Below are 484,866 nucleotides of genomic sequence, written 5' to 3'. Positions count from 1 at the left end.
GGGCAGGCCCTGATCCGCTCCGCCCTTCTGCCGGCCCCCGGCTTAGGAAGCAGAGCCAGTGCCCGCACAGGCACAGGGAAGGGTTGGAGCGAGCGAGCAAGCTGACCAGGAGTCAGAAAACCTGCGCCACTTCTAGTCGCTGCAAAGCCACCTACATCTCCCAGTAGCTGTGCGACCTTGGGGGAATCACGTCACCTCTCTGGGCCCCAGTTGGTAAAAGCATCCCTCTTCCTCCTTGTGGGAGGGACCCTAGAGCCAAAGGAAGATCCTTTGTAAACTCTCAAGTCTAGGACAAGAGTAAGGCACTGATGTTGATTCGGAGCCGCAATTTCCTAGCTCATAATGTCTGGACTGTCATGAGTTAAGTGAATTAATACTTCTAAAGTGCTTAGAACAGTGCCTGGCACATTTGGAGTGATCACTAGCCATTCACATTCATGATGGCAAGGGACCAGGTGGCATTGTGTGAGTGGCAGGTGACTCAGAGCTCCCTCTGGATAAGTCGCTCCCACCCTTGCTTTGAGGGACGAGAGGAAGGGGCTGAGGGGAGTCAGACTAAAGGGCTAGTCTGGCCTTTTCCACTCTACCGCCAGGGAAATACTCCCTGTCCTGTCTTCCTGGGCCAAATTTCCAGAAAAGGCCCTACCCGCCACCTTTGTTTCCAGAACTGGGGGACCTTGGCATCTGCCATGAAGGCCTTGGGGAAGGTCCCAGGAACTCCTTGGTCACAAGGGCACCCTGCCTTCTCTCTATGGGCCCCCCCTTTTTTTTTCTGCCCTCCCATGCCAAGGGTTAACTGGACTTGAGTGTCAGTGAATGTGATAGTTAAGGTGTGTGTCAACTTGGCTGGGCCATGATTCTCAGTGGTTTGGCAGTTATGTAATGATGTAGTCATCCTCCATGATGTGATCTGCCAATCAGTTGTAAGGGGAGTTTGGGGGTGTGGCCTGCATCCAATATATTTATGGACTATCTGGCAAAGCTTGATGGCTTGCTCTGGATCCTGCATCCGGCTTGTTATCATCTGATCACTGCTCTTGGTACTTAAGCCATCAGTCTGCTGTATTGCCTGCCATTCTTGGGATTCGTTAGCCTCCACAGCCTGTGAGCCAACAGCCTGCCCTCTGACTTGCCGGTTTTGGGTTTGTTAGCCCCTGCAGCTATGTGAGTCAGGAGAAGCCTCCAGCCTGATGCCTGACCCACAGACTTTGGACTTGTCAGCCTCTACAACCATGTGAACCATTTCCTTGAGGTAAATCTCTGTCTGTCTGTCTCTCTATATATTTATATGTATATATACTTCACTAGTTTTGCTTTTTTAGAGAACCCACCCTAAGACAGTGGATAAAAGCTTTAGCTGCCCCTGACAGATCCTAAGCCTCAAAGAGTTGAAGGACTGACTCTCTAAGGTCGCTTGACAGGCAGTGGGACTCGTATTTTGTCCAAAGGCTGCTCAAATCCCACCTTGTCGAAACTCCAGCTTGTAGCTGTAGCCATGGGTAGCCACTCTTCGTGCCGTCTGAGTAAACTCTTGAGAGAGGGCCACAAAGGCCAGCCCCATCTGCTTCCTAGTTCCTTGCTGTGCCTCCTAGAGAACCGTGTTCCTGGGCTGTGCGTCCCCCTGGCCCTGTGTGTGTCTCCAGGAGGAGTAGGAGTTCTGATGAACCCTCTACATCTCCTCAACTTCATGGGATATCTGTAAGAAGGATGTATGTTTTGTATCCTCAAAAGACTAGTGGTATGAGGGAGCCCGAGACCTGGTTTCCGATTCTAGCTCTGTCACTTACTAGTTGGGTGATTCTGGCCACTACCACCCATCTGTCACTTTGTTATACTGTGACGGTTTGTGTGTTGATATGATACTGGAAGCTATGTCACTGGTATTTCGAATACCAGCAGAATCACCCATGGTGGATAGGTTTCAGTGGAGCTTCCAGACTAAGTCAGACTAGGAAGGAAGGCCTACTGTTCTACTTTCAAAAATTCACAATGACAACACTGTGGATCACAGCAGAGTAGTGTCTGAGGTAGTCCTGGAAGATAAGACCTCTAGGTTGGAAGGCAGTCAAAATACACAGTGGCCACAGCAATAGATTTAAGCATGCCAGTAATTGTGAAAATGGCACAGGACTAGGCAACATTTCTTTCTGTTGTACATGGAGTCATCATGAACTGGAACTGGTTCGATGGTAACCAACAATAGCAATTCTGGGAAAGTCTTCACCTCTCTGAACTCCAGTTGTTCCTAGGTAGAATGGGAGGAATACCATCTCCTCTGCCAACAGGATCACTGTGAAGGTTTCATCAGGTCAGTGCGAAGGGGTTTTGTAAAGTGTGTGGGGATGGGATTGTTATGACCAAGCCCCAAATGTTTTTCTCCTTGATGTGCATCAGAACGGACACTAGGACTGTGGCTTTTCACCAGCTGCAGAAGACTGTTCCCTATGTCTGTCTGATGTGTAGCCTTGACTGTTTTCGTGGGCTGCAGCCTTTCTGCATAAAGCACTTGATCCTGCACTGGACCAAGCTCTTGGCTGGGCATGAAAGGCTGAAGGCAGCCCTCAGGAAGCTTGCAACGTATTTGACTGGAAAAATATTCACATGTGAAACAACAAATCCATGTGCAAAGCACCCAAGGGACAGCTGAAAGCGACTGAGCCAGCAGAGCTGAAAAATCACTGTGTGGTGTGTAGCAAGGTGTACATAAGTTTTTGTGTGAGAGACTGACTTGATTTGTAAGCTTTCACTTAAAGCACAATAAAAAAAAAAATCACTGCGTGAAGGCACAGCTAGGGCCTACACTCAGGTTCCGGGGTGTTGGGGGGTGCCTCCTTGAAGGAGGTTTAGTGATCGGTCAATCAACATGCAGAGTAATATGGAGCAAAGCTGACTGCACAGGACCGTATCTGGGGTTGTGGGGAGACACAGAGACATTAGGAAATGCAATATTGGAGATAATGTTGATACTAATAATTAGCATTTATTAAACACTTTCTTTTTTTTTTTATTGTGCCTTAGATGAAAGTTTACAGCTCAAGTTAATTTCTCATACAAAAATTTATACACATAATGTTATGTGACACTAGTTGTAATCCTGATGATGTGACAGCGTACTCTCCCTTTCCACCCCTGGATTCCAGTGTTCATCCAGCTAGCTTCTGTCCCTTTCAGCCTCCTCGTTGTGCCTCTGGACAGGAGCCACCCATCTGGTATCATGTATCTGCTTGAATGAAGAAACATGCTCTTCAAGAGTTTTTTTTTTTTTTTTTTTTAATGTTTTATAGTCCAGTCTAACCTTTGTCTGAAGAGTGGGTTTCAGGAATGGTTTTAGTTCTGGGTTAACAGAGTGTCCAGGGGCCATGGCTTCGAGGGTTCCTCCAGCCTCAGTCAGATCATTAAGTCTGACTTTATACATGAATTTGAGTTCTGCACCCTACTTTTCTCCTGCTCCATCAGGGACTCTCTGCTGTGTTCCCTGTCAGGGAAGTCATTGTTGGTAGCTGGGCACCATCTAGTTCTTCCAGTCTCAGGCTGATGGAGCCTCTGGCTTATGTGGCCCTTTCTGTCTCTTGCGCTCTTATTTTTCTTGTGTGTTTGGCGTTCTTCATTCTCCTTTGCTCCGAGTGGATTGGGACCAATTGATACATCTTGGATGGCCGTTCACAAGCTTTTAAGACCCCAGATGCCACTCACCAAAGTAGGTTGCAGAAGATTTTCTTAAATTTTGTTATGCCATTTGACCTAGATGTCCCCTGAAACCGTGGTCTCCAGTCCCCTGCCCCTGCTACACTGTCACTTGAAGTGTTTGGATGTTTTCAGAAAACTTCTTAGCTTTTGGTTTAGTCCAGCTGTGCTGACCTCCCCTGTATTGGGTGTTGTCATTCCCTTCACCTAGGATGATTCTTGTCTATTATCTGGTTAGTGAATTCCCCTCTCCCTCCCTCCCCACCCTTCTAACCATCAAAGAATGTTTTCTTCTGTGTTTAAACCTTTTCTTGAGTTGTTATAATTGTGGTCTCATTCAATATTTGTCCTTTTGTGACTGACTAATTTCACTCAGCATAATGCCTTTCAGATTCATCCATGTTGTGAGATGTTCTGAGGATTCATCATTGTTCTTATTAACACTCACTATGTGCCACACAGAGTCCTTGGGTGGTGCAAATGGTTAAGGACTTGACTACGAGCTGAAAGGTTGGTGGTTGGAACCCACTCAGAAGCACCTCAGAAGAAAAGCCTGGAGATCTGCTCTGAAAGGTCACAGCCTTGAAAACCCTATGGAGTGCAGTTCTACTCTGCACACATGGGGTCGTCGTGAGTAGGAACTGACTTAATTGCAACTAGTTTGTTTTTTTTATGCACGAGGCAGTATGCTAAATGCTCGTTAAAAAATCTTTTCTATTTTCAAAATTAAACTTGTAACAAAATGAAAAAAAAAACTATAGTCTACAAAAAGTGTATGCCTTTCCTAAGAAGTAGCCATCATTTTGAGCTAAGAACTTTACGCACATAATCTCATTTAAACTTCAGAAAAACTCTATTGTAAAAGTTTATCCCTGTTTTGCAGGTGGAGAAAATGAGGCTCAAGAGAGGTTAAACTTAACACCATACAGTTTGTAAGTAGTGGAGCCAGGGCTCAAACCCCAGCCCAGGCATGGCTACAGATAAGTTTATAATCAGAGTGCCATTAGGCCTCCTGATGAGGCGATGAATTCAGTTGCAGTAAAATGTGCTGTCATGGATTGAATTATGTCCCCCCAAAAATGTGTGTATCAGTTTGGCTGGGCCATGATTCCCAGTATTGTGTGGTTGTCCTCCACCTTGTGATTGTAATTTTGTGTTAAAGAGGATTAGGGTGGGGTTGTAACACCCTTACCCAAGTCACATCCCTGATCCAATGTAAAGAGAGCTTCCCTGGTGTGTGGCTTGCACTGTCTTTCATCTCTCAAGAGATAAAAAGGAAATGGAAGCAAGCAGACAGTGGGGACCTCATACCACCAAGATAGGAGCACCGGGAGCAGAGTGTATCCTTTGGTCCCGGGGTTCCTGCAAGTAGAAGCTCCTAGTCCAGGGGAAGATTGATGAGGAGGACCTTCCTCCCGAGCCAACAGAGAGAGAAAGCCTTCCCCTGGAGCTGATGCCCTAAATTTGGACTTCTAGCCTACTAGACTGTGAGAAAATAAGTTTCTCTTTGTTGAAACCATCCACTTGTGGTATTTCTGTTACAGCAGCACTAGATGACTAAGGCAGGTGCCCACAGTGGTCACGGGCTTTATAGCTGACAGGGAAAGTAAGAGCCAAAGAGTGCAGGGCCTCGAATGCCAGTTAGGACAACGAGGTCTTGATGGCAGAGAAGGCCTAGAGGTTTCCTCTATCTGTCTCTTTATGACAGCTAGGAATTCTGTTTGGGTAACAGCTCTGTATCAGTCAGCGTCCTGGCAGGGAGCAGATGGCACATTGAAAATGGATAATTTGCTGAGAGTTAAGGGACTATTTGGAGTTCCTGGTGCAAATGAATAATATGCTCAGCTGCTAACTGGAAGGTTGCCAGCTTGAGTCCACCCAGAGATGCCTCAGAAGAAAGTCTTGGCAATCCACTTTCAAAAAATCAACCATTGATCATAAAATAAATAATATCACCATGAGAACTGTGGAGTAGTATTTAAATAATCATCTGAATGAAACCAAAGGGTAAACATTTTCCCTAGACCAAAGATGAGAAGATAAGGGGGGACAGGGAAGCTAGATTAAGGGAAACAGAATAACCAGAATGGAAATAATGAGAATACTGGTTTAATGTGAAAATGTAACCAATGTTACTCAACAATATGTATAGAATTGTTAAATAAGAACCTAATTTCCTGTGTAAACTTTTACCCAAAACAATAAAATATTAAAAAATAAATAAACAAAAATAATTGCAAAACTAAAAACAAAACAGCCACTGAAAATCCTATGGAGCACAGTTCTACTCTGACACGCATGGTATTGCCATGAGTTAAAGTCAAGTTGGCAGCAACTGATTGGCTAAGGGACTATTTGCAAAGACGAGGGCAGAGTTTAAGGGCAAGGAATAGGACAGCAGCCTGGGCAAGTAAGGAGGCAGAACCATTACCGTCCCTAAACCTGAAGGGACAAGAAAAGGGGGCACTTACGGGAACTTGAAAAGGACCCCTGTGGGGAGAGGGTTGCCTGGCAGGAGCTATGGCCTTCCTTAAAGGGATGTAAGGGACCCACGGTGACCTGGTGGGGAGAGAGTTAAGGAGTAAACGCCCCATTCTCACTCTCCTGTCTACTGATCCCCTGCTGGTGTCTTCTCCAGCCAATCCCAATCTGAAGCCAGGAGATAAAGGAGTCCATTGATGTTGCCTGTACAGGTGGGCTTTTAAGGACACAGGCAGGGCTGACAGGGTCGGAAGGTCCTGGAGGGATGAGATACCTGGCACATCCTTCCTTACCAGCTAGGGCCGCATTTGCTGTTCTCTGCTGAACTGCTGCCCATTGTGGTGCTCCAGCACTGGGGGGGTGGGTGCCACAACTCCCTCTCCAGCCAGTGGAGGAGATGGAGGCAGGTGACAGGTTACAGGAGTCACCTTCTTCTTCCGCATCCTGACCATATTGTCCTGGCTTCCTCCGTTCAACTTGGGGCCCAAAAGACAACCGAATCTATGTCATTTGGGAGTCTGTGCCCAGAAGGATAGTGTGATAGGAAGTGCTGGGGGTAGAAAGCCAAGCCAGGGGCTCCTGTGGACAAGCCTCTCACCCAGGTCGCTTTTGGAATGAAAGGTTAAAGAGCAAGACTGCATGCTCCAAGGATGTAAAGTGCCTGCGTTGGACAAAATGGTCCCTAAAATCCTAAACCATTAGCATGGCAACAGGAAATAAGTGTGTGCATGCGTGGTGTGTGTCTGTGTGTGCATGTGAGTACACGTGCATATTGTTGTTAGTAGCTGTCATGGATTGAATTGTGTCCCCCCCAAAGTATGTGTCAACTTGGTTAGGCCATGATTCCCAGGATTGTGTGGTTGTCCTCCATTTGGTGAATGATATAATTTTCCTGTGTGTTTTAAATCCTAATCTCTGCCTGTGGTTAATGAGGTAAGATTAGATTATGTTAAAGAGGATGAGGGTGGGATGTAACACCCTTACTAAGGTCACATCCCTGATTCACCATAAAGGAAGTTTCCTGGGGTGTGGCCTGCACCACCTTTTGTCTTACAAGAGATAAAAGGAAAGGGAAGCAAGCAGAGAGTGGGGGATTTCATAGCAGCAAGAAAGCAGCGCTGGGAGCAGAGCCAGTCCTTTGGACCCAGAGTTCCTTCACAGAGAAGCTCCTAGTCCAGGGGAAGATTGATGACAAGGACCTTCCTCCAGAGCCAACAGAGAATGAAAGGCTTCCCATGGAGCTGACACCCTGAATCTGGACTTGTAACCTACTAGATTGTGAGAGAATAAATTTCCCTTTGTTAAAGCCATCCACTTGTGGTATTTCTGTTATAGCAGCACTAGATGACTAAGATACTAGCCACTGAGTCAACTAGCCTCATGGCGACCTTATGTATAACGGAAGGAAATGTTGCTGGGTCCTGCAAGTATCTTAATATGTGTGTGTGTACTAGGCTACTACGATTTGGCCTCAGGGATATTCTCTCTGCCTCAACCTTGCCCACATATTCCTCCATCTAGGGCAGAGAGTTCACTTGGCAGACATCATTTAAAGGATACTGAGGGGTTCCACCGCCTCTTGTTGTTCTTAGTTGCCATTGAGTTGGCTCTGACTTAAGTTGTCTTGCCCTGTGCCAGCTTTATGATTGTTGGTATGTCCATTGTTACAGTGCCTTAAATCCTTCCATTTCAGATCAGTTTCCATGACCTTCAGCAATTGGCTCCAAAAATCTTTGGTGATCTGCTGTAACAGTAGGCCCCCCCCCCTTTTTTGTACAATTTTTCCACAATTCCTGCAACATCTTAAAGATGACTGGCCGTTTGTGTTAGTTTTGTCTTTTATTTGTTGGAAATTCAACATTATTTTTAAAAATTATTTAAAAAATTTCTAATAACAAATAGAGTTCATAATCTCACCATCAAGACCACACAGAATTGTACACATATTATCCTGATAGAGAACCAAAACACCAAACCCTATAGGATACAGTAGAACTGCCCCATAGGGTTTCCAAGGAGCAACTGGTAGATTTGAACTGCTGACCTTTTGGTTAACAGCCTACGCTCTTAATCACTGTGCCACCATGGCTCCTATTATCCTGATAACAACAATAACAACAAAAAAAACCAAACCTGTTGCTGTTACCAGGGCCATGTTGTCCTAATAGTTTTTATGAAATACTTACAAAATATGCTCATTCTTAATAGAGTAAAAGCTTTCTAATCCTCCATCCTCAATTCCTCTCCCTAAATTCTTGTCTTTCCTTCCAGAGGAGACACACACACACACACACACACACACACACACATACACACACACACATCCCTAAAGAAATTAACATCATATACTACCATACCCTGTTCTGCCCTGTGCTTTTTCCCCTTCTATCTTGGAGATCTCCTAAAGATTTTTAAACGTTTTCTTTCACTAATAAATGCGTATGCATTTAAATTTTTAATTTTTTTCCCTCATTAGTCACTAGGAAATTTAGGAATTCTAGATAAGCAAAGATATGAAAATAAAATCACCCCCAATTCTACCCCCTGGTCATAACAACTCTTAACGTTTGGTGTATCTTTTTTTTTTCTTTTTGGTCTTTTCTTTGCATGTGTAAACATTATACATGATTTTAGCATCCTGTTTCGTAGCCTGCTTTTTCACTCAGCAATATAGTGTGAACATTTTTCTCCTGTAACTAGACATTTCTCTGCTGCAGGGTGTTGTTCCACTGTACCAATGAATTGCAGTTTACTGTATCTATCCATTTTCTTACCGTTTGATAATTGGGTTGTTTCTACTGTTTTACGTTATAAACAATGATGTGATGAACATTTTGGTAGTCATTTAAAAAATGACTTGTATATTTTCTTCTTGTGCATAAATATTTATTTAGAAAAATTAGAATATATGAATAAGAAAAAGAATAAAATAAAAATCACCGTAACTTCACCAACCCAGATATAAGTCACTTAAAAAAAAAAATGTCCTGGTCATTCTTCTAGATTTTTATACAAATGTGTATTAACATACTAGTTCTATTTGGTAGTCCTTAGGTGGTGCAAAGAGTTAACATACTTGACTGCTAACTGAAAGGTTGGAGGTTCAAGTTCACCCAGAGATGCCTTGTCAGAAAGCCCTAGTGATCTGCTTCTGAAAAATCAGTCGTTGAAAACTCTATGAATGGTACAGCCACTGTGGAAAAGTTTAGCGGTTCCTCCAAAAGTTGAGCATAGAATTACCATATGACCCAGCCATCCCAATCCTAGGTATACACCCAGGAGAAGTGAAGGCAGGAAAGCAAACAGAATGCTGTACACCAAGTTCATTGCAGCACTTTTCACAATAGCCAAAAGCGGAAAAAAACAAAATGTCCAGCAACAGATGAGTGGATAAACAAAATGTGGTATATACACACAATGGAATATTATGCAGTCATAAAGAGAAATGAAGTTCTGAATGCATGCCACAACATAGGTGAACTTTGAAAACACTATGCTGAGTGAAATAAGCCAGTCACAAAAGGACATATACTATATGATCTCATGAAATAAGCAAATATATAGAAACCAAGGATTATTAATGGCTACCAGGGTTGGGAGAGAGAGCGGAAGGGGGAGTGTTTGTTTGGCAAGCATTGAGTTTACCTTAATGGTGGTTTTGGGGAAGGCGCGCAATATGAAAATGCAATCAATGTCATTGAATTGTAAATGTGAAAGTCCTGTTGATTTGGTGTGTATATTTTCACCACAATAGAAAAAAGAGAAAAAAAATGTATGGATTGAATTATGTCCCCCCCAAAAATGTGTGTATTAACTTGGTTAGGCCATGATTTCCAGTATTCTGTGGTTGTCCTCCATTTTGTGATTGTAATTTTATGTTGAGAGGATTAGGGTGGGATTGTAATGTCATCCTTACTCAGGTCACCTCCCTGATCCAAGATAAAGGGAGTTTCCCCAGGGTGTGGCCTGTATCACCTTTTAGAGATAAAAGGAAAGGGAAGCAAGCAGAGAGTGGGGGACCTCATACCACCCAGAAAGCAGCACTGGGAGCAGAGTGCATCCTTTGGACTTGGGGTCCCTGTGCCTGAGAAGCTTCTCAACCAGGGGAAGACTGACGACAAGGAATCTTCCTCCAGAGCCGACAGAGGGAGAAAGCTGTCCCCTGGAGATGACACCCTGAATTTGGGCTTGTAACCTACTAGACTGAGAGAAAACAAATTTCTCTTTGTTAAAGCCATCCACTTGGGGTATTTCTGTTATAGCAGCACTAGATGACAGAGACAAAAAATAATAAGGAGAGAGGAAACCTAAGGAGCAGAGTTTTCTGAGACAATTAGGTCACCATGAGTTGGAATGGACTCAACAGCAACTGGTTGGTTCTATACAGTAACTTTTGTTTGTTCATTTGTTTCAAAATATATCTTGATTTTTTTGATACCTATAAAAGTCTTCCTTCAAAAATGAAATCTGTTGCCATCCAGTTGATTCCGAATCATAGCAACCCTATAGGACAGAGTAGAACTGCCCCATAGGGTTTCCAAGGAGCAGCTGGTGGATTCGAACTGTTGACCTTTTGGTTAGCACACATATGCTTAACCACTGCGCCACCAGGGCTCCAAAAATCTTCCTTAGCAGCTGCGTAATACTCCATGGTATGGACATGCTTTTTTACTTAACTAGTCCCCTGCTGTACTTTTCTTCCCAATTTTACCGTCTTATAAATACTCTGGCAATGGCCATTCTTCTACAGGCACATTTTTTCACATTTCTGATTATCTTCTTAGGATGAATTTCAAAAGTGAAATTACTGAGTTAAAAGACAAGCACATTTGATAATACAATCAAATTACCATCTGCAGTGGTTGGATCAATCTGTCCCCCTGCCAGCAATGATTGCACATTTCCCTCCTCCATACCGACCTTGAGTGAGATAATTAAAAATGATTACCGACTTTTACAGATTTGACAAGTAAAAAAATCATATCACATTTAAACTTTCAAGCAGTTGATTTCCAGTAGGATTAAACTTTTAAAATGTGAATATTATGTCTGGGGTCTTAAAAGTTAGCAAGTGCCCATCTAAGATGCATCAATTTGTCTCAACCCACCTGGAGCAAAGGAGAATGAAGAACACCAAAGACACAAGGAAAATAAGAGCCTAAGAGACAGAAAGGGCCACATAAACCAGAGACTCCATCAGCCTGAGACCAGAAGAACTAGACGGTGCCCGGCTACCAACAATGACTGCCCTGACAGGGAACACAACAGAGAATCCCAGATGGAGCAGGAGAAAAGTGGGATGCAGAACTCCAATTCTACTAAAAAGACCAGACTTAATTGTCTGAGACTGGAGGAACCCCGGAGGACATGGCCCCTGGACTCTCTGTTAGCCCAAAACTAAAACCATTCCAGAAGCCAACTTTTCAGACAAAGATTAGGCGGGACTGTAAGACATAAAATGATACTGGTGAGGAGTGTGCTTTTTAGCTCAAGTAGACACATGAGACTGTGTGGGCAGCTCCTGTCTGGAGGCAAGATGAGAAGGCAGAGGGGGACAGGAGCTGGTGGTTGAATGGACACAGGAAATAGGGTGGAGAGGAGGAGTGTGCTGTCACATTATAGAGAGAGCAACTACGGTCACCTAACAATGTATGTATAAGTTTTTATATGAGAAACTGACTTGAACTGTGACTTTCACTTAAAGCACAATAAAAAAAAGAGAAAAAATGCAAATATTAGCCATTTATATTTCATTTGTGAATTGTTTCTTCATGTCCTATTTTTCTACTGGAGTGTTCACCATTTCTTGTTACTTTGTAAGAACTTTTACCATGTTAAGGATGTAAAACCTTTGGCACGTCTTTTTTTTTTTTTTTATTTAACCAGTTGGACATTTGTTTTTTAATCTTGCTTATGGTGTTTTGTGTGTGTGCAGAAGTTAAAAAATTTTATTAAAACATTTATTTTACTGACAGACTAGAGGAATCCCGGCGGTCACGGTGCCCAAACCTTCTGTTGGCCCAGGACAGGAACCATTCCCGAAGACTACTTGTGAGACATGGAAGGGACTGGACAATGGCTAGGAGAGAGATGCTGATGAAGAGTGAGCTACTTGTATCATGTGGACGATTGAGACTGTGTTGGCATCTCCGGTCTGGAGGGGAGATGGGAGGGTTAGAGAGGGTTAGAAACTGGCAAAATTGTCACGAAAGGAGGGACTGGAAGAGCTGACTCATTAGGGGGAGAGTAAGTGGGAGTATGGAGTAAGGTGTGTATAAGCTTATATGTGACAGACTGACTTGATTTGTAAACGCTCACTTAAAGCTCAATAAAAATTATTAAAAAAATTTATTTTAGTCAAACCCATTAGCTTCATCCTTTATAGCTTCTGCCATTGGTGTCATCCTTAAAAAAAAATCTGTCCCTGCTTTATATAATAACAATATTTATCTGTGTATTTTCTAGTCCTTTGTATATATATTTTATACACTTACATTTATAATCCATTTGAAATTTATTTATTTATGTGAAATAGAGGCCTTGCTTCATTTTTCCCCTCCCGTATGGTTAACTAATTGCCCCATCACCATTTCCCAGTAATTTGTTGTTAGCTGCTGTTGAGTTAGCTCTGACTCATGGTGACCCCATGAGCGACAGAATGAAATGTTTCCTAGCCCTGCACTATCTTCAAGATTGCTGGCATACTTGAATCCATTGTTGCCTTCCAATCTAGGGGGCTCATTTTCCAGCACTATATCGGACAATATTCTGTTGTGATCCATAAGATTTTCATTGACTAATTTTCAGAAGTAGATCACAAGCCTTTCTTCCTAGTTCATTTTAGTCTGGGAAGCTCTGCTGAAACCTGTCCGCCATGGGTGAACCTACTGGTATTTGAAATACCGGAGGCATAGCTTCCAGCATCACAACAACATGCAAGCCACCACATTACGGCAAAATGACAAGTGGGTAACCAACAACAACAACAAAAAAAACAAAACAAAACCCACTGCTGTCAAGTCGATTCCAGCTCGTAGTAACCCTACAGGACAGAGTAGAACTGCCCTGTAGAGTTTCCAAGGAGCACCTGGTGGATTCAAACTGCCAATCTTGTGGTTAGCAGCCTTAGCACTTAACCACTATGCTACCAGGGTTTCTGACAGGTGGGTGGTGGCCACTAATTTGAAATGTATATATTACACACACACACCCCCACACACACACACCCTTGGGCTTGGGGATCTTTCCATACCTTCTGTTCTACTTCCTTGGTCTCCACGTTAATTCTGGTGGAAAAGCTTAAAGAAAAGATGTTCGAAGGGAATTACCAGATTCATGCTAGACACTTCAGTTAAGGGTCAGAGGCCATCCTACCTTGTCTGTATTTCCTTCTCCTTTTGCATGTTGCTTTTGTGTTGGTTACATTCTTCATCTCCTGTTGCTTTCTGTCCCTTGTTTAGTTGGGACATAGTGAAAAGCCCAGGTGGAGATTCTTAGGGTTTATGTAATCTTAGTTTTTGTTAAGCCTTGAAGGGGCACCTATCAGAAGCCTATGGATTCCCCTGGAAACTTTTCCAGTGCTCCTGGGCATAAGCCATAGTCATCAAGAGCACTCCAAACTCCTAGGATCTTCACGCTGGGAGCCAGGTTTGCTTTGCTCTCTTCCTAAGTTTCCCCCTGCTTATTAAAGGGTGTGGGTTGTCATGGTTATGGGAGGCAGCTGAATTGGGAGGGCACGGTGCAGTGTGCAGACAATCTCTATATTTATATACAAACATCTCCAAAATTCAGCTCCTTCAGACAGGCTTGGTTTGCAAGGCTGCTCCCATGATGCTGTGGGCCAGATTGGTCTCTGCCGGTTCTGCCCAACTGCAGGCATTACAGATTCTGGGGTGGAACTTCCGAAGGTAGGTCAAAAGCCTGGGTGGGGTTGCTCCTAGGGCTGGGCAGTGTGGTGGGCAATGCCATACTGTTTCATTATTGTCACTTCAAAATATTTTAATAATTTGTAGGGCACATCAATTTTTATCTTAGGCATTTAGAGTAGGTTTTTTTTTTTTAATGCTTAACTTTCAGGGCAGATAGAACAGGTGTTACAAGGGTGTAAGACGCAGAAGGGTGAAGTGCTCGCCAGGTTTCCCCTCACAGTAGAACTTGGACGGCCTGACTCCCCGCCCAGTGCTCCAAAAGACACCCAGTTCTTCTGCGCGGCCCTGCCGGCCGGCGGGGGAGAAGGAGGTGAAGGGGACAGGGTGCCTTTTCGCTCGCTGCGGAGGAGCGCGGAGACCCAGCCCTAGACCGCTCCAGGGGCGGGGCCGGTGGCGGTAGCCGGGGATGCGCGCGGCACCACCCGCACCGCCTGGGCTCGGGCCTGAGTCGCCTCGCCCGCGCCCCGCCCGCTGGGCCCCGCGCCCCACCCCGCGAGCGACGAGCACGCCCTCGGCACTAGCCCTGCAGCAGCCGGAGCCACCTTCCGCCGTGCGGCTCGCGGCGGGCAGGGAGCGGCCGGGCGAGGCATGGCTGGCCGCCGGGCGCCGGGGGAGAAGCGCTGGCAGCTGGTGCGCTGGTGAGTGGGCGCCTGGGGGCTGCGGGGTCTGCGGCCGGGCGCGAACCGCGCGCGCTGTGGTGCCTTGCGCCCGGAGACTCGGCCGCGCGCGGGAAGGAGCCGGGGCCCGGGTCCAAAGTTTCTTCCCGAGCTGAGGTTGTGGGGCCGGGTTTGCAGAGAGGCACTGGGCCGCCCCCGCGCTTGGTCTCTGCGACTCTGCGGCGAGGTTGGCGCTCTGACCCGGGACCCTGCCTGTGACGTCAAGCTTTAGGGGGACCCAGTCCTCCTTCCACGAGCTCGGGTTCTCTCTCCTCCCACCCTGCACCTCAGCTTTACCATTTGTGAATGGGAGTCCCCCGCCCGTCTCCATTCCTTCTGCTGCTCAGGGCCCGGCCACGGACTTGAGCCCTTAGGGGGCACAACCTACAGCTCTCAACTCCCAGGTTCAAGGAGATGCCCCCACCGCAGTCCCTCCTAGCCTGGGAATCGGAGCCTGCCGGTGTCAGGTTACCAGACTGCAGGCTGAGAGGGTTTCCGACGCATCCAGCAGAGTCACCTGGGCAGGGCCGGTGGAGCTCATGTCTCCAATGTTGGAATGTTCGGGGCTGCTTCGGCCAGTTGCCCGACCTTCTGTGCTTGGCGGGACTAGGATGCAGGGCAGCCAACTCAGCCCACACCTGCCCTAGGAGAGAAAACCCAAAAAACTCGTTGCTGTCCAGTCGGACTCATAGCGACCCTATAGGATAGAGTAGAACTGCCCCACAGGGCTTCCGAAGAGTGGCTGGTGGATTCGAACTGCCTTTTGGTTAGCATTCAAACGCCTAACCACTGTGGCACCAGGGCCCCACACTTGCCTTAGGAGGACCCCAAAATTAACAGGACAATGGCAGCGTGCGACCCCACCCCATCCCAAGTCACCCCGCCCACACCAGGGCCAGGGGGCGTCTCTGAAGTAGCATTCCCCCCACATCCACCGTGCACGTTCTGTAACTTGAATACCTATGACAACAATATTATCAATAATAGCAACGGGGACCTCCTGAGCACTTCCTACTGGCTCCTGGTAATCCAGGTCCAGGCACTGACCATGTTACTCTTCATGGCCCTACTCAGAGGAAGGCATTAGTACGCCCATTGTAAAGATGAGGAAACTGAGGCTTGGAAAGGGAAATTGATTAGTCAAGGTCACCCAGTACGCAAATAGAGTCAGGTTTGAACCTAGGTCTTGCTGATGGACTTAACTGCTCTTCTCTTTTGCATCTTGTTTCCTGGATGGCCACACCCAAACTGCCACACATTCAAGCCACATTGTCAGAAAATCCCAGAATGTCAGAATAGGAGGGGTCAATGTGTTTCCAACTTTCTTATTATTTAATAGTGGAGTCACCCTTCAAATGAAACCCCAATCTATAATTCAGATAAAAGCAAAGTTAATCTGTATGAAGAGCTGACAGGAGCAGGCAGCTACTCAGTGCCCTCTTCCTTGAAATGAGGCATCAAACCAGGACCCCAGAGCCTCCCAGAGCAGTTTTCTTTAGTTTAATTCCTTCCCTCACTTCACGCAAGAGGAAACTGGATTCCTGCTCTGACTCTGTTTCTCTTGTGACCTCCGCACCACCTGGCTGGTTTGGATCTTGGACTGGACCTGATGCAACATGAAACATTGTTAGTACTCGAAGTTTTGGGTCCCCCATAGCCCCTAAGTACAAGCTCATCTCTCTGAGAGGGTCCTGAGGAAGTGACTTGAATGGCTGAGCAGCCTGGCAGGACGTGTTCCTGAGGGCAGGACACCCTCTGAGTCCCATGGCACACTCAGAACAAGTCAGTTGGCTTTTCCTTTGGCTGAGTCAAGATTCTTTCCCTTGTAGGTTTTAGAAACCAACTCAAACTTCCTCAAGAGAAAAAGGGAATTTATTGGCCTACAGAACTGAAAACTCCAGGAACTCGTCTGGTTTCAGACATGACTGGATTCAGGTGTCCAAATAATGTCACCAAATAACTCCCTGTTCTGTTTGTCCCTCTGTATTCCTCTGTATTGGCTTATGGAGGCAAGGTGTTCATTAGCAGCTGCAGGAAGCCCTCCTGAGAGCTTCCCTATCTCAGGGGATCCAATCAGAGGCTCAGGATGTCATCTCATGGGTCTGACTTTGCTCACATGCCCATCCCTGAGCTAATCACTGTGGTCAGATTGGTGGGGCTGGGTCGTGTGCCGACCCCTGGAGCTCTGGGCTGGGGTCAGCTCCATTCAAAACAGAACTCTGAGAGAGGGGAAGGGTGGTGACTGGTCATTGGGCAATAAAAACAGCTGATGTTCACTTACCCTTTTGGAACAATCTGCTTCCTTTGAACCCTCCTTCCCCATACATACTCTCTGCAAAGTCTCCAAAACTAAATCAGAACCTGGAATGGAATCATCAGTTAACTTATTAAATTTGTATGATTTTGGTACTGCTATTATGTGTCAGGCCTGTGCCGGGGCCCGTGGATGACAGAGATGGACCCGGTTTTCGGGTTTCTGACAGTGGGGTTGGGAGTCTGAGAGAGGGAGCTGACAACTGGATCTGAGGCTAGACGCTAAGGCTATGTGAATGGTTGAAACGGGTGCAGAGTACTCTGGCCCTGTTTTATTTATTTATTTTATTTTTTATTGGTGGCAGAGAGATCCATCACAAGTTTGAATCATGATTTATTCACCAATTTAACTGGCCTCCCTCTATGGATAATCTTTTGTTGTGCTTTGACTATTTTCCTAACAACAAACTTCACTGCAGTGAACATTCTTGAACCTATATCCATGCACATGTGTGCAAAGATAATGGCTGGATAAATTCTTCACTGTGACGTTAAGGGTAAACGCACATGCACGTTGTGAAAGGCAATGCCAACCTGGCCTCCAAAGACATTGTGCCATTTTATATTATCTCCGATATTGTGTGAAAGACCAATTTCCCCACAACGTTGCTCATACTGGGAATTATCAAACTTTAAACCTTTGACAGTCTCACTGGTGAAAAACAGTCTATCACTGTTGTTTAAGTTTTTATTTATTTGCTTATAAGATAAATTGAGCATTTTGTCATGTTTATTGTTTAGGTCTTTTTTTAATAAACTGATTCATTTCCTTTGCTCTTTTTTTGTTATCATTAGTTCATTATCTATTTTTGCATATTGTTTTGTAGAAGCTCTTTGTTTGTCAAGGGAATTAGTTTTCTTTTTAAGTAAACTTTGTATTTTAGAACAGCTTCAGATTTACAGAAAAATTGAGAAGATAGTACAGAGAGTTCCCATATATTCCTCACCCTTATTAACATCTTACATTAGTATAGTACATTTGTTGTAATGAATGAATGAATATTGATACATTATTATTCATTAAAGTCCATACTTTATTCAGATTTCCTTACTTTTTACCTAATGTTCTTTTTCTGTTCCAGGACCCATCCATTTAGTTGCCGTATCTCCTAGGGTGCTTCTTGGCTGTGACTATTTCTCAGACTTCATTTTTTATGACCTTGACAGTCATAAGTAGTAGTACTGGTGGTATTTTGAACAGTGTCCCTCAGTTTGGATTTGTCTGATGTTTTTCTCATGGTTGGACCAGGGTCATGGGTTTTTGGGTGGAAGACCACAGAGGTATAAAGTGTCATTTTTATGACATCCTGTCAAGGGTACATACTATTCACATGACTTATCACTGTTGATATTGACCTTGGTCACCTAGGCGAGGTAGTGTTTGTCAGGCTTCTCCACTGTAAAGTCACTCCCCTTCTTCCCGCCCCCAGACTGTACTCTTTGGAAGGAAGTCACTATGTATAGCCCACACTTAAGGAGTAGGGAGTTATGGTCTACCTCCATGAGGGCAGAGAATTTACACACATTTTGGAATTCTTTGGCACAGGAGATTTGTCTCTTCTCCATTTATTTACTTATTCAATCATTTATGTAAGTATGGACTCATGGATATTTATGTTTTGCTAACATCGTTATTGAAATAGAATTCAAATACCATACTTTCACCCATTCAAAGTGTAAAATTCAATGGTTTTTAGCATAATCATAGAGTTGTGCAACCATACACCGCAGTCAATTTTAGAACATTGTCATCACCCCAAAAGAAAACACTGTGCTCATTAACAGTCACCTCCCCCACTCCCCTTCCCTCAGCCCCTGACAACTGCTAATCTCCTTTCTGTCTCTATGGATTTGCCTATTCAGTACATTTCGTATAAATGGAATCATACAATACGTGGTCTTTTATGACTAGCTTCTTTCACTTAGCATAATGTTTTCAAGGTTCATGTTATAGCACTTACCAGTATTTCATTTCTTTTTACTGCTGAATAATATACTATTGTATTGATATATCACATTTTGTTTATTCATTCATCTGTTCATGGACATTTCAGTTGTTTCCGCTTTTTGGCTATTATGAATAATGACTAATGCTGCTATGCATTTGTGTAAATGTTATTGTGTGGATGTGTGTTTTAATTTGTCTTGGGTATATCCCAAGGGTGGAATTGCTAGGTCATGTGGTAACTCTATGTTTAACCTTTTGAGGAACTGCCAGATTGTTTTCCAAAGTGATTATACCATTTTATACTCCCACCAACAGTGTATGAGGGTCTGATTTCTCCACATCCTCACTAACCCTTGTTATCTTTCTTTTTGATTATAGCCATGCTAGTGAGCACGAAGTGGTATCTCATTGGGGTTTTGATTTGCATTTCCCTGATGACTAATGATGTTGAACATCTTTTTCATGTGCTTATTGACCATTTGTATATCCTCTTTGTCTACTCAGATCTTCTAGACATTTTAAAATTTGATTATTATTTTTTATTATAGAATTGTAAGAGTTGATATGTCATTTTGAGAACGAAAGTGTACTGTCCCAAGCTGTGGTATTTTCAATTGCCTCATATGCGTGTGAGAGTTGGACAATGAATAAGGAAGACAGAAGAGGAAATGATGTGTTTGAATTATGGTTTTGGAGAAGAATATTGAATATATCATGGACTGCCAGAAGAACAAACAAATATGTCTTGCAAGAAGTACAGCCAGAATGTTCCTTAGAAGCAAGGATGGCAAGATTTCCTCTCATGTATTTTGGACATGTTATCAGGAGGGACCAGTCCCTGGAGAATGACATTATACTCGGTAAAGTAGAGGGTCAGTGAAAAAGAGGAAGACTCTCAAGGAGATGGATTGACACAGCGACTGCAACAATGGGCTCAAAAACGACAATGATTGTGAGGATGGTGCAGGACCAGGCAGTCTTCTGTTCTGTTGTACATAGGGTTACTATGAGTGGGAACTGACTGGACAGCACCTAACAACAACAACAACAAGATACAAGATCCAAGTCCTTTGTCAGATATATGATTAGCAAAAAGTTCTCCCATTCTGTGAGCTATCTTTTTACCCTTGATGATATACTTTGCTGCGTGACAGTTTTTAGTTTTGATGAAGTCCAACATATCTTTTATTATTATTTTTTTTGGTTGCCTGTGCTTTTAGTGTCACATCTAAGAAACCATAACTAACCCAAGGTCATGATAATGTTTTCTACTAAGAGTTTTATAGTTTTAGCTCTTAAGTTTAGGTCTTTAATCCATTTTGAGTTAAATTTTTTTATATGGCGTGAGGTAGGGGTTCAACTTCGTTCTTTTGCATGTGGCTATCCAGTAGTCCCAGAACCATTTGTTGAAAGAATTATTTTTTCCTCACGGAATTGTCTTGGCAGCTTTGTTGAAAATAAGTTGACTGTAAATGTTAGGGTTTATTTCTGGATTCTCAATTCTTTTCACTGATGTATATGTCTCTCCTTGTACCTGTACCACAGTGTCTTGATTATTGTAGCTTTGTAGTAAGTTTTGAAATCAGGAAGTTTGAGTTCTCCAACTTTGTTCTCCTTATGAATGGATATTCATTTTATACTTTGGGTTATAATCCAATACTACTTTATTTCGTTGCTCAAATTGTTCCAGCTTTGCTCATTGGCAGCTCTTTCAGTTGGCTCCTGTGTCTCTTTGACATACCACCATCATTGTGGCTTTTTTCTTTTTAGCACTTCCTTACTTTCTGGCATTATAAGATGCTCCAGGTTCATCTTATATACTTCCTGCCCCAGTCCTGAAATCAGCCATTTTCTCAATGAACCTCAGTTTCTTTTATTGGAGAATGGCATTAGAAACCAAAATCTAGGTGCTAGGTATGCTTAGTCCTTTATTTTTTAGTTGCAAATATTTTCTCCAAATTTTTCGATTGCTTTTACATACGGGATTTATATATTTTGAATATTCAGTTGTGTTTAAATGTCTTCTGGAAAGATAGTATTTTGGCAGGCAAAGATAGGGTTGTTGTTGTTAATTGCTGTGAGTTGGCTCTGACTCATGTCAGCCCCATGTACAACAGAATAAAACCTTGCCTGGTCCTGTACTATCTAGAGATAGGGTAGGAGGGGACATTCCAAAGTACAGAAGACACATGGAAGCTGGAAAGCACAGAATGTTTGGAACAATACAAGTTGATGGGATTAACTGGGAAATTGGACCTATGTATAAGAGGAATATGAAATAGGCTCAAGAGAAATTAGAACCAGGTAGCAATAGAGCCCACCATGTGTCTGTCAGTTTGTCACACTATCGTCCTTCAAATTTATGCATCAACCACTAAGGCCAAAGATGAAGAAATTGAAGATTTTTGCCAACTTCTGCAGTCTGAAATTGATCAACCATGTAATGAAAATGCATTGATAATTACTGGGCTTGGAATGCAAGGGTTGTAAACAAAGAAGGATTTGTAGTTGAAAAATATGGCCTTGGTGACAGAAACCATGCTAGAGATCCCAAGATAGTGTTTTGCAAGACCAACAACTTCTTCATTGAAAATATCTTTTTTCAACAACATAAATGGCGACTATACACATAGACCTTGCAGGATGAAATATACAGGAATCAAATCGACTATGTCTGTGGAAAGAGACAATGGAAAAGCTCATTATCATCAGTCAGGGCAAGACCAGGGGCTGACTGTGGAACAGACCATCAATTACTCATATGCAAGTTCAAGTTGAAGTTGAAAAAAATTAGAACAAGTCCGTGAGAGCCAAAGTACTACCTTGAGTATATCCCACCTGAATTTAGAGATCATCTCAAGAATAGATTTGATGCATTGAACACTAATGAACAAAGACCAGAAGAGTTGTAGAATTACATCAAGGACATCATACATAAAGAGAGCAAGAGGTCATTGAAGACAGCAAAAAAAGAAAAGACCAAAATGGATGTCAAAATAGACACTGAAACTTGCTCTCGAATGTAGAGTAGCTAAAATGAAAGGAATAATGAAGTAAAAGAGCTGAATAGAAGATTTAAAAAAAAAATTTTTTTTTCAGTGAACTTTAGATGAAAGTTTACAGAACAAACTACTTTCTCATCAAACAATTGCTGTATAACGTTGGTTAACAACACCATGGCATGTCGACACTTTCCCTTCTCAACTCTGGGTTCCCTATTATCAGCTTTCCTGTTCGCTCCTGCTTTCCAGTCCCTGCCCCAGGGCTGTTGTGACCCTTTAGTCTTATTTTGTTCCATGGGTCTGTTCAATCTTTGGCTGAAGCGTGAACCTCAGAAGTGGCCTCATTACTGAGCTGAAAGGGTGTCTGGGGGCCGTAGTCTCCGGGTTTCTCCAGTCTCTGTCAGGACAGCAAGTCTGGTCTTTCTTTTTGAGTTAGAGTTTTGTTCTACATTTTTCTTCAGCTCTGTCCTGGACTGTCTATTGTGATCCCTGTCAGAGCAGTCAGTGGTGGTAGCCGGGCACCATCTCATTGTACTAGACTCAGTCCGGTGGAGGCCGTGGTAGATGTGGTCCATTAGTCCTTTGGACTAATATTTTCCTTGTGTCTTTAGTTTTCTTCATTCTTCCTTGCTTCCAAATGGGTGAGACCAGTGGAGTATCCTAGATGGCCACTCACAGGCTTTTAAGACCCCAGATGCTACTCACCAAAGTAGAGTGTAGAACATTTTCTTTATAAACTCTGTTACGCCAATTGAGCTAGATGTTCCCTGAAACCATGGTCCCCACAGCCCTCAGCCCAGCAGTTCAGTCCCTCAGGGAGTTTGGATGTGTCTATGAAGCTACCATGGTCTTGCCTTGTACAGGTTGTGCTGGTTTCCCCGGTATTGTGTACTGTCTTACCCTTCACCAAAGTTACCTCTTATCTTTTGTCTGTTAAGTGTTGTTCCAACCCCATCCCTCCCCTCCCTCATAACTATCAAATAGTTTCTTTTTGTGTGTAAACCTTTTCATGAGTTTTTACGGTAGTAGTCTCATACAATATTTGTCTTTTTGTGATTGCCTTATTTCACTCAGCATAAGGTCCTGTGCTGAGGTCCTTTTGTTTGTGGATTTCTTTTTCATTTCTTTTGTTTTTGTAGATTTTGTTTTTATTGAGACTTTATGTTTCTCTTCTTTATTTTGATGAGTAGGTTTGTTAACTTTTTTTGTGTTTACCTTGAAATTTACCCTTATCTTCCTAAGTTTGAACCAGTCTATTATTACTTGGTATCACCTTGCCTTCCTCTCCATTAGAGAGTTCTATACCTATACCATTTATTTCCTCTTTTATTGTTCTGACATTGTTGTCATTTACAGATTAACTTCTCTGTTTTCCTGTTGCAATTGTTTTGGTTTTGGATACTCCTTGAGAGTTCATTTCCTAGGTTGGTATCTGGCTGGTACAGTCTTGCATCCTAGATTCAGGCTGTGGTCTGATGTTTGTTTTCAGGCCAAAGGACTCCCTTCAATAATTCTTTTAAGTCTGGTTTGGTTTAATTTCTGTTTATCTGGAAATGTCCTAATTTCACCATCATATATGAATGAAAGTTTTTCAGGATATATTATTCTTGGTTGGCAGTTTTTTTTCTTTCAAGGTTTTATGTATGTCATCCCGTTGCCTTCTTGCCTGCATGGTTTCTGCTGAATATTAGTCTTATTGTTTCTCCTCTGTATGTGACTTTTTGTTTTCTCGAGCTACTCTCAGGATTTTTTCTTTGTCTTTGGTTTTAGTGGGTGTGATTATGATATGCCTTGGTGTTTTTCTTTTGGGGTCTATCCTATATGGGGTTCATTGAGCTTCTTGGATGGTCAGCTTTTCATCATTCATGATATTAGGGAAGCTTTCTGTCAGCAGTTCTTCAATGACCCTGTCTGTGTTTTCCGTTTTCTCTCCTTGTTCTGGAACTCCCACCACTTGCAAATTTTTGCTTTTGATGGTATCTCATGTAATTCTCAGGGTTTCTTCATTTTTCTTTGTTCTTTTTTTCTGAGTTTTCCTCAGACAGAGTTCTATCCAAGTGTTTGTCTTCAATTTTGCTGATTCTGTCTTCCAGTGTTTCAAACCTGCTCCTTAGCCCCTCTATTGACACTGTCCATTTCTGAAATATTGTTGCTTATCTTTTGGATTTCTAATTGTTGTTTTGTATGATTTCTAGTTATGAATTTATTTTGGCATTTTGTTCCTGTATTACTTTCCTGAATTGTTCCTTTTTTTGTCTGTATTTTTCAAGAATTTGTCTGCCTTTTCCAAAAATTTGCCTATTTTTTCCTCAATTTTGTCTGCTTTTTGCTTCAACTCTTGGTTTGCTCTGAATATTAGAGATTTGAAATCCCTGTCGGGTAGTTCTAGTACCTTTTCTTCTACTGGAAAGTCATCTGGTGTTTTATTTTGAATGCCTCCTGGACCCAACCTGTCCTGTTTTTTTTTTTTTTTTTGTATGTTTTGATATTGCCTGGTGTCTTTGAGACATTCAGTAGCTATTTTCTTAATTTCTTGATTGTAGATTTGTTTTGTCCTGCTTTTTTTTGTCTTATTTGGTTATGTCTGAGCAGGCAGGCTGTGAGTTCTTTGTTGTTTGCTTGTCTGTAGTCACAGTACTTTTCACCTCCTTGACCAATGGGCAGGGCCAATCGTTCAGCTATGGTGCAGCAGGGCAGGTCCAGCTCAAGGGGAGAGGCTGGGATGGTTGTTTGTGGCATGTACTAGGGCCAACAGGGCAGGCCGGGAATTAGTGCTGGGCAGATTCCAATAGGCCATGACCATGCTGCTCGGGGGTGTGATGTTCAGGGCAAGGTGCAGGTAGGCAGGAAAGAGGGGAGAGGTTGTGATGTGTAGAGCTAATAGGGGTGTGGGAAAGAGGAGCGAGAGGAGAGAAAAACAAGAGCCAAAAACAAACAAGCAAAGTAAGAGAAAAAAAAAGAGTGTTAAGGGAGCTTGCTGTTGGAGTGGAGAGATGAGAAACCAAGAAATGGAGAAAAGCAAAAAGGAAAAAAAATAGAAAAGAAAAAGGAAAAAAGGAAGAAAAAAAAAACTAGATAAAAATTCGGAAAAGAAAAGCCCCTAGGAGTCCCAGAGTCCCACCAGTGGGGCTGTTAAGACTGGGAAAGTGGCTCCCAGGCTGCGCAGTATAGCCTGGCTAGAGGGGGTATAGATGTCACACAGCACCAGGTATTCAGGAGAATTCTTTTCCTAAAGAAGATAAGTGTAGAGAGATGAGAACTGAGAAATGACTACAGACAGAAAGGGAAAAAGAGAGAGGAAAGAAAGAAAGAAAAAAATGCCCCCAGGGATGCCATCTATGTGGCTGCACAGATGTGGCGTGGCTCCTAAGCTGTGTAGTGCAGCCCAGCTAGAAGGGGCTTCTAAGGTGGGAAAAGAAAAAGAAAACAAACAAAACAAGACAGAACAAAGCAAAACAAGGGAAAAAAAAGCCCCAGGGATCCCACCAGTGTGGTGTCACAGGCTGGGGGAGTGGTTCCCCAGTTGAGTGTGGCTTCACAGCCTTTCAAGAAGAAGGAAAAATGGTACACAGAGCCAGGTGTTCCAGAGAAAGGAGGGGGAGATGGTAGGAGGCACAGAAGAAACCAAAAGAGACGGAAAGAACCAACACCAGCTCTGGGGCCTGGCCAGCGTGGGCAGGGTGAATTAAGCAGCCTGAGGCCAAAGCAGTTGCCTCCCAACCAAGAGACTGGAGCTGGTGGGAAGCAGAGGAGGCTGAAGGGGGGGGGGTGCTAGGAAAGCATATATTGGTTGTTACCAGGTGCTCTGTCTCCTGCTGGGAACTTCGTGAAGCTGCCTTCCTGTACCCCCTGTCCGCTGATCTCAGACGTGGGTGGGGAGAATCCAAGCGGCCAAGCCACCGCACCTAGCCAGGAAGCTTGGAGGTAGAGCAGCAGGGAGAGAATGGGGGTGGGAAAGTGTGAATCAGGTACTGTGTCTATGCTGGGAGTTCCATGAAGCTGCTTTCCTGTGCTCCCCGTCTGCCGGTCTGCCGATCCCCGATTGGAGGCCTAGATGGTGAATCCATGCTGCCTTAGCTGATGGGGTCGTCTGCACGTATCTCTCCTCACTCTCCATCCTCTATCAGTTTCTTATTCCATTTGGTGCTTGGCTGAGTTCTCTATCTCTTCATTTGGCACTTCAGGTTCCAGGAATGATGTTTGTCTCTGTTTTACTTAGTTTTTTTTGGTCTTTGCTGTGGAGCGATGGTGCTTCTGTCTGTGGCATCATGTTGGCCGGAAGTCCTGAACAGAAGATTTCAAAGGGCAGCTCAAGAAGACAAAGTAAAGTATTATAGTGAAATGTGCAAAGACCTGGAGATAGAAAACCAAAAGGGAAGGACACGCTCGGCATTTCTCAAGCTGAAAGAACCAAAGAAAACATTCAAGCCTCGAGTTGCAATATTGAAGGATTCTACGGGGAAAGTATTAAACAACGCAGGAAGCATCAAAAGAAGATGGAAGGAATATACAGAGTCACTGTGCCAAAAAGAATTAGTTGATGTTCAACCATTTCAGGAGGAGGCATATGATCAAGAACCAATGGTACTGAAGGAAGAGGTCCAAGCTGCACTGAAGGCATCGGTGAAAAACAAGGCTCCAGGAATTGACAGAGTATCAACCGAGATGTTTCAGCAAACAGATGCAGTGCTGGAGGTGCTCACTTGTTTATGACAAGAAATTTGGAAGACAGCTATCTGGCCAACTGACTGAAAGAGACCCATGTTTGTACCCATTCCAAAGAAAGGTGATCCAACAGAATGTGGCAATTATCAAACAATATCATTAATATCACACACAAGTAAAATTTTGCTGAAGATCATTCAAAAGTGGTTGCAGCAGTACATCAACAGGGAACTGCCAGAAATTCAAGCCGGATTCAGAACAGGATATGGAACAAGGCATATTATTGCTGATGTCAGATGGATCATGGCTGAAAGCAGAGAATACCAGAAGGATGTTTGCCTGTGTTTTATTGACTATGCAAAGGCATTCTCCTGTGTGGATCATAACAAATTATGGATAACATTGTGAAGAATGGGAATTCCAGAACACTGAAGTGTATTCATGAGGAACCTGTACAAAGACCAGGAGGCAGTTGTTTGAACAGAACAAGGGGATACCACATGGTTTAAAGTCAAGGAAGGTATACATCAGGGCTTAATCTTTATTCAAGCTGTATGCTGAACAAATAATCTGAGAAATTGGATTATATGAAGAAGAATGGGTTATGAAGACTCGTTAACAACCTGTGATATGCAGATGACACAACTTTGCTTGCTGAACGTGAAGAGGACTTGAAGCACTCACTAATGAAGATCAAAGACCACAGACATCGGTATGGATTACACCTCAACATAAAGAAAACAAAAATCCTCACAACTGGACCAATAAGCAACATCATGATAAATGGAGAAACGATTGAAGTTGTTAAAGATTTCATTTTACTTGGATCCACAATCAACACCCATGGAAGCAGCAGTCAAGAAATCAAAGGATGCATTGCATTGGGCAAATCTGCTGTAAAAAGCCTCTTTAATGTGTTAAAAAGCAAAAGTGTTACTTTAAGGACTAAGGTGCACCTGACCCAGGGTATGGTGTTTTCAATCACATCACATGCATGTGAAAGCTGGGCAGTGAACAAGGAAGGCAGAAGGAGAATTGATGCCTTTGAATCATGGTGTTGGTGAAGAATATTGAATATACCATGGCCTGCCAGAAGAACGAACAAATCTGTCTTGGAAGAAGTACAGCCAGAAAGCTCCTTAAAAGCAAGGATGGTAAGACTTCATTTCACTTAATTTGAACATATTATCAGGAGGGACCAGTCCTTGGAGAAGGACATCATGCTTGGTAAGGTAGAGGATCAGTGAAAAAGAGGAAGACCCTTACAACAACGGGATCCAGCGTAACGACGACTGTGAGAATGGTGCAGGACCAGGCAGTGTTGTCTTCTGTTGAACTTACAGTCACTATGAGTCAGAACCAAATGGAGGGCACCTAACAACATAACAACAGCAACAGGGCTTGAATGCTAAGCCAAAGAGTTTGAGTTTAATTTGGTGAACAATGGGAGTCACTGAATGTTCCTGAACAGGGAGGAACGCTCAGCAATATGGTTTGTGGGAACTTCCATTAGGCAACTGGCTCTCCTATTTGAAAGCAATATTGGCCTCAAGCATACTGGGTAAGTTGGAATTCTTTCATTTACGGATGAAAGAAAATCAAACCCAAACTGCTAAAGCAAGACAAACCAAAAAACAAACAAAAAGGGAATTTATTGGTTCATTTTACTGAGCTGCCCTGGGGTGATTGTCTCAGGCATGGTTCCATCCGGAGGTCAAGGAATTATTTTCTAAGCTCTGCCTCTTTTGTATTGTTTCCATCTTCTAGCTGTCTCTTCAGGGAAATAAAATAGTGTTAGCCATCTCAAACCTTATACGGTTTATCTACCTTCCAGTTCAGTGAAAAAAGATCTGAGTCCCAACTTTTCTGTCACAAATTCTGAATGTCACTCTGATTGGCCTAACTTAAGTCATGTGTCTGTCCCTGAACCAACCATTGTGGCCAATGGAAGAAGTTATTTTGCTTTATGTTTGGAGCCAGGAGTTGGGGTCTATATCACTCAAACCACAAGGCTGAGATTGGGGTGAGGCTGGTTCTAAAATACATCCAGGGTATTGGTGCCAGAAAGAGGGGAACTGGGTTCTGGGCAGCTAATGGCAATGCCCACTACATATGTATCACTGCATCCGCCCTTCAAATGTGGGGCATGAAGCCTGGTCTTGGGAAGTGAGGGGCAGAGGAGACTGGGCAGGGACCAGCAGGAGGTGAGGGGTTCAGGGAAATTCTGCTAAGGACTGTTGGCAACCTAGGCTGTCTGCTGCTTTTATTGTGCGCCACCTGTATAAGTCTCTCCTTTGGGAGATCTTTCCTCCAAACCTGCCCTTCTTCCGCGTGAAGGATGCCATAGCCACCCACCTGCACAAACCAGAAACTCAGGAACAACCTCACTGCCTGTCTCCCCCTCACCCATATCCAACACGTCACCAAGTCCTGCCAACACTACCTCCTTAATTCGTTTAAGGAAACGGAGTCTCCCCATTTCTCTCCATCTCCAGCACTACCCCTCCATCCAGGCCGTCACTGTCTCCCACCTGGACCCCTGCAAGAGGTTCATTTTACTCTCTGGAAAGAGTACTGGATTGGAATAAGAGTCCTGACTCTATCACTTAGGGGTTCTGTAATCTGAGCCAATCACTTCCCTACTTTGGGGCAGTCTCAGTTTTCTCATCTGTTAGATGGGAGAATTATGCTTGCCTGAACTCCCCCAGTGTTGTTGGAAGGACCAATTGAACAAATAGGTACAACCTGTAAACTGCCTGACCCTTCTCTCTTTTGTTGATGGGATATAACCTCCTAGAGGTGCCACCCCACCCCCACGACCTGAGGCCTGTTTCTATGAGCATCTTCAATCCCTCCTCTTCTCATTCTTTCAACTTTCCCTGCCTGCCTAGTTCTCTTGACTTCTACTCCTCCAGGAATAACTTGAGAAATTAGTTCTTGCTAAAGTGTTAATGGAGCCCTGTTAGCGCAGCGGTTAAGAGCTCGGTTGCTAATCAAAAGGCCAGCAGTTCGAATCTACCAGCTGCTCACTCCTTGGAAACGCTATGAAGCAGTTCTACTCTGTCCTATAGGGTCACTATGAGTCGAAATCGACTCCCTGGCAACAGGTTTTAAAGCGTTAACGGCTGATAATGTCTTAAAAGGTTGGCGTTCCGCAGTATTTAGTTTCCTTCAGTTCAATGGAATTTCAGGTGCATGGCTGGCTAATAGGGAAGGTATTTGGGGATGAGTGGCCTTCTGTTTTTTCTTATATTCAGTGCAGTCCAGTTCAGCAAAAACACTTCTTTAGTTAGTAAACGGGATTCATTAATGGAGATAATCCGTGCCACAGCATTCCGTGGAAGAAGCGTCCCAAAGATGTAATGAGTCAGTCGCTGCTGTGATTTTATGGCGGGCTGGCTCAGTCAACGCGAGGCTGTATGAGGACATTGCAGGGTTTCAGAGACGCATCAGACACAGTCTTCACACTCTAGTGAGGAGACAGACAGGCACATAAATAACCCACATACAGGCAGGCGGAGAGTTGCTCTGTGATCAAGGTTAAGCAAAGCATCCTGGGAACCTTGGGGCCGACTTGGATTTTGGCTGATGGATTGGGGACAGATTTATAGAAACTGTGGTTTGAGCAGTTGGGGCGGGATGGGGAGGTTTGGAGTACGCATGGAGGGAGGGCGGTTCAGCTAAGACCACGGAGCAAAGAAAGGCTCAGAGGCAAGAAAAAGCAGGGCATCTTTGGGAAGGACGAACAGGTCAGGAGTCTATATATGTGGGGTGGGGGTGGTGGATGGGGTGGGGGTGGGGACAACAGGTAAAGGTGGGCAAGTCTGGAATGGGAACGAAGTGAGGCAGGATTTCACTTCTAAGATGAGCAGTTTGGATGATATTTGAGATGCAGTGGGAAATGTCTAACCTTTTTTTCTTTTCTTTTGTAATTTTTATTGTGCTTTAAGTGAAAGTTTACAAATCAAGTCAGTCTCTCATACAAAAACTTATATACATTTTGCTACATACTCCCAATAGCTCTCCCCCTAATGAGACAGCCCGCTCCCTCCTTCCACTTTCTCTTGTCATGTCTACTTCTCCAGCTTCTAACCCCCTCTACCCTCCCATTTCCCCTCCAGGGAGGAGATGCCAGCATAGTCTCAAGCGTCCACCTGATCCAAGAAGCTCACTCCTCACCAGCATCCCTCTCCATCCCATTGTCCAGTCCAATCCCTGTCTGAAGAGCTGGCTTTGGGAATGGTTCCTGTCCAGGGCCAACAGAAGGTCTGGGGACCATGACCACCGGGGTCCTTCTAGTCTCAGTCAGACCATTAAGTCTGGTCTTTTTATGAGAATACGGGGTCTGCATCCCACTGTTCTCCTGCTACCTCGGGGGTTCTCTGTTGTGTTCCCTGTCGGGGCAGTCATCGGTTGTAGCCGGGCACCACCTAGTTCTTCTGGTCTCCGGCTGATGTAGTCTCTGGTTTATGTGGCCCTTTCTGTCTCTTGGGCTTCTTTTATTTTTTACTGTGGTAAAATAGTATCATGGATTGAATTGTGTCCCCCTAAAATATGTGTTGTAAACCCTAATGCATATGTGGTTAGATTGGTAGTTCGAACCTACCTGCTGCTTCCATAAAGATTGGAAACCCTCTGGGGCAGTTCTACTCGTGCTATAGGATTGTTATAAATCGGAACTGACTCTGACAGCAAGGGGTTTGGTTGTGGTTTTAATCTGGTTTGGGAATAGGTTTTATTTATGTTAATGAGGCAGTATTAGTGTAGGATGTGTCTTAGTCAATCTTTTTTGAGATATAAAAGAGCAGATTAAGCAAAGTTTCAAAAAAGCAGAGGAGGAGGAAGATAGATGCAGTGCCACATGAAGGTCACCAAGGAGCCAAAGAATGGAAGCTGAAGAGACAAGGACCTTCCGCCAGGGCTGACACAGAGAAAACCTTCCCCTAGAGCCAGCACCCTGGATGCGGATTTCTAGCCTCCTAGGGTTTCAGTGGGTAGCTATGAGAAAACAAACTTCTGTGGTTTAAAGCCACCCACTTGTGGTATTTCTGTAATGGCAGCACTAGATAACTGAGACACAGAGAAATAACATAAAATTTGTGATTTTAACCATTTTTAAGTGTTTTTTTTTTTTTAATTCAGTACATACCCATTGCTGTAGAGTTGATTCCGACTCATATGGACCCTATAGGACACAGCAGAACTGCCGCATAGGGTTTCCAAGGAGCATCTGGTGGACTCAAACTGCTGATCTTTTGGATAGCAGCCAAGCTGTTAACCACTAGGAGTGGCATTCATTAAACTCATAATGTTGTGCAACCGTCATGGCTATTCGTTTCCAAAACTTTTTCATCACCTCAAACAGAAACTCTGTTTCCCTTAAGCATTAACTTCCCATTCCTCCTTCCCGCCCCAGCCCATGATAACCACTAATCTACTTTCTGTCTCTATGCATTTACCTAGTCTGGATATTTCATATACGATCTTTCAAAATTTGTCCATTTGTATCTGACTTATTTCACTCAGCATAATGCCTATTGTTTTCAAGGTTCATCCATGCATGTATCAGAACTTCATTCCTTTTTATGACTGAATAATATTCCATTGTATTTATGTACCACATTTTGTTTCTCCATTCAGGTACTGATGGACGTTTGGGTTGTTTCCACATTTTGGCTGTTGTGAATAATGCTGCAATGAACACTGGTGTACAAGTGTCTGTTTGAGTTCCTGCTTTCAGTTCTTTTGGGTGTATACCTAGGATTGGAATTGCTGGATCTTACGGTAATTTTTTCATTTTTTGAGGAACCACAAACTGTTGTCCAGAGTGGCTGCACCATTTTACATTTCCACCAGCAATGGATGAGGGTTCCAGTTTCTCCAGATCCTTGCCAACACTTGTTATTATCTTTTTTTTTTTTTTATAATAGCCATCATAATGGGTGTGAAGAACCCTTAACCTTTTTGGACAGGGGAGGAGCTGAGAAGATCTGTGTTGGGAAATGGGGGCTGGCATGGAGACAGAAGATATGTTTGTGGTGGGAAATGGTTAGGAGGAAACTGGGTGCTGGGGCTGAAGGTGCAAGGAAGCTTGGCCTCTGCATCTTCCTGCATGGGGACCTTGAAAAAGTACACTTCTCATCCTGAGTCTCTTCTTCCTCATCTCTAAAATGAGATCAACCAGTTCCACGACATTTGATGGGAGGCTTCGTGGAGATAATGCAGGGGATGGGGTTGACCTTGGTGAAGCTTGTCAGCCTGATGATGCCACTTGTGGAGGCCAATGAGGATTGTGGGAAGGGATGGCAATAATGATGACCTTGTGGAAAGTGCTTCACATGCATTATCTCATTTAATCCTCACAACACCCCTTCAAAGTGGGTATTATCACTACTCCCATTTCGCAGTTGAGGAAACTGGGGCTCATAGTGGAATCCAGGTCAGTGTGCCTGCAAAAAGGAGCCCTGGTGGTTAAGTGCTAGGCTGCTAACTGAAAGGTCGGTGGTTGGAACCTACCAGCCACACCGGGGGAGAAAGATGTGCCAGTCTGCTTCTATAAAGATGACAACTTATGGGGCAGCTCCACCCTGTCCTATAGGGTCTCTGTGGGTCGGAATCAACTTGACCACAGTGGGTTTTGTTTTTTTTTGGTGCCTGCAAAGCCAGTGTGTAACCACTTTGCTGAGTGGAGAGCAGTCCCTTCTGCTTGCCTTTGGGAAATGAGGGTGGGAGAGAGGGGACGAGGGGAGGACTGGCTGGGTTTTTGTTGGGCAAGGAGGTGGAGGTGTGCTTGTGGCTGGGGTTGTTTGTATTTCACATAGTGGCAGGGGCGAGTTGTGGGGGAGGAGAGGAGTTGGAGTAGGGGGTGGTTCCAGGAGCAGGTCTATTCCTCCTTCAGTCTGGGGGCTTGTGTGTGCCTGGTGGGGTGAAGGCCAGTCCTGCTTGTGGTCTATCAGCTTGGTAGTCGGAGACATCACCACCAGGCCTGGCTCTGCCAGCAACTTTGGGCAAGCCTTGTGCCCTCTCTGGGCCTCATGTCCTCCTCCGTAAAATAAAGCTGTTGGACCAGATGAACGACCTCTTGGGATTTTTCTGGCCCTAACAACCTATGGGAGTCCTTGAGGAGTGCAAATGGTTAATGCGCTCGGTGGCTAACTGAAAGGTTAGGCTCGAGTCCAACCAGAGATGCCTCAGAAGAGAGGCCTGGTGACCTCCTTCCGAGAAATCATTGAACACCCTATGGAGCCCAGTTCTACTCCGACACACAGGGAGCCTCCGTGACTTGGAATCAACTCGACAGTGACAGAAAAAAACTAACCCAGGATTTCATGATCAGTGCCAAAAAACCCCATGGCTGTTGAGTTGATTCTGACTCATGGCAACCTCATGTGTTACAGAGTAGAACTGCTCCACAGGATTTCCTTGGCTGTAATCTTTATGGAAGCAGATCACCAGGTCTTTCTTCCGTGGTGCCGCGGAGTGAGTTTGAATCAGCAACCTTTAGGTTAGTAGCCGAGTGCAAACCGTTTATGCCACCCAGGGACCTTTCATGATCAGTACCAAACCTGCGGACGTCGAGTCAATTCTGACTCATACCAACCCTATAGAACTGCCCCGTAGAGTTTCCAAGAAGTGGCTGGTGGCTTTTGGTTAGTAGCTGAGTTCTTAACCTCTGTACCACCAGGGTTCTACCTGATGAGTAGAGATCCTAGTGAGTCCTCCTCACCCTCTAGAGCTCAGCTCAAATGACACCTCCCCAGGGAGGACTTCTGGGAAATTCCCTCCCGTCGCAAATGGCCTGTGCCTGTTAGGTAATATCAGAACAGCTGCACAATTTGTTTTGTAGCACTTTATGCAGTTTGTAATCACACACACACGCACAAATCAAACATTCGGAGTAGATAATTCCTTTCCTGTATAAAAAAAATATTGTTAAAAGGTCACCCACCCACCAAGTTTTCTCTTCTCTCACCCAGGTAATTACTTCTATTAGTTTTTATGTCTTCAAAAGGTTTTTTTTTTTAAAATGTTACCATTTTTGGTGAAGATACATACAGCATACATACATACATACAGCAGGACGTACGGCGATTCGACAATCTCTGTGTGTACAATTCAGTGGCGCTGGTTACGTTCGTCAAGTCGTGCCACTTTTCTCGATATCCTTTTCTGACTATTTCACCATCATCGACACAAACTCACTGCATGTCTCCAGAGTTTTTATGTGTAAAGATAAGTGAATATGAATCTATGCTTTATTTCCTTGTCCCCTTTTAACATAAATTTCTCCTACTGCTCTGCACTTGAAATTTTCTCTTAACACTGTGTCTTGGAGATCTTTGTATGAGTTAGTGAGTAGATAGACTCATGATTCTGCAGAAGGGGGTGGCCAGAGTGGGAGAGAGACCACCTTCCCTTTGAGCTCCCCTTGCTCAGCCCCGCTTCCCTGATCTCTGCTCTGGGCTGACTGCCCATCCTGAGGGCAGCTGGAACTTTGTGTGCAGAGAGCACCCTCGGTTGAAAACTTTTTCTGTGGCTGCACCCTGTTTTACTCTATGGATATACCCATAATTCATTTAGCTAGTCCCCTGTTGGTAGGTGCTTGAGGGGTTTCCAGTCTTTTGCTATAAGCAAATGCCACAAATAACGTTGACACCATGAGAGAATCTGTAGGTAACTTTTCTAAAGTGGGATTGTTGGGCTAGAGGAGAAAGGCATTTGTAATTTTGGCAGATATTGTCAGATTGTCTTCCAGAGGGATTGCACCAATGGACACGGTAGTGTATGAGCAGGCCTGTGTGCAGTGGTGTAATTATTCATATGACTATTTGATGGTTTCTTTCCCCATAGGACTGTAAGCACCAAAAGGGCAGGGGCCGTGTCTGTTTTGCTCATCATCATAGGCGCTTGATCAGTGTTGAATGAATGAATGGATTCATGGTTCTGCTAGGAAGGGGTGGCCAGAGTGGGAGGGAGACTACCTTCCTTTTGTGCTCCCCTTGTTCAGCCCACCTTCCCCGATCTCTACTCAGGGCTGACTGTCCATCTGGAGGACAGCCAGAACCATGTGAGAGAGCCGTGAGATCTTGGAAGACCTAATCCTGACCTCTGACTCCCACTTTGAAGCAGCCCTTCTCCTGCTGTGAAATCAATTAGCATCTCAGCCCTGTAAAGGGGCTTGAAGGATGGACTCTTGTCTGCTGCTTGAATCCCTGGCCCAGCCTCTGCTTACATACCTCCAGTGACAGGGAACTCGCCACTGTCCGAGTGACTCCTTTCATCTCAGACAATTAGCTTTTAGAAAGCTTTTCCATCTGTTAGATTGAGACCTGCTACCCTGTGGCTGCCTCCTCTTCAGGGAATTCTAATTGCCTCCCTCTGGAAGCAGGACTCTCTGAAAGATGAGCAGGAGGGATATTTGGGGACAGGTGTGCCTTTATCTTCTTCTGGCAAGGGGGACCAACTCCCCAAAGGAGCTCTGCAGATCCCTCCCCCTCCTCACCCTGTCTTGTCCTGCCCACAGGTACGTGCAGGAAGGGCGGTTCCGAATTGAGGAGAGGACGCTGACGGCCTTCCAGTGGCTATACACCCCACAGCAGCATCGCATCCTGAGCCGTGCTGACCTCGAGTCTCCCTCCAGGTACGGGGACCTGCTCACTGCCTTTAGCCCCAGTCTTGGGCCAGAGTTCAGGAAGTGGTGTCTTTCCCAGGTGATACTTAAGCAGCTAGCCCCACACTGGTCCATAAACCCACAGTGGGGAACCATTGCCCTTAGGGTTCTGCAAAGAGTTTGTCAGCCTGGTTGTTTGTCCAGGCTAGAATGCACTGAGTAATTTGTGGCAACTCACTTTACCCACTTTCTCTTCTGTAAAATGGGTATGATCATATTTCCCTGCCTTCTAATCAGGAAGACTGTGAGTCTCAAGTGAGATGATGCCTGCAGAGATTTCAGAGGCATGGAGATCAGCTGGTACCTCTCCAAGAGGGAGAGTGCTGGGACATGAGCTGGGCAGTTCCGGCTCTGACCTGGCTGGAGCTGGCCCTGCCCTCCCGTCTCCCTCTCCCATGGCAGAGAATTCAGTTGGGATCCTGGGTCTGAGCTGGGGCTGGGAGAAGACTTTTCCTGACCCAGATTCCTGCCCCTGCCGGCTCCTCCTCCATCACTGTGGACAGGTGTGACCAACATTAGCAACCTTGGCAGAGATACTCTGGGCAACCCTGCCACTGCCACACCCTCCCCCAAGGTCTCTGCCAGGCCTGACCCTGGACTTTCCTTCCCACCACCCCCCATCAAAATGTCTTTGCACCAGCTTCTACATTGGCAGGACCCTAGCAGCCAAGAATGAACAGGTCTCTCCTCACGGGTGTTTTCATGAAAGAGGAATGGAAGTGATGTCACTTGGCAAGTACCTCATGGGCTTGCCTGCAAGAGAACAGGGATAATACTCTTCCTGCAACTCCCCCAACTGGCCCCAGGGAAAAAGCTTACAGGTGATGGGAGACACCCCCCGGCCAGACATCTGCCAGGAGTCCTGCTTAGCTGAAAGCAGAGCATCTGCTGCATTCCGGTCTCATTGGCAATTTCAGAAGGTACAGGAAGCAGCGAGGTGGACAGCTACCCTGCCCCCAGTTCTGACCAGTGAGGAAGAATTAATTAGATGATGAGGTGGAAGTGACAGGAACCCTGGGAGAGGTGACTCGGGCCACCTAGGAGCTCCTGATAGTCAGGGAATGGATGGTCACACAGGTGCCCTGGACTCCAGAGACTAGATTTCAAGTAATGAGAGTAAAAACAAGGAGTCTTGCTGGCACAGTGGTTAAGCACTCTGTTGCTAACCGAAAGGTTGATGGTTCGAACACACCCAATGGCTCTGTGGGAGAAAGTCCTGGCAATCTGCTTCCGTACAGATTACAGCTTAGAAAACTCTATAGGGGCAGTTCTACTCTGTCACGTGGGGTTGCTGTGAGCTGAAAATTGACTTGACAGCACTTAACAACAACACAGAGAAAAGACAGAAGAGCCCCCAGAGCTCCAGGCAAGAGCATTGAGAAGTGTGCAGAAATGAAATTCTAAGCGTGCAGCTGTGAATGCTCACGGGGGAGAAAAGAGGCTGTTTTGGCTCTCCTGGGGTCCCTCTAGTGAGACTTGGCACCCACAGAGGACACGTGGTCTGACTCAGTTTCAGGTAACATTCAAAGCCCGACTGCCTGTCAAGTGCTACCTGACATAAATAGCTTCCCCCACACCTTCTTTCCTTTTTCAAGCTCTCATCACCTGACATTGTCTCTTCTATTTGTTCCTTGTCCTTGTCCCCCGCTGGAATGCAAGTCTGTGGGGGCTGTCCCCAGGGCTTAGCACAGTGCCTTGCCCAAGGAGGAGCACATTTACAGGCACCGAAGAAATGAATGACCAATTAGCATAAACGCAGGCTCAAGCCTGTAGGAAGGCTGACAGGGAGGTGAGCCCCAAGACTGAGGGGCCCAGATAAGACTACCCAAGACGATGGAAGAAAGGAGGAGGAGGAGGAGGAAGGTGAAGCCTGTTGCCCATGTAGGTTGCCTGAGGCTGATGGAACTGCTCCCATATTCTGAGCCAAAGAGCAAGAGTGCTCTTCCCGGTTACAGGGGCAGAGCTGAGTCCTCAAAGGAGGAAAGCAATTATAAGAGAGGGTGGAACCATTCAAATTAACTGTAGATTTCATACTTGGGAAGGCTACATCCCAGGGGAGCTGAAGGGAAGCCGCCATAGCTCCGTGACTGTGCTAACTGCGGTGATAGAATATTAATAGTTAATGTCTTGAGTGTGTATTACATGCCAGATGCTGTTGTAAATGCTTTGCCACATAATGTAAAACAATGCTATGATCTAAGTGGTATTGTTCTCCCCACTTTTCAGATGAGGAAACTGAGGCACAAAGGTTCAGTAATAGCTAGTAACTGTTAGGAGTCCCTGGGTGGTGAAAGTGCTCAGTTGCTAACCAAATGGTTGGAAATTCAAGTCCACTCAGAGGCACCTTGGAAGGAAAATCTGGAGATCTACTTCCAAAAAATCAGCTAGTGAAAACTGTATGGAGCACAGTTCTGCTCTGACACGCATGAGGTTCCCAAGTCGGAGTCGACTTGATGGCAACTTGTTTAGAAACCATCAGGGCTTGCCACCGTGATCCACACTGCCTCTGAGAGGCAGGTACCCAAAGATGTGGGACAGGGAAGGTAGTTTCTATCTTTACAAAGAGGAAGAAAGTGGCACCCAGAAGCATAGGTAGGTGGACTTGGCATCAATCCTGGTCACATTTCAGAGTCTGTTATTAAAGAGATGGCTTGGCGGAGCACTTAGAACAGGAAGAGTTGGATGGTGAGCAGTAGCGAGTAAATTCCCAAAGAGCCCAACCTGCTGGGGAGCTTATTTGCTTTTCTGATGAGTTTTCAAGACTAGAAAGTAGATGGGTGACGGTGGAGCTGGAGACAGTGTTTCTGAGTTTCAGCAAGAAATTATTCTTTTCTTCCCATCAAAGCCTTGCAGGAGACAAGAGAAATGTGGTCTGGGGGATGGCACAGCTGAGGAGGCTGATGAGTGAGGGACAGGGACAGGGGCCATTATTGTCTGAGTCCAGCTCAGTGACTTGGGTTTTTATCAGTGACTTGGGTGAGGAAGGATGTGGACAGCATGCTGGTGACCTTGCTATGGCAGGAAGCTGGGTACCATCCCAGCAGATAAGATGGCAGAGTCAGGACCCCAAATTCCCTGGAGACTGGATTCCAGGACCAAGCCTGATGTTGTTGGGCACCATTGAGTCGATTCCAACTCATACTGACCCCATGTATCCATCTTTTGCTCCTCTACCACTTGCATAGAGTTGACTCCTCATGGCGACCCCATGTGCATCAGAGTAGGACTGTGCTCCATGTGGTTTTCAGTGGCTGATTTTTCAGAAGTAGATCACCAAGCCTTTCTTCTGAGGCATCTCTGGATGGACTCCAATCTCCAACATTTTGATAGCAGCTGAGTGCTTAACTGTTGTGCCACTAGGGCTTTCTTTTAACGGGATTAAGGAGAAATCTCCTATTTTGTCCCGCAAACTTGTCTTCATCTGGGCAGCAGGGGAAAGGGAATCAGAGCTGTCTGAGAGGTTTTCATTGACTAGAAGCTTGGTTTTGGCTCCATGTTTTAGGTGTTTACCAAAGAAAACACTTGCATCTTGGGGCTGCAGGAGCTCAGGACAGAGTCCAGAGCAAGGGATGCCCTTCTGAGTTTCCAGCTCTAAGAGGAATGACTGTTTGTTTATTTGTTCATTCATTTGATGGACATTTGTGCAGCTTTCCTCTGTTAGACACGGTGCCAGATGTCACCCTTAAATGGCTGAATAGGCTGCACTGCAGGGCAATGGACCAGGCTGCTGAAAGGACTCAGACTGCAGACTGCTCACTCCTGCCTCCCTTTTTTTTACCCATAACTATCCATGATAAAAGGAGCCCTGGTGGTACAATGGTTAATGGCTCAGCTGCTAACTGGGAGATTGGTGGTTTGAACCCACCCCGTGGCTCTGCATGAGAAAGACCTGGCAATCTGCTTCTGTAAAGACTATAGCCATGAAAACCCTATGGGGCAGTTCTACCCTGTCCCATGGTGTCGCTATGAGTTGGAATCGACTTGAACGGTACCCAACAACAACATCCATGATAAATGGAGAAAAGAATTGAAGCTGTCAAGGATGTCATTGTACTTGGATCAACAGTCAATGTCCAAAGAAGCAGGAGTCAAGAAATCAAATGAAGTGTTGCACTGGGCAGATGTGCAGCAAAAGACTTCTTTAAAGTTTTAAAGAGCAAAGATGTCACTTTGAAGGCTAAGGGGCACCTGACCCAAGCCACGGGCTTTTCAATTGCCTCATATGCATGTGAAAGCTGGACAGTGAAAAAGCAAGACAGAAGAAGAATTGATACATTCAAACTATGGTGCTGGTGAATAATATTGAATATGCCGTGGACTGCCAAGAGAATAAATTGGTCTTAGAAGAAATACAGCCAGAATGTTCCTTAGAACGAAGGATGGTGAGACTTCAGCTTGCTTACTTTGGACACATCAGGAAAGACCAATTGGTAGAAAAGAACATCATGGTTGGTAAAGTGGAGGGTCAGTCGGTGAAGGCAAGGAAGGCCCTTGGTGAGATGGATTGACACAAAGGCTGGAACAATGGACTCAAACAGAGCAATGATGGCACAGGACTGGGCAATGTTTTGTTCTGATATACATAAGGTTGCTATGAGTGGGTGCCAGCTCCATGGTACCTAACAACAACAACAACCACCTGTTGAGAACTTGCTCGGGGTCAGGCCATGGGGTTACAGTGATGATCAAAGCAGACAATGGTCCTGCCTCTAGGGGGCACACATCTAATGGGAGAGAGAAAATAAAGGTAAACAAATAACCAAAAGCCCCGTTGCTGTGCAGTTGATTCCAACTCATAGCGACCCTATAAGATAGCGTAGAACTACCCTATAGGGTTTCCATTCCAAGGCTGTAATCTTTGAGGAGGCGGACTGCCACATCCTTCTCCCAAGGAGTGGCTGGTGGGTTTGAAACCACTGACCTTTTGATAAGCAGTTGAACACTTAACCACTGTGCCAACAGGGTTTCTTATGTAAACAAATAGAAGACTTTCCTGAGATGATCAGAGGGCTGAAGAAGCTAAAACAGGGTATCGAGATAAAGAGTGACTGGTGGGTTGTGGGAATTTTGGAAGAGGTAAGGAGAAAGCCATTGTGACCAGAGTAGAGTGAGGCCATGGCCAACAGATGGAAGTAAGGAGATTTTGGTACAATTAAGGGAAGGACTTTTTAGCACTTAGAGTCCTCAGAAGATGGCCTGGGCTGCCCTGGGGGAATGAGCATCATGTCACGGGAGGTGTGCAAGCCACATTCAGGGTCCACCTGCTGAAGAAGAGATTCAAGCATCCCAAGGCTGGCTAAAGGAGCCTTCTTCCCTTCAACCATTCAAGTTCAGGAGCATCCTTAGTTGGCAGAAGCTGTTGAGAGACAGACTCAAAGCTCCAGGCCGCCAGACCATGGCAGGGGGGCAGCTTCAGGGGCTCTGGCAGCCCTCGATGCTCCCCACTTCCAAGTACAGACAACACTGTATCTCCTCCCCGACCCCACTCCAGGCATAACTGATGAGGGCCCCAGCGCGTCTCCCTCATTAGACCAGGAAGGAATCCACGGATCTTTCCGCAACCCCGTTCCCGGTTCCCCACGGCTCCGGGGCCCTATCCTCCAGGAACCTCAGGTGAACTGTTCCATCACTCCATCCCCGGGGTCCCTTGGGCGCGCCTGCCCCGCCCCGCGCCTTTGTTCCAGAGGAGCCGCCTCGGGCAGTCCCCTGGTGGCAGCGACAGGAGCGTCCCCGCGGAGGGCGCAGTGCTCGGGACCCCCTGTACCCCAACCCCCACTGCCCTTCTCCGCCCCCACTGCTCGCCCCCGCCTTCCCGGTCCTCCCTCCAGCAGCTGCGCGGCGGCTGCGCTTGGCGAGCCGGGGTGGGCACAGCCAGGACCAGGACGCGGATCGGGCGGCAGCGTGGCTGGCGGCGGAGAGCGAGGTAGGCGCGGCCAAGAGCTGGAGCTGCGGGAGGACCCCCGGCCCCGCGCCAGTCTGGGCTTTCCGGTTGCGTTGTGCACGGCTCCGGCGGCTGGGGGCGCGCCCGCCAGGTGTGCGAGCAGCGCGGGCGGGCGGAGGGCACAGCTTTGTGCGTCCCCAGCCGCGGAGCCGGGTGTGCGCGTGTGCGCGTGTGCGCGTGTGCGCGCAGCGGTGACGGGGCACGCGACTGGGCGGGCTGCGAGGGAGTCCACCGCCCAGGAGGAGGGGGCTTGGGTCCGGATGGAGTAGGGTGGACGCCGCCGATCCGAGCGCACTGGCAGGGTGAGCTGTTGGGACTGACTGCTGTCGTTCCGTCGCCGTCGGAGAGTGAGCCTTCCGCGTCAGGCGTCACGGAAGGTCAGTGAGTCCAGCCTGAGCTGGGTTGTAATTCCGTAGCTAGCCTGGATCAGGACGTGAGTCCTGGGTGTGACTGAACGTGGAATTGGGCTGTATGTTGTGAGCGTGAGTGTGTGTGTTCGCAAAGAGAAACCCAGCCTGTATGGACGTGTGTGAGGGATCGGAGCTGCGATTTCGCAGAGCAGTTCAGCGTAGTGAGCTGTTTGGAAGGTGGGGTGACTGTCCTCAGAAACCCATGCAGGGTGGGGCGTTGCACACACACGTCCATGATAGGGGTGCGTGTGTGTGAGATGTTGTTCAGCCCCCGTCAAAGTCTCTGGAAAGAGAAGCTGACCGAGGTGGAGGTTCGAGGTGGGGTGTTTACAGGTGGTGGTAGAAGGAAAAAGCCAGGAACCCCAGGAGAACCCTGAAGCTAGCCTGCCGTTAGTTTATTTCTGAAGGGGTGTAAACTCCACCCCATCTTCACCCCATCCTTTGCGTTTTGCAGGGAGGGGCGCTAGGATGGTGGGTTGCTGGCTGAGAGGCCTTCAGGGACCTTTGGGGTAGGACCAGACTCCAGCCTGATGCTCATTTCTGGAGGCCCTGGATAAGTGATCTTGAGGGTGCCAGTCCTGGGTGGGGGTCTAGGGCAGGTGTGTGTTCAGGGGACCCCGCTACCAGGTGCTGTGAGTCTGGTCTTGGAAGCTGGTTGGGGAGATAGCCTTTCCACTCCTCTCTGTTTTATAGCTCCCCCACACCCTTTTTAACAAATCCAAAGGGCATTTACATGCAAGTGGGGTTCAGGGTCTGAATGCCAGGTTCTAAATGCTGGGATCTGCCTCTGTTGAGTGGCCCCCATCAGAGCAGCCTGATAGAGAATAACGGCGCTGGTCTGGGCTGGGTGCCAGGGCTCTCAAGTTTTTTTTTTATGCTTTGTGACCCTGGGACCATCCCCAAGTCCCCCGGGCCTCAGTTTCCCATGGAAAGGGGAGAAGGCCCTCTCCCCTCCCCCTTTTTTCCTGCTGCAGAGTGAGGAGTAAACAGCAAGCTAGCACAGCTGTCTGGGCCTGAGAGGCCGAGAGTGACTCAGGGCCAGTGAGGTCCTGAGCGGTGATTTCCCGCAGGAAAGTCCCAGCACAGCTTTGTGACTTGGGCAGGAGTTGGGGGGGCTTGCTCTCACCCCAAGCAGGTGTGCTGGATTTTCTGAGTCCCTGGGGAGGGAGATGTCTGTGCTAGATCTGGCTGCTCAGGCTTCAAGAAGCTGCCTAAGGCCCCCCTCCGTCTTGAGTTGTTGAGGAGTGGGGGTGAGGTGGGGCTTGGGGAATGGAGAGAAGGGGTGCGATGGGGGACTGGAGGTGAAGAGCCATAGTAGCAACTCTCAGGCCCCTGTTGTTGAAGTTTCTGGGCAGAGGCAGATGCTAAATCTGGGTAGGTCAGGGCATATTGAGCTGGGCCTTCTGGGCCTTCAGCCAGGGGTGTTGAGATGATTTGGTGAGATGATGAGCCTTCTTCTGCAGCAACCTCACAACCCTCCTCTCCTCATCTCCATGAATCTGCCACAGTGGTTCGGAATGACATGGGCCTTGAGGGAAAGAGACCCTGGAATGGGTGGTGGTGGTGGCAGTGTAGCACAGTGGTCAAGCATGAAGGCTGTCTTGTCACTCAGACCCGAGTTTGATCTCAGGTCCACCACCCGCTTGCTGTAACTCCTTCTGCATCCCCCAAAGCAGAGTCTGAGATAAAGGCTTGGACCCTGGTGGCTTATTCGGAAGTGATCTCAGGAACAGGAATGGGGGCAGGAGTATGAAGGAGAGGAAGGGAAAGCAGCACGAAGATGCATTATTTTTTACCGTTACCACCACTCTATTCGGGTGGTTAATGTGCTCAGCTGCTAACTGAAAGGTTGGAGTCCACTCAGGTGCCTCGGAAGAAGGGCCTGGTGATCTACTTCCCCCAAACACCGGCCATTGAAAACCCTGTGGAGCCCAGTTCTACCCTGTTACACATGGGCTCTCCATGAATTGGAATTGACTTGATGGCGACTGAGTTTACCTGGGTGGTCTTCTGAGGAGCCGCGTGGAACGCATTTCAGAACTGCCCACTTAGGGAAGAAACGGGAAGCGTTCATCCTTTGGCTCCCGTCCTCTGGCTCTGTGAGTGTTGACGCCTGTGCACTTCCGTGTGTGTGAGGGCCTAGTGAATGTCTGTGGGCATCCCCCCTGCAGCTGCAGAGAAGACCTGGGGCGGCCCCAGGTGAGGCACTGGCTTGTCGCACCTGTGAGATGCTGCTGAGGTCTTGCAGGACACTGGCCCCTGCAGAAGTGGCTGGAGTAAGAGGTGGCGCTGAGAGGGTTTGAAGTGACACACTCAGGTGTCCAACACTGAGTGACCTTGGGCAAATTACCTAAATTCCTTAAGCCTCAGTTCCCTTATCTGGGTGTTTATGGGATTCTTGGACAAAGCGCTGGGTCCATAGCAAGGGCTTCATGAATCAATTATTTCTGTAGAGTCAGGGAAACAGCACTTTCTGGGTAGTTTGGATATTCATTCCTCAAGGAGGGGGAGGCTGGATAAGAAGACCTCTAAAGACCCTCTCCTGGTTGTGGATTCTGGGGCTCGAGGACTAGACTTGTGACCTGGTCAACGCCTCTGGGGGCCAGGAGCTAGTTTCCCAGACTCCCGGAATGTTCTGTGCATCGGAGCCAGGAACGCCCTGCCCCTGGCTGGCTGCTCAGATGTGCCTGCCTGTCTCTGGGCTCAGCTCCGGGAAAATCTTGGGCCCAACAATCGGCAGAGGAGGACATGGGGAGCATGCAGCTTGGAAGCAGGTGCTTGAAGGAGGAGCGGAGGGAGGGAGGGTTTGGAGCCGGCAGATGGTCGTGGGCACTGGCCTGGGCCACAGTTGGTGGGGAGGGCAGGGCAGGAATAGAGGGAACAGAGAGCAGGATGCAGAGGAGAGTGGGCTGCCAGAAGGTGGCCAGGAAGGGTGGAGGAACCAGGGCTCTGGGGTAAGTTGTCAGGAATTAGGGGTATATGGGGTGATGGAAGCCCTGGTGGCGTTGTGGTTAAGTGCTACAGCTGCTAACCAAAAGCTTGACAGTTTGAATCTACCAGGCGCTCCTTGGATCCTCTATGGGGCAGTTTTACTCTATTCTATAGGGCCACTATGAGTCGGAATTGACTTGATGGCAACGGGTTTTTTTCAGTGGTGGTGGTGATGGAGTGGGCAGGCTTGGGCCTGAGGAGGGCAGTAGGGCAGCATGAGAAAAGGGAGGTAATGGCTGAGGATGAGTTGGGGGCCTGGGGCATAAGCCAGGGCAGGCTTCATATTTCAGTGTACAGCACCCCAGCCCTCCTCATTCTTTTTTTTCTCATCTGTCTACCTGCTCCTTTGACCGGGGAGGTGCTATCTGCAGGCACTTTTAAGTCCTGCCATGAGCTGGCGATTGGAGGAGTTACGGAAGTGCTTCTGCCAAGCCCTGTTGCCATGGTGCCAGGGTGGCCCTTGGTCGCTCCCCTCTGCCATCTCTGAGCAACGGGCCACCACCTCAGGGAGAGGTCCCAGCGGGGAAGGTGCCCAGCTGCCTGTTGCTCACACACAGGCTGCTCAGACTGGAGCTCCAAAGGTCACTGTGTCCATCCCTCTACCTGTGGGCAAGGTCACATGCAGCTGCCACTCTGTCTTCATTTAATTAGCTGTTTAAAGACTACTCTGACCTCTGATATTTGGGGTTTCTTTTGTTTTTAGTGGAGCCCCTGTTAAGTGAAAGGTTGGAGGTTCTAGTCTACCCAGAGGTACCCCAGAAGAGAGGCCTGGTGATCTGCTTCTGAAAATTCAGCCATGGAAAACCTTGTAGAGCACAGTTCTACTCTGACACACATGAAATTGCCGTGAGTCAGAATTGACTTGACAGCAACTATTAAAAAATAAAAAAAGAAGTTTAGTAAAAAAAAAAATAGTACCACCAGCCTATTCTTCTACTCCCCTTTTAAATAGGGCATCTTTTTATGGAGCCAGATAACACGTTCTTCTTGCCCACACCTCTTTCAGTGCTTTGATGCTTCTTTAGCTGGAAGTCCTACCTTTTATCTCATCTCAACCTGCCATATTGCACTTTTTTTTTCCTCTTTCTTTTTTTTTTTTTTGCTGTGTTTGCCGCCACCCTTCAGGGCTTCCAGATGGCTATAAGGGGATTCCGCTCTACTCACTCACGCTGTGAAGCAGCTGTAGGGGCTTCTGAGGCACGTGGGATGGCAAGGCAGTGATTATGCTTTGGGGGACCTGGCTCTGCTGAGCCTCTAGCCCTGCCTGTGCTCTGGTTCTGGCTCGCAGCTTGCGCTCAGGGCCAGGTTATGTCCCCCGCAACCCTAGTTCAGATCCACGGTTATCAGTCTCTTCCCTGGATCACCCTGGTCTTGCTGGCTGGGCCTGGCCAGGTCCAGGTCAGCAGATGGCAGCAAGGGCGAGCACCTGGGGGACCTGGGCACAAGCCAGGGCTCTGCCAATTAGATGCTGGTAAGAGCAGCAGATGAGTGACAGGCACAGATGGACACGGTGAGGTGTGCCTGACATGTGCCCACAAGTGTGCTTGGTGTGGCGTGTGTCCCTGCAGGGCCTGTCCCTGACTTTGTGTGTCTGCGTCTCTGTGTGGGCAGTTGTGGTCCCTCTGAGCATGTCTGTATGCACTGTTGTCTGTCTGGTTTGCTCCTGGGTACTTTTCTTTGGGCATTCATGTGTTGGCCACCTGCTGGTGCCCTCCAGAGTCCTTGGGGATATGCCCGTCCTGATGGCAGGTGATACTTTACCCCAGCAGGATTTCCTGGCCCCCTGGGGCTCTCTGAGTCTTCTGTCTGCCCAGCTTTCCTTCTCTCCAGGCTCCCCTTCCCTGGCTCTCCCTCTGCCTTGAGGAAGCTGCTTCTCCCCCACTGGCTGTGTGGGTGGCTGTTGCCTTTGGGTGGAGTCTGGGGAGAGACAACCAGTCCAATCTCCAGACCTATCCTCCTGAGCCCTGAGCTGAGGGTGACTGGTGGGTGAGCCCTGGGTTGGGGATGAGTCAGGGATGGCTGCAGAGGGTGGGCGGAAGCTGGGCTGTGTCTCTGCGTGCTCCAGGGAAGTGAGTGCTCTCCCTATGTTACGCCTCTCAGTGGTTTGGGCACCAAGGCAGCAGTGGCAAGGCCTCCTCTCGTCTGACTAGCCACACTCTTTTGCCTGGTATCCTTGACTGGCACAGCTTCTAGTGGGGAGCAGAGTGGTCTCTGGGGCTCTGAGCATCGTGCTGGGGACCCTGGTCTCAGCATGATTCATGTCCTGACAGTCATTTCTATGTATGGAGTTCTTCCTGTGCTGGGCCCTGGACCACACACTTTACACGTGTTAACTCACTTACTCCTCAGAACAAGCCTGTGAGGTAGGTTCTGAAAACATTCCTGTTGTATGAGAAAATGGAGGCTCAGAGAGGTTGGGTCGCTTCCACAAGGTCACACAGCTAGTAAGTGGTGGAGCTGGGATGTGAGCCCAGGTTTGTTCTGGACATTTGCTGCCTTTCCCTGCACTCTTCACAAACTTGGATCCATCTCATCCTCCCAGCCTCACCCCCTCAGAGAGGCCATCCCAGATCACCTCCTCTAAATAGGGCTTCCCACCCAACCCAGTCCCCTTAAGGTCACATCACCCTATTTTAAATGCCTGTATGAACGTACCCTCTTTTATCCCCCATGTCCTTACCCTCCACCCACGGCAGGGATCTTGTCTGTCTCGTTCACTGAATATCCTTAGCACTAGCAGAGAGCCTGGAGCACAGTAGAGATGCAATAAACATTTGATAAATGAATAAATGAATGAGTGAATACATGCAGATATGGCTGACTCCAAACCCTGGCTCATAATCCCTGCTCTGTCCCTCACATGACAGGGATCATTGAAGAGTGGCTAGGAACACAGGCTTAGGAGCCAGCCTGCTTGGTTCAAATCCTGACTCTGCCACTCTTCCGGTTATCTCATGTGCATAAAAAGCCACCCAAAGGCTTCTGGCTTGAAACAATGATGACATTTATTTTGCTCTGGAATCTGCAATTTGGGCAGGGCACGGAGGGGATGGATGGCGTGCATCTGCTCTACTCAGAGGCATTCGAGGTGGCTTAAAGCCTAGGAGCTGGAATCCTCCAAAGGCTCTCTCGCTCACACGCCTGACATTTGATGCTGGCTGTTGGCTTGGGGTCTCAGTTCCTGTCCACACGGGCCTCTCCATGCGCTGTCTCTTGGGCTTCCTTGAAGAGTGGTGGCTGGGTTAAGGGGCAAGTGTCCCAAGAAAGAGAGCCAGGCAGAAGCTATATCACCTTTCCTTGCCTAGCCTTGGAAGTTACATAGCATCCTTCTGCCATCGTCACAGACCTGCACAGATTCAAGGGGAAGGATCAGAGACCCACCTCTCAGTGGAGGGGACTCAGTGTTATATGGTAAGAAAAGCATGTGAGGTCAGAGGTCTAGTGGCATGGCCATCTTTGGAAAATACAACCTGCCACAGCCACTTACTAGGAGTGTAAGCTGGAGCAAATCAGTCTCTCTGGGCCCCACCCAAAATGGGGACACCATCAGTATGTACCTCATCGGGGTTACTTTTTTAGCAACGACTAGACTCTCACTCATGGATCCCCCTGGCCACAGATTGGTCCAGGTTCTCACCTCGTTGCAGGGTCCGGCCCCAATCCCTGACCACCGCCAGGTAGTATAGGAGACACCTTGCCATGCAGAGCCTTCTTGAGGGCAGGGCTGGTAATGGGAAGTGAGGGGAGGGGGGCGGGACTTTGAGTGCAAAAGGCCTTTTCTGTCTTAGTTTATTACATCGTTCCAAGTCAGCTCTGCCCCCTTCAAAGGGGCAAAAGAACGTGTTTCTGATGGATACCACGAGGCTGGAACCCAGCAGGACCTGGCCCGGGGGTGAGGCAGACCCTGCTAGGACCCCCCATCTTTATCCAGTGACATCAGGGTAAATGAGTCACGAACATGCTGTGTTTGAGCCACAGGCTTTTTTGTAAGTCCTCAGGGAGGCCCTCCCTTCCCCTGTCTCCCCTGCCTGCTTCCACCTGAGTCACTGTTCACCTGCTGGCACTGTGATACCGCAGCCCCCCTCCACACACACCCCAGCTCACTAGGCCTTGGGGAGGAATCTCAGGGTTTGCTCCTCCCAGCCGAGGTTGGCGCTACTTATCACCTGGGCATTGACGGGGAGCCCAGAAAGAATCTTGGGGTTTCCTCAAGCCCAGCCTGGCAGCGTCTCTATTTGGTGCCTCCCTCATTTGAGGTCTGTTCCCTATAGGAGCGGCACATGGTGAAAAGCAGGGGCTCTGGGCTTGAATTCTGCTGCTGTCCTACCAGCTGTGTGACCTTAGGCAAGTCCCTTAACCTCTCTGAGTCTCCCGTTAGGAATCAGCAGGAAAGTGGACACAGTTGTGGTAAGGATTGAATAAGACAAACCAAATGGCATATCTGGTTCATGGTACAGTCTCAAAAAATGACGGTAGTTATTAAAAAACCGAGGCAGAGGGAGTTTAAGTGGTTCCCCACAGGGACATTTAACGGCAGAATCAGGGTGAAAACCCTCACCTTCTAACACCAGGTGGTTGTTGCTCATCCTCTGTAACTCAGAGAGATTCCCCATCTCTTAATCCCTTTTGCCAGAGGTCAATGTGGCCGCAGCCCTGAAAATACAAACAAGACCCTCTTCTCATTGTACCACCAAAGCTTGCCTATAGAGGGTGCTGCTGTCCATCTTCTGGCCCATCCTGATGCAGGGAAGTAACCTGGTGAGCCTCTGCTGTGGGCAAATGACCGATCTCCTTGAGGGTCAGCAGATGCAGGGAGGGACGAGAGCTGGCTGCTTGATCTCCTTTGGCGATTTCCTTCAGAAAGCCACTAGTGCTCAACTCTTCCTCGGGCTACCGATGTGGATATTGTAGTGGATTTCTTTCCAGTGTTTCCCACACTATCAGAATCATGTGGGGAGTTGATTAAAGATGCAGATTCCCTGGCCCCACCCCAGAATGATAGAATTTCAGCAGCCGCACTAGCTAGCACTTCTATAGCTCTGTGCCAGGCACTGCTCTGAATGCTCAATGTGAATTAACTTTTTCACCCTTGTCAGCAACCCTGTGAGGAAGTACTATTATTATCCCCATTTTATAGATGGAGAGTCTGAGGCACAGAGAGGTTAGGTGACTTGTTCAAGGTCACACAGCCGGCAAGCAGCGAGGCTGAGGTCAAACCCATGCTTTTCAAGCCCCAGTTGGTTTCCTTTCTTGTCTCCTTTTGCTTCCTTTTATTTGTCATTATTTTAAACATTGTTTATTGTGTCTTTCTGTTTATAAAATAAGGTATGCATGTTTCAGGAAATTCAGAAAAACACAAAGAAGAAAATAATGATCTATTATCTCACCTCCTGAACAATATGACCCATAGCATATTGTTTAGCCTTCTTTTTTCCACTCAGAAATTTACTGTAACTGTTTTTGCATATCATTACAATACCATCTTCTCCTTTTTTTTTTTTTTAAAGCCAACCCATCTTATTTTGTCTGGTATGAAAAAAAATTTTTTTTAAATAATTTTTATTGTGCTTTAATTGAAAATTTACAAATCAAGTCAGTCTCTCATATAAAAACTTATATATACCTTACTACATACTCCCAATTACTCTCCCCCCAATGAGACAGCCCACTCCCTCCTTCCAGTCTCTCTTTTCGTGACCATTTTGCCAGCTTCTAACCTCCTCTACCCTCCCATCTCCCCTCCAGGCAGGAGATGCCAACATAGTCTCAAGTGTCCACCTGATCCAAGTAGCTCACTCCTCATCAGCATCTCTCTCCAACCCATTGTCCAGTCCAATCCATGTCTGCTGAGTTGGCTTCTGGAATGGTTCCTCTCCTGGGCCAGCAGAAGGCTTGGGGGGCCATGACCACCGGGGTCCTTCTAGTCTCAGTCAGACCATTAAGTCTGTTCTTTTTATGAGAATTTGGGGTCTGCATCCCACTGTTCTCCTGCTCCCTCAGGGGTTCTCTGTTGTGTTCCCTGTCAGGGCAATCATCTGTTGTGGCTGGGCACCATCTGGTTCTTCTGGTCTCAGGATGATGTAGTCTCTGGTTCATGTAGCCCTTTCTGTCTCTTGGGCTTGTAATTGCCTTGTGTCCTTGGTGTTCTTCATTCTCCTTTGATCCAGGTAGGTTGAGACTCATCGATGCATCTTAGATAGCCTCTTGCTAGCGTTTAAGACCCCAGATGCCACTCTTCAAAGTGGGATGGATGCAGAATGATTTCTTAATAGATTTTATTATGCCATTTGGCTTAGATGTCCCCTGAAGCCATGGTCCCCTGCTTTGCTGACCTTCGAAGCATTCAGTTTATTCAGGAAACTTCTTTGCTTTTGGTTTAGTCCAGTTATGCTGACCTCCCCTGTATTGAGTGTTGTCTTTCCCTTCACCTAAAGTAGTTCTTATCTACTATCTAGTTAGTAAATACCCCTCTCCCACCCTCCCTCCTTCCCCGCTCTTGTAACCACAAAAGAATGTGTTCTTCTCAGTTTAAACTATTTCTCAAGCTCTACCACCTTCTTTACATTGACTACAATGTACTTTATTGTTGGGAGATGCCCTATTTCTTTAGCCTACCTCTATTATTGGATGGAATCCCTGAGTGGTGCAAACAGTTAATGTACTCAGTTGCTAATCGAAAGATTGGAAGTTCCAGTTCATCGAAAGGTGCCTCAGAAGAAAGACCTGGCAATCTACTTCTGAAAGATCAGCCACTGGAAACTCTGTGTGGCATAGTTCTACTCTAAAACACGTAGAGTTGCCATGGGTTGGCATCGGCTTGACGGCAACTGGTTATTATTGGGTATTTAGGTTTTTCTGGAGTTTCCTGGTTCTGAGCAACAGTGTGACGGAGACACTTGAAAGTGCAACTTTGTACCCAGCTCTCATTATTTCCCTTGGGATAAAGTGGAATTTGAAATGCAATTGCTCAGTCAAAAGCTGTGCATATTTAAGTGGTGTCCGGGGTCTTAAACACTAGCAAGCGGCCATCTAAGGTGCATCAATTAGTCTCAACCCACCTGGAGCAAAGGAGAATGAAGAACATCAAAGACACAGGTAACTACGAGCCCAAGAGACAGGGCTACATGAACCAGAGACTACATCATTCTGAGACCAGAAGAACTAGATGGTGCCCGGCCACAACAGATGACTTCCCTGACAGGGAACACAACAGAGAACCCCTGAGGGAGCAGGAGAACAGTGGGATGCAGACCCCAAATTCTCATAAAAAGACCAGACTTAATGGTCTGACTGAGACTAGAAGGACCCTAGTGCTCATGGATCCCAGACTTTCTGTTAGCCCAATACAGGAACCATTCCCAAAGCCAACTCTTCAGACAGAGATTGGACTGGACTATGGGATAGAAAATGATATTGGTGAAGAGTGAGCTTCTTAGATCAAGTAGATATGTGAGACTGTGTTGACATATCCTGTCTAGATGGAAGGGTGGAGGGGGTAAGAAGCTGGCTGAATGGACATGAAAAGAGAGAGTGGAGGGAAGGAGCATGCTGTCTCATTAGGGGGAGAGCAATTAGGAGTATATAGCAAGGTGTGTATAAATTTTTGTATGAGAGACTGACTTGATTTGTAAACTTTCACTTAAAGCACAATAAAAATTAAACAAACAAAAAAAGCTGTGCATATTTTAAAAAAACTTATTATCAAAGCAGAGTATATGTACAGGGAAGTGCACGTATTTTTAGTGTACAGGTTGGTGACTTTCCACAACTTGACACACCTATGTGAAACCAACATCACGATCCCAATACAGATGAGGACCTGGGCTAAAGAAGCCCTCTTGGCGTGCACATTTTAAGAATTCTGATTCGTATTGACAGATTCTCTCTAACAATCTTGTGTTTTGGTCTTCCTGAAATTCTCTTATTTAGGATTGAAGCACAAACTCTTTGCTTACAAGCAGAGTGGATGGAAGAACCATCTGGAGGGTTAAGACAGACTTCTCTCCAGGCAGAAGGGATGGTTCCAGGCCTGGAATCCATGGTCAGTTTGAGCTCTAAATAGTTCTAAGAAGACTTTAAAGGAATGAACTTTCATAGCTTCTTTAGTCCACAGCCACATATTGCCAGCAGCTCTCTTGGTAGACAGGGATTACTGAACAGATAAGAATGAACTGTGCAGTCACTGTGCGCCTGGGTCCTGCTTTTGGAACCAGTTTTTACAAGCACTCTTCTTGCAATTTTTGGGGGGTCATCATCTTGCTTTTTAGAATTTGTGCCATGGAAAATTCAATCTAGCCCTTGAGGTGATCTGTGGTCTGCAAGTCACTCTACAAGCTTCAGATGTCATTTTCTTTTGTTCCCAAGGCATGGATTCTTAACTGATGTGGGGCTGCTGGCTCTCAATGCCACTGCATCCTGTTTTCCTGGAGATCAGAGAGTATTTCTCTGCCATCTTCCTTTATCCTCACCAGGTTTGAAAAGGACCTTTTGATGAGATGTGAACTGAAGTTCCCAAAGTCTAGGTGGTCTGCTCAAAGTGACTCAGTGGCTGAGCTAGGAAGAGAGCAGTGCTCCAAAGGGCCGAAGCTGGTGCCAGCTGAGGCCATCTGGGGTGGGGAGGATCCAGGCCGAGCAATCCAGTGCTGGGCTCTCTAGGGGCATCTGTTTTCTGAATTTCCTGTAACTGCCTCATCCCCATGCCTGGGAAAGGAGCTTGTCTCATCTTCTGCTCTTACTCATGACCGCGAGAACAGAGCTGCCCAAGCAAAGGAAAACACACTTCTCTTCTTGCCCTCCTGCCCTTGAGAGCCTGGGGACCTGATGGAGGGACTGCTGTTGGCAGGGCCTTCTCTGATCCCAGCCAGCTTTCCTGGCTCCATGTACATCTATAGCCCATAGAAGCTGGGTGGGTTTTCTGGTGCTCTGCACTGGTTTGGGAGCTCTGGCTGAGACTTGCTCCCTCGGCTGTTCCTCTGGGAACATCCACAGGTCTCTCACCAGGAAGTTAGGGCCTCATGACTTGGTGACCCCAAGTAAGGTCTGTGGGAGGGATGAGGAGCAACCCTGAGAGAGAAGCCCACGTGGCCAGTCATTGGGAGGATGGGGCCATGGAGACTTGGGCACTTGCTCTTTCCATTTCATCATTGTTCTTTCCCAGCTACTGAGCTGAGCTTTGCTTTCAGGGCCTTAGTTTCCCCATCTGTAAAATGGGCACGGTGTGCATGAATCTCTGAGTAGCGTATTTCTGCAGCTTGAATCTGGTGACTGGTACCTACTGACTCCGATTGCAATACAGAGCAGTGGTTAAGAGCTTGGGTTCGGCAGTCAGACCCCACTCTGGTGCCGTGAGCTGGGTGAATTTCATCAAGTGCCTTAAACTCTCAAGCCTCAGTGTCCTTATCTGTAAAATGGGGATAACCCTGGTACCATCTCAGAGGTGGTTGTAAGGTCGAAATGAGCTAAGTGGTTAGGACAGCACTGGCCTATAGTAAACTCAGAGATGCGGGCTCTGGCCCTGGCTCCCCTGTCCCTGTAGCTTGTCCTTGTCCCCGCTGTGACTCCTAGGCGTGCCAAGTCAGCCAACGTCTGAGCGGAAGCTTGGCTGTGCTTGGTGGGGGGGAGGGGGTGTGGGCCTGACTCACAGAGGGCTTCCCTTTTCTCTTGACGCATGATCCTTCCCAGGGAGCCCATGCCTCCCTTTGCGCCCAGCTCTACACAGAAGAGGAACTGAGGGGTCAGAGCAGATGGGACAGGAAGCTGAGTAGGACTGAGGGAGAGCATAATCATAATTGATATAATAGCTCCCATAATGGTGTTGGAGCCCTGTGCTAAGTGTTTGTTGTTGTTAGCTGCCGTTGACTTGACCCCTCACCGACTAACAGCTCGTCATGCGCGATGGAACAAAATGCCGCCCGGTCCGGCGTCATCCCCGTGATCTGTTGTGCGTTGGACTTTTGTGATCCATAGTGTTTTCGTCAGCTGATATTTGGAAGCAGATCACCAGGTCTTTCTTCCTAGTTGTCCTAAATCTGGAAGCGCCACTGAAACTTATTCAACATCATAGCAACAGGCAAGCCTCCACTGACAGATGGGTGGTGGCTATGCACAAGGTGCATTGGCCAGGAATCGAACCTGGGTTTCCAACATGGAGGGTGAGAATTCCACCACTGAATCACCACTGCTGTCATGCTAAGTGTACAACACAAGAGCAGTGATGGTTCCTTTATAATCTTATGAGATTGGTGGCAGCTGCCCTGTTATAGAGGAGAAAACTGAGTGCCAGAGAGGTTAAGTAACTTGCTTGAGGTCACACAGCTAGGAAGGCTGGCACCAGCCCCAAACTAGGTGTGCCTGATTCCAAAGTGTGGGAGACTGAGAGCTGAGGAGGGAAGCATGGAGGGGGCTCTAGAGTGGCTCTCACCCCTTCCAGGGCTCAGATTCAAAGCCATCTAAGAGCTTCCCTTCTCTCTCTCCAGCTCCTCACTCTGGGTCCTTCTGGCTTCTCCAAGGTTCCTGGATCTGGGTGGCATCAAGGAAGCCCAACATGCCGTGAGTTTTGTGCCTCTCCCTGCTAATGCAGAGATGAGGAATGGCCCTGTGGCCAGGTTTGTGACTCTCATGAGTGTCTTTGGTGGCTGCCAGGGCAAGGGGCCAGAGTCCCAGGGGTGTGGCAACAGCTGAGGCTTTGAAATGCACCTCCTTGCCTGGCCCCTAGGCGGGCCTGCTCACCTTCAAATGCATGGGCTTGGGCCCAACTCCTTCCTGGCTATGGAACACTCTGTCCAGGTGGCCTCCCACCTGGTGTCACCATACGGTGGGGTCCTGTCTAAGAGCATCTCCCAGCTTTTTCTTCCCTACAGTCCATGTGGTGGACAGCACTCACACATGCTCAGGTGGGGTGCAGATAAGAATAGATAAGGTGGGTGGTGGGTGTGCCCAAGCCTGGTGGGCTGGGACCCCACCTCTTTGTCTCACACTTGAAAGCACATCACAATCCATGATGGGCTTGCCATGAACTCCTCTAAGTAATGTGCAAATGGAATTTTGTTCCTAGTTACCAACCGACACCCACTCCAGCAGTTCCTGAGCCAAGGCCAGGAGTTGTGTCTGGCTCACCCTGGTATCCTCTTCACCCAGCACCTTGCTTGACACAGAGGGTGTTGGTGTGTCTGCTGAAGGAGCCGGCAGAGGGTCAGACAGGCTGTTTGTCGTGCTTTCATTCCTTCGCTGGTTAGTTTAGCTGCTGTGGAGTCAGCCCCTGACTCATGGTGACCCCATGCACCACGGAACAAAATGCTGCCTGGCCCTGTGCCATCCCCACGATCGGTTGTGGATCAGACCATTGTGATTCATAGGGTTTTCATTGATTGATTTTTTTTTTTTAGCAATTTTTATTGTGCTTTAAGTGAAAGTTTACAAATCAAGTCAGTCTCTCACACAAAAACCCATATACACCTTGCTGCATACTCCCAATTACTCTCCCCCTAATGAGACAGCCCGCTCCCTCCCTCCACTCTCTCTTTTCGTGTCCATTTTGCCAGCTTCTAACGCCCTCAACCCTCTCATCTCCCCTCCAGGCAGGAGATGCCAACATAGTCTCAAGTGTCCACCTGATCTGAGAAGCTCACTCCTCACCAGCATCCCTCTCCAACCCACTGTCCAGTCCAATCTCTCTCTGAAGAGTTGGCTTTGGGAATGGTTCCTGTCCTGGGCCAACAGAAGGTCTGGGGGCCATGACCACCGGGGTCCTTTTAGTCTCAGTCAGACCATTAAGTCTGGTCTTTTTATGAGAATTTGGGGTCTGCATCCCACTGCTCTCTTGCTCCTTCAGGGGTTCTCCGTTGTGTTCCCTGTCGGGGCAGTCATCGGTTGTAGCCGGGCACCATCTAGTTCTTCTGGTCTCAGAATGATGTAGTCTCTGGTTCACGTGGCCCTTTCTGTCTCTTGGGCTCGTAATACCTTGTGTCCTTAGTGTTCTTCATTCTCCTTTGATCCATCATTGATTTTTGAAAGTAGATTGCCAACCATTTTTTCCTAGTCTGGAAGCTCCGCTGAAACCTGTTCAGCATCTTTCGCTCATTAAGCCCTTTATCTTAGTTGGGACTTTTTCAGTTGAGAGAGAGAGAAACCCAACTCAAAGAGGCTTTAGGAATAAAGGGATATATCGGCTCTTCAAGCAGTTTGCAATTGGCTGCTAACTGAATGGTTGACCATTTGAACCTGTTGAACCCACCCAGTGGCACCTTGAATGAAAGGCCTGGCAATCTGCTTCTGTAAAGGTTACAGGCAAGAACACCCTATGGAGCAGCTCTACTCTGTCACACATGGGGCCACCACGAGCCGGTGGGGGAGGGTGGGCAACTAACAACAACAACAATATACCCAAGGGCTCCTGCTGCTTTGGAGGAAGGGAGCCTGCACTGGCCTGCTCCAGCCCTGCTGCATGAGTCCCCTGTAGCTTCCCTGCTGGGGAGGAGTCAAGAAGAGAGAAATCCATGTGCCCTTTGTCTGTGACTTGGGGGTGGCCTGTAGCACCTCAGTTTGGAGCTTATGAGCCCCCAGAGTGGTAGTGGGGGCCTCAAACCAGAAACTGTGGGAAGGGTCGGCAGGAGAGTGAGACCCTGTGGTGGCAACTAGTGGCTTGGTTTCCCTTTCTCCACTGCTTGAGGGCAGGGCCGGGGATCTGGCACCTCGCTGCGCCCCCACCCATATCTGTTGTACTGGGGTGGACGTGCTGTGCCCCACCCAGGGGCACACTGAATGGCAGTCATCAGTGACGCCTACTGTGTATCTGGCAGTCAGCACTGCTGCAGGCAAAAATAAGAAGTAGCCCCGTGGGAACATCAAGCTCAATTGGCATGACAGAGTTTATAAAGAAAATGTTCTACATTCTACTTTGGTGAGTAGCAATCTGGGCTCATAAAAGCCTGTGAGTGGCCATCTAGGATACTGCACTGGTCTCAAACCCCGCCTAGAACAAGGGAGAATGAAGATAACCAAAGACACACGGAAAAGATTAATCCAGAGGACTAATGGACCACAACTACCACGGCCTCCACCGGACTTGAGTCCAGAACAACCAGATGGTGCCCAGCTGCCACCACCAACTGCTCTGACAGGAATCACAAAAGAGGGTCCCGGACAGAGCTGGAAAAAATGTAGAACAAAATTCTAACTCACAAAAACAAACAAACAAACAAACAAACCAGACTTACTCGTCTGACAGACTGGAGAAACCTGGAGAATATGGCCCCCAGACCCCCTTTTAACTCAGTACTGAAGTTACTCCTGATGGTCACACTTCAGCCAAAGTTTAGACGGGCCTCTAAAATAAAACAGGATTAAAGGGGCACACCACCCCACGGGAAAGGAGGAGAAGGCAGGAGGGGACGGAAGAGCTGCTAATAGGGAACCCAAGGTCGAAAAGAGGAGAGCGTTCACATGTCGTGGGGTTTGCAACCCATGTCACAAAATAATATATGTATTAAGTGTTTAATGAGAAACTAGTTTGCTCTGCAAACCTTCACCTAAAGTACAATTAAAAAAAAAAAGAAAAAGAAGTATCCCTGTGGTTCTACTTGGAAAGACAAACACACCTTGCACAGAACTGCGGCCCCCTCCCCACCACTGCCCTTGTGAGAGCGTGGCACAGAGCTTCTTCCCTGAAGCCTGTCATGGGTTACCTGGGCACATCACCTCTGTCCAGACGCTTGAGGGAGTCTGAGCAGCGCAGATCTGAGCCATGTATGTGTGTTGTACATGTGATGCATCCTATGGGTGTGTGTCTAATCTGGGTGTGTGCCTGGGTGTGTACACATGTACGCTGATGCATGTGAACGTAGGTGTGTGCATATGTCTGTCTGGGTATTTGCATGTATATGAGATGTGTGTGCACATGTCTATCAGTTTTGTGTACCTGCATATGAGCACTCATTGTGTGTACGTCAGTGTGCATATACTGGTACATGACACGTGTGATCACGCATGCGCCCATGTGATGTATTCTGTGCACATATACGTATGTGTGTGCCTGTGTGTCCCTGTGCCCATGTGTGCATGTATACTTGTGTCCGGGTGTATGCACAGTTGCGATTCTGTATCGTGTGGTGGTTTGTCTGGTATGTGCTTGAGCTTTTGTGGAGTGGGAAGGCAAAAGTCCGGTCTTGGGCAGCCCCGGGGACTGGGTATGGGGACCCTCAATCCCAGGGCTCCCAGGGGACTCCTGACAGGTCTGTTCCTCCCTCCCAGGCCTGGTTATGAGGCTCCTCAGCCTCCTTTGGCTCTGGAAAGCTGGGGCTGTGTGGGGCTGAGCTGCCAACTTGGGCTATGGCGCAATCTGCCAGCCAAGCCCCTTCCGGAGCTGTGGGTTCCTCTGAGTGTGGGGAAGCTGCCCTCTTCAAAGCCCCCGCCCCCCTGTCTTGATGCCTCCCTGCAGGCGTGCAGGACCCACCTCCCAGCCCTGCAGCCTCGCCCACAGGAAGTGCTGGGGTGTGGGCGGGCGAGGGGGTGCCTCACTAGGCACCCCGCCCTATGCCGGTGGCCCACACACCCCACTGCACTACGGCTCTCTTACTAACAGCCCTGGGGACATCGCTGGGACCCGGGGCCCTGAGGCCACAACCATGTTTCACAGGAAGCGCAGCGTCTCCTTTGGGGGCTTCGGATGGTGGGTGACCAACGGGAGGGTGGCTGAGCAATGCGAGCGGACCCAGATGTGAAGTCTGGTTGAGTGCGGGGGCTGCCTGTGGGAACAGAGGGTTCAGGCACGGCCTGTCTGTCTGAGGGACCCTGGGCTGTGTAGAGATGTCAGTTCCTGGTGGAGGGCAGCAGAGACCAAGCTTTTCCTCTCTGCCCTGTGGACACAATCTTCTAGGGGTCTAGGAACTTGGAGCGGAGTGCCAGTGTGTGTGTGACTGCCGTTCAGTGTGAGTCTGTGTCTGTGTCAGCGTGTTCCTGTGTCTGTCTGTGTGTGCACGTCTGTGTCTGTGATTATTTCTGAGTGTGCGAATGCATGACCGTATGTGCATGCGTGACTGTGTGCAAATGTATGTGTACACCTGTGGTTATTTCTGAGTGTGTGTGCATGCGTGTGCAGATGTGCATGTCTGTGATTATTTCTGTGTGAGTATGCGTGACTGTGTAAGTATGTGTGTGGGCACGTCTGTGATTATCTGTGAGTGTATGTGTGTGCATGTGGAAGACTGTATGTGCAAGCGTGTGTGCATTCGTGCGTGTCGGTGATTGTGACTGCCAGTCTGTGTGACCCTGTGTAAAGGCTGTGCGGGAGGCGTGTGCCTGGCTGGGTGGGTGTGCCTGTGTGTGTCATCACGTGTGCAACTTTATGTTTCTGAGGAGGTGCTGCCTGCATCTCTGCTCCCTGGGTCTGTGTGTGCTCATGTCTGTGCGCGTGTGTCACGCTCCTGTCTGTGTCATTCTTGTGACCTTGTGGCAGGGAAATCTATGGCCTGCTGGAACTTTGGGCTGCCTCCTCTCTGAGGGGGTGAATTGTGAGAGGAGGGACAGCCTGTCTCCAGGCCTCCCCACCCCCGCCAGGCAGCCAGTCCTCCTCTGTCTGAGCAGGGTCTTCTATCAGCTTCTTGCCTGGCTCTCTGGGTCGCCTTTTGCCGCTAAGTTTCCCTTTAGGGCAGGGGAGAGGCTCTTTCCTCCCCGGTGGGCCAGGAAGTGGGGGAAACTGAGGGCAGAGGCTTGTCTCTGGTTCCCAGCGGCTGGCAGCTTCTGCTCAGCTAGGGAAAAGAGCCTAGTGGTTCTCATTATCGGTTTCCTTCCAGCTCCTCTGGGTGTTGTCAAAGAGAAGGTTACTGCTGCTGGGGAGGGTGTCCTGGTGTGGAAGCAGGTGGGCTCATGGGGGACGCAGGGGCGAGGGAGCAAGGGAGGGAGGACAGAAGGGCAGGGAAGAGACAGGCTCTGTTCCTATGGTTGATTACTTGCTTCCATGTGTGTGTAGCTTTTTCTTTCCATTTTTCCATCTGTGAGAGCACATTGCTATCCATCCTCTGGCTGGGAGGCGTTGTAGGGGGGCTTTGTGTTTGGCAGAGGGTGGGGATGGATTACCCAACAAGCAAGGTATGCACAGGCTTAATTGTGCTTACTTACTAATCTGTAGTGAACAATATCATCTGGTTTTCATCACATCTGATGTTTTGCACATGGCAGGCATTTGGTTGGGGACCGTGGAATTTAAGGGGACAGCAGGGCCTTCTGGGGGACTTGGAGGGTTAGGGCATCCAGAGAGAGGGTTAGACTGGAGATGTGAGTTTGGGCATCATCTGGGTATAGCTCTCAGCTGGGGCGGGGGATATCCAAGTAGGCTGGCAACTAAAATGCAGATTCCTGGAGTCCTGGCCCACTCCAGACAAGACCTCTGGTGGTGGTATTTAAAAAGTGCCATTGGCTGCCAGTATGGATAACCACTGGCATCAGGGGTAGGTAGTTGATGAAGGTGAGTGGGTGGGGGAGGAGAGGAGGAGAGAAGGCTCCAGGGAGAACCCGAGACTCTGGTTTCCTGAAAGGGAAAAGCCCAGCCTTGTGGCCCCATTTCAAGTCTGCCACAGACCCTGCTCTTCCGGGGCCACACCCAGCGTGGGAACCCTGTGGGCAGGCCACAGGATAGGTGTGGGGCTTAGGGAGCAAGGGTGCTGTCGGGCACTTCCTGCCCCGGAATCAGCCTCGCACGGGGCTCTTGCGAGGATGTACCAGGCACTGGGCAGCTGGATGTGGCAGGGGGCTAGGGGCCACTGTGACTCAGAGTCCTGGCAGGCGGCGTGGTGGTCAGAGCTGTCCACATAGAGATCCAGAGGTCCTCAAGTACTAATATTGGCTTCACTGGGGAACTTGGATGAGGCACTTCTCTCTGGATTTCCCTTTCCCCATGAGTAAAGGAGATTTTCTGCTCTACCCACAACACAGGGACCCTGTAAGGATTACAAGAGATGCCTTGAGAAAATGTAAAATGTAAGGGCTTATTATTAGGGGTTACAATTGGATTGAGGAACTCTAGTGGCACAGTGGTTAAGTGCTGGGCTACTAATCAAAAGGCCAGAAGTTTGAACCCAGCAGCTACTCCGTGGGAGAAAGATGTGGCAGCCTACTTCCGTAAAGATTTACAGTCTTGGAAACCTTATGGGGAAGTTCTACTCTTTCCGACAGGGTTGCTGTGAGTCAGAATCAACTCCATGGCAGTGGGTTTGGTTGGTTTTGACAACTGGATTGCTCTGGGCTAAAAATATTACCGTAGAAGGTGGGGATCTGACTCCCCATCTGGGGAGGGGGGTTGAACAGGAGAGGAGGGTTTACATCCCATAGGGGATGGGGGGCCCACAGTGAGACCCTAGGGGACCAGTAGTGGAAGCCCCAAGGAAGGGGTCCAGGGAAGAGTGTGGGGAAGAAGCTAGGAGGGACCTAAAATGGAACCCCAGGTGGGGCTTGTTCTGCTGTTGGGAACTGAGATCCGAAGGTGCTGGGAGCTAACACAGAGTGAAAGGCTGCACGCCCCAGTCCAGGGCTTGGTGTTGACTGTGCCGTCAACACTGACACTTTGTGATTGCTGGGGCAGCCCTGTGTCTTCAACACGTGGCCCTTGACGCCTCTTCCCTACCCACACTGGCCCATTAGTCACGTGTATAGCAGAGCCGAGCTGCCTAGACAGGGGGGCCTGAAAGAACCTTCCAGGGTTTCAAGCATCCTGGAGCTGGGATGATAGACACTGGTGGTGGTGGTGACGCCAGTGGTGGTGTGACACTGGTGGTAATGGTGACACTGGTGGTAATGGTGACACTGGTGGTGGTGGTGACACCGGTGGTGGTGGGACACTGGTGGTAATGGTGACACTGGTGGTAATGGTGACACTGGTGGTGGTGGTGACACTGGTGGTGGTGTGACACCGGTGGTGGTGGTGACACTGGTGGTAATGGTGACACTGGTGGTGGTGGTGACACTGGTGGTAATGGTGACACCGGTGGTGGTGGTGACACTGGTGGTAATGGTGACACTGGTGGTGGTGACACCGGTGGTGGTGGTGACACCGGTGGTGGTGGTGACACCGGTGGTGGTGGGACACCGGTGGTAATGGTGACACTGGTGGTGGTGGTGACACCGGTGGTAATGGTGACACTGGTGGTGGTGGTGACACCGGTGGTAATGGTGACACTGGTGGTGGTGGTGACACCGGTGGTGGTGGTGACACTGGTGGTGATGATAACACTGGGGGTGGCGGTGACACTGGTGGTGGTGACACCAGTGGTGGTGTGACACTGGTGGTGGTGTGACACCGGTGGTGGTGTGACACCGGTGGTGGTGGTGACACTGGTGGTGATGATAACACTGGGGGTGGCGGTGACACTGGTGGTGGTGACACCAGTGGTGGTGTGACACAGGTGGTGGTGTGACACCGGTGGTGGTATGACACCGGTGGTGGTGTGACACCGGTGGTGGTGGTGACACTGGTGGTGATGATAACACTGGGGGTGGCGGTGACACTGGTGGTGGTGACACCGGTGGTGGTGTGACACTGGTGGTGGTGTGACACCAGTGGTGGTGGTAACACTGGTAGTAATGGTGACACTGGTGGTGATGGTGACACTGGTGGTGATGATAACACTGGGGGTGGCGGTGACACTGGTGGTGGTGACACCGGTGGTGGTGTGACACTGGTGGTGGTGTGACACCAGTGGTGGTGGTAACACTGGTAGTAATGGTGACACTGGTGGTGATGGTGACACTGGTGGTGATGATAACACTGGGATGGTGGTGACACTGGTGGTGGTGTGACACTGGGGGTGGTGGTGACACTGGTGGTGGTGACACCAGTGGTGGTGTGACACTGGTGGTGGTGTGACACCAGTGGTGGTGGTAACACTGGTAGTAATGGTGACACTGGTGGTGATGGTGACACTGGTGGTGATGATAACACTGGGGGTGGCGGTGACACTGGTGGTGGTGACACCGGTGGTGGTGTGACACCAGTGGTGGTGGTAACACTGGTAGTAATGGTGACACTGGTGGTGATGGTGACACTGGTGGTGATGATAACACTGGGATGGTGGTGACACTGGTGGTGGTGTGACACTGGGGGTGGTGGTGACACTGGTGGTGGTGGTGACACTGGGGGTGGTGACTTCTAAACAAGAGTAGACACAAACAGTGGGTCGAAGGCCCAGAGTTCTGTCTCTGAAGAGGGACAGGGCCTCTTTTTAGCCACCATAAGGCTGGCATATGCAGGGGGTAAAAATAGAAGCTTAGAAGTGCTGCCTTGCCTCCCAGGAGGGTGGGCACAGGCTGGGGGCGGAGGAGTGGCTGCCAGGACAGTCTGCAGCAAACGTGATCTTCCCTGCTCTGAAACTCTGCCTGATGGAGCCCACCTGCCGGTTTACCCTGGCACCTGTTGTCAGGTTCTGTCTCCTTGCATGAACTGGCAGCAGCCCCCTGAGCAGGAGAATCCCTGGTGGAGGCGGTGCTTGCATCTTCCCAAAGCAGAAACCCAGGAAATATTGATGTGTCGATTGTCCAGCTGCTAGTGGCTAATGGAGCTGGGCTGTAGAGTCTTCTCGTGGGAATGGAGATAATAAAGGGAGAGGCCACATAAAGAGTGCCTAAGACCCTGGGTCTGGAGTCAGATACCTGGATTCAGACTGGGCAAGTGATTGTACCCCTTACAAGCCTCAGTTTCCTCATCTTTAAAATGGGGAGAATAATGGTACTTGTGTCATAGGGTTCTGTGTGTCCCCAGCCCTCCCAGAGCTCATAGTCCTCCCCTTCCTTCCCCCTACAGCAGCTGTCTCCTACTGACCCTGGCAGTCTGGTGGTCTCGCTGGCCCCGCGACCCCTCCCCTGCAGGTGCCAGGTGGGAGGGAGCTTCCAGCCCCAGCACTGACTGAAGCCTCTGCTTTTCTCTTGGCAGGATCGACAAGACCATGCTGGCGAGTCTGAAGGTCAAGTAAGTAGCCACTTCCTGTTCTGTAAACGCAGAGGCCACGGCAGACTGTGTGCCTCTGGGGCCTCATTTCCCCTCACGCTGTGGGAACATGAGTGGGGCTGTCGCGCTTGTCATGTTCTCCATCTGAGCCTGGGTGGCTTCCGGGTTGGAGAAGGCTGGAGCAGGCTGTCGATTTCTGGGTGTCCAGAAGAGGCAGAGGCAGCAATGGAAGCAGCAGGCACTGGGGTGGTGAGAATGTGTGTGTGTGTATGGGGGGGGGTGTGACTTTCAGGCCATAAACTCAGGGATATAAGAAAGGTAACTGTATTTCCTATCACCTTAGTTTCTATTGGAAGTCTCAATCCTACCTACCTGAAAAATTGTGGCACGTAGTTCTAAAAAAAAAAAAGTTCTAGAACCCCACAAAATGCCCTGGCATCAGGGTGTGTGTGTGGTCAGCTGGTCACTGAGTTACCAGACATATGTCATGCTGGCCAGTGTGGCCCTGGGGCTCTCTGAGGCCTCCATGCCAGATTCAGCATCTGGGAATTGTTCAGGGAGAGAGCTGCCATGATTTTTTCTGCCTCAGTTTACTGTGTGCCTGCTGTTCTGAGCAGGCGTGCCTCTCTCCTAGAACCCTGGACCTCTCTTACTTCACTGCCTTTGTTCCTTTTCCCTCCACGTTTCTGTCCAAGCCATTTTGTCTGCATCCTGATCCTGTTCCCCCTTAGAGGCTTAACAGAAGTCTATCCTACTTCTGCCTGCCTCTCCCTCTTGGGGCAGGGGTACACCTGCTAACCACTTGCTCCAACCGAGTGAATCGAAAGGGAGGGAAATTCAAGGAGGGAAAAATAGCATCGATCACTGGCTCAAAATATTATCCTGCCAAGTGTGAATTAGCTCTGCGTGAAAAATCCCTCCATTAAGTTGTCTTCCTTCAGAGGCAGCATCTCCAGTCATAACTCCCCCATCTCAGGTTGTCCAGGCCAGCCTCACTCTGTCAATGCCATTCAGTTGCCAGTACTGACTGTGTCTCCTCTGGGTACAGGTTCTGGGGTACAGGTCACTGGGCAAGGCACAGCCAGCCTTGAGGATTGACATGGAACCCAAACCCCAGAGAGGGGTCAAAATGAGAGAAGTCCCACTCTGGTTTGTTCTGCTCAGATGGGTGTGAGTGGGTGGTTAGCAGGGCTGGGATGAAGAAAACTGTCCCTGCCCTCTGAGAACTTTTGGCCTCTCTGCCAGGGGTGCAGTGATAGCAGTCCCAGAAGACTGCCAGGAAGAGGTGGCTCTAAAGCAGTTCTTGAAGATGGGAACAGTTGGCTCACCAGCCTGTGCTGGACTGGCATGGGGTATGTGTCAGTGGAGCCTACCGTTCAGGGCAAGTCATTCTCGGGCAAGACACTTCACTTCCCTGGGCCTCAGTTTCTGTAGCTTTTGTCCAGTGGGCACAGTGATGCCTGACTTTCCCAGAGCTCCCCAGAGCTTCTCTGAATATTGAATGAGATACCAGGCTTGAAGGCTGAGTTCCTAAGGTGTGTAGGGTAGTTGTAATGTTTCTTTTGGTGCTCTCATGGGACATTTAGTTCAATTTCACCGGCATTTATTGAGGGCCTGTTTTATGCTTGAACTAGTAAAGATGACATTTATAACCTGGAAGGGGACTAGTCACAGGGTGGGGGCATGGGCTTCTTTTGGGAATGGGGCCCTAGTGGGGTTTCTGGGTATCCAAGAGGCAGCCTAGGAGCTCAGGCACTGGGGAGGGGGTATTGAGATGGTGGTTTGGGGTAATGTGTAGGACTGTGTTCCTGTTTGTACTTGGTTAAGGTTCTTTGGGTTGCAAGAAACAGAAAGCCAGTGTAGCTGGTTAAGCAAAAGATTAAATTTATGGAAAAGGTCTCAGGAGGCCTTAGGGAACCTAGGGGGATGGAGTGGAGATAGAGCTTAAGAGGGCTTGAACCAGGAACTGGAAACCTTTAGGGCTCACTTGTGCTCAGTCTGTATTTGCTGAATTAATCAATTATGGCCCATCACGCGCAGGTGGAGGGATGGAGAGAAAAAGGAAGGGACCAGCCTGTTCTGGGGGCTGGCTTGAGTCAGGGTCCCCATCTGCAGTAGTTGAGCCATAGATGGACTGGATCTGCCCAGAGAGGTGAGTGCAGGGAGTCAGGGTTTGCTCCTGGAGGTTCCTGGAGCAGTACTCAGAGGGTGAGGGCCTGAGCTGGGAGCCTCAGGTCCTTTCCTTCACCCATTTTCACTGCCTCCTGCCCTCCCTCCCCAGAGATCTCTGCCTCTTTGCTAAAGAAAGAAGGGTGTGTGTGCTGTATGGGCTGGTAGGCCCTGATCTGGGTTCAGCCACAGAGACGACCGTTGTACACAAAGACTGGCCATTGAGCGACTGAAAGTGCAGCCTGCCTCCACTGCTGGAGGCGCAATGTCAGGTATACCTGTTGATGATGGAGAAATCTAGAATCGTTGCCTTATAGGAGAAGTGATCCAGCTTTTAAATTGGATGGTCCCAAGAAATGGCAGCTCTGAATAGGGAGGAGGCACGCGAGGAGACATGGGGTGGTGGTGCCCTCTTACTTCTACAGGAGAAAGAGGGAGAGGGCCTGGGGGAGTTGTCTCCAACCACCTGGGTGGGAGCAGCACTTTAGCTGTATTATGGTTTGGCCAGAAGACACCACACACAACTGCCTTTACTCTAAATCCAGGATTCAAAATCCAATTAGAAATGAGGTGGCCAGTGAGGGCAGGAGCAGACAGTGTATCTTCCCTTGGCCCCTGGGGTCCCTGGTGGCAGCTGCTGGAGACCTTGTCCATGTGGAACGGGGGCTTGCCAGATTTAGAAAGCTCAATTTCTTACTATGCCGCAGCCCTTTTAAACATGGGACTTCCATCCCTAGTCTGTAAGAATTATCTGAAATTTAGATGATTGCCTTTATAAACATCTGCCTCTCCTGGTTTTGTTGGTGTTAGCAAGACCACATTCTCATCTTGGGGGAAGAAAGCAGAGTCAGAGCTCAGATGTCCCTGAACCAAATCTCTACCTCCAGATTTCTAGCTTACCTTCTGGAAAACCCATTTCTTTACAGTCCAGCCCTTGATGGCTTTTTCATGCATGATTTAGATACTGAGTTGGGTTGAGGACCATGACCACAATTCATTACTCCACCTTTGGTCACCATGTCTTTGTTTACTGTGGGTTTCCAGAGTCCTCAAGATGTTCCAGAGCCATCTGGGGCTGACCTATCTCAGTCAGCTCCTCGCCTACATACCTACGGTATCTGCTGAGAGTTTGCTGGGGTTGTCAAGGACAGGACGACCTTGATGTTTTGGGGGTAAATGGCTGAATCAGTTCGACAGACATTTACTGGACATCTTATATTCTAAGCCCAGTCCTGGGCCCAGGGGTTGGTGGAAGAACAAAGACGAAAAAGACCCAGTCTGTGCTCTTTAAAGCTTACAGCCTCGCGGTAAGACGGACGCACAGACAGACCGTGGCAATTGAATGTGACAAGTGCTAACAGAGATGCCCTCAGAGAGGATGGAGGAGGGCTTCCTGGGCTGAGTCTCCGAGGATGAATACGGTCAGCCTGGAGAAAAGGGCAGACACTCCAGGCAGCAGCAACAGCATGTACCAAGGCAGTGAGGCATGAAACAGCTCCGTGTGCTAGGAACTCCTGAGCGGTTATGATTACCAGATAGAAAATAGGGGCGAGGGTGCTGGACAGGCTGGGCCATGCCTAGGAGGGCTCCGTGGCTTGGTTTTCTAGGTGATGGGGAGCCATCCAAGGGCTTTAGCAAGAGTCGTAGTGCGGTCAGATTTGAGTTTGAGGAACCTCTCTGGAGCCACACTGGCCGGCTGACTGGGAGGCTGGGTAGGACAGTAGGGTTGGGAAGAGTGGACAGGACTTGGAGAGCTACCGAGGAGTGGACTTGCCAGCTTGGAGCTGGTTTGAATATGGGGGTGAGGGTGAAGGAGGGGTCAAGGTGGCAATTCTCAGGTTTCCGAGTAAGCCCCTGGGTGGTTCAGGCAGTTTGGGGGAAGGGTGGAGGAAAGACTCTGCGTATAGAATCCACCTCCCTCTTTCCACTCTTACCTTCCGTGTGGTTGGCTTAAATCTTCACCCTGATACTTACTGCCCTGCAGAGGGACACAGAGGAGAGGAACAGTGGCTTGAGGGGTATGACAGCTGGCTGCAGGCAGAGCTGGCAGTGGTCCTGGGCTTGGGCCCCGACCTTGCTCGGCTCCTGTAGTACTTTTGGCAGGTGAGGTCCAAGCGGACACGGCTGATGTCATCAGGAATGGCTTACCCAATAAGCAAGGTATGCATTCGCTTCCTTGTGCTTACTCACTAATCTCCGGTGCACAATTTCACCTGTTTTTCACCACATAATGTGGTGAAACCCGTGTGAAATTATGCACTACAGACTGGTAAGTAAGCACAAGTAAGCCCATGCTTACCTTGCTTACTGTAAGCCTCTGAATACCTTGCATACTGGTATTTGCTCCTGGGTGTCACTAACGGCCGGCCGGCCTGGGCACGCAGGGAATCCCTTTTCAGGCACCACCAGGTGGGCCTGAGGGAGAGTCCTTGTTTCTGTCCCGAGTGTCAGGCCCTGACTCAGTGATTTCTCCTGGATGGGCCCCGAGTTGGTGGGTGTGTGCGTGTGTAGGTGTGTATGTGTGTAGGCATGTGTATATACTTACTCGTGCAGTGGATGAGAGCTCTGAGGGCCCATGTTCGTGTCTGTATGGTGCCTTTTTTTGCTTTAGCGGGTTCCTATGGTAACCACGAACATGTCTGTTTTAGGATCTGGATTTGCAGGCGTGAGTGGCTACAGGGAGAAGCAGGGCGGGCGGTCGCTTAGCTGGCAGTTGGGCTGTGGCCTGATTTCATTGCCAGGCACGGGGGATGCACCGGGAGGTGCCATTTGCCAGACAACCAGGTCTGAAAACTCCAGGGACCCGAGTGTTCCTGGCCCTCACCTGGCCAGTTCCCGCCATGCCCAGGAAGCTCTGGTGAGTCCCTGCTCTGATTTCTTGGTGGCCTTGACTCCCCAGGCCTGGTAGGTATCTGGTGGCTGACGGGCAGGCAGGGAGCCAGGTGGGCAGCCCTGGCCAGCAGGTGCTGGAGATGGGGCTCCTCTGAGGTGGGCGTGGGTCAGTGGCAGGAGGGGCTTTGCTATTTCTGCAGTCCTGTGAGGGTGTTTCCACGTGACCAGTGGAGATGAGTGGTCCTGGCTGATCCCAGGGAATGGGGAAACTGTTAGTGTGGAGGACAAGGGCCGGGATGCAGGAGAGGAGAAGGCAGATGGGTAGCCTGTAGCCCACCAACCCAGCCCCAGCCATCCCTGGGGGCGTCCCCCACCCCAGCTGACTCCCTGAGGATTCCTTATGGACCCGAGGTCTCTGGCCATGCACTTGGCCTTCCTCACAGGTCTCCCCAAGACCAGGAGCTCGCTTGGCCTGGATGGAAAGGCTCATGTCCCATGGAAGAGGAGGCTGGAGGACACTGTCTGGCTCACTAGGGACCTGGAGCTGGGGAGGAATTGCTCCCGCTGGGCTTTGGGGCAAAGGTTCTTGGCTGCCCAGATTGTACTGACCTGTGCTTCTTGTCCACGTAGTGTGGACCCCTGGATGTGTCCTGATGGACAGACAGGGGGTCAGGCAGCACTCAGGCCACAGAGGCTGGTGTTGGTGTCTGGGAGTAGGCAGGTGCTTTCTTCTCCTGTTGGCTTCTCCGGAGCTGGTAGCAGCGGGTAGGGGTTGGGAGTGTCAGGAGGATGTCAAGAGCCCCTCGGGCCTGTTCCAGGAGCCCCCCTACCTATGCGCTCCCTCTGCGTCTGTGGGAGGCCTGGGTGAGGCTATGTTGGGGATGATGCGGCAGGGGTTGTTGGTCTGGCTTTGGCTCTAGGCTTCCAAGGAAGGGAAAGGGGAACAAAGAAGTGAATGTTCTGTACTTTCTCCTGACCTTCTAAGCTTTTCCTCTCTGGGAGGCAGAGTCCAGAGCTTGCGTAAGGAGAGGGGAGCCTTCAGGAGAGACCCCCAGCTCTCTGGAGTCCTTGAATCTTAGGGCTTGATGTCAAGAAGTTGAATTAGCCACTGCGTGAACTCCCTGTGCCTCTAAAACTGGTCACTTAGCTTGAGCTTGGTCACTGCTAGTGATGGGGAGCCCATTGTCTGCTAAGGATGCCTATTCTATTGAAATACAGCTCTGGTTGTTCGATGCTGACCTTCTGTTTCACCTGGAATCTCTGTAATAGCCATTGCGTGGTCCAGCCCTATCTCCTGGCACCCTTCCCCATCCCTCCCCCTAAACAAGGCTATTCCCCTTTTCTCCTGAGAGCCCTTTGGACGTTGGAGGTGGCTCTTGTGCCCTGAGTCTTCTTTTCCCCTGGTTGATCATCCCAACCCCTTTGCCTGTTTTGGGGATTCCTCACTGTGTGGGCTGGTCTTCATTGGAAGAGTTCCATCTCAAAGCTGGGCCGGAGGGACTGGCCTGGCAGCCTGCGGGAGCTCCATGACCATGGTGATGGATCCCAGAGGTCATGGCTTTCAACCTCCTTATTTTTCAGGTGAGTAAACTGAGGTCCCAAAAGGGGACGTTTCTTACTTGATCTAGCATGGCAACAAGATGGTGGGTGCAGGATCAGGGTGTGGAGAGGCCTGTTCTAGGTCTCTCGTCTTGCTTCTCCATCATCTCCTCCATCTTTACTACTTTCTGACCTAACACCTCCTCTCTTCTTCTTTTTTTTTTTTAAATAATTTTTATTGTGCTTTAAGTGAAAGTTTATAAATCCAGTCAATCTCTCACACAAAAACCCATATACACCTTCCTACACACTCCCAATTACTCTCCTCCTAATGAGACAGCCCGCCCTCTTCCTCCACTCTCTCTTTTCGTGTCCATTTTGCCAGCTTCTAACCCCCTCAACCCTCTCATCTTCCCTCCAGGCAGGAGATGCCAACATAGTCTCAAGTGTCCACCTGATCCAAGAAGCTCACTCCTCACCAGCATCCCTCTCCAACCCATTGTCCAGTCCAATCTCTGTCTGAAGAGTTGGCTTTGGGAATAGTTCCTGTCCTGGGCCAACAGAAGGTCTGGGGCCATGACCACTGGGGTCCTTCCAGTCTCAGTCAGACCATTAAGTCTGGTCTTTTTATGAGAATTTGGGGTCTGCATCCCACTGCTCTCCTGCTCCCTCAGGGATTCTCTGTTGTGTTCCCTGTCAGGGCAGTCATCGGTTGTAGCCAGGCACCATCTAGTTCTTGTGGTCTCAGGATGATGTAGTTGCTGGTTCATGTGGCCCTTTCTGTCTCTTGGGCTTGTAATTGCCTTGTGTCCGTGGTGTTCTTCATTCTCCTTTGCTCCAGGTGGGTTGTGACCAATTGATGCATCTTAGATGGCTGCTTGGTAGCGTTTAAGACCCCAGATGCCACTCTTCAAAGTGGGATGCAGAGTGTTTTCTTAATAGATTTTTTTATGCCAATTGACTTAAATGTCCCCTGAAACCATGGTCTGCAGACCCCTGCCCCTGCTACGCTGGCCTTGGAAGCATTCAGTTTATTCAGGAAACTTCTTTGCTTTTGGTTTAGTCCAATTGTGCTGACCTCCCTGTATTGTGTGCTGTCTTTCCCGTCACCTAAAGTAGTTCTTATCTGCTATCTAATTAGTGAATGCCCCTTTCCTACTCTCCCTTCCTCCCCTTCTCGTAACCACAAAAGACCTCCTCTCTTCTTTCTGAAGACATACCCAGGTGCGACCCTGGGGAACAGGGTCTGGGGGTGCTGGCAGGTTCACACCCTGCCTAGAAGGGCTGGCAGCCCCTGGTCAGCTCCAGCCCTTGGCACTGTGCAGGAATGCTGGGCCCATTTCACAAGCTTCGCTTTCCAAGAGAGGCTGGAAGTCTGGATTTTTAGGCAAAAATCTTACAATGAACTAAAAAATTTAAGAACAGAGCCTAAAAAACAAAAAACTACCCTGCAGTCTAAGTTCAGCCCATGGAGCCCCTGTGCGCCACTTCTGCTCTGGGCGGGTGCTCCCTCCGAGGTATCAGCTCCCCGGGGCTGATTCCCAAACCCCTTTCCCCAGGTCCCCCTTCTGGGAGGTCTCACCCCCCACCATCAGCTGCTGCCTGGTCATTTCCAGCTCTGTCCCCACAGTGGACTCACTCGCAATTAACCTTTCTTCCTTCCAAATCCAGCTCTTTCTCTGTCATCCGGGTTGAGAAGCCTCTTAGTCACAGGTTTGGTCCTCTCCCGCCCTCCTCCCTGCTCCTCCACCTCCTGGTTCAAGCCCATTATCTCCTGCCCAGACGGTGACAAAGGCCCCTAATTAACCTCCTCCTCCGTGCCCCACCAGCTCTGACTAATTCATTATCTGTGAAGCCGGCTCCAGTCCTGCATCCCTGCTCCGAAGGGGCCCGTCCTCAGTGCTGACGGCGGACCTCATTAATGCTGAGCCCACGCAGGCACCTCCCCAGAACCATGGCTAGCCATGGGCCCCCACACCCTGGCTAGGGGGGTGCTGGCCAGGCGGTTGGTTGTGTTTTCTCTAAAGTGACTGCTCTGTCTGGCGTTAACATCCATTAAACTGTCTTTAGATCCACAGTAGATAATTTGAGGTTCCTCCTTCCCTCCCCAAGGCAGTGGTTCCCACACTTTGCTGCACAGTACAATCACCTGGGGGGGCTTAAAAATTTTTGATAACCATGTTGCACCCTACACCAATTAGAATGTTCAAACGTGGGAGCCAGGCATTTGTACTTTTTAAACATTCCCAGGTTGTTCCAACGTGCAGCAAAATTTGGGGAGCACTATCCTTAGGGAAGGGTCCCTAGGTGGCTCAAATGATTTGCTCTTGACTACTAACCTAAAGGTTGGCAATTCGATCTCACCGGTGCCACAGAAGAACGGCCTGGCAATCTGCTTCTGTAAAGATTACAGCCAAGTAAACCCTATGAAGCTCATTTCTATTCTGTAACAACATGGGTTCGCCATGGGTTGACTCAGTGGCAACTTGTTTGGTTTTGGTTGGCCCCAAAGGATAACAAGGGAGATTATTGTCAATAGTTCAGGTTGGGCTGGGTGTTAAAATGGGCTCCAGGTGGGTGTGAGCCACCCTGGGCCAGGGTTTCTCAATCTCAGCACAACTGGCAATTTGGGCTCCATAATTCTCTGTTGTGGGGGCTGTCCTGGGCTTTGTAGAATGTTTAGCAGAGTCTGTAGCCTCAATCTGCTAGATGTCAACAACCCATTCCCCCAGATGTGACAATCAAAAATGTCTCTAGGCATTGTCGAATTTCCTGGGGCAGGGGTATATGATCCCCCTCCTCACCCATTGAGAAGGACTCCTCTAGGCCTAGCCAGGTTCACCTTTATAGCATTCTAAAATAGGCAGAGAAGACAAGGATACCGACTGGCAAACCCCATCTTAGTGGTTAGTTCCTGGACTCAGGCAGCCTGTGCTTGAATCCTGACTTCATCACCTACTAGATGGGTGGCCTTGGGCAAGTTATTTAACCTCTCTGTGTCTCAGTAAATGTCCAGCTTTTTTTTTTTTTTCCTTACAACCCTTAGCTCCCGATGGTGTTACCTGCCATTGACTGACGCTTTTCAGCTCAGACGCCTTTGCTTATGCTGCTTTCCCTGCAGGAAGGGCCTTTACCTCTCCCCCGTCAGTATCACCTGTTGACATCCCACCATCCTTCCAGGACCACCTTAGATGCTCCTTCCTCTGTGGTCCACTCCACCCGCCATCAGAATGAAGTGCTCCCTCATTTGCTCCTGGAGCAACTAGGGTCCCATTTAGCTTCCCCTGCCCTGGATGGTGCAAATGATTTGCATTCGTATACTAACCTAATGGTAGGCAGTTCGAACCCGCCCAGTGGTGCTGCAGAAGAAAGACCTGGCTAACTGCTTCCCTAAAGATTGTTGTTTGTTGCAGTCCAGTCAATTTCAACTCATGGTGAATCATGGTGCGTCAGAGTAGGACTATTTTCTGTAGGATTTTCAAGGCTGTGGCTTTTTGGAAGCAGCCAAGAGAACCTGATGGAGGAGTTCTACTCTGTAACACGTGGGGTTGCTGTGAGTTGGAATCGACTCAGTGGCAACGGCTTTGGGTTTTCATTTTATTTTGCCCTGTAGTGCAGTGGCTTCTGTCTGTGCCCATCTCCTCTGAGGTCTGAGACTGGGGTAGGGGGGGTCCTCTCCTTTGCTCAGTCTGGTACCGGAGGTTGGGTTCCGTGGTTGTTTGTTGCCCAGGTGAAGTGGCTGACCCCTCCCTGCCTCAGCTGAACTGTGAATCAGCAGGTGACCGCAGCGTTTCCACCTCCCCACCCAGCTCATCCTGAGAGGGTGGGGTGGGCGGAAATCTGTGCCCCGCAGGCCACAAAGCCACATAACTGACTTCTGGAGCCTTCCTTGGGTGTGTGTGTGACGACAGGCAGCCACCACCCCTTTCTTGGTTGTCTTGCCACTAGCACTTTCTGGAATTGGGAAATTTTGGGCTACTTTCCCAGGCCTGTTTCTGGGCTAGGAACAGGACTCCAACGGACAGGCCCTGTTCCCACCCTGTCACACCCTTGCACCAGCTGAGCCTGGCTGGACCACTGGTCGCCCTCTGTGGCTGCAGTGCCCACTCATCTAGGGGACCCTGTTAAAGCACAGCTTCCGGGGCCCCACCCTTGGAGACCCTGCTTGACCAAGCCTGGGTGGGGCCCAGGAAGCCTGTGTGTTATCAAGTGCCAGAGGTGGTGTGTGTGATGCAGCTGGTTCTTGCAGCTATCTGGGAACTTGCCATTTAAAGCTCTCTTCCCCAAAATGCAGATTCAGTGGTTAGGCTCGTGTGCCTTGGAGCCAGGCAGTCTGGGTGACCTTGGGCAAGTTATACAACCTCCCTGTGCGTCAGTTTTTTTTTTTTTAATCTGTAAATGGGGATAATAATAGTACCTACATAGGGTTGCTGTGAGGTTTAAATGAAATAATCCAGGTGAAGCCTGGAGCATAGTACCTGGTACATGGCTAAAAGAAACGAGTTGCTGTTGAGTCGATTCTGACTCACGGCGACCCCATGTGTGTCAGAGTAGAAATGCACGCCAGAGGGTTTTCAGTGGCTAATTTCTCTGAAGTAGATCTCCGGTCCTTTCTTCCAAGGTGGCTCTGGGTGGACTTGACCTACCAACGTTTTGGTTAGCTGTCCAGTGCTTCAACCATTTGTACCACCCAGGTACGTGTTTAGTGCTGAATAGGTGTTACTTGCCTTAGTGTTTCTGATAGTATTAACGATAGTCCTGGGCTGTATGGACACAAATGTAGCCGTGTGACGTGCCCACATACATGCAAACATCCCCAATGGGATGTATACCCAGCCCTAGGCCTCCTGCCGAAGACAGATGGGTGCACATGGTGGCATTGCTGCAGACACACGCGTGAGCACGCGGACACTCAGATAACTGTGGTCAGTAGGGCACCTGGCGTATACAAGCCCCAGATGACCAGGGCTTTTTTTATTATTCACACCCTGACATTATTCCTGGAGTTAGCAGCACCTGGGCTCAGCTCTGGGAACCCAAGGTGCCCCTTGTTTCCATAGCAACCACAATGCAGTAAAAATAGGAGGAGGAGGGAAGAGATGGAAACAAAAGGCTTGAGCCAGCTGCGAGGGGCATCCTGCCTGCGTTGGGCCTGGTTCCACATTCTCGGCCACACAGAGGACAATGACATGGCAAGCCTGTGTGCTCATGACCCAGAATTGACAGTTGTTAACGTCTTGTTGCATTTTTTGGGGGGGATTTAATACTTTTTTTTTGTTTCTTTTATTGCTTTAATTTTTTGCACTTTACTTGCAATTTAATTTTTTTTTGGTCTAAGTAATAGATAAACATAGCTTAAAAAGTCACATAGTATTATTAGGCTTGTAATGACGGTCCATTGTTGAACCTTCCCATGTCTCCTATTTCTATTCTTTATAGACAATAACTTTACAAACTTTTAGTTATTTTATCTTTTTTATTTTGTTACGTTTTCATCAAGCTTCTTTCTTAATTAAAGAAATAAAACATCACAGATAAACCTACATCCCTGGAATCGCTCCTTCTGGCCCCATTTCCTGTCCGCCCCATCCGTGGAAGCAACCACTGTCGGGAATTTGGTGTGTTTTCTTTCAGTCCACTTAAAAAAAAAAAAAAAAATTTATTGTGGTAAAATGTACACAACATAAAATTTGCCTTTTTAACCCCATTTTCAAGTGTATGTCCCTGCGGCATTAATCACACTCAAAATGTTGGGCAGCCAGCACCATTATTTGTTTTTAAACCTTTTTTTTAAATTGTGCTTTAGATGAAGGTTTACGGGTACAAACTGGTATCTCATTAAATAGTTAGTACACATATTTTTTTCTTTTTTCTTTTTTTAATTGTATTTTATTTATTTTTTTATTATACTTTATATGAAGGTTTACAGAACAAACTAGATTCTTATCAAACAGTACACATATTGTTCTATGACGTTGGTTAACAAACTCACATGTCGTCACTCTCCTTCTCAACCCTGGGTTTCCTATTACCAGCTTTCCTGTTCCCTCCTGCCTTCCAGTCCCTGCCCCAGGGCTGGTGTACCCCTTTTGTCTTGTTTTGTTCCACCGGCCTGTTCAATCTTTGGCTAAAGGGTGAACCTCAGGAGTGACCTCATTACTGAGCTGAAAGGGTGTCCGGGGGCCACACTCTCAAGGTTTCTCCATTCTCTGTCAGGACAGCAAGTCTGGTCTTTCTTTTCAAGTTAGAATTTTGCTCTGTATTTTTCTCCACCTCTGTCCAGGACCCTCTATTGTGATCCCTGTCAGAGCAGTCAGTGGTGGTAGCCGGGTACCATCTAGTTGTACTGGACTCAATCTGGTGGAGGCTGTGGTAGATGTGTTCCATTAGTCCTTTGGACTAACCTTTCCCCTGTGTCTTTAGTTTTTCTCACTCTTCCTTTCTCGCAAAGGGGTGAGACCTAGTACACATATTTTTTTATGGCATTATTTAACAACCCCACAACACATCAACACTCCCCCTTCTCATCTTTGGATTCCCTCTTACCAGCTTTCCTGTCCCATCCTGCCTTCGAGTCCTTGCCCCTGGGTCGGTGTGCCCCTTTAGTCTCATTTTATTTTATGGGCCTGTCTAATCTTTGGCTGAAGGGTGAACCTCGGGAGTGACTTCATTACTGAGCTAAAAGGGTGCCGGGGGGCCATACTCTCAGGGTTTCTCTAGTCTCTGTCAGGCCAGTAAGTCTGGTCTTTTTTTTGTGAGTTAAAATTTTGTTCTACACTTTTCTCCAGCTCTGTCCAGGACCCTCTATTGTGATCCCTGTCAGAGCAGTCAGTGGTGGTAAAAAAAAAAAAAAAATTTTGGGGGGGTAGCCGGGCTAAAAATTTTTCATCATCCCAAACAGAAACTCTGTACCCATTAAGCAATGACTCCGCATTCTCCCCTCCTCCTAGCCCTTGGTTAACCTCTGATCTACTTCCTGTCTGTCTGCATTTGCCTGTTCTAGATGTTTCGTGTAAGTGGAATCATATAATATTTGTCCTTTTGTGTCTGGCTTATTTCACTCAGTGTAATGTTTTCAAGGTTCATCCACGTTGTAGCATGTATTAGGACTTCATTTCTCTTTACCGCTGAGTAGTCCATTGTATGTATGTACCACATTTTGCTTAGCCTTTCATTTGTTGATGGACACTTGAGTTGTTTCCATCTTTTGGCTCTTGTGAATAATGTTGCAGTGAACATAGGTGTACAAGTATCTGAGTTCCCGCTTTCAAGTCTTTTGGGTATATAGCTAGGAGAGGAATTGCTGGATCACATGGCAGTTTTATGTTTAACTTTTTGAAGAACCACCAAACTGTTGTTGATAGTGGCTGTACCATTTTACATTCCTCCCAGCATGCATGGGGGTTCAGTTTCTTCACATCCTTGCCAACACTTGTTTCCTATTTCAGTCCACGTTTTTAATACTTTCACATCCACAGAAAGGTCTCTAGAAACAACATATAGCCCTTTTGAATGTACGTAAGTACCATGTGGTGTAATGGTCAAGAATACAGATTCTGGTGCCAGATTGCCTGGGTTTATATCTTGGCTCTGCCACTTATCAGCTGTGAGACCTCTAGTGACTTAGTCTATCTGCGCCTCAGTTTCCTCATCTGTAAGATGGGAGTAATAGTAAAACCTAAAAACTACTTGTAGGTGTAGAGTTTTTTGGGGGGGGGGCGAGGGGATTAAGTAGGCTTATAAGGAGCCGTGGTGGTACAATGGTTAAGTGCTCAGCTGCTAGCCAACAGGTTGGTGGTTTGAACCCACCCAGCAGCTCTGTGGGGGAAAAAGACCTGGAGATTGCTCCCATAAAGATTATAGCCTAGGAAACCCTATGTAGCAGTTCAGTTCTGTCTTATAGGGTCGCTGTGAGTCGGAATTGCCTCGATGGCACACGACATCAAGTAAACTTATCTTTGTCAAATGCTTCGGACACTGCCGAGACTTGATGTACGCTGGATGTGTTGTTGCCGTTATTGTGCTCTACATCTGCCCCTCTACATGGCCTTTGGAGCCCTGGTGACGCAGCGGTTAAGAGCTAGGCTGCTAACCAAAAGGTCGGCAGTTTGAATCCACTAGCTGCTCCTTGGAAACCCTATGGGGCAGTTCTACTCTGTCCTATAGGGTCGCTATGAGTCAGAATCAACTTGAAGGCAGTGGGTTTGGTTTTTTATGGGTTTACATGGCTTTTGGGGTCTATTCATGTTGTCAGACATAGATCCTTCCTTTCAACTGCCATATGGTATTTATCTGTACAAGTATATCACATTTTGTATCCCCTACTGATGGAGTCCCTGGGTGGTACAAATGGTTAACACACTAGGCTTCTAACAGAAAGGTTGGGGGTTCAGGTCCACCCAGAGGCACCTTGGGAGAAAGTAGTGATGATCTCCTTCTAAAAAATCACCACCAAAAACCTTATGGAGCCCAGTTCTGCTCTGACACACATGGGGTCGCCATGAGTGAGAAGCCACTGGTTTACTGACGGAAACGTAGGTTGTTTCCATTTTCTGGCTTTGCAAACCATGTTGCAGTGACCATCCCCTCATTTGACCCTCTGTGCACTTGTGTGAAAGGTCACCAGAGGAGGGACCTGTTGCGTTGTAGCTTTACTTACTACATGTTCCAAGTTTGCCCTCAAGAGTGGTTTTACCAGTTCATATTCCAACCACGGTGTATGAGAACTCTCTCAGATTTCTACCACACTTCCTCTCCTCACTGATTTTTCATTTGTATGTCGATTTGATTGACAAGAGCATGTTCCATTTTATTCTTGTTTTAAATACGAACTTTAATGTAACTCTGAATAAAAGAACGAAAACCCCCATGGCCCAACCATCTGAGCAAAATGTCTGTGTCTGGTTCGAGTCCCTATCTGCAGGCTGGGGTGGATGCGCTTGTGTGACCCTTGTTTCTATATTGTATCACAAGCATTTCCCCATGTTGGCACAGGCCTTTTTCCCCTTTTAAAGATAGCATTTCTTCCTGCTTATAAAAATAGTACATGCTCACTGTAGAAGACTTGGAAAGTACAAATATAAAGATGAAAAACTGAAAGAATACACAGCTCACCACCCAGAGATAACTAATGTTTTGATATTTCATTACAGTCTTTTTTTTTTAGCTTCCTTTTTAAACCTTAAAATTTATGTAGCAATTTTTTCCACATTAAGTATTCTTTAAAAACATGGTTTAAAATGTTGCACGCTATCCTGTCACTGTGATATTCCCTAGTTTATTTAAGTATTGCTTTATTTTTTAGGCATAAAGGTTGTTTTCAGTTTTTAACTCTTAACAAATGATGCTGCAAAAATATCCTGGTATATAAAACTTTATAAGTATGTCTGAAGGAGCCCTGGTGGCACAGTGGTTAAGTGCTAACCTGCTAACTGTAAGGAAAATATTAGTCCAAAGGACTAATGGACCACATGAACCACAGCCTCCACAAGCCTGATCCTGGAAGAACTAGATGGTGCCTGGCTACCACCACTCTGACGGGAATCCCAATAGAGAGTTCTGGGCAGAGCAGGAGAAAAATGTAGAACAAAATTCAAATTCACAGAAAAAGACCTTATTTACTGGTCTGACAGAGATTGGAGGAATCCCTGAGACTATAGCCCCTGGACACTCTGCTAACTCATAACTGAAGCCACTCCCAAAGTCAATATTGGGGTGTATGACATCCCAGAAAAATGGCACACTTCCCGGTACCCAATAGTAACATTAGTGCCCTGGTCCCTCTTGTCACTCAGTAGCAAGTGTCCGTTGCTTCCTACTGCCTTCTCTTTGTGTATTGTATTTATATGCCTATCGGTCAGTTAGTCACCATCTGATTCGTGGCCAGAACCCATTTCAAATGAGCCCAAGAAGAAAGGGTTGAATTGGTTCCTATAACTGGGAGGTCAAGGGGGTCTGTCTGGCTTGAGGCCAGGGCTTTGAACCGGTTCGTTCCCTTTCAAACCCCTGCTGAGAATTTGCATTTCCACCCCATATATACTGAACCAGAATTTACATTTTTATAAGACCCCCTGGTGATTCTTATGTATAATAAAATTTGAGAACCACTACTTTACTGGTGGTTCTTAGAACTGGACCCTAACCAGCAGCATTAGCATCGCCTGGAAACTTGTCAGAAACAGGTTCAAAGCTCTACTTGAGGCACAGTTGGTCTCCAGGGGTAGCTTACCCAGTAAGCAAGTTAAGCATGGGTTTACTTGTGCTTTCTCACTAATCTATTACCAAAAAACAAAAAAAACCAAACCTAGTGCCGTCGAGTCGATTCCGACCCATAGCGACCCTATAGGACAGAGTAGAACTGCCCCACAGAGTTTCCAAGGAGTGCCTGGCGGATTTGAACTGCCGACCCTTTGGTTAGCAGCCGTAGCTCTTAACCACTAATCTGTTACAGGGACTGTAAATTTGAAAAAGAGGCTCTGAGTCTGTAGCAAGGTGCTGTGGGGTTGGGAGATGGACAGGTGCCAGCCATATCTGGAAGCAGGATTTTTGATATAGTGAAAAAATGTGAAATTGTTCATTACTGATGATCAGGTAAGCAAGGTAAGCACCGTGCTTACTTTGATTATTGGATAATCTTCCCTGGCTGGTCCCAGGGCTCAGTCCTCCAGATCTGCTCTGTCCAGGACAGCAGCCACTAGCCATGTATGGCAATTTAAATTAATTATAATTAAAAATTCCATTTTTCAATCGCACTAGCCACATTTCAGGTGCTCAATAGTCACATGTTGCCAGTGGCTACCATATTGGACAGTGCAGATACAGAACGTTTCCATCATTGCAGAAAGTTCTGTTGGATGGTTCTTGTCTAGATTGAAGGCCAGACTCTGGAGGATTTCCGAGGGTCAGACAAGCCTGGAAATTCTACCCAGTCTGTGACTTGTCCCGTGTTGCAGAGATGCTCCGGGACCCCCAGGCCAGGAGGGATCTGAGCGGCACAAATCACGTGCCACTAGGTGGTGCCATGGAGGCGGCCACAGCTGTTCTCTTTGGCTGTTGGACGCTCAGAGACAGCTTCTGCCTTGTTAGGCTTCGGGGCAGCAGAGAACTGCCACCTCAGTAAGTTCCTAGTCCTGTGGTCAACATCCAGTTCAAGTGTAAGAAGTTGTGGGGCCTGGCTTCTCCTGCATCCACACTCACATATACACACACAGGTACATGCATTCAGATAAAACCACACATACTGTCCCTTGGGGTCACACACACACAGCCACATCCACTCTCAGAAACACACGGTCCCAAAAAAGGCACAAACAAGGCCAATGGCATTAAAAATATTATTATAACAGCCAAAAGCTATTATTTTTATTGTGCTTTAGGTGAAATTTTATAGAGCAAGTTAGCATCCCATTCAATAGTTTGTACATAAAGTGTTTCACGACCTTAGCTTTGTTCCCCACGATACGTCAGCACTCTACCCATTTCTGCCCTGGGTTCCCTATTTTTTTTCCTCCTGATTTTCTACCCATTTCTGCCTTCTTATCTTTGCTTTTGGGCAGATAATGCCCTTTTGATCTCATATAATTGATTGTCCTAAGGAGTAGTTTCCTTTCAGCTGTTGTTTATCTTATGTGATTGCCTGTTGTTTGACTGGGAGGTGGTCTCTGGGAACCGCTTCAGTTCCAGGTCAGAAGGGTGTCTAGGGCCATAGTCTTGGAGGTTCCTCTAGCCTCTGTCAGACCAGCAAGCCTGATCTTTTTTGTGAACTTGATTTTTTGTTCTACGTTTTTTCTGGCTCTGTCCAGGACCCTCTGTTGTGATGCCAGTCAGCGGAGTTGGTAGTGGTGGCTGGGCACCATCTAGTTCTTCTGGTCTCGGGGTCATGTAGGCTGTAGTTCATGTGGTCCATTAGCCCTTTGGACTAATTGCTACTTTGAGACTTTGGTCTCCTTCACTCTTCCTTGCTCCAGACAGGAAGAGACCAATAGTTGTATCTTAGATGGCCGCTCGCAAGCTTTTAAGATCCCAGATGCTACTCAGTAAAGTAGGATGCAAAACATTGTCTTTGTGTACTACGTTGTGCCAATTGACATAGATGTCCCCTGAGTCTATGGTCCTTTGCCTTCTAGCCCAGGAACTTCACCCTGCGAGGTGTTGGTTATATCTAAGAGGTTTCCCTGGCTGTACCGCTTGTGCACTGTATATGAGCCACATGTACAGTCGTGTATGTAGAAATATCCACCACGAAACCTATATTTGCCGGTGGGTATGTTCCCATACATCCTCGTACATTTCTTGGCCTATCTGTCTACTTGTCTGTCCATTTGTAAATTGTTGTTTTTTAATACTATTGCTGCAGGATTGTCTATGCTATAGTATGCCATAGTAGTTACCGTAGCTGCTCTTTAGTCTTGCGTTCCTCTCAGTGTCCCTCTTTTCTTGGTCATGTGGTGGTGACTTCCCCCATATTATGTATTACCTTTCCCTTCACCAGTATTAACTCATGTCTTCTCTCTAATTGGTATTTTTTCCTCCCTCCGCTTCCTGTCTCTGGTAACTGTCTTCTTTTCCTGTGCATAAATCTTTTGTTGTTACTTTAGTGGTCTCATACAATATTCGTCCTTTTGTGATTGACTTATTTCAATGTTATTATCTTATAACAGCAACAAAAATAGCTGCCAATTCCTGAGCACTTGCTCTGTTATCTCATCCGACACTCACAGCTGTTCTGTGAGGTGGGTCTAGTTCTATTCATTCTAAAATGGAAGAAAGCAAGACTCAGGTGGTTAAGTAACTTGCCCCTGTCACACACTGGTACGAGATGGAGCTGAGATTCAAGCTGGGGGGGGGGTCTGACTCCAAATGCTTTGCCATTCTGTTGTCGTCTTCCTCGTACCTGACTCTGCGCCTAGGCACACAGACCCAGGCCCACACGCAGACCATTGTGATCACACGCAGACACATGATTGCAGGCGTGGAAGGCCGGGTTGTGCTCTACACCCTCAGAGACATACATTGATGCCGCTGATCCCACTGAAGCTTGATGCTGGTGCTGGCCCGAGAGGCCCGTGGAGTAATGTTGGAGTCAATGAAGGGATGATGATTGCTGCCTCCCAGGGGTGTGAGGCACACATGGGTGGAAAATCCCTTGGTCAAATGTAAAGTGCTGTAAATGGGGGTGTGCCTGGATCCAGAGTATTTAGGGGTTATGGAGATGGAGTGGGGGTGGGGCTGGCTTCCTGATATCTGACTTCTGGCATTCTCTCTGTTTACACTTGAACCCAAGACTTCCAGGTGCGGTTGTTGAAGCCCTATCAGCCAGGGAGTTGGAAGGACCTCACTTTCCCTTGAGCCCATGTTTGTTTCCGGGTCATGTGAGACTGGGAGGGCTGTGTTCAGAGAGGACATGTCCCTGTGTGTTATGTGGTTTTGGCCCTCCACCCCAGGCCCAAGTTCCTTGGAGGGAACTGGGACCCAGGCTTTGTCAGGGGAACCCCAGCAACACCTGCCTGCTCAGCCCTCCAGATGGTGTGGGTTCAGGAGTTTGTGTCAGAAAGGAAAACTTAATTAGGATTTAGTTAAGTAAAAAAATCATTTTTGCCGTGATTTTTTCTTGGTGTCTCTCAATCTGTTCTTAGTCAACCACAAGTGTTGAGTATCTACCGTGTGTTTCCTGGGGAGGCGCCTCGAGGCCCACAGAACGAGCATGGGCTGTCTGCGTCCCCTCCAGGAGCTGTGAGCCTCACATTTCTCTCTGGACTAGCTGTCCAGGACTTACAGCTCACATGTCCATCAAATCAAGGTCAAACATGCGGTCATGTTCCTGAGGGGTCATGTAACCAAAGACCATGTGACAAAGAGTACAAAACAATACTGGGGCAATTACTGATTAAATAGAATGGGAAACAGCATTGGGTAAGAGACAGTTTGTTGTTGTTAGTTCCCATCGAATCAGCCTCCTACTCATGGTGACCCCACGCACAACAAAACAAAATGCTGCCTGGTCCTGTAATTGGTTGCAGATTGGGCCATTGTGATCCATAGGGTTTTATTTTCTTTTTTTAAATTTTATTTATTTTGTTGTTGCTGTTGAGAATATAAATAGCAAAACATACACCAATTCAACAGTTTCTGAATGTACAATTCAGCGACATTGATTAAATTCTTTGAGTTGTGCCCATAGGGTTTTCGTTGGCTGATTTTTGGAAGTAGATTGCCAGGCTTTTCTTCCAAGGCACCTTTGGGGGGACTTGACCCTCCAACCTTTCAGTTACCAGTGGAGTGTGTTAAAAGAGATTATTTACTTGTCGTGAATTCTGTGGACTGAACAAAAGTAAGGAGGCTTGACCAGAGAAGAGGAAGAAAAGGCACGTGGCAAAACCTGTGGTGTTTCTGAAGGAAACACCTGGAATCTTTGAGCGATGCCTCTGCCCAGTGTCTAATTTCACCTAAAAACTTACAATTCCCCTTTACACATAGGCTCATCACGAGCATTTCTTTCATCTGTCACCACAGGGTCATTTTGGACAGGAGGAGGGAGAGGAAGAGAGGAGGAGAAACTTTGCTGGTGTAACTGGGTCGGAATCAGAAGAGAGAAGGCGAGAACATATGATGTTCATACCCTTCTCTGAGGTGTGAACACACCAAGGTCAGATGCAGGAGAAGTGAAGCTGGTCATTTAGCTAATGAATATTCATTGAGCCTCTACCCTGTGCCAGGCGCTGTTTTAGGTGCTGGGGATCCCTTGGTGGACCCTGGCTCTGCCACTCACTAGTGAGGTTCTCTTAGGCAAACCCCTTCACCTCTCTGAGTCTCTTTTCCCCATCCAGAAAGCGAGGCTGGTGAGAGTCTCTCCCTCTTATCATCTGGTCCTTGGCACAGTTAGTGCCCATGACTGCCCTGTTTAATTAAAGACAGAGAGTGGTTAAGTGTGACTAGAGCCTACTCTAGTCTGAGGAACTCACGGTCCATGAGGAACTCACGCCTGAGGAACTCACGGTCCATGAGGGAAACGTATTTAACAGCCAGCCGCCAAGCAGGAGGCAGTGTGCACTCTTCCTAGTGAAATCGGGGGAGACTTCATGAAGGAGGTGGCATATGAAGGTTGAAGCAGAACCCCAAGGAGGATAGACTTGTGGGGGCATTTCAGATTGAGGGAGTGGCACACCTGTTGCCATCAAGTCAATTCTGACTCTTAACGACCCTATAGACAGAGTAGGAATTGCTCCATAGGGCTTCCAAGGAGTGCCTCGTGGATTCAAACTGCTGACCTTTATGGTTAGCAGCCGAACTCTTAACCACTACGCCACCAGGGTTTCTGAGTGAATGGCAAGGGATAGGAAAGTGTATGGGGCTGTTTGAGAAGCTGAATCGGGCTCCAGAAATGGATGGAGGGATGTGGCAAGTGTGGGGTGTCTGCTTAGGAAGGGTCTTGGATGTGGTGCTGAGGAGGTGAGGGGTGCCCCGGAAGAGTGAGATGGGGTGGGCTTTCTCCTTGGTGATTTGGGAAGGTAGCTTTGGAAGTCCTGAGGGATGGATTAGGGAGTTGATGCTGCTGTGCTCCTGCGGAGAGTTGGGGGCCTGAACCTTAGAGGTGGCTGGGGCTGGAGAGGAGGGGCCTGGTTAGGGCCACGTGGGTGTGGAAACCTCAGACAGGTGTCTGCTCCATGTGAGGAGTGGGAAAGGAGGGATCCCATAGAAGCTGGGGTTTCCTGCTTGGGGGATTTGTAATCTTGTGGATCACCCACCGGGGAATGTGGGAAGGAAATCCTGTCTGCAGGGGAAGATAATAACTTTGCTCTTGAACATGGTGAGTCTGAGGTACTTGTATGTCATTCCTGTGGAGTGTGAAGTTGGGTCCTTGAGCTCAGGAGAGTTCAGCTGAGTGACTGGAATCATTCATTCAACAATGAAACAAAACAAACCCATTGCTGTTGGGTCGATTTTGACTCATGGTGACTCCAGGTGTTACAGGCTAGAACTGCTCCATACGGTTTCCTTGGCGGAAATCTTTACAGAAGTAGTTTGCCAGGCCTTTCTTCCACGGTGCTACTGGGTGGGTTTGCTGATTCCCGAGGCATGAGTAGGCTCTCTGCTGCTCGCTCTCTCTAGCTGTGGAAAATGCATCCTGAATGCTACTGTCAGCTCTGCTGTGGTCTCACCAGGGGATGGGGGCTGAGGGGCGCTGGTTCCTGCTGAGTCAGGTCCGGCAACTCCTCGCCGCTTCAGAACTGTCTCTCCTTTCCACTGCTCAGTCCGATTTCTTAACTTTGCCTTTGATGTTCAGGGCTCCTAGCTTGTCATATATGTAATTGATATACTTGTTTTTTCTTTGTTGTGAGAGGGACCACCGGAAGCACCTGACTACTCTGCCATCTTGGCCCGGCCCTCTCTACTGGGTGTGTTTGGACCACCAAACTTTAGGTTAGTAGTTAAGTGCAAAATGCTTGTGCCACCCAGGGATCTCATTCCACAATACTCAGCGACAATTGTTAAGACCTGTTCTGGGTGCAAGTCATGCAAAAGTGAACACTTCAGACCCTGTTGGGCCTCGTGGTACCTTCTAGTTGGGGGGAGACAGACAGTAAACAGAATAAAGAAACCAGATGGTTCCAGATAATGTTCAGTCCTATGAAAGAAATGGAACGGTGAGGTGATGGGGTGAGGGGTGCAGGAACTGCCTCTCTATAGAAGGGACACTTGAGCTGAGGCTGGGAGGAAGAGGAGCCAGTCATGAGGATATCTGGGGGAAGGGCCTCCCAAGCACTGGGAACAACATGTGCAAAGGCCTTGAGGCAGGAAAAGTCCTGGCAGGTTTAAAGATGAGGAAGAAACCTGCTGAAAGCTGAGAGGAAGAGGGAAGGGCGGCGGGTGGGGAGTGGAGAGGTGGTGAGGTCTATCACCAGGTGGTGGGTAAGATAGGAATACCAGACTGTACTCCCACCACCAGCAGGTGGCACTGTTAGCCCCAAACCCATTGCAGTTGATTCGGACTCATAGTGACCGTATAGGACAGAGTTGAACTGCCCCACAGAGTTTCAGAGTGCCTGGTGCTCTTAACCACTACGCCACTGGGGGGCGGGGGGACTGTTAGCCCAAGACTACCTATTTTTGGAAGTCTCAGGGTGGTGCAAAAAGTTAACCAAACTTTTGGCTAACCAAAAGTTTGAAGGTTCAAATCCACCAAGAGATGCCTTAGAAGAAAGCCCTGGCAATCTGCTTCCAAAAAATCAGCCATTGAAAATCCTATGGAGCACAGTTCTACTCTGACACACATGGAGTCGCCATGAGTTGGAACTGAACTGGTTTGCCTATTTTGGGGCATAGCCAGGAGGGTGAGTGGGCAAGCAGATGCCTTGACCTCAGGTTTGTGACTCCGATTGGGCTCATCTTAGGACCCTGGCTCCCACCATCATTCAGAGGAGGTGAGGCTGACACATGCGAAAGCCCTGGCTGGAGGCAGAAGAGCATGTAACGGTACCCGACTGCTCTGCTACCCCTCTGTGGCTCTGGCTTCTTGGCAGTGTTCCTTTGCTCCTCCCCTCCTGTTTCTGGATCTCTGTGTCTTTCCCCCTCTCTGCTTCCCTGTCTTTTCTCCTCCCCTCTCCCAGTGCTCCCTGGTGCAGCTTGTTTGTGTCCTAAAGATAATTACTTGCTCTCCTGATGAGGAGGCGAGTTAGGGTTGGGTTGATACTGTGTCTTATCTCAGTGCCACCCCCCTTCCTATGGCTTCAGCTTTCCATGAAAGACAGGGGCCGGGGTAATGACTCCGTCATCAGAGAATGGCCCTCAGTCCAGGACCCCTTGGGCCCGGCTCCCACTGCCACACCCAGCTCGCCCTCAGCGCCTCCAGCAAACAGCCCTGGCTTCACGTGATCGCTGAGAGTGGGGACCAGGGCTTGGACTGAGCGGGGAGAACTGGGCAGTGAAACAGACCACATAAAACAGCGGCAAGAGTTCAGTGTTGGCACTGTTACCAATGGGTCATTTTAGTCTACAACGACAAAGCTTTTATCCTACCTGCAGGCTGAACCAGTTGCCATCTAGTTGATTCCGACTCATGTGACCCCATGTGAATTGCAGTAGTAGTGGTTAGCAGCGTCAGAACTTGTCTAGATTCCTCAGGGGTGACAAACAAGATCGGTCCAGAGCTGACTCCTGTGAGATAGAGGTCAGACATACCTCCGCTCTCCAACTTCTTTACCATTTCTGACACCAGCTGTCCCCTGGGACTTTCTGTTTCTATGCTGGGTTCAGTAATCCATTGCAATGGCCACACAGAACTCGCAGGCCATACTTAACACTTAAGTGGTTTTTTAAGAAGTGCAATGCAATGAATTGCTATTATATGTCCCTTCTAGCCATGGTCTTGTAACTCCCACAAAATGATTGGGTGGGACTATGCAAATAAGATGTTTGTGGCCCACCAAGGGGGATTGGACAGCCTACTAATACAAATAAAGTACCTGGAACCCTGGCATGGGTGGGGCTATGCAAATAAGGTGCATGGTACCCTTGTAGGGGATTGGTCAGTTTTGCTATCCCGCTAAGCTCAAAGGGAGCCAATCCCAGAAGTTGGGGGTAGGAACCTCACTACCGTCAAGAAGACGAGCCAGGAGCAGAGTACATCCTTTGGAGCTGGGATCCCTGCACTGAGAGCCTCCTACACTCAGGAGACAGAGTGAATTGTAACACTGGAGACAGCGTGAGATGGTGAGAAGTGGTGGCCAAAAGTGGCAGCAAGCAAGGAATAGTCCAACGGCAGCAGAACCAGGATACTGGCACAAGACAGTGCAGTGGACTTTCTAGCCCATGGAGCAAGAGAGCTGAGAGCCTATGGGCAGGAAGCTTGTTGGCAGAGTGGGGTGCCTCCAGGCACTTATTGGCAGAGTTAAAGAGCTTTGTAACATTTGCCTGAGCAGGCAGAGGCTGAGAACAAGGGCCCAGGCTGAGAGCGTGGGCCTGGCAGCAGCAGTCGAGAAGAAGCTGGCCTGCCTGAAGAACCATATCCCGAGTTGTTCCTGCTACTTCCCAGTTAATTCTGATCTTAAATTGTAACCTGTAACTTACCTAATTAACCCCATAATCGTTAGTATGGTCTGTGAGTTCTGTGTGGCCATTGCAATGAATTATCGAACCCAGCAGAGAAGTAGAAAGTGCTATGGGAGGGACAGCTGGTGTCAGAACTGGTAAAAAGGTTGGAGAGTGGAGGCATGTCTGGCTTTCATCTCATAGGGGTCAGCTTTGGGCTAATGCTGATGGTGAATCTCTCTCCTGCTCCTGAAGATAGAGGACCTCTGATGCCATGACATTTTTATAGGAAGTAAGGGTACAACTTGGCATCAGGATCAAGAAGCATGTAGGCAAAGCCTGGAACGCTCCCCCTGAAGTGGGGAGCACGTCTCTCCCTTCTTCAAGTGCAGGACAGCCCTCTCAGTTCCTCTTGGCAAGCAGGCAGGCCCTTCTCTCTGCCATGCACACCCGCTCTCCGCCATGCAGCCCTCTCTGCTGTTGGCCTCCCTGTTGTAGGCCTCTCCATTGCTAAGTGACCCAGCTCATAGCCAGTGTAGCAGCTTTGTTTAGCTCCCTTAGCTGCATTCCTAGGAGCAGGTTTCTGCTGCCACCACCGACTCTGCTGCAGGGACCCTTCCAGGCCTCTTGCCACCAATTCTGCTATAGGGCCTCTTCTGGGCCTCTGTCTTCAGTGTTACAGCCCTTGACTTGTTACAGCTCTTTTAGGAGGTTCCTTGCCTCTTTTCTCTCTTCCTGCCTCTCTTGCCTTTTCTCCTTTCCTTCTTTCTGAAACCTCTGTGGGGTTGGCTGCACATATAAGCAAACTTTTTGTCAATTTCAAGGCTTGGCCCTCCCAGCAGGGCCATGAACTGACCAACCACCTCGGTGGACCATAGTCACTGGTGCCATTTATTTATTTACTGCACCACCAGGGCTCCTATTTATTTGTAGTTTATTGAATTTTTGAATAGGAGATGTATTCAAATAGTTCAAGAACCAAAATGATATAAAAACATATATAGTGAGAAGATTCTTTCTTCCACCCTGACCCTACCTTCATAAACCCATTTTTGAGTTTCTTATGTAACTCGCCAATGCTTCTTTATTCATGCAATAATATGAATATGTATTCTTCTTATTTCCCTTTCTTATCTAAAAGGGGATATCTTATACAACATTTTTACTTCTTGCTTTTTTTTGCTGGAAAATGTAATTCACAGATCTGTCTACTGAAATTTTTTTCCTCCTTTTTTTTTTTAATAACTCTGTGGAGGTACCTTCCGAAAATTGATGATACTTTTAAGAAATTTAATTTTATATTACACACGTAATATCCCCTAGGCACAGTTACCATCGAGTTGACTCCAGCTCATGATGACTCCATGTGTTTCACAGTAGAACTGAGCTCCTTAGGGTTTTCAGTGGCTAATTTTTCAGAAGCAAATCTTCAGGCCTTTTTTCCAAGCCACCTCCGGGAGGACTTGAATCTCCAACCTTTCAGTTAGTAATACCAGCAGTCACTGGTTTATGCATGTCTGACTTAACATACAACCTGTAGTTATGAATCAATCCCCGTAAAACCTATTATATTAAAAACTTGAAGTACATACAGTGGTTCATAATAACAAACAGGTGCTACCTTGTGATGCCCATGAAAACATTACCATTATTATTACTGTACTGTTATGTTAAGGATGTTTTAGTGTATCTGAAAGTGTTTCTCTAATGCTTTTATGCATAGAAAGGCACATTATATACTATATACTAAGACACACATTTGACTAAGTGACATTAGATATGAACCATACCTAACTGTTCCGACTTACGTACAAGTTCAACTTACAGACAGTTAGGAACAGAACTCATTTGTAACACGGGGACTGCCAGTATAAGGATCCATTTTTCCTTTTTAAAAAAATCAGAGGATTAAAGATAAAGTCCCTGTTGGCCACTAATGCTAGTTCCCGTCACTCTTCAGAGTAGCCACTGTATAGTTTCGTACATATTCTTCTAGATGTTTAAAAAAAAAAAAAAAAAACTTTTACATGCATCTTAAGAAATCATAGCCAATCTATAGTATTACTTTGTGTGAATTTTAAAAACGCAAATAGTATATGGTTGATATGGTTCTGCACCTTAATTTTTTTTTTTTTTTTTTGGAAGTCTCGATATTCCTTTTTTTTCTTTTAATTTTTATTGTGCTTTAAGTGAAAGTTTAAAAATCAAGTCAGGTTTCTGCTTGTGGACGCCGCTGAAGAAACATCGTTAAGTAACCTCTTCTCACTACCATCATGTCTAAGTCAGAGTCTCCTAAAGAGCCCGAACAGCTGCGGAAACTCTTCATCGGAGCTTTGAGCTTTGAAACAACGGATGAGAGTTTGAGGAGCCATTTTGAGCAATGGGGGACGCTCACGGACTGTGTGGTAATGAGAGAACCAAACACCAAGTGCTCTAGAGGCTTTGGGTTTGTTACTTACTCTACTGTGGAGGAGGTGGATGCAGCCATGAATGCAAGGCCACACAAAGTAGATGGAAGAGTTGTGGAACCAAAGAGGGCTGTCTCACGAGACGACTCTCAAAGACCAGGTGCCCACTTAACTGTGAAAAAGATCTTTGTTGGTGGCATTAAAGAAGACACTGAAGAACATCATCTAAGAGATTATTTTGAGCAGTATGGGAAAATTGAAGTGATTGAAATCATGACGGACCGAGGCAGTGGCAAGAAGAGGGGCTTTGCTTTTGTTACTTTTGATGACCACGACTCCGTAGATAAGATTGTCATTCAGAAATACCATACTGTGAATGGACACACTGTGAAGTAAGGAAAGCCCTGTCAAAGCAAGAGATGGCCAGTGCTTCATCCAGCCAAAGAGGTCGAAGTGGTTCTGGAAACTGGTGGCAGCCGTGGAGGTGGTTTTGGTGGGAATGTCAACTTTGGTCGTGGAGGAAACTTCAGTGGGCGTGGTGGCTTTGGTGGCAGCTGCGGTGGTGGTGGATATGGAGGCAGTGGGGACGGTTATAACGGATTTGGTAATGATGGAAGCAGTTTTGGAGGTGGCGGAAACTACAATGATTTTGGCAGTTACAACAATCAGTCTTCAAATTTTGGACCCATGAAGGGAGGAAACTTTGGAGGCAGAAGCTCTGGCCCTTATGGTGGTGGCGGTCAATACTTTGCCAAACCACGAAACCAAGGTGGCTATGGCGGTTCAGGCAGCAGTAGTAGCTATGGCAGTGGCAGAAGGTTTTAATGACTGCCAGGAAACAAAGCTTAGCAGGAGAGGAGAGCCAGAGAAGTGACAGGGAAGCTACAGGTTACAACAGATTTGTGAACTCAGCCAAGCACAGTGGTGGCAGGGCCTAGCTGCTACAAAGAAGACATGTTTTAGACAATACTCATGTGTATGGGCAAAAAACTCGAGGACTGTATTTGTGACTAATTGTCTAAGAGGTTATTTTAGTTTCTGTTCTGTGGAACGTGTAAAGCATTCCAACAAAGAGTTTTAATGTAGATTTTTGTTTTTCACCCATGCTGTTGATTGCTAAATGTAATAGTCTGATCATGACGCTGAATAAATGTGTCCTTTTTTTAAAAAAAAAAAAATCAAGTCAGTCTCTCACACAAAAACTTATATACACCTTGCTAAAAAACTTATATACACCTTGCTACATACTCCCAATTGCTCTCCCCTGAATGAGCCAGCCCGCTCTCTCCCTCCACTCTCTCTTTTTGTGTCCATTTTGCCAGCTTCTAACTCCCTCCATCCTCTCATCTCCCCTCCAGGCAGGAGATGCCAACATAGTCTCAAGTGTCCACCTGATCCAAGAAGCTCACTCCTCACCAGCATCCCTCTCCAGCCCATTGTCCAGTCCAATCCCTGTCTGAAGAGTTGGCTTTGGGAATAGTTCCTGTCCTGGGCCAACAGAAGGTCTGGGGGTCCTTCCACTCTCAGTCTGACCATTAAGTCTGGTCTTTTTACAAGAATTTGGGGTCTGCATCCCACTGCTGTCCTGCTCCCTCAGGGGTTCTCTGTTGTGTTCCTTTCAGGACAGTCATCGGTTGTAGCCGGGCACCATCTAGTTCTTCTGGTCTCAGGATGATGTAGTCTCTGGTTTATGTGGCCCCTTCTGTCTCTTGGGCTCATAATGACCTTGTGTCCTTGGTGTTCTTCATTCTCCTTTGATCCAGGTGGGTTGAGACCAATTGATACATCTTAGATGGCTGCTTGCTAGTGTTTAAGACCCCAGATGCCTCTCTCCAAGGTGGGATGCAAAATGTTTTCTTAATAGATTTTATTATGCCAGTTGATTTAGATGTCCCCTGAAATCATGGCCCCCAGACCCCCACCCCTGCTACACTGGCCTTTGAACCATTCAGTTTATTCCGGAAACTTCTTTGCTTTTCGTTTAGTCCCGTTATGCTGACCTTGCCTGTATTGTGTGTTATCTTTCCCAGCACCTAAAGTAGTTCTTATCTACTATCTAATTAGTGAATACCCCCCTCCCACCCTCCCTCCCTCCTCATAACCATCAAAGAATATTTTCTTCTCTGTTTAAACCATTCCTTGAGTTCTTATAATAGTGGTCTTATACAATATTTGTCCTTTTGCAACTGAAAAATTTCACTCAGCATAATGCCTTCCAGATTCGTCCATGTTATGAAATGTTTCACAGATTCATCACTGTTCTTTATCAATGCGTAGTATTCCATTGTGTGAATATACCATAATTTATTTATCCATTCTTCCGTTGATGGGCACTTTGGTTGCTTCCATCTTTTTGCTATTGTAAACAGTGCTGCAATGAACATGAGTGTGCATATATCTGTTTGTGTAAAGGCTCTTATTTCCCTAGGATGTATTCCAAGGAGTGGGATTGGTGGGTCATATGGTAGTTCTATTTCTAGCTCTTTAAGGAAGTGTCAAATCGATTTCCAAAGTGGTTGTACCATTTTACATTCCCACCAGCAGTGTATAAGTGTTCCAATCTCTCCACAGCCTCTCCAACATTTATTGTTTTGTATTTTTTGGATTAATGCCAGCCTTGTTGAAGTGAGATGAAATCTCATTGTAGTTTCGATTTGCATTTCTCTAATGGTTAATGATCATGAACATTTCCTCATGTATCTGTTAGCTACTTGAATGTCTTCTTTAGTGAAGTGTCTGTTCATATCTTTTGCCCATTTTTTAATTGGGTTATTTGTCTTTTTGTAGTTGAGTTTTTGCAGTATCATGTAGATTTTAGAGATCAGACGCTGATCGGAAATGTCATAGCTAAAAACTTTTTCCCAGTCTGTAGGTAGTCTTTTTACTCTTGGTGAAGTCTTTGGATGAGCATAGGTGGTTGATTTTTTAGGAGCTCCCAGTTATCTAGTTTTTCTTCTGCATTGTTAGTAATGTTTTGTATACTGTTTATGCCATGCATTAGGGCTCCTAACATTGTCCCTATTTTTTCTTCCATGATCTTTATCGTTTTAGATTTTATATTTAGGTCTTTGATCCATTTTGAGCTCATTTTTGTGCATGGTGTGAGATATGGGTCTTGTTTCATTTTTTTTTTTTGCAGATGGATATCCAGTGATGCCAGCACCATTTGTTAAAAAGATTGTCCTTTCCCCATTTAACTGTTTTGGGGCCTTTGTCAAATATCAACTGCTCATATGTAGATGGATTTATGTCTGGATTCTCATTTCTGTTCCATTGGTCTATCTGCACCTTACTGTTTTCACTTACTGTTTTGGGATCCCTCATGTTGCTACATATAGGCTTCTGTTATTCCTTCTAACCACTGCAGAGTGTCCAGTTTATGCATATACCACGTTCTACCTGTCCATTTCCCCTCTAAATGGTTATTTCTGTATTTTTTTACTCTGTGCTCTGGTGAACATCCTTGTGCTTGTCTCTGTACACATGTGTCTCTCCCTAGAGGACTACATCTTAGGAGTGATAGGGTAGATGACATTTTAGTGTTATAATACTGCTAAATTGCTCTCCAATTTCAACGCCCACCACTAGTAGGCGTGTACATTTTGCCAGTCTGGTGGGTGAAACATCCTATCTGCTTGTCATAGTGGCACTTCCCTGATTTCTCATCCTCTGTGTTTCTCTGGCTGTGTGTTGCCTGCCATACCCTCTACCTAGACAAGCACGGTCCCTCGTTAGCCAGGTGGACGCTTGCCCTCTGCAGTTCTGGCATCTGCCTGGGGCCTCCGCGGTGTGGCCATTTGCTGAGAGTCTCCTGGTTTTCCTTTCTTCAGAAGCCCTGGGAATCCAGAGGGCTTTACTGACCAGAGAGGTGGCCTGGGAGTTGACACGGGACTGAATGCATTCACTTCCCTAGCTGCGTTCTGAGGGGCTGGCCTTGGCTTTTCACCCTTATCACAGTTATTAAGATATAGGTTGTGCCCCGAGGGCACCTTGGGGAAGTCACAGCTTTGCTGGTTGAAATGAGCTGTCCAATTCTCATGGCATTAGTCCTGAGATGTTACCTGCCATCTTAACCCCAGGGTCTGGTTGTAAGAACTGGGTCCCCTGAGAGGCCTGGAATTGGGTGGTTGGGTGAGAAGGAGGAGTGACCTTGGACAGTTTCTGCCACCTATACCCACCTCCTGAGAGAGGACCTTAAGATGGAAGGACCATCTCAAAAAGGGCTTGGCTTCAGATCTGAACCCCTTCACGATGCTACTCCACCCACCCAAATCCTTACATAGCATCTTGTGAGTGCTTACAGAAGCTTTGTCCCTCACTTTACGGCTGAGAAAAGAGACCTAGGAAAGGGACATCCACGTAGTGAGAGGACAGATCTGGTCCAGAAGCTTGTTCTGCTGACTTCTGGCCCAGAGTCCTTTCCACACTAGTCTGTGGCGTTGCAGAATGTGTTTACATGCATGGTGTTGCATGTGTGCACATATGTGTGTGCAGATTTGAGGGCAAGTATAGGCAAGGGAACCTGGTTGTGCAATGGTTAAGCGCCTGGCTGCTTACTGAAAGGTTGGTGGTTCGAACCCACCAGCGGCTCTGCAGGAGAAAAGACCTGAGGATCTGCTTGCGTAAAGATTACAGCCTAGGAAACTCTATGGGGCAGTTCTGCTCTGTCCAGTAGGGTTGCTATGAGTCAGAATTCACTCAACGGCAATGGGTTTGGTTTTGGTTTTTATAGTACAAGGCAAGGAGCCCTGGTGGCATAGTGGTTATGTGCTCAGCTGCTAACTGATAGGTCAGCAGTTCAAATCCACCAGCTGCTCCATGGGAAAAAGATTTGGCAGTCTGTTTCCATAAAAGATTACAATCCTATGGGGCAGTTCTCCTCTGTCCTATAGGGTCGCTGTGAGTCGGAATGCACTTGACAGCACACAACAACATAGGCAAGGGTGATGCAGCCTTCCTCCGCACTCTGATTTTTCGTTTTCAAAATTATCAACCTACCCAAAAATTAGAAGAATAATACAAGAATACTTACATTCACCTAGATTCACCACTGAACATTTTGCCACAGTAGTTCTTTCTCTCTCTTTCTCTGTATAATGGTAGATAAATTAAGTTGCAGGCATCACGACACCTCACACTTAAATACTTAAGCAGGTGTCTCCCAAAAATGTCATTGTCTGACATATAAGCACAATACCATTATTAGACATAGGAATACTGAGATTAATTTAATAATCTAATCTAATATCAGTCTGTGTTGACATGTTCCTAGTTGTCTCCACATTTGAATATGGACTGTATGCTGGATTATTTTGTTAACAGTGTTGATCGTCACTCATTGCATTGGGTTGTCACGTCCCTTTCATCTCTTCAAATATAGAACAGCTGTGCCCTCCCACACCTTTTTCATGCTGACTCTTTTGAAGAGAGCTGGCAAGTTGTTTTGTAGAATGTCCCACATTTTGGATTCGTCTGAATGTACCTTTTTTCCCAGCATTTTTCTTGAATAGTCCTTGGTTTTCCTGAAGAAAGAGGGAGTGAGTGACCTGAATGACCAGAATGCAGAGAAAGGGAAAATCCCTTGTCTTATCATCAGGGACAGTTTGTGCCTTCCCCTTGGGCAGGGTCAAGAGGGTGGTCCACAGACTGTCCCCAAGCCTGTCACTTATGGGGCAGGTTAGTGCATCTGGGTGTGCTTGGCTTTGGGGAAGTAGCTCCAGGGGCTCCTCCTGGGAAGGCTTCCTCATGGCCCCTTCAGAGTGGCATGGCCTTTGCCCTTACTTGCTGCCTCCTTCTTACTTGTCTACAGCTGTTATTTTGCATCCTCATGTGTTTCTTTGCCCTTTGAGTAGAGATCTGCTATGTCAATTAACTAAGTTCCTAGTGATAGAAACCTAACTCAAGCTGGCTTAAGCAAAAAGGAGCCAAAAACAAAACCCAAGATAGCTCTTGTAACTGATAAGTTTAAGAAAAACTGGCTTCAGGAATGGCAGGATCCAGGTGGTCAGACAAGATCACTGGACCATCCTTTGGTCCTTATCTCTCGGCTCTACTTTCATGTGCATTCACTTCATTCACAGGCAACCCTCTTCTCATGTTACAAGACAGCCACCAGCAGCTCCAGGCTGAGATCCCCCCACTTTGGAAACCCCAGCGGGTAGTGAGCTTTTCCTTCCTAAAGGTACCAGCAAAAGTTCAGGTGTTCACTCTGTTTGGATCAACTTGGTTTACAACCCCATCCCTGAAGCAATCACTGTGGACTGGTGCATGGAATACCTGGATTGGCCAGGTCTGGGCCATGTGCCTAGCCTAACCCAGAGCTCGGAGTGGGTGGGTTGAAAGAGGGACAGCCTCACTTGAACCACAAAAACCTATAGTGGTATCAGAGTAGTCCCCAAGGGAGAGTCAAGGTATTGTCAACCAGAAGAAGGGCTATGGGTGGTGAGCAGCAGAAAAGCAGGCTTTTCTGGTGACAAACATAATGAGCATCTGATTGACTGAGCCCGTGTCCAGTCTCTGGGAGTCTCCAGTCTTCTGGATTTTGTGGAAGTCAGCATCTACAGAAATATTTGTGTCTGGGTCCCAGCTCTGCTTCTTAGTAACTGTGTGATCCTGGACAGAAGTGTTAACCTCTCCGGATCTCAGTTTATTCATCTAGCAAATGGGGATGTTAGTTATATTCCTTCCTTACAGAGCTGTGAATTTCAAATGGAATAATAGGTATGAAAGTACTTGCATGCTGTAAAATACTATACCAAGGTGGGGGGAGTGTTTATTACCCTCCAAGTTGATTCTCCTGCTTGAGGGTGAGCAGGGCTGGCTCACACAGCTGAGGCAGGGGCCACTCGGCTGGTGATGTCCACCTCATGGAGCCAGCTCCATACAGGCATCTTTTTAAATGTCTCTCGCTATGAGTCGGAATTGACTGGATGGCACTGGGGATTTGGGTTTTACTGTTATTGTAAGGAGCCTGTGTGGTGCAAGCGGCTTATGATTGGCTGCTAACCTAAAGGTTGGTGGTTTGAACCCCCCCAGTGGCACCACAGAAGAAAGGGCTGGTGAACTGCTTCCATAAAAATTATAGCCAAGAAAACCCTATGGAGCAGTTCTACATGGGGTCGCTATGAATCGGAATCAACCCAAAGACTTTTTTTTAAACTGATATTGTAGATCTGTCTATTTCTCCCTTCAGTTTTGTCAGTGTTTGCTTGGTAAATTTGGGGGCTCTGAGGTTAGGTGCATAAATATTTATAATTGTTACATCTTCTTGATGAATTGACCCTTTTATCATTCTGTGGTGTCCTTTTTTGCCTCTTATGACAGATTCTGACTTACAGCCTAGTTTGTCTGTTATTAAGATTACCAAGTAGCAGGCATCCTTTTAGACACCTCCTGGGAGAAGATGGAGGATGGGTCTCCATCCCTGGGACCATGCTGCTGCCCTGTCCTCCCGTCCCCTCGGCTAGTCCAATTCTTCAAGTCAGAAGCCTAAGACATTTTTTTCAGGGGCAAAGGAGGCTTGGACTCTGGGACGTAATCCTCCTGGGGCGGCGGAGGTAGGCAGTAAAACCAAAAACCAAACCCATTGCCATCGAGTCAATTCTGACTCATAGTGATCCTATAGGACAGAGTAGAACTGCCCCATCAGGTTTCCAAGACTGTAATCTTTACTGAAGCAGACTGCCACATCTTTCTTCTGCAGAGCTGCTGGTGGGTTCAAGCCGCTAACCTTTCAGTTAACAGCCGACCACATAACCATTGAGCCACCAGGGCTCCTTTCAGGAGGGAGGATACCCTCCCTCATTTTTTTTTTTCTTCTCTTCCTCTTTTTTGCCCATCTTCTTTCCCTCTCGGTGATATTTATTGAGGATTAGATGGTCTCTGGGTGGCACAACCAGGTTGCTCTTGGCTACTAAACTAAAAGTTGGTGGTTTGAACCCACCTTGTGGTGCTGTGTAAGAAAAGCCTTACCAGTCAAGAAAACCCTATGGCACAGTTGTACTCTATAATACATGGAGTTGCCATGAGTCAGAATTAAACTCAGTGATAATGGATTTGGATTTTTTTCTTCTTTTTTAAAGAATGGTCAGGTACCATCCTAGGCATGCAGTGGGGTGGGGGGTGGTTAGGGAGAAGATACTGATCAATAAGAGACACACAGTCCTGGCCCCCATGGAGCTTACATTACACTAGGGGAAACAGACCCAAACCAAGCAAACAGATAAATCAATTAAAAGAAAGAATAACCCTGGAAGCTAGAATGACTGCTTGCAGAAAACAAACCAGAGGTGCAGAATAACCTAGCCGGGGTGTGCTCTAGGTGAGTGGTCAGGGAAGGCCGCCCTGGGGAAGTGACATTGATTTAGGACGGCTCTGCAGCTGAAAAGCCAGCTCAGTAGCTGAAAAGCCAGCTCAGTGGATTTCCGCATTGGAGCGTTTGGTGGCATTACACTCACAATAAACTGTTTACACGTATCCTGCGCTTCCCACTGCCTTGGGGGGCGGGGCTGCACTGAGACTCCGCCCACCCCAGGTTCTCCAAGGAAGGACAGTCTCTCACTTTCCCCAGCCCTTGAAGAGAGCGAATCTAATAAGGGACACGAGGCCACACAAAGGTCACTGCTGACGTTGCCTTGAGACCGTATCGTGGAACACGCTTCCCCATGTCTCCCGCGCTGTGACAGAGAGATGATGGATGGTGTCCACGCAATAGCACGCTCCAGAGCCCAGCTCCCCGAGTGAGGGGAATGTTTCAGAACGTTGAAACTGCTCTGATGTATTAAAAAAGAAGGAAATGATTTGCAAACTATGGTACTTTGGTTATTAGCTGTAACACATTATTTGTGACCCATGGCACCCCCATCCTGGTTTTTGTCTGTTCAGAGAGTCAGGGAGGCTGGAGCAGGGGGGAGGTGGAGAGAAGCAGACTTCTGAGTCGCTGCGGGGTGAAAAGAAACAACCAATGCAGTTTCTGAACTTACCTTGGGACTTGGGGAAGGTCTAGGACAGTGGGAACTGGATGCAGTTTTTCCTAAGGGTGGGAGAGTTGCTTAGGAAAAGAGAGCTTAGATTACAACAGGAGTAATGCAGGCTAGACAGCTGGAAGAACTTTCCTGAGGGACATAGCTGAAAGGCCCGGAAAGCAGGTCTGGTACAAGGCTTGCAAATTTTAGGAACAGCTGCTGAGCAGGAGACACAGAACTCAGTTCTGGGCGGGGCCAAGTCTGGAAGAAGCTTGGGAGTCTGTGTCAATATGGAAGATAAGCTTTGTGTTTGTCTTTAAGGCTAAAAGGACTTAATGTCAGGGTGCGTGCGAGAAAGAGCCATTAACATATCAAAGTGTTGGAGTCCAGCGTCTTTTATGTGGGGAACTGTGTTGCCAGCTAAGTAGAAAGGTTTTGATTATTATGCTAACCAATAAGGGTAATTTCCCTCTGCAAAAGAGTATCCAACCCATAGTTCTTCAGGTGCATGTAGAGGCAAAGGATTAATTCAAATAAGAAACAAACAAACAAATGAAAAACAACTTCACCAGGTAGATAGAGCCCCAACCTATGAATTTTCTGGTTGACCACGAATAAACTAGGAATCCAGGGCAGTCTGCAATCCACATGGTGACCTGTGTGTTGCTGAATCAAAGGAGAAGTGCTGTGTCCCTGTGCTCCTGCCCCATCACCTCCTGGCCTGAACCCTCTGCACCGTGTCCCCATCCCTGAGCATGCACGTGTGCACACATGCGTATACCCCAGTGGAGTGCGAAGAGAATGCAGACAGGCCACAATGGCCACCTAAGTCCTAGATTGGACCACAAGGGTCTATATTTAAATAAATACTCAACCACATACAGCAGTGCCTTAGCAGTGTTTTTGAGATTCATCTTTGTTGTTGCATGTATTGGTATTTTGTTCCTTTTTACTTCTGAGTGGTATTCCACTGTATGGATATACCACAGTTTGTTGATGGGCACCTGGGCCATTTTCAAACTTTGGCTATTTTGAATAAAGCTGCTATGAACACTCTTATACAAGTCTTTATAAGGACCGTACATGTAATCCTTTTAATCCTTGCAGTAACCTTAGTGGGTTATTGGCGCATTGTTATAACTATTGTTATCCCCATTTTACAGATGAAGAAAGTGAGGCTCAGAGAGGTTAAATTTCCTGTCCCAAGGCCACATAGGTAGTAAAAGCTGGAGGCGTAATTCTAACCCAGGGTTGTCTGACTGCAGGGTCTGTGTTTTACTCTCACTACAGAGAATTGACTCGACAGCACTGGGTTTGGTTTTTTACAGTGTCTTTGGAAACCCTGGTGGCGTAGTGGTTAAGAGCTACATCCGCTAACCAAAAGGTTGACAGTTTGAATCCACCTTGGAATCCACTTTGCGCTCCTTGGAAACTCTATAGGGCAGCTCTACTCTGTCCTATAGGGTCACTATGAGTTGGAATCAACTCAACAGCAACAGTTTTTTTTTTAATGGTAGTGTCTTTGCAGCACAGCTGTTTGGGGCCATTAAGTGTAGGGACAAAGGGGCCAGTGATCTCAATGGCCTGTCTGTTCATACCTGCATTTTAGCTCAGTATAGTAGCTGGTATTCACAACAATGGCCCTGACTCATCAAGAAAAAAGTTACATAAAAACGATCTTTAAAAAGGACAAAAGTATGTAAGACATTTTAGAGAAATTTCTAGCCAAAGTCATTACAAGAAAAACAAGCAAGCACACAGATGTGCTACTCAAAGCTCTAGTTGGCTGAAAAGCTCACTCAGGGGTAATAGGTTCTCTCCCGAGAAGGCCCAGCACAGAAGGCATCGCCGATGATATAAAATAGTATATAAATACTGCACATATAAGAAAGCAACTATTCTTTGTAGAGCCAAACAGAATAGGTTTTTGGAGAGTCTGCTGGCTCTTGCTTTGAGAGATGTTGCTAAGCAATATTGCTAATGTTATGGAAAGACAGCTTCCCTCCTGACTTTTCCACTCAGCCCCAGAAACCTCCAAGTTGGAAGTGGCTTCTGTGGTAGCAGCAGCTGGGGGAGGCTTGGTAATTAGTGAGGTGGGGGCTGGAGACCCTGGGTGTGATGGGAACCCTGTTGCAGGCCACCTGGCCCCAGGCCTCATGGTCTCCTGACTCTCCGTCTGGCCCCTTTGCAGCCTCTGTGCTAAATTCTCTTCGTGTTCACGAGAAATTTCAACTCACAGTGAATGCTTCCGCTGTGGGAAAAATTAGAGTCACGAAGCTTAGCAAAAACTCAAAAATCCACAAATGATCAAAATATATTTTAAATATCTTCAGCAACCCAAACGCTAGATGAACTCCTTTGTTTTCTTCCAGGCTGCCTCGCTTTTGTAATCTCTGAGCAGGTAATCAGCAAAGGTTCTGGTTGGCATCGTGCCTTGCGGGCTCCCCCTTGATGGCGTTGGGTACCAAATTATGTACAGTCCAAGGGCTGAATCCCCCTTCTGAGTGGGGTCTGTGGGCTTCTTCAGGTGTGGTTTCTTTTCCCTGACGCTCAGAAATGCTGCACCAGTCACCAAGATTCATTTCCAAAGCCTGAGCCAGTTTCTCACCAAATCCTTTGCTTTATATGCCATGGGTGGGTCTAGGAAAGTCGGAGTGAGCTGCAGTTCCCAAGGCCGGTTACCCTTGCTGAAAGATTCTGTCGTGGTGGAATGGAGCCTCCAGGACTGGTCCCGGCACTGGGAGGGGAAGAGTCAGCGTGTTGGCAGACAGTCCTGTCTCTCTCTCCTAAAGATAGAGACAGTCCCCCTACCTCAAATGACCTTTCAATCTCTCTCTCTCTGTCTCGTCTCCCTTTCCTCCGGACTTGGTCCTCTCCTTCTGTCTCTTCTCTTTCCTTCGTACGGTAGTATCTCAGAGCAGCAATTGTGCTGTGCCCAGCAGGGGGCGCTGCTGTACCTGCCAAGAACCAATGTCAGGTGTGAGTGCTCAGCGGAAGTGAGGCGTACACAGGGCTACTGAGTGACTTCCCCGACGGGGTATGTGCCCCCCATCCCGCCCCAGGCAAAAGTGTGGGGGTGCTGGCCTGTCCTGGGCACGTCTGAGGTTGTACGTTAAAAAAAAAAAAACATAGAAGAATTGCTTCAGGGGTTGTGTGACCCATGGAATGGCTGGGGCCCCTCTCCCCTGCAAAAGGGGAGGGGCTGGACATCTGAGGATATCTGGTTTTCAAAAAGAGCCCACCTTCCTTGCTCTCTGTCTCTTTTCTCCCATGTTGTTGTTGCTTGAGGGTGTTGTCGAGTTGACTTCAACTCATAGTTACCCCATGTGACAGAATAGAACTGCCCCGCAGGGTTTTCTAGGCTCTAATCTTTACGGAAGGAGCCCTGGTGGCACGATGGTTAACTGCTCTACCGCTAACGGAAAGGTCGGTGGTTTGAACCCACCCAGCGACTATCTGGGAGAAAAGAAATGGCTATGTGCTCTCCTAAAGGTTACAGGCCAGGAAACCCTATGGGGCAGTTCTACTCTGTCCTATAGGGTCACTATGAGTCAGAATTGACTCCAAGCACACAACAACGATCTTTACCGAAGTAGATCCCCAAACCTTTCTGCTGTTGAGTGGCCGGGTGGGTTCAACCTCCAACCTTTGGTTGGCAGCTGAGCGCTTAGCTATTGGGCCACCAGGGCTCCGAGAATGGTTGCAGCCATTTTGCAGAGTGGCAGAGCCACTGGAAGTTGGAGGTGGGGTGGGGTGGGGAGGCAGCCCTCAGCCCCAGACAGCTCTGGGTTCTCTGAGACCCAGGGGTGCTGGCAGCCAAGCCCATTCCCGGTTTCACATGGATGTGCCTCCCAGAGTGGGTTCCCAGGCACAGAAGGCCCTTTTCTTCCAGACCATGCATGCGTATCTGCCTGTCTCAACCCACTGGCCCTTAGGAAGGAGCAGTGCAGCTGCCTACCCTCTGTTCATGATTAACTTCCTGTCCCCTCCCCCATCTCTGCTCCCACCCAGGCCACCTCTGCCTTTGGGTTTCTCCTGGATTGGGGCAGAGACCCAGGCTGGCAGCTGCCTAATACTTTGTTCTCAGGGACTCTGGGCTCTGGGGGCGGGGGGGGGGAGGGGAAGTGGGGGGCTGGAACAGGCCTTTGAGGTCTTGTGAGCTGGGGGTTGCCTTTAGGCGGGAGCCCCTGCCAACCTGCTTAGACAGTGAGGCCATCCAATGCAGCATTCCAGCCTGTGAGCGCTGGTGCCGGGTGGGGGCACTGGTGGGGGTCCGCTGCTGGGTGGGACGGGCTCTGGGCAAAGACCCCTTCTTTAACTACTGCAGTCCTTCCTGATGTGGCTCCTGTGGTCTGAATTCAGTGTCCAGCTGTCTCTGTCCACCCCAAGGTGGCCCATGGATGTGGCCTTAGAAGACCCTCGAGTGACCAGTGTGAATTGTTCCCTTCTCAGTTCTCTCTCAAACTTTGTGATTTCTTCCAGGACAGTGACTTAGTTTGGTACAAGTGTGTCCTTAATACCTAACGATTTATTTTTCTTTTCGTCAGAGGTGCTTCAGCCCCGGAGCCTTCTTCAGGCAACAGTATTGAGCTAGAATTTAGTACGTTTCCTATTTGTTTACATGGTATTAATGGCAAGTAATAATGGTATTTCATTTAGGGTGGTAATGTTTTCTTTTAAAATTAATGAAGTAAAAAAGTGAGTTGACTTAATTAAGGCAAAATCGTAAGTAAATAATCAAGTAGTGTGATGTTAAGACAAAAAATTGTAAAGGCAGTAAGTGAATGGCCTAATTTTGAGAAACTTTGGCTGGGTCACAGTGCACAAGGCAGCCCAGAACAGTGTTCCATGTTTGTTAGCCCTGCTTGTTCTGGGCAAGGATTATGTCTTCATTTCTCTCTCAGCCTAGTCTTTTGCACAAATCTGGATGCACAATAAGTGTCTAATAAAAGTTGGTGGAATGGGCAAGTCTAGCATTAAAAAAAGATTGCCATCCAGTCAATTCTGACTCCTGGCAACCCCATGTGTCACAGAGTACAACTCTACTCCATAGTGTTTTCTTGGCAATAATCTTCCCAAAAGCAAATCATCAGGCCCTTCTTCTGAGGCACCTCAGGGTGGACTCAAACCTCCAACCTTTTGGTTAGCAGCTGAGTGTGGTAACTGTTTTCACCACCTGGGGACTCCAAAGTCTAGCATAAATTAAATTCCACAGATGGGTTTTCTTAAGTTTTGGTGTTTCCTGTGTGGGGTGTGGGTGAGGTGGGAGCTGACACAGGGGTTAAGCAGAGGACTTTGAGTGGCCCTGTCTGTACCCCAAGGATGGAAGTCTTGTGGGGACAGGAGCAGAAGGAAGGGCCTCCTCTTCCAGGAAACATCTGTCTCTTAGGGTCCCAGGAATCAGAATCCGAGAGGTCCATGGTCTTTTGGAGACAGCCTTGTGTTTTCAGCCACTTTGGGGCTAGAAACATTGAGGTTGCATAGTGACTGAGAGGTCCTGGAACCCAGGAACAAAAATGAATAAAGAAACCTGCTTGGCAGGAAGATTTTGCGTCTTCACCCCAATGCCCTGTTGCCCACTGATGCACTTGACCTGAGCTATCTCTCAGGCAGTGAGTGTGGGTAGGCAGTGTCAGGGGCTACCCACACTCCAGCCCATGGGGGATGGTTAGGCCTTCCACAGAAACGCAGCCTTCTCCGTGTGGATGAAATACATGCCATGCTAAGTAGACCTATGGCCAGAGCCACATCACCCTCCCTGCTTCTAGCTGAAGTAGTCCGTCAGCTTGGTCCTATGTGGTACAGCTGGCAGGGGAAGCCTGGGCTGCACCAGGGCTCTGTCTGCTCTGGTCCCACTGAGGACACTAATCCCCCCAGTTCTTCCCGGCCCATTCTCAGGTCACTACTGGTATACTCCTTGCAGGCAGCCTCATTGCCAGCCCCAGGGGTGGGGCCTGGGTCACTGGCATCTGTGGCTATAAATAGATGTCCGGTGCTATATCTGTGATCCCCCACCACCCAGGCAGGCCCAGGGGGCACCAGGCCACTGCTAATGGATGCTTCATAAATAAACCAGAGCATTTTGGAACCACCCTGGTGCTCGCTCCTCTCCACTCCAACTCCAATGCCAGGAAGGAGCTGGGCTGGCTAGAGAGGCCGGGCTGAGGCCTCTCGCTCCTTAAATTCATTTGCAGCCCCATCCACTCTCCAGCAGGGTCCCCTTCCCTGCCTGGATTTGTGTGCTTGCTGCGTTGGACATCATCAGACTGTATAAAAAACAAGGCAAATTGCCTCAGGGACCTCTTTTGGCCGTAACGGGGCTGTTTCCAAAGATGGACTAATTGGCTCGTTTTAATTCCCTCCAGCCCCTGGCCCGCTGCTCTTCCCCTAGAGGAATGGAAGGAGAAGCAAAGCTAGTAGTTCTGCGTGGGGGGCAGGGGGGGCTGCTAGACAGGGCAGCAATGAGATTGGGTGAGGGGAGCGTAAGCGAGGCCCCGCCCGGATAGCAGGGACAGCTTAGCGGCCTTTTCCCCAGGAGCAGGCGTGATCTTCCGTCCTCCCGTTCCCAAGTGAAGGTGAAGCTTGCACACGGAGTGCGGGAGGAGGGAAGACCGCTTGCGGAGTGTGTGCGTTGGCCAGCGCTGGGGCCCTGGGCGCTGGCGGGGTGGAGGGGGGCGCTCCACCTGCATCTCCCTGGCAACCTGGGCGGCTACGCAGAGGTGTAGCCGCTGTGAAGTTGATCATTGACTCTATGTAATGTCACACTCCCAGAGTCAGGAAAACAATTGTTCACCGGGAGCTGACCCCGGCCCACGTAGGAGCCAGCACAGGGGTAGACCCCTCCACCCCCGCTCGACAATCCTCCCTCGGACTCGGAGGGTGGTGGAAGCTAGCATCCAGCTGAGTCTAAACGTTCCCCAGCTGCACGGCCAGTCCAAGAGCCTTGGGTTGCGGAGGGCAAGTGCCCGGCGCTTGGGTGGACCCTCTGTCCGCCTTGCAGCCTTGTCCTGCCGGGGGTGACGGGGCTGAGGAAGCCCGCGGCGGTGGCCGTTGTGCGAAGGCAGTTTCGCTTGGATTGAGGACGCGCGTTTCCTCTCGGTGCATGTTTTTTCTCCCTCTGTTTTAAACACTGACAGCATCGGAGAAGTATCCCGGCGGGCCGGACTGGGAGAGCGCGTCAGTCGCCTCTGCCTGGGGAGAGAGCCCGGGGCTCGGCCGGCGGGCACGCGGGGTGGCGGCCGGGGAGTGCTGCGCAGAGGACGGAGAGAGGACGCGAAAGGGTGGGAGATATCAGCCAGTCCGGCCGGTCCGAGGGTGGAAGCCCGGGCACTGGGAGAGGGCGAGGGGAGCGCCTCTCTCCCTCTCGCCCAGCGGGTCTGGCCCACCGAACCGCCTGCGCCCGGGGCCAGCTGGGGTACCCGGGGCCGGGGCGCGGGAGGCGGGGCCAGGGCGAGGTGCCGGCACGGCGGCGCGTCTGAGTGAGAGCCCAGGAGCCGCCCGCCCCGGCCGCGCCCGGAGCGAGCCTCCGAAATGCCTGCCCCGGTGGAGCGGGCGCCGGCCGCCCCGCGGGCCCGGAGGAGATGGTGAAGGTCGCTGGGAAGTGAGCGCCCAGTCACCTGACCCCCGGGGCGCACCTAGGCGGGGCGGAGCCCATGCGCGGCGGGCGGCCGGGGGCCGGGGCGCGGGCGCTGGGGCCGGGCGCGGGCAGAGCAGAGCGCGAGGAGCCGGGCTGCGGGGGCGCGCGGAGGGCGGGCGGGCGAGCGAGGGCGCGGCCGGGGACCGCCGGCGGCCTCGCCATGTCCCAGCCGGCCGGTAGGATGCATTGCCGAAAGGCGGGGATCCGCGCCGCCGTGGTGCTCATCGGACTCCTGCACAAATCCCGAAAACAGAATAAAGAGAAAAGGTAAAGACTGGCCGCGCCGCCTACCCTTTCCTCCCTTTCCGGGCCAAATCCTGTTTTCTTTGGGGTGGACTTTTCAAAGGCGTTTGGGTCCGTGTTTGATAGCAAAAAGACTGCACCCCTGGTGCTGAGGTGGAGAGCGATTGCGGAGCTTCGCCCCAGATACTGGCTGGTAGGAGGCAGCCCAGGCAGGACATCGGCTGGGTCGGAGGGCGGCAGAGAGGACCCATCAGGGTTCATCCTTGGCTGAAGGACCCCAAGACTTTAACCTCCACTTCCTGCATTTGCCGATTCGGGTGCCCTTCCCGAGTCCTGCGGCGCAGGTAGCGTTGATACAGCCCGGCGACAGTCCCTGACTCAGGCCGAGTGGCCCAGTGCGCCGGTGATGCCATTTGCTTCTCTGCAACTTGGCTGAGCCCGCGAGCTGCCCGCCGGGCCGAAATCTGCTTGCCCTGCGCACGGCGCGCCGGCAGCCACGGAGCAAGTTTGGAGATTGTTTTCTTCCTGGCTGGGTCTCTGCTTTTGGATTTTTCTGCTTTCGATCCTTGGCCTTGGTCGGGTTTACTCTTCTGACTGGTGCTGTTTGCTCCTGGGTGTTGAACATCCTTCTCTTGGGCTATTTCAGAGACACGGCGGACGACCTATGGGGTGAGAGGTGTGGGGCTTGGGGTGGAGGAAGGTGGTTCTGGGACAGCTTCCTGGGCTCCCACGGAGCTGCCCACACACGTTACTGGCGCACATCTCCCTTCTCCACTAGGGTGCCTGGATCCAAAGCTTCCTGGCAAATGGGGGTCATTGGAGCTGACTGCACAGAGAGATGTCTTGGGAATTAGGGGTAACCTGTGGTGGCCCTGCTAGATCCTAATTTCCAGGGGAGTTTTGGAGTGATTTGTGCTGTGCTCTGCATAAGCCAACAGCTAAGATAAGGTCATCAGGGCCAGGGACGCCTGGGTGATGACTGGAGGCCCCTGAGCTTGTCCAGAAGCTGAGTGTCCCCGGAGGACGTGGTGGTCAACTGAACAGGAAGCCTTTGAGAAGCTGGCATGGGTAGCTCCTGTAATGGGGTTGCCTCCCATCCCACGTGTCCCCTGTTTCCATAATGTAGTCTTTTGTGATGTTTCCCACAGTGTAGGATGAATCTCCAATAAAATGACTTAAGGTGGTTAAGCATGAAATAACATTGAGTCACCTAGTGAGAAAGTTCTTCCCTTTTCAGTTCTCTATTATCCTTGTGATTTCTTCAAGGGGAAAGGTTCAGGCTGATGCTAGTCTGGCTTTAACACCATTTTAACACTTACCGATCTTCCTTTTTATGACAGAGAGAGGACTTCTGGCTCAGGGCCTTTAATGGAGAGCACTGCCTGCCTGGAACTTAGGTGGTTTTGTTTTGTATTCCGAATTTTTAAGAGTTCTCTCCTATTTATGGCTGGTGATACAGATTTTCCATTTGTGGTAGTCATGTAAAGCATCATTTTAAATTAAATGTGTTAAGTCACGAGAATGAGTCAGTTTAAGTGAAATAGCGGTGGTGATACAAATGGTATGGAAGATGGCAGCAATCCTCCAGGTGGTCTAGGAATGACTGAGGTGGGGAACACACTGTCTAGTAGAAAAAGCTGCCAGTAGACCTCAGGAGCCCAGCGCTTCAGCTCTGTGCCCCATTCTTCCCTGGACTTTGATTCTCTTTTGTTCTCTGACGTCCAGCGTTGTATCTGTAGGGCGGGATGAACAAGCCAGCTCACTGAAGTTAGGATGTGAGGGATGGGTGTTCTAAGACAACCTGGGTCTGTTTTGAGGAATGAGAAGGAAAAAGTACTGGTTAGAAAGGCAGATGCCTGGGGCCAGCTCCTGATCCTGAGGATAGAATGTGGAGTGGTGTGGGAAAGTCCCTGCGAGGGGAGCTGCACCTTCTAGCTCTGGCTCGGCCCTTGACCATGGTGTGATCTGATGTGATCCAGTGGCTGTCGAGTTGACTCCGACTCATGGCAACCGGTGTGTGTCGGAGTGGAACCGTGCTGCACAGGGTTTGTGTTGGCTGATTTTTCAGAAGTTGGTCCCCAGAACTTTCTTTCAGTTAGTAGCCGGGCTCGTTAGCTGTTTGTACCACCTATGCATTTAATCTCCCTGAGCCTCAGTTTCTGCCTCCGCCTAAAGGGATTGTGAGGCTTCTGTGAGATAACCTGGGTGAAGATGCTTCTGAAAGGCGTAAAGTGCTGCATGAGGGTGAGGAGGGTTTGGTCAGAACCGTTCTCTCTCTCCTCCTGCAGCACCTGGGCCCCTGATGACGGAAGTAAGATGTCTGATGACGGAAGTAAGATGTCTGGTGGTGGTGATCTCACTAGTAGCCAAGATCAGCCATGCACAGGTGGAGGAAGTAGCCAAGTGGGCATGGACCTGGGCAGACATAGCTTGGGGGGATACAGTGAGTCACAGCAGAGGACCTGGCCAGAGGATTAGGAGGGGTAGGCCAGGGTCAGGATGCCCCAGGCCCATAGCATCTTTCCTTCCTCCCAGATGCACCGTGCTCTTCCCTCCAATGCAGGCTGACCTATTGGTGGTCCTCCCAGCCCCTGGCTTCATTGCATTTGGCTGCTGCTCCTGCCATCTTGATGACTTTGGCCATGTACTTAACCTCATCCTAGGAGAGAGAAGAATTGATTTCATCTTGGTGCTAAATGACCTTTGCTTCCCTTGTTGTAACCTGGAGTTTCTTTGTCTTTAAGCTTCTGAAATCAATGCAATGCACATTATTGACCTTTGCTCTGTGGGGCATTGGCCATGGGGTGCCTGGAGAGGCTGCAGCTGGCAGTCCTTCTTAAGCACTCCCTAAACTCAATGCTAGGTGTTAAATTTGCCAAGTTCCTCCTTCCTCCCTTCTCTCCTCACAGGCTCAGGCCAAACTCGGCCCCTCCTTCATCCTTCTGAGAAGTCTTGATCTATCCATCGATCTTTCCAGCACCTCTAATTGACAGGCCTGTGCAGATAACACTTTTAGCCCTTGGCCTTAAGGGATGAAATTGTTGTATGTAGCTTGCAGTGATGGCCCGGTGGTCTTTGTCATCCTTCTGCTCTTCCCAGGCTACTTGGAAACCTTACGTATGGGTGGGGGTAGGTCGGTGTGGCGTGGGGGATGATAATGAGACAGACAGGTAACCTTGTGGGCTCACAACCAGGAGACAGCATTTTCTGCCAGACACTCTTAGGAGATCCTGAGGCCTGTGCTCCAGGCTCCAGCCTCGCTTTGCCTCCTGGAGAAATGGATGTGGTGGTCATCAATCTTTGCTTAACGGCTCTCTAAGTGAGTTGTGGAATGAGTTGAAGGTTCTGACTCTTTCTGACCATCTTCCAGGAAGACAGTCCAGTGGGTCCTGCGAGAATGATGGTGTGTTTGAGAGGGGATTGGATTTGAGTACTGTTCCAAGGGGCATTTGGACAAAGCCTTCTTTGGAAACTGCAGTTCGAAATCCACTGTCATGGACAGTTCCCAGTTCTCTGAAGTGCTTTGATTTTCAGAGTCTGCTTTCTGAAAGACAGGGAAGATCAAGGTAAGCTCCAGAGTAGCAGTGCTGTAATGATCGAAGTGCATGTAGGGCTGGGGGAGTGCAGCCCTCTAAGGTGGAAAAGGCATTTTTGGTGGGAAGGATAGAGGCAGAGGAACAAAACCAAAGTATGTAAATTCTGAAAGATGTGGATAAAATCAGTGTGGCCTTGGGTGTGACATTGTGAATTATGACAGAGGTCAATTAGCATACATGAAAAAAATTCTTGCAGGGAGTTGTTATTTTGGGGCAGCTTCCACCATGGCCTTTATGAGGAGGAAAATATGAGTTCATTCAGCAGCTTCACCATTTTACATTCCCACTAGTAATGCATGAGGGTTCGAATTTCTCCACCTCCTTGACAGTATTTATTAATATCTGTCTTGTTTATTATGGCCACCTGAATTGGTCATTTTTATATCTTCTTTGGAGAAATGTCTATTCAGATCCTTTGCCTGTTTTTAAATAGGGCTGTCTTTTTATTATTGAGTTGTAAGAGTTCTTTATATGTTCTAGATAAGAGGCCCTTATCAGATACATGATTTTCAAATGTTTTATCCTGTTCTATGTGTTGTCTCTTTACTTTCTTGATGGTATCTTTTGAAGCATCCCTAGCTTTAAAAAAAGCAAAAAACAGAAAGAATACAAAACCCAAAAAACAGTATTTTATTATGGAAAATTTCAAACATACAGAAAAGTCAAGAGAATAGTATAATAGAATACCCACCTTGAACCATTATCAATTCATGGATAATCTTATTTCCTTTATTTCTCAACTCACTCCCTCACAAGGAGATTTTGAAGTAAATTCCAGACATTCTGTCATTTCATTCTTAAATATTTCAGAGTTGTATTTTAAAAATAAAAACAGTTTTAAAAAATGTAACAACACTACCATCATCATATCCTTCAGAAACTAACAATAATGTCTTAACGTTATATTCAGTCAGTATTCATGTTTCCATGATTATCTCATAAAATTTTTTCAAAAGTTTTTTTGAGTCGAAATTCAAACAGTTCAGTGTGTGATACGTCTCTTAATCTGTAAGTTTTCTCCTCCAACTCTTTTTTTTTCTTCTTACAATTTATTTATTGAAAAAACTGGATAGTTTGTTTTACGCAGTTTTCCACAGTTAGGATCTTGTGGATTCTATCTCCCTGGTGTCATTTACAATGTTCTGCTGTCCCTTGTCTTTCCTGTAAATTGGTATTTCGTTCTCGAGCTTCCATCATATTTGGATTTGATTCTTCTTTTTTTTCAAGACCATATTGGAGGTTGTCTGGTTGTTTGTTTCTGTGATGTTGGCAGCTATTGATTGATCTGTCCCTGGGGTTTTAGGGCTGGTGTTGTGGAGGACACTGTGTATCCTCCATTAGATAGCCAGAGACAGCCCTTAGAGCTGGCTGGACATAGGGTCTGAGCCTGTGGAGTGTCTAGAAGTTCTGGCCTTGAAGTCACAGTCATAGAGCTGGCAGGGGCATGATGCGGGAACTCCAGAACAGATGGCTGCTTGTTCTCGTCTTAGGAGGTTGCTGGGTCCTGCCCTTTCTGGAGAGGTCTGTCTTCATCCTCTCTTGTCTGATGTTTGAATGCCACCCAGCTGGCTGTTGTTGCTTTAAAGAACAAACATCTCGCTTTAACTAGCTTCCTGTTTTTTAACCTCACTGAGCTTCTGAGAAGTTAGACCCTTAGAGTTTAAAGCACAAGATTTGAGGCATAAATGAGTTCATTTGATTCCTTGTGAGCCACTATTTTAATTTCTTATTTTGTCCATGCTGCCATCTCCTTAATCTATAGTTCTTACAGTGGCCAGAGTGAACTTTATAAAATTCCAATAAAATTTGGACTTTCTTCTGTGGAAAGCTCCCCTTAGGCTTTCCATTATATTTTAAATGAAATCTAGCCCCTCTCTAGCTCTCTGGCCTCACCTCCTACCCTTTGTCCCTCACTCATCTTGATCACTGTGCTTCTGTTGCAGAGGCTTTCTTTCTGTACCTGGAACCTGCCAGGCTTGTTCTTGCCCAGGACCTTTGTACCTGCTGCTCACTGTGACTTAATTGTTTGGTATTTCTTCCTCACTAGGCTCTCATCAAGTGTCATCTCCTCCAAAAGGACTTCCCTGACCCTCCAATCTAAGCAGCCTATTCCAGTCATTATTGCATTGCCCTGATTTATTTCCTCCATGGCATCTAGGATTAACTGACATTATCTAGTATATTTAGGAGCCCTGGTGGCTCAGTGGTTAAGAGGTACAGCTGCTAATCAAAAGGTCAGCAGTTCAAATCCACCTGTTGCTCCTGAAGCCCTATGGGGCAGTTCTACTCTGTCTTGTAGGGTTGTTATGAGTCGGAATCAACTCAACCACAACAGGTTTAGTTTTTGGTTTTATCTACTATATTTAATAAACAGTTTATCGATTGTCCCCCCGCCCCAGAATGTGAACCCTTCTGAGAGGAGAGACTTTGCCTTTTTCACCGCTGGGTCTCTATTGCCTAGAATGGGAGGTACTTAGTACATATTTGCTGAATGAATGAATGAATGCTCAAGAAATTCACTGGCTCTCCAGGCGAAACGTGCCGTTGCCTGATACCCTGAGGTCCTAATGCTGTAATGCCCTCTGACATGACTTTTCTTGTCTGGGATTGGGGAATTTTCCCCATCCCTCTCCTTTCTGTCCTTCCAGAAGAGATTTTGGAGAGAAATACAAACGATCACTTTGTTGTTGTTGTTACTGGCTGCTGTCGAGTTGGCTCTGACTCATGGTGTCCTTATGTGTAACAGAACAAAACGTTGCCCAGCCCTGTACCATCTCTGTGATTGTTCATATGTCTGAGCTCATTGTTTCAGCTACCGTGTCAATCCATCTCATGGAGGGTTTCCCTCATTTTCTCTGACCCTCTACTAAACATGTCCTTTTATAGCGATGGTCTTTCCTGATGATATGTCCAAACTAAGCAAGAGAAAGCCTCACCATCCTTGCTTCTAAGGAGCATTCTGATTGTACTTCCTCCAAAACTGATTTGTTTGTCCTATAAAAAAAAAAAAAAAAATTTTTTTTTTTGTCCTGTTTGTCCTATAGTCCATGGTATATTCAGTATTCTTTGTCAACACCATATTTGCATATATGTAATTCCACCATTTCTCCTCTGACCCCTTCTCTGCCTTTGTGTGGTTTTGATACCCGTAGAAATGAGGGGCCAGGCTCAACCCTGACCACCCTGAAGTTGGGTTCCTGATTCTGGGTTCCTAGATCTTGGGTCCTGATTGGCAGAGGCAAGCTCCCTTCGTTTATCTCAAAGAGGGGCCAGTGGGCGTCTGAATTAATGAACAGTCGCCATTAGCGAATTTATGTTTTTTCTAAATGCAGCTTTATCTCTTTGGAGCCCGCATGGTGTACAGATGGATGGTTACCAGGATGTTGCCAAATAGAGGGCTTGCCAGGCCTGCTCAGTTAAACCAGCGAAAATCACGGAGCAAACGGGGGCTGCTGGAGGGCTCAGGAAGTTTCTTTTAAGCAGATGAGCACCCTTCCCCCCAACTGAGTGTCTTTGCCTACCAAGCACATAAAAAGCAAATGAGGTAGCCAAGTTGATTTCAGGTGGACAAGTGCTTTTTATTTTAATAGCTGTTTAAAAAAGTGAATTCTGGCAAGTGATACTGGTGTTCCACGTATGATAGTTATATAACATTTTAAAAAAGTGAATTTGTTTAAGTAAAAAATTGTGAGTCAATTTAAAGAAAAGTGCTAAGTAAGTCAGGTGGTACATGGATTTGGCAAAAACTGGGAATGTGGTATGGAAATGCCTGAGGTTTAGGGAGCAACGTTTGTGGTGGGGCACACGTTCCCATATGTTAAAATGGACCTTACAGCACCTATATCCCAGGGTCATTGAGGGCTGAATGACTGTAACAAGGCATTAGTTGAAGCTTAATGTTTGCTAAGGAAACCCTGGTGGTGTAGTGGTTAAGAGCTAACCAGTAGTGGTTGGCTGCTAACCAAAAGGTCGGCAGTGTGAATCTAACAGGTACTCCTTGGAAACCCTATGGGGCAGTTCTCCTCTGTCCTACAGGGTCACTGTGAGTTGGAATCAACTCAATGGCAACTGGTTTTGATTTTAATATTAGCTGCTGGCACAATTGGTTAAGCGCTGGCTGCTAACTGAAAGGTTGGCGGTTTGAACCTACCCAGTGGTTCCAAGGAGAAAGACCTGGCCATCTGCTTCCTGAAAGATTGTTGTTGTTAGGTGCTGTTGAGGCTGTTCTAACTTATAGCTACCCTGTGCACAACAGAACGAAACACTGCCCAGTCCTGCGCCATCCTAACAATTGTTGCTATGTTTGAGCCCATTGTTGCAGCCACTCTGTCAGTCCATCTGGTTGAGGGTCTCCCTCTGTTTTGCTGACCCTCTACTTTACCAAGCATGATGTCCTTCTCCAGGGGCTGGTCCCTCCCGATAACATGTCCAAAGTAAGTGAGATGAAGTCTTACAATCTTTGCTTCTAAGGAGCATTCTGGCTGTACTTCCTCCAAGACAGATTATAGCCAAGAAAACCCTAGAGGGCAGTTCTACTCTGTCACATGGGGTCACTATGAGTCAAAATTGACTTGACAGCACCTGACAGAAACAACAATGTTTGCTAGGCTCTGTGCCAAGGGTTTGCACGTGTTATCTGTTTAATTGTACCAGTTATTATCTCTGTTTTCCAGCTGAGGGACTGAGGCTCAGAGGTTGAGGAGCATGCTGGGGGCAGAGTTAGGAGGTGGTGGAGGAGCAGGATTTTATCCCAGGTCTGTTGAGGTCTGGGGGCATTGGTAGTTCAGTGGTAGAATTCTTGCCTTCCATGTGAGAGACCCAGTTTCAGTTCCCAGCCAATGTACCTCATGTGCAGCCACCACCTGTCTTTTAGTAGTTTGTATGTTGCTATGATGCTGAAAAGGAGACTTGGTGGTGCAATGGTTAAGTGTTTGGCCACTGACTAAAAGGTCAGCAGTTTGAACCCACCAGTGTCTGTGGGAGAGAAAAAACCTGGCCATTTGCTCCTATAAGGATCGTAGCCTAGGAAACTCTATGGGGGAAATTCTCCTCTGTCCTGTAGGTTTCCTGTAGGTCACTATGAGTCGGAATCAACTTGACGGCACACAGCAACAGCATGATACTGAACGGGTTTCACCGGAGCTTCCAGACTAAGATAGACTAGGAAGAAAGGCCTGGTGATCTACTTCCAAAAGTCAGCCAGTGAAAACCCTATGGATCACAATGGTCTGATTTGTAATGGATCATGGGGGTAGCTCAGGACAGGGCAGTGTTTCATTCCGTTGTGCATGGGGTCATTAAGAATTGGGGACCAACTCGATGGCAGCTTATAACAGCTATTGAGGTCCAGTGGTCATGCTCTTAACTGTCATACCATTCAGAATCCAGGATAAGCTCTTGGTTGGTGCAGTGCCTGGCTTGTAAGTGTTTAATACATGCTTCTGTTATGATTATTATCATAAATATTGATATATAACATGCATATGGTAAGTGCACAAATCTTAAAGCCAGAGCTCAATGAATTTTCACCTATGTATCCATCTGTGTAGGTCCCACCCAGATCAAGATATAGAATTTACCAGGATCCCAGCAGGACCCCCCATGCCCCTTCACAGTCAATACCCTGTCCCCCCACCCCCCTGCTAGTTATTATAATTAATGTGATGTCAGGTCCATCACCTTGCTTCTGGGTGATGCTGAGCTCATTCAGTGACTGGATCAGAAGAAAGGTTACTGGGAAGACTTTTCCACTAATGACAACAGAAAAAGAGTGTCTGGTATCCCATGGATTTCTGAGTGGAGAGGCCTGGTTCAAGCCTGAAGTTATGTTAGGTGCCGTTGGGTCGGTTCCGACTCATAGCAACCCTGTGTACAACAGAATGAAACATTGCCCAGTCCTGTGCCATTCTCATGATTGTTGTTATGCTTGAGTGCATTGTTGCAGCCACTGTGTCAATCCATCTTGTTGAGGGTCTTCCTCTTTTTCGGTGACCTTCTGCTTTACCAAGCATGATGCCCTTCTCTAGGGACCAGTCCCTCCTGATAACATGTCCAAAGCAAGTGAGACAAAGTCTCACCATCCTTGCTTCTAAGGGACATTCTGGCTGCACTTCTTCCAAGACAGATTTGTTCGTTTTTTGGGAGTCCATGGTGTATTCAATATTCTTCACCAACACCATAACTCAAGGGCATCAATTCTTCAGCACTGAAGAGGAAGATGTAAAAGAACCCAAACCAATTTCTAGAGGCAAGTGAGCATGGTTTAACCTTCCCTTCTCCTTCCAGACATGCTCAGTGGGAATCTGAAGCCAACACTATTTATTCACTGCCCTTGAAACAAGGGTGGGTTGAAAAATTGTCACTTGCTTTTAAGCTTATCAGTTGTGAACACTCTGTTTCATGAAGGCTGGAGTTCTTGCCAAGTCCTTCCCAGAACCCTCCAGGGGTGGGGAGGCGTGGGGCAGGGCTTGGGACCCATCTCTGTAGGCATACTCGGCCCCATGTGTGTCCTGAGACAGCTGATCTGCCAGGCCTCATGCAGCCCTTTCCTTGTAGGCAGGAGGGAGAAGAAGGCCCATTGAGTAGAACAGCCCTCTCCCCTGTCCTTCCCTCCTCTTTTTCTGCTTCCTTCTTGTAAAGGTCTTCACCAGCTGCACTGAATACTGTGTGGTGGAATCAGGGCACCGGGGTGATTGATGCCTCTCGTTGTAAGCACCTACTCTTGGGGCTGCTAAGCCCTATACTCACATTCTCCCTCTTTTTTTAAAAAAATTGTTTTTTGTTGTAAAAAATGTATATAACACAACATTTGCCAATTTAACGTTTTTTATTGTGATGAAAATATACACAAGAAAACACATGCCAATTCATCAATTTCTACATGTATAATTCAGTGACAATGATTACATTCTTCAAGTTGTGCAACCATTTTCCCTATTCTTTTCTGAATCATTCCACTACCATTCATGCAAACTCAATGCCCCCTAAGCAAAAGCTCCCCCTCTCCTCCCTCCTACCCCTGCTAAACCTAAACCCGTTGCCATCGAGTCGATTCCGACTCATAGCGACCCTATAGGACAGAATAGAATTGTCCCATAGGGTTTCTGAGGAGCAGCTAACTGGTGGATTCAAACTGCCAAACTTTTGGTTAGCAGCTGAGCTCTTAACCACTGTGCCACCAGGGCTCTCCTACCCTTGGTAACCATTAATAATCTTTAGTTTCTATATATTTGCTATTTTCATACAAGTGAGATCAGTTAGTATTTGTCCTTTTGTGTCTGGCTTATTTCACTCAGCTTGATGTTTTCTAGGTCCACCCATGTCGTAGCATGCATCAGAACTTCATTTTTCTTTATGGCTGAATTTTTAGTATACCATTGTGTGTATATACCACATTTTGTTCATCCATTCATCTGTTGATGGACATTTTGGTTATTTCCACCTTTTGAAAAGTGCTACAGTGAACATGGGTGTACTAGTATCTGTTTGCTTTCCTGCTTTCACTTCCTCTGGGTATATACCTAGGATTGGGATTGTTGTTGTTAGGTGCCGTTGAGTTGGTTCCAACTCATAGCGACCCTATGTACACAGAATGAAACACTGCCCGGTTCTGTGCCATACTCGCAATGGTTATGCTTGAGCCCATTGTTGCAGCCACTGTGTCAATCCAGCTCATTGAGGGTCTTGTTCTTTTCCGCTGACCCTGTACTTTACTAAGCATGATGTCCTTCTCCAGGGACTGATCCCTCCTGACAACATGTCCAAAGTATGTAAGACGCAGTCTCGCCATCCTTGCCTCTTAAGGAGCATTCTGGCCGCACTTCCTCCAAGACAGATTTGTTCGTTCTTTTGGTGGTCCATGGTGTAGTCAATATTCTTCGCCAACACCAAAATTCAAAGGCGTCAGCTCTTCTTCGGTCTTCCTTATTCATTGTCCAGCTTTCACATGCATATGATGTGGTTGAAAATACCGTGGCTTGGATCAGGTGCACCTTAGTCTTCAAGGTGACATCTTTGCTCTTCAACACTTTAAAGAGGTCCTTTGCAGCAGATTTGTCCAGTGCAATGCATCTTTTGATTTCTTGACTGCTGCTTCAAGATTGTGGATCCAAGTGAAATGAAATCCTTGGCAACTTCAATCTTTTTTCCATTTATCACGACGTTGCTCATTGGTCCAGTTATGAGGATTTTTGTTTTCTTTATGTTGAGGCGTAATCCATACTGAAGGCTGTGGTCTTTGATCTTCATCAGTAAGTGCTTCAAGTCCTCTTCACTTTCACCAAGCAAGGTTGTGTCATGTGCATAACACAAGTTGTTAATGAGTCTTCCTCCAATCCTGATGCCCTGTTCTTTTTCATATAGTTCAGCTTCTTGAATCATTTGCTCAGCATACAGATTGAATAAGTATGGTGAAACGATACAACCCTGGCACTCACCTTTCCAGACTTTAAACCACGCAATATCCCCTTATTCTGTTTGAACAACTGTCTCTTGCTCTAAGTACAGGTTCCTCCCGAGAACAATTAAGTATTCTGAAATTCCCATTCTTCACAATTTTATCCATAATTTGTTATCATCCACACAGTTGAATACCTTTGCATAGTCAATAAAACACAGGTAAACATCCTTCTGGTATTCTCTGTTTTCAGCCAGGATCCTTCTGACATCAGCAATGATATCCCTGGTTCCATGTCCTCTTCTGAATCTGGCCTGGATTTCTGACAGGTCTCTGTAGATATACTGCTGCAGCCACTTTTGAATGATTTTCAGCAAAATTTTACTTGCATATGATATTAATGATATTTGCTGGGTCATAATTTAACATTTTTCACATGTACAATTCAGTGCTGGTTATCTTTTTTAAAACTCGTAACAGCCCCACAAGGAAGGCACGTCTCTCTTCCCTGTTTTTTCAGCCTGGGCCCCAAGTCACAGAGTCTAGTAAAAGCAGAGGCAGCTTGCCACTCATTTTTCACTGTCTTGTCCTAAAGTTCCATGCTGTCCTGTCCCCAGAGAGCAGGTGGGCAGCACCCCGGCCACTAGGAGTTTGCAGTTGGAGACAGAAGTTGGAACCTGGCCACTGCAGATCCCTTAACTCTTTATGAAGCCTTGACTCTGTGCCGGACACTGTTCTAGGTGCTGGGGATAGGGCCGTGAGCAACACAGAAAAAAAGCCACGTCCTTTTTTTGTTGTTGTTGCTTGAGTTGATGCTTTAAATTTGGAAAGTTCCATTTTACAAATTTCAACCTTGTCTTGAAAAATCAGAAGCTCTGGCAATATTGGCTTAGAGTCTGTCTTCCTGCATCGCACCTTACTGCCTGCTCAGTATAGGGCTGGTGCCCTCCTCACCACAGCCCTCCACCCCTGAGGGATTTGGTGTGCTGTCTGGGAGGCCCAGATTGGGGAGCTCTAGGTGTAACTTGGAGTCCCTGGCTGGTGCAAATAGTTAATGTGCTCAGCTGCTAACTGAAAAGTTGAAAGTAGCGATCTACTTTCCCTAAAAAATCAACCACTGAAAACTCTATGAAGAACAGTTCTACTCTGACACACATGGGGCTGCCATGAGTTGGAATTGACTCAATGGGAGCTGATTGGTTAGGTGTAATGCACAAATTTTGGAGGCTAGGGGTTGGGTCCCAACCCTGCATACCCACCAGGCTTTTCGTGGTTTGGGGCAGGTCCTCTGTGATTGGAAATGAGGTGTCCTGGCAGCCTAGGCAGGCTGTCTGCAGGGAGCTGGGCTGAAGAATAACCTCTTTTGATTTGCCTTCAGATTTTCCTCCTCCCTAAAATGACACAAAACCAGCCCACTGCTGTTGTCAAATCAACTCCAACTCGTAGCGACCGTATAGGACAGAGTAGACCTGCCCCCACAGTGTTTCCAAGGCTGTAAATCTTTACGGAAGTAAACTGCCACATCTTTCTCCTGCAGAATCGCTGGTGGGTTTGAACTGCTGACCTTTTCGTTGGCAGCCATGAGCTTAACCACTGCTACACCATGGCTCCTTCCTGTTCCTTAATTACTCCCAAATGACATGACAGTAATTATGGGAGTCTGTGTGTTACAGTACAGAAAACTCCGGAATAACAAGAGAGAGGAAAGAGGTAGGGATACACTTCGAGCCCCACTCTGGGCATGGCACTGGGCTGGCACTTATACCGCACTTGACTCACTTCGTTCCCTGCCCTACAGTTACTGTCGTCATCTCCGTTTTTCACAGAGCAGAGAGCTGAAGTTCAAAAGGGGTGACCTATCCAGTGTCACCCAGCTTGCTTAGCAGCGCTGGAATTCAAACCCAAATCTGTCCAATGCCAAGAGCTGTGCCTTTTCTCCCATTGCTGATTATGTGGTGATCCTGACCAAGTTACTTAACCTCTCTGTGCTTGACATTTGCCCCCTGTGAAGTGGGTAGTGTGGCACAGAGGAGACCAGCCAAAGCCCCCTCTGTCGAATTGATTCCAACTCATAGCTGCCCTATAAGACAGAGTAGAACTGCCCCACAGGGTTTCCAAGGCTGTAAATCTTTTTTTTTTTTTTTTAATTGTACTTTAGATGAAGGTTTATAGAACAAACTAGTTTCTCATCAAACAGTACACACATTGTTATATGACATTGGTTAACAACCCCATGACATGTCACTACTCTCCGTTCTCAACCCTGGGTTCCTTCTTACCAGCTTTCCTGTTCCCTCCTGCCTTCCAGTCCCTGCCCCAGGGCTGGTACTCCCCTTTAGTCTTGTTTTGTTCCATGGGTCTTTTCAATCTTTGGCTGAAGGGTGAACCTCAGGAGTGCCCTCATTACTGAGCGGAAGGGGTGTCTGGGGGCCATACTCTCAAGGTTTCTCCAGTCTCTGTCAGGCCAGTAAGTCTGGTCTCTCTTCTTTTCCTTTCTTAAAAAGTTAGAATTTTGTTCTACATTTTTCTCTACCTCTGTCTAGGACTCTCTATTGTGATCCCTGTTAGAGCAATCAGTGGTGGTAGCTGGGCACTATCTAATTGGAGGCCGTTGCAGATGTGGTCCATTAGTCCTTTGGACTAATCTTTCCAAGGCTGTAAATCTTTATGGAAGCTGATTGCCACATCTTTCTCCTGTGAAGCGGCTGGTTGGTTTGCACCTACGACCTTCTGGTTAGCAGCTGAGCGCTTTAACCATTGCTACACGAGGGGTCCTGTCAGAGGAGACCAGGTGTATGAAAATGCCTCAAAACATTAAAGACAGTGGGAATTTATCAGGTTCTAGTTATTTTTTTCAGGAAGGGATTGGATGGGTCTCTGGGGCAGCTGGGCTTGTTTTGAATATGTGACCTGAGCTGGTGCGGGGGGGAGGGGAGGGGGGAGGGTGGTTTGAGAGGCCCTGGAGTCTGGAGTGGGGGAAGGGTCTGTCCTGTCAGGCTTCTGATAAGCTGAAAGGTCTTCTGGCTGCTGTCCTCACTAATTAGAAGAGAAATTCCTGGTTCTCTTTGTGAACTGGCAGGTCCCTGCTGCAGTCTGAGCTCATCCAGGCCATCTGTATTTTAATAGTACATTTATTTTAATAAGATGTTTAACCCAAGATGCAAAGGCAGAAGCCGTGTGTAAATCAAGAGGTAACTGAAACAGGCTGTCTGAAAACCAGATCTGCAAACGTGCCAGGAAGGGCTTTTGAGTGTGACATCAACAAAGACCAGTTAGCGATAGCTGAGAAGGTTCTCCAAGGGCACAGCCACGTGGAGGCAGGACACAGGCTGTGGTGCAAGTGATGGGAATGGGGAGAGTTGGCTTCCAAGTCTCAGGTCTGTGCTGCCTTCCCGCTTCTGGAAAGTGCATTTACCCTCTCTTTCCCCTCCATAAATGTAAACACAGGCAGCGCCCTGCCTACAAATGGGTTGTGTGCCAAACATTCATTTGTGCTGTGGTTCAGCTCACTTCCGTCAATATTTGTGGAGTGCCAGGTGTGTACCAAGCCCTGGAAAACGGCGTCTAAGAGAATAAGACACGCACTGCCCTCAAGCAGCCCACACTCCAGGAGAGACCAGACAGGTAATGGGAACCCACAACAGAAGAGGGCATGTGCTGGAGAAGGGATGCAAGGTGCCCTGGAGGTCAGAACCCTTTGTGGTGCAGTCGCTTCTGACTCGGAGAGACCCTGTAGGACACAGTAGAACTGCTGCATAGGGTTTCCAAGGAATGCCTGGTGGATTCGAACAGCTGGGTTTTTGGTTGGCAACCGTAGCTCTTAACCGCTATGCCACCAAGGTTTCTGGAGGTCAGAAGAAAGGCAGGATTATCCAAGGAAGGCTTTGTGGAGTTGGTGGCATTTGAGGTGAGCCAAGGAGACTGGATAAGATTTCTGAAGGAAGAAATGGACTGGAGAAGTACATTGTAGGTAAATGAGACAGTGTAAGCAAAGGAATGAGGACCTTGGTCATTCAGTGGCAGGATTCCCACCTTCCATGCAGGAGACGCATGTTCAGTTCTCGGCCAGTGCACCTCATGCAGAGCCCTCACTTGACTGTCTGGAGGCTTGTGTGTTGCTATGATGCTTAACAGATTTCAGTAGAGCTTCCAGACTAAGATGGACTAGAAAGAAAGGCCTGGTGATCTACCGCAAATCAGCCAATGAAAACCCCAGGGATCACAATGGTCTGATCTGCAACTGGTCATGGGAATGGCACAGGACTGGGCAGCATTTCATTCTATTGTGTGTGGTGTTGTCATGAGTCAGGGTCGACTGGGTGGCAACTAACAGTAAGAGAAGCTTAGAGCTAGGGAGTCTTTGTGTTGGAGGGATGGTCAGTGGTACCCCCAAAATGATCCTTCTAATTGGCAGTTTAGCGGAATTAGTCAGGAATCTTTTGGTTGAAAATTAGAGGAACTGTAGAGTTCAAGGGGAGGATTCAGGCATGGCTTGATCCAAGGCTCCCATGGCGTCGCTGCACACTGGCTCTCTCCCCCCATCTTTAGGCCCTGCTTTACTTTGGGTTATCTTCATCCTCAGACTGGTTATCCACAAAGATGTCTGATGGCTGCTCCAGGCTTACATTCTACCTGTTTAGCAGGAAGGGCATACCTCTTTCCCACCAGTTTCAGCAGAAATTCCTGGGATGACTTACATTGGACAGCGTGGGCCGCCTGCCCATTCCTGAGCAGAGGGATGAGATACACTGGTTAGCTAAGCCTGGATCTTGTCTCCACTCCTGGTTCCAGGGATGGAGCCTCTTGGACTGAGCCTGTAGAAGGGATGGGTCACCTAAGGAAATTTGGTGAACTGCTGTCGGAAGAGCAAGGCATGGGAGCTGCATCAGGGAAGAATAGAGAACATCTTGCCCAGCAGAAGTGGCAGGAGGTACTCCTACCTTTGGGAGAGTACCAGCAATCTTGTCACCTTGTAGGGATACCTCCTGTTGCCTCTGCTGGGTGAAGTGTTCTTCTCTCATCTTCCCTCATGCAGCATGTTAAGTCTCCCCCCGCACCCCTTCCTGGACATTTAGACAGTCAGACATGTGGCTGCGTGAGATGTCCCTGGGGCACACAGGCTGCTGCTGAACCCCCTCTGGGAGGACAGCCTGGCCTTGTCCAGGATTAGCTGTCAACTGTGGGGTTGGGTAATGCTTCCCCAAATTCCTCTGCTAATGCTCTGTGGGGCCCAATTACCCTTCAGCCCAGAAAGTATGAATTCTTTGAATATAGATTGCTGCTCCCTCCAGCCATCTGGGTAATGGGTACTTTTGGTCACAAGGTCTTGGTGAGAGTATGGCTGGAGTTCTGTGGTCCATCCCTCTGCTGGAGGCCCAGGCCCAAGCACTGGTCTCAGGGGTATGAGAGGTAGGGACCCCTAGATATCTAGAAGAACTCAGGGGAGGCAGCACCACGTATGATCTTGAACATACGTATATGGTGTTCAAACTGCAGCCCTCATTTTCCCCATCCGTGAAATGGGACTAGGACTAGTTAATGATTTTTAGTCATTCTTTAGTAGAGTGATTTGTGTAAGTAAAAATACACAGAGCCCTAATACGCACAACAGATAAAAGAGGGTGTTTCTCTGGTTGTTGATGAGGTGGGTGGGCAGGGGTGGCTGCAGCCTGGTCGCCGTGAAAACTGAGATGCGTTTGGAACCAGAGTGCCTTGGGGACTCCAGGGAAGTGACAGCCCTCCCTTCCCTAACAGTCCGTGTTTTGCAGTTGAAGGTCCTCGAGCTCTGTCCGGGCCAAGCTTCTATCCCTCACCAGTTACCAGTTCTTGCTAGGGGAAGGTCAGGCCCAGAAAGCAGGTGCTGGAGGAGCTGGACCACCTTCTGCGAGTTCTCCTTTCATCCCTCTTCATGGGTGACATTTCCCTTTGGCTCATGGACAGGCACTTGCCAGGGCCCTAATGGGGCTCTCCTAGAAGGCTGATGTGGTCGGTGCGGATTTCTAGGGGGTCAGCATGGGGTCTAGGAGGAGTGTGGGCAGAAGACTCTGGGCTTTGGGGCTGGCCTTTGGGCGTAGTCTCAAGCCTGTGGGGCCACACAGATAGAAGGCTTGGGTTTAGTGACCGCAGCGTGGATACTCTGCAGTGGCCTGCCAGCCAGCTTTGGGATGGGCAGCAGCCCCCCTTTAGGGTACACTGCTTGTGCAGAGCAGGAGCGGGTGCCTCTGCTTCCTGTGACCACGGTCCAGGCTCTGAAGTTTCCGCTGAGGGCTGGCCAGCTGCTTATTTCCGATCTGATTTCTTAAAGAAATGTTTATTATATTTTAAAATCCATGTTCCTCACAGAAAATTTGGAAAACACGGAACAGTACAAAGACTAAAATAAAACTCATCTGCAGCCCCAGACGGGCCATTGCAGAGATAACCACTATTAACGTTTAATATATTTTCTTCTGGCCCTCTTTTCTATCCGAATACCTACCCTCCCACAGGCTATATTTATATCTGTATCTACATCCGTTTCTCTGTGTTATAACACAATTGGGATTATACTTCATATATAGTGTATTAGTCAGGATTCTTGGTGGCAAGTGACAGAAGCCCAACTTGAATTAGTCAAACAAAATAGGGGAATGTTGTGGCTGGCATAACCCATCTGGAGGAGCTCTGGTGGTGCATTGGTTAAGTGCTCAGCTGCTAACCGAGACATTGGCAGTTTGAACCCACCAGCTGCACCAAGGAAGAAGATGTGGCTTTCTGCTTCTGTAAAGATTACAGCCTGGAAACCCTATGGGGCATTCTGTTCTGTCCTGTAGGGTCGCTATGAGTTGGAATTGACTTGATGGCAGTGGGTTTGGTTTTATGGGATAACCCATCTGTGGAAAGGGCTGGGTGGTAGGAGTAGCTAGATCCAGAACCATCGGAGCCTCCTTCTCAACCTCTTGTCTCTGTATCTCTTTGTGTTGGCTTCATTCTCTTGTACCTTCTGTCCCCATGGTGCTGGAACCATGACTGCAGGCCACTCTGGTCTTAACTTTTTACCCTTTCTCTCCCAGCTGGTTCCTTTTCACCAGCTCCAGTTAGACAAATCCTAGGGAGGCATTCTGATTGGCCTGGCTTGGATCATGTGTCCATCTCTGAACCAATCACTGTATTCAGGGGGGTTGGGAACAGTGATTGGCCCAGCCTGAGGTACAGGCTCATTCCTGAGGTCAGGATGTGGGGACTATGATTACATGTGAACTTTCCAGCAGGGGAGGGATAGTTCTCTAAAATAAAGGTGGGAGTTTTATTACCAAAAGTGGGTTGGGCAGACAAAAACTGCTTTGGCATTGGTTCCAGCCATGAGGGCAAGCACAGTGTGTTGGTTAAGCACATGGGCCCTCCCTCTCACACCAGTTTAACCAGTTGCTGTCAAGTGGACTCTGACTCATGGTGACCGCGTGTGTGTGTGTGCCATAGGGTTTTCAATGGCTGATTTTTTGAAAGTAGATTGCCAAGTGTTTATTCCAAGGTGCCTCTGGGTAGACTTGAACTTCCAGCCTTTCGGTCAGCTGCTGAGCGCGTTAACTGTTTGCACCACCCAGGGACTCCTATACCAATTTAACAGGAATTAAATTGGTACAGTGCCACACGCAATACAATTTGGCAGCATCTGTCACCATTATATATGTCTATTCCCTTTGACCCAGTGAAGCACCTTTGGGAATTTGTCTGATGTGTGTATTTCCATACACGTGGAATGAGGTAGAACAAGGTCACTTGCTGCAATATTACTTGCAATAACGAAACATTAGAAAAGACCAAGTGCCTATCAATAGGGAACTGGTTACTTAAATTATTTCACATGTATGCCGTGGACTACTACGTAATTTAAAAAAGAATGGTGAAGCTGTCTATGTTTTGATAGGAATTTCTCCCAGACATTTTAAGTGAAGAATACAGGGTATAGAATGGAATACATAATATGCTACCTTTTGTGGTAAAAAAAGGGGAACATAGGTTTCCATGGATGTATCGACTTGTATTTGCATAAAGAAACTGCCGAAAGATATGTACAAATCATCACATAAGCTGGGTGAGAACTGGACAGACTGAGACAAGGATAAGACAAAGAAAGGCTTTTCACTGTATAAACCGATTGCTATTGAGTTGACTCCTACTCATGGTGACCCCGTGTGTGTGAGTAGAGTCGTGCTCCATGGGGCTTTCACTGGCTGATTTTTTGGAAGTAGATCTCCAGGCCTTTCTTCCCAGGTGCCTCCTGGTGGACTTGAACCTCTAACCTTTTGGTTAGCAGCCGCTTGTCAACTGTTTACACCACCCAGGGACACCTTTCACTGTATGCCTTCTAATAATTTTTGGTTTTTGCATCCCACCAGTGTGTTACTCATTCAAAAATCAACGGACTGATTTCCTTTTTGGGCGATGAAAAAGTCTTGAAAGTAGATAGTAATGATGATCGCTTGACATTGTTAGTGTATGTAATGCCACTGAATTCTACGCTTTAAAAATGGTTAAAATGGTAAATTTTATGATGTGTATATTTTACCACAATAAAAAATGTGAAAAAAACCCCAACAACAACAGTAACAAAACAAAACAAAAAAAGGAGGCGGAGAAAGGAGAAGAGGAGGGGGCTTCAGCCCCAGTCAGCCTAATCTGCTGTCTTCAACTCAATTCTGATTCTTAGCGACCTATAGGACAGAGTAGAACTGCCCCACAGGGTTTCCAAGGAGTGCCTGGTGGGTTTGAACTGCCGACCTTTTGGTTAGCAGCCATAGCTCTTAACCACTATGCCACCAGAGTCAGCCTGCCTGGGTTCAAATCCTCGCTTTGCCACCTTTTAGCTACTACGGTCCTGGGCAAGTTGACCTCATTTCTCTGAGAATCAGTTTACTCATTTGTAAAATGTGGGTAAAAAAAAGATCTGTGTTTTGAGAGGTTAAGGTTTTAGCTCCCTGCCTGGGGGGAATAGTCAGGCTCCCCACATTTGCATTTTAATGGAGACTCTTGAGGACTAAAAACATTCAAGACTCAAAGGAAGGAATGGTTGGAATTTCAGAGAAATTCACAGCTTGTATCAGGGGAAAAAGGTCTTTTCCCTTGAGAGGCGGGTTAAGCTCTTATTGTCCTCACCTGTGTCCCCATGTGGACGTGTTGGAGCAGGTGAAACCAGAGGCCAGGGTGTCCTATCTACAAAGGGCCTTCCTTGCACTCATATTTTGAGAAACTATATTCAATGTAGTAAAAATCTGCTGCAAAAGACTTCTTTAAAGTGTTAAAAAGCAAAGATGTCAGCTTAAGGTGTGCCTGATCTAAGCCGTGGTGTTTCAGTCTCCTCATATGCATGCGGGTGTTTCAGTCTCCTCATATGCATGCGGGAGCTGGACAGTGAATAGGGAAGATTGAAGAAGAATTGATGCCTTCAAATGATGGTGTTGGTGAAGAATATTGAATATACCATGGACTGCCAGAAGAACGAACAAGTCTGTCTTTGAAGAAGTCCAGCCAGAATGCTCCTTAGAAGCGAGGATACCAAGATTTCATCTCACATTGGACATGTTATCAGTAGGAACCAATTTCTGGGGAGGGACATCTTGCTTGGTGAAGTAGAGGGTCAGTGAAAAAAAAGAAGACCCTCAATAAGATGCATTGACACAGTGGCTGCAACAATGGACTGAAACACAGCAATGAATGTGAGGATGGCACAGGACCGGGTGGTGTTTCATCTTGTTGTACATAGAGTTGCTGTGAGCCAGAACCAACTCATTGGCACCTAAGGACAACAACATTCATTGTATGTGTATGAGAATGACCCTGCTGATAGGAAGAGGGGAAGAGGAGGACTAAGGGGAAGGGAGGAAGGAGAGGAGAGGATCTGAACAGAAAATGGTCCAATCCTTCCTCTGGGGAAATGAGCTCATGAGAGCTGGCATCACCCATTTAAAACAAAGGACCAACCAACCAAGAAAAAAGCCCCAAACTCCACTCTGCCCCATAGCCATGCTATATCTCTCTATTTACTCTCTTTTGTAGCAAAACCTCTTGAAAGGCTGCCCTCCAGCTTTGCTCCCCACTACTACAGGGAAACTGCTCTTGTTGAGGTCACCAGTGAACTGCTATGGAATCCAGTGGTTTTCAGCCCTCATCTTAGCAGCATTGAGACAGCTTGGTACTTCCTCTTTCTTGAAACACTTTCTTCATTTTGTTTGTGACAACTCCCACTCCTGGTTTCCCTCCATCTGGCTGGCCAGTGTGTCCCATCCCCACCCACTTCTGTTTTACTTGAAATGCTGCTGTGCCTGGGCCCTTTCCTTTTCTCTGTCTCTAGGTGAGCTCCACTTGGATGTCTAATGGGGCATCCCAAACTTCATGTGTCCCAAGTGGAATTCCTGATCCCCACCCTTCCCTCCAGAAACCTCACCCTCCTGTAGTCTTCCCCATCTCAGCTGCTGCGTTCGTTTCATAGGGCTGCCATAAGGAAGTACCACAAAGTGGTAACTTTAAACTGCAGAAGTTCATTGTCTGAAAATTCTGGAGGCTAGGTGGTGTGGTAGTTAAGAGCTCGGCTGATAACCAAAAGGTCAGGCATTCGAATCCACCAACTGCTCCTTGGAAACACTATGGGGCAGTTCTACTCTGTCCTAGAGGGTCGTTATGAGTTGGAATCGACTTGATGGCATTGAGTTTAGAAGTCCAAATCAGGGTATCAGCCTTTTTGATTCTTTCTGTGGGCTCTGAAAGAGGAGCTGTTCCAAGACTCTCTCCCAGCTTCTCGTGGCTGCCGGCAATCCTTGGCATTCTTTGCTGCTTGTAGGTGGACCTTCACGCGATGGCTACTGCTGTGTGTGACTCTGTGTCCATTCTCCCCTTTTATAAGGCACCCCTCAGGAGGGATTAGGACCCACTCTATTTCTGTATGACCTCATTGACTGAACTGATAGCATCTTCAAAGAAAGACCCTATATCAAACCAGGTCACACTCACAGGTACAGGGGTTAGGACTTTAACATACGTTTTGGGGGACAAATTTAAATCCATAACAGCTATTGCTTAGGACACGCAGCAGGGCCTATTTGGTGCTCAACGCCAGCCTAAGTGGGAAAATGAACAGGAGCCTTTCCCCTGAAGGAGGGGCTGGCCTGGGTAGGGGCCTACCTGTGGTAGGCCAGACAACAGCTGGACAACCCCGGGTTCTGAAGGAGGAGGTACCTGGGTGATAAAATTCAGGGACAGTCCTTGGTTGTGGTACAGCCGTCCCGAGGGGCCGTCCAGGAGCATTTGGGAAACCCTGCAGATCCCACTTTTCTACTTGGTAGCTGGGCGACCTTGGGTAAGGTGTTTCACCTTTTTGGACTTCAGTTTTCTCATCTGTGAATTGGGGTAATAATAGTGCCCTCTTTTTTTTTTTTTTTCCTGTGTACAATTTTGTGATCAATTACATTAAACATGTTGTGCAGCCATCACCCCAATCGTTGTCAAATTTCCCATTACCATAAACAGAAATTTACTGCTTCCTAAATAATGGCTCCCCCTTTCCTTCTCCCTCCTACCCCTTCCATTAAGGTGCCCTCTTCTGTGTGGTGTTTGTGAGGGTCAGTGAGATGGTGTGTGCGCCACGCTGAGTTTAGGGCCTGGCATTGGGCAGCGCTCAGTGGGTTATAATTATAATTCGAGGTGGGTGTGGCTGTTGGCCTTGCCTACTCCCTCCCTTCCCTACGCCTGCTTGCACTGGGCTTGGCCCCACCTCCAAACCCTTTCTCTTATCAAAGGCCTCTGCTTCCTCCTTGGTCCCTCTCCTTGGCTTGACTCTCCTATTTCTCAGATCAGCCTGCAGTGATTGCTCTGGCTTCTGAATCCCACTGCGTTCTAGGCATTCAAGCTTGCCTCTTGTCCATTCATTTTCCCCCAGTGGATTGCGTAATTGACCATCTGTTAGTGTCCCTTGTTGGACTAAGAGGCTGTTGAAGCTGGGGTAGGAGCTGAGGATACATGGGGAACGAGGCGGGCCTATCCCTGCTTTCTTGGAGCTCACAGTCCGAGGAAGATGGACACTGAAAAGGACATTACAATTGAGGGTCTAGAGGCTAAGATGGGGGTGAATAGGGTGTGGGGGGTGTGGCAGGTAGCACAAGTGGCCCTATGTAGAATGGGCACCAGGACATGGCGTCTCGGGGAAGGAACATTTAAGCAGAGACCTAGAGGATGGATAAGGCACAGGTAGACGAGATCTGGAGTGGGGTAGGTGTGTCAGTGAGAAAGGGGGTCTAGGTGGAGCGAATGGTGGGCACTGAGGCTCTGATGTGAGTGAGAGGTGGCTCACTGGAGGAACTCATGAAAGTTTTGGAGAGTGGTGGGGCAGGTGAGGAGAGGAAGCAGGCAGGAGAGAGAGATGAGGCTGACTGGGCCCATCTGGACAACAGGGGCCTGTGATTAGAGTTGAGTTTGATCCCAAAGGTAGTGGGAAGCTGTTGAAAGGAGAGTGACATGACCAGCTTTGCATATTTTTTCTGACCTTCATTTTTTAGGAAATTGTGGTAGCATACAGATAGCCTAAAACTTGCCCCTTTAACAATTTAGCTAGTTCAGTGGCACGAGGTAGTTTCACAGTGTTGTACAGCTAGCATCACTATTGAGTTCCAGAACTTTCGTATCATCCCAAAAGGAACGCATGTATCCATTCAGCAGTCACTTGACCTACCCCAGCCCCTGATAGCCATTAATTTGCTTTTTGTCTCCATGAATGTGCCTATTCTGAAGAATCAGAGCCTCACACCCGCTATTCCTTCCATCTAGGCCTCCCTTTTTGCTCACACATTGGGTTGCGGGGGTGTTAGGATGGAGGATGAGTGGTAATTTCAAAGCACCGTCTCATCTTCTCTTTATTTCAAGGTGTCCAGCCCTAAGAGACCGTGTGGGTGGGGCTGGAAAGCTGGAGAGAATGGGTTTTTGGGTGGAGTCTGCATTAGTGGGGGGCAGTTGAGGGCCAGACTGGCAGTATGAGGGGCAGTGAAACCTTCTCTGGGGTCCCCCAAAGCTGGCCAGGGTGCCTGGGGTTGCCACCTGCAGCCCCCTAGGCTCTTGGAGGGGGAGCCCAGGGAACTCCGCCCAGCCCTTCTTGGTTCCCATTAATGTTCCTGCCACTGGCCCCTCTGCTCAGTGTGCCAGTCCCACCTGCTGCGGTTTCTCCTGCCTGGCGGGCTTTCGACTGATGGATTCTGGCCCTGATGGGCATGGAAGTGTCTTCAGTCTAAAAGCATCCAAAAGCTTCCGCTGTTTCCGCTTCCTCTTTCCACCTCGTCTCTCTTTCCTCTCTCCTCTGCCCCTCTGCGCCCCACCCCCCCATCTGTAAACCTGTAAAACAAACACATTTAAAAAAAACCTCATGCTACTGTTCGGTGCAGAATAAAGCTGCTGCCCTCTTTGGAGTTGATTTTTAAACTCTGAGCATTCCTCATCTCTGCTCCCGACAGCCACAGGCTATCTGAGTAGAATCCCGGGGTGCCTGGCCATCTGAGTAGAATCCTGGGGTGCCTGGCCATGGGGTGGCCTGGTACCTCATCAGCCAGGCTTCAGTCTCTGACCTGGATAGGAGGTGGGTAGCCCTTTCTCCACTCCCTGCTCACCTTCTGATTCAGATAAAACCACAAAACCAGTTGCCATCAAGTCAGCTCTGACTCATGGCAACCCCACGTGTGTCAGAGTAGAACTGCGCTCCACAGGGTTCTCAATGGCTGTGATCGCTCCACAGGGTTCTCAGTGGCTGTGATCACTCCACAGGGCTCTCGATGGCTGTGATCGCTCCACAGGGTTCTCGATGGCTGTGATCGCTCCACAGGGCTCTCGATGGCTGTGATCGCTCCACCGGGCTCTCAGTGGCTGTGATCGCTCCACAGGGCTCTCAGTGGCTGTGATCGCTCCACAGGGCTCTCAGTGGCTGTGACCGCTCCACAGGGCTCTCGATGGCTGTGACCGCTCCACAGGGCTCTCGATGGCTGTGACCGCTCCACAGGGCTCTCGATGGCTGTGACCGCTCCACAGGGCTCTCGATGGCTGTGACCGCTCCACAGGGCTCTCGATGGCTGTGATCGCTCCACAGGGCTCTCGATGGCTGTGATCACTCACGAGTAGATCGCCTGGCCTTCCTTTTAAGATGCTTCTGGATGGATTTGAACTGCCAACCATTTGCACTAACCAGGAACTTCATTCAGAGAGAGATCTAGAAGGACCAAGCAGGGGCCCCGGTGACTTCAGGCAGCCTTGGAGCTGCAGTGACAACAAGACGTCCACTGTAGCCACTCCCTGGTCAGTGTGGGCAGCAGGCTCCCACCTCTGCCTGATCTCTCTCCAGGGAGAGTCCTGGGCATTCGATGGAGGACTTGCTGGAGGCCACCTCAACTCCATTATGTTTCTTTCTGGCCTAAGCAGACCCAGGCAACTCATGCAGCCACCCCAAGTGCTACACCAGCAAGGACATGGATGTGTCCTTTGCTTGACCAGTCAGGAATTCTTTGCTCAGCGCTGTTGGAGGTGTGGGGGATGCAAGGAGCACGGGGTATGATCCTTGGAAACGTCTTTTTTTGTTGTTGTGGTAAAAATAGATATAACACAATGTTTGCCAGTTCAAGACTTTTTGTATGTGTAATTCAGTGACACCGATTAGGTTAATCACGCTGTGTGACCCCCACGAGTATCCACAGCCATATTCCATCACCATTAACCGACACTCAGTACCTCCTAAACAGTGACTTCCCTTTTCCCCCTCACTCCCTCCCTGGTAAACCAAACCCCACTGCCATAGAGTTGATTCTTGACTCACAGTGACCATATAGGACAGAGTAGAACTATCCCATAGGGTTTCCAAGGCTGTACATCTTTACAGAAGCAGACTGCCACATCTTTCTTCCTGGTGGGTTTGAACTGGTGACCTTTTGTTTAGCAGCCGAGCACTTTTACCACTGTGCCACCAGAGCTCCCTTCCCCTGGTACCCAAACCAAATCATTAGCCACCGAGTCGATTTTGGCTCACGGTGCCTCCATGTGTTAGAGTAGAACTGGTCCATAGGGTTTTCTTGGCAGTCATCTTTGGAAAGCAGATTGCCAGACATAAACTTTTGTCTCTAAACATTTGCCTATTCTAGATATTTCATATAAGTTCTCACTTCTAATATTTGTCTGGAAACATCTGTTTTACATGGTGAGTGAGAAACACATGGAGAGTGATACCCTCATGGAGCTGGAGAAACGAAGCATAATGAATTAGGTGCTTTGTTACGGGCTGAGAGGGTTAAGTGCTGTGGGTATGCAGAGGTGGGGGAGGTCAGAGAGGGCTGCACCTCATTTCATTCATTTTCTCATGTGTTCATCCACTCATTCACTCCAATAGTAAATGCAATAGTGTGGACCGTAGACCCTGGAGTCAGAATTCTAGAGCTTAAGTTCCTCCACTACCTAGCCATGTTTCCTTTAGCAAATGCTTCAGCCCTTTCCAAACCTCAGTTGACTCATCTATAAGATGAAAACATCACTCCTTGCCCTGAGCATCTTCCCAAAACGTTGTCACTCAAATCGTTATGCAAATATAAGGTCTGAGTATTAACAGACATTTTTGGAGGGCCACAGTATATTGAGGAGTCCCTGGGTAGTACAAACGGTCAATACACACTCAGCTGCCGACCAAAAGGTTGGAGGTTTGAGTCCACTTAGAGGTGCCTTGGAAGAAAGGCCTGGCAACCTACTTCTGAAAAACCAGCCATTGAAAGTACTATGGAGCACAGTTCAACTCTGAGACACATGGAGTTGCCATGAGTTAGAGTTGACTTGATGGCAACCGGCAGCTGATTTTAAGTATACGGAATGCTGCCCTGGGCCCTGTGGGCTCTACTAAGATATGCGAGACAGCCCTTGCCCTCAAAGAGCTTAGTCTGGTGTGCAAAAAGACACACCTCCTAGTTTGCTAGTGCCTCTGTAACAGAAATACCACAAGTGGGTGGCTTTAAAGAGCAGAAATTAATTTCCTCACAGTTCTAGAGGCCGAAGTCCAAATTGGGGTCTTGGCTGTGTTGATTCCTTCTTTTTCAGTAGCCCCATGTGTTCCTTGGTTTCTTGTTGATCCTCACATGGCATCTGTCTTCCCTGTGTGTGTCTATTCTGATCTTCTTATAATTCGGAAGTAATTAGGTTTAGGACCCACGATATACTGGTATGACCTCATTCACACAACAGAAGAAAAACCCTATTTCCAAATAGCATTCCATTCATAGGTATGAGGGCCAGGAATTCAACATATTTTTTGGGGACCCAGTTCTATGACAACACATTTCTTGGAGGATCTGGCTGGAAGGTTCCTAGGCTTTCTCATGGCACACTGACTCAACATAGCCCCCAAGCCCTTCAGTTGATTCAACAAAGAGTTATTGAATGTCCACAAGAGCCAGGTACCATGCAGGGGACTGGACCAGTGGGTGGAATACACTGGAGGCCAGCAAAGGGGCCAGGTTCTCATTGAGGTTTTTTTTTTTTTTTTGGTGTTCTTTTTTAAAGTTCTATTGTGCTTTAGACGAAAGCTTACAGTGCAAATTAGTTTTTCTTCAAAAATTTGTATACACATTGTTTTGTGACATTGGTTGCAATCCCTGCCATGTGTCAGCACTCTCCCCCTTCCCACCCTAGGTTCCCCGTGTCCGTTCATCTAGTTTTTCTGTCACTTCCTGCCTTTTCTTATTGCTTTTAGGCAGGAGTTGCCCATTTGGTCTCATATATTTGACTGAACTTAGAAACACATTCCCTCGCCTGTGTTATTGTGTTTTATAGGCCTGTCTAATTTCTGGCTTAAAAGATGGACTTTGGGAATGGCTTCAGTTTTGAACTAGTGGGGTGTCTGGAGGGCCACAATCTTGGGGGTTCCCCCAGTCTCTGTCAGACCAGTAAGTCTGGGCTTTTTTTTTGTGAATTTGAATTTTGTTCTACATTTTTTGTCTACTCTGTCGGGGACCCTCCTCTGTTGTGATCCCTGCCAGGGCGGACGGTGATGGTAGCTGGGCACCATCTAGTTCTTCTGGGCTCCCATCGAGTTCTGAAGCTGTGGCTGGGTTCTTGTAGGCAGAGGCTCTGTGTTGTCTCCCTTTGGTTGCTCTTCCCTTTTCACTGCATGAACTAAGTTCTGAGTCCAGGGGCTCAAGTAATGTCTGTTTCCGTGGATGGTGGCTGGCCTAGAAATGTCCTCTTCCTATCCACCCTTTGGTCTAGCAAACTGGGGCAGGAAGTAGGTCTGGGAGGGAAAGACAGAGGCCCTGGGTGGGGACTCTAATTCTCAGTGGTCCCAGCTGCCTGTGAAGGCGGACTTGGTCCGTCCTGGGGAGAATGATGCTGTGTCCACGGACAGACCCTTCCAGTGTTATTGATGGTGATGTATCATCTTGTCACTTAAGTGGCCAGGGCAGCTGGAAATGATTCAGCAGGAAGGCCGCAACACCAGCCTTTTCTCAGCCCTGATTCCCTGTGGCAGGTGCCTAGTCTGCTCCCAGGGGCCCAGGCGCTTGGTTTGACATGTCACATCAGAAGAGCAGAAAGCAGATGTGGCAGCACCCCCTCCCTGTCCCACTTCATTATATGCCCCTGGATGCTCTGAATTTTTTTTCCCAAAGAGTATGTGTTAATATTTACAATAAAAATTTAAAAACCAGAAATAGAATAATAAGGTTTCTCACTCAAAGGTATGCCCTTTGAAACAATCAGAGATTGAGTTATGTATTTGAAAAGAAATTTTTGTAGGCATTTAGCAAATTAAAAAATAATTTTCTCTTAAAAAATGTGCTTCTCAGGTCTTTTCCCAAGCAGCATTGCTTTTGGATCTCAGCTTGGTCTAGGAGGGGGCTCCCAAGGGTCTTTTCCCAATGATTGAACCCAATGCTTCAGCTGTTGGCTTTCAGACACCAGGGCTGTTGGGGTGGGGAGGGGACCAAATGCTGAGGCCTCCAGAGCAGGAGGGTGGCAGACGGAAGCCATCAGGGTCACTTAGAATCCCAGCTCTGCTGTAAGACCTTCCAGAAGTCACTGACCCTCTCCGAGTTTCAGTTTCTTCAACTGTAAAATGGGGAGAATAATACTGTACAACCGCAGGGTTGTTGAAAAGATTAAATCTTTATACCAAGCATATAAAGAACGCAGCACAGTGCTAGGTAAATTATTTATTGAATAGACCGTGGCCTGCCAGAAGAGTGAACAAGTCTATCTTGGAAGAAGTACAGCCAGAATGCTCCTAGAAGTGAGGATGGTAAGACTGTCTCAAGTACTGTGGACATGTTATCAGGAGGGACCGGTCCCTGGAGGAGGACACCAGGCTTGGTAAAGTAGAAGGCCAGTGAAAAAGAGGAAAATCTACTGCGAGATGGCTTGACACAGTGGCTGCAACGATGGGCTCAAACATACCAACAGTTGTGAGGATGGTGTAGGACCGGGCAGTGTTTAGTTCAGTGGTACATGGGGTTGCTGTGAGTTAGAACTGACTCAACAGCACCTAACAGCAACATCAACAACATCATGATGACGATGATGGTAAGAATACTTTTATTATTTCTATTATCAATCTCCAGAGGAAGAATTCAAGGTCAGGAGCCGAATCAGTTACCAGGGAAGGACATGAGCTTAGTAACAAATCAAACCAGTGGGGGAAGGGGTTAACTCCGTCTCAGACTCCTGAGTTGGGAGGTGAGATCAGCCAAAGCAGCCATAATTGTAGTGGAGGTAAGGACCAATTTAGCCCCTAGCTCTTAGGGTCCACAGTTTCCTGTTTGTGTATTCATTCCTGACTTCATTCAATGCTAGGCATAGTGCAGGGGTTGAGCCAATGGACAAAGTCCATGGTAGAGGCCAGCAAAGGGGTCGAGGGTGGTTCATGACGGCCCTTTCTTCTCACTGACTCAGGAGGTAGACGTGGCCAGGAAAGTGGGTTTTGCTCATTGTTTGGAGATCTTGGTGCTCCAGGCTGTTGAGCCACTTTTCAGAACCTTCTGGCTGTAGAGTACTTGAGAGTCATGCCCAGATTCTGGTATGTCCCTGGGGACTCTCACGGTCGTCTTATCCTTCCTTTCCTAATGTCCCCAAGAAAGAGGCCAGTGCTGGGAGGAGGCAAGAGGTTTGGAATCCCTGGGTGGGTTTGTTCATCTCTGGTGGGCTTTGTAGATTGGGTTAGGGCATGTTGTTGGTAAGATGAGATTGCAGGCCTGGTTCCTGTGGGCAAAGTCAGTTCTGCTTGGTTGCTTGGCCACAGGTAGAACCCCCTGTCCTTGACATTCATTTCCTGATGATGTATCATGGTCACAAGAAAGAAAGGGCAAAAATTGAGGGCAGGCCATGTACCCAGTTCTCAGAACTGGGAAACAGCTACAAGCATTTGTCTTCCTAATGAGTGAAACTTTCATAGACAATAAAATTGTTAACTGAAAAACAATGATAAAAAAGTCAAACCAGTCAGTCCTGACTCATGGTGACCCCGTGTGTGTCAGAGTAGAGCTGCACTCCATAGGGTTTTCAGTGGCTAGTTTTTCGAAAGTAGATTGCCAGGCCTTTCTTCTGAGGAACCTCTAGGTGTAGTTGAACCTCCAACCTTTCTGTTAGCAGCCCAGTGGATTAAACGTTTGTCCACCCAGGGACTCTATTAATGGAAAAGACCAAACATATTTACTCCGAAATGGTATAGACTGTCGTCACTGAAAGGAGCCCTGGTGGCACAGAGGTTAAGTGCTCAGCTGCTAACAGAAGTTCGAACCCATCAGCAGTTCCTCGGGAGAAAGATGTGGCATTCTTCTTCCATAAGGATTACAGCCTTGGAAACTCAAGGGGCAGTTCTGCTCTGTCCTGTAGGGTTGCTATCAGTTGAAATTGATTTGATGGCAACAGGTTTGGTCTGATCCTTACTGAAACTGTCATTTAGTTTGAACCAATGATGAAAACCTCTGTTGGGTGTATCACCAAATGATAGCTTATTCGGAAGAGTTAAATGTTAAAGAGAGACAGAGTGTGTGTGTGTATGTGTGGGTGATGGCTGGAGCGATGCCTTAGCTGGGAAACTGGCTGTCTCTGTGATAACAGTGGTGACTTCCAATGCCCACAGACTCTTATGTGGCTTCTTAGCATGAATGGTTTTATACGCTTCTGTGCTGGTTACTCTGAGGTGGGGGACCTCTGCTCTTCTAGACCTTACCAGTGAATTCAGTCAAGACACAAAACTGCTAAGCAGTGTATCCTCCCAGTAGCACCATTTTGGTTCAGCTCAGTAGTCACTGCTTACTATGACTGTGTAAATATTGCTTATTGTTGAGACAAGGAGGGCGCTGTGATTATGCTTCCTTTCTTGTATAACTTTTTATTTTTCCTGGAGTTAATGATTAACTCATGTTTCCACGATTAGCATAGTGTTCTTTGTTGTTGTTACTTGCTGTCGAGTTGGCTCTGACTCATGGCAACCTTATATATAACAGAATGAAATGTTCCCCAGTCCTGCGCCCTCTTCACAATCGTTTGATAGGTTGGAGCCCGTTGCTGTGGCTATTGTTTCAGTCTCCTCCATTGAGTTTTCAATGTATTTAGCTTTATTTTTCTCTTTTTATTTATTCTACCTTAATTCTTTTAACAGTCCCCCCTCCCCCGCCAAAGCATGCACACATTAGATATCTTATCAGTTCCATTCTTGTCACCAGGAGACCTTGCTTCCAGAGCTCTCTGTCCCCTAATCTGGACAGTTACATTTCAACAGTTGCCTCCAAAGAAGCAAAATTATTTTTAGGTCAAAAATAATTTTCCTTTAGAATTTTGTATATGGTTTTTGTGTTTACATCTTGTCTCTAGAGTCATTGAGGATTTTTCATTTAGCCAGGTGTTTTGACATTTTCTGACAATGTGTGAGGTGGATCTTTTGTCATTCATTGTGCTGGGTGTTCATTGGACCCAGAAACTTAGGACCTTTTGTTCTGGGAAATGTTTTGTACCATTCCTTTGATAATTTATCCTGTTGTGGATATCTGTTGCTATGTAACAGACCACTCTAAAACTTAATGATGTAGAATGACAACCATTTTATTATGCTCACAATTCTGTGGGTTAGGAATTTAGGTAAGACACATTAGGGATGGCTTGTCTTTGCTTCACAATGTCTGGGACCTTGTTTGGGATGGCTTGAATGGCTAGAGATGGCTGGGATTGCTCAACTGAGGCCATATGTCTATGGCCTTGGCTCTTTTGGTTCCTAAGTTCTTTTCCTCATGGCATGTCCAAGACCATTTCTTCACTCGCGTGTCTGGGACTTAGACTGGGACGGCCGGACCATCTGGAAGTTGGCTGAAGATCTCTCTCCATGCAGCCTCTCCATGTGGCTAGCTTGGGCTTCCTTACAGTATGGCAATCTCGGGGAAGTCAAACTTCTTACATGATGGCTGCCTTTCCCTAAAGCAAACTTTCCAAGAGATCCATGGAAGCTGCGAGGTTTCCAGTGACTCAACCTTAGAAGTTAAGCAGTGTTACTTCTGTCACATTTCAATTGGTTACAACTGAGTCATGGAGCCCAGATTCAAGGGAAGGGGACTACACTACCTAAGAGCATCAATACCAAGAAATATGGTTCACCGGGAGGCCAGCTTTGGAGACTAGCTACCTCAACGCCTCTCGTCTTTCTCTGTTACCCCTTTTTGGAATCTTTATTGATTGGATATCGGATCCTCTGATGTTCTTATCTTTTTTTTTTCATTTTTCATGTCTTTGACTTTTTTTTTGGATAGAATTAACAAAATTTTTTTATTGTGCTTAAGGTGAAAGTTTACAGTGTAAATTAGTTTCTCATTCAAAAATCTATACACAAATTGTTTTGTGACGTTGGTTGCGGTCCCTGCAATGTGTCAGCACTCTCCCCCTTTCCCTTTATACCTCTGGTTTTCCGTGTCCATTCATCCAATTTTCCTGTCCCTTCCTGACTTCTCATCTTTGCTTTTGGGCAAGTGTTGCCGGTTATGTACTTGACTGAACTAAGAAGCACATTCTTCATGTGTGTTATTGTTTGTTTTATAGGTCTGTCTAATCTTTGGCTTGAAAGGTGGACTTCGGGAGTGGCTTCAGTTCTAAGTTAGCAGGGTGTTCGGGGGCCATAGTCACGGGGGTTTCTCCAGTCTCTGTCAGACCAGTAAGTTTGGTCTTTTTTTGTGAATTTGAATTTTGTTCTACAGTTTTCCCCTGCTTCATCTGGGACCCTCTGTTGTAATCCTTATCAGAGCCATTGGTGGTGGTAGCCGGGGACCATGTTGTTCTTCTGGGCTCAGGCTGGTGGAGGCTGTGTTTCTGTGGTCCATTGGTTCTTTGGACTAATGTTTTCCTTGTGTCTCTGATTTTCTTCATTCTCCCTTGCTCCAGACAGCATTGAACCAACTGATGTATCTTGGATGGCCACACAGAAGCTTTTAAGACCCCAGATACTATTCACCAAAGTAGGATGTAGAACATTTTTATGAACTATGTTATGCCAGTTGACCTAGATGTCCCCTGAGACTGTGGTCCCCAGCCCTCAGCCCCAGTAACACAGTCCTTCAAGGTGCTTGGATGTGTCTAAGAAGCTTCTATGACTTTTCCTTGGTCAAGTTATACTGACTTTTGTTCTGTTTTCTGGGAGACTTCCTCAACTTAGTTTTCCAATCATATTTCTAATTTTAAGATCCCTTTCTTGTACCCTGATCATTTCGTTTTAATAGCATTCTCTCCTTGTGTCATGGATACAGTGTCTTGTCTTATCTCTCTGAAGATAATAATTTATAGTAAGTTTTGAAGTTTTCTTTGGTTCCTTGTCTGTTTCCTTTAGGTTTCTCTCTTTTATTATTTTGGCGTCTCTTGATCATGTTGGAAGCTTTCCTCAAATGTCTGGTCATCCTTGGTTTTCTCTGTACCCAAGAGTGAGGCACCAGCAAGTGGGTTGGAAGCTGTTCATGAATGGGCTGGCTTGCTACCTGGGGGCTTCCGTGCAGGGGACTTCCTGAATCAGATAGCAAACTGCCCTTCCTATTGGAGAAGCCCAGATGTTATCTTTTCCCAGAGATTGTTCAGTTTCTCTCAATAAGCCAAGTCCTGATCACCTGTAGTTCAGTTTCTTCGGAGGATAAGTGTCTGGTCTCCCATTGTGCTAAGGGTAGGGAGAATCATCCGGTGGGTGCGGCAGTGACCTGGGGTGGGGTGGAGTGTCCAAAGGCTCAGTGCCTCAACTATCGAGCACTATTCTCAGTCCTGCATCTCAGGTGCAGATGCCTGGAGCCTTCTTGGGTTCTATGGGACGCTGCCAAGGCAGTTACCATCCTGCATCATGTCCATCTTCCAGACACCGACAATTTCTTGTATGCTGAATTTCCCCCTCCCGTTATATTTGCCTTGTCAGTTCACACTTTTTCCCCCTTTAAAAAAAAACAAAAACAAAAACTTATTTTAAGGGCCAGATCAGCCTGACATGTTCATCCTGGAAGTCCTGATAAGCCTAATAATATCTCTCTCTCTAGCTCGGAAACCAGTTGCCCTCACGTCGACTCTGACTCCTAGTGAGTGTCAGAGTAGAACTGTGTTCCATAGGGTTTTCAGTGGCTGATTTTTTGGAAATAGATCACCAGGCCTTTCTTCAGAGGCTCCTCTGGGTAGACTCAAACCTCCGACTTATTGGTTAGCAGCTGAGCGTTTGTTTGCACCACCGAGGGACTCATCTCTATCTCTGTGTCATCTCCTACAGGAAGTGAGAGAACATATTTGTCACTACTTAAAATTATTTTTTATTGTATTTTATGTCATATGCACAAACCAAATGGATAATAACAGCCTTCATGTACTCACCATCCAGGTTAAGAAATACGAATAGGCTGTTAAAGTGCTAGTATTCTAAGACTTGGTGACGCCATGGTTTTGTGATTTTGCTTCTGAAGCTTTCTGAAGCTGTGACCTTGTGAGCTGGCCGCCTTTGATCTGACTGTGATGTGGCTCCCTCATCTAAGGCCAGGTAGTGCCGAGCAGAACCGCTGACCACGTGAGAGAAGCCGCTTAGTCTGCAGTTTGCAAATGATGCAGAGCCTTTTAAGGGCTGGATGATGGCAGCTCATAGGGATTGTGATTTCTTCGGTGCTTGGGAAATGGAGCCTCTTGTGTAATGAGTTGACTGGACCACTGCTGTCTTCTGGACCCACCCCGCCTCAGCTTCCAAACTCCATCCATTCCTGCTCAGCTCCTCTCCCCTCACCTCTCCTTTCTTGCTCCACTGGAAGGCTCCTGTTCCTTTTTGGTTTTTAGCTCTACATATTCTCCCTGGGGAATCCCTGGGGGATACAATTGAAAGGTTGGAGGTTCAAGTCCAGAGATACCTCGGAAGGAAGGCCTGGGGATCTACTTCTGAAAAAGCATTCACTGAAAACCCTATGTGGCACAGTTCTACTCTGACACACGTGGGGTCACTGTGAGTCAGAGTCAACCCCGTGGTAACTGGTGTTCTCCTTGGGGCCTCCTCCACTACCGTGGCCTCCACCTCCACCTCCATTCTCGTTACACCTGTCTCTGTACTTAGGCTTCAGTCTTTTCTTGTCTCACCTGGGTGTCGCCAGGGCACCTGACTCACGCCTGTCCAGAATGAACGCTATCATCAGCCTCTTGCAAACCCCGTTTTCCTCCTCAGCCTGTGTCATGGTTGAAGCATCAGTCAGTCTGTTCTCTTCGCTGAAGCCTGAGTCTTTTTGAGGTTTTGAGCTCCCTCTTCTTCCCTGATTTACCCTTAGTCACTGAGTGCTGTTAATTTTGCCTCAGAGATGTGTTTCGAATCCGACCCCTTTGTTTAATTTCTGTGGCGACGATTACAGCCGAGCCCCTCCCGCTCCACTGCTCCCTCTGCCTCCTCCCAGTCCAGTCACTCCAGTCTCTGCTCTGCTGCCACCGGAGTCCTCCCACAAAGCTCTGCAGAGCTCTGGTGTTCTGGCCTCCGGACCTGCCACTCCCCTTTGCCAGTGAGACAGAGTTCAGATTTCTCAGTGCTTTTTCCAAACTTCAGCCGTCCTCAAACCACTTTCACTCTTTCTGTGTGCTACCTGTATTAGTAACTTAGTATTTTCTGTTAACTGGCTCAGTTTTTAAAAATTTAGTAAACTTATTTTTAGAAGGCAACTCCCGCAAAACAATGATAAAAGAAAAACCAGGTGGCCTGCCGCCAATAAACTAAACCGAAACCAAATCAGCTGCTGTGGAGTAGATCTGACTCGTGACGACCCCATGTGTGTCAGAGTAGAACTGTGCTCTGTAGGGTTTTCAAGGGCTGATTTTTCGGAAGCAGATTGCCAGGACTTTCCTCTTAGGTGCCTCTGGGTGGACCCGAACCTCCAACCTTTTGGTTATGCCACCCAGGGACTCCTGTAACAAATAGAAGGTAACTCTAAAAGATCAATGAATAACTATTACAGTGATGATCACTGTAGATCATCTCGGTGTCACAGCGATAAAGGTGCTCCACTTTGGCAAGCAGCCCTAGTGTGACGTAGAAGCTCGTCATGAGCTGGCTGCTTTATGCCTCAGAGGCAGTGCAGTAAAGTGGTTAAGATCATGGACTCTCTCTGGAACCAGTCTGCCTGGAGCTAAGCCTTGCTCTGCTACTTTCCTGCTGTGTAACCTTGGGCAAGTTCCTTAACCTCTCTGAGAGTAAATTTCTCCATCTGTAAAGTGAGGTTAATAATATTTACTTCCAAGTGTTGTTGTATTAAATGAGATGCTATATGTGAATCACTTCAAAGAATACCTAGTACGCGATGAGCCCTTGATGGCTCTAGTATTTGCCTTTCTTTTCTGAGGACCTGCTGTGTGCTAGGGAAGTGTTTCCGTTTCACCAGGGACACTTGATGGTCTACCCATAGTGCTGTTCACTTTTGCTTCTGTGCCTTCCCCTCCCATTTTCTCTCCCAGGTAAATGCCAGCCTTTCCCTCTTGACCCAGATCAGCCATCACCTCCTGTGTGAAACCTTAGCTGATGTCCCCAGAGACTTGGGCCTCTCTTCCCTGTGTCTCCGTGGCCCTTTATTCTGAATCTCTGTTTTAAACCCATAACCTACAATTACTGTTTGGCAAATGGGCCTTTCATGTGGGTGTGTGTTGGCCTTAAGATGATTTTTGCATTTTTACTTCTCCTGCTTGGATCATATTCTCAGGCGCTTGTAAATAATACCGAGGTCACAGCCCATGCTAAGATGCACAGCCCACCATTGGTCTCCAGTGAACTCAGGCTTTAAGGACATGAGAAGATGCTGGCCACTGTCCTTTCTGCATGTCCTGCTGTGGGCCTCAGGCCAGGCGGAGCTGGCTTTCTCATTGGGACGGGAAAGAGCAATGGGATTGGAAAGAGCAATGGGATCAGAGTCAGAGATCTTGGTTTGAGGCCCAACTCATGCATTTTCTGGCCCTGGGATCTCAGGCCCACACCAGACCCCTTGGAGCCTCTATTTGCTTGTGCGTGTAAACTGAAAAGCATTAGTCAGTTCTAAAAGTGGCTGGTTCAATCAGGCTTATTTTCCCAGGCTTATTTGCTCACGTGGGTAGGCTGGTCCATCAATTCTGAGATGTAATACAGTGGGGTACTCATCACCCCATCCAGGAAGCCCTTCAGCCACTGCTGGTTCTCCCTGTCATGACCTGCTCCTCTTGGCTCCTGCCCTTTCTCCTCGCACCTGGTCCAGTTTAAGGATTTAGAGTCTTTCTTTTTTTTTTTTTAAGGAAGGATAGTGCCATCCTCAGCCAACATACCCAGAGAGAAACCAGTATCCTTTTTTTTTTTTTTTAATTGTGGTACACGTAACAAAACATTTGCCATTTCAACCTTTTTTACGCATACCATTCAGTGACATTATTTCCACTCACCATGCTATACAACCATTGCTACTTTCCATTTCCAGTCTTTTTCATCACCGTTAACAGAGACTCAGAGACCTGGCGGCGCAGTGATTAAGATCTTGGCTGCTAACCAAAAGGTCAGCAGTTCGAATCTACCAGCCACTTCTTGGAAACCCTGTAGGGCAGTCCTACTCTGTGCTTATAGGGTCTCTATGAGTTGAAATTGACTCGACCGCAGAGGGTTTGGGTTTTGGTTTTAACAGAGACCCAGTGCCACTAAGCAATAATTCCCTCTTTCCCCCGCCATCAGCTCCTCATAACCACTTATAAACTTTGACCTCCATTCATTTGTCCATTCCAGATATTTCATAGAAGTGGCATCATAAAATATTTGTGCTTTTGTGTCTGATTTATTTCACTCAGCATAATGCTTTCAAGGTTCATCCATGTCATAGCATATGTCAGAATTTCATTTTTCTTTACTACTGGATAATATTCCACTGAATGTATGGACACATTTTGTTTTCCACTCATCTGTTGATGGGCACCTTTTGGCTATCAGAGTGTCCTTAGAAGCTGCAGTCTTCATATGCAGCCCATCACATAGCTCAGGGCTCAGCCTTTGGCAGAGCCCACACCTGGCCTACCGCCTGCTCATCCTCCAGTCTCTGGCTCTCCCAGCCTGGGCCGCTGCCGTCAGTCCACTCTCTAAGGGGACATATAAACCTCTTTAGGTTCCTGGGTGGCGCAAATGGTTTGTGCATGACTACTAAGCTCAAGGTTGACGTTTTGAACCCACCCAGCAGCACCGCAGAAGAAAGACCTGGTGACCTGCCTCCTTAAAGATCACAGACAAAAAAACCCTATGGAGCAGTTCTAACCTGTAACACATGGGGTAATGATGAGTCAGAATTGACTCAATGGCAATGGGTTTGTTTTTTTGTTTATAGACCCTTTGGCCCCCAACCCCGCCATTCCCCTCATACAAGGGCCCTGGCACTCAGTAGGTGCTTTATAAATGTTTGTCAGTTAGCCAGATGTGCTTCCTGACCGGCTTTTCCTAGAGATGTGGCTTGCTGCCTTCAAGCAGACTCATGCTGAGGTTATTTGGAAGCTGTGCCTCTTCTCTGGAGAGGAAGACAGAAGAGGTGTGCTGTGGGATTTGGGCACCTCTGCCTCTCTGGCCTCAGTGTTCTTGTCTGTATAATTAGGCTGTTAGATGGCATGTACCATAATGGTTTCTCCCAGGGCTGCTGGTCTATATGAGGCCATGAACCCTAGGATTGAACGGTGTGTGTGTGTGTATATGTGGGTTGGCATTTACATTCCCTGGGGAATGCAAAAGGAATCCTTGAAGGTTCAGAGTTATGCTCTAAGTCTCCAAGATCCTCCTAGAGTGTGCACTGGGATGGGATGTGACCCCAAGGTCAACACTGGCAGGTGCTAACGAGTGAACACCACCCTCTTTACTCCACCTGTCAAAGCCTCTGGTACCTGAATGCAGTGGCCCCCCCAACACCTCTGCTGGGGTCTCCTTCTCCCCGACACTTGGGCCCAGCACAGACAATGCGGACATTAACACCCCCACCTCCATATCTGTCCCCTTGGGGCTTGGAGTTAAGCCACGTGCACATACCTAGGACCTAGTGGCTCCCACACAGCAGCACGACTCTCCTGTCCCTGCCCTCTAGGCTTCGGGTCCAAAGTACTTGGGGCATCTGAGCTACCCCAGGTTCAAGGACATCCCTGTCTCCCCTCTGCCTTCTGATTGGCTTTCTGTGATGGCCCCTTCTTGTCACACCTACTCCTTATTCCAGTTCATTTGGCCAGAGCCTTGGTAACAGCAGTGGTTACCACGTGTTGAGTTCTGGCTGTACACCAGGCATGGTGCTAAATGCTTTACAGGCCTTTTTGAAAGCATCCAGTGCAGTAGGTATTCTGAGGCCATTTTACAGATGAGGAAGCTGAGGCTCAGAGAGCTGACATAACCGGACCAGGATCATATGGCTACTCAGGGGTGGAGCTGGAATTCAAATCCAGGCCTGGTGGACTCTTAACACTGTCCACACTGCCCTCCTGCACCTTGCAAACCTTGAGGTCAGAGCTGGCCCTCCTGCTGCTCTAGTCCACTGCTGGGCTGCCCTGCCACGCATGGATGGATCTTCTCAAGCACTATTTCCCACCCACAGGGATGACCAGCACTGCTGGCTTCTAGAGTGAGGGCTGTGTGCTTTTGCCACTGGGCCTGAATCTCTGTAGATGGCCAGTGGGCTCCTCCAGGCATGTACTCTTGGTTGGTGCCCAGCCCAGTCCCTGCTCATCCCCTCCTCTGGCCCAACTGGCCCAGTGACTGCAGAACTCTCTGCCACTGTAAAACTTTCCAGGACTCTAGTCATATTGAAGCAGTAAGCACAACTCTCTAAGGCCTGTATGGCTTCCAGGGAACAGGAGTTGGGAGTTAGCCTGACCATTTTGCAGAGGGGAAAGTAGAGATACTTTGAGGATCCAGCTTGTCAGGGCTAGAGCTAATCCTGGCTTCTAGCTGACCTTTCTTCCCATTGTGTTGATTTCCTAGGATGATTTCTCTCAAAGCTTTTTATTTTTTAGCCTATAACGAATGGTCTAAAAAAGTGAGTAAAAAAAAAAAAGACACAAAAAACCCATTGCTGTGGAGTCAATTCTGACTCATAGTGACCCTGTAGGACAGAGAACTGCCCCATAGGATTATCCAGGGAGCCCCTGGTAGATTCGAACTGCTGACATTTTGGTTAGCAGCTGTAGCTTTTAACCACTACACCACCAGGGTTTCCAGGGGCATGGAAATGTGAAAAGTTAGAACTCTAAAAATCTCTACAAATGAATGACTACGTTGCATCTGCTTAAGACTGCTGGGAGTTGGGAGGAAAGGCGGGTTCTCAACTGGTGAGGATGGTAAGGGAGCTCCATTCAGCATCCTAAACATTCATCGTTGTTGCCACAAACCGCAAACAAACACACAAGCTCAGGGCCCTGGGGCAGCAGCAGGCAGCTTCCTCTTACCGTTCTTCACTTGAGATTAAGACGTAATTCACATACCATAAAATGCACCCCACTGAAGTGTGTCTCAGTGATTTTTAGTACATTCCCAAAACTGTGCAACCATCACCACTGTCTACTTCCAGAACATTCTCATCACCCCTAAAAGAAACCCTGTACCCGTTATCAATCACTCTCCTTTTTCCCTCCTCCACCCCCTGGCAGCCACCAATCTATTTCCTGTCTCTGGCCTTGTCTATTCTGGGCATTTCACATAAATGGAGTCATACAATATGTGGTTTTTGTGATTGGCCTCTTAACACAGTGTTTTCAAAGTTCATCCACGTTATAGCACCTATTAGTACTTCATTTCTTTTTTTATGGTTGAATGATGGTCCATTTTTTTGATATATACCACATATTGTTTCTCCATGTATCCATTGATGGCGTTTGGGTTATTTCCACTTTTGGCAATTAGGAATACAGTTTGGTTTTCTGGAGAAGCTTTTTACAACGGCCTGCTATCTGTCGCTCTAGCCTGGCTGTTTGGAAGGCAAGGGAGAAAGTAGAGCTGAGCCTAGTGTGGGGAGGTGTAGAAAAGAGACGTTTGGGAGACCTCAAACCTGACCCCAGGGCCATCTGCTGATTAAAGAAAACAAAACCAAACCCATTGCTGTCAGGTCGATTCTGACTCATAGTGACCCGATAGGTCAGAGTAGAACTAACCCACACGGTTTCTAAGGAATGGCTCTTGGATTCGAACTGCTGACCTTTTGGTTAACAGCCAAGCTCTTAACCACTGTGCCCCTAGGGCTCTAGTGCTTATTTGAGTTGCTAGAAATGTTTTCAAAGACACTGACACAGCCCTAGACCCTTGCTTCTCTCTCCCCACTTGGAGACCAGATCACCATTTTATAATAGTTGTAATAATAATGATGATAATAATAATGGTCTACACTTGTGTGAGACTTGATGTTTACTTCCCAGCCGTTACTTTTAATTCCTCAGAATGTGACTGCCTCCATCTTTGGAGAAGGAACTAAGACACAGAGAGATGAGGTAACTTAACCAAGGTCATACAGCCAGGTAGCAGGCAGAGTCAAGCTGGAATCCAGGAATCTCCTGATTCCTAGTGTAGGGCACTTTCCATAGCAATGTTGGAGAGATGGTGGCTGAATATGACCTCAGAAGGTCTGGAGTGGAGCCATCTCGGGTGGAGGTGAGGACGCTGGGGGCCTGGGTACTATAATAGGGGCCTTCCCCAGGGTCTGTCCAGTTCCCTGTGAACAGATTTCCCTGTGGACAGCCCCATCTGGGTGAGCCATCCCCTTTGGTTTCACAGCTTCCACTCCTGGTCCCTTTGATGCTTTCCTCCTGAGATTTGCATCTCCATAAAGCCAACTAGAACCTCTCTTGACCTCCCTGAACCCTCTCTTGTGCCCCAGGATCTCCCATACTTCTGAGAGTAGAAAACCAGCATGGGCCCTGGGGCTGAGAGGAACTCCTAGGGCAACAGAGATGCTGATTGGCAGCCTCCATGACTCCCCTCAGGCCTGGAGGAAGCTCTGCTCACCTGACCATTCACACCTGGTCTGGTCACCCGTCTCTCTCTCATTTTAATTGTAGTAACACAGGGGATCACCAGGAGTCAGGATGGACTAGAGGCAACCAGCAATAACTAACAACAACAACCGGAAGCCAGAACCATTGCTGTCCAGTTGACCCCGACTCATGGCGACCCCATGTGTGTCAGAGTAGAACTGCCCCATAGGGTTTTCAGTGGCTGATTTTTTGGAAGTAAATCATCAGGCCTTTCTTCTAAGGCACTTCTGGGTAGACTCGAGCCTCCAACCTCTTAGTTAGCAGGCGAGCACTTAATTGTGCCACAAGTATCCATATAACAAAACATTTGCCATTTCCACATTTTTTACGTGTACAATTCAGTGACATTAATTCCATTCATCATATTGTGTAGCCTTCACCACCTTCAATTTGCAAATTTTTCCATCACCATTAACTGAGCTTCCTAGTTTGATCTCTATACACTGGCTTATTCTAGATATGTCATGTAAGTGGCCACTCTTCTCATTTAGCTGAATTGTAATCTTCCTCTCCCCTCCTGTACCTTCTCTCCCTCTCCCTCTTCCTCCCTTCCCTCCTTTCCTTGCAGCCTCCATCACCATCGCCTCCTCTTCTGGGTTTCTGTGTATCCCTGTGTGGGTCTGGGGTCCTGTGTCCTTAGAATATTTGACTGGCTTCTTTGGAGGACCGGTTTTCAGTCTCTGTGCTGTGACACATGTGGAGGTCATTGGGGGTTACAAGAAACTTGTTACAAATGGTAATAAAGGTGTCAACTTTCGTTAATAATTTACCATTTGCTTATAATAAATGAGAGCAGATTCAAGGTTATCTCTTGATATGATCGCGTTACTTTCATCTATTCATGTTTGATATGCTTGCTGAGTGAGAGAGAGAGGGGCAGAATCACATGAGTACTGCAGCTCTGACTCTGTCTTATCTCAGCACCAGCTGGTGGCTGGCCCGACTGGGGCCTGGCCGTCCTTGGGAGTGTGGCTCATGTGCATATGTCATTGGTGGTGAGGGCTGGGGCAGGACAAGGTTGAGCACAGCTGATCCGAGCAGGGTTGGTGAGGCAGAAGCAGTTGCTTTGATCCTCCTTGTTTTGTTCTTTCAATTACAAGGTCAAGGCTAGAACCTGGGACTTGGGCAGTTAGCTCTTAAATATGTGCCGTTGGCTCCTAGGAGGGAGGGCTGGAGTCTAGAGCGGGAATGGTGCAGTGTGGCCCATTCCCCGCCACCCCTGCTTCCTGGAGGTGCCACTCGGGTCGTCTGGATGCCAGGGCAGGGTAAATTTCAGTTTGTGACAAAGGGTCTGTTCTGCCTTGGGTTCTGATCTTTTTGAGTGCAGCAATGATGCCCTCTGCACACTCTGGTGTCCCCTCCCCTGAGTCTTAGACGGAGACTTGGAGTTAGCATAAGGACAATAAGCCACTGATGCTCATTCCTGTTCTGGCACCTTCCAGGCTCCCAAACATCACTCCCCAATTCCTGCTGGCGGGAAGATCCCCTGAGCTCCCACTTGATAGTCCTCACTACTCCCTGGGAGACTGGTTCCAGGAGCTTATTCCAGCTTCCAGTAGAAACAGACTGGCCCAGGGGAGAGGGGCTTAGCTGGGGCAGGGTTGGGTGCTGGGGCCCTTTGCCGGGGGCTCAGGGGCCTTGGACAATAATTATATCTGCTCTGGTCCCAGGGTCCCAGGGAAGTGGATATCTTGCCTCTGGTGGAGAGAACTGGACAGCGTGGCTGTGTCTATGGAGTGCACCTTGGCCAGTGATACTAAAATCTGCCAGCACTGTCCTCCTCTAGGGCTTGTGTTCCTGGAGAGCCAGGGCTTCTATTGTCATCTTCAGGGCACAAGGCCAGAGGTCCTCAGCTAACCCCAAAGCAGTCCTAGAGACTTCGGGTGGGGGCGAGCTTGCCTTCCATCCTCTCCCTGCTTACTTTTCCCTACTGGGCCCTGAGCCCCACAGTTGAGCTGTCCTCATCCTCATCTGAGGGCGAAGCTCCCCATCATTTATCACCTTCCTCCTTCTCTCTCTCCCATCAATGGCCCTAAGGACTCAAGCCCAACGAGAGGGAACAGTGGCTGCCCAAGAGAGGGCAGAGAGGCGGGAGGGGCAGAGCAGCCGTACTGGACTCCATGACAGTAATGTCCAAGGCCATAAATGGAAGGGGGAGGCTGGGGGTTCCAGCTGAGAGGTGGCAGGAGCCAGGTCCATTCCTCTGCATGTGAGTGTGGGTGTGTGCATGCATGCACGTGCTGCTGAGCCCTGGCCCTGCTGGTTCTTGCTCCGGTTACACTCTGGGTCAAGAGGGAGGGGCCCTCTCTAGCCATCACAGAGAGACCAAGTCCCAGAAAAAGAAAGTGGAAGGGAGATGGAGGAGCAGACAGGGGAGACTGGCAGGTTGGGGTTCATGGGTTGTATGGCTTCTCTGCCAAGGCAGATGTTCAGGCGGCCTCATTATCTGGCTGCTTAGAGGACAACGAGGTACAGCAGGCTGCAGGGGCACACAAGTGATTGAGCCAGGGTAGAAGGGGCCTCTGCAGGGCCCTGGCCTGGTTTCTTAGGCCTTCCAGGTGCCAGAGGCCATATAAGGAGGCTGCCTGAACATGTGGCTTGGCTGAGGAGCCATATGACCCCATCAACCTCAACCCTGCCAATCTCTCCTGTCTGTGTCTCCACCTCCCTTCCACATTTTTCTTCCTGGATCTTGTTCTCTCTGAGATGGCTGGAAAGGGGCTGATGCCCTGTGGGCTGAGGGGAGCAGGACTAGATGGAGTCTGGGCACCAGGGCCAGGGCACCCCTCTGGAACCTGGAGGTCTGGGCGCTGCAGGGAGGGGTGGGCTTCTCCTATGAAGAAGGCTTAGGATTGGAGCTGTTGCCCCAGTTGGCAGGACATGAACTGGACAGGGGTACAAAACCATTCTCTCAGGTGGCAGTGGGATCCTTTATCATTTAAATGGGGACCCAGGTGTAGGTCTGACTTTCTTGGCTGCTTCATGGGGGAGCTCTGGAAAAGGAGAGAGCTACAAAGCTGGGGGGTTCAATGGCCCAGATCTCTCTTCTTAGCCTCTTAATATCATTATCCTTGCCTCACCTTCACCCCTGGAATATAGCCAGGGCAAGGCCAGGATGCCAGAGTCCCTTGTCCAGGGATTCCCCCAGGTTCTGCCCAGCTGGCCCTGTTGCGTAACCATTGCCGAGAAGACTTATCTCACCCCAAACATTCTGCCTGGTAATGAGAATGCAAACAGCCTGGTCACCAGCACGGGCCAGATGGAAAGTGGGGCGTGTGTGAGAGCAGCGAACTTGTCGCAATGGTGTTGTCATGGTGACACAACTCTGTTTAGCTGCCTCGCCACTGTCCTAGCTGGCAATAGCCTAAAATAAGTTTTACCTGCAGCTTACACAGCAGGCAGTCTCATCCTCCCAAGGGCCGCTCTCTGGCCAGGGCCTTGGTGTATGTTCTTGTATGCGTACATATGTGTGTGTGTGTATAGGGACAAAGGGGCTCGAGGGAGGATGGATCCCCAGTAATGACCCCTTCTCCCCTTCTTCTCCTACCCCAGTCTCAGTCCCGTGACCTGTATCTGTTTTCATCAGTGGTTCTCAACCTTACGCATGCATCAGAATTACCTGAAGAATTTGCTAAGACACAGATGCGTGGACCCCCTTGCCGGAGGTCCTTGTATGCACCTGAGAATTTGCATTTCTAGCATTTCCCAGGTGATGCTGACGCTGACAACCCAGGGCCTGCACTTGGAATAGCACTGCTTTAGATTTTAGAATATCCCAGCAAAGAAAATACCCTCAACTCCTTGTTCTCTGCATTGTGTGTTAGACTGTGGCCCTGAACTCAGCGCTCTTGTAGGAGGGGGGAGGAAGGTGGTGGGCAGGTCCTCACTCACCAATTCTGTGTTCTTTGGCCCCTTCAAGGAAGCAGGAGCTGGCCAACAGCTCGGACGTGACCCTTCCAGACCGGCCGCTGTCCCCTCCTCTCACTGCGCCTCCCACCATGAAGGTAAGAGCTTAGAGTTGGTAAGTGTGGAGGGGAAGCATGTGGGAAAAGTATGGAGGCCTTGATGTCACTTTGGCTGCAGACTCAGCTGTTCTCATCTCAGTGGGGTCCATGAAGTGCCCGATACCTCTGGAGACAGCATCTGGTTATGCTGCACCGGTGTGGGAGGAGGGTGGGGCTGCGAGACTTTGGTGTGGCTGTGTCAGGGGATGGCAAGGAGATGGACTGGTGCCGAAACGGCATTGGCAGGGCTCTGGGTCATTAGCTAGAGGCCTTATGGGGCCAAGGGGCTCAGGAGCAAGGAGCCTAGGCGGGAGGAAGTGGGCTGGACTTTGCGTGCAGCGGTGCCCTAGGAGGCAGCCACCCAAAAGGACTGGCTGGGTCTGGGGGTGGGGAGGGGGCGTCCTGTGTGATGCAACCCTCAGGGGACTTGGATGGCACTCCCATGCTGATCTCCCTGCCTCTGACTGTCCCTCTGGGATGGCCCTGGGCCCTGTCACTGCTACCCTGTCCCTGTGGGAAAGTTGACTTGGAGGTTGGGTGGGAGGGCATTAGCTCTTTTCCCACTAGTGCTTCATTCATAAGTCTGTTCCCGGGGAGACCACTCCCAGGACCCCAGACCCAGGACACTCTTGTTCCTGGAAAGGAGCAGGGGACATTACTCTTCTCCCTCCCTCTTTTGTCCACTTTCCAATCCACCCAGAAGGATGGCCCCACAGGCCCGAGCTGGCCTGCAGGGGGACTTTGGGCTCAGCTGGTGTCCTGCCTAGGCAGTGAAGCACTTCCCTCTCTCACACTTTGCCGGGTGAGGAAGAGCTCTGAAGAAGTCACTTGCTTCCTGAATCATCTGAGGGGACATCTAGGCTAGTGTCCATCTCTGTCCTGTGGTGTGACTCACAGGGAAATAATTAGGCATCTCTTCCCTGCTGCTTCCTGTTGCACCCCACTTCCCTGACCTAACCTGTTGCAAGGTGATACCCCCAGAGAATGCAGGTAAAACCTATCCATCTTCCCACTCTCCTCCCATACTGAATGTCCTCCAGGAGCAGGGCCATGTGGTATGAGAATGGCATCCAGAGCCGGCCCTGGTTGGATTAGGAGTTCAGCAGTGAATGGGTTTAGGGCTGACTGCTGACTGAGGACCTCCTGGTGGGGTCCCCAGGGGGCATTGAAAATCAGACCAGCTTCACCAGCCTGGCCCCATTGTTGGTATCTGAGCCGGGTGCTGGGGTTGGCTTGTTTGCACAGAGTAATGCTGAGAAGCATGTCACCATTCTGAGTTTCAGCCCTGTGGTTTGCAAAGTTGGGTCTGGGATGCTTGTCTCTGGGCTCATGGATAATGTGTGTTTGCAGGGAGAGCTCCAAAAGTCTTCTAGGAGGAGTTACTGAGTTCTCTTGGTAGACTTTACTTATTTACTCACTCGCTCATTTAATTCACTCAATGCCCAATATTTATTTGAATGTCGTAGTAGTCAGGACTCTTGGTTGCAAGTGACAGAAACATAATTCAGTTTGGCTTAAGAATAAAAGGAAATTTATTGTCTTTGTAGTGGCAAGTTTAGACCCCAGGCATGGTTGCATCCATGAAATCTCTCTCTTTCCATCTCCCTTCTGTGTTAGTTTCATTCTTTGTCAAGCTCTGTCCCTGTGTTGGCAGGATGGTGACAGCAACTCCTACCTACTAAAAGTAACCCTGGTGGAAAGAAGAGTATCTTTTTTGCAGTAGTTCTAACAAAGATCCCAGGGATGAAGCTCATTGGCCTGGCTTAGGTCACGTGTCTATCCCTGAACCAATCACTGTGACCAGAGAGATAGAAGGCATTGACTGACGAGCTTTAAGTCTCATGCTCACTCACCTAAGCCATAAGAGCTGAGAGTGGGGAAGGTGTGGTTCCTCAAAGGAAAATTGAGGTGTTGCTATGAATAGAAGGGGAAATGAGCGGGGTGGGCAAGACCACAAGTGCTGACGAGGTGCCAGGCCCTGTGCTGGATGCTGGGGATCTAGTATTGAACAAGACAGTTTTGATTCCTGCTCTCCTGGAGCTCGTACTCTAGCTAGGGAGAGAAAAAGTGGAAAAAATAATTTCAAGAATGAGGGACAGACAGGTGTGATGACTATTCTGAAGAAGAAGCAAGGGTAGCTCAGGAGAATATAACAGAAATTAGGGGTACCTAACTTAGTCTTCAGGAAACCCTGGTGGCATAGTGGTTAAAGTGCTCTGGCTGTTAACCAAGAGGCCGGTAGTTCAAATCCACCAGGTGCTCCTTGGAAACTCTATGGGGCAGTTCTAGTCTGTCCTATAGGGTTGCTACGAGTCGGAATCGACTTGACGGCAGTGGGTTTTCTGGTTTAACCTAGTCCTGGGGAGGGTCAGGTAGGGCTTCTTTGAGGAAAAGGTGTTTAAGCTGAACCCTGAGAGTTGAGTGGGAATTAGTGAGGCGAAGGTGGAGTTAGGGTAAGAATGTTCTAGATCCTTGTAACTCAAAGTGAGGCTAAGGCACCAACACTGGCATCTTTTGGCTCATCCTTGGCACCATTTGGAGCATTCTAGAAATGCAAAATCTCAGGCCCTATCCCAGACTTCCTGAATCAGAATCTGCATTTTACCAAGATGTCCAATTTATGAATTTGCACATTAAGCTTGAGAAGCACTGCTCTGGGCATGTACAAATGGCCCGAGGCAGGAAAGAGAAGCATACAATAGAGGACATGGAAGAAGACCAGAATGGCTAGAGCATCCAGGGTTAGGGACAGAGAGGCTGGGCATATAGGCAGAGACCAGAACAAGCAGACAATGCCATGTTTTGCCAAAAGATTTTGGTGTTTATCCTAACAAAGCACACTGAAGTCACTGATTTTCATCAGAGGAGTCAGAGGATGAGGTTTTTGAAGATCACCTGGCGGTTGTGTAGAGAATGCTTGAGATGGAGCGGAGTGGAGATTGGGAGATGAATTGGGAGGCTGCCATGGTAATCCAGGTGGGAGAGGATGGTGGCCTGACTCGCACCTCAGATTTCAAGGAGGTAGACTGAGGAGATTTGAGGATTGGGGGAGAGGGAGGAGCAAAGAATGGCTTCCAGGTTTAGAGCAACTGGATATATGGTATATGTAGCCTTTTGCTGAGGTTGGGGCGACTTGGGGTGTGGGGGGTGGGGAGGTAAGAGGCTAAATTCTCAATGTGCTGAGTTTGAAGTGCCTGAGGCACGAGTGGGATGTCCATGAGCAGCTGGGCATTTGGGGCCAGGCTCAGAAGATGGGTCTGGGCTGGAGGCCCAAATCTGGAAGCATTCTCTCAGTGATCAGCTGGCAGTGGTGAGCTCTCCAGGCCGAGGGTAGAGTGAGAAGAAAGGGACTCCCGTGTGCAGCTGGTCCTGGGTCTCTGCCCAGGAGGCTGGACCTGGACATGGAGGGAAGGGATATTGCACAAAGTGTCACATGCTGCAGAGAGGCCAAGTGCTGTGGCAGTGCACCGTGGCCGCTGGCTGTAGTGGCCTGGCGGTGCTGCTGACGTAGATGAGCACAGCTCAGGGGAGGGCTGGGAGGTGGACAGCAGACTGTAGTGCCCTGTGGAGTGAGTGGAGATGGCGAAAGTCAGGTGTAGGTGTTGCTTTTGAGCTGGGGAGATGCAAGTGCATGGAAGAGCTGGAAGGAAGGAGTCAGTGGGGCATGAGGAGAAGCTGGAGAGAGTGGAGATCAGGAAACCCAGGCCACAGTGAGGGATTGTGAGTTAACATATTTATTCATTCAAAAATATTTATAGACATCCTTTGAGTGCTTGACCCTGCTTTGTTCTGGGGGGTCACAGGGTCCAGAGCGCTGTCAGAGGCTCAGGCTGGCCTGGGCGGAGTCCCAGGCAGGCCCAGAGCAGAGCAACCTCATTGACCCACTATGGACTCTCCCCGTCCATCCCTCAAACACTGTGTCCTGCTGTTTGGACTCAGCTCAGGAACGTCCAAGCCAGTGACTTTACTGCCCAGAGCCCCAAGATGTGGGGGTTACCCTAGGGATTTAGAGATTGCGGTTGGGCCCTTCTGTGGTTGGTGTTGGGACCAGTGTGTGTGGGATGCCTAGACTTCGGGTCTCTTTGTAACTGTGATTTGGGCTTATTCTATGGCTAAGACTCAGCCTGTGGCTGTGGTTAGGAGTTTGTGGCCAGGACATTTGTTCTCTTTGTGCAGAGCTAACTGACCCGTGTGGGATTTCACACCACAGTCCTCACTCCACACCAGCCTGCCCCAGCCCCAGAGTGAGCATTCCTGTTGTGATTGCACTTAACCAAATTCTATCACAGTTCCTGTTGCTGAGAAGTTCCAGCCCTTCCCCTAGACTGAGTTCCTTGAGGGCAGTGACTGTGTCCTGGCTTGGGGTGGGTGTCTGATAGATGGTTATAGTGTGTTGACTGCATGGGAAATTCAGACCCATGGAGGCAGGGACTCTGAGCTTGCTCAGGCCTTGATCCTTCACCTCCCTGGCTTTGTTTGAATCTTATATTCTAGCAGGCTCTCTGCCACCGGGTGATGTTTTTCTAAATTAAGGCCCTAGACATGTGTTCTTTAAGCTGTGGACCAAAGACCCCTCCTTTCCCATCAGTCTCCCCTGGGGGTCTTGCTAACTCTGCAGATCTGGGCTCCCACCTGCATGTCAGCCTCTACTTTGTTGATACTTCCTACCTCTCTGAGTTATTCTTGCAAGCTGAGGTCTGAAATGCCCTGGGGTGAAGGCTGAACCCTTTCTGAGGGTCTCTGGGGGTCTCCACAGGCCTCCTGATAAATCTGCTCTCTACCCTCTGACCATCTGGGCAGTTGGGGTGCCTGACCTGGTTCCCTTGGTAATGCAGACATGGGGTGGGATGCCCCTTTGACTGATTAGCTTGGCAGTCATGGAATGCCAGGCATGGACAATCCATTTCCTTTATAGGTTAACTGAAGGTCCAGAGACAGGAAATGACCCGCTCAAGGTCCCAGGCAAGATAGTTGTGTTCCTCCTGTGGAATAAGTTCAATTCTAAGACCCTCTTCATCCCACCCCACATGCCCAGACACAGACCCCCCCTCTTGTTGCTCCTTCCACTGCCCCCTGTAGGGACTGCTGGAATAGAAGTTGGTGCCCAACCGGGAACCTCTCGTGCCCCCACTTGCCTGCTGCACCTGGTTCTTTGCTCCCCCACCTCTGTTGCTTGTGTTTTTCAAGGGAATTAAAAAAAATTTTTTTTTTCTAATATGAAGCTGAGAAAAAGCAACCCAAGGAGATGGTAGCAGATGGGCTGAGTGAGAGCCCAGCTCCCAGCCAGAATGCACACTGGATGGTGCCAGGGTGGGCTGGGAGCGGGCCTGGGGCTGCCTCCTTTGGAATGCTGTGGGTTGTTTTCAGGGCCGCCTTTTTCATGATCTGGTCTTCATGCCCAAATGGATCAACAGACATTTAGGGAGGGGCTACTGTGTGCCCAGCATTGTGTCAGGCCCTGTGGGGTCATACCGAGGCCACAGTCCCTGACCCTCAAAGAACCCGTTCTCTACAGGGGCCTTAACCAAGCAGAAGACACCATATGGCTCAGCATGTGACAAAGTTCAGTACTACTGCAGCTTCTCCTCGAGTAGAAGGGAGTGGGAAGGCTTCGTGGGGAGGAAGGGTGAGGGGTTGGAAGGGCTCTAATGGCAAGCAGAGGGGACCTTAGACCCACTGGGACCTTAGACTATAAGCTCTCTGGGCTTCCTGAAATGAAAGGGCCGGAGCTGATCTTCCTGGTTCCCTTCCAGCTCACAGTAGGTACATGGGGCATTTCACTGAAGTTGAATGTGTTTGGACTTGATCTGAGCAACCTTGTCTCTGAATCCCCACCAGGCCCTGGGCTGGGCTGGCCAGCTGAGAGGTGACCTTCCTCAGCCTTCTCCTTTCCTCTTCATATAAGTCTGAGACCTCTTTATCAGAAGAGGATAATGGACCCCCAAGAGCTAGTGTTGTTCCTGTGTAGCTCCTTTGGTGCTTTGCTCTCCATACCTCATTAATGCCCCCAGAGACCCTCCCAGGTGGGCTAGGCAGGTACATATGACTTCCCATATTAGGGAAGAACACATCCATCAGAGGGCCTTCTCGTCTTCATACTTTTGGGCATGCCCTTTGGGCAGAGCTGTGCTGTGTCTTCCTCACCTCCCTTCCAGGCTCCTGGTTGCCCACAGGCCACTCTCCCTCCCTGGGGGTTGGGTTTCTTTTCCAGTTCATAAAATTGCCCCAGGCCTGATTCCATCTCTACTTTCCCCATGGTTACCACCTCCTCTCTTCTGTTCTGGGCCTGAGGAAAGAAACTGCCCACCTCTGTCAGGGTTGAGCGAGGATATATCACCCCTATCAGATCTATCAATTTTGTATGGATGAGGTGAGGAAGCATTTGTGGAAGGATGTTGGGAGCCTTCCTGGGTGGTGCAGGGAGGACTCAAGGACATCAGCAAGGAAGTTTGGGTGCTTCCCTTTTCACAGAAGCCCTAGAGGTGGATGTGAGAGTTAGGGCAAATATTTGTTCCTCCCTTTTATTATCCAGTGGAAACCCTGGTGGCGTAGTGTTTAAGTGCTACGGCTGCTAACCAAGAGGTCGGCAGTTTGAATCTACCAGGTGCACCTTGGAAACTCTGTGGGGCAGTTCTACTCTGTCACTATGAGTCAGAATCGACTCGATGGCAGTGGGTTTTTTTTTTTTTTAATCCACTGGAGTCCCTGGGTGGTGCAAACCATCAGCATGTTTGGCTGCTAGCTTAAAGGTTGGAAGTTTCCGTCCACCCAGAGGTACCTTGGAGGAAAGGCCTGGTGGTCTCCCTTCAAAAAATCAGCCATTGGAAACCCTATGAAGCATACTTCTACTCTGACACATGTGGGGTCACCATGAGTCAGAATTGACTCAATGGTAACTGTTTTTTTCTTTTTATCACATCAGCTGGTTCTCTTGTTGAGGCTCTGTGTGCACTGGGTGAATCATCTGTGGTCTCTGCACAGGCCCCATTTATGTCACCTATATCCAAAAAAAAAAAAAAAAAAAAAAAATTTTTTTTTTATATCCACAGACTTAGCTGTGACAGATGCCATCTCCTCAGGAGCCATTCTTCCCAGCAGCCCTTTGATTTATATAGACCTTTTTTTTATGGACAGGGGCTTAAGTGCTATGACTGCTAACCAGAAGGTCGGCAGTTCAAATCCACCAGGTGCTCCTTGGAAACTCAATGGGGCAGTTCTACTCTGTCCTGTAGGGTCACTATGAAGCAGAATCGACTCGATGGCAATGGGCTTGGTTTTTGGTTTTATATGGTCATGGGAGCCTAAGGCAGAGCATGTTGGATTTAAGTCAGACACAAGAAAGGACTTATTTGGATACTGAGGGTGAGAATGCTCCTTTAAGGCTCCAAGAACATAGATGCGTTCACATGTGCACCTGCTTGTGTGAACCCACCTCACGTGTACACATCTGCACATAGGTATTTTTTTCCTGATTTTGTTTGGAGGCCAACTAGTTTACAGTTCTTGCAAGTTATTTTGGGTGTAACTGGATTAAAAAAAAATTTTGCATGCATTGAAATACATTAATCACAGCTATATACTTTTGCTCAGGGATACACTTGTATGACCAGTACCCTTATGAAGATATGGGACACTTCTACCACCCCACGAAATTCCTTTGTGTTCCTTCCTAGTCCATCTCAACCACTCGCTCCAAATTTTTGTCTTCCATAAATGCTTCCTCACCTCATCCATAAATACCTAAAGGTGGAATTGTTAGGTCAAAGGGGAGGTGAATGTTTAATATTATTTGAAGCTGCCAAACTCTTTGCCTTTTAAATTTTACTCAGTCTCATGGGTGTGTCATGGTATCTCATTATGGTTTTAATTTGCATATTTCTGATGACCGATGATGTTGAACCCTTTTCTTATGCTTATTGACCATTCTTATAACTCCCTTTTACCCTTCCCCCTTTTTACAAACTGGATTGTTTGCCTTCTTATAGTTATCTTTTATATATTCTGGATAGAAGTTTATTCCTTTTCTTAGGTGTCTTTGATGAACAGAAGTTTTAATTTTGATGAATTCTAATTTATGGGTTTTTCTCTTCTGTGTTTATAGCTTTCTGTGTCCTAGGAAGTCACAAAGATTTTCTTCTAGAAGCTTTAAAACTATAGCTTCTAAAAACCTATGGTTTTAGCTACAGGTCTAAGTTCCATCTCGATTTATTTTTTGTGTATGGTGTGATGTAGACGTTTATGTTCATTTACTCTCATGTTCCAGCACCTTTTGTTGAAAGGATCCTCCTTTCCCCAAAGGAAAATAAACTGGCCTTTTGGAAAGAGATATTGGTGATGGTTGCATAATACAGTGAATGTAATTAATGTCACTGAATTGTACACTTAAAAATGGTAAAATGGCAAATTTTATGTTATATATGTTTTACCACATATGCAAATCAGTTGACTGTGTAAGTACACCACATATTTGTATAGTTGTCTCTACAAGTCATGATGCTTTGCTAGATCAGGGATGGCAAATACGTGACATTTGTGCTATCAGTCTACCCTCTGCCCCCATGGATGTGATTAGTAATTGATCATGGCCCTCATTCCCGTGAGCTGAGACATGGGCTCAGACTCCTCGCCAGCAAATCGCAATGGGCTACCACTGCCAATCATTTGGAGTTGACATTTGAGATGAATCACTCTGGCATCTCTGATTGAAATTGTCAGAACTTATTTGCTCAAGGCCCACAGCTGGTTAGTGGCAAAGCCAGGATTTGGATTCGAGAGTGTCCGTGTGGTTCTGAAGCCTGTGCTGTCTTAACAACTGCTCCAAACTGCTTTGTGTAATTCATTTCAGCGAGTTACTGGATCTCCCTGACTTTTCATTTCTTCACCTGTATAATAGGGATAACGGAGGAGTGGATATGAGGAGGAGGAGGAGGAGTGGATATGAGGAGTAATGAGGTAATCTGTAAAGCAGCTAATGGAGTCCCCAACACATAGTATAAACCAAAAAGCCAAACCCACTGCTGTCGCGTTGATTCCGACTCACAGCAACCCTATAGGACAGAATAGAACTGCACCATAGAGTTTCCAAGGAGCGCACCATAGAGTTTCCAAGGAGCGCCTGGTGGATTATAGGTGCTCAATAATTGGTTATGATAATCATCATTAACGTTATTGATTATAATATTAATATAATTAATAATTATATCAATTAAAATGAATTATAATGATAAATAATATTATCAATGATAATATTATCATTAGGATGCAGTCTCGCCCTTGAGAAGCATACAGACAGGGCTTTTCTCTAGGGCCATGGGAGCCACCAACACGTAAGGGCTCTTGCCTGTTCCCTTGTAGCCTTGGGCCCCTGGTATTCCCATATGATGTTCATGGGATTGAGATAATGTACATCTATCACTTAGAACAGAGGTCCGTAGTATGTGCTACATAAATGTTAGTCATTGTTATTCCTCCAAAAAAACTTTGTTTCTGGAACATACAGAGAATAGCGAAGCTTAGAGGGAAGGCCTGGAAGGAGTACACTGCTTTTTCTGTGGTTAGTATAGTTTTCCTCAGGACTCCCTGATTTCCTGCCTGGCCAGTTGCCCATGGCTGAGGGGCCTCTCCATGTCGAATGGACTAGAATTGAAATTGCGTTTTGCATGAGTCGCCCCACCTGAGCCTTTTGTATCAGATTTGAAATCCTGCCTGATAAATGTGGATGATAACGAGAGTATTGGACAAAGCCCCGAACAAGAATCTAGCCCAGCAAACTGAACAAGGATCTAGCCCAGCAAACTAAGAAAGACCTGGAGGAGGGAGGTCTTCAGGGAAGGAGCAAATCTTCTGGATTGTTCCAAGAGGTAATCAGGGGGCATAGGCCAGTGGTCCCCGTGTCTATAGAAAGAACCTGCAAGGCCAGGGTCTTGCCTTAGAGGTCTTTGGAGGTGGATAATTCAGAGCTGTGCAGAGATCCCAGGTTGGCCTTGGAGTGTATTTTATGATTTGTCCCCATCAGAAATTTCCTTCCTAATTCCTTTTGCCTTTGGCTACTTTTAAATGAGTCTGTATTCATAGGACACACACTGACCTTGTGAAGAACATTGGAAGGCAGGAGGCAGGGCCTAAAAGCCAAAGGAGGCCAAACTGGGCTAAAGACACCTTGTCAGCTTGAGAATCCCTGTTGTCTAGAAGGCCCAGGCTTACTGGAAATGGAAAAAAACAAAAAACAAACCCAAATCAGTTGCCATTGAGTTGACCCCGACTCATGGTGACTTCACGTGTGCCAGAGTAGAACTGTGCTCCATAGGGTTTTCAGTGGCGGGTTTTTCAGAAGTAGATCGTTAGGCCTTTCTTTCTAGGTACCTCTGGGTGGACTTGAACCTCTAACCTTTTGGTTAACACCCAAGAGCATTAACCGTTTGTGCCAGCCAGGGCCTCCTGGCTGACTGGAGTAGTTGCTAAACTGCCAGGCCCCTCTTGCCTCAGGATTCTCTCCCTTTTTCTTGTGATGCTCCCTCTTCCTTCTGCCTCTCAGTGGAAGCTGAGCTCAGACCCACCTCCCTTGTCTTCAGGAGAGCCTGATCGAGTACTTGGCATTCAGGGCGTCTTCCTGGGGACCTTCCCATCCCAGGCTACTCTAGCCCCAGCCATGCCACTTGCCTTTGAAGGCCTGACCAGCTGTCCAACCCCAGATCTTTGCACCTGGTTCTGCAATATGTCTGCTTATTTCGGGTCCTACCCTTCCAGCTGGATTGTGCTGGGCATGGAGCACAGGGCGCTGGGTTCTAGTCCTGGGGTTTAGTAACCAACGATGTGACATCGTGTAGTTCAATAATCTGTGAGCCTCAGGTCCTTTATTTGTAGAACATAGCCCACCCCTGGGAGGATTAAAGGAAGAATCAGGGGGCAAGGGCTTCACAAGGGCCAGGCATCTGTGGGTATCATGTATCAGTCTGTATTACCACAGTTAATAAGCTAAATGCTAGTTGACTGACGAGGGCAGTTTAATTTATAACCCCACTTTTCTCTTCCAGCTACCATAGACACTTCCTCACTGAGACGAGCTCAGGATTGGGGTTCTGGAAGGTTCTGTGCCCACACGCTACACCCAGACTCGTACTTGTCATTTACCTGACATTCAAGCCCAGTGTGTCTGGGCCCCAGGGACAATGGGCTCTGTGCTTATTTCTGAAGGGACATTGCCTGCATGGTTCTGAGCCTCCATTAGGCACCCCTGTCTGTCTCCCTCCCATTGGCCTTTTACTCCTGGATCCCCAGCAGACTCCCTTCTCTTGTCTGAGTGTGGAGATAGAGTTTCAGTCCTTGGGTGTATATTAATTTCCAAGAGGTGCTGTAACAAATTACTACAAATCCAGTGGCTTGAAACAACAGAAATTTGTTCTCTCACAGTTCTGGAGGCTAGAAGTCTGAAATCAAGGTCTCGGCAGGGCCAGGGTCTCTCTAAAGGCTCTAGGGGAGAATTTTTCATTCCCTCTTGCAGTTTCTGGTATCTCCCATTGTGCCTTGGCCTGTGGCTACATCATTCCAATCTCTTGTCTGCCTTGGCTTCACAGAGCCTTTTTATCCTTCTCCCTGTGTATCTCTTATAAGGTTAAGTGCTTGGCTACTAACTAAAAGGTTGGCAATTTGGACCCACCCAGAGGCACCTTGAAAGAAAGCCTGGCAATTTACTCCTGGAAAATCAGCTACTGAAAATCCTATGGAGCACAGTTCAACTCTGTAACACATGGGGCTGCCATGAGTCGGAATCTGCCAAGGCTTTAGACTGGTTCCTTCTGACGCGAATCCCTGTTGAGAATTTGTATTTTAACAAGTTCTCAAACCAAAAAATCCAAACCTGTTGAGATCAATTCCAATTCATAGCGTCACTATAGGGCGAGTAGAACTGCCCCATAGGGTTTCCAGGGATCGACTGGTAGATTTGAATTGCCGACCTTTTGGTTAGCAGCTGGGCTTTTAACCACTGGACCACCAGAGCTCCAACAAGTTCCCAGGCAATGCTAATGCTGCTGGTTAGGGACCAATTCTGAGAATAAGGAGTAGAGCAGTGGTTCTCAAAATTTATTATACCTAAGAATCACCTGGGGATTCTTAAAATGCAGAATCTGATTCTGTATCTCTGGGGTGGAAATGCAAATTCTCAGCAGGGGTTCGACCTGGACCGAGCTGGTTCCCTGAAGCCCTGGAATCCACTCAGTGGCAACGGTTCGTATTTTTATTTTTTGTCATTGGATTTAAGACCCTCTTTATATAGGGTTGCTATGAATCAGAATTGACTCGATAGGATTGGTTTTTTTTGTTTGTTTGTTTGTTTATAGGGTTGCTATGAGTCAGAATCGACTCGATGGCAGCAGTTTTGGTTTTTTAGTGGGTAATCCATAAGAAGCCCTTGTGGCGCAGTGGTTAAAGTGTTCGACTGCTAACTGAAAGGTTGGCAGTTTGAAACTACCAGCCACTCTGCGGGAGAAAGATGTGACGGTCTACTTCCATAGAGATTTGCAGCCTTGGAAGCCCTGTGGGGTCGCCATGAGTTGGAATCTACTCGATGCGCAGTTGGTTTTTTTTGGGCAATCCAGGATGATCTCTTCTGGAGATCCTTACTTAATTACACTTGCCAAGGACCCTTTTTCAAAATTGGAAACCCGGTGGCATGATGGTTAAGTGCTCATGGCTGCTAACCAAAAGGCCAGCAGTTCAAATCCACCAAGCGCTCCTTGGAAATTCTATGGGGCGTTCTACTCTGTCCTGCAGGGTCACTATGAGTTGGAATCGACTTGATGGCAATGGGTTTGGTATTTGGTTTTTCAAAAGAAGGTCACGTTCACAGGTTTTGGGATGTGGACATATCTTTTGGGGGGCCACCAATCAATCCACTTAGGATGTGCCTGGCCTCTCCCAGGGGCTCCTGCTGGGAGCTTGCTGAGGCCCAGGAGCTCTGCCAGCACCTGCTCTCCCCTGCGTGGTTGGGAGTCATTTAAGTGTGAGAGCAGGAAGGTGTGTGTGCTGGGGGAGGGCACAGGGGCAGGGCTAGGAGGAACCGGCCCAATGCAGCTTCAGCTCTGTGTCCTGAGGGGGCAGGGCGTGTCCTCCCATGCCACAGAGGCTGGTGTGCAAGGGCCCACAGTAGATGCTTCGTAAATACCTAGTGGCTGGTACTTAGTAAACACTCATAGTAGGTGATTTCTGAATCCTCACTGATTGAGCCAGCCTCGAGAAAGTGGCGTTGAACAGGAAAACCCAGTATTTTTTTTGGCAGCATTTTTATAAAACTTTTTTCTTTGGCAAGTAAACAGCGAAACAATTACTATTTTTGAGTAAAATGATATAGGGTTATTTCAGAAGATTTAAGCAATTGTAAAGTGCAAAGAAAGTAAAAACGCAAACAAACCCCAAGTCCTACCATCCAGAAATTCCGTTCTTACTGCTTGCTAAGCATCTGGATGTCTTGGCAGCATGCACAGAGGTGGAAGGATAGATAAATGGGGTCACACCGCTTGTGCACTTTTGTAAAAAAAGAGTTTAATTTTACTTGCACTTAACCAATGAAGGAAAAAAAACCAAGTGGCTCAAAAGGAATTACTGAAATTTAGATAAATGCTTCCTTTTCATCCAAAACCAAAACCAAACCCGTTGCCGCCGAGTTGATTCTGACTCATAGCGACCCTATAGGATGGAGTAGAACTGTCCCATAGGATTTCCAAGGGGCGTCTGGTGGATTCAAACTGCTGACCTTTTAGTTAGCAGCCGTAGCTCTTAACCACTGCGCCACCAGGATTTCCACCCTCTTTTTAAAGATGAAATAAAAAACCGAAAAATAAAAAAACAAACAAAACAACAAACCTTTAAGGGCGGAGACATTACTCTTTTTTTATACTACATAACTAAATTATTTCAACTTTAGATAGAATTTGTCAGCTCCCTGCTTTGAGAAGTGAGAACCAGTGGTTTGGGGTTCCCCTTTTGACACTAGGGGAGGTGGTGCAGTGTGCGAACCCCTCCTTTCTGAGAGTGAGGGCACACTCCTTTTGAGGGGAATTGCTGAGCTCTGAATGGGAGGCTGGGTTGGCAAGGGTCTGCATCCTTAATTCTCCACCTATAGGAAGGGTGTGTTCAAAGCTTGATGTCAGTTCCACGTGGAAATCGAGGTGATCTGATCTCAGTCTGAGCCAATGGCAGCAGTGAGTCGGTTTGTTAGCAAAAGATGTGGGCTGAACTACTTAGGTTTGACAGCACGACTGAGGAGTGTCTGAAATGTCGGATGTTAAGAGGATGGCTGGTTGCCTTTAAAAGGGAAGCCAGAAGTGGCGGGTGGATGGCTGGGCGGGATCATCTGTTGTACAGGAGGAATTTGGGAGAAAGAAAATCAGAGGTAGGGAGGGGAAGAAGAGGCAAGGCAGGAGGCAAAGAAGGTGGAAGAAGGGAAGGAGAGGCTGGCTGAGGAAGGAGAAGGAAGATGAGGCGATGAGAGAGATGAGGCGGATAAGTTGGGTTTCCTATATCAGGGGTCACAAACGGGGCCAAATTTGTCCTCAGATATGCTTTGTTTGGCCACCGTGATGTTTAAATGTTTAAGACCTTTGCAAAATGACTGGTTGCTCTTTCTAGAGTCCTTCCCTCCAGCGTCCAAACCGAAACCCCTTGCCGTCAAGTTGATTTCGACTCATAGTGACCCTATAGGACAGAGGAGAAAGGCCTCATAGGGTTTCCAAGGAGTACCTGGTGGATTCAAACTGCTGACCTTTTCATTAGCAGCCATAGCTCTTAACCACTATGCTACCAGGGATTCAGGGAGGGCCATTATTCTGTCTTTCATGAGGTCAGACCAGTTCACAGTTCAGTGGGAAGAGACTGAGCTTTGTTTAGATGTGGGTTTCTTATCCTGCTTCCTAGAAGAAGCCCTGGAGGGCCTGACACACAGTAGGTCTTCCTCCTGTGGGATTCCATGGTTCTGTGACTGATTCTCCACCTGCCTGTTTTCATTGCTTTGGCTGATTATATGACAGGTGTCATCTCCCGGATCACATGCCTATGGGACTTGAAAGGTAGACCTGTTTTATGTCTCTAAGCTTCTCCACAGAGGAAAGATGGCCATACAACACTCATGTGGTCAGTCTAGAGCTGAGCGGTGACTTGATTTTGTTACCTTTAGTCTGCAAATTTTTGATCCCCCATCCAGGTGGAAAGGTAACCACTCACTGAGAAAAAAAAATAAAGGCTTAAGGTAAGCTTTGCCCAGCTTCAGTTTGACGTTGTCCAATCATAAAGGCTCTGTTAGTTGGAGCCAACTTGACAGAAATTAACAACAACAAATCTTTTCTTGAAAGAAGGTACCATTGGCTGCCTTCAGCTGCACACTGTAATCTTCCTTGCATCTAACCTGAATCTTTTTTGCTTCAATTTCAGCCTGCTGGCTCTCAGTTTGGCCGGCTGGGAAATAGCACAGATGCCCCCTCAGGTCGATAATGACACCTAACCTGGCGATCTGATTCTGCCCTATTTTGATAGTGCCACTTCCGTTCCAAGGACCACCCTCTGCTTCTTCCTGACAGAGTGGAGAACATATGGATTTGGGGTCATGTGGGGGTGAGGGTAGGAAGACGCGGGTGAGGAGGGAGGCTGTTTGTTATATTCAGATTAGCCACGCTTAGATAACCCTCCCCAGGTGACCTGCCTGGTACGGAAAGTCCCCCTCCTGGTCCCCCCGGTCAGATAGTGTTGCCTGGCTACGGGCAGCTCTGGCAGGGAGAGTAAACAGACACACATGTTTAAAACTCAATCTCATCAGACGGGCAAACACTGTCAGGGCCTTGCAGCCCACTGACAATCTCAATTCTGCCCAGTCAGTGAGTGGGGTCAGCGCTGTACCAAGACCCAGATGGTCTCTTCTGGGAATTGGCCGTCCGCTGTTGCGAGGGACAGGGAGTGGGTGGGTGAGCCACAGCCGCAGGCAGGACTCCTGAGACACCCTGGGGCTGGTCTGGATGCCTCAATTGGATGGAGCTTGAAGGCAGGGGCTGGGCTGATGGAACCTGAAGCCCCACACCTCAGTATGGGGATCCCGAAGTGGTTCGTCCAGATCCCCCACTGCCTCCAACTGCAAAGGGCTCCTGGGGTCGCTGTGGGTGGGGGGCGGGGCATGGGGTGCGGTTTGTCCCTGCACAGCGGCACCTAGTGGAGTGGCTGGCCAGGCTGTGGGCCCTGTGAGGGCCTGCATCTGTCCAGAGGAGCGGTATACCCAGAGGGGTGCCTTTTTATAATTCATACAAAGGCACTTCGTGGGCTAGTCTTGGTTGAGCTAAAGATAACTTGTTAAGTTGGTTTAATCCTGAAGAATGTGGGCATTGGTGTTTCAATGGTAGAATTCTTGCCTTCCATGTGGGAGACTCAGGTTCAAGTCCTGGCTGATACACCTCAAGTGTAGCCACCACCTGACTGTCAGTGGAGGCTTGAGTATTGCTATGATGCTGAACAGGTTTCAGTGGAGCTTCCAGACTAACAGAGATTAGGAGGAAAGGCCTGCCGATCAACTTCTGGAAATCAGTCAATAAAAAACTGTACGGATCACAACAGTCTGATTCCCAACCAATCATGGGATTAGTGCAGGACTGGCAGTGTTTCATTCTGTTGTGCATGGGGTCACCATGAGTTGGGGGCTAGGGCCGGATGACAGCAGCTAACAACAACAATAACTACAACACACGGGGGATGTTGCGTATCATGTGGCTTGTTCCCTGGCAGTCTCATTTCCTGCAGAGGTACAGTGGGAGTCCTAGCAACTGGTGGGGAAGTGGAGGAGGTGGGCAGACCCACTCCATCTTGCATGCGTTGGCAAGGTATGCCAGGCTCCTCTTAGCTGGAGCTGTACCAGTGGCTTCTTGGGGCACCTCCCAGGGCATGTAGGTAGGGTAGGGTCATTCCTGGAGCAGGGATCATTTGACATCAACATGGTGGTCCAGAGCCAGTCTGGTTGATTATCTTCCCTGCATTGCCCCTCTTCTGTTGCTCAGGCTCTTCCCCTCCAGTAACTTTCCTTGGATGCCATCTCCCCCCAGGAAGCCTTCCTTGATGCCTCGAGTGAGAGTGTGGAGCTCCTCAAGCAGGGGCTTTGTATTGCTTGCTCTCTTGCCCAAGAGCCCCTTACACATAGAAGTGCTAGTTAAATCCCCTCACTCATGTCACACATATTTATTGAATGCCTCCCATGGGTGAGGAACTGCTTCTGGCCCTGGGGATACATCTGTGAACAAGGTGGACCTTCTAGTGAGGGATTCAGACTGTAAATAAGAACATAGTAAAATAATTGCAACTTCTGATAGGTACTCTGAAAGAAATAAACAGTGTTTGGGTGGTCATGAATTCAAGGGTGGTGGTCTAGATGTCTAGTCATCATGGACTAAACAAAGGATGGATCTTGACTTGCGCAAAGGGTGGGTTTTGGTCCATTTTTCCGAGATGGAAAAGCCTGGGGAGAAGCTGTGAAGGAGGCTCTCTTTTGGACACGCTGAGTTTGATACACTCATGAGACAGCTAAGTGGAAAAATCAAATATGCATTTAGAGATGCTCATTTGGAGCTCCAAGGAGAGATCAAAGTTAGAGCTGAGAATCAGCATAAAAAAAAAAAAGTTTTTTTTTTTTTTCCCCCAGCAAAAAAAGGTGGTATTAAATCCATGGGAATGGATGGGGTAGCTTAAGGGGAGAGCGTAGACAGAGGTGTGAGGTGAATCCAGGCCGAGTCTTGAGGAGCTCCACCACTTAGAGGTCACCTAGAGGGAGAGGAACCCTCGAGGAGAACTGATGCCCCCTGAGGGAGAACGAAAACCAGGGGAGCAGGGCTGTAGTGTGAACCAAGAGGAGGGAACATTGCGGGAAGGCAGCAGAGGGGATGAGAGATGAAAATGAGGGCAAAAGGTCTTCTTTAATTGAGCAACATGAAGGTCATTGGTGACGTTGACAAGAGCAGTTTCAGGGGACTTGTGGGGCCAGATTGACTGGCCAATGGAGGCAGAAAGACTGTTACTTAAGGGTTGCAGGATTCACAGAGCTGATCAGATTGGCCAAGCTGTAGGAAGACCAAGACTTCACTTACTACTGCTGGAATCAGGGTCCCGTGTGCAAGGCAGGGTTATCCCCCTGGTGGCTCAGATCCCATGAATGCCCTGCCCCACAAAGGCAGTGAGGTCCTTTTACCATCCAACTACACTGTTTCCCAGAGTCAGTGCAGATCCTGCTGCTTGATGATTCTAGAGAAGATGGTGATGAGGGTGGGCACCCAGCGTGACCCTCAAGGTCATGAATGGACCTCACTTTTCCAGAAGACATGTCCTGTCCATTAGGCCTGGGAGAGTTGGTCATAATTTCATAGTCCTAGTGACCCTTTCAGACTGGTTACTGCCAGTCCAGGTCACCTTTTCCTCTGGACAGCCATCTTACCCATATGGCTGACCCCAGGGTCAAGGCATATCACTGCCCTTGGGGGAGCTAAAAAGGTCTTGGAAGTGTGTCTGGAGCCATAAGAGACCAGAGGTCTCTTTAGATGTATCTGCTTTGTACTCACCTGCTCTGGCTTCATCCACCCACATCGCAGCGAGATGACTTGGAGCTCAGAGGTGCGCCAGCTGCGGGTTTGAACCTTCCATATCGCTCATCAGGCCCCCTTGTGGCCAATATCATCAACACCAGATAGTAGCCCGGGGCTGGGGCTGGGGGTGACAGGGGAGCATTGATAAGCCTGCTAAGTTACCTGGGCACAGTGTGTCCACTGCCGACCTGACCACTCAAGTGCCCTGGAGACCTCCTTAAGGGGGACCAGTAATATAGGGGTGGGGTGGGGGTGGCACAGCAGCCTCCCTGGGTTAGAATGAGTGCCTCTCCCCCTGGAGCCGCCTTCCCTAGATGTCAAGCTCACCTGCTGTGTAGTCAGCCCTGCCTGTAGCTCCAGTCCCAGTTCTGAAAGATGGCACCAGCCCTCAGAGCCAGCACCAGCATGGCTTTCAGCACATCCACTGGGGCCATTTGTCTCTTTGTTAGAAAAGGAATTGGATTGTGAGAAAACCGCTGAGGTCTTAAACTGCACCCTCCCTCCCCCTGTGTGCCTCCTTTGTTGTCTGTTTGCTCTGGAGTGGGGAACCACTGGGCAGGCAAATTAGAAACAGCAAAAAATGAACTCTGTTTATAGCGAGAGGGCATGTGCAGCTTGCTAATGGTCCTCACCTTTGGGGCCATAAACCTCACAGAGGACTGGGAGGACTAGGCTAGGCATGTGTGTTTTCATGAGTGAATATTTGTTATGTGTGTGTGTGGGTGAGTATGGATGTTTTGGGTGGCTCTCTGTTGTGTTATCGGTGTGTTTGACATGTTTTGGGCTGGGTACTGTGGGACTTGCGTGTGTGCGAATGTATTTGCAGCCAGTGATTCCTCCAACCAGGACAGCTGGGCCTGGGTGGGCAGCCCAAGGTCCCTGCCCCAAACCTTGTTAGAGCCTCCATTTGCCCCAGCACCCCATTCATCAGCCTCAGCTGGCAAAAGGGGGAAGGGCGTTCATGTTATTTGGCATACGGTTTATGGGGAAGAGAGCTGTTTAGCATCAAAGTCCCCATGCGGTTGTACATGTATAATTAGGCAGTTGGAGCAAGGGGACTGACTGTTAGAATCACAGGGGACTGAAGCATTTATTTAGGTAATCATTAATTAGAAGATGGGGAAGGGAAAAGAACATGCAATTTGCAGACGGCCCCTTCCTGCAGGTTAGCCTGAAATGAAACTCCCAGCAAGCAGGGAGGCTGGAGCTCCTAGGCCTTCCTTCTGCCATCTTCCTCTGGTAAGGGGCAAACTGGGGTCCCTTAGGGGCTGCTGGGGTCAGGGGGCTGAGCTTGGATGGACTTGGATGACATCGAAGACACACCAGAAGCATGACCCTCCAAAGTCACCAGCTTCTGTTATTGCCCTTTGCTTAGCCGAGTCCTGGGCACATCCCAGGGGCACAAAAAAAATATTGATTTATTCAGTTCTCAGTCCAGTATGTTTAATGAGCACCTGCAGTGGGCTAGGCAAGGGACTGGCCTCAGCAAAACCTCAGTCATCTGTTGTGCTGCATGTTGTTGGTGGAGTTGACAGGACGAGCCCAGATAATGGAAATTCTGCCTTGGTTAATCTCTAAACCTCGTTTCTTGCCACTTACTTATAGTGCTGATGTGGGCATGGGGTGCAGGGGGCTTTGATTTTCTTCTTTGCCTTAGCGCAGAGGGATGTGTAGCTGGGGACATCTAGACAGGAGCGTGCTGGGAGCAGCAAAGTGCAGGGACAGTTACAGTCTGCTGCTGACGTCAGGGGATCGAATGTTCTCTCTGAGGCCAATGCCGAGGTCCTGATGGCATGCCTCGTGGTTTACTTATTTATTATTGTTTTTTTATTGTGCTTTAGGTGAAGGTTTACAGAGCAAATTAGTTTCTCATTGAACAATTAATATACACATCGTTTTGTGACATTGGTTGCCAACCCCGCAACCTGTCAACACTCTCCCCTTCTTGACCTTGGGTTCCCCATTTTCATTCATCCAGCTTTCCTGACCCCTGCTGCCTTCTCGTCCTTGCCCCTGGGCTGGTGTGCCCATTTAGTCATGCATACAAGATTGAGCTTCATGTATTATTGTTTGTTTTACGGACCTGCCAAATCTTTGGCTGAAGGGTGAAACTCAGGAGTGACTTCAGTACTGAGCTAAAAGGGTGCCTGAAGGCCATACTCTCAGGGTTTCTCCAGTCTCTGTCAGGCCAGTAAGTCTGGTGTTTTTTTGTGAGTTAGAATTTTGTTTTACATTTTTCTCTATCTCTGTCTGGGACCCTCTATTGTGATTCCTGTCAGAGCGGTCAGTGGTAGCTGGGTACCATCTAGTTGTGCTGAACTCAGTCTTGTGGAGGCTATGGTAGTTGTGGTCCATTAGTCGTTTGGACTAATCTTTCTCTTGTGTCTTTAGTTTTCATGCCCCATAATTAACGTGGAAGCTGAGGCCACAGAGAGAGGAGACCCATCAGGAAGATTTATTGTGTCTTGGTAACTGGTACCTTCTCTTTTAGAAGTGGTATGAGGTTGCATCCTCGATTCACTCTGTCTTCCCCAAAGACCTCACTGGGAATGAGTTAGGTAGTGACTGGGATGAGTCTTTATTTTGGAGCTGAGGGAATCAAACTCTGGTTCACAGCCAAGTCACTGGCAGTGCTAGAACTTGCTCCCCAGTTGCAGGTGGGTGTGTGCCTGGTGCCCTGAGATGATGCTCACCTGTGGCTGGAGGGCTGTGGTACTCCCATGAGGGACAAGGGCAGGTGAAAGGGGAGCCTGGGCAGGGGACAGCTTCTGAGGTACAGGAGGGGGAGCTGGGAAACTGGGGAGGGGCGCAGGATCCACATCTAGTCTGTGATGGGTTCTCTCTGAATTGGCAAAGCCAGAAACTTCAGTCTCCTTTCTCCTCCAGGCACAAACCAAGGGCAGAACTCGGGCAAGGAGGTCCCCAGAGTCTGTAGTGCCTGGTTCTTTAAAAGTGCTGGGTGGAGGAGCGGGTGGAGAGGAGTTGGCAGGGCTCAGCATGCTTCTGCTTCCTTTGGTTCCAAACCCAGATTCCAGATGTGCTGGGCAGCCTGGCTGCAATTTCCATTCTCAAGGAGCCAGGAAGAGAGTGGGCAGAAGGGCGGGAAAGGAAGAAGGGAAAGGGGAAGGAAGTGTAGTAATGTGAGAAGGCTGAGTGAGTTGGAAGCCACTCTGGTTTATGTGCAAACCTTGCCTGGAGAACAAAGACCACCATGGGTGAAGGAGGGAGGCAGCGGGTGCTGAGCTCAGCCAGACACACCGCCCACCAGAGCCAAATTAGGAGGGAGTGCGAGCTTTACAGCACATGGCACTTTGCACTTCCCCGGGGGAAGAAGGCTTGTAGGGAAGCTGAGATTTTCTGAGAGGCCAGCCCCATTTTTTTTTTTATCGTGCTTTAAGTGAAAGTTTACAAATAAAGTCAGTCTCTCATACAAAAACTTACCTTATTATGTACTCCAAGTTGCGCTACCCCTAATCAGACAGCACACTCTTCCTCTCCACCCTGTATTCCCCATGTCCATTCAGCCAGCTCCTGTCCCCCTCTGCCTTCTCATCTTGCCTCCATACAGGAGCTGGCCGCATAGTCTCATGTGTCTACTTGAGCCAAGAAGCTCACTCCCCACCAGCATCATTTTCTGTCTTATAGTCCAATCTAATCCCTGCCTGAAGAGTTGGCTTCGGGAATGGTTTCAGCCTTGGACTAACAGAAGGTCCCGGGCCCATGACCTCTGGGGTCCTTCTAGTCTCAGTCAGACCATTAGGTCTGGTCTTTTTATGAGAATTTGAGGTCTGCATCCCACTGTTCTCCTGCACCATCAGGGATTCTCTGTTGTGTTCCCTGTCGGGGCTGTCATCAGTTATAGCTGGGCACCATCTAGTTCTTCTGGTCTCAGGCTGATGTGGTCTCTGGTTATGTGGCCCTTTCTGTCTCTTGGGCTCATGATTACCTTGTGTCTTTGGTGTTCTTCATTCTCCTTTGCTCCAGGTGGGTTGACACCAGTTGATGCGTCTTAGATGCCTGCTTGCTAGTCTTGAAGACCCCAGATGCTACTCGCCAAAGTGGGATGCAGAATGTTTTCTTAATATATTTTGTTATGCCAATTGACCTAGATGTCCCCTGAAACCATGGTCCCCAGACCTCTGCCCCTGCTACTCTGGCCTTTGAAGTGTTCGGTTGTGTTCAGAAAACTTCTTTGCTTTTGGTTTAGTCCTGTTGTGCTGACCTCTCCTGTATTGCATGTTGTCTTTCCCTTCACCTAAAACAGTTCTTGTCTACTATTTAATTAGTGAATACTTCTCTCCTTCCCTCCCTTCCCCCTCTCATAACCATCAAAGAATATTTTCTTTTCTGTTTAAACTATTCCTTGAGTTCTTTTAATAGTGGTCTCATACAACATTTGTGCTTTTGCAACTGACTAATTTCACTCAGCATAATGCCTTCCAGATTCCTCCATGTTATGAGATGTTTCACGGATTCATCGTTGTTTTTTATCACTGTGTAGTGTTCCATTACCAATACCACCTTTTTCTCCTACCCCATCAGGCTTGAGATCTCTTCATTTTCCATTTCTGTCTTTGCACTCAGCTATTAACCAAAAGGTTGGTGGTTCAAATTCACCCAGTGGCACTGTGGAAGAAAGGCCTGGCAATTTACTTCCATAAAGATTAAAACAACAACATAAAAACCAAACCAGTTTCTGTGAAGTTGATTCTCCTGGTGATCCCAAGTGTGCAGAGCTGAACTGTGCTCCACAGAGTTTTCAATGCTGTTACCTTTCAGAAGCAGATCACCAGGCCTTTCTTCCAAGGTGCCCCTGGGTGAGTTCAAACTGCCAGCCTTTTAGTTAGTAATCCAGTGCTTAGCCATTTGCACCACCCAGGGATGTGCCTGTAAATCACTGCCATTGAAAACCCTATGGAGTGCAATGCTACTCTGACACATGTGGGTTGGACAGGAGTGGAAGTCAACTCCATGGCAACTGGGTTGGGATGGATACCAGCAGGGAGACCAGGGTTTCTTTGGTGAGACCAAAGCCAAACTAATTCTTGTCACTCTCCTGCCTCTAAGCCTTTGTTTAGGCTGTGGCATCTTCTAGAATGCCTAACTCTCCAGTTGGTCCTGTTATAGCCTGGCAAGGCTTATCTGCAGTCACCTGGCGAGATTTGCAAAGCTATCTTTCCAGTCCCCCCTCTGTGAGTCTTAGAGCCAGAACTGAGCCCAGCTTTGTGGGGAAGACTGGAAGTTCCAGGCCACAGACTGGGTCAGAACTGGAAACTGCGACTGACACCCAGAGCCTGGCTGAGACGCCTTCATGGCGGTGCACCTGACGGCTTCAGGGTGTAGATGCCATCATTCTGTCACCAATGCTCAGCTGGGCACAAGTGTCATGCCATTGATCCAAGGTAGAGGAAACCCTGGTGGGGCGGTCGTTAAGTGTTATGGCTGCTAACCAAAGGGTCGGCAGTTCGAATCCGCCAGGCGCTCCTTGGAAACTCTATGGGGCAGTTCTACTCTGTCCTATAGGGTCGCTATGAGTCAAAATCGACTCGACAGCACTGGGTTTGTTTTTGGTTTTAAGGACAACTGGGAAGCAGGAACCTAAGCTGTTTCCAAGAAAATGGGGCTGGATTGCCCCAAAGTGGCCACACTCTTACAGTGCCCCTTGTAGACACCTACAGGGCTTCCTGGTTCCATCCATAACATTGGTGGTGTCCATTGTCCCTTCTTCATTTCATCCTGTTTACACTTTAATACAACTCAGAAAGTGCTTTCTTGAACTCTTCTGGTTCTCGCAGCCACTCTGAGAGAGAATTATTTCCCCCACTTTACAGATGGGAAAATTGAGGCTTATAGAGATAAATGAAGCGTTCCTCTTAGCCACATGCTAAGATGCAAACCTGAGTCTTGTGATTTCCAGTTCAGCGTTCTTTCGACTACCGTAAGAAATAACTACTGAGTACAAATTACCGAGTATCTGCTACTGTATTTCATCATTTCTAAGATTCGTGTCTCTTCCCCCCTCTTCACACACCCCCCACCCCTCTCTCATTTAACAACTCTGAGATCAAGATGCATCTTACCAGCAAAGACATGCCATAGTTGGTAACTGGCTGTCCTTTTGCTTTCTTACATAAGATAACGTGCATCCTACAATGGATGGCGTTTTAGATTTAATGCAGTCTGGCATGTGTATGACTCTGGTGGATAGATGGGGCCTCAGCCCTCCAGGAGCTTACTGTTTAAAGGAAAGATCAGACAGCCATAGCCATTAGCATAAAACAGAATATGATATGTACTAAAACCAAGTCAATTGCTTTGGGAATTCTGACTCAGGTTTCAGAAAGGCTTTCAGGGGCATGGGTGGGTTCTGTATCAACCAGCTGATCTAAGTCGTGTACCCAAGCCCGTGAGTGAGTGTGGTGGGCACACCTTGGGCTCTGGAGACTGGCTGTGGGTTTGCATCGCTGATGCTGGTTCTTGGCCTAGTTAATTAACTCTTCCAGCCTCAGTTTCCTCAGTTGTATTGTGGGGATAACGATAGCGCTCACCTCATAGGTGGTCACGGGGCTTGAATAAGAGAACCCATACAAAGTATTTCTCAGGGGCCCAGCACGTGGACTAAGAGCTCAGTAAGTGTTACCCCCCCCGCAAATCATGAAATGAATTGTAAAAATTCAACAGATTTAGAATCAGCGAATGTTTGTTGATCAGCTTCTGTTGTCCTGTGTCTTGGTCATCAAGTGCTGCTATAACAGAAATACCACAAGTGGATGACTTTAACAAAGAGAAATTTATTCTCTCAAAGTCTAGTAGGCTACGAGTCCAAATTCAGGGCATCAGCTCCGGGGGAAGGCTTTCTCTCTCTTTTGGCTTTGGAGGAAGGTCCATGTCATCAATCTTGCCTTGGTCTGGGAGCATCTCAGCGCAGGAACCTCAGGTCCAAAGGACGCACTTTGCTCCTGGCACTGCTTTCTTGGTGGTGTGAGGTCCCCATGTCTCTCTGCTCGCTTCTCTCTTTTATATTTCAAAAGAGATTGGCCCAAGATACTACCCAGTCTTGGAAACCTCATCAATATAATTGCTGCTAATCCATTTTATTACATCATAGTGATACGATTTACAACACACGTAGGGAGATCACATCAGAAGATAAACTGGTAGACAATCATACACGACCTAGCCAAGATGAAATTTTTTGGGGGGACACAGCTCAATCCATGGCACCCTGTGTTAGGCATGTTTGCATTTGCCATCTCATTTCATTTAAGTACCCTGGGAGGGGCATCATTAGTTCTTTGCTTCTCTCCTTCCTCGTTGTCTCTGCGTGCATTTCTGTGTGCATTCGTGTGCAGAAGCAGGGGCTTGGACCAAGTGGCTTGCTGAACCTTGGGGTGCTGTGGCCAGGGGGGTGGCATGTCCTGCCAGCCCAGGGCATGCTGTACCTTGTAAGGGGGAGGGGGATGAGGCTGCAGGAATGGGCATGGCAGGGTGGGTTGAGGGGAGGTTGTTGTTAGCTACCGTTGAGCTGGTCCCCAACTGTAATGATTTGAATTATGTCCCCCCTCCCCTGCCAAATCTGTGTTGTAAATCCTAACCTCTATGCCTGTGGTTATAATCCCATTTGGGAATGGGTTGTCTTTGTTATGTTAATGAGGCAGGAGCAGTATAGGAAAGAGATTATACGAATGAGCAAAGCAGAGATGGGGGAAGAGAGATGCCAAGCCACATGAAGATTGCCCAGGAGCAGAAGCTCAGAAGACACAAGAACCTTCCTCCAGAGCTGACAGGGAGAGAAAGCCTTCCCCTAGAGGTGGCACCCTGAATTTGGACTTCTAGTCTCCTAAACTGTGAGAAAATAAATTTCTGTTGGTTAAAGCCACCCATTTGTGGTACTTCTGTTGTAGCAGCACTAGACAACTGAGACACCAGCCCATGGTGACCTCATGCACACCAAACAAAATGCTGCCCAGTCCTGTGCCATCCCTATGATCAGTTGCAGATCAGACCCTTGTGATCTATAGGATTTTCAGAAGTAGATTGCCAGGCCTTTCTTCCTTGGCTGTCTTAGTCTGGGAGCTCTGCTGAAGCCTGTTCAGCATAATAGCAACGCACAATCCTCTGCTGACAGACAGTTGGTGAGGTGCATTGGCTGGGAATCAAACCTGGGTCTTCTGCTTGGAAAGCCAGCATTCTTCTGCTAAACTACCACCGCTAAATGACTCATTGGTTCTGAGCAGGTAGAATGGAGACTGGCCAGAGGTGGGTGCAGGAGGGAACAGGGAGGATGGTGAGGTGATCCTCAGCCTGGGCCCGTTTTCCAGGGAAGGGAGAGAAGGGCTCATTAGGGGCAGGCCTGGTCAGGGAGGCCAGAGAGCTTGGCTGCATCCCTTCCCTTAAGACGATCTTTTCTATGAGAATCTGAGGAGTTGGAAGGGATGTCGCTAGCCTTGTCCCCACTTAGGGTCCCTCTGCCTTATGGCTTCTCCAAATGAATGTGATGACGTAGTTCTCATCCTAGAAATCTGCCCCTCCTCAACCCCACCCCTCTGACCTCCAGTGCTGTTTCAAGCCCTAGCGACGGGCCCATGCCAAGGCGCTCCTGCGCCTGCCCTGGATTGAGCTGTACCTTCCCCCAGGCCCCAGGGACATGTTCTGGCCTCTCTGTTCTCCCATGGGATGCGGGCCGTGGTTTCTGGGGCTCCGGCAAGTTCAGGATGGGGTTGGGCTGGAGGGAGGAGATGGGTGCATGGCAGTAGACTGGGCAGGAGGGGGAAAGGGAGACAAGATTGGCTTCCTGGATGGGCCTGAGCATGTAGTGGGGAACTTTGCACGCTGTGTTGGGGGCCGGGCTATGAAAAGTAGGCACCAAACCAAATCTGGGAGGAAGAAATAATGATCCTCACAGCTGGCATTTACTGAGCATGTTTCGTTCCCTGCTGAGCACTGGACACGTTACATGCATCTCTCCTACTCTATAGCCACTTTGCCCAGTGGGTCATATGTATCCATTTTACAGATCTGGAAGCTGAGGGTCAGAGGCCTTAGCTTGTAAGCCACAGCTTATAAGCAGCAGAGCCGCAAGTCAAAGCCTTGTTCTGTCACATCATGCTGCCATTCTTGGAGGGATTTAAACATGTATTCCATTTCTTCTGAGACAGAGACATTGCTTTCATCCCAAACCTGAAACGGGGACCCTGGATGGGTATTGAGTATCACGCTTTTATTACTGTGGGAAGGAGACTCTGAGACCCAGGTTAGCCCTGGGCTGAGTCCCCATGGCTGGCGTCTCACTCTTCCCTCTCAGGCCCTTGTTAACTGCCTCTCAGCCTTGAGCTGGGGGTGCAAGTGTGAGTCTCTCCAAGCCACTTACGTTATTTTTAATTTTTCTTGTGGGATAGTTACAGGGCATGAGGACTGCTCTCTTTCCTAAAGCACGTTAAAAAAAAATTTTTTTTTTTTTTTAACAGTGTATACAATGGATTAAAAAAAAAATCTAGGCTTTTCCTGAAAGACAATTCCCTATCCCTCTGCCTTTTCCCACAAGTCCCACCCTTAGAAGCAAGTGCTTATTTTAGCTGTTTCTTCAAGCCTTTGGCTAGTGGTGTTTTAGGCCCTGTTAGGTCTTCATGAATGCCTTTAAAGATGCAGGCATCTGATTTCCTTCTCTCACTTCATTTCTGTTCTCATTGAACGTTGTTGTTGTTTGCTGCTGTTGTGTTGACCTGGACTCATGGGGTTTTCAATGGCTGATTTTGGAAGTAGGTCACCAGGCCTTTCTTCCTAGTCTGTCTCAATCTGGAAGCTCTTCTGAAGCCCGTTGAGCAGCGTAGCAACACACAAGCCTCCATGACAGATGGGTGGTGGCTGCACAGGGGCTGCACTGGCTGAGAATTGAACCTGGGTACACACAGGGCTTCCCAATACACAGATGGAAAATATGAGGCCCCAACCAAGTGAAATGCCTGCCTGGAATCCCACAGCCGACCAGACCTCTGGTTTTCAGGCCTTGCACTGTTGTTCACATCCTTGCCCCGCTCTGCCTTCCAGCTGGCATCACAGGCTGGCAGCATTGAGAACTCACTCCAGGCACGAATGGGAGGGAAAGAATGCCGCCAGCCCCTTACTTTTCTAGGCTCCAAAATGGGTTTCTTTTTACAACCTGCTGGCATGGTACCTCTCCTCTGGGAGGGACCCCTTGCCCTTAAGACGCATGATGTGTGGCAGCTCCACCAGCCCTGGGCTCCCCAGAAAAACAGCACTGGCAAAGGAGAGGTCAAAGGTCAGTGCAGTCAATGTGGAATAACAACTCCGGGCGGACACCCAAATCCTGCAGTTCCTTGTTTGATCTTAAGGAAGTTGTCCAACGTCAGCAGCAGCAGCAGCAACAGCAGCAGCAGTAGCACAGCCGTGGTGGCAACAGCAGCCCTGCTGTGGTGCTTAGGCAGACGGGCCCCCGTGCCAAGGGGAGAGGGGCTGGTGGAAGATGATGATGGATTTCTTAAAGAACCTTTTGGTAAGTGTCCCCGGGCTGTGGAGGAATGCCCGTGCAGGCCTGCGGCCCAGAGACGGGGCAAGGGCAGAGCCGTCCTGCTGACACCTGGCAAGGAGCCCTTGGTGACTGTTTGCCTACCATGGGGCATGGAAGCCACCTGTCACCCAGGGGAAGGAGGGACAGAGACCAGGGACAGAGGGGACTGTGGGTGTGTATTGGGGTACGGGGTCATAAGGAGTGGAACAGAGTCAGGGGCAGGACATTTCCCCCTGGCCTGGAGATCAGAGGTGGGGATCCTGGCATGGGCCTGGGCAGAGCTCACCTGGGCAGAGCTGAGAAAGCTTCTTGGCATTTGTGCCAGGGCCCGAGAGGACCCACTGCCAGCTGAGAGCTATGCCACAGGTGGGGGTTTCTAGGGTAGAGAGGGAGGGACTCTGGCAAGGCTGGCTCCAGTCACTGAGAGCTAGCCAGCCCAGCCCTGTGGGTCCAGCCCTCTGTCCTCTCTAGGCTGTGGTGCGCAAATGGCCCTGGCAAGGGGCCTCAAAGCTGTGCGTTTGGTGTGACACTCGAGTGGTATGTGTAAGGTTCCCACTGGTCTGCAGAGAAAGGTCCTTTTCTGCCAAGCCAGACTGCCTCTGGAAGCCCTGTGGGTCCCCTGCTACAGCACTGCCAGACCCTTGGTGCCCCTCTCTGGGAGCATGAGGGGGCCCAGGCTGATTTGGCCAGGTTTGGACTGCTGGGCTCATCCTCATTCACAGGTCTGCCTGCTGCTGGTGGGGATGTGCTGTTTTCTCCCCTCAGCTGTGTCATCCCTTTTTTCTAGGGTAGCTGAGGGTGAACCTTTAGGAAAGAGTATGGCAAGTGACAGGACAGTTGTTGGAGGTTGGGCCAAGGAGTTCCCCAACCTCAGGCTGAGCAACCACTGGCTCCATGCTGGGTCGGGGGGGGGGGGTGGTGGTGCTGGTGACCCTATTTATCAAGCAGAAATGGCCTGACCCCTCTAGAACATGGCTGGGGATGTGTAGTGGTGTACTGGGAGGTCTTATGCTGAGGACTGGTGTCATCTGATTTATTTTTCCAGAAAGACCATGGAGCTGTTGTAGGGGGAGCTGGTTGGGGAGGGGCTGGTGTGGAGGTAGGGAGGCTGACAAAGACGCTGTTGTGTGGTCCAGATGTGAGATGAGGAGGGGGGATGGTGGCAGTGGGGTGGTGAGAGGTGGTCAGACTCCAGGTGTATGTTGATGGTGGACTTATGGGTGCATTGGATGTGAGGGAGGAGGGAACGAGAAATCAACAGTGACCGTTAGGGTTTTGTCCTGAGTGTTAGGATGGATGGAGGTCCTACTCACTGAGATGAGGGGACTGGTCAGGGTGGAGGAAGATTTTTTTTAATTGTGATAAAATACATAAAACAATTTTGCCACTGTAACCATTTTTAAGTGTATAATTCGGTGACATTAATTAAATTCAGTGTTGTGCAACCATCGCCACTATCCCCAAATAGAAGCTCAGTACCCAGTAAGCAATAACTCCTGTCCCCCCTCCTCCAGCCCCTAGTAACCTCTAATCTACTTCAGTCTATAGGCATCTGCCTAGTCTAGATATTTCATACAAATGGGATCGTACAATATGTGTTCATTTGTGTCCAGCTTATTTCACTCAGCATGATGTTTGCAAGGTTCATCTACGTCGTAGCATGTATCAGAACTTTATCTTCATGGCTGAATAATTTCCATTGTACTATAAAGACCACATTTTGTTTATTCATTCTTCTGTTGATAGATGCTTGGGTTGTTTCCACCTTTTAGCTATTGAAAACAATGCTACAGTGAACACTGGTGTCCAAGTATCTGTTCGGGTCCTGATATTAAGCCTTTTGGAGTATATACCTAGGAGTGGAATTGCAGAGTCATATGCTAATTCTACATTCAACTTTTTGAGGAGCGGCCAAACTGTCGTCCATAGCAGTTGTATCATTTTACAGTCCCACCAGCAGTGGATGAGGGTTGCAATTTCTCCACACCCTCGCCTGGAGGAGGTTTATGAGGGAGAGAAGTAATGAGAGTTCTGTTTGGGGCCTGTTACGTTTGAGATGCCTAGCAGTCAACTACGTGAAACGTTGGTCTGGATAGATCTGGATTTGAATCTGGGTTCCGCCCTTACTGTGTTAATTTTGTGCTAGTTGCTTAACCACTCTAGCCCTACCTCTGGGCTCCTGTGAGGGTTATTGGGTGACATTTGTCAAGTGCCTGGTTCAGTGCCCAGTGCCTGATACATCGTGGGTGTCCAACAGAGACTACCTTGGACTGGCTAAAACTTTGCTTTTATCATCTCATTTTTTTCTGGCTCAGGAACATTCAATGGCTGCCTGTTGTCCAGAGCAGAGCTTGGAACTTGTGTCCTGTGGACTGATTTGACTCACAGATATATTTTGTTTGGTCTACATGTATGTCATATATATTTTTTTTATTTTAATTGGTTATCAATATATAAAAATTGGGAGAGTTCACATAAAAATTAGGATTTCTGGCTTATGTTAAAAAATTGAGCACTCTGACAACACTGAGCCTGCATTTCCGCTTGGCAGCCTGGCTGGGGATAAGTAGCGGCTGCCCCTTTTGGAAAGGGCATGCATCTCCCAGTTTGCCATCCCCCCCACCTCTGTCCCATCTGCCACTTGAAACCTTTATGTTACGTGTCTAGTACCTGTACTCATTTGCATTTTCAAATCCTGTCTTAGAGAGGTCAATATACATGTCTGCCTGCTTTTTAAGATGGCCTATAAAAATCCAGCCATCCTGCCACTCTACCCCACCCTGCCCCGTATCTGCTTTGACCAGGTTGGTCTCCTGCACACACCACCTGCATTCAACATGACTAATCCCGTAGGTCAGTGGTTTTCAAACTGTGGTCCCTGGCCCAGCAGCATCAGGATCACCTGGGAACTTGTTAGAAATGCAAATTCTCAGGCTGAGATCAGAAACTTGGAGGTGGGTCCCAGGAACCTGTGTTTTAACAAGACTTCCAGGTGATTTCCCTGTGCCCTTATGTTTGTGACCCAAGGTCCCTGGGTGGTACAGATGATTTGTGTTTGACTGCTAACATAAAGGTTGGCAGTTTGAACCCATCCAGTGCCAGGAAGAAAGGCCTGGCGATCTGCTTCTGTCAAAATTGCAGCCCAGAAAACCCTGGGGAACAGTTCTACTCTGTATAACACACGGGTCGCCGTGAGTCAGAATTGACTCACTGGCAACACGTTTGATTTTGGCCATAGGTCGTGGAGCGCCATTGTAGGCTCCTGGCCCAAGTGACGGAGCTGAAGCCTCCAGCAGCAGAGGAGCTGCGCTCAGCATGAGATGGAGGGAGGGGAGGTCAAAAATTGGAAGAAGAGAATGAAGATGGGTTGATGGTGGGGAGAGGCTTGGTTGAAACAGGCCCTGATTCTGATGACAGCTTCTCATTGGTGGTACTCCTGGGGGTAAGGTTGGCTGTCCAGGTGTGAGGGGGTGCAGTCTGTGACCAGAGACAGTCAGTGCTAACTAGCAGGGACACTGGCTTGTCCATCCCTGACTCTAGCTGTCCTGAGGAGCCAGCCCCGTCTACTCTCCAGGCCCGGGGCTCAGCCTCCAGTGCCTGCTTCATGTTCATCTTGCCCAGCAGAGTATCCAGCCATTCATTTGCCAGCTGGTTCTTGAGCATGTATTATGTGCCAGGCAGTTCTAGGTCCTGGGGATACAAACCAAACCAAACCACTTGCCATCGAGTTGACTCTGACTCGTGGTAACCCCATGTGTGTCAGAGTAGAACTGTGCTCCATCGGGTTTTCAGGGGCTGAGTTTTTGGAACTAGGTGTCTAGGCCTTTTTTCCGAGGCACCTCTGGGTGGACTTGAACTGCTAACCTTTTGGTTAGTAGCTGAATGTGGTAATTGTTTGCACCATTCAGGAACTCCCTGGGGATATAGCAGTGAGCAAAATAAAAAGCCCTGCCCTCTGGGAGCTTCCATGCTAGCGAACTACCTTTTGTGTCTTGCCTGGTAATAGCCTTGGCATTTTCTGCAGGCCACGGCAGTCAGGCTGGTGGCCAGCTGGCCCTCCCCCTGCTGGCCCTGTGGACATGGGCCTCTGAGACAGCCGCAGAGCCAGGGCAGTTAGGCAGGTGTGTACACATCCATCTGACTCCAAATGGGTGTGTGCTCTGGGCTCCGGTTCCCCCAGCTTTCCATAACCTCGATGTATCTTTACAAAACTCTTCAGAAATCTTTTTTTTTTTTTTTGTGATGTTTTTCCTCTGAGTGGAGACGAGAAACTTGCTCTATACCTGCCTCTCTTCCTCCCCCAGCACTACCCAGCCCATATCTCTACCTCATTTTCCTGGGACCCAAGCTGGGTGGAAAACACCTTCTCCTTCATCTTGTCTTGTTTTCCTGTCTCTTAAGGCTTTTGGCATTTCTTTGTCCCCCTTGGTGTGTGTCCTAGTTGAGATGGGCAGAGTCACCAGGCAACCACCCCTGTGCATGGGGTGTGTACCGTCTGCTGGGTGCTGTACCACAGCTCTGCACACACTGGCTCCTGTCACCCACTGTAGCCCTGGGAGCAGGCCGTCCGAGACTCAGGATCCTCGGCCTGTACTCTGAGCAGGAGGTGTGAGGCCTGTACTCTGAGCAGGAGCCCAGATCTAGATCAGGCCGCCCAGCAGGGACCTGGTAGGTCACAGGTGGATGGCAGCAGGCACCGCTTCTCCCACCACAGTCACAGAGGAGGAGGAGGGAAAGGAGAGTATGTTGGCCTCACCAGCTGGGAAGCAAGAAGGGCAGCCACCAATCTACAGGGAAAAGCCACGTTCACTCTTGATGTGTGGAGCTGCCGTGGACCAGAGGGCAGGCCAGTCATGGCCACTCAGGCCTGTGGGGAAGGGCCTGGGATATTGAGATGGGCTCCATTAACCCCTGCTCCCCACCCACACACACTTGCCGACACCACACGAACGCCGTCTGTATTCTTCCCATTGCTTCTACTTCTTCACTGTCTAGGCCGTGGGTTGGCTCCAGAGCAAGTTTTCCTGAGGGTCCCTAGGTAGGCTGCAAGTGGTGGGATCAGGGAAGATTATTCTGGACTGGCCTTATAGTTCCTGTTCACTTCTGGTCCAGCTCCGTTGGACCTTCTCCAGCACTCTCTCCCCAAGGGCACCTTTTGCCCTTCCTAAGGAAGAAACCAGGTGTTTGCTATATTGGGAGGTGGAGAGGAGAGTAATTGGACCAGAATCGAACCCTGAGACCCAGCCTGTGACTTCCTTGCGTGGAGTGTTGGCTCTGGGTGATGATTTCATGGCCTGCTTGACAGACTGTTAAAGCAGAGGCCACGGAGAAATGCTGGCCACCGCTCTGCTCTGGGTGGCAATGGCCGTTACTAATAATAAGCTGAGTGGACACTGCTATTGACAAGGAGGCTGAATTCCATTCCTCTTTGCAAAGCCAGTACCTGGTGCCCGATGTGGGGGATCCCTTTCAGAGGAGGCCCTGGAAAGGGCTTCATTCTGTCCCAAAGGACCTGTGGGACAATGCCAGTGCGTCACTGAGCATTTATTAAGTGCCTGCTGTGTGCCCTTGGCTGTGTGACGCCATCTCCGGGGGTGTGGACCAAGGGTGGGTCTAAATGGCCGGGGCTGCTGTTCCATGCTGGCCTGAGTCACTCTGCTTCTGGGTGGAAAAGGAGACACACTGTTAGCCAAGGCTGGAGCTGTCCCACTGGAAAGTTCAACAAGTCACTGAGGAGCGGGGCCAGCCTGGTGGGTGTCTGCTCCTGGGCTGACCACGCAGAAGCCATCCACCCAGTGCACTACTCAGGCTGAGCATGAGTCATAGCTCTTTTTTCTCTCTACCTGTCTCAGCCTGAGGCCGTGGAACATCTTTATCCAGGAAACACAGACTCTTTTAGGCAGTAATCTAAATGCTTTCTATCTCTGGGAAGACCGGTGAAGTCAAGGAAAGCTAAATAGCCTATAGCTGCTAGACCCTCTCCCAACAGGACAAAGCTGGTTTCAAGTAATCAAACCAGTTGCCATCTAGTTAGTTGATTCTGACTCGTGGCGACCCCATGTGTGTCAGAGTAGAACTATGCTCCATAGGGTTTTCAACGGCTGATTCTTTGGAAGTAGATTGCCAAGCCTTTCTTCTAGGTTGCCTCTGGGTAGACTTGAACCTCCAACCTTTTAGTTAGCAGCCAAATGTGTTAACTGTTTGCATCACCCAGGGACTCCATGTTTCTAATAGCTCCTTCTAATAGCTGCTATTTACTGAGTGCTCCCGGTGGGCCAGTCTCTGGCTCAGCACTTCCTAGAATGTTCTCATTCCATCCTCACAAGAGCCCTGGAAGGCAGGGAATGTTTGCTTCAGTTTAAAAATGAGGAAATGGAATTAAGAGAGGTTGTGCAACTTGCCTAAAGACACACAGCTACACAGCAACAGGTCAGCCACTGCCTTCCTGTGTCTTTCCACTGTACCTAAACCTCAGTAGCTCTCCACGGCCTTCCAGATGAAGTCTGCATTCGTGGTGTCCAGAGTTCCTCAGGCCTAGACCCCAGCCCCCCATTCCAACCTGGTCTTCAGGATGCCTGACCCAGAGGCCTCAGTCCAGCAAGGGTGATCCACTCACCGTCCATTGAATACATGTCCTGCTTCTCCAGCTTTCCACCTTGGTGCGCGCAGTTACCACTGCCTGGAATGCCATCTTTACTCCTCTCTGTCAAGTGATTTCTGTCCATCTTTTAAGGTTTGGCTGGGATTCCACCTCTTCCAAGAAGACTTTCTTGATGTGGTGGTTTGAAAATATGTCCACAAATTCATTGATACTCCTTTCTTCAAAAGATAGAACCTTATTCCCTTCCACTTGAAAGTGGCCTGGATGTCAAGACATGCTTCTAATGAATAGAATAAAGTGGAAGTGATGGTGTATGATTTCAGAGACTAGTCATAAAAAGTACTGCAGCTTCTTCTTGGATTGCTTGCCCCGGGAGAAGTTAGATGCCATGTTGTGAGGACATTCAAGCAGTCTATAGACAGGCCTATGTGATGAGGAACTGAGGCCTCCTGCCAGCAGGAGCCATCTTGGGAGTGGATCATCCAGCCTCAGTCAAGCCTTTAGATGACTGCAGCCCCTTTCTGCAGCCACTTGAGAATCCCTGAACCAGAACCGCCCAGCTAAGCCATTCCTGAATTCCTGACCCACAGAAATTAAGTCACTAAATTTTGGAGTAATTTGTTACACAGCAATAGATAACTGATACACTTAACCTCCCAGCAAGAAGTGCTTTCTTCCTCCTCTGAACCACTGTGGCACTGGTTGTCTCATAATTAAGGTCAAGGACCCTAGACTTTGGGCTCTTGCTAGTGTATCATCATTTGCCCAGCATCCAGTCCATGCCTTGCACATAGTAGGTGCTTAATCAATTGAGATTAACTGATTGACCAAAAGAAGGGTATTGTCTAAGGATAAAACTAACATATTTTTTGATTGCCAGTTTGTCATACTGTGGTGGCTTGTGTGTTGCTGTGATACTGGACACTTTGCCACCAGTATTTCAAATACCAGCAGGGCTACCCCTGGTGGACAGGTTTCAGCAGAGCTTCAAGACTAAGGCAGACTAGGAAGAAGGACCTGGCAGTCTACTTCTGGAAAAATTGGCCAGTGAAAACCTTATGAGTAGCAGTGGAACATTTTCTGATATAGTGCCAGAAGATGAACCCCTTAGGTTGGAAGGCACTCAAACTACTACTGAGGAAGAGCTCCTCCTCAAAGTAGAGTCGACCTTTATGATGTGGATGGAGCCAAGCTTTCGTAATCTTCATTTGCTGATGTGGCATGACTGAAAATGAGAAGAAACAGCTGCAAACATCCATTAATAATCAGAACGTGGAATGTACAAAGTATGAATTTAGGAAAATTGGAGTCATCAAAAATGAAATGGAATGCATAAACATCGATATCTTAGGCATTAGTAGCTGAAATGGACTGGTATTGGCCATTTTGAATCAGGCAGTCATATCATCTACTCAGCCGGAAACGACAAATTGAAGAGGAATGGTGTTGCATTCATTGTCACAAAGAACATTTTGAGATCTATCCTGAAGTACAACGTTGTCAGTGATAGGATAATATCCATACGCCTACAAGGAAGACCGGTTAATATGACTATTACTCAGATTTACATACCAAACATTAATGCCAAAGATGAGGAAATTGAAGATTTTTCCCAACTTCTGCAGTCTGAAATTGATCAAACATGCAATCAAGATGCATTGATAATTGCTGGTGATTGGAATGTAAAAGTTGGAAACAAAGAAGAAATATTGGTAGTTGAAAACTATGGCCTTGGTGATAAAAGATTGCGTAATAGAATTTTGCAAGACCAACGACTTCTTCACTGAATACCTTTTTTCAACAACGTAAATGGCAACTACACATGTGACCCTCACCAGATAGAAAACACAGTAATCAAATCGACTACATCTGTGGAAAGAAACAATGGAAAAGCTCAATATCATAAGTCAGAACAAGGCCAGGGGCCAACTGTGGAACAGACAATTGCTCATATGCACGTTCAAGTTGAAGCTGAAGAAAATTAAAACAAGTTCAAGAGAGCCAAAATATGACCTTGAGTATATCCCACCTGAATTTGGAGACCATCACAAGAATAAATTTGACGCATTGAACACTAATGACCAAAGACCAGACGAGTTGTGGGAAGACATCAGGGACATCGTGAAGAAAGTAAAAGGTCATTAAAAAGACAGAAAGGAAAGAAAAGACCAAAATGGATGTCAGAAGAGACTCTGAATCTTGCTCTTGAACATAGAGTAGCTAAAGTGAATGGAAAAAATGATGAAGTAAAAGATCTGAACAGAAGATTTCAAAGGGCAACTCGAGAAGACAAGGTAAATATTACAATGAAAGGTGGAAAGACCTGGAGTTAGAATACCAAAAAGGAAGAACATGCTTGGCTTGTCTCAAGCCTCCGTTTGCAATTTTGAAGGATTCTATGGGCAAAATATGAGTGATACAGGAAACATCAAAAGCAGATAGAAGGAATACACAGTGACTGTACCAAAAAGAATTGGTCAACATTCAACCATTTCAGGAGGTAGCATACAATCAAGAACTGATGGTACGGAAGGAAGAAGTCCAAGCCACACTGAAGGCAGTGGCGAAAAAGAGGGCTCCAGAAATTGATGGAAAACCAATTGAGATATTTCAACAAATGGATGCAGCACTGGAAGTGCACTTGGGCCTATGCCAAGAAATTTGGACGACAGCTACCTGGCCAACTGACTGGAAGAGATCCATATTTGTGCCCATTCCAAAGAAGGGTGATCTAACAGAATGTGGGAATTATCGAGCAATGTCATTAATATCACACACAAGTAAAATTTTGCTGAAGATAATTAAAAATTGGTTGCAGCAGTACATTGACAGGGAACTGCCAGAAATTCAAGCCGGGTCCAGAAGAGGATGTGGAACGAGGGATATCATTGCTAACATCAGATGAATCTTGGCTGAAAGCAGGGCTTACCAGAAAGATGTCTACTTGCATTTTATTGACTATGCAAATGTATTCGACTGTATGAATCATAGCAAATTAGGGGTAACATTCCAAAGAATGGGAATTTCGGAACATTTAATTTTGCTCATGTGACACCTGTACATAGACCAAGAGGTAGTTGTTCAAACAGAGCAAGGGGATACTGCGTGGTTTAAAATCAAGAAAGGTATGCTTTCACCATATCTATTCAATCTGTATGCTGAGCAAATAATCTGAGAAGCTGGAGTATATGAAGAACGGGGCATCAGGATTGGTGGAAGACTCATTAACAACCTGCGTTATGCAGATGACACAGCCCTGCTTGCTGAAAGTGAAGAGGACTTGAGGCACGTATTGATGAAGATCAAAGACCACAGCCTTCAGTATGGATTGCACCTCAACATAAAGAAAACAAAAATGCTGGACCAATAAGCAACATCATGATAAAGGTAGAACAGACTGAAATTGTCAAGGATTTCATTTTACTTGGATTCACAATCAACAGCCATGGAAGCAGCAGTGAAGAAATCAAATGACACATTGCATTGGGCAAATGTCTTGCAAAAAACCTCTTTAAAGTGTTGAAAAACAAAGGTGTCACTTTGACGACTAAGGTGTGCTTGACCCAAGCCATAGTGTTTTCAGTTGCCTTATGCGCATGTGAAACCTGGACAATGGATAAGGAAGATGGAAGAAGAATTGATGGCTTTGAATTATAGTGTTGGTGAAGAATATTGACTATATCATAGGCTGCCGGAAGAACGAACAAACCCGTATTGGAAGAAGTACAGAGTCCTCCTTGGAAGCAGGTAAGACTTCATCTCACTTATTTTGGATATGCTATCAGGTGGGACCAGTTGCTGGAGAAGGACATCATACTTGGTAAAGTGGAGGGTCAGTGAAAAAGAGGAAGACCCTCAGTGAGATAGACTGACACAGTGGCTACAACGATGGACTCAAACATAACAATGATTGTGAGGATGGTGCAACATCGGTCAGTATTTCGTCTTGTGGTACATAGGATCACTCTGAGTTGGAACCGACTTTATGGCACCTACCAACACAGCTGGATTTGCAGGTGATTGGAGAAGAGCCTGTTAGTCTACAATCCACAGAGCCAAGGAGAGACCCAGGAATGAGTTGGCCTGAATCCAGGGGCTTTCTGCAGGCACCGAAGGCTGTGTACTTGTGTCCTTGGACACACCCTGTTACAAAGGGACTGTAGCAGGGGCTGAGGGAAGCAAAGAAAGTAGAGCCTCCACTCATGTATCAAAGTCTTAAAAATATTGACAATTGTAAAAATAATTTGTTTTTTAATAGAAAATTAAAAAATACTGAAAAGCAAAAGGGGAAAAAATCGTCCTTAATCTTATAACTCATTTTGACGTGTATCGTTCAAGGTATTTTTTCTGAGGGATGATGCGTATATTTATATGAAGACCTATACCTATATATACCCAGACTTGCTTTTTATGTTTAATTGAAAAAATGGGATCACCTTGTTTTTACCCGCCCCCCCCCGCCTTTTTTTCCCCTCACTTAGCAATGCACTGTGAATCTTTGTAGGATTTTGTTGGAGGGCATACTCCCATACATTATTCACTCTTTCCCTCACTGGTGGGTACTTCTACTATTTCCACATCTTTGCCTGTAAACAGTGCTGCACCCAGTGTCCTTGTGTACTTGTCCAAATATTGCTTTAGGGTAAATTCCTTGTTGTTTGTTGTTAGCTGCCCTGAAGTTGGCCCCAAACTCAAGGTGAGCAACCTATTGCACAGTGGAATGAAACGCTGCCATCCCCGTGATCGGTTGTAGATTGTTGTGATCCATAGGGTTTTTATTGCCTGATTTTCAGAAGTAGATCTCCAGACCTTCCTTCCTAGTCTGTCTTAGTCTGGGACCTCCACTGAAAGCTGTTCAGCACCGTAGCAATACGCAAGCCTCCACTGTCAGACTGGTGGTGTCTGCACGTGAGGTGTGTTAGCTGGGAATCAACCCACATCTCCCACATGGAAGGCAAGAATTAAGGATGTGAATATTTTTAAGGCATAGGGCATATATAGTGTCAACTGTCCTTTAGAAAGTTTGTCCCAAGTACACGCTTACCGCACCTACACTTCCTGTGTCCTTACCCCCACATCCCTTTTTACACCCAATCAAAGCTATTATCTTATTAATATTTTAATTTATTTGATAATTATGGAGTTGGACATGTTTTGATATGTTTATTAGCCATTTTGTGTTTCTCCTTTAGTAAGTTGTTCATGCCCTTTGTACACTTTTCTGTTTCCTTTACCAAATTTGTTTAGTGTTTTTAAAGTTTAATTATGCCAGTAATGTGGGTCTACATGCTTGTGAAGTAGGCAGAATATAAAGCAAAACCATCTTCACCACTTATTCCACCCCTCTGGGTGGAATCACTTTTTGACAGCCCAAGGCACATCCTTCCGGATCATTTTCTATGCATTTACATACATACATAGAGATTTTTTTTAGCTGTCTATAAGATTCTTTTATAAAAATGGGATCATATTTGCTTCTTTACCCTTCATATAACTTGGCGATATATGTGAGCAAAATAAATCTGTTGCTTTCTTTCGAATAGCTGAATAGTATTTTGGTAACAGGTTTATTGAGCTACAATGCACCTATGATGCAATTTACGCAGTTCCGTGATTTTTAGTATATTCACTGAGTTGTGCAACCATCACCATAATGTGTTTTAGAATATTGTCATTACTTCAAAAGTAAACCCGATGCCCTTCCGCCGCCACCACATACCCTCCCATCCCCCTCCTTGCTAAGCAACCGCTAATCTACTTTCTGTCTCTGTAGATTTGCCTATTCTGGACATTTCATATAAATGGAGTCGTACAATATGTGGTTCTTTGTGTTGGGCCTCTTACACTTTGCATAGTGTTTTCAAGGTTCATTTGTGTTGTAGCATGCATTGGTACTTCATTCCTTTTCATGACTGAATAATATTCCATTGTATGGATATACCACATTTTACTTTTTATCAGTTGATGGATATTTGGAGTGTTTCCACATTTTGGCTATTATGAATAATGCTGCTATGAACATTCGTGTACAAGTTTTTGTGTGGACATAAGTTTTCATTTCTCTTGGGTATATACCTAGGAGTGGAATTGCTGGGTCAAATGATAACTTTCTGAGGAACTGCCAGTTTTCCACAGAGGCTGACCATTTTATGTTCCCACGAGTAGTGTATGAAGTTTCCATTTTCTCCACATCCTTATCAACTCCTGCTAGTGCCCATCTTTTTTTAGTCTAGCCATCTTAGTGGGTGTGAAGTGGTAGCTCATTGTTTTGATTTGCATTTCCTTGATGACTAGTGATGTTGAACATCTTTTCATATGCTTGTTGGCCGTTCCTATATCTTCTGTGCAGAAATGTTTACTCAATCCTTTGCCTGTTTTTAAGTTGAGTTATTTAATTGAGTTATTATTAAGTTGTAAGAGTTCATTATATATTCTAGATACAAGTCCTTTATCAGATATATAGTTTGCAAACATTTTCTCCCATTCTGTGGGTTGTCTTTTCATTTTCTTGATAGGGTTTGTTGAAGCACAAAAGTTTTTTATTTTGACGAAGTCCAGTGTATCTTTCTTTTATTGCTCATGGTTTTGGTGTGATGTCTAAGAATCCATTGCCAAATCTGAGCTCATGTAGGCTTACTCTGCATTTTCTTCTAAGAATTTTATAGTTTTAGCTCTTACGTTTAGATCTTGGATCCATTTTGAATATTTGGTGTGAGATGAGGGTTTAACGTCATTCTTTTGCATGTGACTAGTCCAGTTGTCCTGGCACCACTTATTGAAGAGACTGATCTTTCTCCATTTAATGGTCTTGACACCCTTGTTGAAAAACAATTGACCATAGATACCATACTTTTATGCAAACAATGCACACCTTCTGTGTTTGTCAACTGCGCCCTACTCCCGCGAGGTATTTTCATGAGCACTGCTATGCCAATTTTTTTTACATGTTACTGTAAAAAAAATTAGCACCATAGTGTACTTCTAAAAATACCTCACAGGGGGAGGGCGTGGTTGCTAAACAAACGTAGATATGCGTTATTTGCCTAAAAATATGGTATACAGGTTTATTCCTAGACTATCAATTCTACTCCATTAATCTGTATATTTATTCTATGATAGTACCACACTGTCTTGATTACTGTTGCTTTGTAGGAAGTTTTAAAATTTGGAATGTGAGTCCCCTCAAACTTTGTTCTTTTTAAAGAATGTTTTGGCTGTTCTGAGTCCCTTGAGTTTCCATATCAGTTTTAGGATCAGCTTCTCAGTTTCTACAGAGAATTCTACAGAGAAGCCATCTGGGATTCTCACAGGGGTTGCATTGAATCTGTAGATCGTTTGGAGAGTACTGGCATCTTAACAATATTAAGTCTTCTGACCCATGAACATGGGATGTCTTTCCATTTATTTAGATTTAAATTTTTTTTCATCAGTGATTTGTACTTTTCTGAGTATAAGTTTTGTACTTTTTATTATCTTATTGTTTTGATGTTTTTGTAAGTGGAATGTTTTCTCAATTTTATTTTCAGATTGTTAATTGCTAGGGTATTAAAATACAATAGGGTTTTCTATCACAAGATTATGTCATCTGCAAATAGAGATAATTTTACTTTTTCCTTTCCAATCCGGATGCCTTTTGTTTTTCTTGCCTAATTGCCCTGACTAGAACCTCTGGGACAATTTTTTATGCTAGTCTTTTTTTTTTTTAATTTATTTTGTTGTTGTTGTTGAGAATATACACAGCAAAACATACACCAATTCAACGGTTTGTACATGTACCATTTAGTGACTTTTTTTTTTATTAACTTTTATTGAGCTTCAAGTGAACGTTTACAAATCAAGTCAGTCTGTCACATATAAGTTTATATACATCTTACTCCTTACTCCCACTTGCTCTCCCCCTTATGAGTCAGCCCTTCCAGTCTCTCCTTTCGTGACAATTTTGCCAGCTTCCAACTCTATCTTCCCATCCCCTCTCCAGACAGGAGATGCCAACACAGTCTCAAGTGTCCACCTGATATAATTAGCTCACTCTTCTTCAGCATCTCTCTCCTACCCACAGTCCAGTCCGTTTCATGTCTGATGAGTTGTCTTCGGGAATGGTTCCTGTCCTGTGCCAACAGAAGGTTTGGGGACCATGCCCGCCGGGATTCCTCTAGTCACAGTCAGACCATTAAGTATGGTCTTTTTATGAGAATTTGGGGTCTGTATCCCACTGATCTCCTGCTCCCTCAGGGGTTCTCTGTTGTGCTCCGTGTCAGGGCAGTCATTGGTTGTGGCCGGGCACCAACCAGTTCTTCTGGTCTCAGGATAATGTAGGTCTCTGGTTCATATGGCCCTTTCTGTCTCTTGGGCTCTTAGTTGTCATGTGACCTTGGTGTTCTTCATGCTCCTTTGCTCCAGGTGGGTTGAGACCAATTGATGCATCTTAGATGGCCGCTTGTTAGCATTTAAGACCCCAGACGCCACATTTCCAAGTGGGATGCAGAATGTTTTCATAACAGAATTATTTTGCCAATTGACTTAGGAGTCCCCTTAGAGCATGGTTCCCAAACCCCTGCCCTTGCTCTGCTGACCTTTGAAGCATTCATTTTATCCCAGAAACTTCTTTGCTTTTGGTCCAGTCCAATTGAGCTGACCTTCCATGTATTGAGTATTGTCCTTCCCTTCACCTAAAGCAGTTCTTATCTACTAATTAATCAGTAAAAAACCCTCTCCCTCCCTCCCTCCCTCCCCCGCTCGTAACCACAAAAGTATGTGTTCTTCTCAGTTTATACTATTTCTCAAGATCTTATAATAGTGGTCTTATACAATATTTGTCCTTTTGCCTCTGACTGATTTCGCTCAGCATAATGCCTTCCAGTTTCCTCCATGTTATGAAATGTTTCACAGATTCGTCACTGTTCTTTATTGATGCGTAGTATTCCATTGTGTGAATATACCACAATTTATTTACCCATTCATCCGTTGATGGACACCTTGGTTGCTTCCAGCTTTTTGCTATTGTAAACAGAGCTGCAATAAACATGGGTGTGCATATATCTGTTTGTGTGAAGGCTCTTGTTTCTCTAGGGTATATTCCGAGGAGTGGGATTTCTGGGTTGGTTGTATGGTAGTTCTATTTCTAACTGTTTAAGATAACGCCAGATAGATTTCCAAAGTGGTTGTAGCATTTTACATTTCCACCAGCAGTGTATAAAGAGTTCCAATCTCTCCGCAGCCTCTCCAACATTTTTTATTTTGTGTTTTTTGGATTATTGCCAGCCTTGTTGGAGTGAGATGGAATCTCATCGTAGTTTTAATTTGCATTTCTCTAATGGCTAATGATCGAGAACATTTTCTCATGTGTCTGTTAGCTGCCTGAATATCTTCTTTAGTGAAGTCCATTTAGTGACATTTATTACATTCTTCGAGTTGTGCAACCATTCTCCCCCTCCTTTTATGAGTTGTTCCACCTCTGTTAATGTACATTCACTGCCCCTAAGGTTCCTATCTAAACTTTCGAGTTACTCTTGTCAATTTGATCCCTTATAGATAGTTCTTAAAGAGCATAATGTTCAAGGCAGACATTTTTTACTAGTTAAGATAAACTATTGTTTGATTTGAAGACTTCAGGGGATATTTTTGGTTTAAGTTTTCAAGATCATCTCGGGGCAGTAGTTTCAGGGGTTCGTCCAGCTGTTATGGGTCCAGGAAGTCTGAAGTCCATAAGAATTTGAAATTCTGTGCTGCATTTTCCCCCTTTTGATCAGGATTCTTCTATGGAATCTTTGATCAAAATGTCCAGTAATGGTAGCCAGGCACTGTCCAGTTCTTCTGGTCTCATGGCAAAGGAGGCAGTTGTTCATGGAGGCAATTAGCTACACATTCCATATCTTTCCCTATTCTTGATTCTCCTTCTTTGTCTGTTGTTTCAGGTGAATAGAGAACAGTTGTTGTGCCTTGGATGGCTGCTTGCAAGCTTTTAAGATCCCAGGCACTACACATCAAACTAGGAGATAGAACAGAGGCACTAAACATGTTTTTAGACCAGTTAACTGAGATGTCCCGTGAAACCATGACCTTAAACCTCCAAGCCAAGAAACCAAATCCCATGAGGTTTTTGGTTGTACATGATCAGCCACAGCATCTACTCTTCCTTTTTTTTTGGTCCTTGTTGTAAATATGTCTATCACACAACTTTTGCCAATTCAACTTTTTACAGGTGTACAACTTATTGACAGCAGTTACAATAATTAGCTGTGCAACCCTACATTTAGTCAACTTGGTATTTCCATCACTATTAACCCTGCCCTTCCCCTTTCCTCCTACCCCTGGCAACCATTGATAAACTTTAATCTCTACACATTTGTCTTTTCTTGTCTTTTTACATAAGTGAGCTCATACAATATTTGTCCTTTTGTGATTGGTTTATTTCTTCAAGCTCCATCCATGTTGAAGCACATATCAAGACTTCATTTCTTCTACAGGCTGAGTGGTATTCCATTAAACGTATGTACCACATTTTGTTTATCCATTCATGTGTTGATGGGCATTTAGGTTGTTTCCACCTTTTGGCTATTGTGAATAGTGTTTCAGTGAACATTGGTGTACAGGCCTTTGTCTGAATCCCTGCTTTCAAGTGTTTTGGTACATACCTAGGAGTGGAATTGCTGGGTCATATAGTAGTTCTAGTTTTCATTTTTTGAGGAACTGACACACTGTTTTCCACAACGGTTGCACCATTTTGCATTCCCACCAGCAGCTGATGAGAGTTCCAATTTCCCTACATCTTTGCCAACGTTTGTTATTTTCTGTTTTTTTTTTTTTAATCTTAGCCATTCTGGTGTGAGTGAAATGGTATCTCATCGTGGTTTTGATTTGCATCTCTTTGATGGCTAATGATGCTGAGCATCTCTTCAAGTGTTTGGTGGCCATTTGAATGTCTTCTTTGGTGAAATGTCTATTGAAGTCCTCTGCCCATTTTATGATTGGGTTATTTGTCCATATGTTGTTAAGTTGCCAAAGTTTTATATATGTTTTGGTTATTAGGTTCTGTTTTAAAAAAAATTTGTTGTGCTTTAGGTAAAAGTTCACAGAGTAAATTAATTTCTTGTTCAAAAATTTATACACAAATTATTTTGCGACATTGGCTGCAATCCCTGCATTGTGTCAGCACTATCCCCCTTTCCACCCTGGGTTCCCCATTTGTCCAGTTTTCCTGTCCCTTCCTGCCTTCTAGGCTGTGTTTTTGGGCAGGTGTTACCCATTTGGTCTTTTATGCTTGATTGGAGTAAGAAGTGCCTTCCTCATGTGTGTTATTGTTTTATAAGCCTGTCTAATATTTGGCTGAAAGGTGAACTTCGGGAGTGGCTTTCTAATACAATTTTAAATAGCAATGGTGAAAGTGAAAGCATTATGTCTTTAACCATTATGTATGTTTTTATGATGTTAGCTGTGGGTTTTTCATAGATAGCCTTTATCAAATTGAGGAAGTCCCCTTCTATTCCTAGTTTGTTGAGTGGTTTTTTTTTTTTAATCATGAAAGGTGTTAGATTTTGTAAAATGCTTTTTCTACACCTATTGAGATGATAATGTGGTTTTTGTTTTTTATTCTATTGATGTGATACATTACGTTGGTTTTTAGATGTTAAACCAACCTTGTATTCCTTGGGTGAGTCCCACTTGTTCATGATGTACAATTCTTTTTTCTCTGCGGCTGAATTTGGTTTGCTAGTATTTTGTTGAGAGTTTTTCTGTCTTTATTCATAATAGATATTGGTCTGTATTTTATATTCTTGTGATGTGTTTGTGTGGTAATACTAGCCTCACAGAATGAGCTGGGAAGAGTTCCTTCCTCTTCTGCTTTTTTGAAAGAGTTTATGAGGAATTGGTATTAATTCTTTAAAAGTTTGGTAGAATTCACTAGTGAAGTCATCTGGGCCTGTACTTTTCTTTCTGGGTAGTTTTTTTTTTGCTTACTAATTCAATCTCTTTACTCGTTATAGGTCTATTCAGATTTTCTATTCCTTCCTGAGTCATTTTCAGTAGTTTGTATCTTTCTAGGAATTTATCTATTTCATTTGTTTAATTTATTGGCATTCAGCTATTGATAGTATTTGTATTTTATTCTATGAAAGTAGCCTACTTTAACCAATTTCCTATAGATTGGCAGTTAAGTTGCTTCCATTTTTTATTGTTACGAACAATGCTGCAGTGAACATTTTCATGTATCTGTCTCTATGCACATGTGTGAGTATGTTTATAGCATAAATTCCTAGCAGTAGAATTGCTGAGTCAAAGGTGTGTGTGTTTAAAATATTGATAGATTCTGCCCCTTGCCATCCCTCTGCTCATCTTTCCATCTTTATGATTTGTACATGCTCTTTCTGTCTGATAGCCTTGGTCCCCTGGAGATTGGAGATGGTAAGAATGCAAAGTGTGTGTGGTGCCTTTATACCCAGAACAAGTGGGAGTGGTGGGTTTCAGAGCTGGGTGTTTGGTGGCTGCCTGTGGTCAAGAGTGCTGGATGTGGGTGCCCCAAGCTGTCCCCACACCTGTCCGTTCACCTGTGGGATGTCCAGACATTATAACCCGAACTTTTGGTGGATCAGAGGCTTTTTGCCTCTAACAGGGAAGCTTTGTCCTGACTGAAGTCATCTGGAGTCTGCTGCAGAGCTGGGTCTCCCTGGTGATCCCACAGGGGTCCTTCCCATGGTGGTTCTATTCTGGGAAGTTAGAGGAAGGGAGAGCTTGGGTGCTTTACTTGCCACTGTGTGAAGAAGTGATGAGGACAGATGCACTCCTCCTCAGCGTTGCTTTCTGTTCTCCTGTCCTTTCTCCAGTTGTCTGGGGACTTTCTGTTCTGGGCATCCATTAACTCATGGTGTGCCAGTGTCTAGATGTGGCCAGTGATGTTATGACAGGGAAGTATAGCTGTTTTCACGGAATGGGATGTGGGGAGCTCTTCTGAGGAAACTGCATTTGCTTTGCTGGGGACGAGCTTCCATCCCCTCACCCTCCCATTCCACTTCCTTTTTCTCCTCCTTTTTGTCTCTACCTGGAGGTTACAAAGGTGGCACCAGAGTAGGTTAAATGCTTGGACAAGTGTGGTTTGAAATTTTTAAAAGGCTTCCGAAGTGTGTAGTTCAGTGATTTTCAGGTTTTGCTTCACAAGCTGTAGGGTCCTGAAGAGGTGCCTCAGGGTCAAAGGGCAAGGGACAGGGGGAGGCAAGGTGGCACCTCAAAGGCTCAAGCCCCCACGGTGGCTCAGGCCAAAGCAGCTCTGCTTTTATTGGTTTTATGTATTCGGGGTCTGAGTGAGATTTTGCCTGAGAAGACAAAGAGGGCTGTGTTACCACAGGAGCTGGAAAACTACTTGCATTGGTCATCTCGGCTCTGCCGTTGGACTGCACCCATCCCAAACGTGAATCCTGCTAGGGGCTGGGATGAATCCCAGGACTCCCAGGCATTTTGGGGAACTTGGCTTTTCCCAGGGGCCGCACAGGCCTCTCTTCTTTGACAGAGACGGGGGGTTGCTCTCCTCAGGGCTGCTTTCCAGCCTCGGTGTTTTTTTTTCCTTTTTGTTGAATGGGGTGTTCTGGCCCTCCAGCCCTGCAAAGCCAAAATCAAATTATCTTCTCTCTTGATCCAAATGAATTTTGTCCCTCAGAGGAGCCCCAGGCTTGGCTTCCAGACAGTTGGTGAGAAGCTTTCTCGGAAGACCGCCTGGCTGACCGCCCCCCTTTCTCCCCTACCCTCTTTGTGTCTTTCAGTCTGCCGAGTTCTTTGAGATGCTGGAGAAAATGCAGGTGAGTGTCTTCAAAGAGGGGAGCCAAGACTTTGGGGTGAGGGGCTGCTGTTATCTCATCTGACCTCAGCACCGGGTACAACCCATGGGCAGAACCTGGGTACCTCCAAAGGAAGAGATGGGAGAAGAGAGACTCCACACAGTTCCAATTGCCCACACGACCTGAGGTCATTTTGCTGTTGAGCGGCACCAGGAGACTGTGGAAAACTGCCTGAGCAACAAGGAGAAGATAAAAAACTGAACTTTTCCAGCAGAGTAGGGAGGATGCCATCAACCCTAAGGATGTGTGGAGGGTTTGAAAGAGTCCCTTGTTCCTGGAAAGATGGCCTGAGAAAGAAAACCCCTTCTTAGAGGGAGTGCCTTGTGTCTGGGAGGCAGAGCTGGGGGGTGGGAGAAAGACAGACTTTGGGGTCAAACAGATCTGAGTTCAAATTCTGCATCTAACACTAGGATGAGTTACTTAACTTTTCTAAGCCTCTATAAATAAATAAGAATAAAAATACCCACTTAGATGGTTGTTGGGCTGAAATGAAGTGGTCGTTATTAGTTGCCCTTGAGCTAATTCTGACTGATGGCGACCCCATGTGTGTCAGAGTAGAATTGCGCTCCATACGGTTTTCAAGGCTGCGACCTTTCAGAAGTAGATTGCCAGGCCTTTCTTCCGAGGCACCTCTGGGTGGACTTGAACCTCTAACCTTTCAGTTAGCACCAAAGCATGTAAAAAACTGTGCTTAATGTGGATTTGGGGACCCTTTATAATTTCCTGCCCCAAAGGGCCAGGGATCACAGGTAAGAACAGCTGCGCTAGGGAATATGGGGAAAGGTCCAGGAGGGTTAATGGATAAAGGTAGAAAGAGTGGGAAGAAGATGCTGATAATGCCATGTATATTTCAAGTACTTCTCTGGACCCAGAGATAGACAGGTATCTTCTCATTTATTCTTAACAAGGACCACAGGAAGTAGTTATTATTATTAATATTACTACTACTACTATTATCCACATTTCTCAAATGAGAAAACTGAGGCATGTTGTTGTTGGGTGCTGTCAAGTAGATTCTGACGCACAGCGACCCCATGTTACAGAGTAGAACAGCCCTGTAGGGTTTTCTTGGCTGTAATCTTTACGGATTACAGATCACCACCTGCTTGGTGGGTTTGAACCTCCAACCTTTCAGTTAGCAGCCGAGCGCTTAAACCATTGCACACCGTTAGATAGTAGCTTCAGAACTAGAGGGCTTAGTTACTATATTATGATGCCTTTTTACCGTAAGTAGATGCTACAGGCTCTAGGAAGGAGGGGCTGGTGACGGAAGATTATGTAACAAGGTCTGGAAGCTCTAGTAGGAGAGGCAAATTTGACTCTCGCTGAAGTCCCTGAGTTGCAGGCAGAGGTGATGAGAGAGCTGTGCAGGTGAATGTGGTCATCAGGGAAAGCCAGGTCTCCCTGAGGGTGGGGAGGGGGAAGGGCTAAGGGAAAATTATTACTATAGGGTCGCTATGAGTCAGAATCGACTTGATGGCACTGGGTTGGGTCATTACCATGAGCAAGTTATTAACATCCTCCTCTGTGCTTCTGTCCTACAAAATACAAACTAATTTTGTAGCATTTAGGGAACTTGTAATCAAGCTGCGGAAACGAGGATGGCATGTTCTATGATAGCCAGAGGTGGGAGACAGGGTATAATTAAGTATGAAATCACTGGGAACAAAGTGGGTATTTTCACCTTTGACCCGTGAAGCCCTAGCACCCTGGGAAGATGGCAGGGGGTCAAGACTCACCCCGTGCTCATCACCCTGCCTTCTCTTTGGCTGCTTCCATGAGCCCACCCAGCCTCTACCCGCAGCAGGAGTCCCCTGCCTTCTCCGTACAGAGCACAAAATTCAGCCCCACTTAACCAGCCTCACATTGTTCTCTTGTTTAGAGGCTGCTGGGTTTGTCTTCTCAACTAGATTGGAAACCTCTTGAGGGCAGGAGTCTTGTTTTTATCTCCCCTTTGAATACCCATGGGTGATTTGCCAATTCCATCTCAGTTCAGACTGTTGGGGATTGAAACCAAACTTCCCAGTGTTTATTAAATAGCATACACCCTTTCCTGCTAACCAAAAGGTTGGAAGTTCAAGTCCACTCAGAGGTGCCTTGGAAGAAAAGCCTGGCAATCTACTTCTGACAGATCTCAGCCATTGAAAAACCCTATGGAGCGCAATTCTACTGTGATGCACATGGGGTCACCCTGGTTTGGAGTTGACTTGACAGCCAATAGTTTTTGGTTTACTGTTTGGTTTACCCCCCGAGGCTCCCAGTTCCCAACTCCTGTATGTATATGAAACTCACTTAAGACACCATGGGCAACTGATGGTGGCAAAGGGGGTGTTGCACCAGACCCTGTCCTCCAGCGTGGGCGCCATCTCTCCTCATCCTGCAGGTGTGAAAACTGAGGGTCAGAGCAGTTAAGTGCCCTGGTCGCTTTACAAGCTGTGAAGAGGTGAAGCTAGGTTCTAGGACTCCTGACTCCAGCCCAAGAGATGAGGGGTTTAAGGAGGGGAACAGTCCCTGTGAGGCAGTGGGGTTCAGAGCGCAGGCGATCTGGTTGGTCCTGGGTTCAAGTTCTAACCCTACACATAGTAGCTGAGTATCCTTCATCAAACCACTTTACCTACCTGGTCCTCAGTCTCCCTGTTGAGAAAAAAGGGGATAATGGTAAGAGGCTAACACACGGAGGGAGAGGGCCCAGCGGTAGGGGCTCTGTCATGGAGAAGGTGTGCAGTAGCAGAGTAGACAAAAGGTTTGCTCTCCTGTCCCAGGGGCTGTTCCCCAGCAGGCAGGGCATGACTAATGCAGGGCAAACAAAACCACCTCCTGACGTCACCCCCTCCCCATCTGCCCAGTTTGCCTTCCTGGACAGGGTCCACAGGGCCACCCAGCTGGTTTCTCCCTGTATGGGGAGAGGCGCACCTGTCTGGTGGGAGAGGCCTTCCCATGTCCTTCTGCCGGGTGACTCAGCCCAGAGGAGGCCACGTGCAGTTCCCCAAGGTAGCAGGCGCCCTGGCTTCCCAGGATGAGAGATGAGAGCCTGCACTCGGGGAACACCAGCCGTGCTTCAAATCCAGGCCCTGCCCCTTCCTTGCTGGGTGACATTAGGCAAGGACTGCCCCCTTGGGGCCTCAGTTTCCTCACGGTAAAAAGGTGCTGTGAGCTCAAAGGAGACAACAGAGGGAGCGCACTTTGGAAGGTTAAAATCCTGGTGCTTTAGGATTAGGATCAGGCAGGGATGGCCTCTGGAACTCTCTCCCCTGCAAGGGGAACTGGGAATTTCTGCCTAGGCCTGTTTCTCCTAGTTTGTTCCCTCATCTCTTTCCTCTCCCGAGTTATTCAAACAGTTTTGGCAATGCCATGGACACCCCCCTTGCAAAACCCACTTAAGTCAGAACTCCACTGCAGAACTACTGGGCAATGAATGCACTATTCCTCAGAAGCGAATCTTCCAGATACCTATAGGTGAACTCCTTAACCCAGTCCCCAACCGTCATATCTGATCCTTATAGTAATATGTGTCAGGTGGGAGGGCAGGTGTTACAGTCGTCACTTCAGAGACGAAAGGTACGGAAGCATCAAGAAGTTAAACTTGACCAAGGGTCACCAATAGTATGTTAGTGATTGAATGAGGACTAGGGTCCCAAGTGGACCCTCCTGCTGGACAGGTAGCAGAGCAGGTAGGGCGTGAGGTCCAGAGTGCTGGCGCTGACATCTTTACCCCGCACCTTCTAGCTCTGTGATCGTGGGGATGATATTTAATCTCCAGGATGATACTTCCTACCTCATAATAATAACAGCAAGCACACAGCACAGACCATGTAGCCAGCACTGTTCTAAGAGCTGAACACATCAATGTTTAACTTTCACCACAACAGCAGGTACTGTTATCATTCCCATTTCACAGATGAGAACACTGAGCACAGGGAGGTTTTGTAAGTGGCAGTGTTGGGATTTGAACCTGGGAATCTGGCTCACATCTGTGTTCTAACCACCTTGCCCTGCTGCCTCACCTGGGCGTGCCATGAGGACTGAGTGTGACAATGAGTATGGCGTGTAGTACCAGGTACACGCTAAAGGCCCAATACATGTTAGCTGCTGTTGCTGTTGTTACTAACCCTCAGCAAGGCCAGGTGCTTTGCTTTTCTGCTTGGCCTCTTCTTTGTATCCTTTGCTTTTCCACGGATCCTCTTTTCCTTGTTTCCACAGGGGATCAAGCTTGAAGAGCAGAAGCCGGGACCCCAGAAGAACAAGGTGGGCTGGGTGGGTGAGAGGAAGGCAGAAGGAGCAGTGAGCTGGTCTTCTATCTCACACCCGTCTAACTCTGATTTCCACCAAGAACCACTTAAGTGACCGTATCCTTGTTAGACTGGTGTGTGGTAGGCAGCAAAGGGGACCCCAGCTTGATGCCTTTAGGGATAGCTTGAGAGCAGCCTGGGGATGGAAACTTCTGGGGAGACCTAAGACTCTTCTGACCCCTCCTGCACCCTACCCGCTCACTGTGTCTAGGCCAGGGCGATCAGCTTGTGCTCTGGGCTCCAGTGGGCAGTGAGCTCTCAGCTTCAGGTTCCATGTCTAGGGCCCAGCGGTACAGCTCAGCGCTCGAAGCTCAGCCCCCTTGTCTGAGTGGGGCCCACAAATGGGATTCAGAGAAAGCTGGGGTGCCTAGGGCTTACCTCCCAGAGATATCTTAGTCACCCAGTGCTGCTGTAACACAAACACTGCAAGTGGGTGGCTTTAAAGAACAGAGATTTATTGTCTCCCAGTTCTGAAGGTTGGAAGTCCAAATCAGGGTCTCAGCCATGTTGATTCTGTCTGTGAGCCTCTCTGCTAGTTTCTGGTGCCTGCTGGCAATCCTTGGTGCTCCTTTGCTTGAAGATGATTCTCACGCGGTGCCTTTTTTTCTCCAGTGTGTGCATCTCTGTGTCTGTTCCGTTTTTTTTTTTTTTTTTTTTAACTCAGAGGTGATTGGGTTTATAATCCACCCTATGCAGGTATGACTTCATTAACAACAAGAAACCCCCCTATTTACAAACAGGGTCATGTTTACATGTACAGGGCTTCAACACATATTTTTGGGGGAACACAATTCAATCCATAACAGATGGCATCCTGGGCAAGAAGCTCATGTGGCCAGAGGCATGACATTTAGCACCTCTGTCTACTGCGTCTTCAGCAGGCAGGATTTGTGTCCAGGTTCTGTCCATTACAAAAAGAGCTCAAGGGAAGTCAGATCCCAGAGCTGCCTCCAGACTGTTCTCCTGTCTGGGGGTCTTCCCACTCATGCTCCCAAATGCCTGGTGCAGCCTTCCAGGTCCCCACCCAGCTGCTCCCCAGGCCTGGGAGAGGGAGATGGGAACAGTGGTCAGACTTTATGGGCACTGCTGGGACTAATGGTGGGTTCTCTGGTTTGTCTTGCAGGATGACTACATCCCATATCCTAGCATTGAGGAGGTAGGATCCCATCCTGGCTACCTATGCAGTTTGCTCTGGGCCTGGTGCCTGGGGCGTGGCCTGTGGAGATGATGGTGACGGTGATGGTCCCTGCCCAGCTCCATCTTGCCACTGGGACTCGAGGGCTTGAGGCTTCTTCCCATCTTTCCCTCTGTGACCCCAGGCTTCCTGTGTTTAAACTGGGGGTGCTGATCCAGGCCTTGCAACCCTGGGCTTCATGTGACTCCCTTTGTCCTCAAATATGGTGGTCCCCCCTTGGAGCAGTTCAGAGGTGGGTGGGGATGCCAGTGGTGGTCTACTACAGTCCCAGGGCAGGCTGCAGTGTGAGACCCTCCCTCTGTCTCCAGGTTGTAGAGAAGGGTGGCCCATACCCCCTAGTCATCCTGCCCCAGTTTGGGGGCTACTGGATCGAGGACCCTGAGAACGTGGGCACGCCGACGTCACTGGGAAGCAGCATTTGTGAGGAGGAGGAAGAAGACAACCTCAGCCCCAACACATTCGGCTACAAGCTGGAGTGCAAGGCTGAAGCCAGGGCCTACCGCAGACACTTCCTGGGGAAGGTGAGGCCCAGGCCTGGGAGAAGATAGCTGCCAGGGGGGTCACAGGCCTGGAGAGCCCTGCACTCCCCTCTCCAGTGCCCCTCTTCTCACCCCATCTCTTCTCCTTCCCGGTGCCTGCACCACCTCCTTGCTTCCTGCCTCCGCCTTTGGCCGGAAAGCTCACTGACTGGTCCTGCTCCTGGGGCAGGGGAAGAGGGGGTAGTGCAGAAGCCAGGAAGGCCTGGGGCAGTGGGCCCTTGTGGAGACCACCCCCAGCAAATGTTTTAGGAAGTAATGCCATGGATAGTGTTTGGGGGTGAAGGAGGGTGGAGTGGAGTTTTAACTATTCGAGGAAAAATATGTTCTCACACCTTGGAAGTCTCCATTTCCATCTAAATATAGTCCACATTCTCATGTACTCATTCAAACAGGTCCCTTGAGTACTTGTACGGGATGGTGCACTGCGAGCCTTTAACTGCTTAAAAGTGACGGTGTTACATTTCTTTAAATATCTTCTGCCCTCAGACATGCCAGTTTCTCCAGGGGAAGAATCCCTGGGACTCTTGTTAAAATGCAGACCCCAGGGCCCCACCCTGATTCGGCAGGTCTGGAATGGGCTCCAGGAAGCCATGGTTTTAGCCAGTGCTCCCTGAGCTGGGGAGAGACCTGGTGGTCCAGGGGCCCTCGGCAGGTCCCTTTGGGTCTGAGAGGCTGCGGTTCCTGCTTGCTTTCTTCCCACAATTAGTCTGCATCGGTGAGGGCTGCACTCTGGGGGCAAGACTCAGCGTCTTGTGATGAAGAACTTGAGCTTTAGAGTCAAGATAGACTTGGATTTGAACCCTGGCTCTTTCACTTACTAGTTGTGTGACCCTGAGCAATTACTTAAGCCTCCTGAACGTGGGTTTCCTTATCTGTCAAATGAGGATGGTGATGTTACCGACTGAGTAAGTTGTTGGCTAGGATTATAGGAGGCAATGGATATTACACACTTAATACAGTTCCTGGCACATACTGAGGACTCGGGAGTTGGTAACTATTAATGTCATCACTGTCCTCACCAGTAGCAGTACATCCTTTTCTTCCTGGTTGCTATGGGACTTCTAATTCCGGGTGAGGGAGGTGGTTTGAGGGGGCATGTCTGGAAGGTCTACTCCTCTCTAACATCTGATTTCTGTTTGCAGGACCATCTAAACTTTTACTGTACGGGCAGCAGTCTGGGCAACTTGATCCTGTCCATCAAGTGTGAGGAGGCAGAGGGGATCGAGTACCTTCGGATCATTCTCAGGTGGGGCCTCTGTACTCTCTGAGGCCACGCCTCTTTGAGGCAGGGCTGCCATAAGTGTCTGGGACCCAGAAATACCAGTCTGACCAGTCTGGTCTGGGTGTGCTGTGGGGAACAGACTGGCTGTAATCCTGGGGCTGTGTCTGAAGTTTGCCAAGCAGGGAGACCCAGGTGTGCCAGCCAGCTGGCGGATGGTGGGAGTCACAGTGGTGTCCTGGGCCCAAGGTCGCTTAGACTATCCCCCTACCTGCCTCTCTTTCTTGTGGGGGACTGTGGCTCTGCGAAGATGGGAAGAAAAAGTAAGGGTGGCTCACTGTGGCTCCAAATCCTCCTGGGACAAGCTTTGCCAGAACGTATGGCATACATCTGGTCAGGGAAAATAGATTCTAGGGCATCTGTTGTATGAGCTGGGCTCCCTGAAATGGAATGATGTTCATAACCGGAATGCTTTGGAGAGAGCGTTGATGTATAGCTGAAGCCAGCACACCTCTCTCTGGATTATGACCTTCTCAAGGGCAGGAGGTAGAACTGGTTTCTGTTTGGTTCAACTGAAATGTTTTGAAAACCTCCTGTGTACCAGGAACTGTGCAGGTGCTGGGGATACAATGATGAATAAGACTTGGCGTCTGTTCTCGAAAGACTTACAATCTAGTAGGAGAGAAAAAGGGAGAATTTTAATATATGTTACAGGTATTATTTTAGTGATATGCACAGAATGCCCTGGGAGCATAAAGGAGTATGCGTCTTATTTATCTCCATCCCTGGTGGCGTGGTGGAAACACAAGGAAGGTCAAGTGTGAAGGCCAAATGCCATAAACTTGTTCAGCTTTCAATCCATATTTGTTGAATCCGAAGTCCTTGAAGGTATTTGAAAACAGAGCAAGAACCGTTTTTTTTTCTGCCCAAATTTTGAGATAAATATGGGCGGGAAAATAAACACATAGCCCTGCTGTTGGGGGTGGGGAGAGGACGGGGTATGAGGTATTTGTCAACACCCATCTGATCTTGGTTTAATTTTTATTAAGAAAGGAGGCAATTTTCTTTACAGAGGCTCAGCTGGCTAGAAATCATATTTGCAAGGCGTGGAAGAGTGAATTAAATAGGCAGAGCCAATTTTCTGAGTGATAATACCTGGATCCCCATCTCCAAGTAGGATTTCTAGCTAGGTTTGCCTCTGTAAAGAAAGTACCTTTCTTTCTTAATAAAAATTAGAACAAGATTCGGTAGGATTCTGAATAATATAAAAACTGAAACATAAGATCTAACCCCCTTATTTCAGTACTATAAAAAATACTGCATCAGGACTGAATGCTAGGGAAAGATGCCAGGCATACAACATACACTTTGATAATTTTTTTTTTTTTTTTGTAATCTGCGGGGCAGTTAGGACTAAAATGAAGGGAATACAGAAGGTTGAACCCCAGCTCTCCTTCCTTAGAAAGCAGCTTAGTATGGGAATTTATGAAATTAGAGATTCTGGAAGAATCCTGTAATTTTTAGGACTAAGGGCTACCCCTGGAACAGTCAGGGGTCTTTTCATGTGGAGCCACTTTTTTGTTTTTGGGTCAATATCATTTGAAATCAGTGCCCTGAGGAGCCCAAGGGTAAGTTCAAGTGTGGTTCTCCCAAATAGAAAACGAGCAGGTAGGGTGGCAGAAATAAACCAGGCACCAGCTAAGAAATTGGACAGTCACATCATGTACTTGGAGTGATGGCCAGGCCAAATTGGAAACCAGACATAAAAAATTGGCCCCATGGCTTAGCAGCTTCACCAGACACAGAGAGAAAATTATCCGGAGATGAAATTCCCCTGCTGGCATTGACTACTGTCCCAGATTCTTCCTTATTCTCCGGAGGCTTCTGTATTATTTAATTGATATCACGAACTTACAACAACAGCTCTCTAGCCTAAAATCTGGGCAGAGTGTTTTACAGCTTCAATGTATGCCATGAGAATAGCCAGGAAGAATCCATCCATAGTTTAGAGACAAATAACAAACTTGGGTAGATTTCCTCTTTTTTAAGTTTGAATAAAAAGAAGGGAAACAAACAAACGAACAAAAAAGCCTCACAGATCCATGAAAAAAAAAAAGATTCTGCATCTACAAAAACATAACCTAGCTTTAAGTAGGTAGAGAAATAATAGAATTTTGAAAAGGATTTACTACAGAAAGTCAAATAAAGTTTAGATACTATTAACTTTCTATTTTCAGCAAACAAAAATTGATGTTCCTAAGCTGGTTGAAAACTTAAAGCTGCAAATCAAAATGACTTGTCCAGTATGAGGCAAAACCAATGAAAGGAAACTAATAGCTGGACATTTTATAATGAAAATTTAGTATTTCATAGATATAAGATCACTGGTAGAATGAAAATGTTCCAAATTATAAAGGAAGACAAAGAAAACTTCTACATATAGAAAAAGAAAATAAAGGAATTATAAATAAATATGATGACAGAAATGAGTGGGTATATGTGATTGTAATACATATAACCCAACCACTAAAAAAAATATAAATGAATTAAATTCCACTATTAAACAGCAAAGATTCTCAGTTTGGGTCATCCCCCCACCCAAAAAAAAAAACTTACAAATATGCATGTGTGTGTGTGTGTATGTATACACACACACACATATATGTTTATGTATGTATGTGTATACACACTCACACACATTTAAGAAGTAACTCAGAATACTTAAGAAGAAAATACAAGAAGAAAGCAAAGTTGGCAATATTAATATAGAAATGTAGAATTAAATGCAAAAAAGCAATTAGTGTGTTTCAACCAATGTCACAAAACAATTTATGTATAAATTTTTGAATGAAAAACTAATTTGCTCTGTAAACTTTCACCTAAAACACAATTAAAAAAAGTTAAACAAAAACAATCACTGGCAAAGAGAGCTATTGTCTATTCATAAAAGGTGAATCACATGAAGATATTTTATAAAACTTTATATCGTGTATATATATATACACACACACATATATACACACATGCATATTTAGTGATTGAAATAGGGAAAAACTCACAGAATACAATTTTAGTGCCAGGTTTTAACACATTCCTCATTACTTGACAGATCAACTAGACTAAGAAGGGAAAAGATATGGATAATCTCATTAATATTATTTATGTCAATTATATATTTATCTTTATGTGTATCTATATCTAGCTGTCAAACTTTGATCCTCTAAACAGAGATTTCTGCTTCTTTTTCAGGTAGCTATGAAATATTTACACAAATTGCTTGCATAGTACATCAGTGGTTTTCTGTGAACCTGCTACATCAGAATCATCTTGAAACTTCAAAACAAAGCAAATGCCTCAACCATTAAAAAAAACACACACACATATAAATATATAAGATATATAAAGATTTTAAAATAAGAATATACATTCTTATATATAAATAAGAATGTATATTCTTATTTTCTCCCCTGTCTAACACAAAATGTAGCATCCTGTAGAACACAGTTTTGTAACTTGCTTCTCTTAACAATATATCTTAGAGATCTTTCTGTATTAGTACATAGACAGACTCTTAATTCTACTTACTTTCTTCACATAGTATTCCACTGCATGGATGTGAAATAATTTATTCAATTGATCCCCTATTGATGGCCATTGGCAGTCTTTCGGTATTACAAATAATAATGCAATGAATTACCTTCTAGAGATGTCAATTTGTACAGATTAAGATAAATTCTCCAAAGTGAGATGGCTGGGCCAATACATGAATGTGTTTGTATTTTAGTAGATATTGCCAAATTAGCCTCTGTAGGGGCTGTATAAATTTGAACTTTCACCAGCAATGTATGAGAGTGCCTATTTTTCCAAAGCTTCTCCAACAGAATTCGTTGTCAAGCACTTGTATTTTTGCCTTTCTGATGAATGATGTTGGGTATTTCTTCATATATTTAAGGAACACATGTATTTTTTTCTGTCACCTGTCTATTCATAATCTTTGATCCTTTTATTATTAGATAGTTACTTGAAATTTCTATTTTTAAACATCTTGCAGGTAATTCTTGATGGCGGGTGAATTTAGCAACCAGTCTTTTGAGCCACAAAACAATCTAAAAACACTTCAAAAAACAGACACTTCACCAGATATATTCACTTATGATTTGATAATAAAACTAGAAATTAATAACAAAAGAATGTTTTTTAAAACACACTTAGCTACTTAGGAATAAGCAATCTCAAACTTTCCTAAATAACTTTTAGCCAAAGAGGAATTGAGTTATAGAATATTTATAAAAAGTGACATTTATAATATTATATATAAAAGCTTATTGGCTGTGTCTAAAGTTGTACTTTGAAGAAAATTCAGTTGCCTTCAGTGTTTTCTAATTAAATAAGAAAGAATGATATTTGTGAGTTGTCATTGTTAGTAACCTCTTTGTGCCTCAGTGCTTTCATTCACTAAGTGGTGATGATAATAACTAGTGAATATCTGCCTTAAAATTGTCGAGTGCTTATTATGTGTCAGGGCCTGACATTATAAAAAAAAAAAATAGCTACCCGATAATGCTAGCTTGTATTGTTATTGTCATCAATATTGTTACCTAAAAAAATAGTAAGAGGAAGGAATTGACAAAGATTAAAGCAGAAATAAATTAATTAGAAGTTAAAAAAAAAAGAACACTAGACTTGATAAATAAATCTGAGCTACTTCTTTTTGGAAACAAAACAACAAAATAGGTAACTATCTAGCTAGTTAAATATATATAAAAGGGGGAAAAATACACACACACAAAAAAAAAACCACAAAAGTAGGCATAAAAAAAGGCATATAATCACAGATGTGAAAAAGATTAAACAATTACTAATGGATGCTATATGTTTAACCCATAGTACTAAATTGAAAATTTTATTTGGAGCAGATGACTTTGTAGGATGTAACTCAACATGAGGGTAAAACACACACACACACACACACACACACACCCCAAAACATGAGCAGATCAATAACTATGGAATAAATTGAAAAAGTTATCAAAGAATTATCTCTCCAAAACTTTCTCGATCTAGATGGTTTTTAGGCAGGTATTTTAAACTTTCAAGAACAGATTTAGTGCTTTTTAAACTGTTCAAGAGAAAAGAAAAACATGGAGAATCCTGAAAGATGGCGGTGTAAACAGACCATCATTCCAACCCTCCCTCACAAATACAACAAGGAAACGGTGCGGTGCTCCGCTTTGAGGGACTCTGAGTCAGGGAGGAAAGGAAAGCAGCTGGGAACTGCAGGCAGGCAAGAATCAACGAATCAACAATGAGTCACATACGGCAGGAAGATCTCTTCTCCCACTGTCTCTGCCCCTCCCCCCAGCCATGCGGGCCACCAGCTGCTGTGAACTGGGGAAGTGACCCCAGAAAAGGAGCCTGCTTCCCTAACTGTACAAAGAGACAGGACTCCAAGCTTCTGCTCTAAAATCAACAAGGCAGGCCTTCCTGGGAGTCCATTTGGAGTGTGCCAGCACCTCCCCATCTGGACACTGTTGACTGCAAGCCTACTGTGAAAAGCTACAGAAGGCCCGTGCAGTGGAGTCTGCTTTCATAGTCAACACTCTACCTGCCTCCCTAGGCACTCCATAGCTCAGGCTTCTGAAATCAACAGGACAGACCTCCCAGGGAGTCAGTTCAGTCTGTTTGTGCCCCCTTCCTGTTGGTGCCAAGGACTGCTGACTGAGGCTACTCTGTGCTAGGAAGCAGGCATCTTTAGTGGAGGCTACACCCACAGCCAACATACTACAGGGGGCTCTGATAGCAATAAGAAAGACCTCCCGGAGGTCTGTTTAAAACGTGCTAGCATCTCCCCACCCAGACTCTGTTGGCTGCAAGTCTGCTGTGAATTGCTACAGAAGGCCTGAACAGTGGAGTTGGCTCCCATAGTCAGCAGTCTACCTGTCTCCTTGCTCAACCCACAGCTCTGGCCTCTGAAGCCAACATGACAAACCTCCCTGGGGGTCAGTTAGGGTTAGTCTGCCCCCACTTCCAATTGGCACTGAGGAGTGCTGACTGAGGCTGCTGTGTGCTAGGAAGCAGGAGTATTGGGTGGAAGCTGCACTCACAGCCAGCAAGCTACTGAGGGGACTCCGATGGCAGCAAGGCAGACCTCCATGGGGATTTGACCAGATAGTAGCATCCCCTTTCCCACCTAGCAATTGTTGGTTGCTAGGCTTTTGCAAATTGCTACAGAAGACCCCTGCAGTGGATCCTGCTCCTATAGTTAGCTCAGGCCTCCAAAACCCAACAGGACAGATCTCCTTGGGGGTCAGTTTGGGTCCGTCTGCTCCCGCTTCTAGTTAGTGCTGAGGACTGATGACTGAAGCTGCTGTGTGCTAGGATCCAGGCATCTTGAGTGGAGGCTACACCCACAGCTAACATATTATGGTGTGGCTTTGATAATAATAAGGCAGACCTCTCTGGGGGTCTGTTTGGAGTGTGACAGCCCCTCATCCAACTTGTAACTGTCAGCTGCTGGACTGATATGAACTCCTACGGAGGGTTCCCTACCGTGGAGTCAGGAGGTGTGTTGCCTAATTGGAGACTGCTCCTCCAACCACCGCGGAGCCAGTGGTATGCTGAAACCAATGAGACAGATCTCTTGGAGGTCCTTCTGGGGGAGTGCCAGCCCCCTCAGAGGAAAACCTGCCTGTACTTTGCCTGAATGCTAGCTCAGACATAAGCAGTCCCCACAGAGCAGGGATGGAAGCCTAGGGAAAAACCAAAGGATGAAAGCTTGCCCTGAGTGTTGGTGTCAACTGGTGGACAGACTGACCACAGTGTGTTCTCTGGTGTGTTTGGGAGAGATTGAAAGTTGAAAACTGAGACCTGGAGCTTTTGAATCCTAATTAAACCAGGGAGGGAGAAGGAGCTATCACAGAGAAGGAGAGGAAACGGTAAGCAAAGGCCAAAGGCTCTGCCTGTTTAAGAATTTTGTGCAGAAAGTTTTACAGGCAAAAATAACAAATATTGGGGAAAAATGAGAAAGTTAATACTCTTGAAAATTCCAGTGCCCCAACAAAAAATCACAAGACACACAAAGAACAGAGAAACAATGGCCCATCCAAATGAACATGACAAAAAGGGAGTTAAAGTGCATTGAGGGATGACCAAATAATAAAAATAGGAAGAATACCATACAACGTTAAACATAATTAAAGAACGAAGGAAAAATGTAGAAAAAAGCTAAAAGAAATAAGGAAAGCTATGCAAGAACAAAATGTCGATATAAAAAAAAAAAAACATTGCAACTGAAAGAGACTAACAAGAAAAACACAGTAGAAGGACTTACCGTCAGATTTAATAAGGCAGAAGAAAGAATCAGTGAATTAGAGGTTAAGATAGTTAAAATTACAGACACTGAAAAGCAACAAGAACGAAAGCTCAGGAAAGTTGAGCACAGTTTAATGGAATTATGGGACAACAACAAGAGACCTAATATATTCATCATGGGAATTCTAGAAGGAGATGAGAGAGAGAAATGGACAGAAAGAATATTTAAAGACATAATGACAGAAAATTTCCCCAATTTAATGAAGGACATAAATCTACAAGTCCAAGAAGTTCAAAGATCCCCAAGCAGAATAAAACCAAAGAGGTCTATACCAAGATACATCATAGTTAGGCTCTCAAAAAGTGACAACAGAGAATCCTGAAAGCAGTGAGAGAGAGGCAAAGAGTCACATACAAAGAATCCCCAATAGATTAAGTGCCGATTTCTCCTCAGAATCTTTGGAGGCCAGAAGGCAATGGAATGATATATTTAAAGTGCTGAAAGAAAAGAAGTGTCAACCAAGTATACTATACCCAGTAAAACTATCCTTCAAGAATAAGGGTAAAATTAAAACATTTCCAGACAGACAGAAGCTGAGAGAGTTCATATCCACCAGACGGGCCCAGCAAAAAATACTAACGGGAGTTCTGTAGATGGAAGGTAAAAGACACTAGAAAGTAATTCAAAGGTATACATAGAAAGAAAGATCCCTAATAATGAGAAATGCATGGACAAGTGTAAGGGCTAGTAATAAGGTATTCATACTTGATAATTCTAAATGTTTTGTCTTTCATATTTTTAATAACAAATATATAAAAAGCAAGGGTAGAATTATATTACAGGGTACGTAAAATATAAAGAGATAATCAGTGATAACAACGGCAAAGGGGAGGAGGAGTGGTAAAGATACAGAATTTTTTTGTACGTTATTGAAGTTAAGTTGGTACCAACTTACCCTAGAATGTTACAAATACAAGCTGCTAAATATAATATTCATGGTAACTGCTAAGAACATATGTACAAAATACACAAAAGGAAAGGAGAAAGGAACCAAAAAGGCTCACTACAATATACCAACAAAACACAAAAGCAATAAGTAGTAAAGGAAAAACACAAAGAAGGCTTGGGCGCACAAAAAAACAAAATGACAGAAGTAAGTCACTGCTAATCAGTAATTACAGTGAATGCAAGTGTACTAAATGCTCCAATCAAAGGTGAGAAGTGGCTGAATAACACCTTGCTTAAAAACCACTGAGTCAGATAGGCCCATAAAACAAAATGAGAACTAAAGGGGTGTACCAGCCCACGGACAAGGACTAGAAGGCAGAAGGGGACAGGAAAGTTGGTAATAGGGAACCCAAGGTTGAGAACAGAGAGTGTTAACATGTCGTGGGATTGGTAACCAATGTCAGAAAACAATATGTGTACTAATTGTTTAATGAGAAACTAGTTTGTTCTGTAAACCTTCATGTAAAGTACAATTAAAAAAAATAAACCCACTGGGTAATAGAAGAAATCAAAGAAGGAATGAAAAAAAAAATGCCTAGAATCAAACGAGAATGAAAACACATCCTAGCAAAGCCTCTGGGACACAGCAAAGGCAGTGCTCAGAAGCCAATTTATAGCAATAGACGCATATGTCAAAAAAGAAGAAAGGGCCCAAATCAAAACATTAGCTATACAACTTGAACAAATAGAACAGCAAAAGAAAGGAAATAATAAAGATCAGAGCAGAAATGAATGAAACAGAGAATAGAAAAACAGTAGAAAGAATTAAAAAACAACCCAAAAAGTTGGTTCTTTGAAAGGATCAACAAAATTAACAAACCATTGGCCAAACTGACAAAAGAAAAAACAAGAGAGGTTGCAAATAACTCAGATAAGAAATGGGGGACATTACAACAGACCCAACTGAAATAAAAAGGATTATAACAGAGTAATATGAAAACTATACCCTGACAAATTTGAATACCTAGAGGAAATGAACAAATTTCTAGAAACATACTCCCTGCCTAAACTAACACACTGAGATAAAAAAATCTGAACAGACCCATAACAAGAGAAGAGATTGGAAAGGTTAACAAAAAACAAAAACAAAAAAACTCCCAACATAAAAAAGCCCTAGCCCAGATGGCTTCACAGGAGAATTCTACCAAATATTCAGAGGAGAGCTTGCACCAGTACCACTCAAACTATTTCAGCACATAGAAAAGGAAAGGATACTTCCAAATTCATTCTATGAAGGCAGCATAACCCTGATATCGAAACTAGACAAAGACATCACACAAAGAAGAAAATTATAGACCAATATCTCTCAAGAATATAGATGCAAAAATTCTCAACAAAATTCTAGCCAATAGAATTCAGCATCATTAAAAAAAAATGCCATGACCAAGTGGGATTCATACCAGGTATGCAAGATTGGTTCAACATTAGAAAGTCAGTCAATGTAATCCACCAAAAAAAAAATAAGTAAAATAGAAGAATCACATTGTCATCCCAGTCGATGCAGAAAAGGCATTCGATAAAGTCCAACACCAATTCCTGGTAAAAATTCTCAATAAAATAGATACAGAAGGGAAATTCCTGAAAATAATAAAGGACATCTATACAAAACCAACAGCCAACATCATTCTTAATTAAGAAGGGCTGAAACATTCCCCTTGAGAACAGGAACAATACAAGGATGCCCTTTATCACCACTCCTATCTAACATTGTGCTGGAAGTCCTAGCTAGAGCAATAAGACAAGAAAAAGAAATAAAAGGCATCCAAATTGGTAAGGAAGAAGTAAAACTTTCTCAATTTGTAGACGATATGATACTATACACAGAGAACCCAAAGGACTCCACAAGAAAACCACTGGAACTAATAGAAAGATCCAACTGATTTTTGTACGTTTATCTTGGATTCCTGTACACTGATAAAGAGAACTATGAAAAGGAAATCAGGAAAGCAATACGATTTATAATAGCCCTTAAAAAATAAAATACTTAGAATAAATCTAACCAGGGTGTAAAAGACCTATACAAAGAAAACTACAAAACACTACTGCAAGAAACCAAAAATGATCTATAAATGGAAAAACATACCATGCTCATGGATAGACTTAACATTGTGAAAATGACAATTCTACCCAAAGCAATCTACAAATACAATGCAATCCTGATCCAAATACCAACAGTGTTCTTTAAAGGGATGGAAAAACTAATCATTAACTTTTATATGGAAAGGAGAGGCTCCAGATAAGTAAGCACTATTGAAGAAAAAGAATAAAGTTGGATGACTCACACTAACTGACCTTGGAACCTACTATATAGGTACAGTAGTCAAAACAGCCTGGTACTGGTACAATCACAGACACAATGCCCAATGAAACAGAATCGAGAACCCAGATGTAAATCCACCCACCTACAGTCACCTGATGTTCGACAAAGGCCCATTAAGTGGGGGAAAAGATAGTCTTTTTAACAAATGGTGCTGGCAGAACTGGATGTCCATCTGTAAAAAATGAAACAAGACTCATACTTCACACCATACAAAAAAACTAATTCAAAATGGATCAAAGATCTAAATATAAAACCAAAAACTATAAAGATCATAAAACAAAAAGTAGTGTCAATGCTAGAGGCCCTTATGTTGTTGTTGTTGTTAGGTGCCGTTGAGTCAGTTCTGACTCATAGCGGCCCTATGCACAACAGAACGAAACATTGCCTGGTCCTGCACCATCCTTACAATCGTTGTTATGCTTGAGCTCATTGTTGCAGCCACTGTGTCAATCCACCTTGTTGAGGGTCGTCCTCTTTTCCACTGACCCTGTACTTTCAGGCATGATGTCCTTCTCCAGGGACTGATCCTTCCTGACAACACGTCCAAAGTATATAAGACACAGTCTCCCCATCCTTGCTTCTAAGGAGCATCCTGTTTGTACTTCTTCCAAGACAGATTTGTTCGTTCTTTTGGCAGTCCATGGTGTATATTCGATATTCTTCGCCAACACCACAACTCGAAGGTGTCAACTCTTCTTCAGTCTTCCTTATTCATTGTCCAGCTTTCAGATGCATATGATGTGATTGAAAATACCATGGTTTGAGTCAGGCGCACCTTAGTCTTCAAGGTGACATATTTGCTTTTCAACACTGTAAAGAGGTCCTTTGCAGCAGATTTACCCAGTGGAGTGCGGTGTTTGATTTCTTGACTGCTGCTTCCGTGGCTGTTGATTGTGGGTCCAACTAAAATGAGGTCCTTAACAATTTCAATCTTTTCTCCTTTTTTCTCTTGGAGTTAGCTACCCTTAGGGCGTCTCCTCTGCCCCCCACCCAATTCTGTAAGTCTCCCCTCAGCAGACCTCACAGGCAGAGGCCTGCCACTGCCTAGCACTGAGTAGGTAAATTTGGCTAATTCTATGGTTTAGCTAGAAGACCCATTTCATCTTCATATTAGCATGTGCTTCCACTTGGCCTTTGTCAATAATAAAGGAGTAATTTTGACTCCCAACTGCCTTACTCTTTAGTTTTTGTTTGTTTCTTAATTTGTACAGAACCTGGACAGGGACAGATGCCTTTTGTTGCTGTTATTCAAATTTATGCACCAACCATGAATGCGAAAGATGAAGAAATTGAAGATTTTTACCAACTCCTGCAGTCTGAAATTGATCAAACATGCAATCAAGGTGCATTGATAATTACTGGTGATTGGAATACGAAAGTTGGAAACGAAGAAGAATCAGTAGTGGGAAAATATGGCTTTGGTGATAGAAATGACACTGGAGATCACGTGATAGAATTTTGCAAGACCAACAACCTATTCACTGGAAATATACTTTTTCAATAACATAAATGGTGACCTCGCCAGTTGGAATACACAGGAATCAAATCAACTAGATTTGTGGAAAGAGATGATGGAAAAGCTCAATATCATCACTCAGAATAAGACCAGGGGCTGACTGTGGAATAGACCATCCATTGTTCATGTGCAAGTTCAAGTTGAAGCTGAAGAAAATGAAAAAAAAAATCCATGACAGCCGAAATGTGACCTTCAGTATATCCACCTGAATTCAGAGGCCATCTCAAGAATAGATTTGACACATTGAACACCAATTACTGAAGACCAGATGAGTCGTGGGATGACATCATACATAAAGAAAACAAAAGGTCATTAAAAAGGCAGGAAAGAAAGAAAAGACCAAAATGGATGTCAGAAGAGACTGAAACTTGCTCTTGAGGGTAGAGTAACTAAAGCAAATGGAAGAAATGATGAAGTAAAAGAGCTGAGCAGAAGATTTCAAAGGGCAGCTCAAGAAGACAAAGTGAAGTGTTATAATAACATGTGCAAATACCTGGAGTTAGAAAACCAAAAGGGAAGAACATGCTCAGCATTTCTCAAGCTGAAAGAACTGAAGAAAAAATTCAAGGCTTGAGTTTCAATATTGAAGGATTCTATGGGGAAGATATTGAACGAAGGAGGAAGCATCCAAAACAGATGGAAGGAATACACAGAGTCACTGTACCAAAAAGAAGGTCAACATTCAACCATTTCAGGAGGTAGCATATGACCAAGAACCGATGGTATTGAAGGAGGAAGTCCAAGTGGCACTGAAGGCAATGGCTAAAAACAAAGCTCCAGGAATTGACAGATACCAATTAAGATGTTTCGACAGATAGTACACTGGAAGCCCTCACTTGTCTAGGCCAAGAAAGTTGGAAGACAGCTACCTGGCCAACTGTCATGGATTGAATTGTGTCCCCCCCAAAAACATGTGTCAACTTGGTTAGGCCGTGATTCCCAGTATTATGTGGCTGTCCTCCATTTTGTGGTTGTAATTTTATGTTAAGAGGACTAGGGTGGGATTGTAACACCACCGTTACTCAGGTCACCTTCCCGATCCAGTGTAAAGGGAGTTTCCCTGAGATGTGGCCTGCACCACCTTTTATCTCTCAAGAGATGAAAGGGAAGCAAGCAGAGAGTGGGGGGACCTCATACCACCAAGAAAGCAGCACCAGGAACAGAGCACGTCCTTTGGACCCAGAGTCACTGTGCCTGAGAAGCTCCTCAACCAGGGGAAGATTGAGGACAAGGACCTTCCTCCAGAGCCCACAGAGAGAGAAAGCCTTCCCCTGGAGCCGATTCCCTGAATTTGGACTCGTAACCCATTAGACTGTGAGAAAATAAATTTCTCTTTGTTAAAGCCATTCACTTGTGGTATTTCTTTTATGGCAGTACTAGATGACTAAGACACCAGCCGACTGGAAGAGATCCATATTTGTGCCCATTCAAAGGAAAGGTGATCCAACAGAATGTGGAAATTATCGAGTGATACCATTAATATCATACACAGGTAAAATTTTGCTGAAGATAATTAAAAAAAGATTGCAGGAGTACACTGACAGGGAACTTTAAGCTAGATTCAGAAGAGGATGTGGAATAAGGGATATCATTGCTGATGTCAGATGAATCTTGGCTGCAAGCAGAGAATATCAGAAGGATGTTTACCTGTGTTTTATTGACTATGCAAAGGCATTCAACTGTGTGGATCACAACAAATTATGGATAACATTTCAAAGAATGGGAATTCTAGAACACTTAATTGTGCTCATTTGGAACCTGTACATAGATCAAGAGGCAGTTGTTCAGAACAAGGGGATACTGCATGGTTTAAAGTCAGGAAAGGTGTGCATCAGGGTTGTATCCTTTCACTGTACTTATTCAATCTGTATACTGAGCAAATAATCTGAGAAACTGAACTATATGGAGAAGAATGGGGCATCAGGATTGGAGAAAGACTCACTAACAACCTGTGATATACAGATGACACAACCTTGTTTGCTGGAAATGAAGAGGACTTGGAAACACTTACTGATGAATATCAAAGACTACAGCCTTTATTATGGATTGCACCTCAACATAAAGAAAAAAAAAATCCTCACAGCTGGACCAATAAGCAACATCATGATAAATGGAGAAAAGATTGAAGTTGTCAAGGATTTCATTTTGCTTGGATCCACAAGCAACGCCAATGGAAGCAGGAGTCAAGAAATCAAAGGACGTATTGCAGTTGGGCAAATCTGCTGCACAAGACCTCTTTCAAGTGTTAAAAAGCAAAGACGTCACTTTGAGGACCAAGGTGTACCTGACCCAAACCGTGGTGTTTTCAATTGCCTCATATGTCTGTGATAGCCAGACAGTGAATAAGGAAGACCAAAGAAGAATCAATGCCTTTGGATGATGATGTTGGTGAAGAATATTGAATATACCGTGGACTGCCAGAAGAAAGAACAAATCTGTCTTAGAAGAAGTACAGCCAGAACGCTCCTTAGAAGTAAGGATGGCAAGATTTCATCTCACATATTTTGGACCTTGTCATAGATTGAATTATGTCCTCCTAAAAATGTGTGTATCATTTGGGCTGGGCCATGATTCCTGGTATTGTGTGATTTTCCTATGTGTTGTAAATCCTGCCTCTGTGATGTTAATGAGGGAGTATGGGTGGGAGTTTTATTAGTGAGGCAGGACTACAAGATTGGATTGTGTCTTGAAGCAATCTCTTGAGATATAAAAGACAGAAGCAAGCAGAGAGACAGGGGGACCTCATACCACCAAGAAAGCAGCAGCAGCAGCAAAGCACGTCCTTTGGACCTGGGATCTCTGTGCCTGACAACCTCCTTGACCACGGGAAGATTGAGGACAAGGACCTTCTTCCAGAGCCGACAGAGACAGAAAGACTTTCCCTGGAGCTGATGCCTTGAATTTGGACTTTTAGCCTACTTTACTCTGAGGAAATAAATCTCTCTTTGTTAAAGCCAGCCACTTGGGGCATTTCTGTTAAGGCAGCACTAGATGACTAAGACAGACATGTTATTAGGAGGGACCAGTCCTTGGAGAAGGACATTATGCTTGGTAAAGTAGAGGGTCAGTGAAAGAGAGGAAGACCCTCAATGAGATGGATTGACACAGGGGCTGCAACAATGGGCTCAAACATAGCAGCGATTGTGAGGATGGCGCAGGACTGGGCAGTGTTTCATTCTGTTGTACATAGGGTCGTTGAGTTGAAATCGATTTGATGGCACCTAACAACAACAGCTGGGCTCCCTAAGAACCTCAACCTACATGATGATAGAGAGGACAGTCGATCCAGAAAATCTAACGGTCATGAGTTTGTTTTGAATTAAAAAAAAAAAAGCATGTTGTTGTTAGTTGTCATTGAAGTTACCCCCTGACTCATGGTGATCCCATGCACAGTGGAACAAAATGCTGCCTGGTCCTCTGCCATCTCTATGATCAGTTATGAATTGGACTGTTGCGATCCATAGGGTTTTCATTGGCTGATTTTTTGGAAGTAGACTGCTGGGCCTTTCTTCCTAGTCTATCTTAGTCTGGAAGCTCTGCTGAAACCTGTTTGGCATTATAGCAACATGCAAGCCTCCACTGAGAGAGGCATGGTGACTGTCCATGAGGTACAGGGGTAGGGAGGGGCGGGAGCCTTGGTGGTTTTAAAAAAAAAGCACTCAGCTGCTAACCAAATGGTTGGTGATCGAACCCACCAGCTACTCCGAGAGAGAAAGATGTGGCAGTCTGCTTCTATAAAGATCACAGCCTAGGGAAGCCCTCTGGGGCAGATCTACCCTGTCCTATAGGTAACTGAGTCACAATCGACTCAATAGCAGTGGGTTTTGAATTAAAAAAGAAAAGCAAAACCTGACAGAAATAAAAGGAGAAATAGACAAATTCTCAATGGACAGAGAGATTTTGACACATCTCTCAGAAGCTGATGGATCAAGCAGACAGAGAATTATGAGCATATAGAAGAATTTGAACAATACAATTAACACATTTGATCTTATAACATATATTCTTGCACTCAATAGGAGTTCCAAACCCACATGGAATGTGGAAAAAAAGTCCACATATTAAGTCAACAAATTTAAGTAATTATTATGTGGCTCATGCTCTCTGAATATAAGACAATTAAATTAGAACTCAACAATTAAAAGACTGAAGAAAAAAATTCATACATTTGGAAAATTAAAAAAGAAAACTCTTAAATAACTCATGGGCCAAGGAAGAAGTCACAAAAGAACTGACAAAATATTTAGCACTAAGCAGCAATGAAAATACTACCTATCAAAATGTGTGGGATGTAGCTAAAGTGGTACTTAGGGAGACATGCTGAATTTTAAGTGCATTTGTAAAAAATGAAGGGAAGATCAAATGAGTAAGCACAAAGCTCGGGAAGTTAAAAATAGAATAGAAAAGAATATACCCAAAGAAAACAGAAGGAAGGATATTAAAAATACAAGAACAAGTTAGTGAAATAGAAAGCAAAAATTTAAAAAAGAATAGAGATGATCAAGAAAAGCTCTCTGTTTGAGGGGAGCCCTTGTGGCCCAGTGGTTAAGAGCTGTGGCTGCTAACCAAAAAGGTCGGCAGTTTGAATCCACTAGCTTCTCCTTGGAAGCCTTCTGGGGCAGTTCCACTCTGTCCTCTAGGGTTGCTATGAGTTGGAATTGGCTCAAGGGCAATGGGTTTGGTTTTTCGGTTTATCTGTTTGAAAAAAAAAAAAAAAAATTTTTTTTTTTTTTTTTGAGACTAATAAAATAGATAAATTTCCAGCTAAGGCTGATCAGGAAAAAGAAAAAATACAAACAAATAGTATTATAGCCATAAAGGAGGGGACACAACTATAGATAGAGATGCTGTCATAAGAGAATACCAGACAACTTTATACCAATGTGTTTGATGGATAATCCTATAGAAAAATAAAAATTACCAAACTTAACTCATTAAGGAATATAAGACCTAACCATTCACCATTAAAGAACAGAATCGATAGCCAAAAGTATCCCCCACAAAAAAACAGCAGGTGTATAGATTTCACAGGTGAGTTTTAGCAAACTTTTAAGAAACAGATAATCCCTATATTATTCAAATTATTTCAAAGATTAAGAAGCTACCTAGCAATTTTATGAGGCTGGAGTAACACCTTGATATCAAAATGTGTCAAAGGAAGTACAAGAAAACTAAAAAAAAAAATAAAAAAGGCCACTGTTGCTCTTGAACATAGATATGAAAATCTAAATAAGATATTAACACATTACCTTTAGCAGGATATTAAAAATAATACATCAGAACCAAGTGGAGGTTTCCCTGTGGACTGAAAAGATGGTTCAGCAGAAATGGAATCCACCAGGTTAACAGGTTAAGAACCCTGTGATTATTGCAACGGATGCAGGAAAGTGTTCAGTAAAATTCAGCCCTTTCATAATGTGCTAAATGAATCAGGGGAACAAGCTAAATTTAGAGACTTATGGTGAATCCCTTTATAAAGCACATTTTCGTCCTGTTTATATTTTGAGTGAATCCAGATTTTCAAATATTAGCTTTTTCTTATTTTTTTAATTGAGGTTCGGTTATATGTCAGAACCCAGATATATCTGGAAAGCTGTGCCTGGTTCTTTGGGGGAACACAGAAAACCCACAAACCAACCAAAAAATAATGGTGACATTTGAAGGCAGCGATTTGCATTTCCCAAGAATATTTCAGTTGCAAACATAGTACTGGGCAGGTTCTTTAAGTATCCCCCTTCCCTGGGGTGCCTAAGTTGTTGTTAGTTGCCATCCAGCCTACTTCGACTTATGGTGACTCCCATGAGTGGAGAGTAAAACTGCTCCATAGGGTTTTCTGACCTTTCAGAAGCCTGTCTTGTCACCAGGCCTGTCTTCTAAGGTGCCCCTGGGTGAGTTTGAGCCGCCAGCCTTTTGGCTAGTAGATGAGTGCTTAATCATGTGTGCCATCTAGGGGTACCTAAGTAAGGTTCCATTTTACCCCCATTTGAGTGGTTGGGTAAAATGAGGTAGATCTGACCCTGGAAAGGCGTGAAGCAAGGCATGCCAAAAATCGTGGTCTGGTGTAGGCTCAGACACCTCTCTCGTTGACCCTGTTTCTCACGGATGCCTTTTCCTCACCCTCTTCTACCTGGGCAGGTCCAAAGTGAAGACAGTGCATGAGCGGATCCCCTTGGCTGGACTCAGCAAATTGCCCAGCGTCCCTCAGATTGCAAAGGTAAAAACTGATCCCTCATACAACCCAGGGCTGGCCTCTGAGTGGAGGTGCAGCTTGCCCTGGGTGGGCTCTGCCCTTGGGGAGGTGGCAGCCTCTTTACTATTTGGCCCTTGTCTACATGGATGGGGGCGTGAGAAGGGCTGTTGGCAGATGCTTCATTTTCCCTACACCCTCCCTATCTCATCCTTGCTGCTGAGGTTGCTTGGGGAACAGCATAACTCCAAGTCCCTGTCCCCGTGTCATTCACAGCTAGTTCAGGAGACAAGAGAAATGGAAAGACAGGACTAGAGGTGGCTAGTGGGTGGGGGATGGCCAGGGGAACCTTCACAATAGAGGAGAGGCCTGAATTGGGCTGAAGGATGGCCAGGCTGTTGATCCAGAAGAGAGCCATCCCCTGGCATAAGGAGCAGTCAGCTGGTGGAGGGCCCATGTCACTGGTCTAGGATACTGAGAGCCTGGGACCAAGTCAGGAAAAAGGGTGGTTGGATGGGTTGCATTGGCTCCATGTGCTGGGAGCAGGAATCCAGGTACAATCATGCTGAATATCTTAATTGGGGGTTGGGGCTGGATAGCTTTATGGGGTCACAGTGGAAAGAGGTCTGCAGGTTCATCTTGTCCCTACCCTGACTTTCTCAGGAAACCCCAGTGCAGTTAGTCAACTTACCTGGGCACATATTAGTGAGCGGCAGGGTCAAGATTTGAACGCGGGCCCTGATACCTCATGTCTTGCCCTCCCTTGCTGCTTTCTCTTGGTGGGTGGAGGAGCCCAGATGTACTCTATGGACATGGCCCCTGAACTGTGTGTTTCTCTTTTTTCTCAGGCTTTCTGTGATGATGCAGTGGGGCTGAAATTTAACCCTGTCCTCTACCCCAAGGTGAGACCTTCCTCCCCACCTCCCTTTTACCCAGGGCTCTGCAGCTTGGCATGGGTTTGCACACCTGTGACTCACTGGGAGGTTCTCTGCATCTTGGTGTGGGTCTCCGTGATAAACCTTCCCATCCTTTCAAAACTGAGTCCACTGGGAACCCACCCCAGATCTCCAGCCCAGGAATTTGCCCTCGGCCTGTTTGTGGAGGTGGCAGAGATGTAGCAATGTTGTGGTTTCTCTACTTTGCACTGGTTGTGCCTCCCTAAGGCCAGTGCTGGGGTGAGGATGATTTTGCCTATGGTTCGAGGGCTGGTGCAGATTCAGTCTGCCGTCATGGGGGATTAGGGATGGGCAAGTCAGAAATCCCCTAAGAAATAAAAGGCCACACAGCCACTCCCCACTGCTGATGCCACTGCAGCTCTGGCTCTTGTTAAGGCTGGCTCTCTGTTATTGGTTTCCTAAGGATGTGGGCAGATCTCAACCCCCGTTTTGGTGTGGGGGTGTGGGTGGGGAGAAGAGCAATATTAACAGAACAAATCCGCAAACCCACTCAAGAACAATTACAGCATGACAGGGCTTAAATCACCATGAATAGTGAATTGCTTTCAGTTGGCCACAGGAGAAGACCCAGTGCATGGACTGCTTCTTCATGAACCAGTAGGGCCTGAGAGAAAAATCACAGCAGAGCTATGCTGTTAAGCTTCCTGCTGTGGCCTAAGGCTGTGGCAGCTGAGGCCTGCTCGGGCCTGTTCATAGTCAGTTTCCTGAGCACCAACTCTGTCAGCCAGGACCATGAGAGGACATGTTTGCTGGGAGAAGAGAGGCCAGTGTCACGGGTGAGATATCCAAAACTCCCTGGAACAAATGCCTGAAATGTTCCCAACTGTCCATGAGACTCTTAGAGACATCTATTTATCCATACTACTACCTGTCTATCAGCTTGTCATACTGTGGTGACCTGCATGTTGCTATGATGCTGGAAGCTATGTCTCCAGTATTTCAAAGACCAGTAGAGTCACCCATGGTGGACAGGTTTCCATGGAGCTTCCAGACTAAGACAGACTAGGAAAACAGGCCTAGAGATTCATGTCTGAAAATTAAAGAGTGAAAATCCTATGGCTCACAACAGAATATTGTCTGATATAATGCTAGAAGATAAGCCCCCTAGGTTGGAAGGCACTCAAAATACCCAGTGGCCTCAACAGTGGGCTCAAGTATACCAATGATTGTGAAGTAAATTGAAACATTTTGTTCTATTGTACATGAGGTTGCCCTGAGTTGGAGCTGACTTGATGACAACTAACAACAACAACGCCATTTATCTAGATACAGTTGATAAACTAACAGCAGAGTCCTCTGCTCAACAGAGCATGTGCCAAACCTCTTGTCTCAAATGCCTCTTTTTAGCCATTTGAGTGTCTGTAGGCACTTCTGGTAATATGCTGCATTCCCCTGAACATTTTCTAACAAGCAGGCTAACTTCCCTTTTATAATTAAAGCTGAATTAGTGAGGTTTAATCAACTATTATAACCCCATCATAACAGCCTAACCTAACTGCAAATTTGGCAATTTTTCTTGTCAAATCGTATCCACTGAGAGAACCAAATGACGTTCATTTGCATTGTTCATGCCATGACTTGGAAAGCCTCTGGCCCTGGTAATAATGGAGGAGCAGCTGTATTTTCATGTTTTCTATATTTGAAGGACTGCCTAGTCCAGCTGGGACATTAATCTGGCTGAGATATGTGTGTGTGTTTTTAAAATTTGCAGGGTTTAGGACGTTCCTTGGAAGTTCTCCATGGCCTGGTGCCTCTTTCTGGTGGGACAGCTGTTCCTCCCCTTTGACTCATCCCAGGCAGGAGTGGAGGGCTTCCTCCCAGGTCAGCTGCAGTGCTCTTGCTGGGGGGGAGCTGAGAAGTATCCATTTCTTCCAGCAGCTGAGAGCTTCACAGAGATGTGCAATGGGTGGCCACCAACATGGACCACATATTCTAGCCAACAACTCATGGCCGATTTATTCTTACCCTAGACTCACACATGGTAGAATTCCTCCTTTTTATTACAGAGGGTGTCTAAGGATTCTCCAGAGAATCAGAACCAGTAATAAACAGATACTATCCATCAGGAGGCAGGCTGGAGACTTCTGCAGGCTTGTGTCCCAAAATATGTAGGTCCAGTAATGGGAAGAGTGCAGAATTGAGAGAGAAGAAAGAGAGAGAGACCCACCAAGCCAAAATATCTACTTTATAATCTGAATGCAGACCACATCTTAAGGAACTCCCCTTTCAACTGATTGACTGGTTACATCACATTAGATTATATATTATGGAAAATGATTACATTACATTGTGGTACAGCAACTAGTGCTTGGCAAAACCACTGGGAACCATAGCTTAGCCAAGTTGACAGAAAATTAACCATCGTGGGGAGTATCCCAACAGCTTTAAAAATTGTCTTCTCTTTCCCAACAAACTGGCTCAGCTCTGATCTTTCTGGAGGGTTACATAGATGATGATGATGTTAACTGCTCTGTGCTCAGCACTTTATGTGCCTGATTTCAATGAATCTTCACAACTACACATCGCCTTATAACAGAGGGCAAACTGAGGCTCGGAGAAGTTAAGTGACTCATCTAAAGCCACATAGTAAAATCACTGGATTCAAAACTCGAGCTTAGTGTTTCTGATCCCTAGATGCCAACTCATGGAAGCATAATAGAAAATTAGGTAGAATCAGTGGTCTTATTTTTTTTTTTTCTTTCATATAGTATTAGGGTATATTTAGATACCTCTTATTTTATGGACGAGGGGATGAAGCCTGGGTGGGAACAGTGACTTGTTCAGAATCACTGCTGATTAGAGGTGGAGTTAGAACTAGAGTAGACCGGTTCTTAGACTCCTGGCTTCATTTTTCAAACTACAGATTAAACGCTAGTAAGTCAGTACCCTGAGATCTGCTGGACTCCCTGTGTGCCCAAGTCTTGGCCAGCTTATCTGAATGGAAATGGAATGGGTGACTCAGAGGTTTGGCCACTACTGGGGGAAACCCAGGTGCTGGCCACTAACTAAGGCCTGTGAAGTAGCATCTTAACCATCTACTTCTTTTTCCACCCTTTCTCCTCATATGTGTGAATGTCTCATATCAGGGGGCACATTCTCTACCTAAATAGTCTTCTTTCCCTTCCATTTGCTTCCTCATGTGCCTTCACATCAACAAGCAATCTGATTTTTTTTTTTCCCTTGTTTTCCAGGCCTCCCAAATGATTGTGTCCTATGATGAACATGATGTCAACAATACATTCAAGTTTGGGGTCATTTATCAAAAAGCCAGACAGGTAGGCACCAAGAAACCATACTGGTCCCTATAGCCCATGGCATCTCATTGAGGACTCTTTTTTTCCCCCACCCCAACCACAGGCACAATGTACTAGATTCTTAAACATTCTGAACATGACCGTCACATTTAATGTATCACTTACACTGGGGGTGGCAGAATCTTCAAGGTGGGCTGCTCCTCACAAAAGGCCTGCGGATCCTTTAGAAGGGGGTGTAGTTTTTGTACAGTATGTTCTGATTCTGCCTGGCTACCTCAGCTCATCGTTTTCTGACTTGCTTGCTTTGGACACATAATCAGAAGGGATCAATCACTAGAGGAGGATATCATGTCTGGTGAAATAAAAAGCTAGTGAGTGCAAGGGAGACCCTCGCTGAGAAGGATTGGCACAGTAGCCACAACGATGCACTTATACATGCTGGTGATTAAGAGAATGACACAGGCCCGGACAAGATTTCTTTCTGTTGTGTATAAGGTCTTCCGTGAGTCACAGTTGACTCAATGGAGCCGACTCGACATCAGCTAACAACAACAACCTCAAGCTTTTATTTCTCTATGGGCTGTTGGTCTCAAGAAAAATGATGGAATGGATCAATGGAAGCTTCTGTCTCCTTCTCCACCGTTTTTCCAGCTGGGAGTTCACTTTTTCTCCCCAAACTTCAGTAGTATGGTGGAGCCAGTTGTGTACTTTGGCTTCAGCATGTCATGTTGATCACTTGGAATCAACCATGGTGAAGAGTATTTACACCACGGTAATTGGCGAACATCAGGGCTTATGTTTTCCTTCTTTGGAGAGCCAGTTTTTAAAAATTTCCTGGGGTACTGCTGCTCACCCTGTTTCTTTCTTGTAGCATTTACATGCTGCTTTAGAGTTTTTTTTTAGAGTTGGCTAGAGTAATGTTCCATGGGACACTAGTCTGGTGAGGTACATTGTGGATAAGCAATGAGTTGTAGGGAAACATTTAAAACATTTTTTTTGTTGTGGTGAAATATATATAACAAAACATTTCCCATTTTAACCATTTTTATGTGTACATTTCAGTGACGTTAATTACATGCCCCATGCTGTGTAACCCATCACCACTGTTTCCAATTTTTTTCATCACCTGAAACAGAAGCTAAATACCCCTTAAGCAATACCTCCTCATTTCCGCTTCCCACCTCCCTGGTAACCACTAATAAACTTTGGTTTCTAGACATTTGTCCCTTCTAGATACTTCATGTAAGTGAGGTCATACAATATTCATTCTTTTGTGTCGACTTATTCCACTCAGCATAATGTTTTCAAGGTTCTTCCTTGCAATAGCATGCATCAATACTTCATTCCTCTTATGGATGAATAATATTCCATTATACAACATTTTGCTTATCCATTCTTCTGTTTCTGAACACTGGGTTGTTTCCACCTTTTGGGTATTGTGAAAAATGCTGCTGTGAACATGGGTGTACAAGTATCTGTTTGAGTCCCTGCTTTCAGGTCTTTGGGATATATACCTAGGAGTGGAATTGTTGGGTCATATGACAGTTCTCTGTTTAACTTTTTGGGGAACCACTACACTATTTTATGGGCTCTAAGAACCCTCAAAGGAGCCCTGGTGGTATAGTGGTTAAGGTACTCAGCTGCTAACCAAAAGGTCAGCAGTTCGAATTCACCAGCTGCTCCATAGGAGAAAGATATGGCAGTCTGCTTCATTAAAGATTTATAGCCTTGGAAACACTATGGGCAGTTCTACTCTGTCCTGTAGGGTTGCTTTGAGTCAGAATCAACTCGACAGCAGTGGGTGTTTTTGGAAAAATCCCCAAGGTAAAGAATTCTATAACTTTTTGAGCTCAGTGTTCCCCACACTTAAATGACCACAGAACGTTGCCACCTGGCCTCCCACTCTCCTATCATGAACATTTATTGACATGCCGAGAACTATGATGTTACCTCACCTAGATTCTATGGAAGAAGGTCAAGAACCATTTCATTTTTGTATTGTTATGTGAATTAATGAATGAATAAAAATTTTTGTCCTTGCTGTGGTAGGTCAAAAATATCATCCCATATTATCTGGTCTTTTTGCTTGATGACGTCTTTCTTGGCTAGATGACAGCAAATTTCCTTGTCTGAAGATATCAGAACACAAGCTGCATGTCTCTACTTAAAAACACTCTAATTAGGTGAAGTGTTTAGGAGCCGAAAGACCAACACGAATGAATCTTATAATTTAAGGGAGATTATTCAGGAAGCCACTCTAATTATTTTCACATATTGCATTTTTATTTTGTAAGCTCTGCTAATATAACTCCCTAATTAAGGGTCTTTGCTTGTGAAATTTACCGAAGCAGATCTCATAAGGTGATTACAAACCCGTGTTCCGGCAAAGTTGTAATTATTGAACATTAGCCATCTACGTCTGAGATGGAGTCTGTGTGTTGTTTATGTACCTGACGCTACCTGGAAAGATAGAAGTCTTTAAAAAAACAAAACAAAACAAGGCAGATTGTTGTTTTGTAAACCTGCAGCTGGGGGGACATTTAGTATGAACATTTGTTGCATAAAAGCCCCGTGATGGTTCTGGGATATAAATATGCCTCTCCTAACTCTCCTGTTTGTCAGGCACTGCGCTAGGTACTGAGGGAGATACAGGGATGATTAAGATCCCCTCCCTGAGTGTGTGGTCAAGCTCAAGGCCAATATAAAAATAATGACGCTGCTAATAGCAGGCTGAGTGTGAATCCTGGAAGAGAGGTGCACACCACAGAGCAAACACTTTGTTTTCCCAGGGGAAGATACGGATCGCCTGGGAGCCACTGTTCTCCCGAACTGTGGCCTCCTGGCCAGGGGAAAACACGATGCATTGCTACAGGTGTGATGCTATTCCTGGCATGCTATAGATCTGAGGCCAGCAAACTTTTTCTGTAAAAGACCAGATAGTAAATATCTGCAGGCCATAAAGGGTCAGTCGCAACCACTCAACCCTACCTTTGTAGTACGAAAGAAGCTATAGATGATATGTAAGTAAATGGATGTTCCTGTGTTCCAATAAAACTGTATTTACAAAAACAGGCCATGGGTCAGACTTGGCCCACAAGCTGTAGTTTGCTAATCTCTGCTACAGAGCAGCATTTTCCAGACTTCAGACATTCACAAATTATATCCAGGATTTGTATCATGTCATTTATTCCACCATATGCCACTGTTACAATTTTTATCATACCTGTTTACCACTTATTCTGTTAAATGTTGTTACCAGTTGTCAAGCTGGCCCCTGATTCATGGAGAGCTCAGGCAAAACAGAACAAAATGCTGCTTTGCCCAGTCCTGTGCTGTCCCCGTGATTGGTTGCAGATCAGACCATTGTGATCTATAGGGTTTTCATCGGCTGAATTTGGAAGTAGATATCCAGGCCTTTCTTCCTAGTCCGTCTTGGTGTGGAAGCTCCACTGAAACCTGTTCAGCATCATAGTAAGACACAAACCTCCACTGACAGATGGATGGTGGCTGCGCATGAGGTGTGTTGGCTGAGAATCAAACCCAGGTCTCTCGAATGGAAGGAAGGAATTCTGCCACTGAACCGCCAATGTCCCTATCCTATTAATGACTTAATATTTTCCTTTAAAAAGATGCTTTAAAAAAAAAATAAATGCATTTATTGTAAAAGGAAATTTTATATCACTACTGTACTGAGAAACAAGTATCACTTGACATGAAATGAAGGAAATTCTAAAAGGAAATACTATGAAAACACAATACTGTGAAGTTATTGAAATCTAACTAGATTATGTTGCTTGTTGAAGGCTTGGAGCCTGCTCTCTGCTCTTTTTTGGTACAAAGCAGGGATTAGGGAGATGTTAAAGAATCACTTACTTCTTGAAGTAATCAGGCCGGCTGGAGTGTCTTCTTGTGTTCTGCAGTTATTGACCGCAGTACGTGGATGTTTGCAAAGCCTTCAGGTGTTTGCAGAGCCTGCCACTGTGGTTAGCGTCTGTTGATAAGGCAGAGTCGGTCAGTGTTCTAAGCTTTTCTCTGTCTTCAGAGCTTGCTGCTGTTTTCAGCTTTGCCTTGTTTTTTCTCCAATTAGACTTTTTTTTTTTATTAACTTTTATTGAGCTTCAAGTGAACGTTTACAAATCAAGTCAGACTGTCACATATAAGTTTATATACGCCTTACTCCGTACTCCCACTTGCTCTGCCCCTAATGAGTCAGCCCTTCCAGTCTCTCATGACAATTTTGCCAGCTTCCAACTCTCTCTATCCTCCCATCCCCCCTCCAGACAGGAGATGCCAACACAGTCTCAAGTGTCCACCTGATACAAATAGCTCACTCTTCATCAGCATCTCTCTCCTACCCACTGTCCAGTCCCTTTCATGTCTGATGAGTTGTCTTCGGGAATGGTTCCTGTCCTGTGCCAACAGGTTTGGGGACCATGACCGCCGGGATTCCTCTAGTCTCAGTCAGACCATTAAGTCTGGTCTTTTTATGAGAATTTGGGGTCTGCATCCCACTGATCTCCCACTCCCTCAGGGGTTCTCTGTTGTGCTCCCTGTCAGGGCAGTCATCGGTTGTGGCTGGGCACCAACTAGTTCTTCTGGTCTCAGGATGATGTAAGTCTCTGGTTCATGTGGCCCTTTCTGTCTCTTGGGCTCTTAGTTGTCGTGTGACCTTGGTGTTCTTCATTCTCCTTTGCTCCAGGTGGGTTGAGACCAATTGATGCATCTTAGATGGCCGCTTGTTAGCCTTTAAGACCCCAGACGCCACATTTCCAAGTGGGATGCAGAATGTTTTCATAATAGAATTATTTTGCCAATTGACTTAGAAGTCCCCTTAAACCATGGTTCCCAAACCCCCGCCCTTGCTCCGCTGACCTTTGAAGCATTCATTTTATCCCAGAAACTTCTTTGCTTTTGGTCCAGTCCAATTGAGCTGACCTTCCATGTATTGAGTGTTGTCCTTCCCTTCACCTAAAGCAGTTCTTATCTACTAATTAATCAATAAAAAACCCTCTCCCTCCCTCCCCGCCTCATAACCACAAAAGTATGTGTTCTTCTCAGTTTATACTATTTCTCAAGATCTTATAATAGTGGTCTTGTACAATATTTGTCCTTTTGCCTCTGACTCATTTCGCTCAGCATAATGCCTTCCAGGTTCCTCCATGTTATGAAATGTTTCACAGATTCGTCACTGTTCTTTATCGATGCGTAGTATTCCATTGTGTGAATATACCACAATTTATTTACCCATTCATCCGTTGATGGACACCTTGGTTGCTTCCAGCTTTTTGCTATTGTAAACAGAGCTGCAATAAACATGGGTGTGCATATATCTGTTCATGCGAAGGCTCTTATTTCTCTAGGGTATATTCCGAGGAGTGGGATTTCTGGGTTGGTTGTATGGTAGTTCTATTTCTAACTGTTTAAGATAATTCCAGATAGATTTCCAAAGTGGTTGTAGCATTTTACATTTCCACCAGCAGTGTATAAGAGTTCCAATCTCTCCGCAGCTTCTCCAACATTTATTATTTTGTGTTTTTTGGATTATTGCCAGCCTTGTTGGAGTGAGATGGAATCTCATCGTAGTTTTAACTTGCATTTCTCTAATGGCTAATGATCGAGAGCATTTTCTCATGTATCTGTTGGCTGCCTGAATATCTTCTTCAGTGAAGTGTGTGTTCATGTCTTTTGCCCACTTCTTGATTGGGTTGTTTGTCTTTTTGTGGTTGAGTTTTGACAGAAGCATATAGATTTTAGAGATCAGGCGCCAATTAGACTTTTTATTTGAGAATAATGGTAGATTCACATGTAGCTGTAAGAAATAATACAGAGAGATTCCATGTACCCTTCATTCAGTTTTTCCCAATAGTAACACCTTACGGAGTTCTTGTATAATGTTCCAACCAGGATATTGACATTAATAAAACCCACCAATTGTATTCAGGTTTCCCCAGTTTTACGTGAACTCTTTTGTGTGTGTGTGTGTTGAGTTGTATATAATTTTATCCCATGTGTATGTCCCATAGCCAAGGTACAGGACAATTCCATCACCACAGCCATCCCTGTGTTCACCTTTTATAACTATGCCCTCTCCCTCCTGCCTCCATACCTACCCATAGCTCCATGATCCCTAACCTCTGACAGCCACTAATCTGTTTTCCAGTTTCTAAAATTATGTCATTTCAAAATGTTATATAAATGGAATCATACAGGATATAGTCCTTTGGGATTGGCTTTATTCCCGTTAGTATAATTTTCTGGCGATTCATCTAAGTTGTTGCTTGTATCGATAGCTTGCTCCTTTTTATGGCTGAGTAGTATTCCATGACACGCATGTCCTCACAGTTTGCTTAGCCAGTCACCTGTTGAAGGACAGTTGAGTTATTTCCAGAGTTTGGCTATTGTGAATAAAACTGCTATAAATATTCATGTCCAGGTTTTTGTGAGAACATAAGTTTTCATTTCTCTGGGATAAATGCGCGAGAGTATGCTTGCTGGGTTTTATCGTTTAAGTGCAGTTTGAGTTTTAGCAGAAACTGCCAAACTATTTTCCAGAGTGGCTGCACCATTGTACATTCTCCCCAGCAGTGTATGACTGATTCAGTGTGTCCACATCCTCACCTGCAGTTGGTGTTATCACTGTTTTTTATTTTAGCCATTCTGATGGGTGTGGCCAAACCCACAAACCCATTGCGGTCGAGTTGATTCTGACTCAGAGTGATGGATGTGTGGTGATATCTTATTGTGGTTTTAATTTGCATTTCGCTAATGGCTAATGATGTTGAACATCTTTTCCTGTGTTTATTTGACATCTGTATATCCTCTTGGGTGAAATGTCTGTTCGTATCTTTTGACCGTGTTCTAATTGGAATTTTTTTTTGCTGTTGAATGTTTTATTATTTTAGATAGCTTTATTGAGATATAATTTACAAGCCAGATAACTCACTCATTTAAAGTATACAGTTCGATGGGTTTTAGTGTATTCACAGAGTTACAGTTATCATTACAACCTATTTTAGGATTTTTTATTTAATCTTTATTTGTTTATTTAAATTGTGTTTTAGGTAGAGGTTCACAGAGCAAATCATTTTCTCATTAAACAGTTAATCCGCAAACTGTTCTGTGACATTGGTTGCCAACCCCACAATGTGTTAACGTTTTCCCTTCCTTGACCTTGGGTTCCCCATTTCCATTCATCCAGATTTCCTATCTCCTCCTGCCTTGTCCTTGTTGCCCTGGGCTGGTGTGCCATTTAGTCTTATATATACCCATTGCTGTCAAGTTGATTCCAACTCACAGCGACCCTATAGGACAGAGTAGAACTGCCTCATAGGTATTCCAAGGAGGTTCCAACTGCCATCCTTTTATTTAGCAGCCAAACTCTTAACCACTGCACCACTCCTTATGTATCTTAGCTATTTTATTTACTTATTTATTGTGACTTAGGTGGAAGTTTACAGAGCAAATTAGTTCTTCATTAAACGGTTAGTACACAAATTGTTTTGTGACGTTGGCTGCCAACCCTGTGATGTGTCAAACTTCTCCCCTTCTCCACCGCAGGTTTCCTGTTCCTATTTACCCGGTTTACCTATCCCTTCGTGCCTTCTCGTCTTTGCTTTTGGGCTGGTGTGCCCATTAGTCTCGTATACACGATTGAACTATAGAGCATGCCCCTCATGTGTGTTATTGTTGGCCCTGTAGACCTGTCTAATCTTTGGCTGAAGGGTGAACCTCAGGAGTGACTTGAGTATGGAGTTAAAAGGGTGTCTGGTGGCTATACTCTTGGGGTAATTTTAGAACATTTTTATCCCCCCAGAAGAAACCCTGTATCCATTATCAGTCACTCTCCATTTCCTTCCAGCCTTCCTCCTTCCCTCCTTCCTGTCCTAGGCAGCCACTTTCTGCCTCCAGATTTGCCTGTTCTGGACATTTGCTATATGGAATCATATAATACGTGGTCTTTTGTGACTGGCTTCTCTTACTTAGCATTATGTGTTCAAGGTTCATGTATATTGTAGTATGTGTCAGTACTTCATTTCTTTTTTGTCAAATAATATTCCATTATATGGATGTGCCACATTTTATTTTTTCATTTATCATTTGGGTTGTTTCCACCTTTTGGCTATTATGAATAATCTTTCTATGTACATTCATGTACAAGTTGACTTTTATGTTGACTTATGTTTTCATTTCCCTTGGGTGGAATTGCTGGGTCATGTGGTGGCGCTATGCTTAGCCTTTTGAGGAATTGCTAGACTGTTTTCCAAAGCAGCTGCAATATTTTACATTCTCACCAGCAGTTTATGAGGGTTCCAATTTCTCCACATCCTTGCCAGACACTTGTTATTGTCTTTCTTTTTGAATGTAGCTATCCTAGTGGTTGTAATGTGGCATCTTCTGGTGTTTTTGATTACTGTTGAGTTTTAGTATTCTTTACATATTCTAGATACTAGTCCTTTGTTGGAGGTCCATTTAGCATTTTGGTATCAAGTCAAAGAACTCATCTCAGCTTTGTCTTTGGAATTGACCATTAGCCTTTGTTTGAATAGAAAGACCTTATTAACCATCCTGGAAGATCCAGCTCTGTAGAGCCAGTCTCCGTCAGTTGTTCGTCCAATCTAAGGCAGAGCTACCAAATGGCAAATGTGTTGGGAGATGGGGAGAAAGGACAGGGTATTTGGAAAACCATATTCTCCCCTTGGCACCAAGAAGGCTTTTTCTAACTCCTGCCCCTGTTCCTGTTTCTCTTTCAGACCCTGGAGGAGGAGCTTTTTGGGAACAATGAGGAAAGCCCGGCTTTCAGGGAGTTCTTAGACCTGCTGGGAGACACGATCACACTGCAGGACTTCAAAGGGTGGGTTTCAGCCAAGAATGGCTCCGGCTCCACTGCTGAGGCCCTAGTGGAAGGGTGAGGGGCATACAGCTAAGTCTCAGGGATAGCGTGTGAGAGTTAAGAACACACTCAAGGAATAGGATCGTTTTTCAGCATATGATGAACGCTCATTTATCTGCATTCCGAAGGAAAAGGTGGTACAGGGATGACCCAGAATGGCAGGTTATCTGAAAGGCACTGACATGTGGCCTTAGGATGCATGCTGAACTTGCTCCCCCACAGACTGGGCTTTCTACGTACGTTGGCTCAGGCTTAGAGTAAAGTGCATCCTCCTCTCTTACCACTCACCTGCCAGGCATCAGGGGAAGAGGGCCCTCTGCAGTTTTGGGGTGGAATGACCCTTTTTAGGTAATACACAAAGAATGGATAATTATGAGTTGGTGTAAATATAGTAATCCTGCAGGCAGGAGTCCCTGCGACAGCCTAAGTTTCTCTAAGCAGATAGAAAGATTGACTATGGAGGCCATTGCTTCAAAAAATTCTGGCCCTTGATTTTCCTTGGCAATGGCAAAATTTGGGAAGAAGCTTCAGACCTGGCCAGCCTGGCCTGTGTTTGGTAGCTGATACATGGCTGAAGCCTCTCAGAACTCCTGACTCTAGCACCCAACATCATGTATGATAGCCCTTAGTCCAGTGCGTGGCATATAGTAGGTGCTCAGTAATTGCCACCCTCCCTCCTCTTCTTCGCTCTCCTTCTTTCTTCCCCCTTCTAAGTCATTACTACTGTCTGGAGTCAATCACAAATTGGTTAAAATCCCAGCTCCACCACTTATTAGCTCTGTGACTTTGGACAATAGCTTACCTTTGCGAGCCCCAGTTTCTTCATCTGTAAAAAAGGAGATAAATAGAGTCCCAACCCATAGGGCTCTTGGGGATTAAGTGAGATAACGTATGTGAAACATGTAAGCTAGTGCCATGCACAGAGCGAGCACTGGTAGTTGTTGCTGTTACTGTTCTCGTTACACCATCTTTCATTGACTTTACCATGCCATTGCAGTCCCTGGGTAGGATAAATGGTTTATGTACTTGGCTGCTAACCAAAAGGATGGAAGTTTGAGTTCACCTCTAGGTGCCTCAGAAAAAAGGACTAGTGATCTACTTCTGAAAAACCAGCCATTGAAAACCCCACGGAGCGCAGTTCTACTTTGACACACATGGGGTTTCCATGAGTCAGAATTGATTCTATAGGCAACTGATTTTACAGACAGATGTTAAAATGTGAAGCAATGTGGGTGTTAGGATAGATGAAATGTAGCTTGTGAAAGCCAGGAAGGACCTCAGAGATCATGTAATCCCATCCTTTTACTTTACAGAGAAAGGAAACAGGTCTTAGAAAGATGAAGGGAGATCCCCAGACTCACGTGCTGACTTAGTGGCAGAAGCAGGTCTGGAATCTGGAGTGCCAGCTCCCAGCAGTGCTGGTGGGACTGACATCAGAGTCCAGCGTATTTCATTGTCTTAAAGGACCTGCACCCTCCTCCCCCTACTGAAGAATAGGAACCAAAACTAGCAGCTGTGTTGCCATAAAGGCAGAAGGGCAGGAAGCCCACCCAGTTCCTTAGTGCTTTTCTTTCCTGCCTGTGAGGAGACAGCCAGAGAAGGGGCCTCCCTGGATGCTTCCTAGCTGGGCGCTGCCATGGTTGGCCTCCATATTGTGGACTACCTGGGTTGAAGTCAAGTACCTGACACCTCGTGTTGCTGGATCCAGACGCTCCTGTGGGGCTCACCACCATCCTACCTGGTTGCCCTGGCTCTGGGGTGAGGGCTTGGATATGGCCTTGCAAAGAGCAAAGGCCTCTGTCTGCGCTCAGCCTTAGGGACCACATAACCTGGGATGGGCATTTGCCTGGGATTATGGATAGATGGCCTCCTTTCCCACGTGACGGTCTTGTGTGGAGGGGATGCAGCTAAGGCTTGAAGTGGAGGTTCTGCCTTTGTCTTTTTTTTTTTTTTAATTGAGGTGAAATTCAAATGACATAAAATTAACCATTGTAAATTGTACCGTTCAGTGGCATTCACAATGCTGTGCAACCATCACAACTATCTAGTTCCAAAACTTTGTCATCACTGCAAAAGATCCATTAATATCCATTAATTAGTCATTCCCCCATTTCCCCCTTCCCCCAATCCCTGGCAACCACCAATCCGCTTTCTGTCTCTATGGATATACCTGTTCTGGATATTTCTTATTATAACTGGAATCATATCATATATGACCTTTTGTGTCTGGTTTCTTTCACTCGTCGTAATATTTCTGAGGTTTATCCACATTGTAGCATATATCAGTACTTCATGCCTTTTTATGGCTGAGAAGTATTCCATTGTATGGATTTACCACATTGTATGTATCCATTCATCCATCAACGGGCATTTGGGCTACTTCCGCCTTTTGGCTACTGTGAACAGTGCTGCTGAGAATGTGTGTGTGTGCGTATTTGTTTGAGTTCCTGTTTTCAAGTCTTTTGGTTTGTACCTAGCAGTGTAATTGCTGGGTCGTATGGTAATTCTATGTTTAACTTTTTGAGGAACTGCCAAACGGTTTTCCACAGAGGCTGTACCATCTTACGTTCCCTCCAGCAATGTAGGAGGGTTCAAATTTCTCTCCATCCTTGCCAACACTTGTTTTTTTTTTTAAATAGCTATCCTAGTGGATGTGAAGTGGCGGCCTTTGTCTTTTAAATAATAGATTTATGGTTAGAACTGGGGCTAGCCTCTTCTGAGGTGTAAATCTGCCTGCTCCCTGACATCCTAATTCCCTCAGCCCCCAGCTCCTCCTGTCTTCTGGTTCGTGCCCCCACCCCATGTATTTTGGGAAGCTCACATCACATTGCCCGTTTCCCCTCCCTCTCTTTCTCTCCTGACTCTTGCCCCATTCTACTGACAGTTTCAGAGGAGGCCTGGATGTCACCCATGGACAGACAGGGGTGGAATCAGTGTACACGGTATTCCGGGACAGAGAGATCATGTTTCACGTCTCCACAAAGCTGCCGTTTACTGAAGGTGATGCCCAACAGGTAACCTGGTTTGAAGGGTTTTGGGAGTCCCAGGGCAAGCGAGGTGAAGGTAGGTTTCTGGTCTGACCTGCTTGAGGGACTTGGAGCCCATCCCCATTTTCGTAATCCAGAATCCGGTCTTATCAGCTATGTGGTGTCTTCAAGGCCTGTTCTATTACATTATCTCTCCAAGTCTGCACAGCAGCACTCTGTGTGGGAGGCAGGGCCAGGCTCCTGTCATTTCCCTCTTTACGATGAGGAGACTGCAGCTCAGGTGTTTTGAGGGTGGTGGTTAAAAGTACGTGATGGGGTCTGCAGGTGGGGGGTTGAATCCCGGCATGGCCACTTACGTGACTCTGGGCAAGTCGCTTAACCTTATGGCCTCATTTTCCCTGTCTATAAAATGAAGATAACAACACTTACCTCAGAAGGTTGTTGTGGAGATTCAGAAAGCTCCGAATACAGAGTTCAGTATGATGTCTGCTTGTGGTAGGCTTCCTACATACAGCTGTTCACTATCCTTTTACTAGCCTTTTTACTTCCCTTCCTACCCCAGTGATATAAAGCTGTTTATTGCATGAGACCACCCGCCCCCAACCACCCAAGCTTTCCTAGTCTCACAGCCTCTTCCTCTCCATGTCTGCCAGTGTGGGCAAGAATCCAGCCTTCCCCTCAATCACGGAACCTGAGGGAGGTGTCTACTTCCAGTGTTTTCTTTTTGTCCCTCACACTGGCTCCTCTGACAGCCATGTATCCCAGGAGGGCCTGGCTCCTCTCTCTCTGAACCAGAAAACCACAGCTGGTCTCTGGCTTCTGCAACACCATCTGCCCTGTCCCACTCTTTCGCCCCTTCTCAGCCTCTAGGAGAATCAGAAAGGCCAGTAGCCCTTTGCCTAAACTCTGACCCATTTGTTTCTGAGCAGAGAACTGGGGAGGGAGCACAGATGTAAAATTGTAAACATAGTGCCTGGCTTCTTAGGCAAAAAGGAAACTGGCAAATGATACTGTGATTTGGCTCTAAGATAATGACGGAATGTTCCAGAAACAAATGAGAGCAGGATTCCTTTTGTATCCAAAGTAGATTTTCTCTCAGCGTTTCATCTTCAGTCTCTCTGTTACTCGTGGCTTCCCGCACCCCCTGCCCTGGCCTGAGGCTGAGGGTTGTTCATTCCACTCCCTTACGTATGTTGAATAGGGAGCTTTTGGGCAGGACTAAATAAAAATCCATTTTCTCTTCCCCAAAAATGAGATGATGTGTGTGGAAAAAGTGAGACAATTTGTATGCAAGTGCCCAGCATGGTACTTAATGTATAGCAGGTGCTTAGTAAATGAGAAACTCAATGTGAAAGGGCCTAGCATAGTGTCTGCATGCAGTAGTCACTTAATAAAGGAACAAATGTGTAGGTGAGCACTAGCCAAGACTTGATATAAAGGAGGGGCTTACCATTTGAAATCATGCATGTGAAGAGCCTGAAGAGACAAGCTGGCTCCTGAGACACAGTAGGTGCTTGGTGACTGCGGTCATGTGTGGAAGCCCCTAAAACAGCTTGGGATACTGGGTCAGGGTGGGATTTCTCTCTCCCCCAGGACCTCCACCAGGCCAAGTTGCCCATCCTCTCTAGGCTTGGCTCTTCTCCCCTTTGGTTCATCACCTCATCTCTACTAATCCACATTTCTGTCAAGATCCCACCCCTGCCCGGTCTCCTCTTCCAGGAAGCCTTCTTGGGTTACCATCTGATGTCACCATCTTCTCTGCCCCCATAGATGTCAGGCACTGCATGTGTAGCAGCTGACGTAGCACTTGTTGGCTGGTGGCTTCGTTAGTGTTTTCAGGTGGCTTCACCTGTGTTTGTGTCTCTCCTGGATCAGTTACAGGCTCTACCAAGGAAGATACAGCCTTACCTTTTAAATATACTCCCTGAGTCCTGAGTCAGGGTTCTGTACATTGTAGAGCTTAGTAAAATGCTTGCCAACTTCTGCCTAGGAACTTGAGCACCCTTCCTTTTTTTTTTTTTTTTTTTGGTGGCTTCTGAAGATTGAAAGAAGAACTTCCCTGGAGAGCTAGGTCTCAGAGTTCCAGGGTTGATGTATAAAGATAAATAATGAGGAATGTCTTGTATAGAACTATTCTGTTTTCAGGATGCTTTTATCTGGCTTTTAACAACTGAACACCTTTCATTTAGCTCCAGAGAAAGAGACACATTGGGAATGACATTGTGGCCATCATCTTCCAAGAAGAGAACACACCATTTGTCCCAGATATGATTGCGTCCAATTTCTTACATGCCTACATTGTCGTGCAGGCTGAGAACCCGGGCACAGAAACCCCATCCTACAAGGTAAGGAGATGCCTGGTAGGAGGAAGTGATAAGCCCAGACACCTCACCCTGCTTTATGAATTCAGCAGCATCAAAGGGCACCAGCTCTCAATAACTTATCAGACCATCGTCCAAAGCGGCATCCCTAACGTCAGTGTTGGTTTAAAATGATGTGATAGATTTTCTACAAGTTCAAATGTTTCTGGAATTTGGGGGCTAGACTCTTGGTGGAGAGCACCTTCTGAGGTCCTCTCATCTATCTTGCTGCTTCCAGCTGTGGCAGGATCTAACTCAAGGGTGGAGAAGCCCTGACTGCCTTATTTAGAATCTGGTAATGCCATTTACTAGAGTAAGACAGAGCTGGAGGAGAGAAAGAAAGAGAAACAAGGTGAGAGCATTAGCAGGAAAGGGGAGAGAAGAAGAGCGGTAGCAAATAAAGGAAGGAAAGGAAAAGGAGAAATGTTGATGGTGAGAAGGGTGAAGAGGAGGGTGCCTGGTAGACCCTGGCCATTGGGTAGGCCCCTCTGGTCTAGCTATTCTGAAGAAATGGTCAGCCTTAGTTTGAAGACTTCCAGGGATGCAGGGTTTGCAAGCATCTGGATCTCAGCCCCCTGACCAATAGGTGGTAGGTCATTTTGGCTCAAAACCCTCTCTGATACAGCCGAGAAAAAGATAGTGTGGTCATTGTCCTCAGCTGCCAGCACCCTGCCCTCTCCTAATGGCTGTATTGCTAACCCTCCCCTCCTCTTCGTCACGCAAAACAATCCCAACCTCTTGGGCAATGGTTTCTCTATATCACAGTGGTGTTGGGGAACATGGTACCCACGGTAGATAGACTGAGGCTGAATTTTTAAGGTGGGTATTAGGTGGTCTTTGAACCCCTCAAAGGTGTGTGCAGAATATTGAGATTGTGTGCTTCTTTGCATTTTCTGGGGAGAGAGGCCATAACTCCCTGCTCCCCAAAATGTTAGGAACCCTGATCTAAGGGAGAGAAAAAACGAGCTCATGGAAAACATGTCTCTGCTCATGGAAAACAATGAGGTCTGAGCATGTTTCCTGTGTAATAATTTCAGCTCATACACTTCAACTGGGGTTCACAAAGTCATAGTTGCCTCATGACCATCTTCATGAAGTATCAATTTTACTGAAACAAAGATTTTGGGGAAAGAAAATGATGGTATGTAATTGTTTGATCAGCATAAACCCAGATACAGTACGCACTAAGTCCCCGGGTTACAAATGTCTGAGTTACGGACAGCTCATAGCTGCCCTTTAATATTGTGTAAGTTTGCCCTCACCTTCAATTGGAACAGTGGAACCAACCCCTACACGCAACAAATTGTTTACAACCACCTTCACTGGCTGCGCATGCAGCTTTTAAATCATTGAAAAGACTTTGAGCCTTTTCCTGCACTAAAAGTCTGTTGTTGTGGAGTCGATTCTGACTCATTGTGACCCCATAGGACAGAGTAGAACTGCCCCATAGAGTTTCCAAGGAACGGCTGGTGGATTCGCGCTGCTGACATTTTGGTCATCAGCCAAGCTCTTAACCAATGTGCCACCAGGCCTCCTTTCTTGCTCTAAAGGTTAAATAAGAACCGTACGCATCTGTTCTAACTTACCTAGAAATGTGACTCCATGACACAGGAACGGTTGTTGTTCGTAACCCGGGGACTGCCCGTACATTAAGGAACAGAGTGGGAAATTCACATCAACTCGTAAAAGCAAATCAGATTTCAAAAAATTTTCCTCCCATGGAAGCAGGCTGGTCCCTTTATGTGCCCACGTACGTGTTCATACTCTATCATTGAGTAATTTGAGCTGGGAAGTTGGAGAAACCTTGGTTTGGGCGTTTGTTTGAAGGCTACAGGATCACCTGTTTTGACTGAAATGGGCATTCCAGCTTAAAAACTAATTGATTAATTTGTTGGTGGAAGGAAGTTTACTCATTCAGTGTCTGCTGAGTGCCAGTCACTGTGCTAGGGGGCCAGGCATGTGCAAGAGATGAACTGAACCAGCTTCCAGGGCCTCCTGATCTGAGAGGACACAGATGCCTGGGGAGTACAGTTCAGCCACTAGGCGGCTCGAACAGCCAACTAGCTCTTTTAACAGCCAGTAGAGGCAGAAGAGGAGTCCCTGGTGTGGTGTCCCTGGGTGGCACAAAGAGCTAAGTGGTTGACTGCTAACCAGAAGGTTGGCTGTTTGAATCCACCCAGGGATGCCTCGGAAGAAAGGCCTACCAGTGTGCTTCTGAAAGGTCGCAGCCATCAAAAACCCAATGGAGCAGTTCTGCTCTGCACACGTGGGGTTGTCATGAGTCAGAATCAACTCAACAGCAACAGATTTGGTCTTTGTTTCTTTGGGAGGCAGAAGAGCTACTGAGAAGGATCCCTAAAGTAAAGCTGTGTGTTAGGAGGGCTCCCGGACCCTCCCAGGCAGTCGCCTGTGTGTGGCTTGTCTGTGGGCCTCCGCCGGCAGGGCGAGGCCTCTTGCAGATGTTTAGTATAGGAAATGAACCTCAGCTAACTGGCTTCTCCACTCTCCCAAGAGCTTAGCAGAGTGGTGGGTCCATCCAGAGAAACTCAGAGATCCAAACAAAGCACCACCACCTCCAGCTTTGATCCCAGAAGACTTTACAAAGTCTTCTAAGCAGCAGGTGGTCCAGGAAAAAGTGTCTTCCTCATGTGGTGAGAAGCAGAGAAGCAGGACCTCCCCGAAGGGCAGGGTTGAGTCCCGGGACTTGGGGCCTTGTGCTCCACCTGCCAGGCAAACACCAAGGCTGGAAGGTGACAAAAGTGAATGGGTGTCAGAGAGGCAGAGGCCAGGGAGGCATCTTCCAGGGTGTGCCCAAAGTGCTGTCGGATGGACCTCCAGTAAAGAGCAGACCAGAGGAGAACCTATTCAGGTCCCTCAGGGGGTCCAAAGTGAAACAGGACCTTGGCTGACCCCTGCAGGCTTAGGGTCTGTGGCAGAGGAGGGGGAGAGCTCCCGAGGGGCTGAGCAGTGCCCCAGGAGACCTCCACTGGGGAGAAGGAGCAACAGGAAAGAAGAGGGAAGGGAGGGAAGAGCGGAGGAGGAAAAATGTACAGGAAAGGGTCCCAGATGGAGAGGCTTGGGGGCCCTGGCTTCTGGTCCTGGCCCTACCCCTGACTGGCTGTGTGACCTTGGGCCAGTTCCTTCCCTCTCTGGGCCTCTGTTTCCACCTGTGTGAAATACGGCAGTTGGACTAGACAGCCTCTGAGCTCCCAATCAACCCTGACATCCTCTGTGTGTGTGTGTGTGTGTGTGTGTGTGTGTGTGTGGTGGCGGGGTGGTGGAGTGCGGTGGAGAAGAGCAGTTGAGGAGTGTGGGGGGGTTGAAGGGTGGGATAGGAAGTGGTTTGGGGGAACTGTAGTGGTTTCAGGTACCTGTTACTAGGTGGAGGTCAACAGGGAAAGTAAAGCCCAGGATGACAATGGTTATCACTTCCTGGGTGCTCTCTCCTTAGGTCCTTAGAAGCATGGTCTTCTTTCATTCTAACAGCCACTCAGAGAGGCAGGGCCTCTTATTAGCCCCATTTTCTAGGGGAGAAATTGAGGATGAAGAGCTTAAAAGTCATTTAAGGACTTAAGGTCACTTAAGACCACTCAACCAGGCAGTGGTGGAGCTGGAGTTCCCATTGAGGTCCAACTGTGGCCTTCATTGCTGAGCCGTAGTAGCAGATGGGAGCTTGGCTCCACAAACTCAGGTATGCAAGAAGTGGTCACATCATATTATTTTTCAGAAATGAATTTGGTCCCCATCCCTCCAGGTTGGAAGGATTAGAAGGAAATTCCAGCTCAGCCATCACTGGTGCTCCTCCCCTTTCTCTCTGGGAGACACCCCCCCCCCACTTGTGAGTCATGAAAAGGTCTCTTGAATCTTACGCAAAGCAGACCATGTGGAGAGGGCCCTTGTCTTTGTGCCCCCAACCCTTACCTGTCCACCCTCCATGGTCTCTGAGGCTGGCAGGCCTCACCCAGGCATGGGGCTTTGTCAGGTTGGAGCCGTCTGAGGCACTCTTGGTCCTCCCTGATGTGTCCTTATGGCTCACAGACCCCCAGGTGTTACTGCAAAACACAGATTTGGGCCGCCTGCTGCAAAGCCAATACTGAGACAGGGGTGAGGTAAGCAGCAAGAGGGCTTTATTGTATACCAGTATACAAGAGACAGAGGGGTATGGATTTCTCCAGAATCTGCCTGTCAGAGACCGACCAGAGGGTTTCACAGGGTTAGGGCTTAGGCTTGAAGAATCTAGAGAATGGCGGTTCACCTTTGAGGGGGCCATGCTGACCACGTTTCAGACATGTTGACCTGCTGTGAGTATTCTTAGTGGTCTTCTGATGCCATCCTGGTTTTGGTCACAAGATGGGCCCCATTGTCTGGTTGTCTTGTCCCAGATCTTATTGATCGTTGTTCTGCTTATTCAAGAGGAACATAGGTTAATTTTAAACTTTATAGAATCATGGAGAATGGGAGAGGGAAGGGAGGAAACAAACCACAAATCACAAAATCACCAGGGTATACAAAAGCTAACTGTGGAAGCAACGTAGAAACAGTGCTGCAATACCCAGGATGTTAGGCCCCTATAATCTCTTTCTCACGCCCCCCTTTCACAGGCCTCCTTCCACTTTCTAGCCAGGAAGATTCTTTCCCCAGGGTCACCTCCTCCTCCTCTCTCCATCTGAGCCCTTCTCACACCCCGACTGAATTTAGAAAACAGGAAGATGGCTTTGTGTTCAGGCCACGTCTGCTTTCAACCAGGCAAACCAAATGTACCCAGAAGAAGGGGACTCAAAGGCCTAGCCTCCTTGGGGTGGGGTTGGGAGAGGAGCAGAGTGAGAATGGAAGACAAATGGCTCACACAGTGAATGACCCTGCTCCCGGCCTCTCTGACATGGCTGCTGCAGTGCAGTTGTCTGGCTGGCAGACTTGGCATGGATTTAGGAGCATGTCTGAAGCCATTTACCCAGGCAGCACAGACCACACCAGGGCCAACATGAGAAGGAGGGGGAGGCCAGGTTGGGGCAGCTTGGGAAGGGCTGAGAGCTGGGCCCGGCCTCTCTTCTTCCTCCCAGAGCGACCCTACCACCCCCTCCCCAAATCTGGCCCTGTGGGTGGAATTCTTGACTGATGCCATGGGTGCACGTTAGGTAGTGGCAGAGCTGTGTTTAGCAGCTGGAATCCACCCAGAAATCACAGCAGCCAAACACACCATTTCCTGACTGTGGGTACTGCAATTTGGGCTGTGCTGAGAGCCTTGAACTTGGGGAAAAGAAGCTTTATTGCCCACCTCTCCCCTGCTTCCTCTCCTCCCGACCCTTTTCTTGGCATGGCTCCATGCTGCCGGCTCAACTAGTCTGGCAGCCTCCCTGCATCTGCCCTACTTCACAGGCCAGGCAGGCTGGCGGCATGCCAGGCTGGGCTCACGTCAGCAGCTGGGGGCAGGGAGAGGGCAGTCTCCTGAGAGCCCTGCAGCCTCATGGGCTCAGAGCAGGTGAAACCAGGGCACCTCTGTGCTAAGAGGAGACAGAGGTGTGGGGCTGTCCTGAGCCTGGGGAACCCCCACATGGAGCACCTTGATGCCCCCTTCATGCCCCAGCCCATGAACTCTGTTTGTCCAAGCCTTACCCATACTGGGCGGCCCTGCGTGTCGGCCTCAGGCTCCCAAACACAAGCCCCCGACTGCGTACATACTCCCAGGAGCTTAGAAAAGTTGTACACTCCTGTCTTCACCCCAGAGCTTCTGATCCATAGGTTTGAGGGGGAACCATGCAATTGCTATTTATTTTTTAAACACTCAAAGTGATTCTGATTTATGGCCAAGTTTGGGGGTCACTGTTGCAGAGAAAGCACCCCAGAGCCAGGCTGGGAGAGGTCTGGATTCCCCACTCATCTCCTTGGCTAAATAGCTGTGTGACTCTGAGGGGATCGCACCGTGTCTCTGTTTCTGTATCAGTAAAACGAAAAACCGAAAAAACCAAACCCATTGCCGTCGAGTTGATTCTGACTCATAGCAATTCTATTAAAAAAACCAAACCAAACCAAACCAAACCTGTGCCATCAAGTGGATTCCAATTCATAGCAACCCTATAGGACAGGGTAGAAGTGCCCCATAGGGTTTCCAAGGAGCCGCTGGTGGGTTTGAACTGCAGACCTTTTGGTTAGCAGCCAGGCTCTTAACCACACTGCCCCGTAGGGTTTCCAAGGCTGTAATCTTTACAGAAGCAGCCTGCCACGTCTTTCTCCCGCTGAGTGGCTGGTGTGTTCGAGCCACTGACCTTTCAGTTAGCAGCCGAACACTTAACCACTGTGCCACCAGGGCTCCTCCATCAGTAAAACAGGGATAATAATTCTCATTGCACCTTCCCTGTAGGATAAATATTACAATGGAATGAGGTGATACAACACTTCCTGGGCACGTGTACTGTGTTGCAATTAGGCTTCTGGGTGGCTCCTCAGCCCTGTCCAGTTATCTAGCAAACACTGTCCACTCTGGCCTTGAGGCATGCAGATGAGAGAATGTGAATGGTGCAACCCAGCCCATCCCCACTTCTAGGAACAGTGCCTTGGGGTACCCGTTTTGGCAGTGTTCTTGGGAGCATTTTACTTGTGTACTCTAAACAGTGCATTCTGGGAAGGAGAAGACGGTATAGCAAGTAGCTTGGCTGTGGGAATGTGGCTTCTGCATGGGCAGGGCACAAAGCATGTTCTCACCCACAGCTCTGACCTCTTCCTCCTGGGCCCACACTGCCGTTCTGGTGTTTCAGGTTTCGGTCACCGCACGGGAAGATGTGCCTGCCTTTGGCCCCCCTCTGCCCAGCCCCCCTGTTTTCCAGAAGGTAAGAAACACTTCTTTCTGCTCCTCTCATATCCAGGGTCTGGGTGGTGCAAATGGTCAACCCGCTCGGCTGCTAACCAAAAGGTCCCACCCTAGGTCACCTAGGTCACCTAGGTCACCTCGGGGGGAAGGCCTGGTGATCTACTTCTGAAAAATCAGTCATTGAAAACCTACGAAGCTCTGTTCTATTCTGACAAACATGAGGTCGCCATGAGTCAGAAGCTACTCTATGGCAACTGGAGTAAGGTTTCAATACCTGAGTAGTGGTGGTTGGAACAGGGCAGAATTTGAGCTGGGAATATTAGGGAGGCCATTTTGCAGGTTTGGGAGAAATCTCCTTACCTGAGGCCTCTTTCCACCTCTCCTCAGGTGGCCGGTTTGGCCTAACAGAGTGTTTCTTGTGGAGGTGTTTGATACTTGGGGAGGTGGTACGTTTCTGCTACAAAAAGGTGTTTCTTGTTTGTTTGGTTTTTAAATGCATACCATATTCCAGTCCCAGGAATATGCCTGCAGACATAGACATGTCTCGTGGGCGTGGGGGTTGATTTCCCAGGACCAGGGGAGCTGGTTTCCATGATGGCATATTAGCAGGTGGACTATTTCTGATCAAATGTCAGAAAGAGGACCTTTCTGGGGCTCTCATCAGACCCCTTGTTCTACCTGCCTGTAACTGGGACTGGAGCGCTTTTGGCAACAGCTGAAGGAGGGAGAAATCCCAGGGCATCTTGTCTGTTCCAGGGCTCGGAGTTCAGGGAGTTTCTGCTCACCAAGCTCACCAACGCAGAGAATGCTTGCTGCAAGTCGGACAAGTTTGCGAAGCTGGAGGTGAGTGCGTAGTTTCTGAAGGCCTTCCTCCTGCCCTCTGGCTGCCTGTTAGCCAGACTCTCTTGGGGGTCTGTTCTTGGGGGCTGCTCAAGGGAGGGAACACTGTCTTTGCCCCTCCAAGCCCTCAGCTCCATGTTGGTATAAGAACTATTTCTTCTTGTGGAAATTCCATCCAAACTTTTAAGTCTAGTTGGCCGTTCAATAGTCATTTATTGAGCACTTACTGTGTACCAATCTTGGATACAATGATAAGCAAGGCATAGCCCCTGTCCTTTTAGAACTCACAGGCTGGCGTGGGGTGGTGTGGGGGACATTAATAAAGAGACAGTTACAGTGTATGTGCGGTGGCATGATGGAAGCCAGTACTGGGGCTGTGGCTCAGAGGATGTAGTGAGGATGGTTCTGCCTGTGGGAGGCTGAGAACGTGTTCAGAGTGGGCTTATTGGAAGAGGTGACCCTTGAGGTGCTGAATCTTGATATTTGATGAGGCTTTTGCCAGGAAGAAAGAATGGGAAGGGTTATTCCAGGCATGGGAAACAGCACGAGCAAAGGCTGACAGAACCAGAGAGTTTGCTGTCTGGAGGGAGCTTCAGAGGGTTTGCTGTGGCCTGAGAAAAGGACTCATGTGGGAGATGGAACGGTGAGACTCTCAGCTGGAGAGGTTGGTTGGGGTCAGGTCAAGAAGGGCTTTGATGCCAAAAGATAAACTAGATAACTGGGAGCTCCTAGAAATTAAACACTTATGCTCATCAAAAGAATTCACCAAAAGAGTAAAATAGAGAACCTACAGACTGGGAAAAAAATTTTGGCTATGACCTATCTGACAAGGATCTAATCTCTAAAATCTGTAAAATACTTCAACATCTCAACAACAAAAAGACAAGTAATCTAATCAAAAAATGGACAAAGGATACAAACAGACACTTCACCAAAGAAGACACTCAGGCAGCTAACAGACACATGAGGAAACGCTCGCAATCATTAACCATTCAAAAAAAAAAAACAACAGACCTGTTGCTATTGAGTCGATTCCAACTCGTAATAATCCTCAAGGACAGAGTAGAACTGCCCCATAGGGTTTCCAAGGAGCACCTGATGGACTTGAACTGCTGACCTTCTGGTTAGCAGCTGTAGCTCTTAAGCACTACAATACCAGGATAGCTATGAGTCCAGCTCAATACCAACAGATTTGGTTGGAAACCAAAGTGGTTAAGAACTACGGCTGCTAACCAAGAGGTTGGCAGTTCGAATCCACCAGCTGTTCCTTGGAAACCCTATGGGGCAGTTATACTGTGTCCTTTGGGGTGACCATGAGTTGGAATCAACTCAACAGCAGTGGGTTTGGCATTAACCGTTAGAGAAATGCAAATGAAAACTACAATGAGATACCATCTCACCCCAACATTACTGGCATTAATTAAAAAAAGAAAATAACAAATGTTGGAGAGGTTATGGGGAGGTTGAAACTCTTATGCACTGCTGATGGGAATGTAAGATGGTATAACCACTACATAAAAGGATATGATACCTCCTTAAAAAGCTAGAAATAGAAATACCACATGATCCAGCAACCCCACTGCTAGGAATATATCCTAGAGAAATAAGAGCCATCACACGAATAGACATATACACACCCATGTTTGTTGCAGCATTATTCACAATAGAAAAAGATGGAAACAACCTAAGTGCCCATCAACAGATGAATAGATAAACTACGGTACATACACACAATGGAATACTACACAATGATTAAGAACAATGATGAGTCGGCGAAGTCTCTCACAACATGGATGAATCTGGAGGGCATTATGCTGAGTGAAATAAGTCAATCACAAAGGGATCGATATTGTATGAGACCACTATTATAAAAACTCAAGAAAAGGTTTATACACAGAAAAGAAAAAAAACTTCGATGTTTACGAGGGAGGGAAGGGGTAGGGAGGGGAAATCACTAACTAGATAGTAGACAAGTGTTAACTTTGGTGAAGGGAAAGACAACATACAATATAGATGAAGTCAGCACAGCTTGACCAAGGCAAAGTCATAGAAGCTTCCTGGACACATCCAAACACCTTGAGGGACTGAGTTGCTGAGGCTGAGGGCTGGGGACCATGGTCTTTGGGTACATCTAGGTTAACTGGCATAACATAGTTCATAAAGTATCTACATCTTACTTCGCTGAGTAGGATCTGGGGTGTTAAAATGGTGTGAGCATCTAAGATACATCTATTGATTTCATCCAGTCCAGAACAAATGAGAATGAAGAAAACCAAAGACTCAAGGGAAATATTAGTCCAAAGGACTAATGGACCATATAAACCACAGCCTCCACCAGCCTGAGCCCAGAAGAACTAGATGGTGCCCAGCTACCACCACTGACTGCTCTGACAAGGATCACAATAGAGAGCCCCAGACAGAGCAGGAGAAAAGTATAGAACAAAATTCAAATTCACACACACACACACACACACACAAAAGACCAGGCTTACTGGTCTGACAGAGACCAGAGGGAGCCCCAAAACTGTGGCACCCAGACACCCTGCTAACTCAGAGCTGAAGCCACTCCTGAAGTCCACCTTTCAAGCCAAAGATTAGATAGGCCTATAAAACAAACCATAACGCACGTGAGGAATGTGCTACTTAGTTAAATCAAGCATATGAGACCGACTGAGTAACATCAGCCCCAAAGCAATGATGAGCAGGCAGCAGGGCCAGGAAAACTGGATGAATGGACACGGGGTGGGAAGGGGGAGAGTGCTGACACATTGTGGGGATGGCAACCAATGTCACAGAACAATTTGTGTATAAATTTTTGAATGAGAAACTGATTTGCTCTGAAAACTTTCATCTAAAGACCAGTTTAAAAAAAAAAAGAAGACGGGCTTTGAGGGCCAGGCCAGAAGTGATGGCATCCTAATAAAGTTTTCATTAAAGTCTGATTTGTTTGCTAGAAGGATTACTCTGACAGTGGTGAAGATGATAGGCTGAAGCGAGTCCAAGAGAGCTGATGAAGGCTTAGGACATGGCAAGAAATGGTTTAGGGTCAGAGTCAGCAAGACTTGATGGGCCCCTGGGTGTAAGGGTGGGGAAGTAGAATTAGAGGGCAACTCTTAGGTCTCTGGCCTGGGCTCTTCACTGATATGAGGATATGAAGACAACTGGGAGTTCTCTTTAGAACCTGTTGACCTGGAGGTGCCTGCAAATGCTGTGTTGCTGAAAGGACTGGTCCTGGCCTGTGTGAATGGCACCCTCTGGAGGCTGTGTGGATGGCCCAGGAGCAACATCTGAATGGAGAGGACCAGTTGGGTACATGGATGTGGAGCTTGGGACAGAGATCTGCGCTGGGACTCACCAGGGTAGAGGTGGTGGACAGAGATGCCGGATGGTGAGATGGTCCAGGGAGAAGGGGTGGAAGCAAGACAGCAGGAGGCCAGGTGTGCAGTGTTAGTGTTAACGGCAGCATTTGCGAGCATGGAGCCTGACCTGGCTGTAGGTCCACACCTTCCCTGGGATGCTGTTGAGAAGGCCAGGTGTCTGGAGCCCACTCAGAGATGGGGCATATCTCTGCCCTTGGTGCCACTCCACAACTCCCTCCCTTCTTCCCTTCTAGGATCGGACGAGGGCGGCCCTCCTGGACAACCTTCATGATGAGCTCCACAGCCACACACAGGCCATGCTAGGCCTGGGCCCGGAAGAGGACAAGTTTGAGAATGGGAGCCATGGGGGCTTCCTGGAGTCTTTCAAGGTACGGGCACAAGAGTGGCTGGGGATTGCTGGGACAGGGAGGGCTAGGGCCAGGAAAGGAAGAGGTCCAAGGTCCAGGTGATCCTGACCCCAGAGCCCAAGTGCCAGCCAGAGGTGGCAGTATCAGGAGGGCATCTAATATGTTTGCAAAGAAAGTGTGAGCGATTGGGGCAGCCTTGCATGCCAGCAGTGATTCCAGGGCCTCTGCCTTCCTCCTTGGTCTGGAACGTCTCCTCCGGGTTCAGGAGTCTGATAAGCAGGGACAGGTAACAGCTTAGCTGCTGGAGCGGAACTGGTGCAAACCAAGAACGTTATTGCAGTCATCTGCCTTTATCTGTGGTCGGGAACCCCAGGGCAGGATGGCAGGAGCAAGGGCATAAGCCTTGGGGGTCTTTAGCAGCCAATGTGGGGCGCTGCAGTGATTTCTTCCCAACTGCCAGGGCATTGGAAGTCCAGACTAGGGCCAGTGGGAAGGAGTTACAGGTGGGTCCCTTTGGAGTTTGCAAAGCGAAGAGCTCTCTAACTTGAATGAGCTGCTAAAGGAAGCAGTAAGCTCTCTGTCCCTGGAAGTATTCAAGTGGAACTTGGACAGCCACTTAGCTGGCATGGGGCAGAGAAGGTTGGTTGTCACGTGGTTGTCGGCCCACACAACGCTTTCACACCTGGAATCTGAATTGAGCCTGCCGCAGTCCTGTGGGCTTGGCTGAACAAGTATTGTTATTTTGACTAACGCATGGGAAGACAGGCTGAGAGACCACAAGAGGCTCAAAACCTCACACGTAAGTCGAGGTAGAGCCTTATTTCACACCTAAGCTTTCTGATTGTTAGCTCAGATTTTGCCTGGGATATTTATTTATAGATAGAATTATTTATAAAGCATTAGAGAATTATTTATAAAGCTGAAGACATCGAGGTGGTTCAGTGATAGAATTCTTGCCTTCCGTGTGGGAGACAGGGTTTTGATTTCCGGCCAATGCACCTTATGCGCGGCCACCACCCAGTGTCAGTGGAGGCTTGTGCGTATGCTGAAAAAATTTTTAGCAGAGCTTCCAGACTAAGACAGACTAGGAAGAAAAGACCTGGCGATCTACTTCTGAAAACCAGCCAGTGGAAACCCTGTGGACCACAACTGTCTGATTCGCAACTGACCGCGAGGGTGGCACAGGACCAGGCTGCGTTTTGTTCTGTGGTGCATGGGGTCATGACCGGGGCTGACTCCTTAGCAGCTAACAATGACAACAACAACAACAACATGTACAGGATTAGGGTTAAAACTGCCTGTATTAGAGTCCCAGCTCTGCCCCAGTTGATCCGTGTGGTGTTGGGCAAATTCTTTAAAGCCTGTAAGCTGTCGTTTTTTCCGTCAAAAACACAAGTTTGATAGATAAGACTCTTGCCATAGAGTTGTGAGAATTAATTGAAATAATGCCTGTAAAAGTGCACTGTGCCTGAAATACTATCACTGCTCAGAAGTGTGCACTGTTGTTGTTGTGTAAAACGAAAGCTTCAGATACATTATCCCACCTAAATCCTCCTGGCTACCCTCGAAGTGCCCTCTGTGGAAGGCTATTATTATGGGTATAGTAATTTATATCTGATTTTCATAATTATGGGTATAATTTTACATATGAGGAAGCTAAGACTCAAAGAGACAAAGTAATTTGTTCAAAGTCACCCAGCAGACGTGGGAGTTGCATCCAGGCCTGCTGGATTCCAAAGCCCGTGCGCTTAACGGCTATGTGATACTGCCTTGCAGTTCTTGACTCAGAGATTTAAAGTTCCACCCACGTGGGCCTGGGCAGGCAGCCAGTTAGTCCCTGGCTGCCCAGCCGGACCGCAGAGAGCAGGGCACAGCTCAGCTGGTCCTGTTTGGGCCAGCTGCTGAGGTTCCTCCTGAGGGTGGAGGAGGAGCCTCCCTGCTTGTCCAGGCTTGTGGGAGACTCCTCCTCAGGCATCTGCTTTAGTGCTGATGGACAGTGGCGGCCAGGGTGAAATGGGAGAAATCAAGGGCCAAGAGGAAGGGGGACGAGGGAAAAGAGGAATGGGGGAGAAAAGAGGGAGCCAGGATGGCTAGTCCGGCAGAAAAAGGGATGAATGTGAGAGCCAGTAAATAGGAAAATGGGCTTGGGTTCAGGGAAAGCAGCTAAGCAGGGCCTTTTAAAGGGCTTCGTAGGCTCTGGATTATTTTACTTCTGGCAGCTTCACCCCACATCATAGCAAGCGTATTAAAGTGCTCCCTAAGGAGCTCTGGTGGTGCAGTGGTTAAAGCTATTGACTGCTAACCAAAAGGTCGGCGGTTCAAAACCATCATGGCTCCACAGGAGAAAGATGTAGTAGTCTGTGTCTGTAGAGATTTACAGCCTTGGAAACCCAATGGGGTCGCTACGCATCGAAATCAACTCAATGGCAGTGGGTTTTTGGTATCCCACAGTAAATTTTATTTACATACAACTCTAAGAGGGGTCTCTGTGTGGCATAAATGGTCAAGCACTCGACTACTAACTGAAAGGTTGGTGGTTCAGACCCATCCAGAGGTGTCTCAAAGGAAGGGCCTGGCGATCTGCTTCCAAAAAGGCAGTCTTGAAAACTCTACGGAGCACACTTCTACTCTGCACGCATGGGGTCACCATGAGTTGGAATCAACTCAGTGGCCACTGACAACAACGTAAATCTAAGATTCGAGTTGCATTTGACTAGCTGACATAATGTATTTTGTAGACATTTAATGGAGCATTTGTTGATTTCGTTTTTCAGGTTTCTGTCTGTATTTTGGAAGCAACCATTGTGTTTTCAGGTTTCAAATACTTTTGTAACCTGGAAGAGCTTGTAGGCTGTGGACACTTTGCCCTATGTGTCTAATGGAAAAAATGACCCAGCATCTATAGGTGAAGGCCCAAAGGAGTGTGGCCTGAGGCCATTGTGTCCAGTCCCCTGTCTCTGGCAGGAGTAGCAATTAACCTGTGTTTGACTCTAGGGGTGGAGGGTCTGGCGTGTTCATGAAGGGGTTACCAGGAGAGGAAATGCTTCAGGCCTTGGTCATTACTTGTCTTTGATCCAACCATCTAGGGAATTCTTCTTTTCAACCTTAAGTCCTTCTGACTGTAGGTCGAAAACAGACCTGCTTCTGTATCCTGCTTTCACTCCGGTCTCCGGGGTAGCCCTATGGGGCAAGGGAGGGCACTGTCATGGTCAGTCACACAGAGGAGGCCTTCAGAGCTCTGATGATTTTGATCAGCGTTTTTCTCCCCCACTGGGGACATGAGCTCTTTTGCCATCTCTTTCATCATTGCCCTCTTGTCCCCAAGCTGTGGAGACCTGAGCTGTGGGCAGGAGAGGCTTAGCACACGGACTATGGTGGCCAGGTGGAGTCCGGTGTCTGAGTCAGACATGTGGCCTTGTCTAGGTTGGTGAGAGAATCACACCTGTGGCCAGGCTTATGGGTGGGACGCAGCCTAGGAAGCAGCCTCTGCTTTTAGTATTTCTTCATGGACACCCTAGGTGGTGCCATGGAGTCATGATTTTTGGCCTTCTTCCTGGAGCTCCCCCGGAGCTCCTCGGAATCCCCCTGGAAAGAAGTGGTGCGTGAAATGATTCCAGGAAGAAAAGTTGCATGCTTTATCTCCTTCCTGTCAGAGTTCTCACCTCACAGGTGGATGGGAACAGAATTGGGAATTCCTCAGGCTAAAAGCCATCTCAACCAACCATCCCTTGCCTCTTGTGAGACCCACCTAGAGCATGATGACTCTTTGTGTCTCTCCTAAGGAGCAGACCCATCATTGCCCTCAGTTTTGCTGCCTGGAGCTTCACACCACTTAGAGTGGTTCTTCGTATTTCGTATTTCATTTTAATTCTACTGGCTGTAATTTAAGCTCCTCCCCTACCCCTCCCTGTGAGAGGCAGAGCAGTTGGTTTCTGTATATCTAGACCTGTTTCTCAAACTGAGGTGCTTGGGGATATTCTCAGGAATCTGCCAGTTCTCCAAACATTTTTCGATTTTGCATTTTTTACTTAGATGATTATCAAAAATATATTTTATATATTTCCAATTATAAAGTCTAAACGACTGCAGAGATAACGTAGTTAAAAAGACATTTCTATGAATAAGAGGGTAGGGTATTAAGTTGGCATTGCCCTCGCAGTCCGTGGGACAACTGCTGTTGGGAGTCTCTAGACATATTCTTGGGAGTCTTGCAAGAATATTTTTCTTTAGAAAGGAGCTGTGTATTACTCACCTTTTCACCTTTGAAAAATACTGATCTCTGGACTATTGTTTTCAAGTGCTGTTCTCAACAACTGCCAGCCATTGAGAAGTTATTCGTCTCTAACAAAATCCAAAGAAAACATGAGGATACTCGATGTATCTGCATGATATGTACGTAAATGTGTCACGTTTTGAAAAACTCTGTGCTAGCTGGACCCTTCACTGACCTGTTCGTGGAGAAGAGGGACAGAGGGCGACAGAGGAGAAGGCACCACTGCAGTAGTTGAACCAGGACCACAGCAAGCTGGGATTTGGCAGGTTAATTTCTCCCAGCCTTTGAGGAGCTGTGATGGTTTTGCGTTGGCCTGACCTGACCCCTAGTGGCAGGAGAGAAGCACCCATCTGCAGTTGTTGCCGGCCTGCAGCCTGGGCGGTGCTAGTGATGGTGGGTGAAGCCCAGCAGGGACCCGGGCAGAAATCCAAGCGTTTAGCACCTCTGAACCCCCTTTTCCCCCGGGTTCCCTTTCCAGCCACTCCCAGCTCTGAGATAGGAAGGTGTGATACCAGGACGGTCCCACTGCCTTTGGGTATCCAGCTGGGAGGTGGAGAGAGCTCAGGCCTTGGGCATGGCCCTGCTTAGCTCAGTGGGCTGGAGTCCCACAGATGTCCCTCATGTTCCCTTGGCAAGAGGATGGCTCATGTGACTGCCTTGGACTAATCATGACTTATTGCATCCCAAGAAGGAGGAGGTGACATTGGACCAGATAATGGCTCTGCCAGTCAGGAATGGGGGATACAGTTGGAGTGGAGATCTAGAGGGATATGTTATTTTCCCTGTCAACTTCCAGTCTTTATTTGTTCTGCTAGAGGGACAGATGAAGGCAGTGGTGTCTCAGTGGTAGAATATTTACCTTCCACATGGAAGACCCGGGTTCGATTCCTGGCCAGTGCACCTCAGCACGGCCACTACCTGTCTGTCATTGGAAGCTTGCATGCTGCTATGATGCTGAACAGGTTTCAGCAGAATTTTCAGATTAAGACTTACTAGGAAGAAAGGCCTGGCAATCTACTTCTGAAAATCAGCCAATGAAAACCCTAAGGATCACAACAGTCAGATCTGCTCAGACCCAAACATGGGGATGGCGCAGGGCTGGGCAGTGTTCTGTTCTGTTGTGCAAGGGGTCACCATGAGCCGAGGCTAACAACAACAACAGCAACAGAGGGATAGAAAACCTGACTCCAGACCTCGGAGTACTGCCTGATTAGGAGCCATCTCAGCAGGCAAGAGATTAGCATCCTTATCTTCAAGGACCCCTGCTTCTGTCCCTTGCCTGGTACAGAGAGGACTGTCTTCCTTGGTGCTTATCAGGGCTTTGCATGCAGTGGTCCTTTGTGTTGAGGTTGTTAATTGAAACGACCCACAAAACCCATTTGCAAGGAGGCGAGGGGTGTGGTTACCAGGGAAGGGAATTACTCCCTCTGTGAAGCTAACTGGTGCTCAAACCCCGGTGAAATGAAGCAACAGAAGCAGAAAATGAGAAAGTAATGCCATCTCTCTTTTCTCACTCTCCCAAAGGAGAACTTGTGCAAAGGTAAGCAGTAAGGTGTGCTGAGGACTCGGCAACCATGGTGACTGAGGATGGCTGATGGGACCTGAGATGGTTAGCTGAGAGGAGAGCAAACTCTGGACAGCAAATGACAGTGGTGTGTAGTATGGAATAGACTGAGATAAGACTCCAAGGGCAGACTAGACCATGGTCTAGGAATGGTAAGATTTCATCTCAGCATTCGAAAGACGTTTCCGAAGGTCAGACTGTCCAGCACAGGAACAGGCAGCCTCTAAAGTAGTGAGCGGTCCATCCCTGGGAAGAATCAAACTGAGGGGAGATGAGCGTTGGCAGTCATGTGAAAGGACTGAGTGGGGAAGGGTCAGATGACCCCTAAACCCCCCAAAATACCAAACCCATTGCTGTCAAGTTGATTGCAACTCATAGCGACCCTATAGGACAGAGTAGAACTGCCCCACAGAGTTTCCAAGGAGTGCCTGGTGGATTCGAACTGCTGACCTTTTGGTTAGCAGCCGTAGCTCTTAACCACTGCGCCACCAGGGTTTCCAGATGATCCCTAGAGACCTTCAAATGCTGATGCAAGGCTGCATCTGCCTGCCCTTTCCTCTCTGGTTCTACTCTCCTGCCTGCCTTTTTCTTAATTAAAACATTTTTTTTTTTTATTGTGGTGAAAATATACATAACAAAACATGCCATCTCAACAACTTCTACATTTACAACTCAGTAACATTGATTACATTCTTCAAGTCATGGAACCATTCTCACTGTCCTTTTCCAGATCATTCCACCGCCATTAGCATAAGTTCAATGCCCCCTAAGCAAACGCTTCCCCTTCCTACCTCCCTTCTACCCTTGGTAACTGCTAACTTTGGTGTCTGTATATTTGCTTATTCACATGATTGAGATCATACAATATTTGTCCTTCTGCAACTGTTTTGTTTCGCTCAGCATCGTGTTTTCAAGGTTCATTCATGTAGTGGCGTGCATCGGGACTTCATTTCTCTTTATGGCTGAGTAGGATTCCAGTGTGTGTATATTTCACATTTTGTCTCTCCTCCCTCTTCCCAGCCCACTGCCCTCCTTTCTAGTCTTCACCTTTTCCCTGTCTCTTCTGCCCAGTTTGAGGCTAGTGCTTCTCTCCAGCTCTACATCGGACTGAGAAGTGAACTACTTAGGACCAGCCATATCACTAGGGGATTTCGTCCGACTTGAGCCCTATCTTAGGGCATAGATCTAGCCCTCACCTCTCTCTCCCTTCTTCCCTAAGAGTAGGGGAGGAGAGCTAACACTGACTGGGCAGGTGTCATGCCAGGTGTTTTACATGCATTGTCTCACATCACTCTCATGGCAGTCCCTCACGTCAGGGATCACCAGTGGCATTTCACAGATGAAGAGACTGAGTCTCCGAGAGGTTCACACGCTAAGAGGAAGAACCAGGATTCCGATCACTTCCCGTTTGACTTTGAGCAGCCTGCCACCCTATCAGTAACAGTTGCTGTTGAGTAACTGACTCCTGGTGACTCCAAGTATGTCAGAGTAGAGCTGTGCTCTGTAGAATTTTCAGTGGCTGATTTTTTGGATGTAGATTGCCAGGACTTTCTTCTGAGGCACCTCCACACATCTCTGGAATTACCCATCAGCCCATTGTCTCTTCAAACTCAACTTGCTGGCTCTGACAGCAGCATCAAGGGTATTTGAGGAGAAGGTGTCCTCCCTGACATCAGCCTCTGAGATTTTTGGGGGCGGGGGGCCTGAGATTCCCTTGTTTCTGATCATCCTTAGTCCATCAACCAGTTGAATTATGCTTTCAATCTGGACCACTTTTTGAGTCCTGGGATGCTTTCATCTGGAGCTCAAGGTCCTGGGTGTCGGTCCTGGCTTCATCTCTTACCTGTTCTGTGACATTCGACAGTCATTTACCTTTTGAGACCTTTTCTGTGAAATACCTGTTCTGTCTATATTTTAGAGTTCTAAGGATTAAATAAGATCATGCCAGTGAAGCTAAGTAGACCAGATACCATCACACAGGGCTTGTTACTCACGCTGAATGCTTTTTGGAAAGAGACAGTGAGGAATATATCATAGCAGACGTGATTAATTTGAACTGTCATCATTGGCGATGTTAGTGGTGGAGGGACACACACCAAAGCACCAAAGGAATAGTGAGGACTGCATCCTGCCTGCCTTTCTATCCAGATGATGAGTCCATTCATGTATTTCAGGGTAGAACTATGCACCTCAGGATTTAAAATGACAGACTTTTCTGAAGTAGCTTGCCAGGCCTTTCTTCTGAGGTACTTCTGGGTTGACTTGAACCTCCAACCTTTTGGTTAGTAATTGCGTGCATAAACTGTGCCACCCAGGGACTCCTAAATGAGTTAAGTGCTCCAGAAGTGTCAGCATTATTTACAAATGGCCCTCCCTAGTGAATCTACTTCCCTCTTTGGGATAGAAAGGCAGGTGGGATGCAGCCCATTGCAATCCCCCAGCTTGGAGAATCCCTGAACTCTAGCAGCAATCCCAGAGAGATCTGCTGTCTGGGTTGTGAATGGGTCCTGGTGGGTGCAGCGTTCATGCTGATTTCCTGGGCCCACCTTCCGCACACTGAGCTTTTCCCTGGATGCTTCGAAGGAGGGGCAGAGGCTCATTCGTTCTTCTACACAAGACCATCTGTAGGTTGCACATGAGGTGCCTGAGCCGACACGTGTTTGTATGTGCCCTGGTACACGTGAGGAAGGGCGCAGTGGCCTCGTGTTAGTCCTTCCATGTCAGTTTTCTGAAGCCGAGGTTCTAAGGATCCCCAACCTCAACTGGTTCACATAACAAAAACCTGTTAGCTCACTTAACAAGAAGACCAAGGCTTCATGGCTCCGTGTGGCCATCAAGATCCAGGTTCTTTCCATCTTTCTCCTCTGCCATTCTCAGCTTTATCCCACAGGCTTGGTCCACCATGGCGCCAAGACTTCAGTTTTAGATGTCACATGCAGACATGTCACTCAGTGGAATCATCGAGACCTCTCCCCAAAGCCCCCAGCAGATATCCCCTCATGTTCCCCTGGCAAGGGTTGGGTCATATGACTACTGTGGACTGATCATGACTTAGTCCTCTGTCCCAAGGGGAAGGAGGAACATTGAACTAGATAATGGCTGTGGTAGCCCTAGTCTGGGGGTGTCCTTGTGCATCAGCTACTAATAATGTCAGTGAGTCTTTGTGTGTGACTCCCAGGCCCTGGGGGGCCCTGGACAACTAATTAATGGAGAGAGAGGGAGCCCCCACTAGCCCTGGCCCTCTTGGCATTGCCCCAATTTGAGGCATGTGTCTTGTTTCCCCAGTTGGCTTGTATGCTTCTTGAAGGCAGGGGCTGTCCTTGCACCCTCCGTCTGCCATCCCCCCAGTTCCTGGTGCAGGGACGGGCACGTGGAAAGCATGCCACAAATGCTTTTTATTAGAATAAGGATAAAAAACCCAAACCAGTTGCTGTTGAGTCGATTCCGATTCATGGTGATCCCGTATGTGTCAGAGTAGAACTGTACTCTGCTCATTGGCTGGTTTTTGGGAAGTAGATTGCCAGGGATTTCTTCCGAGACACCTCTGGGTGGGTTCCAACCCTCAACCTTTTAGTTAACAGACAAGCATATTAACCATTTGCGCCACCCAGGGGCTCCTTGCCGTAAGAATAGCCACGTTTAGCAGGCACTTATCATGTGCTGGGCAGTCTACTAAGAGCTTTATAGGTCTTCTCTTGTGGTGTAGGTATCATCCATCCCATGTCACAGATAGGTCTCAGAGAAGTTAGGTAACCTGACCAGGACTACTCAACTGATGAGAGGTAGAGCCGAGAGACCAGATATATCCTAAGTCTGACCCAAAAGCTTGTGTGCTTTTGACCGCCAAGTTCTTGCTGTCTGGTCGTGTTAGTGAAGGACTGAATGATCAAAGGGAGGTGCTGCAGGGGTTTGGGTGCTCACTGATGAGAGCCTCCCTTTCCTACAACTCTCATTTCATCTTCGAAGGCCTCCAGAGCCAGAGAGAGCATTGTCCGTGGGGTAGTTGGAATCCTCTAGAACTTGTTGGAAATCCTCCCTTAGGTCTAGCTGGGCTTTGCCTCACTATGACCGCTGCTCCGTTGTTCCCGTTCCAGAGTAATACAGCCCTGTAGAGCGTCAGAGAGAGTGGTGTCTCCTCCCAGGCCCACCCCTCCCCTGGGTTCCACAGTCTTGGTTTCTCTACTGTTCTTCCCACCTTCATCTGTACTGTGACAACCCCTGACCATACCCACTGTCCTCTCCTGACACTCCACCCTTTGCCAATGTGGTGGCCCTAAGTGGGCCCTAGGCTCCAGGTGGCTTGAGCAGCTTCACACCCCTGTGGTCCCACACTCCTGCACAGTCTGAGCGTGCATGCCTTTTTAGCAGTGGTGTCAGACTGCCGGCTTGTACTGAAAACATATCTTAAGGCTCCTGCGCGTCCAAGAGATGGCTCGCAGGATAAACTTGAGTGCATAGATAAGTAATTGCTCCTTAGGCAGTTTAGCCAGGGGAAAAATATTCCAAGTTGCAAAAAGCACACGTTGGGATGATAGCAGAAGCGACAGTCCAGTGGTTAAATAGAAAGAAGCTTAGTTTGGTGGGAAGAATAGCCAACTCAGAGTCAGAGACCTGGTTCCTGATCCTGCTGGCTGTGTTTAATCCTCACCAGCATCCCGTGGTGGGATGTGTATGTAGTTGTTCCCATTTTACAGATGAGAATCTGAGAGAGGATGGAAACTAGACCAGGGTCACACAGGTGCAGCGAGCTCTCCAAGTCTCATTGTCCTTACCTGCAAAATGGGATAACAACCTTTGTCCACCTCACAGGGAGCTGGAGCACCAACCCCCTCAGATCCCCTTGGCGGTGCCCTCCTTCCCCTCCACCTGAGCAGGCTCCCGTGTCCAGAGCGTGGACAGAATATGTGGACATCCTCTAAATTGCAGTGACCTTAGTGTAGGCCTTGTGGGCCTCTGTAAGCATGAATATGTGTGTGTGTATGTGTGAATGTGAGTGTGCACATGCTGAGGTCTGTGTCTGTGCAGACCCCATGAAGAGGGATGGGTCATAGGGCCAGTGCCGCCTCTCAGGCCCCTGCTACCCTGCCCCACCCCGCTGTCCCCACAGAGAGCTATCCGTGTGCGCAGCCACTCCATGGAGACCATGGTGGGCAGCCAGAAGAAGCAGCACAGCGGGGGCATCCCTGGCAGCCTCAGTGGCGGCATCTCCCACAACAGCGTGGAAGTCACCAAGACCACCTTCTCGGTGAGTGACGGCAGGCTCTGGAGTGGCACGTGGGAGGCGGGAGGGTCCCCCAGGCCAAAGGGGAAAGGGTGCACCCACCCCCGGATTGGGTGGGATGAAAACAGCAGGGCAAATTGGATGATGGAGGGAAACCAAGGTTGCCTGGGGTGTCACCCCAACCCCTGCCCTCTGCAAGTAGTCCTTTGGGGCCTCTTAGCCTGCATGAGAAGCCCTCCTGTGGTCCTGTTCTCTGAGCTTCCTTAACAACTGGGCCTCTTCCTTGGGGCCAGCTGTGTAAAGTAGCCCTGGGGTGCATTTCTCTGTCCCGGGGCTTGGGGCCCATGAGCATGCCAGGGATGTGCTTGCCTTGTGATTATTAACGGTAATGGTGGTCACCACTTAAAGATGCTTACTGTGCACTAGGCGCTGAGTTAAGTAATTCATAGCCATCATCTCATTGGATCCCTGTAACAGCTATTCGAGGTGGGTAAGGATGTGTCCCTCATTCTGCTTGCAGAAAAGCGAACCCAGAGGGATTAAGTAACTTGCCCAGATTCTCCCAGCAAAGCTGAAGAACTGGAATGCAGATCCCTGATTCAAAGCCTGTGCTCTTAATGACTGTGTGTACAGTTCCCACAAAAGAGTACCTGCCAGGCCTGTGAATGTGGGCCTGGTCTGCTTGCACCAGGGGCTGGCGAGGCAAGGGGACCACACAGCCCATCCTGTTATAAAGCAAAGTGCCTTCGAGTTTGTGTAGACTTAGGGTTTTTGTTTTTAATAGCAGAACATACCTATCATGATTCTAATGACTAGTCTTATCAATGGTCTTGCATAGTTTATTTAACTTACAAGTATTTTCACAGCATTATCTTGTTTTACCCTCCCAGGAGGTCTGCAAAGAGAGTAGGCCAGGGCAATTGTTTCCATTTTGTGGATGAGGAGACCGAGACTTGGAGAGTGCTGCCACTTGCCCAGGTGGCACAGCACAGGAGTAACCCATGAACCTAGGCTTCTGTCACCCCTTCCTAAGACTCCACCACTCCCTCTGTCTGAAGTAGATGCCTTCCTGGCTGGCTCCCTCCTGGCCCTGCCCCTCTCAGTCTGTCTTGCTGTTGGTGACACCCAGCCTGGGTCCTTTATTTGAGAGCAGTGCATGGAGAGCCAGGAGCCCTAGGTTCTTATCCTCATCCTGCCAGTGATTTGCTACATGACCTTGGCCAAAACTCTTCCCCTCTCTGGTCCTCAGCTGCTGCTGCTTTTTTTTTTAATTGTGCTTTAAGTGAAAGTTTACGGCTCAAGTTAGTTTCTCATACAAAAATTTATGCACATGTTGTTATGTGACCCTAGTTGCTATCCCTGTGTGGGCGTACTCCTTCTTTCCACCCTGGATTTCTAATATCCATTCAACCAGCTCCTGTCCCTTTCTGCCTTCTCATCTCACCTCCGGACAGGAGCTGCCCATTTAGTCCCAGGCATCTACTTGAACTAAGATGTACAGTCTTCACGAGTATCCTTTTATGTCTTATAGTCCAGTCTAATCTTTGTCTGAAGAGTTGGCTTTGGGAATGTTTTCAGTTCTGGGCTAACAGAGAATCTGGGGGCCATGTCTCCTGGCTTTCCTTCAGTCTCAGTCAGACTATTAAATCTGGTCTCTTTACTAGAATTTGAGTTCTGCATCCCACTTTTCTCCTGCTCCATCAGGGACTCTGTTGTGTTCCCTGTCAGGGTGGTTATTGGTGGTAGCCGGGCACCATCTAGTTCTTCTGGTCTCAGGCTGATGGCATCTCCGGTTTATGTGGCCCTTTTTGTTTCTTGGGCTAATATTTGTCTTGTGTCTTTGGTGTTCTTTATTCCCTTTTGCTCCAGGTGGGTTGGGACCAATTGATGCATATTAGATGGCTGCTCGCTAGCTTTTAAGACCCCAGACGCCACTCACCAAAGTGGGATACAGACCATTTTCTTAATAAACTTTGCTATGCCTTAGGGTTTCTTCATTTTTAAAAAAATTCTTTTATCTGATTTTTCCTCAAATATGTTGGTGTCAAGTATTTTCATCTTCAGTCTCACTAAATCTGACTTCCATTGCCTCAGTTCTGCTCCTGTGACTTTCTTATGAGTTGTCTAATTCTGAAATTTTATTGTTAATCTTTTGGATTCCTGTTTGCTGTCTCTCTGTGGATTCTTGCAGCCTGTTAAATTTGTTGTTATGCTCTTGTATAACCTTCTTACGTTCCTCTGTCGCTTTGCCTGTGTGTTCTTTGGCTTGTTCTGCATTTTGCCTGATCTACTTTCTGATCTCTTGAAGGGCTCTGTATATTAATCTTTTGAATTCTACCTCCGGTAATTTCAAAAAATTATCTTCCTCCAGAAGGTTTCTTCTTTTTTTTTTTTTTTTTGCCTTAAACAAACAGAAATTTATTTTCTCACAGTTTAGGAGGCTAGAAGTCCAAATGCAGGGTGCCGGCACTACGGGAAGGCTTTCTCTGTCTGCTCTGGGGGAAGGTCCTTGTCTCTTCAGCTTCTCTTTCCTGGTTCCTTGGAGATCTCCATATGGCTCTGCATCTATCTTCTCCCATCTCTGCTTGTTTAATCTGCTTTTTAAAAAAAAAAAATTTTATTGTGCTTTAAGTGAAAGTTTACAAATCAAATCAGTCTCTCACATAAAAACTTATGTACACCTTGCTACATACTCCCGATTACTCTCCCATTACTCTCCCCCTAATGAGACAGCCCACTTTCTCCCTCCACTCTCTCTTTTCGTGTCCATTTTGCCAGCTTCTAACTACCTCTACCCTCTCATCCCCCTCCAGGCAGGAGATGCCAACATAGTCTCAAGTATCCATCTGATCCAAGAAGCTCACTCCTCACCAGCATCCCTCTCCAACCCATTGTCCAGTCCAATCCATGTCTGAAGAGTTGGCTTCGGGAATGGTTCCTGTCCTGGGCCTACAGAGGGCCATGACCACCGGGGTCTTTCCAGTCTCACTCAGACCATTAAGTCTGTTCTTTTTATGAGAATTTGGGGTCTGCATCCCACTGCTCTCCTACTCCCTCAGGCGTTCCTGTTGTGTTCCCTGTCAGGGCAGTCATCGGTTGTAGCCGGGCACCATTTAGTTCTTCTGGTCTCAGGATGATGTAGTCTCTGGTTCATGTGGCCCTTTCTGTCTCTTGGGCTCATAATGACCTTGTGTCCTTGGTGTTTTCATTCTCCTTTGATCCAGGTGGGTTGAGACCAATTGATGCATCTTAGATGGCTGCTTGGTAGCGTTTAAGACCCCAGATGCCACTCTTCAAAGTGGGATGCAGAATGTTTTCTTAATAGACTTTATTATGCCAATTGACTTAGATGTCCCCTGAAATCATGGTCCCCAAACCCCTGCCCCTGCTACATTGGCCTTCGAAGCATTCAGTTTATTCAGGAAACTTCTTTGCTTTTGGTTTATCCCAGTTGCGCTGACCTCCCCTGTATTGTGTGTAATCTTTCCCAGAAGGTTTCTTGATTCTTTGTTTTGGGTGCTTGCTGAAGCTATCACGCCTCTTTATGTGAGTTGATATTGACTATTGTCTCTGAGCCATCAATACGTTATTGTATTTATTTTATGTTTGCTTACTGCATCCTCAGGTCTTGTTTTGTTTTGTTTTGATATGCTCAAATAGGCTGGTCGTGTGAGCTAGTTTGATTATTGGTGTCTTTGAAGCTCTCACATCCTGTCATCAGGTGGTTACAGCTATTACTAGGTATGTGAGCCTAGGAGTCTGCTTACTTTTCTTGTATGGATTCAGCTCAGGTGTCCAGGTAGTAGATTGAGCTCAGGTGTCCAGGTAGCCCGTCACAAGTGTGTGGTGCAGGCTCTCACCTACAGTCCCAGATGGGCAGGGGTGATTGGAGTAGGCACAGGTATCTGGCTGCAGTAGGGAGTCATGCATTGAGCAAGGCAGGGGGCTGATGGCTGCCCCCGAGTGTTTGGGAGGAAAGCACGTACCTGTTCCCTAGAGTTCGTAGGTGGGTGGGTTTTGCAGCTGGACTATGGGTACCCAGTGCTGTTGGCTGTAGGGATTGGGAGGCCACACTTATTCTTGGACCCCTGTTCTGGGTGGCTAGGTGGTGTGGTGGAGCCATCAGTCCTCTGGCCCCTGATGTGGGTAGGTGAGAACCCTGCTTAATAGGCAAGTCGGTGTTAAATGTCATGAATCTGCTACTCCCCCTTGTAGCTGATATAGCTGAAAATAGGCTTCAGGTATGTACCATGTAGCACTGTGCTAATGAGGGCCTGTGCTGTTGAAATGGGTCCACACTGGTGAAAGGCATTCAAAGTCCATGGACCCTTTATGCCTATGCCTAGGCAAAGGGGCTATGCCTTCCCTGAGTTCCCAGCTTAGGGGAGCTGGCAGATTATTTTTTCCTGTTTGTTAATTTGTTCCATCTCCAAAGCTGGGAGAATGGCTGAGGGTGTGCGATGGAGTCCTACTTCTGGCCCAGGGGGCAGAACAATCGCTGAAGGTAGACCGGGACTGGTACAGAGCGGGGAGGGGGCAGGTAAATGGGAGAGAGGTTCTTCCCAGAGGTCGTGGTTTTTTTTTTTTTTTTTTTTTAATTTTGCTTTAGATGACGGTTTACAAAACAAACTAGTTTCTCATCAAACAGCACACACATTTTTCTGTGACATTGGTTAACAACCCCATGACATGTCAACTCTCTCCCTTCTCAACCCTGGGTTCCCTATTACCAGCTTTCCCATTCTCTCCTGCCTTCCAGTCCCTGGAAGGGGCCATACTCTCAGGGTTTCCCAGTCTCTGTCAGGCCAGCACATCTGGTCTTTCTTTTCGAGTTAGAGTTTTGTTCTATGTTTTTCTCCAGCTCTGTCCAGAACCTTTTATTGTGATCCCTGCCAGAGCAGTCAGTGGTGGTAACTCGACACCATCTGGTTTTACTGGACTTAATCTGGTGGAGGCCATGGTAGATGTGGTCCATTTGTCCTTTGGACGAATCTTTCCCTGGTGTCTTTAGTTTTCTTCATTCTTCCTTGCTTCCAAAGGAGTGAGACCAGTGGAGTATCCCAGATGGCCACTCATAGGCTCTTAAGACCCTAGACACTACTCACCAAAGTAGAATTTAAAACGTATTCTTTATAAACTGTGTTATGCCAGTTGTTCCCCAAGATTATGGTCCTCACGGCTTTTAGCCCAGCAATTCGGTCCCTCAGGGAGTTTGGACGTGTCTATGGAGCTATGAGTCAGAATTGACTCGATGGCACTGGGTTTGGTTTTTCTATTTTGGCTTATGTAGCTACGATGACCTTACCTTGTGCACATTGTGCTGGTTTCCCTGGTATTGTATACTGTCTTGCCCTTTACCAAAATTGCCACTTATCTATTGTCTCTCCTCCCTCATAACCATCAAAGACTGTTTCTTTTTGTGTGTAAACGTTTTCATGAGTTTTTACAGTAGTGGTCTCATATAATATTTGCCCTTTTGTGATTGACTTATTTCACTCAGCTTAATGTCCTCCAGATTCATCCATGTTATGAGATACTTCACAGATTCATCATTGTTCTTTATCGTTTTTTAATACTCCATTATTTATTTGTACCACAGTTTGTTTATCCATTCATCTGTTGAAGGACATCTAGGTTGTTTCCATCTTTTTGCTATTGTGAGCAATGCTGCAATGAACATGGCTGTGCATGTGTCTATCCATGTGTTGGCTGTTATTTCTCTAGGATATATTCCTAGGACTGGGATTGCTGGATTTCTGGTATTTCTATTTCTAGCTTTCGAAGGAAGCGACGTATCATTTTCCAAAATGGTTGTATCATTTTGGACTCAAAGGGGGTGGTTTTTTGATCTGTACTTAACTTTTGCTACTAGTTCTGGAGGGTTGAGCAGACTCTCTGCAGCTCAGTCTCTCTTGATGTGGAAAATGCACCCCGAGGGCCACTGCTTGCCTCACTGTGCACGCCAGCTGATCCAGCCTGCAGCTTGCTGGTACCAGCCAGGAGAGGTCCGGCAACTCCTTGCTGCTTCTGAACCGTCTCCCTGTGTCTCAATTTGATTCCTTAACTTTGCCTTTGATGTTCAGGGCTCCTAGATTGTTATATATAATCGATTCACTTGTTTTTCTGGGTCTTTGTTGTAAGGGGAACCACAAGAAGCATCTGACTACTCCGCCCTCTTGGCCCCTGCCTCAGTTCTCAGCTTCTTCATTGACAAAATGACAGCTTGGACCAGGTCACTCTAAGAAGCCTTTTGCGGTTCTCGGCCTGTGGCCCCCCTGAATGATCCTGTCCCTCTCAATCCATGGAGCTCTCCTCATAGTGGCTCTGACCTCTGCGTTCCCCTAAAAACCCTGGCCTTTGGTGGATTCTTTCCAGGGACCACCTGGCTTTGCTTAAGAAAAAGAAGCTGTAGCTAGCTGAGTCTCTTGGTCTCAGCTCCTGTTATATAGATTCCATCCTTTCTGTCTTGGTATTTTTTGGGGGTCTCTTCCAGCCCAGGGAGGCTGGAGCCAGTGGAGGTGTTGCAGGGAGCCATTTGTAGACCAGGGAGGGAAAGAAGGGAAGGAGGTGTGGGATTAGGGTGTGAGTACTCATTTTGCCGGTTTAATTGGCAGCCTCCCGGGGGAGCAGCAACAGTGAAGAACCAGTCACGGAGCCCCATCAAGCGGCGGTCAGGGCTCTTTCCCCGTCTGCACACGGGCTCTGAAGGCCAGGGGGACAGCCGGACACGAAGGTAACTGTTGGGGCCCCACCACTCCAGTCCAACTGTGGGTGGGGTCTGTCGGCTCTCTACCACTGCAGCCGCCAGATGCCCAACCTTGGGAATAGCTTTGCTCAGCTTCCAGAGATGACATTCCTCTAGCCCAGTCCCCTACTCCGGGCATGTGGACACTGACACTCACTCCTTAATCTTTATCTACTGAGGCTGATTTAGCCAGTCCTTCCACAGGTCCTTCCTAAGTCATTTCTGCAGCATTTTCACCCAGGCTGAAAACATTGCTTAGATTCTTCTCTTTCTTTGTTTTTTGTCAGTGCTCACTCAAATGTCCCCTTTTATGTAAACCTTCCTTGATTCATTCTACCAGGCAGAGTTAACTGAACCTTCCTTATAGGGTTGCTATGAATCAAAATTAACTCGATGCAATGGGTTTGGTTTTTTTTGCTTTTAGGGCTTTTAGAAAGTTCTATTTAAAAAAAAAATTTTTTTTTTTTTTTAAGCAACTCTCCTTTGCATTATACTTAACCTTAAACTACAGGAGAAGCAAAATCTCAAGATTATCCCTTGGTCTTTCCTTTGCCAAGATGTCCTTCTTAGCGCCCAAGGCCGCCTGGCCACACCTCTCCAGGGAGCTCTTTATTTTCACCATTGGGAACACAAGTTTGTTATTATTATTTTAGTTAAAAAAAAATTTTTTTTGTGGTACAGATATGCATAATAAAACATTTGCCAATTCAACAATTTTTATATGGTATTGATTACATTCTTCGTCTCGTGCAACTATCCTTTTCCAAATTATCCCACCACCATTAGCATAAACTCTGTGCCCCCTAAACAGTAGCTCTGTTTCCCTCTCGGGAAGCCATATTATGGTGATGTGAATGGTGCCCCTGGGTTATGCAGTGGGTGGCCCTGTTAACATCTGCGTGTTGAAAACTTCCCCAGTCCTGGGGGTGACTTTCACAGACCCCACTCCCTTCCCTCTGTGGTCCTCTGTTGATGTGTAGCTCTGACAGGCTGGACAACCCTCTTGGGTGAGGGGGTAGACTTGGGCTTGGTGTATCCTCCCGGGACACTTGCCTTGGGAGCTCTCTATTTTGCCCCAGGAGCCTGGAGTAGCCGCTGGTTGAGCAGAAAACCCTGTTGTCTACAGCAGCCTCTGAGGGGGAGCTCGGGCAGGAAAGGAAATCTTGGTGGCTGAGCTTGGGCAGGGTACACTGTGACCCGCACAGGCCCACATGGTGCCAAGAACTGGCTAGACTCTGCCTTGGGCCTGGGGGTAGGGTGGGGCCTGGGGGCACCTCCATGACCTCACTCCTTTTCGTTCCCGTTTTCTCAGTGACAGCGCATCCAGCACCCCCAAAACCCCGGATGGTGGACACTCTTCCCAGGAAGTCAAGTCTGAGACTTCATCCAACCCCAGCTCTCCGGAAATCTGCCCCAACAAAGAGAAGTAAGAAACTGCGGGTGAGGGAAGAACTGGCTTTAGCTCTTCAGAGCCCTGGAATATGCTCACTGCCTCCAAATAGGCTGAGCGGAGCACGCCTTGCTCCAGAAACCCCCTGGAACACAAACACCTACAGACAGGGGCAGGGGAGCAGCCGGTGGGCAAGCTCAGATCTCCCCCGGGCCTGCCCTGTTCTCCTGCCCCTGCCCCGGGAGGGTCTGGGGGTCCTCTTGTGTGAGCAGGCCTTGCCTTGCTTTCTGTCTCCCACAGGCCCTTCATAAAGTTGAAGGAGAATGGCCGAGCCAACATCTCTCGCTCCTCCTCCAGCACCAGCAGCTTCAGCAGCACCGCAGGGGAGGGCGAGGCCATAGAGGAGTGTGACAGCGGGGTAGGTGTGGCCCTGTCCAGCCCTGGGGAGGAGGAAGGGGCACCCTGGGGCCCAGCCAGGCATCCCCTGTGTACATTAACATAGTCACTGTGGCAAAGCCCTGATCTAGGCTTTCGGGTTAAAGGGGCAAGTATGGAAACAAAAGGTGGCCCTCAGCCATCTCCACCTTCTGGGGGTGGTGGTGGCTGAGGAGGAACCCCCTCCAGAGTGACATAGCCACAGAAGCAGAGACAGAGGCCAGGCTGCATGGGATCTCTGCCATCGGGCTTCTGGCTAGAGGGGGCTGGGAGAGTGTGGCAGCAGGGTTAAAGGCCGCAGGCAGGAAACAGCAGGTCAGAGTTGGGAATGGGAGGCAGGGGCTGCCCTGAGCTTGATGGGGCCTGTCTCAGGCCTGCTGAGGACTGGGGCACCCTGTGGGGCTTGGAAGGGCCGTGGGATAATGAAAATGGCTTGCGCTTGACTAGTAACCTAAAGGTTGGCGGTCTGTACTTACCCAGCAGTGCCATGGAAGAAAGGCCTGGCAATCTGCTTCCATAAAGACTACAGCCAAGAAAACCCTATAGAGCAGTTCTACTCTGTAACACATAGGGTTGCCGTGAGTCAGAATTGACTCAACAGTAACAGATTGTGGGGCTTAGAGGGACTGTGGGAAGGCTGCCATGCTGGGACTGGCCTCGCTCACCCGGCCTCTCTCCCCAGAGCAGCCAGCCGTCCACAACCTCACCCTTCAAGCAGGAGGTGTTTGTCTACAGCCCGACCCCGAGCAGCGAGAGCCCTGGCCTGGGGGCGGCAGCCACCCCCATCATCATGAGCCGGAGTCCCACAGGTCAGTGGCATCTGGTGGTGTACAGGAGGTGGCCAGGAGGGTGGAGCGTTTCTTGGGGAACGCATACCAGGCACACTGAACTAGTCAGTTTCTGCTCTTCCCTCATGGTGTTAGGCCCTTCGGCTCTGCTAGCTCACTTTATCTGTTCATCAACCTTAAGAGGCCTGTGTTCTTCTCCTCTTAATACGAATGGGGAAACTGGGATCAGAGAGGTGAAATGATTCCCCTGAGATCTCATAGGGAAGGAGCCAGGATTGTGTGATTCGAGGGTGAAGGCTCTTTCCACTGACCTCCCCTGCCCTTATTCCAGGGCCCACAAAGTGATAGCAATTGTCCGACAATATATAAGGTAAAGAGGTGGGAAGAGTGTTGCAGGTGGAGGGAACAGCATATGCAAAGTCCTGGAGGGAATAGAGAGATGTGTGTTTTGGGATCTGCAGGTGGCCTAGTTCAAGGAGAGGAAGGGTGAAAGGAGAGAGGTGAGGTCCAAGGGACAGGCAGGGGCCACCACGGGAAGTCTGGTGGGGATCTGGCATTATCCTGTCAGCAGTGGAAACCACTGGAGGAGCAAGTCTTTGAAGGTTCTTAAGTTGAGGAGTGCCACCTGGTGCTGAGAAGGACCATTTTGGCAGCTGCCTGCAGAAAGGACTGGGAGGGGCAGGAGAGGAGAGGAGAGGAGGGGAGTGGGGAGCAAGAACAGGGGGAGGCAAATCAGTGGGGTGTTTACATTGGGGTGGTGTGGGTGATGGGGCCATGGATTGGGGTGGTGGCTGGGGTAATGGGGAGAAGGAAGTAGATTCAGAGCTGTCAGGGAGGTAAAATCTACTGGGTTCAGTTGTGGCTTGCGGATCCCTGGAACAGGGGTCAGTGGGGCATCCACTTGAACCTTCGCAGTAGGTGGCCTGCAGATGCCCAGAAATAAAAGCCTTGGTCCCCACCTTGAAGAGGCCAGCACAGCAGGGGCAAGCACAGGACCCTTGATCCAGATTGCCTGGGCCAAATTGTGATTCTCCCATTTACTAGCAATGTGACATTGGGCAAGTTACTTAGCCTCTCTGAGCCTCAGTTTTCCTGAGCAAAAATGGGGGAAAGGATGGGAAATAGTCGTTTCTACCCCACATGGTTGGTTTCATGAGGAGTAAATACATTTCACATTGCAAGAGACTTAAAGCGTTAGTGTTTGCCAAGTAACAAGAATAATAGCCTAAATCAGCCAGGGGCCATCTTGCTCCCCAGGGACATTTGGCAATGTCTGGAGACATTTTGATTGTCATGATTGTGGTGTGGGAAAGTATTATTGGCATCTAGTGGGTAGAAGCCATAGAGGCTGCTAAATATCCTACCATAAACAGGACAGCCCTCACAACAGAATTATTTGGCTCTATTTTTAAATCCAGTAGGCTGAGGGTGAGAAACCTGGGCTAAATGATTGAAACACAGAAAGGGCCAATGGGCCAGCAGGGCGGTTTGAGCCAAAATGCTTCTTCAGTTCTCACAGTAAGTTGGCAAAGGGAAGAGGCAATGTCGGGGGGAAAAAGGGCAAATGGTAACTAAAAAGCAAAACCATTCTTTGCATTAGTGCCCCTGTGCTTCCCAATTGAGGGAGCCGTGCACTGGCTTACTCTTGTTTGACCTCCCGTGGGCGGTAGCTTTGAGTTGGGTTCTCATCTGGGCTGCGGCACTGACAAACTTACCTCTTAGAGCCTCAGTTTCCTCATCTGTAAAATGGGGTAATAATACAAGTTCCCTGATTTTTTTTTTTTTTAATAAGGCTTAATTAAATATTGAAAGAATCCGTTACAAACCTAGCTCCTAGTTGGCGCTATTTATCAAAATCAATAAGGTTTTCAGTAAAGGGAGGTTTCTGCCATTTGGTGAACATCACATAGGGCGGAACTGGACCTGAAATGGGCCTGGTAACTCCTGCTCCAGTGCTAATTGCGCCACCCTTTGGTTACCACCCCACCCCTGCCCTCCAGTATTTAATCCTGAGGACCTGCCTTTTACCCTCACAGAGGTTGTGCTGGGTACCCCCAGGACTAGGATGGGGCTTGAGGAGATCTGGAAATCTGCTTCAGGCTGTTCAGCTGAGCCTGGGGAGAGACAGGGCTGAGGGGAGGGAGGTAGCCTGGGAGTGCCTGCCATTTCCCTCTCCCATAATCTCAGATGGTCTGACCCTCCCTCATTTCCTACCTGGGCTCCTTGAGGCCCAGAGGAGGGATTGGCAGGTCACAGAGGCAGGCACTCACAGCCCCTGATTTGAAACACCAGAAACAAGGCAGCAGCCTCCATGGGAACTGAGTGAGGTGTTGCTCCCTTTAGCCAGAGAAAAACCAGAAACCCATGTGGCCCCTGCTAGGGAGAGCTGGTGAAGGTTTACTAGTTGGTTCTCTCTCTGTCTGTTTCTCACACACACACAATCATCTGTTTGTATAAATCTTACTGATAGAAAGGATCTGAAGCACATAGTTCACAAATAATGATAAAATACAGACTATTCTTTACTGAAAATTCCATATAGCCAATTGAATCTCACAAAATGCCTGTTGATTTTTGCCTAACTTTTGCATCCATAGCCAACCTAAGGTTGCCAAATGGCAGACAAGTGTAGTTCCAGTATGAATATCGACGGATATTTTAGTTTATGTTAGGAATAAGGTGGGAGTGAAACTGAGTGAAGAGAACTTCATCCGTTCACAAATGATGTGAGCAACTTATTTCCTGAATCAGATAATACAGGGAAACCGGCTCGAGCCGGAGCTCGACCAGACTGCCAACGTTTTCCACCTTTGACGGCCTGCGGTCTTATCACTTTTCTGTCGCACTCTGTTAGTGGAAAATATTTGAGTTTTCCCTCTCTGACAAGTTTCTGCCTTGTGTGGTTTCTAGCTTTTGCAGGTTTTACTGTAGCTTTCAAATACTGGAAGAATATGTACTCAGCTTTTTTGTGCTATTCACCATGTAATAACTATAAACATAGCAACGATTGTGAGGATGGTGCGGGACCAGGCAGAGTTTCCTTCTGTTGTACACGGGGTTGCTATGAGTTGGAATTGACTCGATGGCACCTAATGATAACAAATGACTATACACACACACATTTTTAAGTTTAATCTTCATTATTCACAATGTCTCCATCACTTTCTAAAGTCTAGGCAACAAAACAGTAAATCAAGCCTTGATTTGTAGTGCTTGCTGATTTCTGTAGTGTAAATACTCCCACCATGGCTGATTTCAAGCTACCGACGTGACATCAGTGAAGGCGCACTTGGGAAGAGAGGCCCAGTAGCCCGCCATTACATAGTATTACCACCGTTCAGATATAGTAGATGGAAATAACCTTAAGAGCACAGAGACTAGTAAAACATAGTAAAATAATTTCAAAGTGATGGATTTGAGTATATTTGCTTTTGTTTTAATATTTTTGTAATGTTTTGTTTTAATACTTAAGTGTAAGCTTATGTAATTTAATTTTTTTAAACGTCTGTGCTTAACAGCCACCTCAAAACCCTTCTGAAAATTTAACAGTTGTCCCTGGTAAGTCCATATGAGTCAGCTCCAGCGTGCCAGAAAATCAGGGAACTTATATTATTACTCCATTTTACAGATGAAGAAACTGTCTTGGCAGCTGAGAGGCTACCTGGCCTCTTGGGACAGTGGCTAGTGGAGACATTTTTCCCGCCTCCAGGTCTAGTCAATCCCCCACAGCCCCTGTGACCTCTAGAGCTCCACCCTGGTTTCATGGTTGTTCTCCTTTTTCTTAGATACCAAAAGCAGAAACTCCCCGAGGTCAAACCTGAAATTCCGCTTCGATAAGCTCAGCCATGCCAGCTCCAGTGCGGTAAGGACCTGGGGGAGGGGGAGTAGCAGGGGAAGCAGCCTCGGTAGCCCACATTCCGAATGCCTTCAAAAGCCAGCCTCCCGTCCTGGGGCTGGATGGCGAGGAGGCTCATACATCACACCGGGGGGCCTCCGCAAAGGAGAGCTCTGGTCGCATCTGGGGTGACGCTATCTATCCCTGCATGTTGCAGACATTAGCCTGGGGGGTCACCTGCCACCTTTGCACCATCTCCTGTGTTAGAACCTCACCTGGGACAGAGCCATGCTCAGATGTGAGATGTGAACTGTTGCTTCTGGGCGTGCAGCACACTGTTATACAGAATCAGACACGAGAGATAACCGTAAACTAAAAAAACAAATGAGTTGTGGTGGAGCTGACTCAGACACATAGTGACCCCATTTGTGTCAGAGTGGAACTGTGCTCCATGGGGTTTTCAATAGCTGATTTTTCAGAAGTAGATTGCCAGGCCTTTCTTCCAAGGTGCCTCTGGGGTGGACTCGAACCCTCCAACCTTTCAGTTCGCAGTCAAGTGCTTAACCATTTACACCACCCAGGGACTCCAGATAACCTTAAGAGCATAGATAATAGTAAAACAGTAAAATCATTTAGAAGCAATGAATTTTGAGTATGTTTACCCTTGTATAATTTCTGTAACTGTAAACTTGTATCATTGGGTTTTTTTTTTAATGGCCATGTATAACAACCAGCTCACAGCATTTCCCTCCCTGAGCTCACTGGACAGCTGCGAGTTGGGTGCACAGGAGCTGCCATTGGTGGGATTATGTTGCTGGTTATTAAACGCTCTCTTATGGATTTTTCTTAAAACAGGGTCACTAATGTGAAAGAGGAATCCTTCGCTTGTTAATGGTAGGTTGAGTGTTTCACTTGTTGTGGCCGCGAGGGGAGGTGGGTCCCTTTAAGATCAGGGTACCAGTGGCCTTATAATCTTGAGAATGACCAGAACGACCCTGCCACCTGGCAGAATAGATAATAGTAAAGCATAATAAAATAATAAAATCATTTTAGTTTATAAAATTATAAAAGGGAGCATAAAATAATCCCTGAAGCCTCTAGGATGATGGATCCCAGGTCCAGATGAGAAAGAGAGGGCAGGATGGCCTTGGAGATGGATGGGAAGGGTTGCCCGAAAGGATTGGGCCAGACACACTAGGATTGGTCTCTTGCCCACTGGATGGAGCTTGGTCCCAGCGGGCAGAAGATGTCAGCAACCCAGAGCCCACCTTCCTTTCCCAGTGGGAGGAATTCTTCAGTTTGCTCCCTTGCCTCCCTGCTGTCAGGTAGCCCTTCCCTCCTCCTAGCCAAATGTCCTTGGAGTCCTTGGCTAGCACTCCGGGCTGGCATGTGTTCTTCCTATTGTACCCAGAAGTGCCCCACCCCACCTAATGTTATAAGGGACATCTGCAGGGTGGATCTCTCCTCGAGGAGTCACGTGGATTTCAGTAGAGAGGGGCATGGGTCCAGCTTACCACCATCAAGACCACAACTGCTAGTGACATTGCTAGAGACACACCTGACCCCCTCCCCCTGCCGCCAGCCCTCTTCCCACCATGGGGTTCCCAGGGGTATGAGTGACAGTTGGAACCAAGAGGAGAGGTACAGTTGAGGCCACTTTATGTAAACCTGGTCTGTGAAAAAGCAGAAGAGAAAATGGGAGTGTTGGCATTTCATTTTAACTGCCAAATGCCTTGGTTTACCAAATTAACGTTTGTGCCCAACTTCTTGGGGCTGACAAAGAATACCCCACTTGCAGAAAGTCCAGTACCCTGTGTTTTTCTCCCTCCTCATCCCAAGTCTATTCAGTGGGCCATAGCCGTGGGCACATCTGTTCCGCACCCCCTTGTGCACTGGGGTCTGCACCGTCAGGGTTTGTATTTTCCCTTCCTCCCTTCACTGAACCAAAAGGTCATCATCTCCCTCCTCCTTATCTTCTCAGGGAAGCCTCGATTCCGTCCTGGAGAAGGCTCCTATTCCAGCTCTTTGGGGGTGCCATCCACTACTCTGACCATCAAGGCCTGCTGCCCCACTCGGCACCTGCCCACCAGACCAGCTGTCTGTCCCACTGCCCCTGTCCGGCCACATCCCTGCCTGCCCCTTCACTGGGACACCCTACAAGCACCTCCCCATCTCTGGACAAGGCCTCCTTCCTCGAGGCCCCCTCCTCTTTGTCTCCTCCAGTGTAATGTCTGCCTGGGTCATTTGTCATCTTGTTTTGTCTGAAGAGGACAAGGAAGTTGGGCAAGGAGGGATTGGGCTGCTGGGGCACTGTCAGGAACTGGGGGGGTCACCTGCCACAGAGGCAGAGAGTGGTGAGGCAGGGAACAGAGATCCACAGCAGGGGCATCCCTGTGTGTCCTTGGTCACAGTGCCTCCTTGGACATGACAGGCTGGAGCCAAAGCGAATGCATTAATGGTGGTAGAGGGACCACTCTCCAGGAGCCAAGATTTGTACAATCAGGATGCCCACGTCTCTGGGGCTTTGAAATGTCTACTTGCTTCTCTGCTCAGAACTTCTTAGCCATCAACTGATGTCAGGCCAGGCTTCCCTGTCCCTGCTGCCCATGAAGCTGCCCATGAAGCTGCCCGTTGAAGCTGGGAGGCAGCTGAGTATATACGGGAGGAGTCCTGCAGACATCCTTGGCTGCAGCTGGCATTTTCTGTTTCACCCGACTTCACGCATGCACCTCATGACCATTGCTGTGTGAGCAGCCGTGTGTCAGTGTCTTCCCTTTGAGCAGCTGTTTTTTCCCATAAAGAGGTGGGCAGACAAGAGTGTGAAGGAATTCAGGGAGAGGGGACACTTAGGTTCATTGGGCTTTGATTGAGGAAAACCTCAGGGCTTGAGGACTTGACTGGGATGCAGTGGTGGTGGGGGATCATGGAAGGCAGAAATACTTAACCCACCCACTACCCAGGTAAGAGCAAGAGAGGTGAGGTGGGGACGACCTGTCAGGGTTTGGTCAGGCTGATATGTAGTGAGCAGAACTTTGGTTTGGTCAGCGAGCACAACATCTTTCATGACTTATGTCTCTGGCATCTGTAGGGGGCTCAGCGCTGCCTTGGGAGCTGCTTCCAGCCATGGTGCCATTCAGTGTGTCTGGGCTCCGTCCCCCAGTCCTCCTCCTGCCCTCTCCAACTGAAGTCCGGGCAGTGGTCACATCTGTGGGAGCCCTGCAGCCTGGCTGCATCTGAGTGTTGTGCAGGCGCCCTGTGCCACTCGCACCCTCAGCCAGAGCCACCTTTGCTGGAATGAACCAGCTCGCTTCCTGAGGAGCAGCCCCCAGCTTCCCATTCTTCCCAGTCTGGGGTGTGATGGGCCATTTCTGCTGCCTGGCCACAGTGGGCTTTAAGGTGGCATGTCCTCCACGTGAAACGTAAAGCCTGAAGAGCAGGACTTTTGGAGGTGATCAGCTTTGGTGCGTCTGTTGCCTCTGTGGCATGGGGCTGCCAGGGCTGAGCCCTGGGCCTGCCCGCTCTAATGAGTAGATGACAAGTCTTTCCAACTATGCTTTATTTATAGAGGGAATTGGGCTTGTTCCCAAGCCGAGGCATATAAATGTTACACATTTGTTTTTGACTGATGTTGTGACAATTTCCCCATTGCTTTTGTCATAAGAGCAAAATCTTGATCCTTCGTACCCACTCTTATGGCAATTGGGGGATCCTATTTGCAGACTGGGGTGACCTCTCCCCTTACACTATTGAAAAATGTGTGTATGTAAAGTGCTAGTCAAAAAATCCATTCCAGTTAGGAGATTCACAGAAGAGCTGTTCAGCTTAATTGAGTTCTATTCAAAATCATTTCAGCAGCACCCACTGCTGGAACGAGGCCCATGGGTTCTGGCAGCATTCTGTTGGCTGGGTTTCTGAAAGAACTTGAAAGGTCAAACTACATTTCTCTAAAACATATTCCAGGCTTCTGCTTGCCTCTCTGGGTAGCTTGTATTTGTAGCTGCTTGGTGGTTGTGTTGTGTTGTGTGGTTGTCTGGGGGCTCTCGGAGGTTTTCAGGTGGTCCCCACTCTGTCCTACTCTCCCCATGACTCTAGCTGCCTCCCACTGCAGCCCGTACCTCCTGGGCAGTCTTTGCCCCTGCCTCTGAGTGTTGGGTGGAGTCCCTGCGTGGCACAAATGGTTAAGCGCTGGACTGGTGATCTGCTTCCGAAAGGTCGTAGCCTCGCAAGCCCTATGGAGCAGTTCTGCTCTGCACACATGGGTTTGCCATGAGTCGGATTCTACTCGACGGCAACTGGTTTGTTCATTTGTTTGTTTGTTTTGGTTCTGAGTAGTGGGCAGGATGGTGAAGTGTGTCCAAAGGAACTAGGAGGCACTGGTGTGCTTCCTAAGATGCACAGCCCTGAAAATGATCTTACCCTCTGTTTGCTATTGGGATGCTCTGGACAGGACCCCAAATCTCCCTCCCTCTGGACCTTACCTCATCATCGCTAGAAGGTCCATCCTACAGCTTTTAGAGTGCATACTACCAGCCCACCTGAGGTGTGGAGGAGAACAAGGATGGGGCCGAGTCTCCCCTCATCCCCCTGGACCAGAGGGCAGGTAGCTCGGGTTCCTGGAGGGCTGTCTCCCACACTCTCCCTGTGTCTGCTCTGATCCATAAAGTCTTTCCTCCGATTCCTGTGCCCAGGCTTCAGGTGCAAAAGTTTGCTCAAGCCACATGGGTTTTTTTGACTAGACTCGTTTAGAGGGTGCTCATGCTGGCATTTGAGGCATTTTCACTTATGATCTCCATAAAAAAGGCATTTTCTGGAGACTCTGTGGCTCTGAGGACTGCCTGATTCACTGAAGAGACTGTACTTTCCAGTGCTGTAGGGCACCCACGTGCCACCAGCTAAGCTGATGCAGAAAAACAGATGCAGAAAGAACTCCAGATAGGTCCTACCAGAGTTTCTCTCTATGCTAATGAATGTCCATGGTGTTTCTTGGAAAATACTCTGTGGTTCAGCATTGTCAAGATTATCTTCTTCCGGGACCTTATATATTATCTAGTCCAACTATGTCCTCAGATGAGAAAACTTAGCCCAAGGGAGGGGACATGACTTGCTTTAGGGTACACAACCAGCTCTTGGCAAGGCTGGGCTTAGAACCCACAACCCAGGGACCTTTCCTCTGTACTGTCTACATGTTGGTGAATAAGTGGCTATGTTTGCCGGGGCCATGGGCTTTGGAGAAGCCAGTAAGGTTGTGCCTCAGCTCTGGCCTGGAGGCAATGCAGTCAAGGATGCTGGTGGAGCCTCTGACTGTTTTTTCCATCAGCGGGGAGAGTCTGTTGGATTTTTCAGCAAGGGTCTTGGGATTTGGGATGCAGCTTGGAAAACAAGGAGGGAACATGATTCCACCGAGCAGGTTCTCTCTGGCTTAGGCAGTCACCTAGGTGACCCCGGTCTATAAAGGGGGTGGAGGCCAGGGCAAAGATGCAGTTAACCAACCCTCACTTGTCCCTTTTTAAGTTAAGAAAAAAATAGTGGTAAAGGAAAACTCTTCAATTCTCCCTGATTCTTAAACAAAGCCCTGACCCTTTAAGGTGCCAATGCAAACACTACCTTCTTCATTCATTTCTAAGTCAATGGAGACAGGTCAGTTGTGGGGGAATGGATGAGACTTCAGGTAGATCTTATGGCTACAGGTGGCCAGTAGGGACCAGGGCCAGGCAGCCAGGCTGAAGACCCCACAGCTCCTTGCTCAGCCTCTAGCTGCCCCTTTCTAAAAGGCAAAGGTGGGTCAGTAAACACTTGCCAAGGCTGCCTCTGCAGCCTGGCTGGGGGGCTGGTTGGGGCATACATCTGCCAAGCTCTGATATGTTTTATCACTAGCTCCTTGCTCACCCCAACCCCACGTCTCTCTCCTTTCAGCTGGGCCACGTGCTCAGTGGGGGTGCCCACATGTGCCCCTTTGGGAGGAAGAAGTCAACCCCGACTAGGGCCAAGGACAGCAGATCCCTGCTAAGGGCAGAGAGGCGGTTGGGGCAGTGGCTCTGTCCTGTGCCTTACCAGCCGTGGGGAGGGGGTGTTTGGCTGGAAGACTGGAATTGAATTGCCATTGTCTTTGATTTTGTACCATTTTTGCTTGGAAGGCCAATGCTCCCTTTCCGCTCCCTAGCATGTGTGCTGACTCCCTTGTATGGATGTTACCCTTCGACACTCCAGCCCGGGGAGTGCAAATGTTTAAGTGTGAAGAGATTCCTCTGTGTCATAGAATCTAAGAAGTGTAGCCTGGAAATCATGATCTGTATGATGATGATTTTTCTTTTTTTTTTCTCTCTTAGCGAGGAGGTGATTTGTAGACCTCGATTGCCTATGTAATGTAAATAGTGTATATTTAATTTATTGCTATTGTAGCACATTGTATTTGTTTATGTATAAAACAAATTCTAAAAGGTTGACAAATGTATATTTTGTTGCTTAAATGTGTCTTTGCAGATATTGACAATAAATAACATATTTTGTGTCCATCAGTGTTCAGACTTCTTTGGATGGGACCCCAAGCCTGAGTCTCGCCTTTCAGTTCACCAGACGTTGCATACTGGCAGCCTACAGGGATACTGTAGATGGGTTATTTTGGCCTGAAAAAATATTTAAATTTTTTGAATTAGTTGCTGATGTTTAAACATCTGGAAATTTAATATAAGATTCGAATTTTCTGATTCTCCTGAAAATCAGATGCTGGGTCTACTCCTCAGGCCAGGGCTCCGAAGAAGCTACCCCTTTAGATGGGGACTGAGTGTGCCATAGTCCCCACCATTCCCTATCGTTCACACCTGGAGCATTTCACTCATTCCTGTTCTTTGCTTGGGCCCTGTAGGCATCTGAGTTTGAGACCCCTGCTATTCACGGCTTTGTCTCCATGCTGCAATTTTCTTCCTCCTACCCACTTTCTTTCTCAAATTCCCAATTGACTTCTTCAAGGGTTAGCTCATGATTAAATGCGCTCTCTTCCTATCCCTCTTTGACTCCCAAATGTCCACTCTTATGCACACTTTGGGGCCCTGGTGGTGCAGTGGCTAAGCGTTTAGCTGCTAACAAAAAGGTTGGCAGTTCAAATCCACCAGCTGCTACTTGGAAATCCTATGATGCAGTTCTACTCTGTCCTATAGGGTTGCTCGCTATGAGTCAGAATTGACTTGATGGCAACAGGTTTGATTTTTTTTGGTTTATGCACACTCTGCCTTACAACTTCTGGATGTAAGCTTAGAAGTAATCTTGTGATGCAGTGAATTACTTAATATGACCCTTCTAGCCATGCATCGTCCTGTGACTCCCACAAAACGATTGGGTGGGACTATGCAAATAATGTGCTTGTGGCCCACCAAGGGGATTGGACAGCTTGCTAACAATGCAAATAAGGTATGTAGAAGACTTGTGGTAGTGGGACCATGCAAATAAGGTTTATGGAACCCTAATAAGGGGATTGGTCAGTTTTGCTGTCCTGCTAGGCTTAAAGGGAGTCAATCCCAGAAGTGAGAAGGGGACCTCACTACCATCAAGAAAGAAGAGCTGAGAGCAGAGCATGTCCTTTGGACCTAGGTTCTCTGCATTGAGAATCTCCTAGAGCCAGGAGACAGAAAGAACTGTAACAGCAGAGATGATGTGAGACGGCGAGAAGCAGTGACAGAAATGGCAGCAGCAGAACCAGGAGACTGGCACGAGACGGCATGGTGGGCTTCCCAGTCCATGGATCGAGGCGGCTACAGTGTGCTTGCCAATCTGTGGAGTGAGAGAGCTGAGTGCCTCCGGGCAGAAGGAGTAGGGTGTTGGTAGAGTAGGGTGCATTCAGGCACTTGTCAATGAAGTTAAAGAGCTTTGTAACACTTGACCAAGCAGGGCAGAGGCCAGGCCTGAGCGGGGGCTGAAGGTTGAGAGAGGAACCTGTCCTGAGGGGGCTGAGAGGAGCCTGTCCTCAGGGGGCTGAGAGGAGTCTGTCCTCAGGGGGCTGAGAGGAGGCCTTCATAGCCAAGAGGAGCTAAGAGAGCTGTCCTGCACTGAAGAAGGGAGAATTTGCCTATGTGCTTCCTGATCCTGATCCCAGGTTATGGCCCGTGACTTCAGTTTTGCTATCCTGCTAGGCTTAAGGAAGCCAATCCCAGGCGTGAGAGGGGGACCTCACTACCATTAAGAAAGAACCAGGAGTGGACCTGTCCTTTGGACCTAGGGTCCCTGCAATGAGAACCTCCTAGACTCAGGAGACAGAGAGGGCTGTGACACTGGAGACCAGGCGAGGCAGCAGCAGAGAAATGTGTAGCAGCAGAACCAGGAGACCAGCGTGAGATGGCACTGTGGGCTAGGCCAACCCATGGAGTGAGAGCTGAGTGGCTTTGGGCAGGAGGCTTCATGGTGGGCACTTATTGGCAGAGCTAAAGAGCTGTAACACTTGCCACAGCAGGGCAGGGAGTGAGGGGCCGAGGGGCTGAGTGAGAGACCTGCCTCTGGACATGGCTGACTGAAGAACTATACTCTGAATAGTTCCTGATCCTGGATTGTAGCCTGTTACTTCCCTCATAAACCTTGTAGCTGAGTATGGTTTGTGAATTCCGTGTGGCCATTGAAATGACTTATCAAACCCAGCAGAGAAGTAGAGAGTGCTGTGGGAGGGATGGCTGGTGTCAGAATTCGTAAAAAGGTTGGAGAAAAGAGAGATGTTTGACCTCTGCTTGGTAGGAGTCAACTTTGGGCTGATGTTGATCTTGATTCTCTCTCTTCTCATTGAAGTTGGATGAGGTAAGACACTGCTGTGATGCCATTTTTACTTACCTGTATTTTTTTTTTCCTTAAGAAATTTGAAGACAAGGAACAGACCTTTAAGTATATACCAGGGATTGGTTGTGTGATTCTGGGCAAGTTACTTAACGTTCCTGGATTCGCATTTTCTTTCATGAATAATCAGAAAAATAATCCACGTGCAAAGCACGAGGATAAGAGTGAATTCAGAACTGGGAAAGAAGTTAGAAAAAACTGCAAGTGTAATTCAAGCGGCAGAGATTTCATAGTAATAATAATGATAATAATAGCAGCTGACATTTATTGAATGCTTCATACATGCTAAGTGTTATACATGTAGTCAGTTTTTGTTATAATGTGATGTAGGAACCCTGGTGGCGCAGTGGTTAAGCATTCGGCTGCAAGCTGAAAGGTTGGCAGTACAAACCCACCAGTCGCTATGAGGGAAAAACATGTGACAGCCTGCTTCCGTAAAGATTTACAGCTTTGGAAACCCTATGGGGCAGTTCAAAATCAACTTGACAGCAACGTGTTTGGTGTTTATGAGCGCCTAAAAATCACTGTGCCGTTATGCAAAATACTGCAACCACAGGGCTTAGGGAATAAAATGGGGTTGGGGAATAACACTCAAACACTTTGTCAAGTAAGGAAATGAACAGACACTTCACCAAAGAAGACATTCACGCAGCCAACAGACACATGAGGAAATGCTCACGATCACTGGCCATTAGAGAAATGCAAATCAAAACCACAATGAGATACCATCTCACCCGAGCGTTACTGGCATGAGTCAAAAGAACAGGAAATAACAAATGTTGGAGAGGCTGTGGGGATATAGGAACTCTTATGCACTGCCAGTGGGAATGCAAAATGATACAACCATTTTGGAAAACGATATGGTGCTTTCTTAGAAAGCTAGAAATAGAAATATCAAATGATCCAGCAATCCCATTCCTTGAAATATATCCTAGAGAAATAGGAGTGGCCACACGAATAGACATATGCATACCCATGTTCATTGCAGCATTGTTCACAATAGCAAAAAGATGGAAACAACAACCTAGATGCCCATCAACAGATGAATGGATGAACAAACTGTGGTACATACACACAGTGGAGTATTACACAATGTTGAAGAACAACGATGAATCTTTGAAGCATCTCATAACATGGATGAATCTGGAGGGCATTATGCTGAGTGAAATAAGTCAATCACGAAAGGACAAATATGAGACCACTACTGTAAAAACTCATGAAAAGGTTTACACACAAAAAGAAACAGTCTTTGATGGTTATGAGAGAGGGGAGGGGTGGGGATGGAAAAACACTAAATAGACAATAGGTAAGTGGTAACTTTGGTGAAGGGTAAGACAGTACACAATACTGAAGAAGCCAGCACAACTTGTACAAGGCAAGGTCATGAAGGTTCCGTAGACAGATCCAAACTTTCTGAGGGGCTGAATTGCTGGGCTGAAGACTGTGGGGACCATGGTCTCAGGGAACATCTAGCTCAATTAGCATAACAGTTTATAAAGAAAATGTTCTACATTCTACTTTGGTGAGTAGCATCTGGAGTTGTAAAAGCCTGTGAGTGGCCATCTAGGATACTCCACTGGTCTCACCGGTTTGGGCACAAGGAAGAATGAAGAAAACTAAAGATACAAGTAAAAGATTAGTCCAAAAGACTAATGTGGACCACATCTACCATGGCCTCCACCATACTAAGTCCAGTACAACTAGATGGTGCCTGGCTACCACCACTGCTCTGACAGAGGTCACGATAGAGGGTCCTGGACAGAGCTGGAGAAAAATGTAGAACAAAATTCTAAGAAAGAAAGACCAGACTTGCTGGTCTGACAGAGATTGGAGAAACCCTGAGAGTATGGCCTCCAGACACCCTTTCAGCTGAGTAATGAGGTCACTCCTGAAGTTCACCCTTCAGCCAAAGAGTGGACAGGCCCATAAAACAAAACGAGCCTAAAGGGGCACACCAGCCCAGCAGCAGAGCCTAGGAGGCCGGAGGGGACAAGAAAGCTGGTAATAGGGAACCCAAGGTTTAGAAGGGAGGGTATTGACATGTCGTGGGTTTGTTAACCAACGTCATAAAAAAATATGTGTACTAACTGTTTAATGAGATACTAGCTTGTTCTGTAAACCTTCATCTAAAGTACAATTAAAAAAAGAGAAAAAAAAAAACTTTGTCAAGTGACACATTAAAAAAAAGATAGGAACTTCATAAAAATGGTAGCATAGTTTTAGACATCTTAAATACATAAAATGCTACAAAAAATATCATATCTTATCTTGAAAAAGACCTGAAGTTTTCTTGTGGAAGTGGACTCTGGAAGGGTTGCAGCTTGTGAGTTATTGTGAAGAGGTGCAAGGCGGGGTTATCTGAAATCCAACCTCACATGTGGATGTGGTTCATAACACATGGTGAACCCAGGTAGCTGGTGGATGTTTGAGGCACGTGCATGTGTGTGTGTATTCGTACACAGCTCAGTTCAGCTGTGTGTAGGTTTCTGCACAAACCTGGTATTTCTCATGAATGAAGTGCATAAGCATACAGGAAATTCACGTTACACTCAAATTGTTCCCTAATATATCAGTCACATTGTACCAAATGTGCATTTTCAAATCAAGTGTTACAGCAGAACTGACAGTATTATCCCATGTAGTCAGCAAAACAACCCACTAAGGCATGTATTATTATTATCTCCGCGTAACTTAAGGATCAGAAGCAAATGTTGGTTTGGGATCCAAATCTGCTGTGGTGACCTCAACATGCAGGTAAGTCTCAGAATGTGGGGGTCTAGGTTCACAGGGATGCCCAGGGTAAAATGCCTCCCAACCTTCTTGGGTTGCCCTGCCTGGCTTCGAGCTGTTGTCCTAGAACGCATGTCTGCAGCATCCTGGGCTTCTCATATCACACCCACGGTATGTGGTGCCTTGTTTGAGCCATGGCTTCAGGCTTCCTGTTTCTCAGATTTCTAAATTCCTCGTGCTGAGTCTCCCTGGCTGCAAATGAAGCTGCAGTTTTGGATTGTGCCCCACTCCCCTGCCAAATATGTTCAGTCCCTAACCCCCGGTACCTATGCATGTGACCTTGTTTGGAAACAGGTCAACATAAGGTCATACGGAGTAGGGTGGGTCCTAATCCCATACATAGTGGTGTCTTATGAGAAAGGAAAATAGACAGGGTTAGACAGAGGAAGAATAGCCCTACGATGATGGAGACAGACACAGTGGCAAGCCAAGAAACGCCAAGGATTGCCAGGAGCCACCGGCAGCTAGGAGAGAGGCACAGAACAGCTTCTCTCTGAGCCCACAGAAGGAGTCAACACAGCCAGTAATACCCTGATTTGGATTTTTAGCCTCTAGAACTGTGAGACAATGAATTTCTGTTCTTTAAAGCCACCCACTTTGTGGTATTTTCTGACGGCAGTCCTAGGAAACTAAAATACCCCCAGGCTCCATTTGCAGCTCATGGTTGCTTCCTGAGTCCACCCCGTCTTCCCGGAAGCTGACAGGTCACTGATGCCCTGCAGCTTTTGTGGAGGATGAACTTTTCCTGCCTACGTGGGAAGATGCTGCCAGAGTTACTGGACGACATTCAGCTGGGCCAGTTACTGTCCTTCTAAGCCTTCAGGGCCTCCTAGGGTCCTGAACACTCACCTTCTGTCTAGGTGTCTGTGTTCAGGTCTTCTCTTCCAGTAGGCAGGGCACTCCTCCAGGTGAGGGGCTTAGTCTAAGGACTCTTGAAATTCATTCCTCTACCTGAGTGTCCAACAGAATGCCTGGCACACAGTAGGAGCTCCACATATGGGGACTGAGTGAAAACCTGTGCACAGCTCTACCAGATTTGAAACTACCAAGAGGTGCCTCAGAATATAGGCCTGATGACCTGCTTCCGAAAGGTCACAGCCTTGAAAACCCTATGGAGCAATTCTACTCTACACACATGGGGTCACCATAAGTTGGAATCCCCTTGATGGCAACTAACCACAACAACAATCGCATCAGAAATTGCTTACAATATAATGTTACATAAAAAAAACAGAGGTACAAAATTGTGCATATGGTGTGATTCCATACTGAAAACAAAGCCTGGGAGAAAATATGGAAAAATGTTAATAGTGTTTGCCTACAGGAGGCAAATTATCAGTGACTCTTCTTTATACTTTATATTTGTGCATATTTTCCAAATTTTGTTGAGAAAATGTTATTTTTTGTAGTTCAACTAATCATTCTAGTCCAGGGAGACTGTTTTAGGTCATTGTATTAAAATTCATTTGGTTTCAAGTGTCAGGAAACCAGTTCAAACTGAATTAAGGGAAAGGCTAATTCACTGACTCAGGCAGCTGGGACAAACACAGGGGAGCTCACTGAAGGGGAAACATTGTATGTAGGAACTAGACCTCAGGAAGCCGGCACTCAGCGATGGTAGAAGTCAGTCTCCCTTTTTCTTTCCTGCTGTTTCTCCTCTCTGTGTTGACTTTCCCCATGGCAGGAACGATGGCCTCAATGCCCCAGGCCTATAGGCTTACATTGTATAATCCAGAAAGAACAAAGGGCTACCTTTCCATCTCCAATTTGAAAAATTCCAGGGAAGAATGCAAATTGCCCAGGCATAAGTCACGTGTTCATTCGTTGGGCCAATCACTGTGTTCAGAAGGATGCAGTAGGATGATTGGCCCAGCCAAAGTCACGTGCTTGCTCCCATGGCCATAGGGGTGGGTCTTAATGATTGACAGCCCAATAGGACCATATAACCTGAGGGAGGAGTTCTCTAAAGGAAAGTGGGTGCTGTAATCAGAAGGAGGAAGAGGAAAATACTGGACAGACAAAACCCGTAATGGCTGCAGTCTACTCTCTTGATTCTGCCACCCCACGTTCTATATTTATTATTTTACTCAGCTTCCTGCATCTGCAGACCCTCTCTATCCTCAGATTATTGGTTAAAAAACCAAACTAAACCAAAACAAAAAAAAGGAAAAAGAATTAGCTTATGTGCAAGTAAGTCTTCTGAGGGAATTTCTTGGAAAGTAAAAAGGGTTATGAGGAAGAGTCATATCCTCCTCTGTCCTTTCTGGCCTCTGTATTTCGTTGTGTGAGGATGTGATGCTTGGAGCGGCTGCAGCCATGTTGTGGCCACAAAATTCAGACCAAAGGAGCAAAGCCAAGAAGCTGAGAACATTGTTGTTGTTAGGTGCCATTGAGTCAGTTCTGGCTCATAGTGACCCTGTGTACAACAAAACGAAACAATGCCTGGTCCTGCGCCAGCCTCACAATTGTTGCTGTTTGAGCCCGTTGTTGCAGTCACTGTGTCACTTTGTCTTGTGGAGGGTCTCCCTCTTTTTCACTGACCCTCCACTTTACCAAGCACGAGAAAAGCTGAGAGTAGCAGAGTGAAATGGTGAAAAGAACTGCTTTGCTTGTTATTTGTTTTTAATGGCATAATTGAGCTTCTGAATTAACCCTCCCTTAAACCTGCTTTAGCTACAGACTTACTGAAATATGAAAGGACATTTACCTTACTGTTTTTCTTACTGTTTTCTTTTTACTTCTAAGTCCTGTCCCTCTTCCTGACCACGGCTAAAGGAGGAGATAAACCTGAAAAATTCCTTCTCAACAATCATTTTGTTTGTTTCTTTCTTCATTTTTAAGGACCGAGACAAAATATTACAGAATTCTTTCTCTTGGCATTCCTTTTGTAACACATCCTAATTTCCCTTCAGGCTCATGAATGCCTGGGGCAGACTATGTAAAAATATTATGCATTCGGGGAAACAAAATAGAAAAACATTTAAAATTTTTAATGAACATTTCTACTGTTACAGAGTGAAATGGAAAATGGCTTATTAAATGGTTCTGTTTCCTTTGTTTTCTCTCCTCTCTCTTCCTTGGATCACTGGGTTAACTAGAGCTAATTGTGCATATGGTTCTGAGCTCACAGTGAGGCTGGGTTTACCACGTGCAATTCTCCCTGGCCCTTCACCCTTCTTGGAAAGTCCTGACAATCTCAGGCTAGCTCCGGAAAGAGTCTCCGGGTGGTGCAAATGGTTAATGGGTTTGTCTACTAACTCAAAGGCTGGAGGATTGAGTGCATCCAGAGGCACCTTGGAAGAAAGGCCTGGCAATCTACTCCCCAAAAATCACCCTTTGAAAACTGTATGGAGCACAGTTCTACTCTAACACACATGAGGTTGCCATGAGTTGGAATCGACTTAAAGGCAATTGGTTCAGTTACAGGAACTCAGCTCCTATGGCCTGTTCAAATGTCTGCCCTCTCAACATTTGTTGTGCACTGGTTATGGGCACTAGTTATGGGAACCAGGATTAAGTTCCAGAGCGAAAGTCTGAGAAATAGTTACGACCCCTAGGGAAGGTGTCTGTATTGAGCCAATTTATGAATCTCTCCAGATCCCTGAGCCCCACATGCCTCCTGGGTCTTCAGCTGCTTGCTCAGTGGGCAGATTGCCCTGGGAGCGGCTGCCTTCCCACATCTCTTAACAACTTGGACCAGCTTGGCTCCCCTGAAGTGAGGGCTGAGCTCAGGCATTGCCTCTACTGCTCCCACCGAGAAAAGAGCCACAGCAGCGCCACCCCCCAGAGGCTGCTTCCACCATCTCTGCACTCACTGAGCCCTGGGGTGTGGAATAGGCATCCCTTGAGGCTGGGTTTCATAATTTGGAAGTCCCAGGTGTTAAAGTCCTGTGGGGTGAAACGTGACCAAGGAGAAGGGGCCCTTTCCCCTCTTCCCAGTCCCCATCATTCTGAGATGCGGTTCCTTACAATCTGTCTGGAGATGTCTCTGTGGCTAAGGAACCAGTTCTCAAAAGTTTGAGCAGGTAAACTTTGCCTCAGGTTTTTTTCTTTAGGGAACCAGGGCTAAAACCACTCTCTGCCAAGGGAAAATATTTATCAGGACTCTTTCCAAGTCTGTAATTGGAGTGGTCGTACTTCCAGTCCTCAGAAGTGGGTGCATAGGAAGGCGAGTTGGGTCCCAGTCTGGGTCTGAGATGGCTCCATCTCCCGGGTTGCACTGGGATCTGTTTCTTTGAGTCTAAGGACTGTGTCTACCTGGCTGAGGTTGAGGTTCCTGTCCCATCTTCTTATAGGGAAAACTAATGGCTTTCAGCCACCCAAGTTTGGGAAGGACAGGTCTTTAATGCCTTTAGAAGTCTGGGAACATGTAGAAATATACCTACTGGTTCAGCATGTGTCCACAATAAGTCACTCTACTTCACTTGTAATTGGCCATCAGGGCCACTCTCCATAAGGTGATTCCTAGTAAATGAAGGCTGTAGGATTTGAGCCTACCTGCGCACACCCTGGTGACTCTACAGTTTGTTGTTGTCGTTAGCTGCCATGAAGTTGGCCCTCAACTCATGGTGACCACGTGCACAATAGAACAAAATGCTGCCCAGTCCTGCCCCATCCACACGATAGGTTGCAGACTGGACTATTGTGATCCATGGGGCTTTCACTGGTTGATTTTGAGAAGTAGATTGCCAGGCCTTTCTTCCTAGTTCATCTTAGTCTGGAAGCTCTGCTGAAACCTGATGACCGTCATAGCAATATGGAACCTCCACTGACACATGGTTGCTGGCTCTGTGTGAGGTGTATTTGCTGGGAATTGAACCTGGGTCTCCTGTATGGAAGGCAAGAATTCTATTATTGAACTATCAATGTCTCCATCATTACAGCTTAGTGAAGCTTCATTACGTTGGCCCTAGCAGAACTTTATTCATAAGGAGACTTGAAGCACTTACTGCTGAAGATCAAAGACCACAGCCTTCAGTGTGGACTACACCTCAACATAAAGAAACAAAAATCCTCACAACTGGATCAATAAGCAACATCATGAGAAATAGAGAAAACAGTTGTCAAGGATTTCATTTTACTTGGATCCACAACCAATGCCCATGGATGCAGCAGTCAAGAAATCAAATGACGTATTACATTGGGCAAATCTGCTGCAAAAGACCTCTTTAAAGTGTTAAAAAGCGAAGATGTCATTTTAAGGAGTAAGGTGCACCCGATCCAGGCCCCTAGAGTGGTCTGTGTCCAAGAATTAAAGGCGGTGGTCGGGGGGGAGGGTATGTGTACCTGTGTGTCATGGGGGAGGGTGGGGAAGATAGTTGATGAACATCAAGCTGGGGAGAGGTGGGAGTAGGGGTCAGTGACTCTGGGGAGAGGACTTCTGGTCTCTGTTTTTTCAGGCAAGGATGATACCTGTTGGACGCATCAGAGCCTGGAGTGACCTTGTAGAAGGATGTTCCCAACTTCAGGCCAGCCCCCTCCACTCTCTGAACATGATACTGCTTCCATCTGGGGAGGTCTTCTCCAGGAGTTCAGCTTCAAACAAACAGAAACTAGTTACCCTCGAGGCAACTCCAACTCATGGCAACTCCTTGTGTGTCAGAGTAGAGCTGTGCTCCATTGTTGTCAGCGCCATTGAGTTGATTCCAACTCATAGTGACCTTGCGGGACAGAGTAGAATTGCCCCATAGGGTTTCCAAGGAGCAGCTGGTGGATTCGAACTGCCAACCTTTTGGTTAGCAGCTGAGCTCTTAACCACTGCTACACCGTGTTTTCAATTGCTGATTTTTCGAAAATAGATCGCCAGGCCTTTTTTTCCCAGGGTGCCTCTGGGTGGACTCAAACCTCCAACCTTTCAGTTAGCCGCTGAGCATGTCAATCATTTGCACCACCCAAGGACTCCACTTAGTGGTAGGGCGCATAAAAATCACCTGGGAGAGAGTGTTAAAATGCAGATTCCGAGGCACCATTCCAGGGACTAGAATTCAATTGATCTGGGTGGGCCCCAGAAATTTGCATTTTAACATGCACATGAGGGATTCTGATGCAGTCTTTCACTTTGGGAACCACTGAACCTGTCTATAGTCCCTACATGAGTCTCCTACCTATTACCATAGTCTTGGGTTCGGTGAGAGAGGGGCAGCACCCAGCAAGGGTGCTGGGGGCTTGAAAGATGCGAGTCCTCCACTATGGGAGGTGTTATCATCTTTGTCACAAATGTAGGAGAGTGTCTGTCCCAGCGAGACCCAGGATCTTGCAGGAAAATGAAGTGGAATTGCTGGAGAGAACCAAATACAGAAATATACATAAAAAGTAAAAGTTTCTAAGGAGTGGTTTACTATGAAAAGGTATTATGGCTGCGTGAGTGACAAGGGCATGCTGTTATAAGAAACGCTGAAGAAAAGATAAGCACCATGCATGAAACATCAGAATTTGGTGAAAAGAAAAATCAGGTGCTGAAAGAATTGAAAATTAAATTAAAAGAAAAAGATACAGCTAGAACTGGTAGCTCCAAACCAAAACAAATGATGAGATGAATGGTGTGATGTGAGACTCCTAACGCTTACTGACAATCTAGGGACAAACCATAGCTTCTGGAAAGAGCTGATGCTAACACCCGTGGGTGAAGTGTTCCCTATCGCTAATGATGTTAAAGGCAAAATAATCTAGTTAACCACAGCAGATAAAAGAAAGAATATGGCTGAGGAATTGACTTCATCAAGTGGAATAATAACATAAAACAGCCAATATAGAAGAACTAATAAAACCAATTTGCAACATAAACGGCTCTACATGAAAGCATTATAGAAATGAATGATTTGACAGACACAAGCAAGACTGTAATGTGGAAAGGCGCAGACGCTTTACGAGAAAGACGGTACAAAACTTGCTCAGATGTTGGATCTAAGGATTTTTACTAATCCCCTTGCAAGGCATTACATTAAAAAAAAAATTAAATCTAAAACTAAGAAGGAAGTCTTTATAGCCTTGCTCTAAAATACAAATTGCTAGACTTTATAGGGACTTATTGCCAATAAGGGATCTGAGGAAAAGTTCAGGGAAAATGAACTATGAGATCCAAAGGAAATCCAGGTCTGTCACTTAAAGTAAAATAAATCTAAGATTTTAGCATTTTTATTTATAGAATTTTCCACTAAAGAAGAGTTTCCAAAAACTACAACAGATAGAACTCTAGCAGATACAAACAACCGTATCCCATGAAAGAGGCCTCTGGGTGGCGCAAAGGGCCTGAGCTCATCTACTAACCAAAAGATAGGTGATTTGAACTCGCCCAGTCGTGCCGCAGAAGAAAGTCCTGGTGATCTGTTTCCATAAAGACTGCAGCTAAGAAAACCCTCTGGAGCTCAGGTCTGCCCTGGAACATGTGGTGTCACCATGAGTCAGAACCGACCCGACAGCAACAGGTTCGGTTTGGTTTAACCTGTTACAAGAACTCGGTTCTCATAAGATTATGATCTTAGATTTTAAGTCAGTGCCTTATTATTGCCAGCCTGTATTGATTAGAATTACTTTGTTGCAGGGCTTGAAGCCAGTTCAAACTAGTTTAAGAAAAAAAAAAATCACGGGGTCATTTATTAAAATGATACGGAGATGTGTCCTGTAACCACGGGAGAGGAATAAAGCTGGGTCACAAGAGGGGCAGGAAGGGGGGGCTGAGCCTCTCGCCTGTCTTTGCCTCTGCTTTTGTTTCTCTCTGGGCTTCTCTGTATTTCTTTTTCTTTCTATCGTGTTGTTGGTCCTTTCCTTACTACTTTGTGACACTTTCATGTTTAGCTTTATTCTCTTCTTGAAGAGAGGTTATTGATGTATTTATCTTTCAGCTTGAAATTCACTCTTCATTGCCTAGTCTGGGGAGTGAATCTGGGCCCTTTAAATATATTTCCTCTGCCAGCCAGCACAATGTCAAGTTTGCCATTAGAGGGTGCGGGAGAGACACTGCGGGAGGAAAAGGTTTTGTTTCCTGATTCTCTTGTACTCACTTAGGAGGCTCTTGCAGCTCACTTGGCGGGCTCGGGAAGTGCACGCAGCTTCTCCAGGCCTGGCTCCTGTAGCACGAGAGGTCCTCTAGCATCAAACACCTGCAGTGCTGACAGCTTCTGTCCAGCTCCTGCAGTGCATGGCAGCCAGCAGCACCCAGTGGCCAACAGCTTCTCCCAGAAAACCCCTCCCCTACCCCTCCCCACACACAGCCCAAGTGGTTTTGTAGTAGAGTGCCTCATGTGAGATACCTTCTAATGAACAGCTTTCCCTGGCACACTAGAGGGTGGGTTTCTAGCAAGTTCTGTTGGTGTAGCACCACAGTGACATCTCTTTCTTCTAGTGACCCATGGCCAACAAGATCTGGAGCCTTGTTGAAGATCAGGTGATCATAGGTGGATGAATTTACATTGGGGTTTTCAATTCTGCTCCATTGGTCGACGTATCTGTCCTTGTAGCAGTATCAGGCTGTTCTGACAACCATAGCTGTAGTTCTATGTGCATTGGAAAGAACTGTGTACTTTGGAGCTCTTGGGTGGAGTGTTCTATGTAGGGCAGGTAGTGCATTGCTAGAAATTTGTCCATTTCCTCTGGGTTTTCAAATTTGTTGAAGTATAGTTATTTACAATACTCTGTTATGATCCTTTTTATTTCAGTTGGGTCTGTTGTAATGTCCCCCATTTCATTTCTTTTTTGGGTTATTTGCCTCATTCCCTGTTTTTCTTTTGTGACTTTGGCCAGCGGTTTGTCGATCCTTTCAGAGAACCAATTTTTGGTTTTGTTGATTCTTTCTATTGTTTTATATTCTCTATTACATTTATTTCTGCTCTGATCTTTATTATTTCCTTTCTTCTGTTGGCTGTATGCTTCTTTCGCTGTTCAATTTATATAGTTAATGTTTTGATTTTGTCCCTTTCTTCTTTTTTGATGTGTGCGTCTATTGCTATATATTGACCTCCAAGTACTGCCTTTGCTGTCTCCTGAAGGCTTTGGTATGATGTATTTTTATTCTCGTTTGATTGTAGGAATTTTTTTATTCCATTTCTGATTTCTTCTATTGCCCAGTGGTTTTTAATCAGGCTGTTATCCAGTTTCCATGTAATTGATGTTTTTCCCTCGCTCTTCCTGTTGTTATTTCTACTTTGATGGCATTGTGGTCAGAGAAGTTACTTTGCATTATCTCAATGTTTTGGATTTTGTTGAGGGTTGCTCTGTGGCCTAAGATGTGGTCTCTTCTGGAGAGCGTTCCATGTGCGTTGGAAGAGCATGCGTACTTTGCAGCTGTTGGGTGGAATGTTCTATATATTTCTACAAGGTCAAGTGGGCTAATGGTGCTCTTTAGCTCTTCTGTGTCTTTGTTGAGTTTTTTGTCTAGATGTCTGTCCTTTGCCGAGAATGGTGTGTTGAAGTCTTCTGCTATTATTGTGGAACTGTCAATTTCTCTTTTTAGTGCTGTTAGAGTTTTTTTTAATGTATTTTGGAGCCCTGTCATTGGGTGCCTAGTTGTTTATTATGGTTAAGTCTTCATGATGGATTGTCCCTTTAATCATTATATAGTACCCTTCTTTGTCTTTTATGGTGGATTTTGTTTTAAAGTCTATTTTATCTGAGATTAGTATAGCCACTTCTGCTCTTTTTTGGTACTTATTTGCTTGGTGTATATTTTTCCATCCTTTGATTTTTAATAAATTTTCATCTTTGTTTCCAAGGTGTGTCTCTTGTAGACAGCATATTGATGGATTCTGTTTTTTTAATGCATTCTGTCACTCTCTGTGTCTTTATGGGTGCATTTAGGCCATTTACATCTAATGTGATTATTGATAGGTGTGAGTTTATTGCTGTCATTTTATAATGCTTTTTTTTTTTTGTGGTACTGACATTTCCTCTGTTCCTATCCCTCGCCTGTGCTGAATTCCTTTTGTTTCTGGATTTCTTTTGTTTTTATTGAGGGTTTATGTTTTTCTTCTTTATTTCGATGAATAGGCTTGTTTACTTTCTTTGTGGTTACCTTGAACTTTACCCTTATCTTCTGGGTTTGAACCAGTCTGTTATTACTTGGTATCACCTTCCTTTTCTCTCCATGAGAAAGCTCTATACCTACGTCATTTATTCCTTCTTTTATTGTTCTGACATTGTTATTTACAGATTAACCTGTTGGATTGCTTTTGGTTTTGAATAGTCCTGGAGAGTTCATTTCCGAGGTTGGTATCTGGCTAGTACAATCTCGTGTTCTAGATTCAGGCTGTGGTCTGATGTTGTTTGTTCTCAGACCAAAGGACTCCCTTTAATAATTTTTGTAAGTTTGATTTGGCTTTTACATATTCCCTTAATTTCTGTTTATTTGGAAATGTCCTGATTTCACTGTCATATTTGAATGAGAGTTTTGCAGGATAAATTATTCTTGGTTGGCAATTTTTTTCTTTAACGGTTTTATATATGTCATCCCATTGCCCTCTCGCCTGCACAGTTTCTGCCGAATAATCAGAGCTTAGTCTTATTGTTTCTCCTCTGTGTGTGAATTTTTGTTTTTCTCAAGCTCCTCTCAGGATTTTTTCTTTGTTTTAGTTTCAGTGATTGTGATTATGGTATGCCTTGGTGATTTTCTCTTGGGGTCTATCCTATATGGAGTTTGTTGAGCCTCTTGGATGGTCAGGTTTTCATTTATCATGATATTAGGGAAGTTTTCTGTCAGTAATTCTTCAATGATTCTCTCTGCATTTTCTGTTTTCTCCCCCGTTCTGAAACTCTGATCACTTGCAAGTTTTTGGTTTTGACTGTATCCCACATAATTCTCAGGTTTTTTTTTTTTTCTTCCTTCTTTTTTTCTGATTTTTCCTCAGAGTTGTATCCAATTGTTTGTCTTCAATTTCACTGATCCTGTCTTTTCCATCATATATCAGACCTGCACCTCACCTTCTATGATGCTGTCTATTACTGAAATCCTGTTGTTTATCTCTTGGATTTCTAAGTGTTGTTTTTATATGATTTCCAGTTGTGAATTTATTTTGGAATTTTGTTCCTGTATTATATTCCTGAATTCTTCCATTTTTTTTGTTTGTATTTTCCATGAATTTTGTCTGCCTTTTCTATGAATTTGTCTATTTTTTCTCATTTTTGTCTGATTTTTGCTTCAACTCTTGGATAGCTGTGAATATTAGAGATTTGAATTCCCTATCCAGTAGAAAAGGCACTAGAAGAAAAGGTACAAGTGCCTTTTCTTCTACTGAAAAGTCATATGGTGTTTTATTTTGGATGCATATTGGAACCATCCTGTCCTATTTCTTGTTTGTTTTGATATTGTCTGCTGTATTTGGGACATTCAGTATTTATCTTCTTCATTTATTGATTGTAGAGCTGCTTGTTTCATCCTACTTTTTTGTTTTATTTGGTTATGTCTGAGCAGATGAGCTGTGTGTTCTTTGTTGTTTACTTGTCTGTGGTCACAATAATTTTCACCTTCTTGTCAAATGGGCAAGGCCAGTCACTCAGATATAGTGAAGCAGGGCAGATCCAGCTGAAGGGGAGGGGCTGGGATGGGTTGTTTGTGGCAAGTACTACGGCCAACAGAGTGGGCTAGAATCAGTGCTGGGCATGTTCCTGGTAGGCCATGCCTGTGCTGCTTGGGGGTGTGATGTTCAGTGCACGGTACAGGTAGGCAGGAAGAAGTGGGGAGGTTGTGATGTGTGGGGCTAATATGGGTATGGGGAAGGGAGGAGAGAAGAGAGAGAAACAGGAGCCAAAAGCAAACAAACAAACAAACAAAAAAGACTGCTAAGGGGTCTTGCTTTTGGAGTGGAGAGATAAGAAACTGAGAAATGGAGAAAAACAAAAAGGAAAAAGAAAACTAGATAAAAATTAGGAAGAAATAAAAGAAAGAACAGAAAAGCCCCCAGGGCTCCTACTGGTGTGGCTCCAGAAACCAGGGAAGTGGCCCCCAGGCTGCGCAATATAGCCTGGCTAGAGGGGGTATAGATGTCACACAGCACTAGGTATTCAGGAGACAGGAAAAGAATGTACGTATAGAGAGATGAGAACTGACAAATAAAGAAAGACAGAAAGGAAAAAAGAAAAAGAAAGAAAGAAAAAAGAAATGCCCCCAGGGATCCCACCTATAGGCTGTGCAGATTGGGAGAGTGGCTCCTAAGCCATACAGTGTAGCCCAGCTAGAAGGGGCTCCCAAGGCATGAAAAGAAAAAGAAAACAAAGAAATAAACAAACATAACAAAGCAAAGCAAAAAAAAAGTCTGGAGGATCCCACCAGTGTGGTTTTGCAGTCTGGGGGAGTGGTTCTGCAGTCGAGCATTGCTTCACAGCCTTTCAAGAGGAAGCAAAGAAGGCACACGGAGCCAGGTGTTTGAGAGAAAGGAGGGGGAGGTGGTGGGAGGCACGGAAGAAACCAAGAGAAGCGGAAAAAAGCAACCCCAGAAACAGACAAATGGCACTCAGTGTGGGTGGGAGTGTCTAAGCGGCTGAGGGCCAAATTGGTTGCCTCCAGGCCAAAAGTCTGGAGCCAGTGGGAAGCAGAGGAGGCCGGGGCGGGGGGAAGAGTAGTAGGGGTTAGGAAATTGTATATGGCTGGTTACTGGGTCCTCTGTCTCCTGCTGGAAACATTGTGAAGCTGATTTCTCGTACTCCCTGTCCACCAATCTGGCAATGTGAGTGGGGCAAATCCAAGTGGCATAGGCGCTGCACTTCCTGGCTGGCTGAGCCACTACTGCCAGCCTGGAAGCATGGAGGTAGAGTAGCGGGGAGAGGATAGGAGGGTGGGAAAGTGTTCATCACTGGTTACCAGATGCTCTGTCTCCTGCTGGGAGCTCCATGAAGCTGCTTTCCCGTGCTCCCTGTCTGCCAATCTTTGACAGAAATCCAAGATGGCAAATCCGTGTTGCCTTAGGTGATAGGGGACCTTTGCAGACATCTCTCCTTGCTCTCTGTTCTCTGTCAGTTTCTTACTCCATTCCATACTTGGATGAGTTCTTTATCTCTTCATTTGTCATTTTGGGTTCCAGGACTGATGTTTGTCTCTGTTTTGCTAGTTTTTCAGGTCTTTGCAATGGAGGGGTGGCATGGTGCTTCTGTCTTTGGCACCATGTTGGCCGGATGTCTCCATAGGGTTTTCCTGACGGAATCTTTAGTAGCAGATCACCAGGCTTTTCTTTCATGGTGTCACTGGATTCCAGCTGCCAACCTTTCTGTTAGCAGCCAAGTACAAGTTTAAAGAATCACATCAGGACAGCATGTTTGGTGGAATGAAATGAAGATGGCTGAGGCTAACAATAATTCACTTTACGTGTAGGTTCAGTGATTCTTATTCACAGTTAAAGGCACAAATATATGTACAGACTCTTAAGATCATTGTAATTTCATTGATGAAATAAGAAGCACTATTTTTTTTTTTAAGGAGGATGGTATAAAAGAGCAGGGGAGAAAATGTAGATTCTTAGGAAAACTTCATACAATCAACGCTGTAACAACCTTACATTATAGTTCTGTCTAACTTTAAGTTAGACAAGGGGAATTGAACTCCACTACCGTGTGAGCATGAAAAAAAAAAAAAAAATGAAACCCACTGCCACCAAGTCAATTCTGACTCCTAGCGACCCTATAGGACAGAGTAGAATTGCTCTGTACGGTTGCCAAGGAGTGGCTGGTGGAATGGAACTGCCAACGTTTTGGTTAGCAGCTGTTTAACCACTGCACCACCAGGGCCCGGTATGAGCATAGTAGGGGTGATTAAATGTAATAATGCAATAAAAATTGACATGTCAATAGCGATTTATATCCCTCAAACCATAAGCTTATGTGATCTTCTCAGCCTTGTGTGGGAGGCAGGACAGATATTAGTCCTAATAGGTAGATGTGGGAGCCTAGGTTCATACTTTCTCAAATTTATTCTGCTAGTCAGTAGCATAACTGGGGCATGAACCCAATATTTGTGTACTGCCACTCTGCCAAAAGGAGCAACAATATGTACAAAGTGTTAGTAAGATGTCTCATCAAACTACTACAAGATTTTGAGGAGAGGAATTTTCTGGCTGGAAAGATCAAAGATGGTTTCTTGGAGGCAGATAACATTGGGGCTGGACCCTATGTGCATGCTTAATGGTGACTACCTTCCCCAGTGTATGACCCCAAGTTGGTTATGAGGAAATTCTCTTGCTGAAGAGTTTCCCCAAGGCAGCCTTTATGTCCCTGTTTCTCAGACTATAGATGAAAGGATTTAACAATGGGGTCACTGCTGTGTACATCACAGTTATGACTGAATCCTTTAAGCTGTAACTGGTCAGAGGACGGAAATACATTCCCATCACTGTCCCACAATACAAAGAAACAACTGTGAGATGGGAACCACAGGTAGAGAAGGCTTTGAGCACACCCTTGGTGGATGGAACCCGTAGGACAGTGGAAAAGACCCAAATATAAGAGCTAATAATGCATATTAATGGCACACAGAAAACACCAACCCCTCAGTACATCATTTTCACATTGAAACGGATATCAGAACAGGACAACTTGAGCAAAGAGGATATATCACAGTAGAAATTGGCCACTTCTTGGATCCCACAGAAGGACAGGCTAGCTGTGAGTAGGATGTGGGGGAGGGTATTGGCATTTGCAGTCACCCAAGACCCAACAACAAGCAGAAAGCAAGACCTTGGGCTGATAATTGTTGTGTAATGAAGAGGGCAGCTGATGGCTATCGCACGATCATATGCCATCACCGCCAAGATATAGCTATCTGTGTTAGCCAAGGCAATCATGAAATACATCTGTGTTAGGCATTCTCCAAAGGAAATGGCTTTGCTGCCCAAGAGGTGGTTTGCCAGCATCTTAGGGACAGTTACAGACGAGAAGAGGATGTCAACAAAGGAGAGATTGGCAAGGAAAAAGTACATGGAGTTATGAAGGCGAACGTCGGACAGAATTGCCAGGATGATGAGCAGGTTTCCAATCAATGTGCTGGGGTAAATAAACAGGAGGAGGATGAAGAAGATGTCTTCCTGCTGTTGCTGACCAGTAATTCCCAGGAGAATGAAACCCAGGGTAGAGGACTGGTTTTCTTCTCTCATGGTTCCTTCAGTATGAAAGGGAGAGAGTCCAGATTACTAAGGAATTTACTGTATGTAATGATCATCCTTATTTACCATCTTTGACTACAAAGTTCAGCTACCTCTCTACCTAGGTTTACTAAGTCCTAAGATATCCAATAACTTGGGGAAAAAAATCCCTTTTGGTCAGTGGGACTAATGATCAGTCACCCCTGGACTAAACACTCTGTTAGGCCTCATGGAACATCACAAATCTGAGAAAAATACAGTTCATTAATCCATTTGTTTAACATAGTGTTATTAAGAATGAACTGTGTTGGAGAAAAGAAGATGAATTGAGGCATAGTCTCTGCCTTCAGTGTCCTTACTACTTAATGGAGAAGTCAGAATTATACATCATAATGAAAGGACAGCATTTTGGAATCTGAGATGACATACTCCAGTGTAATGGGTGTGTCAGTAGAAGGACTACCCTGGACAGTTAGGATTTCGTCCACTGACCAAACTTAGAATGAACCAGAGCCCAGGAGGTGACAGAAACCTGTACTGGTATCAGACAATTAGAAATCAAAAGGAGCAAAACCAGCCATTGAATTCTCCACACTTCATATGTCTCATTTTCAGTGAAGACTTTTGCCATCTTATTTGATAGGTTTTTATCTCTTTTCCAAGCCCTTAACTATATGTAATCGTAATGCTTTTCTTCCTGGTCTTCTTCTCCCTTTCTTCATTACTCCTTTGATGACTTATCCAGCTCCACCGTGGCTTCAACTACCACTTTGCCAATGACTCTGAGGGATCTATCTGTAGACGAGATCTCTCTTTCCCGTATTTCCATGTAGAATCATCCTGCTAACATGTGTGACCAAACCCCATACTCAGCACATCCAACCTAATTAGAACTGCAGAATTTTCTGAGGAGGAAAACCACATCTTTTTCATTTTTGTATCCTATAGAGAGATTACCATGGAGTATTTTTCATTGTTGACACCAATATGTTTGTACTCAATATATCTTGAGTTGAGTCCAGGTATATTCCATGGGTTCCACACATGTGAGGTACTCACAGGCACATTCACTCACTTTCCCCCTCACTCTACATCTGAGCTCGTTGATTCTTCATTTAAAAGAATTCTTACATAACTCCACTTTTGTATTATAGTCTCCATGCTTTAGCTTAGACCATCATCATTTTCTACCCGAAATATTGTATTGCTCCTTTAACTGCTTGACTATAGTTTCCCATCTCTTTGATCTATCTTGCACTCTGAGACCATAGGGATTGTGACAGAGACTACTAGCTGCTCACTCAAACCCATGTTATTCTCTTTTTCCCGGACACTCAGCAAGTTTACATTTCCCAGTCTCCTTTGTAGTGAGATGTGGTCATGGGACTGAGTTCTAGCCAGCCCATTGGTGTGTTCTAATTCTGGGCCTCTTCTACAGTCTCCTTCTCCCTTTGCCAGCTAAATGCAAATGGATAGAGGCTTAATGGGATGGTGGAGTCACTTGGTGGAATGAACCCTGTTTCTTATTCTCCACCTACTACTAGAAATACTCACTGAAACTGTGATCTATTTCTTACTATAGTCCACACTGTTGTTGTTGTTAGGTGCCGTCGAGTTGGTTCCGACTCATAGTGACCCTATGCACAACAGAACGAAACACTGCCCAGTCCTGAGCCATCCTTACAATCGTTGCTATGCTTGAGCTCATTGTTGCAGCCACTGTGTCAATCCACTTCACTGAGGGTCTTCATGTTTTCCGCTGAGCCTGTACTTTGCCAAGCATGATGTCCTTCTCCAGGAACTGATCCATCCTGGCAACATGTCCAAAGTATGTAAGACACAGTCTCCCCATCCTTGCTTCTAAGGAGCATTCTGGTTGTACTTCCAAGATGGATTTGTTCATTCTTTTGCCAGTCCATGGTATATTCAATATTCTTCGCCAACACCACAATTCAAAGCCGTCAGTTCCTCTTTGGTCTGCCTTATTCATTGTCCAGCTTTCACATGCATATGATGTGATTGAAAATACCATGGAAAAAAAAATTTTTTTTTTTTTTTGGGTCAGGTGTGCCTTAGTCTTCAAGGTGACATCTTTGCTCTTCAACACTTTAAAGAGGTCCTTTGCAGCAGATTTACCCAATGCAATGCATCTTTTGATTTCTTGACTGCTACTGCCATGGCTGTTGATTGTAGATCCAAGTAAAATGAAATCCTTGACAACTTCAATCTTTTCTCCATTTATAATGATGCTGCTCATTGGTCCAGTTGTGAGGATTTTTGTTGTCTTTATGCTGAGGTGCATTCCATACTGAAGGCCGTGGTCTTTGTGGTCATTAGTAAGTGCTTCAAGTCCCCTTCACTTTCAGCAAGCAAGATTGTGTCATCTGCATAACGCAGGTTGTTAATGAGTCTTCCTCCAATCCTGATGCCCCATTCTTCTTCATATAGTCCAGCTTCTCATATTAAATGCTCAGCATACAGATGGAATAGGTATGTTGAAAGGATACGACCCTGACGCACACCTTTCCTGACTTTAAACCAATCAGTATCCCCTTGCTCTGTCCAAACAACTGCCTCCTGATCTATGTAAAGCTTCCTCATGAGCACAATTCAGTGTTCTGGAATTCCCATTCTTAGCAATGTTATCCATAATTTGTTATGATCCACACAGTCGAATACCTTTGCAATCCCGGCATAGTAGGCTATATGATTGTCCGATTCAAAATGGCCAATACCAGTCCATTTCAGCTCACTAATGCCTAGGATATTGATGTTTATGCTTTCCATTTCATTTTTTAAAATAATTTTTATTGTGCTTTAAGTGAAAGTTTACAAATCAAGTCAGTCTCCCATACAAAAACCCATGTACACCCTGCTACACACTCCCAATTACTCTCCCCCTAATGAGACAGCCTGCTCTCTCCCTCCACTCTCTCTTTTCGTGTCCATTTCACCAGCTTCTAACCCTCTCCACCCTCTCATCTCCCCTCCAGGCAGGAGATGCCAACATAGTCTCAAGTGTCCACCTGATCCAAGAAGCTCACTCCTTACCAGCATCCCTCTCCAGCCCATTGTCCAGTCCAATCCATGTCTGAAGAGTTGGCTTCGGGAATGGTTCCTGTCCTGGGCCAACAGAAGGTCCAGAGGCCATGACCACCAGGGTCCTTCTAGTCTCAGTCAGGCCATTAAGCCTGGTCTTATGAGAATTTGGGGTCTGCAACCCACTGCTCTCCTGCTTCCTCAGGGGTTCTCTGTTGTGTTCCCTGTCAGGGCAGTAATCATTTGTAGCCAGGCACCATCTAGTTCTTCTGGTCTCAGGATGATGTAGTCTCTGGTTCATGTGGCCCTTTCTGTCTCTTGGGCTCCTAATCGCCTTGTGTCCTTGGTATTCTTCATTCTCCTTTGATGTAGGTGGGTTGAGACCAAATGACGCATCTGAGATGGCTGCTTGCTAGCGTTTAAGATCCCAGACGCCACTCTTCAAAGTGGGATGCAGGATGTTTTGTTAATAGATTTTATTATGCCAATTGACTTAGATGTCCCCTGAAATCATGGTCCCAGACCCCTGCCCCTGCTACGCTGGCCTTTGAAGCATTCAGTTTATTCAGGAAACTTCTTTGCTTTTGGTGCAGTCCAATTGTGCTGACCTCCCCTGTATTGTGTGCTGTCTTTCCCTTCACCTAAAGTAGTTCTTATCTACTATCTAATTAGTGAATGTCCCTCTCCCACCCTTCCTTCCTCCCCCCTCTCATAACCACAAAAGAATATTTACTTCTCAGTTTAAACTATTTCTCAAGTTCTTATAATAGTGGTCTTATACAATATTTGTCCTTTTGCAATTGACTCATTTCACTCAGCATAATGCCTTCCAGTTTCCTCCATGTTCTGAAATGTTTCACAGATTCCTCACTGTTCTTTATCGATGCATAGTATTCCATTGTGTGAATATACCATAACTTATTTATCCATTCATCCGTTGATGGGCACTTTGGTTGCTTCCATGTTTTTGCTATTGTAAACAGTGCTGCAATAAACATGGGCATGCATATATCTGTTTGTGTAAAGGCTGTTATTTCTCTAAGATATATTCCAAGGAGCGAGATTGCTGGATCATATGGTAGTTCTATTTCTAGCTTTTTAAGGAAGCACCAAATCAATTTGCAAAGTGGTTGTACCATTTTACATTCCCACCAGCAGTGTATAAGTGTTCCAATCTCTCCACCGCCTCTCCGACATTGATTATTTTGTGTTTTTTGGATTAATGCCAGCCTTGTTGGAGTGAGATGAAATCTCATTGTAGTTTTGATCTGCATTTCTCTAACATTTCATTTTTGACGATTTCCAATTTTCCTAGATTCATACTTTGTATATTCCAGGTTCCCATTACTAATGGATGTTTGCAACTGTTTCTTCTCATTTTGAGTCGTGCCACATCAGCAAATGAAGGTCCCGAAAACTTTACTCCATCCACATCATTAAGGTTGACTCTACTTTGAGGAGGCACCTCTTGCCCAGTCATCTTTTGAGTGCCTTCCAACCTGGGGGGCTCATCTTCCAGCACTATATCAGACAATGTTCCACCACTATTCATAGGGTTTTCACTGGCTAATGCTTTTCAGAAGTAGACTGCCAGGTCCTTCTTCCTAGTCTGCCTTAGTCTAGAAGCTCAGCTGAAATCTGTCCTCCATGGCTGACCCTGCTGGTATCTGAATACCAGTGGCATAGCTTCCAGCATCACAGCAACACGCAAGCCCCCACAGTAGAACAAACTGACAGACACGTAGGGGGTAGTCCACACTATCCTAAGTAATTCACTGTTTTTTTTAAATGGACCTCTACTCAGTAATTAATTCAATCTATAAGTAATTAAAAAAAAATTTTTTTTATAAGTAATTCAGTCACTAATTCTTAGTGTCTGCTACAGTACATATGAATTACATTCTAGGCACAGGTGATGCAGTTCTAATTATCTTTCTCAAAAATATGATGTGCTTTCTCACCTCTGGTTCTAAAGGAATTTGGTTTCTTCTCCTGAAATGCCTTTCTCTCCCTTCGCACGGAATTTTAATGCCTCAGGGTTGGAAGGGTTGAATAGAGCTGGAGGGCTCAGAGACTGTGGTTAGCTTTTATGGTGTGGCAGTGTAAGATTTCAGAGGTGGACCTCTTGGAAACATGGTAGACTAAGCTGATGTTGGTAGGTCTCATTCTTATTAAACCATATAAAAATTCTAGATAAGTCATAAAAACAAGCAAAAACATGTTGCTGTTCGTTCAATTCCAACTCACAGAGACCTTAGAGGACAGAAGAGAACTGTCCCATAGGGTTTCCAAGGAGCAGCTGGTGGATTTGAACTGCCACCCTTTTGCTTAGCAGCCAAGCACTTAACCAGTATGACAAGAGGGCTCCAAATTATAGAGGTTAAAAAAAAAAAAAAAAGCCACATCCCAAATCTAAGAGAAAGAAAGGGGAATACCTAGGTATCAGAAACAAAGAGAAAGGTCAAAGCAAGAATCGAAGCCATAGCTGATGCAACAATGGGCCCTTAGTGTTATCGTTCAGGAATTAGGCCCTAAGAGCTAGAATCTGGCATGTTAATACTCCTTTGGTACAAGAAATGTGGCCACAGATCCACAAGAAGCAGGGGAGCTTTACTTGCTCCCTGTGCATGAAACACTTGAAGTGTCACCCTGCTTGTGAAAAGCGCACTAGGGAATATACGGGCATATAAGGATTGGAAAGAACAAAGTGGATAGAAGTCACAGAAAATATGGTTGTCTGTAAAAAAAAAAAAAATCCAAAGGAATCTCTAGATAATCTAAGAGAGTTCAGGAAGTTTCTTGGATATAAATAAATGTTTTTTAAAAATCAGCACTGTCCTATACCATCCTACACTTAAATAGCAATACTTTAGAAAATATAATTTTTGTAAAGACACTCCACCATTCACAATAAAAACAAAATGCCAAACCCGTTGCCATGGAGTCAATTCCAACTCATGGCGATCTCATGTGTTACAGAATAGAAGTGTAACTTAGGGTTTTCTTGGCTGTATACTTTAATGGAAGCAGGTTCCCAGGCTTATCTTTCATGGCTTTGCTGGATGGGTTCAAACTGCCAACATTTGTATTATTAGTCAAGTGCAAATCCTTTGTATCACCCAGGGACCTCCATTCACAATAGCAAGTGCAATTGTAAGGACTCTAGACATCATTCTAGGGCCCCTCGTGGCTCAGTGGTTAAGCCCTTGATTGCTAGCCAAGAGGTCAGCAGTTTGAATCCACCAGCTGCTCCATATAAAACCTATGGGGCAGTTGTACTCTGTCCTATAGGGTTGCTATGAGTCAGAATCAACTCGACGGTAATGATGTAGACATAATTCTAAGGAGTTCTTGTGGCTGAAGTGACTAAGGGTTTGGCTGCTAACTGAAAGGTCCTTGTCTAAACTCATCAGCTTCTCAGCTGGAGAAAAATGTGTCAGTTTGCTTGCATAAAGATTATAGCCTTGGAAACCCCATAGGGGCAGTTCTACTCTGTCCTATTTGTTCCCTATAAATTTGAAGAGACTCAATGGCGAAGGGGTTTGGGTAGACATAATTCTAACAAAAGAGGTCCATGACCAGTATGACAAAAATCATAAAGCTTTACTGAAAGACAAAAATGAACACCTAAATAAATGGGAGATTTGCAAGGTTAATGGATGGAAAGGTTCATGTGGTAAAATGTCAATTATTCTCTAATTAATCTACAATTTGATGCAATCTCAGTCAAAATATAACAGACTTTTTTTAAACATGGAATTTAACAAAATGATCCTAAAATTCATGTAGAAGAACAGGGAGCCTAGAAAAGCTACGTGAATTTGAGGGAAAGGATTAAGGAGAGAAGAATAGCCCTATCAGTCATCAAAGTGGAATAGTACTGGTGAAAACAAAAAAACCCTAAACCCATTGCTGTCCACTTAATTCTCACTCATAGCCATCCTATAAGACACAGTCAAACTGCCTCATATAGCTGTAAATCTTTTTGGAAGCCAGCTGCCACATTTTCTCCTGTGGTGGGTTCAAACCACGAGGTTTTGGTTAGCAGTCCAGTGCTTAACCTTTTTTGCCACAGGGCTCCTAGTATTAGTATAGGGACTGACAACTAGACTGTAATAACAGTTTTGAAAGCCCAGAAGTAAGCCAGACATACATTAGCAGTTAGAATATGACATGAGTTAGTTTAGAAATACTTGAGGAAAGGATGGACTATTTAGTCAAGAGGGCTGGGGCAATTGGATACATATATACATATATATATATATATATATATATATATATATATATATATATATATATATATATATATATATATATATATAACTGCACAATAATTCCTAAAGAATTGTGAAAAGCAAACTTCAAACATTTTAGAAGAAATTTTATAAAGGCAAATATGTTTATGGTATCAGTGTAGGAACTGGTTTCTGAAACCAGATACAAAGTGTGTGAAACATAAGCAAAAATATTGTAAAATTTGTCAATACTAAAATGAAAAACATTTGTATGAAAAAGACTTAATAGAAAAAAAGGAAAGAAAAATCTTGGACTGGAAAGATTATCATGCTTAATCAATAAAGTATTAGCATTCAGAATACATAAGAGCCATACACACTAATAAAAAAAAAAGACCAAAAACCCTGTGGGAAATAATGAGCAGGAGACTTGAATAGGCAAGTCAGGAAAGAGGATCCTGGTGTTGCAAATAAACAAATGAAAAGATGGGTCATCCTCATTAGTAATCAGAGAAAGGCACAATGACTCAAAATACGATTTAATATTCTTCATCCCAGAATAAGTGCAAAAAGTGACAATTTCAAGTTTAGGAAGCAAATGGAAGAATGGAAACTCATGTGCTCCACTAATGGAACTCTAAATTAGTATAACCACTTTGGAAGACAATTAGGCAGTGTCTAGGAAAGCTGACATTCATACGCCTCTGACCCAGCAATTTCACTTGGAAATTACACTTTAGAGAAACCCTAGCACAGGTGCTCAAGAAGACATCCACAAGGAGGTGCACCATCATGTAGGAGATTTAGATGTGGTCCACCGATTGAGGAATGGATAAGTAGATTGTAGTGTTTTCTTATGAATGAACCCTGTGAAATAGTTCAAATTAATTCATATGGATAAAAAAAACATGTAATAGAGGAAAACAAGTTGATGGAAAATCTATACAATATGACACCACCTATGTAAATATTAATACATAAAATAATACACACAAATGTAGTAAAAGTATAAATCCTGAGTGGGAGTGTACTACCAACTCCAGAAGAGTGGTTATCTCTGGGGTGAGAGGGGGAAATAAGATTTTGGAAGAGAAGAAACTGTATCTGTACTAAAAAATATCTGTACTATTTATTTTTAAAAAATTTGTAGCAAATATGACTGTTACATTTGCTAAAATCTAGACGATGAATTTTTGCCATGTTATTTGTTATGTCTTTGGATGTTATAACAATATCAAATCTAATTCAAGAGAAAGATTTTACAGGGTTGGGTGATAACAGGATTCAGATTATAGCCATGGAGCTGGGTGAGTCAAGTCCATGTTTCATTGAAGGTAGGAGGTAGACTGTTGCTTTCAAAGAGGTTGAGGATAAGCAGAAGTTTAGTTACACTGGGGAGAGGGAACCAAGAGCCATTCTATCACGCTAAGGCAGAAGGATGTTAAAGGAGAAAGATTCAGGTTAGAGAAAGCAAATAGTGGATGCAAGTAGGGATAGATTTTAACAACCTCTTGCTACCATTATTTAATCATCAAGGTGCTGCTCCTCCCAGCTCATTATTTTGTGCGTACCTGTTATTTGACCCAATGGTAATCTCCTGTCTCTTACCCTCTTTACTGCATGTCAGGTAGTCAGCCCAGTTGTGGTGCTTTCATCCCTTCCTCCTGCGGCCCATGGTCACCCGCCCTTCAATAAAACATCAACCCTAAGACAATCTGCCCGTATTTTCACTTCCCTTTTCCTGGGACGGAGCCCTGGTGATGCAGTGGTTAAGAATTCAGCTGCTAACCAAGAGATTGGCAGTTACAATTCACCAGCTGCTCCTTGGGAAACCTATGGGGCAGTTCTACTTTGTCCAATAGGGTTGCTAAGAGTTGGAATCGACTCAATGGCAACAGGTTTTTATTTTTATTTTTATTCCTGGGAAGCGAAGGCATACTGAAGAAATCACACAAACTCGGAGCTAGAATTCATGATGCTGAGTTCCATTTGGATCCTCAGTACTCTTCAGCAAGCCTCCCTCTCCCCATTCCTTTGCCACTCTCCTCAAAACTCACCACAATATTCTACATCGTAGCTCTCATGGAAGCCTGGGTATTGCTTCCATCTTCACTGAGAAAATTAAACCCATAGTGGAATAATTCCTCAATATTCTCCCCTGCACATAATTTCCATACACATACTTCCATCCTGTTCTTTTTTTTTCCCCAAGACTCAAAATGAAAGTGTATATCCATATATATGTTCTCATTCGTATTCCCTTCTGTTTCTTTGGCAATATTGCTCCATCAGTTCTTTCAGCTGCTTGGACACCTGCTCTTTCCCATTAAGCAGTAAACATATTATAGCCTCTTTAGTCATTAAATGAGAAATTTCTGGGTGATGCAAATAGTTAAGAACTCAGCTAGTAATCAAATGGTTGGTGGTTTGAACCCACCAGAAGCTCATTGGAAGAAAGGCCTGGCAATCTGCTCCCCAAAGGTCATAGCCCTGAAAACCCTACGGAGCACAGGTCTACTCTGCAACACCTGGGGTTTCTATGAGTTGGAATAGACTTGAAGGCAACTGGTTAGCCGTTAAATGAATCTTCCTCAAACTTGCAACTGTTTTTAGCTACCACCCATTTCTTATCTCTGTCCTTTGTCAGCCAGGTATCCTTATAGAGACACCTATCTGCTTCTGGATCCAAAATTACGTTTATAAAATTCACATGCGAATATGCATCTGTTTAAAATGACTCAGTCTCTACCCATCACCTACCAGATGAAGTTCAATTAACTTATCATTGAGAAAAAACTTAACATTCAGACAAGGGAGTATAAATTCAGGCAAAAGTGTGCCGTTGATTTTTATCAGGAGCAGAGGGTACAGGCAGGGGAGTAGGAAGAAATCAGTCTGGAAAAGGAGTTTTGGGTTATATTGTGGAGGGTTTTGAAATAATGCAAGAACTTTGTACTTTAGGTACTAAGAATTAATATAGTGGATATGGGTTATAGTAGCCTTTTCTGGTAATACAGATATGAAATCTTTAATGTAAACACAGGAATTTGGACATATAAACTAAATTATTGATTAATAGGGCAAATTCTGGAGTGTCAGTACGGTCCAAGGAAAACTTCAAGCTGATTTTACAAAGGTGTGTATACACACCAACACACACACTTACAATGTTATTTCACCCAAACACGCGCTCATGCACACACACACACACACACACACACACCCTTACAATGTTACTTCGGGAGATACAGCTTAGGACTGAGACAACCAAATCAGAACTTCCCCTTCCTGATCTGTTTCCGTGGTCAAGAGCCTGAGGAGAATTGTCAGATAGAATCGAAAGCCGTTTCTTGTACCCTTTGGTCCGTTATTGTGATTGCTGATGCTGCATTGTACTTGGAAGAAGGAAAGCAGAACGCTCTGATAGAGAGAATAGAAGGGGAGGCACGTGTGCTTTCTCTCTGCCTTGTGTTTATCCCCAGCTCTTCCCTCTTTGAGAACCTGGGTTCTGGAGCCAAGCCGGGATTCTACTCCTAACTTTGCCATTACTTCTCCCAGTTACTTTATGCAATCCATTTCACCAATTTTTTCTTCTTCATCTGACAAAACTGACATAATATTTCTACTTACCTCTTAGGGGTTTGTGAGGGTCAACGGAGATACTTCATGGAAGGCAGTTGCTGGCACATAAGTGCTCAGTTAAAAGCTAACTATCCCTTAATGTTGTAAAGACTCTTCTGCAATGTCTACAGCCCTATCTGAGGATTCTTGCTGAGCTGGATGGTGCCCCAAAGAGCCATGGCCCTGTGGCTTTCACACCCCTTCCATAAATGGGAAATTTCTAGCCAGGTCATCTAGCTCCATTCAACAATGCTTTTTGGGAGCACGATGGAGAAAGGGCCATTACAGGGTCTGGAGTGTGGGCCCCTGGTCCTTTGTTCCTGAGGTGGAGGAGAGAGGGCCAGGCTGATATGGAAACAGGAGTCCTGAGTTTCCCAACCTTGGAGCAGAAGGGGCAGACAGGGCCTATGGACCTGGAGCTGTCCTGAATGGACCCTGAAGATAAGTCATTTAGTTTCTTCCCTGAGAGGCAGCTCTGGTCATAGCACAGAGACAATTTGAAATTATTAGCTAGGTTATAAAGGCTCTTGAAACACAACTCCCCCAGGTCTTCATTCAGGCTGAAGTCAGGTAATTGTTGAGACTCTAAATGAGTCCATGCGTGCCCTGAGAGGATACAGTGGCTCCCAAAAGTAGTTGTTCCCAGAGTTCTTTTCTAGGAGGAAGAATCTGCGAGAAGATTTTCAAGAGGGTAGGTGTTCAGGGTCCAAGCTCTGGGGTGGGCTACTCTAACATCTTTGTTGGTATGTGGGTCCCCTGTTTCTGTGGTTCAGCACAATCCTGGAACCATCCCTTTGGACTACCAGAACTATGGTCCAAATGAACTCTTGGTGTTTTCTTTTGGCCCACATTGAATCCTCTCTGGTGTTCAGTGTGGCAAAGAAGAAGAATAATTATATTTCATCTTTGCTCTAGGATCTGACACAAGGAGTGTTAAGGTGGTAGTTATACTTTCCATTGTCCAGCACTCTGGTAGTAGGTATCCTAAATTTTTAGATTCTTAAAATCATGTAAAAAATCAAAGTAAACCCATTTCAGTCAAGTTGATTCCGACTCATAGCGACCCTGTAGTGCTGAGTAGAATGGCCTATATAAAGTTTCCAAAGAGTGGCTGGTGGATTGAACAGCTGACCTTATGGTTGACAGCCAAGACCTTAACCACTGGGACACCAGGGTAGTATAGCTTTTATAACAGCCTTGATTGATGGTCATTGTCCTATGATTTGGGCCTTTTGTGGGGGACCCAAATCATAGATTAAAAGCTATGGCTGCTAAGCAAAAAGGCGGTAGTTCGAATCTACCAGCCCCTCTTTGGAAACCCAACGGGGCAGTTCTGCTTTGTCTCATAGGGTCGCTACAAGTCGGAATCCACTACAGAGCAATGGATTTTTTATGGTCCTATGATTTACTCTGTCTTGTGCCAGAGAGGTCACTACCTTTCCACAGAGGATCATGGTAAAAACTGTGAGCTCTGGCTGTGTTTGAATCCTGGCTCTGCCACCTACTGGTTGTATGACCTTGGACAGTTATTTAATTTAATTTGTTAAACTCACTGCTGCAAAAATAATAATGAATAACATTTTCATAAAGTTGTAATGCTGATATCATGGTAATGTCTGAGCAGTTCTTAAAACAGAGCCTGATATATAGTTAGTGTTTTGTAAATGTTGGTAGTTTACTACCTCCTACACTAGTCATTTAATCGTTGGCTAACTCTCCAAAATCTGCCAGACCAAAAGTTGGCAGTTCAAATCTACCAGGTGCTCCTTGGAAACCCTATAGGGCAGTTCTACCCTGTCCTATAGTGTCGCTGGGAGTTGGATTCCACTCAGCATCAACGGGTATTCCGATGGTAAGAGCAGAAAAATGTTAAATCACATTTTCCACTACCTAAGTCCAGGTCCAGGTCACACAACCCTGTTGGTTGTGTTGTTATCTGACCTGTATTTGGATCATACTCCTGTTCCAAATACACTACATTTTCTCCTAGCTGTTTCAGGTCACACAACCCTGTTACCTGGCCTGTATTTGGGTAACGCTCCTGTTCCAGGTCATGGCCTTCCAAGCCATGGATAAGATGACATCTGTCTTAGTCATCTGGTGCTGTTATAACAGAAATACCAAAATGGATGGCTTTAACAAAGAGAAATTTTTTCTCTCACAACTATAGTAGGCTACACATCCAAATCTAGGGTGTCAGCTCCAGGGGAAGGCTTTCTCTCTCTGTCAAATCTGGAGAACAGTCCTTGTCATCAGTCTTCCCTTTTTCTGGGAGCATCTCAGTGCAGGAACCTTAGGTCCAAAGGGTGCACTGTCCTCTTGGCACTTCTTTATTGGTGGTATGAAGGTCTCTGCTTGCTTCTCTTTTATATCTCAAAAGAGATTGGCTCAAGACACTACCTGATCTTATAGACCTCATCAATATAACTGCAGCTGGTCCATCTTGTTACATCACAATGACAGGATTTAGAACATATAGAGAAATCATATCAGAAGATAAAATGGTGGACAATCATACAATGGAATCATGACCTAGCCAAGTTGACAGATATGTTTAGGGGACACAATTCAATCCATGACAATATCGTATGATAAAAATTTTCTTCCTAGTAATCACATTGTGCTCTTAGGGCCCATCTCAGACTCTCTTATAGTTTCATCGTTTATGTATTGTGTATCCATGAGGAGCAAGGAATTGTGCAACAGCATAGAATTATGAAGAAAATACTTTAACCCTCAAAAATTTGCAAATATTTTCTGTGGACTGTGATTACAGTTTTATTTAGCTAACCGAAGTAATCTGAGACTACCATTCCCACCCATTCTTCTACAAGATTCATTTGTTCATTCTACATTCATTCATCTACTGATTCTACAAGCTTCTCAGTCTACACTCTTAGATAATTTCATTGATTTCCATAACTTTATGTATCAACTTCACTCTGATCTATGCTTTGTTAATTTTGCTCCAAAATTTCACATCTTCATTCTATTATTTTATTGAGTACCTCCATGAGAGTGTCCCACAGGAACTCTTGAAAATGCGTTGAAAACAGAACTTATTTTTTTTTTTAATTTTGCTTTGTCCACTATTTTTACTAAAGGCATCCTTTTTCTTTTAGTGGCTCAACCTTCAAACCTTGAAGATATTTTCATCTTCTTATTTACTACTATCATAAAAATGACTACTTTCGATTGCTTCTATTTCCACATTATTTTGTATCTAAATCCTTTGTCTGTAGATCTTGACTTTCTCTTCACTACACAGCTTTAACAGCTGCCCGGTTTCACCATCTCCCTTACCCATATCTCTATTCAATCCTTGATTTCAGACAAACTCTCATCATTGCTTTATGCAGAGCATCTATCTGTCTGTCTGTTAGTCTCCCTGTCTATCTATCTATAATAATATCATAAACATCCATGGACCCACCACCTAACCTGAAAATTAAGACTTTAGTAATAACCTATGTCTAACTGCATGGTACTTTCAATTCCACTTGCCTGACTCTCCCTTCTTGAGTTTCCTGTCATCCTGTATCCCATGTTCATCTTTCCCTTGCTTTGTTTTTGTGCACTTTGATTGTCTCTATATATATTGCTTGAAAGTGTACTAAAAAAGTTGTTTATAACCTTATTAAAAGGGTACCAATAACAATCTTTTGGGATTCACATTTTTTTGAATTGAACATAATATTGCGAAGATTCAACCAAATTGTTGCATGTCTGTAGGTCATTCAGAAAAAAGCAGTATCTCTACTGGTTGGAGGGATTGATCCCAATTACCAAGGGAAACTGTGTTGTTGCTACACAATGGGGGCAAGGAAAATTGTGTCAGGAACCCAGAAGATTCTCTGCGGTGACTTGTGGTATTTCCATGTCCAAGAGCAAATGTTGGTAGAAACTACAGAACCAAAGAAAGGTATTCCTAAATGTGATCTTCTGCTAACCTAAAGGAGGTTCACACTCACCCAGCAATCTACTGAAGAAAGGCCTGGTGACCTACTTTTGTAAATACTATAGCCAAGAAAACCCTACGGAGCAGCTCTACTCTGTGACATATGGAGTTGCCATGAGTTGGAATCGATGGCAAGAGGTTTTCTTTTTTTTTTTTAATTGATTACTCAGACCCCTCAGGAATATAAATTTGAGTCACGTCACCAGGTGAGGACCAAGGGTTCAGCAGTTGCTCTCAGTGATCTGAGCATTAGGTAAGTGGCTGTCCCTCCTCTACATGCCTAGGTGCTGGGAATACCACCTTTTCCCTCTTGTTCCCCCAGTCCTCACAGACATAACTTCTTTCTGCAGTTAGTATTTTCTGGATTAATCAGTAGCCATCTTTTTTTTCTCTTTTAGTCTACTTTAGGATGCACCTGTTGTGTTAGGCTGGGTTCTCTAGAGAAGCAAAACCAGTAAAGAGTATATATACATACATAGAGAGAGAGACAGAGACAGAGATTTATATCAAGGAAACAGCTCATGCAATTGTAGAGGCTGGAACGTCCCAAGTCCTTGGATCAGGATAGAGGTTTCTCCTGATTCATGCAGCTGCAGGGGCTGGGGAACCCACAATCGGCAGGTTGGAAAGCATGGCTCTTGCTCACAGACTGAAAAGGTTGATAAATCCCAAGACTGGCAGGCAAGACTGCAAGCCTTCTCCTGATTCAGGTAGCTGCAAGGGCTGGCGAGCCCAAGATGGGCAGATGGGAGAGCAGGACTCTTGCTCACAGGCTGCAAAGATCCAAGAATCCCAAGATTGACAGGTAAGATGCTAGCTCAAATCCCAAGAACCAGAGAGATAAACAAGAGGCAGCTGCAGGATCCAGAACCAGCCAAAAGCCTTGGCAAGGTGAACAGGAAGGAAATAGGAGGCAGAAGGTGGAGAGATGAAGGCTGGGGGGGGAGTGGTTAGCTGCCACAGGCCTCGCCCCCACCAGAACCACTCAGCAGATTCCATCATGGGGGTGATTAAATACCAAATTTCAACAGAGAAATGACCACAACATTATACAACTGCCAAAACACTGAGTATCATGGCCAAGCCAAGTTGACACACAATCTTAACCATTACACATACGTATCTAATTTCCTATATTAAATAATTTGTTTGAAAATACTGGGCGTTATTTCTGTTTTCTGACTGGAGTTTAACTGACATACCAGCACATAGCCATTTCCTGGCTTACTCAACCATGGTGACTTAGGACTCTAGTATTAACCAAATTTCTTAAGTAAATGAAGTGTATGAAGTAAATTAAATGAAAAGCAAAACAAAACGAAACAGACAGGCATATAAAACAAACAATAACACACATAGTTCTACCAAGTATTTGAGACTAAATGGACACACCAGCCCAGAGACTAGGAAGAGAAGGCAGAAGGGGACAGGAAAGCTGGATGATTGGAAATGGGGAATCTAAGGTCAAGAAGGGAGAGTGTTGACATGTTGTGGGGTTGGCAACCAATGTCACAAATCAGTATGAGTATTACTTGTTTAATGAGAAACTAATTTGCTCTGTGAACTCCCGCTGCTGCTCAGTCCGACTCCTCAACTTTGCTCTTAATGTTCAGGGCTCCCAGACTATAATATATAATCAATTCACTTGTTTTTTTTTTTCTGGGTTTTTTTGTAAGAAGGACCACAGGATGCGTATGACTACTCCTCCACCTTGGCCCTTCCTCTCTCCTCTAAAGTACAATTAAAAAAAAAAAAATTGTCACTGAGTCAATTCTGACTTATGGCAACCCAAGGTGTTACAGAGTAGAACTGAGCTCCATCGGGTTTTCTTGGCTGAATCTTTGAAGAAGGCCACCAGGCCTTTCATGGTGCCACTGGGTTCAAACTGCCAACCTTTTGGTTAGCACCCAAGTACAAATTTAAAGAATCATTTCAGGACAGCATGTTTGGCAGAATCAAAGAAGATGGCTGAGGCAAATAATAATAGAGTCGATATGTAAGTTCAGTGATTCTTCTTTGCAGTTAAAGCCACAAATATACATATAGATTCTTATGATTGTTGTAATTTCACTGATGAAATAATAAGTACCAAGGAGGATAGTATTAAAAAGGCACTGTGGATTCTTAGGAAAACTTTACACTATCAACTGCTGTAACAACCTTACATTATTCCTCGGTCTAACTTAAAGTTAGACAATGGGAGTTGAACTCCACTACTGCTTGAGCATAAAAAAACCAAATCAAACCCATTACCACCAAGTCTATTCTGACTCATGCGGACCCTATAGGAGAGAGTAGAACTGCCCCAAAAGGTTTCCAAGGAGTGACTGGTGGATTGGAACTGAAAAACTTTTGGCTAGCAACCAAGCTCTTTAACCACTGTACCACCATGGCGTGGTTTGAGCATAGTAAAGATGATTAAACGTAATAGTGCAATAAAAATTGACATTTCAATAGTGACTTATATCCCTCAAAGAGTGAGCTTATGTGATCTTCTCAACTGTGTGTGGGAGGCAGGACAGACATATTATTCCTAATAGGTAGATGTGGGAGCCTAGGTTCGTACTTTGTTGACTTTATTCTTCTAGTCAGTAGCATAACTGGGGCATGAACCCAATATTTGTGTACTGCCACTCTGCCAAAAAGAGCAACAATGTGTACAAAGTGTCAGTAAGTTGTCTTATCAAACTATTACCAGATTTTAGAGAAGAGGAATTTTCTGGCTGGAAAGATCAACGATGATTTCTTGGAGAGGGAGGACATTGGGGCTGGAGATTTCTGTGCATGCTAAATGGTGACTGCCCTTCCCAAAGTATGACCTCACACTGGTTATGAGGAAGTTCTCTTGCTGAAGAGTTTCCCCAAGGCAGCCTGCATGTCCCGCTTTCTCAGACTGTAGATGAAAGGATTTAACATTGGGGTCTCTGCTGTGCACATCAGAGTTATAACCGCATTTTTTAGGCTGTAACTGGTCAGAGCACAGATACACATGCCCATCACAGTCCCATAATACAAAGAAACAACTGTGAGGTGGGAGCCACAGGTGGAGAAGGCTTTGAGCACCCCCTTAGTGGATGGAACCTGTAGGACAATAGAAAAGACCTGGATATAGGAGATGATGATACATATTAATGGCACATAGAAAACACCAGTCCTTAGGTACAACATTTTCACATTAAAGTGAGTATCAGAACAGGACAACTTGAGCAAGAGGAAATGTCACAGTAGAATTTTGCCACTTTCTAGTTCCCACTGAAGGACAGACTAGATGTGGGCAGAATGTGGGGGAGGGTATTGGCATTTGCAATCACCCAAGACCCGAAAACAAGACCTTGGGGTGATAATTATTGTGTAATGAAGAGGGCGGCTGATGGCTATGGCATGATGATATGCCATCACCGCCAAGATATAGCTATCTGTATTAGTAAAGGCACTCATGAAATACATCTATGTTAGGCATCCTCCAAGGGAAATGGCTTTGCTGCCCAAAAGATGGTTTGCTAGCATCTTAGGGCCAGTTACAGATGAGGAGAGGATGTCAACAAAGGAGAGATTGGCAAGGAAAAAGTACATGGGATTGTGAAGGCAAACATCAGAATGAATGGCCAAGATGGTGAGCCAATTTCCAATCAGTGTGCTGGGGTAAATAAACAGGAAGAGGATGAAGAAGACATTTTCCTGCTATTGCTGACTGGAAATTCCCAGAAGAATGAAACCCAGGGTAGAGGACTGGTTTTCTTCCCTCATGGCTCTTTCAGTATAAAAGAGAGAAGAGTCCAGATTACTAACGAATTTACTGTGTGCAATAATGATCTTTATCCACCACCTTTGACTACAAGGTTCAGCTACCTCTGTACCTAGGTTTAGTAAATCCCGAGATAGCCAATATATTGGGGAAAAAGTCCCTGTTGGTCAGTGGGACTAATGATCCGTCAGCCCCGGACACTCCATTTACTAAACACTCTGTTAGCCCTCATGGAAAATCACAAATCTGAGAAAAATGCAATTCATTTAATCCATTTGTTGAACACACAATTATTAAGAATGCACTGATTTTGGAGAAAACATGGTGAAATGAGGCTTAGTCTCTGCCTTCAGCGTCCTTACAAGTTAATGGAGAAGCCAGAATTACACATTAATTTTATTATACATGATAATGAAAGGACAGCATTTTGGAATCTAGACAACAGACTTTAGCATAATGGGTATGTCAGTAGAAAGACTACCGTAGACAATCAGGAATTGGTCCACTGACAAAACTCAGAGTGAGCCAGAGCCCAGGAGGTGACAGATGTCTATACTGGTATCAGCTAAGTATAAATCACAAGGAGAAAAGCCAGCCCAGTGAATTCTCCACCATCCCATATGTCTCATTTTCAAAGTAGAATTTTGCTACCTCATTTGATAGGTTTTATCTCTTTTCCAAGCCCTTAATGATATGCGGTCACAAAGCTTTCCTTCTTGGTCTTCTCCTCCCTTTCTTCATTACTTCTTTTGCTGACTCATCCACTTCACCGTGGGTTCAACTACCACTTTGCCAATAACTCTGAGGACTCTATCCGTAAACTTGATCTCTCTTTCCCATATTTTCATGTTCAATCATTCTGCGAACCTGTCTGACCAAACCCCATACTCTGCATATCCAACCTAAGTAGAATTGCAAGTTTTTTTGAGGAGGAAAACCTCATTTTTTTTGTTTTTGTATCCTCCAGGGGGATTATTATGGAGCATTTTTCATTGTCTTGACACCAATAAGTTTGTAGTGAATATTTCTTGAGTTGAGTCCACATTTATTCCATGGGTTCCACAAATGTGAGGTACTCACAAGAACATTCACTCACTTTACCCGTCACCTCTACATTTGATCTTTTTGATTCTTCATTTAAAAGAATTCTTGCATAGCTCCACTTTTCCGTTATAGTCTCAGTGCTTTAGCTTAGGCCCTCAACATTTTCTATCTGAAATATTCTAATGCTCTCTTAACTGCTTGACTATAGTTTCTCACCTCCTTGATCTATCTTGCACTCTGGGACTATAGGGATTGCGGCAGAGACAATGGCTGCTCACCTAAATCTACGTTATTCTCTGTTTCCGCTACACACTGCAAGATTACATTTCCCAGCCTCCCTTATAGTGAGATGTGGTCATGTGACTAACTTCTAGCCAATCCAGTGGTGTATTCTAACTCTCGGATTTCTCTACACTCTCTTTTCCCCTTTGCCAGCTGAATGCAAGTGGATAGAGGCTTAATTTGATGGTGGAGTCACTTGTGGAATGAACCGAAGACAGGGAGCAAAGGCCCTGAGATTGGAAGGTGACTGTTTGAAGAATAGCAAAGAGACTGGTGTGGTTAGAGGAGAAGCAAGTAAAAGAGAGATAGGCTACACTACCAGGGAGGTAATAGGGGGCTGGATGTGGAATCTAGGGATTTATTAAGACAGAGAACAGAGGGCCCCCCAAATCTGCAAATAAAGTAACAAGAAATGGACCAGGGTGCAGAAACAAAGCCATTCCCCAGAACAATGCGGCAGGGTATCAGAAAATAGCCAGCAAACTTCTTTAAAGATGTCTTTAAGAAGCAGCTGGAGTAAACCAGCCCCAGGGACATGTGCAGAACATCCACCTGTGACCACCATGTGATCTTCCACCTGGGGCAGTGAGGGGCTGCAGCAGCATCCGGGAGACTGCACAGGTGCAACACCCCATAATAAGTCCTACTATGAATCCCAGAGGCCTCTGGGACAGGAGCCATCTTATAAAGCTGCTGGGTGCACCTTAGTTAACATATCCCTGCCTATGCCTGTGAATAAACATGAATCTTTTTCCACCCAAGAACTTTTAAAACTCAGGCCTATCTTTTGTTCTGTGAGAAGGGGGTATGTGTTGCACTAGGCCCTCCTTGTCTTCACTTGCAAGCCTCTTCAGTAAAGCTTGCTCATGTGGAAAACTCTATGTGCCTTACCTGTTCATTCTTGACCAGTGAGAGGCAAGAACCTTATTCCTGTAACCCTGTTTCTACTTTCACATCGAGGAGAACCACCTACTATTAGAAATAGTCACTGGAACTGTGATCTATTTGCTATTGTACTCTACAATAACAAATAGATCACCTATGTAATTCACTAGTTTTTCTAAATAGAACTCTACTTAATAATTCAATCTACAATTAATTTAGTCACTAATTCCCAGTGTCTGCTGCAGCACATATGAACTATATTCTAGGTACAGGGGATGCACGTCTAATTATCTTTCTCAAAAATATAATGTGCTCTCACCTTCGCTTCTAAAGGAATTTGCTTTCTTCCCCCGAAACGCCTTCTCCATCTTCACACAAAATTATAATATCTCAGGGTGAGAAGGGTTGAGTAAAGCTGGAGGGCTCAGAGACTATGCTTAACTCATACGGTATGGCGGTGTAAGATTTCAGAGGTGGAGCTCTTGGAAACATGGCAGACTAAGCTGATGTTGGTAGATCTCATTCTTATTAAAAAACATAAGAATTCTAAATAAATTATAAAAACAAACAGAAGCTTCTTGCTGTTGAGTCGATTCCGAGTCATAGTGACCTTAGAGGATGGAGTAGAACTGCCCCATAGGGTTTCCAAGGAGTGGCTGATGAATTCGAACTGCTGCCCTTTTGGTTAGCAGCTGAGCTCTAAACCACTATGCCGTGAGGGCTCCAAATCATAACAGTGAAAAAAAAAAAAAAGCCACATAGCCAAATCTAAAAGAAAGAAATGGGGACACTTAGATATGAGAAACAAAAGAAAACTCAAAGGAGGATTTGTAAGCTGTAGCTGATGCTGCAATGGGCCCATAGGCTTATCATTCAGAAATCAGGCTCTAAGGGCTGGAAGCGGGCATGTTGATACCCTTTCTGTACAAGAAATATGGTTACAGATCTACATGAAGCAGGAACTTTACTTGCTTCCTCTGCAGGAAACAATTTAAGCGTTTCCCTGCTTGTGAAAAGGCCCTAGGAAATATATTGGCATGTAAGCTTTGGAAAGAACAAAGTGGATAGAAGTCACAGAAAATTTGTTGTCTGCAAAAAAAAAAAAAAAAAAAAAAAACCAAAGAAATCTCTAGATAAACTAAGAAAGTTCAGGAAGTTATTCGGGTGTAAATAAATTTTTTTTTAGAAATCCATACTGTTCCATACTGTCCTATACTTAAGTAGCAATAGTTTAGAAAATATAATTTTTATAGAGACCCTCCACCATTCACAATAAAACCAAAATGCCAAACCCGTTGCCATGGAGTTGATTCCAACTCATGGCAACCTCAGGTGTTACAGAGTAGAATTGTAACTTTGGGTTTTTTTTCTGTCCACTTTACTGGAAGCAGATCCCCAGGTCTGTCCGTCAAGCTGCTGCTGGATTGGTTCAAAGTGCCAACCTTTATATTATTAGTTGAGTACAAACTATTTGTGTCACCCAGTGGCCTCCAATCACAATAGCAAGAGCAATTTTAAAGGCTCTAGACATGATTGTAGGGGCCCTGGTAGCTAAGTGGAAACCCTGGCGGCGTAGTGGTTAAGTGCTATGGCTGCTAACCAAAGGGTTGGTAGTTCGAATCCACCAGGCGCTCCTTGGAAACTCTATGGGGCAGTTCTACTCTGTCCTATAGGGTCGCTATGAGTCGGAATCGACTCGACGGCACTGGGTTTTTTTTTTTTGGTTTGGTAGTAAGTGGTTAAGCAGTTGACTGTTAACCAAAAGGTTGGCAGTTTGAACCCACCAGCTGCCTCTTGGGAACCCTATGGGGCAGTTCTATTCTGTCCTATAGGGTTGCTATAGGGAATTGACTAGACAGCAATGTTCAGACATAATACTAAAGAGTCCAGGTGGTGGAGGCGACTAAGCGATTGGCTGCTAACCAAAGGTTGCCACCAGCCACTCACTCAACAGGAGAAAGATTTGGCAGCCTGCTTGTTAAAGATTACAGCCTTGGAAACTCCATGGGGTCAGTTCTACTCTGTCCTATGGATTCTCTATAAATTTGAATAGACTCAACAGCAACGGGTTTTGGGAAGACATAATTCTAACAAAAGAATTATAAAACATTACTGAAAGACAAAAATGAATACCTAAATAAATGGGAGTTTTGCAATGTTAATGGATAGAAAGGTTCAGTGTGGTGGCATGTCAATTGTTCTCTAATTAATCTGTAATTTGATAGAATCCCAGTCAAAATGCAACAGACTTTTTTTTAAAACATGGGATTTAACAAACTGATTCTAAAATTCATATAGAAGACTAGAGAGCCTAAAAGAGCTAAATCGATTTGAGAAAAAGGAATAAGGAGAAAGGGATTGCCCTACCAGTTATGTTATCAAAGTGGAATAGTATTGGTATAAACGTAAAAACCCCAAACCCATTGTTGTCAAGTTAATTGTGACTTATAAAAAAAAAAATTGTGACTCATAGCAACCCTAAAAGACAGTCAAACTGCCCCATATGGCTCTAAATCTTTTCAGAAGCAGACTGCCATGTCTTTCTCCCGTGGTGTGTTCAAACTACCCTCCACTGTTCAGCAGTCCAACGCTTAACCACTTCACCACAGGGTTCCTGGTACTGGTGTAGGGGCTGACAAATGATCTTAATAATAAATTTGAGAGCCCAGAAACAGGCCAGACATATATTAGAAATTAGAATATGACATGAGTTATTTTAGAAATACTTGAGGAAAGGATCGATTATTTAGTCAAGGCATAGAGGCAAGTGGATACCCATATATATAAAAAACCACACGGAACAAGAATTCCTAAATGGTTAATTGTAAAAAGCAAAACTTCAAACATTTTAGAAGAAATTATATAAAGGAAAATATGTTTATGGTATGAGGGTAAGAATTGGTTTCTTAAACCAGGTAGAAAGTGCACAAAACATAAGCAAAAATATTGCAAAATTTGTCAATATTAAAATGAAAAACATTTGTATGAAAAAGACATAATAGAAAAAAGGGAAAGAAAGATCATGGACTGCAAAGACGCACCATGCGTGATAAAAAAAAAAAAACCCATTGCTGTTGGGTCAATTCGGACTCATAGCGGCCCCATAGGACAGAGTAGAACTGTCCCATAGAGTTTCCAAGGAGTGCCTGGTGGATTCAAACTGCCAGATTTTTGGTTAGCAGCCATAGTACTTAACCACAATGCCTCCAGGGTTTCCAATCAATAAAAGGATTAATATTCAGAATACATAAGAATCATGCACACTAATTACAAAAAAGAATAAAAATCCAGTAAGAAATAATGGGCAAGAAACTTGAATAAGCAAGTTAGGAAGGGGGTTACTGGTATGGTCAATGAACAAATGAAAAGATGCTCAATCTCTTTAATAATCAGAGAAATGTACAGTGACTCAAAATTCAATTTAGTATTATTCATCTCAGAATAAGTGCAAAAACTGACAAGTTGAAGTGTTAGGGAGCAAATGGAAAAATGGGAGCTCATATGCTCCCCTGAAGGAACTCTAAATTAGTATAACTACTTTGGAGGACAATTAGGCAATCTCCAGTAAAGCTGACATCCACAAGGATGTGCGCCATCATATAGAAGATTTAGAAATGTTCCACCAATTGAGGAATGGGTAAGTAAATTGTAGTGTTTTCTTATGAATGGATCCTGTAAAGTAGTTAAAGTGAACTCATATGGATAAATAAAAAAAGCACAATAATAGAAAAAAGCACGTTGTTGGGCAATCTATACCATATCATACCATCTATGTAAATTTTAGTACATAATACACACAAATGTAGTAAAAGTATAAATCCTGAGTGGGAGTATACTATCAACTCCAGAACAGTGGTTATCTCTGGGGCAAGAGGGGGAAATAAGATTTTGGATGAGAAGAAATTCTGTCTGTACTATTTATTTTAAAAAATTGGTAGCAAATGCGACCGAATGTTCCATTTGTTAATTGTAGATGATGAGTTTTTGTTATGTTATTTGTTATGTCTTTGGATGTTTTAACAATATCTAATTTAAAAGAAAGATTTCACAGGGTCGGGTGATAGCTGGATTCAGAGTTTGCCATGGAGCTGGGAGCTGAAGTTCATATTTAATTGAAGGTAGGAGATAGCGTATTGCTTTCAAAGAGGCTGAGGATAAGCAGGAGTTCAGTTACACTGCGAAGAGGGCCATTCTACCATGCTAAGAGAGGAGGATGTTAAAGGAGAAAGATTCAGGTTAGAGGAAGCAAATAGTGGATGTAAGTAGGGATGTATTTTAACAATCTTTTGCTACCATTTTAATTGTCAGGTGCTACTCCTCCCAACTTATTATTTTGTGTGTACCTGTTCTTTGACCCAATGGTGACGTCCAGTCTCTTAATCTGTTCATTGCATGTCAGGTAGTCAGCCCAGTTGTGGCAATTTCCTCCCTCCCTGCCTGCAGCCCTTTGTCACCTGCCCCTCAACAAAACCTCGCCCCTAAGACAATCTGTTCGAATTTTCACTTCTGTATTCCTGGCTATGGAGCCCCGGTGTAGTGGCTAAGAACCTGGCTGAGGACCAAAAGGTCGGAAGTTCCGATTCACCAGCTGCTCCTTGGAAACCCTATGGGGCAGTTCTACTCTGTCCTATAGAGTTGCTTTGAGTTGGAATCGACTCGATGGCAACAAGTTTTTATTTTATTTTTATTCCTGGGAAGTGGAGGCATACTGACGAAATCGCACAAACTCAGGGCTGGAATTCACGATGGTCAATTCCATTTGGACCTTCAACACTCTTCAGCAAGCCTCCCCTTCCCCGTTCTCTTCAGTAGTCCATGCAAAACTTTTGCCACTCTCCTCAAACTCACAATACATCGAAACTCTCGTGGAAGCCTGGGTGTCACTTCCCCCTTCACTGAGAAAATTAAACCCATAATGGAATAATTTCTCAATATACTCCCCTGCACATAATTTCCATACACGTACTTCAATCCTGTGCTTTTTACCCCCGAGCCTCAAAATGAAAGTTCACATCCATGTGTATGTTCTCATTCTTATTCCCTTCTGTTTTCTTTGGCAATACTGTTCCATCAGTTCTGTCAGCTACTTGGACATCTGATTTTTCACACTGAACAGTAAATACATTATTGTCTCTTTAGTCAGTATATGAGGAGTTTCTGGGTGGTGCAAATGGTAAGCAGTCAACTACTAATCAAATGGTTGGTGGTTTGAACCCACCAGAGGCCCCTTGGAGTACAGGCCAGGCAATCTGCTACCAAAAGGAAATAGCCCTGAAAACCCTGTGGAGCACAGGTCTACTCTGCAACACCTGGGGTCTCTATGAGTTGGAATAGATTTGAAGGCAACTGGTTAGTCATTAAATGAATCTTCCTCAATCTTGCAACCCTTTCTATCTACCACCCATTTCTTACCTCTTTCCTTTTTCAGCCAGGCTTCCTTAAAGAGACATCTATCTGCTTACTGGATACAAAATTATGTTTATAAAATTCACTTGTAAATGTGTGTATATTTAGAATCATTCACTATCTACAGATCACCTAACAGGTGAAGATGAATTTCGATATCATGGCGAAAATTCCAAGAACAGGGTTCAGACAATGGAGTGTAAATTCAGGCAAGAGTGTACTGTCTATTTTTATCAGGGGTAGAGGGTACAGGCAGGGGAGTAGGAAGAAATCAGCCTGGGAGAAAAGTTTTGAGTTATATTGTGGAGGGTTTTGAGATAAAGCAAGACCTTTGTACTTTATTGTTTAGGCACTAAGAATTAATACAGTGGTTATGGGTTGTATTAGCCGTTTCTGGTAATACAGATATGAAATCTTTTGTTTAATGCGAACACAGGTATTTGGGCTTATAAACAAAATTATTGATCAATAACGCAACATTTGGAGTGGCAATCTGGTGCAAGAAAAACTTCAAGTTGTTTTTAAAAATGTGTATACACACACACACACACTCACAATGTTACTTCAGGAGATATAGCTTAGGCCGGAGAAAACCAAATCAGACCTACCCCTTTCTGATCTCAGCCCAAGGAGAATTGTCATATAGAATCGAAAGCCCTGTTTTCTGTATGCTGTGGTTCATTATTGTGGTTGCTGATGCTGGATTGTACATGGAGGAGGGAAAGCAGAATGCTCTGGAAGAGGAGAAGAGAAGGGGAGGGCATGTGTGCTTTCTCTCTGCCTTGTCTTTATCCCTACCTCTCCCCTCTGAACTTGGGTTCTGGAGTCAAGCCAGGATTCTAGTCGTAACTTTGCCATTACTTCTCTCTGTTACTTTATGCAATTCATTTCACCATTTTTTTCTACTTCATCTGATAAAACACGTAACAGTTCTACTCACCTCTTGGGGGTTTGTGAGGGTCCCCGGAGGTACTGCATAAGAGGTAGTTGCTGGCACATAAGTGCGCAGTTAAAAGCTAACTATACCTTGATGTCGTAAAGACTCTTGTGCAATGTGTACAGTTCTGCCTGAGGATTTTTGCTGAGCTGGATGCTGCCCCTGAAGCCCTGTGGCCTTCACACACCTTCCATAGGTGGGAAATTTCTAGCCAGGGATTCTAGCTCCTTTCAACAATGCTTTTTGGGAACATGATGGAGAAAGGGTCAGTAGAGGCTCTGGATAGAGGGTCTCTGTGTGGTCCTATGTTCCTCAGGTGGAGGAGACAAGGCCAGGCTGATATGGAAACAGGAGCTCTGTGTTTCCCAAACTTGGAGCAGAAGTGGCAGACAGGGCCTGTGGGGCTGGAGTTGTCCTGAAAGGACCCTGAAGATGAGCCATGTAGTTTCTTCCTCAAGAAGCAGCATAGGTCATAGCATAGACAGAATTTGGAATTATTCACTAGGTTATGAAGACTCTTGAGACACAACTCCCCCAGTTCTTTATTCAGGCCAAAGTCAGAGTAATTTTTGAGACTCATTTACACACTCCTCCCGCTGTATCTTAAGGGGATAAAGTGGCTTCTAAGAGTAATCGTTCCCAGAGTTCTTTTCCAGAAGGAAAATCTGGGCAAGGAAATTCAAGAGAGTATGTGCTCAGGGTCCAAGTTTTTGAGTGAGCTACTCTAGGACCTTTTTTGGAATGTGGGTCCCCTCTTCCTGTGGTTCAGCACAATCCTGGAACCATCCCTTTGGACTACCAGGGCTATGGTCCAAACAAGCTTTTGGTGATTTCTTCTGGCCCACATTGAATTATTCTGGTGTTCATTGTGGCAAAGAAGAACTGTAGTTCATCTTTGCTTTAGGGTCTGACACATGGAGTTTTAGGGTGGTAGTTACACTTTCCATTGTCCAGCATGCTGGTAGTAGGTAACCCAGATGTTTAGATTCTTAAATTCCTGTAAAATACCAAACCAAACCCATTGCATTTAAGTTGACTCTGCCTCATAGTGACCCTGTAGGGCAAATTAGAACTGCCTACAAGCTTCCCAAGGAGAAGCTGGTGGATTGAACTGCCGATCTTATGATTAGCAGCCAAGCTCTTAACTACTACGCCACCAGAGCTGTGTAGCTTTTATAATAGTCTTGATTGATGGTCATTGTCCTATGCTTTGGATCCCTGGTGGCCCAATGGCTAAATGCTATGTTAAACTGCATTTTCCTCGTTAGTGTTTCAGGTCACACAACCCTGTTAGTTGTGTTGTTACCTGACCTGTATTTGGATCATGCTCCCCTTCCAGGTCATGGACTTCCCAGACATGGATAAGATGACACCTGCCTTAGTCATTTAGTGCTGCTATAACAGAAATACCAAAATGGATGGCTTTAGCAAAGAGAAATTTATTCTCTCACACTCTAGGAGGCTATAACTCCAAATCCAGGGTGTCAGCTCCAGCAGAAGGCTTTATCCCTCTGTCAACTCTGGAGGAAGGTCCCTGTCATCAGTCTTCCCTTGTTCTCGGATTATCTCAGTGCAGGAACCTCAGGTTCAAAGGACAGTCTTGGCTTCTGCACTGCTTGCTTCTCTCTTTTATATCTCAAAAGAGACTAGCTTAAGACACTACCTAATCCTGCAGACCTCATCAACATAACTGCTGCTAATCCATCTTATTACATCATAGTGATAGAATTTACAACATATGGAGAAGTCACATCAAAAGATAAAATGGTAGACAATCATACAATGGAATCATGACCTAGCCAAGTTGACCGATATTTTGGGGGGACTCAATTCAATCCATGACAATATCCTACGATAAAAATTTCTTCGAAGTAATCACATTTTGCTCTTATTGTCCTTATCCGACTCTCTTATAGATCCATGGTTTATGTATTGGGTATCCATTAGGGGGAAGGAATTTTGTGACAATATAGAATTATGAAGAAAATGATGCTTGAACCCTCAAAAATTTGCAAAAATTTTCTGTGGACTGTGATTACAGTTTTATTTTGCTAACCAAAGTAATCTGAGTCTACCATTCCCAACCATTCTTCTACAAGTTTCATTTCTTCTTTCTACATTCATTCATCTACTGATTTTACAAGATTCTCAGTCTATACTCTTAGATAATTTCATTGATTTCCATAACTTCGTGTATCAACTTCACTCTGATCTATGCTTTGTTAATTTTGCTCCAGTTTCACATCTTCATTCTACTATTTAATTGAGTATCTCCATGAGAGTCTCCCACAGGAACCCCTGAAAATACATTGAAAACAGAACTTATTTTTTAAAAAATTACCCTCTTGCTGACTATTTTTACTAAAGGTATCCTATTTCTTTTAGTGGTTCAACCTTCAAATCTTGAATACGTTTTCTTTTCCTCATTTACTGCTATCATAAAAATGGCTACTTTCAATTGTTTTTATTCCCCCATTATTTTGCAACTAAATCCTTTGAGATCTTCACTTTTTCTCTTCTCTAGATAGCTTTAACAGCTGCCTAATTGAACTCCTGGTTTCATCATCTCCCTTACCCATCTCTCTTTACATTGAATCCTTGATTTCAGACAAACTCTCATCATTGCTATATGCAGTGCATCTGTCTATCTACCTACCTATCTGTCTGTCTGTCTGTTTACCTATCTATTTAGAATAATATCATAAACATCCATGGGCCCTCCACCTAACCTGAAAAGTAAGACTTTACTAATACCTATATCTAACTGCATGGTACTCTTAATTCCACTCCCCTCTTGAGTTTTCCCTCATCCTGTATCCTGTGTTCATCTTTCCCTTGTTTTGTTTTTGGGCACATTTACTGAGTGTATATATATTCCCTGAAGTGTACTAAGAAAGTTGTTTATAACCTTATTAAAAGTATGCCAATAACAATCTTTTGGGATGTGTTTTTTTTTTTTTTCAATTGAATATAATGTTGCTAAGATTGAACCAAATTGTTGCATGTCTGTAGGTCATTCAGACAAAAGTTGTACCTCTACCTTTTGTAGGGATTTATCCCAATTACCAAGGGAAGTGTGCTGTTGCTACACAGTGGGTGCAAGGAAGATTATGTCTAGGATTCAGATGATTTTCTGGGGTGACTCGTGGTATTTCCATGTCCAATAGCAAAGCTTAATAGAAACTACAGAACCAAAGAAAGGTAGTCCTAAAAGTGATCTGCTGCTAACCTGAAGGATGAAGATTTGAACTCACTCAGCAATCTACAGAAGAAAGGTCTGGTGATCTGTTTTTGTAAAGCCTATAGCCAAGAAAATTCTATGGAACAGTTCTATTCTGTGACATATGGGCTTGTCATGAGTTGGAATTGATGGCAACAGGTTTTCTATTTTTTTTAATTGAGTACTCAGATCCCTCAGGAATGAAAATTTGAGTCATGTCACCAGGTGAGGACCAAGTGTCCACTGTTCAGAAGCTCCTCTCAGAGATATGAGCATCAGATAAGTGGCTGTCCCTTGTCTGAGTGGCTAGGTGCTGGTAACATCACCTTTTCCCTCTTGTTTCCCCAGTCCTCGTGAAAATAACTTCTTTCTGTGGTTCATAATTTCTGGATTAATTCAGTAGCCGTCTTTTTTTCTCTGTTAGCCTATTTTAGGATACACCTGTTGTCTTAGGCTGGGTTCTCTAGAGAAGCAAAATCAATAAGGCATATATATATATATATATATACATATACATATATACATATATATATATCTCAAGGAAACAGCTCATGCAATTGTACAGGCTAGAACGTCCCAAGTAGGTGGATCAGGATAGAGGTTTCTCCTGATTCACAGGAGAATCTAATCCTGATTCTCCTGCAGGGGCTGACAAACCCAAGATAGGCAGGTTGGAGTGCAGGGCTCTTGCTCACAGGTTGTGAATGTTGATGAATCCCAACACTGGCCAGGAAGATCGCATGGCTCTTCCTGATTCATGTAGCTGCAGGGTTGGCGAACCCACAATTGGCAGGTTGGAGAGCAAGACTCTTGCTGACAGGCTGCGAACACTGATGAATCCCAAGATTGGCAGGTAAGCTGCTAGCTCAAGTCACAAGAACCAGAGTTCAAGCAAACAAGAGGCAGCTGCAGGATCCAGAACCAACCAAAAGCCTTGGCAAGGTGAGCAGGAAGGAAGTAGGCAGTGGTAGGTGGAGATGAAGGCTGAGGGGGCAGAGACACCACAGGCCTCGCTGCCACCACTACTGCTCAGCAGATTCCATCATGGGGGTGCTCAAACATTAAATTTCAACAGGGAAATGATCGCAACTGCCAAAACACTTAGAATCATATCCCAGCCAAGTTGACACACAGTCTTAACCATCACACATGTGCATCCAATTTCCTGTATTAAATAATTCAATTAAAAATACTGGGTGTGATTTCTGTTTTCTGATTGGACCTTAACTGCCTTACCAGCATAGTCTTTTCCTGGCTTATTCAATCATGGGGACTTAGGATTCCAGCATTAACAAATTTCTTAAGTAAATGAAGCATATGAAGTAAATGAAATGAAAGAGAAAAACAGAAAAAAATTAGGCCTTAAACAAACAATTACACATGTAGTTCAACCATGTATTCAAGACTAAATGGACACACTAGCCTAGCAGCAAGAAGAGAAGGAAGAAGGGGGCAGGAAAGCTGGATGAATGGAAATGGGGAACCCAAGGATAAGAAGGGAGAGCGTTGACATGTTGTGGGGTTGGCAACCAATGTCACAAAACAATATGGGTATTAATTGTTTAATGAAAAACTAATTTGCACAATTTATCTGATTTTTCCTCAAATGTGTTTGTGTCAAGTGCTTTATCTTCAATCTCACTAATTCTGACTTCCATTGCCTCAATTCTGCTCCTATGCCTTTCTATTGAGTTGTCTAATTCTGAAATTTTATTGCCAGTCTTCTGGATTTCTGTTTGCTGTCTGTCTATGGATTTTTGCAGCCTATTAAATTTGTCGTTATGCTCTTCTCTTATCTTCTTAAGTTCCTCTATTGCTGTGCCTGTGTGCTTCTTGGCTTGTTCTGCATTTTGCCTGATCTCCTGAAGTGTTGTGTATATTAATCTTTTGTATTCTACCTGTGGTAACCCCAGCAAGTTATCTTTCTCTGGAAGATTTCTTCTTTGTTTTGGGAGCCTGCTGAAGCCATCATGTCCTGCCCCTTTGTGTGATTTCATATTGACTGTTTTCTCTGAACCATCAATAAGTTATCATATTTATTTATTTTGTGTTTGCTTACTGTGTCCCAGCTTCTTGCTTTGTTTGTTTTGATATGCCCAAATAGGCTGATCATGTGAGCTAGCTTGATTAGTGGCACCTTTTAAACTCTAATATCCTGTCACCATGTGTTTAGAGCTGTTACTAGGTATGTGAACTCAGGAGTCCATTTACTTTTCTTGTATGGATTCAGCTCAGGTGTTCAGGTAGTCAGTCGGCTACCAAGTGTGTGGTGTAGCCTCTCACCTACAGTTCTAGATGGGCAGGGGTGATTGATGTAGGCACAGTTATCTGGCTGCAGTATGGGGTTATGCACTGAGCAAGGCAGGTGGCTGACAGCCACCCCTGAGTGTCTGTAAGGATAACATGTCCCTGCTCCCTAAAGCACATATGTGGGTGGGTTTTGCAGCTGGACTATGGGCACCCAGTGGTGTTGGCTGTAGGGACTGGATGGCACCACTTATTCGTGGACCCCTGTAGTGGGTGGCTTGGTGGCGTGCGTGGCACCACCAGTCCTCAGGCTCCTGATGTGGGTAGGTGAGGACCCTGCTTAGCAGGCAGAGTGGTGTCAAATGTCACGAACATGCCTCTCCACTATATATCTGAAACAGTTCAAGTTAGACTTCAAGTATATACTCTGTTGGACTGTGTTGATATGGGCCTACTCTGTTGAAATGGGCCCACACATGTCTATGCAGGGGTGAATGGCAATCAAAGTCTGTGGGCCCCTTATGCCTGTGCCTGTGCAAAGGAGCTGTTTCTGCTCTGAGTTTCCAGCTTAGCAGAGCCGGCGGAATATTTTTTCCCTGTTTGTTAATTTGTTCCCTCTTCAAGGCTGGGAGAATGTCTCAGGATGCTTGATGGGTCCTACCTCTGGCCCAGGGGACACACCACTCTGTGAATCCATCTCAGATCTAGTGCAGAGTGGGAAGGGGGCAGGTAAGTGGGGGAGAACTTTTTCCCAAAGGGGTTTTGTTTTTTGATCTTTGCAGTAGGTTGGAAACATGTACTTATCTTTTGCCAAATGAACACTGCTTTTCAGTGATTCTGGAGGCATGAGTAGACTCTCTGCTGCTCAGTCTCTCCTGATGTGGAAAATGTGTCCCTGAACGCCACTCCTTGCCTCACCACTGGTGCCAGCTGATCCTGGCCTGCAGGGTGCTGGTTCCCGCTGGGTCAGGTCTGGTAACTCGTTGCTGCTTCTGAACTGTCTCTCCCTCCCCCTCCTGCTCAGTCCGATTCCTCAACTTTGCCTTTGTTACTCTTAGATTGCCATATATAATCGATTCACTTTTGGGGGAGGTATTTGTTGTAGGAGGGACCACAGGAAGTGTCTGACTACTCTGCCATCTCGGCCCTGCCTCCTTTACCTAAAGCACAAATATAAATAAAATAAAAACCACATAGTCACTGAGTTGATTCTGACTTATGATGATCCCAGGTGTTACAGAGTAGAACTCTGTGGGGTTTTCTTGATTGAATATGGTAGCAGATCATCAGGCTGTTCATTCATGGTGCTGCTGGGTCCAAAATGCCAACCTTCCCTTTAGCAGTGGAGTACAAGGTTAAAAAATCACTTCAGGACAGCATGTTGGGCAGAATCAAATGAAAATGGCTGAGGCATACAATAACTGAGTTAACATGTAGGTTCAGTGATTCTTTTTTGCAATTAAAGCTGCAAATATACAAATAGATGTTTATGATCATTGTAATTTCACTGGTGAAATAATAAGTGCCAAGTAGGATAGTATAAAAGAACAGGGGAGGAAATGTAGATTCTTAGGAAACTTCATACCATCAACTGGTGTAACAACCTTATATTATTCCTCCTTTTAACTTAAAGTTAGACAAGGGAATTTAACTCCACTACTGTATGAGCGTAAAAAAAACCCAAATCAAACCCACTGGCACCAAGTCGATTCTGACTCATAGCAAACTTATAGGGCAGAGTAGAACTGCCCCATAGGGTTTCCAAGGAGTGGCTGAGGGATCGGAATTGCCACCCTTTTGGTTACCAACCAAACTCTTCAACCACTGCAGAACCAGGGCCAGGTATAGGCATAGTAGGGATGATTAAACATAATAATGCAATAAAAATTGACATTTCAGTAGTGATTTACACCCCTCAAGGCATAAGCTTATGTGATCTTTTCAACGCTGTGTGGGAGGCAGGACAGAAATATTTTTCCTAATACGTAGATGTGGGAGTGGAGGTTCATACTTTCTCAATATTATTCTGCTAGTCAGTAACATAACTGGTGCATGAACCCATTATTTGTATACTGCCACTTTCCAAAAGGAGCAACAATGCGTACAAAGTGTCAGTGAGATGTCTCATCAAACTAATGCAAGATTTATGAGAAGGGGAATTTTCTGGCTGGAAAGATCAACAGTGGTTTCTTGGAGAGGGATGACATTGGGGTTGGACTGTTATGTGCATGCTTAATGGTAACTACCCTCCCCAATGTATGACCTCACAATTTTTATGAGGAAATTCTCTTGCTGAAGAGTTTCCCCAAGGCAACCTTCATGTCTCGGTTTCTCAGACTATAGATGAAAGGATTTAACATTGGAGTCACTGCTGTGTACATCACAGTTATCACTGCATCCTTCAGGCTGTAACTGGTCAGAGGATGGAAATACATGCCCATCACTGTCCCATAATACAAAGAAACAACTGTGAGGTGGGAACCACAGGTAGAGAAGGCTTTGAGCATGCCCTTAGTGGATGGAACATGTAGGACAATGGAAAAGATCCGAATATAGGAGATAATGATACATATTAATGGCACAGAGAAAACACCAACTCCTAGGTACATCATTTTCACATTAAAGTGGATATCAGAACAGGACAACTTGAGCAAAGAGGAAATGTCACAGTAGAAATTGGCCACTTCCTGTTTGCCACAGAAGGACAGACTAGCTGTGAGCAGAATGTGGGGGAGAGTACTGGCATTTGCAATTACCCAAGACCCAACAACAAGCAGAAAACAAGACCTCGGGCTGATAAATATTGTATAATGAAGAGGGCGGCTGATGGCTACTGCACGATCATATGCCATCACAGCCAAGATATAGCTATCTGTTGCAGCCAAGGCAATCACGAAATACATCTGTGTTAGGCATTCTCCAAAGGAAATGGCTTTGCTGCCCAAGAGGTGGTTTGTTATCATTTTAGGGACAGTTACAGACGAGAAGAGGATGTCAACAAAGGAGAGATTGGCAAGGAAAAAGTACATGGGGTTGTGAAGGCGAATGTCAGAATGAATGGCCAGGATGATGAGCAGGTTTCCAATCAATGTGCTGGGGTAGATAAACAGGAAGAGGATGAAGAAGACATCTTCCTGCTGTTGTTGACTGGTAATTCCCAGGAGAATGAAACCCAAAGTAGAGGACTGGTTTCCATCCCTCATGGTTCCTTCAGCATGAAAGAGAGAAGACTCCAGATTACTAGTGAATTTATTGTGTGTAATGATCATCGATGGCACTAGTTTTTTTTTTAATGATCATGGTTATCCACCACCTTTGACTACAAAGTTCAGCTACCTCTCTATTCTGAGATAGCTAATATTTTTGGGAAAAAAGTCCCTGTTGGTCAGTGGGATTAATTATCAGTCATCCCCGGAAAGTCCATTTGCCAAACAATCTCTTTGGTTTGGTGGAAAATCACAAATCTGAGAAAAATACAGTTCTTTAATCCATTTGTTGAACATAGAATTATTAAGAACGAAATCTGTGCCAAGCACTGTGTTGGAGAAGAGAAGGCGAATTGAGAAATAGTCTCTGTCCTTAGGATCTTTACAACTTAATTTAGAAGCCAGAGTTGCACATTTATTTTATTACATATGAAAAAGAAAGGACAGCATTTGGGAAAAAGAAAACATACTCCAGAGTAATGGGTATGTCAGTAGAAGGACTACCCTGGACAATTAGGAATTGGTCCACTGACCAAACTCAGAGTGAGCCAGAGCCCAGGAGGTGACAGATGTCTATATTGGCATCTTCCAATTATCAATCACAAGGAGCAAAAGCAGCTCAGCGCATTCTCCACCGTCCCACATGTTTCATTTTTAAAGTAGACTTTTGCTACCTCATTTGATAGGTTTTATCTCTTTTCCAAGACCTTAACTATATGTAATCACAATGCTTTTCTTCTTGGTCTTCTCTTCCTTTTTTTTCATTTACTCTTGGTGACTCATCAAGCTCCAATGTGGCTTCAACTATCACTTTGCCAATGACTCTGAGGGCCCTATCTATAAACTCGATCTCTCTTTCCCATATTTGCATGGTCAATCATCCCACCAACATGTCTGACCAAACCCCATACTCTGCACATCCAACCTAAGTAGAATTGCAAGTTTTTTTGAGGAGGAAAACCACATCTTTTTCATTTTTATATCCCCCAGAGAGTTTAGTGTGGAGTATCTTTCATTGTTAACACCAGTAAGTTTGTACCAAATATTATCTTGAGTTGAGTCCAGGTTTATTCTATGGGTTCCACACATGTGAGGTACTCACGGGCACATTCACTCACTTCGCCCCTCACCTCTACATCTGATCTTTTTGATTCTTCATTTAAAATAATTCTTACATACCTCCACTTTTCTATTATAGCCTCAGTGCTTTAGCTTAGACAATCATCATTTTCCACCTGAAATATTGTATTGCTCCCTTAACAGCTTGACAATAGGTTCCCAACTCTTTGATCTATCTTGCATTCTGAGACCACAGGGATTGTGGCAGAGACTACTAGTAGATCACTCAAATCACTGTTATTCTCTTTTTTCCTGGACACTTAGCAAGATTATATTTCCCAGCATCCCTTGTAGAGAGATGCAGTCATGTGACTGAGTTCTAGCCAATCCATTGGTGTGTTCTAATTCTGGGCCTCTTCCACACTGTCTTTCCCCCTTTGCCAGCTGAATGCAAATGGATAGAAGCTTAGTGCGATCATGAAGTCACTAGGTGGAAAGAAACCTGTTTCTTCTTCTCCACCTACTACTAGAAATTCTCACTGGAACTGTGATCTATTTGTTACAGTAGTCCACACTATCCTAAGTAATTCACTAAAACAAAATTCACTAGTTTTTCTAAATAGACCTCCACTCAATAATTAATTCAATCTATAAGTAATTCAGTCACTAATTCTCACTGTCTGCTACAGTACATATGAATTATATTCTAAGCACAGGGGATGCAGGTCTAATTGTCTTTCTCAAAAATGTGATGTTCTTTCTCACCTCTCGTTTTAAAGGAATTTGGTTTCTTCTCCAGAAATGCCTTTTTCCATCTTCACACAGAATTATAGTATCTCAGGGTTGGAAGCAATGCGTAGAGCTGGAGGGCTCAGAGACTATGGTTAGGTTTTATGGTATGGCAGTGTAAGATTTCAGAGGTGGAGCACTTGGAAACGTGGCAGATGAAGCTGATGTCAATAGGTTTCATTTTTATTAAAACACATAAAAATTCTAGAGAAATTATAAAAATAAGCAACCATGCAAAAACTTCTTGCTGTCGAGTTGATTCCAACTCATGGCGAGCTTAAAGGATGGAGTAGAACTACCCCATAGAGTTTCCAAGGAGCAGATGGTGGATTTGAACTGTTGCCCTTTTGTTTAGCAGCCAACCTCTTAACCACTAGGCCATGAGGGTCCCAAATTACTAAGTAAAAAAAAAAAAAAAAAAACGCCACAGAGCCAAATCTAAGAGAAAGAAATAGGAATGCCTAGGTATCAGAAACAAGGAGAAAGTTCAAAGCAAGGGTTTTAAGCCATAGCTGATGTTGCAGTGGGCCCTTAGCGGTATCGTTCAGGAATTACATCCCAAGCACATCAGGTGTGTCAATACCCCTTTGGTACAAGCAATGTGGTCACAGACCCGCATCAAGCAGGGGAGCTTTACTTGCTCCCTGTGCATGAAACACTTGAAGTGTTGTCCTGCTTGTGCAAAGAGCACTAGGAAATATATTGGCATATAAGGATTAGAAAGAACAAAGTGGATAGAAGTCTCAGAAAATTGATTGTCTGCAAAAAATCCAAAGGAGTCTCTTGATAAACTCAGAGAGTTCAGGAAGTTTGTTGAATGTAAATAAATGTTTTTTAGGAATCAGTACTGTTCTGTACTGTCCTATACTTAAGTAGCAATAATTTAGAAAATGTAATTTTTGTAAAGACCCTCCACCATTCATGATAAAACCAAAAGGCCAAACCCCTTGCCATGGAGTCAATTCCAACTCACGGCAACCTCGTATGTTACAGAGTAGAATTGTAACTTAGGATTTTCTTGGCTGTACACTTGGATGGAAGCGGATTCCCAGGCCTATCTCTCATGCCTTTGCTGGATGGTTTCAAACTGTCAACCTTTAGATTATTAGTCAAGTGCAAACCATTTGTCTTCCCCAGGGGCCTCCACTCACAATAGCAAGAGCAATTTTAAAGACTCTAGATATAATTCTTGAGGACCTGGTGGCTCAGCGGTTAAGCCTTTGATTGCTAACCCAGAGGTCGGCAGTCTGACTCCACCATCTGCATCTTGGAGTAGGAATCGACTCCTCGACAATGGTTTAGACATAATTCTAAGGTATCCTGGTGGCTGAAGTGACTAAGAGTTTGACTGCTCACTGAAAGGTTGCCCTGTTGGAACCCACCAGCCTCTCAGTGGGAGAAAGTTCTGGATTTCTGCCTGGGTAAAGATTACAGCCTTGGAAACCCTATGGGGGCGGTTCTACTCTGTCGTATAGGTTCCCTATAAATTGAAATAGACTCGACAGCAATGGGTTTTGGGTACACATAATTCTAAGAAAAGAACATTAATGGGTGGAAAGGTTCGTGTGGTAAAATGTCAATTATTCTCTAATTAATCTATAATTTGACGCAATCCCAGTCAAAACAACAGATTTTTTTTTTTAAACAAGGAATTTAACAAACTGATTTTAAAATTCGTGTTTAAGAATAAAGGGCCTAGAAGAGCTTAGTGAATTGGCGGAAAAAGGTTAAGGAGAGAGGATTTGCCCTATCAGTTATCAAAGTGGAACAGTACTTGTGTAAAGAAAAAAAACTCCAAACCCATCACTGTCAAGTTAATTCTGACTCATAGCAACCCTATAAGACACAGTGAAAGTGCCCCATATGGATGTAAATCTTTATGGAAGGCCACTTTCTCCCATGTTGGGTTCAAACCACCCACCTTTTGGTTAGCCATCCCGTGCTTAACCACTTTGCCACAGGGCTCCTAGTACTGAGGTAGAGACTGACAAATAGACCGTAATAACAGATTTGAGATCTCAGAAACAGGCCAGACATATATTAGAAATCGGAATATGACATGAGTTGGTTTAGAAATACTTGAGGAAAGGATAGACTATTTGTCAAGAGGCCCGGGGCGATTGGATACCCGTATATATTAAAAAAAAAAAAAACACTGAACAATAATTCCTAAAGAATTTAATTGTAAAAAGCAAAGCTTCAAACATTTTAGAAGACATTTTATAAAGCATAATATGTTTATGGTATCAGTGTAGGAACTGGTTTTTTAAACCAGATACAAAGTGCACAAAACATAAAGAAAAAATATTGTAAGATTTGTCAGTGTTAAAATGAAAAACATTTGTATGAAAAAGACATAATAGAAAAAAGGAAAAGAAAAATCTTGGACTGGAAAGATGTATCACGCTTAAACAATAAAGGATTAGTATTCAGAATACATAAGAGTCATACACACTGATAAAAAAGAAGACCAAAAATCCTGTAGGAAATAATGGGCAAGAGACTTGAATAGGCAAGTCAGGAAAGAGAATACTCGTATGGCCAATAAGCAAATGAAAAGATGGGTCATCCTCATTAGTAATCAGAGAAAGGCACAATGACTCAAAATTCAATTTAATATTCTTCATCTCGGGATAAGTGCAAGAACTGACAACTTCAAATGTTTGGGAGCAAATGGAAAAATGAAAGCTCATATGCTCCACTGATGGAACTCTAAATTAGTATAACCACTTTGGAAGACAATTAGGCAGCGTCTAGTAAAGCTGACATTCATACACCTCTGATCCAGCAATTTCACTTGGAAATTAAACGCTTTAGAGAAAGTGCAGTACACGTGCTCAAGAAGATATCCACAGGGATGTGCACCACCACATAGGAGATTTAGAAATGGCCCACCAATAGAAGAATGGATAAGTAAATTGTAGTGTTTTCTTATGAATGGATCCTGTAAAATAGTTAAAATAAATTCATATGGATAATTAAAAAAAACACCTATTGGGGAAAAGCCAAGTTGTTAGACGATCTATACCATATCACACCATCTATATAAATGTTAATACAAAAACGGTTCACACAAATGTATTAAAAGTATAAATCCTGAGTGGGAGTGTACTACCAACTCCAGAACAGTGGTTATTTTTGGGGTGAGAGGGAGAAATGAGATTTTGGAGGAAAAGAAACTGTGTCTGTACTATTTATTTTGTTAAAAATTTATAGCAAATATGACCAAATATTACATTTGTTAAATTTAGGTGATGAGTTTTTGTTATGTTATTTGTTATGTCTTTGGATGTTTTAACAATATCTAATTTAAAAGAAAGATTTCACAGGGTTGGGTGATAACTGGGTTCAGAGTTTGCCATGGAGCTGGGGGCTGAAGTTCATATTTAATTGAAGGTAGGAGATAGAGTATTGTTTTCAAAGAGGCTGAGCATAAGCAGGAGTTTAGTTCCACTGGGGAGCGGGGTCCAAGGGTAATTATATCATGCTAAGAGAGGAGGATGTTAAAGGAGAAAGATTCAGATTAGAGGAAGCAAATAGCGGATGCAAGTAGGGGTAGATTGTCATAATTTTTGCTACTGTTATCATGAGGTGCTGCTCCTCCCAGCTTATTATTTTGTGCGTACCTGTTCTTTGACCCAATGGTGATCTCCAGTCTCTTAGTCTCTTTACTGCACATCAGTAGTCAGCCCAGTTGTGGCACTTTCCTCCCTCCCTGCCTGTAGCCCATGGTCACCTACACTTCAACACAACATCAACCCTAAGACAATCTGTATTTTCACTTCTCTTTTCCTGGGTAGGAGCCATGGTGGCACAGTGCTTAAGAGTGCAGCGGCTAACCAAAAAGTTGGCAGTTTCAATTCACCAGCTGCTTCTTGGAAACGCTATGGGGCAGTACTACTATGTCCAATAAGTTGCTATGAGTTGGAATCAACTCAATGGCAACAGGTTTTTATTTTATTTTTATTCCTTTGTAGCGGAGGCATAGAGGAGAAATCACACAAACTCGGAGCTAGAATTCACGATGCTGAGTTCCATTTGGACCCTCAACACTCTTCAGCAAGCTTCCCTCTCCCCATTCTCTTCAGTAATCCATGCAAAACCTTTTCCACTAACCTCAAAACTAACAACACTCCACATCGTTACTCTCATGGAAACCTGGGTATTGCTTCCATCTTCTGAAAATTAAACCCACAAGGGAATAATTAATTCCTCAATATTCTCCCCTGCACATAATTTCCATACACATACTTCCATCCTGTTCTTTTTTTCCCCCAATACTCAAAATGTGGAAGTGTGTATTTGTATATATGTGCTCATTCTTATTCCCTTCTGTTTCTTGGGAAATATTGCTCCATCGGTTCTTCCAGCTACTTGGACGCCTGCTCTTTCCCATTAAACAGTAAATGTATTACAGCCTCTTTAGTCATTAAATGAGGGGTTTCTGGGAGGTGCAAATGGTTCAGCACTAGGCTAATAATCAAAAGGTTGGTGGTTTGAGCCCACAAGAGGCTCCTTGGAAGAAAGGTCTGGCAATCTGCTCCCCAAATGTCATAGCCCTGAAAACCCTATGGAGCACAGGTCTACTCTGCAACACTTGGGATTTCTATGAGCTGGAATAAACTTGAAGGCAAGTGGTTAGTCATTAAATGAATCTTCCTCAATCTTGCAACCCTTTCTAGCTACCACCCATTACTTACCTCTATCCCTTTTTAGCCATGCTTTCTTACAGAGACGTTTATCTGCTTACTGGATCCAAAATTATGTTTACAAAATTCACATGTGAGTATGTGCACGTTTAAAGTCACTCACTGTGTACCCAACATCCAATAGATGAAGTCCAATTTACTTATCATGGGGAAAAACCCAAGAACAGGGTTCAGACAATGGAAAGTAAATTCAGGCAAGAGTGTACTGTCAATTTTTATCAGGAGCAGAGGGTACAGGCAGGGGAGTAGGAAGAAATCAGCCTGGAAGAGAAGTTTTGGGTTATATAGTGGAGGGTTTTGAGATAAAGCAAGACCTTTGTACTTTATTGTTTACGTACTGAGAATTAATATAGTGGATAGGGGCTGTAATAGTCTTTTCTGGTAATACAGATATGAAATCTTTTCTTTAATGCAAACACAGGTATTTGATAATATAAACTAAATTATTGATCAATAGGGTAACATTTTGGAGTGGTAATCTGGTGCAAGGACAATTTGAAGTTGATTTAAAAAATGTGTGTATATCCACATGCACACTCACAATGTTACTTCATACAAACACACACACACACACTCACTCACTCACATTATTAGTTCAGGAGATATAGCTTAGGTCTGAGAAAATCAAATTAGAGCTACCACTTCCTGATCCCGTTTTCATGGCCAAAAGCCTGTGGAGAATTGTCAGAATTGAAAGCCCTGTTTCCTGTACCTTTTGGTTCATTATTGTGATTGCTAACGCTGGATTGCATATGGAGGAGGGAAAGCAGAATGCTCTGAGAGAGGAGAATAGAAGGGGAGGCACGTGTGCTTTCTCTCTGCCTTGTGTATACCACCGGCTCTTCCCTCTTTGAGAACCTGGGTTCTGGAGCCAAGCCAGGATTCTACTCCTAACTTTGCCATTACTTCTCTCATGTAATCCATTTCACCATTTTTTTCTTCTTCATCTGACAAAACTGACATAATATTTCTACTTACCTCTTGGGGGCTTGTGAACGTCAACGGAGATACTGCATGGAAGGCAGTTGCTGGCACATAAGTGCTCAGTTAAAAGCTAGCTAACCTTTGATGTCGTAAAGACTCTTCTGCAATGTCTACAGCCCTACCTGAGGATTCTTGCTGAGCTGAATGGTGCCCCAAAGAGCCCTGGCCCTGTGGCCTTCACACCACTTCCATAAATGGGAAATTAACAGCCAGTGGTCTAGATCCTATCAAAGTTTTTTGGGAGCGTGGTGGACAATGGGTCAGTAGAGGCTCTAGAAAGTGGGTCCCTTGTCCTTGGTTCCTGAGGTGGAGGAGAGGGGGCCAGGCTGATATGGAAACAGGAGTCCTGAGTTTCCCAGCCTTGGAGCAGAAGGGGTGGACAGGGCCTGTGGAGCTGGAGCTGTCCTGAATGGACCCTGAAGGTCAGTTATCTAGTTTCTTTCTCAAGAAGCAGCACACGTCATAGTATAGGGACAATTTGGGATTATTCCCTAGGTTATAAAGGCTCTTGAAATACAAATCCCCCAGGTCTTCATTCTGGCCAAAATCAGAGTAATTGTTAAGACTCATTTAAACACGCTTCCACGTGTGCCCTGAGGGGATACAGTGTCTCCCAAGAGTAATTGTTCCCAGAGATCTTTTCCAGGAGGAAGAATCAGGGAGATTTTCAAAAGGGTATGTGTTCAGGGTCCAAGCTCTGGGGTGAAATACTCTAGGATCTTTGTTGGAATGTGGGTCCCCTCTCTCTGTGGTTCAGTGTAATCCTGGAACCATCCCTTTGGACTACCAGGACTATGGTACAATTGAGCTCTTGGTCTTTTCTTCTGGCCCACATAGAATCATCTCTGGTGGTCAGTGTGGCAAAGAAGAATTATATTTCATTTTTGCTCTAGGATCTGACACGAGGAGTGTTAGGGTGGCAGTTATACTTTCCATTGTCCAGCACACTGGTAGTAGGTATCCTAAGTTTTTAGATTTTTTTTTTAATAATTTTTATTGTGCTTTAAGTGAAAGTTTACAAATCAAATCAGTTTGTCACACATAAGCTTATATACACCTTACTCCATATTCCCACTTACTCTCCCTCTAATGAGTCAGCCCCCTCTCTCCTTCCAGTCTCTCCTTTCGTGATGGTTTTGCCAGTTTCTAACCCTCTCTACCCTCCCATCTCCCCTCCAGAGAGGAGATGCCAACACAGTCTCAAGTGTCCACTTGATACAAGTAGCTCACTCTTCATCAGCATCTCTCTCCAACCTATTATCCAGTCCCTCCATGTCTGATGAGTTGTCTTCAGGAATGGCTTCTGTCCTGGGCCAACAGAAGGTTTGGGGACCATGACCACTGGGATTCTTCTAGTCTCAGTCAGACCATTAAGCCTGGTCTTTTTACGAGAATTTGGTGTCTGCATCCCACTATTCTCCTGCTCCCTCAGGTGTTCTCTGTTGTGCTCCCTGTCAGGGCAGTCATTGGTTGTGGCTGGGCACCATCTAGTTCTTCTGGTCTCAGGATGATGTAAGTCTCTGGTTCATGTGGCTCTTTCTGTCTCTTGGGCTCTTAGTTATCGTGTGACCTTGGTGTTCTTCATTCTCCTTTGATCCAGGTGGGTTGAGACCAATTGATGCATCTTAGGTGGCCGCTTGTTAGCATTTAAGACCCCAGACGCCACACTTCAAAGTGGGGTGCAGAATGTTTTCATAATAGAATTATTTTGCCAATTGACTTAGAAGTCCCCTTAAGCCATAGTCCCCAAACCCCTGCCCTCGCTCCGCTGACCTTCGAAGCATTCATTTTATCCCAGAAACTTCTTTGCTTTTGGTCCAGTCCAGTTGAGCTGACCTTCCGTGTATTGAGTATTGTCCTTCCCTTCACCTAAAGTAGTTCTTATCTATTAACTAATCAATAAATAGCCCTCTCCCACCCTCCCTCCCCCCCCCCATAACCACAAAGGTATGTGTTCTTCTCAGTTTACACTATTTCTCAAGATCTTATAATAGTGGTCTTATACGATATTTGTCCTTTTGCAACTGACTAATTTCACTCAGCATAATGCCTTCCAGGTTCCTCCATGTTATGAAATGTTTCACAGATTTGTCACTGTTCTTTATCGATGTGTAGTATTCCATTGTGTGAATATACCATCATTTATTTAACCATTCATCCGTCAATGGACACCTTGGTTGCTTCCAGCTTTTTGCTATTGTAAACAGAGGTGCAATAAACATGGGTGTGCATATATCTGTTCGTGTAAAGACTCTTATTTCTCTAGGGTATATTCCGAGGAGTGGGATTTCTGGGTTGTATGGTAGTTCTATTTCTAACTTTTTAAGAAAACACCAGATAGATTTCCAAAGTGGTTGTACCATTTTACATTCCCACCAGCAGTGTATAAGAGTTCCAGTCTCTCCGCAGCCTCTCCAACATTTATTATTTTGTGTTTTTTGGGTTAATGCCAGCCTTGTTGGAGTGTTTAGATTCTTAAAGTCATGTAAAAAACCAAACCAAACCCATTGCAGTCAAGTGGATTCTGACTCATAGTGACCCTACAAGGCAGAGTAGAATGGCATACAATGTTTCCAAAGAGCGGCTGGTAGATTGAACTGCCGACCTTTTGGTTAGCAGCCAAGCTCTTAACCACTGGACCACCAGGGTTGTGTGGCTTTTATAACAGCCTTGATTGATGGTCATTGTCCTATGATTCCGGTCCCTTGTGGCCCAGTGGTTAAAAGCTATGGCTGCTAACCAAAAAGGCGGCAGTTCGAATCTACCAGTGGCTCCTTGGAAACCCTATGGGGCAGTTCTATTCTGTCTTATAGGGTCACTATGAGTTGGAATCCACTGCATGGCAATGGATTTTTTATCGCCCTATAATTTACACTGTCTTGTGCCAGAGAGGTCACTGCCTTTCTGTAGAGGATCATGGTGAAAACTGTGAGCTCTGGCTGGGTTTGAATACTGGCTCTGCTACTTACTGGTTGTAAGACCTTGGACAGTTATTTAACTTAATTAAACACGCTGGTGCAGAAATAATAATGAATAACATTTTCATAAAGTTGTCCTGCCAATAACATGGTAATAAGTGAACAGTTCTTAAACCTAAGCCTGATACATAGTTAGTATTTTGTAAATGTTGTTATTTTACTACCTCCTACGCTAGTCATTAAATTATTGGGTAACTCTCCAAAATCTATCAGACTATGCACATGGTAGATGTTGAAAAATGTTAAATTGCATTTTCCTGTAGCTATGATTCAGGTCACACAACCCTTTTGGTTGTGTTGTTACCTGACCTGTATTTGGATCATTCTCGCATTCCAAGTCTTGGTCTTCCCAGACATGGATAAAATGACATTCTATGATGAATATTTTCTTCCTAGTAATTACATGTTGCTTTTAGTTTCCTTCTCAGAATCTCTCATAGTTCTATGATTTATGAATACGATGCTTTAACCCTCAAAAACTTGCAAAATTTTTCTGTGGATTGTGGTTTGCTTTATTTAGCTAATCAAAGTAATCTGAGACTACCATTACCACCCGTTCTTCTACAAGATTAACTCATTCATTCATCTTTTGATTCTACACGATTCTCAGTCTATACTCTTGAATAATTTTATTAATGTCCGTAACTTTATTTATTAACTTCACTCTGATCTGTGCCTTGTTTATTCTGCTCGAAGTTTCACATCTTCATTCTACTCTTTGAGCACCTCCATGAGAGCTCATAAATAAAAAAAAAAATAAAACTTTTTTTTCATGAGAGCATCCCACAGGAACCGTTGAAAATACACTGAAAACAACCTTTTTTTTTTTTTAATTACCCTCTTGTCTGCTATTATCACTGAGGTATCCTTTCTCTTAAAGTGGGTCAACCTTCAAACATTGAAGACATTTTCATCTCCTTATTTACTACTCTCATAAAAATGGTTATTTTTGATTATTTCTATTTCCGCATTATTTTGCATCTAAATCCTGGGTCTGTAGATCTTCACTTTCTCTTCTCTACATAGTTCTAACAGCTACCTAATTGAACTCCTGTTTTCACTCTCTTCCCCATCTCTCCCTCTATCCAATCCTTGACTTCAGACAAACTCTCATCATTGCTTTATGCTGAGCATCTATTTGTCTGCCTATCTATCTAGAATAAGATCATAAACATCCATGGATCCACCATCTAATCTGAAAATTAAGACTTATCTAATAACCTATGTCTAACTGCATGGTACTCTCAATTCCACTCCCCTGACTCTCCTCTGTTGAGTTTCCTCTCGTCCTGTATCCTGTGCTCATCTTTTCCTTGTTTTGTGTTTGTGCACTTTTATTGCATCTATATATATTCCCCAAAAGTGCACTAAAAAACTTGTGTGTAACCTTAGTAAAAGGGTACCAATAATCTTTTTGGATTTACATTTTTTTTTCAATTGAATATAATGTTGCTAAGATTCAACCAAATTGTTGCATGTCTCGGTAGTCCTTCAGAAAAAGCTATTATCTCTGCTGGTTGGAGGGATTGATCCCAATTACCAAGGGAAACTGCGCTGTTGCTACACAATGGGGGCAACAAGGATCATGTCTGGAACCCAGAAGATTCTCTGGGATGACTCTTGGTATTTCCAAGTCCAATAGCAAAGTTTAATAGAAATTACAGAACCAAAGAAAAGTAGTCCTAAACGTGGTCCTAAATGCTGCTAACCTAAAGGATGGAGGTTCGCACTCACCCACCAATCTAGAGAAGAAAAGCCCGGTGGTCTGCATTTGTGAAGACTATAGCGAAGGGAACCCTGTGGAGCAGTGCTACTCTGTGACACACGGGGTTGCCATGAGCTGGAATCAATGGCAAGAGGTTTTCTTCCCTTTTTTTAATTGAGTACTCAGACCCCTCAGGAATGAAAATTTTAGTCACGTCACCAGGTGAGGACCAAGTGTCCACTGTTCAACAGCTCCCCTCAGAGATCTGAGCATCAGAGAAGTAGCTGTCCCTCCTCTGAGTGGCTAGGTGCTGGTAACACCACATTTTCCCTCTTGTTCCCCCAGTCCTCATGGAAATAACTTCTTTCTGCAGTTAGTATTTTCTGGGTTCATTTAATAGCTTTTTTTTTTCTCTGTTAGGCTATTTTAGGATACACCTGTTGTCTTAGACTAGGTTCTCTAGAGAAGCAAAAGCTGTAAAGCCTATAAATATATATACAGAGAGATTTATATCAGGAAACAGCTTATGCAATTGTAGAGGTTGGAATGTCCCAAGTCTGTGGATCAGGATAGAGGTTTCTCCTGATTCATGTAGTTGCACGGGCTGGAGAACCCATGATCAGCAGGTCAGAGAGCAGGGCTCTTGCTCACAGGCTGTGAAAGTTGCTGAATCCCAAGACAGGCAGACTAGACTGCAAGGCTTCTCCAGATTCCCATAGCTGCAGGGGCTGGCGAACCCAAGATTGGCAAGTTGGAGAGCAAGACTCTTGCTCACAGGCTGCGAAGATCAATGAATCCCAAGATTGTCAGGTAAGCTGCTAGCTCAAGTCCCAAGAATCAGAGGTTAGATTAATAAGAGGCAGCTGCAGGATTCAGAACCAGCCAAAAGCATTGGCAAGGTGAGCAGGAAGGAAGTAGGTGGTGGAAGGTGGAGAGATGAAGGCTGAGGTGGCAGTGAGCAGCCACAGGCCTCACCCCTGATGGTACCATTCAGCAGATTCCATCATGGGGGTGATCAAATATCAAATTTCAACAGGGAAATGATCACAACATTACACTACTGCCAAAACACTGAGAATCATGGCCCAGCCAAGTTGACACACAATCTTAAGCATCACACCTGTGTATCCAATTTCCTATATTAAATAATTTATTTGAAAATACTGGGTGTGATTTCTGTTTTCAGACTGGACCTTACCTGACATACCCGCATATAGTCTTTTCCTCGCTTACTCAATCATGGGGACTTAATACTTCAGTATTACCCAAATTTCTTAAGTAAATGAAGTATATGAAGTAAATTAAATGAAAAACAAAACAAAACCAAAAAATATTAGACAGGCATATAAAACAAGCAATAACACACATAGTTCAACAATGTATTTGAGACTAAATGGACACACCAGCCCAGGGGCAAGGAAGAGAAGCAGAATGGGACAGGAAAGCTGGATGAATGGAAATGGGGAACCCAGGGTTGAGAAGAGAGAGTGTTGACATGTTGTGGACTTGGCAATGAATGACACAAAACAGTATGTGTATAAATTGTTTAATGAGAAACTAATATGCTTTGTAAACTTTCAGCTAAAGCACAATTTATCTGATTTTTCTGCAAATATGTTGCTGCTTTACCTTCAATCTCACTAATTCTGACTTCCATTGCCTCAATTTTGCACCTCTGCCTTTCTACTGAGTTGTCTGATTCTGAAATTTTATTGTTAATCTTCTGGATATCTGTTTGCTATCGCTCTATGGATACTTTCAGCCTACTAAATTTGTCATTATGCTCTTCTCTAATCTTCTTAAGTTCCCCTATTGCTGTGTCTGTGTGCTTCTTGGCTTGTTCTGCGTTTTGCCTGATCTCTTTGCTGATCTCAGAGGAGTTTTGTATATTAGTCTTTTGTATTCTACCTCTGGTAATTCCAGGAAATTCTATTCCTCTGGAAGGTTTCTTGACTCTTTGCTTTGGTAGCTTGCTGAAGCCATCGTGATCTGCCTCTTTATGTGATTTGATATTGACTGTTTTCTCTGAGCCATTAGTAAGTTATTGTACTCATTTATTTTATTTGCTTACTGTGTCCTAGCTTCTTGCTTTGTATTGATATGCCCAAATAGGTTGCTTCTGTGACCTAGCTTGATTATGGGCACCTTTGAAGCTCTAATATCATGTCCCCAGGTAGTTAGAGCTGTTACTAGGTATGTGATCCCAGGAAGTCATTTACTTTCCTTGTATGGATTCAGCTCAGGTGTCCAGGTAGTTGGTCACCAAGTGTGTCATGCAGGCTCTCACCTATAGTCCTAGACAGATGGGGGTGATTGTTGTAGGCACAGTTGTGTGGCTGCAGTAGGGGGTCATGTGCAGAGCAAGGCAGGGGACTGACAGCCACGCCTGAATGTGAGGATAGTGTGTCCTGTCCCCTAGAGCACATATGTGGGTGGGTTTTGCAGCTGGACTATGGGCATCCAATGCTGCTTGCTGTAAGGATTGTGAGGCACCACTTATTCTTGGACCCCTGTTACAGGTGGCTTGGTGGCATGTGTGGCACCACCAGTCCTCAGACCCCTGATGTGGGTAGATGAGGACCCTGCTTATTAGAGAGAGCAGTGTCAAATATAACAAACCTGCCTCTCCACTATGTATCTGAAACAGTTGAAGTTAGACTTCAGGTATATCCCCTGTACTGTGCTAACATAATATGTGGCGGGTGCTAATATGGACCTACACTGTTGAAATGGGCCCACACAGGTCTATGCAGGGGTGAAAAGCATTCGAAGTCTGTGGACCCCTTATGCCTGTGCCTGTGCAAAGGAGCTGTTTCTTCCCTCAATTCCCAGCTTAGGGGAGCTGGCACATTATTTTTTCCCTGTTTGTTAATTTGTTCCCCCTCCAAGGCCGGAAGAATAGCTCAGGACACTTGATGGGTCCTATTTCCAGCCCAGGGGACACAAGGCTCTGTGAAGCCAGCTTGGATACAGTGCAGACGGGGAAGGAGGCAGGTAAGTGGGAGAGAAGTTTTTCCCAAAAGGATGTTTTTTGATCCATGTGGTACATTAGATGCATATATTTATCTTTTGACGATTGAGTCCCTCTTTTTACTGATTCTGGAAGCGTGAGTAGACTCTCTGCCACTCAGTCTTTCCTGATGTGGAAAACAAGTCCTGAACGCCACTGCTTGCCTCACCACTGATGCCAGTCGATCCCCATCTGCAGGGTGCTGGCTCCAGCTGGATCAAGCCTGGCAACTCCTCCCTGCTTCTGAACTGTCTCTCCCTCCTGCTGCTGCTCAGTCTGATACCTCAACTTTGCCTTTGATGTTCAGGGCTCCTAGATTGCCATATATAATCAATTCACTGTTTTTTTCATGTCTTTGTTGTAAGAGGGACTACAGAAATCATCTGACTACTCCGCCATCTTGGCCCTGCCTCCTTCACCTAAAGCACAATTTTTTAAAAAAAACAACACATTGTCATTGAGTTGATTCCGACTCATGGCGACCCCAGGTATCAAAGAGTAGAGCTGAGCTCCATAGGGAGTTCTTTTTTTGAAATGAATTTCTTCTTCTCTCTTTATTTAATTTTTATTTATTTAAAGTTTTTATTGTACTTTATATGAAGATTTACAGAATAAACTAGTTTCTCATTAAACAGTCAGTACACGCATTGTTGTATGACATTGGCTAACAACCCCACAGCATGTCAAAACTCTCCTTTTTTAACGTTGGGTTCCTTATTTCTAGCTTTCTTGTTCCCTCCTGCCTCCTAGTCCCTGCCCCTGGGCTGGTGTGCCCCTTTAGTCTGGTTTTGTTTTATGGGCCTGGCAAATCTTTGGCTGAAGAGTGAACATCGGGAGTGACTTCATTACTGAGCTGAAAGGGTGTCCTGGGCCCATACTCTCAGGGTTTCTCTAATCTCTGTTAGGCCAGCAAGTCTGGTTTTTCTTTTTGAATTAGAATTTTGTTCTACATTTTCCTCCAGCTCTGTCTGGAACCTGCTATTGTGATCTCTGTCAGAGCAGTGGTGGTAGCTGGGCACCATCTAGTTGTACTGGACTCAGTCTGGTGGAGGCCGTGGTAGATAGGGTCCGCATGAGTCCTTTGGACTAATCTTTCCCTTGTATCTTTAGTTGTCTTCTTTCTTCCTTGATCGCAAAGGGGTGAGACCAGTGGAATATCCTAGATGGCTGCTCACAGGCTTTTGAGACCCAAGACACTGCTCACCAAAGTAGAATGTAGAGCATTTTCTTTATAATCTATGTTATGTCAGTTGATCCAGATAGTCCCTGAGGCCATGGTCCCCACAGCCCTCAGCCCACCAATTCTGTCCCTCGGGGAGTTTGGATGTGTTTACGGAGCTTACAGGACCTTCACTTGTACAAGTACTGCAAGCTTCTCCAGTAGTGTGAAATGTTACCCTTCACCAAAGGTACCACTTATCTATTGTCTGTTTAGTGTTTTTTTCCTCCCCTCCCCACCCCTTATGTACCTAGTAAACATCAAAGATTGTTTCTTTTTTGTGTGTAAAGCTTCTCATGAGTTTTTTTAAAAATAATTTTTATTGTGCTTTAAGTGAAAGTTTACAAATCAAATCAGTCTCTCACACAAAAACCCATATACACCTTGCTACACACTCCCAATTACTCCCCGCCTAATGAGACAACCCGCTTTCTTCCTCCACTCTCTCTTTTCATGTCCATTTCACCAGCTTTTAAGGGAGTGCCAAATTGATTTCCAATGTAGTTGTACCACTTTACATTCCCACCAGCAGTGTATAAATGTTCCAATCTCTCCATAGTCTCTCCAACATTTAATTATTTTGTGTTTTTTGGATTAATGCCAGCCTTGTTGGAGTGAGATGAAATCTCTGTGTAGTTTTGATCTGCATTTCTCTAATGGCTAATGATCGTGAACATTTCCTCATGTATCTGTTAGCTACCTGAATGTCTTCTTTAGTGAAGTGTCTATTCATATCCTTTGCCCATTTTTTAATTGGGTTATTTATCTTTTTGTAGTTGAGTTTTTGCAGTATCATGCAGATTTTAGATATCAGGTGCTGATCAGAAATGTCATAGCTAAAAACTTTTTCCCAGTCTGTAGGTAGTCTTTTTGCTCTTTTGGCGAAGTCTTTGGATGAGCATAGGTATTTGATTTTTAGGAGCTCCCAGTTATCTAGTTTTTCTTCTGCATTCTTAATACTGTTTTGTATACTGTTTATGCCATGTATTAGGGCTCCTAACGTTGTCCCTATTTTTTCTTCCATGATCTTTATTGTTTTTTCTTTCATGATCTTTATCATTTTTGTATTTAGGCCTTTGATCCATTTTGAGTAATTTTTTGTGCACGGAGTGAGGTATGGGTCTTGTTTCATTTTTTTGCAGATGGATATCCAGTTATGCCAGCACCATTTGTTAAAAAGACAGTCTGTTCCCCATTTAACTGTTGTGAGGCCTTCGTCAAATGTCAGCTGCTCATATGTGGATGGATTTATGTCTGAATTCTCGATTCTGTTCCATTGGTCTATGTATCTGTTGTTGTACCAGTACCAGGCTGTTTTGACTACTGTGGCAGTATAATAGGTTCTAAAATCAGGTAAAGTAATGCCTCCCACTTTGTTCTTCTTTTTCAGTAATGCTTTATTTATCCAGGGCCTCTTTCCCTTCCATATGAAGTTGGTGATTTGTTTCTCCATCTCATTAAAGAGTGTCGTTGGGATTTGGATCAGAATTGCATTAAATGTATAAATCGCTTTTGGTAGAATAGACAGTTTTGTAATGTTAAGTCAAGCAAGGTATGTTTTTCCACTTATGTGAGTCTCTTTTGGTTTCTTGCAGAAGTGTACTCTAGTTTTCTTTGTATAAGCCTACATCTCTGGTAAGATTTATTCCTAAGTATTTTATCTTCTTGGGGGCAACTGCAAATGGTATTGATTTGGTGATTTCCTCTTCAACGTTCTTTTTATTGGTGTAGAGGAATCCAACTAATTTTTGTAAGTTTATCTTGTATCCCAATACTCTGCTGAACTCTTCTATTAGTTTCAGTAGTTTTCTTGAGGATTCCTTAGGGTTTTCTGTGTATAAGATCATGTCATCTGCACATAGAGATACTTTTACTTCTTCCTTGCCCATCTGGATGCCCTTTATTTCTTTATCTAGCCTAATTGCTCTGGCTAGGACCTCCAACACAATGTTGAATAAGAGCAGTGATAAAGGTCATCCTTGTCTGGTTCCTGATCTGAAGGGGTATGCTTTCAGGCTCTCTCCATTTAAGATGATGTTAGCTGTTGGCTTTGTTTGAATGCCCTTTATTATGTTGAGGAATTTTCCTTCTATTCCTATTTTGCTGAGAGTTTTTATCATGAACGGGTGTTGAACTTTGTCAAATGCCTTTTCTGCATCAATTGATAAAATCGTGTGATTCTTGTCTTTTGTTTTATTTATTTGGTGGATTACTTTAATTGCTTTTCTAACATTGAACCATCCCTGCATACCTGGTATGAATCCCACTTGGTCATGGTGAATTATTATTATTATTTTTTTTTGATATGTTGTTGAATTCTATTGGCTAGAATTTTTTTAAGGATATTTGCATGTATGTTCATGAGGGGTATAGGTCTATAATTTTCTTTTCTTATGGTGTCTTTACCTGGTTTTGGTATCAGGTGGCTTCATAGAATGAGTCTGGTAGTATTCCGTCCTTTTCTATGCTCTGAAATACCTTTAGTAGTAGTGGTGTTAATTCTTTTCTGAAAGTTTGGTAGAACTCTGCAGTGAAGGAGTCCGGACCAGGGCTTTTTTTTTGTTGTTGTTGGGACTTTTTTGATTACCTTTCAATCTCTTCTTTTGTTATGGGTTTATTTAGTTGTTCTACTTCTGTTTGTGTTAGTTTAGGTAGGTAGCGTGTTTCTAGGAATTCATCCATTTCTTCTAGGTTTTCTAATTTGTTAGAGTACGAGTTTTCATACTGTTCTGATATGATTCTTTTAATTTCAGTTTGGTCTGTTGTAATATTGCCCATCTCATTTCTTATCAGGGTTATTTGCTTCCTCTCCTGTTTTCCTTTTGTCAGTTTGGCCAGTGGTTTATCAATTTTGTTGATTTTTTTCAGAAAACCAGCTTTTGGTCTTGTTAATTCTTTCAATTGTTTTTCTGTTTTCTATTTCATTTAGTTCAGCTCTAATTTTTATTATTTGTTTTCTTCTGGTGCCTGTGGGTTTCTTTTGTTGCTCTCTTTCTATTTGTTCAAGTTGTAGGGGTAATTCTTTGATTTTGGCCCTTTCTTCTTTTTGGATGTGTGCGTTTATGGATATAAATTGGCATCTGAGCACCGCTTTTGCTGTGTCCCAAAGGTTCTGATAGGAAGTGTTTTCATTCTCATTGGATTCTCTGAATTTCTTTATTCCATCCTTAATGTCTTCTATAATCCAGTCTTTTTTGAGCAGGGTATTGTTCAGTTTCCAAGTGTTTGATTTCTTTTCCCTGCTTTCACACTTTTATGGCCTTATGGTCAGAGAAGATGCTTTGTAATATTTCAATGTTTTGGATTCTGCTAAGGCTTGCTTTATGACCTAATATGTGGTCTATTTTAGAGAATGTTCCATGTGCACTAGAAAAGAAAGTATACTTGGTTGCTGTTGGGAGGAGTGTTCTGTGTATGTCTACGAGGTCAAGTTGGTTGATTGTGGCATTTAGATCTTCTGTGTCTTTATTGAGCTTCTTTCTGGTTGTTCTGTCCTTCACCGAAAGTGGTGTGTTGAAGTCTCCTACTATTATTGTGGAGCTGTCTATCTCACTTTTCAATGCTGATAGAGTTTGTTTCATGTATCTTGCAGCCCTATCATTGGGCACATAAATATTTAATATGGTTATATCTTCTTGGTGTATTGTCCATTTAATCATTATGTAGTGTCCTTCCTTATCCTTTCTGATGGATTTAACTTTAAAGTCTACTTTGTCAGAAATTAATATTACCACTCCTGCTTTTTTTTGATTGTTGTTTGCTTGATATATTTTTTTCCATCCTTTGAGTTTTAGTTTGTTTGTGTCTCTAAGTCTAAGGTATGTGTCTTGTAGGCTGCATATAGACGGATCTTGTTTTTTAATCCATTCTACCACTTTCTGTCTCTTTACTGGTGTACTTAGTCCATCTACGTTCAAGGTAATTATGGATAGGTATGAATTTAGTGCTATCATTTTGATGTCTTTTTTTGTGTGTCGTTGACAGTTTCTTTTTCCCACTTAATTTTATGTGCTGAGTAGATTTTCTTTATACATTGTCTTTTCCTCATATTTGTTGTTGTTGATTTTGTTTCTGCTAAGTTTGTATTTTATTTTGATGAGTAGGATAGTTTGTCTCCTTTGTGGTTACCTTATTATTTACCCCTGTTTTTCTAAATTTAAAACTAACTTTTATTTCTTTGTATTGCCATATCTTCCTCTCCATATGGAAGGCGTATGATTACATTTCTTAGTCCGTCTTTATTATTTTAATGTTGTCTTCTTTTACATAATAACATCTCTGTTACCCTGTTTTGAGCTTTTTGTTTTTTTTTTTTTATAATCTTGCTTTGTTTTTTTAGATTTCCCTGTCTGGGTTGACTTCTGATTGCTCTGCCCAGTTTTCTAGTTTTGGGTTGATACTTGATATTATTGATTTTCTAACCAAAGAACTCCCGTTACTATTTCTTGTAGTTTGGGTTTGGTTTTTACCAATTCCCTAAACTTGTGTTTATCTGGAAATGTCTTAATTTCACTTTCATATTTAAGAGACAGTTTTGCTGGATATATGATTCTTGGCAGGCAATTTTTTTCCTTCAGTTTTTTAAATATGTCCTCCCATTGCCTTCTTGCCTGCATGGTTTCTGCTGAGTAGTCTGAGCTTATTTTTATTGGCTCTCCTTTGTAGGTGACTTCTCTTTTATCCCTTGCTGCTCTTATAATTCTCTCTTTATCTTTGGTATCAGCAAGTTTGATTATAATGTCTTGGTGAATTTCTTTTCAGATCTACCTTATGTGGAATTCGATGAACATCTAGGATAGATATCTTCTTATCTTTCACAATATCAGGGAAGTTTTCTGCCAACAAATCCTCAGCAATTCTCTCTGTATTTTCTGTTATTCCTCCCTGTTCTGGTACTCCAATCACTCGTAGGTTATTTCTCTTGATAGAGTCCCACATGATTCTTAAGATTTCTTCATTTTTTAAAAATTCTTTTTATCTCATTTTTCTTCAAATATATTAGTGCCAAGTGATTTATCTTCAAGTTCAGAAATTCTAGCTTCTACTTGCTCAATTCTGCTCCTCTGACTTTCTATTGAGTTGTCTAATTCTGTGATTTTAATGTTAATCCTATGAATTTCTGATTGCTTTCTATGGATTTTTCCAGCTTATTAAGCTTTTCATTATGTTCCTGAATAATCTTTCTAATTTCTTCAATTGCTTTATCTGCGTGTTCCCTGGCTTGTTCTGCGTATTGCCTCATTTCCTTCCTGATGTCTTGAAGGGTTCTGTATATTAAACTTTTGTATTCTGCCTCTGGTAATTCCAGGAATGCGCTTTCATCTAGAAGATCCCTGGATTCTTTGTTTTGAGAGCTTGTTGAGGTGATCATGGTCTGTTTCTTTATGTGACTTGACATTGACTGTTGTCTCTGAGCCATCCATAAGTTTTTGCATTAGTTTGCTTGCTTACTGTCTCGTAGCTGCTTGCTTTGTTTTGTTTTGGTATACCCCTATGGGTTGCTTGAGTGAGCTAGCTTGATTATTTTCGCTTTTGGAGCTCGATGTCCTGCTGCCAGCTGGCTAGAGCTGTTATCAGGTATATCAATCTAGTAGTCCATTCAGTTTTCTTGTATGAATTCAGCTCAGGTTTCCAGGTAGCTGATCATCAAGTGTGTGGTACAGGCTCTGCCCTACAGTCTTAGAGGGGCAGGCGTGATTGGCGTATATACCGGTATCTGATTACAGCAGGGGGTCATGCTCTGAGACTCGACCTTTGAGTGTCTCTGAGGAAAACATGTTCCTGTTCCCTAGAGCATGCAGGTGGATGGATTCCGCAGATGGGCCTTGGGCACCCAAAGTTTTTGGTTGTAAGGACTGAGAGGTACCAGTTATCTTTGGACTCCTTTCGCTGGTAGCTGGGCGACCTGAGTGGAGCTACCAGTCCTTAGGTCCCTGATGTGGGTAGATGAGGACCTTTGTTTAATAGGCAAAGCAATCTCAAATGTCAAACACCCACCTCTCCACCACACAGCTGAAATGGTTGGAGTTTGCCAACAAGGGCCTATTCTCCCAAAATAGGCCCATGCAGGTCCATGCAGAAGGGAAAGGTGCTCAGGGTCCATGGACGGTTTATGCCTGGACAGGAGCCGCTTCTGTCTTGAGCTCCCCCAGTTAATGGAGCTAGCAAATTATCTTTCCCCCCCAGTTGCAAATTATTTCCTTCCCCAAGGCTGGAAGGATGGCTCTAGGTGCTCACAGGGTTTATCTCAGGCATAGGGATTCACCTGCTGAAGCCGGCTTGGGGGTGGGGCGGTGGGGCAAGGTAAAATATATGCAAGTACTTAGGTTTTGCCGGAAGCGCTGTTCTCAGGTTCAGGAGATGTGAGTAGGCTGTGTGGCCGGCTACTTCTCCCTGAGGAAACTGCAGCCAAATGCTAGTACCAGCCCGCTGCCGCCACCACCGCCACTCTGGGAATGGTGCCTGAGGGCTCCCCACGATTCAGGTCTGGTAACTCCTCTCCACTTCTGAAAGGCCTCTTCGTCCCCCTGCCCCTCAGTTCATTGTCTAAGCTTGCCTTTGATGCTCAGGGCTCCCAGCTTGTCACAAATATACTTGTTTCACTTGTTTTTTTGGGTCCTTGTTGTAAAGAGGGCTCGCCGGAAGCATCTGTCTATTCCTCCATCTTGGCTCCGCCCCCTTCTCATGAGTTTTTACAGTAATGTTCTCATACAATTTTTTGTCCTTTTGTGATTGACTTATTACACCCAGCATAATGTCCTCCAGATTCATCTATGTTGAGATGCTTCCCAGATTCATCATTGTTCCTTACCCTTTCGTAATACTCCATTGTGTGTATGTACCACAGTTTTATTATCCATTCGTCTGTTGATAAGTGTCCAGGTTGTTTCCATCTTTTTGATGTTGTGAACAATGCTGCAGTGAACATGGGTGTGCATATGTCTATTTGTGTGATGACTCTTATTTCTCTAGGATATATTCCTAGGAGTGGGATTGCTGGATCATGTGGTATTTCCATTTCTAGGTTTCTAAGAAAGCACCATATCATTTTCTGAAATGGTTGTATCATTTTGCATTCCCACCAGCAGTGCATAAGAGTTTTGATCTCCTCTCCAACATTTGTCATTTCCTGTTTTTTTTTTTTTTTTTTTGATTCGTGCCAGAGTAGAGATGGTATCTTATTGTGGTTTTGATTTGCATTTCTCCAATGGCTCGTGATCACAAGCATTTCCTCATATGTCTGTTGGCTGCTTGGATGTCTTCTTTGTTGAAGTATCTGTTCATTTCCTTTGCCCATTTTTTAACTGAATTATTTGTCTTTTTGTTGTAGAAGTGTTGGGCTTTCTTGTAGATCTTAGAGATTAGACCTTTGTCTGATTTGTAGCAGCCAAAAATTTTTTCCCAATCTGTCGTTTTTCATTTTACTCTTTCGGTGAAGTGTTTTGATGAGCATATGTGTTTAATTTTTAGAAGATCCCAGTTATCTAGCTTATCTTCTGGATCTTGTGTGTTGTTTGTTGTGGTTTGTATCTTGTTAATGCTGTGTATTAGGGCCTCTAGCGTTGATCCTATTTTTTCTTCTTTGAACTTCAGAGTTTTTGGCTTTATATTTAGGTGTTTGATCCATTTAGAGTTAGTTTTTGTATATGGTCCTGTTTAATTTTTTTGCAGATGGACATCCAGTTTTGCCAGCACTATTTGTTAGAAAAAAAGCTGTCTTTTCCCCATTTGATGGATTTGGGCCCTTATCGAAGATCAGGTGACCATAGGTGGATGAATTTACATCTGGGTTTTCAGTTCTGTTCCATTGGTCAATGTGTCTGTCATTGTACTAGTACCAAGCTGTTTTTACTGCCATAGCTGTAGTTCCATGTGCTTTGGAAACGAATGTGTACTTTGGGGCTGTTGGGTGGATTTTTCTGTATAGGGTAAGTAGTGGGTTTCTAATAATTTGTCCATTTCCTCTAGGTTTTCAAATTTGTTGGAGTATAGTTTTTCATAATACTCTGTTATGATCCTTTTTATTTCATTTGTCTCTGTTGTAATGTCCCCCATTTCATTTCTTATTTGGGTTATTTACATCCTCTCCTGTTTTTCTTTTGTCAGTTTGGCCAGTGGTTTATTGATTTTGTTGATTCTTTCGAAGACCTAACTTTTGGTTTTGTTGATTCTTTCTATTGTTTTTCTATTTTCTATTACATTTACTTGTGCTCTGATCTTTATTATGTCCTTTCTTCTGGTGGCTATGGGCTTCTTTTGCTGTTCTCTATTTGTTCAAGTTGTGTAGCTAAGGTTTTAATTTTGTCCCTTTCTTCTTTTTGATGTGTGCATCTATTGCTATAAATTGACCTCTGAGTACTGCCTTTGCTGTGTTCCAAAGGTTTTGGTATGATGTGTTTTCATTCGCGTTTGATTCTAGGAATTTTTTGATTCCATTTCTGATTTCTTCTATTACCCAGTGGTTTTTAAGTGGAGTGTAATTCAGTTTCCACACAATTGATCTTTTTCCCTTGCTCTTCCTGTTGTTAATTTCTACTCTGATGACACTGTGGTCAGAGAAGTTACTTTGTATTATCTCAATGTTCTGGATTTTGTTAAAGATTGCTTTGTGGCCTAAGATGTGGTCTATTCTGGGGAACGTTCCATGTGTGTTGCAAAAGAATGTGTACTTTTTTCTGTACCTTTGGTTCATTGTTGTGGTTGCTGATGCTGGATTGTACATGGAGGAGGGAAAGCAGAATGCTCTGAGAGGGGAGAAGAGAAGGGGACAGCACGTGTGCTTTCTCGCTGCCTTGTGTTTATCCCCATCTCTTCCCTCTTTGAGAATTTGGGTTCTGGAGTCAAGACAGGATTCTAGCCCTAACTTTGCCATTCCTTCTCTCTGTTACTTTATGCAATTAATTTCACCATTTTTTTCTACTTGATCTGATAAAACACGTAACAGTTCTACTTACCTCTTGGCGGTTTGTGAGGGTCAACAGAGATATTGCTCAAAAGGCAGTTGCTGGCACATAAGTGCTTAGCTAAAAGCTAGCTATCCCTTGATGTCGTAAAGACTCTTCTGCAATGTCTACACTCCTACCTGAGGATTCTTGCTGAGCTTGATGCTTCCCCAAAGAGCCCTGGCCTTGTGGCCTTCACACTCCTTCCATAAACGGGAAATTTCCAGCCAAGTGGTCTAGCTCCTTTCAACAATGCTTTTTGGGAACACGATGGAGAAAGGATCAGTAGAATGTCTGGAGAGTGGGTCCCTGGTCCACTGTTCCTAAGGTGGAGGAGACAGGGCCAGGTTGATATGGAAACAGGAGCCCTCTGTTTCCCAACCTTGGAGGAGAAGGGGCAGACAGAGCCTGTGTGACTGGAGGTATCCTGAATGAACCCTGAATTGAGTCATCTAGCTTCTTCCTTAAGAAGCAGTACGGGTCATAGCATAGAGAAAATTTGGAATAGTCACTAGGTTATAAAAGCTCTGGAAACACATCTCGCTCAGGTCTTCATTAAGGTCAAAGTCAGAGCAACTGTTGAGACTCATTTACACACTCCTCCAACTGTGCCCTGAGGGGATACAGTGGATCCCAAGAGTAATTGTTCCCAGAGTTTTTTTCCAGGGGGATTAATCGGGGAGAAAGTTTTCAAGAGGGTCTTTGTTCATGGTCCAAGTTCTGGGATGAGATATTCTAGGATCTTTCTTGGAATGTGGGTCCCTTTCCTCTGAGGTTCAGCACATTCCTGGAACCATCCCTTTGGACTACAAGGACTATGGTACAATTGAGCTCTTGGTCTTTCTTCTGACCCACATTGAAACATTTCTGGTGTTCAGTGTGGCAAAGAAGAATTGTAGTTCATCTTTGCTCCAGGGTTGACACAAGGAGTGTTAGGCTAGAAGTTATACTTTCCATGGCCCAGCATACTGCCAGTAGGTATCCTAAGTAGATTCTTAGATTCACGTACATGTAACTTTTATAACAGCCTTGATTGATGGTCATTGTCCTGTGTTTTACTGTACCCTGTGCCAGAGAGGTCACTGCATTTTTGTAAAGGACCATGGTGGAAACTGTGAGTTCTGGCTGGTTTGAATCTAGGCTCTGCCACTTACTGGCTGTATGACCTTGGACAGTTATTTAACTTAACTAATTAAACCCACTTTTGTAATAATAATAATAATAAATAACATTTTCATAAAGTTGTTATGCTGATATCATGGAAATATCTGAAAAGTTCTTAGAACAGAGCCTGGTACATATATTTTGTAAATGTTATTATTTTACTACCTCCTATACTAGTCATTAAATTGTTGGATAACTCTCCAAAATCTATCAGACTATGCACATGGTAGATGCTGAAAAATGTCTATTAAATTGCATTTTCCTCCAGCTATGTTTCAGGTCACACCACCCTGTTGGTTCTGTTGTTACCTGGGCCTGTATTGGAATCATGCTCCAGTTTCCAGAACATGGCCTTCCCAGACATTTATAAGATGACTTTCCATCAGGAATGTTTTCTTCCTAGTAATCACGTTTTGCTCTTAGTGTCCTTCCCAGACTCTCTTATACTTCCATGGCTTGTGTACTGGGTATTCACGAGGAGCAAGTAATTGTGGGATGGTATGGAAAAGAACTATGATGAAAATGATGATTTAACCCTCATAAAATTTGCAAATATTTTTTGTGGACTGTGACTACAGCTTTATTTAGTTTATCAAAGTAATCTGTGACCACCATTCCCACTCATTCTTCTAAAACGTTCATTCTTTCTACATTCATTCATTTATACATTCCACAAGATTCTCAGTCTACACTCTTAGATAATTAATTTCATTGATTTCCGTAACTTTATTTATTAACTTCACTCTGCTGTATGTGCTGTTAATTTTGCTCCAAGCTTTCACATCTTCATTCTATTTGAGTACCTCCATTACAGCATCCCACAGGAACCCTTGCAAATGCACTGAAAAAAGAACTTATTATTATTATTTTTTAATTACCATCGTGTACACTGTATTCATTAAAGGCATGCTTTATCTTTTAGTGGCTCAACCTCCAAATCTTGAAGACATTTTCATCTGCTTATTTACTGCTGTCATAAAAATGACTTTTGATTATTTCTATTTCTACAACATTTTGCATGTGAATTCTTTGTCTGTATCTTCACTCTCTCTTCACTAGATAGCTATAAGAGCTGCCTAATTGAACTACTGGTTTCCCAGCTCTCCCTTACTCACCTCTCTATCCAACCCTTGATTTCAGACAAGCTCTCATCATTGCTTTATGCAGAGCATCTGTCTGTCAATCTCTCTAGAATAATATGATAAACATCCATGGACCCACCACCTAACCTGAAAATTAAGACTTTAGCAGTAACCATATCTAACTGAATGGTATTCTCGATTCCACTCCCCTTACTCTCCCTTCTTGAGTTTTCCCTCATCCTGTATCCTCTGTTCATCTTTCCCTTGCTTTGCTTTTGTACGCTTTTATTGCGTATATATTCCCTGAAAGTGTACTAAAAAAGTTGTTTATAACTTTATTAAAAGGGTACCAATAACAATCTTTCAGGCTTTACTTTTATTTTTTCAATTTAATATGATGTCTCTAAGATTCAACCAAATTATTGCATGTCTCTGTAGGTCATTCAGAAAAAAGCAATATCTACTAGTTGGAGGGAATGATTCCCATTACCAAAGGAAATTGTGCTGTTGCTACATAATTGGGGTAAAGAGGACTGGGTTTGGAACCCAGGAGTTTCTTTTGGGTGACTCTTGGTATTTCCGTATCTGTGATGGTCAAGATTGTGTGTCATCTTGGCTGAGCCATGATTCTTGATGTTTACATGTGATCACCTCCATGATGGAAACTGCTGTGAGTAGCCAGCCAGTTGAAGGGGAATTTCCTTGGGCATGTTGCCTGCATCCGAACATAAGTGGACGTTATGGCTTTTGCCTGCTCTGGATCCTGCAGCTGGCTCCTGTTCATTGGGTCTCCACTTCCTGGGACTTGAGCTAGCAGCTTACCTGCTGATCTTGTGATTCATTGATCTTCACAACCTGTGAGCAGAAAGCCCTGTTCTTTTACCTGCCAGTGTTGGGTTTGCCAGTCCATTCGGCTACGTCAATCAGGAGAAGCCCCCATCCTGATACACACGCTTGGGAATTTCCAGCCTCTACAATTGCCTGAGCCATGTCCTTGATATAAATTACTCTGTCTATATATTTACACACTTTACTAGTTTTGCTTCTCTAGAGAACCCAGCCTAAGACATTTGGTGCCGAGAGTGGTTCTAGAGAAACAAACTCGTAATGATGAGTTTTCTAAATTGGCTCTCAAGTCTGCTTAGTCTAAGAGATGTTGATGACTTGCTTCCAGCAGTAAAGAGGGCTCAGCTAATCCATGGCATGAGGTGGCGATAGAGATATGCAAAATATCACCACTAGTAGATTGGGTATTGGTGCAAGTCGAGGCTCTTGATAAGACATGTGTGATATCTTTCTATAGTTTTGTCAGAATTTGAAGTATAAGGAAGCTGGTTGGTTGGTCCTACTTTCGCTGGACTAACTGGTAAAAGAAAGAGGTGTGCTCAGGGCTTCAGAGGCAAAGCTGAAGTGCCGCATAAATGACCTCAAAGTTTCCACTTGTGCTTTGAAAGAAAGCCTTATTTCTTGTAGCAACAGAGCTGAGATTGCAGAAGACCAAACCCAGAGCCTTATTGTAAGAGTGGCTGAATTACAACGACAGCTCAATTTCCAACCTCAAGAGGTGTCTGAAGTTATAGTGAGGGCATTGATTGGGAAGAAATGGGATCCTGAAACTTGGGTTGGGGACATATGGGCAGGTGATTATCTATTCTATTAGTAATCTGTGACCACCATTCCAACTCATTCTTCTACAAGATTCATTCATTCATTCTACAGTCATTCATTTATTCATTCTACAAGCTGGAGACACTGAGCCCCTAATCTTCATTGAATCACTCCTGCCAACAGAACCACTTCCATCTGAAGAGATTACTTCATGTTTGTCTGCTACACCACCCTGCCCAGAAAAACCATTAGCCCCTCCACTCCCATCTAACGAGAGCAGCCTTATCCCAGCTGCCTCTAAAGAGCCCTTGCCTGAGTCATTGCCTGGGGCATCACCTGAGGCAGATGCTTTACAAGACAATGCCGAATGTTCTCAAAACAATTCTACACTACCAATTCTGGTTTCTGGACCTAAACTAGACTTAAGTTCCAATGATCTCCAAAAGGTGAAGGACAAAGTGTGACCCAGGAGGAGGTATGCTACACTCCAAATGAACTGCTTGACTTTTCTAATATGTACAAACAGAAACCCAGGGAAATGTGTGGAAATGGCAATTGAGGGTATGGGATAATAGTGTAAGGAACATAAAGGTGGATCTGCCTGAGTTTATCGATATGGATCCAGTAAGCCTAGACACTTCATTCAGTGTTTTAGCTCGAGAAGTAAGGAAAGGAGCTAATAGTTTACTTGGATGGGTTGCTGAATCATGGCTTATGAAGTGGCCTACACTAAATCAAGTTGAAGTACCAGACTTGCCTTTGTATACTACAGAAGAAGGTACCCAAAGGCTTAGAGAAACTGGCATGCTAGAGTGGATTTATCAGATTAGACCCACAGACCCGCACATGGAATGCCCAGAGAACATACCTTTTACCACAACTGTGAGGAACAAATTTGTGAAGGGAGCGCCAGCATCTTTGAACACTGCTGTGATTGCTATTTTATGTAAATCGGATTTTGCAGAGTGAACTGCTCTAACTGAATTAGACACCTAACTACAATGGGGCTGATTGGACCCTGTAGTAGTAGGGTCCAAGTGGCAGCACTCAATCCACAAAGAGAAGGTGAGTGCGGTTATAGTAATGGACAGCAGAGTCAAAGCAGTGATTAGAATAGTCTGACTTGTATGGATTTATGGTGTTGGCTACTGAGTCATGGTTTCCCTAGGAGTGAAACAGATAGGAAATCTACTAAATATTTACTTGATCTGTACAAATGGATGAATTCAAGGTCAGGTGAACAGCACTCTAAGTCAAATTGCCAGAATAGACAGTCAAATTCCCTCAATCAATTTCTAGAATTGAGCAAGTTTAAAGATCCACAATCTCTTGAATGAAGGAGATACTGGGTCCCCTTGAGGAAGGACTCCAATAAGTTGCCCAACATTTATACTGTTAATCTCTCTCCCAGCATTCCCCAAAGGGGTTTATGGCCTTTTATGAGAGTGACTGTTCACTGGAGAAAGGAAATAATCAGACTTTTCAGAGATCACTGGATACTGGCTCTGAACTGACACTAATTCCAAGAGACCCAAAAAGGCACTGTGGTCCACCAGTCAGAGTGGGGGCACATGGAGGTCAGGATATCAATGGTGTCTTGACTCATGTCTGTCTTACAATAGATCCAGTGGTTCCCTGAACCCATCCTGTAATGATTTCCCCAGTTCCAGAATGAATAATTGGAATAGATACACTCAGCAACTGGTGGAACCCACACACTGAATCCCTGACAAATGAAGTAAGTGCTATTATGGTAGGAAAAGCCAAGTGCAAGCCATTAGAACTGCCCCTACCTGGGAAAATAGTAAACCAAAAGCAATACTGTATTCCTGGAGAGATTACTGCTACCGTTAAGGACTTGAAGGATGCAGGTGCAAAAACAGATGGATTTTGGAGAAAGACAGTAGATTATTAAAAACTTAACCAGGTGGTGGTGACTCCAGTTGCAGCTACAGTTCCAGGTGTACTTTCGTTGCTTGAGCAAATTAATACATCACCTGGAGCCTGATATACAGCTATTAATCTGGCTAATGTCTTTTTCTCCAAACCCGTTTGGAAGAACCATCAGAAGGAGTTTTCCCGGGAAAGCCAGCAATACACTTTTAGTTGCATACCTCAGGGCTACATTAACTCTCCAGCCCTATGTAATAATTTAGTCAGCAGGGACCTTGATTGCCTTTTCCTTCCACAGACATCACACTGGTCCGTTACATTGATGACAATATGCTGGCTGAACCTAGTAAGGAAGAAATGTCAATGACTCTGGACTTATTGGTAAAATGTTTGTGTGCTAGAGGGCGAGAAAGTGATCCCACAAAAATTCAGGCACCTTTCACCTCAGTGAAATTTCTAGGGGTCCAGTGGTGTGGGGCATGTTGAGATAGTCCTTTTAAAGTGAAGAATAAGTTTTTGCATCTGGCTGCTCCCACAACTAAAAAGGGGGAACAATGCCTAGTGGGCCTCTATGGATTTTGGAGGCAATGTATTCCTCATCTGGATGTACTACTTTGGCCTACTTACCAAGTGATTCGAAAAGCTACTAGTTTTCAGTGGGGCCCAGAACAAGAGAATGCTTTGCAACAGGTTCAGGCTGCTGTGCAAGCTGCTTTGCCAATTGGGCCATATGATCCACAGATCCAATGGTGCTGGAAGTGTCTGTGGCAGATAGAGATGCTGTTTGGTGTCTTTGGCAGGCTCCTATTGAGGAATCACAACACAGACCCTTAGGATTTTGGAGCAAAACCGTGTTATCCTCTGCAAATAACTGAGGAATAGCTTTTGGCTTGCTACTGGGCCTTAGTAGAGACTGAAAGCTTAATCATGGGACACCAAGTCACCATGTGGCCTGAGCTGCCCATCATGAACTGAGTGTTGTCTGACCCACAGAGTCATAAGGTTGGATGTGCATAGGAGCACTCTGTCATTAAATGGAAGTGGTATATATGATGTTGGGCCCGAGCAGGACCTGAAGGCACAAATATGTTGAATGAGAAAGTGGCCCAAATACCCGTGGTGTACGCTTCTGTCACATTATTTTCCATCTCCCAGTATGCACCTATGGCCTGATGGAGAATTCCTTATGATCAGTTGACTGAAGAAGAGAAAACTCATGCCTGTTTTACAGCTGGTTCTGTGCTACATGCAGGCACCACTAAAAAATGGACAGCGGCAGCACCACTAAAAAATGGACGGCGGCAGCACCACAGCCCCTTTCTAGGACCTCCCTGAAGGACAGTGGTGAAAGAAAATCCTCCCAAGGGGCAGAACTTCCAGCAGTGCATCTAGGTGTTCACTTTGCTTGGAAGGAGAATGGTCAGATGCGTGATTGTATACCATTATGGTGCCATCTAGGTGGCAGTACCTTGCAGGATTGGGGCAATGTTCTCCAGGTGGCTGTTTGTGCTCTAAACCAGCTTCCAATAATATATGGTGCTGTTTCTCCCACAGCCAGAATTATTGGGTCCAGGAATCAAAGGGTGGAAATAGAAATTACACCACTTGCTGTTACTCCTAGTGACCCACTGGCAAGATCTTTGCTTCCAGTCCCCATTACCTTAGGCTCTGCAGGTCTAGAGGTCTTTGTTCCAAATGGAGGAATGCTCCCACCTGGAGACACATCACTGATTTCATTGAACTGGAAGCTAAGAATGCAACCTGCTCACCTTGGGCTCCTTTTGCCTCTGGATCAATGGGCAAAGAAGGGAATTACCACACTGGCTGGTATGACTGATCCTGATTACCAAGAGGAAATAGGATTGATATTACATAATGGAGGTAAAGAAGAGTATGTCTGAAATGCAGGAGATCCCTTAGGGTGTCTCTTAGTACTACTATGCCCTGTGATTAAAGTCAATGGAAAACTACAACCCAATTCTGACATGACAACTAATGGCCCAGACCCCTCAGGAATGAAAGTTTGGGTCACCCCATGTGATGGTTAAGATTGTGTGTCAAGCTGGCTGGGCCATGATTCTCAGTGTTTATAAGTGATCATTCCCATAATGGAATCTGCTGTGAGTGGCCAATCAGTTGAAGCAGAGTTTTCTTGGGGGTGTGGCCTGCATCTGAATATATGCAGACTTTCTGGTTCTTTCCTTGCTCTGGATCCTGTGGCTACCTCCTGTTTGTCTGATCTCCAGTCCTTGGGAGTTGAGGTGTTAGCTTACCTGCTGATCTTGGGATGCATAGATCTTCACAGCCTGTGTGTGAGTGGGAGGCCTGCCTTCTGACCTGCCCATCTTGGGTTAGCAGCCCCTGCTGCTACTTGAATCAGGAGAAGCCTTGCGGTCTTGCTTACCAGTCTTGGGATTCGTTGGTATTCACAGCCTGTGAGCAAGAGCCCTGCTCTCTGAACTGCTCATCTTCGGTTTACCAGCCCCTGTGGCTACTTGAATCGAGGGAAGCCTCTATCCTGATCCACTGATTTGGGAAGTTCTAGCTTCTACCATTGCCTGAGCCATCTCCTTGATTAAATTTCTCACTATACACTTTGATAAGCTTTACTGGCTTTGTTTCTCTAGAGAACGCAGACTAAGACACCCCACCAGGTAAAGAACCATGACCAGCTGAGGTGCTTGCTGAGAGCAAAGGGAATACAGAATGGGTGGTGGAAGGAGGTAGCTCTAAATACCAGTTATGGCAATCTGACCAGTTGCAGAAATGATGAGTGTAATTGTTATGAGTATTTCTGCTTTGTATGTGTGCATCAAATATTTTTGTTGTCTTCACTCTTAAAATATAAGATGTAAACTGGGCTAGTGTGTTTTCGGCTGTACACCTGTTAGTTGAATCATTTTAGGTACAAGTATGACTTTGCAATTGTCTTTATCCAGAGATTATGCATGGTTTAGGGAGATGTGTACAGGTGCCAGGTTGAAAGTGATGGACTGTGATGGTTAAGATTGTGTGTCAACTTGGCTCTGCCATAATTCTCAGTGTTTATATGTGATCACCCCCATGATGGGATCTGCTTTGGTTAGCCAATCTTTTGAAAGAGAGTTTTCTTGAGCATGTGGCCCACATCCGAATATAAGTGAACTTTACAGCTTTTGACTGTTCTGGAACCTGCAGCTGGCTCCTGGGTTCATCTGATCTCTAGTTCTTGGGACTTGAGCCAGCATCTTACCTGCAGATCTTGTGATTTGTTGTCAGTCTTTACAGTCTGTGAGCACAGCCCTGCTCTCCCACCTGCTGATCTTGGGTTTGCCAGTCCACTTGGGCACCTGAATCAGGAGAAGGCCCTATCCTGATCCAAGGGCTTGGGAAGTTCCAACTTGTACAATTGCCTGAGCCTTTTCCTTGATATAAAACTCTGTCCATATATATTTATATGCTTTACTGGTTTTGCTTGTCTAGAGAACCCAGCCTAAGACGATATCCAATAGCAAAGGTTAATAGGAACTAAAGAACCAAAGAAAGGTTGTCCTAAATGTGATTGGCTGGTAACCTAAAGGTTGGAGGTTTGAACCCACACAGCTATCTACGGATTAAAGGCCTGGTGGTCTGCTTCTATAAAAATTATAGTCAAGAAAACCCTATGGAGCAGTTCTACTCTGTGACATATGGGGTCTCCATGAGTCAGAATGGATGGCAACAGGTTTTTTTAAATTGAGTACTCAGACCCCTCAGGAATGAAAATTTGAGTCACATCACCAGGTAAGGACCACGTGTCCACTGTTCAGCAGCTCCCCTCAGACATCTGAGCATCAGAGAAGTGGCTGTCCCTCCTCTGGGTGCCTAGCTGCTGGTGATGCCACTTTTCCCTCTTGTTTCTCCAGTTCTTGTGGAACTCCTTTGCAGTAAATATTTTCAGGGTTAATTCAGTAGCCATCTTTTTTTCTGTGTTAGTCTATTTTAGGATACACCTATGTATTCAATTTCCTATATTAAATAATTTGTTTAAAAATACCAGGTGTGATTTCTGTTTCCTGACTGAACCTTAGCTGACATACCAACATATAGTCTTTTCCTGGCTTAGTCAATCATGGGGACTTAGAATTTAAGTAATAACCAAATTTCTTAAGTATATGAAGTAAATTAAAGGAAAACAAAAACAAAAAATATGACAAGCCTGTAAAACAAACAATAATGCACGTATTTCAACCATGCATATGAGACTAAATGGACACACCAGCCTAGGGACGAGGCTGAGAAGGTGAAAGGGGACAGGAAATCTGGTCAAATGGAAATAGGGAAACCGAAGTAGAGAAGGGAGAGTGTTGACATGTCATGGGGCTGGCAACCAATGTCACAAAACAAAATGTGTATTAATTGTTTAATGAGAAACTAATTTGCTCTGTAAACTTTCACCTAGAGGACACACACACATGTATGCACACACACACACACACATACACACAGAAAATCATTGTCACTAAGTCCATTCTGACTCATGGCAACTCCAGATGTTACAAAGTAGAACTGATACCCATAGGGTTTTCTTGGTTGAATATTTATGGAAGCGGGTCACCAGGCCTTTCTTTTTTGGTGTCACTGGGCTCAATCTGCCAACCTTTCGATTAGCAGCTGAGCACAAGTTTAAAGAATCACTTCAGGACACCATGTTTGGCAGAATCAAAGGAAGATGGCTGAGGCAAACAATAATTGACTTGACATGTAGGTTCAGTGATTTTTATTTGCAGTTAAAGCCACATATGTACACATAGATTCTTACGATCATTGTAATTTCACTGGTGAAATAAGTGTCAAGGAGGATAGTACAAAAGAACAGGCGAAGAACTATAGATTCTTAGCAAAACTTCATACCATCAAAGCCTGAAACACCCTTATATTATTCCTCTGACTAACTTAAAGTTGAACAAGGGGAATTGAACTCCACTACTGTACAAACATTAAAAAACCAAACCAAATCCTCTGCCATCTAGTGGATTCTGACTCATAGTGATCCTATAGGACAGAGTAGAACTGCCCCATAGGATTTCCAAGAGGTGGCTGGTGGATTGGAAGTGCCAACCTTTTGATTAGCAGCCCAGCTTTTTAACCACTGTCCCAACAGGGGCCTGTATGAGCACAGTAGGGGTGATTAAACATAGTAGTGTGATAAAAATTGACATTTCAATAGTGATTTATATCCCTCAAAGCATGAGATTATGTGATCTTCTAAACCCTGTTTTGGAAGCAATACAGATATATTATTCCTAATAAGTAGATGTGGGAGCCTAGGTTCATACTTTCTCAACTTTTTCTGCTATTCAGTAGCATAACTGGGGCATGAACTCAATATTTGTGTACTGCCACTCTGGCAAAAGGAGCAACAATGTGTACAGTGTCAGTAAGTTGTCTCACCAAAGTATTACAAGGTTTTTGAGAAGAGGAATGCTTTGGCTGCAAAGATCAATGAAGGTTTCTTGGTGGGGGGAAGACATTGGGGCTGGACTCTTATGTGCATGCTTAATGGTGACTGCCCTTCCCAGTGTATGACCTCAAGTTGGTTATGAGGAAATTCTCTTGCTGAAGAGTTTCCCCAAGGCAGCTTTCATGTCCCGGTTTCTCAGACTATAGATGAAAGGATTTAACATTGGGGTCACTGCTGTGTACATCACAGTTATCACTGCATCCTTCAGGCTGTAACTGGTCAGAGGACGGAAATACATTCCCATGACTGTCCCATAATACAAAGAAACAACTGTGAGGTGGGACCACAGGTAGAGAAAGCTTTGAGCACACCCCTGGTGGATGGAACCCGTAGGACAGTAGAAAAGACCTGAATATAGGAGATAACGATGCATATTAATGGCACACAGAAAACACCAACCCCTAGGTACATCATTTTTGTATTAAAGTGGATATCAGAACAGGACAATTTGAGCAAAGGGGTAATGTCGCAGTAGAAGTTGGCCACTTCCCGGTTCCCACAGAAGGACAGACTAGCTGTAAGCAGAGTGTCGGAGAGGGCATTAGCATTTCCAGCCACCTAAGACCCAACGACAAACAAGACACAGGACCTTGGGCTGATAATTGTTGTGTAATGAAGAGGGCGCCTGATGGCTATGGCACAATCATATGCCATCACAGCCAAGATATAGCTATCTGTTGTGCCAAAGGCAATCATGAAATGCATCTGTGTTAGACATTCTTCAGAGGAAATGGTTTTGCTGCACAAGAGATGGTTTGCTAGCATCTTAGGGACAGTTACAGATGAGAGGAGGATGTCAACAAAGGAGAGATCGGCAAGGAAAAAGTACATTGGATTGTGAAGGCGAATGTCGGAATGAATGGCCAAGATGATGAGCAGATTTCCAATCAGTGCGCTGGGGTAAATAAACAGGAAGAGAATGAAGAATATATCTTCCTGCTGTTGCTGACCGGTAATTCCCAGGAGAATGAAACCCAGGATAGAGGACTGGTTTCCTTCCTTCATGGCTCCTTCAGTATGAAAGAGAGAGATTCCAGATTACTAACGAATTTACTGTGTATAATGATCATCCTTATTCACCACCTTTGACTGTGAAGTTCAGCTCCGGCTCTACCTAGGTTTACTAAATCCTGAGATAGCCAATATTTTGGGGGACAGAAGTCCCTGTTGGTCAATGGGACAAATTGCCAGTCACCCCTGGACACTCCATTTGCCAAATACTCTCTTAGGCCTCATGGAAAATAGCAAATCCGAGAACAATACAGTTCATTTATCCATTTGTTGGACACAGAATTATTAAGAATGAAATCTGTGCCAAGCACTGTGTTGGAGAAAAGAAGGTGAATTGAGGCATAGTCTCTGCCCTCATGGACTTTACAACTTAATGGAGAAGCCAGAATTACACATTAATTTTATTACACATGATAATGAAATGAAAGCATTTTGGAATCTAAGACAACATACGCCAGTGTAATGGATATATCAGTAGAAGGTCTACCCTGGACAATTAGGAATTGGTCCACTGACCAAACCCAGAGTGAGCCAGAGCCCAGGAGGTTACACATATCTGTATTGGTATTGGCCAATTATAAATCACAAGGAGCAAAATCAGCCCAGTGAATTCTCCACAGTTCTATATGTCTCATTTTCAAAGTAGAGTTTTACCATCTCATTTGATAGGTTTTATCTCTTTTCCAAGCCCTTAACTATATGTAATGACAAGACTTTTCTTCCTGATCTTCTCTCTTTTTTCATTACTTCTTTTGGTGACTCATCCAGCTCCACCATGGCTTCAACTTCCATTCTGTCAATGACTCTGAAGGCTCTATCTGTAGAGTTGATCTCTCTTTCCCATATTTCCATGTTCAATCATCCCACCAACATGTCTGACCAAACTCCATAGTCTGAACATATGTCCTAAGGAGAATTGTAAGGTTTTTTGAGGAGGAAAACCACATCCTTTTTGTTTTTATATCCTCCAGACAGATTCTTGTGGAGTATTTTTCATTGCTGAAGCAAATAATTCTGTGCTCAATATTTCTTGAGTTGAGTCCAGGTTTATTCTACAATTTCCACACATGTGAGGTACTCACAGGCACATTCACTCACTTTCCCCCTCACCTCTACATCTAATCTTGTTGATTCTTCACTTAAAATAATTCTTACATACCTCCACTTTCCTATTATAGTCTCAGTGCTTTAGCTTACTGCATCTTCATTTTCTATGTGAAATGTTGTATTGCTCCCTTAACTGCTTGACTATAGGTTCCCACCTCTTTGATCTATCTTGCATTCTGAGACCATAGGGGTTGTGGCAGAGATTAACGGTTGCTCACCCAAATCACTGTTATTCTCTTTTTTCCTGGACACTCAGCAAGATTACATTTCCAAGCCCCCCGTGTAGTGAAATGTCATCATGTGACTGAGTTCTAGCCAGACCATTTATGTGTTCTTGTTCTGGGCTTCTTCCACACTCTCTTTCCCCCTTTGCCAGGTGAATGCAAATGGATAGACATTTAATGGAATGGTGGAGTCACTTGGTGTGATGACCCCTGTTTCTTCTCCACCTCCAGGAGGGCCATCTACTACTAGAAATACTCACTGGAACTGTGATGTATTTGTTACCGTAGTCTACGCTATCCTAAGTAATTCACTAGTTTTTCTAGATAGAGCTCTACTCAATAATGAATTCAATCTACAGTTAGTCACTAATTCTCAGCATCTGCTACAGTACATATGAACTATATTCTAGACACAGGGGATGCAAGTCTAACTATTTTTCTCAAAAATATGATGTGCTTTCTCACCTCTGCTTCTAAAGGAATTTAGTTTCTTCTCCTGAAATGCCTTTCTCCATCTTTACACAGAATTAGAATATCTCAGGTTTAGAAGGGATGAATAAAGCTGCAGAGCTCAGGGAGTATGGTTATGCATATGGTATGGCAGTGTAAGATTTCAGAGATGGAGCTCTTGGAAACATGGCAGTCTAAGCTGATGTTAGTAGGTCTCATTCTTATTAAAACACATACAATTTCTAGATAGATTATAAAAACAAATGAAAACCTCTTGCTGTTGAGTCGATTCCAACTCATAACAACCTTAGAGGGCAGAGTAGAACTGCCCCATAGGGCTTCTTGGTCACTTTCTTTTGGGATCTACCTTGTATGGGCTTTCATGAGCATCTTGAAGAGATATCTTCTCCTCTTTCACGATATCAGGGAGGTTTTCTGCCAACAAATCTTGAACAGTTCTTTCTGTATTTTCTGTTATCACTCCTGTTCTGGTACTCCAATCAATCGTTGGTTATTTCTCTTGATAGAGTCCCACGTGATTCTTAGGCTTTCTTCATTTCTTGAAATTCTTTTATCTGATTTTTCATAGAATATATTGTTTCCAAGTGTTTTATCCTCAGTTTTGTTAATTCTGACTTCCATCTCCTCAATTCTGCTCCCCTGGCTTTCTACTGAGTTGTCCAACTCTGAAATTTTATTGTTAAACTGAATTTCTGATTGCACCTTGTTAAATTTTTCACTGTGTTCTTGAATAACCTTCTTAATTTCCTCTACTGCTTTATCTGGGTAGTCCTGGGCTTGTTCTGCATTTTTTCTAATCTCCTTCCTGATGTCTTGAAGAGTTCTCTTTATTAATCTTTTGTATTCTACATCTGGTAATTCCAGAAAGACCTCTTCATCCAGAGGATTCCTTGATTCTTTATTTTGAAGTTTGTTGAAGCAATCACGGTCTGCTTCTTTATGTGATTTGATATCAACTTTTGTCTCCCAGCCATGTAAGTTATTGCATTAATTTATTTTATGTTTGCTCACTGTGTCCTAGCTTCTTGCTTTGTTGTTTTGATATACCTGAAAAGGCTACTAGAGTGAGCTAACTTGATTATTGGAGCCTTGGAAGCACTCTTGTCCTGTCACCAGATGCCTAGAGCTGTTATCAGGTATATGAGCCTAGGAATCTATTCACTATTCTTGTATAAGTTCAGCTCAGCTGTCCAGGTAGTCGGTCACGCAGTGTGCGGTGCAGGCTCTCACCTACGATCTTAGAGAGCAGTGATGATTGGTGTATGCACAGGTTTCTGGTTTCAGAAGAAGGTCACACTCTGAGGAAGGAAGGGGGCTGACAACATTCCCCCGAGTGTCTGTGAAGAAGGTGCATCCCTGTTCTCTAGAGCACACTGGTGGGTGGGCTCTACATTCATACCACAGGCACCCAATGCTTCTAACTATAAGGACTGGAAGGCACTGCTTATCCTTGGACCCCTGTTGTGTGTGGCTGGGTGGTGTGGGTGGAGCCACCAGCTATCAGGTCCCCGATGTGGGTAGGTGAGGACCCTCTTAAATAGGCAGAGCAGTATCAAATGTCAAAAACCCACCTCTCCACCTCACAGCTGAAACAGTTACAGTCAGACCTGAAGCACATTCACCCTTGCAATATAACAGCAAGATCCTGGGTCCATAGCAGGGGAGAAAGATATTCAAAGTCTGTGGACCACCTGTGCCTGGACAGGAGCAGCTTCTGCTCTAAGTTTCCAGATTAGGGGAGTTGGCAGATTATTTTTCCCCTGTTTGTTAATTTGTTCCTTCTCCAAGGCTGGGAGAATGGCTCAGGAAGTGCAGCAAGCCCTATCTCAGGCCCAGGGAAGTCAACTGTCACTGAAGCTGGCTGGGGCACAGGGAGAAGGGATCAGACATATGCGAGAGTTCTCTCAAAAGGAGGAGCTGTTAGATCCACACATTAAGTTAGACGAAATCACTTATCTTGTGCTGAGAGTGCTGTTTTTTCACCATCTCCGGGGGTGTGGGTAGACTCTGTGTGCTGCTGACTCAGCCCTGCTATGGTCACACCAGGGGATCCGGGCTGCTCCACTTTTCTTGCCTTCTTTTGCTGAAGTAACTGTGTCCCAAATGCTACCGCTAGCCCCTCCACGGTTGTGCCAGGGAACGGGGCTGAGGGGCACCAGTTTCCACCTAGTCAGGTCTGGCAACTCATCACTGCTTCTGCACCTTCTCTCCATCCCTCGTTACTCAGTCCAATTTCTTAACTTGTCCTGTGACGTTCAGGGTTCCTAGCTTATAATATATATAATTGATTCACTTGTTTTTTTCTGGGCTTTGCTGTAAGAGGGGCCACTGGAAGTGTCTGACTACTTCACCATCTCTGCCCTGCCCCCCCCATAGGGTTTCCAAGGAGCAGCTGGTGGATTGGAACTGCCACCCTTTTGGTTAGCAGCTGAGCTCTTAACCACTATGCCATGAGGGTTTCAAATCATAAAAGTGAAAAAAAAAAAAAAAAAAAAGCCACATAGCCAAATCTAAAAGAAAGAAATGGGAATACCTACGTATGACAAACAAAAAGAAATCTCAAAACAAGTGTTCTAAGCCATAGTTGATACTACAGTGGGTGCTTAGGGTTATCATTCAGGAATTAGGCCCTAAGGGCCAAAATATGGCATGTTAATACCCCTTCGGTGCAAGAAATGTGGTCGCAGATCCACATGATATAGGGGAGCTTTACTTGCTCCCTGTGCATGAAATTCTTGAAGTGTTGACCTAACTGAGAAAACGGCACTAGGAAATATATTGGCATATAAGAATTGGAAAGAACAAAGAAACCAGTACTCTTCCATACTTTCGTATACTTAAGTAGCAATAATTCAGAGAATATAATTTTTATAGAGACCCTCCACCATTCACAATAAAACCAAAATGCCAAACCCATTGCCATGGAGTCGATTCCTCATGTGTTACAGATTAGAATTGTAACTCATTTTTTTTTTTTTTGACTGTCCACCTTACTGGAAGCAGATACCCAGGCCTGTCCATCAGGCAGCTGCTGGATGGGTTCAAACTGCCAAGATTTAAATTATTAGTTGAGTGTAAACCATTTGTTTCACCCAGCGACCTCCATTCACAATAGCAAGAGTGATTTTAAAGACTCTAGACATAATTCTAGGGGCCCTGGTGGTGCAGTGGTTAAGCATTGACAGCTAACCAAAAGGTTGGCCATTTGAATCCACCAGCTGCTCCTTGGAAACTATGGGGGCAGTTCTATTCTGTCCTGTAGGGTCACTGTGAGTGGGAATCAACTCAATGGGCAATGGTTTAGACATAATTCTAAGGAGCTCTGGTGGCCAAAGTGACTCAGGGTTTGGCTGCTAACCAAAATGTTGCCTGTTCGAACCAACAGTCACGCAACAGGAGAAAGAAGTGGCAGTCTGCTTGCATAAAGATTACAGTCTTGGAAACCCCATGGGGGCAGTTCTACTCGGTCCTATAAAAAAAAAAATTTTTTTTTTTTTCCTATAGGTTCCCTATAAATTGGAATAGACTAGATGGCAACAGGTTTTGGGTAGACATAATTCTAACAAAAGAGGTCTGTGACCAGTATGAAAAGAATTACAAAACTTTCCTGAAAGACAAAAATGAATACCTAAATATATGAGAGAGTCCCAAAGTTAATGGATGCAAAGGTTCAGTGTGGAATGTCAATTATTCTCTATTCAATCAATAATTTGATGCAATCACAGTCAAAATACAACAGATATTTTTTAAACACGTGATTTAACATACTGACCCTAAAATTCGTGTAGAGGAATGGAGAGCCTAGAAGAGCTAAGTCAGTTTGAGAAAGAGGAATAAGGAGAGAGGAATTGCCCTCTGGAATAGTGCTGATGTAAACAAAACAAATAAACAAAAAACCCAAACCCATTGCTGTCAAATTAGTTGTGACTCCTAGCAACCCTATAAGACAGAGTTAAACTGCCCCATACGATTTCCAAGGTTGTAAATCTTTCAGAAGACAACTGGCACATCTTTCTCCCGTGGTGGGTTCAAGCCACCCACATTTTGGTTAGCTGTCCAGTGCTTAACCACTTTACCACAGCGCTCCTAGTACTGGTGTAGGGACTGACAAATAGACCTCAATAACAAATTTGAGATCCCAGAAATTAGAATATGACATGATTTACTTTAGAAATACGCGAGGAAAGACAGACTATTTAGTCAAAGGGCTTGGGCAATTGGATACCCATATATATAAAAAATAACATTGAACAATAATTCCCGAAGGATTAAATGTGAAAAGCAAAACTCAAGCATTTTAGGAGATATTTTTAAAAAGCAAATATGTTTATAGTATCAGTGTAGGGACTGATTTCTTAAACCAGATACAAAGTGTACAAAACATAAGCAAAAATATTGCAAAATTTGTCAACATTAAAATGAAAAACATTTGTATAAAAAAGACAGAATAGAAAAAAGAGAAAGAAAGATCATGGACTCGTAGGATGTATCATGCATAATCAGTAAAGTATTAGTATTCAGAAAATGCAAGAGTCATACACACTACTTAAAAAAAGAGCAAAAATCCAGTAGGAAACAATGGGCAGGAGACTTGAATCTGCAAGTCAGGAAAGAGGATACTAGTACAGCCAATAAACAAATGAAAAAATGCTCAACCTCATTAGTAATCAGAGAAATGCAAAATGACTCAAAATTTGATTTAATATTCTTCCTCTTGGAGTAAGTGCAAAAACTGACAGCTTCAAGTGTTAGGGAGCAAATGGAAAAATGGGAGCTCATATGCTCCCCTGTTGGAACTCTAAACTAGTTTAGATGTTCCACTTTGGAAGACAATTAGGCAGCGTCTAGTAGAGCTGACATTCATACACCTGTGACCCAGCAATTTCACCTGGAAATTACCCTGTAGAGAAACTCTGTCACACGTGCTCAAGAAGACATCCACAAAGATGTGCACCATCATATAGAAGATTAGAATGGTCCACCAGTTAAGGAATGGATAAGTAAACTGTAGTGTTTTCTTATGAATGGATCTGGTAAAATAGGTAAAATGAATTCATATGGATAACTAAACACCAGAATAGTGGTTATCTCTGGGGTGAGGGGGGAAATTAGATGTTTGACGAGAAGAAACTGTGTCTGTACTATGCATTAAAAAAAAAATTTTGTAGCAAATATGACTGGATGTTCCATTTGTTAAATCTAGATGATGAGTTTTTGTTGTTATTTGTTATGTCTTTGGATGTTTTAGCAATGTCAAATTTCATTTAAAAGAAAGGTTTCACAGCATTGGGTAATAAGTGTGTTCAGAGTTTGGCCATGGAGCTGGCTGGCTCAAGGCCATGTATCATTGAAGGTAGGAGATAGAGGGTTGCTTCCAAAGAGGCTGAGGGTAAGCAGGAGTTTAGTTACATTGGGAAGAGAGATCCAAGGCCTTTCTATCATGCTAAGAAAGCAGAATGTTAAAGGAGAAAGATTCAGGTTAGAGGATGGAAATAGTGGATTCAAGTAGGGGATAGATTTTAACAGTCTTTTGCTACCGTTATTAATCGTCAGGTGCTGCTGCTCCTCCCTGTTCATTATTTTGTGCCTTTTTCTTTGACCCAGTGGTGATCTCCAGTCTCTTAACCTCTTTATCGCACCAGTATTGCACTCAGGTTGTCAGCCCAGGTATGGCACTTTCATCCCTTCCTGCCTGCCACCTGTGTTCATTCACCCTTCGATGAAACCTCAACCCCAAGACAATCTGTCCATATTTTCACTTCTCTGTTCCTGAGTATAGGGCCCTGGTGGTGTAGTGGTTAAGAGTTCGGCTGCTAACCAAAAGGTCAGCAGTTCAAATCTACCAGCTGCTCCTTTAAAAGCCTATGATGCAGTTCTCCTCTGTCCTATAGGGTCATTACGAGTCAGAATCAATGCCATAGCACCTAACAACAACAACAACAATTCCTGGGTATGGAGCCTTGGTTGTGTAGTGGTTAAGAGTTTGGCTGCTAACCAAAAAGCCGGCAGTTCCAATTCACCAGCTGCTCCTTGGAAACCCTATGGGGCAGTTCTACTCTGTCCTATAGGGTCGCTATCAACTCGACGGCAACAGGTTTTTATTTTATTTGACTTTATTTTTTATTCCTGGGTAGTCGAGGCATAGTGGAGAAATCACACAAATTCAGAGCTCAAATTCACAATGTTCAATTCCATCTGGATCCTCAACATTCTTCAGTAAACCTCCCCCTCCCCATTCTCTTCAGTAGTCCATGTGAATCTTTTGCCAGTATCCTCAAAACTCACCACAACACTCTACAACAGAACTCTCACGGAAGCCTGGGTGTCGCTTCCCTCTTCAGTGAGGAAATTAAACCCATAAGGGAATAATTCCTCAATATTCTCCCCACACATAATTTCCATACACATACTTCCATCCTGTTCTTTTTTCCCCCAAGACTCAAAATGAAAGTGCCTATCCGTATACATGTTCTCATTCTTGTTCCCCTCTGTTTCTTTGGCAATATTGCTCCATTAGTTCTTTCAGATACTTGAACACCTGTTCTTTCCCATTAAACAGTAAACATAGCCTCTTTAGTCATTAAATGAGGAGTTTCTGAGAGGTGCAAATGGTTAAGTACTTGGCTACTTATGAAAACGTTGGTGGTTTGGACCTACCAGAGGCTTCTTGGAAGAAAGGGCTGGCAACCTGCTTCCAAGAGGTCATAGCTCTGAAAACCCTATGGAGCACAGGTCTACTCCGCAACACCTGGGATTTCTATGAGTTGGAATAGACTTGAAGGCTACTGGTTAGTCGTTAAATGAATCTTCCTCAATCTAGTAACCGTTTCTAGCTACCACCCATTTCTTTTCTCTGTCCTTTTTCAGTCAGGCTTCCTTACAGAGACATCTGCTTATTGGATCCAAAATTATATTTAAAAAATTGGAATATGAATATATCCGTCCCTTTAAAACCACTCACTGTCTACCCATCACCCAACAAATGAAGTTCAATTTCCTTATCATGGAGAAAAAACCCAAGGACAGGGTTTAGACAATGGAGTGTAAATTTAGGCAAAAGAGTGCCATCTATTTTTACCAGGAGCAGAGGGTACAGGCAGGGGAGTAGGAAGAAATCAGCCTGGAAGAGTAGTTTTGGGTTATATTGTAGAGGGTTTTGAGATAAAGCAAGAATTCTGTACTTTATTCTTTAATACTAAGAATTAATACAGTGGATAAGGATTGTATTAGCCTTTTCTGGTAATATAGATATGAAATCTTTTGTTTAATGTAAATGCAGGTATTTGGACATATAAATTAAATTACTGATCAATAAGGCAACATTTTGGAGTAGCAATCTGGTGCAAGGACAATTTCAAGTTGATTTTTAAAACGTGTGTATACACACACACACACACACACTTACACACTCACAATGTTACTTCAGGAGATACAGCTTAGGTCTGAGAAACCAAATCAGAAATACCCCTTCCTGATCCCAACTTCATAGCCAATAGCCCAAGGAGAAGAATTGTAAGATAAAACCTAAAGCCTTGTTTTCTGTGTCTTTTGGTTCATTATTACGGCTGCCAGTTGGAGACTGTATACGGAGGAAGGAAAGCAGGATGCTCTGAGGAGGAGGAGATGAGAAAGGGAAGGTTCTTTCTCTTTGTGTTTATCCCCATCTCTCCTCTGTTTGAGAACTTGGGTTCTAGATTCAGTCCAGGATTAGAGTTCTAGCTTTGCTGCCACTTTTCTCTGTGACTTTAGGCAATTCATTTGACCATTTTTTAAAAAATCTGATAAAAATGACATACTTGTTCTACTTACCTCTTGGGATTTTTGTGAAAGTCAGCAGAGAGAATGCTTGTAATGCAGTGCTAACACGGAATAAGTCCTCAGTTATAAGCTAGTTATCCCTTGATTTCATAAAGACTCTCTTCTCCAACATTCACAGCCCTGTCAGAGGAGTCTGTGCTGGGTTCAAATGCTGTCAGAAAGGGTCCTGGCCACATGGCTTTCATTTCTCTTTCACAAACGGGAAATTTACAGTCAGCTGGTCAACATTGCTTTTTTGTAGCTTGCTGGAGAAAGGGCCAATAATGTGTCTGGGGCATAGGTCCCTGGTCTTCTTTCTGTTCCTGAGGTGGAGGAAATAAGGCTGGGATGGTATGGAAATAGGAACCTTGAATTTTCCAACCTCAGTGCAGATCAGAAGTGGTAGACAAGGCCTGTGGGGTTGGAGCTGTTCTGGATGAGTCCTCTAGTTTCCTCCTCAAGGAAGCAGGATGGGTCATAGCATAGAGATAATTTGGAATTATTCACCAGGCTATAAAATCTCTTGAAACACAACTCCCCTAGGTCTTAGTTCAGGCCAAACTTGGTAATTGTTGAGGTTCATTTACGCACTCCTCCAGCTGTGCCCTGAGGGGACACAGTGTCTCCTGTGAGTAATTATTCCAGGGTTCTTTTCCAGGAGGAAGGATGGGCTTCCAGGAAGTGTGTCTCCAGGGTCCAAGCTCTGGGGTGAGCTACTCTAGGGTCTTTGTTGGAATGTGGGTCCCTCTCCTCTGGGATTCGGCACAATCCTGGAATCATCCCTTTGGACTACTAGGACTATGGTACAATTGAGCTCTTGGTCTTTCTTCTGGCCCATGTTGAATCCTTTCTGGTGCTGAGTGGCAAAGAAGAAGAATTATAGTTCATCTTTGTTCTAGGATCTGACATAACAGAGTTACCGTGGGAGTTATATTCTCTTTTATTTAGCATGCTGGGTAATAGGTCTCCTAAGTTTTTAGAATCTTAGAGATGGAAATGGCCAAGATGTTATCTAGTTCACTTCATGTGTGTGTCATCTTTATAACAGCTATGATTAATGGTCATTATCCTATGATATAGCCCCTTTTTTCTTAGGGAGGTGATTACCTTTGTGTAGAAGACCATGGTGAAGGCTGTGGACTCAGAATGTGTTCAGATCCTGGCTCTGCCACTTATTGGCTGTATAACCTTAGACAGCTATTTAACTTAACTGTATAATGGGAATAATAATATCTTCACAAAGTTGTTAGGGGGATAAAATGAGTTAATATCTGAATAGTTCTGGAAAGAAAACCTAGCACATAGTTTAAAAAAAAAAATTGCTAGCGAGTCAATTCTGACTCATGATGACCTCATGTGTTTCAGAGTAGAACTGTGCTCCACAGGCTTTTCAATTTGTAAATGTTAATTGTTGTTTTATTACCTTCTACACTAGGTATTTAGTTGATAACTCTCCAAAATATTCTATCAGACTGTTGAAAAAAAGTTTGTTAAATTGCGTTTTCCTCTAGCTATGTTTCAGGTCACTGCATCCTGTTGGTTCGTTGTTACCTGACCTGTATTTGGACCGTGCTTCGGTTTCTAGGACCTGGCCTTTATAGACATGTATAAGATGTCATTCCAACGTAAATAATGAATATTTTCTTCCTCGCAATCACATTTTTCTCTTAGTGTTCTTTTCAGAATATCACTACTTCCATGTTTTATATATTGGGTACCCATTGAGGCAAGGAATTGATCAATAATTTGTATGTCCAAATACCTCTGTTTATGTTAAACAAAAGATTTCATACATGTAGTGCCAGAAAAGGTTATACAAGAGAACTATGTAGAAAATGATGCTTTAACGCTAAGAATTTGCAAGTATCTTCTGTGAACTCTGACTACAGCTTTAGTTAGCTTATCAAAGTAATCTGTGACCCTTATTCCCAACCCTAACCCATCAAAGAACAAAAATCTGATTGAGAGAGAGAGACAGGCTCAATTCAATTGTCTTTTGGGAAATTCTAGACTTAGTTTAAGCCTTAGTTAGACCCCTCTTGTTTAAGGACATTTTGAAAAAAAAGTGATCTGTGAAATATATTTGCAGAGTATCAGAAAGTTAGCAACAGCTTAAGTAGTTGCAAGAAAAATTTATACTTAGAAGTATCATTTTTACACAAACAACACGTGCCTTCCATTTATTTGCTGGCTGCCCCAGCGCCCCAGGGTATTTTTGTAAGTGTGCTATGCTTTTTTTTTTTTTTTAAGCAACATATGGAAGAAGATTGGCATGGTGGCCCTTGTGAGGGTGCCTCAGGGGTGGAGGGAGCAGCCAGCAAACTAATGCAGAAGGCAGGCAGACTGAAAACCAAGTCCAAGGACTGACTGCGAAGATTTAGATTTGAGCACCATCTCAGTGCTCTATCCTGCCAGATCTCTTATGCTTAGCAAAGACACTGGTGGGGAAGAAGTGGGACTGTGAAACAACGAATGGGTACGTTGAGGACTCACAGACAATGCTGAGAACCATTGCCTCCCCTAACCCCACAATCTCCACGAAACTTCCTTTCTGGCTTAGGCAGCCTTGCCCACACCTCTACTGCCACTGGTGGGGGAAGTCAGCCTTTCCCTGAAGAAAAGTCTTTCAATGACAGCACCTGTGCCAAGTGTCTCACAAGGTGATGGTGATTCTCCTCTTGACTCGTCCCCACCAGCCCCAGGAGTTCGTCCTTAATATAGCCCAGATGGGGGTGTACAAGGCCTGCTTCTGAGGAGATAGCCTGCATCCCAAAAGAGCTACAGGATCTTTTCAGTTTGTATCAGCTGGAGTCTGAGGAGCATGTGCAGAGGCAAATTCTAAGGTGTCAAGACCAAGAAAGATGAAACATGAGGCTCAGTCAGCCCAAATTCAGTTACGTGGCTGCACTTACCCAGACTTTGCGTTTCTCTAATGACTGATGATGTTGAGCATCTTCCATGTGCTTGTTTGGCCATTTGTGTATATTCTCTGGAGAAATAGCTATTCAGGTTCTTTGCCCATTTTAAAATTAATTTGTGTTTTCGTTACTGAGTTGTAAGTTCTTTATATATTTTGAACATTAGATCCTTATCAGGTGTATGATTTGAAGATTTTTTTCTCCCATTCTGTAGGTTGTCTTTTCACTTTCTTGATAATGCCCCTTGATGCACAGAAGTTTTTAATTTTGATAAAGTTCAGTTATCTATTTTTTTCTTTTGTTACTCATGCTTTTGATGTCATATCTAAGAATTCATTGCTAAATCCGAAGTCATGAAAGTTTACCTCAATGTTTTCTTCCAAGAGTTTTACAGTTTTAGCTCTTATATTTAGGTTGTTGATCTATTTTGAGTTAATTTTTGTATTGGGATGAGGTAGGGTCCAAGCTTTTTTTTTAGCATGTGGATACCCACTTGTCCCAGCACCATTTTTTGAAGAGATTATTGTTTTCTTATTGAATGGCCTTGTTATCCTTGTCAAAAATCAGTTGATCATAGATGTATAGGTTTATTTCTGGGCTCTCAATTCTATTTCTTGCTCTGTATATCTATCCTTATGCCCGCACCACATGTTTTGATTACTATAGCTTTGTAGTAGGTTTTGAAATCAGGAAGTATGTTGATTTACAACTTTTTACATATCCAAGAGATTCTTTGTCTTATATATGTATTGTCAAGATTTCTTCCTAGTTTGGCTTGTCTTTTTACCCTCTTCATCATGTCTTTTTTTTTTTTTAATAATTTTTATTGTGCTTTAAGTGAAAGTTTACAAATCAAGTCAGTCTCTCACATATAAACTTATATACACCTTACTACATACTCCCACTTTCTCTCCCCCTGATGAGTCAGCCCGCTCCCTCCTTCCAGTCTCTCCTTTTGTGGCTGTTTTGCCAGTTTCTAACCCCCTCTCCCCTCCCATCTCCCCTCCAGACAGGAAATGCCAACATAGTCTCAAGTGTCCACTTGATGCAAGTAGCTCACTTCTCATCAGCATTTCTCTCCAACCCATTGTCCAGTCCAATCCATGTCTGCTAAGTTGGCTTCAGGGATGGTTCCCGTTCTGGGCCACCAGAAGGTTTTGGGACCATGACTGCCGGGATTCTTCTAGTCTTAGTCAGACCATTAAGTCTGGTCTTTTTATGAGAATTTGGGGTCTGCATCCTGCTGTTCTCCTGCTCCCTCAGGGGTTCTCTGTTGTGCTCCCTGTCAGGGCAGTCATTGGTTCTGGCCGGGCACCATCTAGTTCTTCTGGTCTCAGGATGATGCAGTCTCTAGTTCATGTGGCCCTTTCTGTCTCTTGGGCTCATAATTACCTTGTGACCTTCATGTTCTTCATTCTCCTTTGATCCAGGTGGGTTGAGACCAATTGATGCATCTTAGATGGCCACTTGTTAGCGTTTAAGACTCCAGACGCCACACTTCAAAGTGGGATGCAGAATGTTTTCTTAACAGAATTAATTTGCCAGTTGACTTAGTTGTCCCCTGAAGCCATAGTCTCCAAACCCCGCCCTTGCTTCACTGACCTTCGAAGTATTCAGTTTATTCAGGAAACTCCTTTGCTTTTGGTCCAGTCCAGTTGTGCTGACCTCCCCTGTATTGAGTGTTTTCCTTCCCTTCACCTAAAGTAGTTCTTATCCATTATCTAATCAGTAAATAACCCTCTCCCTCCCCCTTCTCGTAACCACAAAAGAATGTGTTCTTCTTAGTTTAAACTATTTCTCAACATCTTATAATAGTGAGCTTATACAATATTTGTCCTTTTGCATCTGACTAATTTCACTCAGGATAATGCCTTCCAGGTTCCTCCATGTTACGAAATGTTTCACAGATTCATCATTATTCTTTATCAATGTGTAGTACCCCATTGTGTGAATATACCATAATTTATTTATCCATTTGTCCATTGAAGGACATCTTGGTTGCTTCCAGCTTTTTGCTATTGTAAACAGTGCTGCAATAAACATGAGTGTGCATATATCTGTTCATGTAAAGGCTCTTATTTCTCTAGGATATATTCTGAGAATTGAGATTTCTGGGTCTTATGGTAGTTCAATTTCTAGCTTTTTAAGGAAACGCCAGATCGATTTCCAAAGTGGTTGTACCATTTGATATTCCTACCAGCAGTGTATAAGTGTTCCAATCTCTCCACAGCCTCGCCAACATTTATTATTTTGTGTTTTTTGGATTAATGCCAGCCTTGTTGGAGTGAGATGGAATCTCATCGTAGTTTTAATTTGCATTTCTGTAATGGCTAATGATCAAGAGCATTTCCTCATGTATCTGTTAGCCGCCTGAATATCTTCTTTAGTGAAGTGCGTGTTCATATCCTTTGACAATTTTTAATTGGGTTGTTTGTCTTTTTGTGGTTGAGTTTTAACAGAATCATATAGATTTTAGAAATCAGGCGTTGGTCAGAGATGTCATAGCTGAAAATTTTTTCCCAGTCACAAAGGTGGTCTTTTTACTCTTTTGGTGAAGTCTTTAGATGAGCATAGATGTTTGATTTTTAGGAGCTCCCAGTTACCTGGTTTCTCTTCGTCATTTTTAGTAATGTTTTGTATTCTTGTTTATGTCTTGTATTAGGGCTCCTAAGGTTGTCCCTATTTTTTCTTCCATGATCTTTATCGTTTTAGTCTTTATGTTTAGGTCTTTGATCCACTTGGAGTTAGTTTTTGTGCATGGTGTGAGGTGTGGGTCCTGTTTCATTTTTTGCAGAGGGATATCCAGTTATGCCAGCACCATTTGTTAAAAAGGCTATCTTTCCCCCAAATAACTGACACTGGGCCTTTGTCAAATATCAGCTGCTCATATGTGGATGGGTTTTTATCTGGATTCTCAATTCTGTTCCTTTGGTCTATGTGCCTGTTGTTGTACCAGTACCAGGCTGTTTTGACTACTGTGGCTGTATAATAGGTTCTAAAATCAGGTAGAGTGAGACCTCCCACTTTCTCCTTCTTTTTCAGTAATGCTTTGTTTTTCTGGGGCTTTTTCCCTTCCATATGAAGTTGGTGATTAGTTTCTCCATCACATTAAAAAATGTTGTTGGAATTTGGATGGGAAATGCATTGTATATATAGGCTGCTTTTGGTAGAATAGACATGTTTACTATGTTAAGTCTCCCTATCCATGAGCAAGGTATGTTCTCCCACTTATATAGGTCCCGTTTAGTTTCTTGCAGTAGTACTTTGTAGTTTTCTTTGTATATGTTTTTTACATCTTTGGTAAGATTTATTCCTAAGTATTTTATCTTCTTGGGGGCTACTGTGAATAGTATTGATTTGGTGATGTCCTCTTCGATGTTCTTCTTGTTGATGTAGAGGAATCCAAGTGATTTTTGTCTGTTTATCTTGTAACCTGAAATTCTGCCGAACTCTTGTATTAGTTTCAGGAGTTTTCTTGAGGATTCCTTAGGGTTTTCTGTGTATAAGATCATCATCATGTCTTTTGATGACTGGAGTTTTTAATTAAAAAAAAAACCCTTTTTTATCATTTACTATAATTTGTTGTGTGTGTGTGTTCTCTTGAAAAAATTTTTGTCTACTCCAAGGCCATGAAGATATTTCCCCTTATTTTCTTCTAGAAGCATAATAGTTTATCTTTCACATTTAGGCCCATGATCCATCTTAATTTAATTCCGTTTGTGTGTGTGATGTGAAAGGTGGGTCAGGTTTCATTTTCTTTTTATTCAGATATCCAATTATTTGAAAACATCTCTTCTTCTCCACGGATTTTTGTGGATAATTTGTGGATAAACCAACACACTGTTTATACATGGGCCTATTTTTGGACTCACTATTCTTTTCCATTTTTCTCCTTGTCTGTCCTTGCATATGTACTCCACTGCTTCGGCTAATAAAGCTTTATATTAATTGAAATCTGGTAGTGTGACTCTCCAACACTGTTCTTCCCTTTCAAGATTGTCTTATTTATTCTAAGTCTTTTGAGTTTCCAGATAAAGTTTAGAATCAGCTCTGTGAATTTCCTCCCCCCCCCCCAGTTGTATTTTGTTTGGGATTGCATTGACTTTATAGCTTGATTTGGTAATAAATGACATTTTAACAACTTTTAGGCTCTCAATCCATGAATATAGTGTTTTAGAGTAACCATCCTTACTCTGATTAATATAAAACTGAGAGGTGTATTGAAAGTAAAGAGAGAGCTCGAACTGGAGATAGACTGAACTCCATGCAGTGGAACCAGTAATACAATATGGCAACTCATCAGTGATGTTTTACAAGAGGGAAATGAAAGGCATGAAGTACAGTACTTGACTGCTATTTACAAATTTAGATCATTGAAAAACATTACTTGATTGGTAATTACAGGCTTAGATCATTGAAAGACATCACTGAATTTGTAGTAGATCTTTTTAAGGTGTGACTTCCTGTGGTGGGAACTCATAGGGCAGGACTTCCTGTAGTGAAATCTCATAAGGTGATTGGCTTTAAAAGGATATATGTATCTTCTTAGTTTGGTTACAATGTGGTAATCATATGTAATGGGGGTGAATGCAGGGTAGTTGCATCATAATTACTGGACACTCCTCTCTCAGGGAAGTCTCGGTGTAGTTGCATCATTACTGCCAGACATTTCTTAAGTTCACGATTAAGTCTACACAGAAAATGGCTCTTGCTAGGGTGGAAACAGAACTAGTCACAAAGGAATCACACTCAAACCTCAAGTTGGCCACTTCAGATCTTCTCAGGTACCTTAAATTTTAAAATTCTCTTACATATTCCCCTCCTTTTGAACAAAGATTTTAAAAGAAAATTTTTTGATCAGTTCATGACCACTATTCTGAAAGGAGGCTTTCTTTGCATGGACATTGAGCATATGTTTTATTCTGGATGGCTGTTTGTTAAATAAACCTTTAAGACCTCAGAAGCTATGCTTGTCAAAAGGTTGTAATTGTTGTTAGGTGCTGTCAAGTTGGCTCTGACTCAGAGACTCCATGCAAAACAGTAGAAAACCCTGCTTGATCCTAAGCTATCCTCCCTCCTTAGGAGCATTCTGGCTGTACTTCGTCCAAGACAGATTTGTTCATTCTCCTGCCAGTCCGTGGTGTATTCAATATTCTTCACAAACATCCTAATACAAAGCTGTCAATTCTTCCTCAATCTTCCTTATTTGTTGTCCAGCTTTCACATGCCAGTGGGGTGGTCGAAGATACCATGCCTTAGGTCAAGTACACCTTAGTCCTCAAGGTGACATCTCTGCTTTTCCACATTTTAAAAAGATCCTTTACAGCAGACTCACCCAAATGCAATACATTGTTTGATTTCCTGATTGTGGCTTCCAGGGGCGCTGTGGATTCAAGAAAAATGAAATCAAACTATGAAGAGCTGCAGAACATTGTGAAAAGGTAGCTGGCCATTAGTTGACATCTTCACCATGCCATAGCTTTAGCCTCTTGCTTCTGTGGTTTTCTTACTTGAGGATTAGTGCTGAGCAGGTTACATTAGAGGAACATCCTGACATCTGATGGCTTATGCAAGGAATGGGCTCAAGTCAATCTGAAATATAAATACTGTCAATGTACATTATTCCTTTCAAAGGCATTAAGTGGGTCTTTTGGGTAATGGCATTTGCCAAATGTTTCATACAACATTTTGTAGACCCTAACATTACTACAATGACAATGAATATTATTAATCTGGTTAACAATATAGACTTAACCCTTGGTCCAACACCTGAGGATAGCCAGCTGAAAATACCTAGAAAAGGGTAGACTGAGGGTGGAGGTATATGGAGCCAAGTAGCCTTTGGGTAAATTAGTTTAATATCTTGTTCCTGACACAGTGGCTGCAAGAATGGGCTCAAGCATAACAATGATTGTGAAGATGGTGCAGGACTGGGCAGTGTTTTGATCTGTAGTACATAAGGTAGGTATGTGTCAGAACTGACTCAATGACACCTGAGAACAACAACCTTTCCTGAGATGTTAAACCAGGTGCAGCAAGAGGTGTTAGCTATACACAGACCCTTCCTTTCTGGGTTAACAGGAAATCTAGGACAATTCAATAATCTAAAACTACTTTGAAAAGTGAGTTCAGTGATTTCTCTTGAGCAGTCATAGCTCTTGACTGTTTCTCTTCCTTTCTAATAGTTTCAGGTGATCAGTCCAATGTAAACTCTCATTGTAAGAATGAATGTCTAGAGGGATTCCCATATGGCCTAAGGTACATTGACCTGTCATATTCCAACCATCCAAACAGGATAAAGCCCAGGTATAGGACTTACTGTTTGGATACGCATTGGTAAAGGTCGGGTATCTTCAGATTGAAACAAATTTGAATCAGGGCAAGTTGCCCAATCTGGGAGGGCCATCCAGTAATAATCTCATGAGTCGATTTGTAAAGTCCAAATGGAGTAATTCTTAAATTTAAAAGGACCAGAGGCAGCACATTAGTCCAAGGCAGTTGTAAAGATTTCTAAAGTTTGGCTAGTTGAGTTTTCATTATCTCACTAGTTTTTTCAACTAGACTAGAGGATCCAGGATAAGGTCAATGAAGTCTTTGAAAAACAGAAGATTTTACACATTTCCTTAATTATTTGCCCAGTAAAATGGATGTCTCTACAATTACAAAGGACCCTTGGGTGTCCCCAGGTGGAGTAATGTTCTCAAGAAGTTTCTTAGCTGCAAAAGTGGTAATGGCTTGACAATTGGGGAAAACGTCTACCCAGTGAGAAAATCCACAAGGCATTACTAATATAAACTTGTAACCACTTGAGAAGGGAAGTTGGATAAAATCAATCTGCAGGCATTGTTCCTGATGGCAGGGGAAATTTTCCAGGTGGAGCTTTCCAACATTTACCTAAATTAAATTGAGAACAAATTGGAAATTGGAAAGCCATTTGTTTAGCAGCTTCATAAAAATGTCCCAGCAATATTTCTTTAAAATTTCTATCATCTTATTTCTTCTCAACTGTGTGTTCATGTGCAATGAGTAGGTCTATTTTAATTTTATAATTTTATCTGTAGAGGTTAATTGTTGATGTTTAAAAAGTGATTCTGAAATTTCTTTCTAGTCATATTTTGTTGGGCAACATTTTACTGGTGCCATATTTACAGGCATCCCAACAGTTTTGTTATTATTATCTAGCCCCTCCTTTTCATCGTTATCACGAGTGGAATTATCATGGTCATGAATGAGGGCAGTGTCTTTAAAGGGTAATTGGGAAGCAGCTTGTTTAGCTTCTCTAGCAGCTAAGTCATTTCCTTTAGTTTCCTTTGTTTGTGGAACCCCTTTGGGTTGATGGGCCTGGATTTTAATTACAGCAATCTCAAAGACTAGCAAAAGGGCATCCAGGAGGTCTTCTACTAAAGCGGCTTTTTATCTTGTGTCCTAGAAGAAGTTAGGAACTTCCTTTGTTTTCATAACTTGCCAAAATCATGAGTAATTAAAAAAAAAAACCTACATCGAATCTGTAAATGCTTACCAACCATCCAGAAGCCAGTTTGCAAGCTATTTTTAATGTAATCAGTTCAGCTTGCTGAGCTAAAGTGGTGTCAGAAAAGGTGCCGCTTTCGAAGACCTTGGCAGAAGTGGCCATGGCATATCTTCCCTGGTAAAGAGAGTTGGCAGGTTTTGCCTGTAAATATGACCTATAAACAAATAGCATTAAATCGGGATTTGATAATGGGGATTCTTGTAAATCTTGCCTAGGAGACAAAAGCTGTTTAGTAGGATTTAAGCAATCATGGGATGGATGGTTATCATCATTAGGTAAAGGTAACCACATAGCTGGAGTCAGAGAAGTTGCAATACATAACCAACTATTAGAAGCTGTCAAAAGGAGAACTTCATAAGAAGTCAGCTGGTTGGCTGAAAGATGTGGAGTTAATGTTGGGTTTAGAATAGATGACACTGTCTGAGGGACATACACATTAATAAAATTACTCAAAACTATATCTGCTGTGATCTTAATTAGTCTAGCAGTTGTAGTGACTGCTCTAGGCCAAGGGGAGCAACCCCTTGTGAAGGGGGCTCCTCTGGATACTATAATAACCAATGAGTTTCTGTTGTCCTCTGTGTTTTTGAATGAGGATTCCTAGTATTTTTAGAAGACCTGTGGACAGAATGTGAAAAGTCTGAATTATAATTAAGAAACACTAGAGTAGGAGTCTTAATTAATACTTCTTTTAGCTGACTGATGCCTTTATTTCTTTCTAATTTTTATTGTGCTTTAAGTGAGAATTTTTGAATCAAGTGAGTCTCTCACATGAAAACTTATATACACCTTGCTACATACTCCCAATTGCTCTCCCTCTAATGAGACAGCCCGCTCCCTCCCTCCACTCTCTTTTCATGTCCATTTTGCCGGCTTCTAACCCCCTCTACCCTTTCATCTCCCCTCCAGCGAGGAGATGCCAACATAGTCTTAAGTGTCCACCTGATCCAAGAGGCTCACACCTCACCAGCATCCCTCTCCAACCCATTGTCCTTTCAAATCCCTGTCTGAAGAGTTGGCTTTGGGAATGGTTCCTTTTCTGGGCCAACAAAAGGTCTCGGGGCCATGACCACCGAGGTCTTTCTAGTCTCAGTCAGACCATTAAGTCTGGTCTTTTTATGGGAATTTGGGGTCTGCATCCCACTGCTCTCCTGCTCCCTCAGTGGTTCTCTGTTGTGTTCCCTGTCAGGGCAGTCATTGGTTGTAGCCGGGGACCATCCAGCTCTTCTGGTCTCAGGCTGATGTAGTCTCTGGTTTATGTGACCCTTTCTGTCTCTTGGGCTCTTAATCCTTGTGTCCTTGGTGTTCTTCATTCTCCTTTGATCCATGTGGGTTGAGACCAATTGATGCATCTTAGATGGCTGCTTGCTAGAGTTTAAGACCCCAGACGCCTCTCTCCAAGGTGGGATGCAGAATGTTTTCTTAATAGATTTTATTATGCCAATTGACTTAGATGTCCCCTGAAACCATGGCCCCCAAACCCCCAGCCCTGCTATGCTGGCCTTCGAATCATTCAGTTTATTCTGGAAACTCCTTTGCTTTTGTTTTAGTCCAGTTGTGCTGACCTCACCTGTATTGCGTGTTGTCTTTCCCAGAGCGGCTTTTTGGCCATCCTCGCATAGTTGAAAGGGATCATCCTGTGAACTCTTAAGATAATGGTAAAGAGATTGAGCTAGTAAAGAAAAATCTCATGTCCAATTTCTGTAGTAACCACAGAGTTCCAAAAATTCTTTTATTTATTTATTTATTTATTGTGGTAGGGACAGGATAAGCTAAGATAGTCTATTTTTTATTTTGGAGTTTACAGTGGCTCCGTTCACTGAGATTATTTTTCAAGTACTTAACAGAAGATTGGGCTACCTTTGATTTTTCTTTTGAGGCCTCATGAGATTCTCTGTCAAAATATTGTAACAACAGGACACTATTGGTAAAACATCCTGTTGAGAGTTAAAACAGCCCAGTGAAGTATTAACTTATTATAGCAACGTAGACCCTTTGTATGTTCAGACATTCAACTAGACAGAAAGAAGAACCAGCTTTTTATTTTGTTACTCAAGGGTTATGAAGACTGTTTGGGATAATGGATTTGGTCTAGTTCTTTAAATCCCAGGCCTTGGTGTCAGATGGGCGTATTTTGCCATGCATCAACTCTAAAGTTCCTTGTGTCCTGACACCAGGAGCAGACTGAGCAGGTCAAGCTTCTCACCACTTCGGACCTGGAACAACGCAGGGCTCCCAGATGTCTATGATCCAGCCCAGGGACGGAGGAGGGGACGCCATTCTCTGCTCAAGCTGGGGCAACAAAAGGCACTGCGGAGCTAGAGCCAGAGTCCAGGCTTGGCTGCCTTCCTGCCATGCTGCTCAGCAAAATAGCCAGGCCAAATGCTGGAAGACTGTGCTGTCATGACCCTGCCCTGGGCCTGGGCCCTGCACCTCGATTTTTTTTTCTCTTGCTGTCTGTGGCTCCTGCCTACCTTCCTGGGCTGCTTGTTATGTTTACGTATAGGGAGTGGGCAAGTGGACTCTGCAGTGTCCACATCCTCTGCACCAGCCACATGGATGCCAGGCTCAGGCACAGCCAGCCTGCGAACAGTTTTATCCGGGTTGCAGCAGCCAGTGCTAGGACAAAGAAGTGCGGTGGCCTCTGGCTATCACTGCCGCGGGGACTTGAGACATCACACTTAACTTGCTTATTCAGCCCCTCTATGGCTGAGGTCGGGATATGGGGAGAAGTGACCAGAGCGCAGCCTTCCCACCATCTCCTTCCCTTCTCCCCATGGAACACTGCCGCTTGTGTAAGCGGTTTGTACCTGGAGCACGTATGAGCTGCTGAGGCACATTCTCTCTGGGCACTCTCACTTGGTTTAATCAGCAGGCCAGCTGGAAGGTGGGACACAGTGAGCATGCATTTGCTTGGTCTGATTAAGGTATTTATTAAATTATATAAGTCTGCAAGGCCAGGTTATAAGTTTCATCGAAAACTAAATTCCTGGGTTAACTTGTGGAGATTTTCAGGTGGACTGGGAAATTCTTTACAACGGCACAAAGTTCCACTTTGGACCATAGGGTAAATGTAACATGATGTTTCTCAGCCCCTTTGGATATTTAATTTTAAAACGCATTTTGGAAATGGGTTTTTCTTCTTCTAAAGGTTATTTAGGGTAGTATGAGAGTTCAGATAAGGTATTTTCAGAGCGAGGCATAGGACAGTAAATGTGGCTGAAGAGTGGAGGCTGGCAGAGGGGCGGAGAGGGGAGGAGGCAGCCAGGTATCTGAGGCTAGGGGTGGATTATAGATGCTGGGGACTCTGCCATTTTGGTTAAGGGAGTATATAGGGCTTGTTGCCAGCCAGGTAGCTGGTGAGGTTATAGAGCTTTGACACTGTAACTTTTAATTTGTTTAACTTGTTTCAAAATGGTCTCTTGTAAGGAGGCAAATTTAATATTTTGATTTCTTTTGGAAGCTTCCAAGTAGTAATAAATAAAAAAAAAAAATGCCTCTTGTTAGTTTTGTTTGATACGGAAGCCTGTATTTTAATTAAATGATCCCTATAATAGCCATGGAGCCCTGTGGTACAGTGCTTAAGAGCTTGGCTGCTAACCAAAAGGTCAGCTGTTTGAATCCACCAGTCACTCTTTGAAAACCCTATGGGGCAGTTCTACTCTTTCTTAGAGGGTCGCTCTGAGTTGGAATCGGGTTGATGGCAACGGGCTTTTTTTTTTTTTTTTTATAACAGTCATTGGTCTTTTGCATGTCCCTGAGTAAGTGCCTGCCACTGGCCTCAATACAAGACTGAACTGGAGCCAGCAGGAGCTGCAGGAGTTCCATTAGGGGGTCCTGCTCCAATCTTGGACATGGCATTACCAACCTTACCGAGAAACTTGAAAGTATTAAAAAACCTAAGTGTTTGTGAAAACCTTACAGTACACAAGAATGAAAGAGAGTTCAATAGTGAATCTCGTGAGTCCCTCAGGAGATGAGCAGAAAACGAAGACATTGTCATGGATTGAATTGTGCCCCCCAAAAATGTGTGTATCAATTTGTTTGGTCTGTGATTCCTGGTATTGTGTGATTATCCACCATTTTGTCATCTGATGTGATTTTCCCATGTGTTGTAAATCCTGCCTCTATGATGTTAATGAGGGGCGATACGTGGCAGTTATGTTAACGAGGCAGGACTCAATCTATAATATTGGATTGTGTCTTGAGCCAATTTATTTTGGGATATATAGAGAGAAGTGAGCAGAGAGACAAGGGAACCTCATACCACCAAGAAAGCAGTGACGGAAGGGGTTCCTGTGCTGAGAAGCTCCTAGTCCAGGGGAAGATTAATGAGAAGGACCTTCCTCCAGAGCCCACAGAGACAGAGAGGCTTCACCTGGAGCTGGCACCCTGAATTTGGACTTTCAACCTTCTTTACTGTGAGAAGATAAACTTCTCTTTGTTAAAGCCATTCACTTGTGGTATTTCTGTTATAGCAGCACTAGATAGCTAAGATAGGTATTGAGAAATGATAAACAAATCTCTCAAAAAACCACCTTTGTAATAAGTGGAGGCTTCAATCCAAGAGGCTTACGTCCAGTGTTCCCCATGAATTAGAGGAGATGGCTCTGGGCACATAGGGCCCTTGCTAGTACCAGGGCTAGCTGGCTATGTGACTTATGTGACTTCTTGGGAATGCCAAAGATAAATATTTCTTCAGCACCCTACCAAGTATACCATTGAAATATCCTAGAGTAACCATCTGTGCTCTGATTAATATAAAATTGAGGGATTTATTGAAAGTAAAGGGACAGCTCAAGCCAGAGGTAGACTGAATTCCATGCGGTAGAACCCAGTAATCCAATTTGATAACCCGACATTGACATTTTATATGGGGGATACAAAGGACATGAAGTATAGTACTTGATTCATATTTATAAGCTTAGATCACTGAAAGACATTACTTGATTAGTAATTACAGGCTTAGATTATCGAAAGACATTACTTAATTGGTAGTAGATCATTTTAAGGTGAGTCTTCCTGTGGTGGGCACTCGTAAGGCAGGACATCCTGTAGTGGAAGCTTGTAAAGGCAATTGGCTTTGAAAGGATATATGTGTCTTTCTTACATTGGTTACAATGTGGTAATCATAAGTTTATGTAATGCGGGAATTGCAGGGTAGTTACATCATCATTACTGGACATTCCTCTTTCATTGGAGCCTCAGTGTAGGTACATCATCACTGCTAGACATTTCTTAGTTTCATGATTATGTCTGCACAGAAAATGGCTGTTGCCAGGGTGGAAACAGAACTAGACACAGAGGAGTTGCACTCCAACTTCAAGTTAGCCACTTCAGATCTTCTCAGGTGCCTTAAATTTTAAAATTCTCTTACACAGTAATATATGTCTCCATTTATTTAGATTCCCTTCAATCTCTTAGCAATGTTTAAAAATTTTTTTTTATTGTGTTTTAAGTGAAAGGTCACAAATCAAGTGAGTCTCTCACACGAAAACTTACGTACACCTTGCTACGTACTCCCAATTGCTCTCCCCCTAATGAAACAGCCCGCTCCCTCCCTCCACTCTCTCTTTTCATGTCTGTTTCACCAGCTTCTGACCCCTTTTACCCTCTCATTTCTCCTCTAGGGAGGAGATGTCAGCATAGTCCCAATTGTCCACCTGATCCAAGAAGCTCACTCCTCACCAGCATCCCTCTCCAACCCATTGTCCAGTCAAATCCCTGTCTGAAGAGTAGGCTTTGGGAATGGTCCTGTCCTGGGCCAACAAAAGGTCTGGGGGCCATGACCACTGGGGTCCTTCTAGTCTCAGTCAGACCATTAAGCTTGGTCTTTTTATGAGAATTTGAGGTCTGCATGCCACTGCTCTCCTGCTTCCTCAGGAATTCTCTGTTGTGTTCCCTGTCAGGGCAGTCATTGGTTGTAGCCAGGCACCATCCAGCTCTTCTGGTCTCAGGCTGATGTAGTCTCTGGTTTATGTTGCCCTTTCTGTCTCTTGGTATCGTAATTCCCTTGTGTCCTTGGTGTTCTACATTCTCCTTTGATCCATGTGGGTTGAGACCAATTGATGCATCTTAGATGGCCGCTTGCTAGCGTTTAAGACCCCAGATGTCTCTCCCCAAGGTGGGATGCAGATTGTTTTCTTAATAGATTTTATTATGCCAATTGACTTAGAAGTCCCCTGAAACTATGGCCCTCAAACCCCTGACCCTGCTACACTGGCCTTTGAATCATTCAGTTTATTCAGGAAACTTCTTTGCTTTTGTTTTAGTCCAGTTATGCTGACCTCGCCTGTATTGTGTGTTGTCTTTCCCATCACCTAAAGTAGTTCTTATTTACTATCTAATTAGTGAATACCCCTCTCCCACCCTGCCTCCCTCCCCCCTTTCGTAACCATCAAAGAATATTTTCTTCTCTCTTGAGTTTTTATGTTAGTGATCTTATGCAATGTTTGTCCTTTTGCAACTGACTAATTTCACTGAACATAATGCCTTCCAGATTCCTCCATGTTATGAAATGTTTCACAGATTCATCACTGTTCTTCAGCAATGCGTAGTATTCCATTGTGTGAATATACCGTAATTTATTTATCCATTCATCCATTGATGGGCACCTTGGTTGCTTCCATCTTTTTGCTATTGTAAACAGTGCTACGATAAACATAGGTGTGCATACATCTGTTTGTGTAAAGGCTCTTATTTCTCTAGGATATATTCCAAGGAGTGGGATTGCTGGAGCATATGGTAGTTCTATTTCTAGCTTTTTAAGAAAGCACCAAACTGATTTCTAAAGTGGTTGTACCATTTATATTCCCACCAGCAGTGTATAAGTGTTCCAATCTCTCCACGGCCCCTCCAACTTTTATTGTTTTGTGTTTCTTGAATTACTGGCAACCTTGTTGGAGTGAGATGAAATCTCATTGTACTTTTGATTTGGTTTTCTCTAATGGCTAATGATCCTGAGCTTTTCTTCATGTATCTGTTAGCTACCTGAATGTCTTCTTTAGTGAAATGTCTGTTCATATCTTTTGCCCATTTTTTAATTGGGTTATTTGTCTTTTTGCAGTTGAGTTTTTGCAGTAACATGTAGGTTTTAGAGATCAGGTGCTGACTGGAAATGTCATAGCTAAAAACTTTTTCCCAGTCTGTAGGTAATCTTTTTACTCTTTTGTTGAGGTCTTTGGGTGAGCATAGGCGTTTGATTTTTAGGAGCTCCCAGTTATCTAGTTTTTCCCTGCATTGTTAGTAATGTTTTGTATACTGTTTATGCCATGTATTAGGGCTCCCAAAGTTGTCCCTATTTTTTCTTCCATGATCTTTATTGTTTTAGATTTTATATTTACATCTTTGATCCATTTTGAGCTCGTTTTTGTGCGTGGCATGAGGTATGGGTCTTGTTTCATTTTTTTGCAGATGGATATCCAGTTATGCCAGCACCATTTGTTAGAAAGGCTATCTTTCCCCTGTTTAACTGTTTTGGGGCCTTTGTCGAATATGAACTGCTCATATGTGGACGGATTTATGTCTGGATTCTCAATTCTGTTCCATTGGTAAGTGTATCTGTTGTTGTAACAGTACCAGGCTGTTTTGACTACTGTGGCAGTATAATAGGTTCTAAAATCAGGTGGAGTAAGGCCTCCCACTTCGTTCTTCTTTTTCAGTAATGCTTTACTTATCCAGGACCTCTTTCCCTTCCATATGAAGTTGGTGATTTGTTTCTCCATCTCATTAAAGAATGTCGTTGGAATTTGGATCGGAATTACATTAAATGTATAGATCACTTTTGGTAGGATACCCATTTTTCTGATGTTAAATCTTCCTATCCATGAGCAAGGTGTGTTTTTCCACTTATGTAGGTCTCTTTTGGTTTCTTGCAGAAGTGTATTGTAGTTTTCTTTGTATAAGTCTTTTACATCTGTGGTAAGATTTATTCCTAAGTGTTTTATCTTCTTGGGGGCTATTGCAAATGGTATTGATTTGGTGATTTCCTCTTCAATGTTCTTTTTGTTGGTGTAGAGGGATCCAACTGATTTTTCTATGTTTATCTTGTATCCTGATACTGGGTTGAACTCTTCTATTAGTTTCAGTAGTTTTCTTGAGGATTCCTTAGGGTTTTCTGTGTATAAGATCAGGTCATCTGCAAATAGAGGTAATTTTAATTCTTCCTTGCCAATCTGGATGCCCTTTATTTCTTTGTCTAGCCTAATTGCTCTGGCTGGGACCTCCAGCACAATGTTGAACAAGAGCGGTGATAAAGGTCATCCTTGTCTGGTTCCTGATCTGAAGGGGAATGCTTTCAGGCACTCTCCATTTACGATGATGTTAGCTTTTGGCTTTGTTTGAATGCCCTTTATTATGTTGAGGAATTTTCCTTCTATTCCTATTTTGCTGAGAGTTTTTATCATGAATAGGTGTTGAACTTTGTCAAATGCCTTTTCTGCATCAATTGATAAAATCTTGTGATTCTTGTCTTTTGTTTTATTTATGTGACAGATTATATTAATTGTTTTTCTAATGTTGTACCATCCCTGCATACCTGGTATGAATCCCATTTGGCCATGGTGAATTTGGTTTTTTTTTTTGATATGTTGTTGATTTCTATTGGCTAGAATTTTGTTGAGGATTTTTGCATCTAAGTTCATGAGGGATATAGGTCTGTAATTTTCTTTTTTTGGGGGTGTCTTTACTTGGTTTTGGTATCAGGGATATGGTGGCTTCATAGAATGAGTTTGGTAGTATTCCGGCCTTTTCTATGCTCTGAAATACTTTTAGTAGTAGTGGTGTTAATTCTTCTCTGAAAGTTTGGTAGAACTCTGCAGTGAAGCCATCTGTGCCAGGGATTCTTTTTTCGTTGGGAGTTTTTTGATTACCTTTTCCATCTCTTCTTTTGTTATGGGTCTATTTAGTTGGTCTACCTCTGTTTGTGTTAGTTTAGGTAGGTAATGTCTTTCTAGGAATTCATCCATTTCTTCTAGGTTTTCAAATTTGTTAAAGTACAATTTTTCATAGTAATCTGTTATGATTCTTTAATTTCAGTTGAGTCTGTTATAATATCGTCCATCTAATTTCTTATTCAGGTTATTTGCTTCCTCTCCTGTTTTCCTTTTGCCAGTTTGGCCAGTGATTTATCAATTTTGTTGAGTTTTTTCAAAGAACCAGCTTTTGGTCTTGTTAATTCTTTTAGTTGTTTTTCTGTTTTCTATTTCATTTAATTCTGCTCTAATTTTTATTATTTGTTTTCTTCTGATGCCTGAGAGTTTCTTTTGTTGCTCTCTTTCCATTTGTTCAAGTTGTAGGGATAATTCTTTGATTTTGGCCCTTTCTTCTTTTTGAATGTGTGCATTTATTGATATAAATTGGCCTCTGAGCACCACTTTTGCTGTGTCCCAAAGGTTCTGATAGGAAGTGTTTTCATTCTCATTGGATTCTCTGAATTTCTTTATTCCATCCTTAATGTCTTCTATAATCCAGTCTTTTTTGAGCAGAGTATTGTTCAGTTTCCAAGTGTTTGATTTCTTTTCCCTGCTTTTTCTGTTATTGATTTCTACTTTTATGGCCTTATGGCCAGAGAAGATGTTTTGTAATATTTCAATGTTTTGGATTCTGCTAAGGCTTGCTTTATGACCTAATATGTGGTCTATTCTAGAGAATGTTCCATATGCACTAGAAAAGAAAAGTATACTTGGTTGTTGTTGTGTGGAGTGTTCTGTATATGTCTGTTAGGTCAAGTTGTTTGATTGTGGCATTTAGATCTTCTGTGTCTTTATTGAGCTTCTTTCTGGTTGTCCTGTCCTTCACCGAAAGTGGTGTGTTGAAGTCTCCTGCTATTATTGTGGAGCTGTCTATCTCACTTTTCAATACAGATAGATTTTTTTTTTTTTTTTTATGTATCTTGCAGCCCGGTCATTGGGTGCACAAATATTTAACATGGTTATATCTTCTTGGTATTTTGTCCCTTTAATCATTATATAGTGCCCTTCCTTATCCTTTCTGATGGATTTAACTTTAAAGTCTATTTTGTCCGAAATTAATATTGCCACTCCTTTTCTTTGTAGATTATTGTTTGCTTGATACATTTTTTTCATCTTTTGAGTTTTAGTTTATTTGTGTCTCTAACTGTAAGGTATGTCTCTTGTAGGGAGTATAGAGACAGATCTTGTTTTTTAATCCATTCTGCCACTCTTTACTCTCTTTATTCGTGCATTTAGTGCATTTATATTCAGCGTGATTATGGAGACGTATGAATTTAGTGCCATCATTTTGATGTCTTTTTTTGTGTGTTGTTAACAGTTCCTTTTTCCCAGTTAATTTTATGTGCTGAGTAGATTAACTTTATATATTGTCCTTTCCTCATATTTGTTGTTGTTGATTTTGTTTCTGCTGAGTCTCTATTTTTCTCTTGTGTTTTATTTTGTTGAGTAGAATAGTTTGTCTCCTTCGTGGTTATCTTATTATTTATCTGTATTTTTCTAAATTTAAACCTAGCTTTTATTTCTTTTTATCACCATATCTTCCTCTCCATGTGGAAGATCTATGATTACATTTCTTAGTCCCTCTTTGTTGTTTTAATGTTGCCTTCTTTTATATAGTAACATCTCTGTTACCCTGTTTTGAGCTTTTTTTTTTTTTTAAATCTTGCTTTGTCTTTTTTTTTATTTCCCTGTCTGGGTTGACTTCTGATTGCTCTGCCCAGTGCTCTAGACTTGGGTTGATACCTGATATTATTGATTTTATAACCAAAAAACTCCCTTTAGCATTTCTTGTAGTTTTGGTTTGGTTTTCACAAATTCCCTAAACTTGTGTTTATCTGGAAATGTCCTAATTTCACCTTCATATTTAAGAGACAGCTTTGCTGGATATATGATTCTTGGCTGGCAGTTTTTTTCCTTCACTTTTTTGAATAAGTCCTCCCATTGCCTTCCTGCCTATATGGTTTCTGCCAAGTAAAAAAAAAAAGTAGTCTGGGTTTATTCCTATTGACCCTCCTTTGTAGGTGACTTTTCATTTATCCCTTGCTGTTCTTAAAATTCTCTGTTTATCTTTGGTTTCAGCAAGTTTGATTATAATATGTCTTGGTGACTTTCTTTTAACATCTGCCTTATGTGAAGTTCGATGAGCATCTTGGATAGATATCTTCTCATCTTTCTTGATATCAGGGAAGTTTTCTGCCAACAAATCTTCAACAATTCTCTCTGTATTTTCTGTTATCCCTCCCTGTACTGGTACTCCAATCACTTGTAGGTTATTTCTCTTGATAGAGTCCCACATGATTCTTAAGGTTTCTTCATTTTTTAAAATTATTTTATCTGATTTTTTCTTCAAATATATTAGTGCCAAGTGATTTATATTCAAGTTCAGAAATTCTGGCTTCTACTTGCTCAGTTCTGCTCCTCTGACTTTCTATTGCATTGTCTACTTCTGTAATTTTATTGCTAATTTTCTGAATTTCTGATTGCTGTCTGTCTCTGGATTTTTCCAGCTTATTAAGTTTTTCATTATGTTCCTGAAAAATCTTTCTTATTTCTTCAACTGCTTTATCTGTGTGTTCCTTGGCTTGTTCTGTGTATTGCCTCATTTCCCTCCTGATGTCTTGAAGGGTTCTGTGTATTAATCTTTTGTATTCTGCCTCTGGTAATTCCAGGAATGCACTTTCATCTGTAAGTTCCTGGATTCTTTGTTTTGAGAGCTTGTTGAGGTGATCATGGTCTGTTTCTTTATGTGACTTGATATTGTCTGTTGTCTCTGAGTAATCTATAAATTATTGTATTAGTTTATGCTTGTTTACTGTGTTGTAGCTTCTTGCTTTGTTTTGTTTTGATATACCAAATGGGCTGCTTGAGTGAGCTAGCTTGATTATTTTCACCTTTGGAGCTCTGAAGTTCTGTTCCCAAATGGCTAGAGCTGTTATCAGGTATATTAGTCTAGGAGCCCATTCACTTTTCTTGTATGAATTCAGCTCAAGTGTCCAAGTAGCTGATCATCAAGTGTGTGGTACAGGCTCTATCCTCCAGTCTTAGAGGGGCAGGGGTGATTGGTGCAGGTACCGGTACCTAATTACAGCAGGAGATAATGCTCTGAACAAGGCAGGGGGCTGAGAAATGACCCTCAAGTGTCTCTGAGGAAAGCACGTCCCTGTTCATTAGAGTGTGCAGGTGGGTTGGTTCTGCATATGGAGCATGGGCACCCAATGTTTTTGGCTGTAAGGACTGGGAGGTACCAGTTATCCTGGGACCCCTGCCACGGGTGGCTGGTGACCTGAATGGAGCTACCAGTCCTTTGGCCCCTGATGTGGATAGGCGAGAACCCTGTTTAATAGGCACAGTAATGTCAAACATCAAACACCTACCACTCCACTGCACAGTTGGAACTGTTGGAGCCTGTCAACAAGGGCCTATTCTCCTGAAGAAGCCCACACAGGTCCATGCAGAAGGGAAAGATGCTCAAAATTCATGGACCACTTATGCCTGGACAGGAGATGCTTCTGTCCTGAGCTCCCCCCGTTAGTGGAGCTGGCAAATTATCTTTTCCCCAAATTGCAAGTTTTTTCCTTCTCCCAGGCCAGGAGGATGGCTCTAGGCACTCAACAATGCCTATGTCAGGGCCAGGGAATTCAGCCGCTGAAGCTGGCTTGGGGGTGGGAGGGTGCGGTAAAATATACGGAAGTACTTAGCTTTTGCCAAGAGCACCATTCTTCTCAGGTTCTGGAGGTGGGAGGAGGCTGTGTGGCTGGCTGCCTCTCCGAGGAACCTGAGGCCGGATGCTAGCACCAGCCTGCAGCCGCCGCTCCTGGAATGGTGCCTGAGGGCTCCCTGTGATTCAGGTCCGGTAACTTCTCTCTGCTTCTGAATGGTCTCTTCATTCTCCTTCCCCTCAGTTCATTTTCTAAGCTTGCCTTTGATGCTCAGCGCTCCTAGCTTGTCATAAATATACTCGTTTCACTTGTTTTTTCGTGCCTTTGTTGTAAATAGGGCTCGCCGGAAGCATCTGTCTATTCCGCCATCTTGGCTCCGCCTCTCAGCAATATTTTTTAGTTCTCGGTGCATAGGTCTTGCATGTTTTTTGTTACATTTTTCCTAGATACACGATATTTTTGATGCTATTGTAAATATATTTTTAGTTTAAGTACTTTCCAATTGTTTGTTGCTAACCTATAGAAATACAATTGACTTTTTACTCTCACCTATATTCAATACTTTGTCAAATTGATTAGCTCTAATTGTTTGTAGATTCTTTAGGGTTTTCTATGCATACAATTATGTCTTCTGTGAATAATAATACTTCCATTTCTTCTTTTATTTTTCAATAGTAGTACTTTTTGTTTCTTTTCCCTGACTTTTGGAACTGGCTAGGACAATGTCAAATAGAAGTGAGAACAGTGGACATCTTTTTCTTGTTTCTGACCTAGGGGAAAGTATTCAATATTTACGATAAAGAAGTTCCTTTCTATTCCAAGTTTGTTGAGAATTTTTGTCATAAATGAGTACTGAATTTTATTCTCCCTTATTTTGTTCATGTTGTAAATTGTGTTGATTATCTAATATTAAACTAACTTTGCATTATTAGGGAAAAAAACCCCGAGATGATCATTAACTTCTGTTTCGATTCGCTCCTCTTGTGTTACAAACCACCTTACTGTCATCTCTGGCCTATAGAAGAAGCCTGCTTCAGTGCTCTTTAAGGATAGTGGTGGTCCCCTCACTAACCTCTTTCTCAATGCCTTGTTTAAAGGCACTCCTGAGAGGTATGTTTAGGGAGGAGTGAGAAAAATTGATTAATTAATAAATTTCAGTATTTCTGTTTCCCTTTGGTTTCCTTCTGTTACAGAATGCAAAAGAAGTTATGGCAGTTTAAACTCATTGACCATAGGCAATTAATTAGACAGCCTAGAAGACTGTTGATGCCTCTCCCAGGCACTTCAGTTAACACAGAATATCCCATATTATGGGTGAGTGCACCCATGTAAATTAATCTGGACCCACTGAGTTTTATATTTCATCTTCTTTGGTTTTTCACCCTTGAAATTTGCTTCCGCACATGCTCTTCAGACACCAGCTGCTATTTCCTAAAGGAGCAGGCCCCGTACTGCCCCATCTGGGGTTTGCTGAGAGCTAACTTTTGGGGTGGTAAGGGGTCAAAGGAGAGCCACTATTACCTTGTGAGACACTTGGCACAGCTACTGTCACTGAAAGACTTTTGTTTAGGGAAAGGCTGACTCCCTCCAACAGTGGAAGTGGAGGTGATGGTAAGGTTGCCTAAACCAGAAAGGAAGTTTCAGGGAGATTGGGGTGGGGGGGGAAGGAGTTCTCAACATTGTGAGTGCCCAAAGTTTACTCTGAAGAGCAACTCTGTCCCCTCAGGGCAGAGCTGGAGGAGCATGTAAAAGAGTCTCAATAATTACTCTGACTGTGGCCTGAATGAAGACCTGGGGGAGTTTTGTTTCAAGAGCCTTTATAACCTAGTGAAAAATTCCAGATTGTCTCTATGCTATAACCCATGCTGCTTCCTTGAGAAGGAAACTAGAGGGCTCTTCTTCAGGGTCCATTCAGAACAGTTCCAGCCCCACAGATTCCGTCTGCCCCTTTTGCTTCATGACTAGGACACTCAGGGGTGACTCCATACCATCCTGGTCCTGTCTCCTCCACCTCAGAAACAGAACAGGGACCTACTCTCCAGGCCCACTACGGACCCTTTCTCCATCATGCTCCCCAAAAGGAATACTGACAGGAGTTAGACCTCTGGCTGTAAATTTCCCATTTGTGGAAGAGGAGTGAAGGCTGCAGGGCCAGGACCCTAAAGGGACAGCGTCTAGTCCAGCTCAGCACAGACTCCTCAGATAGGGTTGTTGACATTGGAGAAGAAAGTCTTTATGACGTTAAGGGATGGTTTTTAACTGAGGGCTTATTATGTGTCAGCAACTGCATTACGTGCATTATCTCCTTTGACCCACCCCAAACCCCAAGAGGTAAGTTGAACTACTGTATCATTTTTATTAAATGAAAAAAGAAATGGTGAAATGAATTATCTAAATTCAGAGAGACATGTAATGGCAAATCTAGGACTCGAATACTGGCCTGACCTCAGAACCCAAGTTCTCAGAGAGAGAGAGGGACACCCCTCGTCTTCTCTTCTCCTCCTCCTCAGAGCATCCTGCTTTCCATCCTCCATATACAATCCTGCACTGGCAATCATAATAATTAACCAAAAAAAAAAAAAAAAATCCAGTAAACAGGGCTTTAGATTTTATCTTATGATTCTTTTTCTTGGGCTGTTGGCCATGAAAATGGGATCAGGAGGGGTAGTTCTGATTTGGTTTCTCAGACCTAAGCCATATCTGCTGAAGTAATATTGTGTTTGTGAGTGTGTGTGTGTGTGCATGAAAGTATGTGAATATCTGAGTATGTGCAAGTGTATACATGCACATACACGAGCACACTCTATTAGAGAGGAGCTACAAAGCCACCTCCATTTGCATTTTCAGTGGTGCCCGTTAAGGGACCCCTTCAGAAATTTATGTTATTTTGTTGTCAATGCTGTGAATGCATCAGGGAAGTCTCAAAACACTCAGAGAACATGTCTTTGGCCTAACCTGCTGTCCCCAGATGCCAAGGGGAAGCACTTGGCCTCTTTTGTCCCTCTGAAGCTGTCCTCAGCACCATTACACTCATGAGGATCTCAGAGCACAAGTGAATTTTAGTCGCCCAGCATTGCCCAGGACTCTGGCTTCAGTCTGGAGAACTCAAGGCTCTCACTCTGCCCCTAGTATCCATGTTGATGCACTTCTTGACTCCTATGCATGGGAGTATAAGTTTCTTTTACCTCTTTCTTCAGAGTTTCAGCAAAAATCATCTCTCCCCATGAAAAGCCTCTGACATCCAGCACTGTGGAACTCTAACCAGAAGCCCAGGTGCTCAGAAACCTCTCGTCTCTAGTTCTCTTCCTGTTTCTTTAGTTACCAAATTGATTATATCAACCACTTGTCTTATGCTGGTGCTGCTTTTTTTTTTTTTTTTACATTATTTAATGCTTTTTGTTTTTTTTTTAAATCACTTGTATTTACCCTCGCACCAGACTGTCACTCTAAAATGTTGCCCTATTGGTCAGTAACTCAATTTATAGGTCCAAATACCTGCGTTAAAGGTTTCATCTCTCTATTCCCGGAAATGACTAGTGCATTTAGTGCAACCCACATCTATATTAATTCTTAATACCTAATGAATAAAGCACAAAGTCCTTGTTTTGCTTAAAAACCCTCCACAATATAAACTCAAACTTCTCTTCCAGGTTTATTTCTTCCTATTCTCCTGCCTGTACTCTCTGCTCCTGCTAAAGACAAAACACTTTTGCTTGAATTTACACTCCATGATCTGAACACTGTCCTTGAGTTTTATTTATGATGAGTTTCTTGGGCTTCATCTATTAGGTGATGGGTAGAGAGTGAGTGCTTTTAAAGAGACAGACACATTCACATTTGGATTTTATAAACACATTTTGGATTCAGTAAGCAAATGTCTTTATAAAGTAGCCTGGCTGAGAAAGGAAGGACAGAGGTAAGAAATGAAGTGGTAGCTAAAAGGTTTACAAAACTGAGAAGGCTCATTTAATGACTAAAAATGCTGTGATATGTTTACTAGTTAATGGGAAGGAGCATTTAGTATCTACTAAAGAGAGACATACTAAAGAGAGAAAATACAGCGGCTGAAAGAACTGATGGAACAATATTGCTGAAGAAATAGAAGGGAGTAAGAATGAGAGATGCCGTGCAGTGATTTACTTAATACGGCCCTTTTAGCCATTCAAAATTTTGAAATGATGGAGTGGAACTATGCAGATAAGGTGCTTGTAGCCCACCAAAGAGATTGGACAGCCTACTAATAAAGCAATTAAGATGCATGGAACCTTTTTGGGGGTGGGACCGTGCAAATAAGGTGTATGAAATCCTAAAAAGTGGATTAGTCAGTTTTGCTGTCCTGTGAGGCTTAAAAACAGAGCCAATCCCAGAGCAGAGGGAGACCTCACTACCACCTAGAAAGAAGAACCAAGCAGAGCATGTCCTTTGGACTTGAAGTATCTGTGCTGAGAATCTCCTAGGCCTAGGAGAGAGAGAGAGCTGTAACACCAGAGATGGTGCAAGACCATGAGAAGCGGTGGCAAGCATGGCAGAGAAGTGGCAGCAGCAGAACCAGGAGACTGCAGGAGATGGTGCAGAGGGCTTCCTAGCACATGGAGCAAAAGAGCTGAGTGCCTGCAGGCAGGAGTCTTGCTGGCAGAGAGCGGTGCCTCTGGGAACTTTGTGGAGCTAGGCTTGTCAACCCGTGGGTCTAGAGCTGAGCACCTTTGGGCTGAGGCTTACTGGCAGAGTGGCGTGTGTCTGGGCACTTATCAGTGCAGCTCAAGAGCTTTGTAACACTTTCCTGAGCAGAGCAGAGTCTTGGCTGGCCCAAGGGGTAGAGGTCCATGGAAAAGCCTGCCTGTGGGCACAGCCAAGGAGCTGTCCTAACTAAAGAACTGTATCCTGATTCATTCCTGACTCTGAATTGTAACCTGGTACTCCCCTAATAAACCCCATAATCGTGAATATTGTCTGTGAGTTCTGTGTGGCCATTGCAACAAATTATTGAACCCAGCAGAGGAGTAGAGAGTGCAGTGGAAGGGATGGCTGGAGTAGGAATTTGTAAAAAGGCTGGAGAGACGAGGCATGTCTACCTGCACTTCATAGGAATCAGCCTTGGGATGCTGACAGTGATAATGATTCTCTTTCTGTCCCCTTGTGAAGTTAGATGAAGAGGTCTGAGGCTGTAGCCATGCCATTTTTGTAGTTGGCACCATTTTTTACAGGAGCATGTATGTGGATATATACTTTTATTTTGAGTCTTGGGAGACAAAGAACAGGATGGAAGCTTATGTATGGAATTATGTGCATGGGAGAATATTAAGGAATTGTTCCGTTATGGGTTTAACTTTCTCAGCGAAGACGGAAGTGGCACTCAGGTTTCCAAGAGAGTTTTGATGCAGGATGTCATGGTGAGTTTGAGGACAGTGGGAAAGGTTCCATGGACTGCCACAGAGAGTAGGGAGAGAGAGTCTTGCTGAAGAGTATTGAGGGTTCAAATGGAATTGAGCATCATGACTTCTAGCTCCAAGTTTGTGTGATTTCTCCACTATTTACTACCCAAGAATAAGTAGTAAGACTGGTCTCCATGGAGTCCATTCTAACTCATGGTGACCCCACATGTGTCAGAATTGTGTTATATAGGGTTTTCAAGGACTGATTTTAATAGATCGTCCCACCTTTCTTCTGATGTGTCTCTGGGTAGACTTCAACCTCCAACATTTCAGTTAACAGCCAAGTGCATTAACTGCACTACCGAGAAACTCCAAACCAGTGACCAACAAATTGATTCCAACTGGCGGTAACAGATTGTCCTAGGTTTGAGGCTTTATGAAGGGTGGGTGACCATGGGGTTCAGGCTGGGGAGGGATTAAAGCACCACAACTGAGTTGACGGCCTGAGATGCAATAAGAGGTTAAGAGACTGAGTAGATTAAATAATGATAGCAAAAGCTTGTTGAAATCTATCCTTATTTGCATCCACTTACAATTTGCTTCCTCTGTCCTGAATCTTTCTTCCATTCCATCTTTCTCTCTTAGCATGATATAATGGCCCCTGGGTCCCTCTTTCCAGTGTAAATAAGCTCCCATTTATTCTTAAACTTTTCACAGGCAACACTCTGTCTCCAACCCTCAGTGAAACATGGCCTTCATCACTCAAACCTGTGAAATCTTTATTTTCAACTAAATTTTTTTATTATGATAGTATTAAAATATCAGAAAGACAAAGAGAATAACATAACAAGAACCCATTATCTAGATAACTCATTATCTAGATTTAACAAATATAACATTTGGTACATTTGCTCCAAATTTTAAAGAAATGTAGTACAGATACAGTTGTAACCCACTTTGTTCTCATCTAAACCCCCCTACCCCATACCAGGCATAATCACTATTCTGGAGTTGGTCGTATACACTCATTCAGGGTTTATGCTTTTACTACATGCCACTGCCATTGATTCCGACTCATAGTGACCCCCACAGGGTTTCCCAAGGCTGTAAATCTCTACGAGCGCAGACTGCCACATCTTTCTATGCAGAGCCACTGGTGGTTTCAAACTGCCAACGTTTTGGTTAGCAGTCGATAGCTTTCTTCAACTGATGGACCAATTCTAAGTTTTCTATGTAACAACATACATTCTTGTGAATGTCTCCTTGAGCACATGTTATAGAGTTTCTCTAACATCTAATCTCCAAGTAGAATCGCTGGGTCGGAGGTGTGTGAATGTTCAGCTTTACTAGAGGTTAAAAGCAAACAAAGAAAAAACCTGTGGCATTTTAATCGGGATTGCATCAAATTCATAGGTAAATTGAGTCCTTTTACCACATTGAGTCTTTCTATCTATTAACATTGGGTATCTCCCCATTTATTTAGGTATTCTTTTTCATCCTTAGCAAAGTTTTGTAACGTTTTTTGATGCTGGTCTTGGACCTCTTTTGTTAGGATTGTTTCTAGATTCCTTAAAGCTCCTAATGCTGCTGTGAATGGCAGGGTCTTCAAAAAATTAAAATTTGTAATTTATTGTTACTTAAGTATAGGAAAGTATGGGACAGTATTGATTTTTCAAAATGTTAGTTTATATCCAATAAGCTTGTTGAACTCTCTTAGCTTATCTAGAGATTCCTTTTGTTTTTTGTTTTTCTTTTTGGAGACAACCATATTTTCTGTGACTTCTATTCACTTTCCAATCTTTATATACCAAAATATTTCCTAGTGTTCTTTTCACAAGCAGGGCAGCCCTTCAGATGTTTTCTGCAGAGGGATCAAGTTAAGCTCCTCTGCTTCATGCAGATCTGTGACCACATCTCCTGTACCAAAGGGGCATTAACATGCCACATCCCAGCCTAATTCCTGGTAGGAAACCTCAAGGGCCACTCCAGCTTGGTATAATGTTTTGAGAACATCAATCGCTTCAAAGTGACAACAGTTCCACCCTAGAATTACATAGCCAATTATGTGTCTTTTTTATTTGTCACACTGGATTAGATTTCTGGCCCATCTAGTTAGGTAGGTTGCCTCTGCCAGTGACCAATATAAGTGTACAACTCTTGCTTTAAGCTTGCTCTTTGCTTCTCATATGTAAAACCAAACCAAACCCATTGCCGTCGAGCCGATTCTGATTCACAGTGACCCTAAAGGACAGAGTAGAACTGCCCCAAAGGGTTTCCAAGGAGCGCCTAGTGGTTTCGAACTGCCAACGTTTTGGTTAGCAGCTGAACTCTTAACCACTGCACCACCAGGGTTTCCTTCTCATACATGAGCACTCTCATTTGTTTTGCTTAAGTTTGGCTATGTCTTTTATTTATTTAACTTTTATAATTTATCTAGAATTTTGTGTGTTTTAACAAGAATGAGACCTATTGACATCAGCTTAGTCATGTTGCCAAAAGCTCCTCCTCTGAAATCTTATATTGCCATACATAGGGATTTACCATAGTCTCTGAGCCCTCCAGATTTACTGAACGCTTCCAACCCTGAGATATTATGTATGATTTTGAATGAAGATGGGAAAGAGCATTTCGGGAGAAGAAACCAAATTCCTTTAGATTCAGAGGTGAGAAAGCACTTCACAATTTGGGGAGAGATAACTAGACCTGCATCCCCTGTTCCTAGCATTTAACTCACCAGTGCACTATAGGAGACACAGAATTGGTAATTGAATTAATTATAGATTGAATTACTTATTGAGTAGAAGTCCATTTAGAAAAATTAGTGAATTACTTAGGATAACGTAGACTACAGTAACAAATAAGTCTCAACATGTCGAATGGTTTAAAGAGAATACAAGTTTATTTTTCTCCTTTGTAACAGTTGTAGTGGGTATTTTTGGTGGTGGGTGGCTCTACAAGACATGGAGAAGAAGGAACACTGTTCATTCCACCATGTGACTCCATTATTCCCTTCAGTCTTCTGCCATATGCACCCAGCTAGAAGAAGGGGAAAGAGTGTGGCAGAAGCCCAGAACTGGAACACACCAATGGGTTGGCTAGAACTCAGTCCCATGACCACATTTCACTGTGAGGGGGGTTGGGATTTGTAGTTTAGCTGGGTGTATAGGAAGAAGAGAATAGCATGGGTCTGGGTGAGCAGCTAGTAGACTCTGCCACAATTCCTATGGTCTCAGAGTGCAAGATGGATCAAAGAAGAGGGACTCTGTAGTTATCTGTTCAGGGAGTGTTACTGTATTTCTGGTGGAAAATGATGATGGTGTAAGCTAAAGCCCTGATGGAATAAGTAGAAAAATAGAGTTAAGTAAGACATATTTTAAATGAAGGATCACCAAGATCAGATGTAAAGGTAAGGGAAAAACTGGGTGAAAGTGCCTGTGAGCACCCACATGTGGAGAACCCATGAAATAAATTTGGATGCAACTTAAGAAATATCCAGTGCAAAGTTATTGGTGTCAACAATGAAAAATACTCCACAATAATCTCCTGGAGGAGATAAAAATGAGCAAGATGTGGTTTTTCTCCTCCGAAAACCTGGCAATCTACTTAGGGTGGATGTGCAGAATACAAGGTTTGTTCAGACACGTTGGGGGGATGATTGAACATGGAAATATGGGAAAGAGAGATCAAGTCTACAGATACAGCCTTCAGCGTCATTGGCAACATGGTAGTTGAAACCACTGTGAAGCTGGATGAGTCATCAAAAGAAATAATGAAGAAATGGAGTAGAAGATCAAGAAGAAAAACATTGCGATTACATATAATTAAAGGTTTGAGAGATAAAACCTATCAAAGGAGAGGGCAAAAGTCTATTTTGAAAATAGAACACCTGAAGGGGGAGCTGTGAAAAATTTACTAGGCTGCTTTTGATACAACCTACACTCAATGATCCTTCTTTACAACTGACTGATGTCAGTGTAGGTACCTGTCACCTCCTGGCCTTTGGCTCAGTCTGAGTTTGGTCAGTGAACCAATTCCTAATTGTCCAGAGTAACCCTTCTATGGACACACGCATTGCAGTGGAGAGTTTTTTTTTTTTTTTCCCTTAGATTTCAAAATGCTGTGCTTTTCTTATCATGTGTAATAAAATTAGTGTGTGATTCTGGATTTTCTATTAAGCTGTAAAGTTGAAGGCAGAGACTATGCCTCAATTCACCTTCTTTTCTCCAACATAGTCCCTGGCACAGATGGTATGCTTAACACCTATATGTTGAATAAATAAAATCTACTTTTCTCAGATGTGTCATTTTTTATGAGGCCTATCGAAATGTTTAGAAAATGGTATATGAAAAGTTAATTATTTGTTAAGTGATTATGTCCTGGGTGTTTGGGTTGGTGGTTTGGGGTGGGGAGGATGAATTCACAGATTCCTCACTTCTTAGACATGAGTTTCTAGGGGTGACTGACAAATAGTCCCACTGACCTGCAGGGATTTTTTTCCCCTCAAAATATTGTCTGCCTCTGGATTTAGTTAACCCTGGTAGAAAGGCAGCTGATCTGTTGAGTCAAAAGTGGAGAATAAGGAAGATCATCAAAAAATAACTTCACCAATAATTCTAGATTCTTCTCCCTTTCATACTGAAGGAGCCATGAGGAAAGAAAACCAGTCCTCTGTCCTGAATTTCATTCTTCTGGGAATTACCAGCCAACAGGAGCAGGAAGATGCCTTCTTCATCCTCTTCCTGTTTATTTACCCTATCACATTGATTGGAAACCTGCTCATTATCTTAGCCATTCGCTCTGATGTTCGCCTTAACAACCCCATGTACTTTTTCCTTGCCAACCTCTCCTTTGTTGACATCCTTTTCTCGTCTGTAACCATCCCTAAGATGCTGGCAAACCACCTTGTGGGCAGCAAAGCCATCTCCTTTGGAGGATGCATAACACAGATGTACTTCATGATCGCTTTGGGTAACACAGATAGCTATATCCTGGCTGCGATGGCGTATGACCGTGCTGTGGCCATCAGCCGCCCTCTCCATTACACAACAATTATGAGCCCAAAGTTTTGCATCTTGCTTGTTGTTGGGTCTTGGGTTGTTGCAAATGCCAATACCCTCCCTCACGTTCTGCTCACAGCTAGTCTGTCCTTCTGTGGGAACCGGGAAGTGGTCAACTTCTACTGTGACATTTCCTCTTTGCTCAAGTTGTCCTGTTCTGATATCCACTTTAATGTGGAAATGATGTATCTAGGGGTTGGTGTTTTCTGTGTGCCATTAATATGTATCATTATCTCCTATATCCGGGTCTTTGCCACTGTTCTACGGGTTCCATCCACCAAGGGTGTGCTCAAAGCCTTTTCTACCTGTGGCTCCCACCTCACAGTTGTTTCTTTGTATTATGGGACAGTCATGGGTATGTATTTCCGTCCTCTGACCAGTCACAGCCTAAAGGATGCAGTGATAACTGTGATGTACACAGCAGTGACCCCAATGTTAAATCCTTTCATCTATAGTCTGAGAAACCGAGACATGAAGGCTGCCTTGGGGAAACTCTTCAGCAAGAGAATTTCCTCATAACCAATGTGAGGTCACACTTTGGGGATGGCAGTCACCATTAAGCATGCACTTAAGAGTCTAGCTCCAATGCCAGCCCCTTCCAAGAGCCATCATTGATTTTCTCAGTTAGAAAATTCTTCTTCTCAGAAATCTTGTAATAGCTTGATAAGACATCTGATTGAGGTTTTCACTTTGTACACACTCTTGCTCCTATAGGCAAGATGACAGCAGAAGAATATTGGGTTTATTTCCCAGTTATGCTACTGACTAGCAGAGTAACATTCAGAAAGTATGATCATTGGCTTCTGCATCTATATATTGGGAATAATAATCTATGTCCTGCCTCTGTCATTGATAAGCCAAAAATGAGAAAAGCTCTTCACAATACATAGAAAAGACAATCTCTTGGCTATATGTGTATATAAACAAACTATAAATCAACATACGTACTTATTTCAAAACTCACTGCAAAGCTGCAACAATCCAAACATGTACTGGCATGAGGATAGACATATAGAGCAGTGGAATGGAATTGAGAGTCCAGAAATAAATCTATACATCTATGGTCAATGGATTTTTCTTTAATTTTAATTTTTCTGTGAAAATATGCACAACAAAACTGCCCCTTGTTCCACAGTTTCTAGACATAAGGATCAGTGACATTGGTTACATTCTTCACATTGTATCAATATTCCTGTTTTAGTTGTTTCACTCACATTTACTTACTCTCTCTTCCTCCCCAACCTTTTAAATCTATGCTTTAAAATAGCTGTTGACCCTTTGGTCGTATATAATTTTTTTTTAAACACAGTATTTATTCAAAGGGGAAAATCTTTAGTCTTTGGGCTAAACCGTCACTTAGCTTAAAGATGACTTCAGGGGATAGTTTCAATTCAAAATTTGAAGAGTAATTCAGGGTCATTGCCTCTGGGACTCCTCCAGCCTCAATAGGTCAAATGAGTCTGGATTCTTTAAGAATGTGAAGTTCTGTTCCAACCTCAATAGGTCAAATGAGTCTGGATTCTTTAAGAATTTGAAGTTCTGTTCCACACTTTTTTCCCTCTTTATCAGAATCCATCTATTGTGTTCCTGATCAGAATGCTCAGTAGTAGTAGCTGGGCACCATCTAGTTCTTTTGGTCTCCAAGTGGAGAAGGCCAAGGTTTAGGTAGACAGTTAGTACTGTAGTCCAGTTCCTTCTATGATTATTGTGTTTCCTTCTTTCTGTTTTGTTCCAGACAAATAAAGATCAATAGTTGTTATCTTAGATGGCTGCTTGTCAGCTTTTAAGACCCCAGACACTGCTTACCATACTGGGAGATGGAAAGTAAGCTTTCAAAACTATATTTGACTGGGATGTCCCATGAGACCATGGTTCTAAGCCCCCAAATCAAGAGAACTAACCTCATGGGGAGATTGGTTATATCTAATTAGTATCAGGATCTGTAGCCGTTCCCCTCTTTTTTTTGGTTGTTGTTATGTGGTGCAGTGGCTAAGAGCTTGGCTGCTAACCAAAAGGTTAACAGTTCAGATCCACCAGCTGCTCCTGGGAAACCCTATGGGGCAGATCTACTCTGTCCTATAGGGTCACTATGAGTCAGAATTGACTTGACAGCAAAGGGTTTGGTTTTGTTTTTCTTATTGTAGTAAAACCATACACAACCCAACATTTGCCCATTCATCCCTTTTTCCTGTGTACAGCTTATTGACTTCGGTTACCTCGGTCATGCTGTGCAAACTTCAGCCATATTCAGTGCCACCTTTCCCCATTTCTATAAACAAAAAGTGACTACTATCTAGGGAGTACTTCTCCCCCTTCTCCTTCCCCCCACCTCTGGTAACCGCTAATGAACATTAGTTTCTGTATATTTACTTATTCGTGTAATTTTGTAAATTGAGAACATACAATATATGTTTTTCTTTGATTGACTTATTTCACTCAACGTAATGCCCTCCAGGTTGATTTGCATTGTAAGATGTTTTGGGATCTCATTTTTCTTTATCACTGAGTAGTATTCCATTATATGTATGTACCACATTGTACTTATCCATGCAGTCATTGATGGGCCCTTAGGTTGTTTTTGTCCTTTTGATATTGTGAATAGTGCTGCAAGAAACATAGACATGCATATGTCTGTTCATGTCACTTCTATTAGATCCCTAGTGTATATACCCAGAAGTGGAATTACTGGGTCATATGCAAGTGTAACTCTAGTTTTTTGAGGAATCACCAGGCTGTTTTCCACAACAGCTGTATCATTTTGCATTCCTACCAACAATGGATGAAGGAATTTATTTTGACAAGGGAGGCAATACCATTCAATGGGGAAAGAATAATCTTCAGAAAGTGGTGCTGAGATAACTGGATATTGACAGACAAAAAAATGGACTTGGACCGTATTGTTGTTAGCTGCCATTAAGTTGGTCCCTGACTCATGGCAACTCCATGTGTAACCGAGTAGAACTGCCCCCTAGGGTTTTCTTGGCTGTAACCTTTATTGAAGCAGTTAGACAGGTGTTCTGCATGTTTCTCTAATGTTCTCAAATCACATAAGGTATATGTCACTATTATGTTTTCAAATACATTTGTATAAGCACTAATAATATGACTTTAGAAATAGAAATATGTGTGCTTTTGTGAAGCCCTCTAGTATTAACTGTAAATCATTAGAAACATTCATGCCATTAAAAGTTATCTAGAAAAAATTTGAACTTACCCACAGAAGCATGTGAATTATGTGAAGAATGTAAACAACCTTCAAGTTGACTTCGATCTGACATGCTGTGGTTAAAGAAAACATAACTAGTTAATCTTTGTAAACCAGCTTGAAGACATAAGTCTAAACAGCCTCCTTCATCTCTAATCTTGAAGAAAAGGTGTGACATTTGGCTAATCTCTAACCCCGGAGAGAAGACATAGCATACTAGTCTTTGATGTCACACTGGCCCTTATTGGGTGATGCCAAGGTGAAACATTCGCATATAAACTCTGAATTTCTGGTCACTCACTGAGAGAGGACAAAGATGGAACATACCTCTGGAGTCTGACTCTCTCTGAAGACTGAGATTCTGGACTGAGGTTCTGTCCATCTCTGCCAGCCTTGGAACAAAGCTACCAAGGACATTCACTAAGTTGAAGCCTTTATCAAGCCTTCCTCTGAAGAAGACTTGTAAAAGGTAAAGTTTAAAGTCTAAAGATTTGGACTCTAACCATCAAATAACATTGTAATTATAATTGTTAGTTCTGATTCTCTGGTTCTAAATGAATGTCATGAGATCTCACTTGAGTGCCTTTCCATGACTACCATGCAATAAACTAAATGAGTTTACACATCTCAAACCTGAGTGTTTCTCTATTAATGTCTAATATTAAAATCTACACAACAGGGTTGGGTTGGGTGCACAACACCAGGCCTTTCTTCTAGACAGTCACTCAGTGTGTTCCAACTGCCAGCCTTTGGGGTAGTAGTTAATCATAAACTGCTTGTGCCACCCTGGCTCCTACCATACACCAATATAACAACTTGCTCAAAATAGGTCAACAACCTAAATGTAAGAGCTAAAACTATAAAAGTCTTAGAAGAAAACACTGAGGTAAATTTTCATGACCTGGGATTCTTAGATATGACACCAAAAGCAAGAGCAACAAAAGAAAAAATAGATAATTGGACTTTATCAAAATTAAAAACTTTTGTGCATCAAAGAATAGTATCAAGAAAGTGAAAAGACTACTTATAAAATGGGAGAAAAAATACAAATCAGGTACCTGATAAGGATCTAGTATCCAGAATATATACACAATTTACAACTCAATAACAAAAACAGCAACAATCCAATTTAAAAATGACAAAGGACTTGAATAGACATTTCTCTAAAGAAGATATACAAATGGCCAACAAACACATGAAAAGATGCTCAACATCATTAATCATTAAAAAAAAATTAATGATTAGAGAACTGCAAATCAAAACCACCATAGGGTACCATCTCAGACCCACTGGAATTGCTATAATTTAAAAAATGAATAATAACTAGTGTTGGTGAAGATGTGGAGAAATTGGAAGTCTTGTCCATTCATGGCTAGAATGTAAAATGATGCACCCACTATATACAGTAGTTTGGCGATTCTTGTTAAAGTTAAACATAGAATTATCACATGATTCAGCAATTCCACTCCTACGTATGCACTCAAAATAACTGAAAGCAGGGACTCAAACAGATACTTGTACCTCAGTGTTCATTGCAGCATTATTCACAATAGCCAAAAAGGTGGAAAGAACCTAAATGTCTTTCAACTAATGAATGGATACACAAAATGTGGTATAGTCATACAACAGGATATTATTCAGCCATAAAAAGAAAGTATTGATACACTGTATAATGTGTGAGTGACCTTGAAAACATTATGCTAAGTCAAAAAAGCTAAACACAGAAGGCCACATATTGCATGATTCTACTTATATGAAATCTTTATAACAGAGACAGAATGCAGATTGGTGGTTAATAGGGGCTAGGGATAGGGCAGAATGGGGAGCCACAGTTAATGAGCATGGGGTTTCCTTTTGGGGTGATAAAAATATTTTGGCACTAGATAAGGTGGTAGTTACCCAACATTGTGAATGTACTAAATGTCACGGAATCGTTCAGTTTAATATGTTTAATTTTATGGCCAAAAAGCATATGCAAAAGTGCTGAACCTCATTAATCATCAGGAATCAGCAACTTAAAATCACAATGAGATAATCACATATACCCACCAGGATGGCTAAAAATTATGACTGACAATACCAAGTGTTAGCAAGGATGCAGAATAAATAGAGCTCTCATACATGACTGGTGGGAACGTACATTGGGACAACCATTTTGGAAAGCTTTTGGGCCGTATTTATTTACCTTATGACAAAACAATTCTGTTGTTAGTTGCTGTCAAATAAATTCCGATTCATGGCAATCCCATGTGCACTGAGTAGAACTGTTCCATAAGGTTTTCAAGGCTGTGAGCTTTTGGAAGCAGATCACCAGGCCTGTCTTTTGAGGCACCTCTGGGGAGATTCAAACTACAACCTTTCAGCTAGCAGTCGAGCACATAACCATTTCTGCCACCCAGGAACTCTTACAGAAATTCTATTCCTGTCTGTATACTCAAGGGAAATGAGTGCAGTGATCACCAAAAGACATGTACAAAAATGTTCATAGCACTTTATTTATAATAGACCCAACTGGAAACAACCCAATTATGGAGAATGGAGAAAGAATTTGCAATTTATTCACACCGTGAACAAACTACTAATGCATGCAACAACATGGATACATCTTACAAAAAATACATCAAATTTAGACAGAAACATTTACCTACAGTATGATTCCAAACATACGAAGTTAAGAACAGTGAAAATTAGTCAAATGTGAAGAAATGAGAAAGTGATTACCTATGAGGCAGGTAGTGACTAGGAAAGGGCTTGGGGAGCATTTTGGATTCCCGTTTGGAGCTATTAAGAATACAGTTGTCATGAACACTCTTGTACAAGTGTTTTTGTGGATATATGTTTTCATTTCTCTTGGGTAAATACCTATAAGCGGATTTCCTGGTCATTGTTGTTTGCTGTTAGGTGCTGTTGATTCGTTTCTGACTGCTGCTTCCATGGGCGTTGACGGTGGATCCAAGTGAAATGAAATCGTTAACAAGGTCAATCTTTGCTTCGCTTATCATGACTTTTCTTATTGGTCTAGTTGTGAGGACTTTTGTTTCCTTTATGCTGAGGTATAATCCATACTGATCTTCATCAGTAAGTGGTTCAAGTCCTTCTGGTCATAGGATAGGGTATGTTTAGTATTTTAAGAAATAACTAGACACTTTCCCAAAGAGACTGAACCATTTTACACCCCCACCAGCGATGTATGAAAGTTCCTGTTGTGGTTGTAATTTGAATTTCCCTGATGACTAATGAACACTTTTTGCCTGTGTTTATTGGCCATTCATAGAGCTTCTTTTGTGAAATATTTGTTCAGATCTTTTCCTATTTTTAAAGCTGGATTGCTTACTTTTTAAAAATATTGCATTGTGTTGTTGTTGTTCTTGTAAAGTGCCATCAGGTCGGTTCCAACTCACAGCAACCCTAAGTACAACAGAACAAAACACTGCTGGATCCTATGCCATCCTCACAATTGCTGTCAAAAATGCTTGAGTCCATGGTTGCAGTCACTGTGTCAATCTATCTTCTTGAAGGTCATCTTCTTTTTTTGCTGACCCTCTACTTGCCCAGCCATGAAGTCCTTCTCCAGGGACTGCTCCCTCCTGACAACATGTCCAAAGTAAGTAAGACGAAGTCTCGTCATCCTTGCTTCTAATGAGCATTCTAACTGTGCTTCTTCCAGGACAGATTCGTTTGTTCTTCTGGCAGTCCATGGTATATTCAGTATTCTTCACCAACACCATAACTGAAAAGCATTGAATCTTCTTCAATCTTCCTTATTTATTGTGTAGCTTTTTGATTGAAAAGTACCATGGCTTGGGTCAGGTGCACTTTAGTCCTTAAAGTGACATCTTTGCTTTCTAACATTTTAAAGAGGTCTTTCACAGCAGATTTGCCCAATGAAATGCATCCTTTGATTTCTTAACTGCTGCTTCCATGGGTATTGATTGTGGATCCAAATAAAATAAAATCCTTGACAACTTCAATCTTTTCTCTGTTTATCATGATGTTGTTCATTGGTCCAGTTGTGAAGAGTTTTGTTTTCTTTATGTTGAAGTCCAATCTATGCGGAAGGCTGTGGTCTTTGATCTTTATCAGCAAGTGCTTCAAGTCCTCTTTACTTTCAGCAAGCAAGGTTATGGTGTCTGCATATCGCAGGTTGTTAATGAGTCTTCCTCCAAACCTGATGCCTGGTTCTTCTTCCTATTGCCTGGTTTCTGGGATTATTTGCTCAGCACGTAGACTGAATAAGTATGGTGAAAGGACACAAACCTAACGCACATCTTTCCCGATTTTAAATTACCCAGTATCCTCTTGTTTTAACCACTGCCTCTTGTTCTATGTACAGGTTTCTCATGAGCACTAGTAAGTATTGTGGAATTTCCATTCTTTGCAATGCTATCCATAATTTGTTATAATCCACACAGTCGAATGCCTTTGCATAGTCAATAAAAAACAGACGTCAGCAATTATATCCCTGGTTCCATGTCCTCTTCTGAAACCGGCTTGACTTCCTGGCAGTTCCTTGTCAATGTACTGTAGCAACCATTTTTTAATTATCTTCAGGAAATTTTACCTGCAAGTGATACTAATGATATTGTTCAATAATTTCTGCATTCTGTTGGATCAACTTTCTTTAGAATGAGCACAAATATGAATTTCTTCCAGTCAGTTGACTACGTCCTTGCTTTCCAAATTTCTTGGAATAAATGAGTGAACACCTTCAGTGCTACATTCCTTTGTTGAAACATCTCAATTGGTATTCTGTCAATTCCCGGAGGCTTGTTTTTCGCCAGTGCCTTCAGTGCAGCTTAGACTTCTTCCTTCAACACTATCGGTTCTTGATCATGTTCTACTTCCTCAAATGGTTGAACAATGACCAAATCTTTTTGGTATAGTGACTCTGTATATTCCTTCCATCTTCTTTTGATGCTTCCTGTGTCGTTCAATATTTTGTCCTCAAAAGTGCAACTCAAGGCTTGAAAGTTTTCTTCAGTTCTTTCAGCTTGAGAAATGCTGAGTGTGTTATTCCCCTTTGGATTTCTAACTCCAGATCTTTGCACATTTCAGTGTAATACTTTATTGTGTCTTCTCCAGCTGCCCTTTGAAATCTTCTGTTCAGCTCTTTTAATTCATAATTTTTCCCATTTGCTTTAGCTACTCTACATTCAAGAGCAAGTGTCCTATTCTCTTCTGACATCTATTTTGATCTTTTATCTCTTTCATGTCTTTTTAATGACCTCTTGCTTTCTTCACGTATGATATCCTTTATGTCATAGTAAAACTCATCTGGTCTTCTTTTATTAGTGTTCAATGCATGTAATCTGTTTCTGAGATGGTCTCTAAATTCAGGTACGATGTACTCAAGGTCATATTTTGGCTCTCATGGACTTGTTCTAATTTTCTTCAGCTTCAACTTGAACTTGCATATGAACACTAGATGGTATGTTTTGCTGTTCGTCCCTGGCCTTGTTCTGACTGATGATATTTCCTTCTCCAATGTCTTTTTCCATAGATGTAGTCAATTTGATTCCCGTGTATTCCATCTGGCAAAGTCCGTGTGTATAGTCGTCATTTATGTTGTTGAAAAAAGGTGTTTACAATGAAGAAGCCATTGGTCTTGCTAAATTCAGTCACATGATCTTTGGCATAGTTTCTACCACCAAGGCCATATTTTCCAACTACTGATAGTTCTTCTTTGTTTCCAACTTTTGCATTCTAATCACCGGTAATTATCAATGCATCTTGATTGCGTGTTTGATCAGTTTCAGACTGCAGAAGTTGATAAAAATCTTCAATTTCTTCATCTTTGGCATTAATGATTGCTGTGTAAATTTGAATAATAGTCATATTAACTGGTCTTCTTTGTAGGCGTATGAATATTATCCTATCACTGACAGCATTGTACTTCAGCATAGATCTTGAAATGTACTTTTTGACGATACATTTGATGTCATTCCTCTTCAATTTGTCATTCCTGGCATAGTAGACCACATGATTGTCCAATTTAAAATGGCTATTACTAATCCTTTTCTGCTCCCTAACGACTAAGGTATTGATGTTTATGAGTTCCATTTCATTTTTGATTACCTCCAAGTTTCCTTGATTCATACTTCATACATTCCACATTCCTATTATTAATGGATGTTTGCAGCTGTTTCTTCTCATTTGGAGTCATGCCACATCAGCAAAAGAAGTTCCTGAAAGCTTGACTCCATCCACATGATTAAGGTCAACTCTACTTTGAGGAGGCAGCTCTTTCCAGTCCTCTTCTGAGTACCTTCCAACCTGAAAGGATTATCAGGCAACGTTCTGCTGCTCTTCATATGGTTCTCACTGGCTAGTTTTTTTTTTTTTTTCTGAAGTAGACCACCAGATCCTTCTTCTTAGCCTGTCTTAGTTTGGAAGCTCTGCTGAACGCTGTCTACCACGGGTGAACCTGCCGGTGTTTGAAATAGCTAGTGGCACAGCTTCCAGCATCACAGCAACATACAAGCCACCACAGTGGGACACACTGACAGATGAGTTGTGGAATTGTATGGTAGGCGTTCTTTATATATTCTGGATACAAGTTGTTTGTCAGATACGAATTGCAAATATTTTCTCCTAGTCTATGCTTGCCTACTCAGTTTCTTAATGGTGTCTTATTTCAAACTTTATCTTGGAGCAATTTCAGACTTACGGAAAATTGACATAAAAATGTGCAAAGAATTACAGCATACCCTTCACCCAGAATCCTCAAAGGTTAACATTCTACCATTTTTACCTTATAACTCTCTCTCCCCTTTGTGGATGTAAATTTATGTTAAAAGTGGCTATTTTACTTTCATTTCAAGAGTGCTTTTCTTATTCACGAACTTAAAAATTCCTGATGCAAAATTAATCTGCTTTTTTTTTTCTCTCTCTTTTACCCAAAGTGGACTCACAAGGACACATCAACAGTGCCCTGAGGTACAAAAAGAATAGCTAAAATCATCTTGGAAAATACCTCCTAGGGAACCCTTCACATAAACCAGTCGAACAGAACACAAAAAACTTTCCACTCTTATCTTTTACTATTAGCGTTTAGTGAATAGAAAATTTGTTGGACCAGTGAGGACCCTCCTGACTGTCATTACTGAAACCTGTAGCAATGATTATTAAGAAAGACAATTCAAAATGTACGATCACAGTTTCTAGCCAATCTATAAAAAGCTGAAGTTTTCAATAGTTTTGTCCATTTGTAATGATAATATACACTGATGACTCTGTAATGTTTTCTGGACTCAGGCAGACATAGCTGTGACAGTATGCTTGTCCATTTTCCCACTTTCATCTGTTCTGTAATATTTCCCTTGACTCAGGCAGACGTGGCTGTGACAGCATGCTTGTCTGTTTTCACATTCTTGCTTATTCTGCAATATTTCCTTGGATTCGGGCAGACACTAACTCTGGCAGCATGCTTGTTTACTTCCCACGTTTGTCTTTTTGAATATATGCTGAATAAAACTTCCTTTTTGCTTTACTAAACTTCATAATGTTTTTTTCTCTACAACATGAGAAAGAGTCAGACTTCCTATTTTTTTTTTTTTAATTTTTATTGTGCTTTAAGTGAAAGTTTACAAATCAAGTCAGGCTGTCATACAAAAGTTTATACACACCTTGCTATATACTCCTAGTTGCTCTCCCTCTAATAAGACAACATACTCCTTCCCTCCACTCTCTGTTTTCATGTCCATTCAGCCAGCTTCTGATCCCCTCCACCCTCTGATCTTCCATCCAGATAGGAGTTGCCCACATAGCCTCATGTGTCTACTTGACCCAAACAGTGCAATCTTCATCAGTATCAATTTCTATCCCATACTCCAATCCAATCCCTGTCTGAAGACTTGGCTTTGGGAATGATTCCTATCTAGGGATAACAGAAGGTTTGGGGACCATAACCTCTGGGGCCCTTCTAGTCTCAGTCAGACCATTAAGTCTAGTCTTCTTACCAGAATTTTAGGTTTGCATCCCACTGTTCTCCTCCTCCCTCAGTGGTTCTCTCTTGTGTTCAGGGCAGTTATCGGTTGTAGCTGGGCACCATCTAGTTCTTCTGGTCTCAGGCTGATGTAGTCTCTGGTTTATGTGGCCCAGCAGTCCCACCCCTAGGAATATATCCTAGAGAAATAAGAGTTGTCACATGAATAGATACACTCATGTTCATTGCAGCATTGTTCACAATAGCAAAAAGATGGAAACAACCTAGATGCCCATCAATAGATGAATGGATAAACTGTGGTACATACACACAATGGGTTATTACACAATGATGAAGAACAACCGGAATCTGTGAAGCTTCTCATAACATGGATGAATCTGGAGGGCATTATGCTGAGTGAAATAAGTCAATCACAAAAGAATAAATATTATATGAGACCACTACTGTAAGAGCTCATGGAAAGGTTAACACACAAAAAGAAATAATCTTTGGCGGTTAGGAGAGAGGGGAGGGATGGGATGGAAAAACACTAAATAGAGAGTAGATAAGTGGTAACTCTGGTGAAGGGTATGACAGTACATAAAACTGGAGAAGCCAGCACTACCTGTACAAGGCAAGGTCATGGAAGCTCCATAGACATATCCGAACTCCCTGAGGGACTGGATTACTGGGTTGAGGGCTGTAGGGACCACGGTCTCAGGGAACATCTAGCTCAATTGGCATAACATAGCTTGTAAAGAAAAAGTTCTGTGTTCTACTGTGGTGAGTAGCATCTCGTGTCTTAAAAGCCTATGAGACTAAACTGAAAGCAAAGAAGTTTCCTGAATAAACTGAATCCTTTGAAGGCCAGAGTAGCAGGGGCAGGGGTTTGGGGAGCATGGTTTCAGGGGACAATTAGGTCAATTGGCATAATAAAATCTATTAACAAAACATTCTGCATCCCACTTTGAAGAGTGGCATCTGGGGTCTTAAACGCTAGCAAGCAGCCATCTAAGATGCATCAATTGGTCTCAACCCACCGGGATCAAAGGAAAATGAAGAACACCAAGGACACAAGGTAATTACAAGCCCAAGGGACAGAAAGGGCCACATGAACCAGAGACTACATCATCCTGAGACCAAAAGAACTAGAAGGCGCCCCGCTGCAACCGATGACTGCCCTGACAGGGAACACAACAGAGAACCCCTGAAGGAGCAGAAGAGCAGTGGGATGCAGACCCCAAATTCTCATAAAAGGATCAGATTTAATGTTCTGACTGAGACTAGAAGGACCTGGTGGTCATGGTCCCCAGAACTTGTTTTGGCCCAGGACAATAACCATTCCCGAAGCCAACTCTTCAGACAGAGATTGGACTGGACAATGGCTTGGAGAGGGATGCTGGTGAGGAGTGAGCTTCTTGGATCAGGTGGACACTTGAGACTGTGTTTGCATCTCCCACCTGGAGGGGAGATGAGAGGGTAGAGGGAGTTAGAAGCTGGTGAAATAGGCACGAAAAGAGAGAGTGGAGGGAGAGAACAGGCTGTCTCATTAGGGGAAGAGTAATTGGGTGTATGTAAAAGAAAAAAAATGTATGTAGCAAGGTGTATATAAGTTTTTGTGTGAGAGACTGACTTGATTTGTAAACTTTCACCTAAAGCACAATAAAAAAAAAAAAAAAAGCCTGTGAGAGGCCATCTAGGATACTCCACTGGTCTCACCCTTTCAGGAGCAAGGAAGAATGAAGACAACTAAAGATAGAAGGGAAAGATTAGTCAAGAGGACTAACGCAGACTACATCTACCATGGCTTCCACCAGTCTGGGTCCAGTACAACTAGATGGTGCTTGGCTACCACCACTGGCTGCTCTGACAGAGATCACAATAGATGATCCCAGACAGAGCTGGAGAAAAATGCGGAACAAAATTCTAACTCAAAAAGAAAGACCAGACTTGCTGGCCTGACAGAGAATGGAGAAACACGGAAGGTATGGTCCCTGGACATTGTTTCAGCTCAGTAATCAAGTTGCTGCTGAGGTTCACCCTTCAGCCAAAGATTAGACAGGCCCAGAAAACAAAACAAGACTAAAGGGGCACATCAGCCCAGCAGCAGGGACTAGAAAGCAAGAGGTGGCAGGAAAGCTGGTAATGGGAAACCCAAAGTTGAGAAGGGAGAGTGCTGACATGTCATGGGGTTGTTAACCAATGTCATGAAACAATATGTGACCAACTGTTTAAGGGAAACTGGTTTGTTCTTTAAACCTTCATCTAAAGTACAATTAAAAAAAAAAAAAAGAAAAAAAAAGTTTGTCAAGTGACACCTGAAAAAAAAGGTAGGAATTTAATAACAATGGTAGCACAGTTTTAGACATGTTAAAATGTTAAGAAAAAAACACTACAATAGATACCATACTTTTTCTTAAAAAAGACCTGAAGTTTTCTTGTGCAAGTGGACTCTGGAAGGGTTGCAGCTTGTGAGTTATTGTGAAGAGGTGCAAGGCAGGGTTATCTGAAATCCAACCTCAGATGTGGATGGGTGTGGTTCATAACACATGGTGAACCCAGGTAGCTAGTGGATTTTTGAGGTGTGTGCATGTATTATTTGTGTGTGTGTGTGTGTGTGTGTGTACTTGTATGCAGCTCAATTCAGAAGTGTGTAGTTTTCTGTATAAAACTGGTATTTCTCATGGATGAAGTGCATAAGCATACGTGAAATTCATGTTACACTCAAATTGTTCCCTAATATATCAGTCAGGTTGTACCAAGTGTGCATTTTCAAATCAAGTGTTACAGCAGAACTGACAGTATTATCCCATGTAGTCAGCAAAACAATCCACTAAGGCGTGTGGTATTATTATCCCCGCCTAACTTAAGGATCAGAAGCAAATGTTGGTTTGGGATCCAAACCTGCTGTGTTGCCCTGAAGATGCAGGTAAGTCTCAGAATGTGGGGGTCTAAGTTCACAGGGATGCCCAGGGTAAAGTGCCTCCCAACCTTCTTGGGTTGCCCTGCCCGGCTTCAATCCCCTGTCCTAGAACGCATGTCTGCAGCATCCTGGGCTTCTCATATCACACCCATGGTATGTGGTGCCTTGTTTGAGCCATGGCTTCAGGCTTCCTGTTTCTCAGATTTCTAAATTCCTTGTGCTGAGTCTCCATGGCTGCAAATGAAGCTGTAGTTTTGGATTGTGCCCCACTCCCCTGCCAAATATGTTCAGTCCCTAACCCCCGGTACCTATGCATGTGACCTTGTTTGGAAACAGGTCAACATAAGGTCATATGGAGTAGGGTGGGTCCTAATTCCATCCCAAGTGGTGTCTTATAAAAGAGGAAAATAGGTAGAGTTAGACAGAGGAAGAATAGCATACGACGATGGAGGCAGACACAGCTGCAAGCCAAGCATTGCTGGGAGCCACCAGCAGCTAGGAGAGAGGCATAGAACAGCTTCTCTGAGCCCACAGGAGTCAGCACAGCCAATAATACTCTGATTTGGATTTTTAGCCTCTAGAACTGTAAGACAATGAATTTCTGTTCTTTAAAGCCACCCACTTTGTGGTATTTTCTGAGGGCACTCCTAGGAAACTAAAATACCCCCAGTGTCCATTTGCACCTCATGGTTGCTTCCTGAGTCCAACCCACCTTCCCGGAAGCTGACAGGTCACTGATGCCCTGCAGCTTTTGTGGAGGATGAACTTTTCCTGCCTACGTGGGAAGATGCTGTCAGATTCAGTGGACCACATTCAGCTGGGCCAGTTACTGTCCTTCTAAGCCTCAGGGCCTCCTAGGGTCCTGAACACTCACCTTCTGTCTAGGTGTCTGTGTTCGGGTCTTCTCCTCCAGTAGGCAGGGCACTCCTCCAGGTGAGGGGCTTAGTCTAAGGACTCTTGAAATTCATTCCTCTACCTGAGTGTCCAACAGAATGCCTTGCACACAGTAGGAGCTCCACATATGGGGACTGAGTGAAAACCTGTGCACAGCTCTACCAGATTTGAACCCACCAAGACGTGCCTCAGAAGATAGGACTGAAGGGTCACAGCCTTGAAAATCCCATGGAGCAGTTCTACTCTGCACACATGGGGTCACCATGAGTTGGAATCCCCTTGATGGCAACTAACCACAACAACAATCGCATGAGAAATTGCTTACAACATAATGTTACATAAAAAAACAGAGGTACAAAGTTGTGCATATGGTGTGATCCCATACTGAAAACAAAGCCTGGGAGAAAATACGGAAAAATGTTAACAGTGTTTGCATACGAGAGGCAAATTATCAGTGAATTTTCTTTATACTTAATATTTGTACATATTTTCCAAATTTTGTTCAGAGAATACTGTTTTTTATAGTTCAACTAATCATTCTGGTCCAAGGAGACTGTTTTAGGTCATCGTATTAAAATTCATTTGGTTTCAAGTGTCAGGAACCCAATTCAAACTGAATTAAGGGAAAGGCTAATTGACTGACTCAGGCAGCTGGGACAAACACAGGGGAGCTCACTGAAGAGGAAGCATTGTAGGAACTAGACCTCAGGAAGTGGGCACTCAGTGATGGTAGAAGTCAGTCTCCCTTTTTCTTCCCTGCTGTTTCTCCTCTCTGTGTGGCTTTCCCCATGGTAGGGACAATGGCCTCAACACCCCAGGCCTATAGGCTTACATTGTATAATCCAGAAAGAACAAAGGGCTACCTTTCCATCTCCAATTTGAAAAATTCCAGGGAAGAATGCAAATTGCCCAGGCATAAGTCACGTGTTCATTCATTGGACCAATCACTGTGTTCAGAAGGATGCAGTACAATGATTGGCCCAGCCAAACTCACGTGCTTGCTCCCATGGCCATAGGGGTGGGTCTTTATGATTGACAGCCCAATAGGACCATATAACCTGAGGGAGGAGTTCTCTAAAGGAAAGTGGGTGCTGTAATCAGAAGGAGGAAGAGGAAAATACTGGACAGACAAAACCTATAATGGCTACAGTCTCCTCTCTTGATTCTGCCACCCCATGTTCTATATTATTTTACTCAGCTTCCTGAATCTGCAGACCCTCTCTATCCTCATATCATTGGTGAAAAAACTAAACCAAACCAAACCAAAACACAAACACTGAAAAAGAATTAATTAGCTTATGTGCAAGTAAATCGTCTAAGGGAATTTCTTGGAAAGTAAAAAGGGTTATGAGGAAGAGTCATATCCTCGTCTGTCCTTTTTGGCCTCTGTATTTCGTTGTGTGAGGATGTGATGCTTGGAGCGGCTGCAGCCATGTTGTGGCCACAAAATTCAGACCAAAGGAGCAAAGCCAAGAAGCTGAGAACATTGTTGTTGTTAGGTGCCATTGAGTCAGGTCTGGCTCATAGTGACCCTGTGTACAACAAAACGAAACAATGCCTGGTCCTGCGCCAGCCTCACAATTGTTGCTGTTTGAGCCCATTGTTGCAGTCACTGTGTCACTTTGTCTTGTGGAGGGCCCCCCTTTTTTCACTGACCCTCCACTTTACCAAGCACGGGAAAAGCTGAGAGTAGCAGAGTGAAATGGTGAAAAGAACTGCTTTGTTTGTTATTTGTTTTTACCGGCATAATTGAGCTTCTGAATTAACCATCCCTGAACCTGCTTTAGCTACAGACTTACTGAAATATGAAAGGACATTTACCTTACTGTTTTTCTTACTTTTTTATCCTCTAAGTCCTGTCCCTCTTCCTGACTGCAGCTGAACTTTAATGGCAGGCCGAGCTATCTTCTGTATGCCTCCGGTCAGCTCTGTGGTTGCTAATCTGCTGCTAACGGAGGTAAACCTGAAAAATTCCTTCTCAACAAATCGTTTTGTTTATTTCTTTGTTCATTTTTAAGGACTGAAACAAAATATTATGGAATTCTTTCTCTTGGCGTTCCTTTTGTAGCACACCCCAATTTCCCTTCAGGCTCATGAATGCCTGGGGAAGGCTATGTAAAAATATTGTGTATTCAGGGAAGCAAAATAGAAAAACACTTAAATTTTTAGTAAACATTTCTACTGTTAGAGAGTGAAAAGGCAAATGGTTTACTAAAAGGTTCTGTTTCCTTTGTTTTCTCTCCTCTCTCCTCCTTGGATCACTGGGTTAATTAATGTTAACTAGCACTAATGTGTGCATATGGCTCTGGGCTCACAGTGAGGCAGAATTTATCAGGTACAATTCCCCCTGCCCTTCTCCCTCCTTGGGAAGTCCTGATAATCTCAGGCTGGCTCCGGAAAGAGCCCCGGGTGGTGCAAATGGTTAATGGGCTTGGCTTTTCACTCAAAGGCTGGAGGATTGAGTACATCCAGAGGCACCTAGGAAGAAAGTCCTGGCGATCTATTTCCTCCAAACCAGCAGCCCATGGTGTAGTCAATATCCTTCGCCAACACCATAACACAAAGGCATCAACTCTTCTTCTGTCTTCCTTATTCCTTGTCCAGCTTTCACGTGCACATGAAGCGATTGAAAACACCATGGTTTGGGTCAGGCGCACCTTAGTCCTTAAAATGACGTCTTTGCTTTTTAACGCTTTCAACTTTTGCAGCAGATTTGCCCAATGCAATGTGTCCTTTGATTTCTTGACTGCTGCTCCCATGGGCATTGGTTGTGGATCCAAGTAAAATGAAATCCTCGACAACCTCAATCTTTTCTCTGTTTATCATGATGTTGCTCATTGGTCCAGTTGTGAGGATTTTTGTTTTCTTTATGTTGAGGTGTAATCCATACTGAAGGCTGTGGTCTTTGATCTTCATCAGTAAGTGCTTCAAGTCTTCTTCACTTTCAGCAGGCAAGGTTGTGTCATCTGCATCTTGCGAGTTGTTAATGAGTCTATTTCTCTCCCTAGACTCCTTCAATATTGTAACTCGAGGCTTGAGTTTTTTCTTCAGTTCTTTCATGTTGAGAAATGCCGAGCATGTTCTTCCCTTTTGGTTTTCTAATTCCAGGTCTTTGCACATTTTATTAAAATACTTTGCTTTGTCTTCTCGAGCCACCCTTTGAAATCTTCAGTTCTTCATCATTTCTTCGGTTTGCTTTAGCTACACGACGTTCAAGAGTAAGTTTCAGAGTCTTTTTTGATATTCATTTTGGTCTTTTCTTTCTTTCTTGTCTTTAATGACCTGTTGTTTTTTCATATATGATGTCTTTGATATTATTCCACAATTCGTCTGGTCTTCAGTCTTTAGTGTTCAGTGAGTCAAATCTATTCTTGAGATGGTCTTTAAATTTAGGTGGGGTACACTCAAGGTTGTACTTTGCCTCTTGTGGACTTGTTTTACTTTTCTTCAGCTTCAACTTGAACTTGCATTTGAGCAATCAATGGTCTTTTCCACATTCAGCCCCTGGCCTTGTGCTGACTGATGATACTGATCTTTTGCATGGTCTCTTTCCACAGATGTAGTTGACTTCATTCCTGTGTGTTCCATCTGATGAAGTTCATGTGCATAGTCACCATTTATGTTGCTGAAAAAAGGTATTTGAAATGAAGAAGTCATTGGTCTTAAAAAATTCTGTCCTGCCATCTCCAGCATGGTTTCTATCACCAAGGCCATATTTTCCTTCTTCATAGTTTCCAACTTTTGCATTCCAGTCACCAGTAATTATCAATGCATCTTGATTTCATGGTTGATCAATTTCAGACTGCAGAAGTTGGTAAAAATCTCCAATTTCTTCATTTTTGGCCTTAGGAGTTGGTGAGTAAATTTAAATAATAGTTGTGTTAACTGATTCTTTGTAAGCATATGGATATTATCCCATCACTGACAGCATTGTACTTCAGTTCATTCATTTTGACAGTGAATGCAGTGCCATTCCTCTTCAAATTTGTCATTTTTGGCATAGTAGACTATTGATTTTCTGATTCAAAATGGCCAATACCAGTCCATTTCAGTTCACTGATGCCCAGGATATCAATGTTTAGCACTCCTATTTCCTATTTTCCTAGATTCATCCTTTGTACATTCCACGTTCCTATTATTACTGAAGGTTTACAGCTTTTTCTTCTCATTTTGAGTCATACCACATGGGCGAAGGAAGGTCCTGAAAGCTTTACTCCATCCACACCATTAAAGTCAATTCTATTTTGAGGAGGCAGCTCTTCCCCAGTATTTTGATGCCTTCTGAGGGACTCATCTTCCTTCACTACATCAGACAGTGTTCTGCTGATATTCATAAGGTTTTCACTGGCTAACTTTTTTCAGAAGTAGACCACCAAGTCCTTCTTCCTAGTCTGTCTTAGTCTGGAAACTCAGCTGAAACCTGTCCACCATGAGTGACCCTGCTTGTATTTGAATGCCGGTGGCATAGCTTCCAGCATTATAGCAACATGCAAGCTACCACCACAGGACAAATTGACAGATGGGTGGGTCTTTCTCATATACATAAATTCATTTCTTTTCTTATGTTCCGTTGAATCTACTTTTCCCCTGATACTGAATCTACTTTTACCCTTTATCTTTTTGTTCCAACTTGGCCTGGTTGCTTTCCAGGCCTACGGTGTCACCATTATCCTGGAACTTTTTTTTTTTTTCCCCTCTACTATCCTGGGTTAAATCTGACTTTCTGGATCTCATTAACTCCTTGTCCTTTAAGTATTCCCTGTTTGCTGGGACTGGTCTCCTGGTAGCTCCTTAAAAAAGAATGGGAGAGAAATTTTCCTAAGCCTTTCAAATCTCTATTCTACGCTTACACTAGATTACAACTTCGTCTTGAAATTCTGGGCTGAGAATATGTATTTTTACAGAATTGTGAAGTCGTTGCTTCACCGCTGAAATCCAAGGTAGTCATTCTAACTCTTCAGTTTGTAGTTCATCGTTTTTCTTTTCTGGAAGCTTTTATGACCTCCACATAAGGCCTTGTAGTTTAGTCCTGATCTCCAAAACAAAATGAAAGCTGTGAGGGAAGAGGTATTTCTTTTCGTCTTGTCAACAGGAATGCTTCTGGTGCTTCACACAGTGTGAGATCTGCAGCGCTTTTCTGAGTCTTTATTAAGATTTCTCTTAATTCTTAGTTTACTTAGAGTTTCATTTTTTTCCTTAAAATGAGTAATAGATGTTAACTTTTATCAAATGTCTTTTAGTCATCTATCAATCTGATAGATCATGTCATTTATTCCTCAACTTAATTTACTACTATCTCACGTAGAATCCTTCACAGGTGTGAGAGAGGGATTTCGTTTTAAGGAAGGGTGGAAGGTCGGGGGGCTATTTCCTTGCTTGGTAGTAGGTGGGGAGGGCTGGCAGGATTGTCCTTTCTTCTGAAATTGGGGAGCGCCACCGGAGTTGGTGCAGAGGTTTTTTTGAGTGTGTGTGGTAAAGATATAAGTAACAAAACACTTCCCATTTCACCAGCCTTCTCATGCACAGTTCAGTGACATTAATTATGTCTACCGGGTGGATTTTAATCTTAGTCAGAACGACGCGTTAAGTCCCTGTCCGGCCGCCACTGGATGGCGCAGGAAACCTGCAGAGCCTGAGAGCGTTGCTCATGGCGGACCGAGAAGGGTAATTTGACCGCAGACCTCTATGGGGTTTTCATTGGCTGATTCTGCAGGAGTCCCGCCTTTCCTTTCCTTCTATTGGCTGTCGGCCCAGGGTGGGCGTGTGGTCGGCCCGCCCATCCAGGGAGCCTGAAACGGATCTAGAGACCACCGAGAGGTCGGGCCACAGGAGGGCGGACCGACTAGGGCGTCCAGTTGGCTGCTGCCCGGCTCCCACTGCTGTCCCTTTGGGGTGACCCGGGTTCCCCATAGCTCCTGAACCGACTTAGGCTGGCTGGAAGCCCTGTCCACCGATCTTTGCCTCAGTGCCGTGGATAAGGGATGAAGGAGCTTGGGGACCTTCCACAGAGACGCCTGGTCCCGGGGAGGGGTTAGGTGGGTTCAGCACAGTCGTCCCTAGTAGAAAAGGGCGGGAGGCAGGGAAGCGGTGTTTTTCTTTCCATCCCTCTCTGGATGCTCTGCCAGGGGCCGAACGGAGTCTGGGATAGAGCACTGGGTGGAGAGGGAGAAGACCACTCTGGTCAGCCCTCTCTCCCCATGAGCTGGGTGGGCTGCAGTCAGTCCCAGCCAGCGTCTCCCAGCTGTTGGTTAGGAGACCTTGGGGGCCCTCTTAAGGCGATTAGTACTGGAAGCTACAGACAGACAGGCAGGCAAACAGACAGACAGACCAGTTTCCTTCCAGTGGGTTCTGACTCATGGCGACTTCAAGTGTTTCAGAGTAATTTTCAATGTCTGCGACCTTTTGGAAGTAGATCACCAGGCCTCTCTTCTGGGTGGATTCCAACTGCCAACCTTTAGGTTAGTAGCCCAGCGCTTAACTGTTTGGAGGCCTAACTCTATGAAATGTCAAACTCATTAATATGCACCTACACCCAACAATAAAGAATTGGTAGGTGACTCTCAAAGACTTGAGTTGTTGACAAGTTGATGCACTAGTTTTTGAAACCATTTAAATACATACTTAGTAATTTCAATTTTCTTTTAGTATTTTGGAGCCAAGAATACATTTGTTTTTCAGGATGCCAGCATTTTATTGATTCTTGGAAAGCTTGTAGGCCCAAGATCAGTAACCTGTAATGGTTAGTGGAGAAACCTGTAGCTCCCCCACCCCTTCCAAGACGCATGTGGTGCACACACATGTAAACTCACTCTGGGTCTTCATGGAGTTGCTGGGTCCTGATTCATGGAGAAAGGCGATGGTTACCTATACACCTAAGAGAGGCTGGCCCCACCTCCCTGCAGAGGCGCAGAGCTGGGTCTTGCTGACTGCTCATATGTAGCTAAAAGGCTGAAGCAATACAACCAGAATGGAAACAGTGGGGAACCTTGCCAAACAATAAAATTCAAGATAGAAAATACTCTATAAGCCAGCCTGGGACAGGTTCTGGTGCCGAGGCCGTGGTCTAGTCACATGAGCCTGAGCCGAAAGTGAGGGTGCCAGACCAAGTGGGCAGTGCCACATGGCAAGCTGGCGACCGTTGCTCCAGCAGCATCGCTAGCTTCACATCTGTGTCCCTGATCTGTCGTCTGACCGTGAACCACAATTACACAGGGCCTTACTGCTGTGTGCAGGTAATTTAAGTGCAGTTTATCCCACGATGTCCTTTGTGGACATGGACGGGAACACACTGCTGGCCCAGAAAAGCTATGCAGGAAGGGTGTGAAAGGATACAGGTCAAAACTGTTAACAGTGATTACTCCTGGGATAGCAAAGTGGACATGGGGAATGAAGGGTAGAGATTTAATTTTTATTTTCCTTTTTTTTTTTTACCATTTTGACATTTTTTAAATTGTGGTACAGTCCAATGACATTAAATATGATCATCATGTTGTTCACCCATCACCATTAACCATTTTTGAATTTTTCCATTCCCCTTAAGAAGTTCAGTCTGCTGTAGGCATTGTGTTTTCCTTTCCCCCTCCCTCCACCCTGCCCCTGGTAACCACTAGTGAACTTTGGTCTCTATGCACTTGCCTATTCTATATATTTCATGTAAGTGGGATCATACAATATTTGTCATTTTGTGACTGACTTCCTTCACTCTGAGTAATGTTTTCAAGATCCATCCATGTCGTAGCATGTATTAGACATTCATTTTTCTGTGCGACTGAGGACTAGTCCAGTGAATGTATGTATTACATTTTATTTATTCATTCATCTGTTGATGGATATTTAGGTTGTTTCCACCTGTGGCTATTGTGAATAGTGCTGCAGTGAACACTGGTGTACAAGGATCTCTGTTCCTGCTTTCAGTTCTTTTGGGCGCATACCTAGGAGTGGAATTGCTGGTTTGTATGGTAACACTAGAAACCCTGGTGGCGTAGTGGTTAAGAGCTACAGCTGCTAACCAAAAGTTCAGCAGTTTGAATCCACCAGGCACTCTGTTAATGCTGTGTTTAATTTTTGAGGAACCATGTTTCACTTTTAACTATATATATATAAATGTAGCGTATATACATGAATAAAAAAGTACAAACCGTATAAATGAGTAATTTATGAAAATTAACTCTAACCCCTACCCTGGTGTCCTTATTCCCATCTCCAAAGGAAACTTCTAAGCTTCTTGAGTACCCTTTACAGCATTATCTATACAAATAAGGCATTTATGTATACAGAAGCCTCCCTTTCTTACCTTCTGCTTGTCAACATTGTTTGTATAGATTTAAAGAGTCAATTAAAATCTGACTCAATGGGGGCTTCATACATAATGTTTTGGGTTAATTAGAAAGAAGTTTTGATATTTATTTTCCCATCAGATGGCACCTTACGTACCAGTGCTTGGGGTGCTCAGAATATGCACATCTGGTTGTTCTCTTGAGAGCTGAGGTCTGGAGTCTATTTGTGTGTGTGTATGTGTGTGTGTCACTGTTAGGCGGAGAAGATGCTTTTGGTCAGAGGTAAGTAGACAGGATGCCAGACCATGGAAGGATTGTAACCTGGGAAGTAAGCCCTATGGCTTGGAATGAGAGAAAAAGGCTTGTGCTCCATTTAAAATTCCAAAAAGTTGGAGACCTCGCAAATGTAAAATGTAGTTGTTAAAGTGAAAAAAATATATATATATACATACAGCCCAAGTAGCAGAATGGACCCAGCTGAAGAGTAAAGGAGTGAGCTGAAAGATAAGGCTAATGATTTTCCCCAAGACCCAGCACATAGGGCTAAAGAGATGGGATGTATGACAGGTTCTAGGACAGGCGGTTCACTTCCAGCTATGCCCCTGGGTGTGAGGGTGGAAACTTCTCAGGCTCTGTTTATGAATTTTCCTAAAAATAACTACAAATCTGTACTCCAATCATTAGTGCATGGAAGTGGCTGTTTCTCTAGACCTCACCGACAATGGGCATTATCAATCTTTTTTTTTTTTTTTTTTTTAAACTCTGCTTTCCTCCCTCCTCCCAGCCCCTGGTAACCACTAATCTTCTTTTGTCTTGATGGATTTGCCTATTCTAGAGATTCATAGCCCCACTTCATTTAAGTGGGACCTTGAAATATTTGTTCTTTTGTATCTGACATTTCACTGAGCTTGTTTTCGAGGTTCCTCTATCTCATAGCCTATACCAGAACTTTTTTTCTCTTTATGACTGAGTGATACCGTTGTATGTATATACCATATTTTGTTTATCCATTCATCATTGGTGGGCACTTGGGTTGTTTTTGTTGCTAATTTCTTAAAGGTTAGTAGCAATGTGGAGTTAGATAGCGCATATCAACGAACTTTTTATCCTCTCTGACATTAAAATCTGTTGACCTAACTTGCATTTTGAATCAATCGTTTACCCATGTGTGACTTTGTCACGTAATGCATTGATCATTCGAAAAATATTGATTCACTGAGTCATATGGATCTTCTAGATGTTGATACATTTCATTATATGATCTTGCATATCTGTATCTATCTACTGATCTATCTACTTGTCTATATGTCACTACTGATTTCATCAGAAAAGTCTTAAAGTATTGACAAGCTGTCAAGATCACCATGGCAGATACAAATTTTCCAAAATTTTAATAATTTGCTTGAAAGCTCAAATATTATTGCTGGTGACAAATACTGTCTGTTGTTTTCGTTATAGTGACAAGCCCACTTTTTTCATTTTTGAGAAAATACCTGCCAAATACTCAAGTCTGAATAGCCATAGTTTATCAGCCAGTTCTTTTCAAATAAAAATGGTGTTCCACGAAGTGGCTGGTTCAGCTCAAACTCAAACAATTACACAAGTATATCCTCTCAAGACAACCATTGTACTTTGTGGTGTAGAAGTGTTTTATGTGTACTTCCCATTTTATTACTGAGAATATTAAAAAGATAATGCTCAAGGGTTGAGATTTAATAAAATAATTTTACTGCTTTATCAAGGACATTTTTTGTTTAAAATTTTATCTGGTGTTTTCTCCGCATCTATTGATATAACCAAGTTTTTTTTTTTTTTTCAATCTGTCAGTATAGTGAAGAACATTTATGAATAAAAAAATACTAAGTTATCTTTACATACCTGTGATAAACCCAAATTGGCCATCTCGTATTATTATTAGAACACTCTATTGGATTCAATTTACTATTATTTTGTTCAGGATTTCTATACTTACAGTCTTAAATGAAATTAACCCCTGAACCTTTCCTTTCTTGCATTGTTTTTTTGCTTTAGTGTGAGTTATACTGACCCATAAAATGAATTGGGAAGTTTTATTTCTTTTTCGACCCTCTGAAAGAATTATAAGAAAATTAGATGATCCACAACTTGCTGAAACTAGCCTGTAAAACCGTTTGCATCTGATGAATGTGTATGTATTCTTATTTGGGAATATTTTTTTACCATTGCTTCAATTCTTCTAATAGTTATAGGACTATTCAATGTTTTCATTTCTTCTTGAATCAGCTCTGGCAAGTCATATTTTTGCAGGGATTCATTCATTTTGTCAAAATGTTAAAAATTTTCGGTCTATGGATGTTGGTAATATTCTCTTGTAATCATTCTAATCTTGATTTTATCCCCCCCCCTTTTTTTTCCCATTGTGGTATTTGTTTGTGTCTTCTCTCTTCTTCCTTTGATCATCTTTCAGATGTTTTTCCACTCCATTATTTTTTATTAAGAATCAACCTTTGGCTTTTTCATTCTTTCCATTATATTTTATTTTCTATTTCATTGATTTCTACTCCCAATTCCTTTGTCTCCTTTCTTCTATGTTCCCTGATGTCATTTCTTTGCTTATTTGTTCCAGAGTCCTAAGATGAATATTTAGCTCAAAATGCATTACACTTTATTTCTTTCTAGTATAATTATTTTAGACTGTCATTGCCCTCAAAGCACCATGCTTGCCATATCCTACAAGTCTTTATTATCACTCAGTTCTAGATGTTTCCATTTTGATTTTTTTTCGAACCCTGAGTTATTTAGCAGGATGGTTCCCAATGTCCAAACATTTGGGGGTTCTCCATTCACCTTTCTGTTATTAACTCCCAAACCAATCGGCTGGTTGTGATCAGAAACTGTGCTTGGCTCATATAGTCCTTGAAATTTGTTGAGATTTTCTTTATGACCCGGTATATGACTCTTTTCTACAAATGTTCAGCATGTGCCTAGGAATAATATTCACTTTCCAGTTGTAGGATGCAGAGCTCTACATAAGTCTAGATCAAGTTTGTCAACCACCACGCTGTTCAAATCCTTCACAGTTTTACCAACCCTCTGTCCATCTGACTCACCAAAAATCAAGAGAGAGCTGGTGGTGATTCTGTCAATTTCTCGTTATGGTTATGCCAAAATTACTTCATATATTTTGAGACTATCTTTTAGGTAAAAGCAATTTTAAAATTGCTTTATTTTAGTGACTTAAGTAGTGACTAGGCATACACATGTTTTTGGGGCCTGAAGCTATGTAGTCTGGGGGTCCCACGTAAGAAAAAAATATTACAAAGAAAAAATTAAGTAAAGGCCTTGGATGCCCCTGGGTGGTATAAGATGTTTTGCACCAGACTACTATTCTGAAGGTTGATGGTTCGAACCCATTCAGAGACACTGTGGAAGAAAGGCCTGGCATTCTGCTTCTGTAAAGATTACAGCCAAGGAAAACCTATGGAACACTTCTACTCTGTAACACATGCAGTTGCCCTGTGTTGGAATTGGCTCAAAGGCAATTTTTTTTTTAAGGGCCTTGGAAGGGGCCCCTGCAAAAAAGGGGTGACAAGGCTTAAACTTTATCTCACAGAGTGTCTTGGAAAAGTTCAATAATGCTTTTTGCCTTTAAGTTTCTTTTATGAGATGTTAATATAATTATATTCAGCTTTCTTTTGATTAGTATTTTCCCAATATGTCTGTTTCTATTCTTTTACTTTCAACCTTTGTGTATTCTTGTGCTTTTGGCGTGCCTCTGTTAGATATCATATTTCTGTACTTTACTATTTAGTAAACCTGTTAAACATTGCCTTTACTGATGAGTTAGGTCCATTTAATTTACTGTAATCATTGTCTACTTCCCCAGGAGACTGCGAGCTCCTTATTCATGCTTGTAAACCAGTTTGAGGGCCCTAATGAGCACTAAGTCATTATCAGTTGAATGAATTAATGAATGACTGAATGAACATCAAATCAGTTCAACTCTACTTGTCCTTTAAAGTCTAGGTCAATTCCTGGTTCTGCTGATTCATCTAAAAATGATTGCTCCCTCCTTCAAACTGCCACAGTCCTACTGACTAAACTGCTCATCAGCTATTACACACTACTTTCTATCCATTCATTTATACAAGGCTTGCTGAACCTAAGTAGATATAGGGTCTCACAGTTCTCTCCTCCCTCTCTACTGCTGCCAACACCACTCCTGTTCATAAGCATGTATTGACATGACAGGACATGTCATGGCATGACATGACATGACATGAGGAAAGGATGGAGTTGTGTGAAGAAGAGATGAAAGGCAAGGAACCACAGAAATAAAGCATAGGATTACCTTCCAATGCCAAGCTCTATCTTAGAAATGCCACAGACAGGCACAGGCAATATTGTTTGGACTCAAATGATAAAAATCAACTCCGAAAGAAAAGAGAGGAACATCCTTGTCCAGAGGGACTGTGAGTCAGCATGAAGCAGTGGGATTTGAGCCTGACACATCAGGAAAGGAGCACCCTTCCTCAGGGAACCTACAGTTGTTGTTGTTAGCTGCTGCCCAGTTGGTTCTGACTCATAGTAACCCTGTGTACAATAGAACGAAACTCTGCCTGGTCTTGTGCCATTCTCACAATCGTTGCTATGTTTGAGCCTATTGTTGCAGCCACTATGTCAGCCCATCTCATTGAGGATCTTCCTCTCTTTAGCTGGCCCTGTACCTTACCAAGCGTGATGTCCTACTCCAGGGACTGGCCCCTCTTGATAACATGTCCAAAGTATGTGAGACAAAGCGTCACCATCCTTGTTTCCAAGGAGCACTCTGGCTGTACTTCCTCCAAGACAGAGTTGTCCCTTGTTCTGGCAATCCATGGTATACTCAATATTCTTCACTAACACCATTAATTCAAAGGCATCAGTTCTTCTTTGGCCTTTCTTATTCGTTGTACAACATTTGCATACATATGAGGTGATTGAAAATATTATGGCTTTAGTCCTGAAAGTGACTTCTTTGCTTTTCAACTCTTTGAAGAGGTCTTTTGCAGCAGATCTGCCCAATGCAATGCATCATTTGATTTCTTGACTGCTGCTTCCAAAGGCATTGATTGCAGAACTCAAGAACATGAGTGGACATGTCCTAGAGGACAGAAGAGACCATCCCATCCTATGCCAGTTCCAATTGAGTATATTTTGATAAGGATGAGACAATGGCATTGTAGCCCTGTGGTTAGGCAAGTTGGATTTTATCCTGCAAAATTCTAGTGTTAGTAGCGTGACCATATTTATGGCCAAGGCTGGTGAAGTCTAGGGGACATTGGGTTACATGTATATGTCTTTTCTTCACCACTGATCTATAATCTTATTCTGAGCTGTATCTATATCCTAACTACTCCTGCGTACTCCACAGACTAATGCTTTGCACATGGTGGAGGGAATTCCTGATCTCCGTTTAAATGCTCTCTTTCCAAAATTACTCTTATGTCAACCTCTGAAAAGCTTTTCCAAGGAAGAGTTTTCCTAGAGCTCCATGCATATTCTTGTTCCTCAGGCTGTAGATGAAAGGGTTCATCATGGGTGTTATCACAGCATACATCACTGTGGCCACTGAGTCCTTCATGGAGTAGGTGTGGAGGGGCTGCAGATAGACCATACAAAGTGTCCCATAGAAAAGAGAGACCACAGCCACATGGGAAGCACAGGTAGAGAAGGCTTTGTACTTCCTAAAGGTGGAGGGTATTTGGAGGATGGCTCTGACAATCCAGATATAAGACACAATCATGAATCCAAAGGGAACGACAAAGATCAAGCAGCCAGTGACAATCAGCATTGTATGATTGACCTGGGTGCTGGAACACGCAAGCCTTAGCAGGACGTACATCTCACAGAAGATGTAGTGGATCTTCCGGGACTCACAGAAGGTCACTCTGGTCATAAGGAGGGTGTGGATGAGGCCGTAGAGGACAGAGAAGACCCAACACAAGGCCAGGAGCAAGATACAGAGGCCAGGGCTCATGGCTGTGGTGTAGTGGAGGGGGTGGCAGATGGCCACATAGCGGTCATAGGCCATTGCGGCCAGGATGAGGTTGTCCAGGGCTACCAAGGAGACCAGGAAGTAGAGCTGTGTCAGGCATCCCGTGTAGGAGATGGTTTTGTTTTGGGACTGAAGGTTCACCAGCATCTTGGGGATTGTGTTAGTGACAAAGAAGAGGTCGGTGAAGGAGAGGTTGGCCAGGAAAAAGTACATGGGAGTGTGCAGGTGGGAGTCAGAGCTGATGGCCAGGATGATGAGCCCATTTCCCACAACTGTGACCAGGTACATGGACAGGAACATCCAAAACAGTATTCGTTGCTGCTCGGGCTTCTCTGAGAGCCCAACGAGCAGGAACTCGGAAGCCCCGGTCTGGTTGTCTCCATCCATTTCCCCAACAGTCTGCAACGTTAGCACCAGCAAATGTTTATCAAGTGCCCTCGATTGAATAAGGACATTCAGATAAGCAAGATCGAGTTTTCTTAGCATTAAAAATGTCTTAAACTAGACTTTACATGTTTTTCAAATATGCAACAAGGTATTAACAGAGTCAAAAACATAACATGGGAATTCTTTATGTAGTTTAAGTATTCTAGCAACTTTTAATGTGCCATACACAATGTTACAGAAATAATGCTTATGATTTTATTTTAAATCCTATTAGTTTGCAATACCTGCAGAAGTGTTAAAAGATTACAGATTGCCTTTACATATTACAGTATTGTATAAGTTTTTAAATGATATTTAAAATAGGTATATGCATTCTAAGAAGTGTGTGTTGTACAGCTGGACAAAGTAGGGAACGTAAACATATTGGAAAGGAGAAGGAAAGGTTATGATTATTTGCTGATATGGTGATCTAACTGGAAAACCTAAGACAATCAATTGGAACACTATTAGAAATAAAAAGGGAATTCAATAAAATGGCCAGTAACAAAAATAGATAAACTAAACGCATTCCCAATGATTAAACCTGTGCTGTCAAAATGCTTAAATCTAAGTCTGAGCTCTGCCGCTCATGAGCTACGAAACCTCAGGTAAGTTGCCTGAAGCTCTTTGAGACTCAGTTTCTTCATGTGAAAATGGGTTGGGGTGAGGACAAAGTTAAGTAATAAAGTGCTTAACACAAAGACCTGGCATGCAGTGAGGACTCAATAAATATTACCTATTACTATGCTGGAAAACCTGGTGGCGTAGTGGTTAAGTGCTATGGCTGCTAACCAAAGAGTCGGCAGTCCAAATCTGCCAGGCATTCCTTGGAAACTCCATGGGGCAGTTCTACTCTGCCCTATAGGGTTGCTATGAGTTGAAATTGACTCGACGGCACTGGGTTTGCTTTTTTTGGTATTACTATGCTATTAAATAATAATCAGATTGAAATATAATGGGAAACAATCCCATCCATATTATCAACAAACTAATCTATGCATTCAGATGTTACTAAGAATTAGGCAGGACCTTCAGTTCTCCAAAGGGGAATAAAATCAAGATTTAACATATGGGCAGACATACTGGGATTTCAGATAGAAAGGTAAAATTCTGCAAAGGCACATGTTCGCCTGAATGAATCTAAAATACTAACAGGGTTTTTGAGAAACAAAAAGAAAGTAAATTTCCTCTAAAAATAATGCACGAAAATTTTGAAAAATTTTTGAAAAAAATTTTTGAAAATTTTGATATTGCCCTGTGGAATATCAAGGACTTTAGACAGCTTGGGAGCAGTGCTAGGATGGATGATCAACAGCAATGGACAGGAACTTCAGAAACAGAGCCAAGCACACGTGGGATTTAGTGGACTGTTCTAGAAGCACTTTAAATCAGCAGGTAAATGTTGCATTATTCAATAAATGACATTGGGAGAGCTAATTATTCGGGGACAAATTTAGGAAATTTGGCAATATTCCATATCTTACCAAGCACATTGCAAATATACTAAAGATTAAAACAGCTTATCATATCCATTTTTCCTTTTGAAAACCTAATGTATATGCAATAAATATTTAGAAATCCAAAATACATAAAGGAAGAAATATAAATAAATTATATCAAATTTCATCATGTAGAGATAGATAACCACTGTTCACATTCTGGTGTCTTTTTAGACATGAACGACCAAAAAGCCAGTCTTGGTAAGTGCTGGGGAAGGAGTATGGCAGATGGCTATTTGTGCAAAGGCCCTGAGGTGGGAAAGATTTTGTAGCTCTTAAGGAGCTAAATATGGGTCAGTATGGCTGGAGTGGAGGTCCCTGGTGGCTCAATGCTTAAATGATCGGCTGTAACCGTCAACAGTTCAAACTTACCAGCAACTTCACGGGAGACAAGATCTGGCGATCTGCTCCCATAAAGACTACAGCCTAGGAAACCCTGTGGGGCAGATCTACTCTGTCCTACAGGGTCACTATGAGTTGGAGTCAACTCAGCCGCACACAACCAAAACAAGCTGGTTGGAGAGAAGAGGAGATTGGTGAAATGTAGGGTTGTGCTTTTGGCGGAGGCCAAATCATTCAGAGCTTTGCTAAGGTTTTAAAATTTTATTCTTGGTGCAGTAAAGAGCCATGAAGAGCTTTAATCAGAAATGGATGTGTATATTTAGCAACTATCTTTCTCTTTGTATTTTACCTACAACCCATTGCCGTGGAGTTGATTCTGACTCTTAGCGACTCTATAGAACGGAATAGAACTGCCCCGTAGGGTTTCCTAGGCTGTAATCTTTATGTAAGCAGAGTGCCATACCTTTCTCCTGCAGAGTAGCTAATGCATTCGAACCGTTGACCTTTGGGTTAGCAGATGAGCACTTAAGCACTGCACCACTATCTTACCTATAGTATTTTAAAAATCAAGTATGACCGTTGCATTTTTAATCAAATATTTTTTCTGTGTCTATCCGGATATATTATGTTAATAACTTTCCTAATATTAAACTATACTTGCATTCCCTGTGTAAATTACTGATATTGATTTGCTCATACTTTATTTGGAGCCCTTGTAGCTAGTAGTTAAGAGCTTGTCTGCTAACCAAAAGGTTCAAATCCACCAGCTGTTCCTTGGAAACCCTACGGGGCACTTCTACTCTGTCCTACAGGGTCGTTATGAATCAGAACTGACTTGATAGCACCTCACAACAAAAACAACAGTTTATTTAGGTTTTTGTGTTATATTGACAAATGAGATGGTTCTCCTCATTTATAAGTTCAGGTGTTTTTGTTTTGTTTTTTGTTTGCATGTCCATCCTTATCAATGTTTTCGTATAATTTGGCTTGCATAGCTTCCATTTTAAACTTGTATTCACTTATCATCAATTTCTACTATTTGGAATTTGTTGAAATATATTTAATAGCTTAACATATAAAAATTTAAAGATATTCCATGAATTTTTTTTTTCCAAATAAGAATAACTTTTTACTATACTGCAAACTGTTGGTTGTAAAGAAAATTTTCCATTGTGAAGAATTCAAGAAATACAGAAAAACATAAATTAAAGAAAGTAAAACATATTCCAAATATATAAATTTATTAGGGCAACCACTATTAACATTTTGATAAGCATACTTCCCTTTTTTTTTCATTTACTCATTTTTATTCACTCAACGATTTGCTGGGGGAATTTCTTCAAGTCAATAAAGTCACTTATTGTTCTTTTTTTTTTTTTTTTCTTGGTGTGGAAACTAATATTTCTGCCTGTATTACTTTTCTTTAATCTTTAAAAAATTTACCAAGCTCTATTCAGTGGCTTTCTTTTATTAATTTACCTGATTTAGAGTGTTCTTGTCAATCTAAAAATTACATTCCCACTCATTTTAGAATTTTCTTTAATTCTCTAATTATTTTATTTCTCTTATATTCTTGGAATTTATAGTATCATATATAGGATATGGAGCTCTGGTGGCTCAGTGGTTAAGAACTCAGCTGCTAGCCAAAAGATGAGCAGTTTGAATCCAACAGTTGCTCCTTGGAAACCCTAAGCGTGGTTCTACTCTTTCCTATACGGTCGCTATGAGTTAGAATCGACTCAATGGCAACAGGTTTTCTTTTCTTTTTTTAATATGGTATGTATAATTATCATTTCATTTTGGGAAACTCTTCTATCCCCTCTAAAGCAACTCATAATAAATCCCAACATGCCTCTTTATAAATAGACAGATTAGAACACCAGTCATTTGAACAGACTCCAATTCTGAAAGAAGGGCCTCCCTCCCTCGTTCCAAATAATCAGGCAAATGATCCCCTTAGAAATTTAATTCATGATCTTACTGTCATGGGTGTATTGTATCTATTAAAAGATAAAGGTCCACTATCAAGAAAGCTTGCTTTGGGTGAAAATAAGATTACAAAATTTTAAAATATAATGGAGTAGGTGGTCAAATTCCAGTATGATAGCATTAGGAGCTCCACTGATGCACTTCTGAGTAAAACCGATAAAAGTTATATCAAAAAACAAAGAAACATTTAAAGCCTCTGGAGGAAGTGGCCTTAAAGGCAAACAGCAACTCAGGAAACATCTATTCAAAAAAATCTATGAAATTTGATAAGAAATGTGAGTCATGTGAACCAAGATGTCTCCCTCACTCTCATCCCAGTTCTGCTGCAGCCAGGAACATGGGACTTGCTCTCTCCTAGGTCCTAGTTGGAGGACTTTCTTCAGGGAGGAGCAGAACTTCAAAATTTCTCTTTCTGCCCCCAGCTACCTGTGCGGCTAAGAGAGAAGCTTGCTATTGTTCCCCCAGATTTAGAGGGATGTGTGAAAGCACTTTGAAAACAGCAGAATACTAAAAAGGTAGGAGGAACTGTTATATTACCTATAAACGCTAAGGGATTAGATTGCTTGAAGACTTTCCAGAGTATGCGAGTATGTTTGTGACAGAGAGATAATAGAGAAAAGAAAAGAAAGGGCGGAAAGGAGTGAGCCTGAGACCTCGGGCCTTACCTGGCTGCTCTGTGCTGCTTTCAGAGTTCACTGGTTCCGTGGCCTCCACTGTTCTCGACTCCATGATAACTCAGCCAGGACACAACATAATACCCCATTGCTATCGAGTTGATTTCGACTCATAGCGACCCTGTTAGGACAGAGGGTTTCCCAAGCAACAAAGATCCTAAGACATCATTTTCTGTATAGGGTTTTGGGACTTGTGGCCAGAATAGGATAAAGGTGGGAAGCAGGTGAATTGGTGCCTGGATCTTTTATCCCTGCAAAAAAGGAGGGGGAATGTAAGGGCCTGGGTGGGAGATCTAAGGACTAGGGGATCTGAGGACTGATGCTTAGATCCCAAGTTCATGAAGAAGAGGCTGAACCAGGACCACCTCAGGCCCATTTGTCAGTTTGAGAGAAGCTTTGGGGAAGCAATCTCAAGAGAGCTTCTTGAGATGCACATGGGTAATTGCTCCAATGTTATTATCTACAGGCAAAGGCCTTGGGAAATGAATCTTGTTTACAAGGAGTAAACCAATTCCATATTGGATAACAATCTTCAAAGTGTCCTAAGAGTAAGAGCAAGCCAGAAGTAAAGCAGAATTCACATACAGTGTAGCCTGGCTTTGAGTCATCAGTGGTCTAGAAAAATCTGTAACACCAAAGCTGGATTAGGATGATTCCAGATACCTAGTGGCCCCAAATACTAAGTAAAAGCAATTCAAAACCATATTTATAGGAAATAACACCACCCTAGACTTCAAATTATTTATCTTAATAAATTTTCTAACACAATCTTTAGCACAAAATCAAAGATTAGTCAAGTGACTGTATATGTAAACCTGTTGTTGTTTTTCTTCTTGTTCTTGTTCTCCTTCTTCCCCTCCTCAGTATTTTCTTCTTCTTCAGTAGTTTTTTTTGACTATTCTTGGCTCTGCCTTTCCATATAAATTTTAGAATAGGCTTGTCAATTTCCTTATAAAGTCCTTTTGGAATTTTTATTTGGATTGCAATATAACTAAAGATTAATTTGGAGAAGACTGAGCATTTTTGCAATATTGAATACACCTGGGAGAGGCTGGTCCAGCCTCCCTGCAGAGGCTCACACCTGGGTCTTGTTGAGCATTCATACGTAGCTAAAAGGCTGAAGCTGCACACACCAGAATGGAAACAGTGGGGAACCTTGCTGAACAATAAAACCGAAGATAGAAAATATTCTGTAATCCAGCCTGGGACAGGTACTGAGTACTGACGCAGTGGTCTAGTCACATGGGCAGTGCCACGTGGCAAGCTGGTGAAAGCTGCTCCAGTTGCGTTGCTAGGTTCACGTGTGTATCACTGATCTGTTGCTCTGTCACTCTGACCGTGAATACAACAAGAACATAGGGCCTTATTGCTATGTCTAGGCAATTTAAGTACAATTTATCCCACGATGTCATATGTAGAGATAGGCACACATCATTGAACGAGAAAACGTATGGAAGAAAAGATGTATATCTGAAAGTGTGCACATTGGGACTGTTAATAGTGGTTATTACTCCTGGGGTTTTAAAAAGGGAATGGGGGAAGGGGCAGACATTTTTTTATTTTTCTTTGGAAATCTATATATATGCTTTTTAAAAAGTAATATGGGTACATGAAAAAAAACGCAAGCAGATAAGCAAATAATCAGTGTGAAAATAACTCTCTCTCCTACTGTGGTGTCCCCGTTCCCATCTCCAGAGGGGACTTGTAAGTTTCTTGAGTATCCTCCCTAACATACTGTATGCAAGAGGCATTTATGTGTGTACAGATTCCTTACTCTTCATGTTATGCATGTTTGTTTGTTTTAAAAAGCAAACAAATTAAAAATGACTCAATGGAGACATCATACCTAATATTATACATTAAGTAGGGAGAGGTTTTGATTTTCATTTTCCAATCTAATGGTATGTTAGCCCTGCTTAGAATGCTCAGGATATGCATACCTAGTCATTGGCTTGAGAACTAAGGTCTGGAGTCCATTTGAAAAATGTAATCCTTAAATTAAAAAAAAAAAAGTGACTCAAGTAGTAGAATGGACCCAGCTGAAAGATCAAACTGATGGTTTTTACCAAGACATGGCACATAGAGAAAAAGAGATGCAAAGAATGAAAAGTTCTAGGTGGTTTACTTCAAGCTATGATCCTGGGTCTGTGGGTGGAAATTTTCCAGGCTCTATTTATGAATGGGGTAGAGCTTTCTCAGCTTTTTTTCATTTTTTTCTTTTTTTAATATAAGAAATCCAGTTCTGAAACCCACCTCACCTAAGCCCTGTGACTTTTAGTTTCTGGCTCTATGGGAGATAAAGTCCCATCCCCTGTGGTTCCTAGTCATTCCAGAGGCCACCAATTCAACTCCTTGTTGCTAAGGATTCACTTTCCACTTCGGGTGATTTTTCTTTCTAGATTTACAAGCTTGACCATTTTTTAAAAGTTAAAAATAAATTATCCAGATTTTCTATGTGCTTGGAGGGGGAAGAAAAGTGTTTCCCATATCTGATTATTCTTCCAATTTACAAGTCAAACCTGTTGTAGAGTAACCATATGTACTCTGATTAATGTAAAATTGAGAGATTCATTGAAAATACAGAATCAGCTCAAACAGGGATAGACTAAATTCCATGCAGTGGAATCTAGTAATGCAATATGGTGACTCAGCAGTGCTATTTTATAAGGGGAGAACAAAGGATATGAAGCACATTACTTGATTAGTATTTACAAACTTAGATCACTGGAAGACATTACTTGACTGGTAGTAGACCATTGTTTGGTAGCCCTTCCTGTGATGGGAACTTGTAAGGCAGGACTTCCTGTGATGCAAGCTAGTAAGGCTATTGGCTTAAAGGTATATACATATCTTTCTTAGATTGATTACAGTGTGGCAGTTACAAAGGTATGTGATGGGAGGGAGTCTTAGTGTAATTATATCATCATTACTGGACATTCCTCCATTACGGGAGCTGCAGTGTAGTTATGTCATTATTACCAGGCATTGCTCTCTTAGAAACAGCATGGAGAACTGCTGCCGCTAGGGTGAAAATGGAACCACTAGCCAAGGAATTGCACCCAATCCTCAAGCAGACCATTTCAGATCTTATCGGGTGCCTCAATTAAAAAAAAAATTCCCTTACACATACCCTTCTTTTGATAAGAATTTTGAGGCTTTCTTCTGCACGGACTTTGAGCATATGTTTATTCTGTATGGCTGTTTATTTACTAAGCCTTGAAGACCTTGGGTTGCTATGCATGTCAAAAGGTTGTTATTACTGTTAGGTACCATCAAGTCAGCTCCAACTCATAGTGACTCTGCACACAACAGAAAGAACCCCTGCTGGTATTTCTTTCAAGACAAATTTGTTCATTCTTTTGGCAGTCCATGGTACATTCAGTATTTTTTGCCAACACCCTAATACAAAGGTTTCGATTCTTCTTCAGTCTTCCTTTTATTCACTGTTCCACTTTCACATGCATATAAAGTGGTTGCAAATATTATAGTCTGGGTTGAGTGCACCTTAGTCTTCAATGCAATATCACTGCTTTTTAACATTTTAAAAAGGTCTTTTGCAGCAGATTTGTCCAAATGTAACTCTTCATTTATCTCCGGACTGTCACTTTCAGGACTGTCGAGTGTGGATTGAAAAAAAATGAATCAGAGTATGAGTAGCAACAGTACATGGTGAAAAGGTAGTCAGGCACTATATATGACATCTTCACTGTGCCGTAGCTTTAGACTCTTGTTTCTGGGTTTTACTATTTGAGGGTTAGTGCAGGCAGGCCACATACAGGAATAACCTGACATCTGATGGCTTACTCAAGGAGTGGTCTCGAGTCCATCTAAAATATAATTACTGTCAATGTACATTATTATTTGCAAAGGCATTAAATGGGTCTTTTAGGTAATGCCATTTGTCAAAAATTTCATACAACATTTAATACTCCCTGGACTATATGAAGAAGAACATGGCATCAGGATTGGAGTAAGACTCATTAAGAACCTGTAATATGCAGATCACACGATCTTGCTTGCTGAAAGTGAAGAGGACATGAGGCACCTATTGATGAAGATCAAAGCCTCCAGTATGTCATACACGTTAACATAAAGAAAACAAAAATACTCACAACTGGACCAATAAGCAACAACATGATAAATGGAGAAAATACAGAAGTTGTCAAGTATTTCGTTTTACTTAGATCCACAATCAACGCCCATGAAAGCAGTAGTCAAGAAATCAAACGATGTATTGCATTGGGCAAATCTGCCACAAAAGACCACTTTAAAGTATTAAAAAGCAAAGATGTCACTTTAAGGACTAAGGTGCACCTGACCCAAGCCATGGTGTTTTCAGTGGCCTCATATGCATGATTATTTCATGAGGAGTCAATTTGAGAAGTCCAAAGGGAGTAGTTATTAAATTTAAAAGGACCAGAGGTAGCACCTTAGTCCAAGGCAATTGCAAAAATTTGGAAAGTTTGGCTCGTCGAGTATTATACCATTAGTTCTTTCAACTAGACCAAAGGATTGAGGGTAATAAGGACAATGAAGTCTTTGATATGTGGGGAAGATTTTACATATTTTACATATTTCCTTAATTATTTACCTAGCAAAATTGGGACCCCAGTCACTACAAAGGACCCTTGGGGCTTCCCTAGTTGGGATAAAGTTCTCATGAAATTTCTTAGCCACAAATGCGACAGTAGCAAGATGACTGGGTAAAGCTTCTTCCCAGCGAGGAAATCTACAAATCATTACAAACTTGTAACCACTTGGGGGGAGGGGGAATTATATAAAATCAATCTGGCAGATCAAGTGTTGGTTCTGACAGTAAGGGAAATCTCCCAGGTGGAGCCTTGTAAGGTTTACCTGCATTAAATTGAGAGCAATTGAACATTGGGAATCCACTTGTTCAGTGGCTTCATAAAAATGTGTCCACCAATATTTCTTTAAAATTTCTATCTTCTTATCTCTTCCTAAATGGGTATTCATGTGCAATGCCTCCAGTACAAGGGCTTGCAGGGATTTGGGGAGAACTAAGTTTTCATTGGGTTCCATCCGTATCTCAGATATGGGGCATTGGGAGCAACCATGTTTTTTTTTCATTTCTCAATCTCATTATGTGGGCTTATTTTTTGTGTGTGTGCTTTAAGTGAAAGTTTACGATTCAAATCAGTTTTTCATACAAAAACTTATACACATATTGCTATGTGAACCTAGTTACTCTCCCTACAATGTGCCAACACACTCCTCCTCTCCACCCTGTATTTCCCATGTCTGTACATCCGGCTCCGGTCCCCTTCTGCCTTCTCACCTCACCTCCGGACAGGAGCTGTCCATCTAGTCTCATGTATCTACTTGAGCCAAAAAGCACACTCTTCACCACTATCATTTTTTGTCTCGTAGTCCAGCCTAATCTTTGTCTGAAGAGTTGGTTTTGAGAATGGTTTGAGTTCTGGGAGGCGCTGATTCTTGATGTCCAAATAAATCTTTTAAGGCAATTCCTCCAGACCTAGAGGGATTCTTTATAAGCATGTTATAAGGTTGTTCATTATCTAAAACAGTCCTCCAATGCGAGGGACTATACATAATTTAAAAGCTTGTGAGGATCATTAACAGGATTGAAACAAGGAGTAGTGTGATCTTTAAAAGTATGAGGGAAAACATGCTCTACAGAAAAGAAAAATCTCCTCACTAATGGGCTTCTAAAACCCAGACGAGTTCATCCATCATTATCCCTATTTTATCATGCCAGTAATTTCAAATCATAGAGACATGTAAGAATTCTGGCAAAATGTTTTTTTTGTTAGGCTGTATCCACAATCCAGTGGTTGGATCCTGATGACAGCTGGCCTGTTCCCATTCTTTAATTTCCTCTGTGGGGTTTAATTGTTGTTGTTTAAAAAGTGATTCTGAAATTTCTTTTGGGTCAAATTTTGGTGGGCAACATTTTACAGGTGCCATGTTTACAGGCGTCCTAACTGTTCTACTACTGTTATCTATTTCCTCCTTTTCATCATGATCAAAAGTGGAATTATTATAGTCATGAATGAGGGTGGCATCTTTAAAGGGTGATTGGGAAGCAGCTTGTTTAGCTGCTTTGTCAGCTAGGTCGTTTTCTTTAATGTTCTTTGTTTGTGAACCTCCTTTGAGTTGATGTGTCTGTTAGTTGTCTAGTGCTGCTGTAACAAAAATACCACAAGTGGATGACTTTAACAAAGATAAATTTATTCTCTCACAGCCTTGTAGGCTGGAAGTCCAAATTCAGGGTGCCAGTTCCAGGGGAAGGCTTTCTCTGTTGGCACTGCAGGTAGGTCCTCGTCATCAATTTTCCCTGGTCTAGAAGCTTCTCTGCACAGGAATCCTGGGTCTGTGCTCTGCTCCAGGCACTGCTTTCTTGGTGGTATGAGGTCTACATGTCTCTCTGTTCACTTTTTTATATGTCAAAAAAGATTGACTTAAAACACAGCTTAATCCTGTGGATTGAATCCTGCCTCATTAACATAACTGCCACTAAAATTCTACCTCATTGACATCATAGAGGTAGGATGTACAACACATAGGAAAATCACAGCAGATGACAAAATGGACAATCACACAATACTGGGAATCACGGCCTAGCCAAGTTGACACACATATTTGGCAGACACAATTCAATCCATGAGAGTGGGCATGGACAATAACTAGAGAAATTTCAGAGGGGAGCAGAAGGGCTTCTAAGAGGTCTGCTACTAAAGGATCGTTTTTAATTTGGGTTTTTGTTTCCATAACATTGCAAATCATAAGTAACTCCGAAAACAGATCTAGAACCAGTAAAATATTTACTCGCTGTCCAGAAGACAGTTTGCAAGCTCTTGAGTGCAATTAATTCAGCTTGATGAGGTGAAGTGACTTCAGGGAGGACATCACTTTTGAGGACCTTGGATGAGGTTGTTGTGTGTCTTTGAGTTGATTCCAACTCATAGCACACTATAGGACAGAGTAGAACTGCTCTGTAGGGTTTCCAAGGAGTGGCTGGTGTTTTCCAACTGCCGACATTTTAATTAGCAGCCTGAGCTCTTAGCCACTTCACCACCAGAGCTTCAGTTGAGGTAGTCTCAGTATATTCTCCCTGGTAATGAGATCCAGTAGCTTCAGGCTTTAAATATGACCCATCAACAAATAGAACTAAAGCAGGATTCGATAACAAGGTTTCTGACATAGAAGACGAAAGTTGTTCAGCAAGATTTAAGCAATCATGGGATGGATGGTCATTATTAGGTAAAGGTAACAATGTAGTTGGATTCAGAGAGGTTACAGTATGTAACTAAGTATTATAAAGTAGTCAAAAGGAGAATTTGATAAGCAATCAGCCTGCAGGCCAACCGCTACTAAGTAACTGTTGAATTTAAAATGACTGACCTTGCATGAGGAACATAAATGCCAAGAAAATTTCCTAAAACAATATCTGCTGTGGTCTTAACTAGCCTAGCAGTTGTAGCTACTGCTCTAAGGCAAGAGGGTTAGTCCCTTGTAATGGGGTCCAGCTGGATGCTATAATAACCAATGGGTCTCTGTTGTCCCTTGTGTTTGTGAGTGAGGATTCCTAGGGCATTCCCAGGGCATTCCCAGAAATCTCATGGACAAAAAAGAAGAAAGTCTAAATCATAATTAGGAAACCCAAGAATAGGAGTGTTGATTAATGCTTCTTTTAGTTGAGCTATGGCCTTTTGTCCATTCTCAGAGAGCTGGAAGGGGTCAGGCTCTGAACAGTTTAGCAAATGGTAAAGAGGTCGAGCCTGCAAAGGAAAATTATGTATCCAAGTTCTGCAATAGCTGCAGAGTCCTAGAAATCCTCTTAACTTTTTCTTGGCAATAGGGACAGGGTTAGCTAAAATGGTCTTTTTTCTTTTGGGGTCTATAGTGACCACTTTTGCAGAAATAATGTGTCCCAAGTACTTAACCAAATGCTAATAAAGAAAAAACCCTATTGCCATTGAATTGATTCCAAAAAAAGGTTGGGCTAACTGTAATTTTTCTCTGGAGGCGTTTTGACTTCCTCTGGCCAAATGTAGTAACAACAGGATACTATCAGTAAGACATGCCTATTGAGAGAGCAGACTAGTAAATCATCCATATGTTGTAATAATGTAGGCTCCTGAGTGAACTGTAAGGTCTGTAAATCTGCATGTAAAATCTGAGAAAACTAGATGCAGGACTTGATAAAACCTTGGGGCATGGCATTCCAGGTAAATTATTGGTTCTCTCAAGTGAAGGCAAGCAAATATTGACTCTCCAGGTGGATTGGAATGTTCAAAAACATGCAGCAAAGATCAACTACTGTAAAATGAGTCACTTCGGAGGGGGAATATTAGAAGCAGGTGAGGGTTAGGATCTATGGGGAATCTTGGAATTACTACATGATTAATAGCACGCAAGTCTTTTACAAATCACCAGCCCTGATTGTTGGGCTTCTTAACAGGAAAAACCAGAACGTTGCAAGCATTGGTGCAAGGGATTATTATGTTTTTAGCCATAAAGCCTTGAATTATAGGAACAAGTTTCTTCCTTAGCTTCTAGTTCTAAAGGGTATTGAAAAAACTTAGGTAAAGGTTTAGGGGTAGCTATTTGAATTTTAATTGGTTCAAATTACAGAACTCAACAAACATTAGTAGAAGTAGTGGCCTGCAAATTTTCAGGTACAGAAGAAAGACATTTGATAGAATTGGATAAATGACCTTGTGGTGGTAAGCTGAGGGCTTTTAAATAACAAATAGGCTTCTTTACATAAAGTGTTTTTTATCTTAGAGTCTATCTGTTGATTGGCTTCAGATAAATCTAATAGCATTCCTCCTGTTCCTGAGAATTTTATATGGCAATTCCATTTGGATAACAGATGTCTTCCTAGGAAGTTTACTGGAGTATCTAAGGTGAGAAAAAATGGGTGCGTGTCCTCTATAGGACCTAAAGAGACAGAAACAGGCTGGGAATAGGTTAAAATCTGTTCTTGATTAGTAGCCACCACAACTCTTGAGGTTTTATTACTCTGGGGCAAAGCCCTTTGCAATTTGTGGGGTTTATTACAATGGTCATGAGAATGGTGCAGGACCAGGTAGTGTTTCATTCTGTTGTACATAGGGTTGCTATGAGTCAGAACTAGCTTGATGACATCTAACAGCAACAACAACATTGCAGATAAGGTAGTGCCTGTGTCAATTAAAAATTTACATGGTTCTCCATTTGTTTGTATAATAGCTTCTCCCTGAGAATATAGTGCTACCATAGGAAAAGCCCCTGATTTGCCCCCAGAGCTCCTTCATTCTATTGTCTTCAAGGCTACATCTGGTGTTAGGTTGCCCAGTTTATTTTTTAGTTTTAAATATTCCCTTTAAAAATGGTCAGGCTTATTAGAGAAATGCAAATCAAAACTACAATGAGATTCCATCTCACTCCAACAAGGCTGGCATTAATAAAAAAAAAAAAACACAAAATAATAAATGTTAGAGAGGTTGTGGAGACACTGGAACACTTACACACTGCTGGTGGGAATGTAGAATGGTACAACCACTTTGGAAATCGATTTGGCACTTCCTTAGAAAGCTAGAAATAGAACTACCATACTATCCAGCAAACCTGCTCCTTGGAATATATCCTAGAGAAATAAGAGCCTTTACACGAACAGATATATGTACACCCATGTTCATTGCAGCACTGTTTCCAATAACAAAAAGCTGGAAGCAACCAAGGTGCCCATCCACGGATGAATGGATAAATAAATTATGGTATATTCATACAGTGGAATATTACACATCAATAAAGAACAATGATGAATCCCTGAAACATTTCATAACATGGAGGAATCTGGAAGGCATTAAGCTGAGTGAAATTAGTCAGCTGCATAAGGACAAATATTGTATAAGGCCACTCTTGGAAGAGCTCAAGAAGTAGTTTAAACAGAGAAGAGAATATTCTTTGATGGTTCTGGCGGGGGGCGGGGAGGAAGGGGTTTTCACTAATTAGATAGTACATAAGAACTATTTTAGGTGAAGGGAAAGACAACACACAATACGGGAGAGGTCAGCACAACTGGACTAAACCAAAAGCAAAGAAGTTTCCTCAATAAACGGAATGCTTCAAAGGTCAGCAAAGCAGGGGCAGGGTTTTGCGGGTCATGGTTTCAGGGGACATCTAAGTCAATTGGCATAATAAAATCTATTAAGAAAACATTCTGCATCCCACTTTGGAGAGTGGCGTCTGCGGTCTTAAATGCTAGCAAGTGGCCATCTAAGATACATCAATTGGTCTCAGCCCACCTGAAGCAAAGGAGAATGAAGAACACCAAAGACACAGGTAATTCTGAGCCCAAGAGACAGAAAAGGTCACATGAACCAGAGACTACATCAGCCTGAGACCAGAAGAGCTAGATGGTGCCCAGCTACAACCGATGACTGCCCTGACAGGGAACACAAGAGAGAACCCCTGAGGGAGCAGGAGAGTAGTGGGATGTAGACCCAAATTTTTGTAAAAAGACCAGACATAATGGTCTGACTGAGACTAGAATGACCCTGGAGGTCTTGGTCCCCAGATCTTCTGTTAACCCAAGATAGGAACCATTCCTGAAGCAAACTCTTCAGACAGGGATTGAACTAAACTATGGGATAGACAATGATACTGGTGAAGAATGATCTTCTTGGATCAAATGGACACATGAGACTATGCTGGGATCTACTATCTGAAGGGGAGATGAGAGGATAGAGAGGGTCAGAAGCTGGCCGAATGAACACAAAACAGAATAGAGGAGGGAAGGAGTAGTCTGTCTCATTAGGGGGAGAGCAATTAGGACTATATAGCAAGATGTTTATAAATTTTTGTATGAGAGTCCGACTTGATCCATAAACTTTCACTTAAAGCACAATAAAATTTTTTTTTAAAAAAGTACAGTCTTTTTATAGTAGTAACAAACAAGGGCAAGTTAGTGGGCCCAGTCTTAGGCATATGTCATATCCTGTATGGGAAAATTCTTTTGCAGCTCTGTCTGCAACTGTAATTGCAGGGCCATAAGTTGATTTTGTTTAGCTTTAGTTCTCTGTTCAGCTTCCCTAGCCTGCTGCTTTAGAGTTTGAGAACTTATAGGCTAGAGTGGCTAACTGTGAAGGGTTTTCATTTATCCAATCTAATTTGTGGCAATGGACTAACTCTGCGAGCTCTGAATGGAGGCCAGTGGCAAAAGGGCATTGAAAGCAATATGGGATCCAGACCCTTCTAGCTTTAAACTGGAGTGTTCTTCAAACAGTTTAGTCAAAACACCCCTGTAATCATAAACATTTTCATCTTCATTTTGTTTGCAACCCTGAAACTCGTTCCAATCTATTTTTGGGGGGGAAAACTTTGCGATAGCTTCAGTAAGATTTGTGACAACATCTGTGGCCTGTGCTGTTAGTTTCATGCCTGAAATATTAGGCTGGATGATTAGAAATTCTGTAGAGTTTTCCATCAGACTTTTCCCATTCACCTTTTTTCATCACCTGCCCCTATCAATGAGTTTATTACATTATATATGTGTGCCAGACCAGACTCTTAGGTATCAGTCAAGATCCTAAATTCTTAAGTGAATTTGTGAGGATCTTCACAAGAGTTGGGAAATTCCTTAACAAAAAGTACAAAGTTCCACTTTTGACGAAGGGGCAAAAGTAACTTGTGGTGGCTTCTGAGACTCTTCAGGATATCTGATTTTAAAAGGCATTTCCCAAATGGATTTTACTTCTTCTAGAGGTTCCTTGATGGCACTGGGGCTGGGTTTAGAGGTTCCTTGAGATAATATGGCGATTCAGTAAGGGGGTTTTCAGTGGAGTAGGTCGGTAAAGAAGGGTACAGGGGAGTAACTGTTGGAAAAGCAGAATAAAAGGAAGAGAGCCAGGTGTTGGAGGCTGGGATTGGAGTGCAGATTCTGGGGACTTCAGCATTTTAGGAAAGGAAGCCAATTTGGGAAAGGGAGTCATTTTGAGAAAAAGAGTGTATAGGGTTTTCTGCCAGGTAAGTAGTCATCGAGGTTACAGAGCTCTGACACTGTTAGCTTGTTTTAAAACAGTCTCTGGCAAGAAGACAAATTTATCATTATGATTTCTTTTGCAAGCTTCCAATTACCAATTACTAAATGCCTCCCATTACTTTAGTTTTGTTTGTAAGCCCTTATTCCCTTACTTGCTGCACAGAAAGCTCAAATTGGTTAACTGAAATAACTCCCACAATGCCCATTGGCTCTTTAAATTTCCTTCTATAAGTGCTTGCATGCCATTGGCCTAAATACAGAACTGAACCAGGGCCATAATGCCTTGTCATATAATCAGCAGGAGTTCCCTTAAGAGGTCCTACTTCAGTCTTGGTTGTGGCATTCCCCATCTTATGGAGAAATTTGTTAGTATTAAAGACCTAAACGTGCATGAAAACCTTACAGTGCACCAGAAAGAAAAGGGAGTTCAGTAAAATAGACTGGCCATGAGATGGCAGCCCCGCCAAACTTAATTTGGTAATGAATGGAGCAAGATGCTCAGGAAATGAGCAGAAAATGGAAGTATACAGAAAAGATAGCCAATAAATCCCTCAAAGAACTATCTTCACAATAAGATGAGGCTTCGATCTGAGAGGCTTACTTCCAGCGAACCCACCGAATTTAGGGAGGTGGTCTGGATACAAAGGGTCCTCGCTGGTACCAGGGCAAGTCAGCTCTGCAACTTCTTAGGAATACAGAGGATAATATTCCTTCAGAAATCATGCCAACTATACCATTAAATGTCATACAGTAACCATCTGTACTCTGATTAATGTAAATTTGAGAGATTACTGAAAATATAAAATCAGCTCAAGTAGGGGATAGACTAAATTCCATGTGATGGAATCCAGTAATCCAATATGGTGACTCAGCAGTGATGTTTGTGTCCCCCCAAAGTATCTGACTTGGCAAGTCATGATTCCCAGTGTTGTGTGGTTGTCCACCATTTTGTCTTCTGATGTGATTTCCCTATGTGTTGTAAATCCTATCTCTATGATGTTGTTGAGGTATGGGATTAGTGGCAGTTAGGTAAACTCAATCTACAAGATCAATCTACAATTTAAGCCAATCTCTTTTGAGATAAAAAAGAGAGGAGTGAGCAGACAGGCAAAGGGACCTCATACCACGAAGAAAGAAGCACCAGGAGCGTAGTGTGTCCTTCAGACCCGGGGTCTGTACACTGAGAAGCTTGATGACAAGGACCTTTCTGCAGAGCCAGTGAGAGAGAAAGCCTTCCCCTGGAGCTGGCAGGCTAAATTAGGATTTCTAGCCTCCTAGACTGTGACAGAATAAATTTCTCTTTGTTAAAGCATCCACTTGTGGTATTTCTGTTATAGCAGCACTACATAACTAAGACAGGAAGGCACGAAGGATATGAAGCACATTACTTGATTGATATTTGCAAATTTAGATCATTGAAAGTTATTACTTGGTTAGTAATTACAGGCTTAGATCATCAAAAGACATTATTTGGTAGTAGATCATTACAAGGCAGTATTTCCTGTATCAGTAACTTTTAAGGCAGGACTTCTTAGGTTGGTTACAGTGTGGTAGTTACAAGGGTATGTGATGGGAGGGGGTCTTAGTGTACTTATGTCATCATTACCAGACATTCCTCCCTTAGGGGAGTTGCAGTGTAGTTACATCATCATTACCAGACATTCCTTTCTTAGAAACAGCATAGAAGATTGCTGCCACTAGGGTGAAAACAGGACCAGCAAGGAAACACACCTAGTCCTCAAATTGGCCATTTCAGGTCTTATCAGGCATCTCAATTTTTTAAGAAGTTTCCTTACCCAAACCTAATTGCAAATCAAACTTTCAGGTCATTTAAAAATTGAAAATATTAGTTATGAATAATTTCAAGCATGCAACAAAATATGAAAATAGTCTTAGGCAGGTACATACCCACTACAGAAATTAAACAGTATTAATTTATTACCTTCTTTTGTCTCTTCTCTCTCTTGAAAAACATTTAAAATATTAATGATATCACTAAAGTGCTATCCCCTTTTCTTTCCTCCACTCTATCCTCCTCCTCAAAGGAACCATTTTTCTGAATTTGATGTGAATCATTTTCAAATATGTTTGTACTTTAAGAGAACCATTCTGAAACTTTTAGTCTCAGGATGCATTTACACTCAAAATTATTGAGGACCTCAAAAAGCTTTTGTTTATGTGACTTATATCTATATATCTTACCATATTAGATATTTTAAAAATACTTATTAATTAGAACAATAATTCATCCATTACATGTTATCATTAGACAAATTTTTATTAAAAAGTATGTTTTCCAAATCAAACAAAAATTTTGTGAGAAGAATGCCATTGTTTTACATTCTCTTTTCCAAATCGTTTTGATGTGTGACTTGATAGAAGATAGCTGGAGTCTGATACCAGCTTCAGCACTTATTTCGTTGTGAAATGTTATTTTGGTTGAAGTATATGAAAGAAATCCAGCCTTATACAGATATGTGATTGGAAAAGTTAATTGTGATTATTTTTCTTTGATACTACATCAAATCTTGACAGTGCTAGTTTTTTTCTTTTCTTTTTTGCTTGCATGTATATTCTTCCTTAGGGAAAAGGGATTATACTATGCACAGTATACTAAACTGTGCTTTTTTAACTTCTCAAAATCTGTTTGAAGTCTTTTCATATGAATGCACATAGATTTACTTATTATTTTAATGGCTGCATAGATTCCATTTTATGGCTGTGTCATAATTTATTTAAACAGTCCTCTAATGTTGAAATTAGATCATTTCCAGTTTTGCTGTCATTATAAATAAGATATAAGGAACAGCCTTGTTTGTTTATCTAGGATACTTTTGTATATCTATCCATGGGGGCAAATTCAGAGCTATGTAATTACTAGATCAAAAGATCAAAGGGTGTATATATTTAAACTTTTGTATGATATTGCCAAATTGTTCTAAAAATAACTACAAATTTGTATGCCAACCATTGGTGCATTAAAATGGCTGTTTCCCTAAACCATAACCAACATTGGGTATTATCAACCTTTTTTTTTCTTTTTTTACTTTTTAAACTCCTCATTCTTCCCCCCACTCCACTTGCCCCCCTCCTTTTTTTTTTTTTTTTAAGATTTCTATATTTATAGTCTTCAGTGAAATTAACCCCTGGACTTTTCATTTCTTGAATTCTTTTTCTGCTCGAAATAAAATGAATTGGGAAGTTTTATTTCTTTTCCATTCTTTGGAAAAATTTGTAAAAAAATTAGATGATTCATAATTTGCTGAAACATGCTTGTAAAACCCTTTGTATTGGTGACACAGTGGTTAAGCGTTTGGCTACCAACCAAAAGGTCAGTAGTTTAAATCCACCAGCTGTTGTTTGGAAACTATTTGGGGCAGTTCTACTCTGTCCTATAGGTTCATTACGAGTCAGAATTGACTCAATGACAACGGGTTTCAGTTTTATTTATATATAAAATGAAACTCCTTTAATTTTTCTAATAGTTATAGGACTATTTAAAGTTTCCATTTTTTCTTCAGTCAGCTCTGGCAAGTCACATTTTTTCAGGGATTCATTTATTTTGTTGAAATCTTTGAAATAGTTTGTATATGGATGTTGGCAATATTCTCTTGTAATCTTTCTAATCTTGATTTTATCTCTCTCTTTTTTAATTCTCATTGTATTATTTGTTTATGTTTTTTCTCTTCTTCCTTTGGTCAGTGTTCCAGGTGTATTTCTGCTTTGTTATTTTTTCCTATGAACCAGCCTTTGGCTTTTTTCATTCTCTCTGTTATATTTTTATTTTCCATTTCATTGATTTCTACTTCCAATTTCTTAATCTCTTTCCTTCTATGTTCCCTGGGGTCATTTCATTGTTTATTTGTTCCAGAATCTTAAGATGAGTATGTAGCTCAATAAACACGATGCTTCATGTCTTTCTAATACAATTAAGGCTGTAATTTCCCTCATAGCACCATGCTTGCAATGTCTGTCATGGATTGAATTGTGTCCCCCCAAAATATGTGTCAATTTTTTTAGGTCGTGATTGCCAGTACTATGTGGTTGTCCTCCATTTTGTGATTGTTTATGTTAAAAATGATTAGGATAGGATTGTGACACCCTTACTAAGGTCATATCCTTGATCCAATGTAAAGGGAGTTTCCCTGGAGTGTGGCCTGCACCACCTTTTATCTTACAAGAGAGGAAAGGAAAGGGAAGCAAGCAGAGAGTTGGGAACCTCGTACCACCAAGAAAACAGTGCCAGGAACAGAGCATGTCCTTTGGACCCGGGATTCCTGTGTGGAGAAACTCCTAGTCCAGGGGAGGGTCAATGACAAGGACTTTCCTCCACAGCTGACAGAGAGAGAAAGCCTTTCCCTGGAACCAATGCCCTGAATTTGGACTTCTAGCCTACGAGACTTTGAGAAAATAAATTTCTTCTTGTTAAAGCCATCCACTTGCAGTATTTCTGCTACAGCAGCTCTAGATGACTAAGACAATGTCCTACAAGTTTTAACATACAGTGTCTTTATTATCACTCAGTTCTAGATATTCCCATTTTATTTCTTTTCTATCCTTGAATTATTGAGCAGCATGCTTCTCAATGTCCAAACATTTGGGGATTCTCCATTAAGCTTTCTGTTATTAACTCCCAAACCAATTGACCAGTTGTGATCAGAGACTATGCTTGGCCCATATATTCCTTGAAATTTGTTGAGGTGTTCTTTATGGCCAGTACATGGTTAATTTCTGCAAATGTTCAACGTGTGCCTTAGAAAAATATTCACTTTCCAATTGTAGGATGTATAACTCCACGTAAGTCTAGATCCTATCTGTCAACCATGCTATTCAGATCCCCCACACTTTCCACTGCATTGAAGCAGTGGGAGCTGTGCCTGGCAGAGCCTCAGGAAAGACAACTCACCCAGGGGACCATCTCCCAATGACTTGCAGGCCACAGGCTTCTTAGAGAAGGCCAGAGCTCAGGAATATGAGTGCACGTGTGCTCAAGAACATGAGAAACAGCCTCCCTCCCATAGGCTATGATTGTGTATATTTTGATAAGGATGAGATGTTGACTCTGTGTTCCTGTGGACAGGTGAGTTGAAAGATTTGATCCTGCAAAGTTCTGGCATTACTGTTAAAAAAAATATGGTCTTATTTATGGACCAGGCAGGTGAAATGTGGGGGACTTTGGGTTACACATACGTATCTTTTCTTTACCACAGATCTATAAGCTCATTTTGAGCTGAATTTATGTCCTAATCACCCTGTGTACTTCACAGGTTAATGCCTTGGATATGGAGGAATTCCCAATCTCTATTTAAATTCCCTCTTTAAAAACTTACCCTATGTCAACCCCTGAAATACTTTCCCTAAGAAGAGTTTTCTGAGAGCCCCATGCATATCCTTGTTCCTCAGGCTGTAGATGAAAGGGTTCATCATGGGTGTTACCACAGCACACATCACTGTGGCCACTGAGTCCTTCATGGAGTAGGTGTGGAGAGGCTGCAAATATACCATACCAAGTGTCCCATAGAAGAGAGACACCACAACTAGATGGGAAGCACAGGTAGAGAAGGCTTTGTATTTCCCAGTCACTGAGGTTATTTGGAGGATGGCTCTGACAATCTGGACATAGGACACAATCATTAACCCATAGGGAGTGAGGAAGATGAAGCAGCCAGTGGTGATCAGCACTGTGTGATTGACCTGGGTGTTGGAACACGCAAGCCTGAGCAGGATGTACATCTCACAGAAAATATAGTGGATCTTCCGGGACCCACAGAAGCTCACCCTGGTCATAAGGAGGGTGAGGATGAGGCCATAGAGGACAGAGAGGACCCAACACAAGGCCAGGATTAAGATACAGAGGCCAGGGCTCATGACTGTGGTGTAGTAGAGGGGGCGGCAAATGGCCACATAGTGGTCGTAAGCCATTGCAGCCAGGATGAGGTTGTCCAGTGTCACCAAGGAGATCAGGAAGTAGAGTTGCGTCAGGCACCCTGCGTAGGAGATGGCTTTGTTCTGGGACTGAAGGTTCACCAGCATCTTGGGGATTGTATTGGTGACGAAGAAGAGGTCGGTGAAGGACAGATTGACCAGGAAGATATACATGGGAGTGTGCAGGCAGGAGTCAGAGCTGATGGCCAGGATGATGAGCACATTCCCCATCACTGTGACCAGGTACATGGACAGGAACATCCAAAATAGGATTCGTTGCTGGTCGGGCTTCTCCGAAAGCCCAACTAGCAGGAACTTGGAAGCCTCGGTCTGGTTGTCTCCATCCATTTCTCCAGTAGTCTGCAACACTAGCATCAACAAAGACCGAGTGCTTTCAATTTACTAAGGACATTCAGGTAAGCAAGATCAAGTTTCCTTAACATTAAAAATGTCTTAATCTAGACTTTATGTATTTTTCAAATAAGCAACAATTAACAGAGCCAAAAAAGTAACATGGAAATTCTTTATGCAATTTAATCTTTTTAGCAATACCGGGCTGTGTTTTGTTCTGTTGTACATAAGGTCACGGTGAGTCAGAGCTGACTGGACAGCACCTAACAGCAAAAACAACAGCAACTTCTAGTCGGGCATATTCAATATTATAGGATCAAAGTCTATATCTTATTTTAATCCTATCATCTTACTATATATGTGGAAGTGTTTAAAGATTACAGATTGCCTTTTACATATTACAATCTTGTATAGATTTTAAAATTATATTTAAAGTAGGTATATGCATTCTAAGAAATGTATATTGTACAGTTGGACTGAAGGGGGAAGTAAACATCCTGCAAAGAAACAGGAAAGATTATCATTATTTGCTGATATGATGCCCTATCTAGAAAACCTAAGGTAATCAAACGGAACACTAATAGAAATAAAAAGGGAATTCAGTGAAGTGCCCAATAACAAAATAAATAAACCACAAACTAAAAGCATTCCCGGTTTCAGCCACATAATGCAAAGATTAAGCCTGTGCTGTCAGAATGCTTGAATTTAAGTCTGAGCTCTGCCACCTATTATCTATAAATCCTCAGGCAGTTTATTTGAGCACTTTGCAACTCAGTTTCATGTGAAAACTGGATAGAGTGTGAAGATAAAATTAAGTAATAAAATGCTTAACACAAGAGCTGGCATGCAGTGAGAACTCAATAAATAGTGCCCATTAGTCTGAGGTATAAATAATAATCAAGGAAATCAGGTTAAAATATAATGGGAAACAATCCACCAACATTACCAACCAAATAATCTATGCATTAAGATGTTAAAAAAGGGAGACACTAATCTTCAACTTTATATGGAAAGGCAAGAGGCCCCAAATCGCCAAAACAATCTTAAAGAAGAAGAACCAAGTAGGATGCTTGACATTTCCCGATTTCAAAACACACAATACAGCTATAGTAATCAAAATAACCTGGTGCTGGATTAATGATAGTCACACAGACCAATGGAATAGAAATGAAAGCCCAGAAATAAATCCATACATTTATGGTCAACTGATTTTTGACCAGGGTACTAAATCCATTCAGTGGGGAAGGAACAATCTCTTCAACAAATGGTGTAGGGAAAATTGGATTTCCACGTGCAGAAAGAGTCACTATACCAAAAAGAATTGGTCGACATTCAACCATTTCAGGAGGTAGTGTATGATCAAGAAATGATGGTACTGAAGGAAGAAGTCCAAGCTACACCGACAGCATTGATGAAAAACAAGGCTCCAGGAATTGATGGAATGCCAACCGATATATTTCAACAAATGGATGCAACACTGGAAGTGCACATTCGTCTACGGCAAGCAATTTGGAAGACAGCTACCTGGCTAACCAACTGGAAGAGATTCATATTTATGCCTATTCCCAAGAAATGTGATCCAACCAAATGCAGAAATTATCGAACAATATCATTAATATTACACGCAAGTAAAATTTTTTGCCGAAGATCATTCAAAAGCAGCTGCAGCAGTATAGCAACAGGGGGCTGCCAGAAATTCAGGCCTGATTCAGAAGAGGATGTGGAATGAGGGATATCATTGCTGATGTCAGATGGATCCCGGCTGAAATCAAAGAATACCAGAAAGATGTTTACCTGCTTTTTATTGACTATGCAAAGATCATCAACTCTGTGGATCATAACAAAGTATGGATAACATTGCAAAGAATCGTGCTCATGAGGAACCTATACTTAGAGCAAGAGGCAGTCATTCGAACAGAACAAGGGGATATCGTGTGGTCTAAAGTCAGGAAAGGTGTGTGTCAGGGTTGTATCCTTTCACTATATTTATTCAATCTGTAGGTTAAACAAATAATTCCAGAAGCTGGACTACATGAAGATGAACAGGGTGTCAGGAT

General features: G+C 44.6%; 5 protein-coding genes and 4 pseudogenes across 12 annotated transcripts; 3 read left to right on the top strand and 6 right to left on the bottom strand.

The window, feature by feature from the left end:
- The first annotated feature begins 60,180 nt into the window (after positions 1–60,180).
- RAP1GAP2 (RAP1 GTPase activating protein 2) lies at positions 60,181–293,637 on the top strand. 8 transcript variants are annotated; one of them, XM_049861054.1, is made up of 25 exons: positions 60,181–60,354; positions 65,605–65,640; positions 157,834–157,918; positions 207,398–207,433; positions 211,673–211,717; positions 212,885–212,917; positions 213,265–213,477; positions 214,638–214,741; positions 233,006–233,084; positions 233,906–233,959; positions 237,205–237,288; positions 246,018–246,118; positions 249,042–249,171; positions 251,334–251,489; positions 258,257–258,328; positions 259,066–259,152; positions 262,763–262,897; positions 273,821–273,958; positions 280,549–280,667; positions 281,992–282,105; positions 282,370–282,487; positions 283,187–283,313; positions 287,078–287,154; positions 287,983–288,021; positions 289,109–293,637. In XM_049861054.1, the coding sequence occupies exons 1-24, from the start codon at positions 60,311–60,313 to the stop codon at positions 287,989–287,991; spliced, it is 2,196 nt and encodes a 731-aa protein (XP_049717011.1). In that variant the 5' UTR covers positions 60,181–60,310; the 3' UTR covers positions 287,992–288,021; positions 289,109–293,637. The 8 variants fall into 8 exon arrangements, 7 of the variants coding, with proteins under 7 accessions (XP_049717011.1, XP_049717010.1, XP_049717009.1 ...); XM_049861053.1 differs by lacking the exons at positions 60,181–60,354; positions 65,605–65,640 and adding an exon at positions 70,256–70,645; XR_007514182.1 differs by lacking the exons at positions 60,181–60,354; positions 65,605–65,640 and adding an exon at positions 110,322–110,459 and having other exon boundaries at positions 283,192–283,313.
- LOC126062972 (heterogeneous nuclear ribonucleoprotein A1-like) lies at positions 93,420–94,666 on the top strand (annotated as a pseudogene).
- Positions 293,638–312,866: 19,229 nt separating the features above from the next.
- LOC126062993 (olfactory receptor 1A1-like) lies at positions 312,867–313,796 on the bottom strand (annotated as a pseudogene).
- Positions 313,797–331,466: 17,670 nt separating this feature from the next.
- Positions 331,467–332,384, bottom strand: LOC126062994 (olfactory receptor 1A1-like; annotated as a pseudogene).
- Positions 332,385–348,676: 16,292 nt separating this feature from the next.
- On the bottom strand, positions 348,677–349,606 carry LOC126062989 (olfactory receptor 1A1-like). Its single transcript, XM_049861072.1, has one exon. The coding sequence runs from the start codon at positions 349,604–349,606 to the stop codon at positions 348,677–348,679; it is 930 nt and encodes a 309-aa protein (XP_049717029.1).
- Positions 349,607–386,309: 36,703 nt separating this feature from the next.
- Positions 386,310–387,238, bottom strand: LOC126062988 (olfactory receptor 1A1-like; annotated as a pseudogene).
- Positions 387,239–429,941: 42,703 nt separating this feature from the next.
- LOC126062987 (olfactory receptor 1A1-like) lies at positions 429,942–430,871 on the top strand. Its single transcript, XM_049861071.1, has one exon. The coding sequence runs from the start codon at positions 429,942–429,944 to the stop codon at positions 430,869–430,871; it is 930 nt and encodes a 309-aa protein (XP_049717028.1).
- A 28,164-nt stretch (positions 430,872–459,035) lies between these two features.
- Positions 459,036–460,022, bottom strand: LOC126062997 (olfactory receptor 1D2). Its single transcript, XM_049861077.1, has one exon. It carries the CDS (start codon positions 459,975–459,977, stop codon positions 459,036–459,038), a length of 942 nt encoding a protein of 313 aa, XP_049717034.1. The 5' UTR covers positions 459,978–460,022.
- A 21,842-nt stretch (positions 460,023–481,864) lies between these two features.
- On the bottom strand, positions 481,865–482,833 carry LOC126062998 (olfactory receptor 1D2-like). Its single transcript, XM_049861078.1, has one exon. The coding sequence runs from the start codon at positions 482,831–482,833 to the stop codon at positions 481,865–481,867; it is 969 nt and encodes a 322-aa protein (XP_049717035.1).
- Between the last annotated feature and the right edge of the window lie 2,033 nt (positions 482,834–484,866).

The sequence above is a fragment of the Elephas maximus genome, chromosome 19 (assembly GCF_024166365.1).
Source record: "Elephas maximus indicus isolate mEleMax1 chromosome 19, mEleMax1 primary haplotype, whole genome shotgun sequence".
In the NCBI taxonomy this organism is placed as follows: Eukaryota; Metazoa; Chordata; class Mammalia; order Proboscidea; family Elephantidae; genus Elephas; species Elephas maximus.
This window is presented reverse-complemented; position numbering and strand designations above follow the sequence as displayed.

Bases quoted from the DNA above. Each gene is read 5' to 3' on its own strand.
- RAP1GAP2 (XM_049861053.1), top strand. From the start codon at position 70,539: ATGCACCGGGAGGTGCCATTTGCCAGACAACCAGGTCTGAAAACTCCA. The intron at 207,434-211,672 runs GTGAGTGTCTTC...TTGTTTCCACAG, and splicing joins AGATGCTGGAGAAAATGCAG to GGGATCAAGCTTGAAGAGCA. The intron at 259,153-262,762 runs GTGAGTGCGTAG...CTTCCCTTCTAG, and splicing joins ACAAGTTTGCGAAGCTGGAG to GATCGGACGAGGGCGGCCCT.
- LOC126062989 (XM_049861072.1), bottom strand. From the start codon at position 349,606: ATGAGGGATGGAAACCAGTCCTCTACTTTGGGTTTCATTCTCCTGGGA.
- LOC126062987 (XM_049861071.1), top strand. From the start codon at position 429,942: ATGAGGAAAGAAAACCAGTCCTCTGTCCTGAATTTCATTCTTCTGGGA.
- LOC126062997 (XM_049861077.1), bottom strand. From the start codon at position 459,977: ATGGATGGAGACAACCAGACCGGGGCTTCCGAGTTCCTGCTCGTTGGG.
- LOC126062998 (XM_049861078.1), bottom strand. From the start codon at position 482,833: ATGCTAGTGTTGCAGACTACTGGAGAAATGGATGGAGACAACCAGACC.